Genomic DNA, 428710 nt, shown 5'->3' with positions numbered 1-428710 from the left:
TGAATCTTGCACCTGAAATGGAAGCATTGTCACATAACTGGGGGGCAGGTTCTGGTAGGGTGAAGTACTGAAAACCATCCACTTAACCAGCATGTGGGGGTGCTTTTGGTTCCATAATGGCAATGGCTTTTCCTGAGCAAATGAACTGCTAGATTTCTCTGGCTAGAGTTTAACCATCATCTTATTTCTGTTTCTGTCCTGACACATTCATTGCAGTGATTAGTGCCTCCTTTTGTCCTTTTATCCCGCTGCCAAAGGGGTGTATGTGATCCAGTTCAGTGACACACAAGTGGCTTACTGAACAAAATGGTGTAGCAGTTCAGATGGTAATTGATGCTGGAATAGCTTGCACGCTTGATGTATCCAAGCTCAGAAAAATGTGCTTTAGTAGCAACAACTGCATTGTAAGTGTGTTGGGAGACTGTTAGTCACCGTGCCTGTCCTGTTCATCGTGCTATATTTAAGATAATGGGAGAATTCTGAGCTTTGGGATGCCTGTGAAGTGAAAGCAGAGTATGCGTGGTGTTCAGCTTCAGTTATTCTCCATGTTGCAATCTTAATTGTTTCGGTGAACCCCGACCTTTTCTTCTCAGCAGTAGATGCACTTCTACAACTGCTGTCACTCTTCCTCGATGTTGCACACTCTGTGTGAGAACGAAGGCTGCATGTTTTACTGCCATGAACTGGGCAGTTCTGTCACTCCCATGTTATAGATAGCACACTGGGATGGATTCTCCCTTTAAGTCAATAGGAACACTTAAAACACCTGTCTCTTAAACCTTTTGGCTCTACTTGCCAGGACTGTGTTAACCTGTCTTCTGTTTTTTCACACATTAAAAAGGCTACTGTTCTGCGAGCTGCTGAAAGACCCTATAGCTGTGGAAGCTGTGAAGTCTGTCTTTCTGTAAATAAAACAAAGCTGGCAACAGTGTGAATGAGAGGATGCTTTTCTGGCCATTAAACAGAAGTTTGTCGAGGGAATTTTCTCTTAAGGCTTCTCTTCTTGTTTTCTTTCTGCTTAAGCATTCTGCATTTCAGAGCATGTTTTCTTCTGAAATTGTATTTACTCCATGCTGGAAGGAATTTTGTTTTAACACTGCATTTTTTTCTTGTATTATGTACGCATATAAGCCATGTAATTTTATAATTTGTGGTTTTCCATAAATCATCTTTGAGGTGTGGTCAGTGGCTCAGGCATTTTTCTTATTTAAAACTAGGTTTATTTTTGTCTGATATAAGTTCACAGCATCACAGAACTGCAGAGGTTGGAAGGAACCTCAAGAGATCATCAAGTCCAACCCCCAGACTGTTGATCTTTCAGCAGCTTTTCCTCCCGTTGTCAGTCTATGCCATTAAGGGTGTATCTGGAATGAAACTGTGTGGTTGGCAGCTTAATTCTCAGTGCAAAAAAGTTGCTGGTGTGATACTATTGGTCCTTGACACCATAGAGAAGGGAAAATCCCTTGTGTGAGCACAGGGCTGTTTTCAAAGGTTTTTGTCTTGCTAAACCTTTGGTTGTACATAAAGCAGCCTTTCCAGTAGAGGTGACATGTAACTCCATGCCATTACTCCAAACCATAGCTGTATCTATACTGGTGATATCCAACCTAGGACTTTCCTGTTCAATTCTCCTTACCTGTGTATCATTGCGTGTGCAGTGGAGTGTTTATGGAAAGATGCCTTTGCGAGCTATACCTACAGATACCTGCCAACCCATCCAAGGAAGGCAGGCAGTTTGCTGGAGCACCATCCCACTCTGTAGAAAAAACGGGGGGCTTTATGCTTCTTGGTGTGGTAGCAGTGGCAAATACGGCTGAGTAATGCAGAGAGCAGGTGATATCTGTGATGTGGGTGGTAGTCATGGGAGCAGTGCAGTGCTGTGAGGGAGAGGCCGAAGCAAGACCCAAAAACATCAGCATCTCTTCCCAGTCTCTTGTCTACATTCACATTTCAGTGCTGGTGGTCTGGTGAGGTGTGAGGGGTTACAGTACTGGCTCACAGATGAGCTGTGCGTAATTAGCAGCCGGATCCAGGAAATGAAGGCACGTGAGTTGGGAGGCAGCTGTGCCCAGAAAAACTGGCAGTTTCCAAATACTGAATGAGCTTAAACATTGTTAGCCTCAGGTGAGATCCAAAAAATAACATGGAAACCCAATGATTTAAGAGCCTTTTTTTTGTAGTTATTGACGTGTGGTGAGGCGTTGCAGTTTACTTTTTGCCTATAGAATGGAGAGAAGTGGCCAACAGCTAGAGGTGGGTTCTTTATTCACAGCCTATGGACTGTGACAATACCAAGAGTAAGCAGAACTGTGGTCCTAAAAATGCAAGGCGTTCTCTCCAGTCCGCATGAATAAATGATGGATGAAATGGCTGCTGTATTGTAAATGGAATTTATAATGTTAACAATATAATACAATCTCCTGCCACAACGAGTCCATTCCCAAGTCGTATATTAGGTCTCCTTTCTTGTCTTTAAGATGCTTGGGAAGGAGCCAAATGCGTTATTCTTTAATACAAATAAATGTAAGCTAAGCAGACCTGTACGTTGAATATTGCTGATACATGAGACCTTCTAGCCATATGTGCCTGATTGCTGAGGCCTCGACTGATTTGCCACCAGCTCCCAGGCAAATAATGGTAGAAATGAAAATGAATATAGGCTGAGTACGTTCAATACAAAGAAAGGGCAGAAAGCTTTGTTGTATAGCCTAACAGACTGTTTCGTCCTGATTTCACTGCTTTACCAAGCAAGATCTCCTTTCTTGCCTACAAAGAGAGCTTCCCATCTCTTTAATCCCTGAAATTGCATGGAGTAGAGTAGGGTGGAGCTCTTGGACCTCTGTTGTGTTGTAGGCCAGGAGAAAACAGCAGTGTGGTAAAAACGGGTTATCTTTAGGCTTTCCTCACACGTCTCACCCTGCAGTGAAACTTGTTATGACACCTAGAGAATCAAAATGATAAAAGGAGCCCTTAGGACAGTCTGAAGCTCTTCTCTGCATCTGAAATCAGTGTGTGACTTCTGCACGACAGTGGCCGACCGCCCCAAATCTCCGAGTGCTGAGAAGATGGCGATGGAAATCTCTTCAGAACCCAGATCTGCTCTTATTTCTGACAACACCTCTCAGCTCCCCCCTAAACTTTATTTGGGATGCTTCGTGGATGCTGATTATGGAACAAAAATGGTTGGTGAGACTGTTAGCACTTTCTGCCACTAATGGATTGCTTTTCCACTGGCCTGCGTAGGGCCACAAATCACTCTCAGAGATGAGATGTCTGCTTCCCCATCTTTAAAGCAAAACCAATAGAGACCCAGCATACCTGGTAAGTTCCTATAGGCAGAATTTTTTTTCCTCGTTTCTGTGTCCAGCTCACATGGAGGTGTCACACTTCTGTTTGGTGAGCATGTAAACGTGCATGAAGCCAAACTGCTGTAGGCTTCTCTACAGCTGGGTCTGTCCTCCATCACATCAGGCAGTTTTTGTTGTCTGGGGGTTTTGATTGCACGGATTTCAGTACTTTCAACAGTTAAAATCAAAGAAGAATTTGAGGTAAACAAGTAAAATCAAAAGCTCTGCTTATTTGAAGAGGTCACCTTTTTGCAGACAGGAGTATAATCTAAAAACTTTTTTAAAGGAATCAAATGCTGGCTGCTGACGTGAAAACCTCTTGAAAGAGCACAAGTGGCTTTCCTTGGAAGGAGAAGTACCTGTCAGCTCACCCTTCTACTCGTGAGGTATCGAGCTCATTGGACAACTTCTCCATTAATGCACAGACATCTCTATCTTAAGAAGAACTTTCAGATCTGCAGGTACTTGCTGTGATGGTTTCTTTCTGTATGATTTCAATAATGCTTGATTCTCTTGGTATAAACACGTATGTGCTAACAAATGTCTAGGTAATAGGTTTGCAGTGCTGAAGCTCTCTGTAAATTTACATTATTCTCTTAAATGCTGGGTTTGGGAGTGATTTTTTTTTTTTCTCTTGTCTTGCAGGGGTTTCTGTTTTGTGATTGTAAGTTCTCCAATGCAACTGGACTGGTGAAGCAGTACCTGGAGCTGCACCGACTGGGGCTGGCTTCATGGAGGAGCTTGAATGTGCAACTACTGCCCAGTCTGCAACCACAGCTCGCTCTTCTAGCTCTATTGGGTGGACTTGTGTTTTGTTTCTTAGTTTTCTTGCCCTGCCCACCACCTTCAGCGTTTCTCAGGTGTCCTTTGATACAGGACACAGCTACACAGCTGCACAGGATACAGCTACAGGAGGATTAGCACTAGGTTTCTACTTCTGTGTGCAGTTCATCAGGCTTTGGTTAAAGAGGCCCAGGGACTGAACACCACGGTATTTGGGGTTCATGGGGAGGTGGGACCATCTCTGGAACTGAGTTAGGAAGCTGGGGATGTTTTGTCTTGAAAACAAAGAAACCCCAACAAACAGCACATAGCCAAACAATCAAAACTCCTCAGCCCCTTATAAAAGCTTGGTTTGCTGGTATATCCCCCTCAGTAATCTTGGCTGTTCTGAGCTTTGTTGCACACTTCTGTGGTTATTTTCTATGGAAATTCAGTGCTGCCGTTGCTTGGCATGTTCCCACCTGCATCTCAGAAGTGTGCTTTTGCAGGGAATCTGCTGGCTGCAGTTCGTCTGGGATATGGCTTTGTGAAATAGTAAATTTTCCATTGCTTAATCTAATTTGCTAGAGAAAAACACTAGTGCAGGGAAAGGAGAATGTGTGCTTCGCCTTCCAGAAATGTTATTAGAAACCTTGATCTTGTTACAGCCTGTTCTGTGCTATTACTTGTAAGAACAGTAACATGTAAGGATTTGAGATATATCTCAGTAAGAAAGAATAAGGAAAGAGCAAAGTGTCAATGGCAACAGACAGCAAACGGCTGCATTAAAGGGAGGAAATGCTTGTGTCAGCCCACTCCCTCAAAGATCAGATCTCAGCAGGGTGAATTTAACCCTCATTGCTTCTGTAGTAGATTAAATGAGTCCTGTGACCTACCTCTGTGGTACTCTTCGAAACAGGCACCAAATTTCTTTGCTCGGTATGGCTTTGGATAGGATGCAATTAAAGTTCTTGTGTTGATGATGATCCCCTTATTTCTTGTCTTGGGTTTCTCCTGCCTTCTTTGACGTGCTTGACTGCATATTGCTTCCTCCACGCTGATTCTCTATGAGAATCTCTACACTGAAGTCCCAGGCTGCAGCTGCTTGAAGGTGTTTAACTAAAGGGCTTTTTCTGCCAAGGTGCAGCATGGCCCCATCTCTGTGGGATGACGTGGGAGGTTAGGCAGCTGAGATCCCCTGGAGAACCACCCCTGGGCTACCCAGCATTCTTCAGCTGCAGGCTTATTTGGAAATGGCATTTCCACAAGGCTGGGGCTTAATATATCGTTCATTGTCTACAGCTAGTGGTGCAACCTAAGTTCAGCAAAGTAATTAGGAGAAATAATTAACGGCTCTCAGTGATGAAGCAATGTCTCTCCCTCCCCTTTTCCCTCACCATGTGGTGCACCTTGCCAGTGACTCAGAAAACACAAGAGGACGTTATGAATAAAAAAAATAAGTCTTTACCTGTAATTAACTGTGCACACAGAAAGGAAAACGTGGCAATCAAGCAGCAATTGGTAGTTGCTTTACTGTAGGAGGATACACCATAATCAAACGCTCATGGCAAAATGTCCCTTTAAGTTGTGGTTCCTTTATAACATTTACTTCAAACAAAAATAAGTCTCTACCAAAAAAAAAAAAAAAAAGAGGATTTGAACCGTACACTATACGGAAATGTGTGGATAAGACACTGCCCTCCTCACGCACCGTATGCCTAACGGCCCCTGTGTTCTCTGTAAGTGCAAGAAAACAAAACCCGGCAATGAGATACAAAATCAATGCAGCAACTAGAGCTGTAGGCAACGGTATGTGAGCAGCCAGGCTCGGCTGGCGGCGGGGCTACACAGCGGGATGAAGCAGAGTCCCTCTTCCCTCCCTCCCTTCCCCTCCTTGTGGTGTTGCGGGACTCTGATGTTATCATGAGAGGCTTTTTTGAAACAGGACACTAAGAGGGAGGGAAGAAAAAGAACACCCCAACTTATACCAAAGTAAATAAATCATTAAAAAAAAAAATAATTCTCCCTTGGATTGCGGCACTATGGCACCAGGGCCCCGGGTCGCCCTGTGCGGAGCGGGGAAGGAAGGACGGCCGTATCTGCGTGGCTCTGCTGCAGTCCCTGCGTTGCTGCTCAGCCATCAGCTCTGTGCTGCGGCCGCCCCGCGTGGTTCCGTGGTCAGGAGTCGGCCCTGCTTTTCAACTGCTTGAAAAGCGGCCAAAAGACGTTGTGCAAGTCCTAGCATGAAGGAAGGCAGAGGAGCTGGTGGGAAGATCCACCTTTGCCTTGCGCTCCCTGGACCCTCGGTGCTGTGCCTCGGCTGGGCTCCCTCCTCCCGGCCTCAGAGGTCAGCCCAGCCACGCAGCTGCAGGCCCAGCGTGCTGAGGAGGACGGTGCTGATGGCAGCCCGCGTGCTGGAGGCACCATCACAGTCCTTTTTGTCAGCTTCGCACCGTGACTGCTGGCACAGGACCCCCTTGAAGCCCACGGGGCAGATGCAGCGCTGGTTCTGGTAGCAGGTGCCGCCGTTCTGGCAGAGCAGGAGCTCATCGTCACAGACGTTGGCTGTAGGGAGGGAGGGATGGCGGTGGGAGTTGTGCTGCAGGGCGTGAAACCCCTCGGATGCAGCAGGAACCAGAAAGGTTTTGGTTTTCTGCTTTGGCTCCGAAGGGCTCCGTCGTCAAACCCTTACAGAGTGGGACCAGTCCCAGTACCAGAGGAACAGATCTGATGCTGCAGACTTCAAAGCTGCTTTGGATTTGGGAGGAATGACCAAACTCACCCTCTACTATGGGGTGGGCAGGAGACACACTCCTTGTTGGAGATCTCCATCTCTCTGGAAATGCCACCCCTTGTGGGATGCCCCTTCCTTCACCGGAGATCCCCTCCACATTGGAGATCCCTTTCTCATGGGAGATTCCCTCCTCATTGGAGCTCCCTCCACGTCCATGCCTACCTCCCACCTCCCACCTCCCTGTGCCCTGACAGGGTGGCTGCCCGCAGTGCTGCCGGCTACTCACGGAAGCAGCCCTGTCTCCAGTAGTAGTTGGGCAGGCAGTCGTCACACTTTGGCCCCGTGGCTCCTTCCTTGCATTCACAGTAGCCGGTCTCGTTGCAGCGGTCGTGCAGGGAGCCGATCTGATTGCAGTTACATTCTGGCCACGAAGACAATGCTGTGAATCCTCACCCTGCCCGCAGGCTTTGTGCCTCCTCGTGGCCCCATGGAGGGGCTGGGGACTTTGGAAAGGCCTGGCTATGTGCCATGGGCTGGCCCTGAGGGAGCGCGTGGCTGCCTGAGACCACCCTCACTGCTGAAGCAGCAGCCCCTGCTACAGCAATGCATCCGGACCCAATTGGAAAGATGATTTGGGCTTTGGTGCCCGCAGATATTATTTTGGGCTTGGTGGATTGCAAGACCCTAAGAGCCGCTGTCCTCTGAGAGCATCCCAGTGGACACGCTGCCCTCAAAACGGGCTGAAGCGAAGCCCATCTCACAGCACGAGGTCCCAGGCCCAGTGCTGCTCCCGAGGCAGCATGAGTGCTCACCTATGCATACATTCTCATCGTCCAGCTCTGCCGAGCTGTTGCGGTAGAAACCCAGGCGGCAGTGCTGGCAGTGCTGGCCCCGCGTGTTGTGCTTGCAGCTCACACAGGTCACCACGTTCAGGAAGTCGATGTAGCTGCAGCGGTTGGAGTGGCCGTAGCACTCACAGTCTGCAGAGAGGAGGAAAGAGAGAGGTGGGCCATGGGGAAACCTTTTGCTCCAACAAAATGCAATGGTTGCTGCCTGTGGGGCTGCGTGCTTGCAGTGGGGGCTGTACCTCACTGCTGCATGGGGGTTGGGTTGGAGGTCTTTGCTCAGAGTGGGGTCAGGGTGGTTTGTCCCTGCAGGGTAAGGACAGCAGGAGCCAGCCCCAGGACACAGCTCTTTGGGGAAATGCATAATTACAGGAGCAGCCAGTGGGCCGTGGAGTGCTGTCAGGTGTTAATTAAAGAGCTGCCTTGTTAATCAGTAGAGCCCAGCTTGATGTTTTGGAGAAGGGAGAGGTGTGGGGCTATGCAGGGGCATGCAGAGCTCTGGGGAAGATTGTGCCCTGCCTGGTGGTGACAAGGAAGAGCCGGGCTGGCAGAGGAGGTGATGGGAAGTCTCTGGATGAGTGGAACCTGCTGCATATGCAGGTAAGCCCTGGCTGCTTCTCTGGCCTTTTCCTCACGTGTCCCTTCTTAGCATTGCCTTTGCTGTAGTACTTTCCCAGGCAGTGCCTGTTGTGAAGCATGATGACTCTCAGTTCTGGCTGAGTGTGTTATAGCTTAAAATGAGCATGTGCTAGGATGCATGGCTTGTGTGGGCTTTTTCCAAGGGAGGAGGGCATGGGGAGGTGACCCAGCGCTGCCTGGCATGGCAGAGAGCTGCCATTGCTGAGCAGAGTGTTGCTCCTGTCCCCACTATGCTGGGCTGACCTTTCTCAGCTGTGGGTGTATGTTGAGAAACAACCACCTGGATTTATTTTCTAGCTGGAAGAACTTGATTATTTGTTTCTTGTGTTTGCTTTTTATTACTGTGACGTGGGATGGCGATCACCTTGCGGTACTGTAGTGCTGTGTTCAGGATAATGAATCTTTCTGGGAGTTGAAGAGGACAACGCAAGAGGAGGGGAGAGTCCTTGGCTGCTCAGTGGCACAGTCATCCTGCTCAGGAGGTGTCCCAGCCAGCTGGCAGGAGACAACGTGAGCAGGGATGGTGTCGGGCAGGTCTGAGCTTCTCCAGTGCTGGAGAGGTGGAGGTGGGTTCAGATCAGGGGTTTGGGTCCAGGCTCCCACATTAAACATTCCAGCATGGCAGAGCGATGGCAGGGAAGCATGGGCAGGCATGCATGTGGGGCTGGAGGAAGAGATTTATGCCAATGAAATGAAGATCAGGGAGGATGGAGCGTGGCAGAGGTTTCCCCATGGTTTGCAGCTGCCTGAATAGGAGCTGAGACCCTCTGTGAAACAACCACTGCCTGCCTGATCGATATCCAAAGAACTTCAGCTCACGTGGTTCTGCTGCTGCAGTTCACAAGCAGTATTTCACCCGAGGTGTGTGATCTTACATAGAACAAACCCTCCCCATCTTCTCCATGTCTGAGGCTGCAGCTCTTTTGAGGACTGGGAGCCCTGAAGCTCCTCACTCCCTCCTCTTACCTTTATATGTTTCAATAGGAGCCACCGGGCCGGTGTCTGGTTGGAGCCGGATGAGTTTTGAGTTCTTTGAGGATGCTTAAGGAAAATCAGAGACAGGCTTTTTCTCACTGCTCCGCACCACTTTGCGTCCTACACTACCGCGAGCATCTCTGCTATGAGAACAATGATGAGCCAAGTCAGGAACACCGCGCTGGCAACGTTGAAAGCTATTTCTGCACCAGACAGCTGGTAGCTGCTAAATTTCTCCTCTTCTTCTCCCCTCCTCAAAGTTTGATGCATGAAAAATTCCATGCATGGCAGTATTGCACTGCACAGAGCCGAGTGCTGGGCAGAAGGAGCCATCCACGCATCCCCTGCTTACACATGGGATTGGCTTGGCCAGGCTGAGGATCTATGGTATAAAGAGCTCCTGTCTGTGGCCTTGCTTTGATGATGGCCATGCAGACAGCCCTTCACCACCCTCAAAAATCAGCTAGGACCACAGCTAAGAGCACAAAAACTACAGAGGTGGTATAAAGCACAGAATCCTGCAGAACCCAGGCTGCTCCAGCCCTCTTGCCCATCCCAGCACCTACCTGACTTCTTCCCATGCCTCTTGCCTGCAGAGTGTGCTGTGCGCCCTGCTTTGTTCTTCGGAGCTGCTACATGAGATGATAAGATATATCTGAATGCTGAGGTGGAGATACAGAGCCCCCCCATGCCTGCTGTTCTGGGCTGGGTGGTGGCTGATCCACCAAGAGAAGTGGCTGCCCGTGGCTGAGTTGGTGCTCGTGGGACCCCCAATGTATCTTCCATGTTCTCCAAGTGTGGAAAAGGCAACTGGTCTCTCAAGGAATGGTGGACAGGGAAACTGACTCCTGGTTTCTCTGATCTGTCCCACCCATCCACATCTGCCAACCCCAAAAGAGCATTCAGAAAGACTTCTATGGGGTGGAATGAACAGAATTGAGCTGATCTCAACTATGATTTGGGGAATGGATTGCACAATGCTGGGCATGCTAAGGATGGGCATATTGTCCCCAACCTGTGGGCAATGAGGGAGAAAACAGACCTGCTCCATCTCTGGGAAATGGCCTTACCTCGAATGTTCTTGGGAGGGTCTGGTGGCTTCAGCTTGGGTTCAGGTGCTGCTACTTTTGTTGAGCTCTGAACAGCTTAAGGTGGCATCAGTTAGAGAGAACATCAGATTTAATACAGGTCTTGCACTTGCTTGCTTAAAAAGGAGAGAAAAGGACACTGGAAGCTCTATTCAGGTATCTAGGGTGGGTTGGTGGAGCCATGTGTGGTTGGGGATACAATGGGGCATGTATGGGAGACAAAATCTCCTGGAAATTGGTTTTCTATACAGAAGCTACTCCTAAGGGGAGCTGCTGGACAGATGAGTGTTGACATGTCATCACTGCATTGCGTGAAGCAATGGAGAGAAGCAGACCTCTGCCAAGACTCAGAAGTCCCCATTGTTCAGTACAGACTGTCAGCATCACCTGGCATTGGTGCAAATGGTGTTGGCCTATCTTATTACTATTTCAAATACAATTTTTTTTCTCTGTGAGGTTAGAGACAAGCCCAAAAGCACAACAGTTCAAACAAGCCTGAATTCCAGCACTTTCTGTCCCCCATTTACTATTAGCAGATGCTGGGTTGTGTCCTGGCCCGGCTCCAGCTGGTGTTACATTCTGCACTGGAAGGGATGCTGATGTCTATGGGGGAGATAGCTACAGGCATCTCAGCTGGAAAAAGGCAGTGAGCACCACCAGCAGCTGCCAAAGCATGTGTCAGTGGGAGCCCTGAGGAGGAGGCACTGCAGCCCCAACAGCCTCCCAGGGCTCCCACCAGGAGCTTCATAGCTCACCGTAGGCAGACACGTGGGAGACCTGAAGCAAGGAAATATGTAAGAAGGCATCTATGCTATAAACGACACAAGCCTATCTGTTTACAAAGTTATTCTGGTCTCAGGAGACAACAGGATTTCCATGATCCTCTCTGCTCACCCCAGCAGCAAGCTGAGAACAATCTCTTTTACCACTTATCATCCTCATCTTTCATGTATGCGACTAAACCCTGAGGCTCAATCCAGCCTCACCAGATTACCAGCTGCATGTAGGGCACAGATGAACCCCCACCTTTTCCCAGGCGGGAGGAAGAGAGAGATGCATGGAAAGAAGACACGCAGAGCTACGAAGGAAAGCGGTGGGAGCAGGGATTGGCTGGCAGGACCCGGCTCAGCCGTGTGTCTCCTACCTTCTGCTGCCCCAGCCTTGGCTGGGGGAGAGCCCACCTGCAGCGGGGCGGCCGCCGACAGGCCGGGGTAGCCTGGCAGCAATCAGACAGAGAGCTGTGTTAGGAGGCGTGCTGGGGGAGCTGGGAACCAGCTGGGAGCTTTGCATTGCGCTGGAGGACAAAAGCTGGCACTGTGGCCGTGGCTGTGAGCACGTGCAGTGCAGGTTTTTGTGCCTCGGGTGGGATTTGGCAGCTAACGTCCCCACGTTGCAGTGCAGAGGACAGGAGGGAAGCGGGGCACCGAGCTGTCGGTTCTCAGCCCTTCTGAAAGCACTGCTTTAGTTCTGTGTGTGTGCAGAGGAATATCCTACGTGTTGGGGGCACCAAGTCCTGATTTCTGCTGTAAACTCGGCCCTGCTTCAGGCTCTGCTCTTTCCTTGGAAATAGCAGTCACAGAATTTGCAAGCCCCTGCAGGGAAATTAAAGCAGCAGGACGTTTATAGATCCCTAGTTTGGTTTCTCTGCACGCTTTCAACCCCTCTGCTTCCATGCCCCTCTCTGTCTCCTCAATAGTGGTAACAATCTTCAGGTTTGCTAGAAAACAAATCGAGGAATGCAAATTTAAAAGCCACATTATTAATTTCAGGCTCCAATTGGGTAACATAAGGAGGAGGAGGGAAAAAAAAATTCCTTGATCCTTGCCAAGTTTCAAAGGACAAACCCGAGTAGGAGAGAAATGTGATTTCCCAGCCTCGTCAAGGGGATCATAAACAATGCGGAATAAAAAAGAATATTTTTTTTTCCTAAATGATGAGCTCTAAGAGAAGGTGATAGACATTGTCCTTTTCAGCTGGAAAGTGGAAACCAATTGATATTAATATGCTGTTAAAGGAGAATATGAAAAAAGCCCTGCGCAAATTGGCAAGGGTTTAATTAGAGTCACAATAAAAAACAGCCCTGGAGGCATTTTGCTTTTTAGTCATTCACATACACCTCCACTCACATCGCGTTTGCAGAGCCAGGAAAATTATTAATGCTCATTATCCTGAGAACTTTTCCCTTGTAGCTCTGTGACGTTAATGGACAGTTTTACATTTCGGGAGTGGGAGAGAGATGCTTCACCCAAACCCGCTCCACACCAAGGGGAGCACCAGGCACGTCCTGCTGGGGCTTCTATGGTCTGGTGGCAAACCCAGGTCTTGGTGGGGTTTCTGGTGAGGCAGCAGAAAGTGAACCAAGAAGCCCTCCTTTGTAGAAAAACACACTGGGGGAAGAGATGTTTGAAATAGTGCAGAAGAACAGGGGAAGGACCTTGAGAAGCCCTTGTCTTTCCCCAGCTGCATGAGCATCTGGGAGAGAAGGGCAAAGGATGTGTTTGCCCAGCACCAGGGAGTTGGTAAAATCCAAACCAAAGCTTAGGTTGGTTCTGTTTGTCCCAGAAGTGAATTGGCACTGCTGGGTTACAAACCAGTGGGAAAATGAAGCAGGAAAAGGGGAAGGAAAAAAAACACAAAACAAAACCAAAAACAACAACAACAAAAACAACACAAGAAAGCTTCTTTTGCTTATTTTGAATTGGGAAAATGTAACTAATGGCAAGGTGGATTTGACAGGCTCCGGGGAAGACTTAGAAATAACAAATCTGCAGAAGGCAAGGGAGAATGGCACTCAATTCATCCTCCTGTTGGGAACTGTGCTGCCCGTTTTGGCAGACCCCACTATGCTCAGACCACAGCCCGTGTCCTTGAACTCACTCCTTTCCCCTCTCACCACACAACGGGCACAAAAGCATCCCAAGAACATGAGCACGGCTCCTCCTTCACCGCAGAAAGCCCCACGAGCAGCCAAAGGAAGCTGCTGTCTGCCAGATCCATGCAACCCAGAGTCAGCCCAACTCTGATCTACCCCTCTAGTCTACGTGCCTGGCTGCTATCCCAGCGTGCGGAGGGATGGAGGAGAAGGGAGAACACATCAGTCTGGCTGGAAATACCTGGTTTTTCCTCCTCCTCTTTCATGGGCACAGAGGCAGCGGGCTCAGAGGCCGGTCTGATGATGCTTGCTTATGGTGGGAAGCAGAAATTGAGAGGGTGAAAAAACAGCGTGTATGTTAGAGGGCGAAACAACACAGTGATGGGACAGGGACCGGGGGGGGGGGGGTATTAATGTCTGTCTGAGCTGACTTTTAACTAAGGAGGAATTTGTTTCATGCTTCTAAAATTGAGGAGAGAGGCAATGGCAGAGTGTCTCACCTGAGATTGTTACCCATCTCGGGGTTATTGCGTCTCCTGCAGGAGGGTCACCTTTTTTTAATGAGATGTTTTCCCTGAGGTTCAGGTGAGTTCCATTCAGAGCCCCTTGTGGTATTTAAAGAAGTACTTTACGTTTTGCAGGGCTGGAGTGGGAAGATTATCTCTGGACATCTCTGGAGGTAGGGGACCAGATTCCCTCTATGAAGGGACCATGCTGCAAAACCCCAGCCTGAATCTCCTGTCCTGCACAAAGGTAGGAACTGGGGGGCAAACTCTACTCTCTTAAGCTCTAAAACAAATGAGGTTTGGGCTGTGCTTTGATTCCACATCACAGACACAGTTCTGGGGTGCAGAAAAATAAACCAGGGCTTGGATGGAGGTGATCAGCTCAGCCCTGCCCCTGTAGAGGCAGAGATGTGGTGGCTGTTCCACGGTTTACATTTCTTTATTTACTTATTACCTGGTGCTAAGGGGTGATGTGAAAACACTCTGAGGGCATTGATTCTATCCAGGGAGAAGGGATAACCCCCAAATGCAGGATACTTTTCAGGTTGCTCAGAGCAGCTTGGCCCTTCATCCCCAACACTGCGCTGTTGCCTACCTGCCCACCTCACATGGACAACACTCAGAAATCATACATGAGATAGGCACTAAATACACCACTCACGTACACACAGCACTTGCAAAAAAACAAACAATAACAAAACAGGCCTAAAATATTGCTGTGAGTGAGCATGGATAAAAATCAGGTGACCCCAAGTGTGTGGTGGAGAGGTGGTTCCCCCCATTGTGGACATAGTGGTGATGGGAGCACTGGGTGGCCAACAACCTCCCCATGCATACTGTAGTTCGTAGGAGTGCTTTTGAGCAGAGCAGAAGATTACCCAGAGTCCGTGGAAGTCGGAGATAAACCCCCAGCTTCCCAAGCAGGGTACCTCTCTGAATATAGCTATATATTCATAAACATGTAATCAAGTTTCCTCATCCCTTTGACTGGCTTCTGGCAGCTCCCCCAGACAGACTGTTACTAACATACTGTGGGTGTAAATCGTCCTCCTGGGAAATATCAGGCCCAGAAAGCATGGCAATGGGAGGAATGCGTGTCTAATTCCCCCATGAGAAGCTTAAAAAAAAAGTCCTGCTGTTAAGTTTTATCTGCTCATTTCCAAAAGAAAAGTGAAAACGATGTCTCCTTGTTCACAGGGGAGGGGAGGAGGAACCCCAGGAGAAAGCACAAAAGTTTTCCTCCACGGGGTGATTGCAGAAATTAGGAAGGGGTGTTATAGGCGTGTGCAAGCTCCATTCTCTGCCCTCTATTTGTGCAGAGCTGCTTGGGGATTGTTGGTGTGTGCCAGTTCTCTCTGAATGCTTGCCCTTGAGCAGGCAGCCAGCCTGCAGCTCAGCCCTTGAGCTGGGACTTGAGGCAGGATGTGGAGAGCCAGCGAAGGCAGAGCCAGCCCCCCTGGGGGAAGGAAGGTGAGCACAATCCTCTCCCGTTGTGCCTTTTTGGGGGAAAAGAAAGAAAAAGGAGGAAAGATAGGGAAAATTGTTGCTTCCCTGCATCCATTCCTGGCTTCTTCCTGCTGCCCTGATGGTAAGAGAGGGGAATGTCAACCTCTGCGTGGTCTTGGGCTCCAAGGTGGACCTGGAACTGTTGGCTTCATGGTTGGAGGAAACATGGCACCTGCTCCTAGTGCCCTGAGACTGGATAGGGGCAAAGCAAACCAGGTCTGCTCTGAGGTTGAGGGATGTGAACCTGTCAGGCTGATTTTTATCCATGTCCCCGTATCATCCTATAGCACAGAAAACCCACAGCAGTCCCCACGCATTCTCCAGCACCACCAGAGGAGCCAGGGTGAGAAGAAGGCAAAAAGAGGAGCGCAGGAAGCATGGCACCCACCTGGTTGGGTGGTGGTGGAGGCAGGAAGGGGGGTGCTGGTGGTGGTGGTGGTTGTGGTGGTGGGGATGGGTTTTGCAGTGGTCGTTTTTGCAGTGGTAACCCGCTGCGGTCGCTCAAACACTATCAAAGAGAAGAGGTGGGAGGCTCTTACTGCAGGGCACGGAAGGGTTCTCTGCACCCCATGGGCTGAGCTGATGACTGATTTCCCAGCACGGTTCCAACTGGGGCACTGGGAGGTTTCTGTGGATTAAGGCTGTGACGCTGGGAGCGCGTGCGTGCAGGGCTGGAGGCTGTGGCTCTATCAGCTTACCCTGTTGGTGCTGATATTAGCTTAAATACTTAGAGCTCTATCGTAAACTAATTGCCAATTAAACTTGAAAAGAGGAAAAGAAAGCACGCCCCGTGCAGAGGAGAGAGCAGGATGGGCTCCTGCTTGCTGCCTTCCCCGTGCCAGATGGCAGAGCCGTGCCCACCCCAGCACAGCTTCCTCCCAGCACCCCAAAGCCGCTCAGCACCAGCGACATCAACCTGTCCCACTGCCACTTGTTCCTTCCCACCGGCATCTTCCACTCACCAGGGCAAAGGAACTGCTGTCCTGGCTTCAGCACAGTGCTGGGTGTGATGCCCATTGCCTGCCACAACAGCCGGGACCGAAATAACATGTGGAACACAAATTCCTGCTTAACTTACACCTGCTGCCCTCGTGTCCTTGTTTGTCCCACTGCTTCATGCAGATTATTGTGCTTAATTTCATAATAGCCCTGAGCTAGTTTAAATACTTAATTTAGGTCACTTCTAGTCTCCTATGCAGGCTAAATAATCTCTCCTTAACTGGCCTTGGATACAAATCCCTCCTGTCTGCTTTCTGCACATTGCTCTAAGCACACCCCCAGCTTCATCCTGGCAGAAAATTTTGATGGGAAACATTTTCCAGTGAAACAAATGCAGAGCTGAGAATGCCAGGCTGCGTAAAGGGGGAGAAGGGTTGCCAAAATGCTTCTGATCAGAAAAGCAAAGAATGTTTTGGACTCGTAAAGCTTTTTTTTTTTTTTTTTTTTTTTTAAATCCTAAATTACTTAAGGGAGACTTTTAGTTTCTATTTGAAAATTTAAAATCAAATTACTCTAAAAATGGTTCATTTGCCCAGAAAAAAACTATTATCCAGCTTTCAGTTTAGGTACATTTTTCTTAATTGTATTTGAAGTTATCTGAAACCACTTCTCCTCCAGTTCTTTCCACTTGCCTGCAAACTGAAGAGCTCAGTATTCATTCAGCTCTGTGATTTGTTTCTTCTGGAGGGCAATTCTGAGCCACGAAACTCAGAGCCAAGCTACTGCTTCCCCCAGACTCAGGGCTGTGTGATACCAAACTACCTCCAGCTTTGTTAAATAAGGACTCCTATTATTCCATCAATCTTTCAGGAGAAATCCCTACTGAGCTCTCCTCTCTTTGCTGCAGACACTTCACAGACATATGTTCATATACATACACGTGTACGTACAGACGTACACACACTGTATGTGGTTTTTTTTTCTAGGTAGCCCAAGGTGACCCAGCCTGGATGCTGCGCCAAATAATTCAAACCCAGCTCCTTCTTAGAGCAAAAGTCTGCAATACTGGGGGGAAAAGTTCACAGCGAGCAGTGGTGTTTCTGAAGAGTCTTTTTTTATTTCCTTTCCGGCTGCCATTCTAACGAACCTCATGGGGGGAAACCATGCCAGAGGAAGAGGCAAAATGAGGCTGCTGAAGTCAGAGGAAGAAAATATAAGACTCTTTGACAGGACAGAAAATGAGGAGCAATTAGGGAAGACTTATTGCCTGGAAAATGATAATGGACAGAAAACAACCATATTTTTTTTTTCCTAGTGACATCCGCAAGGAGCATGCACCGAGGTGTTAAATGCCAGCATTTCAGTTACGTTTTTACTTACTGCCAAAGGCTGAGCCTGCAGCTGCACCTGGAAAAAACAAGGAGAAGCACGGTCACTGGGAGCAGGAGATCAAGCAGGTGCACAGAGTGGGACCAAACAGCGATTAGTTGGCAGGGGCTTTGCTCATAGTCAAATATGTCTGATGCATCATCTTAAAAGCTGCTCTTGTCAAAGCACAGAGGAGATGTCCAGGGTCTGATATCACACGCCTTTCTCATGGCGTAGAAAAAACCATCTTGGTCCTGGCTGAAAGGTTTTCTGTTCATCTTGACCTACCGTTGATGCCCAGTGAAGGACAAGCACATCTTGTGAGGTTTCCTGTGCTAAGTGTGGACTGCAGGGTCTGGACCAGTTTGTAGCATCCAGGCAGTTCTCAGCGGGGGAGTTTCAGTGCCCTTCCGTAGGGGGCTGCAAAGCCACAAGATTCAAATCTGCCACCCGAAGGCATGGAAAGCCTCAGCTTGGCACAAACACAGAGCAGGGGGCCACTGGTGGAAGGCTGCCAAGAGGAGAGGGCTATGGAGAACAGTCCCTCTTGTAGAGGAAGAGGATGGTGATGGAGGTGGAGGAGGAAGCAACAGAGAGGTGGGGGGAAAGAAGGAAGACTGATTGACAGATGGGAAGAGAGATGAATGCGAGAAACAAGAGCAGAGGAGAAAAAGAGATAGGAAGAGACACAAGGAACAGAGGGGAGGAAAAAGGAGAGAACAGCATGTCTGTGCCTGTCAATGCCAGAAACTTTCCCAGTCTCCTTTGAAGCGATGCAGCCGCTTGGTGGTAGCTGACAAGCTCGTTCCCTTTCAAAGAACCTGCTCGTCTACCATCCCTGGCACACACAAAACATTCCCGTCACGGCCTTCGGAGCCTGGATTTCAGCTTTGATCATCTTAAAGCACATAAATCTTTCAAAAAATTGGGGGGAGGGAGGAAAAAGATTCTCTTTGGTAATGCTCAAAGCTTCTGCTTGAAAGGCCGAAGGGGCTACTGTGGCTCTGTGACATTTAAACAAGTCTGTTGATGTGGACTGGATGGAAACCCAGAAGAAAGTGGCCCATCTGTGATGTTTCCTGCCCCAATTCCCTGGCCTGAAGGATGGTGGGTAGACATCCTTTCTCTAATCTGCGCATCTTCACTTCTGTCACTGTGTTGCTGCAGCAATCGGATGAGACTGGAGCTGAGCAGAGGGACTGCAGCTCTCAGTGCTGCCTGTGACGCCGACACACACAGAACAGGATCCAGAAATCAGCCAAGATAGCTGTGGTGCAGCTCCTGCAGCCGGCTTCACTAGGCTCGTGGGCTATGGGAAAGCCACGGCTCTACTGTGGCCAAATAATTTTCTCCAAGGGACAGTAATTTACATTGCTACAAAGCCACAAACCTTTACTTTGGCCCACATTAGTACAGATCTAAATGAAGTCATTCTTGGACTCACCACTGACCTACCACCCACCAACGGATCCCCTTCGTGTCCACCCGGATCAGTTCTCATTTCTCTGTGCACCACACCGCAGGGAAATACTCACTTCCCTTCTGAAAGCTGAGTGCCCTGCACTGCTTTGTGATGGAGGAAGAGAAGATGAGAGCTTGCTCCCATCCACGGGCATTGTGCAGGCTGAGGTGCAGGTTACTTACATGCATTGGGGGACCCGTTGGGGAGGGGCAGGTAGGATCCTGCTCGCCAAGACCTGGAGCGAAAGTTCTTCTTGCACTTGCCACAGTCCTGCCCCGTGGTGTTGTGCTCACACTCGCACTGCAGGCTGCCCTCCTTGAAGGTGCACAGGTTAGCGTGGAGGTTGCATTTGCACCTGGAAGAAGACAGGAGAGATCTCAGATTTGCTGCACCTTGTCCTTGCCCCAGTGTGTTTGAAAATGTAGAAGTGAAGCTGGGGTGGTTACACCTCTGCTGTTCCTTCTGCAGTGTTTTTCCACTGAACCCAGGGAATTTGGTGCTGTGGGGTTATGATATCCTGGGTGGATCTGCACAGTGCATTCTGAGATGAGAGATTCCTTATTCCTCCCACCCAACTGTGGGAGCAGAGACCATTTCATGGTAAGACAGTCTCCATCCGAGACCCCAGGAAGGAATCCCTACATTTCTATGACAGATATGCAGCTGTCAGCCCAGATCTAGGCTTTTACTTGGAGGCAGAAGGAAGCTTTGGTTTTTTGGATGGAGGAGAGCAGTTAACACCAATGTGGCAGTCCCTTGACCCCTGCACAGTGTTCTCAGTCAAGAGTGTTTTTTCCTGTGGTGTGAAGCTCCACATCAAAACCCCTTTTCATTTTGTGCAGTGCAACCCAGCCCACTGTGCCCAAATTTACGTCCAGGAAACGTCACCATCAGAACCTGCCTTATACTCAGCACCTCATTGGAGAAGGCAACAATGAAAAACACTATTCAGCAACCTGCAAACATTAACAAACTTTTAATGAGCTGTAGGCCAGTGTGCAGGGAGTAATTATCACCGTGCACAGCAATTCCTGTTGCTCAGACTCGGGAGGTGACATGTGCAGAGCACAGAGGCTGAGCTCATAGCTCACACGTGGTTCTGTCCAGCATCCAGCTCAGCCAGTTGGGCAGATGCTGTGAGTACCAAAAATCCTGTTTCATTCTGGACAGTGGATCCCAGCACATTGTGATGGTTTCTCACTGCTTTCTCCATCGTGTAATAATGTACACCCTTAAAAGCAGAACCCGATGTGAATGTGTGGAGCGGTCTGACGAGGATGTGTTCTGCTTTGTAGGGCTACTTGCAGAGCTGAGGGAAATGAAATGCTAGCAGAGAAGCTGTGGGAAGAACAGCCTGTTTCTTCTTGTGCTCTGTCAGCCCAGGAATGAACAAAGTGGATGAGGCTGGGAGCTGTGCTTGGGTCCCTTCCTGGCTGCAGACACCACGCATGCCTATGAGCAGTTGGAGCCCCCAAAGAGGCTCCCAGGCACCGTGCTGATGTGGTGAGCCCGCCTCTGCTGCCTCTGTTCATGCATGGCTGGATACACTGACCTCATGTATGATTTCTTTCCTTCCTCCCTCCCTGTCCTAAATTCTAGCAAACTGTGCTCAGAGGCTGAGGGTAAGCTGGGTGAGGATCCGCATATCACAGCCCTGTCCAGCTTTGGCCAAGCAGGTAGGGAGTTTCACAGCCCCTAAGAAGGAAGAGGGGAACAGGGGAACAAATGGTGCTAGTGGAGCAGGGGCTGACGTGCTCAGTGTGCTCCATTGGAGCCCGGAGCTGGAGCAGCTGTGTCAGGCTGAAAGCAGACAGCCTCCAAGCACCCACACTCTGCAGTTGAAGCACAATGTGGCTTTGGGCAGTTTCACACCTGGGGATGATGCATTTCAGCTGCTCTGTGCCCATTGTGAGGACACATTTCGGCAGAGCTGTCCCAGCCCTTTGGCAGAGGTGATGCCCGGCCATCGGTGCTGCAGAGCTGGGCTTTGAATTATTCAGCGTCCAGTGAATCTGGCCTCCTTCTTTCACTTCCAAAGAAGCGAGCGGGAAGGGAGGAGGGAAGGAAGCAGGCAGGGAAGGGGGTTAAAGCAGGTCAGAGCCTCACTGCGGCCGCACCGGGCCCCGGAGCAGAGCAGCAGTGTCGGAGAGCCACAGCTGCCTCCTCCTGTCCCTGCACAGAGTCTGTTCCTTTGCCAGCGGATGCTCCTTTGCTGGAGAAGAGCCTCACTCCCTAATTGGTGTAAACAAGGAAAATTAAATAAAGAGCAAACACAGGCAGCCCGTCGCCCTTTTCGCCTGGCTCGCCTATTTCTCTCTGCTCAGCTCGTCACCGCTGTGCAGAAGTTTTGTTATCCAAAAGATCAATTTTGCTGGGGAATTGCTTTCTGGCTTTGACCTTTGAGGATCATCAATCTAAGCAGGGAACTATAACCCCAGTGAGCTGACCCCGCAACACAGCGCTTCTCAGAGCAATCAATCAGGCTGCATTATTTAATAGCCAGCAGCTGGCCTAGGTTGCCAATCCCGTTTTGCCCCAGCCTTTCTGCATTTGGACTTCCCCACTCTGCAGCTCAGCTTTAACCCCTTCCCCAGGCTTTCCTGCCTCCCCCTCTGGGCCTCCAGCCCAAGGACATGCTCTCGTTGCCAGTCTGTGCTCAGCATCATTCCCCAGCCAAGATCCAGCTGGTGGAGACAGGAGAAAATGACATTAACCCGGTCCCCTGGGTGGGAGCCGCTCGTCCTGCTCGTCTCTTCTCTTCTTTCCCGGGCGTACAGCCATCTCAGGAAAGAGAGGATGAAGGGAAAGGTTAGGAGCTACTTAGCAATGAGGCTTAAAGAGCAGCAGTGGGGCAGACACCTGTGCTCTGCAATGGTGAAGGCCTCAGTCCAGAACTGACTCTGCTCTGCCTGCAGCACAGAGCTGAGCACGGGGTGCTCTGGAGGGCTGGTTGCTGTTCTTATTCTATTCTGGTTGGATACTACTGGCATAGCTGCCCAGGGAGTGGTGGAATCACTGTTCCCAGAGGTGCTCCAGACCCACGGGGATATGGCACTGAGCTATGTCAGTGGGCATGAGCTGGGGTTGGTGTTGGGCTTAGGGTTCTTAGAGGACTTTTCCAACCTTCATGATTCTGTGATTCTGTTCTACGATTCTCCTTTCCAGCTCATGGCTCCAGACTAGCAGTGATGGCAGCAGTTCTTGGTGAGTATTCAGAGCCTACGTGTGGTGTAGCCATGGTGGGTGACAGCAAACCCAATGGGAACACAGCACCCTCGATGACCTGGGGACACCCAGCTCTGCTGCTGGGAGGTGTACACAGCTGTGTTTTGCACTGCAAGCTCACACCACGCCTCAGCAAAAGTTGCCAGAGCAACACTTGGCCCAACACACTGCAGTTTGCACGATAGGGTATTTATGAGTTTATCCTTAGTGCAGGTCGTTCGGCTGCTGCCTTCCCTCCAAGTGGTGCAGAGTAGTTGGAGGCTGCCAATGCCTCCACCAGGGAACGGGAAGGAGCTTGGAGAGCCAAGGAAAGTTTACAGAAAGTGTCCTTCTTTTTTTTTCTTTTTTTAAGCCATAAAGAGCAGCTCTCCATCCCTGCATTTCCCCAAGTCAGCATCCTGGAGGTCACAGCAGCAAGCGGCTGGAGGCGTGCTGGTGCCAAGACATCAGGCTGCGGGAGCAGGCACAGCCCGCGGGTGGGTGCAGGAAAGCAGCCACCTCCCCTGAGCTTTCACTACCAGTGACTTTAGAAACAAGTTTTAAAAGATCTCTCAGCCCTTCCTTCCCTTCCAAAGATCCTTATGTGTTTCACAACCGCTTTTCTGCCCATAGCTGCGTTTTGAAGAGCACGAAACTCAGGAACATCTCTTTGCTCCTTTCCTTCCTGACCTCCTTGCTGCACAGGCAAAGACATGGGGCAGCAAAAGCCACAATGGTGTGCGACCACCTCTCTTTTTCTCTGGTCCAGCTCATGCTGTCATCTCCACCCTGTGCTCGAGGTGAGGATGCTGCTGCAGGTGGCCCAGGGGTGCGGTGGAGACCTGGTCCCCTCCCACTGGCTCCCATGCTCTCTCCTATCTGTGCTCTGGGCTGGCAGCGGTGCCCCCCTGCTCCCTTTCTGCTTACCCGAGCTGGCACTGGGGAAAGATAGAACACAGCAGAAAGCTGCTAATGACTGCCATCCAAAGGAAGGATTATGATCGCTTTCCCCTGAATTGTTTGCTCTCACTGTAATTGATGAGCCTTTAATGAGTCTCATGGGATGTTGTGTTTGAAGGGAGCTCTTTCCTCTCCATCCCGGAGGAGAACGGTGTTTCAACTGATCTCAGCTCTTGGGGAAACATGAATAACTCTTTTCCTCTCTCTATTGTCATCCCCAGCCATGCTCACAGCACGCTCCAGCAGCTGCCTGGGCCGTGGCTCACCCACTTTTTACCTGCTCCTTTGTGACTGTTTTGGCAGCTCAGCAAAAGCATGGAGCAGGTCTGTTGGGCAAAGCACGATGAGCGCTCAGCTTGGATTGCTTCTGGCCCATCTGTGTGTGCAGAAGCAAGGAAAAATAGCTCCTAATGGCTGGTCCATGTAAGAGGCACCATCTCTTGCTGAAGACCTGTTGGGCAGAGCAGGGCTGAAGGGGCCACGCAAACACAGAATGGGACAAATGTGGCTCATTCATCCAGGAGCAAAGCCAGGTGTATAACTGAGCTGTGGTTGAAGCCAAACAGGGAGGAAGAACCATCTTAATGCTCTGCTTCTTTCAGTGCAAAGCAGGGAGGGAGGCTCTGGGGTTTTGCTGCTTTTTGTAGAGCCAAAAAATGAGCAAGAAAGAAAAACGCCCTGGGTAGGACAGAGGGATGTGCTGTGAGTGGTTCCTTTTCCTTGCGGGTTTTTACTTCTGGTTGTGCGGTGGGGACTGATGAGGGGAGGAGCCCCGCTCACTGCCCTTCGAAATGATTTGAGGTTTGGGTTGCAAAGAGGAGACAATTTAGAAGATGCCAAAATGGAGAGCGTGCTAGCTGGCTGTTCCCATTCAAGTGGCTATTTATTTGAAAGAAGTTGACACTCACCAGCTGTCAGGATCCTGCTGACTGGTGGAGCATTGTTTACATTCAAAGCTGTCTTAAAAAGGCAAACACAAAACCAAGCTTCCCCATTAGGGGGTCAGGCAGCAGAAGGGAGGAAGGGTGAGGAGGACATCGCAGCGATACATGACCGTAAATATTTGCAGAGTAATGTGTGTAAATGCTCTTGGTCTTTCTCCTGGAATGCAATAATGCTTGCAATTGAGTTCATTGGCCAAATTGGATTTGGGCTCCTGTAGAAGTCTCTTTATATTAAGTGCTTTAACATACATCACCTTCTCAGTCTATCGACAAAATTCTATTATCCGCTCAGGGCTGGACACAGCTCGGCAAAAAAACCTGGGTGGAAATAAAAACCTTCACAAAACTAAGCAAGGAGCAGGTAGTGGGACCCGGGGCATCTGCCTATTGACAGAGTGTCAGCAGTGCCTGGGTGCAGGGGAAGATTTGTCCCTAGCTGCCTCCTTCCCTCCCAGCAAGCTTCCGTGGGAGTAAAGCCCTTTACGAGACTGTAGAAAGCAAAGCAAACAGTTGCTGTGCCTTAACTTAATTTAACTATATGACCAACAGCAAGGTTTTGCTTGAACTGAAGCTAATTTCAGCCTGGGTGAGTGCCAAGGAAATTCATCCTTCCAGCTCTTGGGGCTGCCTGGCACGGAGATGAGGACGGAACGAGGACCTCATGGCACTGCTGGTGCAGGCTTGGCTGTCCTTGACACCAGGATGCTGTTACCTCTGGGGACCGGTGCATGGCTGCTGGGGGCTGTGGGACAGAGCAGGGGTGATGGGGGCTGTGCTCAACCTGGTTTTTGTGGTCTTCCCAAAGGTGCTGAGGGTGGGTGGGGCTGGCTGTGAGCTGCTGGGTCAGATCATGGGGGGAAAGTAGAATCATAGAATCGTGAAGGTTGGAAAAGACTGCTCAGATCCCCAAGTCCCACACTAACACACCCCACTGTGCCAACTGATACGTCCCTCAGTGCCACACCCCCACAGCTCTGGTAGACCTCTGGAACAGTGACTCCATCACTCCCTGGACAGCTGTGCCAATGCAACACTACTCTTTCTGAGAAGAAATGTTTCCTGATATCTGTGTGGCACGGGGCTTGTTTTGGGGTGATATTCCTGGGCATGCCTAGATGGCAGAAGCCCATGCTTCCCCAGATCCTGTATCCCCAGGTCCCTGCTATCTCCTTTCTGCAATGCAGAAGTCGTGCAGCTGGTGGGTCCCACCTGGTCTTCACGAGAAGGCATTCAGTGGGGACATCAGTCATTATGCAAAATCTAAAGGGACTGCTCCAGAATTTTGTGTCTATTGCATGGTGATGAGTATCACTCCCTCCTCCTGCCTTTCTCCACAGACTGCCTATCACCAGCAGGACAGACAGACAGAGCGTGCACAGGGGCAGGGAGGACAAAGGAGGAAAATCTTAATAATCAGCCTGAAATTGATTCACTTCTGCTCAATCTGATTTCTCCTAACTGGATCCATGTGTCCCAGCCATGGCACATTAACTTCAATTACAGCTTATTAATGTCTCTGTGATGGAGCGTGCCCCACTGAGCACTGCAGTGACTGACGTTATGGAGGGGAAAGGATTACTCCAAAGAGACCTGATGTGTAATGGAGACAGAATTCATCGCTCTCTCCCGGTCCCAGCAGACAGGAAAAGCTCATCCACCCGCTCTCGAGAAAACGACCGAGCTCACTGCTGCACCGGGGAGAAGATTGGAACTGGATGATCTCTAAGGTCCTTTCCAACCTAAGTCTATGATTCTATGACTCTACAATGAGAGTGAGCAGAGATCTGTGGGGAAAAGCCCTTCCGCTTCCCTTACCCGCCCGCCTGGCACGCACACAGGCACAAGCACACAGGCCAAGGGCTTGCTCGTGTCTATTCCTGTCCTGACTCCTCTGCAGCTCCAGTTACTTTGCAGATCAATAGGGACAGGATGGAAGGAAAGGAGAAAAAAAAAAAAAAAGAAGATATAGAAAAGAAAGACAGTAAAAATAAACTTTCAGCCCTGCAAGGAGAAATGCACCAGGCTGAGGTTGCAGGAGATGCAGACAGAGTGCAAAGCAGCAGCACCAGGAAGGGCCCTCAGGACCCACTTCATTTTCAGGTCCTGTCAATCTCTTGGGCCCCCACCGACTTGGCTAATGAAAGAAAGGAAGGCAGCAGAGTATTTCCCTTTTCTCCCTGTGTCCTTTGCTCCTTCACTCTGCTTTTCTGCAAAGCTCTGTAGGGTTGTGGTGAGCAGTTTTCGTTGATGGGAAGCAGAGAGAGGTGAAGGATGAGTGTGCTTGGATGAGGTCCTGGGATGGCACTGCACCAGCATGAGGAACCACCCATTGCAGCCTGCCCTGACAGCAAAGCATTCTGCTCTTCCCTTCACTATGAGCTGCAACTGGAGATGGATATCTCTCACGTCTCTCATTGCATGCCACGGACCACCACCATGCAATGCCATGCACTGCAGCCATGCACCACTTCTCCTCCATCCATCCCTGGGCTGCACCCATCCACAGCTCACCAGCTCCTCTGCACCCCAGCTGGGATCCTCTGGCTGTTTTTGCCTTTATTTCTTCATAATCATCTTCCCTCTCATTTCCTATGACCTCAGTGGTGAATCCCAAACGACACATCCTTTCCCTACCTTCCACAGTTTGCATTGATTTCTCATCTCTTCATCTCAATATCCACCCCTTGTTGGACCGCACACAAGATTTAATTTGGTCTTAGTCCCTGCACGTAACAGGCTTTGCTTATAGCTCGAATTAGATTGCTTTCCAGAAAAAAAAAGAAAAAGAAAAAGAAAAAAAAAAAAGGCCCTGCTTGCTGGGACTGGAATAACCACCAGAACAGAGTGAATTCACAGAGCTGCTCCACCTGATGCACTGCTTATCCACAGCTCCTCAGCAACTCAGCACTGGGGGTTCAGCCCAGGACAGCCACCAACTCTGTTCCTGTCCATCCCTGTCCTAGAGACCCCCAGGACCCAGCCAGCAAACCCCTCTCCTCCCAGCTTTGGCAGAAATGCAGCACTGCAGCTCCCACCGGACCTTCTCAGTTTGATTGCATTGGCCCAGGGGTATGGGTGGATGTGGAATCTCTGATGTCTCATAAGGGGATGTGCCACCCCCACACCATGTTCCTCCTCTATTTGACTCTTTTCACAATAGTTTGTTGGGGTTTTCTCTCTCAAAGCAATCTCTGATGCTATAATAGGGTATGTGGTGAGGTTTGGACAGGGTGGAAAAGGAAGACACCTGACAGGCAGCAAGAGGCTCGGTTATGGGAAATCTCAACATTGTAGCCAGGAACTAGAGATGCTGAAGGGACACCTTCTGCACAAGGCAGGCAGGAAAGGCAAAGTGATCTGTGGGGACAGGCAGCCATGTGCCACCACAGCCCCTACACCACACAGTAACAGCTCTATTTTACCATGTATCCTAAAGCATCAAGAATCCCAAATATACTGTGGACACAGCACAGTCCTTGGTTACCTGCACAGCACCTTCCAAGCTCAGAAGCCAAAGGTCCTTGCACAAGGGCATCAGATACCACATCCTCATTTACAGCTTTCTGAGCTGAAAACTCTGCATCCCCATAACAGCCCAAAGTCTGACCAGCCCCAATGTCCAACCATCCCCTCCAACCCTTCCTGTCCACTCAGTGCTGCCTACCAGACGCTGCAGCTTTGCCACCAAGGAGCCACCATGCTTGGAGTCAAAGAGAAGGCGGCGTGCTGGCCTTTGCCTGCTTTGTGGCTGCTTGCTCAGCCCTTCCCGCTGCCCTTCCCGTCACCTCCTGCTGAAATAAAGGGCTCTTCCATCCCTTCCTCTCCCTTGGAGCGCAGTCAAAGCCAGCCTCGGCGGCACCTGCGGAACATTTCTGCTTGCGAGACTCAGAAGCAAACAGTTTGGAAGCAATACAAACGGCTCCTCTGTCGCTGTGGAGATTCATGTTAGCAGTGGTGGGTGATGGGGAGATTTTTCCCCTCTCGCCTCTGAGTCTCACACAAGCTGCATCCACAAGCTGGATGGGAAATCAGCCATCTCGGCATTTTTCCACCTTACTTTGCTTTTTCGGTTGATGTCATAACATAACATATGGCATTGCACAGAGAAACGAGAAATAAAGAGCAGGAGAAACAAATCCCCTCCTGCCCAGCTCTGCCCCAGAGCTGGTGCTGGCTTTGGCCTCTCCCCAAAGCTTGTTGACCGGAGCTGGGGCTGAGCCAGGATGATCCTGCTTGGATCAATGGAATTTAATGGGGAAAGCCTCATTTCTCCCCTCCACAGAGGGCATCCTGGGGGTGCCTCAGCCTTTCCCTGCAAGGACACATCTCTTATGACAGCGATGCTGCCCTGGCTTGGGAAAGGGGATATTAGAGGGAGGAACGCCGATCATCTACCAGTTGACATCAACACCGGTGGCTTAGTTCTGCATCAGTGAACCTCTTCTCATCCCTCCAAGAAGAGATATACAAAGAAATACAGCGGCCATTACCTGCCGGTGACTTCAATGTTGGAGACAGCGTAGAAGTACTTGTAGAGGTTCTCCCTCTGCACGTAGGTGCCCCCCAGCGCCGGTCGCAGCAGCCTCATCCTCAGGTCGGTCACGGTGAAGAAGTCCTTGAGCCCCTTGGCGCTCTCCAGCCTTGTGTACAAGTTGTCCATGTTCTTGAGGTCGGGGCCAGCAAAGATGGCGAAGCGGTCTCTCACCTCAAAACGGACGGTCTTCTCCTTTTTGGAGCCCGCCCAGCGGGAATATTCCTCCGTGCAGAGGACCCTGTTGGCACTGGTGGTGGAGAGGTCCCGGACCCTCCGTGCTGGCATGCTGAAGGCCTCCATGCAGTCATCTGCATAATACTGGTACGGGTGCCAAGTCCTCCCGTTGTCCAGCGACTTCTCCAACATCATGATGGTGGGACGGCCGTACTCAAAGGTGATCACGATGTCGTCCGTCAGCTCGATGCTCTTGTTCCAGGACAGAGTGATGTTGGCCAGCAGCGGTTCCGGGTACCGGCGCCACGTCACACTCTGCCAGTACGTGGCCAAGCCTTCATCCTCGCTGTCAAACATGAGCTTTGGTGGGTGGGCCAGGTCTGGGTTGGAGGCGTCGCACTCATCGCTGCACAGGTACGGGTTCTCCTGGAACAACAACAATGGTCACGAGAAAAGGCAACACGTGGGCATTCCAGCCAGACCCTACTTGCCCCATTCCTGTTTTTTGGTGCTTTTCGTAAATATTGACTGCTCAGCTGAGCTGGAGTATTGGAGGCTTGGCTCTGTGTGGGTTCTCTGCCCTATGGACAGCTGAGCTGTTTCCTCTGATAGGCCCTTTGGGAAAGGGCCCTCAATTTGACACAGGTGTGATTTTCATAGAAAGCACTTTCCCTGACACAGTCTCTGAGAAACTTCATTTCAGCTTGGCCAAGTTACAAGCCCATGGAAGGCCATTTTCACGCCTGCTTGCTCACAAGAACAAACAGCTCAGCCCCCAGGCACAGCTGCACTGGGCACATCCGTGTCCCCAGTGGCTCCTGATACCAGCCCTAGGCTCTGTAGGGCCCAGCACCACCGCAGGAGGAAGCCCCATCCCCCATCCGTGCTCAGGCCTCTGCAGAGAGCAGAGCTTTGTGCTCATTGCCCATGGAGATAGGCACTTCCCGAGGTGTGGTGCAATGGCAGAAAAGGTACAGTGATCCATTCTGTCCACAGGTGGTATGTGCTCATGTCCCCTTTTGCTCATATCCCCATTTCCTCATGTCCCCATGTGCTGAACTGCACTGTGAGTGCACAGTGAATGTCATACACACAAAAGTGTTAAAGGTTTGGAGGCACACATCTGGGTTACCTGGGCTGCTGGGTTTATTGCTCGTGAATGTGTCCAAGGCCTTTGTGACAAGCTGGGGTTCTCTCTTGCCCTTTAGCCCTGTAGGGATGCATTATAGCAAGCATCAACCCCTGAAAAACTGCATGGCTCCACACTGCAAATCTGTGCATACAAAGCATCTCTTTGCTTCCCTCTCAGACCCAAACCTGGGCTGCGAGCGCACCAGGCTCAGATGCAGCCAAAGCCTTATCACACAGGAGGTGATAAAGCAGCTGGAGCTGACTGAGGTTGATGCCTGGAGGTGAGCAGCCTGCAGAGCAGCAGGGTCTGGTCTGGTCATCCCAAGCACAGCATGTTAGCAAGGTGAGACTGAGAGCTGTTTTGTGGAGAGATGCTGCATTGCCTGTGGTCCTGGCTGCGAGTTTGCTTTGAGCTGTGAATCTTTTGAAACCCCAAGTGCTTGTGGTCTGCTTTTAGGGTATCTAGTGCGTGCCCTGGGCAAAGCAGAGGGTTTCTCGCTCCCATAAATGGATGTTCTCAGGTACAATGTGGGGGATTGTACCTTGAATGTGGACATTAATGTATGTCATGAGGTGCTTTGGAAAATCTGGTCTTTTCAAACTCCAGTTGGGCTACCAAAAGTACTGGGATCTACTTAGAGCTGTCTGTATCCTGAATGTGTAAAATGGGTTTCTTTGCCTCGACGTGGCTCGGAGATACATTAGATGTGAGCAAGCCTCCAAAAGCTCCAAAGGGTGTCAATAATTCTCCCTTGAGCAGAACAGCAAGCAGCTGAGCTGTGTGTGAGCACTGGGCTCTCTGCAGTGCACGGAGCAGCAGCTGTGGGCAGAGGGGTCCTACAAGCAGCCAGTGCCTTGCTTGGTGCATGTGTGTGAGGCTGCCAGGGGAGGCAGCTAATGGAAAGGGGCACTGGTCCCATCCCAAAACTGGGGAGATGCTGTCTGCAATGGGGGATGTTGACTGTGGGCTCTGGGCTGTGCTTGGTCCTCTCCTGCTGCAACACACTGTGCTGGAGCAGGGAGTAAAAGAAGTTGGTATTGACATATTTAATATGCTCTCCTGACTTGTCACGTTCAGAGGAATTGTTTACCTCTGCTAATGAGACACAGCTTCCTGCTGGGGGATGCGGCTGCCGCTTAGCACAGCTTTACGGTGGTTGATGGGAAAGGAAGAAAAATGCACCTCAGCTGAAGCTATGGGGGCTCTGAGCACATTTCCTGTGCTGAGGCAACATATTGTGCTGCAGTATGCTTCTGCTGCAAATGTGGTCGTACAAATGGCTTAATAGGACAGCCCTGAAAAGGCCATCCCGATGCTCCTATCGAGGCTTTCTCTGAAGGTAGCTGAGCTGCACAAGGGAAGGTGGAAGGGCTGTCCTTGGATGTTTTCTAGAACCTGTGAAGGATGTTGTCAGTGGACATGGTGGATTGGAGTTGGACTTGGTGATCTGAGAGGTCTTTCCCAACCTTAATGATTCTATGGCTTTGCAATCAAACCACAATGACAAAACCTGGCCCAGAGCTGTGGGGATGGATGGTGGCACAGAGTGGGGCAGGTTTCGCAGGAGCAGCAAGGGGAAGCAATGGGGGTTTAATGAATGCAATGTGCCGTGGTGCAGACAGGGAGGAACAGAGCATGTCTCCCATCTGCTCATCCCAGAAAACAGAAAATGGAGGTACACCATCCCTGCTGGCTCCTGTACACCCAGACCTGTGCCTGCACATGTCTCAGCAGACAGCGAGCCCAAATTGGTCTTCAAGCACCCTGGGGTGGCACGTGGCTCAATTACTGCTCAGTTGTAACAGGGCAAGGGTGGAAATAACCTCTAAGTGACAGTGCTGGAAGTTGGGAAGAGCCTCAAAAGCCACCGAGTGAGTCATGCCACCATGGCTTCCTCTGCTCAAATGAAGTGTTCCTTTTTGGTTTTTGGCTTATTGAAATGTCCTTCCTCCTTGGGATGCTCAATGCACTTTCTGCTGGTGGGGTGGTTTCGAGTCAGCCGGGAGGGCAGGGGGGAGCGGAAACAGATGGCCGTAATTTGGCTGCTCCGCCGGTCCTGGTAAGATCAGTTATAGCTCTGTTGAAACAATTCCAGGTATTATTTTAGAATCTGGTTTCCTTATCCAAGCCATGTGTCCTCCAAAGAATCTGTCCAAAGTCTCAAGATATTTACGTCTTCAATCTAAAAGTCAGAATGCATTAGCTAGGGAAACTTGGTCTTCGTGCGCTTAAAATAAAGCAGCTCACTTAGAGTCTCACGCTATTAAATCAGTCGTGAATGTCCTCACGGCAACTGGATGCTGCAGATCCCTAGCTCAGGCTGCTCTTTTCTTGCGTGTGCACCGAGGAGTGCTGCAGATTTCTTCTCCTGAGCTCAGCCCAACTGGCAAAGCCCTGGGGAAAAGTGGCAAAAGCTGAGGGCAGGTTGTCACAGCCAATGGCACCATGGCAAAGATGTGTCTCCAAGGAACAAACATCCTGGGGGGTAGAGATGGTGTCCCGTTGGGGGTGGCACATCTGGAGATGCCCCCATGCTGGTGACTGCAGCCCATGGGATTCATTTCCCATTTGTGCTCTGCAGAAATGCTGCACAAGGGTCTGAAGATGAGAGCAGGGATCTAGTTAGGGATCCTCCTAGGATTCCTTTGGAAACAAGATGTGTAAGGGCACAATGGGAATCCAGGGTGCTGCAGGGGAGCTGCTTCCCACTTCACTAGGAGAGAGGGAATAGGGAAAAACAGCCCCAGTCAAAGCCTGCCTGCTTGCTAGGGCTCTTAACGAGCGCACAAAGTTGTTTTGCTTTATTTTCCTGGCAGATAATGCCATTTTTAAGCCTCATAGCATGAAATTACATATTTTTGTAGGTGAAATTGCTTGATTAATCACTAAGCTGTTGAATATTTTAAACAAACCAGACATCTGTTGTAAATGGTGGAAGCTGGGCAGAAATAAAGCTGCAGCTTTTAGTAGATCTCCATGCCAAAGGGAAGCTAGAAAGAAATTACAACCACTAGCTGCACCGTGAAGAAAAGCAGTAATAATATTAGTAATATTAAGGAGAGGGGAGGAAAGATTTGAACAGTGAAAAATAAAAGGACATTGTGAAAGTTTGTACTGCTCTTGTAACCCAGTATGAGCTTTCAGCTGGTGCCTTGGCCAGGGGACCCCACGGAACTGCTGCTTTGCTGGGTCTCCTCTGCTCGATTAGGTTGGTGCTGAGGTAAGACCTTTGCTAGAACCCCAGTCTCACTGGGATCAACCTGTCTTTAAGCACAACCAGTGTCCTAATAAGAATAATAGCAATGTCACCAGCTTGGAGTAGCTCCAGATATCGTAACTTTGTGTTTTCAGCTGGAGTGAGGAATCCTTGGCTTTTCTCTAAGAAGATTTTTATCTGAGGGGAAAGAAATTAAGAACGTTTCTTGGGCAGAAAGGTCCATGCTGTCATGCACTTTTCTCATGTGCACCTCCTTACGTTGTATTTTCCCCCAAAACTGGCTCTCAGAAAGCTCTCAGACCTTGACTGACTCCACACTTTGTGCAAGAGCAGGGGATGGTTGGGCAGCGTGACCTCCCCTTCCACCCCCAGCAGCATTAAAGACCCTGGGAAGGGGTTCCAGCTCCCTGTGGGCTGTGCAGATGGGACAGCGCCTGGTGAACAGGTTCACCCAACAGCCAGGAGCTCCGGGCTGAATGTCACCTCCGCCCACCCGGTGACAATCCTCTCCCCGCCGCTCTCCAGACATCTTAAGGAGCTCTCAGGTGCATCCCAAGGTCTTTCAGCTCCCTGCAGCGCGCCTATGACCCTGCCTTTGATTTTTCAGCTTAAAGATGAGCTGATTAGGTTTGCACTGTCCCCACGTTGCCTCGCACGGCAGCAAAGTGCTGGGGTTGGTATCAGATTTCCAACCAACCGACCCTGCAGAACGACCGCGTCGGCAAAATCCTGGCGTGCACCTGATTCCTTGCAAATGTCCCCACCGTGCTCTGATGCCACCGAGCTGCGGGTGTCCTGCAGACCACCTGTCACCGGTGGGACTGGTGGAGGACAGGTCCCCGACCCACAGCAGCCCTGGGTGGCAGCAGATGGCCCAGCAGTGCTGATGGACACCTCCTGCACGGCGTCTGCCGGGGATGATCATAGCGGGCAGAGGTGACATCTCTCTGTTCTCATCTCTCAGCGTGCAGATAACCCAAAGTTTGATTTCGTGGCTCCCTGTGGAGCACGACGTCGGGTTCGTTTGTGCTGTGGGATAAAGCTGGAAGGGAGGCTGCGGCGCGTTTGTTGTTGTTTCGCTCTTTACGCTCGAGTTCCCTGATTAATCCCCGGATTAATGGCCCCATCCGCTGCTCCCCGCGGGCAGGCGGCCTCGTCCAGCTGAGTGACAACTGTTCTCATCCCCTGCACTGACACAGGGTTAAACCTGCTTTCTGTGTGATGTGTGCATTGAGCGACTTCCCAGTTTTTTTTTCTTTCAATATCTATTCCATGAAGCAACTGTTTCCCAGCCAGAATCCCACTTACACGAGGGAATATATCGGATTGTCCTAAAGCTGTTACTGGGCATTTCCACTCTTGCCGCTCTTGACCTGAGGGGTCAACGTCTCTGTCTGGATTTATGGGAAGACACGGTGATTTTATGATCAAAAATAACATCAGTGGGTAATTAAGTCTTATGCTTCAGGGCACAAACCGTAACCTGCCGGTGGCCGGGATGGGACTCCCACAGAACTGGAAATACTCACTGACAATTAATTTTCACTCTCTTCGTGGGGGCTGGGAGGGATCAGAGGGGTGAAACAACCGTAATTAATTTACAGCGATTATTTCCAACAGCTGGCAAGTGGCATAACTCAGCAGCAGTGATGTCTGGGAGCACGGAAATAATTGAGCAGAAATTATGAGGTGCCTCTGGAATGAGGCAGCCCCATGCCTTACTGGGCTGCAGGGAGTGGTGACATCGAGCCCCATGTCCTGGGGGCTGCAGGTGGCCCTTGGAGGACAGAGCTTCTTGGTTCCAATGCAGTGTGTCCTGGTGCCAGGATCATTTTCCCATTGTGAAATGATGGGATGGTCTCCGTTGGCTGTGACACCAAGGGGAACTGTGTTCTGGTATCTACCCTCTCTGTCCTTTCTATAGATTAGAGGCAGGGGGCTTGGAGTAGTTTGTTCTGGCTCATTAATGGCCATCTGAGATCCTGGATTGACCCCTGGACTCAGGCAGACCCTGCTCATGTGTCTCCAACAACACAGCCCAACACTGGGGCAGACAGAAGAGGGGAGATGCATAGCTGGGGATAAGGGGAGTAAGGGAATGTAGGGTGCATGGGGAGCACCTGAGCTCCTCCTGCAATGATTGCCCCACTTCTTGTGCCTACATGGGCAGTGTGTGGGGATGTTGGCTTGCTGCCTCCCTTCCCCTAGCTGCCTGCAATGGGCTCTGCTTAGGGCAGGGAATGCAAAAGGGGAGAAGAATGTCCTCGCTAACAAGCAGTTTCCTGTTTATTAGCAGGTAAAGACAGAGCTAGCATGAATTATTAATAGGGTGGAAATGGGGTCCCTCCACAGATCTGTGCTAATTCTGGCTCGGCCGAATGTCACTCCCTCTTCCTCCCCACTCCATCTTGCAGTGGTTGGGGGCATCGATTTCTCCCTCCCTTCCTTTCCACCCTCACATCTCAAGGTGTCAGAGCAAGGTCACCCCTGGGCGTTAGGACACGCTCCGCTCGCGGGATTCAGGATCCAATGAGTCAGCAGAAGCATCTGGGATTCAGAATCCCATGAGTCAGCAAATACGTGTGGGATTTGGGATTCCGTGAGTCAGCAGAATGCACACAGGGTTCAGGATCCCATGAGTCAGCAGAATGTGTGCAGGATGTGCCCAGCCTGATGCCTTGCTGCGTGCCTCTTTCCTTTGGCCAGCAGCAGACACACTGAGCAGCACGTTCCTTGCTCAAGGCTCTGCTGCTCCCTCGGGCCCATCTCTCTGCAAGAGAGAAGATGCAACCCGTGCTCACTGGCTGCTGCTCCCCTTCCCCCTCCGATCTGATTCTGAATTCCAGAAGCATCTCGTGCTTATTTCAGCCATGGTGTAATGCTGGAACAGATAGGCTGTACTGCATCCCATCCCCTGGTAGGGAAACTGAGGCAGGCAGAGAGTGAGGAGTGGGGTCTGGCATTACCCAGCACATCCTGGGCAGTTAAGCATTAGTTGCTCCTCAACTAAAGAGCAAGGAAACCTCAGCTCTTACCCCATACTCTTGGAAATGTTCCCCATAGTCTCCTCAATACTCCCACGTGAAAAGGGTCTGCACCATAGGACTCTGGACCACAGGAGTACAAAGGGAGTGCTTGGAGGGGAAGGCAGCTGCTGCCCATTTTATACCAGGACTGGCCCCTGTCCCTTGCCTATCCTCATAGCAATGCTCACACACACACACACACACAAATCCCTTCACAGGCAGTAATGGACGAAAAAATCCATTGACACAACCAACTCCAACCACCTGGCTGAGCTCAGCCCATTGCAAGGGTGACCCATTGCAGGAGGACCCCAGCACGGCCCTGACATTGCAGCAGTGATGGCAATTCCAAACCTATGGGGTGCCCCGAGCAGCCCCAGCTGCACTGCAGGGTCACCTCGGACCCAAACCTGTGTGTGCAGCCCAAATGTGGGTGATGTGAGGGTTAAGTGACGCATGGAAAATTCCACTCCTAAGCAGATAATCTGTGCTGGGTGCATACACACAGCACACAGCCCGGCCTCCTCCCATGGCATCATTTGTGAGCGCTCCTTCATTCTGACCTGGTAATCCCTGCTGAGCTGTAATAACCCCGTGCTGCAGAGCAGGGCCAGACTCACTTTGGAATGGGGCTGCACTGTTGCTCCTTTGGTGAGTTTGCAGATTAAGGGGTGACCTCAAGCATGAGATCCACCAGCAAGGCATGGGGCTGGGGGCTCTCAACCTGCAGACTTAGGCATGGATGCACAGGTTTAACCTTGGTGACTGCTTTTAGCTTGTCATGAACTGCAAGCTTTGCTTTTCCCAGGGCACACCCCTGCAGGCTGTGTGTGAATCCAGTTGTCCCATCCAGTCCTGTGCCTTGCTGCAGCAAGGGCTCTGTGCACAGCCAGCCTCTACCAGCAGCATGGCAGCGACCTGTTTGCTGGACCCGGAGTGCATTATTGATTCAGGACTCAGAAAACGCTTAGGAAGTAGGAAAAGTGTCCTGCTCTCTAAAAGCCTGAGCGCCTTGCGAGCTCAATACATGCAGCCTTTGCAGAGAGGCTCGCTACGCTGCCATTAATATTTTATTCTGTAAGAGGTCCGGGTAGTTTGAATGGGGGAGGGCAGAGCTTAGTGTTGGGGGTGAGAAGAGTGAGGAACAGAGGTGCTGTTGCAGTGCTCTGATGCGGGGGGAGCAGAGCATGGTGCTGGGCACCCCTGCACCCACACTACCTGCTGCCTGGGCTCCTGCTGCATGGAGCATTCCCCTCACTTTTGCTGCTGTATGCAAAGCATTTGGTTGTTTCATGCTATGCTTAAGCGAAGCTCTTCTTGAGAGCAGCTCATTCTTTCTCACTCATCTCTTTCAAGGTGGGAGTAAACTTTCTGCTCGCTGTACCAATTAAATCTACCTGACAGTCTGGGTTCTATCGCTCAGCCTTTTCCATCAGCACGTTGAAGTGACTCTTGTTAGGAAAGCACCATCCTGCTGTGCAGCGTGATGAATCCCGAATCGGGCATTTAAGGGAACTGCTGCAGACTGGGGGGGAAGAAATCCTGTTTGCTCAGCACTCTCTAATTTGAAGCTGAGCCTGTATTCTCTTGTTTTCTGGAAAGCCTCTGCTTTTGTAACACCAAGATCCTGCTGTACTGGAATGGCCTCTGTGGCAGCGTGCAATTTGTTGGGCAGCAATGCTGTGTGGTCCAGGGGTCTGACCCTGAGGGCAGGGAGCTGCTGACCCGGGTTGCAGAGGTGATGTGCAGAGCCCTGGTCCTGGGGAGTCAGTAAGGGGGGGGACAGGACCAAAAGGCACCAGTCCTCCTCCTGTGTTGAAATAGGGAAGCTTTGCAAATAGCAGCAGTTCCCAGTTCCAGGCACTCCTCCAAGGAGAGGGGAGGATTTTCCAGATGTTGTGTTAATGTTTTGGAGTACTGAGAGGGGAATGGGGCCGTTAACACTGCACAGATGTGACAGAAAGAAGCAGCGTCCCATCCCTGATTTGAGGGGTCATTTTAACATCTGGGAGTGGATTTCCTGTGCTGCTGAGAGTTGGCATTGAGGCACAGTGATTGTCCCCAGCACCGTGCAGGAAGGGCACAGCCAGCTCTGAGTCCAGCCTTGCTGAGGCCAAGGGTGGGCTGATTCACTGCAAAGGAGCAGAACATCCACTTCTCCTGGAAGAGATTTTCCTTTCCCTCATCCTGACTCCTGGGGTGGCTGCAGAGCTCAGAAGCCCAAGGAAAGAGCTTCTGTGCTCAGAAGTTTGTCTGCTTTTTCCAATTTTAGCATCCTGTTTAATAAGAGAAATAGCTTTTAGCACAAGCCTTTATAAGCTCATGTCATTCAGAAAAGTTTAGCTAAGAATTAAACTAAACGTCAACCTCGATTCAATGTGTAATGAATAAATAAAGCCTCTTCCTTTCATGTAGCCATGCCAAAGTCAACGAGCCCTATTAGCTGATGAAACAATGCTGACGCTAAATAAAAATACCCCCGACCCATCGATATGGGCTGAGAGCTCACCCTGCATCAAAGAGCATCGACTGAACGACAATGCCATCCTAACACCTGGAAATAACTGCTTCCATCTCCCAGAAATGCCATGGGAGAGTTGCTGCCAACACCTCTGCTGTTTTCCCACTTTGCTTTTGGAGGTGACTTGGAACCCCTTCGAGCTTTCGTTTCCTTGTCTGTCCCTGCCCTGTCAGGAGTGAAGGCACAATGCAGTTTCCAGGTGATGCTGCCAGAAGGGTACTGACATGGCCAGGGGACAGCTCAACAGATGGGCACAAATCAAAGCTCCCAATCGTAATGAGCAGTAAAACACTGCACTGCCAGAACAGAGCAGCCCAGTGTGACCAGCAATTGCTGCAAAAGAGAGAAAACGATCCTTCAAACAAATCTCACATTCCCCCACACCTCCTCGAGCAGAACATGCTGGGAGCTGTGTAAACCCCTATAGGCATAGCTGGGAAGTTCAGAGCCCCATTGGGTCCTGGTGCTCCTTCCAGCAATGGTTCATTGCCCATCTCCTGTCTGGCACTGTGTGTCTGTGTGTCTTTTGTTTTGATTACAGTTGTCCGAGCAGCACAGGCATCCTATAGGGCTGTGCTCAGGGTTAATTCTGAGCAGTGCTGGTGTAAGTTCACAGACAGCACCCTGCTGTTTTGAAAGCCACCAAGAAAGCAATAGAGTCACCCTAAAAAATTCTCTGCTGGACAGCTGGGCTCATATGGGAGCCCACCTGTTACGGGACTATAATCAAAACACAAAGGGAATTAAACAGGACAGGGAAAGGCAGTGGAGGGGGCTGCAAAATAACACCCAACGCTCTTTGTTTTCCCTTTCCTCAGGGAATCTATTGGGATTTTGCTGTGTTTCTGCCCCAGTGTCAGGCAGGGACAGGGAGAGGCGAATCCGTGTTGTGTGTTGGTGCAGCTCTCGCTCACAGCTGTACACAGTGTGTGTGAGTGGTGCAGCGTGTGCTGTCACACACTGCGAGGAAATGCTGCTGGCGCCCAGAATAGAAGGGTTTCAGCTGGATATTGACTGAACAGGGGGAGGCAGAGAGCTGATCCCGGGTGGTGGCTTTTACTGGAGGAGGGCAGTGGAGCTGGAGCGCGGAGCAACGTCAGCCAGGGAGTTTGCAAAGAGGGAGCAAAGCAGAAAGCGATCTCTTGTTCATCTTTCATCCTTCTGCAGACAAATAAATGAAAGTCCGGACTGCCTTACCAAGAGTTAACAGCTCTGTTGACATCTTTGAGTTTAAGCTTTTCTTTCAAATGATCTTTTAAAAGGAAAAGCTGCTGCTTTGCTGGAATTAGGGGAAACGGCGCTGGTTTCAATGAGCCCCCACAGGTTGGGCAGAATGGGGTAAATAATGGTGACATGTGGTGATGGTCTCAATGTTCAACATCCCACGGTGTATCAGAGCTTTCCTCTTGGCTTTTCATGGGAAGCCCTGAGCTGGGGGACTTTCCCAGGGGGAAACTGAGGCATGGGGTGTACAAACCTGGACAACGTTGGCAACAGAAACTTGGCCTCCTTTCCCTCTTGCGCTGCTAACTGCAGTGTGGTGCTTCCCCAGCACCCCTGGCTTGGTGCCCCCATGGATGCTCTCCCTGCACTGGGGGCTGAGTTGTCACCACTGGCAGTGGGAGGGGACGCTGTGGCCACGTTGCTGCACTCTGCTTTGACCCCTGAACTCTTTTTACCAATGCAAAGCCTTGTGAATTATAAATCAGGTGCTCCTGCTGAGCTTTGTGGTGCACGGAATGAAATGCGATGATTAATATTTAAGGGAAAATAAGTTAAAAGATTTTAACTGCAAGGGCAAGTGTCTGTCCGCGGGCTCTTTTCACATAGGGCAAAGGCAGAGATGGGGTTTGGGGACATCAGTGGACTGGAGCCACTCTGAGCTCCCATTGGTACAGCACAGCCCCGTGCGGGTGTTACTGGTGCAGTGCTCCAGGTTTGGCAGCTTTTTGGGGTGGGTCAGCAGTGACATCCCAATCAGCTGTGCCCATCCCTGGAGGTGCCCGAAGCCAGGCTGAATGGGGCCCTGGGCAGCCTGAGCTGATGGGAGGCAACCAGCCCACAGCAGGGGGTTGGAGCTCAATGATTTTTAAGGTCCCCTCGAACCCAAGCCATTCTGCAATCCATGCTCGGAGAAGTTCAGGTGATGCACTCACTGTTGGTGGGTATATCTGAATTTCAGACCCCACCACCCAAACCAGTCCACTACTTCCCACCACCCAACCCTGCTCAATGTGACACCAACATCACCACCCATAGTGAAGGTGTCCCTCCAGCAGCACCCAGCAGGATGCTCTTCCTGGCCACCCACACGCAGTCCCATCTAGCAAGGAGGGAAATACTTACATGAGTGCAGAACCTCTCCGGAGGGTCCCCACATGTGATTCCTGCTGGATCTACTCTGACTGTCACATAATCCTTCATCCTCATGGCCCTGGGCTGACACGCGTAGAACTCCCATGATGGGCCATCGTCGGTGGTCACCCAGGACTTGCAAATGTCATACTGTCCCATAGCCAAGGGGAGACGGTGCAGGAGGAGAGCCAGCAGGTACAGCATGGCAGCTGCGGCCGAGCGTGGGTGCCCTGGGCTGGGGACGTGCTGGGAGTCCAGGGGGAGGCGGCTGCTGGGCTAGGGGGTGCTCTCAGGTTCAGCATGGAAACTCCTCATTTACAGATGGTCCACTCTAGGGAGGTCAGGGTGAGGACAGGAGTGATCCCACGTTGTGTTCGGCTGTGGAAAGTTTCTCTCTGCACAGAAGCCAAATTTGCAAATGACTTGCTTGGGCAAGTTTGGGCTGGGATTGCTGCTCAGTGGTCAAAAGTCTTCCTTAACCTCATTTTTTTTTTTCCCCCTTTTGTCGTATGAAAGAGCTTCCAAATCAGCATGAAAATATCTAGAGGTGACTCCAGTCAATCAATAGAAAGATCAAGTTCTGAGTCGCTGATGAAATTTGATAGGAGCAAATTGGAGAGGCTGCGGGATGGTGCTGGATCTGGTGTTCCTCGACCTTCCTGTCTGCTGCAAACGTGTCACTGGGTAGCGCGTCTTAAACTGTGGTCTGCTTTGACAATTACTGGGGCTTTGGGACATTAATGTGTCAAATTACTATAGCATCTGGGAGCTGGCAGAGAGGAGCTTTGGGGCTACAGTCCCCTTCTCCCAAAGGGTGACGGGGTCGGAGCTGCTGTGTTGGTTAGTGGCATCGGTGGAGTCTGCGCGATGGGCAGCGCCGTCCTCTGCTCCTGCAGTGCTGGGAGGCACCGCGTGCAGTTTGTCTGTCTGTCCACCCGTCTGTCCACCTGTCTGTGTCTTTTGGCAATGGAGCATCGAGTTCCCAAGCCTTCAGCTGTGAGCCACGCTGCTACCTGAGGTCTGGTCCCTCTCTCATGGTCAGAGCGAAGGGGGAATTCATTAGCGGGCTGCACCTGCAAATTGAAAGACAAATGAGTTGGGAGGGAGAGGGGGTGCATCTGGAGCAATGAGGCCAGAGGGTCCCATGGGAAACACAGCCCTCAGCTGGGTCTGTGATGCCAGACACACGGCAGGGTCTGTAAAAGGGAGATATACAACTTTAATAAAAAGAAATCCATAGTAAGATGCTTATGGCTCTTCTGCTGTTCGGGAGGTTGGAAGGAGAGCTTCCCCCGCTTAAGGTATCTGATTCTAATGGCAGCTGGACAACAATTGCCCTAATGAGTCTTCAAATAATATCAAGAAATAGCTGGAGGTCATTAGAGGATGGAGAATATGCAGACACAGACTGGGGACAGACAGAAAATTGAACGTCTTAAGGAGATAAACAAATAAATGTGACAGCTGGGGAGACGCATCCACAGTCCAACATCCCCACATATGATTTATCTGAACAATAAGATTTAATAAAAAGCAATTTAAAGTCCTAATAACACTTAAGGTTTACCCAATACAAGTAGCAATGACCTTCTCAGTAGTCGTTTCAGGTGAAAACAACAATTCTGCAGTTTTGTTGTCTTTCCACCGGAGCTATACAAATCTTTAGTAATTGCAAAACCAAATGACAAAGAACTGAAAAAGGAGAGTGAAACCCTCGGCCAGCAGTGGAGAGAGAGCATCAGAGGAGAGGTGGGAGGCAGACATCCAGAGCGGAGACTTGGCTCTTGGTCATTCCCTCTCTACTGGCTCCTCCAACTTTTCTCCCACAATTTGGAGATGTCTCCTTCATTCAGCACCTCGTTTGCTTTCTCACAAAGCTCACTAAGGCTCAAAGACTCCAGGTTAGCGGGTGCATCGATCCACGCTGGGGGGATTCGTAGTGCTGTGCCACTGCCCCCCTTTTCCCCAATCTGGTTGAGAGATTTCTGATTGAGATGAATGAGTTCAGAAGGGAGAAGCCATCTCTCATGCTTCATCGCTGGCTCTCAAAGAAGAGCCTATTACAGATGCATTGGACCTGAATAAACTCCCGAAGAAAGAATAGACTGGCTGCTATTTTTACATCATGAGTAAATGTAGTAAAAATATGAAAACGACATGACAGAGTGTTTAGAAGTCCCACTGACATCAGAGCTGTCTTTGCACTTAAAATAAATCAGCTCCTCGTTATTACATCCAAGCAGTCCCAGCCAAGCACCCAACAACTGCAGCATGTGAGACTTCAGCCCTGGGATACAACGCCTTTAATGAGGGCTCCACCGCTGGTACGTTTATGGATCTATTTCCATAGCCGTAAAACCATACTTTGCACTTGAACGGCTGTCAGGGAAGAACCCAGGAAGAGAAGATCTATAATATCTATTAGTTTCTTGTTACGCTTGCTAAATGTTGTAGGTTCCCAGGGAAGTAATTTGTCTGGGAACTGGCACGCGGTGCAGCGCTCCGACAGCACCGACCCTCTGCAGAAATAGGAGCACGGGGTGGCCCTGAGATAAACCAGCACACCCTGAACGGCAGAGAGAGACTTTCTGACCCGAAGGCTTTGCCCTGCTTGCCTTGGTTTGGCACCGAGCAAATAAATCTTTGCCCGATAATATTAAGAAACTGCAGTTCATGGGAACAAACACAATCAATGCTCTCTGTTTTCTTTGAGGCGTATGCAGCAATCGCAGGGGACTGATAGCCAGAGTATTAAAAACACGAAATTAGATTGTATCTCCGCTGAGCCGGTTCCTTGTTTTTCTTTTTTTTTTATTGTTATTGGATTAACACCCAATTGAAATCAAGAGACAGCGCCGAGCAACAACTGAGCTGCTCTGGAATTAAGGACACAAAGTAAACTCAACGGAGGAGTCCTCAGTTTCAGAAGTTGCCTCGAAAATAAAACCCAGCCGCTGTCCCCACCGACCCCAGCGCCGCCGGAGCTCGGCTGTGCGTTCCTCCCCGTCCCCGCGATGAGAGCCCTTCCCCGCATCCCCAGCAGCGGGGTTGGGAGCACCGCTGTGACGGAGCTGTCGGAATACGGCAAAGCTCAGAGGAGCGCCGCGTTCCCCAAAGGAAAACCCGTGCATTTCGCTTACGGCAGCCGCGCTCCTTCACGCGGTTGTGCCTCCCGACCAAGCGATGCCACGGGGTTCATTGCGCGTCACGAGAATTCGAGGTTTGGGCTTAAAAAAAAAAAAAAAAAAAGTGGGGAAAACGGGAAACGTGCCGCGAGCATCTCCGGCTTTGCATCTCTCAGCTGGAAACTCCGAAGCGGAGAATCCGAAGCTGATCTCCCTCCGCCCGTTCCGTAGGGGCGAGGCGCTCCCGCAGGGCGGGGAGAGGATGGGGGTGAGGGGACCGCGGGGGGCGGCGATGGATCTCCCGTCCCCGCACCCAAAACGCAGCTCTGCGGGGCCGCGCCGGGCGCAGCCCCCGCTCCCCACCCCGCGCCCCCCAACTTTCAGCGCTTACCGGGGGGTTCTGCGGCTCGGGGCTCCCGAGGAGCGGCCAACTCCGGGGTCGGGCCCCAAGGGCGGGCGGCCGGGAGCTCGTTGCGGTGCCCGGCTCCCCTCCCAAGTTAATGCCGAGGCTGAAATCCCGTTTGCTATCACTTTCACAATCGGAGCTTTTATCTCCGTGCCTGATCCGGACTGCGTAACTTCCTCTGTGCAGCTTTAGCACACACCATCCCACCGGCGAGCAATGTGCTTCTTAAAGGTGCAGGGAGGAAATGCGGGCGGGGAGGGGAGGGAGGAGGGAGAAAAGCAGCCGGGGAAGGGGAGGCTGTGAGCGGGGGGGGGCCGGAGGGGCTGCGGGATCAGCGCGGTGCGGGGCTGGAGAGCGGCGGGCGGGGAACGGAGAGCCGAGAGATGATGGAAGTGGCTGTGCCGCTCCTTTTCCTTCTTTTCCCCCCACCTTTTCCTCTTTTCTTTTTCCTCCCTCCCCCTTTTTCCTTTCTTCTCCCCCTTTTTTCCTTCTTCACCCCCTTTTCCTTTCTTACCCTTTTCCTTTCTTTCCCCCACTTTTTCCTTCCCCTCCCTTTCCTTTCTTTCCTCCCACCCCCTTTCCTTTTCTTTTTAAGAAATAATAATCACGAGATCATGTTTTCTCGAGGAATAAGCTGTAGTCACGAGGGTTTTCCCCACACGTGTGAGATATCCACGCTGTGTCCCGAATATTTTGGGAGGTTCTGCTGGCGGAGCTGCTGTAAGCAAGGCTGCGTGTGCTGGGGAAGAGGGGGTGGTTGGAATTAATAGGATAAACAAAGCAGGGACTCGGGGATAGGGAAATCAGATGGCTGAGAAATGCTTTGGTAATGGTGGAGATGCACTCTGGGATTTAACTAAGCTGGGTTTCCTTTGGTAACGTGCAGGTCTGTGAGGTTTGGCAGTTCCTCCCAGCACAGGGCATGACTGCTGTGGGTGCTGCTCAGGAGAAGCAGTGGCAGATGGAGATCTCAGTCCACCCATCCCAGATTCTGCCATGAAACCCAATTCTACTCATGCAGATGCTGCTGGGGGGTCATTCCTTCAGGCTTTTACATACAGATGGATGAATGACAATCTATTTCTGGGGAGGAAAACCAAAGAACCCTGCTGACCCCTATGTACATGACCACCAAAAAATGAAGGTTCTTTCCCAACCAATAATTCAATAATTTCTAAGCCAGAAAGTGCATTGTCCAACCTGCATGTGGTTTGCAATCTCATTGACTCAGTGTTACATTACATGATTTACTTTGGCCCGCTGCTCTGAGGTCTTTCTATGGCTTTTCCTGTTGAAGAGTCCCTGGAAAACACACAGACCACCCTGGGACACGTTTCCCAAATACTGGAGCAGAAGCAAGAGGTAGGAAACGATGGAGCACACCCTGACTGCGGCTCAGCCTCAGTGCTGAAGTACAGGATGGTCTTTACCTGAAGGACTGTGATTCTGGGTCCATCTCCACTCCAGCCATGACACAGACTACTTTCCACACGTTATTTCTTTTCTTTTTTTTTTTTTTTTTTCTGTAAACACTGTATAGCAGTGAGAAACATTAGCTGGGAATACAGGGCTGGAGAATATTCCCGGATTTCACTTTGTGCCTTGAGGTCTGCTCTGTAGTAATGACTCCCCTGGAAATTCCCCACATCTCGCTTATTACTCCTTTATTAGTTATTATGGTACAGTAACAGGATAAAAAGGAGTTGGTATTTCATTTTCATTCCCTCTAATAGCCATGGCAAAGACCAAGTGGTGTGCTGATTATTGACATCAGAGTTAAGTGATATGCACGCATCATTAGGTTTCAATTGGAAAGAATAACAGCACAGTATGAGTCGTCACACTTCTAAACTACTTGGCATTTAAAGCAAAACTGAAGTCGTTTTTCTCAACCCTGTGAGCTCAGAAGATGACAACTGGCAGCAATACTCACACCTATGCAGGTGAGGGCTCCAGGTGCATCCCGAGGAGGAACAGTGACCCAAATGCCCTGCAGAGGTGGGAGCAGCTGCTCCAGGGGCTGTGTGCTGCAGAGTGGGTCACCCATTCAGCAGTGCTGTTCTTGCAGGAAGGAACGGGCAACGGTTTCAGCAAATGTATAATTTGAGACCATTTACCTTCTTTTGCCCAAGAATTTGGCAAATATTTCCTTCTTGGGGAATTTTCCTATGGGGAGCAACGTGGCTGTGCTGCTCCTGGAGGGCGGCTCTGCCCCTCCTTCATGCTGAGCACTGCCTTCTCACACAAGGTTGAAAATCAATGGGTCTGCGCCGAGATTTAATTACCACAGCGTAGGCAAGGGTGGAGAACAGGGCCCTTAATTTTTAATACAGCTTCAGTTCCCAAAGGGATCCCCGGGGCTCAAGGGCCAAATGCAAACCCATTGCACGCAGGTGTAATTCTATTGACATATGCAGCCTGGCACCTGTTTGTACGAAGGCAATATTTGGCTCCCTGCATTGAAATGGCAAGAGGTGATTTTGACACGCGTGGGGGGGAAGAGGGAAGTGCTTTTCCAACTTGGGCTGACTGAGGATGAACTGAAACAACAGAAGGCAAACGTGACACCTCGCAGCGCTGCTCCTCGGTGGCGATGTGCTTACGAACACTCGGGCTGAGTCTGGTCCGTGGAGAGAGCTCTGAGATTAGTGCCAGAATAATAACCAGCCTCACAAAGGATTTTTCATTCGAGGATACATCTTGCTGTATCACCTATAATAGCGATACGTTCTTTTTATAGTCCTTATCTAGCGATGCGCGGCCAGGGATGTCAAAGCGCCTGCTGAAAGTGAGTAAGCATTTTATTAGGTGGGAGCACAAGGCTCGTAAATGTGCTTCAGCCCAGGAGCAGCTGAGGGACCCCTGAGCAAGAGAAGCTCTCACAGTGTCCGCAGAGCCCAGTGCAGCCTGAGCTGTTGTTCCAGCTGTGCCGGGACCTCTGGGAAGAAGTGTGCAGGGGGGGGAAGGAAATGAGTAACAGCTCTGAAGGGGGGGCATTAGGGGTGATGGAGAGGAGGGCTGTTGTGCCATGGGCTTGAACCTTGTCCTGCTGGCAGTTTGTCTCAGCTCACCTTCCCTATCCCATCCCTTGTGCTGTCCTTTTGTTGATGGATGTGAAGAGATCTTGCAGAGTGATGGGAATGGGAAGGCTTGTGCTTCCCGCTGCCTTGTCTTTGTGCAAAGGTAAGATCAGCATGCTGGGAAAAGAAGAGGGCCATCGTATTTTGTAGTTCTGAGAAACACCAGAAAACCCACACGAAGGCCGAGAAACTGAGCAACAGAGAACTGCGGTGTGCAGTGCAGGAAGATAGGGGGGTTATTCTATTGTTCTTCCTGCACCAACCTCAGGGTGTAAATACCATCACCCGCTCCTCAACACATGCAGACACAGCCATCAGCAGAGGGAACAGCCTGGCGCCTCCATCCCTGGAGTGCTCTAAATCTTTTCCTTAGAGCAACTGGCTGGGAAGATGGCACAGAGCATCTGCTCCAGGAGGGGAGGCTGCTCCCTGCCTTGTGCACGAGACCTCAGATGCAATCTCTGCATTTTGCAGGGCCCCGGGTGAGTTTTGCCCTCCCTATTAGATAACCAAAGGAGCAGTGACTGTAGTCTCCAGAGAGGAGTCGCTGCCTCTTTCCTGCCAGAAGGACAGCTGGAAGGGAGGGTGGGATTTTCAGCATGCGAGCAGTTAGCCAGATCAAGGAAATGGGATGCAAAGCATTTTAGGCTAAGAAAGGTTGTTGTACAGGGAAACATGAGGCTGCTGTTCTGCTGGGGAGGGAACGCTTCTCCAAAAGCTCCTGCGTGCCAAACTGCAAGGCTGAGCCATGGCAGGTCAGTGCCTCCTGGAGGAAAACAAGCATGACAAGTCAGAAAAAAGCCCATCGCCGTCTCTGCTGAAAAACTTTGATCATTTAAATATTATTGATGCGCATTTAGTCCAGGGGAGATGGGCTGGGTGATGGGAAGTGCTTCACCTTGACACGGGAAAATATGTTGTTTTCTGCGCCTTGTCTCTTGCCTTGTCTTTTGTTTCATATATCAAATCAGAGCTTAGCCAAGTGAATCAGCTCAGGAAGCACTGAAGATTTATTTGATTTTGGGGAAGGTAGAGCTTTCCTTATCTTTCCCATCTGTGGGGGAGTAAGCAGGGATAAAAACAGGAGGAGCTTCTGAAGGAGGGATCTATAATTAACAACCCCTCCAAAAGGGAACTTTCCTTTCGACTTACTATTCAAATGGAAGTGTTTCAGAGTACACGTTTTTGGCTCTGGGGATCTCACTTGTTTCCTTGCCAGAGCCCTGCAAATCCCCTCCTCATGTGTGTGTGTGTGTGTGCTTTCAAACAGCCCCGTGTTGGGCGGAGGATGGGTTCCCAGGGATGGCCCCAGCACTGCCCCTCTGCATGGCACGGGGAAATGGGGATGGGAAGCAGCTCCCAGCCCATAGCCTGGCGCTGGGAGGAGATCCTTCCAATTCTTTTTAACCCGAGGAAGGGATGTGTCACTTCTAATGGAGCTGACGGCAGCGGGGAGGGTTTTTAGGTTAGTGGTTGAAGAACAAACTTGTAATGAGTGAAGTAATTGAATAAATGCTGACAATTTGATGTGGAAAATGCATAATCAGCTAGCTCGGGAAGGTTGACTTGTTCTTTTTTCTCTCTTCTTTAGCACTGGAATAAACACATTTCTTCTCTTCCAAGCAGGTGATGTGTTCAGCAGCACAAAAACAGCAGATTTCTGCACATGCTTCCCTCCCAGGCACGCATGTGCTGATTGCCAAATAATTGACCCAGTTATGCTAATATGCTGTTTGCCTCACTGGAACTTAATAAATACATATATAATCAATCTTAACACTTTTTCTTGAGCCACGCAGCGGTTCGATCAGCTGCTGCTTCAGTAGTTTTGCTGGCTCCAACCCAAGGAGCGGAGCCATAGCTGTGCTGCAGGGCAGAGGGGGCAGTCCCATGGGTAGGTGCAAATGAGGCCACACCAAGGAGCTCTGAGAGCTGATCTTGCAGGAATAACTGGGAGCAAAACTGGCTTTGCAGATCCCAAACACAGCCTGTAAGTTATGGACGTGGTCGGTGGAGCTGACGTATGTAAGTGCGGTGACTTTCCCTACCCAGCCATCATCCCAGCCTTGTGCAGATGGAAACTCAGTGAGTTTCTTGTCATCAAGCCCCCGGTTTCAGTCTGACAATGGGAACAGCATCATCTGTGTCATGTATGTTGGAAGCAATGAATAGAGAGCTGAGCTCACTCATCTATTTGCATTCTGAAGATATGCAAAATAACTGTCTTCTTGCTTACTCTCCTGCCTACTCAATATCTGTGAAACAAGGAGGAGAATATGGGCTGCCTTGTACTTCTGATCTCAGTGCCCTTGAATAAGGGAGCAATTGCTAAGTGCAACCTTGATGAGTGTGAGCATCAGAGCTACGATGGCAACAAAAGCTCTCCATCAGCGCAGGCTGGTGGGCAAAAGGCAGCTCCTGGATGAGGAGTGCTCATCATCACGGACACCTTGACTTGATGTCATCAGGGCACCTTCTCCTCTCCACATCCGAATCAGCACTTGCATTCTAGGGCACGTAGGTCTGACCTGCCAGCTGTTAAACGAATTACAGCCCTCTCCCCCCAGACTATTAGCATGGAACAGCACACGTCCACGGGAGAGACAGGCTGAGGACACAGCAGTTCTGAGAGCAACGGGCTGTAGGAGACTTTCCTTTTGGATGGAGCTGAATGAATCGGCGTTGGGCTGCGACTCCACGCTCAGGGTTTGTTTCATCATGGATCAGCAGCTCATGGATTATCTTCCTTTTAATTTGAACAGCTACTTCTCCTCCAGGCTATAGGCTGTCTGAAGCAGCAGAAGAGTGATCCAGACCGGGCTTTAAGGGCTGGAATTTACATGTTTTTTTCCTTATGCTTTCTGGTATTAATTTCATATGCAGTGGGAAAGTAATATCCTGTCTGTCACTGCAGAGGAAGGGCTGTGTGTGCGTCTATGCGCAGTCACTGCTAACTGTTGAGCTCCTTCACTCAAAGTTCATTTTTTGTGAAGATTTCTAAATTAAAGCAAAAATCAGCTGCAGAAATGATGAATGTGAGCTACCAGCAAGGCAAAATCAGGAGATGTTTTCTCTTGTTTTCGTAACTCGTGGTCTTTGTGTGTAAGAGTGGATTGCATGGCAACTGCATTCACACTTCTCTTTAATAAAAGATCCTAGCAGATGGACCCACTATTAACGTGTATCCCCCAGATTTGCATAGTTTGTATTCATGCCAAGATGGCCCTGAGCACACATGGGATGAACGAGGCTGATACCAACACAACTGTACCAGATTAATGCAGCAATCAAAGGGTGCTGCAGCACCCTTTAGGAATCCAGTTTGGTATTAGTTATTAATTTTGTTCGGCTCCTACTGGAGTCAAATTAAGGTCTTCCAAATACAATTGGACAGGGCTCTTAGGTACTACAAGTTGATGAATATGTTATAAATCCCGAGAGAGAGGGCTAAGAAACAGCATTTGCATCTAAACTGTGAAGAAGCCTCTGCTGGAAGTGTGCAGGGCTTCAGGTTTGGTGCAGCGTGTTGGCTAATTAGGGCTCACTTGAAATTCAGCTCTTATCCAAGATCTGAGTTCCTCAAAATTCCAGTACAATCAAATCTAGTTGGAAGACAAGCCTATCTGTAATATCTCATCAAATATTAGGTGTTACAATGTGGTATTCTGGAGCCCAAAATATATTTGATCCAATTGTTCCAGACCATTAATCCAACACAATGCTGCACATACTAATAGGATCAAACATGAGGAAATATTTATGAATGAGCATTGTTTTGACTGCAAAGATTGAACACAGCAGGCTTTAAATACACGAGATCCTGAAAAGGGAAACTTTATTATCTCCCAATATCTGGTGCCAAATTCGGAGAGAATTTTAAATGCATCTTAGGTAGTTGGTGCTTGAGTAATTTACACCTTCTTCCAACTCCCTTCAGTGTGTAAATTACACCTGCTCCCACCTATATTGGGTCTGACCCATTGCACCAAGGATAGTAATGAAATCGTGTAGCACCAGATAATGCACTTTCTGTTGTTGCAGGAAGGAGGCAGGGGGACTGTGTGCAAGCAGAGCAGTGCTGCTAGGGGTTAACAGAGCTCAAAAGTACGGGGGCTTCTATGAGGTGCTGTGCTCTGTGACTGCAGTCCTGGGTGGAAATCAACCACTGCTCACCCACACGGGCTCTTGTGCTGTGCTATTTCATAGAACCATAGGTTGCGTTGAAAAGGACCACAATGATCATGTGATTTCAACCCCCCTGCTATGTGCAGGGTTGCCAACCACCAGGCTGCCCAGAGCCACATCGTGCTGCATGGATTTCGGATGCAGTGGTCATCTCTGGATGTTGGCACCTTCATCCCTTCCTTGAAGGGACGTGGCTCAGTGGGCACGGTGCTGATGGGTAGGATTTGATGATGACCTTTTCCAACTTTCACTATGCTATGGTTCAGCAGGGACAGAATTTTGTTTGCTAGCTCCGATGGCAAGGCATTAAGGTATATGGCAGTCCCACAAGCTGTGGTTTTGTGGAGGATAAATCATGTCGAACCAATCTCCTTTTCCTGTGGCAAGGCAGCAGGTCTCAGAGAGGGGAGAAGCTGGGGCTGGGATAGATCTTGACTGCAGTCGGGCTGTTAGTACTCTGTTGTATGGCATTCCCACGAGAAAAGTAGGAAGGTACGGTCCAGGAGAAATGCTTTAAGGTCTATGTAGTCCATCTCCTGCCCTGGGGGAAGGAGATGGAGTACGGAAATCTCTCAAGATGCCTTTTTCTCTTATTCCCTGTGGCTCTATGCATATTTTGTACGGAGGTGATATTTTTGTATATATTTATATATTTGCACACTTTTATCAGCTGCTTTTTGATGAAGTGGAAGGATGGCTTGAGCAGGGTGCTGCAGGCTCTGCCATTACCCAGTAGTCTCCTTAGTGAGCTGGGCAGCGGATTGCAGAGCAGACTCATTGCATCTGCTGGCAGCGCCAGGCTGAGAGGGGCTGCAAGAGCTCTCAGAGAACGGGAGAAAGATGCAAAATCTTGACAAACTGAAGAAGCAGTCTGGAAAGAGTAGATTGACATTCAAAAAGGACAAGAGCAAAACAGAATGTACTGGAACTATCGAAACGTATGTCAGGAAATGGCTGCGTAGGCAGCATTTCTATGGAGTGGGGGTAATGTTGTGGGCAACAAATTAACCCTGAGCCAACTGTAATGCCCCGGAGTGAGAAAAGCAGTGCTGACATAAGGATGTGTAAATAAAGAGTGGTATGCTGCTCTGTTTCCATCATTACAGAGCGTTTGGGAGGAGCTGTTTTGGTCATCAGACTTCCAGAAAAATCTGGAAAATGAGAAGAAAGATCAGGGTTCTAGAAAACAAAACTGCTGAGAAAGGGAGAAGGAGTTGTAGTCAACTGCTTATGGCTGAGCAAAGACACAGCAACGATCCTGCAAAGTGTAAAAATGCTGCAGAAGTAATAAACTGATGTCCATATCCACCAGGGTAGAGCAGAAGTAGTGGGCTTGAGCAGCAGCAAATAGAATTTGGGTTAGATTTTAGGGGAAAATGTTCCATCTACAGGAATAGCTGAGAAGCAGGACAGATCAGACTCTCCTTAAAAGCCTCCAGTGATGAACAGGTTAGACAAACACCTGTCAAGAACAATTTAGGCAGGGTTGGTCCTGCCCTGGGGGAAGGAGATGGACGAGGTGACCTCTCGAGATCCCTTTCCCTCTCATTCCCTATGGCTCCGCTGTGAGCGGAGAGCTTGGTGCTACATCAATGTTTTACACTGAAATTGAGAAGTTGTGTTTACTTGTCAGTCTGTTGTTGTTTCAGCTCGAGTCTGACTAATTTCAGTTGAATACCGAATTACAAATCGCAGTGATGGGCACATGGGGGATATCTGGGGAGGCAGACGCTGAAACCCATTCATCTATCGATCGCATTGATGGGAGCGTTTCATTTGGAACATCACGTGCCTATTTTTAAATACGTTTTGAAAGACTCTTAAAACACCTTTATTATATCACAGCACAGGTCTCCTCCTGCTCACTGATTGGTGCACATCTTTAAGCAGGCATGGAGGAAGATTGCTGTTGGCATTCAGGAAAGGCATGGGATGGAACCTCACCCTACCGCAATGGAAGGAAACTATTGCCTTTTTAAATGAAGTCAGGCAGTGGTCTGGCTGCCAATTAATGAACGCATTACTGTTAAGTGATAGCTTTGGAAAGAAAAAAAAAAAAAAAAAAAGACTTTCCTGAGTTCTCCTAATGGCTCTCACTGCCCTCTCCTCCAAGCATTACGCTTATGGGAAGCAGAGCCCTGTAGCAGTGGTGTGAAGGCCTGGCAGCGAATGGGCATCCTGTTCTGTAAGTGCAAGGGGGGGATCTAAGGCAGCAGAATGCAATTCCGCAAATTAATTTGCTCCCGACCCAAGGGTTAGCACTAATTTTGCACCAAGTACCAGGAGAGCTTTAACGACCGCAAATAGCAAACACTTGCTTTTTCACTCCGGCCCACTCCGAAGCCCAAACTGCCAGGTTTACAGTGCCCTCTAGTATCGCTCTGGAGCATTAGCTTTCCTGTGCCACCTCCTGAGCTGCCACGCCGTGCAATCGTTTCTCAGCACGGCGGATTTTCCGTCTGCACTTCGGTGCTTTGGCACCCGGCTGCACCGCTGCCTCTCAGGCGGAGGAGGGACGGCGTGGCTTTCATCCTTCTGCAGCAGTCCCACTGTTTTCTGCTAAGAGTGCTCTGCTTAGAGGGTTGTGTGTGCTTAGTGACAGTTTGTCAAAGAGATATTAATGATAACTGGCCTTCAAATGGGCACGGTAACCACAGCTGTGCTGCATCTCCACCAACCAGCAAAACACGCATTTAGGGAAGGAGAGGGAAGGACGAAGTAGAAAAACCTGAGTCATATGAAAACCATCCAACGTTACGCGGGACCACATCCCAGCCAGCTGAGATCTCTTCTTGCAAAGACTTCTTCAAGCTGTGACCTTCAGCCCTCAGCTGAACTGGATGGCTCAGTGGAGCAGATGCAGGACGATTCCCCAGTGGGTCTCAACGCGGTGCCTGCTGTGAGAGTGGGCAGTTTGTAAAGCAGCTCTGAAGCTTCCAGGGGCTGCTGGGCTGGGATGGGACAAGGCTGGGATGGGCTGCTCGCATCGCATCCACCTCATCAACAGAGATTTTTCTGATGGGAAGAGCCAGGCAGCTGGTGAGCTCTTGCAGACAAGAGCTCAAGGTATTGGCACATGGAATTTATAAAACTACATTCACTAAGCAGATTAAACAAGGCACTGCTAGCACCCATGTTCAGATTTTCCCCATTGTTTTACATGGCTGCCAGCAAGAAATCATTACCAACAAAAGCTGGCATTAAAATGTACCTCTTCTAGCATATGCACTTCACATCTCAGTGATGTTCCTTTGAGATATGTGATCGCAGGAGAAAGCTTCCTGCCGCCCGGGCCTCTGCTCCCCGTGACTCTGTTTGCTGGGCTGTGGGCTGCAGAAGGCACTTGAGCTGCCCTTCCTTGGCCACATAGCAGAGAGAAAAGCCTGGCTGACAGCAGCCCATGCTCATCTTTGAGGAGATAAACAGTTCCTCCTGCTTTTAAACCATCTGAGGGGATAACGCATTTATAGGTGAAAACACGTGGAATGGGAACTGGTGTGTCAGAAGGACAGCAACAGGTTAGCAAAATGCAAGTTAAGAAGTGTAGAAATAAAGAGGAGCCCTAAGATGAAGCCACTGGTATGAGTCTGAAGGCTGGATTGAGTCTTAGCACTCTTGCTGACTTTCTGAAACTGCCCATGTAAGGCAGTTTTCTATCTCTTGTATCATAGTTACGTGTGATACATACAAATGTATTTCTTTTCCAAAGTGTCACTGCAGGGCAGAGGGACAAAGAATGAAGAACTTAATGGAATAACCCAAAAAAAAGGCTCATCCTTCCCCTCCCAGCTCTCAGCATGCAAACAGCTTCTGGAGCACAGGATGGAAGCACTGTTGTATCGTCAGATTCCTTTTCCTCGGAACACTTTCTTGCCCTCTCATGTACTCATGAATTCAATGTAAATACTGAACTTTCATCTTTGCCAATGTGATTCCTGCACACGGAGCCACAGGAGTCTGAAAGAAGAGGTCTATAGCCCTCCTGCTTTACATTCTAACTCCTGCTACTGGTGCGCTAGAAATGGAGAGCTACCTCATTCCATATGCAATATGTAAGTAGCTTGACAGGGATGTCTCTTTACAGCTAAAGTGTCAGCTCTACCTAGATGGATTGGGGGTCTTGAAAGACTCTACACAGCTCTGCATCATCGTCTGTAAAGAATTCAGTAAGTGTCTTAAATTCCTTGCACAGCAATACAAGCAACTGCCTCAGCTTCTCAAGGGCACTATACCTTTGATAATGAATATATTTAAACAAAAGGGACGCGGGGGGTGGGGGGGGGGAACCTTTGCTGAATATAATAGAATGCAGCTTTCTACTTTCATATTTCACGGGACTTGAAGGTTCATCATTTATTGAAAATAAAGCTGTGGACCATTGGAAGCATGCTGTCTGGGTCTCATTTTCAGAGTGCAATGCTTTGCAGTGAAATTACAAGGAAGTGCTGTTCTCAGACACAGCCCTGTGTTCAGAATTCTCCAGGCTCTTCCCTCACTTTTGCCCTGCTCTGTTACAGCTTGTTTTGTCAGCTGAGGAACTTCTTTTGCAAATCTGTTTTCTCCTTTCTACTTGAAAATTATATCCTACGTAGGAGCGAATTTCCATAAGCCTTCAGGACTCGAGATTTATTGTTATTCCTCATTGACCAACAGCCAAATTAATTTGATTAGAGCGCAGCTCTCGAGAGGCAGTTTTGAGGGAAGCAGAGTCCAATCACAAAATATCGGGGATCAACAAACGGGCAAAACCCCCCCTGGCAGCATTCACTGCTTCCTTCACGAGCTGAACTCCCCGCACATCAGCAGCATCTCCAGCTATTGCCTCACCTGTCACAAGACATCTTCATTGCCATGGAAGGACCAAAGCTTGAGCTGCTGGGAGCTCAAAGCCCACAGTAACAGGCGCTGCTAAACAAACCCTGCAGGAGGTATCAGTGAGCTGATGGGAATGAGGCAACCGAATGTCAAACCCCAGGCGCAAGCACCGGACAAAGGGGACTGAAAGTGGCAGCTGGTCCCTGCTTCGTGCTTACCAACTGGTGCTGAACAACAGTGGGGATGGGGGGGGGGGGGGGGGTGCTTTGAAAGAGGCTTGGAAATGGCAAGCAGCGTTTTGCAGCGATAGAACAGCAAGGAGAATCATCTGCTGTGGGACAGCTCTTCTGTCTGCAGTTGTTCTCTGAGATCAGTGCTAACGCGTGCCCTGGGCACGTTCCCAGAGGCTGAGGCCATCAGATCAATGGGCCGCACTCCCATCACCTTGCAGTGTGATATTTGCAGCTCTCACAGACTGCCGGAGCTGCTGGGTCAGTGTCCTGAGGACAGATCTCAATGGAAACCTTCCGTGCTGCAAACATTGTTTGGGAGTTCAGGAGCTCTGTTTCCCCGGAATCGATACTGGATGAATGCAGTAGCGTCGTACCGGAGGCTCTGGGAGAAGCCAGCTGTAAGATGAGATATGGAACTGAAGTGTACTTGTAATACCTCCTTGTAATATTTTAACAATTCAGCCACAGCTTTGTAAGGCAGATGATGAGCTGTGCTGCACAAAGCAGTGCTAACCAGAGTAACCGAGTCCTCTCGCTCTGAACCTTGCCCCTCTATTTTTATTTCTATATAGTATCCCTGACTTGAGTTCTTGCATGGTATTGCAATGCATAATTGAACTCCTATTATTTTCCACTGCAGGAGTGGCTGCATTCAGTTTTGGGTGGAATTTCTCTGGAGAGGTTAATCTGCTAAAATACCGTGTAAGTGCAAAACTATTAATTGCTACTTCTCTATTTTTAAGCTGGGAACCAATGGCTGCAGGGATGAAGTTGGCATGCTGGCTCTCTGAGTTATTAAACGCACTCACCCTGTTGTAGAGCAGTTTGCTCTCCTCCTTTCAACTTTTGCTTTTGCTTTATTTATGTATTTATGCAGAAGAGCGCAGCGATCAGATTCTTTATTTTCTTTTTTTTTCTTTTTCTTTTTACACACTGTGAATGGTTTCCTAAGCACCAAAAGATAATTTGGGGTCTTTATTCCAAACATCAGCATCCCTTCTCAGTGCTGGTTCCCCAATTGTACTCACATCTATGAATCCATACAAAGAGCCCTGAAGAGTAATATATAACCCGATGGTGCAACAGGCCAGGAGACAAAAAATAGCCCATTAAGAGGACAAAGCTAATCAATACAAATAGCAAAGACAAAGATTTTAAAAGCATCTCAATGAAGTCAGGCACAATCTTAGCAGTCAGTCAATGAAAACTGAAGTGTGCCGGGGAGGAGACTGGGGGGCAAGTCAAATGGGCACAGAGGAGAGGAGCCTTCTTAGCAGACTCAGACAGGTTTCCTCCCCAGGGTGCAGGGCACGTCCTGGCTGCAGCTCAGTGAGTTGGAAGGAAGAGCAGCACTTGAAGAGGTGAAATGCTGACAGCACACGGGAGAGGTCAGTTTGGGCTCCTTCCTGCCTCTGCTGTTCCCTAACTCTTCCAAGCACACTTAGGATGTGAGCAGCAGGGTTACAGATTACCTTGTGTCAAAGCACCCATGATCACTCCTCCTCTTCTGTTTCCAGACTAACCCATTTTTCAGGACAGATGGCATTGTGGTTTCATTCCCTACGTGGCAATAACTAATCTACCCAGGAAGATGGCATACTAAATTGGTTTTGTCTCCTCATCCCCACAAGTAAGGTTCTGGATTTGATACCAGGGTAGCAGTTTGCACTGCTATTGCATTAGCAAGTCCTCAACTCTCAGAAGGAAACTCTGAGCATCTCTTCACTCTGTGTAACACAGAGCCCAGCCACAAAGGCATCAGCACTGTGGAATTAGTATCAATAAGGCAAAATGGCAATCAAAGTTTTCCACCCTGTGCAGCAGAACTGGCAGAGGAGGAAGGATGCTTGGCTGCTGTAGCTTTGCCAGACCTTGGCCTCTGTTGAAATTGCTACAAAGGCAGAAAATCACTTCAGCTAGCACTGAAGGAAGCAGCAGCACTATGGAACTGCACTGGGATCGTTAGAGTGGTTAATATTCAGCAGGCATATTGCTAAAAAGACAGTGCATGCTAAGAAAAAGAAAAAAAAAAAAGAAAAAAAAAAGCAACAGAGATACAAACAGTGACAGTGGGATTTTTGTAAAGCAGATAGCAAGTATCCATTAAGAGTGGAACCAATGCCAGGGCACATTGCAGTGAGGTCGTTGTGGAGTGGTTGTGGACCAGTCCTGGGCAATGTGGGCCATATTTAAGACCATGAATTAGAGATTAAGTACTTTTTATTGCTTTACTGGTCCTCCAAGGATGGCTCCTCTACTTTGGCACACAATATTCCTGCCAAGCCAGCACTGAGGCTTTGACTGGGGGTCCAAAAGAAATAGTGCTTGTGCCTGCACATACAAACAGATATTTTTCAATTAAACTCATTTAATTAATTAAAAAAAAAAAAAAAAGTCAGAACTGAAGGGACTCTTGGGACAGGCCCTCAGCTGGAGATATCGGCTGTCATCATCAATGCAATGCAGCTGTAAAAGGAGTTCTCCATGTACACACAGACTGTAGTCCAAAATGTGCTATCAGGCGGAAAAAGCAAATCCCTGTGAAGGGCCACCTCTTGCTATAATGCAGGTCTTTTCTATAATAGAGTCAGCTCTGATATAGGGCTATTGCTGCACTGCGAGCTCTAATAAATATTGATGCGTCAAACTGTATGCCACCTCTATTTTGGGATGGAGGCAAAAGGCAGCCTTACAGAGAATCAGTTGCAGCCTTGCTAGGGAGATAATGCATTCCCAGGGCTTCTCTTAGGAATATTTACCTTTGCAATGATTGCACCCTGCATTTCTCCAAAGAATCAGCCCCAGTTCCATTTCACTCTATGGAAGAGGCACGAGGTCTGCCTGTGCTCAGAGCATTCTGGGGGTGACATCTGCACATCTGCCCCAATGCCCACCCAGCATTTTGTCATGCTGCTCCTCAAGGTCATTCCCTACCAACCAAAAAGTCATGTGCTAAAAGCCAACCAACCCACCTTATAAAAAGAGGCTGATATTTACAGGGTATTTATTTCTCGTGGTATAATAGCTCTACAAAAAAAAAACAAACATGAATATGTATGTGTGTGTCTTATTAGATAATCCTTTCATTTTCTTGCCTGCACCGTGTCTCTGTATTTAATGTCTTACCTAAGCACATCTGTTAGTATTACTAGACCAAACATCTGAATGCACGCTTGCCTTTAGACATCACATTATTCTAAACATAGGATACAAATGTAAATAAATATTACACTAAATATTTATGTTTAGTATCCCATGTAACAATAGTTTATCAAATATTTACCAGCCTCCTTACCTGCACTCTTGTGGGCATAGCTGCATTGCTGCTTATGCTACGGAGTGCTCTTGTGGTTGAGGGAAGCTCGCTGTTACAGATTCTATAGCAGCCTTTCCACAAGGCTCTCATTAACGTCAGGCCAGGTATCTGTGGAGCAGCAGGGTGTTTCTGAAGTGCTGGGATGCCATGCACAGTGTTACGCTGGGAAAAAAAAAAAAGAAGAGAAAGCAAAAGCAGCCTTTGTTTGTTATGAGCCCTGATCATCGGCTTCTGCTCACGATATGTCGGTGGAAAAGAACTGTGTGTGTAGAAATGTGGTTTTGTTGGGGAATAAACCTCTCAGGTTAGGAGGCAGGAGAGGGTCAGAAGAGCATTGAGATGTTTCCTTCAGCAGAAATTCAGTGGGGCTGAGAAGTGGATGAAGGTCCCACTCCCTGTGAGTACAGACTGAGGAGGAAAGGGGAGCATGTGCTGCTATCAGGAGGATCTGGGCAGATTTAGGGCTAATTCCAGCTTTGTTACACTTTGCCCTGCCAGCAAACACTGCTGCTGCTATTCACTCAATATAGGTTCCAGCAGAAATAGTTTTCCTGCAATTAGTTGGTGATGTTACTCAGAATTTATGCAATCTTAGGTGGCAGCAGCCACAGTTCTGACTCCCTCGGGTCCGTCTCTAAGCAAAGTTTTGTATTCTCGTGATGCAGAAAGGCTGAGTTTCCCAACAGCAGACAACAAGCTTTGGAAAAAGACATCCTAGAAGAATCCCAGCAGAAATGATGCTTTGATTCGAATATAATAGCAAAAATGTACCTAAAAGCCTTGTTCATTATGCTCACTGCTAGCTAAGTTATTAACAGAAATATGACAGGGATGAGGAAGAAACACAACTTCTTGCTTTTCGGCAGATTTTAAGCAAAAAACTTAGCTGCAATAGGCTGATGTAGTTGCAACTGCATTTATTTCAAACAAACTGGCTTTTCTGGGTCAAACGTTGACACTGGAGAAGATCTGGCCTCCCACTGCACAGCAGTGTGGTGTCAGCCAGCAGGGCTGGGGCTGAACTTGGTCAGGAAGAGGAGGCTGCAATGGAAATGGAAGGAAAAAAAAAAAGACCTCAAAAGAAAGCCATTAAGTGCTTTTTCATCCTAACCAAGTTCATCGCAAAGGGTGGTTGGGAAAAGGGGTAATACGAGACTTTCTTATTGAAAAAAGTATCGATTGTTAGGAATCAATAGCATTAAAAAGCTGTGGCTTAAGCAGCAAGCTTTGAAGGACTCCACGAGCTGTTCCATTCCCTGCCTGTTCTCCTGCCAGAGCTTGGATAGCTTTCACCTGCAATCCAGCAACTGCAGTGATGTGATGGTGGCCAATATGTATTAAAAAAATTAAGGTGTCAAGTGTGAATTTTATTACCTCTGCAATCAGATGCACTTCCTTCACTCAGCTCATTTGCAATTAAGTCCAGCTGTTCTCGGTAGAAAGGACTCTTCCAAGGAAATTGCTGTAAAAAGTAATGGCAGGATTTTCCTTGGTGCTTTGTTGCAAAAATTGTTTTCCTAATAGGCTTGTAAAGGGCTTTGCCTTTTTATTCAGTGGCCAAGAGGATATCTGTCATTTTTTCAGGCATTAGAAAACAAATATGTCAGTGCTAGGGCCCATAACATTTATAAGGTATTGCAATAGAGAGCTTTAAACTTGAAGGAAGGTGTCCCTGCTTACAGGGCTGGAACTGGATGATCTTAAAGGCCCCTTCCAACCCAAACCATTCTACGGTTTTATGATTCTCTGAAAGGAAGTTTTTGAAGTCTTATTTGTTTGGTCTGCAGAGGTTTTGGCTTACATACGTAGGGCTGTTTGTTAACTGACAAATCGGACAGAACTGGATCAGTGTTCTGCACTGGGTTTCTCCTGTCTAAAACTGGGTATGCCAGCCAGAGATGGGCACCAGACTGCAGAATTCAGAGCATGATCCTTGGTGTCAGTGTCACAGGGCAACATCCCACAGCAAGGGCCAGAATAGAACACCATGAGCTCACAAAACTGCAGTGCTGGGACTACTATGAGAGAATCTTGTTTGGTTTTTAGGCCAATGATGAGAATAACACAGTTTTGTACCTTCTTGCTGTTGTGTCTGAAATGATCTTTTCTCTTTTTGTCACTCAGGAACAGCTTAGATGTGTTTTTTCAAATCTTCCAGCAATCCTTTTAGCAACATTCCCAATCTGGGTGCTGCTGTCACTCCTGAGCAGAGCCTAAAATAAAGCAGCGAGATTTGTACTTATTGACATTATTTTAAGATGGAATGCTGAGGCATTAAATAGGACAAAATGAAAGGGAAACACTAATACATGAAGGATAGGAGACACTGCTATTGCGGATTTCTTTTTACCCAAGCAGAAATAAGACTCCTCTAATGGTGAAATACGACCCAGCTTTTGCAGAGGGAGTAATCTGCTAATTTGTTTAATGGTGTATCTGTGCAGGAAAGCCTTGCAAGGAAAAGAATAGAGAATAGATGAAAAGTGCAGTCATTTTTGGAGGCAGAGTTCAGCCACTCTTCATTCTCGAAGGCAGTGACCAGATTCCTGTTCTGGCAGCTGTGAGTACTGAGGAGAAAACGACAATTCCTGGTTGTAAGCTGTGTTATCGTTGCCATATTGACTTGCATGTGAAAGTAATGTCCTACCAACAAAACCCTTCTGCTGATGCAGTAGAAGTCCTTCTGCTACTACAGTATATTTGAAGGACCAAATGAGCTGCAGGAGAAGAAATCTCCTGTTGCTAGTATATAGCTACCTTGGCAAACCTTCATGCTGTACAATCCCACCTCCCATGTCTGCAAATAGCAGGAGTTAGCTGGCACAATTTGAAACAGTTCTCCAAAATAGAGTAGCAGATCAAGTTATAGAAGAAATCTCTGCTGAACATGTATGCTCCCGTGTACAGGCTTGAGAACAGATTGATAAACCTGTTAAGAGATGATTAATCAAAAGGTTTCGGATCAGTCAGAGCTTGCTGCAGAGGAATGTAAAAAGATGAGGTCTCTGTGAGAAGATTGGCTTTTACAGAAGAGATTAGAAAATGACCTCAGTAGCACATGATTAACAGGGAAGGAGAGAACAGAGAGAACATCTTGAAGTTCACGCTTGGGGTGAAGTTGTACGTATGTGTTTTACCTATTCAGCTTGCTTGGTTTTGGTTAAGTCGCTGTCTCCAGGATAAGGGATGCACTTTTCAGCTGGAGGTGTTTCCTGCAGACAAGTCTTAATGTTTGCTGTGCTATGAATTCATCAACTGGGTCTCCCCAGCAGGAGTGGGAGGAAAAAGCAGGGAGCACAAGGAATTAAATAGGTTTGCTTTTATGAAGAAATGCCTAGAGCTTGCCTGTGATCCATAGGCTTTATAGGCAGCGCTCAGAGAGGGAATGCCCAAAGCCACCACAGGGATTGTGGATAAATGACAGTGACACAAAGGTCTGGTGCAACTCTAGAATGAATAGTATTGACCTGAATGACATCGTGTCCCACTGCTCCCGTGCTGTGTTGCGTTCCTTTATTGGATACGTGGTTGTTAATGCTGTGCCATGGAGATATACATCCAGATGAAACTCGGAGAAGGTCCTTCCCTCCTACAACTTGGTTAAGCTCTTCTTTTCTCCAGCTTTTGCTATATTTAGAGTGGTAGTTAACAAAGGTTTCAAGAAGAAACATCCAATCACAAGGGAATAAAAGACAAAAACAGGATTTCTGTGCTTCTCTTACTAGCTAGCAGGATTCCAGGGAGCACACAAAGCACTGCTTCCCAGCTCATTGACACCACTTGGATGAGAAAGCTGCACGCAGAGCTGAGGCTGCATGGTCTGCTCATTCATTGCAGTCCTTTGCATGCTTCTTTTCCTGCCTTCATACTTAAGGCTGATACACAGATGCTTTAAAGGTGTCTGAGTCACATTTCAGCTGGTTTCTGGTAAGAGAAACAGCACGAATGTGCCTTTTCACTCCATAACAGAGCAATTGCTATAGGAAGCTGGAGACCTGGTCTTGACTGCTCCCCACATTAAGTGCATTTATGGTTTGTGAGCTGTGATCCATCAGGGAGGTGCATGACAGCTTCTGGAGAAAGCTTTCTAGGTCTCTTAAGGATTCCCGCAAGCATTATTCAGTCATCACATTCACAGCCTCTGTATCAGCACTTACCGCTGGCTTTGGCTTTACTGAAGAGGGGCATCTATAGAAATCTGGCTCTGTTTAAAATAGCAGATGTGCTTAAGACAGAAATCTGGGTTCCAATACAGCGCTCTTTGTGAACAAGCAGGTCCCGCCTAGCATCTCAATGTTGGGATATTTTTTTTTTTAATTTGTATTTTTTCCAGCTTCACTCTAAGCTCAGAAGGTGACCAGAATTAATTCTTCTTTCATACATATAAAAATCATGCATGAAGTTTTGGAATTGGAGCGTTCAAACCCTCCTGATAATATTTTCAATTCTCAGACATTTGCCTTCTGACACTCAGAAGACACAGGGAATCTCTCCATGATGTCACAAACATCCTCATGAGAGCACACAAGAGCAGCTTTGCCACAGGAGATTATGGGAACTTTGGGACCTGAGTGGCACTGTATGGGAACTTTTGAGTCATGGCCTGAACCACTGATTGAGCACCTGGGAAAAGGACCAGGTCAGCCATGGGAGCACAGGTGAAGGCAATTCATGTGTGTGACCAGAAGGGGTGGAACCTGGCTGCACCTCTCTTAGACCTCATTTAAGGGCTGACTGACACTGGGGTGGGGTTTTTTTTTCTGGAAATCCTTCTTTGGTGGAGCTTTTCCCTGCAAACCTGGAATTTTCTGATATGGGTGAGCAATCTTCTTCCCTTCCTTTATAGCATCTTTCTGTCATGCAGGTCCTTCCATCGTTACACCTCTGATGTAATGCCTTTCACATCATATTGATCTGTCCAATTGCCACACCACCATATTTATCTGTCCAATTGCTACTGGCACTTTATGCAAATATGCAAAAGATCTGTTTCTTTGATACCTGAGGTTTTCATTGATATCTGGTGCCTTAGTTCCCATAACACTTTGTAGACTGAGCTACATAGGGAAACTGTTTTGTCTCCTGCTCCCTCTTCCTGGCAGGAAATGCCTGGTGTCCATAAGCAAATTACCTTCTAGCAGCTTATCTCATCGCTTTAAAGGAAATAATTAAGCAATTTAGAATGAAAATAAGATTGCTTGGCACAACTCTTGCCTTCTCCTTTTGCATTTCTTGCAGCAGTTTGGCACAGACTGAGCCAGGTGCCTATGCACAGCTAAGCCCCACACACAATCAATATCAGAAAAGATAAATCAGCTGCAATTGACTGCAGGCTGCACTGCCACTAAGTGACGATGAAAAACGATCACTACTTGAATGCACTGCATTTTTATCTTTAAATCTTTCAATAGACGCCGTGTCAATAACAGAGCAGTAAATAATCTCTAGATAGAAGCAGAATCTTTTTCTTCAGTCTTTTTTTCCTTTTTCTTTTTTTTAAGAGGGAAGATGGATGTCACATTTATTTATTTATTTTGAGACCTTAAATGCTGAAGTATGGAATAAGACCTGCAAATTCCAGGAGATGATTGTTTAGGCAACGTCTGTCTTGTTTCAGGAAGGACTGACTGCTTTCTGCTTGAAAACATAGCTCAGTTCCACAGAAGGAATGCAGCAAAGTAGCTGTGAGCAGAATATGCAGAAATAAAGCAAATAAGGATTTTTCTACTCTTGTTCCTTTGGGGATAATATATCACTCTGAATTGGATTCAGCTGACAGAAATGGCCTTTCTTTACTTTAAAATGCCTCTGACCTTTTCCTCAGCTAACTGGACACCATTTACCATATTGGCCCGAGAAAAAAGCAAAGTCTTTTTTCGGATAACAGCGTCAGGAAAAAAATCCAACTTGTGCTGGATCTTGCTGATCACACGTGGCTCTGCTCCTTCCCTGCCCATGCGACACAAGCAGTGTGCCTGCAGTGTGTGTGTAAGCTCACACTGCCAAAAGGAAGGGAATGTTCAGTTTTAAACATGTTTGACTAAAGTTATCTTTGTTGTTGGCCTCTCTCTCTTACAACTGGAGAAGAAATTAAAAGAGGGATGTAACTAAAGCTGAAGATTAGAGGGCAAGACTTTGTTGTGCGGTAGCTGATGCTTTCAAGACAGTTCAGCCCAGTTTCATCTGTTAAAAATCCTGCTGAGATTGATTGGTTGATGGAGAGGTGTTTATGAAAGCCAGTAAGTAACTTAATTAGGATGAAGAGTTAGGAGAAATCTCTTGGCTTTTATGACAAGTACTGGAACAAATGGCTCTTGGCATGTGGCTGGTGGAATGGAGAAAGCTAAGCTCAGAGCTGGGCAGGATGGTTGCTTGGCATGCTGCATTTGTATTTAGAAGCAATAAAGCTGATGATAGCAAAAATCGTGCTTGAATCTGATTCATATCAGGTCTCACTGCCATAGCAAGGCTCCTCCCAAATAATATTTACCAATTGGGATCTTTAGAGCACTTTGAACACGATTGTACCACGTGGGTTTTTTTTCAAGAGACTGGGGGAAAGCAACCTCTGCTTGTCTCAGTTGTATGCTAGTTTGGTCCTGCCAAGAATGACCATATATTGTGTGATGGACTCCGTCATACCAACGTGGGAGCAGATACATGGCTGCACCTCTTCAAAGACATGCTATATCTCGTGAATGTGCCCAGCCAAGTATGGAATAACCACTATGTTTCAAATTTCTCCCTCCCTGCTGTAAAGCCCTATCTCAAGGGTTATGCAAGGAACTCGTAAGGGTGGAATTAAAGCATCATATTCAAATTCTGCTGACCCTTGCTGGGCAGTGAAGCTAGAATGACTGTGCCAAATACTGGCCTCCTATGATAAGGGAAGCGGAGTGAACCAGTGTCAGATAGAAATCCTGAGGGATGAGACAGAATATTCAAAAATACAACCCAGCAATAATAATTAAAGAAAAAAAAATGCAAATGGGATTAAACCAGAAAATTCACAGAATTAAGGACTATCCCAGAATGATGTAAAAGCCTTATCCTGCAGTCCTCAGGTAGAGAAGACAAGTTTAACTGATTCTGATACTGCAGAATCATCATTGGAATCAAGAAGCAGCAACTGGGTCATTGTGTCTCAGACACTTGCATAATGCAGAGCTACGTGGCTGTTTTTGCTGCTCTTTTGTCCCTGCTGATGTCTTATTTAACCTGCTTTGGATAGTTGTCATTTTGAAAATGTGCAAAATAGATTAAATTTTAACTGCATCATTTAAAAATACATGTGCAGATTTCTGAAGTGACTGGGATCCAAATGTATAGGGCAACAGAACATGACTCAAAGCCCAATTTAAAGACAGAAGTATGTTTTGAGCAAGCATGAACAGTTAGACTGAACAGCAAGGCAAAAGCATGGGGATTTTTTTAGATGTTGAGTGGACTAAATGCAATGTGAATTTATCTGCAAACCATCTGTGATTTCTGGTATTTTTCGATGCTTTCACAGCTCTAATTTTAAGCAGTTACGTAGCCTTTAAAGAATGATAGGTTCTTCCCATTTGGTTTTACATCAGACTCCACACTTGATCACTGAATGCTTGAAGAAGAGGCTGAGTATATTCCTCTGCAGAATAAAACAGCATCTTTTTATTTTTGCAAGTAAAATGTGACATATTTTGGGACGGATTTTCTACATGCATAAAATACATCATGAGTTCTGCTGGTTTACTTTTTGTGTTTAGCTTTACGCTCCTCATGCAAATTCAGTGCTGGGATAAGGTGCTGGGTTGACTTCCCTGGAGGCTGAAACTCCAGACACAGCACGGAAGAGCAGCAAATCTCTCTGAATCACCTTAAAACTGATATCAAGAGTGCTGGTTCCATCAGACAAAAGGGAAATTGAGAGTCATCATCCATCCAGTCCTTAGCAGCTCTGCTGACAAATCTGCTGTGTGTGATGTGGATGCTCTATAACCACAAATGGAAAGAAGAGACTGGTCAAGGAGCTGACCAGCCACCCCAAAAGTGTGATTCCCATACTTGCAGTGACCCCGAGGGAGACTGGAAAGTCTTCAGGTGTGCTTTCCATACACTGTGTTGGGAGGGAAGATCATCTCTAATAGGAGCTATGACTCCTGAGAGCCTGAAACTGTTCTGAGCTAACTCCAAACGCCCCACAGGAAAAGTGATGATAACCACATTATTGTCAGCTCTGCTTGCTGTTTCACTCTTTATTCTGGCAGAAGGTTTTTGCTCACTGCTCTTGGCTATAGTGGGAGATTCTGATTCAGGGAGCAATAAGAAATGGCACTGAGGATGAAGGCTCCTCCACATCTGGAAGTATCTTTGCCATTCCCACACTGTCTAGAAGCAGGTAGGATGCATTCTTTTTTCCAGGAAGAAACCTCAGACATGGGTTCATAACCCCACAGCTTCTCTGCTTTGAGATTGCATTGTGTAGTACACTCTGTGGCAAACTGAGGACTGAAATCCTGAAAGAAATGGATGGAAAAATTGCCAGAATATTTGACTAACAGTGTTATTGAGCCTCACAATTATTTGAACAAAAAACCCATATCCGTTTATTACATTTATCTGAACTGCTGTCAAGATTGTAGCGATGAAGCATGAAGAAATGAAGGGGCCCTGCTGGTGGGTATCAGTCCAGATTGCCACGGAATGAAGATCAGCATTTATCTATTTCAGAGGAAGATGAAGATCGTTTCTTACAATGTCATTTATTATGTATTGCAATATTTTTTGCAATGTTTATTTGTTTTATCCAGGCATTTAACACAAGGCTACCTGCACTTGCTATGAAACTCAGTAGTGATCATTAGTTTTCTCTCCTGGCAACTAATTATTTCTTTTTAAATGTGAATGCTTTTCTAATTGGGCCCTTTCTTCCCTAACAAATGACTTACAGTGCTTCTGAAAGGATTTAGAAAGCATCCCAATTCTTTGGTGTTGCTGATTAATTACAGCCCACTTAATTCCTAGTAGCTGCCATATGAGTACCATAATGTGCTTTGGTGTGAAAGGTTCATCTTAATTACATCTTCCCCAGACAAGTTTTTGCTTCTTGAGAGAAGCGTGCTTTACTTGTCAAGCTGCATGCAGTGCTGCTGTGGATTGTTACCTCTTTTCCTCTACTCACACCTCTCCACGTGAGTTCAGAGCTTACAAACGCTACCAGACAGGCAGCACCCAGCATTCAGTTCTGTCTCTAGCTACAAAACACAACCAGAACTGGCAGAACACTGCAGTCCGCTCCATCCCATCTCTTAGTCTGTCCACATGGCACGGAGCAGCAGTGTGTGGAGATAACTGGGCTAGCTGCAGTGTAATCATGTTGGCATAGCAGTCTGCCAAAGCTGATTAGCAGTGCTGAGAGGCAGCGTGCATTAGGCTGGTCACAATGCTGAAATAACAGAGCAAGCTGCTCCAAGCCTGCAGCTGCTGGTTGCATCTCTACACCCCAGTGTGGATTTAGCCCATGTGCTTTTTTTTTTTTTTTTTTTTTTTTTTGAAGGGAGATCACCAGGTCCTGAAACTTCTGTTGAAGGCTTTAAAGAGTGTCAGTTCTGATGCTTTTCAGATGTGGGTATGCGTCCAGGCTAGGCCACCCACATCATTTTGCAGGTGCCCACTCAACAGCTGTCAGATAGGAAGGAGCAGTGCACATTTTCAACACCAGTTGGATTTTTGTTTTATGTGTACCTAGTGACATTAAGGCAAAAGGAGGTACCCTGGCTTTCTGTAACGCCAGCTTTGGATATGGCTGTAGTGAAGATGGAATTACTGCATTGGTCGGGGCAAGATGGCACACAAGGAATACTTCTTTGGGGAAAAGAAGCAGCAGTGTGCAGCTTAGGCAAGGCATGCCCTAAAAACAAGCACACCAAACTATGCAGGCTTCTGCTTTTATTGGGGGCAAATGAGGAGAAATAAGAGGGAAAGGGAGTTTTGGCTGGAGAACCTGACTCCATTTCTGAAAGGAGACACAGACTCAATCCATTGCTGATTCTCTGCAGTACAGCACTATACATTTCACTGCTTACGTGGGCTGAGCTATATTGCTTCAGACCATATTGCTTCCAGTCCTGCTTTACCTCTGTGCTGAGATAGGAGAGCATTATTTAGATCAGAGCTGAAGAAGCATACCCATTCCATTTGCCTGATTTTTATGCAAAGTAATAGGGTTTCACTGGTCAGTAACTTGCATGTAGTCTGGGAACATTTAATTGATCAGATGTGATTTTCAGAATCCATGGGATGATAGACAGGAAAGTGTCACTGAGCAGAGAGCAAAGCCTCGCTTCACTTGGCCACTGACACCTCTGCTGTTCCTTGGCAGACTCATTTCCATTTTACATATTAAAAAAACAAAAAAAAAAACACAAAACATCTCCAAGTAAAGAATCTGTGCGAATTGTGCTTGCTGAATTTAATTAATACCTGTATGGGAGAGGTTGTTATTTATTCTGGAAACTGAGAAAACACCGATCTCAGCCAAGGGCTGGTGGTTGCATCAAAAGCACCAGCAGCTGCCATAAAATCAAACCAGCAGTGCTTATTAGCACAGTGCTCGCACTTCCAAACCCCACAGGTCTTTGCAAACATCAGATAATTAAGGCTAGGTCCTCACCCTGTTGACTGAAGAGCACCTGTTCGTGGGTGTAGGGCAGACAGAGGCAGCCTTGCAGCAGCAGGACAGGGCAGTGACAGGACAAGGGGGAATGGTTTGAAACTGAGACAGGGGAGGTTTAGGTTGGATATTAGGAGGAAGTTTTTCACCCAGAGGTGGTGAGGCACTGGAACAGGTTGCCCAAGGAGGCTGTGGATGCCCCATCCCTGCAGGCATCCAAGGCCAGGCTGGATGTGGCTCTGGGCAGCCTGGGCTGCTGGTTGGTGACCTGCACACAGCAGGGGGTTGGAACTGGATGAGCATTGTGGTCCTTTTCAACTCAGGCCATTCTATGATTTTAAATGCTTTTATTTCTATCTCTGTGCCTGCAGAAATGCAGTCAGAATGTCAGAAGAAGGACAATGACCCCCAGCACCTGAGGTAGCTAGGATGCCACTAGCAGAGACATGGGGAAACAGATGAAAAGAGAGCAATTGGGTAAGAAAAAGGAGCGTTTTCAGGAAGAAAACGGGTATTTCAGAGATGCGTACACCAGCATTCACGTTTTTTGCCCCGCGCAGCACCGCGCAGACGTTTCCTCAGCTGTTTGTTTCGAACAGGCGATACAAAAAGGGTCAGAAAGCGGCCCCCACCCGGGGTAGGGAGCATTTCCCAGAATGCCCCGCGCCGCATCTGCGGGACTACATTTCCCAGCGTGCCCCGCGCCGCCGTCGGCCGCCGCAGGGAGGGAGTCGGGCGGGCCAAGATGGCGGACGGGGTGCTGAGCCCCGGGGTGAACCTGGAGGCCTTCTCCCAAGCCATCGCCGCCATCCAGGCGCTGCGTTCCAGCGTGACGCGGGTCTTCGACTGCCTGAAGGATGGGATGCGGAACAAAGAGACCTTGGAAGGCCGAGAGAAGGGCTTCGTGGCCGCCTTCCAGGAGAGCCTGCACTCCGTCAGCCGGGACTTGGGGTGAGCGGCGGCCGTGGCAGTGCGGCTGGGCCGGGCGGCTGTGCGGGCGGGGCGAGTCTGGGGCTGTTCATAAAAGCAGCGGTGCCTCTCCTGGGTGCTTCGCTCCTAAGGGAGGAGTGCTGCTCGTGGTGGTTTGTGTCGTAAGCTAAGCGAGCTGGCTGCGAGGCGCCGTGCCCAGGTGTGCGGGGTGGAAGGCGGGAGGGTTTTCTTCTGTTTTCTTGAGGTTTGTGTTAAAACGGGAAGCGGGCGTTTCTTTGGCTCCGAGTAATCATTAGCATCCAGGTGATACAAAGCTGTACCAAAAGCTGGGAGGTTAACGTGCAGAACCGTGGCTGTGCAGTGCAGGCTGGTATGTTTCAGAAGCATCGGTGGGAACAGGCGGGCTGTGCAGCCCCCAAAGGGCTCAGGGCTGCAGTGTGCCCATCAGTGCTCAGTGAATGTCACCTGTTGCCTACCTGTTCCCTTCAATTAGGAAAGAAGGCAATTAATCATCTTTATGAATGATGTTGCTCACAGCTTAATGGGCTCCTGTTGTATCCCTTTGGTTTTATTGTTTTCTAGTTGAAGAATCACAGAATGGCCAGGGTTGGAAGGGACCTCAAGGATCATGAATCTCCGACCCTACTGCCACATGCAGGGCCACCAATGTCTCCATTTAGTACCAGACCAGGCTGCCCAGGGCCCCATCCAACCTGGCTTTGAACACCTCCAGAGATGGATGAGGCATCCACAGCCTCTCTGGGCAGCTGTTCCAGCACCTCACCACTCTCTCTGTAAAGAATTTCCCCCTGACATCCACCCTAAATCTTCCCTCCCTCAACTTCAAACCATTTCCCCTTGTCCTGCTAGAAGAGGCCTCATCGTTCCCAGCATGGAAGCTGTGCCCTCCCTTTGGTCATCCTTCTTGTCTTTATCAGTAGCTTTTTAAAGAACTAACTAGTCTAACCCCAACATCTTGCTTCCTAATAGTAGTGGATAGCAACAGGCTCTGACCTGTATTTTTGCACATGCTCTGTTACACTTTTGTTTTTTGTTACAATTGCAGTTTCTCATCCAGTGTTTCAGTGCTGTGCATTCCTTCAGCATCACTTTGCAATCAGTCCTTGTCCTAACACCTGGTATGAGACTAGCTTCATCGTGAAGTTCCTTTTTCACCCCCCTTTTCCACAAAAGGATTTATTGATCACCAGATGCCCCATCCCTGGAGGCATTCAAGGTCAGGCTGGATGTGGCTCGGAGCAGCCTGGTTGGTGACCCTGCACATAGCAGGGGGTTGAAACTAGATGAGCATTGTGGTCCTTTTCAACCCAGATCATTCTATGATTATTTTGTTTATTCACATTTATTTTACTGTATACCTGCATGAAGAAATATTAAGCATATATAAAGTGTTCCAAACACAAGAGACTTAGAAAGAATACAGGCCATGGATACTTCAGGAAACGATGATTAATTAGGAAGACATTTGTGGTAGGGAAGTTACCTAGTTCCCTATCACTGGTGTTTATTTTTTATTAATTTCATTAAATGCAAACTGAGATATTTGGGACTTTTTTTTCACTGAGATTTTTATAAATCACCCTTTTGTAAGGAGCTGAGTCCTGCTCTTGATTTAGTGGAAGTTCTGGAGTTCAATCAGAGTAGGATTTAAGTTCACAAGTCAAGGGGAAAGGCACTTGATTAGTTGCATCTCTGGGAAAACTGCACTTTTTATCCGGGCAAAGTAGCCAGTCTTTCTTCTACAGCTGGTTAATGCAAACTTGAAAAGATGCTTAACTCTTGTTATTATTAAATGTAGTGTTTGACAAATGAGGCAGGAAGTAATAATAGATCATTTTCACAGAGAGCTTTTTTTTCCAATGGAAAAATGGTAGTTATGCTGTAGCTGAGTGTTTTATACACTTCTACAGGTGTGCTTGTTGCTCGTGAGAAATAGAAGATGCTTCCTTGCCCTGAGAGGTTGGAATGCATCTGTGTGATTAGAGCAGCCACAAACTTTGCAGGACCATTTCCAGGGTTAGGACCAATGCCAGTTCTTCTGTGTCTTTATATGAGGGCAATATTAATTTCTGCTGCTTGATTGAAATAAGAGGGCCTCTGCCTGCTTGTTGATTCTATGATAACTTACAGCACTGCAGCCAGTGCTTCAACTCACAGTTCTCTAGCTTCTAAGGGTGCTTTGCTCAGAAAATGGCTTGGGTGGTGGAAGTGTTTGCAGGCAGGTTGTGCCATAGTTTGACTCTTTCCAGGCTGCCTTACAGACTCCTGGTTTGTACTTCTCTACTTAAGAGCTGTGTGCTTTATGACTAACAGACCTCTCTGAACTGTTTGGGTAATGGCTGTGATTACGTTTCTTTACTCAAACTGGGCAAGTATTTAAAACACTCGTGGGTATTAAAATAGAGTTTAAACGGGGTTGCTGTCTCTGTAGGAGGACTGCACAAGTCAGCTGTGTGCATCTCCCAATCTGACTTAAAAAAACCTCCTGTGTATTTCAGTGAGCTGGAGCGTCTGAGCAATCTGGTTGGTAAACCATCTGAGAACCATCCCTTGCACAACAGCGGGCTGCTGAGCCTGGATCCTGTTCAGGACAAAACGCCTCTTTACAGCCAACTTCTTCAAGCCTACAAATGGTCAAATAAGGTAACGGAATACATCAGTGTGATTTAGTTGTACGTTCCTCTGGAATGACTGATCTGTGATGCGTTAGACCTCTCAGTATCTAAGAGTGTCAAAACAAATATGAAATTGGTCAGCACAGTGTGTGCCCAGGTGTACTTTCAAGGGTAAAAATTGTGTTGCAATTAAGGAGACTTGTCTGCAACATCAAGGTTGGGCCCTTGTTCTTCTAAGAGGTGTGTTAATTCCTGAGCTGAAAAATAGTTTCCAACTTAGCTGTTTAGCATTGTCTTAAGTAGGTTGTATCTGTCAGTGAACATTGTAGCAGAGAATGTTGAGTTTATCCCCTACCAAACTCACTTGGAGAAAGGAAACCGACAGGGAAGTTGTCATCATCAGAAGTATTGATGGCTTTCTATACTATTTGCTGTCGTTAACATTGTGTGCACTTGACTTTATAAGAAACTCTGGATTTGAGTATATTTTTAAGTAATGTAAGAAGAAAATGTAATGATAACATACTTTGTTGTGCTTTTAAAAATGAATTGTTGAAAGAAACTTTCTTCTGGTGAGAATAATTCAATAATACTGTTTGCTGAATATGTCTGGGGGCAGAAACTGGATAGATATATTTGTTCTGAACATATTGTTCTCATGGTGGGTCAGAAATATCCCTTTCCTCACATCTGATTTTATTGAATAAGTAAACATTGCATTATTGCAATAATATTAATCCCTGTCTGAGCATCATTATGCTTCAGGTTGTCTGTTCCCATCCTAATTTTTTTCAATCTGTGTATTAACTTCTTATGGAAGTAATGAAACTAATTAGTATTTAAGTTTCTCCTTAAAAATCATTGTGAGGTATTATTGATCTGCTACAAAATGTAAGAGATGGATTCATTCCTGTCAGTTGTTACTTGTGAGAGATTCCAGAGCTGTCGCTCTTAACAACTGCGTACCAGACAGCAGAAGGAAGCAAGAATAATAAATCTGAAAATAGCAGGGGCATTAAAAGAAACAACTCTAAATTATTTATTGCAGTACATGAGCGAGGAAGGCTTTCTGACAACACAAGAACTTGGTAGGCAAATCCTTGCTATCAGCTGGGCCAGCTGATTTGTTAGTCAGATTTAAAACAGTTCTGCAGCACTGTCTGTGTGAATACCACAATATATCTGTATGGCTGTTCTTCAGAATGCAAACGTGTGCTAATATCTGCTACAATCAGTAGAATTCAACATCTGAAGAAATCTGGCTTGATTGGCAAATAGGGGACAGGGAAGTGGAGTTTTAATGGTTGAGAAATGTATCTTGTTTGCTTAGTTTTCTTGCTGTTACTCAAATCAATTGTTGGCACTGAAGAAGAAAGAAATGGTTTGCTGCTTACAGGCAAAACCACTTCACGTTTGTGCTTGAAAACTTATAATGCAGTGAAGTTACTTCTTCAGGATATCATTAAAGTTTTGGTAGAGTCATTCTATCAGAGTTTTTTTTATTAAGAATGTTACAGAGATTTGGAAAGTGTTGTGGTTTTTTTTTTTTAATAATACTGGCTTCTGATGTCAGAACGCAAAAAGTGTTAGCATCCTGTGCACTCACATGTACATTTAAATTTTCCAGGAGATAACCGGTATTTTTTAGAATCATGGAATGGCCCGGGTTGAAAAGGACCTCAAAGATCATGTAGTTCCAACCCCCTGCTATGTGCAGGGCTGCCAACCAGCAGCCCATGCTGCCCAGAGCCACATCCAGCCTGGCCTTGGATGCCTGCAGGACTGGGGCATCCACAACCTCCGTGGGAGGCTGATTCTACCTTTTCATTTATTTTTTATTTTAGTTCTGTAACAGAAGTAAAACAGACTGCTTAAGTTGTATTTCAGTACTTTTGACCTAAGAGTTATTCTGAATTTTACTAACGTCTTTTCTAAGGTTTGTAGTAACCAGCAGACAGGAGGAGGTTGCCTTTGTTCCAGACAGCAGATGTGTTTCCTGTGTTGGAGGTATTAACAGCAGGATACTGCCATTAGCATTGAGGGCTGTCGTGGTGCTTGTATAGGTTGCTGCTTAATTTTTAATTGTTAAAAACACTTCTTGAATAAGTGATATTTCATTACCTCTTTTGACCACCTTTGGTTGTTATTACTTGTGCCTGATGTTTTCTGTTGCTTGGCAGGGAGAATTTAGATGCTGTGTTGTGTCAATACACATTTAATTTTTAATTTGTGACCCCTTTGTGGCTTGCTTGCTTGTATTTTTGATGAGCTGAGATAAGGGCATTTTCTTCTTTCTCTGATTGTTCATGCATTGCTTATGACATGAGTAGCTGCACAGCTGCCAGGGAAGGATAGATGGAGTGGAGTTTTGGTGCTATGGTGCAATTCCTAAAAGACATCCATGGAACAAAGGGGAAATGAACACATGCACACTTCCTACTGTGTGTTTCAGTGCATCTTGTTTATTCTTAAAGCGTGGGAGTGTGGTAGTAAAGCAGCTTGTAATAAGGGAGGTCAGTAAAAATAGCTGGGCTATCTCATGAGGAGTGAATGATTGTTTGGTATATCAAAGTACCGTATGCTTTTGGGGGGAAAAAAAGGCTTTGCTACATTCTTTTTTAATTATTTATTTTATTGAAGCTGAAAGAGACCTGAAACAGTGAGCATCTCAAAAAATAAGTAAACCAGCATTTCCAAAGTTATCCTTCATCATAGTCTGCTTGGATAAAAGCTGAGATTTTTTTTTTTTTTATCTGTTTGTATCAGTATATCTGCTTTGGAAGGAACAGCCTTGACCAGTTCTTGGTTGATGTCCAAATACCCTGATCCACACGAAGCCTTTTAGATAACAGCACTGCCAAACTGTTGCAGTAGTTATTTTTGAGATGGAAAACTTTGTTTTGATGTTGGGTCAAATGAATGCCAGTTGTTGGCTGGGTGTGGAGTGCATGGCCAAGCTTTTAGAATTAAGTTGCCATGTTGGGAACTATCGTGAAAGTGATGTTCACAGACCTTTTCCTTACAGAACTGTGTTATCCTGGCAGCTCTCATTATTTATTAGCACCTGCTATCCTGATATTTACTTACTGTAGTTCATCCAATAGTTTTGCAGATGGTGAAGTCATTCGTGTAATAGAAGCAGCTGTTTGGGAACTCAACAGCTTGTGAAGTGCTTTAAGTACACATACAAACAGCTGTACAACTTTTCTTTTCCAGGTGTTTAACAGAGCTTAAAAACCAGTGCTGACATAAACATGGAAAGCTTAAAGTGATCTTAGTGCAAGAGCTAAGTGGTTTTGTCTTTGCTTTTGTAGAAATCATACAGGTAAGTTACTGTGGCTGTGGGGTGTGCAGAAGCACCTAGTAGGCTTGGAACAGGTCTTCATAGATTTATTTATTTTTCTCTTCTACAATTTTATTTAAGAAATGACATTTTCTTCATCGTGATTGAGGTACTGTTGCTCAGAAGGATCTTCATGTGCCCTCTGATGCTGAAGATACGATGTGAGATGAGACAGAATGGAGCTGTTGTTCTGCATGGGTGACATGACCAAGGAGTTCTGTGCTCTGAGTTATGGCTGAGGTGGCAGTGGGAAGGGATCCTGGCTGGTGTGAGCCCTGGTCCTGCTTACTCTACTGCCCTGTGTGGTGATGCTGACTTCTGTTGCCAGCTGCCTCCTTCTGCCATTCTGATAGAAGTCAAGGGAAATTATAAGGGAAATAAAGTTTTCTGGGCAGGAGTGTAATTATTGATGATGGGATTAAAGCAGTATAATGTATATAGCCCAAATATGAAACACTTAATGAGCTCATGCTGCTGTGGCTGTCTGATCCTGCTGCAGTAATGCTAGCAGTTGGGGTAGATGCAGGGTTTTGGAATCCAAGAGTTTGAACTCATGCTTTCAGTATGGGAAGAACTTTGTCTGCTGCTTTAACGAGGTTATTTATTGCCTGTAGTGTATATTTGTTCACCCTCTTTGCCCTTGGCAGAACATTTGTATCCCCTCGCCCTGTGCATGCCCGAGGCATTGTCTGTTAAGGTGTTCATTCCCTTTGACTGCAGTGGAGCAGCACGTGGACAGCATGCTCTGTGCTCACTGAGGTGGGCAGGTGGTCTATAGGGCAGGTTCCCCCTCTCTTAGGAGGTGCTGCCAAGTAGTTCATGCTCAGCATTTGTTTCACTAGTGTAGATTTGTTGGTTGTTTTCTTATTCATTTGAAGTGAACACTCAAAATGAATCAACTGCCCAACTCCCCAGAATTGCTTCTTCTACCAGCATTACAAAACACTGAGCTTGTTGGACAGCAGCAAACCAAGGCTTCTCCGAGCTGCTGAGTAATTGCAGCATTAACAGTGTCCTGACTCACTACAGAAGATCTCCTGCATCTTGTCTTTATTTTTTCTTGGTGGGATGTGGTTTCAGACTCCCAAGGCATATTATTAACAGTAGCACAACTAAGGGAAATGATAGAGCAGTGGTCATTTGGACAGATCGCATTACGTTAAGATTTGTCCTTGACTTTAGCTTCATTGAAGTAGGTTGTTGGCAGCACCACTGAGCTGCTATGTTGCATTTTTCTATTTGCTCTTCTTATATTCCAGCACTTCAGGAATTTGCACCAGTGTCCATTTGAATAGAAGGTGTGGTGTTGGATGTTATCATCGTGACGTGGCATGGAAACTTCCACAGACTTATCAGAGATGCTGTAAATGCTGCAAGACAGCAGAAGTGAGCAGTTGTCATCAGTTTATTTGAATGTTATGCACTGGTAAATACGAACCTAAAGAAAGATATTGCTGTTTATGTGCATCTTAAAATACATTTTGAAAATATTTGGATTTCAGTTTGTTATTTAGTAGCTTCCCGGTGAATTTAAAATTGATCTGTTGAGATAATTACCGTTAATGAGTTAAAATGATTTTCAGTCACATGACAAAAGAAAAAAGAAACATACAGTTTTTGTTCATTAAATTATCTTGATATGTTCTCTGATAGATTATTGGTATAAATTGTCTTTGTTGTAGGTCTCAAAAAAAGAAAAGAAAAATCAATAGAGCCTGTAGAGAAATTCCGGACTTGCTGGGCTGCACTTGGTAGCTTAGTATTGATTAGACACAAATATTGAGCTTAATGACAATAAATCCATTAAATGCTAACTATAATACTAAAGGAACACCATTGAAGCAATGTCTTTTTTTTTGTTCTTCCTGATTGTAAAATGAAGTGCTCGTTCCAAGGAACATTAATTTTCATTTCTGGATGCTCTCAAACATTGTGAATTTAATGTAGTTTTACAGTAGCATGGACAGTGTAACTGAGTTATTGTGTCGGCAGTTGTTGGGAGTTCAGGCAGACAGCCAAGGTTTTGTCCTTTCAGGACTTTGTTCTAAAAAAACACAGCGTTGTGATGGTCTGACATAGTGTTGTATGAAGGCTCAGCTTTTTCTGCTGAGATTTCATCCACCCAAACTGGGAATCGTTTCCAAACGTGCTGTAATAGCAGTGCCAAATGCGTGGTGTTGGCAGGATTGGTGTCACAGTGACTGGATCCTCTTCTCAGCCATTGCTTCCCGAGGTTACTTCTGAAGAGCACCTGTGTGCTGGGTGGGAGCAGGAGGGCTGTGTGCTGCAGCTTCAGCCCTCAGCGGATGGGAGCTGTGAAGCAGTGACTCAGGGAAAAGCAAAATCCCTTGGTTTGCTTACAGAGGGACTGAAATGGAAAGAATAAGATTTGAGTTGAAACAGAACAGCTGGTTATACGTTTTGCCTACAACGATGTTAGTGCTGCACATCTCAATTTGCTTTGTAGGTGCAAAATCAGTGCATCGTAGAGGGACTGGAATGCAGGGGCTCCTCTGGATTGCATGTAGCATAGATAAGCCATTGGTGTTTGTATTCCTGGTGCTGGAGAAATGCACCATGCATGTCCTGCTGACATCCTGGGGTTTCCCTGTGCAGAGCACAAAATAGGAGCTGGGCTGCTTGGGTTCTATTCTTGCCTTCCTTATTAATTTTTATTGTAATCTTGAGCACAATGAGTGATTTTTATTTTTTTTTTTCTGTGCCTCATTTTTCTTATGTTTAGAATTAAATAATAATATTTAACCTACTTCTTGGGAGTTTCTGGTCTAAATGTGTCTCGAGTGCATCGGGTTCTTTGGGCAGAAATGGATTAATGCATTATAAATGCCAAGTATTATACGATTAGTGACTAATGGTTGCCTGTCCCTCTGGAGGAATGGATGCCATTTATGGGCTTTTAATTTCATGCACTTTTAGGCAAATGTTTTGGTGAAATGCCTTTGTTATTGACAATTACCTTAATGATTTTTTTATTCTTTATTTTTAAATGACAAGGCAACAGGTGGTTACCTCTTTGTCTCCAGCTGCCGTGGTTGTTAATTATTAGTCAGCTCTCTGCTTGATTAATATTAAATTTTATTATTGCAGGGTTGATTTTTACCGACCAGAAAAGATGAGGGTGGAAAATTGAGGCAGTGTGCAAAGTATCCGTGGAAAAAACACTGGGAAAGGTTATGAATGTAAAAACTGCCTCTAGGTTTGATTGTGCCCAGAAATGCTTCCCAAAGCTGCAATCTGGGAGTGCTGATGGTGGCTAACACCGTTGCACCCGTCTCCTTTTTAGGAGGAGGTTATTTGGACTTCATGGGCATTTCAGTAGATTGAGTGAGGTTAGTTTTGTTACTTTGAGAAGAGAAGAGTGGCAATCACTTATTTGTCACTTCAAAAGAAAGACATGATTAGCCTTTGGTTCTGGCTTGTTTTGTTGTATAGTTTTGACAGCTTGTGCCTGTGATCTTCCCAGACTTATAACTGTTATAATTGATGCTAGGCTGCCATTGTAGGGTAAGATTTATATGTATGGAATTTGCCTTCCTTACTCTGTACTGCTACAATCCTTTGTTTCACTCTGAAACATCCTGAGAGTATGATAAGGTGTTTGGCTATTGTGCCTGGTGCTTGTTGTTATTCAATGTATTTTTCAAGGCTCTAATCAAAATAATGCTGTAAGCAGTACTGGTCTCACTTTTCCTAATTATGGGAAGTGATATATCAATACCCACTATTATAAATCACAGCTCCCTTGTCAGCTGGTGGGAATTATTTAATGCTTTGCAACACCTTTATTTGCTAATGAGTATTTTTCTCCTGTTTCTTTGCTAAGTATTAATGTTCTTGCTGTTAGCCTATTTCAGGATGGAAATGATTGATGCTGCTTTATTTGAACCAAAACACTGCTGCCCACTCACAGCTCTTGCTCCCATGACTGCTTTTTCCCTCTGCAAGAGCTCTTCAGCCCATTCCCATTGGGTGACTGAGTTGGGACTGAGATGCCTGATGTGCAAAGCAGAGATCACATCCATTCTGAGCTCTATAATGCTGTCATCAAACCAAACAGGTTAAAACTGCTTTTCTAATATTAATAACAGACTTCCAATAAAAACAAGCCGTGCACAGGCATATCCACGCAGCATATAGGTGAATATCATGGTACAAACATAAGATTGGAATAAAAGACTACGTTTAGAAGTTGAGAAATACAACCAAGTATCACTCGTAATCCATGTTGTATGGGGATTAATTGAAGAATATGTTGGACTGCCGAAGAAGAGGAGCATTGTAAGCAACCCTTAGAGCTAGCACTGCTCTGAATTTTGTTGTGGGCCCTCCTCATAGCTCTGACCAACTCGCTGCTGCTGAAACCTGCCTACCCTCCTCTGGGTGGCACAAATTCCAGTCCCTCTAATAGTCCCAAATAAGAGATTGCACAAAAACTCCCAACGAACAGATTTTATCACGTGTGAAATGTTGGGGCTTTTTATCCTTTTTCACCCCCCCCCCACCTTTTTATTTATTTGCTCAAATACTTGATTGGCTTAAATTATCTCAGAAAACCATAATCCAGTGCTGCCTAAAATAGTCAGATTTGCCAGTGATTTGACTCGAGAGAATTTCTTGAGGTCTGGCCCCATTACTTATGGTTCCTCTGAACAAGGGTGTGCAGGGTCTTGTTTTGTGGGAGAACTGGTGGTTCTGGCATGCTCCATCACAGCCCACAAGTACCATATTGGGGTCCTCATCTCCCTAAGGAAGCTCTCTCTCACCTTCTGAGTCGAATTAAAGATGTTTATAAAGTGCTTGGGGACCTTCATATGAAGGGTATTCAAGGGATATGAGCACTAATATAAAGTAACTGATAGAGCTGATAAACATCCCGTTAGTGTTCTTTATATGGAAAAGCTTTTTTTTTTAATATATATAGCTTCTAAAGGAAATCAAGCAAAACAGGAATTCTAATGATATCACCCTGTTGCTCTCCACTATTGTTGTTGTCACATCTTTTGGTGTGTCTGTTATTTATTTTTTGTGTAGAACTGCCCTCACCTCTCTAATCTCTTTCGGATTTCTCTTTCAGAGTTACTAAAATCGGTCCCCTCAGAAAGTTCACAGAGTGACTTAGCTCTTTGAATTCCACACAATCAATGCTCAGTTCTACCCAGCTGTATCTTAATCAGGTACTGCAAACAACTGGGCTACAGAACATGGAAGTCACCTGAAAGCAAATAAATGTGAGGCTGGTCTGTGGAAGGAGCTGTGCATAATCAGTGCAGTCTGGATACCACCTCATGAAAATGTACATTTGGCAAAAATGACAGCAATTTTTTTTTCAGGAGTTATTACTGGACTGGCAATATTGGAGATGTGTAACCCAAGGAGTCCGTGGTGATCCTTGAAAAACAGTTGTCTGCTTTTGCAGGTGAATTTCACAGAATCACAGAATGGCCAGAGTTGGAAGGGACCTCAACAATTATGAATCTCCAACCCCCTGCCACATGCAGGGCCACCAACCTCCACGTTTAATACCAGACCAGGCTGCCCAGGGCTCCATCCAACCTGGCTTTGAACACCTCTAGGGACAGGGCATCCACAGCCTCTCTGGGCAGCTGTTCCAGCACCTCACCACTCTCTCTGTAAAGAATTTCCTCCTGATGTCCAACCTAAATCCTCCCTCCCTCAGCATAAAGCCATTTCCCCTTGTCCTGCAGTTATCAACCCTTTCAAAGAGTTGATTCTCCTTCTGTTTGTAACTTGTTTCAAATGTGGTCAGATACCTGACCCAGCTGTGAGGGATGCTCCAGCTTTGTGCATCAGGCTGCTGTGCTACTTTGTGAAAGAGCTCTGCTGAATGACTCCTGCTAAGAGAGCCAACTTCACTTCTGTTGTAAACTGCTCCCTCTTGAGAAACGAGCTTTATTTTTTTTATTTTTTTATTTTTTTCCCTGCTGTAATTATATTCTTCTATCATCAGTTGGCAATGAGTAAGAATGTGGAAGAACAATACTCTGAATGTAGTGGTTGGCAGTGTAGCCTAGGAACTTGCATCAGGCTTGTTCTGTGGTTATGGCAGCATCCTGTGTAACCTTGTAGAACTTCATGTAGTGCCACAGCAGGGCACTTTAGGGCAGGGAGACAGAGACTGGAAGGTACATGAGAATATGGATGTGAGACTGTGAGCTGCTGTTCCTAACTCCTTTAGGATCTGATACCTCCCATTGGCATAAGCTGGCATTTAAATCAGAGTTGTATAGTCCTGAAAATGGAGAGGGCTTATCAGTACACGTTATCAGCTTCTGTGTCAGTGTAAGATTAGTCTGAGCATGTAGCAATTTATTTTATCTCTTTTTAAATGTCCTGGCTGTAAGGCTTCCATTTGCACAGGAAACAAAACTGAATAAAATGTTGGAGCCACTGACATTTGTTCAGTTACAGTATGCCTAGAAAAGGATGTCCTCTGGATTAATAAAAGATTTACTGAAAGCTGATTGACTGTACCAGCTGCTCGTCTTTTACCTTCTTGATCTTGTCACAGAAGGATCAAAAGGTTCTATATGCTGAGCAGTGTTCCCTGGTTGTGCTCTGTTGCAAGGTTCTTGGCTGAGTGTGAGGTTCAGTCATGCTCCAGTGCACTGCTGGACTTGCTGCGGCTGTAAGTTCTTGAGTTAGACGCCTAAAGCAAGGCAGGTGGGCAAGCTGAAATGGCTTGTGGCTGTAGCTGGGTGCTTGCCTGGTGTCTTAGCTAAAAATGCATTTCTTAGAGCGTGCTTTTTTTCTAATACATGCAAATAATTGGCTTGCTCCCAGATAGCTGCTCTTCAAAAGGACATGTACTGACAAGCTGATAGTAATAACTGAGATACTTATTGGGTGGAATTAGTGTACATCCTTGTACTAAAAGTGATGAGCATGCTGAAACGCGAAGGATATTTTCAGCATTACTTTAGTTTTGGTTGGAAAGCCAAGTCCACCGAGCTACATCTTACAGCATGTGATGAAGTCAAAGTGGTCTTTGATATTCAGATTTATGCTTCAGAAGGAAGTTGTATTGAATGCCCCCACCAGGCTTGATTAATTTGCTTGTTGTGTTTGAATTCTCCAAGCTTCTGTAACTGGCAGTGACATAGTGTTATAGGTGCTCTATATGTTTTGTGGGCTATTAGACACAAATTAATTATATCTAGATGTGACATTTTACAGCATATTCTAAAATAGATGTGTTTACTTCTCATTATATGAAACTGCAATTCCTGTGGAAATCGATGTTGAAAATACTCACTGAAAGCCTCCCAGGATCAGCAGGCATGCATGAAAAAAAAAAAACTGTGCCCACGTGCTATTATTCACAAATGTTGGGTTCAAGTGAATTATGTTAATCTTCTCGTGTCAACAGCAATTTATTCTATTTTCCTTATTGCAGCATCCTGTTACTGCTTCTGAACACCACCATGATTGTGGGCTAGAGCAGAAAGAGTCCTCCGGTATCTTTTAAACTGTTTGAAGCTGCCCGTGGTTTGAAAATATTCAGGAATCTGTGATATGAGCTGTTTGACATTTTTCCTATTCCAAACGCTCAAAGGAATAAATCTCCATAAAGAGCAACTCAGTTTTAAAAGGAGTGTCTTTGCAACAGCATTTGAAATCTGAGGGTGTGACTTTACTTCCCTCTTTTGGCTGACCACCACGATAAAACAGCTGAATCAAAGACATTCTTCTATGTAAGAAAATATATATTTTGAGGTCTTGACAGCTTGTTTCCAGTTTTAGTCTAATTCAGTTTGAAACAGCTGTTCCAAATCTCTGCAAAACAGTTTTTTGATGGAAATCATGACATTCTCAGCTACAGCAGTGTTACTGGGCTGGGCCTTGGTTCAGAAGTTGGCTTTTCTTTGTGTTAAAATATTTCTTCATTCAGAGAAAATGCCGTTTTTACATCACATAAGCTGCATTCAAAGCGTAATAGCTTCTCTCTCCTCCCAGGGTTATCTCTGACTGTGGTTGGATAGCTGCATACATGTTTCTGTCCCTGCATGACTTTTAAGGAAAAAGCATTGCTGTGTGTTTTACCACCGCTTAGGTTTTCATTCTAACATTCCCTGCCCTTCCCATATGCTTTCAGCTGGGTTCTCTTTAGAGTTTTCTCTGCAGTTGTCTGTGCACTCAGCCTTAGCAAGTTCTCTGGCTCGCCTTATGCTTCAGTCTTCCGCTGGAGTCAGGTCTCGTATTTTCAGAATTTTCAATGTCACATTTTCAGTTTGCTTGGTGCCTTTTTTTCCCTTGTGCCCCCCACTGGTTGGCTGCATCGGGGGTAGGGGGGGCATTTCCCAGAGCTGAGTGTAGAAACTTTGGAGATCTCAAAACTGATGGGTAAGCTCTGTCGTCAGATCCTAATTGGATCCACGTGGAGTGCAGTTAGGAACTTTCTGCATGAAAGAATTTGCTGCCTGGTGGGCAGTGTGAACACACGTGTGTTAAGATGGTGTTGAGATGGTGTGTGTCATTCCTGAGTGATGGTTTCAAGAGCAGCAGTGCTGCTAATGGCACGCAAAGGACTGGAGTTGTCCTCTCCTTTCCTTTCTTTATAGCTTGCTGGATGGATTTCACAGCTCACTTCATTGTGCATGGCTTTGTTTTCCCATCTGTCAAGTAATTGTGCTCCAGAATGAGTACTTGGAGTAATCAGACAGACTGCTGTGTGAGGAGCAGGGTGCTGCTGGTTGCTATCTCACTTCTGAGCCCGCTGCAGACCAGTACCTTCCTGAAGCTCTCTTGGGTTATCTGTTAAAGCACATTTTATCAGCTGAAATAAAACCCGACATCTAGCATGACACGAAAGCTTTGCTACTTAAAGAGCTGTTAAATATGTTGTCCATTCCAGGTTCAGCGTTTTGCCTGGCAAATACTTGGAAACGTTTATCACTTTCCTTGAGTCTTTTTTCCCACAGTCTAAGGAACCTGACTCGGGGTTGTGTTAGGATTAACTGAGATTACTGGCATCTTCTCTCCATCCCTCTTGTGTACCTTGTATGAATACATCCTAATAACTATTGATATTGCATTCATCCTGTGAGAAGCAAAGACCTTTAGTGTCTGCTGATGCTGCAGTTTCTGATGTTGTGTTTTTCTTGCAAGTAAAATCAATTGAGACAAATCTTAGTAACTTTTACAGCAAAATAAAATGCCTATGCCAGGCAACCACTGAAAGTTCCTTTTTTTTTTTTTTTTTTTTAAGTAAAGGGATGCTTTTAGATCACATATACAGGGCTGTTCAGCAGAATTGATTGGTTGATCCACTAGATTTAAAGGTCAACTGTAATCACATTTCAGGAAGATTGAAGAAGATACAGAATTGCTGCTATGCTTTTCAGAGTCCTATACCTGCTTCTGATGCTCTTTGCTTTCCCCCTGTACGCCTTAATTTACTCAGCTAGAGCATCAATAGGTAAAGGGCACAGGTCAGTGAGCCTGCTTTGTCTTGTCAATGAGGGAGCTGGTTAGTTGCTGTCCTCCAAACTGATCCCTTCCTTCTGGAGGACGGGAAGCAGATGGAAGGACTGCTACACTCCGTGGAAGTGGAAGAAACAAATCCCTTTCTTGCAGAGGAACGCTGTGAGGAAAACCACAACATAGTTGTCAGAGTGAATTCATCCAGGAGATGATATCCTCCCTTTAGAATGCAGACAGGTGGAATAGAGTGGAGACGTTCGATTGTGAGGAATCAGAAGAACATCCATTTGTGTTGCAGCCTGGTACTGCGTAGCTGTCTGTAGAGGCAAGGCAGGTTTGGAATACTGCTTGGGAAAGGTGCTGTTTCAAAGCCAGATTGCCATGTAAAAGGCATGGAAGGCATACCTGCAGTGAGACGTGAATACATTTCTTGTTAAGTTTTGCAGCATCACAAACAAGACGACCGCTTTGCCATAGCAGCCTGCACAAAGTAAAAGCAGGGATGTGGGACATCGAGGGGTTTGTATACAATGCCAAAAGAATCCTGATATGAAGAGGAATTGATGGAGGAAAAAGGTGATTTTACTTTGATAAATCAGAACATGTTTGTGATTCTTAGAGGTTTTCATCCTTCACAATGATTTGTTTTATGTTCCTGTACAGATAAGCTTACTCTTCTGTGTGGGTCTTTCGTAGAGCAATAGAGGAGAAAAGGTGTTAAAATGGAATAGATGTGAATGGCAGGGGAACTTTTTCTGCATCAGAGGATACTGCGTTGCACCCCTGATGATGATAAGCCAGTTGTCATGCCACAGCGAGGGTTTTCTTAGGTTGAAAGATGACCCTTAGAAAAAAATATTTCTCAAAAGTATCAGCTGGGGAGGATATTAACCATTTTATGGAGGTTATTTGTTGTAGAACTCCAAGAGTCTATGTTAGCTCACAAAGTCCTTAGTGCATTTTCATACATGCTACCTTGTAACATGCAGTCATTCCTGTATGTATGGGAATCAAGGATCTGTAGCTTTTCTGTAAGCATCCATGACCTGCTTTGTAAATAGGTACTGACATACAGCAGCAGCTGAAGGATGTGGCTTGGCTGGACTGAGGACTTCAAAGGGGTTGAAAACAGGCATACATCATCTGTCCGTGAAGCTCCCAGATTTCGGGGAGTCATCAGGTTATAAGAGGATGCTGCTTTGTGGAAGGAAGCTTGCAAGGTTTAAAGAATAAGACAAAAAGCAGCAGATGATGATTAAGAACACGATAGTACAACGCTGATTTCAGTTTATGCTTTTTTTTCTTGTTTTCCCTCCAAATCACAGAGTTCTTTCCTGAGTTTGGTAGTCCTGCCAGCAGGATGCTGTTGTGAACGAAAACAATTTAATATAAGAGCTGTCGTTTGCCAACATAAAATTAGAAAAAGGAAAGAAAAATTTGAGTATTTGAGCAAAATAGGTACTTAATCAAATGTAATCATTTGCTTTCTTGAGAGGAGCAGTGCTGGTGGCAGCATTTGTGATAGGCACAGTGCTATGACTGTGTGCTGGGCATTGCTCTGTGGGTTCTGTTGTAATGCTTGTTGTGTGATCAGCTCCAGAAGAGAAACGTATGCTGAATTCCTTAAGATGAGTCACTTTAAGGAACAATCATTTTGGTTGCTGACTGACAGCAGTAACAAACTTGTGCCTTCATGATGCTTCTACAAACTAGACAGAAATGCTGTCAGCTGTGCTTTAATGCTGACTCCTTTCAGAATGCTGCCCAGCTTATGCCTTCCCCTGTGTATTTCAGAAGATGTGAACTATGGAAAGTTTTGTGATTAATGTATTTTTTCTCTCTGTAATCTATTTATCTTTCTCCTCTGATGGAAATTAAACTGGTTGGCTTTCTTGCTGATTGGTGTCCTGCTGCTGCTGCATTTCTGCCCTCTGACTGCTGCAGGCTGGCTGGAAGAGCTGCCCGTGCTGCGAGTTGGTTGGCTCTGAGCGTGTCCTCAGATCTGGGGTGTTACTTCCATCCCAAACCAGCTGTTTATCTGCTCCAGCGTGTGGCTGGAAACCTCCATGGCAAATGCTGGTTTTGTTCTACCTAGTTAAATAAGTCCACCAGAAAGAAGAAGAGAAATTGAAAACCCCACAGCTCGGTGATGCTGCCCAATTGCAGGCTGTACCAGCTCTCTGGTTGTGAGCCTTCATTATGCAGCTCTTGCTCAGTGCACTTTTATTTAAAGCAGAACTAAAAGCAGAACTGAGCAGCTGACATCACAGCCAGTCTGAGTAACGTGGGATTATGGGGAGGGGGACAGGACAGGAGGAGGAATGCTGCTGGTGCTGGGCAGTTTGCGTGCATATATTTGCACAGAACTATGCAAGAAAAACTGAACTAAATCATGGTCTTACCAAGGAGTACAAGCTTACTGAACTAATACTTTTTTTTCTTTTCTAAATATCCAGAACCAACGCAATTCAGTTTGCAGTGACTGTTGCAACAACCAGACAAACCAATGCTACAACATCACCATGGTGTCCCGGTGCTGATGGCTCTCGTGGAGCAATCCCCAAATTGCAGAGCCATCTGTTTCCTTACTGTCCAAGCACTAGGCTCAATAGTATAAATCACAAACTGCTCCGTGGCTTTCGATTGTTCCTGTTTGCTTAGCATGCCAGAAGTGAGCCTTCAGCTCTCAGCACCATTTATAAGCTTTACTTGTTCTTTTATTTTCTTTAATGACTCGGGCAAATGCTTGCAGTTGAATGAATTGTCAGTTGTTCAATGTTGCTAAATTGTTGACTTGATAAAATAAGCTGTGAAAGGGCTGTAGGTAGCATCCTTACTAATTTATTATGCTTTTTATTTATGATGGTCACCTGCAGCAATAGAAATAACGTTAGCAATTTTTACTTCATTATTGATGAAGCGTACATAGCAGTGAGAGGGCTGCTTAGGTGGTGCCTTAAACTGGGGCACTGGTGGAATGGTAGGTTTTGATATTGTGAGATTTTCTTAGCGATATTCAGGATATAGAAATAAGGTACGTCCAGAGCTCGATGCAGAGCTGAAATGTCTGGGCTCCATGGTAGAGAGTTCAGTGTTAATTAGGTTAGCGAGGAGTGCCTGCAAGGCTGCTGATCTGTGAAGAGTCAAAAGCATGCCAACCTCTTTTGAAGTCCATAAAAATTAATCATTCGGGTTTACCCACTGTTTTAATTCTTTCCCGTGACAACTTGGGAAAAATGCCTCTGTCTCAAAGCCCTTCTGATAACAGCAGGGCAAATTTCTAGCTAGAAATCGGTGGTTTTTATTGTTTCTGAAACATAACGTTTCAAATTCTGCTGGGGCATTTAGTTGTGTGAATGTTGCAGGGCTTGTTGGTGAGGGATGTTTGTGCTGAGCACACTGACAGCTGCAAGTCTGCTCTTCAGAAGCTCAGGCTTGGCCCGGAGTATCATCCTCTCTTCTCTCTACTCCTATTTTGAACCCAGTAAGGAGAAGCATATGTTTTCTTGCCTCCGATACATTGGTGTTACCTTGTGAAGCATGACAAGGTCATGCATTTGTATGGCAAAAGAGAAAACCTCAGATTAGATTTGAGCTGTCTTAGACTTGTGGGTTTTTTTTAGTGATGTATGACAGATTCCCATGATATACATGGTTAAATTTCCATTCATGTAGGTATGCATGTGCTGATGCTACGTTGCTGCTCCTGAAATTGGTACTGTTATATTATTAATATTGCAGATCATGCCAAGGAGGTGTCTCGCATTTAATATAGAACATAAGAAGGCTTGCCTGCCCCATATGAAAATCTCAAATTGGAAGTGAAGATGCTATAAAAATTTAAAAGCTACAAGGTCAGCCTGAAAATCACGTATTTTAAAAGCAGAAAATCATCTATTTTTAACAGCAAATTTCCTTACCTGTTAGTACCTTTACTAATAACATATTCAGTTATTAAGGCTTGAAAAAGGTTTTAAGCCTTACTTTAATTGCAAAACCGTTTTGTTACCATTTGTTCAGAGCCTCTTAAATCTGGGTTTTCTGGTTGGGCGACTTGAGAACTGATCAAAAGCATTTGGATTCCTGCCCTCCCTCTGTATGATCAAACAAGTTGAATTTGTATTACTCATAAAAGGTAATAGATGTCTGGCTTGTTTTGTATCAGCATCTTTACTGCTGGGGGAGAAGAAGGTTCTTCATTTTAGCAAGAAAAGACCAAAAGAAAAAAAAAAGTAATTAAAAATAGAAATTCTATTCAAGCTGCAGCTGAGGTGTTTGGTTTAAGCACTTGTGGTAGTAAACACTGGAACGTGGGGGAGGGATAGTATGAGATTGTGCCTTGGAGGACTTCGGAAGTGAGTGCATGTATTGTTGTTGTTTTTTTAGCTATGCTGGCTATATTATCAGGACAGAAGTAGCTTACAGTGGGTATGAAGCAAGGCTGAGTACTCACAAAGGTTCTGTTAGGTTGACTTAGTATTTCCTCAGAAGCGTGTGCCAGGAACTGACTCCAGCTGTCCAGGCTCTTAACCATCCTGTGCCTTTTCTTTTGTCTCTCCTGGGCTCAGTGACTGTTTCTTCTTATCGAGACTTAAAATGAGAAGGGTGTGTATTGTGAGAACAAGCTGTCCTCCAGAGCACAGAACTCAATTTGAAGGTTTGGAATCTCAGTTTTTGACTTACTTTCAACACGTAGCTAGTAAGATGTGCTTCAGTGCCAATTAGTGGGCTGATCAAGACAGAAATTAATGGTGATGTACTCCTTTATTTCAACTGATAGAAGTGAGGGGTAAAGATTTTAACCTTGCTCACAACCCAACTTAAAGCGTCTTTGGGCAGCTTTGAAGAGCTGTGGTGCATCTGTCAGCTGTTATGGTCTGCAGGAGCTCTACTTTAGGTGTACAAGTGGTAAATCATTCAGTGCTCTTAAGGTCTGAGGTTGCTAAGATCCACACCCGAGTGGAATAAGAATTGTGAAGGTGAATTTAATCTTTCCAAAGAAGTCAGATAAAGCAGGAGAATATCATACAAGACATCTGAGAAGATAAGTGTGGACATTGTGTGTAATACTGTAAATACCATTTTTGCATGAAAATGGGTGCTGGGTAACTGTTCTGCATCCATGGTACCCAATGGACGATGCTGACTGCGGGTCCCTTGGAAAGAAGTGTGCAACCGAAGGCAGTGCTGACCACGAGCAAAGGTATTGCCTCGTTACTGAATGCTTTCTTTGTAGCCTTAACAATCTGTAATGCATTAAAAGAACACTGCTTCTCTCCTCCTGTACATTAGCCTTTAAGTATGAAATGTTTAATTGGTCAGTGCAAAAGCTCAGATCTCACAATAAAAGGATGTGCTATAGACATCTAAATAAATACAGTACAAAGCTGTCCGGAGAGAGCTTCTTCCTTTTGGTGACAGTGAGGGAGGGGTAAATAAAATAACTGATGTGCCCCATTAGCTGTCAACCAAGTTTCATGTGATGTGTCTTTCCTTTGGCATGCATGCAGCAGCAGAGCATTTTAGCACCTCGCCTACAGCATCCACCTCCTGACAGCAAGCCTTGCCAATAGGAAAGCATTCAGCACTTCATTATTTCTACAACCTGAGTGCATTTGCAAATTAATTGATGTGTGGGAGGAAAGGCATCTGCTATTGTAGAAGTCCCGAACTGTTGCAGAGAAACTAGAAATAAACTGGGTAGCTGTGGTGTGCTGGTGCAGGTGTTGAAGGCTGTCTTGACTATTTTTATTGCTGTCTTTGATACATTCTTTCTTTTGAAAAAGAAAAACAAACCATTGCCTGAGCAGTGGAAACTGATAGTATGCTGAAGAGATGGATAATAGCAGACATGTATGGGTAGTTAGCAAGGGGTTTCGTACTTCTTGCTGGCTCAGCACCAGAAGAGAATTTTAATTAGGCCTGTAATGAATGACTAGGAGCATTTTAAAGGCAATTAATCTTGTGGTGTGATTGAGTTAATTACAGTATCATTATAAACTCCCATGAAAATAATACGAGGTATTTTCCATTTGTTTTAATCCTAAAGATCTTTCTGAGGTCCCACTGGCTTCATCTGAAACAATCCTGGTGAAAACCTTCCCTATGGGCAGAGAAAGCTGCAGAACTGCTCTGTGCTGTGTCCCAGCACACCCCCCCTCCAGGCCCGGCTGCTGCCCCCCCCCCTCCAGGCCCGGCTGCTGCCCCCCCCCCCTCCAGGCCCGGCTGCTGCCCCCCCCCCTCCAGGCCCGGCTGCTGCCCCCCCCCCTCCAGGCCCGGCTGCTGCCCCCCCCCCTCCAGGCCCGGCTGCTGCCCCCCCCCCTCCAGGCCCGGCTGCTGCCCCCCTCAGGCCAAGGCCCCACTCAGGGCTTACTAAGCTGCTGCCATCCTTAAAACTGCCCTTCTTGCAGGGGAGCTCATCTGTTCTAGCTTTCATTGCACGCTGTAGTATTTCCTTGTTTTTCTGATCAGTTAGCTTGCCCGAGTGTGGAAGATGAGGATATGTAGTCTATTTTCAGAAATAAAGATTACAGCAGCTTTTGAACTCTTTGTGCTGTGGTTTTAAAAAAAAAAAAAAAAAAGCATAGCAAAAGAGGTGTTTTTGCAAAGCATATGGCATTTACACTAGTTCTGACTACAGTAAGTTTTGGATTTGGTTGTAAAACAGCTCTCTGCTTTTTGCACTCTCTAGTCAGAGTGTGACATCTTCAACAGATGGACAGATAAACTTTCCATAATCCATGCCTTTCCCTTCAGAGGAGGAGATGAGATTCTCATTTGTAAAAGTTGTTGAGGAAAACCTCATCTGTAGAAATCTGTTGTAGGCTCAGATGTCAGGGTGTGAAAATGTGATGGATACGCAGCTGAGCGCTGCAGTTATTGATATTTTGGGGGCTCTTCTTGCAGCTGCAGAATCAACCCTGCCTTTGCCTGTGCTCTAAGCCTTATTAGCTCATTTGCTTCATCTGTTTTCAGAACCATGTGCTTAATCATGAAACAGGCATATTGCTCCAATCCACGTTCTCTCTGTATTGGCTAATATTTGGCCTTGTTTGCTTCTTGTAACCGTGCATCATCAGGATTGGTTTGGTTTAGTATTTAGAATAGTACCATCAGGAGGGTTGTTTCCAACCTTAATTAACCCTGCTGGGATGGTAAAAGTGCCTTTTTTTCTTTCAGTAACTTTTCTGGTCATACTTCTATATATTCCATCCTCTTGACTACTACAGATTTTGTAAATAGTTTAGAAATGCCAGCCAGTGATGTATGGGCCTCTTTAACATTTCTTTGATTTATGTGCACTGTGCTGAGAAAAAGCAGAGGAAGCACATTATTCTGGGGGAAAATGTTGCCACTCTTCAGTTTTTTTCAGTCTTAGTTAAAAGCTACATTTTTATCAATCAAACCTGATAGATTCTTTGTTCATTCTGAAAACATTCATAACTTAACTCCTTGAAGTCTAAAGAAATAATTTGGCCAACATTTTGATAAATGCCTATTTTATTTTTTTTTTAAATCCTGCTTGACATTTCTTTTAACCCGATTTTTCCAAACTGGAATTTTTCATTGATCATGCGTTGATCCTTTGAATTACAGACATTCAAAAACCACTGAAGCTGGGGGTTTAACATCTTAAATTTTGTTTGTATTTTGCTATTTTTAATAATACATCGCACAAATTAATGTTGAAAAATACATGCAGGTTTCCAGCACTGTAGAGTAGGATGATTTCCTTTGAAGGACTGCAGATGTATAATTATCCAGCTTCCCCTATAGAGGTCCTTATTAAATGCAGAATGCTAATTTTGCTTAAATCGAGTGTTTTATTTCAGAAGTCCGTGTTGTAATTCACAAAGGGCTATTCTGAAAAATTAAAAGAAGAAAAAAGCACACAAAAATCTTGTAACTTACAGTTCCTAGCTATCGCGTCATATTGTTTCAGCTGGAGAAACCGGTCAGTGAAGCTTCTTCAGGAGGAGCTCACTCTCATGTTTTTGGCTGCCTTCCTTACCTCTGCCTGGCTGCACACCTTGGACTGGTTGGGTTTGCATAAGTTGCACAGTGGAGGCATTTTATTGAAGGAACACATCTATTTCTTTATTCCAAGTAGTTTGTTTGCTGTACTAGCAAAGCTCAACCACAGCGCTGCAACCTCTAGCTTGCTGGTAGGCAATTTGAAGGGGTTTCTGTAGCTGATTCCAGCCCTTCATTCTACCACTTAATTTTCAAGTACCTTCACATTTCTTATTTAAGCACCTGAGCATCCCCTGTCAGCAAGGCAGCATGCTGTTCTTTATCCTGACATAGCTGCCACCTGAGCCCCCGACACAAAAGATTTAGTCTGGGGCTTTAGAAAATAATAAGCTCAGCACAACAACAGTGTCTTCAGAGTTCAGTGGTTTTTAAGGGAGCACAGCAGCACTAGGGAAGATGAGAATGGAATCCTCATTCAGCCTTGAGTCCCTGCTATGGATTGTTTGCCCAATGCAAGGAGAATCCTTTTCTCAAAGAAGGATTTAGGTTTTCTGTCGAATATTGGTCCAGTGCACTTCTTGAGACTTTAATGAAGTCCACAAAGTGAATGTGCAGCGTGAACATATCAAGTGGTGTGACTCCACTTCTGTATCATTGACTGACTGCCTCTGTACCAACTACTACCTTGGGCTCAGGGTTACCTGAAATTGCTGCTCTTTGTTGCTGTGTGTATTTTTATTCTGCTGTTTAGATGCAGAATGCAATGTAATAATTCCATCCCACTTCTGGGGATGCTTTTATATGGATTTTATATGTAGCTGCACATCCAATGAAATGCCAGTTTATTTCCACTGAATTATATTTATTGGAGGAAACACTGTCATCTGAAATCAGCACTTACATTCAAATCTTTCTGAACACCTGAACATTTTAATAGGCATTTTTAGCATAAAATATTTATCTCTTCAGAAGAGATAAATAAGGCAGTGCAGTCTGTAGCCCCGAATTATGATTACCTCTTTGAACCTCACAGCCTGTTGGCTGCACGGAGTTGCTTTGTGCTGATGTTAACCAATAAATGTGAGTATGTAACTATTTAATAAATTCTAAAACACTTAAAAAAATGAAAATTAAAAAAAAAAACTGGGAAGAGAGAAGTGCCTTTCGTAGAGGCTTTGAACAATGTAGATGATTGTATTGGCAGTGAGGATGCAGATGCTGAAGTTTTGACCAATTCCTTGGAAGTGCCAGGTTTGCTATGTCTGCACAGTTAAAAGCCAAAGGCTTGCAAGCAGTATTGGAATGAGGGGATGTTGATGCAGTCATTCATCAGCAGAACTTCAATGTTTTTGGAAGAAAAGTGTAGGATGAACGCAATTTAAGGCTGAAATCTAATGCTAATTAAAACAGCGCTTTCAGCAGAAGTAGGAATCCAAAGACAATAGAATAAAAGACATAGGGAAGGCAAAGCATTAAGGCCAACAGGGAAATGTATCAATGCTTTTCCTCCTGTTTTATCAAGTATATACATGTCTGAACTTGTTCTTCAATTCCCCAGCCCTGGGAGGAGAGAACTAAGGAAAAGCAAGGTCGTGTCTGCAGAGCGCTGCCCACCGATGCCTTATTGACCAGCACTGGCACTGTGCATCCCAATGCAATGCAAATAAGATCAGTTGCATGCAAGAGGCTTTTAACAGAAGTGCGAGCTCATTAGTTTCACAGTGTAGTTAGATCAGGGAGATCAGGAAAGGATGGGATAACTTTTGTAGTGGGATTTAAAAAAAAAAAATAAAAATGAAATGGGGGTAGCCCTTGTTCCCTTAATGGGTAGATATTTGTTGTTTAAATAATCTCATAAACTGGGAAGTGATGGGGGGGATAAATGTTTAAAAATAATAGAACAAAGTGTCCTAATTAAATTGTAAAGCAGAGCAAAAGCACAACATCTAGCTTTCTTATTAATTGAAAAGCCTGCAACCCAGTTCAACAAGAGGAAAACCAATGAGTAAATAAATTGGAGACTCTGCTCTTTTGGTTTATTGATGCTGTTATGGCCAAGCTGAGAATTCAGCTATTCTGCAATGATCAAACATTGTTTGGGGAAAAAAAAGAATTTCTAAACTGGCCTCATTATCTGAGACGAGCTTAAAAATAACAATTAAGGTAGTATAATTTCTCTTTTGCTTACTTCAGTGTGCAGAGATGAAACTGTGGGAGTGTCCTGGCTGCCTGATCATTGCTCTTTTCAAAAGAACAGCCAGAGTTTTATCATAACAGACGAATCCCTTGTTAGCTGCAAGGGAGAAATAATATAATGATGGGGGGCAAAGTACCATGCAACTCAAAAGGAAACAAATGTGTATGCATTTGCTAGTATTGCAGTGAAAATTCTTTGATAAGTGTCTGTCAGGCACTTCTATAGAACCCAATTGCTCCAGGAGATGCAAATTTTATTTCTTATATATATAGATAGATATGAAAGATTTTTCTCATGTATGTGTGTGGTTTGTATCTAAATATGGGAAGGTCTGAAAGAAATGTCACCACGGGGAATGCAATCACAGAAGTCATTCTTCTGATTTCATCTCTTAAAACAGACCAACTGGTGCTTAGAAAGCTTTGAGTAATGCTGATATAAAATGGATTGTGTATGGGAGTCTACATGGTCAGTGCTTCAGGTTATAATAACCCACCCACTCTCCTAGTTTCTGCACCTTTACTTGGCCTTGTAAGTTAGCAGAGTGCAATGGCTTGGTTGCTCAGGGGTAGGGTGAAGTTTGCAACCCATGAATTATGTAAGCAAAGACCTTCAGGCCCAGCATGATTCTAATGATGAAGCTTTAACTTCAAAAGTTTTGAATTAACTCTGTATACGTATGTACTTTCATAACATGCAACAAGTAAACCTACACGCCAAAAGGTGTACACTCCATCAAGATGATGTCACTTTGATCTGCTTGAGTGATGGGACCTGAATACATCGTTCTGCTTCGAGCCCCTTGGCTGCCACGTGGGCTGCAGCATGAGTGCTGCCAACTCCAAATCTTAAACATGATCTGCAGAAGGCAGTGCTGTCTTCCAGAGGGATAGAGAGGTTCTTCTCTTGTTTTTTTGTTTGTTTGGATTGTTGTAGGCAGTGGATTGCATTGTTTCTGGTGTGAAAAGAGCCATTGGGACGCAATGAAGAGATAGGACGTGATTAATTTAAAAAATATTAGTGCTTGTGAAACTCCATCCAATCTGTATTTCTCTAATAAACTTTCTCTCTTTAAATAGCTCACATTAAAAATAAAGACATGTTGAGTAAATGAAGGAATTGCAGCATTGAGAAGAGACTCCAAAGTGCTGACTTGTTGAGATGTGTTTTGCTTTTGTCAGGAAGATTGAGCAGCGTTCCTATATGAATCCAGGTTTCACGTTCCCAAACACTGTTAAAACGTACGTTTTGGCACCTGTAAAACATTAGTGAGAATCATTTCTTTTTGAAAATGTAGGCCATGTGGAAAAAAATTGTGAATCTCACAAATAAGGAAAATTAAAAATAATCCATGTTCTGTTTTATCTACGTCCAGGTAAAGCTTTTCTGTGTATTGAAGTATTACTTTCAGTAGTTCTCCAACAGCCTTGAGAAAGAGAGCCTCTCTTGGTTTTAAGATGTGGGATTTGCACATTCGAAACCACAGTTTTAAGGAAAATATCAGCTCTTGTGAAACTGTACGAGTTGGCACTGGTGTATATCCTGGCTGCTAACTGCTGTATATTGATTTTTTTCGTTGTTGGTTTTTAGTTTTCTGAAATAGATTTTGTTTCATTTGTGTGTATTGGGGGAAAAAAGAATCAATGTTGCTGATATTTTAGAGGAGTATTGCATAAGGAAGCAAAGAGTTGAGCTTCTTGTTAACCAGCTGGAATTCTCAACAGCCGAGAGACATGGAGGTATGCTGTAATGAAGCCTCTGAACGATGGGGAAATTCCTTAGTGGTTGACCAAGAAATGGCTTACCATACACCCAGTGCTGCACCAATATTCAAGTTTACTACATTCAGCTGTGTTACGGACAGAGATCTTGCTGTTTATCACTCTGCTTGTTTAAATGAACACAGTAGACAAAAGCAGATGGGAGGTCATTGGGAACACAGCAGCAGAAGGCTTTCGTGCCCATCCACGGGCACCGTGCTGCGTCCCCAGCTGAGTCCTGGGCTCTCAGAGACGTGCAGTTCACCTGCCTGGATTTCTGATGCTGCTGATGTTGCTTTGGCTTATTGCTTGACTGCTGCTTTCTGTCTTATTTCTCCTGCTCAGAACAAATGATGAAGAAAGGATTTCCCCATTTTTTCAGTTAACACCCCTCTGCCCCCAAAAAGGAGTGCAGTGCAGCGTGTGAGGCTTTAATAATGTATAAATCAAGCTGGACAGGACCGCCTGTCAGTTTTATTAACTTTGACCTTTTCTCCCATTATAAGGATGGTTTGGTAAATATTTAATGGGCCATTATAGATTTTGACAGTTGGATCTGCATTCCTGGAAGCGAAGGTAGATTATGTACAAATACTTATAATTAATAAAAATAGCTTTACCACTGGGAGCAAGCCTTCAAGGACAGAATTGTTTCTTAGGATCTATTTATTTTTACTTCCTACTTTCCTTGCGTCTGCCCACTAAATGTCAGGCTGGCCAGTTAGGTTGTGAAACCTTTTCAAAAGGTTACATTTAAAATTCATTTATGATTAACACCTGTGATTACCTCTGTCTTGGAGCAAGTGGCCAAACGATGTTATTTACTTGAGGTATGTGTCAGTGTTGTTCTGTGCAGTGAACTGATGGCGTCAACAGCACAAAATGGCTGAAGGAGAGCAGCTCGTTGTAGGATGCAAGAGGGAAAGGTGTGTTCCTGGAGTCAGAGGGTCTTCTGCCAGAGCTGTCTTTCCCTTTAATTCCCGACATATTGCACTCCCTGCAATTTCTGGGAGTGAAGATTGAAAACTAAGCCCCTGACAACCTCGATGCATTGCCTTTCGAACGATTACTGTCCATTGCTCTCATTGATTTTTTCATTTCAGAAATCCGTAGAAGAACAAATTTGAGCAAAATCCATGGGGCTCAGAGGCGCTGTTAGGGCAGTGCTTGGTGCTGTGCCACTGCTCGCACCGTGTGCTGGGGAAGTCAGGGCCATGTCAAGGCACTCCATTTTCTCCAGGCGTTGCCATTTGGGTTGATTGGCTGGCTGGATGGCTTTGCTCACATTAACAGCCACCTTCCAGTAGGTTGCTTTACCAAGCTTTGCGTCCCATGGATTCAGTACCCTGCAGAATAGCTGTGCCTAAAGCTGCCTTATGTTCTGAATATTGTGAGTCATCATTTCCTAACTGTACATCTTTTTGTATGTGGATCATGGGATCGGTGTTGGTGTTGGTAACTTGTGAAGTAGTTCACTTTTATCAGAACAATTCTGTAGATGGTTTAATGAAAATGTCGATGTAGGGACTGGCTGAAGAAGGGGGTTGTGTTTTTCTCATGTTGAATCTTGAGCTTTTTTCCCCTTGCCCTTCAAAAGGGAGAATCAGGAGGTTGAGCTGAAAGCGTCTCGAGGTGGACTTGGAACCTGTTGCACTGGAAGTTGGTTTCAGGACAGGCACAGCATTGTGGCTGTTCTCAAATTTGTGAGCAGCGGGAGTGCACTGAAACTTGTAAATTCACATACGACCTTCATAAATTGTCTTTTATTGACAGGCAAAATAAAAGGTTAGAGAAGAAAGCTACTGAATACCAATCTTTCTGCTGTAACACTATCAAGACATGCTACTTGATATTTTGAAGGCTAGATTTTTCTTTAGAGTGACAGAAGCTTCTTTGTGAATGCTGTGTTTTAGGGGAAAAAAAAGATGAGCATTATTTTAAAAAGAAAAGTTTATACAGTGATAAAGTCACACCTTTCCTCCTATTACCTTCTTTTGGCAAGTAAGGATGCTCCGTCCCTTGAGAGGAGAACAGTCTTAATGTTAAAATGCAACTCCAAGTTTCAGGAGAGTTAGGACTTTCTCAAGTCTTTGATGCATCATCTTACTTTCCCAGTGGCATAGTTTCCTTGTAATATCTACTTCACAGCAGACTTTTATATGCTTTTGTTCGTATCATCTTCTATCCAAGCAATACATGAAATAGCATACATTAGCTTACTGGCTGGCTGTATTTTTAATCAAGCGGTACAGATAGTAGAAGTCTGACACAGAGCACTGCAGTGGTTTGTGTTTTAATGTATGTTTTTTCCTTCCCCAGCTGCAGTACCACGCCGGGCTAGCATCTGGCCTTTTGAATCAGCAGTCTTTGAAACGCTCGGCCAACCAGATGGGAGTATCTGCGAAACGCAGACCGAAAGCCCAGCCAACAACTCTCGTCTTACCTCCTCAGTAAGTAATGGAATCTTATGAATATTTTGAAGAGTTTGCACAGTAGGGTGGGGATTATTTTGGATTTTTAATAAAATAAATACGCTACAAAGTCAGTAGTCGTAAAAACTTTGCGCTTGTGTTTTTGTTTGGTGCCAAGTGAATTATTCTTGTTGGGTGGTTGGGATATTCTACGGGAGCAATCTTTTGTTTCCCCTCCTGGAAGAGGAAGTGCTCTGAGAACAGAAAAGTTGGAAGGATTCTTTTTAGTAGCAGGTCATAGAAATTTTTGCAACACAGAATTGTCATTGAGGAATGATGTTCACTTGATTAGTATGACTTGGAGCTTCAAGAAGGACTTTTCTGAAGGTCCTGAAAGGCAGAAGCCAAGCCATTTTTGGTCTGAGTACTTTCTTGACAAATGTCTGTTCTGAGTCCATCTGTTCACCATATGTTAATTTTGCATTGGATCTAGACCTCTTTTACAGGTGACAAGCAATTACGAGGACACTTAGAAACTGTTTGAGGACATAGAGTATCAACACTTCGGGCAGTCTGTGTACTGATGCCAAAAACACAGAGATGCTCACAACTAAGCTTATGAATTAATAAACTGCTTAAAATATTTAGTTACATATAAGAAAATGATTATTATGTAGAAAATGAAGTGCTAAGCAATTATTCATTGTACTGAGCATCTCTGTGGAAGCTGTGTGCTTTTTTTCACAGAACAAGAGTCACTGATGTATAAACACCATGCTACTAAAAATGTCATGGTTGTAATAATAACAGTTCCTCTTGTCAGTGGACTCCCCGGGCCCAAGCTCATGAAGGAATCAAAAGAAGTTTAGATTTGTTCTCTATATGACTTGAGAATAGATGACAGTAAACAGGACGTTCCCCACGTATATTAACTTTAAAGAATCCATACCGTGTTCTATTGCTATAGTGAGGCATCGCTCAAAGTGGCCAGGAGGGCAGCTGTAGCAGAGCCACCAGTTTGAAAAGTAGATGCTGTTTGTAGTGTGTTTGTGGAAAAACACAGGTATATTATGATGGACTTGGGCTCAGTGTTTTTTTTTCCTTTTCTTTGTTGGACCATTGAGTTTTGAGTATTGATGTCAATTGACATCAATAAAGCTGAGCACTGTGGTGCTAGTTGTCGTGATTTGTATTCAGAGGCCTTAAAATCATGGCTTCTCCATGTTCCTAGCATTACTTTAATGACAGAGAAAGAGTTGTTGTAACATTTTTTTCATAGAAAAGTCTGTACCTTTATGTTCTATGTAAGGGAAAAAACGTTGCAGCAGTAGGAATCTTTACGCAGTGTGCAATATACAAATTTACCTAACAGTACTGATGTCTTTGTTTTATCTGCAGGTGATTATTCCTTTCCATTTAATGACACTCTTACCTAGAATTTGCAGATAGGTACCATGTTAAAATTTAGTTATAAAGTTTAGCTAGTCTTGGAATTATATTCTGATATTTTATTACCGTTACCAGCACTGTTCACAGTCAAAACACGTTTGTACTGAGCTGGCCCTTTATCCTCTCTATTTTTTCCTCTCTGACTTCTTTGCCCTTTCAGATTTTGTTGTTACTTGCTATCTTGGTGTGTTTTAAGAAGAGAATAATAGTTATATTAAATGAAATCAAATACCTGTTGAGCTTGATGTCACATATCCAACACAAGGCAGAGGCAGATTATTAAAAGACATAAAAATAGACATTTGAAAAGTGGTTTTATGGAAAAAAAAAAGAGTGTGACAAATGGAATTTTAATATCTTGTTTTTTGTTGTAGTTTCATGCAAATAATGATGAATAGTTTTGTTATTTTCTTTCTTCAATCTCTATAAAGCGCAAAGGAAGAAAATATCCAGGTGCAAAATTATGCATCTCCTTGAAGGGACACATTTTAGGAAAAAGACTCTTTTAGTTTCAATACAGATTTTCCAGTGGCACTTCAGAGATTTTTTTTATATTATTATTATTATTATTTTAAATTTATTGATTAGTTGGGAAAGGAGTAAATATACTTTGTCTTTTTTTTTTCTGCTTTGATTTATGTTTTGAAAATAAAGCTCTGTGGCAGGTCTTTGGGCTGAGTGACAGTGTGATGATTATTAGCATATATTAAATATTAGTCAGAACAACTACGTTACCTAGTGCTTGTCTTAAACCTGAGTCTATGCGACTGCTTATGTGCCAAAATGTCATTTTAGGATATCAAACCAGAGCAAACAGTGGCACTGCACTAATCCTTTTCAGTTTGCAAAGGGATGCACGAGACACTCTTGGTAAGGACTTTATATAGATATTAATTTGGACAAAAGATCTTCTAAAAATGTTTATTTTAATGCTGACTTTGCTTACTTTGATATTAAAATTATAATTTGAGTTGCAGGTAGCAATATTGAATCTTTATTAATTTCCCTATGTTTTAAAGGAACTTTTGCAGTTGTTATTCATCCTTTACATTCCTAATAGCAATGCTCAGCATTTCATCCTCCCTTCTGCTCCCAGAAGAGCTGGAGAAGGGGTTTAATGGCCAAGCTGATGCTTGGCAGTCCCACTCATTTGTCCCTTGTTGGCCTTTGGCTGCCTTTCAGTTTGTCCTGGTTTGGAAGTGAGAAGCTTTAGACTGACACTAGTAGTTATCAGAAACTTCAGCAATTTTTAATAGAAAGATATTTTTTTGAAATGGAAAGTTTCTGTCTTATGCAAGCAGTGTCAGTAAAATTTTCATTTTCTCCCTGTTTTTATTATCGTAGGGTTTCTAAGGATGCTGGATAGAGACAGAGAACTTGGCATGTCAGGTGGCATCTCTCACCTGATCTCACTGTAGCTCAGTTTTGGAGGGAGGCCTTTTGGTGTTCGTTTGCTTTGCAGTTTTGGTTTTCACTGACTCTGAAAGCGCAGAATACAAGCTTGATATGTGTCTCATTTCTAGCCAAGCATATCTTTATGGAAAAATGACTAACTGCTGGCTGCTTTCTCTGCTTGCTTTGTCCCTCCTTCTGTCTTCTATTAACAAGACATCTCCCTGTACTTGCTAATAGATGCGTTCCCTCACATGCTTCTCATCTGGCTGCTGCTTCCTTCCTTCTGTTAAAGAATCTCAGAGCAGCGTTTGCTGAAGTGCTGAAAGCTGTCAGCTCCTTCCATGTGACCAGGAAAGTGTACTCGTGCAACTCTTCTGAAAATGAGAATGACTTATTTTGTTTATGCTTTCTAATGTTATTAGTAATAAGAAGGCTGTTAGGTTTAGGTTTGGGTTTTTTTTCCCCCTCCTTGAGAAACAAAGACGTTGACATATTTAGTTTATCTTGCATTATTTTGCTTGCCACCGCATCCCCAAAGCAAATTGTGATGTCTGCTCCCAGACCGCCAGAGCTGAGTGCTGTGCCCTGAGTGGGCTGGAAGGGCTGGGAGCTGGGAGCCCAGGGCTCAAATCAACCACGAGACCCAGCAGGCTGTGCTGCAGCACCGTGCTGCTGAGAAATGGCAGCTGGAGCTGCTGTGAGACGGCAAAGCAGAAAGAAAAGAGGAAGCACGGGATTGACTTGATATTCATGCAGCTGTATTCCTTGGCACACACACAGGAGGGTCAGTTAGTATTAATGGGAATTTTTAGGGGTCTCAGCTGAAAACCCTTGGACTTGGATAGCTCTGTGGCGCGGGGCTCGCTCAGTGCTCCCAGATGAACCATCTATCTTCTCTGCCTGGAAGGAAATTGCCAGAACAAGAACTTGCTCACCACTGTAAGCACTGAGACTCGTGTCTTTATGCTGCTTTTTAGGGTCATTTGTTGTGACGTTTGTAGTTTTGCAGAAATAAGCACGCTATAAACAATAAGGAATGGGAAGTCTGGCTCTGGTTTGACAACTTCAGGCGCAATGGATACAAAGGCTTGAGTAAAAATGAGTCCAATTTTGTATTTTAGGGTTCCTCAACTTGTCTTGTAAATCTCATGTGCTCTGATGTATTCCCTAACCTGACAAAGAAAACATTTTAATAGATTGAGGAAAAATCAGTGTGAATATAAGCTGTATTGCTGGGAGCAGACCAGCAAAATTACTTTTCCTTTATTAAAAAATAAAAAAACAAAGACGTGCTGCCCATAATACTGCTGTAGATAAATGAGGAACAAAAAGCTATGAAGATGATTTTTCTTTCTGAAGAGAATAAGGACTTGAGGATAGGAGTGCTGGGTAGAGACTCAAGAAAGCTGTTTGTTTTTGTTTTTTTCTTTAAGTGGGCATGAGACCATTTTGTTGTGCTGTACGAGTGCCGTGTAACAAAACTCTGTTCCAACACCACGTATCCACAGAATGCAGAGCTGTAAGCACTTCTTCCATCTATCTGCCTGTTTAAGTGACTGGTTTATAATAAATCTGCTGTCAAAATTGCTTCCATAGTTCATTGTACAAAACTCCCATCATCTCATCTGCTTTCTTTTTCTAGAGGAGAAAGTTATATTGACAAGAAGTGCGTACTTGTCTCCATGCTTTGGCGTTACTTTACCAGAAGCAGCTCTCTAGTGAGCAGTCCCCTTGAGGAGCTTATTACTGGGTCAGCAGATACGTGTTCATCTGGGTTTGGAAAATAAATTCACAGATATCCCAATCTTCATTCGTGGAGGTTCATTCAATACCAGCATTGTCAAAGCGTTGATTTTTTTCACTGTGCTTCTGCCCTAACAGATTTAATGGTTCTGTCATACAAGCAGTACTGCAGAGTTCTATTGGACACAGCAGCTGGGTGTTGAGGAAGAAATTCAATTTAAAATAATTACACAGTAAGAAAAACAAAAATGCTGTTTTAAACAGTTAGCTGAAAGGTATGTGTGTGTGTCTAACTGATATACCCAGACATTACATGTGCCAGAATAAATTATTTGGAACTGGTGTAAATCACCGTTTCTATATTAAGTAGAATCCTGATGAGCCCTTTGCCAAGAGTTTGGAAAGAAAAAGGTTTTCTTCAGCATGTTGTTTTATAAACAGCATCTAATTACTTCCTAGGATCGGGATTTTCATTATGAAGGAGGCAGATGATATTAAAGATAATGGCAAAGCATGCTTCAGCCAAGAAACGTGCGTTGTTGTTGTTTTAAGAGCATATGTTTAAATTGTGTTTATGTAGTGCGACCTCACTGTGTTACAGGTCTGAAATCCCAGCCAGGATTACATGCCTTGAAACCAAGATGTGCTCAGCAGCTGAGTGTGACACCCAGCATCTGCACCGTGGGGCTGTGGTTATTTGACATGCAGGCGTTGTTCCTGGGTTCTCATTGAGAACTGTGTGCTGTAATCCAACATGCAGGCCTGTTCTTAAAAGTATTCAAGAATGAAAGAGCAGAATGTGTGGCTGTGGTTTCCTTTCGGAGAAAAGTCAGCAGAAGTTCATTGTGCAGTTCTAAAATTCTCCTTTCCCCCTACTGGCAAAGCTGCATTAAGTATCAATATTCATTAAATGCCGCAGAGATGATATTGTAATAAAGCAATAATCCTCAGGCCCACATCTGTACTTCTTTTAGAAGAGCCGAGGTTGAGAATATAATTAAAGATTAAAACTCTATTTGCATTCTGGAACACAGAAAGATCTTTCTGTACATGATGGGGAATTGTATTAATAAGGAAGAGATCAGTTTCCAATAAGTTTCAATACTCGGAGCTCACTAAATATCCCTGTTCATGTTTAAGTTTCTCACGGCATTCCTTTAGCTTGACTTCAGCGAGGCAGTGCAACAGGAGCTGCAAAGGAACGTGTTGCTGAAATGTGTGACCCTTTTGCTCTGCAAATTAATCCCTTTTTATATGAAGAAATAGATTAAAAGTTTGTTCCTTATACTGTAAGGCAGTAATATTGACATGAATAGGTTTAATCACTTTGTAGCCATGTAGACCCAATGTTAATTTCACTATTTGGTATCTTGTGCACAGTTTGGATCACGTCTGTGTTGGTTTTTTGGGGGAATTGATGGATGCCTTTCCTGCAGATGTGTCATGCAGTTCATTTTGGGGGTCAATGTTCCATTGCTTTTTAAGTACAGCAGTGGAGGGACATGTGGTGATGCTGCTGCTCCATGTTATGCATTCCTTTAGAGCCTTTCAAAGGAATGCAAATAGTGTGCATGTAGTATTAGGATTTTTCGAAGGAAGACTGCAGAATAACACAGACCTGCTGAAACTGCCACCTACAACACTGCTTCAGAGGATAACAGAGTCCCCAAGCGTTTTGGTGGTGGTGGTGTTTTTTTTTTTTTTTTCTTTTTTTCTTTTTTTTTTTGTTCAACCATGTGGAATATAACAAAATGTAATGAGCAAACAGGAAATCACTGTTTTGACAACTTTGTTACAGGGAGATAAGTGCTGAGAAACAGATCACAATGATTTTCAACAGCTATTGAAAATACGGTGGCTTCAATTTATTTTAAGATACAGCCTTGTTGTGTTTTGTTTTGGATTTTTCTTCGGGTTTCTTCTCTGCCTACCAACCAGAGATGACAGCAATTGCTTTGAGACAGGTTGTTGTAGGGAAGTGGGACTGGATGCTGTTGAAGAAGTGACATACCTTTCTGTCAGATTTGGTGAAACCCCTGGGTAATTCTGGTTCCTTCAAATAGAATCCTAGAATGGCTTGGGTTGGAGGGACCTCACGGATGATCAAGCTCCACTACCCTGCCACAGTAAGCATTCATTTTTAATTCTAAGGTAGAGAAGGAAGAGTTACAATTACACAATCCTCACGTTTTCATTTTTCATTTCATTTTCTTCCTGGCCATTTTTCCCCACCACTGAAAGATGAGAAACATGCCAGTCCCCATAAGGTGCATTGCCACTGCACGTTAGAAGCACTGACTTAAGTTACCTTTAAACCAAATAGCGATTTGTGGCAGTTTGAAGCTGATCTGTTTCTTCACAGGGTCAGAAGCAGAGACACCCAGACCCCGAAGCTGAGAAGCATCTGCGGTGATTCAACCCACGTTGTATTGAAGGGGAAAATTCCAAGGTCGTAGCACATCATTAAACTTCATTGAACTGAGTTTTATCTAGAGAACAGCTGTACATACAGGTGTCAAGTTATTATCTCTGCTTTTCAGAGGTAGCCTGAGATAGCTAACTAGTCCTCATCACAGGGATGAAAGACCCCTGTTGGCAGTAGATGAGGGGCTCGCAGAGCTCGACAGGCACGCAGGGGTGGGGGCCAAAGCTGCCTGCTGTTTCTGTCTGTGTGTTGTATTTAAGTGCTGGGGGTTGGGTGGAACAATCTGCTATGAAATGAAATAGCAGTCTGTCACTTTTAGTTATGTAGTACTTACTGGTTAGTTCTCCACGTCATTTAACTGGAAAAATAATATCAAAAGTGTTGTTTTGATTCTTGAGGGGTTGAAGTAGACAAGGGCAAGGAGGTCGCATCCTGTTACATACTGGGGCCAGAGCATCCATCAGTCCTTCCTATTTGTAGCCAATGGTACTTCACCGAGCTGCGCTTCAAAAAAAGGGAGAAGGGGGTAGTCGAGGTGAGCTTTTCATTTTATATAAGTTCTAAAATAAAGCTCTGATAATGTTTGCTCTTCTTTGTATTCACTGCTTTGTATTCACTGTTCACTCTGACACCATGCATGTGTTTTGTAACACATGCTTTATGCTGAGATAGCAAAGATGCTGAAGGAAGGAGGATGATGTAGCTGTATTTTTCTCTTTCTGTCTTTGGACTGCAGGGTTCTTGTGGTCAGCTGTCTGTTGTTTCTGTGCTTTACTAGGGGTGTATGTGATTTCTGTAGTTAGGGGCAGTTTTGAACCAACAGAGATTTAATGAGCATCTGAAAACTGAGGGGAAAAAACGTGATCTGATTTCATAGTATAGATGATTAAAGTGTAGCATAGCAGTCCGTCCTACAGCAGATACCTTCAGGGACTCAGAGCCACTTCTGCATCTCAGACTTCAAGGTTTTGTGTGGCATGTTCCAATATAATATAAATCTGACAATCTCTTTTACTCTGTAAACCTGATCTAACTCTATTAAACCAGCACCAGGCAGCAGCAGAAACCTTCTTCCAGTGCAATATATTTGGGATTTGCATTTATGTTTATTTGGGCCCCGACTGGAGCTGTATGACCCGAGGACTTGGGTAAGATTTGAACTAGAGCCTTGTACTGCTGGTGGGAGGGAGCAGTTCCTTGGCACACTGCTGTGATTCTCGACACATTTGGGCCCAGTGTGTGCGATGTGGTGGGGTGGGGGTCCTTCCCTGCTTTGTGTTCTCTGCAGGTCCTGCAGTTGTCAGTGTGGTGGCATTGCTCTGAGCAGCCCCTGCGTGCCACTGCTCAGCTACAACACCTCTTTGTTTCAGAACGACTTCTGCACAGCTCCATTCCATTGCTGGATGCTTGGGAACTCAGTGCTGAGTCGATACCTCTGCTGTTCTATGCAACTTTAGAAAGATGACTCCTTCAAAAATATTTAAGCTTGATCTAATCTCCTAATATCTTGATGTATCTGGCAGCAGGAGGCTCTGTAATAATCTTCTTTATTTTGTTATACCCGATCAATGCCATTTTTTTGGCTGTAGTTACATGCTGAATTTCATTTCATTCCAATAAGTTCTATACAGCTGCCTGTTTTCTTACAAAGTAATTATAAAAAAGCAGCAGGCATTGATCGACACAGATTGTCGAAAGAAAAGATTTTGACTAAAACCAAATGTTCCTTGTGATATTCATTAGCAGGATAATAATTCCTACCCATGCAAGTACAGGAGACAGAGGTCCTGGGTGTTGCTTTAGCCGCAGTAAATTACTGAGATGTGTGTTAGCGGTGTTGTAAAATTTTACAGTGCTTTTTAACAGCGAGGGAAAAAGCCGTGCGATTTATTCACTTTTCTGTCCAACCACTGTGGATAAAGAGGGCATGTAATTCAGATTTCATCATTTCTTCACAGTGTGAAGAGCTTCTCTTGCCATTTGCTGCGAGCTTCAGCCTCAGCTTGTGTGTCCTGGTCAGGAGCAGCTCCAAAATGTTTTTCTTGATGGCCTTGGGCTCATTGCAGTTTGTCCCACAAACTAATCCCACAAATAGTATTGCTCTGGGTGTGATGCGCAGCCTGGTGCGACTGAGCACAGTGATTTGAAGCAATTCCCATCTACTTTGCTGGAGATTGACTGGAACACTTCGTAGTTGGGAGTGATGTAGCCGTATCTCGTTGGAAACCTGGGGCAGTGCACCATCCTTGATGTGCACAGATGTGCATTTTCCAGGATGTGCACAGATCCAAGGCAGTGCGTTGACCTCAGTGAATGTTAGTTTTACTGAGAATTGCAATTCTATGATAAAACAGCACATTTCTGACTCTTTGATGTACGTTTGCCTTAAAGGTAATGTTTGTGTGAGAATTGTGCCCTTAGAAGGTGGCGATTAATTAAAAGTTTTTCTACAGCCCCAGCCATTGCAAGATGCCCTTGCAACCTTTGGGGCAGAATGCCGGGATCACCCTGTAGGGAATCCCTGTACGTTCAGTAGAAGGAAAGCTCAGGATGAAGATGTTAATGTGTAACGAAAGACCACAAGTACTAGTTTAACTGCTTGTTTCTGTGTCAAAAAACGGAGCATTCTATCAGTGGTTGGACTAATTAGACAGTGAAGAACAAGCTAGATAAGAGAGGAAATTTGTGTGAGCTTAATAATGATATCAAAGCTGTTGCCAAAGCTGTGATTTTATCATGTGATTGCTTTAACCCCCTTTCTTGGCCGGACTGTTTGATGTGGGGAGCACTGGAGGCTGCTTTGCTGCAGCAGGCAATCAAGTGGAAAAGAATAAATGAAACCAGCCGCTTGCCAAAGTCAGCAAGTGTTTCCATATTCATCGGTTGTATATTCCACTGTCGAAGATGACAAGCAAAAAGAGTAGAGCCCTAATAAGGTGGGAGGAGGAGGTCTCTGTTTTGATGGCTTAGCAAAAATGGTGTTATTGCATAACCGTGGTGCGATGCGAACACGTTGTGAATGCATTTATTAGCTACATCACTTCTGTGCCTCCTCATGATTCCAAGCAACCTTCAGCTATTTGAGGGAGAAACTAGACAGCTGTTCTGTGAGGACAATAAAAGTGCTTTCAAATGTGATACGTGCTGGTCGGGAGAAGGGATAAGAAGACTGGAATGTCTTACCTAAGAATAAAGGCAGTGAGGGTTACCTGTATCTTTGACAGTAACTCAAAAGGAAGGAGTTTCCTAAGCAATGGGTGTAGGTGGGAGCTCAGCAGGAGACCAAAGTTGGATTTACTGGGGGGAGAAGTGGCTGTCCCCATCCCTGGGGACCCGGTGGGCACAACTGACCTGGCATCTGAGATGGACAGAGAAGGAGCGTTTCACTGCCTACCTAGAAAGGACGCACAGTAGAAGAACTGCTTAGCTGTGTTTTCTTCACTTGGTGTTAAAAATAACTGCTATTACTTTTTAATTTCACTTTAGGGCATTTTCTGAGTATTCATGTGTTTACGAGGAACCCTATGGGTGGGTTAAATGGAAAAAGCTTGGGTAGCAGATTCTAGCTGATCACGTCATAGCATTATCCTCTAAACATAACCTTTGTTTGTAATGGTTTTAAGGATCTTGGTACAATCACTTTGCTTGTCCTATTTGTCCAACTACTGGTAGAAAAAAATTTAAAGCAGCTATTAGAAGTTTCACTGGTTGAAGTTAACTTGGTTTTCATTTGTTTCCAGTTGCTGCCCTGCTGTTATTTGTGTTCCTAATGGTGCTTCCTTTTTGCTATATAGATTTTTACCTAACAAAATCTCAGCACTGTTTTTGTAATGCCAGTGATATTATTCATGAGTATGTGTGTGTCATTTTAAAAAGAAGAGGTTCAGTAACATAGCACACATCTCTAATTGGACACGTTCCTCATTGTTTTAGCTTTATTTTCTATGGTTCTTCTCTTTGTGTGGATAACACAGGTCATAAAACACTGGGCAAGGAAGGCTTTGTTAGCATCAGCTCTCTTTTTTTTCTGTGACTTTTATTTTGTTCTTACCAATTTTATTTCGGCAAATAAAGTAATACTTTGGTGTAGAGATCATGACTAAAACAGCAAATTACTCCTTTTTCCATTGCTGTTTGCCTGCACACCTTGAAAGAAATGAAAATTACATTCTATATACGATTACTATGCTCTGTTGTTGCCTGTAGTGGTTTGTTTCCATCCCTCACAAAATATAACTGTGGGATGGTGGTCAGCCTTTTCATTCTCAACCACGTATGTTGAAAAGCCCTCGAAGATGCTGTGGCTCCCGGATAAGTTATTGCAGAGCAAATTGCTATTTTGTTGACTTGCTCCATGCCTGGGTTTCCCCTCTTGAACTGTATGAATTGCATCTTCTGGCGTGGGAGTGCTGAGAGCAACTCGAGTAAGGTTTGCACAAAGCTGGGATAAGAGGAGGCATTAAGTACAAGGCTGGTGCTTGCATGTAGGGTGGGAGCCTGGATTGTCTTTATTGTCACTTTTTTAAGCCAGCTGATTTGTTTTAAGTCTCAGAGTCCAGGAGTGACGTGTTGTGAAGAATGAATGACTGTATCATTCCTACGTGTGGGACCTAATGGGAAGCTCTTCACTATCCACTGTCATATTCATTCTGAGAAATGCATGCTGATGTATTGTTCTCTATCCTTTGTGTTCTTGCCTTAAGGTGTTCGTTTCAGTGATGCAAGACAAAGCGCAGGCACGTGAAATAATTACACAGCAAGCTTGGCTGGAGCCTGTCAGTCTGTGTCAAGCTCCCCAAATGCCTTCAATCTCATAATTGCTGAGCTCTTTTGCTGATTGTTACATTTAATGTTTGGTGTTAAAATCAAACGTGCTGTAGAAGTAGCATAGAATACCTTACTGTTTGCATGTAATTTAAGTCAAAATTTTATAGCTCTGTCCAAAGTAGTGCTGTGAAACTTAGCTTCCCTCAAGCCAAAAGCAAGCTTTTCTACTTGCCTTTTACATGCAGATGCTTCTGTTTCATTTTGGCTTTGGGATTTTGACAGTTTCTCAGCAAAGATGATGCTTTTGCTCATGACACATTTGTGCCTTGTAGACAGGTCTTGTAAAAAGAGCTTTTTGTGGAGGACTGAAAGATAAATCCAACTTAGATCTAATTTTGGGACTCACTGGCTACATAGCAGACGCATAATTTGAGGAGTCATGATCATAGCTAACAGTACTTTACCATTGTTATAAATAATATCTAAGTTTGAGCATTCATTGCTTTTTAACTTTTCTATGATTCAGTCTTAAAATTAAGTTTAAAAAAAGAAAAGGAAAGGAATTATTATTAGGCTTGTTGGGCAAATGTTGCTGAGCTGTGTTGTTGGCAAGTAATCTATCAAGTTGCAAATTTAGGAAATAATTCCCAGATGATTGTCATTAATCTGATGTTTCGGGTTCTGAGCACCTGTCTGGGAGTGATGTTCCTCATCAAAGCGTGCTTCTGAAGAAGGCACAGCAGCTTTCAGAGATGGCTGTGTGGTCTGAGCTTTTGACTCACATTTCAAAGGTGATCCTGCCCAGCCTTCTGAAAGCAGGAATGGGAGTCAGTGCTTCCTGCGTGCTTTGGTGGGTGAACCTCAGCAGTGAAGTCTTCTCTCAAACACAAAACCTACACAGATAGTTGACTTTGCTTTCAAACCCTAAAGAAGTATTTCGTTTCCATCTCCAGAATGTGAAGGATGGGATACTGGGAAAACTTCTGTTCTGGTTTGAGCTTAGAGCCTCTTGAGAGCTGCCATGGAGCACTGATGCAGTGTGACGTGGGGATGGAAAAGTGGTCCTTGAGTGCCTTGTGATACCGTGAAATATATATGCACACACATTTAAACTGAAGTTAATGTTTTAGGGTTTTTTTAAGCCCTTGAAAAGAGCAGAATAAGTGCTGTTTTGTTTGCCCTTGTTTCCTGACTTTATTTTGTGCTTATGAGCTGCAGTTCCCAAAGAAACTAATGGGACGGGTTGCAGGAGGCAGAGCAGCAAACCTTGGAGCAGTGCAGCTGAGGATGTAATGTAACCACAGTCCACTTGTTTTCAGCCCACCTTTCTTCTTCAGCTTTCCCATCCCCATGGTTTTCCTTTTCAGAGGTGCTGTGTGATGTTTCTCATTGTGCATTTTGCCAAGCAGTTACGCAGTGCCATCAGTGCTTTGTATACTTTTGTCTCTTAAAAAAAAATAATCCATGGAGTGCCATTAAGGATGTCTGATTTATTGTAATTGCATTTCATTTGTATTTGGAATTTGCAGAAAACTTCATGAATGTAAGTGAAGAATAGTTAAATGATGAAACAGAAGTCAAACACAGAAATACATGTCAGTGCACTGAATAGTGAATGCAAATGGAGAATGAATGAAGAGGGATTTTGAGATATCTGCCAGTTCACTGATGTTCAGAAACATCACTGCTTCTGCAGGACATTGGCTTCAACTGGTTGACTCTCAGTAGCTTCGTGTCAGCTAATTAATCATGTAATTTGCTGTCATGTTACTAGGTGAACCTGTATTGTGCTAGCAGCATGAATTTGAGATAATAGTTTCCAAATGATTGAAGTATCTGTAACAGCTCTGGTCCTCATCACTGGCTTCAGCTTTTGCCCCTTCGATAAAAGCTAACTCTTAATGAAAGTTCTGCCTGCTCATAAAGTTTCCAAGTCTCTGTATTGGTAGAACTGATTCCTGTTCACTTCTTTATATAGCACATTTCTAATTAAAACACCCTGGTAATATATTGGTATATGTTATTCATGCCTTTAGGATCAAACCGTTGTAATTTCTGCTCTGTGATGAACCAACTGGTTCTTAACTGGGTTTGCTTTCTGTTCGTGCTCTTTTAGATTCTTTCCTTAAAAATAGAGCTCTCTGCTCCATGGGTTTGAATGGAGATTTTATAACTACAAGGTCTGTAAGTTGGAGAGTGCAACTGTAATGAGAGCAGCCATGGCAAAAAAAAAAAAAAAGGAAAATATAAATTGTGTTTAAAACAAAGAAAACAAAAGTAACCTTGCTTTAAAATACGTTATCATGTATCTCCATATTTAACAGTTTGTCTGTGTGCTGGAAGTGTCTTTAGTCAGTGTAAAAATTCTAATTAAATCTTCTGGTAGAGATTCGCGGCTGACCCTCTCTTCACTGGAGCATCTTATTAGAATAATAAACCACTCCCCGCTGGGAGACACTGCCGCTGACAGACAGGCGAGACACTTTGGCTGCTGATTAGAAAAGGTTGATCGGGCTCATATTGTCTTCAGAGCCTGCAGGAAACCCTTTATTGGCCCTGCTGCAGCAGCACTGCGAGGAGCAGCGTGGCTGGGGCCGGCTGGCTTTGCTCCCCCGCTTGCATTGCAGTGGGCAGCCCGTTAGTATGGGCTGGTGGTACTCAGGGGCTGTGCTTTTGTTCATCAGTGCCTGCTTGCTGTTAAAAACTATGTAGCAACTTGGAGTTTCTTTCCTGTGGGTAATCAACTTGACATTCCTTAATAAAACTTAGTTTTTGTAGTTTTGAGCTCTGTATTCTTTAATACGCGCTCAGAAAGGAGAATGAATCTAGCAGCAAAGCCAGGCAGATTTAGTACTACTGTATTTTTCGAAGGAGATTGTCATTCCTTGTTTGTTTTTTACTTAGGATGTTTTCTCTATTACTATACTTAAAATTGTGTTGTGTGGTTTCTTTCTTTTTTTTTTTTTTAAATAATACAATTTCTAATAATAGCACCTCATTTGCTAGCCCAGAACACAGTGGTTCCAAAGGAGGTATTTTCCTTCAGATACGTCCAGCGTGAGCACTGATGTATGTTTGCTTTTTCTGGAAGCTGTGCAGGTAAGGCAGAGGGATGCAGAAGCCTTGTTTCCCACAGCACAGCCTTGGCTCCAGGCTCAGCTGAGCCTCATCCCTGCCTTGCCTGTTGAGCACAGCAGTGGAGCACAGGCAAACCATGGGCTCCAGCATTAAGAAAGCTGCCGTGACTGTCAGGCCGTTCTGATCTCTGTGATTGCATGCTGATCTCTGTGTGGGAGGGGAAATAACTTCACATGAGGAGGAACCTGATGACAGGAGTGGGAAGGTAGCCAAAAAGGCGTAGTGTGATTGTGGAGAGTTGTTCTGCTGCGGTGTCTGGGCTGGATTTGGTGAGCCCAGGGGTTACTGCTTCTGTAATCCATTCCCTTTAGCAGCCTCTGTTGTTTACTTCTGCCAGTGGTGGTGGAATTAAGGGGAATTTCCTTTTCCTGAGTACTTAAGGGAATTAGTTCCCCTCCTTGCTGACTTTCAGTGAGCCCTGTAAAAATCCTAACCTAAGGAAACCTGCTTGGTTAAAAGGTCATTGGAGTAAAGGCGATGAAAGATGTGGGTTTTAGAAAGCAGGATTCTGAAGGGCTTCTCTCCACCAACTGTCTGTATGGGAGACTCCTGAACGTATAAATACCTAATTGCAATTACTATATGCAGTTTCCACGAGAAGGGTGGAAAGATGCCCTTGAAGGAGTCGTGTGATAAACCTCAGAGTTTTAAGAGAGATTTTCCATTTCTGTATTAGTGCAGAAGGATTGAAATACTTGGTCACAGCCTAATCTCAAAGAGAAAAATCAGCATTAATCAAGAAAACTTAGAAAATAGGTGATCATAAGCCTTGCAAGAGATACTTAGTAAAAGTTTGTATAACAAATAGATTGCATTGGGTTGCACAAGTCATTGTTTGGTACAATATTTCATACCTTTTTTATCACCCTCCCCCCCTCCAAAAAATGGAGGCCTGTTTATGAGCCACCAGGCTTTATTTTAAACTCATCTTGTGTTTAAGGACTTCTCATGTTTAACTTGACATTTGAAAACCTGGTTTTCCATGCTTGAACCTCCCCCTGCCTTTCTCCTTTTGTTGCCTTGCTATTTTTTAATTGTTATTATTATTTATTTGAATAAGTGTAAACAGATATGTACACAGGTGTATGTACAGGGTGTGTGTGCAAACAAATGTGTGTCTTTTCTTGATTCTTTGCTTCCTATACTCCCGTTGAGTACTCCAAAATCCTGTCCTATGGGAATAGTGTAATTCTGAAGTAGAATTGAGCAGTGCTATAATATGTCACTGTGGGGACAATGAAGTTGCAGAAGCCAGATTGTTAATGCCTTCGTGTCTGTGATCTTGTTTTGCTTTGCTTTTTCTCTTGACTAATATGCTCCTTCAGGCATTCTGAGTATCCTTAGATGTTAGCACAATGACGAGCTGTAGAAATCTGCTTCCCCAGTACAGCTGGAGTCCAGCAGGGGTTCTAAGGCTAGAATAAGACTCTTTCATAAAAGTTGAGTGTCCTCACACCAGTAGCTTCCAGGAAGTCACAAAATGTTGGACAAGGTAGAACAGGTAACCGTGCAGTGCACCTACAGGTGCTCAGTGTAGCGCAGCTCTGACACACGTGCTCGTGCCTGCATCGGGTGCTGACATGGCAGAGACATAAAGTTAATCTCTTCGTAGCCAAAACTGAAGGAAACATATGGTAAGGATGAGAAAATCTACTGAAACAGACTTTCAGAGTACTGAGCCGTTCTGAATTTAGAGAAAGTTTTAAGACTGCAGAGTTCTGCCTGCATGCCATCAGAATCTCATTTAAGTAGGGGATACTTTGAGGCAGAAGACATCAGGGCTTTGGTAACTAAACCAGTACAAACAAAAGCTGTCTGAGGAGTGCTCTGCTCTGCTTTCCTGCTCTGGTACTGTTAGATGTTCCTCAGAGGATTATATCCTTAATGCTCCCTGCTTCCCACCCTCTGCAATTTTGTAGCCTTCGTTAAATTCAGAGATTGACACGTGTCATCTTAGTGACCCTTGAGATCTTCCAGCAGTGCTGTCAATGTGATCAAGTACAGTGCATAGGAAGGTCTAATTGTGCAAAACATACTGTGTTTTCCATCCATCAATGAGCTCAGAAGTAAAATCTCACTAGTTGTGATAGGTATAGAATACATAATAGGTATCACACATTATCTGTTGCTTTTCATAAAAGCAGGTAAGTACTGTCATTTCCCCTCTGTTGAGGGAGATACGAAGCACTAAGAGAGAAACTGAGAAGATTGTGCTGTCGAAATAATTCTTCAATAGCAGAGCTGAAAATAATGTATTATAAAATACTAACTTTAGAAGAAATGACAGCATGGAATAATGTGTAGCATCAGATCCCATCATGTAGTCAGCCCTAACAGTGGCAGCCCTCCCGTATGCAAGGAGCCCCTTTTATTTGTTTTAGGAGCTTGGCAAGGCAGGTGAGCCAAAAACCAGCTCAGCCCATTGTTGTTTTTAGAAGCAGGGCTAATCTGATACAGGAGAGGGTGGGCATTGCCTGTCTCTGAAGCCCCTTGGGTTGAGGTGTGTGTAGTTTGTGCAGCTTTCTGTGAAGGCCAGCTGGATCTCTTGGCCCAAGTTAATCCCAAAGACTTCTGGCATGGCTTTGCTGTATGGAAACTTGTGTGTGCATGTGCAAATTTCTGTTAGTTAATGGGCGGTACACAAATTGCTTGACAACTTATGAGAACCATCTTTGTGGATAAACGTTCGTGTAATAGTTCTGATTCTCATCCAGGCCCTGGAAAATTACTGCTGTTAGCGTTTAGTGCTGGTTGTGAAGCAGCATCGACTTTCTCAAACAAGAAGAAATAAACAGTGCTTATGTGCTGTGAGCCATAGCTTCTGGAATTGTTATTACTGATGTTAGGGAGGGCTGTTTTTCCTCTTGAGGTACATATAAAGGAGTTAATGATGTTTTTCATAAAGCACACGGTCTAGTAACAAGCCCAGACAAGATTCTGGTGATGACTGTAAAGCAGATGCATGCTTATTTTGTTAACCAGCCTTCACACATTGCAATATCTGTGTTCAACTCTTGATTACTACTGTGCATTTAAGGCATTTTGAAGAACATTCTACAGAAGTACCAGGAAAGCTATTTCAACCATATGGTGAAATGTCTATGAGAATTTGACTGCAAGGTCTCTGTTTGTGATTTGAGGTTTTCCTTATTAAAGTCGCACTATTTAAAATGATGTGCTGGAATTTGATGCTGTTAACAGATGTCTTTTTGCTCTTCAAAACCAAATGAAACAATGCTCTGACAAAACGTGTATTTTCAGAGCATATTAAAGAGGTGTTCTTATCTAACTTAAACATGTGGTTGTCCAGAGGCTCGTTCAGGGCAGGTCTGCATTTTGTAAATATTCAGCATGAGAACTTGCCTAGATTTGTAGCATCACTGTCACTTCTTACCTTTGAGGAAATTCCTTATGTGCTTACACCTCTTCCCTTAGCAGATTCGCAGTGGCACTGAATAATGCAGAATTGTTGAGTGAACAAGACAGCACAAATAAGATATTTTGCAGTAAAACAATGTTTTATTGTTGTAATAGAATGACACCGATGTACAGCATTCCTGCCCTGGGAGCTTTGGTCCCCAAAGGAATTGTGCAGGCGCGGGGCTGGATCATGAAACTGGTTTACCTTTAAAGCATTTCTTACCTTTTTGAAGCCAGATCGGTTCTTTGGTTCGGTTCTCCTAACGCAGCACGGTTGAGGGGGCCGGGATGTGTCAGTGCCTCATGTCACTATTGGTGCTGGAGACTGGAAATTGTTGAATCACAGCCTCAGGTTTTGAAACGCTTCTGTGAGTCCAACCCTTAAACACTGTCTTAGTTTCAACACAACTGTCCAAACTACTCAGTGTTCATTTCTAAGTGCTGTACTGGTTTGGCCTTTCCTGAGTGAGTAGTGCAGATGGTTAAGGGTTGGATGCAGCTCTCCATGCACATGCTTTTGAAGCAGACCGCCCTGTGTTTATGTGTAAACACTTTTAGACTATTTGGGCACATGTGTGACTTAATCTTTTGCATCCACTCAGTATTGAAACGTCATTCTTTGTGACCAGAATAAGATTCCTAGCACAGATGAAACCAGTTAGCTGAAAATCTAACTTGCTGAGACCAGTGATGAGCTTCCTTCTCTCAGCTTTGGAGCTGAATCTCTGTGCTTTCAGATGCATGCTGTCTCATTTCCCCATACTGAAGCATGAATTGTTGTCCAGGATATCTTAGCAAATTTGCTCTTTCCAATCCACACCTCCTGGCTCGCTGCATCCCCCTCTTGTGGAGTCATCTCCCGAGATGCTGCCATGGCAGCACCCCTGTGCCAGCCACATGTTGCCACCCCAAGGCTGAAGAACCATAACTCCAACTTCAGGTTTGCCTCTTCTGCCCTCAGTATACTTCACAGTAGAAGTTTCTTAGTTGAGTAAAGTAATGCTTTTCCTTTACAACCTGTCATGAATAAAGATTTCACAGCAGGAATTGGAGGCATTAAAGGAGAAGCAGAAGAGAGAGTTTGTGTGCAGATGATGAAAGAACAGAGGGGAGCATGGTGAGCTGCAGTGAGGAGCCTGGCTGGAGTCCTCACCAACAGAAACTTTGTGTTTGGATGAGAGAAGAGAGAAGAAACCACTAAAGCAGTTCGTTCACAGGATGAGAGGCCGGTGGTGCAGCTGTAAGACAAGGTTGCCTGGCAAGGGAGATTTTAGCTGGGGGTGAAGGTGGTCAAAACAGGCAAATGCCTGCAGTGCTGGTGTCAGGAAACACGGGCATTTTTAGAATTTCTAGATGGAAGAGCAAGAGCCTGAAATAGCAACAGATCAACTGTGGAATTTGGGGGAAGAGGCAGAAATTTCCAGGTTGGTCTATAGATATCAAGGGTTGTGACAGCTGCCTAATGAGATGTCTTCAGGCATGATGTTGCTTTCTCAGCGTGAGAGTTGTTGAATTCCTTTTCATGCTCTTCATTGCCTACCCAAGCAGGAAGTGTCATTTCACAAAAGCTGACAGAGGTCACTGTTTTAATAACTATTGTTAATTGATGTTTCTCAAAAGCCTTTTATCAACTTGAATTTGCTACCTGTGGAGTCTAGCTCAGCAGGTGGCTGAATTAAATTTTTTCTTAACCACTTTAATTCTGTGGTTAATAAATCACGCTAGAACAGTATGTTTTAAAATATAATATCCAATCAATTTGTCTGAAAGCCATTTATTTATAATAAGAAATTATTAGCTCTGATTTCAGCGGTAACAAAAAACCCTCCCTGAAAGATTGGGAGCACTTACGAGCACATACTGGATGGAATGTGTGGAGAGTTTCCCCTTTTGCTGTCCAGAGTACCTCGAATCACAGACTGAACAGAATCAGGAGCTGCTCCTCATCCCATACAGTGTTTTCCACTCAGCGATTCAGGAATGGTGAAGCTCCATTGCATTGCAGACATCTGTCCGGCTCTCTCTGAAATCATTTAGCAAAATGTTCTTCTTTTGAAAGATCTCCTCCAAAACTGGTTACAAACTCCTATATTTCTAATTTTTAAACAGTAATCTTGAGTGGAAAAAATGAACAGCATGGAAGTGAAATACTGTGTAGGATGAATGCTATTTAAATCTTGTCTAAGCTGCTAAACATCACACTAATGTTGGATCACTGGATCTGATCCAGTAAAAATTGAAAAAAAAAAAAAAAGAAAAAAGAAAAAAAAAAGCAGATATAGAGAGGTCACATCAGAGAGCCAAGCCATCTGTCCAGTATGGAATTAAAGGCATTTTATAATGAATTAGTTTTTCATATTATGGCGGGCCTAGGTGTGAATCAGAGAGCGTCTGCCTGCGAAGATAGTTCCTGAATTATTTTTATGTTGTCAACCTGATGTGTTAGCGTGCAGCATCTCATCTGGCTTGCATAGCTAATTAGTCCATTATAACCAGTATTTTATAATCGGCTTCAAAAGTTTTTTTTGTTGGTTCCAGACATTATTCTTGTAATATGGACCGAAGGATTTGCATATGAGCCTACTGCCAAGTTTTCAAAGAATGTCTCTGTTGCTTTATTCTAGCATTGTTTTATCGTACACGTTCATAACAAAGAAAGCTTTCATTTGGAGAATAACATTCAGAATTTGTTCCAGTCGTTGCTGGTGTTCTTGGAGTAGATTGTTTCATTTGACCTCTGCAGTATTAATACAGCATGTTTATACAAAAAAGTACCCTACTGCATTAAAATGGAAATAACGATTTATAGCGTTGGCAGCCTTGGAGGATCTCTGATGTCAGCTCTCATCTTACTGGACAGGGTTCAGCTGCACATTCAGTTGCATACCACTGATTGGTACTATTTATCATTTTTAAAATAAAGATTTTCTGTTCAAAAGTAATTTTAAAACCTCCGTCAAAAACATGAATCTGTGTCATGAGGGGGAGAAGGATGAGGAAAATGGGATGGAGAAGTTGCAGCAAACCTGCTATTAAAGCTTCTTGATAAATCTTTCCTCTGACTAGTAAAATGACATTAGCAAAATTGGTGTAGTGTTTGCTAGGATGTAGTGATGGGGAAATCCTTTGTTGTTTACTGGTCAGAACCCATCTGGGGTAGGATGCAGTTATGGTGAGGTTTCTTGAAGCTCTTTTTGGTAGAGAGCCACTAACTGGGAGCCTTAAAATGATCAGGTGTTCATGTATTGGTTTGAGTTTTTTCTGTCATATAGGAATAAGAAAGGTTAAGTTCCATCTGTAAAGAGTTTAAATACTGTGCTGTGCCTGCATGTGGGGACTGCTGGGTATGGTGTTTTGCAGTCTGTCTTCAGGCCTGTTGGAGCATCCTGTGCCTCTCTGGACACTCTTTTCAACTCTTTGTAGGTGGAAGCCTGGCTGTTTCAGGGCGAGAGGGGAATTTACTGCCGTATGATTTTCACCTTGTATGTAATTCTGAGAGCTCACTGTATTTTTTTTCATAAGCTGAAGATATGTCTAACATTTCAGCAAATCTGTTTCCACGTGCTTTTCCCTGCTCTGTTACTACTTGTGTCTGTAAATGCTCATTCCAACCAGCATCTTTTGTAAGTAGGAGAGAACTGAGACGTGCTGAGTTTGTTGGAAGTGCTCGTAGCAGAAGTAAAATTAAACTTTTCTTCTTAAGTGCTACACTTTTCTGAGAGTCTGTAAAAAGCTCTGTAACATAAATAGGAGCCATCATGTTTTTGAGCTGTAACTTGCTGGATAGAGATGTGTAAATTGTGATTGCTCTTATTTTGGCACTAAATTAATGCATTTCAGTTCTGCAAAAGAAGTTCCAGACAGCAGCTTTTTTCCTACGACCTTCTTTGCAGACAGCCTCGGGAATGCACTGTACCTCATCTTCATTGTGTGCTCTTCAGTTTGCTCTACAGTTGTCACCAGTTATACTTCTACACTGCCGTGCTGCTTCTCGCTTATCGCACTGATCACAGAGTCAGGTTGGAAAAGACCTTCAAGATCATCAAGTCCAACCTCAACCTATACTTAGCAGGGGTTTTTACCTGACATCCTCTCTGAAGGGCATAGCCCTAGCAGAGCATTGTATGTCGTTTTGTATTTTGAGTCAGACTAACTCAGTAATTAGATGTGAATCTTTGAAGAACCCTTCTGGTCTGATGCGTCCTCAGGAAACGCTGATGTCTGCTTTTAAATAAAGGCAAAAGGCTTCTGGGTTTCCTCTGGATTCTCTTGATTGAGAAAGGAAGAAAAAAGGCCACCTGTGGGCATGGACCCCATAGCTGTGCCTTGCCAAAGTGACGTGGATTTCTTTTGGTTATTTTTTGTTGGGTTGGTTTTCTTGGGTTGGTCTTCTTGAGCGTTACAAAACCAGTTCTAAACGCCAATATCTTAGTAACCAGCTTCTGGTAGAGCTTCACCCTGAGTTAACGTGAACAGCAGTCTTCAGGAGATTTCTATTTTATATCAACTTTTGACCTAATTGCATAGCTTTACGTGTGGGTTTACTCTAGGGCAGGACTGTTGACGAGCCCAGAGCTCCCTGTTCTGCCTGACACCAGCCTTTTCTGGGAGAAAAGCAAGGATCTTTCTCCTGTTCGAATGGCACGTGATGGTGGTTGGCTTTGAGCATAGCTTGAAGGCATGCAGTCAAGGCGAGTTTTGCATTTAAAAATGATTGGGTCTAAGAGAGAGTTGAAGAATTAATCACCTCCAACCAACCTGGATCTTTTCAAAGGATAAATGTACGTGGCCACTGGGGTTTTTCAGAGAGATACAAGCAGATAAAATGCCAAAGTCCACACTGTTGTTTCTGTGATGTAAAATTACTTGAGTTTTTCTTCCTTAATGCATGTAGGCTTTGTCTTTTGTTTTACGATGTGCAACTTTGCGTTTTATTTGTTTTTAAATTATCATCCCAAACTCAGAAAATTTAAGATCTGCAATAATTTGCATTAAAATGTCCAAAGCTGTGAGGTAGTTCCTAGCCATATACTAATGGAGAAATACGGAATTGCTTTTCAGCAGCATCTCAGTCAGACATCTCCATTCACACACAAGAGATTTGGGATTCAGTAGTGTTTAAAATTAGGCGTGTACTGTTGATCTTTGATGTGTAGATTACTCATCCTGAAGCACTCATATGTCTCCTCCTTCACCATGCTAAGAAAGATCTTAGTTTGTGGATATTCTTTCTGGCTGCTTATTAGCAAACAGGCTGTTAATGAGCCACTCAAATGAATGGGGAAACTTTTCTGCTCAACTGGAAGTCAGATTAAGGTTTTAACGCAGCTTTCCAGGGTGGGAGAGGTTTTGCTGGGTTTTACCATTCTGTGAGTGCTGTGAGTAAGCAGCACAGTTAGTTGATCTGGGTGTCCTGCAATTCTGATGGGCAAAACATCCCTGGGGAGGTTGCCTGATAAATCGTGTCCTGTGTTTTGTTTCAAACATTTGCAGACTTTCATGTTACCTAATAAAGGATATCTGGCTCAATTTAAAAATGCTTTGCAAAAATGCTTTTCTCTTAAACAAAAACCCATATTTGCTTGTATCCTAACTACTGCTTGTTGAAAATGCAGTGTGTTTTGCTATTTCAGTATCTGTTTTGAAGTAATTAGTATGTGCAACATCCACCTGGGTGTAGCTGATAGTTTGCCTGTATTCAAGGTCAGTCCGTTCCTTTTTATTCTCATACTTTTATTCTGTACATATTCGCTATCTTGTATGTATCAAAGATAATTAAAGTAATTCAAGGAAATCCTCTGGACATTAAAAATAAGTAATAATCTGCAAGTTTGTGACAAGGAGGTGTGTGTAACTGTTGTGTTGTTTGGCAGATACGTCGATGATGTGATCAATCGCATTGACAGGATGTTTCCTGAGATGTCTATCCAACTCTCCCGGCCCAATGGGACCTCTGCAATGCTGCTGGTGAGTTGGGTCGTTTTGTCCTTTCAGATGGATTTCTTAAGGGACTTAATTGCTATTTCTAAAAGGCAGGTTATTAGAGATTATTTTTTTCCCAGAAACATGCTGCTCTTCGTTTGACCCAGCAGTGTAAGATCTCTTTTGCTTTTAGGCAAATAGATGATAAAAAGAATTTCACCTTTAAATGCTTTTTGTTGTTAAATAAGATTGTTGAAATATGAACGTGAGGTCAGATGCTGTGTTTTTCAGCAATCTTGGCAATGAGTGTATCTCAGTCATGACAATGAAGAAGAAAAAGAAGTAGGGGTAGGAAGAGAGAAATTGTATTGGTTTCCTTTGTCTAAATTTGTTCAAATTACTCTTGGTCCAATGAATTTCTGTTTTATGATGAAGTCAAGAATTTGCCTTTGAAGTAAATGAGCAGTAAAGGCCGGATTATAGATAAACAAGTCCAATACATTTGACTTATTTCTGCCTGACCAAGCAAGATTTCATTCCAGAAGAGCCTATTGTTCACAGCAATTCTCACAGGCAGCTTAGAGAAAGAGACGAGTCTGTGAAGTTTTGACTCCAGGACAGCAGCACAGAAATCGGGTCTGCTGAACTCTTACAGCATGGCACTTGGAAGCTGATTCTCCTGCAGCCGAGTAAAAGACTGAAGTCGCATCTTTTGACAGCTTTTAAATGAAAGTGGAAAATTCTATATCCGAGTGAAAATTTGGGACCAAATCAGGCTTTTTCATCTCAGATTGTTCGTGGCACATCCTCACATAGGCTGCTACGAAAGGCTTGTGTGAGTACAGTTGTTGTTTCCAAGCAAATGGTAAAAGAAATCTAAAAATCAGATATTTTGTCAAAACAGCTTTCTTGAATCAAGAATTTGTTTTTTTTAGTATTTGTTAAACTGAATACTCTGTTATTTTTAGATTTTGCCTGTATTTTTCAAAAATACTATAAAAATCTCACTAATAAGCGTAGCTGTGATTACATTCCATTTTAATTTATCAATTCTTTAGCATCTTAATATTAACTTTCTTTGAGTAGCCCAAAATTTGCCAGGGATTAACTGAGTCAGAGGTTAAAAATATACAGCTGGCTTACACTGGCATTAAATTGTTCAATCTGCAATTGTTGGATTCACCAAGTGGAACAACATATTCCATAAAGGAATTGAATTCATCAGTGCAGTCTTAAGAAGCTCTAAGTCGTAGAAGCTTTTGCATTTGCTGTTCAGCTGACTTTATGTTTAACTGTTTCACCGTAGAAAAGAAAAAGTCTCATTTTACTTCCTTGCTTGGAAACATTTCCATTCTCTTAGAGTCCCACTCTGCACCCAGAAATTGCCTTCCGATTCTGATGGCTTTTTGAGGTCAGAAAACGTGTGATACTTTTCAAGAATTGTGCACAACTGGGAAATTTTGTGAGTTATCTTGGATAAAGCTGGTTGGGAGCAAGGTGCACTGGAAAAATGGTAACTGTAAAAGAAGCCTCATTTGCATTTAGTAATAATAAATAACGTTGGTCTCTAAATCAAGGACATTATTCTTGCTACAAGACAACAGCAGTGCACTGAACCAATGGATTGCATATCTTCCTTGGATCAGAGATCAAAACCACTGTTTTTAAAGTATTTTTGCATGTGATTTTGTGATGGGTTTATCATTTTTTCTTTTAGGCAGGTTTTCCCTCTTTCCCATCTGTCTCAGTTGGTGTTGCCAATATGGCACTTTCCATCTGGCCCTGACTGCTGCAGAAGCTTTTGCTGTTTTCAGCCACAAATCATTCAGCGAAAGGTGCTGCAGGATGGGCAGTGTGAAGAGCACCTCCCCCAGAAGAAGGGAGTTTTCTGCAGAACTTGTCATTTCTCACTCTGAACTCATCCCAAGTTAGATGTGGAGCTGCTCTTCCACAGCACTGATTTACCATAATGCCAAGAGATTCAGATAATGCTTGTTTTGTTTAAAAGTATTTCATGGCCACTTACAGTTTGTCCAGAGATAATTAACTAACCGTAATCTGAACCAGTTTCATTTGTGCAGTGTTTGTATCACACCTGCCATTGCTTATGAAGATCTTTACCATTGAGGCATTGTTGTTATGTTAAGATATCTTTAAATCCAGTCCTCTGGTTTGCCAGAAGCACACGCATGCATCATCAAAGGCACTGATAAGCAGGATATATATTTTAAGAATGTGCAAACTATTGGAAGGAGGTGGGGAAGAAGGATCAGGGCGTGCCTGTGAGATTCTTTGCAACTTCAGAATTACTGGAAATGACCTCAAAATCATCTTTGGGAGGAAGAGATCTAATTCAGAAAATTTCAGTCCCAAACTGATTGATGCCCATCTTCACATTCACGTGGAAATGGAGTTATGTCCTTAGCTGTGATGTGGGGCTTTCAGAGCCTGCATGTTTCTGGAGAGGTGATCACAGCTGCGGGAGCTGCAGGTCTGAGTCCCGGGGTTGGTAACCCTGCGTGGTGCTGGGCTCTCAGCACAGTACGGCTCTGCAATAAGCTGAGAACTTTAAGGGGGGGGGGGTTGAAGAAAGTATTCCTGTGAGCACAAATGCTGTACCTTGAAAGGTTTCTGCCTGCTGCTCCTTCGAGAGTACTGCTTCCTCAGACAATAAGGAGATTTTTGTCTTGTGGATTTATACACAGCAATTGTACCTCATTAGTCTGGATTTATGCTGCACAGACCAAACACATAAATAATTGAAGCCTTTCAGAGCTCTGTGAAATCCTCAGCCGACTTTAAAAGCAGTTTACCATTTCAAGGTGCTGTTTAATCCCAATCTTCACTAGTGATTTTTCTATTAATCTTTTAATCGCGCTATGCATAAAAAAGACTAAACATAGAATTATATCAGCTTTAATAACAGTGTTATGCAAAATTAATTTGCAGCAGCAGCAGAGGGAACTGAGGCCTTCTGAAGATTTTTGTGAGATTTTGTTGGTCAACTGCCAGGAACTGTGAAGAGAGAAAACCTCATCTCGTGTTCAGAAAACACAAATTGATTTTTAATTAATGAAAAATACCTGCAGTTTTAACGGTATTAAATAGTTAGTTGTATTCCTAGGTAGTCTACTTATTTCTAATGGTGCAACCATTGTGTGGTTGTTTCACATACCTCGTTTCTGTTACCAGCATTAAGACTTGTTCAGTGTGAAACGTCTAATTCCTGAGTACAGCTCATCCCTCTGATATCAGAAGTATTTTACAACACGGTCAGTATTGGTCCCATCTGAGCTTCTTTAGGGCCGTGCACCTGGGCAGCCCTACGCAAGCACAGCAACTTCTGCTCATCTTCATCCAGGAGCCGCTTGGTCTTCAAGCAGCTTTGCCTCCCCGGTGTTTGTAAAGCTATGTGAGGTCACTGCTCTCCAAGTTAGGGACAGCAGGTGAATATTTTTAGAAATAATGAATAGCTTTCTGTATTTGGAGCTGTTTCTGAAGCATAATGCTCTGTGTAACTAACTCTCCACTGAAAAAGTTGTTTCTTTCAAAGCAAAGCTCATTTCAGAAATTGCCATTTCTTGTTTTCATGTTATCTTACAAACTTTCTGATGCTGAAGACATTTTATGCATTTATACAGATGCCTCGAATTTTAGTGGATGTCTCCTATAAAAACATGAAGCATTTTTACACAGTTTCTGTTCATTCTCAGTAAAATCAGACACATTTTGCGTTTCAACTTTCAAATCTTGTTCCAAGCATTTTAAACAGTCTGATTGTATGGAAGTGGGCTGTATTAATTGCAAATAGGCTAGGCATCTGTTCACTGAATCTGAGTAACTTCTTATGTCTGAATATTGTTTATCAGTGTTTTTCATAAAATCATGATGATTTTCTCGGGGTAAAATGGATTCTGAAATTATTTTGCCCATTAAAAAGGGCTCTAACTGATTCTTGTTCAAGGCACCTTACTCTTGGAAAGAGTTGAAGAATTGGAAATTGTGACCTGAAGTTAGAAATATATTTTTTTTTTAAAGAAGTTTCATTTTCTACAAGGTCCAGATCCATTTTCATCCCTGTGAAGTTCCTGCTGTGCTGTAATTCAGAATAGAAAGAGACAAAATCCATTTTGCTGTCCATAGCAGTGTTGGTCCAGCATCACCGATCCATGTGCATGGCTGGCACAACAGCACTGTGTGACACTTTGCTTTATTAGCAGGAAGTGCCATGGTACTAAAGGAGAGCAACACCAGCTTATCCTTAATATGGCAAAATCATTTAAATCCTTTATCTACGTTAACTTTTTTTTGTGCACTGTTACAATTAGGTTCAATTAATGAAAGGCAAATTCCAGCCCTTACATTAAAATAAGGAGGGGGGAAAAAAAAAGAGGAAAAAATTCCTTGTAAAGAACTAATTAGTATGGTTGTTTATTTAGACTCTAATAGCTTAATTGCATCCTATCTTGCTATTTACAAATAGGCATCATTAAAGAATAATGAGCATGTGAGGGAAAGTGCAGCATTGATACAGCAGCAGATGAGACACAGGGAAAAAAGCCTAGCTGAAGGTTCTGGGGGGGCAGTTTGATTTATGTAGTGAATACAAAACCTTCTTTTCAGTACATATAAATAGGATTTCCAGCCATTCTAGTGATTAGTAAGATAGATGTAGGAGTGGGAGGAAAGGCTTCTGGCTGGCAGTTCCAGGAGGAGCAGGTGCCTGGCCTTTTGCTGGAAATGTGTGCAGCTTGGTTGCATCTCTGCTTTGATGTTGCCTTGTTCTTTAAAAAGGTGACTAAAAACCTCTTACAGACTCGCAGTCCTTTCTATACTAGCAGGGAGGTACCCTGTTAACTGAAAATAATGTTGTCTTTCTTTTAGCTCTGCAATGCAGAGCATCTGCAGTTCAGATCAGCAGCAAATTCCCTGGGATGCTGAGGGGAAATCTGGAGCTTTGGGATTGTTCTACGAAACGCTGGAGCTTGGTGCTGTCAGCACACTTTCTCCTAATATTAAACTTCCAGATAAATCTGAAGAAAGAATGTTTGTTAATGCATTTTTTAAATCATTTATAAAAGGTCCTTTCATTTGCTATCTGTTCCAATGAAAAGGCCAAATTAAGGGGTGTGTTGCAAGCTATTTCTCCCAGGCAGAATTCTGGCATGGCAAATGGGTTTTGATCCTTTTCATTTTGCGGATTAGTTTTGGCCCTGACACTGACTCATTTGGAAAGGTATTTCTTTCTTCTCCAATTGGTGAGCTGTGCTAACTGGGAACGTTTTTAGCAGCCTTACAAGAAATTATCTGAAGCATTTTCACTGATTATTCCGTCTCCCCTCCCCCAGACTTGGCATACAGCATCTGTCATCTGCTCCTTGAGAGTTATCTTAGCGATAGACAAAATATTTTTAAAACTGGGATATTTCGAGATTTTTATTTTCTATATTTTTGTCAGAAAAGCTGCATAATATTGCAGATTTCAATCAGCTGCCTGTCCTACCTTCGTCTGGTGCCTGCCGATTTGGAAACAGGGGCATTACAGATAACTTCACTGCCTGAATTCAGTGCACTTGAGTTGAAAGTGAGTGAGAAGCCCATTGTTTTTCCACAGACCAAAACAGAGGCTGCAGAAGTATTTAACTCGCAGCTGTTCCATTTTCAGCTCGCAGAACTGTGGGGCATATTTTTTCATTCATATTAATTGAATTTTAAAGTGACCTTGTACACGTATTGATTTGAATTAAAATCTTCCACATCAAGGACAAGTTGGCATATATCCTACAGGCAAAATATTAAAAAGCCAAGTGCTGTCTTAACAGGGTATCGACAGAAGAGGTTGCAATTTAATGGGAGAAGGTGGCTTAGAAGGGAAATTGTTGCCTTTTTCTTGCAATGGAAAGGTATCCTTTGTGTAATAGAGGAGCTTCGTGCAGCTGCTATCTGTGGCATTGCAGGGATGCATTGTGCCCATTAAAGCAGGGAGAGCCTTGAGCTCCAGCATAGCACCCTGTGCTCCCAGAGTTCAGAGCAGAACTCTCTGATTGTTTTGTTTTTTTTTTTATCAGAGCCATTGGGTTTTTGTTCCCTTCCTCCAGGTGATCTGCGACCAAAGGTGTAAGTTATGTGTGTAAGTTATGTAAGTTATACTCCATACATGGGCTTCAGTTACTTGCATTCAGCAGACATCAAAGGAAAACTGTTGGCTGGAAAACGTGATCTTTAAAATGTGGTTTGTGTGAACAAAAACATCACATTCTGAAAATGGTTATGAGTCTTGATCATTAGAGGGAAAAATACAAGGTCCCTCATTACTGTGTATGGCAGAGAATGTGCCTTATCCTTTAAGGAAATGTGGGGCATCCTTTTGGCTCCCACGTGTAACTGCATCCTCCAGCCTGGTGATGGTTCACTCTTTGTGCTGCCCACCTCAGTGTTTCAGCACTGTTAAAAATGATGAACTGTAAGTCCTCAGAGCTATGCTTCTACATTTCTTGAGACTTAACTCGTGTACTATTCCTGTCATTCCTTTTGATACAACCCTGCAGTAATTGTCTGAAGGTCCTGATTTCTCTTCCAACCTCTCTAAAAGCTATAGGAGGAGTTCTATGCCAACACAACAGCAGCACAAAATAGGGGAGCATTCTGTTTCGATGCCAGACTGCTAATTCACTGCTAATACTGCTGTGTGAGTGGAGATTCCAACACAGCACCTCACCCAGGGAGCTCACTCTGAAAAGTGCATTAAGGGTGGCTGTACACAGCTCTCCCAGATATGGGAGATGAGGGAAGGCAGTGACACTGCTTGTTTGGCATTCAACAAGTGGATGATGTGAGCTGCTGTCCTGTTCCAGCCTGCAAAATTTGGCCTTTCAGTTTTGCATGATGGATAATAGCTGCAATCTGGGTAACAGCGACAGCTTCTGAAAGTGAAAAGTGAATCACTGGAAGGCTGTGAAAACTGATGACCTGTAAAAGGGCAGTGAGCTGATGCAGAAGCATTTGGAGAGGATTTGTGCAGGTCAGCCTGGTGGGGAGGTTTGGGGGCAGCAGGATGTGTATGCAAGCTGCAGTGCCAAACATGGGACTTTTCAGTTTGTTACGTGCGACTACTAACTCTGAGGATTTTCAGGAACATCCCACACAGGCTTCAGAGCAACTTCATCCAAGTTTTTTTTTTTTTTCCTGCCTGGCAGCAATGTGAGATATGAACGCAGAATGCAGGGGAAAGAAGTGAGCATCCACTGAAGTGTGTGAAGGGAATGAAAATAGAAAATATTACATATAGAGCCGTGTCTGGGAGTTTGTAGGACTGCCTTTTTGCTCTTCATTAAGAAGATTTCTGTTTTGTTTAAAATTTCTTCTTTTTCTCCTCTGAAATTTGCTGTGTGTCGTTGCACAGTGTGGGGTGGAGGCAGTTCTCTCAGTAGGGTTGCATCCTAGAAAACCACCGCTCTTACTGAGGTAGAAAAGAGTAAATAAAAAGCCAATTAACTCTGAATGTGCCGACAGCTTTTTTCAGAGTGTCTCCAATTTCTCATCGTTTCTAATTAATTCTGCCATCATGACAAAGTAGTTCTTCTGATTCCAGCAGATGATCAGCATCATAGAGCAGCCACATCTGGGACTGTATTTTTAACTTAGTTGTTACAGTGCTGAAATTCCTCTGCTACTTTCTTCTTTCCTTTACTTGCAGACCAGCTAGGTCCTGTTACAGAGGATCCAAGTAAATACCACCTCTAGGCCTAAATTCACAGCAACTGAGACCCTTATTGGGTTGCTTGAGAATGCTGAGTAGTTCCATACATGCTCATGAAGTCCCAGCGTGGTGGAGGAAAGTGGGAATCAGGAAGAGCTATTTGTGCTGTGGGCGTAGCTCAGGCCTTCTTGCAGGCTACCCTACGTCTGCAACATATTTTTTCTTCAAAAATTTCTTATGGATTGCTTTATGTTTCTGAGAAATCACGCCCGGCAGCCTGTCATCTTGAGGGCTGTCATTGACTTCTTTTTCCCTTCTCTTCCCCTTGATCTGTCTGTTGCTGTCAACTCATTCTTTCCTCTTGCTCTAACTCTTCTGGCCCGGAGTTGCTTTTTCCACATCCCACACCAAAGAGTTGTCATCCTTTGAGGATCTGTAACTGTCCTGCTGTATAGTTCTTTAAAATGGGAAACTGGTATTTACAGCACTTTGGGTGACTGTTCTAAAAAAGCTCTGTGCTGTCACTCCATTCCTACCCCCGTTTCCATCCCAGCCCTCTGTCCTCCATCAGCGTTGACGTCGCCTGTTTTCTGCTGTCTGTGTTCCAGCACTTCATCCAGTTCAGATGAACACATGCGAGAACAATCATCATCTTCCTGCTAACATCAGCAGATAAATCCACTCCCAAAGAAATCAGTCACCGTGCGTCTTTATTGATTTGTTGTATATTTTTCCTTTTTAATTCTGCTAACGACTGCTGCCTCCCACCTTGTTTCAACATGAGTAACTGGTGCTGACTAAGAGAATAAAGAGCAATTTTGTGCTTTTGTGCATGAGTGAAAACTCCACGATATGTGTACAACAAAACAGGACAAAATTCTTATTAGACGTTTTAACAGGATTGAAGTATAAGTTCATCTTTGAATGTTAAATTGATTTTTAGATTAAAACATCTTCATTATTGGTTTTTCTTGTCAATACTGTAATTTAGGTTTATTTCTGCTGTTATATTGTGACAGACCAAGATGCTACTTTTATTCCTTGCCCTTTGCTGTTATTACAAAAGAAAATAAAACGTTTCAAAACATAAGATTTTTACTGTCGGAATTGCTATTCTCCCACTTTGTTTTCTTGTAAATATTTTTACATTCTTATTGAACCTAAAGTGTTTTACATTGAACCTATGGCATGCTTTTAAAAGCTAACATTAGAGGAGTCTGATTCTTCTTTCAAATTATTTTTGCTTAAATGGACTCCCATTGGAGAACGTAGAATACATTGAAACTAATCATAATTTGCTCATTGTTTTTTGACAAGTTATTGAGTTGTGTTGTTTATGAAATGGAGAGAGTTGCTTGGTTGTGCCGTGTCTGCACAAGGGAATTCTGTGAATTCATACATTTTTGGTTGCAAATGAATGTTTGCTCTGCACTTTATGGTCTGTCTCTTCCTCATAATGTGCACAGTGTTTTCAGATCTTCCATTTTGTTCTGTCTATAAAATATTGAAAACTGAGATTGCATCAGCTTAAGCTGTTAACATGATGGTCTTGTGAATTCAGACACCATTAGCTCTCCTTCACCTTGTTTGTCCTTTTCTTGTTCTTGATAGGTTACCTTAGGAAAAGTGTTAAAAGTGATCGTGGTGATGCGGAGCCTCTTCATTGACCGGACGATCGTAAAAGGATACAATGAAAACGTCTATACCGACGATGGCAAGGTAGGTTATCGTGTATCCAGCAACCATCAATTTTATTTTTAGCTGATATTTAAATGTCAGAGAAAAGGAATCCCATCACAAGTATGCTGGAATCACAAAACTGTCAGAAGAATTTGTGGATGTTTTACAGGGTTTAAATTTATCATGCTTTCCTTGGATTTTTCATACCCGAATGTCTGACTTCTTTCTAAGCTCTGATGCTCTTGCTTGAATTTCTAATTTATCACCTTAGACCCCCAGTTGCCTCATTAATAGTGTCTACTGAGAAAACATTTTTTCAGTGTTCGAGCACATCAATAGCCCAAGGTTCAGTTTTCTCTTTTCTGAGAGCTTTTGGGAAATCTTGGGCTAGCTTTGTGTTCAGCTTGATAAGCTCAGCCATGAGAATCACTGCTAGGTAGTCCTCAGTAATTTCCTTGTCAGTATTAGCTCATCTTGAACAGCAGCTACTAAAGGTGAGTGTTCCCTGCTTCCATGAGGGTTTTGTTTCATCAGCCATTCACCCTGCTTGAACCCTTCCATTTCTCCTGACTCCAGATGGCCGCCTGCAGCCCGAGTTCAGGACGGGAGCTGACACCCTTGGCTCAGGTTGCTCCTCCTTGGCTCAGAGTGGAGTGGTCTCTGTTACTGAGATAGCAGGACACTCCTGTGCCAGAAACAGTACTAAATGCCTCCATGTTGCACATGTTCTCTCTGGAGCTTTTTCTTCTGATTATGAAGCCTATTAAAATACAAAGTTCATTATATCAAGATGAGTACTTGGCACCCATAGGCCATGTTATAATGAGGTGAGACTTTTTTCCTTTCAGAAGTGATAACTGGGTTTCAGCACACAGCAGCACGTTGTGTACTGACCCAGGGTTCAGCAGCTCCAGTCTGAATCTCTGTTCCCCAGAAAAGGCCAGGAGCAGATCTGCCAAGAAGTGTATCGTAGCTGTGTTTCCCAGATGAGAGATTCTCACTTGAAGGGTGGGGGATTGGCCTAGGGAAGAGTAAAATAAAAGCTGACTGAATTTTTATTTGCATTGCTCAGATCTATGGGTTTAAACACCACTTTGCAGCAGAAGCAGTTGCACCCCACTCCCAGCATATCAACATACAAACGCAGACTAAAGCATCAGCCCCTCTTCACCCCAACTTCTGGTGGAAAGTGAAAGAACTGCCTAAAAATCGCTGACACCACTTGTTCGTTTCCCATGTCACATTTCATGTGGGTGTGCTCATTTTCGCCAATGAATCCAGTTTCCTTTGAGGCTCCCTTGAAATATAATTATGCTGTATATGCTGAAAAGATGAGTAAAAGTTCCTTTGCAAAACTCAGCATCTGGTGTGGAGCTTCTGTCTCGCTCCAGGTTAGCTCTCAGGAGAGCTGTGTTCCTCCACTGTTGCCATGTGAGAGCAGTTCTCACCACGGCTGGCTTTGGGCACGGGGCACTAACCTTTGTCTGTGTCCATAGGGAGCAGTTACCTCCTCCTGAGCAGCACTGCTAACACCTGCTTTGCCTTCTTGCTTCAAGCAGTCTGCTGGGGAGGCTGTTCTCTACCAACTTACATTTCAGCATTCTAAGCGGGCGATGCGACTGCTCCCACGAGGCTGAATGAACCCGTGTCTGTACCGTGGCAGTTGCTATTCCATTGGGCCATCTCAAGGCTGGAGCAAAGCAGAAGGTCTGCAGTTTAGGTATAAATAGGAACATCTCGTCTGACTTTGGTAGAACTGGAGTTGCAGCCTCTTAAATCATGAGTAAATTTGGCTTGGAAGATTGAATATATGCGTAGCTTGCTAGTTTTGCCAACTGGAGCACATATTGACAAACAGTGGGCTCCCTTTTTTTCCACTAATTAACTACACTGGTAATTGGAGTATAAGAATAAGATAGTGCTCTTGCAATGATTCGCTTTACTTTATTGTGCCTGCTGGGAATGAGTGATTACAGTCAATTGCAAACATAGTCCACTCCAATTCCTTCTCTGTCACAACAGCTGCTGTAGGGAAAGTGCTCCACTGTTCTAGCTTTCTCAGTTTCCAGCCTGGTGCTGGGAGGGAAGCAGTAGCACTCATTGTCTCAGAAGGGTATGAGGGAGATCAGTGAGTGTCCTCTTTGTTAGATAATAAAAGTGCAGAGAAGCTTTGGAGTTGCTGTAGGGAGTGATTGTTTTTCCCATGAGCAGTTTGCACAGTAATTGCTGATTTTGGGGTTTGCTTACGGATTTGTAGGGAGCATTTAATATTTGTAAACAGCAAGGATGGGATTAACTAAAAAGGCATCATACAGTATGGCAATTCTGAAGCTCCTCTGTTTTCTGTAAGTCATGCTGAAGAAGGGGCGCTGGAATAAGTCACAGCATCCTTGCACTTCTCTACGTGCAAATAGCTGAGCGGTGGTCTTCTGAGTAACCTCCTAAGCCCACGTATCAAAAGGTCCTTTAAGTAACAAAAGTGAGATTCTCTGAGGAGATTTCTCTAAACGGCGAGGTTTGGGGCAATGCAATGTATTCGGCAATGTCCAACAAAAGAAGAAATGGCCATCATTGGGAACTGAAGGATGGCACAGGCAGAAAGTGGAACACGCTTTGTGAGGCACAGGAGAGGAAAGCACAACTGGTTTAGCAAATTTTGCATTTCTGGGAAGAAAAGGGAGAGAGCAAACAGGAGAGGTACTGATGTCCTCTGGTGCATTAGGCAGGCAGATCTGGAAATAAAACCAACATGGGTGGCTCTCAGAGCTGTGGAGCTGTGCGTGGCAGCGTGCTGAGGCACAGCCAGCAGGTACACAGGAGAGCTGACGTTGCAGTATGCAGGTTGCTGTGGGTTGCTGTGCTCTTAGACGTCGCACTGTCTGCGTTGACAGGAGCTTGTGTGAAAGCTTCCCGTGGTTTCTGCTGTACTGAAGTCTACTTAAATTGGTTGCTCTCTCTTAAGGACTTAAATACTTTCAAAATGAAGGTGAAAAAATGAAAAGTAGTGTTAAGCTTTCCATGAGTAAAATAGGATACTGCACTTCGGCGTTTTATTTTCAAGCTTTGCTTATATAGACAAAGCATCAGTGTGTTTCTTAAGTGCTTCATGTACTTCTCTCGTGAATTATTCACAAACCCTGCAGAATGTGTCTTTGCCAGGTTGCCAGCTGCATAACTTAGACATTTTTGGTGACACTTTGCAAAAACAATAGGTGAGCTGTGGCAGCGCTGTCATGCAGCCGGCTCTGTGTGCTGACTGCTCTGCCTCTCTCCTGCTTACTGTACCAGCCCATTACGTCCACCCCATACTGATGTGTTTTAATTAGCCCTGTACCTTCAGCTATGGCACCGTGCCACCTTCGATTTCAAACTTTGACATACTCATTGTGCACTGGAATTTAACCACGGATAGTAATTAATTACTAATGTTGTCCTGATTCCTGAATAAATGAAGCTGTGCAGCTTGCTCTTGCAGGGCAGGCTGATCGTCAGCTGAACCATTAGTTAACCTAGTCTGCCAATAAAAATAGAGATGCATCGGGACTCTGCTGGCATGGTGGGTAACACCCTGCTTCTCCTTGGATTCGGATACCACGAAGCACCATGGCAGGGTGTGTTTGGACTGGGTACTTAACATCCCTGCCTAGCCAAGCTCTGATTTCTGCATGCGTTCGACTTAACTAAAGAAACATAAGTGTCTCTGTTGAATTATCATGTTAAGGAACTGGGGTTATGTTAATGCTGTGGCTTCATTAATTACCCCATATCAATAAGAAAAGGCAGCTTTTAGCCTCCTAGCGTAAGAGAGGAAAAGAAATAGTAGTATCAAAGGAAAGCTTCAAAGACAGCCCGAGCTGTCTCTCGGGTAATTTCTGATCCCCGTATTCTTTCCACTTCAAAGCTGGATGTGTGTGTGTTTGGGTGAAGGGGGGGTTGAATCCGATTTCTCTAATAAGTGTTGGCACCGGACCTGTTTGATATTAGATGCAGGGAACATTCTGATTTGTTATCGCCTTTGAAATCGTTCAGATGACCTTCAGAAAATGGCCTCTCCTTACTTATGCTGGGGTGGGTGGGGAGAACGGGGCGCTGGGAAAAAAAGCCCCAGTTTAATTCACATGCAGAGGATGCCCTGGAATTGTGCTTTCAGCAGTTTTTTAGTTACAAATGTGTGTCTTGATTGAAAGTGAAAAGTTGAAGAATAATAGACCTGTAACGATGCATTCTTTAATCCGCCTCTGCCTTCATCCTCTGGTTGGGGGAAAGGTGGTCAGTCATGTAGGATTTCTGCATGTGCTTTGGGGAGGGGCTGGTAGCTTTTTTTTTTCTTTTTTTTTCTTTTTCAGCTTGGCTAACATCATACCTAGGGGACTTTCATTACTTTTTCAGCTTTCCAATCTCCTTGTCCACTAATGAACATTTCAGAACCTGTTGGACTCATCTTAATGCTTAATGCAGCATCTGAAGTGGAGTTTTTTCTTTAATTTTTTTTTTATATCTCGAATCTACCTAGAGAGGATCACACACTGGGTGTGATCACTGGAGACGAGCAAAACCATGCATGTGTTCCAATTATAGCAACTCTGTCTGCTTTTGAAGCAAGCCCAAACTTACACAAAAACAGCTTAAAAAATCTGTATTAATATTTTATTTTTAAGTGTAGACTTTTCTAATATGGAAATGTGATGCTTCCTTCCCTACAGGCGCAGGTACATTGTGCAGAGAATCATGCATGGCTCCAAGTCCCAGCTGGGCTGCTGCTCGTAGGAGCGGTGTCGGTGTTCAGGTTCTTGAACCTGCCTTAAGAGCCAGAAATGTAAAGTTTTGAAGGTAACATGCCTTAGGGTACTTCTGCCTTCAGCTGACCTGGAAAAGGCATCGAGGCATCAGCTGCCTTCTGTCTCACGGCAAGGTCAGCACTACTAAGCCATGACACATCCATTCAGAAGCGATGCCTAAAATCTTTAACAGCATCACCCGTCAGGCTGAGGTTTGGAGACTCAGGAGTCACTTCTGTGCCACTGCTCTGAAGGCAACCACGTAACAGCTTTAGTCTTAAAGGGATGGGGACTGGTAGCATTCTCAGCCATTCTACCTATGTGCATTAATTACTGGGGTTCAGTGGCCTTCCCCCTCCTGTGTGTTTTATGCACATGCTGGGACTTCTTCCATGTCAGGCTCTAACCTGTGTGCCTTTCAGAAGGTTTGTCGTTCCAGCTGCAGCCTGTGGGCACTGCTGCAAGTCAGATGGAGATAACTGGCTGTACTTCATAATAAACGAGGTGAACCCAGCACAGAGTTGCTTCTTTTAAATCCATTTCTCTGAAGGTGTAAACCTGGCAGAGCGTGTTTAGCACCACACTCTATTTATTCTCAGAATTGTACATTTAGCTTGAGATCTCTTATTTGCATTTTTAGCATCATTTGCCGTACTTTAATAAAAGGTGTATTATACAATTAATGAAACAACTAAATATTGCAATACAGGTTTTATGTGTGCATTTAAACGCATTTCTCCAAGAAAGCCAGAGTCACTGTATGTGTTTATTTCTCCATGATTAAAGGTGAATTTGCAAGTGAGGACATGCCAGGGGATTTTGTGCACTTTGGAAGAAACCTGGCACTAATGAGTGAAGCTGATGGCTTTTCTTATACTAGTGGTTGAGTATAGTGGGATCTGTAAGACAAAAGTGATTTGCAAGTCAGGGGTTGAAGGAAATTCTTCTTTTTTTTTTTTTTTCTTCTTCTTCCCTGCTGCTTTTCTGTGACAGTGTACAAGCTATTCCACAGGGCTGGGCTAAAGAGCACTGGCACATCACTTTGAACTGTCCGACGTGCGAGCCATTTGGTTGTTCAACAAGGGCAGCATTACCTTCTGCTTTCTGGGGTTACTAACATTCATTTCCTATCCGGCTGAGCACACACTTATGTCATGGATGTGTGCAGCTATCTACAGCCAGTGTGATTTTGTCTGCGGATGTAAATGCAGTTTCCTAAGGGATGCTTTATTTAGTCCCAGAAGAGCAGTGCTTTGGCTTAATTCAGCTAAACGTTCTTTGTGTCATTTGTAACTGAATCACTTATTCAGACACAAGACGAGCATCAACTTAGCAAGAATGCCTTCATTTTAGAAACAGACCAAAGCTGATGAATATTTGTGCAGATCAGCCGCAGCCTCAGACAGATGAGCATTTTTAAAGGGAACACATTAATTCAACAGATCTCGTATGTATTTTTTCTTATTGAAACTGTAATGAACTGTGTTCCTTTTTCATTGCAAAACAAATTAACTCTGATGTCATTATTTTCCTTTCTTAAATTGCAGCAGATGCAATTGATGGGTCAAGAAGTGAGCTGGGAAGTGAAGCTCCGTAGCTCACTTTGCCAGTGCTTTGAGTTGAACAGCTGCTTCCATTCTTTTTCATGGTAATTACATGTAGTAATCTATAACTTTGTTTTTCCTATTGCAGCTTGACATATGGTCCAAATCCAACTATCAGGTGTTTCAGAAGGTAAGTCCCACATCGTTTCTCTTTACGTAACAGACGTGACATACAGGTAGGGTTGGTTTTAAATAAAAATTCATAATCTATTCCCTTGTCATCTGTTATAAATCTCTTCCCATTTATTTCCCATCACAATTTCAGTCAGCGGTTTGGAACGGGAAGTTGGAGGTTTTACTGCCGTGGACTTAAAATTTCATGAGGAATTTTGAAGTACTCTCTGTTTTGGTTTAAATTTTTGGAGGGAAGGGGGGAAGTTATTTTGGATTTTATTATGTTGGATTCATTCTTCTTGGTTGCCTCCCTCCTCTGGAAACTCAATATCTTGGTATTCTGCTATCTTCCATGCAGGGAGGAGAACATTCATCTTTGAAGGCCTGTTGTAAAAATGCTGCAAGTTCAGGTTGTTCTGGGGTTAAATTCTTCTTCCTTATCTTCAAGCTACAGTTCAAGGAGCCTGAGTCTCCAGCTAGCACACTGCTGCCTTTCATCTGTTTCTGTAGTTTCTGTAACAAATACGAGGCAGGGACTCTAAAGGGCATAAAAGCAGAGGTCAGAGTATGGCATATTGACTCTATTTGTGCATCTTTCTTCCAAGGCTTCAGATGCTGTCAGAAGCAAAGATGTTTGACCTGTGGTATTAGCCTGCTGGAGATCAAAGGACAGCTTTTGGGGAGGTTCTCCTCCCTTTGGTTGCTCTCCCTCTCTGCCTAGCATTAAAGCAAAATGTTGCTGTAGTCAGTTCTTTACTCCAGAGATTAGTGGATTAAATATACTTTCTTTATTTTTTTCTTGCTCCTCAAAAATATTTTGTGTCAAGTAGGGTAATCCAGCGGGAAGTAAAACAGCATAAATCTTAGTAAATAGTTTATCAGTGTACTTTTAAGTAATTTTTGCAATGGAATAAATTTAAGTTTCTGTAATTAAGCGCATCATCTCAGTTTCCCCATGTGTGTTTTAGATTGTAGTCTCATTTGGGCATAAGGTTGTCTTCCTGGCTTTTTTTTTTTTCTTTAGAGTTACTTGGAAGACTTAAGTTATACTGCAAAAGTTTGTGATAAATGATGCTAAATCTTGAGTTTTGATTATATAACTTTCTCTACATGATAGATAAGTGTACAGTAAGTTGACAGTTTGCTTAGGAGTCCAAGTTAAGGAGTTGGTGAGTAAGTCCATAAAGCAAATTTCAGGTTCAGGTGAGAGCCTTCAGATAGAAGGGAGAGAGCTCAGTGGGAAACTGTGAAATACCTTTCTGACAGCTGCCTGTGTGACAGCATTTTGGATACATAAGAATCTTTATTTTCTAGTTAGTAATGATTTCACTAAAATGCCTTGGATGATAATTCAGAAATGTACAAAGAGAGAAGATGTATCATTGTCTGTCTGTGGGCAAGTCTGTGTGTACATGAAATAAGTGGCTGATCTCTTCCTTAATCCTCTAAAACAACGTGATGTGACCTGACTATGACGTTCCTGTTCTCCAGTTCTCTCTCAACAAATAACACCAAGTGCAAAAATATGTACCAAAAAAAGGGAAGTCTTACAGGAGTAAGGGTTGCCTTGAACCGGTGGAACAGCTCTGTCCTTGCATACATCATTCCCAGCTCTGTCATTGCCTTACCTTGGGCAAGCTGTCTTTGGATCAGTTCTCAGCGTCCCTTCAGCTGGGGGAATACTTGCTGACTTCACAGGAGCTATTGCTGGATTGGTCGTACAGAGCTCTGGGACTCCTGCGTGAGAAGTCTGTCAGAATGCAAGGTGATGGTGCTTTCTAATCAATAGATTCTGCACAGTTGAGCTGGTAGTTAAATAAACTAAAGCTGAGGCTGAAGTCAGGTTTTCAAACAGATGTCAGAAAATGCTGTAGTTCAGCACAGTAAGTTTTCTCTTGGTGCTGCCGTGTTTGGTTTTGTCTTTATTCTCTGAAACCGTGCTTGTATGCACTCACACATCCTGGAATAGCTGCTCAGCTGTGGCAAAACAGAGGAAGTAGTTAAAAGAATTTGAGGGAAACTATTACATTCCGTTAGCATTGCAGTACTGCAAGGTCTTCACAAGAAATGTTTTAATGTGACTGAAGGATCATCGGTAATAAGGTCAGAGCGTATTTCTGAATCTTGCTGGAATGTTTTCCTCGTGGCAGTCAGCAGTACCACGACACAGGAGTGCTGTCTGAGAAGGAAAAGTACGGATGAGTAACCGAGGAGCCCAGGCACCCCTCCAGCCCTGCTGCCTTGAATGCTCTGAAGTCACCCATCACTGAAGGGCAGGGACGTTTCTCTTTAAAAGCCACACCGTGTTCTCAAACTTTGCTTTCAGAGATAATACAGCAGCATCTGGAGCTCACAGGATACCTGTCTGTGGTAGCTGCAAGCCTGTCAAAATCTCACAGGGCTGCGGGATGACTTTCCAGGTTAAGGACCGGAGACCTCTGATCTTCAATCCAACCCTGTCAAGTGATGCTAAATTTGTCCTGACTTTTGTTTGCAAGTGCTGGCTGTGTCAGCATGCCTTTTCTCTCTCTCCTTAATAGGCAGGATACCCGGGTGTGTATAATTTGATGGGGGACAGCTCCCAGAGGGCCCATTACTGTTAAAGCATCCGGTCATATTGTGAGTCCCCCAGAGCCTTCTGCAGTCTGGTCCTGGGGTGAATAAGCTTTGCGGCTATTGAATCCACCAGGAGGGTTGGGTTCAGAGAATGGAGCTGGGAAATGGGAGGATGAAAGGGCAGAAGCTCAAGGAGCACTGAAAAGATTTTCAGCCTTCCATATTAGTCTGACATTTAAACTCGGCAGGAGTGGCAACTGTTCTGATCTCAGACCTCCTCAAAGACACCTCCTGTGTCTTTGTCTGCTAGCACAAGAGTAGGAACAAAATGGGAAATCAGGAACTATTTTGGTGCTAAAATCTTAGGAAGAAGCATGTACAATTCCTGATCGTTGTGCAGAGAATTAAACAGATATATATATATATATATATATAGGTTGTGGAGAATGGTGTAATATTTGTAACTTTGCATTCAAAAAAAGAGATGTGTAGTGCAGCAGAACTGCTCTGAATGGATCAAAACTGTGCTACGGGGAGACCGTGTCGGATGTTAACTGTTTCATTTGCCAGCTACTCAATGAGCTGCTATGTAATGTGGTCATCTGGGCTGATTGAGTCACACGTAGGCTGTAAGCTCGTTCATTTCTGTCTGATCTCTATCTCTTATTTACACCTACATGGTCTCCATTTCAGCATGCCACAAAGTGCTCTCCTTTTTGGTTTGATCACTTCTCCCAAGTCACATTTTAATCTAGACTTTGAGCAGCTATCGGTGCCTATCCAGCTGCTGCAAGGTGCGTGATCCCCAGGTGGAACTCAGAGCACAATCTTCTCCACTCCAAGGGCATATAAGTATTGTAATGTATGAAGATGTATTCTTGTCAATAATCTCGGAATAAAATCACGTGTAAAATGAATGCATGCATGAGACAACTATCGGGCTATTGATGCTGTCTGCTCAAGGAGAAGGGATGGACTGTTCCAGGTCACCCGCATCATTGCTCCTCTGCACGATCAGCGTGTGGCTGTCTTTGGGGACATGCTTAGGTGGAATCAAACCTGTGACCCAGTCCGAATGAGCAGAAGCAAAATAAACACTTAAACACTGAGCTCTGAAAACGACAAAGAAATCCTGTGCTCCACAAAGAAATCCTCTGCTCTGTGTGGCAGACTTTTACTGAGCAGGGCGTGGGGAAAGGAGTGTGAAGGATTTCCATGGCATTATCAGCGCTTGTTTGCCAAGGTGCCATCTATCATCCTCCCCGAGCCACCCGCTGATTCCCTCCAGGGAGACTCCAGTGCGTACCTGCAGTGCAGATTGAGTAATGGGAATCCTTGGAAATGAGCAGAGGCACTCGTGCAGTTTTCCATGGTAGAAGAGGTCTAAACACTAATAACACAGTAACTCTTTTTTTTCTTTCCGCACGCTGATTATCCTTTAGAACTCATTGCCATAGGCTGCTGTTAAGGCCATGAACTTAGTGGGGTTTACAAAAAAAAAATTAAAAAACTTTCTGGGGATTTGGAGAATCCCTTTATATTAGATTAGTTCTCAGTGCTGCACTCATGGGAATAAACCAATAAGTAAGTTGCAAGGAAAGTTATGACTCTTAAGGGAAGTTTTTTACCTACATTTGAGGAGCACGTCCAATAGCAATGAGATGATATTAGAGTAGAGAGACAGCTTCTGTGATTCAGTCAAGTGAAATGTTTTTAGTTTTCTGTTTTGTGTTTGTGCCAGATATAGCTTCATGCCTCTATAGAACCTCATCTGTGGAGGAGAGCTGTGCCACAGGCCCCTGATTGTGTGCTTCATGCAGCCATTAGAGGAAGCACTTGTTCAGCATGCCCAGCCTTTGAGCTGTGGGATTCTTTTTTGAATGAATTTTCAGCATGGCAAATGTATGACTAATGGTGTTACCGGGGGCCAGCAGTGCCGTTTTGCAGAATCTCAGCAAAGCAGTGCTGTTGGGTGGCTGGAGCAATGCCGTAGCAGTGCTGTAGCCTGGTGTTGGCTCAGCAGAGACAAATCCCAGGGGTTGTGCTTGCTGCTCACAGTTTAGCACTGCTCTCAGGACCTTTTATCCACGTGAGAAGCCAGCACGCAGTGTTTGGGGACACCCAGCATCGCTGCCTCCCCACACACACAGCTCGGGAGCCCCTGGCAGCAGCAGGGACACATTGCCCCACTGCCCTGCTGGGGCTGGGCTGCTCTGCAGGAGGGCTGGGGTGCAAGGTTTAATTTGCACAGCAATGTAGTGAATATTAGATCTGACCCAGGATCGTTCTGTTTCATATTCCCCGTGCATCTGGGACTGGAGGCCGGGGAGTGGAGATGCATTTCAGGAGTGCACATTTCTAATCAGCTTGGAAACAAAAATTGAGAAAAAAATCTCTCAGGCAATACAGTTAACTGTTAAGAAGGGACGTTCTCTTGTTCACATTGAAAACAAGACTGGACCTCAGCAAAGCAGAATTCCATACAGCTCAGGACAGCTTAGGGTTGTTTAAAAGGAGAAGCCTGAGGCCATCTCTTTGCTAGATTTTTTTTCTTGTCCCTGAAGTATTTTTTCCTCTGACTCAGAGCAGGAACACGCTTAGTTAAACAATAGCTGGTCTATTTAGCAAAATTGTGGCTTCAGGAGATTGCTTTTTTTTTTTTTTTTTTTCCTTTGGCAAAGATGCCAGATGCTTTTCAGTGTATGAATTGTGAGATATTGAGCTCTTCTCCGAGATCACTTGAAAATCTATTTCAGGGTTCGGAGCAACAGCTATCCTAATCAATGTGTGCTGTTCTGAGCATGTTCCTGTATAAAAAGAGGCAGAGAAATTAGAAAGTGACAGATAACCAAGATAGTGGGGAAGATATAGCAATGAAAGTGAAGTTAATAAAGGAAAAGTTCTGAAATGCACAAAATGTCATCCTGCACCTGGAATAAATTCATTTGTGATTCCAGCTTGGCTGGAACAAGAAGTGCGTCCCTTGGATGCTCTGGCACCTATTCACTTTGTTTTGCTTTGCTTTGCTGCAGCGTGAAATCGCATTGCCATTAGTAAAAGCTCAGCATTGATTTTTGATTTATTTTTATTATTAAAAACAGAAATCTGGGGCAATTTATGTTTTCTGTCATCATCTCTGTTATCTCGGCAGCCTTGAGTCTCCCTTCTGCCCTACGCACTGCCCAGCATGTCCTCCTCCCACCCTTCTTCTGTTTGACATCATGTTTGTTGGTTTGATCCGAGGGGGCTCATTCCCATATCCTCTTCCTCAGGCTTGACACCCGCTTTGATCCGGTGCAGAAGCACTGTACAAGCACTTGCTTATGGTAGAAATCGCCTCCTTTTTGTTCGGAAGATGTGATTAGTGTTCTAGCAGTGCTGGGGTGGCTTTCATCTCCCTGCGGAATCTCATTAGCTTTACATTACAATGGGAACAGCATATGTGCAACTTCGCCAAAGTGGCCAGTCAATTTAAATTTGTTCATAAGAGTATTTTTAAGCAACTTTCTATGTCTTCAGTGCCAAGAGAAAACAACTTTGTTGTTCAGGGAAAAAATACGGTTTGTTAGAAGTAGCAACGCAGCAGAAGGAGAGCGGCTGCTCATAAATATCTTCAGAACTTTCTATTCTTTGACATGTCTGGTGCTATCCTATAAAAGCACCATCTTAAAAGGAGAAGCTCACGTAGCTGGCGGGATTTGGGTTGCAGTCATTTCCAAACGCCGCGTGAGTTGTTTGAGCAACGTGGCTGACTTGAGTTACACCATGCTGCTAATGCATAGTTAATTCTGTTGGGTTTTTAAAGCATTGGAGGGAAGCATATAAATAGCTTCAGTCAGGGTCATAAAATCATATCATAGAATCATAGAATGGCCCGGGTTGAAAAGGACCTCAAAGATTATGTAGCTTCAACCCCCTGCTATGTACAGGTCGCCAACCAGCAGCCCAGGCTGCCCAGAGCCACATCCAGCCTGGCCTTGGATGCCTGCAGGGATGGGGCATCCACAGCCTCCTTGGGCAACCTGTTCCAGTGCCTCACCACCCTCTGAGTGAAAAACTTCCTCCTAATATCCAACCTAAACCTCCCCTGTCTCAGTTTAAAACCATTCCCCCTTGTCCTGTCACTATCCGTGCTCATAAACAGCCATTTCCCCTCCTGTTTATGTGCTCCCTTCGAGTACGGGAAGGCCACAGTGAGTTCTCCCCATAGCCTTCTCTTCTCCAAGCTAAACAAGCCCAGTTCCCTCAACCTTTTCTCGCAGGAGAGCTGCTCCAGCCCTCTGACCATCTCAGTGCCCTCCTCTGGACCCGCTCCAAGAGCTCCACGTCCTTCCTGTGCTGAGGGCCCCAGGCCTGGACGCAGTGCTGCAGATGGGGCCTTGGGAGCATTTCTGTGAGTGCACCTTTTGCAGACTCACAGCCCTGAGCAGCCCCTCTGCCTGCAGTGAAATTCAGGGTGCTTCATTGCGATTTGCTTTGCTGAATTAGACTAAATGCCAATTAGGAACAAATGGAGTTAGTTGGGAATAGCACTTGTAATGTCGATTCACGCTTTCTTACTCGTAATTTATCTCACTTTCGAGCCAGGCCCTGGGAAATATATAGGTAGCACTTGAGAAGAACGCTTCATCTTCTTGATAATTACTGATGAGGCCCATAAATAGAACTACAAGTGATAGGATGCAGGAGTGCTGCTGGTTTTGTTGTCTGAGGCCTTTAATAGCACAGCCCAAAGATTGGATCAGTAAGTTCTGGCTGTAACGGAGCTGTTAAGGACTACAAACCTACTGAACCATTGCTTCGTTCTCCTGTTGTTTGAAATTATTCTTGCTATTACAGCTTTATGTGTCCTTTGTATTCTATCTCGCTCTAATTCCCAGATGGAGGATCTTGTTCTGGCTCTGTCTGGTAGATTAAAAAGCTTTCTATCAGGAACCTTTTACTAATGCAAGTAGTTATAAACCGTAATCATATTAATTGATTCCTGTTTTCTGAGGAAATGAGAGCTCGATTCCTATTTGTTCAATGTAAGCAACCTGAAATAAATCTATACAATTTAGATGTTTAAAGTATTCACATCAGAAAAAATTGGAGAAGAGTATCCTCATCTCCCATTAAAATGTAGTTTCAAATTAGAGTATTTTTTATTTTCTTTCTCCTCAATAAAACAGACCACAATCAAAGCTTTGGGGTTTTTTTATTTCCTTTTTTTTTTTTTCTCTCACTCTTTTTTTTTTTTTTTTTACACTCTTGACCTCTGCCAGGAATCTCTAATTTAGCTACATTTTTTTTTCTTGAAGGGATCAACACATGTTAAAGGAACACATTCTCTATTTAAAAATGACCAGAGTGCAAAATGGGAACATCTAAAGAGAAAATCAGTGTTTTCCTCTGACATGGTTTGTTCAGTAACTTTGCTTGTTTATGATTTCACAGAGCATGTGAGATTTCAATCACAGAGGCATAGGTTCTGCTCTTCTGCTGCAGGCATTGCAAGTTAGATGAATTACTTGACATGGAGGCTTTTATTTTAGTATGATACTTTTTATTTTATTTTTGAGAAATTTCTGTCCTTTTAACAGTGATTGAAACAGCGTCTTTGGTCCCTTCTGTCTTTCAGATACCTTGCAGGCTGGGTCCTTTTGGTGTTGTTCCATGCAGCATTGAGCTGGCCGCCTTCCTGCATCACTTTGCTCACATTGGCCACCAGTCTATGTCATTTTACATCATTAGCTTCTGCCATGTGTTTGAATTGCCAAAGATGTGTTGATCTCACTCTGTGCATAGGAAGTTAGTCTTCATGATTGCTGTAGCTGATTGTTGTATGAAGGCTGACAGTGGGAATGGAAGGCAGCTTGGAAAAGCTACCCAAAATTTCTTTGAGAGCGTCTTAGCAGTGATGCAACCCTTGGTTTGCCACTTCCCTGTGAAATTTATTTTCTTTTTCATCAAAGAAAGATGTCTGAGAGGTGGAATGAATGAGAGAATGTTCTCCTTCTGTCTGGCACAGGTGACGGATCATGCAACCACTGCCCTGCTGCACTACCAGCTGCCTCAGATGCCTGACGTGGTAGTCAGATCTTTCATGGTAAGTAAATTTGAAGGTAACTAACTACCTCCAGACAGATTTGAGCATGCTGACAGCAAACGGCACGAGGCAGTTGTGATGCAGTTGTAACTTCACCTGTTTAACCAAGCTAGACAGCAGAGATCAACTGTAATTCTTTGTATCTCATACCTGGGCAAGGATGAAAAGTCTTTCTCAGTGCTGTGGGATAGCTGATGTTTGAGGGTTGTGCTGTGCACAGGTGCTCTATCAGAAGCCACAATATTTGCTTGGTGATGCCAGTTTGTAAAGCTAGTCTGGGTCATCTCTGCGGACAGCAGAAGAAAGCTGCCCCACACTCTTTGTTACTGTCCAACCCATTCACACTGTGCTCACTGTGCAAGGAGTTGGTTTCTGGACATGAAGCCAGTTCCAATGAGAGTAGCTTGCTCATCAGTGTGCCCAGCACAGCAGGGAATGAGGGCTACTGATGTGAGTGAAGAGCTTTGGAGGCAGGGATCATCAGGAGGAATCCTTGGTCCTTTTGGCCCAAACCTGGATCCTGATGGGCTGTGGGTAGATGATCAGTGCAGCAGCAGGTGATTTCAGGGCAGAGGAAATGCTTGCTGAGATATCCCACTGTTGTTGAATACAGTTGATAAAATACTGCTCTAACTTCGTGTAGATTTAAGTTTATCACCTTTAATTCTGCTTGAATTTAGTATTTTCTTTGTGAAATACACTTGGATGCAAGCAGTCCTGGTAGTCACAATGGTTTATGATTCAGAACACCTTCCACGAAGATGAATTTTGGCAGGGAACGTGGTTGCTGTTCTCCTCGCTGCAATCTCCCAGAGGAGATTTTGGGGAGGGATTTTCTCTGCTCTTCAGACTTTTTAGTTCATCTATTACATTACCCCTTCACTCAGAGCAATATAATTCAGACTTTGTAGAATCCACCATCTAATTTTGCCACTGGCAATCTGTGGGTGTGTAAGATAGCATTGGTTCTTTTATGTCTTTCTTTTCCAATATGTAATTTCAGGTCAGACTCGCTTACCTGCTGTGCTTGTTTCTTTGTTTATTCAATAAAAAGGCCGCTAAGATGAGAGCTGTGCAGAGGATGTGCACGTGAGCGTGGCTTTCAAAAGGTGAAAGCAGCTCTTCCAGGCCCAATCCATGTCTCAACACGTGTCTGAAAATGAATGTTTAATAGAAATGGGTAGCATGTCTGTGTGAGCCATGGGCCTGCCGTATTGATTTGACAAAACGCTGCTAAAAATGTTAACGAAGCAAAAACAGATGTACAACAGAAGTGTCAATACGTTCATCCTTTCACATGTCAGTTGTGCAATCCACATGACAGGGTGTACCGAAGCCCCAGCTTTCTGATGGCAGCAAAGAACTTGTTCTTTTCCCTTTCCACAGATGTCTCAAGTGCCCAATTTAACTTATTTACTGTTTGTGTGTTATGGTTCAGAAAATTCGATTTCTCTGTTGTGCAAGCAGGGTCCATCTGAGCTGAAGTAAATAACAGCAATTTACTTGTAGTGTTCTGCTGCCCTTGTCCCTGCACTTAGTGCTAAGCCCATGGAGGAGTTCTTTGGAGGAGAGCTATTGATGGCCAAAGGTTCGGTTGCTGTAGAGAAAGCTCTGATGAAGATGGAAGGATTTGTTTCAATAAACTCCTCTGACCTCTTCTTCAGAGAACAATTTTCTCTTATCGATGTAATTCAATAGGACTTTAAATGACAAGATTCATGCGTGTCCCTCACAGCATAAATCTGCTGCTCTGGGTATTTTTCAGCTGTGTATATCCTTGAGTTTGGAATTGAGTTATGCAATGCTCATTGCAATGTATGACGATGGGAAGAAGCACTTGTGAGGCAAGAACTGCACCAAGAACACCTGTTCTTACTGCTTGTACTTCAGCACTTGCCTTTGTATTTATAAATATATCCCTGATTATAGATATATATCATTGTAATCAGATTTAAAATCTTCCAGTATTTTTATGACCAATGAGTATTGATCTTAAAATCACATTAGGGAGGAAGTCATTTTGCTGTGAAAGTGCTTGTATCTTCAGCTCCTAAAAGTTCAGAGTGTTGCAGTGTGTTTGCAGTGGGGCTGAGATGGATGTTCATAGGAAGAGATGAACCAATATTCAACTGAAGAAGGTACCCATCACGAACAATTAAATTCCAGGAAAAATATGAGGAGCATTGGAACATTTGCCTTCCGCAGAGATTCTCCTGCTGCAAAAACCCCCTGCTCAGAGTGCCTGAATTGCCATTAACAAATTTGCTTAAGTGACTAAAAAAGCAGAATATTCTTAATAAAGTGGGAATTCAGCTAGGTATGACCTTCTAATCTTCTGCACATTCTGTTTATAAAATCACTGCGTACCTCTCTGGGGCCTCGCCAAAGTACATTCCCTGTCCTTGGGATCACTGCTTGACAAGAATGATGACATAAGGGAATGTCCAGATCCACATTTCTTAATGTCTCTCCCTTTTTCTCTTAGACCTGGTTAAGAAGTTACATAAAGCTGTTCCAGGCTCCGTGCCAGCGCTGCGGAAAGTTTCTGCAGGATGGCCTGCCGCCCACCTGGAGGGATTTCCGGACACTTGAAGCTTTCCATGACACTTGCAGGCAGTAGCAGCAGGTGATGTGTGTGGAGTGAGCAGTGCTGGACTGGGAGGAGAGCTGCTGGCTTCACTGCTGGCTCTGCTTCTGACCCATCCGTTCTGCACTAAGTAGTGAGGTTGCACTAATGCAGTTTGCTGTTTCAAAGTCCTCACTCTGCAAGGTATGTGTGAGACTGGTGGGTTTTGGAGGTGGTGAGGAGCTCTTTGTGATCCTTGATGCTTCTCAGCTGGAACGAGCCATCTGAGGAGGTCTGATGGTAATGATCTTCGCCCCAAATTTAATGAAAGTGCCCCTGTATGGTTGGTGTTTTGCAATAGAATTTGCTATGTTAAAGGTTTTTTTTATAAGCTCAAAATAAATTTTGTATTTCAGAAGTTGTGCTTTTTCTTTCATTATTTAATCAGGAAAATCCTTGGGATTGGTGTGAGTTTTTCATAGCTGCTCTTTTCTTTAGAAAAACTGGAAGCATTTAAACATGTATATGCTGATATGATAGAGTTCTGTTGTTGTGAGGCTGCTTATCTGTGCTGGTCTTTTTCTGGAAGAGATTATGGTGTTGATTAGACATGGAATTTCAAAGGCATGCAACAGCTTGGAAGATGCAAGGCACTTTCAGAAGCAGGGGGGAACAGATGTTTTCCTTTACTAAAATTGTCATGAAAAATGTTACCAAAATTTGCATGTATCACGTGGTTAGGAAATGCATCTGAGCAGTGACTTAGTATAACTCATTTGTCCTGTTCTGGGACTGAAAGCAGGAAAATAGTTCAGCCCTTGAGTGCAGCTTCTGAGGTCCCTTCTGCTTGCCTGAAGAGCATTTGGTAACGATCAGAGGCTTTGGTGGTGGCAAGGTTTGCTCTGGTTGTCAGCGAGGAATGTTTAGTGAAGTTAACCACACTGTGTGCAAGGGAGAGGGGGAGAGCAGGCAGGAGGGGAGGCACCTGAAATCAGCTGTTCTCTTACAGCACTCGTTGAATTCAACTGGAACCAACAGCAGTTGTGAAACAGTGCAGTTAGCAGTGATGGGAACAGAAACGTGATGGTGCTGTGTTTGTGTTAGTGTACAAGACTGAGCTTCCAAAGACAACGACTTGTTGTGAGGACAGTGTGGGATGTGGGAATTCCAGCTTTCCGGGTACTGAACAGAAGCAAGACTGGCTCTTACAAAAGTGAGAGGTGGTTGGAAGAAAATTCAGTGTATCCGACTTCCTTTGGGGGCATGGCATTGTGTATTAAGGATGAATACGTATTTGCTTCAGGAGGTTGGTGGTTTGATTCTTTCTTTTTAACTCCTTTCTCCCCCCATCACCAAACAGAATCACTGCCATAACAGGGAGGTAATGCTGTATTCCATCCCACTGCAGCTGAACTACCTGGCTCTTATTTGACCCAAGCAGCCTTCGTGATACACAGATCACCCAAGACAGAGCAGTGTGTTCATCGTAGATGAGAGAGCCTTGTAAATAAGCAGCCCTGATATCCATCCCATTACTGCACTAATTGGAAGGCCTGGGTTTCCGATGGAGTAAGCATTTTTTTTTAATAATAAAAAGGTCATAATATGGTATCCAGTCTGCTGTAGGCACTGCTGTCTGCTCAGTTTTGTTTATACTTAAATAATGGTGTAGAAAGCAAATCCCAAAGTTCACAGAAGTATTATATATGGAATCGTGTATTGGCACTTGGAGATAATTAGTCGCAGAAAACAACATCAGCCAGTTCGTGTGCTAATTGAGCCTGAAAACTTAAACCTGTAATTGGCAAGCCTAATGGAGAGCCATAAAATCCACTGTAGTTACACGAGTGCAGAAATAATTGTGCTGGGAAGTGTAACATGAACTGCATGTCGCATTTCTGCCCTAAGAAACTGCAGTGGGAAGGAGTCTGCTCCCAGAGGCCCTGAGAGGGGACTGCTTCCCATCCTTGCAGTCTTTTTAAGTGTAGCAGCTTGCAGTATTTCCACTTCAGGGAGTGGAATTTAACAGGACGAGCAGCCTGATGTTTTGTTTGTCCTCAGAGTCTGTTTTGGAACCGCTCAGATCCCCAAGGCCAGCAGTAAGGACCACGATCCCCAGGGAGCAGCTGGCTCATGCTTCTGGAGCATCTCCTGGACCTGCACTTGTCCCGATGCCTGTGCCTGCCAGGCAGCCCTCCCTGCCCAGTCCCTAACAGAAGGAAAAGTCTACGTGCTGAACAATGCTGCTGCTTTATTGCTCGGGATGCAGATGTGACAGAGCTGCATTTTGTAACACAAAGGTACATGAATCTCACCCAGTGCTGCAGAAGAAGGCCTGGCCTCGCCGTGTTGGCGCAGCATGGCTCCCCAGTCACTGTGCTCTCCCATCACACCCCTGATGGGCAGAAATCCCTTTTTATTTTTCCATATGCAAACCCCTCCTGCTGTTCTCGTGGAGCTCGCAGGTGCTAAAGGTTACAAAATCCATCTTTTCTCTAAGAAAGCAACTTAATTAATGTGAAAGTTTCTCCCAGGAAGGGAACCCTCGGCAGATATGCGGTGCGTATCGCAGCTCCCCTCTTCCCTCCTAGCACCCCTCCCCAAACCACTTTAATTTCTCTGCCAATATTGGACAAATGTAACAGGCTGACTTTTTAATTTTCTACTCCCAGGTCTCCCTTGTCCCCTCATGCATTTTTCATCACAGCTCGTGGCTCCCTCCCTGCCTGCCCTGTGAACGATATTGATCGACTGATTAAGCCATCAAGCCGTGGCAAACAACTTTAATTTTCAAACCAAAGCCTTTTAGTTCTCTTCCCTTTCTTGTATATTTGTTACCTCCTTATGAAGTTTGTAATGTCTCCTTGGAAACAAGCACGTTGGTGTTTGTTTTTTTTTTAAATTAGCACCCAGGTTAATTGGGAGCTGTGCACCACCAATAGCAATCCAGGTGAAAATGTAAGAAGGGAAAACGGGGAGCTCTGAGCACAGGTTTTGGAGAAAAGAGGACAGATGTGGCACTGAGGGCTGTGCCAGTGGGCACAGTGGGGTGGGTTGGGGTTGGACTTGGGGATCTGAGAGGACTTCTCCCTCCTTCATGATACTGTGATTCCCCATAATTCAAAGCCAGATCCAAACTCTCAGGGAAAGAATTGCTTGCGATGCTTCGCCTGTTCTCTTTGGTGTCTCCACCTTCCTCGAACCTGTCTTAAGCTCTGGTGATGATGAAGGGAGAGGAGATTGATGCGCCCTGAGTCCCAGGGTGAGAGCATGGCACCACAGCCTCGCTGCACGCGGCTCCGTGAGGCTTGTCAGTGCTGCTCTGCGGGCTTGCAAATTGCTTTTCAAGGTAAAAGTGCAGCCTAAATAGCAGGATATTTATCTCCAAGCCTTCGAGCTCTGCATCGGGTAATGATTCTGCATTCATGTCTTAGGCACTGGGCTTTCAGGCAGCACGGAGTCTTGAGAGCACTGGTGGAGAATCGATGGAAATGGCATTTGTGGAGGACCTTCGTCTTGAAGCTGCCAGTTCTGCTGCACCCAGATTTGTGAGCTGCAAAGATGAGCAAAAAAAAAAACCAAACCACTCCTAGGAGCTGTGCTGCCTGCTGAGACCTCACCCTGCAGTGCCAGGACCCCATGTTCTGCCCCTGGGCTCTGCAGGGAACCCATCTCTCCTTGCCCCAAGCTATGAGGTGGCCCCCCATGCTCTCACTGGGACAAGAGCTGCGAGGTTCAGTGGCTGCTGAGCATAAACTTTGCACGTTCCTATTGCCCTCTGCCTGTGTGGCCTTATTACAGAAGTGTGCTGTAGATTTACTTCAAATACATGCAACAGGGTGACAGATCAGCCTCGGGCTGCCTTCAGTGCAGGTTTTAGCAGTGAGTTGAGCACCTTAATCCATTTCCTGGGCTTCTCCCCCCCCCGAACTTAGTACAGGACCTGCTTCCTTGCTTGGGGTTGAGCCAAGCAGGCGGCGTAGGAGCCTCAAATTCCCCCGGTTTATCACTAATGCACTACAGCAGGGCAGGGCTTTAGCTCTTCATCTCACCTGGTGTCCTTCAGAGGAGATTTTCTGCACACAAATGGGAGAGCAGCTGCTCTGCTGGGTTCCCTGCGTCTGGCTGTGGCACAGGCTCAGAAGCAGCCTTGTATGGATGGGGTCGGCAGCAACTCTGAAACACAGCTGCCTTCGAGCACTTGGAATTGTTTTCCAGCTTGCTTTGAGGAGCTCAGAGACTGGTTTAATAACAGCTAATTAGTTCCTATCAGGATGTGCACGTGTTGTGAAGTTGTTAGAGATCTTGAGGTCATCTTTTTTTCTTCCCTTTTAAAATCAAATGATTGGAACAAACAAAGGCACCGGGTTTCCTTCTTGTTAACGTGAGGAAGCTCTGCAGGGAGTTCAGGGGGATTCCTTTGCAGCACCCGGTATCTTTTGTTGTACAGTTTGACTTTTCTGCGTGTCCGTAAAGCTCATCACATATTATTGTTTTTTTCTGATGAAAGAAGAGGAAAAGCTGAAGTGTGGCACATGAGTGCAGATGGTCAGGGTTAGCACATTGAGAACGTGCTGCTGGGAATCACTGAACTGTTAAGGTTGGGAAGGAGCGCTCAGATCCCCAACCCCAACCCACCACCCATGGACACATCCCTCAGTGCCACATCAGTGCCGTGGAAGATGCTCTTTCCACCAAGCAGACCCTTTGGAGCCAACAACCGTGGCAAATGGCAACACTGTTAGATCCTCACATTTAAAACTTTTCTGCTGCAGATAAACGTAGGGAAAGTAAACCATGAGTATTTAATAGGACATGCCAAAGAGGAGAGCTGTGAAGCTCTGCAGATCCCCTTTGTTGTCATTTTTTGGTTCCTGTCGTTACGGACACGTGTGAAATGAGAAGCGCAAACTCCGGAGGTAGGAGAGTGCAGAAGCTGTGTTGGAAACCTCAGTGAGAAGATTAGCATTTATTTTTCATCTGAGAACGTTTATAAAAGGTTTTCTTAAGGATGAGAGGAAGGGAGGTGATTCGGCACTGTATTAAAAACAAAATGTGTGCCTTTTCCTAGTGAGATCCACATGAGAAGAGTGGGACCAGGAGGGTTCCATAACCACACACAGTGCTGGGATTTATGGGGCGTGGAAAATTGGATTTCTTTAAAATGTAAATTTTAAGAAGGGTTATATTTTATCATTCATCCCTGAGGTAGTGCAGGTTTTATAAAACCCTTTTTAATCTTGGATTGATTGATGTCGATGGGAGTTTTCCATTCGGTAGATGTTGGACAGGTCCCAGGGCGCAGCGCAGCAGCCGTCCCTGCAGGGAATGCTGTCACACCCCGTGAGGTGATGCTCTTGGACAAGAGGAGCTGCGTTCTCAGGCTGAGTAAAACAAAGGTAGGCAGCTGTGAGCCTCTGACACAGCGAGAGGTGAGAGATGGCTCCAGGCAAAGAGCTGGTGTCCCACTGCTGGCCGGAGAGCACCTCCAAGGACGTCACCGGTGTCCTCTGCCCATGTGCTCTGCTGAGCTGTGTGCTCCTGCGAGATGGAGATGTGGGGTATGGCACAGGGACATGGGATATGGCATGGAAACCTTGGGGTGGAGACGCTGAGGACAGCAGTCGGAACACTGGTGATGATGTGGGAGCACTGGGGATGGAGATGGTGAGGATGGCATGGAATGCTGAGGATGGCACTGACACTACAGCATGGGGACGTGGTGTATGGTACGGAGACCTTGGGGACAGCACAGGGACACTGGGTATGGCATGGGGACTCTGGATGGCACAAAGACACTGAGGGCAGCACGGGGACCTTGAGGATGGCACGGTGACACTGTGTATGGCAGGGGGACCTAGGCGATGGGGACACGGGGTACAGCATGGGGACCTTGGGAATGGCATGGGGAGACTGGATATGGCATGGGGACCTTAGAGACAGCACGAGGGCCTTGGGGCAGCACAAGGACACAGATTACAGCATGGTGACCTTGGGGATGGGAACATGGGCTACAGCACAAGGACTTCGTGGATGGTATGGAGAGACTGAATATGGCATGGGGACTCAGAGTACAACATGGGGACAGTGGGGACAGCATAGGGACCTTGAGATGAGGCACACTCTGGGGTGTCTGTGGGGACTGCATTCAGGGTTGGATTTGGAATGCAGGGTGAGGAGAGATGAGCTCAGTGCTCATCTACCAGTGCTGTTGCGCAGGGTGAGGGTCTGAAGCCTGGAGCTGCTTGGGGAGAAAAAGAGAGAAGCGGGCTCAAGCCTCATGGAGAGGCCATGGGGTGTTTCTCCCACCAGGATTTAATGACATCCTGTGCAAACAAAATGCTTGTATTTGCCCAGGGACCATATTAAAGAAACATCCCAATATGTGGTGTAATATAGACATAAATCACATTGCTTTTTTGTAATGTGCCTGATCAATCTGTGCAGCAGCTCCCCCTGTTCACCCCCCCCACCCCCCATATAATGATCTTGAGTGCAAGATTAATAGCAGCTGGTTCAAGAGCATTAAGATGACATTATCCCAAAAAAGAGCAAACACCATTAGAATTAAGGCTTGTCACGGGGCCGACATTCCCAATTTCTGTAGGAACAGGGAAGAGTGGAGCTGGGGCTGTGCGTGGCACAGTGCTCACTGCTCGCTGGGTGCAGCGCTTTCTCCCCATCTCGGGAAAGGAGGAAGGGTCCTCCGTGGTGGGGAACGGCCTCGTGCTCTGGGATGGCATCTTGGGACGGGTGTGTTTTATTGACCCCCCTCCCTCCCTCCCTCATTAACTCGACCGTTTTCAAGTGCGAACGCCTTGGTTGTAAATCTGAGGCCATTTAGCAGCTGAGGTGAACTGTGAAAAGCAGCTTTGCACCATTTGCAGATTGCTCGGTGAGCTGAGAGCTGACGCTGCTGACTCACGGGCTGAGCTGTGCTGGCAGCCCACCAGCCCAGCACCACCCCCCTCCCCCCATCCCGGCTTTTGGCAGCATTCAAAGTTCATTCCAAGAATTGAAGTTTTCTGCATCCAGCAAAGCCACCTGCTTCCCCCGAGTGCTGTGAGCGGCACGTGGCGGCTCTCCGTCCGTCCGTCTGTCCCTTTCCTGTCTGTCCAACCATCCAGCCCGCTCCCAGCTCAGCATCTGGGACAAACTGGTAGAACTGGGCTGCGGACACCCTGGGCAGAGCCTTGCAGTGCTGCCCCAGCACTGCTGCACTCATTGGAACAAAGGGAAATCGATCATTGCTGAGGGTGTTCTTGTTCACCTGGGGCTCAGAGGACTTTGATGCGGTTTGATGGGGCCGGACCCACCTCTCTTTAATTAAACGTGATCCTGAAAATTAAAAGGCAAACCTATTGGCTACTAGAATTAAATCAATCTGTGATCGGTAACGAGAGAGTGATGGAGGGGGTGATGCCCAGGGATGGAAGGACACGCTCAGCAGATGTTCTCCAAAGGCCACAGCTCAGCAGGAAGCACTGAATGCAGATCCCCACCTCGTGGCCTTTCATGGACAGTGATGGGCAGGGAGTCCATCTGATCCACGCCCTGCAATGGATGAGGACACCCACAGCTCCATAGGTGCTCAGAGCCTCCCCTGACCTCGGGTGTCTGCAGGGCTGGAGCATCACCACCTCTCTGGGTGCCCTGTGCCAGCACATCCCCATCCTTTTTCCTTATATCTAGTCTAAACCTCCCCTCTTTTAGTTCACAGCCATCTCGCCACGTCCTACTGCCCTACCCCAGCAGACCCTACTAAAGAGTCCATCCCCTTCAGTTTGACCACGATGCTTGCCTTGGTGACAGAAAGATCCTGGAAATATGTGAACTAAATGTATTTCATCATCGTGCCTGGAGCAGTCGGCAGAGGGGGTTGAGCCCCATCCTTAACTGAACTGTCCTCATTACAACGCTGAGAATCACAGCCACTGGAGACCCCATCCCACCTGAGACCCTCACAGTGAGCACACTGAGTACAGTATCACAGTGTTGTGTAATATATGGTGGAATTATATGCAAATTAGGTAAGCAATCATAGAGCTGAAGGCTCCCAGTGTGTGTGGGACCAGCAGCCCCAATGGGCACAGCTGTGCCACCAACCGGTGTCTGGCAGCTGAAGGTCTGGGGACAAAGTGGGGAAAAGGGAGAGAGCTCTCTCCTCAATGGGGCATGGCTGGCAGGCGCTGAAGGATTGATCTCAGTGTGATCCATAATTCATGAGCTTCCTTCCTTTTATTTTTTTTTTCTTTTCCTTGAGCAGCTGTGAGTTCTGAACCACGAGCTGAGCGCAGCGCAGCAGACACTGCTGAGACCAGAGGAGCAGTTGGAGGAGAGCGGTACCGTTTTGTCATTGCTGTTCTCTGCTGCCTTTCGTTACCCCCAACCTCCTTTCTCTGTCACCCACCTGTTGTTTTTTCCTTGGGACCGCTGAGTTCCCTCAGAACCACCAACACACCAACCATGTCCCCAAATGCTGCATCTCTGCAGGTTGGAACCCACCTTCCCTGGGCAGCTCTGCCAATGCAGCACTGCTCTTTGGAGAAGAAATTCTTTCCTAATGCCCAGCAGTGATGTGGGCACCCACATGCATGGAGCTGGTGGTGCTCTGGGCAGCTTCATGGAGGTGATGGACGGAGTGCAGCTGGGTTCAATGCACAGATGCTATAGGAGGCACTGGGTTTTGTGTTCACAATCATAGAGCAGTTCAGGTTGGGAAAGAGCTCTGAGATCACCGAGCCTGACTGCTGGGTTGGATTTATTGTCAGCAGAACGAGATGTGCAGCAGCAGAAACTCTGCTCTGAGAGCCTGCAGCCACCTGCATGCAGATAAATACTTGAGGTGAGGAGTGAAGGAGGCTTCAAGCAGCTCCACTGCCTGCAAGATGCATTTCTGCTTCCAGCTCCTTCCCAAAAGCCATGGGGAGCACACAGAGGGGACAGTGGTGAGGTGTTATGTATTCATCAGATGGCATGTAATCGTCCCTGTAAAGTGCTGGTATCTGTTTTAGATATGGAGGTTGGTGGCCCCGCACGCAGCAGGGGGGTTGGAACTTGATGATCCTTGAGGTCCCCTTCAACCCAAGCCATTCCATGATTCTATGATTCTATGCTGGGTGTGGTGGGGCTGCTGTGATTCAGGCACATCCCTTGCACCCACATTGCTTCCCTGCAGCCAGGCATGGTGTGCTGGCCGTGGGCTGTGACATGCATGGGGTCAGCCCCAGCACTCAGACATGTCCAGATGGTTGTGAACTAAAAGAGGAGAGGTTTAGGCTGGTTATAAGGAAAAAGAACGAGGAGGTGCAGGCACAGGGTGCCCAGAGAGGTGGTTGTGCCCCATCCCTGCAGACACCTGAGGTCAGGGGAGGCTCTGAGCACCTGGTGGAGCTGTGGGTGTCCCAGTTCATCGTGGGAGTGGGACCTGAGGGTCTTTAAGGGTTTCTCCGACTGAAACAGTTCTGTGGTTCTATGAAAACACTGCAGGATGCCCTCGGTGCAGTGTTGGAGAGGATCCCCATTCTGAGCATGGGGTGCTGGGAGGGTCTTGGAGGAGCCCGTGCTCCTCTCCTGCTTCTTTTGTGTGCAAAAGTTATAGGAGAAAAACAAAAAAAAAAGCAAACAAACCTAAATCCAACCAACCAAACCCAACCACTTCATCAGCAGCAGTTGGACGGGGGCCCACAGCACAGTCTGGCGCAGCCTGGCACGGCGCAGATGGGAATCCTATATGGGGCTCCTGACTCACTGCACGAAAAACAACGGATGGCACAGAGGCGGCGGTGCCCCAAGCAGCCCTTCCCTGTGCCCTCAGCCCCATGGGCCCACGTGTGCCTGGGGAGCAGCACAGCCATGCCCGGTGCGTGGCCAAAGCCGCGGGGTGAGGAGGTGGGTGCCCCAATTGGGGTTTGCCCCCTCCCCTGGATACTGATTTCCCATTGCTCCCAATGCACTGTGCTTTTTGATCCCGCCGGGTCACGGCCGCCAAGGGGCTAGCACTAATGATATGCTAATGAGGCTAGGGCAATCAATGAGCCTTTAATCAGGCAGTCGATTGCCACCGCGGGTGCTTCTGGACTCCAGTTGCAGTTTTAATGTAGAGGGGTCTTTGGGGCCACTTATCACAGCAGGGCTGGTCTCTGAGGGGACACCTGTTGGCATTTATAATCACCATCATCATCATTTAAAGATATAAAGTAAATCTAAAGTGTTTTGGGGGGATTGGAGCATCCTTGCAGTGCTGCTCTCTGTCATGGTAATGAGCCGAAGCTTGCTGCTCCAGGTGGCACGGAGGGATGCTGCACCCATGGCACACAGCAGCTCCTCTGCCCCTGCTGAGGAAGACCTGCAGGTGCAGACATGGGGTGGGCAGCACAGCATGGCATGGCACAGCATTGGCACAGCTCTGTATGGCACAGTATGGCATGGCATGGCATGGCACAGCTCTGTATGGCACAGCATGGCACCGCATGACATGGCACAGTCTGTATGGCACAGCATGGCATGGCACTGCATGACATGGCACAATATGGTATGGCACAGCATTGGCACAGTGTAGCTCAGCACGGCATGGCACAGCACAGCATAGCTCCAGTGTGAGCTGTGCCAGGGCAGGGATGGCACCGTTGTCCCAACATTGTCCCCATTGCTGGGATGGGTTTGGGTGATCGCTGCGCTTTCCCACTGCTGTGCTCCCTTCATCGCTGAGAACAGTCTTTTCTTCACACTTATTAAGCCCTAATTTTCATCTTATTCATTACTACCGACTCATTAAGATGGCAAGGAATTAAACGAGGTGAAATGAAAAGAACTGAAAGCAGACGGGAGGGTCTGGGGGGTTTGGCTTTTCTTAAAAAGAGACCAGAACGTAATCTCCCTGGATTAAGTAGGTGAGAGTGGCTAACCCTGCAGAAGGGCAGGGAAGACTTAATGAGGAAGCTGCTAATGAAGTAGAGATGCCATGGGACCCTGGGGGTCCCCATTCCCTGGCCCCCTGGTGCTGGGACCCCACTGACACCTCCATGCCCATGGTGAAGGCAGTGCACACATCGCACCTCACCCACTGGCTTGCACAGGTCTTACTGGTTTTAGAGCCACCCCCACACACAGGCAGGGACATCCCCATGGCCTCCCCTGCCTGGTGTTTCCAGGTCCTTCTGATCCTTGTGGCCGTGGGTTGGTTCCCACCCCATCATTGCTCCCAGCCCTGCTTCGCATTCAGCACTTCCCCGTTTAAACGGTGACCCCGCCGCACTCCCATTCATTTTGATGCATTTGGGATCGTAAGAGGCTGTTATTTTATGATGGATTAACGATGCTGTATTTGCTTTCAGCCTGTTTTACAGTGCCCCAAGTGCCTTGGCTATAACTCTTCCGTTTATTTGCTTTATTATCCTAACAGGCTGCTCATGGAGATTACTGTGAAAGCACCTTTCTCCCCACCACCTGCCCCTGCAGAGAGGCTGGGGCCAGGATCCCACAGCAAGGAGAAGGCTGCAACAGCTGGAATACAGCCCTGGTGATGTGGGATGCTCTGTGGGATGCTCTGTGTAGGATGCCCTGCAGGATGGTGCAGGATTCCGGGGGATGCTCTGTAGGATACTGTGTAGGATGCTGCAGGATGCTCTGCAGAATAATCTGCAGGCCAGGGAGCAGCTAGAGGAGTGGGCATAGGAAGCCATAGCAGCTTTCATTTGGTGTCTTCAGTGCATCTATCCACATGCATGCAAGGAGCCAAGGGCTCAGGAGAGGCACTGTGGAGCTGTCACTGCTGCAGGTTGTCACATCCATCCCCTCCATCCTCACCGCCCTGCTCCATCCTCCAAAGGAAGGGGTGACCTTGGAGGCAGCCCCAGCCCCACTCCTCTCCGGATGTTCCGCTCCCTCCTCACACGGTCCCTCTCCTCCCTCAGGGCCGATGTATTTGCGGTGCAGAACTGTGCTAATAACTCCCATTAGCACCTCTGGCTGATGGACGTCAGCGCCAGCGGCCAGATTCAATTTCTGCTGAAAGCCCGAGTGCTGATTTCCAGCTGCAAAGATCAACCAAGAGCTTTGGGGACCGAAGTGCTGGGTGGAGAGGGAAATGAGAAATGAAAGAGGAAGATAAACATAAAAGTCATACAAAACAAATAGCTGGCAGTATCTCCATTAAATCAGACATTTTTTAAAGGAAATATTAAAATATTAACTATGTAATTAAGTACTTATTAATTAAAAAGGAAGCATGCCACATTAAGCTGAGCACAGCTTTAATCAAGTCAAGTGCAATTTCTTGTTTAGATCAGCAGACCTGGCCCTGGACTTGGCTCCCCAAGACCTTGGCTTGGGTCTTCAGACCTAAGCACTGGGAATCCTCAGACCTCCAAGGGAAGATAGCTAGTGGAAGATTTCCTAATAGAAGGAAGAAAAAGACCTGAAAGTCCCTCCATTCCCTGCCCTTAGTGAGCTAGAGCTACCTGGGCTGGGCACAGCACCCTGGGGGCAGCAGAGGGGACAGGTCTGCACAACTGGAGCTGCCATCACAGCTCCAGCATCTTGGCTGGTGGGCATCCCTACATTTCTGTGACATCCAAACCTTTTTGTGGCACAGAAGGACATGGCTCAGCAGGCATGGTGGTGATGGGTCAACGGTTGGACTTGGTGAACGTCGAGGTCTTTTCCAGCCTCAGTGATTCCATGATTCTATGATCTCAAGAAGGTCTTTTTCACTCTGGATAATCCTGTGATTCCATGATGTCATGAAGGTCTTTTCAGCCTAGGTGATTTCATGATCTCATGAACGTCTCTTCTAACCTCAATGATTCCATGACCTCATGAAGTTCTTTTCCAATCTGGATAATCCTGTGACTCCATGATGTCATGAAGGTCTTTCCACCCTCAATGATTCCATGATCTTATGAAGGTCTTTTCCATCCTCAGTGACTCCGTGATCTCATGAAGTTCTTTTCCAATCTGGATAATCCTGTGACTCCATGATCTCATGAAGGCCTTCTCCAACCTGGATGATTCTGACCCTACCTCACACCAGGGGAAGTTTATATTGAGCGTTGGGTGGTCAAGACCTGGCAGCAGCTGCAAATGGAAGCGGTGGCATCCCCATCCCTGGAGGCGTTTAGGAGAGGTGTGGATGTGGCCCTAAGGGACACAGTCACATCCCACAGCTGCTCTGTCCCCATACAGGGACGCAGTGCCACCAGCCCCAGAGCTGTCACTCGCCTGGCACTGCAGGGGTCACATTGAACCCCATGGCAGCAGTTGAACTGTTGGCTGCTTCTGACAACTCATCCGTCACAGAGCGGGGCCAGCGGCTGCGAGATGCCGTGGAAGGAAGAGAATTAAAAGAGGGAGAGAGAAAGAGCAATCAATACATTATTTAACAGCAGGAATGCAAATGACAAAAAATTAATGAGGCCTCTCCCCCCCACCACCCCCTCCCCCAACCCTCCTTTGCAGTGAGATTGCTGACAAATTCTCTGGAAAATATCAAAACAGCCGGAGGGTGTAACCTGCCAGAGTGATGCACCATTATCTATTATTGATGGAAACCTTGACACGTTCCCTTTAAAAAAGGAGAGGGAAAGGGAGGGAGAGAGGGGAAAAAAAATTGCATCTAATCTTTGTTTTAAAGCTGCAGTCACTCCTTTTCTCTCCCCCGAGGGTGGATGAGATGCTCAGGTCTCACCCAGCAGCTATGGAGGCAGCACATGGAGGCAGTGCTTCTCCCCCCTGATGGTCCCATAGAATCCATTAATTGTCACTTAAGGATGAAGCTGAGCTCATGGAAGTGGAGCCAGGGATGGGATCTGGGGTCCCGGGGGAGGAGGGGAGCAGAGCATCAAAGCAGAGTGGCATAGGGCAGGGGTGGAAATCCTCCTAGGAAAATCACCCAGCGAGTCCTGGAGTGCATTGGCTGCACTGCTGAGTGGGGGGAGGCAGGAGCCAGCGTGGAGCAGCTATCAAGTACACACTGCAGGGATTAATACTTTATAAATGTCATTGGCCTCCTGACAAGCTCCTGTATAATCCTTTTATTTGGCCTTTGAGAGCAAAACCCTCCAAACCTCTCAGCTCCCTCCTCCCACCTGTGCCACCCTCCCTGCACTGTGTTGTCCCCACGCTGTCCCCATGCAGCAGGGATGTTTCTGGAGCCACTTCTCCTGGGTTTCTAATCTGATTTCCTTTATTTGCAGCTGGAGCTCCCGCTGTCACTTCACAAGGTGTTGTCCTCCAACCACACCAGTGCCTCTCATCCTGGCACTGCAAGGGCAGCCCGTGCTCCCAGGCATCTCCACTCGTCACTTTGTATGCCTCTGCCATGCCCTCCTTATTTTCCCCTCTCTCCCACCCCCTCTCAAACTAAACAGTCCTAAGTCTTTTTAATCTCTTCTCATGGATTATTGATACTATTTGTTGCACTCCTTTGGATCTTTTCCATTTCTGCTGCATCTTTGCTGAAGGGGAGCGAGGAGCACTGACTCCTGCTGAAGGTGAAGTTGATAAAGTCACGATGTTTCTAGCTTTGCTTCCTCTTCCTCCACCCGAAACTCCTCTGGCTTATGGGGAAGGGGCTGTTCCTGTCCACTGCTTATCCCTGGGCCTGGGGGCAGAAGCCCAGCTGCTTTCCTAAGGGCTCATTGCAGCTTAGACCCACCCACCTGCAGCAAGAACTGTGCCATCCAGCCACCACCTGCACCAGATGTATCAGAAATGGAGCTAAATAAACCCTGAAGGATTTGGAGTTAAACGATTCCTTGGGCAGGCTGGATCAACAAGGACTGAAAGGAATGAAACTGGTAGTAATGACAGGAGAGGTGAGTGCTGGGATGGGGCCATTGCACAGCTGAGATGCTCCAGCCCCAGCAGCAGGGCATGCAGGCACACCTTGGGCGAGGACATCAACTATTCACAGAGCTGAAGGTCACCCCTGGGCAGCTGCAGGGGGCAGAGAGCAGCCACTGCAGTGCTGGAAATGCCACATCCAGCCCTGAGCATTCTCTTCTGCTTTTCCATTGTCTGTCTGCTAAAGAAAGCTTTGTTGGCAAACAGACTTCATGGGATGTTTCTCTCTCTGCTGCTAATATGGTGCAAAAAAAAAAAAAAAAAAAAAAAAAAAAAAAAAAAAAAGAGAGAAGAAAAACAATAATAAAAAGAACCCAACATAAATTCCCAGCCAGAATCAGAGGTCAAGTTTAAGAATAAAAGAAACAAGAAAAAGAAAAGGAGGAGGGAAAACGGCACTAAAAAGCCCTCGGTGCTGGCTTGATGACAAAGAGAAGCGCTCTGAGCTGAGAAATAATGGTTTGAAGTTTGCATCATTATCAGGGCTACGTGCCCCACATTGGCAATGACTTCTGGAAGGTGTGCTGGCTGCGATTTGTGGCATGATGGAGAAAGTGTGGGGTCGGCCAGCCCTGCTCTGGGGATGGGACAGCCTGCTCCTCACCTCACTGACATCACAGGGTCCCTCTCTCCATCCTCCCAGGTCTCTGTGCCCACTGTCTGTGCACAAACTGCTGCTGTAAGGTGGGCAGGTGGCACTGTGCCGTGGGAATGAGGTCTGCCCACCTGGGATCCAGGAGCAGGGCTGTCACCTCTGATTGCATTTTTCTCCAAGTCACCCCTGTGTCCATAATGGGATTTTTACTATTTGACTTTGGAATATTGATTTTGATTTCCTTTTTTTGATTCATTTTGGTTTTGCTCTTTCCAGCGGGGGGAAGAGGAGGGGCACGGGACACCTTCAGCTTCAGTTTGCTCCATAGGGTGAGGCAGGCAGGGTCACCCGGAAGCTCAGCATGGAGCAGTGATGTAACTGTGAGATGGGTGGATCTTTTCTAATTTTGCTGCCAGGTCCTCGTGGGCTGCTGCAACACAGGGCCAGTGGCACCCACCTCCATGGGGACAGCAGTGGTGGATAATGGGAGAAAATTCTCCAAAATTCTCCTAACCTTATTCTTTTCCTTTCTTCACTTCCAGTTTTTTCCTCTAATCCAGCTGCACTGCCTGTCAGTGGTGTCACTGATGCAGAGTAGCAGCAGCTGAGGCAGCAGGGATGGCCTTGGGACCACGCATGACCCCAAGAAGATGCACTCAGGATCTGCAAGTGGCAATGAGTGCCCAGGACAGGCTGAGAGCCAGCAGGGTTCCCTGCACCTTCCCCATCCCCACTGACAGCCCACAGCTTCAACTTGTAGGTGACGACCAGCTCGGTGGAGCTGCCAGAAGCCGTTCCTTGTCCTGGAGCACCAAGCGTTCAGCATCCCCTCTGGTTTTGGTGTCTCACTCCTTCGGGAGATTTGTCGGGGGGAGGGAAAAGCAAAGGCAGTGAGGCAGCAGGACTGGAGTTTTGTGCCCCGGCACGCAGGACCGGCCCCGGCCCCCCCACCCCCGTTAGTGGGCTCCCAGCCAGGGCTCGGAGGTCGCTGTGCCCATCAGCCGGCATCTGCTGCCCTCTAGAGCTCGCACCCGAGCGGAGAAGGAAAAAGCCGGTGGGAAAAATCGAGCCCCGGCAATGACGGGTCAGCGACGGGACATCTGCCAGGGCTGCAAAGCAATCCTAGGGCCCGCACGGCTGCGGGTGGCAGCAGGACAGGCACCGCTGAATGGGGAAATCCCATCTGCGTCAGCCCCAGCTGCGGGGTTGCCAGGCAGGTGCTCGTGTCTTGCTCATATCTGCATGCTGGATCGTCCTACAGCCAGGACCCCCAGCTAGGTGCTGTCAGAAAGCACGCTGAGAAAAACTGCAGGATGCTGAGGTTGAAATTGGGGATGTGCTCTACATGGAGGACTTGTTGCTCAGATGGCGTTTGATGCAGCCCATCTCACACATGTTTTTGCAGGGAACAGATGCAGATGCTCTGACCTCGCCTGCTTCAGCTCCCAGCTCTGGTCCCTCCTGCACCATTCCTCTGCATCCCTTATTAGCCCCACCTGCACTCCTTTCCTGAGCAGTTCCATCTCACCACTATCTACCCTGCCACTGCACACACAGAGGAGTTGAATCCATTAACAGGTGGTGAGAACCTCGTCCTTCGTTTGCTTCCACCAAGATGTTTTCATCTCTCCCCAGTTCAAGGGAAGGGATTGCGTTGGTAGTGGCAATATCAGGTCACCGCAGTGTGTCTTGGGCTTTGTTGTGCTTAGAATCAGAGCCATGGAGGTTGGAGAAACCCTCTCAGATCCAGTGCCCAACCCCACTGTGCCCAGTGCCACATCCCTCAGTGCCACATCCCCGCAGCTCTGGGGGGTGGAACGGTGACAGCAGCCCTTATTGAATGGGACACTGAATTACCGAACCTCGGCACTGCTGCAGGGACAGACAGGCACCGCCCGGCCCTGCAAGCGGAGGGGAGCAGAACGAGGGATGGGGATGGGAGGGAGCAGCCCGGGAGAGGGGAAGAGCACTAGAGGGCAGGAGCGCTCTGCCGTGATTGCACGGCTCGGAAATCGCGTCGGCACTTCTTGCACAACACCCCATCTCAGTGGGTCAGCTGCAGGATGTGACCCTGCGGTTGCAGCACGTCTCGGTGCTGCCCGGCTGCCGCTGGCACGGTTGCTGCAGACTGTTTTCCCCCATAAAGAAATATCGTGGGAAGGAGCTCGGTTTGCCGCCCCTCTCCTGCTGCCGGGAGGACATCAGGGCTCTCATCTGGGTGCAAAGCAGCCCTGCAACACCAGCACGAGCAGCACGGCTCTGTGCTCTCTTTCTTCCCTTGCCCAACTCTGACAGCGCCGCACATAACAGCGGTTTCTTCCTTCCTGCGCGCTCCGGGCTCAGAGCAGCGCGATGTGCCGCAGCTCCTGCCTGCTGTCAGCGCCACAGACGGGGTGACAGCACAGCTTACAGCCACGTAAATGAGAGAAGAAGTCAGGGCGCTGCTGCGGTTCTTGCTGTCAATACAGCGACAGAAAGGAGCTCATTTTCCAGCACATCCAGGGCCCTTCTACAGCCGTAAACGGCCGCTCCAACGGCTGCCGCTTCCCGCTAGAGGGAACCAGCTTCTGTCCGGCACCGACAGCCGCCGGAGCGCACTGGGAGCGAATGACAGCAAATGACAGCAAGGCGCAGGGCGGCCGCAGGGCGCTGCCTTCAGGAGCGGCGCGTTCCAGAGCAGCGGGGATGCGGCGCCGAGGAACGCGTCGGTGTGCGCGGTGGGGTGGGGCTGGGGGTGTGAGAGGGCTTTTCCATCCTTCGTGACTCCGCGAGCTGGGAAAACGCGCGCGATGAGCGGCCGACGGGGCGGAGCCGAGCGGCCATCCCCGCAGAGCACCGCCTCCCTCAGGCCGGCCCCGTCCGCGGCACTGTGGCTGCGCTTCCCGAAGCGGCCGGCAGGCGGCGCTGCGGCCCGGCCCGGCGCGCGTGTGCGTGTGTGGCGGGAGCCCCCGGGCCGCCTCTTCCCCTCGCGGCCCGGCGGAGCTGGGCGGGGGGCGGGAGCGCTGCCTGCCTGCCTGCCTGCCTGCCTGCCGCCGAGCCCCAGGGGCCGCCGCGGCGCCTTTCCCGGATCGCGGCCGGCCGGCGGCAGCGGGAGGAGGCGGCGGTGGCGGGGCCGCGGCCGCTCGCTGGCTCCTGGCGCGGCCGGGCCTGAGCGCCGAGCCTCGGCTCCGACATGTCCGGCAAGATCGAGAAAGCAGGTGAGCGGCGGGAGGCCCGGCGGGGCGGCGGCGCTTCTCCTCCCCGCCCTCCGCGTTGCGGCCCGGAGCTGCCGCCGCTGCTGCTGCCGCCGCTCGGCGCGGGCCCGGCGCGGCCCTGGGGCGGGGGGAGGCGGCGGGCCGGGCGGCTTTTGGGCCGGTTGGGGCTGCTGTCAGGCCGGGCGGCGGGCAGGGCTGCCGAGCCGAGCCGTTCCGAAGCGAACCGAGCCCCGCTGCTGTGCCGCGCTCCCTCGCTGGTTTCCTGGTGGATTTTCCCGTTGGATTTCTTTTTTTCTCCTTTTTTCTTTTTCCTTTATTTCCTCAGGCTTTGTGTCCTCCGGTCCGTTTCTCCTTTTTATTTCGTTTTTCTTCCTTTCCTTTCTCCGTTTATTTGCCGTTGTTTTGTTTCCTTCTCCCCCCGCCCCCCTCCCCCCCTTTTCGCACCGTCCTTTCAGTCTAGCAGAGCATCACAGCAGAGCTGCAGCGCTTCGGGCCCTGCACGCAGTGATTAATGGCAACTTCTCCAACTTCCCCGGTGTTTGTGCACGATCAGAACAGACTGATCCGTGGGCAGACAGCACAGGGAAGGGCTCGGCTGCAGCTGCCCCTTTTGGGGCTCTCCATGAGCCGGGGGAGCACCCAGCACACACCGTGCAGTGGTTCTCAGCTGTCACTGGAGGTGCCCCCGTTCCTCCCATTGCAGTACAGTGAAAACCTCAATTACCGCTTTGCAAATCAAGCGCTGAAGTTATTTGGTTTAATTACGTCGCATTTAATTAGCAGAGAAAAACAACCAATGCTTTTTGGTGGTTTCTTATTGTAAGGAGCAGCTCGATGCTTTCCTAGCGGGGCCTTGCAGCAGTGTGAGTCAGATGTGTGAAGTGCAGCACTGGGGCTTCCCAAGGCAGTGCTTTAGGAAGATCCCCGCTTCAGAGGAGCAGGGCCCGGAGCAGCCCTCCATGGCTTTGATCACTCGATCCTGGTTTGTTCTGGCTTCTGTGCTGCGCTGTACAAGAAGGCATTCCCTTGTGCTGCGGTTGTGGAGCAGCCTCCAGGGAGGAGCACCTCCAGGCGGTGCGGCACACAGGCGTGCTTCCAGCTCTCAGCACTCAGTCACTGTCTAACAAGTGTGCCTCGCATCATGGGACAGATGCTGTTCCAGAAATATCAGAGGTTAATCTGATGCACCATCCCTTACATAGCATCGCAGTGTAACGCTTTGCTTGGGGGGTTCTGGCTCTTTCTTTTCCGTGCTTATTGGTGCATCGCTGCCACTTTTCCTCCTGGAAGCGGGTTAACAATGTGAGGAAGGGGTGAGCAGCGCCCATAGAGCTGGGGCCAGCTCTGAACCAGTGGCCGCTTCTTTCCATTAGAAGTGAACTTGGCTCGGGGCTTTAGTAAATGCTGACAGTTCTATAGCCAGTAATTGCAGATGTGAAAAATAAGTGATCACGTTTTGTTTATTCGCGTGCAGTAAATAACCCTGTGAGAATAGTAAATAGAGCTCCACCCCAGCGAAGCAGCGTGAAGAGTTCAAACGCTGGAAGATGACTCTGTAGACACACACAAACGCGGTGCGGTTCCGTGTACAATAGAACAGAAAGGCCAAAAATACCACACAAAACCCAAACGCTGCGCAGCATAGAGACCCGGCCTTGCAACACACTGAACTCCCAGTGAAGAACTCAAGACATCATGCAGGATCCGTGCCCAGGTCAGTGTACAGTTTTGAAGATGCCGTGGGTGAAGTCTTAATGCGGAGGCGTGCTGTAGTGGGTGTGGAGCGTGGTGGTGATTTGCTGAATAAGACAAAGTGTCAATTTGGGGAACTGTGCTCTCTCAACTGCTTGTGTTTGCATTTCTTTAAGGAGGGTGTTATGAAGAGAGGGGAAAAAAAACGTCTACGTGTAAACTGGAGGAGAAGAGATGGGGAAAGGAGGGCAGGAGGGCTGGAAGGCAGCTGCTTTGGTACGGAGTGCTCTTGGTCACAGTTTGAGTGTTGGAACTTATGACTGACACAAAGGTGAATAGGGTCAGTGTATAAACACAGCCTGTCATACTGCAGTAATTCTGGGATCATATTTGTCCAAATGCATACAGTGGCAGAACAAAGGATGCCGAGTCATGGAACAAATGCTGTGAGATCTGAGATCTGCTTGTTTGTGTATGTTTGTGTGTGTTTTTTTCTTATGGGAACGGAAAGACAAGCAGGACCCACTATGCTGTAAATAAAAGAGGCTGTTGCCTGATAATGTGTCTTCTTGAATAGCTTTGGAATGGTTGGGGCTTTGGTTTGACTGTCTGCATATTCATACGGAATGAGAAAGCACTCATCTAGTCAGGCTGTGGGGCTACAACAATATTATTAGAGTTAGATCCCCAGAGATCTTACGTGCCTCCCTGGGTTTTTAAATGAAACACGTTGTCAACACTTAATAAAATACAAAAATAAATGATGATACATAATAGCTCCTGTCCACCAGGGAGGAGAGGACGGAGCTCCCTCAGGAGCCTCTCAGTTCTGCTCTGTGCTCAACAGAAGGGCCACTGTGCAGTGATTCATAGCACTGCTTTGGAGTGAAGGGGATCCATCTGGTAGTGCAGAACAAGGCTGTATGTTTCAGTTTTAGCAGTTCTAGAGTCCCTGTTTTTCGGGCTCCAGCCAGACTTCCAAATACTTTCTGAAAACAGAACCCCTTTCACCCAAGGAGGAAGAACAGCATCCGGCCTCGGGTGTTCTTTGCTCTAGAACTGATGCATCTGTAATTTTGGTCTTCACTTACAGAAGATACTTGTTCCTTCCAAAGCAGGGCTGCCAAGAAAGCAGAGGAGGCCACAGATTCTGCTTGGTTTTCCTGTTACCATGGCAATACGTGAATTCCTGTATTTATTTACCTGATGGATTACACGCTTCAGGGAGTTGAACAATTCTGCATCGTACAGAGAGAGAATAAGAGAGCAGTGAGACACCGTCAGGTCTGAAATACAGGCTTTTCCACAGAGAGTATCCGTTCATGAATGCCCTTTATTAAAACCAAATAACATATGGATGCTGTATCTTGAGCGTTCATTCTACTTGATGCTTTCCATCATAATCTTGTGACTTCTTGCTGGCTTTTCACATCCCTTGTAAGCTTGCCTTCTCAATAGCCATCTGCTAAGGGCTGTTTGAGACCACTGTTCCAAGCATTCAGCTGCCTGGAGTGCAGTCAGTTATCTGTTCAGCTCAGGACCCAACTGGAGGTATTCCCAGCAGACCAAAATGCTGTTGTCTTCACCTTTTTCTGATCTGTGTTTGCTTGATAAGCAAATTCATCTCTGAAGTCTCATCCAGTGTTTGTAATACAAACATCAAGAGGGGAATCCTGTTCTTAAGGAAGGTAGCACAATCCCAGGGACAGATCATTCCCATCTTTAGGGGACCTTCACTGTTCATGCGCAGCCTTGCATGCTGTTTTACACTGTTCAGAATCATGCTTGACGTGTAGTTTACTGGGATCTTATTTCTGCAAAGGGTATTTTTTGGACTGCAACCATCTCTTGGGTCAGTCTTAGCCCAGAAATAACCCTGTATATGTGGGTTTTTTTTACACCCATGAGATTCTCTGCAGTGTCTTTTTTTTTCAGTTGAGGTTCAGGTGAGTTAATAGACACAGTTCTGTCTTGGTTTGGTTGTCACTCACTGCTGTGCTGTAGTTTTGAGTCTGAGTGAAGGCTTTCAAGCTAGAACTTCAGCCAACAGAAGTGGTTTCTGTAGTGATGGTTTTCAAACCAAGTAAGAACACTATGGAGTTTTTATCCTGGAGTCTGAGAATGAAACTCTTCTGAAGAGTCAGTGCACAACAATCCTGAATGCAATGTGGTTCCAATCCTTCCTTCCTCACGCTGCAATTCCTGCTGCAGGCTGCTCAGACAGCAGCATCCCACGTGTGTTTTATTGCACCTCGTTTCGTAAGTGTCAACAGTTCCATCTAGTTCTATGTAGATGTGAAATACAAGCTGATTGCTATTTAGTGCTTCTTAGCAAATGGTACAAAGAGTGGCATTTTGCATTTCTGGGTGAGTGTAGGTTTGGCAGGTGTTGTGCTGCACAGCATCAGCACTGATGTGTGCAGAAATGCAGCCTGCAGGAGGAGTGGTGCAAGGCTGAGATATTCGTGGCAGTTGTAAGAAGGAAGTGGGCAAGGAGCGGGGAAGAAGGACAGCTGAAGTCTGCTGGAATGCACAGCAGCTGGGTTGTGCCTTAGTCAATGAAAGAGCAGAAACTGGAAACAATTGCTAAATTTATTTTCAGTGCAAGCAATGGTTTTCCTTGAACCGCAGTGACTAAATATATCTGTTTGTGTGGCTCTGTGTGGGGGTAACTCCTACTGGCTCTTGCTAACCTTCTGGCACGCAGGGATGTGTGGAAGGTCACTGTCAGTCAGAGCACCGTGCTGATGTCTCTCACAGAATGGCCTGGGTTGAAAAGGCCCACAGTGCTCATCTGGTTCCAACCCCCAGCTTTGTGCAGGGTCGCCAACCAGCAGACAGGCTGCCCAGAGCCACATCCAGCCTGGCCTTGAATGCCTGCAGGGATAGGGCATCCACTCTCATCTCGGTCCACAGTTTCACCTGCAGAGAGTGTTTCCCCATTTGCCATCCACCAGCATGGCTTTTGTGGCTTTAGTTGTTGCACAGCGTTGTGTGAGTAGAGGAAACCTGATGTTCCTTCCTAGGGAAGGGAGTCCATCTGTAATGCTTTTTTAGCTGCTGCCTTAACAACTCTCTTTCTCAGTGATGCAGAGTCATGGGTCTTATTTAAACATAGGTTAACCCTTGATTTATTCCAAAATAAGGTTTACTGTGTTGTATGTCAACAGAGTAAATAGGGAAAAGGCAAAGAGAGGACAAGAAGAGAAAAGGTGGCAAGGAGGAGGCAATTTGCAGCTGTCCTGGAAGCTTGTTGGAAGGCAGAGAGGCAGAAGGTGAATTTCAGCTGCAGGTTGGGACGTGCTGCCAAAGGAATGCTCTGCACTTCTGCTATTCACATTGCTGCAGAGTGACAAATTGACAGCTCTGTTAGCTGGCGTGGAGCACCTGTTCTTAAAAATGCTTTTCTGATCTCTTCCTGTGATGGGTGGCATTGATGCTCGTGGAGGGAATGATTTTGTCTCTTTGAAAAAGAAATGATGTCCCCACATACGCAGAGATGCTTATGTGGAGCATCCCAAGAAGGCTGATGGATAAGGTTGTTGGTACTCTTTTATTTTTATAATATTTCACTTAGAAGTCTTCAAATCCTCTACTTGCTATTATGTTGATACTACAGCTGATCTTCCTGGGAGTTTGTGAAACAGTGCTCTTTTGCTGAGAGCCAGGAAGAAGTGGATATACACAGGAACAGGAGAAGAGCTGGTTTGTATTCTAAATAAACTTCCATTTCGTGTCTCGTGTGGACAAACAACATGGGATAATTCTGTTTTGAAAGAGAATAAATGACGTTTTTCTTCATAGGTTTCTGGAAAGACAAGGGAAAGCATCAATAGAGCCTTAAGGTTAAGGAACAGTTATGAAGAGCTGGCAAATCTCGAGTAAAAAGGTGCTGCTGCTTGGTTGGTTGCTTAAGCCTTGGCAGAATTTTACCAGTAGACTAAAAATATATTTGTAGGTCTGTTAAATGGCAGTTTGCAGGTAGTCTTCAATGGCTGGTAGCAAAGGAGGGTGTTTGCAATGCCTGTTGTTTCATCCCTTTGGTGTGTTTGTTGTGCTTCCCAGTCTGCCACTTTGTCCTGTCCTTACTGACACAGAGGGGACAGAACAGCCACAGGAATTAATTCCATATTTAGAAAGTTTCCTTTACGAACCAAACATCGTTTAATAAAGGGCATGCAGGGAAATCAATATTTTCATTCTGGATGTACAGGACATTGCAACCAGTGCCAGACAGCTGTGTTTGGTGAATCTTTCTGCTGGTGGGCATCGCGTAACAGGACAGTACTGCTTAGAACAGCTTTTGCTGGGTGATATGTTACCCTTTTCTTTTGTGTTCTGGCTTTATTAACATAAATTTGATTGTTTGTGTATGGGAAAATAAAACACAGATGGTTTCCCATCCACTTTTTGCCTGACTTTCCAACGCAACCTGGGTTTCATCACCAGGAGTGATGAGTGCTGAAACTTTCACAAGCAAAGAAATACCCATTTTTGGATATTTTTGACATTTAGATGATTTTTCTGTGTTTGTGTGTACAGATCTTGCTTTTCTGATTGGAAGATGCCTTAAACTAAATGACATGCAAACAAGAATAGTAAGTTTGAGGAACGAGGAAGGTTTACCAACAGTGTCAGTTAGTGCTCACCTATGCATCTATGGGGACTTAAGTAAAGAGCGTTGTCTTGTCTGTATAAATACTCTTAGAAAAGCCAAATGGAATCTTAGGTTAAGCCTGAAGCCAGATGCAGGAGAGGCTTAATTGGTAGCATCTTTTCCTATGGAAACATGGCTGCTCATCCATCCTTTCTTACAACTCTTAGGTCTATGGCCAGATCGAGTCATTTTTCAGAGGACTTGCTGATCTAAAGTTCTGTACGTTTTCTGAGGAAGACTGAGCAGAAAGAAGAGACTGCAAATCATGCCTGTATTGTGGCAGAAGGGAAGATGCTGCCGTCCTATATTCCATTTGGCCATCCAGCACCGTTCCAGAAGTGCTGACTGGTGCTGCTGGTTCAAATGTGTCTTCTGGGGATGGATCAGAGGGGCAGTCAGGGACAGGGAAGGGTGGGTGAATGCTGAAGTATCACAGCAAAAGTGGCAAATGATCTCATGAGAACTGTGTGAAGAGAGTTTGGGTCTCTTGACTGTGCGTTTCCAGATAGACTTTAAACAAAGATGTTTTTGCTCCCGTCTGTCTCGGATGAAAGCAGTTATACAATTGCTTTAAATATACATTGGCAGCTCTTACTCGTAGGTTTTCTCCTGAATTACAGCCTTGTTCAGCAGACCTCAAATCTTAGGTGTACATTTCACTGTAATACGGCTAGGGCTCCTTGGAGACATCAGGTGTACCGCAAGTGAGATGCATGAAATTCTCCCTTGGCTTTTGTTTGGCTGGCAGCCTGGGAAGTGCCGTGATGTGAGGGATCGCGGCCATCCCTGCCCAGTGCTCAGTGCTCAGCATTGCCTGGGGCTGCCTGGCTTCTTGGGGCTGTTCAGTGAACCAACGACGTACCTGGCAGTTGCTCAGGGTTGTTTGTGTCCAGAGTTACCACCTGGATGGTGTTTTACACTTCTTGTCCTGGTTGAAGTTCAGGTGATGCAAGAGGAATGGAGGGACCCAGGCTGATGGCTGGCAGGTCAGTTTATCTGCAGATCCCAAGCAGCTCTAGCAGCAAGGTGTGTAATTGCACTAGCATCAATCAGAGCCACATCTGAAGGTTGGTGAGTGCTGATGTCATTGTTTTGATGCTTCTCAAGTTCAGCAGTACTCACGGCTTGTGTAAATAACAACACGTGGGGTGGCAGCTATGGATCCCGTGGTCTAATGGAGCCCTGCTGGCAATAGCCAAAAAATTCCCCCATCATGTGAAAGCATGACTGATTCCAAAGCCATTCTGTGCATGTTGTGGTAACGTGGCTGCTGATGGAGGTCCGGCTCTGAGTCTGGGATCCAGAGCTGATAACTTACACAAAACAGCTGCAAGGTTAGCAGTGTTGTGGCTTGCCCCGTGGGGAGAGCTCATAGGCTGTGGGTCTTTTATTATTATTTTCTTTTTTTCTTTTTTATCATTTAATTCTTGAGGTACTTCACATCTAGAAGCTTTGGCAACCCAGTATCGCGTTTCAAGCATTATCATAATGTGAAAACAAAGTAATACAAGAAATGATCGTGTTCAATAGCATAAATTTAATGAAGCTGTTATTCAGCCTTCTCATATCCAGAACAGGAGCACCGTGCTGATGCTGCATGTTGTGGAGTTAGCTTTTGGGATGATAACAAATCACAGAATGGGTTCCTCTTTCTGTCCTCCGGTGCCCTTGAAGGGGTCATTTGGTTAAATCCCTCAGTATTTTTGCAGCTGTGGTTGTGGTTTATTAACTGATGCTGCTTAAAGAGGGGTCTGTCTCTGCAGCAGAGTTTTCATTACTCATCTGTCAATATTTCCAGGGTAAAACAAATTGGTCTGGGTAGAGAGGCTTTGCTCTTCTGTGTAAATGCTCTGGCTTATTTTTCTTCCTCCCCCTATTTCACCAAAGGAGAGGATATGGAATAGTTTTTGATGCATTGTGTGGTTATGTTGCACTGGGTAGGAAGGCCTGGCCCTCTTTGTCCATCAGGATTATTTTAAGCTCTGATGTTTAGATTTTGTTAAATGAACCAGAAAGAATTGAAAGCATCTCTCTTTCCCAAAATATTCCAACTCATACAGCTGTAAAATGCTCTTTATCCTGAATCATACCAGAAGAATTGCCAGGGTTACTCTTTTGCAATGGGTAAAATATGATTTCTGACTCAAGTTTCAGTAATTTGCTTGTCAGGAGAACTCTAGTTGAGATTACAGTTATTATTTTTTGTTCTATGTTTTGCAAAACTGGAAATGAGATGAACCATAATCATGATGTTGTGTTTACTGCTGCAAGCTGCAGGTATTGCAGTAATTGTGTTGGCTGCTGGATGAAACCTGGGAGGCAATTTATCTGCCTTTGCTTTGCACAACAATTGCAAATGAAAGACACGTCTGATTTTTTGAAGCTCTGCAGAAGGAAAGGTATCTGCTCTGAGACAGGGGAATGGTTTTTGTGTTGGTGCCCAGTGTGGCAGAGTGCAGGGCAGTGGTGAGCTGGGCTGCAGGGAGGCAGTGTGGCTGGAGCAGGCAGCAGGGACAGGGAGGCATGGCACTCATGGCACCGGGAACACTGTCTCATTTTGCCACCCACTTCTTGAATTTCATCCCTGGCTGTGACAAATGTTTAACAGAATAGCAGCCAGGCTAGTGGCTGGTGCTTCTTTCTGTGCATTTTGGGGTAAATACCAGAGTCCTTGTCCTTGTTGTCTGTTGTGTGTTCTGTTTTTGCTTTGCTTTCATCCTGCTTTGGGAAATTACATTGGAGAAGGAACCTGCACAGTGTTTTCCTGTGCGAGAAGATACCAGGAACTGCAGCCCAGCCCGGGTAAGGAATTCCCAGCTGTAAGCCCTGTGTGTGCCTTTGGACCTTAATGGCATGAGGTGTTTGCAGGTAAGCTGGTGCCAAGTGCCATCATGCAGACCTGTCCTTTGCTGTGGCGTTGTGATAGGAAATGTTTTAAAGCATGGCCTGAACAAGAGTGCTTTGTGACACCTCCAGGAGGGGGAAAATAAAGCCTCTGCCATGCTGAGCTCTTTATTAGCTGCAAGTGTGAGCACCTCGTTGGAGATGAGAACTGATCAGTGGGTAATGCCATGTGCTTCTCCTGGGATGAATAACATCAGCTTTAAGACAGTGAGCTGCAGGTGGTTTTGTATGAGGGAGAGATCAGTTTGGATGCACCATTCATTTTGGTAGCCTGGAGCTGCTGACCTCACCTGGAATGGCAGAAATGATTTCAATTGAGACTGAAAGGCAGGCACTACGCCGTGTCCATGTTGGGCTGATCCACCAGCACTGTGTTCCCCTGTTAGGCTGAAGGCTCTTTCTCTCCACAAGGTCAAGCAAAGCTTCCAAAATGCGGAGGAGAGACGCTGCAAACTGCTCAATGAGAAGACTTAGCTTAAAAAGCAGTGTAGACACTGTTGTCAGATTGCACGTGCATCTTTCTTGTGCACACAGGTGGCAGTGCATGTGTTTCCTCAGTCTTGGCTGTAAAGTTTGCAAAAAAAAAAAAAAAATTGAAATGAAAAATGAAGTTCAGGGATACATGAACAAGCTGTGTCAGTAAAGTGCACTGTTTTGTGTAGCTGTGCAGCCTGTCGGATCACTGCAGTGAGACGCTCTTTACAAATGCTTTTGTGTTTTATCTGTTGACTCATCCATCTAACACTTATAGTAGCATTTCAGTACTGAATTATAAAGCCAGCAATTGAAACAAGGCTGTTCTTGGGCTGCTTTAATCAACAGATGCAATTAATACAATAATGTTTGCACTGACACCCTGCCTCACTGCGGCTCATTGTGGGCAGCACTGCTAGACAAGGAGATCTGTGTGGCTGTACAAGAGCTCACAAACATTTGTGTTCAGCATAAGATCAGCACTGACAGAGTTTCAGACCTCTGCGTGGTTGGCAATCAGCCCCACTGCTGCAACAAGCAACATTATTGAGAGGTTAAAACCAAATCTGCAGCACTTCTAATTCAGTTTACAGTTTTATGTGATGCTGGGATTTCTTCTTGGTGCAGAACGTGGGGAGTGTAACGGGAAAGCTCAGATGGGTTTTATTCATGTGTGAATCTGGGACGGTGGTGGAAATATGATTTGGACTCAGATATTTATTCTTGCATTAGAACAATGCAAGTCCCAGATCGGTGCTTCTCAGGAGCTCTTTACCCTGGGAACTCGTATAAAACATCTTCCCTTTCAGCTATATCATATTGAGTGTGTGCTGGGTGTAACCATTGCTTGAGGGAGTGTCGGTGGCACACAGCCAGTTGATATGTAAACCCTATCATGAATTGTTTTAAAGAGAGTCTGGGTTTCTGTACTGAGATATATTGATGGTATTTTTTTTCATGGCAGGAAGTAATGCTGACTCCAGCAATTGCCAGAGCAGCTGTTCATCGTGAGCGAACTGTAAGAAAAGTCTTGTGAAAGCCTTAAGATCAGTGGGAAGCAGCATGAGCTCGAATGATCTGCTGTCAAATGATCTGCACTTAAATCTGGTTAAGCCCTATCAATAACTGCTTTCATATTTTCACTGCCTTGGTATTTTATATTGGAAAAAAGTTTCTGGTTCTTACAGTGTCAAAGTCTGGAGGAGAGTTTACAGAGAGGTATTTAACTTCAGGCTGGTTAATGTTTGTAAGGGCTTGTCTGGACACTCCCCAGACTCTTGCTCCAGGGTACAAATTTACTTCATTTATCCCATGCTGAGTTGATGTAGCAGCTTCTGTGGCTGTGAGCAGCTCTGTCCTGGCTCCATGGCTTTTAGGATTACCCAGCACTGATGTTCCTTGGCCTGGCTTTCAGCCAGCCTCAGTTACACAGCTTTCACCTGCAATTGATCTCTTACACACTTAGACTCAGTGTCATGCTTCCCTAGCTCAGCTTCTGAGATATTTCCAGCCCACGCTTCAGTACTTCCTTCACGTTGCTATTGAGCTCTGTGTTTGAATTGCAGTTGCTTTTCTTTCTGTTGTCTTTGACACAAGGATGTCATTTCTGCTTTGTCACCTCTGACCACCTTTTGCTTCTCCTAGCTTTTAGTTTTCTCGCACATACACTCTTAATGTTTGTAACACATCCTGCCCAGATGTGTCACGAGGCTTTGACTCAGCAGCGTTGATCTGGAGGTGGGTAGGGATGTGTCCCCAAATAGTGGTACATGTTTCACAGCAAATGGACGAGCAGTGGAGCTTCTCCTGGTGCTGAATGTGGCTCATGAGGGTGGTAGCAATGAGAAATGTGGGATGTCCTGGATTATTTTGAGAAACAAAACTCAATTTCCTTTGATGTAATAACTGCATGAATCAGAAAGGAAAGTGAGTAATAGTTTCTTAGAGTTTATCTAGAGCTTTATATTTTCGGAGCATTGTGCAAGCATTTACTCTGTCCTTTTTGCTCTGTGATGGGTGGTGATGAAAAGTGCTGTATGCAGTGAGGCCAGAACAGTAAGTACAGCTCCCACCTTGGTTTCATTTAATGTTAGATTTAAGTTGCTGCTTTGATCAGATGGTGTCTACTCCATGAGCTCCTTTTGGCTGCTCAGTTTCTTGCTAGAGCTGCGTATCCTTCCAGTTGGATCTCGCATCACTTTTTAAGGTGTTAGAGGTCTTGCTGGCTGGCGAGAGTGACAGACACAGCGCTGCATAGCACAGCATGGCTTTGTTTGTAGGAAGGTGCAGGTACGTTGTGTGCACACAGCATGCCACCTAGAGGAGCAGAGCAGGTCGGCAAGGCTGTAGCTGGGATCTGTTGGCCAGATGTGGGTGGCTGTGCTGAGTACATCTCCAAGCTGTGTATTCTGTGACCCTGCCTCTGGTACGCTCACCTGGTCAAGTCTGAGAACATCCTTGGGCAGCCCGTTTTCCATCAGCTCTTCTCGACAGAAGTTGCACAGCTTTTTACACGATCTAGCACTCTAGTTATGCTGATCCTAATTTTTCACTGAGTCTTGAGAATCTGAAATTAAATTGAGGATCTCACCTCAAATGTTCTCTGGGAATTAGGGTGAGGAATCTAGCACAAGGTGTGTTTTGATGGGATGGTGCTCTCCAAGCTCTGTGCTTTTTTTGGCTTGTATGTTGTAATTTCTTTTCCAGAAGACTCATAAATTTCCCAGAAGATTATCCTAATTTCCAGAGTCTCAAAGTCTGAGTTGTAATTAAGCACTTAATTTGATGAGGGTTTTTAAATGTGTTGCTGGTCTGCTGGCAGCTTGGGGAAATGCTTCCATCTGCAGCCCAGCTTCCCTTGTGTAGGTTCAAGCTCACAAAGCCGATGTATATTTAGAAGTGCCAGAACTTCAGCCTACCAGACAGGCTTCAGAAAATTGCTCCAAATTTTTGCTTTCTGAGTAGGTTAGAGTCAAATTTGAAAGAAGCCCACCTTTCCTGAAGAGGTTCGAGTGGTTGTTAGGGAGATGGCAGATTTTCATTAACACGTGGGCAGCGGGCAATTTTAACAATGCATTTGATCACTGACAAATTGCATTTAGTTTCCCTCATTTCCACAAATTACAGCAATCAATGCGTCCAACAGGGAAGCCATTATTTTATTTCTTTGAAATGGAAAAGCATTTCTTTGTTAGTTCGTGTTTACTGTCCTCTGTACCTGAGGAGCAAAGCCTGTATCTTGCTTCTGTTAGCAAGGTAGGTTCCATGAGAGACTTGATGGTGGGAACCGTTGCTCCTTAGCAGTCTCCTAGCCTGAGCCAGGCCACCATCCAGAACTGGAGAGCTGTCAGATAACAGCACAGTAGGTTTGACCAGACAGTATTTCCTCTTTAGGACAGAAATCTGTTTTTGATCCGTGCTGGAGTAATATGTGCCACAAGAAGGTCGTAAGCAGTGACTTACATTCAGAGGGGTCTAATCAAGAAATGATAATGACTGGGTAGAGTTTTTCTTTTTTATGCTGTTTCAGGCTACAGCTCATAGTTGCCTCTGATTAAGTTTGTATTTTCAGCTAGGATTTCTTCCTAGCTGACATCTCCCCCCAGCTCCCAGCATTTCAACTTTTACTCTCAGAACCTCCAGAGCAGACTTGAAGACTTCATTTGAGTTGACCCCCCTGTATTTCCATCAGGACATTAGGATGGCCTTCCCATTTCCTGCTATTCTCAGCTTAACTTTTCCTGTTACGGGAATACAAAAACAAAAAAAAGCTGTTAGTCATCTGTTAAAGCAACCAGCCCAAAGCCATTCGGAAGAGCATCCTCTTGGTGTCACTGTGTGGGGCCGTGTGTCAGCATCTACTCTGTCTGTGGAATCCTATATGGACTGATCCACGCTCACCATGCACAGCTCTCTCCCTAACACACATCTCTCTCTGCTCATAACTTTCTGGCCTCCAGGCTACTGACAGCTGTTGTCCACTTGCTGCTAATTAAGAAAGCAGCATGAGCAATGGCAGTGTGGATTGGAGAGATTGAACCCCCTCTCAGCAACAAACTGTTTCAGCCTGATTAAAAAGTCTGACTGACAGCTGGGCGGCCTTTTTTCCTTCCCTGTCTGTTGAGCCCCTCAGAAGATAGCCGACTTGCTATCAAACTCTTAATGATGGCTCTCTCTTATTTTTTAGATCCTGTAACAATAAGCAATGTCAGAACAGATTAACTATTGAAATAATGGGCACGTGTGAAACGTAAGCCTCAATAAAGCCACATATTTAACATGCAAAGCGCTGTGTGCATCTGTGCTCTTACATAGAAATTCAAATGTAGGTCGTATTTTTAAGATAAAATGACACATCTTGAAAACGTAGAGCTAGCTCAGAAATGAAGATCCTCATAAACAAGCAGCACTTACGTGGATGGACTGAGCGGATTTCAAAGATGGTCTTTGTTTGTTTAAGGATTTTCCTTGTTTGTTTTGTTTCCTTCTTTGGTTTCCTTGTTTTGTTTTCTCTTGTTTCTCAGGTCCCAGCAGGTGCTCTTTTGTATAATATGGCCATGCTGTGATTTTTATGATTCAGCAATAGCATGGGCCTGAACTCTGGAATTCTCTTTCTGGCCTGTGCTTCCATGGAGGTAGAATAGTAATACTGACATGAAGGTAATAGAAAATGGTTAACAGTCAGCCAAAAGATGTAAATTAAGGTGATGGAAATTGTCCTGAAGCAGCGATGCTCTCTGAAGCTCTTCATGCCCTGGAATATCATGACTGTATTTCAGGTCCGTACAGTTCAGTTTGAATTCTTATCTGCACTACATGGAGCCTCTAGCATGCTTTGGAAGCAGTGTAGTTTGCTCTTATATCTGGTCTATAATTTCTTCTTTTGTGGTTTATCTCATGCTTGGCTGTTACCTTTTATCCTGGAGATGACTGTCTCTTTGTACAGTAATACAACACGATCAGATGTGTGTTTGTAGCTATCTGAACTAGGCAGATTCTCTGGGATATGAGTGGTCCAGAGTATGAAAGTGCTCTGATGTCCTTGAGAAGGGTTTTGGTTTCACATGAAGAGAGCAGATGCTGGTGTGACAGCAACAGAAGAGAAATCCCATCAGTGAGACCCCAAGCTGTAATCTGTAAATAAAGTGATTTATGGGTGTTTTAGATGAAAATAGTTCGGTTTCTTTTTTTTCCCTCTAGATATTTTTCCAAGATAGATATCTCATTGTTAGGCTCTGGTTTGGCTGCTTATTTTACGAAATAAGCTTGGAAGGCTTAATGTTAGAAAACAAATGGGGTTATGTCTCTACTAGGAGGAGCTTTGGAGCCTCCAAATCCCGATGTATTTTGTCGTGGGAGCTAACAAAGAGTATGAGGCAGTGGTCTCTTAGTTTGAAAGGTTGAAAAAAAAACCTGTAAGCATTCATCCTGTTACATCTGGAGAGCTTCTTGTGGATGGTGAGATTGACTCCACAGGCTCATTTGCTGAGAGCATTGGTTGTTTTTATCCCTGATAGAACCTGATTATTGCTTGGGCAGCTTTGCCCAACCGTTTACTGGCAGTGTGTGCTTCCAGCGGGTCATAGGAATGTTCCATGGGTTCAGGATCAGGGTTAGTCCTTTTGTCCTTTATTGTCAGCCAGAGTGACATCAAGAGTGGAGCTGCCATCGTCCAGGCAGGTCTCCCACCAACAGTGGTGTGTTTTTACATGTGCTCTGCATTAGCTTTTCACGTGTTGAGTTGCTCAGACTGTGTACGTCTTATCCTCTTATGCCATGAATTTTTGGATGTAAAGAATGAAAAACCACCACGCAGTCATTGCAGAGGCACAAAGGTGGTGGATTTTACATTAAAGGACTGAAAGAATCATTGCAAATTCCTACGTAAAAACGGGATGCTCGCTTGGTGATAAGCTAGGTTCAGGCTAACACCTAAATTTAAGCCTAGAGCTCTCCTGCTAGGTCTGCAGCTGACTTGTCTCCCACTGAATGCTTGAATTGCCAATGTTTCAGTGGACCTAGCATTTCTTGGTTGGATTGTTTTGCAAATGCAGACATGGTTCTTAACAGGAGAGCACCAAACAGGATTTTCTGCTTTATAATAGAATATGTTGTTTTTTAAGTTGCTGGAGGAGCACATTTAGTTCTTCAGGTTTCTTTATTCCTTATGGTAACACAAGAGCATCCTTTAAAGAAACAGAAAAGAATGAAAACATTCTTAAGAACTGCGATGTCCTTGATAGGTGGGGAATAAATTAATGTGAGCAATTCTGAGAGCAGACTGCAGGCTGACGGGGGGGGGGGGGAGTGCCTGCAAGAGAAACCTCCTTGGAGGCTTGGCAGCCACTTCTGTTCAGCAGAGCTGGACTTTATCTTTTCGTCTTTGAGAAACTGTTTCCCGTAAATATGAGAATTATCCCAACTATTTCCTTTCATTTCTAGTTTGGCTTCTAATTAGCTCATTCCACTTTGCAAGTGGACAGTCTTTTTCCAAAATAAAACCATGTATTATAGGAAGTCAGTTGGGAATATGGTGCTTGAGTTCCCAAGCTTCCCCTTGATTTCAGTTGACTTCCTTGGGTGGAAAAGCCGTTTCATTTTGAAGTCTGAATTGTAAGGTTCTTAAGGTTCTTATGGCTTTGAATGTTAATACACTTTATCATGATAAATTACAAGTATATTAGAGTTTCAAGTGATCTCCCATGAAGTATGGATTCCTACAGCTGCCAGAAAACCAGCTCAGCTCTTCATCCGCTCTGTCCTCTGCAGTGAATGGGAAATTAACTTGAATGTGATGTATTGAAATCAGGGAAGCATTTTCTATAGGTTTTTAGCTGGGATTCTTCTTTCAAAGTTTCCATATGAATGGGTTCAGCTCCATAATTTAATGTTATGACTGCTATATACAGTGCTGTTGGGGTGGTTCTGTTTGTTTTTTGCGAAATGGCAATCAGGCAGTTTTGTTAGGAGCTTCTTGGATCTCTGGTTTGTGTTTATTATCAGGATGGACATGGAAATGCAGCATTTAAAGTCATAGAGGCTGTCAGGGATCTTCTGTGGAGGAACCTGGGGCCCTTTATATGTATTTATCACGCAGGTTTTCCCAAGTCACGTGCCTCTTCCAACATTTATTTGAGACATTTTCACGTTTTGCAGTCTCTGCAATAGGTGCATAGTTGTTTTTCAGGTTAATGAAGAATGATGGCACATTTAGTATGTTCAAAGACTTTCCCGACTGCAGCGTTGCCAGAAATGGAGCAGGAAAGATCCTTTCCATCTGTCATTCTTCTACAGACATCAGCAGTTCAGAAGTGGATGGAGCTGAGAGCTATTTGCTGAGCTTCAGAGCAGAGTTCATGTGTACACAGGGGATTCTTACCCACTTAACTGGGGTAGGAAGCAAGTTGATTATGCTGGGTAAAGGAAAGGGAAGATTTCCAAGCAAAAAGTTTGCCGAGCAGTGCCCCATCTTCTTCTCCTCCTCTCTTTTTCTTCCTCTTCATGCACACACCGTGAGTTTTCAGGTAAGAACAGAGAAAATATAAATGTCTATGGACTGCCAGTACCACATTCCCATTTTCCTTATTGCAGAGTCTCAGAAACAGACCATCCTAGCTGTAAGTACTTTTTAGCTCTTGATACTAGATAGCAATTATAACACTATGATATTTAACTAGGCCGCCACTAGATGCTTCTTATACTGCAGAATGGTATTAATATACATGGGTCACGTGTTGGCGGGTTGCTGATCACTTGATGGATGGCTTGCAGCAGTTCTTGTCGCCGTACTGCAGTGTCATTTTGTTGACTCATTGGCTGGGCCCAGCTGAAAGCTCTCAATTTCTGGCAAGGGCAAAGTAAAGTTTCCCTTGGAACAAAGCTGCAGCTTGTGCAGGGTAGGCATGCATTATCAGGTGGCAGCATTAAACACAGAAGGTCTGGGAGGTATTTACCCCGTAACAATGGCACCAAGGATATTTTGCTAAACACCCCTTTGTCTTTTAGAAGCCAACTGCCCTGACACACTGCAGAAATCAGTAGGTTACTGAATGGGTTTGACATGTAAAAGCATGGAGTTAATCATGCTAAGCTCTGACAAAGCCCCAGGTTTACCCCAAGGAGCAGCAGGTGCCCTCAGGCCAGGCAGGCTGGGCTTTCTCCTAGCAGGCTGCTTGCTGTTTGCCAGATGGACCCAACGAGCTCCCAAATATTGCTTAATGCATCTCTCACTGCAGTTGGTACTGATTCACCTTTCAGGTCTGGGCAGCAGGATCGCCAGACGATTGCGTGTTGTTTTGCAGAGATTTAAATAGCTTTGGTCACTGTGGTTTATGCTGTTTTGACAAAACCAAAATTAAATAGAAGTACTGTCGAAAATTATTTCTTATTTATAAATCCCTAAGACTCTCTGCCACAGAATCTGGGCAGCAGGTTTGGAAATACACTTTTTTGCATGCAGAGGATCATAGTCTTGGAATGCACTCGGCCTGTGCCTCCATGGCAGGTCTGTGCGTGGGGCAGGATCTCACCTCTGAACCCCAATGGCACTCTGCTCAGGATGCAGTAGGGAAGGGTTTGGTAAAGTCTCACTCAGAGCTGATAGTTCACCAACGTTTATTTGGTGATAAAAGAATTGTTTCAGCATGGAGTGCAAAGAGATGCTGAGATAAGGCTCAGCTTTTTGGTAAAATATAGGTCTTGGTTTACTTCCCTTCAGCTATCACCCATTTGCTGTGTGTTAGCATTGAAGGTGTTTCTGCTTGAAATGCAAGCTAACTTCCTGTATCACTACACTGGAAGCTCATTAAAAATTAGAAACTGATTCTTAGTAGGGCTAATTCTGCTAATTCTCAGTGACTGCTTAAAAATAGCTAGCCAGGGTGATAGAAGAAATAATATTGCAACTGAGTAAAGAAATGAGCTCTAGAGAGATAAGGCTCAGCTGCCCTTTGTTAAGTGGGTTTTCAGCCTCATCAGTCTGAAATAGCTGCTTCTTCTTCAGCACTAAATTAACAAGTGAAATTCTAGTGAGTGTTTCCGTGCGAGTGAGGCTTCCAGTCTTCAGAAGGCTGGGGTGTGTTGCAGTCAGCACGTATTTCTTCAGATTCCTGCAGTGCTTCTGCTGACGCTCGTACAGATCTGGTAGGGTTTGTCCAAACTGTGCGAGTTTGCTGCTCTGTATCTTTTTTTTTTTCTTTTTTTTTTTTTTTTTTCATTTGTTTTAAAGTTTGGATTTGCTGAGAAGAGCGGGGAGAGCTGCAGGTCTTTGTAGCTGTATCTTTGAACCCTTTGTCTGTAGGAGAGGTGTAGCTAGGGGGATTTAATTCGGGCCAGAGGAGGTCAGATGAAATAGGGTTGAGACAAATAATGGTTTACTGCGAATGCAACTTACAGCGTTTGTGTGCAATGGAGTGAAAGATAGGCATCTCACTTGGGCTCCTTAAGGTACCTTATGCTTCCTGCCATATTGGTCGAGGTATGTGCTAATCCTACAACTGACAGAGATGAGGGCCACTATTTCCTCTTCCTCCTGCTCTGCTCCGTTCAGTTAACATCTCGGTTCCCCTTTACTGGAGGCACTGATGTTTCAAATTGTGCTTATAGAGGACTAAAATTTCCTACTGCCTGTAGGCAGGCAATAAAAATGGTGGTTTGTTTGCAGATCCTATCAGTTATAGAATAGGGTACAGAAGCAAAGATATGGCCTGCAGCTTCTTAACCCTTTGTGTAAGCAGCACAGCACCAATGTAAAAGCAGCTTCTGACCTGATTACATCAGAAATTTCACACCTGCAGTGCTGCTGTATCACTGTGTGCACGTGCCTGTGTACGTGGAGACAGAGAGCTGGCCCTCTGGGGCAAGAGCACAGGATGCTTCAAAGTTGAGTGATTTGCATAGCCCTCCTGTATTGCCTTGTTTTATTGAGTAAGCGATATTAGGGAAGTTTACACTGCTGTGGCGGTGCTGCTGGAGGAGAAGGTGTTGGCCTGGTTCCTGAAATTCACGTTTCTTTCTTCTGCAGAAATGTGAGCCCCCAGCATGGTGCTCTGGAGTTGTGCAGACATGTTTCATCTTACAGAGCTGAGTGCCTGCTTTTCAGCAGCTGAGCCCTGGGGACACGGTGCTAGGCAGAGCAGTGAGGAATGAGGCTTCCTTTCAGAGAGGTTAGCTCATCTCTTAGCATCCATGGAAAAGAGCTTACCTCACATTCTCACCTGGACTGTTGCCCTTAATCTATGGCACTCACTAAGGAGGAAAATAAAATCGAGCATGTTCAAGCAAATATTTTCCATGTTTTGATCTTATTTCTTGAGCTCAGCTTGGAGCAGTGTGGGAAGTGCCTTTTGGGCAGTGTATGTGATTACTCCCAGGCCTTACAGAAGACAGAGGTTAGCTGTGCAATGGACTCTGAATGTGCAAAGAATCTGCAATCAGAGGTCAAAAATAAAATGACTTTAATTAGTAATGACCAAAGCAACTGGAAATGGTGTCGGTCAGAGCTGAGCCAGCTTTTTTTTTTTTTTCTATCACCTAATGAATGAGAGCTGAGGTTATTCTCCGAGGGTGAAAGAGGGCTGAGTTTTTTTTCCCATTCAAATCTGGTGCTGTGGGACAAATGCAAACTCAAGACTCATTTACTACCTTGTTTTTCAGCTATGAACCTGCAGGCAGGTTGTGAGCAATTACGCTTTTCCCTAAAGCATCTAAAATGACACGGCTCTGCTCGCTGTCCTGGAGAGCGCCGCTGACGACATTCTGTCACCTTGGAGATGGATAAACAGCTCTGGCAACACTGGGTTATAATCTTTCAGGTCTGAGCTTCTAAGCTGACAGCCGTACAATTGAGACGTAAGTCTAGCAAAGATTTTTTATCGTGGAAAGAGTCTAAATGTAAGATGAGAGGAGAGAGGAGACGAGAGCAGAGGAGGGGGAGAAAGAGCTTAAGCCAGGCTCAGTGGCCAGGCTTTTTGCTTGGCTGCAACAACAGTGAATGAAATGATTTAGCTGTGGCTCACACTCCCTGCAGCATGGGGTGACTCAGGTAGAGCGCGGGCATACTTGAGCCTGCAGGACTTTATTTTTAGATGTCTGAATCACTGTCATGCCTGTATCCACATAGAGCTGTTAGACGAGGGGGGATGCCCCCGGACCCCATATTAAGTCATGTTTGGTGAGCACAGATTCCCTTGCAACCTTTGTGTTTCCTGTGTTCTGAGCTGCTTACTGAAGTGATGCAGAATCTATGCCCTGTTTCTGGATTTGTTTTTTCAGTTTAAAATGAGATGCTTAGCTAGCAGCCTCAGTGGTTTTTATGTATGGAGCGGGGTGAGCACGGAGCACAGCAGTCCTGTTGATGTTGGAGGCTGCTTGACTCTTGTGTTGTTTTAGTGCTGTTGGCACAGGGGAGCTACGAGTCGTGTTACCAGTGTCGTAATCCCATTAGTTCTCTCGGGCTTGCAGGGCTGTGCAAAATCAGTACTTAAATAGGAAATTACCAGAGACTCACCAGATGCTGCACAAAGGTTTGCTCATGATTTGGTAAATGGCAGCATTTCTGCTTGTGGGTTGATAGGGAACCAAAGTGCTGGAGTGGCTCCTTCAGATAAAGCAGAGCAGAAGTCCTGATTGCTGCTTATCAATATATTATGCTGTATTTTTCAAAAGAAGTCTCAAAGCTAGCTGTGATCTGCTGGGAGAAACTGAACTTGGCTAGCAAAGTTCTGCTGCTCTAAGTTCCCTCTTGGTTTGATTAATTGTAGCTTTGTCTCCTTTTTTTTGTTTTCCTCCTGTAAATCTGTTGGGTAGCATTGCAGAAACATTTTCAGCAGGGATTCCATGTTTGTCTGCATTCAAAGTGATTCCTCTGTTCTGAAATATTTGAGGCTAAAAGAGGTCCAGGAGGTCACCCTATTATCTGCTCTGACCGTGCTGGTTTGTGTAGTGCATCTTTTCTTCCTCACAACCCGAAGATTTGCTTCCAAACATGAAACTGGAAGAAAGAAGATCTGTACTACTAATGCACCATAAAATTAACATTGTTGACTTATCCAACCCTCTTTGCCACTGTTGGGAAATGTGGCTGTATCGATAAGTTGCCCTATGTGCCTCCCAGTTCCCTTGCAGGCGCTATGAGCTCTTTCCACATGAGGTTGCTGCAGCTGGAGATGTCTCATTCATGGTTGCCTAAAAAAAAAAATAAAAAAAAATCTAAATAAAAATGTGCTCTCTGACAAATAAAAATGTTTTGCTTCCTCTGGAGGCCCCAGAGGGCGGCATAAAAAATAATGAAGCCTGTGAGTCACTGAGCAGAGCCTGGCCAGCTGAGAGCGAACTGAGCCTCCCTTCTCCATAGAAGTTTGTGTGCTGTCATTGCACATCATTAATGCTCGCTGGTTTATGCTCATTCACTGTAATGTTGCCAAAATAGAAAAAGGGCAGTCGGTCTTTCTGCTTCCAAATGCTGGCTGCTTCCAAGGTGACGTGATGTTAAAGGAAAAGTTTCCTCAGAGCTCAGGAACCGTTGTTTGATCCTCAGTTGCCCCTCCTCTGCCGTTTTCCTCCGAAATCTGGCGGCTGTCCTGGCAAACATTCCCTGGAGAGGGCCTTGGTGCTCAGAGCCAGCCCCACCTAAGGTACAAAGGTTAGGGTGGGCGAGCTTCCTGCTCGACATGGGACCCTCCCTTTTCTTTCCCCAGCCCAGTTTTTTTGTTTGTTTGTTTCTGGGTGAATTCTCATTGCTTCAGTCTCTGTGGGTGATGACAAGGTTGAGAAGAGCAAACTCGCTCAGGTAGAAGTGGTGGGTCTGAGGCTTCTGCAGCATGCCCGTAACACACTCAGGAGTCTGGAAGGAATATTCTCTTTGTCCTCTGTGTGTTCAGGACAGCAGCTCATCCTTCGGAGAGCGTGCAGCATCATGCGAGTGCTACACATCAGCATCTTTAGATGCTAAACCATCCCTAGGGCTTCTGGAGAAAGAGGGCATGAAATGCAGCAGAAAGCCATGTCAAGGAGAGCTGAGTTGGGCATGGCAGGCGTGAAAGCAGAGAACATAGATGGAGTTCTCCTTTTCTGTTCCTTTAATCCTCCGTGGATCTCCAGTAATACTCCTGTAATATCTTGACGGATCTGTGCCTTGCAGAACGTTTTGTGATTGTCATCAGATGCCCTCCTGAACCCATCTGCCCGTTCTGATGTAACTATCCTCTCATTTTTCTGACAGCAGAATTGGGTCCAGAGGACCAAGAGCAGCAGCCCCATTGCTGTTGCTTCCTTTGCAGTGTGTTGCAGCACCCAATGGGCAGGCTCAGCAGAAAGGTCCTTTTGAACTATATCTCATTATTTTCCCCTTTTGCTTCTGAACCCTTAAAGACCCTGTCAGCAAGGGTTTAGTTGAAGCCTTGCAACTTGCCTTTTGTCTTCCGCAAATGATCAAGCTATGCCCCGGGGAACAAATGCCATTTTAATGGGCATTGTTGTGTAATTCATTACATAAGTCACCTCTGTGTTCAAAGGACTCGTGGCACAAATGGCAGGAGCAGTTGATTAAAAATGTGCACCATAGCTTCATTATGACATGGGGAGAAATGTCTGTTATTTTTAATCTGGTAGCTTTTAAATGTCTGCATCCATCACAGACCCAAATGGCCTTTAAAAGGGGCTGTTGTGGATAAGATTTTTGACGTCTTCATTCTTTGTAACAAGCCTTGAGAATCAGTTCAAGCTGCAAAATGAACTTTAGCCCCTTTTTTTTAAGGCTTTCTCTCTCTAAAGCAGCAGGGTTGCTGCGTGTGAACACGTACAGAATGGGAGAGGACGGAGGGTTTCATTTTTCAGGTGTGGGATAGAAAAGATGCTGTATTCTGAAGCTTCAGAAAAAAAAGTGCATTTTCATTTTTGATGGATATGATGCAAACACTGGCCAAGTTGAACGGTCAAATAGTGCATGGCTGTGCCTGTCACTGAGCAGCACACAAACATCTCCGCAAGCCCAGGAGCAGACATGGGGGTTTCTTCTCTCTCCGAAGGTTCCCTCAGCTGAGGGTGGGAAATGGCCTGCTGTCTGCTCTGAGCTCTGCACAGTGCTGAGCTTTCACTTTGACTTCAGAGTGAGCAGTATGCTGCCAGGCTAGGCTACTGGAATTCACCAGCATGTGTGTTTTGACTTTAGTTTCTAGTGGTTTTTTGAACCAGAGTGGAAAACAACCATTTCTCTATGCTAGTAGTGCTGCAGACGCAGGGCTCTGACTTGCTGGCTTTCCCCTAAGCAGTCTAGTATCTTCAACACAGGCACACAAACCAGTTATCAGCCTTTCTTTGTGCCTCTTACTCCTGTCTGGTTTGCAGTCCGCAGTTCTTTCCTCATCACACCCAACTTTGCCAGCACCCTGCGAGCAGCAGGGCCGTGTTGTGGGGCTGGGCTGTGGGCCTGCAGTGCGGCCAGCAGCAGGGCCTTCAGTGCACAGCCTAAAGGAGGTTCCTGAGGTCGGTGTGTGGTCAGAGCCCAGGCACGTGCTGACCTGGGGGAGATGGGCTTCATGCGAGACCGTGACTCAACAGCTGGAGCGTGTTCAAACACAACAGCACAGGAGCCTTTTTAATAGGGGAATGGAACTGGCTGTGAAGCGGGTGATGTATGAAAGCTTCCAGTCAGGAACTGAGAAACGCAAATCCATGGTAAGGTAATTTGGAAGGGATTTTTTCTTTTTCCGGTGGTGTGCAGCAGCAAGGCATCCAGACGGGTGAAATAGGAGGGGATGGGAAGTTCCTTTGTGACAGAAGTGCTTTGATACAACAGCGTCTTTTTTCCCCATTCCAGTTGAAATCACTACATCCAGCTTCTTCCCCTGCCTTTTCCCATTCATCTTATTAATTTGGATTCTGTAGAAGTGTATATGCAGGTACCCCACTTCGGTCCTCAGAGAGAAGGAGAAGCTCGGGAGGCTGGTGCTGTTATTCAGTGAAACTCTGCCAATTCCTCATCAATAGGAGGAGGGAGTAATTTGATAGAACAGTCTCTGATGGGCAGATTCCCAAGCTCAGGAACAGCCTCAATACTGTGTTAAGGAGTCTGGTTACAGCAGACAGGCAGGAAGGTGCAGAGGGACAGGATAAGTGTTTGGAGCTCTGTCGTGGCTCTGTTTTCTTCTCTGTGTACATTATCAAATTATTTGATCAGTGAAGGCATGCTGTGCTGTTTGAACTTTTAACTGGACAGACGTAGCATGCTATATACTTGAATGAGTACTGGATGAAGAAAGTGAGCTTTTAAAAGCAGAGGTAACCGACCTAAGCAGCCTTGCACAGCTGTGCTTTTTATAGGCAGGTTTTAGTCTGTAAAAGCTTTGGTCGCTTGCAGCTTTGATGTAAAATGCCTTCCTATCTCGGTGCAACTTCTTTGAGACCACTTCATCCGAATTCATTACTATGCAAACTCTGTTTATAATGCTTGCCTGGTAACCCTAAAGCCTATCATGCTGAATGTCTATTGGCACTCAGTGAATATCATAGAATCCTTAGAGTTGGAAGGGACCTTTAAAGGTCATCTAGTCCAATATAATCACAGCAGCTCCACAGCTTGACTCATGAATATTGGGAGGGGGACCAGGGTTTGCAGTGTGATTTTTATGTTTGGAAATGGAGAGATTCTGCACCTGAATCATTGACTGACTCTGTGCTCTGTTTAGACAAGTTGCTTCACCTTCATAGATGTGCCAAACAAAGTTAAGACCCAACTGTTTAAGGATGATGCGCTTGCAACATGCTTGGAAAAAGATGAGAGCTATTTTAAGTGCCAAGTGCAACTGAGTCTGAGAGAATGAGTTTGTGACTCATTTGGTTAACTACAGATGCATCAGAAACTTACGAGCGGATGAGATCTGGAAAATGCTTATTGTAGTTGTAAGGACAGTAATAAAAAGCTGCACGAATGTGTGGTTGTCAAAGTAGGTCTTAGCGGGGTTGCTCAAACAATAACCTTTATTTCTGCATCTGGCAGCTGTTTTACTTCGGTAGTACTATTTTGAGGAGTTCCCATTCTGCTTCCAGTTGTTCCTTTCCTGGCTCTGCAGTCTCTATTCTCTCAGAGTGCTGCCCTGCAAATGATTCAGCATTTGATGTGATGGAAGGGGAAGAAGGTGAAGGGCAGTGGGTAGGCTGGAGGCAGTAGTGAAGGGGATCTGCTGTTGGCAGAAGAATAGATTTCCCCATGGGTAAGACATTGTTCTGAAGCTGCTGGCCGTGCACCCACTGCTGAGCAAAGTTGGGTAGAGATGGCTGATGGGAGGAGGAAATGGAAATTGCAGTCTTCTGAAACCTTCCTGCTTTCTTGCCTCTACAAGGCTAAATTATCACTGTAAACAAGCTAGGAGCAAGGGTTTTTTCCCCCTCAGACAAACAGTTTGGAGCTTGCTGCTGCACATGGAGAAGCCAGGCATAATTTGTTGCTGCTACCGTAATTTTCCTGTAGATTAATTATTTTAACTGTTCGCCAGTCCTTTCCAAAATGAAGTCTGAGCTATGACTTCTCTCAGCCTGCATATCTACACGTGTATGAAAGTTCTCCCATCATGTACCAAACAGTTACCTTTTTATGGTGTACGAGGGCAGCCAGGCACTGTTTTCAGTGGTGACCTTCAACACTGTGGAGCCGGAGAGGTTTTAAAGGTTTGGAGATCCCCCTGTGGATGTAAAGCAATGACGTAAATTGTTGCTAAGTTGGGGTGCCAGCTGCTACCAGTGATTCCTCAGAGTCCACCTGATACCTCTGGGTTTATCTGCAGTGACCAGTGTTTGTAGTGCCTCCCTCCCCAGTGCGTTGAAGAAGACTCTATACTGCAAAGAGAGCTTTGAGAACCCTGTAAGTGGGGAACGGGTCTGCAGCCACACAAGATGAGAATTGAGGCTTCCATTAATAGGGTGCCTGCAAAATTTCTGATCCAGAGGACCTAACTAACTGGAGTTTTGGCTCCAGTGAGGGTGTTAATAGCAGGGTCTTAATGCCCTGCCTGGTAAAAGTTGAAGGGGAGACAGCCATGAGGGGGGACCAGCAGAGGTTCCCTCGGGTTGTGGTTAGGTGATTTCTGGGTATTAGGAGTGGTGATCACACTGCAGTGTGGTATTTAGCTTCGGGGTGCTAGATTTGACTCAGCGGCATTTTCTAATTGCAGTCTGCATGCTAACGAGGTGGTGCAGAGCTGCACGTGGGGACTGGGTCCTTCTGACTCATTGCAGCCAGTGCAGCCAATTCCCAAATAACGTAAAAGAAAAATGAAACGTACAGCAGAACTGCTTACTCCTCTTGATAAGGTAGTTAAAGGTAAGTTCAGTGTCTTTGGCTGAAGTATTTTGGTCACTAGAGAAGCAGTTCAAACCTTCATTTATGAAAGTACTGTTTGCTTAAAATACATTCTAAATTGCTTTCAAGGCAGCGTAGTTTTATCTAGCTTGGTGGATAAACAGAAAAAGACATCTTTCACCAGTGAGTTTGCATGTAGCATGACTGCAAACCTTTGAGACTTCTTTTAGATCATCAGAAAACTTTGAAAAGGCAAGCTTTTCGAAAGGACTGAGTGGTTCAGTAACAAACCTTCTTTGGGGATGCACCAATATTGAAGCTGTCCCCTCTACCCATATGGTCTGTGTTGGTACATTTGGCGTGTAATCTGCTGTGAATGGCTAGGACTGGTACTTCTCTTCAGATAATTCATGCAGCCCCAACCAAAGGCAATGCTGCCAAGTGAGCAGCCTGTGAAGGGCAGTAGATCAGACTGTGTTTTTCTGTCCTGGGCACCTGCTTGACCCCAGCAAGACACAAGCAAGGCTCAGGAACCCAGATTCCTTCCCTGCTCTGAGAACAAGCCACTTCATCCCCTTGACTTTATTTCCTTGGGTGCAAGAGAGGGATGGTGGTTACATCCTTCATAAAGTACTTTCGGATTTGCTGGGGCTGAGTGCTTTTAAGAAATGTGTTTTTCCTTTTCTCTACAAGGCACAGAGGAATAGGATCCTGCTGTTCCTGCCTTGGCACTTCAGTATTTCTGCCTCCGAGGGGAAGCTGGAAATGATGGTCATATTGCGGTTGCAAACATAATAGAGAGTCACATTTATTTTTTTTAATCCTGTTCCACTCAACAAATTGACATGGTTGCAATGTTTTTCATAGGCTGGTTTCCAGATAATGCTGTAGCTCAACTTCCCTGTTTTCAGCCAGTTTATTCTAACCTTGTAATGCTTTTCTGTGTCCTTCTAGATTCTGAGCGTTCCCATCTCTCCTCGTTCACTATGAAGTTGAAGGGCAAGTTTCATTCACCAAAAATAAAGAGAACTCCTTCCAAGAAGGGAAAGCAAGCTGACCTGACAGTGAAAACACCAGAGAAGTCAGCGAACAAAGTAAGCAAATAAAGAGCATCCTCTATTAGTCTCACTGGTTTCTTGCTTTCTCTTACTCAGGTTTTTAAAATCTACAGCTCTGCTTTCAGTCTGTGACTTGGTCCTATGCAGAATTCTGCAGATATGTCAGGGAACATCAGGATGCTTTATGGTTAGTTTTAAACTGTGTTATGTAGTGTACAATAAGAGATGTATTTTCTTTTTGAGTTGCTGATGAGGCCTCCTTCCATCATTGTTTAAATATCTCATTACAGAATGTAGTTTAATGCCTGATACATCTTCCCAACATGCACACCCTGTGATTATGCTTACAGCTTCCACTTTACTGCTTGGATTTGGGGTGTGATCTTCTTAAAAATCCAAAACCCTGGCTAGCAAATCCTTGAAGCTCATCCAAAGATGTGCTCAATCTCTGATGATGTCAGCAGGGAGAGTCAAGCAGATGCCTTCAAGGAGCAGCTGATTCCAGCACACCATTCCTCACATCCAGTGCACTTCAGTCCCTGTAAGAGCTGAGCTCACCACTCCTTCCCACCACAAACACACATCAAAGTGTTATCTCTTCTGTTGTTATGGCCTGATTATGTAGAATAGAGGCTATCTCTGTAACAGTACTGTTGCAATACATTTTCAAGTACATACTAAGCCAAAAGTTAAGAACAGCTGAGGTTACTTGTGATAATTCAGAGTCTTTCCCAGTTGTTGTTGAAAGCCTCCAATGTGCAGTGCCAGACGTGCAAACTTTTTGGATTATCTGCTCTGAGGATTGCTGTGCTGTTACTGTGAGCAGTCAGCAAGGTACAGCTATCTTACACTGTGTGATGTGCTTAGCATCCAGGGAAGCGGCTGCGGAACTTCATGGTTCTGCCCTATCATACAGGAAAGGATGAGGCTGTAGTTTCTTTCTGCAGGAGGCAACAGATAGCTTTCCAGGGAGCTGAGCACATTGCCCTGCATGCATACCAGACTGCTGCCAGAAGTCTGAGAGCACTCTCTGAAGGCTTTTAGTTCCAGCAGTGTTTGAAGATGGTAAGTTAAGATCAATTCAGAGGCATATCTTGTAGAACGTACTTTTGCTCTAAAAATGCATTGGACCATTTTACTGGGAAGTTTTCTCCCAGTGTTATTTTTACTGATTGATTCACTGAAACGCATGTAGAAAATGCAGAAGTCTTTCCTTTAAATTGATGTGTGACCACAAATGAAAGAAATTATAAAATGAAGAGCTGTTTCCAAATTGCTGTTCTGTAGCAAATACATAGTAGCATTTTTTTATGTACCGAATGGGATTTTTTTAATTGGAAATCAAAACACTTGAAATCATTGTTATTATTGTAGACAATTATTTCAGCTGTATACATTTTGTACTGTGAAATATTGATTTCGGGTATTGTCCTTCTCTAATTTAATAGCCACAGTCCAGCTAATCAATTAGTTGGAAATAGCTCATCAGCTTAGTGTGGAGGGGAGTGGAGAAGAGGATGTGCCTGAACTGTCACCAGGGTCCCTCTCTGGAACACAGAGATGTCTTGACAAATAAGAGATTTTGTGTCAGAAGACACACTTGCTATACTAAATAATCCTTTCCTCCCTCTCAAGTTCTAGGTGCCATTTTTATACTCTTGAAGTAGATAATCACTCTACAGCAGAAATAGCCATACTACAAATTAGTGTAAGATTGCTGCATGTAACCTGAAGGTTGTGCTCAATGTGCATGCTCATCTTCTTCCCTTTTATACCTGGATGTGACAAAAATATATTTCAGAGCCTGTTTCTGTGCTGGGCCATCTTTGATTCTAATGCGAGGACATACTGTAGTGTCCTTCAACACTGCTGTTGCAGAGTTAGGACAGAATTTTTACTGATAAACTTGTTACTGCTTCTGTAAGCGATTGCATGGCCCTCTGTAACCCATCTGCATTTCATATGTGATGCATTTGTAATGATTGTTTTAAGGGAAACCTTTCAAATTCATGCAAAAATAAATATATGTGTCAAGTAGGCCGGAAAGTGGAGAGGAGATGCTGTGTTGCCTGAATGATCTGCTCTAATGCCCATCTGGGACATTGTTGAAGCAAGTGGTAGCACTGCTTCAGTAGCTCCTGCAGCTACAGATCTGCTCCAACACAGGGGGATAAAGCCATGGGGGCAAGTTCATCTCTGCTGAGGAATTCAATGAGAGATTACTTCCAAGTCTTCTCTCCAGCCCAGAAAGATTCTATCCTATGTTTGCTTTGGCTTTAGGGACACACTGAAAAAAAACCTCCAGGCTCGTAGCAACGACTGACACTTATGTATTTGAGCTCTGTACCAGAACCTGCCATTCTTGCAGGACACGCAGGCTTTTTTTGTGTATGTTTGTGTGTCTGTACTCTCACATAGATACGAGCTCTTCAGACCTGAGAAAGAGATGCATAAAAGGTGCTCTCCTAGGGTTCTTTCCCAATGAGCTAGCAGGGAAGTCATGGAAAAAAGAGCTGTGTCCCAAATAGCATCTGGTGGCTGATGTGCATGCCTTGGTGTGCTCAGTGGAAAGCTTTGTGTTTCCGCGTGTCAATCCCAGGCCCATCCCTCCTGTGTCCAGGAGAGTGTTTAAGCTATTAAGTCACAAGCCTTTCTACAGGAAACAGTTGTTGAATGAGTACATAAACATTAATCAAAGCAGGAACTGCAATCTGCATTATTTCACTTCTGTTTGAGGGCTCTGACCACAGGCCATAGGCATGCCGCTTCAGGACGTCCAGCCTCCCTCATCCCTGAAATCTGTAATCGTTTCACATGAAGTGCCTCTCCATAGCTGGAATGGGCTGTGCAGTGGTGAGGGTGAATGCCTGAAGAATGGGAAATGTGTTTTTTGAGATCAGTGAGTTGCCGGGATGCTCCTCAATAGTGAAGTTCAGTGACTGTGGGTGGGCTGTGAAGCAGGAATGGAAAGGGCCCAGCCAGCAGCTTTGTCTGAAGGGGAGGCAGCAGCAGAGCTCGGGACTTCCCAGATGAGATGGAAATGACAGAGTGGATTTGGACTTAGGCTTCAAAAGTCAGAGCTAGGTGGGACTTGGCACTCTTTTTATGGATCTGGCCCCTGGTTACTAACCAGTGCTGCCTGTAAAATGTTCTTCCTGAAGCCTTTTGGGCTGCTGGCCTGATTTTGTAAAAAAGCAGCAGTTCAACTGCTGACAAGAGTATGGGGAGCTCACAATGCCCATAGGTCATTAATTCTTGAAGCTGAATTTACTGAAGAGATAATGGATGAAACCTGACTCTGCTAAGCTCTCTGCTCCTTTCTAGCAATGTTCAGTAGTTAATTTAAATCTCACTTAGGAACTACTTGTGGCATTAAAAGTCCTCCAGGCATACTCTGTTAAACTTTTTTTTTTTAAATAGCCCTGTCCAGAATGCCATTAGGATGTCATATATCACTTCTGAATTTCCTTTCCTCACTTTGATGATGGCACAGAAGTTGGTGGCAACAACTCAGCTGTATGCCAATGAATTGTTCCCTTCTGCAACATTCATTCACTGATGCCAAAACTTAGCTTTCATGGTCTGTCCCTATGGAAGGTGTGTGGTTCCCTTGACCCAGCACCATCACAGAATGAATTAGGTTGCAGATTCCTCTTCAGGTAAGTAAAAGTAACTTTTCCCTTTAAAATCCCAATGTTATAACATTTCTCTCACTTTTTCCTCTTCTTCAGAACGTATCATGGCTAGAGGAGAAGGAGAAGGAGGTCGTCAGTGCACTGCGCTACTTTAAGACGATTGTGGACAAAATGGCAATTGATAAGAAAGTATTAGAGATGCTGCCAGGCTCAGCAAGTAAAGTGCTGGAAGCCATCCTGCCCCTGGTGCAAACTGACCCACGCATCCAACAAAGGTAGCTTTCCTTCTTGGGTTTTGGAGCTGTGGCAGACCAGCAGGCTCCTCAGCTTCTTTCTTTTCTGTGTATTATGTGGCATGTGAGTTGGAAAACGATACAGTAACAAATAGATTGACTGCCATTTTTATTAAGTGGTGGATAATTTTCAAGCACAACTTAAAAACAAACTCCATGCTGTGAAGAAGTCTGTGCTATGGAAAGATAAAACAACTTAGAATGGTTTTAGAGAGGAGGAAGGAGTGATTCTTAGCATAAACGTAAACATTTGTCATTTACTGATTCTCTTCAGATTCTCTACTATTTTTGAAGTCCACAACGGGATCCTAAAAGCTAACAAATTCCAGGAGTTTCTGCCTGAAAAGGAACTTGTCTTCAGAGTAATCTCTTTCTGCATTCAATTCATCCATACTGATAAAAGTCAGCCTGCACTGTTAGTTGGTTGTTAGTTTTTTATTTTATTTTACTGGAGCAGATACAGAACAGAAATAAACAAATGTACTTCAGTAGATCAGCCAGTCGAAGTTCATTCCTGTGTGCTCTCCACAGACTGATTATAGGTTTGCTCTGATGCCTGCTGTATTACATTTAAGCCAATTTGAAGGCAGAAAAGATGTAGAAATTGGCCAAAGCAAAGCTTGACATCCACTGAAAGAGTCTGTGGTGTCATCAAGCCACAGAGATCTGACTGCCTGCTGTTTATAGGTGATGGAGAAATTGATTAAAAAAAAAAAGCAAACAAATATCATTGAACAATAAGGAATAAGCAAAGCTATGACACATGCAAAATAAGACAGAGAAATGCACACATATATTTTTATAATTGTTTTTGCTGAATCGTGCTGGTTTTTGCTTGGTTCCTGTTTTCCCAGTAAGTATCTCCAAAACTTTTGTTTTTGAGATGTTCAGTGCAATTGTGCTGCAAGGAAGGTTTATGGTACGGTCAAGACAGCTGTAGGGTGCCAATATTTTATTAACAGAGATGTTTAGTGCTGTCTGGTTCCAATACATAGGGCATGCTTTTATCTGATAGCACAAAAGGAAGGAGACAATGGGTGAGTACCAAAGCTGTGACTGAGACAGGGGGGCTGCAATTCAGGTTGGGTTTGTGGAAGTACAAAGAGCAATAGCTGTTAGAATTGGAGTATTCATCAGGCTTCTGGATTCAGGCACAAAAGTTTCTTCCGTTGCTATCAGGTTTCCTGCAGTCATTAAATTCCTGACAAGCACCTGCTTTCACTTAGTGAAAGAGAGAACAAACTTTCCTGTTACATCAGGAGAACATGTAAAATGTCAGCAAATATTTTTAGGATAGAAAATGTCATCTTTGTAGTCGCTTGCTTTGATTTGTGTATCCGCTGGGTGATCTTTCCTTCCAAGAATATATTGGAAATAAATATCAGCTAAGTGGTCTTCAGCAGCAGTATTTCAAATGGCTCTATTCTTCACATTCCTTGTACCTTTTCCCTTAGAAGTGAGGCAATATAACCTTGACAGTTGGATATCCACATTTAGCCTGTAAGCAGAATTTTTGTAGTCAGTAGTCAGTGGCATCTTCCTTACTTAGTGATGAATCTCTCATTCTGGACTGCAGCACAGATCCCTTGTGTATGTTCTGCCTTGTTTGGCTTTGCAGAGAAAAAGGGGATTTGTCATTCTCTAAAAGCCATGTCCTTTCATGACTACATATGCACTTTATTTATTTGAGTAGTGGCAGGACACAAAGGGGTGCTTTTGATGGTAAATCCCCCTCAAGAAAAGAGAGCAAGACTTGTGTCAGTGTGGAAGAAAGCCCTACAATTACTGTTGGACTCCTTTTTGCTTTAGGGGGAGGGTTTGCATCGAGGAAAAAAGTAATTAAATCTAGCACAAAATAGGCTTTCAATTACTGCCTCCTTAGAAGGAAGCAGACCGAAGATTAATCACAAAGAAATCAAAGCCAGAGAAAGAGATGGAAGAGGACCCTATTTAGGAAATATCTCCTACTAAGTTAATTTCATTTAAAATTAGAACAAATGGCGAGCACTGTGCTTATAAAACAAACAAACGAAGAAGCCCTTGCTGCTGTCTGTATCCCTCTGGCTGTAAGCTGACAGTAGTTGTATCCCTGGTTCTGCAAACAGCTCTCACCTAAATAATCTCATTCCAGTTTGTGGGTTTGGTGCTCTTCTCACAGATAATGAAATGACTGGAGTTAAGCCAGTGTCAAATGGGTGCCAGAGAGAAATGGGAGGATTCAGAACGCTCGTATCTGTGATGATGGCAAGATTGCACCTTCTCTTATCTCTTTATGGTTTTGATGCAGTTTGAAATTGATTTAATTTTACAAAGAATTGCCATCAGCAGTACTGTTAACACACCTTGTTTAGTAATGAAGTGTTTTCAGAGCGGCCAGGAAAGTGCCTCTGAGCACTGTTGTTACAGTTAACTTTTATTTAGAGTTGTCGTCCTTCCAAATTTCGTTTCTTTTCCTTCAGAACAATAGCTTGGATTCTGGTTCTCATTAAAAGCAAAACAAAACAACACCCTTCCTCTTCCAAACCTGAAATTCATTCAGCTCAGATTTTGTAAAGAAGTGGGTTTTAATTGCTTGTTTTCAGGCATTACAAGCAGTGGGAAAATTATTTGTAAAGGAATGATGCAGTCAGCTTGCAGTTATGTAGAACGTTTTCTGAGGGGAGTTAAGAAGGAAATCATAGATAGCACTGAAATAATATCAATTAGACATAAATGCAGGATACGGTAGTTACCTTTGAAGTTGAGGCATAGGATGGGGGTGTGGATTAGAAGGGAAAGAGCATTCTTCTTAGCATTGCTATGTTAGCTTGCAGCTCAGATTATTAGCTTGTTGTACTTTCATGCTGTTGTTCCATTTGGCTCTAAAGAACAGGAGAGCAACTGCAGCAGAACTGGAAGCCCAGGCTTTGTCACCTGCTGAACACAAATCATGAATGTCAGAATGAAAAGGAGAACCATAACAGTGGATAGTGTCAAAATAATTTTAACAGGGTGGAATGCACTTTAGATCGTGCTCTCTCTAGTAGCATTTGATAATATCTCCGTAATTGATTTTTTTTTTTTTTTTTTCCTTTTTTCTTGACTATTTCCTTCACTGCCATCCAGTTCTGCCATCTCATCCTGCTACAGCCGTGTGTACCAGAGCCTGGCCAATCTCATTCGCTGGTCTGATCAAGTGATGCTGGAAGGTGTGAATTCTGAGGACAAAGAGATGGTGACAACTGTTAAAGATGTCATAAAAGCTGTTCTGGATGGAGTTAAGGTACGTGAGGCAAGTTATAGAAAGCATACAAGTCTGTATTCTAGAAAAGATCTAGCTGAAAGTCAGAAGCTTTTAAGTGCTGGTAAGTCCTGCTCTTTCAGTAATAGTGTAATGTAATAAAAAGTGTAATGGTCCTGCTTGGTGTACTTGTTAAAGACCAACATTAATGATTTGGCTATTAGTGTGCACTTCTAAATGTTCACCCTGGCATTTGGATGGATTGCCCAAAGCAGTAAATCTTAATTGAGCATTGTATTAAATTTTCAGCAGGTAATTCCCATTCTCTTCATCTCCTATGCAGATTACAGGTCTGAGTTTGGAAAAATGGAAAAGCTTCCTGTCAATTCCCATAGAGAATCAAAGATTCCAGCTTCGTCTTTTAGCATGAATGTCAAAGTGTTTGTCAGTGATACATCAGCACTTTCAGCAGTCAGGTTAGGGTGTGGGACAGCTGATGAGCTAAGCTCAGTTTTCTGAAGATTAATTTTTTTGTAACTAATGGGAACATTGAATGGAAACCTTTGTGAGACACGCTTATACAATTCCCTCCCTGCACCACCCAGGAAAAGCTGTTGGCTTTCCTTCTGTGTCCCAGTAAGTTTTTGGTACTCATTATTTGTGACCATTTTCCAGACTTGTCTCTCTGCTGAAGGCCACAGAGGCCGTGCATTCAGCTTCCCAGTACTGGAGTTAAAAGTTTTCTTGATCTGGACAGAGAGACTGTCATATCTCCTAGGAATCTTATTTTGAATACTGTAGGGAAGGTTGAGTATCTTTAACAAGGGCTGAACTGGCAGAGCAGTGTTTAGTTCAAGTACAGCAGGAAATTTAGATTTTTAAGAGCTGGAGCAGGTTCTTCAACTGGATGACTGTGTCAGGAAATGGCATCTTTGTCTGTACTCAAAGTCCATTTAGTTTTTATTATCTGGAATTGAATGTGAAAATCCAATGAATATCCCAAGCTTTGACTATCGTGCTTTCAGGAATTTTGATATGTTATTTGCGTGCTTTGAATATCTCTGTAATGTTGCTCAAATACAGATATTAAATCCTAGTGTGACTTATCAATCCTTTAAAACAAATATCTTTGAAAGAAAACATTTCCATCACCTAAAGTGGACAGATTTTCTAGGATTATTTTGCACAATATGCCCTTTAACTTTAAGCTCCAGATTTGAGAAGTAAAGCGGGTATTAAGTTTGCACAGCAGGATGGAGAAGAGTTCAGCATTAAGTCTCAGCTTCTGTGAGTGTTGCAATTCAGCAGCCATTTGCAGCACATGAAAATCTGCACTCTTGACTGCTGAGCAGAAGTAGCCTGATAAACAATGTGAGAGTTCACCCTGTTATCACCTAATGAATCTACAGTCCCATGTTATCACTAGATCCAGGTTACAGTTGCATGAAATTTGGGACACCTACTGTCCTTTCACTTCAAACAAGGTTTAAGCACCTGATACCAGTTGTTTCCCAACCAAAGCAGTGTGCATGGGTGGATGGATGGATGGATAGAAGGTCGTGGATGTCTGCTAAGCCAGCCTAGGCTGGAAGCGGTGCAGGCATAGCTGTGCAGTGCTAAGCCTGAGCTGTTAACCTCACTGAGCTGTATCAGTCTCCTCTTGCTGCTAGACTGCAAGTTATTTTGGCCTTTCAGTTGGAGCTGGCTTATGTCTGGTCAGTTTGGAACACAGTGAGAGCAGATGTGGGGCCGTCTGGGTAGAAGTGAACGTCTGCCCACCAAGACTCAGTGTTTGGAAGTGATTTGTACTCATCTCCTCCTGCATAGCAAGGAAGGTTTATTTTAGAAGGGCCAAGCCAGCCTTCAGGTCTGGAAGCAGAACTGAGAAGCTGGACACTTCTCTGCTGTGGAGAGCCTTTTTTGTTTTTTTGGCAGATCACACAAGATCCACTTCCACATTTCAGTGTTTACTTCCCCCTTTATTTTCAGAATTGAGGACAAACCACTTGCTTGTTCACTTGTGCTGTATGCTGTTTTGATCTCAGGTTTTAGTGCCTTGCCAGCTGTATATAAAGGGAAAAAAAAAAATCTTTGTTTTGATTACATAACTTCTTAAAAATCCATCTCATCTTGGAATTTCCAGTTTGCTGATGCAGTGTAAGTTTGTGGAGAGGCTTTAATTATCTCTAATTACTGCTGCAGGAATCTCTTTACTTGCTGATAAGGAACAGCATAATGTGCATCTGGCTTAGTTGCATGCTGATTACCTCTGTGTGTACATTGAAGATCTTGGTTTGATTCTCAAACACTCGTTCTCATTCTGGGGCTAGTGGAGAGGAGAAAAAGACAAGATTCAGGGAGTCGAGAGCTTTTGTGCTTTTGCTAATCGAGGTACTTCTCAGCAGATGCCGTGTGTCTTGTCTGTCTGTCCCAGATAGGAACATCTTCGTAGTGTTAGCCCAGATGGCCATCTGTATGTGCTGTGCTTGTGCACTCTTATCCTTCCCCATGTGTGAGCTTCTTTAAAGCTGAGCATTTTGTTGTGTATTTGGTGGGTCTCTGCAAATCATTTTTGTGCCCAAAGTCATACCAAGAATGTAAGTATATATATTACGATATAATGATGTAATGGCCAAGTCAAAATCAGTTGTGATGTGCACTTGGACTTGTTGAAATGGGTTGCGGTTTCCATCCTTTACACATCCGGGGTGCTACTTTATTCTCTTTGTGATTATTGTATTGGAAGAGGAAATGACCGCTTCTGACCTCAGCAGACACAGACGTGAAGATGATACTGGAATGATGACGTTGTATTTCAAACTGCTAATAAATAAAATTGATCCCATATAATTTCCTTTGCATAACATGCTGGGAAGCCAATAGTGTCAGGAAGCACTGCCAGTTCTGTGGCCTAACTGTGGAGAGGACACGTGTTTGTATCTGTGAGCAGCAGATCTATTTGTTGGCCTCAGACATCCATAAAAAGTTCTCTCCATCCTTCTGGAACGAGTGATTGTTGCTTTGACTGCTGGCAGACTTGGAGTTCAGGATTATCGTGCACTTATCTCTATCTACCGCCTTATCTGCCTACAGCAGATATGCTGTAATAGTTCCCTGAATGATGAAGACTTTCTTTGCTAACCAGTTAAAAGATGGCTCCGGGGGGAGCAGGTCTTTTAATAAAGGTGTTCACTATTTAATTTCTTGTTGGATGTCTTTCAGAAACCAACCTTTTGAAACAAATACATGACACGCACTTGTTCGTGAACTATAAAGCAGTGATATAACTCTTCTACTGGCCAACTGAAATACTTCATGCAAAAAGCATTTATGTACTTGTATTTATGTATGTAAAGTCAACTTGATATTATCTAGGGCATTACGGGGACTGGAACATATTTGTGATGAAAGAGGAAGCACAGCAAAAAGAAATGTATGTGGGTTTGTGCAGAATCCCCATAGGGCTACAGTTTGTGAACTTAGATATGGCTGAACTGCTGCTGGGTGCATGCTGCTCCCTTACCACCTCATTTGTGTGGCTCTCCACTGAGCTTACACCCAGCTCAGCTCACTGCCCATGTCAGCATTAACCCCTAAGTGGGTACCCAAAAGTTTATTGCAGTAGAATCCTGTTCAGTTTTAGCATGTTTGGGTGCAACATTATGCATGTAATGATTCTTTTCTTTCTCCTTCTCTCCCCTCCATCCACCAGGAGCTGGTCAAACTCACGATTGAAAAGCAGGAGCATCCCTCTCCCACAAGCCCTGTTAAACCCAGCTTACCAGCATGTAAATCTGATAGGTGGGTCTCTTACAAACATTTCTTGTGAGTGCCAGTCCAGTATAGTAGCTTGATGTGAGGTAATTTCTGGTTACTGACTGATAGTTGGGTTAAAGTAGTGAGTTGTTTTCCACAGCGGGAGTGTTGTGTTCTTCATGTAACCTTATGCATTACAGTGGCATTACTCCAAGAGAACTATATGCAGTGGTAGAGAAGATACCAAAATCTGGCAATGAAACATCACTTGGCTATGACATGTCCACATATTATTCTGTGTATGCTTCTAATTTTACTTGCAGATGTGAATTCTTCCTTCTGCTGTACGTTTCTCTTATTGCATATGATTTAAAATATATATTAATCTGTCAGCGTGCTGCGTTCTGACTGCATTTTGTGACCTTCAATCTGTCTTTTGCTTGTTACAGCCCATCAGAACTTCCCCTGACAGACCGAGAAATGGAGATCCTGAGCAAAACAACTAATATGACTCAATCAAATGAGCTACTGACAGACTCCATGGATGAAGAGGTTGCACCTCCTAAACCCCCTCTGCCTTGCATTCGTGTGGCAGAAAACAGGTAATGCTGGCCAGCCAGCTGGCTGAAGAGTGGCAGTGGCTCTTAGCATCTTGTTTGTTATACGTTCTTGTCAAAATGGGTACATGAGGTCACAGGGGTTAGTGATGCGTCTGAATTTCCAGTCCTCCTGAGTAATCCTTCCCAGCTCCTGGAAGCTGTTTATGACTTCATGTTCTTTCTGTCTTGTTCTGAGCACTACCCTTCATTGTCTGTGTTTTCCTTTCCTGTTTTTTTTCCCCATGAGAGGATGGTACAGTGCCTGAGACTTTCCTATAGAGGCACTGCATAAATGCATTAAAGCTTTTATTTAAGACTACGTAAATACACACCATATTCTGTACAACTCTGCACAGCAGTATCCTGTGCTGCTTTAGTTGTGTGTGTACTGTTGTATCCAAAGGAAAATGCTTTGTTAAACTCAGTTGGCAATTGTCAACATGTTCTGCACATCCAGGTGGCTCTACATTGGTTGTCAAACTAAGAGTGAAAGGAGCTACTACTGTGTGAAAAAGCTCTTTTATTTAGTTGTACTTACCCAGTTCTGTGAGTAACCACATGAAAGTTTCTATGTTCTATTTTGGAAGGAAGAGAAAACCTCCACTTTACAGCTTTTTGGTGTGTGTATGGTGTTTTTCTCCTTTAGTACGGGTGCTAATAGATGGTGTGAAAATGCTTATCATGAGCTCATTTGAAAATGCAGCATCAGGGGGACTGTGGCTGGCAGAAAAACACCACTTTTCTGGGTATTTTATGAATTCTCATGGGCTATATATTTATAAAAAAAATCCTCTTACCTTCCAGGAGCAGAATATGTGTGCTCTTGGAAACTTCACAAACTTGATGGTAGCCAGAATTGTCAGTAGAAGCAAAACTTAAATACACAGTGGTTAAAATCTCAGTGGTTACTACTACTGGGTGTATGATAATGTATCTACAACTGATGAATGCCACTACTTGGGCCCATGCAGCATGTATGCGTGTGACAGTCTTGTTGCTTCAAGGAAAACGGCACAGAGAATTTTCCTGTCTTGTATGTTGCTTCAGCTTTGAAACCCCTCTCAAACCTAAAAAAAGTTTGAAGAGGAGGAATGAGAAATTTCTGTGAACTGAAACTTTGCTCAGGTCAACCAAAACATTTAATTTGGACTTCCACCACTTTTATATAAAAATAATTGCTGTGCTAATTAGTTTCATTAAAAATAATTTTTAAAGCAGCAATTATTTTTGTTTCTGAAATACTGAGTCTTCTCCAAGCTTAAAAAAATACATCACTGAACAGGACCTTTCCTGTGAGAGTGGTGTTAACTCAGTATTTGGTAGGGTATTCTCTTTGTTGAATAGCTCCGGGTCAGCTTTGGATGTGAGCTTTTTGATCCTGGCAAGTCAGAGGCTACCTGAAAAACAAGCCCCTGAAGCCTCTAAAAGTCTTTTTGGTGGTAATGGAAGCATCAATACCTGTTGTGTCTTGCAGTCCTCCTCCAGCCTTGCCCCCTAAAAAACGGCAGTCGGCGCCTTCCCCAACCAGAGTGGCAGTTGTGGCCCCCATGAGTCGAGCCACCAGTGGATCCAGTTTGCCCGTTGGAATCAACAGACAGGTAATGGCATAACCCCTTTGTGAAATCCAAAGGAAATGTCCTGCAGAAAAGCTCAGGGAAATCCTATGTTTTTCCATTTCCAGTTTAACATGTCAATTAACCTAAGCAGTAGTTTAAGCATCTGCTCTGACTGCTGCTGGTGCTTTGGGGAAGTTTTCTGGTACAACTGCAGAAAACTTGTGACAGTGTGTACTAGTTAGTCTCTTGTGCTAACGTGGAGTTTACAAGACTGTAAATTGTTTTGCTTTACACCTTCAGGAACTTACTGACTCAGCAGTGAGAACTCGAATTGTGCACCAAAATCAAATCTTGCTCTCAGTCCCCAGAGCTCTGACTTAGGGAGCCTCTGCTGTCAGTTGGCTGACCCAGATAAAGCTGTGGTGGTTTTGCAGTTACTGGTGCAATCTCATTTAGATTGATTTGCAGGGATTGGAATACCTGTGAGGTTCACTTGCAGCTTGATGAGCTTCAGGTAATTTCTGAAATTGAAACGTAGCCAGTAGGCACCAAAAGCTGACGTCAGCTGTATCCCATTATCACCTGTTTACCCTTTGCATGCACAAAACTAACCAAATATTTAATAAAGCCCCAATTACTTAATGAGAATTTTTGCCTTCTAGTTGCCCAGTGCAAATGTCAACAGCTGGTGACATCCGCTGTGGATCACAGCATGCCCTGGCCTCCAGCAGTGCATGCAGGGCTCCTTCTGGGGGCTGCTCTGCTATGTGCCCTTTACTCAGTGGGAAGCTTTCTGGCTTCCTTGTGGGCTTGTCTAACCGGGGAGGGCTAGCAGCACTGATCTGCTCCCTTCCTAGTTTTCTTACAGTAGCTGCAAGGTGTATGTTCCTTCAGCTGTATCTTATTACTAGGGAGCTGCTGAGAATGATGGTAATTTGTTGTTTTGGTTGTTTGGGGCTTTTTTTTTTTGCTTCAGGATTTTGATGTTGACTGCTATGCCCAGAGAAGGTTGTCAGGTGGCAGCCACTCCTACGGGGGGGAATCTCCTCGCCTCTCACCGTGCAGCAGCATTGGCAAACTCAGCAAGTCCGATGAGCAGCTCTCTTCTCTGGACCGTGACAGTGGTCAGTGCTCCCGCAACACAAGCTGTGAAACATTAGGTGAGCTGGGCTGGGCCAGGACTGCTGCAGGAACCCTCATCACCCTCGTTTGGGAGCTGTCGTAGCTGTGTTGCAGAAGTAAATGGATTGTGCTTGCAACTGTCGTCTTGTAGTTACTGCAGGCAGTTCGATGCGAAATGATATCCTGTCAGATAGGAAAAAGCCCAGGGGAATATGTTTCCCTAGCTAGAGATGATTGTGTTCAAACTCAATTCAGCTCTCAAGTGGAGTGTTTTGTTGGTTTCAGCCTTTTGTGCAGACATCAGTAGGAAATAGCAGCACTGTTAGGCTTAAGTGATGTTTCCAGGTACTAGAAAATAAAACAAAAATACAAATGTGAAATATTGCAATTAACTACCCATTGAATTTTTATTTGTTTGCTAGTGTAAAAATATGAGTTTTAAGCATGGATTTTACAGAAAATAGAGCAAGATAGTCCCGGCTGCAAGAAAGTTCCACTCTTATTACATGAACTGATTAGTTAACTGGGGGAATGAGATGGGCAGAACTGAGAAGGGCTGAACAGTAAAAGAGAAAAACTAATGACTGACTCTTCTTTTCTCTTTTTTTAACCAGATCAATCAGATCACTATGACCCAGACTATGAATTCTTGCAGCAGGACCTCTCGAATGCTGATCAGATACCTCAACAGGTGCCAGGTATCCTCAGCCCCTTGCCAGAGTCCCTGGGTGAATCTGGCTCCCCTTTCCATGGACACGCTTTCCAGCTCCCACAGGGCAGCTCTTCTCCACTGGAGTTCTGCAGCGTCTCGGGAGCTGTGCAGCCAACAGAGACCCCTCCAGCTTTACCAGAAAAGAAGAGGAGAAGCGCAGCCTCTCAGACTTCAGACTCAGGCTGCAGGGTCTCATATGAGAGACACCCTTCACAATATGACAACATCTCAGAGGATGATATGCAGAACGCAGGGTCTCTCTCATCAGTACCCTGCACGCCATTTGCTCCTATTTTGCCCTTCCAACAAGGAAACTCTTCAGCACCAGTCGAATTCATTGCTGATTTTGCTGCTCCAGATTCTAACAGTGACCCAGAGAAGCCACCACCTCTGCCGGAGAAGAAAAACAAACACAGTAAGCAAGATCTTGTGTTTGGGTTTTACTTTTACCTTTCTCTTTTCTTCTGTTTACCATGCTTCTGATGACCACTGAGTTATGGTGACCCCAAGGTAATGCCTTTGGGCTAAGTATTGAAATTGCTCATGGTCGGTATCAGACGTGAAAGGAAAATGCCAGTCCTTTGGTGGCCAGGGAACCCAGAATGGGGCAGGCCCAGGAGAGGTGGCAACATTCGGCATCTTCATTACTGTAGTGAGAACATTTTATTTCGGTTTGCACAAGTGTGAAGCTTTGAGCCACTCTTCCAAGTTTTCCTGGATCGTTTTCCCTTTTCGTGTCCATTCTATCTCCCCCATGTTTATGAGTATTTGCCCAGAAGAAGAGAATGGGGTACTCTCCAAGAGCTCAGGAAGAAGGCTACTTTTCTGTCCAAAACTGAGGGTTGCCAGTGCAGTTATTTGACAATAGGAACATAGTCCTCGCATAGCTGTGCAGGGCAGCACTATTAACCTTGTGCCCAGTACTGTTTTGCTACAGGATCTCATTTCCTGAGTGCCTGAGAATTTCCCACATCATTAAAATGACCAGCCTCTAAATGCAAAGACTCTCCATTCCCAGCCAGACTCCTGGCACATCAGTGCTGACTGCAATTCAAGCTTTCATGACCTTATTTTGATTTCCTTAATGTTCATGGCTGAAAATATGTGAAACCTCTTGCAAGAGGACAGACATACTGATCTGTCAAGGAAGGCTGTGAACTTTACAGTGGGATATGTTACTTTACCAGTCACTGGCTAGCTTTGCAGTTGCATGGCGAAGTAGTGTATAATAGGTCTGGATGAGCACCATTAAGCTGTATGGCTTGCAGCTCAAGTGAAGAGCTGATTTGAAGGTTATGAGTTGACCTTCTGACTCATTGCCACAATTAGTAGTGCTTTCACTGGGAAAAGGTGTGAAATTGGTATCCTGTGCAGGGGGATCTGTGCTCTGTCCATGCCTATGTAGTTTTCTATGCTAGACACTTTTGTTTTTAAGTGCATTGACAGAAATCATCTCCTCTATGCCTCAGTGATTCCTCCAGGTTTGTAACCCTCCAGGATTTTAATCAAATTACCTGAAATTGAAGGTCAGGTTAAAGTAGTCTCATTCAGCATCCCCATACACTGAAAATCACTTGTCCCTCTCTGGTAAGCAAATACTAAGATATACTGAAAGCAACCAAAAAGGAGCTCAGATGTTGATTTGCAGATGGCAGAATGGAAATAAACACTGGCGTTTGCATTGGTTTGGTTTTTATGGCTCCTGAGGTTCAAAATACTTGGATTCAGTGTAAACTGCAAGGGAATGAGATACAGCAAGGAGTTTCTGTAGGTCAGGCTCCTGTGAGCTCTGCATCTGAATGATGAGGACTGGATGCAGGTGATGTTAAGCCATGCAGTCTGGAGTGGAAGTGGGGAAATGAACAACTGTACTTGCAAACAGCTTTAGTGGGAGTGGTGCTGGGATAGGTCCTGGGTAGGAGACAGTGTGATGGTTGAAGGAGAGACCTAAGATATTTACTTCTCTCTTTAAGCCCCATCTCTTTGTTTTCTCTTGCTATATGAGATGTCAAAGAATTACTTAAAAACAGTTTTAGATGCCAGCTTCTCTTTTGCTGTCCATGCACACTTCTAACCTAAGTGGCAAAGCCTTGTATGTGAGCTTTCTTTGATGTTAGAATAGAGTTAACTGTCATCTGGCACTATCAGAAGATGTCAGAGGATTGATCAGATTGCATTGTTAGGAATGGGAGAACGTGTTGCCTGATGTATTGACAGCTCCACGGGTTTGATTAAACATCCTTGCTGCAAAGCCTGCAGTAGAGTACTTGGGCTAATACCTGACTGCTGCAAATTTATAATGGCTTCTTTTTTGACACTAAGAACTTGTTTCGTATGCTTTACTCCACGGTGTATCACACTGCAGATCTGTGGTTGTTAGCTTTCCTTTTGTTTTCGACACAAAAAGGGCAGTGAAACACTGTGTGGTAGTGCCCAGGATTTTTTGGCCCAGGGACTGACACACGTGGACCCTCATGTGTAACCACGTAGATGAGGCAGAGCTGCTTCCACAGCCCCAGCACACTTCTGTGACCCCAAAGAGATGCATGAATGTATTAGAAAGGTCCAGAGCTGTTGCAGAGATGACTTGGTTGTAGTGCCTTTGTTGTGGGTCATCTTTTGGTAGCTGTCAGGAAATGTTGCAGCTGATACTTTGATCTTTTATAAATAATATATAGTGAATCTTCCTTGAGTTAACCGTGTGTTTTGCTGTGATCTGTGCTCAGAGGGACCTCCAAGAGTTGACATCTCTATAATTTAAACAGGGGAGTGATAAACCTTTTAAATGGGCATGAGTTACTGTTCCTCTACTGTGTTAAGGGCAAATTACTCCAGACATCTGCTTGAGCATGAGCGTCGTACTCCTGCTGTACAAGACATGGGCAGGGAACAGCTTCTGCCATGAAGAGCCTGAAGTCAGAAATAGCAAGATCTGCCCCCAGCCAGCTTGCAAACCAGTGGTGAGGCACTTATGTTTCCTTCCCTGTCAGTGGGAACAAAATGCAGCCTGGTGCCCTGTAAGCAGCCGGTATTCAACTGCAGGATCCACGCTGAGGGCAGTCTGGGCTTAGCCGGCATATAATGGGAGCTCTTTGAAAAACAGCTCTCCTCCCAGAGGTGACAGCAGAGACTGGCTTGTTCGACCTTGACTTCTCCAGTGAGTTGACGTGTGGTGCAGCTTGAGAATTTCCATTACTTTGGCTCTTGCTTATGCACATGAATCCAGTGCTGTTGTGTGGGGCTGGCTGTAACACAGGCAGCACCAGGAGTTTGGCTCAGACCTGCGATGGCTTTTCTTCATCAGATACTACCGTGCCTTACTGGTATTGCAGATATACCTTGTTGCTGATAATGTTCCAAGAATCCCTTGCAGACCCCAGGAACTGCTGGTCTGAGGCTGGAGGGCTCCCACAGCACTGCTGGCCGACTCCTGCTGCAGCGTGAGCAGCACCTGTGATTTTCATCGTTTTCATCATGCAGAGCTGATATGTGCTAGAAATCCCTGAGCAGCTTCCGCTCCTTCAGAAATGACAGCCACAGCGCTGGGAGCAGATTGCAGGGAAGATGTTCCTTGCCACAGACAGAGATTTTTTAATTTTTTGATTTTTTTCTCTCCCTCTTTTCAAGTGCATTCTGCCTTGGTTCAAAGCTGACATAAGCTGCGCCTGGTGCCGGGGTGGGAGAGGTTCTGTCTCACTCCTCCCTTCTCTCCCGAGGTGCTGTTTAGACGCTGTGTCACCCCACCCCGGCTGCTCACGGTGGAGGCTGCAGCCCCCATCCCTCCCTCTTTGCAGAATGGCTGCAGGGCATGCGGCCTGATCTGAGCTGGTGATGTAATTTCCCATCTGCTTTGTAAATTTCTGCCTCATCTGAAACCACATCAGGGAGTGGGGGGGAACAGGAGAGCCTTTGCAAACAGCCATCTCAGGAGTGGTCCTGCTGCCTTCCTCTCCGGCTGAAGATTGGCAGCATTTTATTGACGCCTATTTAATTTGTGCTCTGCAGTCTCTGCTGCTGAGCCAGGTTTGTATTTCACCATCCCAGCTGGTTTTTACTTCACCTGAAAACAGATGAAGACAGAGTAGAGGCAGAGACACGCTCACAGCCCTGGACTAGTTGTAACAAGCGAGGCACAGGAGCTGCCATGCAGCGGGATGCATTAGCCTCATAAAGAGCAGAGATAAAAGAGCTCTTCATTATTCCCTTCCAGATTGAGTTAAGGCTCTCAACAGCATTCAGGCTCACTACCTTGAGTTGCAGTAATTCAGTTTTACACAGACATCTAATGTGCTGCACTTTTCACCAACACTTCCTGAGTCTGTAGTGCCAAACAAACTTCTGAACCCAGCAGCTCCCAGCTATTGATCCTGAGATGTCTTTGGATCTGAGCAGTAAGTGCAGCACGGAGTTTGTAGATAACTCTGCATGAAGACTTGGTCTGAGTCTAGCAGTGTCAGCTGCGTTACGGCAGCACTGCCAAGCCAGAATTCTTGGCTTTTGTCCTAATAAGTTGATGAGCTCTAAAAATGTGATCTTTTCCCTCGAGCTCTTGTCCTCCACGCTTCTCCAAGGACCTGTATCCTTAGTTCACTTTTGCCACCAGGGAAATATATTTGCTAAGATGTGTGCAGAACTTATCCTGCAAAGCAGCTGTGTGATACTAAGACATTTTTCAGGGCACAAGTATTAATGGGAATACTGGAGTCAACTGTAAATGCTTGAAAACTCATAGTGTTTTAGTAATTCTGTATTTTCTGCACCAACACACCTTCAGAAAAGAAAGAAGAGAATATTGGCAAAGCATGCATCTTTTCACTGTTAGGTCTTAGAATTCATGTGATGCTGCGTGAAAGTGGAGTAAGCTTGGACTTGGCTTATATGTGAGTGCTCATCCAAGCAAGTGAGCAGACATCAGCACACACTGAGATGTGTGCATGCAGTTGGATTCTGTCAGTTCCCCTTCCAAAAGGAAGGGGTTGAGCACCAGGGACGGTGCCTGACATCTCTGTGTGGTGCTGGGGGAGGCTGGGGGAGGAAGAGGAGCTGGGCTGGTGTAGCTGAAGGTCAGGAGTGCAGCAGCTTTGGCAGAGCTCTGCAGGAGCTGGCAGTGCTGTGGGACATGGGCAGCTTGTCCTCTGGCAGCACGGTGTGGGGTCATGGGATGGGGACAGCAGGTGTTACCGCTCGGGATCCAAATGTACCAGCTGGGGTTTCCTGAGCTTTTTTCCTTTTTTATTTGGTTTTCTGGAGGAGGGATGTCATTGGGTGGGAAGGGGGCAGCTGCTTTAGCTCCGTTTCTAAGCGAAGTTTAAAGCACTAGAGGAAATGTGAAAAAAGGTGCACATGGCAGGTGCAGAGCGGGTCCTTCCTGCCGGCAGGCTGCACGGCTGCATCCTGTTTGCAGTAGGCTGGCCTGCCTGGCAGGTGAACAGAGGGCTTTGCCGTGGAGCTAGTGTGGGAACAAGCTTCACAATGCCCAAATACTGCGCTGTGATGGCTGTATTTACAGCTCTCACTGAAATCATCCATTCATGTCGGCTGCGCAACTGAAATGCTAGCAGGAGCTGAATAATTGCTGCCTAATGACCAGAGTTACAAAGCCTGACAACTGCGTGTTTATCAGGAGGAGGGGATGGATGATCAGAGTAATTTGTATGTGACAGCGTGTTTGCAAGTCCCTGGTTAGTTCTATTTATGACATTTAAATACAATTATTGTTCCAGTTCTCAGATCCATAGATGAAAGTTATGTATTTTTCATCTAAATACATTTCTGTCCCTTAATAATTCTGGGGTTTTGTAGTAATCTTTCTATGATGCTGGATGTCTTTCTCCTTCCACACTAAAATATTAGCTAATCTTTTATCAGATCTACATAGACAGACCTGTATGGGACTTTTTCAAAGATTTTTGGAAGATGTTGTACAGATACTAAGGTCCATGAAATAAGGCTTCACCCCATTTAATAGTTTCATCAAACCAAATCTCAGCTTTTGAACCAACTGCATTCATTTGCAAATTTAAAGATGCTAAGACGCCTTGGAAAGGGAGAGAGCTGAGGATGCTGGATTTGAGCTGAGGAAGAAAGAAGTCATGGTCAATGACTCTTTTAAGAGATCAGTCTGTTGTGCCAGCAGTGGCATAGAAATAGCTGAGAGAGGTGTGCCCAGTGTTGCAGGTAGATGTTCTCCAATGAATTTCATCAGCTTGCTAAGATGGAGAAAGCACAATCTCTAGAGTGGGAGAGCTTGCAGTCTGTCTATAGATAGGACACTTATTATAGGCACAGGAATTATTTGCTGTTGAGCTTGCATCGTTGTGCAAGATGGCATCCTTTCTCTTGATGAGTTTGACCATTAGCTCCTGAGCAATGTTCTCTGGGTTGTCATGGGTTACATGAGAGAGGGGGCTTGGACCAAGAACAGGTGCGTCATACTCCTTGGGTCACTCTTAGGAGACCTCGCTGGGTTAAGCAGATCTGTTGCCAAACGTGTTTGTGCACTGTGACAGCTTCCATTGTGCGCTGGCTTGCAGGACAGGACATTCACAAATTCATTCCTGTGAGGTGAATGGCAGCTTGCTGTGTGAGTTACTGCAGATACCTTGCTGCTCCTGGCCTGAGGGCAGCTGAGAGCAGCACGGTCTTACTCTTCTTTTATTTTGAGGGCAGGACAGCTGCAGCACACAGGCCAGGAGCACTGAGTGTGACTTTTTGTGTTGCAGTGATGGCATACATGCAGTTTGTAGAGGACTACTCAGAGCCACAGCCATCCATGTTCTACCAGACCCCGCAGAATGAGCACATCTACCAGCAGAAGAACAAGCACCTCATGGAGGTCTATGGCTTCAACGACTCCTTTATCAGCTTAGACCCTTCTCAAGATCTGGCACCCCCTCCTGCTCTTCCACCGAAGCAGCGGCAGCTGGTGAGTGACACCACAGAGCCCTTCCCAGCCCCTCCTGGAGCAGCTCTGTGTTTGCTGCTCCTGTTTCTGACAGGCTGGGGTTGTGGGAGGGGGTCTCACTGATGTTGTTCACGTTGTGTTCCTTGCCATCTCAGTAATGTGTTTTTAGGCATTTTGCATCATCTACTTTGAGCTCTTCTGTTCTTTTCTAACCCTACATTCAGACCCCTCCCCTAAAAATGAGATGTTCGTCTTCCACATGGCATAGCTGTGCCAGACTAGAGACACATGTAATGTCTGTTACTTTGAAGATTTTGACACACTGGGCAGCACAGTTTTGAAGAGGTTGCTGCACTGTTGTTCCCAATGTTGTTTTGCAACTGTTGTCAAGGATGCCACTGATAATAACCATTTAAACATAATCACTGCTTTTATGGCTCAGTCTTTGCCAGAGCCACAGAACTTTGGTACAGCTATTATTTAACTCCTGCGTGTTTTTCCTGCATTAGTCCATGTGTGTGATTCAGGAGTTAACCTGTTTTTCACTACTACCTGACTTAGATTGGCCATGGCTGTAACAAAACAGGATGAAGTACAGGAGCAGAGCCATGCTCTTGCTGTCGTGATGGCAACTGTCACAGTGCATCCTCACGTTATCTGTGCTAAAATTTGACTGCCTCAGTGTTACTTTTTAATCAAGTAGGAAAAGCTACACTGAGGTCTAATTTGGGAATTCAATAACTACATTCCTGTGGCACAGGTAGGTGTCCTGACAAGATAAAGTAACGTTTCTGGTGAAGTAAACTGAAGTAAACTGAGTATTACGCAGTTTGTCAATGGAAGCAAAGCATTTCTTTGGTGCCCTTTAATCATTATCTGGGCAGCCAAGATGTCATCATTCTGCCTGTCAGGTATCCTTCTAGTCTTGCAAGCTGATGCCATCAAGGTGTTGCTTGCAGTTCCCCTGAAGCAGAGGTTTCTTAAAATGCAGCCTTGTGCTTCTGCCTTCATCTCCAGTTGGGAAGGTGATGCAAGCAGAGAATGGCTCATTCAGCAATCACTGAAAAAGCCATCAGGTTCTATTGTTCCTCTGCTCCCACTGCCCTGAGAGATTCTGAAGCAGCAAATCATGGGGACATCAGCTGCTCCAGCAGCAGGGAAGTCTGCTGGATGGACTTCTCTAAAATAATAATTAGGAAGTCTGGTCTTGCAAGCTTCATAGCTTGTATGTGAAATGTTTGTATGTTATATTCAACAGGTCAAACTGAGAAAGCCTAGATACAGCTTGGCCTCCCTCAGACCCTTACTGTAGTGGAATTCAGGAGAAATTCCTGATAGTATTTGTTATTTACAGAGTAGTATCTCCCTCCTGTGCAAACGATCTGTCATTTAGAATTGGACTGAAAATGTGCTGGGTGTCCTGGTAAGCAATATCCCAGCAGCATCTGTGAAGGCATACAGGCCACACTATGCAGTCTCAGGTTTCCAATCTGCAAATGGACCAAAAAAACAAGACCACAAAAAACTGCTAATCTGCAGGAGTCAGCTGCTGCCCATCTGAAAGGGGCAGCTCCTTGCTGGGCAGCTGCTCCTGCCCATACTTGCTCCTTTGGGCATCTGCCCCTGGTGCCATGGAGAAGAAGGGCAGTGAGGAGCAGCATGCTTCCCCATGGCACAGCTGCCTTGGGCTGTTTATTTTTAAGGGATTTGTGAAACAAAGAAGATTTGAACTGTGATTTTTGACACGCCCCTTGAGCTCAAGAAAGGCAGGTCGGTGTGTCTGACTGATGAACTGTATGAATAGCTGTTTGCTTAACAAGCCATTATATGCCTTGTTTTACAGTTAGCGTTTCTTACCCTTTATTCATAGCCTTTTCTGTGCTTTCTTTCTTTGTTTCTCCTGTCTCTTGCTTTCTCCCCCTTTGTTCAGCAGGCCTCCTATGCTGCCTCTTCTTTCCCTTCTATCTCCTACTGTGTCCAGCAAACTAAAGTGCCCTTCACCCCCGAGGACACCGGTGCCGCTCAGGGCCTCACTATGTCAGTCTCTAACTCCTTTCTCAACCGGCACAGCTCCTTTCCTGTGCATTCGGTGAGTTGCTCTCCGTGCTCCTGCAACCTGTGTGTGTGTTTGTGCTGGTGATGAAATGCTCATCTGCAAACCCCGTGCTAATGCTGCCAGTTCTGGGTGAGGTTCTATGGTGGGGGAGGGAGGGTTGAACTCGATTGTTGTAAGGCAGGTGATGAAAGCGGTGTGCAAATCTTGCTAACTGAAATACAGGGAAAATGTGGCTTTCACACGTCTGTCTTGGGATTGGGAGGAGATCTGGCCTAGGTGCTCAGGCACTCTGCTTTGACCTGCTCACCCCCAGGCTGCCAGTGGCACTGCACGGTCTTTTTGTTCTGCTGCATAACGCCAGCCATGTGAATGAGCCTATTAAGTACTGCTGTGTGAGCCTGGCCTTCGGAGGAATAACGAGATGCCATCCTTGAAATAGATGGATTTAGCCAAATGCACGGAACAGTGGATATGGCTCCTTGATATTTTTGTTCCTAGAAAATAGCCTCTGCCACATCATTCATGTTATATTTGCTTGTCTGCATCTCTTCGCACCTCCGTGGTCCCAAACAAGCTCAGATTTCTGAGTTGCACTGATGAGGAGTCGGAACCACAGGAGGAGCTGAAAATTATGTAAATTGAAATAAGAATAATCTTACAGCACTGCCTAAATCTATGATCAGATGCTTAAATTAAATGGTAGCAACAACAGAGTGTTAATGTAATGAAATTAAATCTAACCATGGAATTCCAGTGGCTCAACAGTGTGGGAAGTGTTTGCATGTAAAACTGTCTGGTTGTGTTCTGACTGCCTGCATGATGATAGCTGAGAACAGACTTTTTTAACAGCAACGTGGATGTTTTGTAAATTACTGATTTTGGAGATGTTATCAGGCAAGAGCAGGGGAAACTCAGAAGTGCTTTAGTTTAATACTGAATATTTGAAAACTATCCTCCCACTCCATTACTGCATTTCAACATTTACTCATTCTCTAAAAATGAGTGACAGTGATGCTATTGCTGGGCCTGAAGAAGGAAGTACTCAGGGACAAGTAAGTTAATTCACATGCAATGAATGAAAGCTTCTGGCTTCCTTTGGTGTGAGAGAGAGCAGTGTGGCATAACCCTGTGAGCAGGGAAGCTGAGGTGTGGTGAGATTGGTGCTTGCATAAATGTGTGGAAAACAGTTTTAAAATTTGAACTAAGGCAATAGTTGTTAACTGTACAGTTCTCTGTTACACAGAACTGTAATCCAGATAAAAGCATGTCACTGGTTTTGTTTTAATTGAGAGGCTATAAATATGATACTGTAATCTTCTAAAAATACCTGGGCACTTCCACTTTTAGAAGTGTCCTGATTTAAGTGGTTACTGCATACTTAACAATTCTGAACTGTTCTGATCTTGATTCAGACTGTGTTATTCTGAATATATTATTTGATGAAATGCTAAAATCACATTAGAAAATCCTTATTCACTTCTGCAGGGATTTGTTGAAGGGAAAATGAATGGTTGAAGTATGAGTAACAGCGAGAACAGTTGGGCAGTGCTCTGTCAGGTGCACAAAGAAAGTAAACTGAATTAAAAATGGTGACTTCTGTTAATGCCTTCAAATAATGGTAATGTCATGGTCTCGTTTCTGACAGGCAGAAATGCTATTTTCACTTCACAGCGTCTCTTTGTCTCTGAGCTGCAAAATACCAATGTCCTTACATACTTCATAGCTGGCCCATATAATACTATAACCGTGGTTTATCCCATTTTCCCCATCCCTAATGAGACAGCAATGTGAAACAGCTGTTAAGACTTGGATCTCTCCCAGGGTGACACCCTGTGTTCAGCACTCAGCCTGACCAGAACCCTTCCTGCATTCTGCTCCTGGGCATTGCCTGTAATGACTGTTTCATGCAAGGGCTGCTGTGATCTGCGCTGCACTCCTGTCATTCTCATGTCTTCATTTTCCCCACTCTCTCGTGTGAGTGCTGATGGTAGCAGTAAATGTGGTAAGAGCTGAGCATTAGCTATCCAGTGCTCCCAGCAGGGGGGTCGGTGCCAGAGCACAGCTTTCCCTACCAGCCAGCTGAGGAGCTGCCTTTCTGCATACCCAGATCATCAGTGGAGATGGACAGCAGGGGCAGCCCCACTAGCTCTGTGCCAGTCTGTCCACGTGAAGGCAGCAGGAAGGCTTGAGCCTACGGCAGGGTTTGCATGTTAGCCCGCTATGTCTGTGCACAAAGGGCTGGCTCCTTTCTGTTGTTCCACAGAGCTTAAAACCATTGTTTCAGACAGGGTTCTTTACTTTTAATTTGTGATTTATGAATTTATTTTCCAGAATCCTGACTTGTTTTTCTTTCCCATCAGAGCTGCAGCCACTGCTGCAGTCCAGGAGCCACCACTGTTCTGTCTGCCCACTGATCATTCTTTTCCCTTCTTTGTGGGAAATTGTCTCACAGGTAATAGCTCGTATTGGATTGAGGCAGGTCCTGAACGACTGGATCAGACCCTGTCGGTTTGGCAGGTTGGGTCTGGCATTCATCAGCTCTTATTCACATCTGGCTTCTGTGGCAGCAAGGGTCACATCCATAGCATGGGCTGGTACTGTAAGGAAGTACAGCATCATCTTCCCCACTGTCACACCATCAAATCTTGCATTACTGGGACAACTGGGTTGTACTGTCAGGAGCATTGTAGGGATTCCCACCTTCCCACCTCTTCTGAAAGCAGCTTTATTTTGTTGGACAGTGGGGAAAGAGATGCAGTAGGGAAGCGTCCACCTTGGTAACTGTCTGCAGTAGTTTTTCTACGACAGATCACCTCCCTCCTTTCTCAGCTCCTTGTGCTGTTGACTGGAGGTGGCTGGGCAGATGTCCCAGTGGCAGGAATCAAATCTCCTGGCTTCCTGGCAGCAGGGAACTGACAGAAAAAATCACTCAGGAGTTGAGATACGTTGCTATCTCTCCACATTTTCCACCAAAGACTTCAGAAAGGCTTTCATTCACTTACAGCAAGGAAGTTTTCTTTGCTGAAACAAGGGCTGTACTTGTTCATCTGAGACATGAAACCACCACTAGTGGAAAACTGGCTGTATCCTCCACTGTGGAGAAATATCTTACCTTTCTCAAAATGCTGTTTTGTTTTCCTTTACGTTAAGAACCATTTCCAGTAAACTTCTGGGGAGCCGAATTGGCCACCCACTTCCAACAGAAAGTGCAAGTGATTTCCTTATGAAAACTCTTAATTCAACACTTCTGCTTTCACTTGTTCCCACATATCTTCAGCAGATTGAGAAAATGCACAGAAAATTCACAGCAACTGCTTTTCTTTCTTGTGTGTGTGCATTAATGCCTGTTCAAGAAGAGGCGGGTCAGATAAGTGCTTAAAGATGCTCGCCGTTCAGACATGTGCTCTGCATGTTTTCCCTGCCTGGCTTCTGTTCGTAGCTCGGTTCCATTTGCTGCCCAGACTGCAGCTCCAGTCTTCACCAGGGGCTGAGTTGTTTTGGCTCATTTATTGGTTTGATGGTGGGAGCCACTATGAAATCTTTGCATCCATGTAACCAGTTCTTGAGCGTTAAGCATTGTTTCGCCTTTCCTGTTTTGTTTTCCTTCTGCATTTCTGTTTGTTCCCACTGCAGGTTGATGTGGGATAATAGTGCTGTTGTGTGCCAGCATCACCAAATCCTGCTTCTGAAAGCCACTTCCCCCTGTGGTTTATGTTTATTTTACACTACCTGTCCTTGTGTAGGCCTCTGGAAGCAGTCCCCTGGGGGGACCAGGCCATATATCACAGTGTCTGTCTGGCTGACTTTTTAGCAGCCTTGCCTTCATCTCCGTGCTCTGCCTTTGCAAGATCTGTCTGCTAGATACGGTGGTATTGCTTACAAGGTAAACAGGAGCTGAAGCTGTAGTTGTGATCAGATTGAGTTCTGATAGTTTCAGGAGAGATGCACGATAGCATGATGAGCAAGTTTTGCAGATGTTTTCATTCCCCCCACCCATTTTCACTGCATTCCAGTTAATTAGAAGTTTGGATTTTGTATTTTCTCATACAGAAGCCAGGACAGCCTTTCCCAAGGGAACAGAAAACCTCATCCATCCATCTGCTGTGCTGACCATTCTTTAAAAATAGCAAGACCAGCCGTGTGACCAGGTCAGAGGCTGTGCTGAGAAGCATTCAAGCAGGAGGAGTTGCTGCCTTTCCTGTGGCAGCGCTTGAAGCCATTCCTCTGGCAGCTTGTGTTTCCACCCATTCATTGTAGGAGCACTTCCTTCCTCATTAGCAAAAGTACCTGGAAGCCCAGAATTGTGTCATGAGATAGGAAGTGTTTTCCAATAGTTGTCTGTGTAATTACATTCTTAGGGTGTAGCTTTATACAATGCCCAGTATTTTGTGCACATAGTTCTCTCCTGTTAGAATTTGGGCACTCAGTTCTGGCACGCTGCCCAGGTCTCTCTCTTAACAGCATTAGCAGAGGAAACCTAAAAGGTTGATCCCTTCCTCTGATAGCTTTGTGTTTTGGGAGTCGGATGCTCTATCTGATCTGGGAGTGTCTGGCAGGATCGCAATTAATTTGGCAGGAGTCAGTAGGGTGACAGAGAAGGCTTTGCTTAAAAGGTAAGAACTGTGGCTGCTGATGCTGCAGATGCTCTGACAGCCGTTTGATTGAGTTCAGCTCTGAATTTAGGATGCATATTGCTGTTACAATCAGCAACTGCCTATAAACACCTTTTCTTCCTGATCCCAGTGCCGAGTGGATGTTGAGTAAGTTTTCTGTTAGAGTGTTTATCTCCTGCCATCTTACCCAAATAAACGTTCCTAATGTCGTTGACCTTTGGGGCATCCTGTAACGCCCCTGTTAATGATGGAAGGCTGTTCTGAAACAAACAGTCAAAGGCAGCAAATTGAAGATGTTGAAAGATGCCATCTCTGGAAGGGCTGTGTGTGCCACGCTGCTTTCAGTGTGTGTAAACTGTCAGGTCTGGACAAGCTGCCTTCCTGCTGCTCCCAGGAGATTGCTCTGAACTCAGAGCACTCCTTGTGGAAATACTTCCAAAGTGATGGAGCTTTATATAAATCTGCTTCGGTGGGGAGAGGGGAGGGATCTCTCCCTGCTCTCTCTTCTTCCCTGTGCTGGCCTTTTGCTGTTGCAGGTCAGAATCCCTCATGACGGGAGACCAACAGCAGTTGGAAAGAGGAAAATGTCTTTTCTCAAAGGATCTGGTTGCTTTCTAGCTTCTCAAAGATTATTTTGAAGTTCTTCACTGAAAGCAAAGTCATGGAGTTGGAGGTTGTGCAGCCATAGCTGAGGCCTTGCTGACCCTGCAAAAAACAGAGAAAAAACAGGCACTGATTTGCTTCTAAGATAAACTGTTGCCTCTGATTTTGTGGAGGGCAGAGGACCGGTTTCATTCCAACAGTTGTCTTGAATGGACTCTCCCCTCCCAAAATAAGCCTGGCTTTTATGGGATGATAGGGCTTCTCAGGGCGGTGCACCTCCCAGACCCCATGGCAGCAATTCCTGCTGCAGCTGCCGGCTGGGCTGGGCTGGGTGGGCACAGCAGGAATGGTGCCATATGGACCTCATCTCCACCGCAGGGTGTTTTTCCACTTTCAAAGTATGCTGCATTCTTGGCTCTTGTCCCAGCATGGCTGCATAGCTGGAATTCCTGGGCTGCTTGAGCAGGAGGAAGGAGGGGTCTTCCTGGCTGCTTTCTGTGAGATGCAACAGTACAGAGAGACTGGAAGTTGAGAACAGCTTGGCTAATTAATGCCAGCACACCAAAGGCTTCTCTGTGCCATTCCCTTCGTTTAGCAGCGAGCTGAGAGCATGCCTGCATCATTTAATGATTGTTTGTGGGTCACGCTGGATCTCATCACTGGGGCAGCAGATTGCTGAGCGAGTTCTCGAGAGCCATTGCAGTGTGTTGGTGGGAGGTGCACGTGTTCCATCCACTTTGCTCCTGTTCTTTTTCTGGGGGATGAGCCTGGGACTCGGGGCATTAGTTGGCATATTAGCGCCAGTGAGATCATGAAATACCAGGGAGACAGGGCAGGCATAATGAATCTGCTGAGCCAAGATGATGTCATGAGCCCAGAGTCTTACGAGGGATTTAGTGTTTTGTGCCATGCAAGTGAAAATGAATAAATGTAGAGCATTTATCCAGGCAGAAAGTAAATACAGAGATTAGACTTGTCATTGTTACTGAGGCAGCTCCAAAAGCAGACGGTGTCCCTGGAGCCAGGGCTACTCAGCCATGAAGAAATGGGCAGGAAGGGAGAGGAGCCTGCCCTAGCACCGGTCTCCTTTTAGCCACAGGCATGCGGTAGGGATTTGCATTTCGATTATTCTTCAGTAGTCTTTTAAGCCCTCTTTCCAAAGCATCTCCCTCTGCTCCTCTGTATTATGGCCCATGAGTTGCACTGGGTGCACAGGGAGCGCTGCCAGAGCTGCAGCACGACGGAGGGGAGCTGGAGATTGAGCTGGTAGAAGGTAAAGTCTGGCCTCTGACCTTTATTTCCTTTCCTGCTTGCAGTGGAGAAACTTCTGTTCCCAGGCTAGGAGCCTGAGGCAATTCTCAGTTCAGATTTTTAAGCTTATATATTGTAGAGAAGGGAGAAAAATACCACCGCCAAGCTGGGTGTTGCTGTAAGGCGCAGGTGATGGACCGAGCTTTGGTTTTTATCAATTTAATTCAATTCTCCTGAATTTTCCAATTCCTGCTTTTGTTTCCCTTTCTGCTTTCACTCTGTCACTTTTCAGCAAGCTGAGCTGCTTGGGAGCTCTGTAGTGCAAGAGGTTTTTCACTCAGAGGTGGTGAGGCACTGGAACAGGTTGCCCAAGGAGGTTGTGGATGCCCCATCCCTGCAGGCACTCAAGGCCAGGCTGGATGTGGCTCTGGGCAGCCTGGTCTGGTGGTTAGCAACCCTGCACATAGCAGGGGGTTGAAACTACATGAGCATTGTGGTCCTTTTCAACTCAGGCCATTCTATGATTCTCTGATTCTGTGATATTGCTCCAAGCAACCACCACAGCTGTATTTCAGCCTGGCTTTGGGATGACACGGTTTTTCCTTCCTTCAGTCCACAGGGCTACAATTCAGATCTCACTAGTGACTGTGCTCTACAAGTTTTAAGATAAACTCCCCTCCAGCAGGTTTAGCATTGTTGTCTTTTCATTATTTATTTTTCTGGTGGGTGTCAGCTGTGTTCTGTTCTTGTTTTGGAGTCACCCTGATGGCAAATCTTACTAGCACCAGATGTTAAAAGGCAGAGGATTGCTCATGTTTTTCTTGGCGCAGCATACTCCCACTGCACACTGCTTAATATTATCTGAACAGTAATCTGGTGATTAGGGGAGATGGTGAAATGAAGCTTTATGTAGATGATCTCCTTTCATCTCTTCAAGCTGACTCTTGGAGGCACTGCATTAAAGGATTGGTCTGATAAGGAATTCAGGGCTCCTGAGGGCAATTATCATTTTTACTCCCAGTATTTCTCAGATGGAAAGGAGTAAAAGCATCTACTGCTGTAATCTCCTTTATCCTTCAGCGTAGCTCTGAAGGCACAATCCAGTCACCCCTCACTGTGAGCTGTGTATTCTGGAACGGACTTGACACAGTAGCTGTTAAATTACAGGGCTGGAGCAAACGGCATCTTAAATTGGGATCTAGTGGAAAATCCCAGCAAAGCAGTAAGCCCTCAGAGTGCTTTTCCCTGCTGAGATGCTTCCAGCACACTCACAGCCATGGTTTCTGTATACCTTCGCATCCCTTCAGCCAGTCTGGTGCTGTCCAGGTGTGCTCTGTTGCTCACTGCTGCAGCACCAGGTGTCCCTCCGTGCTGACCACCCCATTGCCACCATCCTGCCCTGGGCTGCTGTTCGTGGAAGGGCTCACCTCACCATCAAACTTGCCCGCCCAGGTAACAATTCCTGCTCTAACACGTGGAGGAGAGAAAATAAGGCTGCCTCTGTTCAGGGCTGCCTCTGGGCATAGAGGTGCCTTTGTTAGAATTACCTTGTGCTGTCACTGCTAAGCTGCCACTGATCTAATCACTTTTTCTCTTGTCTGTCTCCTTCCTTTTCCCATCTTCTTTGTTTTTGTGTTGTGCATCTCCGCGTCCCCATAGTACAAGTCTGTGTTTAGGTCCTACTCGCAGGACTTTGTGCCTCACAACCAAGTCTCCGTAGCTCCTTTCCTGTCTTCTACCTCCTCCTCCTGCTCCACCGCACCCTTTCCGCCCGTCCACCCGTCTCCGAGCTCTGACCTCGCAGTGCCAGCCACGGCCAGCCCGTCTCCCAGCACTGGGGATGTGCCAAACTCCTCTTCACAGGAGAGCAGCTTTAACGGGAGTGCTCCTGTCTGCCTTCCTTCTGAAACCTCTCTCACTGATTCTCTGCAGACGCCTTCGGTGAGACTATCCAAAGAGGTGATCGTGTGCACCTTAACGCAAGGCCGGGCTTGTTTTTGTTTTAAAGAAATGTCACTTGTGTTAATACTTGCGATTTGGTTTCCAAACTTGCGTGTGAATGCAGAGAGAGTTTTCTGTACAAAAACGATGGCTGCAAATCTGAGCAACCCCACAGGTTTGAGAGGTTGGAAACAAAATGTCAAATGCTGGTGAAGGGGAGAGGAAGAGAAGTTGCTATAGCTTCCTGCAATTGTGATACACATCAGAGGAGGGTAAGGGAGTGCTCTGCGAGGTTGGCTCCCAGCAGTGCTTCACATCCTGCAGGAGCTGCATCTCTGCTCTCCTGCTCCCTGAGTCCCTGGTGAGCTCCAGGAGCAGTGGCTTAGCTCAGCTCCGCACTCTCCTTATATAAGCCACTTTTTTCTGTGGGCTCCTGCTGTCCCCAGCTGTCAGTAGTGCTGACACTCTGTGCAAAGTGTAATGCAGTGCTGGAGCTGGGCTGAAAGCTGTTCCCTCAGTTCAAGGTCCCTGGTTGGTTTAGCAGACCAGTAGGCAGGTTACTTCTTTAAGCACCTCATTTACAAGGCAATTTCTCATCTGTGTGTTGCAAAACCTACGGTTGATGGGATCAGAGCCTCAACTCCGCCTCTTCACAATACTTAGAAGAGGGACATAGACCACAGAAATCCGTTTTTCACCTTTTAGACCTGACCTTGCTGTTGCATCTTTGTTGCCTCGGGTCCTTGTAAGCACCCAGCAGCCCTCAAGTCTGGCTCAGGCTGGCTCCTCAGGGCTGGCAGCCGCAGAATGGCGCTTGTGCTCAGGCTCTGAACGCTTAACAGCTGCACGCTGGATGTCCTCATGTGCACCGTGCACCTGCACAGCTCCCATAGCAGCTCTCGCTATGCAGTGCCTGCTGCTGTCCTGCTGCAGCTCAGGGCCTTCAGGACAGTCCTTGAGAACTCCGGTGTGGTCACCTCTGGGAACGTGCAGCTGGAGGACAGGCTGCCACCTCGGTGACGGCAGCGCAGGGCACAAGTGCTTGCTACCAGCCAACGCTGCCCAGGGACACCGTCACGTATTTCCTTTCATCCTGTCTCCCCTAGAGTGAAAACGCCAGTGAGGAGGCTGGTGAGGGTGAATACGTCAATCTGTATTCCTCTGGCCAGAGCAACGGGGAACTCCCTCATTCTGGAGGAGTAAGTAACCGGGAGAGGCCACGCACTGGGAAGGGGCTGCCTGGTGCATGCTGAGCTCACACTGTGGCCCGGCCCCTGCACACCCCGGGGTGCCCGGTCCCCTTGCTGGTGGTCCCTTCGCTTGCCCTCTCCTGGCCTGCAGGCTTCGGTGGCCTCCTGTTCTGGTGCTGAGAGCCCCGGCAGGATGGAGGGATGGCTTTGCCTCCCTCCCTGGCCCGTTTGTGCTTTGCTGTTTGTTTGGAGCTGCTTGCGTAAGGTTCCCTTTTAGAGAGCTGCACTCTGACCAGCACGGTCTTCTGTCTGTGTTTACTCTTGTAATCGCTTTGGCTTTCCTATTTCAATAAATAAAGCCTTGTGCTCCCCTTTTTTAATTCTTATTTTTCCTTCCCCCCTTGGGTACAAAATGATTGATCAGCAGCACCGTAACCACGCACTGCTTCTTCCTTCACTCCGGCCTCCTGTCTGAGCTGTTCCCTTGAGATGGGGCCGTACCCCATGGCAGGGAGGTGCCACCTTCCTGCTGTGTCACCTCAGAGCTCTGTGCTGCTCCTTTTGCCAGCCCTCACCTAGAGTGGTCCATCTGCAGGATGTTTCCAAAACCTTTATCCCTGCTGGCATTAAATATCCAAGGAGACAGCGCTCTCATCATTCCCCTTCACGAGGCAGCCCCAGCCCTCTGGGCAATCACTGACTGATTCTTAACTTGGAAGCAAAGGACTTTACAGATAGATGCAGCCTAGAGAAATTCCACATTCACTGGCAAATCTCAGCTCCCTGGTGCACCTTCCCCACCAAAGCTGAGCAGGGTAGAGGTCTTTCAGTCCTGTCAGTTCAGTAGATGGAATGTCCAAGGTCCACTTTGCATGATGTCAAATAATTCTGAACTCCAGCACTGTTAGATTAATATCCCCATTTGCCATTCATGGCTGTTTCTCTCTTTAATAAATGGCTAATTTAAAGTGCTGCAACTCTATTTGCTCTGAGCTGTCCACCTGCTGTTCCATGCTGTGTTCGGGTGGTTCTGCTTGTTTGCATTAGCCTCATTTCCACAGCCATGAATTGTGAAGTGGAAACGTTCCATCATTGTGTGAGTTCTTCTGATGGAGGAGAAGGGAGTAGGAAAGGCACATTGCCCCCCCCTTTCCCCTAGGGCAGTCTGGTCTTCTGGGGGCTGTAACTGAGAGGGGAACTGAAACTGGAGAGCTTGGAGCTGGCTGTGTCCATTCTGATTAAAGCAGAAGGGAAATGTATTTCAACAGTAAGGGCTGGGAAAAAAAAAAAAGCAATGAGAGGGTTAAAATTCAAGACAGCAGCTGACTTGTGTTGTAACTTTCAGCATCGTTTCACAATGTTAAAGGCAAACAATACTAATTACACTAGTCTCCAGAGATGGTCCCAAATTTCCTATCTAATTAACTTCTGTGTTTTCCTGGCATTTGGCATTAACTTGCATCAATCTTTAACTGCTCTGAAGGAATTTACAGTAAAGAGCCATTTAGAGGCAGTAAGACTGTAGATGCAGGCTTGGCTGTGGTGCAGGATCCAGGACAAAAATGAAAAACTTCCTTCTCTTTGCAGGAATCTCCCTCTGTCAAAGACGGCCATTCCAAAGACTCCACTTCAAACAGCAGTGCCATGGGGAAGGAAGGCAAAGATGGTGCTGAGAGGTGAGCCTGGCTCCCCTGTTACAGCTGCTTCCCTGCCTGGAGGTGTGCAGAACACCAGCAATGTTCCTCTCTCCCTTCCCTCTGCTAGTGCTCATTGTGGCCGCCTCTTCTGCCCTCAGCCCTTCAGATTTTAAGCCTACTCAGTTGGGTTTTTTTGCACAGTGGCAGAGCAGTGAGATCCTACTGCCGAAGGAGGATCAAGGCAAGATGTCATTACTTAACTCAGCGAGCCAGTAGGGGTTAATGCAGCCTGTGTTCGTCATTGCAAGGCCATCTAATTGGCAGTCCTGTCATAGACACTGGCTGCTCCCTCCTGCTTCCAGGGAAACGTGAAAAAAGTCTGTGTCACTGCTGGGAAATAGTCTTCAAGAAGGGAATTTCTTCCTAACCCTGCTAGTTAAAGGCTGGCAGAGGCCCCAGAGCAGGAGCCTTTATATCCCTTCTAATGCTCTTAGCTATCATTTGCCTATGTAAATGAAGAGGTGCAGGCTGTAACAGATGGGCTTCAGTAGGAGTGGAGTGAGTGCTTCCCTGCTGCTTGAGATTGCTCTTCAATTGCATTTCTAAGGCAAAAATAGAGAACAGCATTGTTTGGTGTGTGACAGTCAACTTCCCTCCTCCTTTTTTCTGCAGTTGGTTTGAGGGTTTTAATCCCTGCAGTGAAGGAGACAATACAGCAGCGCTCTGCAAAAGCTCAGTGCAGATTGTTGCACCAAATTCTGACCTGTGCCTGGGGAAGGCTGTAAGGGATGTGCACTGTTTTCATTTTCTTATGAATGCAGGCATAGAGAACGTGCCCAGGTGCAAGAGCACCTGTTTGTGGAGTAACTCGGGCTGTGAATGTGCACCCAAAAAGTGGTCGGGATGCCAAATCTTCCTGCAGAAGGAGTGTATATATATTTTTATATATATATATATATATAGTTTTTTTTTTTTTTGTCAGCTCACAGCCCGTGGTAGCAGCATTTGGAGCATGTTTAGTCTCTGTGCATTTGAGGGAGGGCTTAGATTTGTGTGCACTAATGATCTGGTGAATTAAGGAGATGTGAAAGTGTGTATTCATGCAGGGCATAGTAAAATCCTTTCTGCCAGAAATCCAGGCAGGTCCTAAAGATTTGCCTGTCTTTCAAGAGGTGCATAAAGTAACAGAATTACTGCTAGACCTTTAGGCTTGTTTGCAAAAGCTTTACCTCCAGGCCTTCTGTGTACTTACTGCTACTTAGTGAGGATCTGTACACTGAGAGCTCAGGTGGACTCAGCATCCCTCTGTCATCAGATGGGCGATGACACTGATGGTTGTTTGCCTGTTTTTTTTACAGGCAGCAGCAGTCACCAGATGCTTTGGAATCGTCACAGTTGGAGGAAGAAGTGGATGAGCTCTCCCTTATTGACCACAGTGAAATTATGGCTAGGTTAACACTGAAGCAAGAGGTAGGTTCCTTCAGGGTATTGTTCATGTTCTTTGGTTTATATTCTATTGAGAGCTGATTTTCTGAAGGCTTGGTTAGCAGATTTCCCAAACAGGACATTGCATTACTGATGGAGAAGCCAGTGTAAGAAATGACTTTGTTTTTGGCTTGGGTGCATTCCCAGACACCGTTGCTTACTATGCTCTTCAGCCAAGCTGTTTTTTCATGCAGCTTGAGGAAATACACAAGCTTTTGAAGCTTTCAGATTTATCAGGGGCTATCCTGAACAATAGAAAGAATTTGTCATTTACTGACACTTTAGGAGTGTTCTTTGGGCAGCTGAGAGAGAGAAGGAAAAGCTATTGCTGATTCCGTAAGTAGTATTCTATGCGTCTTGCCAGAGGGTCACTTGAATTCACATTTTAGACATAGCTGCTCAATGGCTGTAAGTCTGTGGGTTTTTTTTCCAGTGTTTTGCATATTAAAATAACAGGCTTAGATAAGGGAAGGCAGGCATGATTCCAGTCTGACCTGCAGGAATATTTCCATCAACTTTAAAAAAAACAGCACACAAAAAGACAACAGTGATTGCTGTTCTTTTTGGAGTAGCAGATCTGCGTCAGCCCTTAACTTTTTTCTTCCTTTTTTTCTTCTTCCTTTATGGTCTGCGTGTTATAAACAATATAGTACTGCTCCTGCACCCCATTTCCTGCAGCGTGGGAACCACTCACTGACTGATAGATCAGTTCTGCATATTTTCAGTTGTGAATAGCAGGAGCTAAAAGAGGGGTGTTCTCAAAGCAATAAGGCAGGGGTCAAGGAGTTAGCAGGGCTGTTCTTCTGCTCCTGGTTATTGGATTGCTTCAGGTGACCTCCAGCCAAATAGTTCCAGATTAGGGAATTAACTTGCTAGGTTTTTGATCTTCCAGGGGCGTGCAAGTTGTATGCACGACCTCTCACCCCGCAGCCACTGTGGTACATGATCCTGCACTTTGAGACAGTTCACACAGAGCTGCTGCTCTGTTAATGGTCTTTTGGGAGCGTTTGGGAGTCTGGGATATTTCTCTTCATTCTTCTGTGGCCGGAAGGTTCAGCTTTCACTGTTCTTCACAGCCTGGTTTTAAGGAGTCAGAGGCCCTGAGTGGTGATCGACCCAGATCCTCATCTGGGACACCAAATGTTTGACTCAAATTCCAGGATTAGCCCAGCACTTTGAGATCGTGTCCCAACTTGAGCTCCAAACAGTGCCGGGAACAGGGTGTGCTCTGCCAGTTAGTGCTGAGTTTGAGCCCCAGAGAAGGGAGCTTGGATTGTGTGTAAAGCACTTCTGTTCTCATTGCAGGGAGATGATGGGCCAGATGTCCGCGGAGGATCTGGAGATATTTTGTTGGTGCATGCAACGGAGACTGACAGGAAAGGTACAGAGGATGCCCCAAAACAAAGCTGGGGAGTATGACCTGATGTGGGCTTTTGCTGCTGGGCTTGTGCATCTCTGTGGTGGGAGCAGTTACGATGTGACTCTTGCTGCTGGACCAGGGGGGAGAACTCTGCATTAATCAATCATCCCCTGAGTTGCAGGGGGGGGATTGTGCTTATCTTTGGTGAAACAGAGGTAAGCTGGATAAGCGCCTGGTCATTCCATTTAACAGCAGGGCTGGAATTAACTCCTCATGGCTCTGGAGCCAGTGAAACTGCTGCCATGGTTTCTCCAGGCCTGCTGAGAGCAGATGTCCTCTTCTGAAAGTGCAGAAGAGATGGGGGCTCTTGTACCCGTGGCCATCAGGCAGCCCACTGGCACTGCTGCCATCCCCTCCTCACTGCCTCACTTCCTTATCCAGCTCTGTACCACTACACCTAGACCAGGGCAGGGAGGGGAATTTACTGCATGTGAAATGAGATGTGGAGGAGAGAGCCAGGGGTGGCAGCTCTAAAGCTCCTAGCTCTATTTTGTTACAACCCCACTCTCAATCAGCCCCAGTCCACCCATGTGGAGCAGCTCCTTTCTGAGAGCTGTGACACACACAGTCGTTGCAGCATTTCCAGAGAGTGATTTTGAACCTGCCAAATGCATTTGTGCTGATGGCCTTTAACCAGAATTGATCTCCTTATCTCCTGGGATGCAAGGCAAAATGTTCTAACCCTCTGAACCACTCAGCTCTCATATTTTAGAGGTTTGATAGCCAAAGGGGAGATATCTTTCATGTGCATTTTTAAATGGCAGCTTTTATACTGTAGCATAAGGTGTTTCCAATTACTTATAGCACCATTCAGCTAGCAGGAAAATCCTTCCCTTGGCAGATATATTTCCCTGTTTACGTCAGGCATCAAATCCAGGCACAGAGGACCAAAGTTGGAACGTACCAGAGAGAAGGAGGCAGTTCATTGCCCTGTGGTTAGATAAATACATTAAAAAAAAAATATCTAAATGGAAATGCCCCATGTACAAAAGCCAAAACTGGAATAGAGAAGCTCTGATTTACTCTTGCTGTTCTCCAGAACAAGCATCACATTGGAAGAACTTCCCCACTGTGTTTAAAGACCACCACTTGACAAAGGGATGTGTGCTCAACCACCAGTTCCTGAATGGGGAGCTCAGAGGCTGCAGGCAGTGAGGTGAAGGCTGTGGAGAACCTCTCGAGATGAGGAAAAAGCAGAGCAGGATTCTGAATGCACAGCAGGACAGGGAGAGAGGATGGGCAGAGGGGGAGCAGTGCATTTCTCAGGGCAGTCACACAGCTCAGCCTTGCATGCTCTGCCAAGCTGCTGATCTGAATGGAGCACGGAGGAATTTGTGCTATGCTAACCCAGTGTTTGGGTGACTGAGAGGGTTAATGAATTAAGCTTACAATGAGAAGAATTCAGGGCTTGTAAATCAATCAGCCAAACAGCACAGAGGGGTATAGTTAAGAGGCTTTCCTTTAAAGATGAATTTCTTGGCAGCTTTGAGTGCCAGAGCAGACCAGCTGTATTACCTCACGTTGCCTTTTGGGCAGATGGGAACCCAGAATAAATGTAACTCCACGCCCTGTTGCATGATGCTTCTTGTCCATTTGAGTTTTCTAAAAGAGCTAAATGGAATAAGGGATGAAAGGAGACTTGTGGTCTTTGGGATCAAAATCCATGGTCAGTTAAGTGCTCGCAGCCGCGTGCGAGTGCAGGATTACAGCTGGGGCAAGCCTAGGGCTCACCCCTGACATGACCACCCAGCCTCCAGCTTTACAGCTTACATCTGATCGCTTTAGCCAGGAGCCAGCAGCAAGCTCTGCTTTCAGAGCACGAGGAAGAAGCATCTCTATGAGGCTCCTGCCAAGAGAAACACTGCAGGTAGCGACGCACGGCTCTCACGCTGTTCCCTGCTTTCCCACCCTTCCCTGCACAGTGGGCTCACGTTCTGGCTTGTGGGTGTGGGTGTGGGGTGCTCCCTGTCCCGGTGGAACATGCACAGCCAAGCCTGGGCAGGCACAGCAGGAGCCTTCCCCTGTGGGTGCTGCTGAGCCTCTCCAGTGGTTGCAGCGGGGCAGGCAGGGCAGCGTGCCATCCCACTGCAGATGCTGACTGCAGCACAGCTTGGTTTGATATCAGGCCTAATTAATTTCCATTTTGATCACATGGCAGCGTTCGTGTCGTGGCAGGGTCACACACGGGGCAGAGTCAGTTTTTGCTGTGCAATTTACTCTCTTGGTTGAAAATAATCAGATATTTACGCTGCCCTGAGGCAGACTTCCTGGAACACAGCGAGGGCAGAGAGGCTGCAGCACCAAGCCATCGCATCGAAATATGTGTGTTCCTGTTCTGGGGGGAAGTGACTGTCTTCTGCAGGGCTCTGTGCTGGCTGAGCAGTAAAGGCAGAACAGGCACCCACCTCTCGTTGTCAGATCTTCTCTTTAAAGCATCCCCAGGGCTTTCAGCACATTTGAATTTGACCTATTATTACAGTTCCTGTCCCACAAACAGGTGTGTTTCACCAATCCCTTTGGTGGTCGCATAAGCTTAAAGGCAAATTGGAGTACTGCAAATGGGAGCCAGCCTAGGGGACAGGGCAGCTCCTGCTCTTGTGCCTAAGGGTCCATCTGCTGGTGAGAAACAACAGCACAGCTTTCCTGTACGGCTCATCCTTGTCAGAATGTGTCTGTGTCAGTGTCCTCTTTCTGTGAGGCTGCATTCAGCCTTCGTTTTCTGCAGGCAGGGTTGACTGAGACTTCCTTGTCTTTCTCTGTAGATCTGGTGCTGTACTGTGAAGCCTTCCTGACTACATACAGGACATTTATTACCCCTGAAGAGCTCATCAAGAAGCTGCAGTACAGATATCCTTTTCCATGAAAGGCAATTCGCCCCAGGGAGCAGAGCAGAGCAGTCGTCACGGAGGGAGCTGGTGGCGAGCTGGCTGGTCACAAACCTGCTGAGAACATTGTGCTGTGATCGCCCTGGAGGTGCCCTGAGCAGCACTTCCTTCATCTCTGCTGCTTGCAAATAGGAAATGGCACAGGGCAGGTCTGTAGGGAGCAGAGCTCTGGACCTGAGTGTGATGTCCTGGGGGCCCTGGCAGGAGAGAAGAGCAGTTCAGATTTTCTGTACAGAACTGGGGAGGTGGTCGTTTGTTTGTCCATTGTGGTCTGTAGAATGGGGATCGTGTGTCTGTCCTTCCAGAGGGGCTGAGAGAATTGCTTGGGCAGATGTAGGTTAACATCAGCGATGGCTAAACTGTCAAGTCCTATTCTCCCTCTTATTACAAGAAATGCAACACAGAAGATAATGTCCTCTTAGCCTCCAGCTCTGAGCTTGTATCTGCTAACGAGGCCAGGGCTGGACGTACAGTGTGAGCGTTAGTGCTTCTGGCAGCACAGAGCAGGCTGCTCGCTGAGCACGCTGCACGCAGTGCCTCCCTTGGCTCTGTCCTTGTCACTCCCAGAGCCTGGTGGGCTCTGCCCCTGCACTCACCACAAAAGCAGCCTGATGTCACCCTGCCCTGAGCCACAGCTCATCACTGCCATCTGCAGCAGGGACAGCCTCCCTCTCTCCTGCTGGGATCAGCGCTGCCAAGGACACAGCAGAATCTCCTTGGAGAGCAGCTGTCGGTGGAAGTATTGGCTGGGGCACTCCTGCAGGCCCTCTTTGATATTTGGCTCGCTGTTTCTCTCTCCATTTGTGCACCTGGTGGAAACGTGCTCAGCCTCTGCTGTCTCCTTCACTGCCACTCCCCATGTGGGCAGAGAGGAAGGTGGAGGTGACGTCTGAGAACTGTTAGGAGACCTGAGTGATGTCTCAGTCTGGTGTGGGAGATGGCAGCAGAGGAATGCGGCTCATTAAATGCCACTTTAGAGACAATATTCTGAGGGTCCACCTGCCCTGCTAGCATCAGTTCTGCAACACAAGGACCCCCTCACACCCCTGCTGCATCCCTGGTGGCAGCTCAGTGCCATGTTAATTAGAGCCATAGCGGTGTCCTCCATCTCCTAGAAACTCAACACCAGTTTTAATCAAGATGGAATAATATCCGTTCTGATGTTCCTCAGGGCAGCTGTTAATTGTTCTAGCGGTTGATTCTTTAATTTGCAACCAACATATGAGAAGTTTTGCCACTTCCCAGATACGTTTAAGAAGCGAGTCAGTAAGAACACCTTCTTCGTGCTGGTGAGAGTGGTGGATGAGCTGTGGTGAGTTGCCTTCATAGTTTTGGGGTGGGAGCTGCACAGTCTGTAACAATACCTGCATCCTGGAGTCGTAGTCCTGATGCCTGCCCCGGCTTTGCCATCTTTCAGCTTAGTGGAGCTGACAGAGGAGATTCTCAAGCTGCTGATGGACCTGGTGTTCCGGCTGGTCTGCAACGGGGAGCTGAGCCTCGCCAGAGTGCTGCGCAAAAACATCCTGGACAAAGTGGATCAGAAGAAGATGCTGAGATATGCCAATTCCATCAAACCTCTTGCAGCCCGAGGGGTGGCAGCCAGGTGAGGAAGCACACATATGGCTATTTCTTTGTCCTTTCTCAGGAACAGGGCATCCTTTTTATTTGGACACAAGGCTTTTCTTAGTCCAAAATAGAAGAAAGAAAACAAGTTACGTTTTCGTATTCTTCTTCATCTTTCTTTCCTGCAGGCCAGGGACCTTGCATGATTTCCACAGTCATGAAATAGCCGAGCAGCTGACCCTCCTGGATGCTGAACTCTTCTATAAAATCGAGGTACAGAGACAAGGATAGGGGGAGGGCAGAGGGAGAGGTCTGCACACATTCCCTCTGCAATCTCTGGTATTCCCAGCACAATGCAGAAGACAGCTGTACTTGTGTCAGCAAAAGACCATGAGCACAGGCTGTGGCTGGGAATCCTAAGGCAGAAATCCCATGATAACATGTGGTATTCTCCCACCCCTCTGTTCTTCTTCCTGGGCAGATACCAGAAGTTTTGCTTTGGGCAAAAGAGCAAAATGAAGAGAAGAGCCCCAACCTGACGCAGTTCACAGAGCACTTTAATAACATGTCCTACTGGTAAGGAGCTCACAGCACCCATGGCACTGAGCTGTGCCAAACCTCCCGTCTTAGAGCGCAGGATATTCCTTGCAGAGTTGGGTTCCTCTAAGTGGGATCACGTGTGTGTTTTTAGCCAGGAAGTAGATACAAGTTTGGAGGAGCTCAAGAGAAATAAAATGATGAGTTCTGGAGGGCACTGTAACATGGAGGAATTATTGTCAGTACCGCTGAGCCCTTCAAACAAACGTTCCCCTTGCAAATGAATGCACTCTGAATGACCATTGTTCTCATCCTTGGAATTATTCCTCACTCAGTTTAAGTTGGAGATACCAGAAACTTTTCAATGTTGTTGATCCATCCCTATTAGTTGTCAGTTTTGTAAATGAAACGAGAGGAAATCTGAGATCTGCTTAAGTGAGTTTATCCTTCTCTGTCTGTTCTTCCAGGGTCCGTTCCATAATAATGCTGCAAGAAAAAGCCCAAGACCGAGAGAGGCTGCTCCTTAAGTTTATCAAGATTATGAAGGTATCAACTCAGTTCTTGCTGTGAATCACCCATGCTGTTCTTTAGCAGCAGAGTGGGACATGCCAGATGGTAAAGCTGTTTTATGTTCTAAGGCATTACAGATCTCTGTGTAACTCGTATATTTTCCCTCTTCACAGCACTTACGAAAGCTGAATAATTTTAATTCCTATCTGGCCATTCTTTCTGCACTGGATTCTGCGCCCATCCGAAGGCTGGAGTGGCAGAAACAAACCTCAGAGGTGAGGAACAGTGCAGGCTTTCATATTTAGGGGAAAAAGGATAACTGTGGTTGTGATATGAAGCAGCAGGGTGAGTTATAACAGCTCAGCAGCATGACGGGGTGGAGGGATGGCGGATGAATGCTCTCCAGTGGGCGTAATGGCACAGTGCTGGCAGCCTGCAGTGCTGCAGGGCTTTCTGACAGCTGTAGAAGTGCCAGCACTGCCCCGGGCTGAGGGAACAGCTGCTTCTTCCCTGTGCAGCAAAGCTTTGGTGGAGCTGAAGGCAGGGAAGTTCTGTGTGAACACAGCAAGGGTCAGACTGAGCGAACACACTGGTGGTGTTTGCAGGGTGGCATTGACTCCCTGGGAGAGAGGTTACAAAGATAAAGGGGTGACTGGGGGCTTTGTGTTCTGCCAGGGCCTGGCTGAGTACTGCACACTGATCGACAGCTCCTCGTCCTTCCGCGCCTACCGAGCAGCCCTGGCTGATGTGGAACCTCCCTGCATCCCATACCTGTGAGTCCGTGCTTCCTTTCTTCTGCCTTACTCCTGTGCATTCCAGCAGTTCCTTCGGTGGTTTCTCAGCGGCTTCAGCCCAGCTGAGCACATATCCTCTGTCCTACATCTAAAATGACACGTTGTTGTGCCACATCAGACCCACGTGCCCCCTCTGAGCACTCTGTCCTGCAGCAGGGAGGCAGCCCTTGGCACAGCTCCCCTTTGTGACACTGCATTCCCAGTACAGGATGACTGGATTTCTCCATCCACTGCCACCACTGAGGATCTCATTCCCTTTTATAACTATGGATCAGAGCTCAGACCACCTGCTGCTGCTGTTTCAGATGCTTTTTGTTTGGACTTTCTTTTAGTGAAGGTGACTGGCAAAGGAAAGATTCAGAATCTTCAGCTGAACCTTTTAACTATTCTTTCTTTGGGGTCTTTGCATTGCAAGACAAGTTTTCCATGACCTGCAGTGGGTCCCATAGCTCCAAGCTGCTTCTTACTCCTCTGCAACAGCTCAGATTCTTATGGCTGAGAAGAGCTGTTAAATTAAGAATCTCCCTTAGCAAACACAGGTGCTTCATCCTGTTGACCTTCCCTTCTTCTGCAAGGGCTCTCAGATCAAGATAGCACATTTGCTCTGCTTTTGCACCAGTAGAACTTCTGATCTCACTTTCTTCCACTGTACAGTTCCTGGAGGAAGGAATGTCACCTGGTGGGGGACTGGGGAGGGCTGCAGGGGATGCAGAGGGTGGTAATGACCACAGCTGTTCTTGCTCTCAGCTGCATTTAACACCTGAGCACCTCCGTATCTGCTGCCAGGGAGACATTTCCCTCCAATTTAAAACTGGAGCTGGTCAGGTTCTGCGTGGGTGCCCTTGGCTGGCTCTCCCGCCCATGTATGGCAAACGTCTATGCTTGTTTGCCTACTCTCTGGCTCTATGCCCTTTTCTCTCTTTCAGAGGCCTAATTCTGCAGGACCTGACCTTTGTTCATCTGGGAAACCCAGACTACATCGACAGCAAGGTGAACTTCTCCAAGCGCTGGCAGCAGTTTAACATCCTGGACAGCATGAGGTGCTTCCAACAGGTGTAAGTCAGCAGTGGGGGTCCGAGCTGGGCACTGTGGGGGCACAGGAGGGACAGCATTGAGATGGAGATGTAAGGGGACCTGGCAGTGACATGGTTACAGTGCTTGTGGTCTGCTCCCCTCCCTGGGTTAGATAAGATTACTGAGTTGTGATGGTGTTTTTCCAGTATTGCTTTTAAAAGCCACTGTCCTTGTTTTCCTACTCTTTCTTTCCATGGCAGACTTTGCTGTGGCTGAGAACAGAGGTTCTCAGGAACACAAAGGGCTTTCTTCAGTGGATATAGAATGGCCTGGGTCAAAAAGGACCACAGTGCTCATCCAGTTCCAACCCCCTGCTGTGTGCAGGTCGCCAACCAGCAGCCCAGGCTGCCCAGAGCCACATCCAGCCTGGCCTTGGATGCCTGCAGGGATGGGGCATCCACAGCCTCCTTGGGCAACCTGTTCCAGTGCATCACCACCTCTGGGTGAAAAACTTCCTCCTAATATCTGGCCTAATGATGTTTTGTCCCCTTGGTGTCACAGCCCATCACAAGTGGTGGGCTCAGGTGACACAGAACACAGCGCAGGATCTGTGTGGTGACGAACCGGGGGGTCCCTCAGCCCCTCGTTTAACTGCAGCCCTTCTCTGTGGTTCTGCAGACATTACGACATCAAGAGAAACGACGACATCGTGTCATTCTTCAACGACTTCAGCGACCACCTGGCAGAGGAGGCCCTGTGGGAACTGTCCCTCAAAATCAAACCTCGGAACATTACAAGGCGGAAAACAGACCGGGAAGAGAAAACTTAGGAGGAGGGTTTGTGCGAGCGAGGAGAATTGCTCGGCAGGCGCACAGAGGGCAGCTATGAGACTGGAGTTCAGTATTTGTTCCTGTTACGGGGTGACACAGCCTCTCTCCGGGCTGGCGGCGACTTCGGGGCTGTGAGCATTGGCAGAGCGGTGGCCGCCATGTGGACGGCAGCAGGCTGAGAGTGGGCAGCGCTCGCCTCCCTCCTCCTGCCATCCCTCTGTGCCATCCAGCAGCTTTTCCACCAGGGAGAGAGCTTTGTGGAAGGAGGGTCCCAGGCAAGTGTGTTACTGATGGTGTTTGGAAACACGCGGGCTTTTGTCTTCATCCCGGACAGAGGATGAGCAGAGCTCGGCGCCCACGGGCTCATCTCCGCGTGGTGTTCAGCAGACAGTAGCTGAGGCTTTTGCCAGGAAGATGGGGGTGAAGGAGCCCTGCTGCCTGCCAGAAGGCTGGGCTTGTTTACAAGGGGCTTCAGTTTGCCCCAGATCTCTCTCGCCTTCTCATTAGGGTGAAGGCACCGCTAATGGATACAGAAGAGGCACTGAATGGTGGGCAGGGAGCCGCCGTCTCCAGCCATCGTATCCCCTCCTCCTCTCAGATCTCACTATTTAAGCCACAGTGATCCCTCTGACCCCTGGAAATGTTGATACCCGTGGTACCGCGCTCACCTGCCCTGTGGGCCCGTATCTTGTAGTGATGGTACTAGCTTTTGCACAGTAAATTCTGTAGTATATGACTGTAAATATTAGTATTTAGAATCCATTGGAGATTTTTCTTTTTGATGCATGTCCGAATACCGATGGGTTTATAGGAAAAAAAAGAAGTGCAAAACATGATGTGTATAAAACTCACAAGCAGTGACAGCATCGTTCCGAGTGCTGGAAGGAAGGAGGCTGAGGGCTGCCCTGGGGCACTGGAGGAGCCAGCAGCCCCTCCCTGGGGTTGGAAGGAGCCCAGTGCCCCCAGCCCCCTCCATTCCTCTCCTTGTTGCCAAACGGTTCTCATCCCAATGACCCATGGTGCTGTGCTCAGAAGCCCCTTTACGCCCCATCCCCAGCACTGCCTGCACCCCTCGCTCCCCTCCTGTTCCGTGTGCCTTACTCAGCCCCTCCATCCCCACTTTGTGTCCCCATCCCCTCTCCCAGGCTGTCCCCCCCCTTCCTGTCTGGCCCCGTTCAGTTGTTTACAGTGTGGTTCTGAGCACGTGCTGTAGGTTTTAGCCCCTCGCAAGGCCTTCTGCAGAGCCGTGTCCCACGGTCGCAGGTTTTTCAGAACTCCAACACAACCCTGCAGCTCACACGGGATGTTTTGCAGAGCATCCTCGCTTTACTTTCCATCCGCAGGTCAATGTTTGCCAAGCTTCTGTTTGTTCTGGGTGGATCAGAGTGGCGAGCACTTCTTTCTGCAGATTGCAAAGCCTTGCCTGGCCATGCCTGCAGCACGGTGCTTTGCTCTGCTCATGAGGTTGCACCCGACATCATCATTTTCTCACTGGCACCGGGGCTGCAGGTGCAGGACAGCCCGGGGTGTGAGGTGAGCACTGTGCTCTGTGCTGCACAGCCCACAGCAGCAGGAGGAGCGGAGCCCTGGCTGTGCTGCGACACCTGAGTCAGAACACTTCAAAACCTTTTATTTTTTTATGGCACTGTTAACAGCCCAGGGGCTGCGCACCATGCCCGGCCAAAGCTTTGCAATCCCCAAAGCAGGAAGTGATTTTTTTTATTTTCCTTTGTAAATAAGATTTAAAGAAAGCAACACGATGAGATGGAAAAGGCAAATGCAGCCCCAAACCCGATGCAGAGCTCTGCTGGCCCCATCGCTGCTGTGTCAGTGCTGCTGGAGTGTCAGTGCAGGGACAGCGCTAAGATGGCCCCATCACCCCATGTTCTGGGGATGAAGGTAGCAGCAGTGCTTTGCCCAGGGCTCAGTGCAGAAGGATGGGGTTGGGGCCCTCAGCTCGCCTCTCCCCCGGGTTCTCCCAAGGGCAGGCAGGGGGAAGCGATGTGCTTTGCTATCAGCACTGTGCTGCTCCCCAGCCTCTCCGCAGCCCCAGTTGTTTGGCTGTATTATATATTTACCACTAACCCAGTCCCAACGGTGGCATCTTCCTGCAAACATTTCAAACCTGTAACTTTTATATTAAAGACAAATAAATACCAGTAACGAACCTGCCTAACGATCCTGTTTACAGTGCATGCAGCAGTCTGTGGATTAAAGTGACAATCGAATCCGCTCCTCAAGTTGGTGTGGCCTCGTGTTTTCTCACATCCCCACCCGGCTTTTACTCTGCCATTGGCCCTTTTTGCTGTACATCACTTGCACCTCTACTGTGCTCCCCCTCCCCCCAAGCACAGCACAGGGAACATCTCCTGTCCCCCTCTGAGCACTGATGGGAATGGAGAGCTCTGAACCCTTTGCTGCAACCCAGCCCGTGGCGTGGCCATAAATAACCCCTGAGCGGCTGCCAGTGCTATTTCAGTCCTGGATGAGGTTCAAAATTCCTCTGGAAATAATGGGCAGAGGAGGATGCTCAGACACTGAGTGAGCACGCGACGCCGGCTGTGAGTGTGGGGGCTTTGGAGGAAGTCCCAGGTTGACCGACCGGAGGAGAATTTGCCCTAACGTTTGTGGTGGATGAAAGCCATGGGTGGGAAGGGGCTGTGGTGTGCACAGAACACAAAGGCTTTGGCTTGTGTATTTTATTTAGAACTGGAAGCAGCGAGGAGGAGGCGATGCAGCACAGCTGTGCATGCAGAATTGCTATAGAAGCTAAAACATGTGGGGAAATCTTTGCACATTTCTAATTACCAGGGGGACTTCTCGTGTGCTTGCACACCCAGAACAGCCCATGCAGAGCTGCCCGCTGTGGCCGTGCACTGTGGGGCCGTTTGCTCCATTCCCAGCCCCAGCCCTGCACAGTGTCATGCCTCCCGCTGTGTCCCAGAGCTGTGCTGCTGCCCACAGCGTTGTGCAGCTCCCAGTGTCAGACCAACAGAGTCACTGAGCTCCCCAGTGCAGGGGCCGACGCTGCACACGGCTGCTGGGCTCGGTGCTGGCATCGCTGCTCCTCACCGACGGCACTCAACTCTGCGCTCTGCGGCCCCGTCACCAGTACAGAGCCACCAGCACATAGATGACCCAACTGAAGGAGACGAACAGCCCCAGGATGAGGCTGAACAGCACCAGCGACTGCGCCTTCTTGGACGCCGCCTGGGCCTGGGCCACGTCCCCACGGCCGAGCGCAGCACGGGTCTGGCGTGGGGAGAAGGGGAAAGGTCAGCGGGGTCACAGCACGGGGCAGGGGCTGAGCGGGGCCGTCCTTACCTCGTGTGAATAGAGGAGGGCGGCGAGCCCGGTCAGCAGGCAGCAGAACAACGTCACCAGCACCGACTCCACCAGGTAGTCCTTGGGAGGCTGCTGGGCGGCGGTTGGAGGCCCGGTGCCAGGAGGCCCCACGGACTGCGAGGACAGAGTGTGGGTCAGCGGCCGTGCGTGCCCGCCGAGGCCGAGGGGAGCGGGCCTGGTTACGTACGGCGGTGCAGGGCAGCGGCTGCGGTATGAAGGGCGGCGGGTGGGGATGGGGCTGGGGGTGGAAAACCACCGGGAACAGCAGCTCCGCACTCTTGGGGTCAGGCGGTGAGTAGGGCGGCGGGTCCTCCTCAAAGGCCGCATTGCTGACAGCCACCACTCGTCGCTCAGCCCCCACCCCGGCCTCCATCCTGCCAGCCTCCTCCATCCCTCCAGGCCTTGGGCGGCCCCGACCCCGCGTTAATCATTGACCGACGGCATCCGGCGGCGGCAGGCAGGGATGGGGTGAGCGGGGCTGCGATTTGTCACAGTAAACACGGCTGCTGGGACAGAAACTGCTTTCATAGCATGTGGTTTAGCTACATACATTACATTAAATACATACCACATCTATTTAGCTATGAATACGCATATCCTTTAGCCCCTAACTACACAGGGGCTGTATGGGGGTGCATATACGTGAATATAGGCAATCGCTGTGCCTATTAGAATGTAAGTTAAATAAGTGCACATACACCTGTGTGTGATCCTATGTACTTAAGCCCATTTTTGTGTGTGTGTGTGTGCACATCATGAACACACACAGTCATGCGTCCGCCCGTACGGTATTACACAGCCAGGCATACATCTGTATGGAGTCCTTATGGCTGTACATCACACAACCTTTTGGCTACAGACACACCTTTGCACGCACCTACTGAGATATATACATACAAGTACAGACACATACGATGTAGCCATATATATGCACATGCGTGACGACGCACAGGTGTACCCCACACACCGCCCGCCCCGCTGCGGCCCCACGTGTCAGCGTCTCACCGCCCCGCGGCCGGCCCCCGCCCCTCGCTGGGCCACGACCCCCACCTAAGCCACGCCCGTCGCATAAGCCACGCCCATCCGCGAGAACCGCCCGGCCCCGCCCCGTCACGTGCTCCCGCCCGCCCCTCCCCACGGACTACATTTCCCAGCGTTCCCCGCGGCGCCGCCGCTCCGTCCGGCTCACCCCGCGCCCGCCATGGCCTCCGCCGGCGGCGCCGAGCCCGAGCGGCCGCACCCGAAGCCGTTCCTCATCGGCGTCAGCGGCGGCACCGCCAGCGGCAAAGTGAGAGCGGCTCCGGGCGCGCGGTACCGCCGGGGGCGACGGGGGGGGGAGGGGTTCGGTTCTTCGGCGCCGGGCGCTGATCCGCCGCCCTCAGTCCACAGTGTGCGAGAAGATCATGGAGCTGCTGGGGCAGAACGAGGTGGAGCGGCGGCAGCGCAAAGTGCTGATCCTCAGCCAGGACAGCTTCTACAAGGTGCTGACGGCCGAGCAGCAGGGCAAGGCGCTGAAGGGGCAGTACAACTTCGACCACCCGGGTACGGCGTGTCCCATCCCGGCTGCGTGCCCGCATTGAGCTCCTTCCCGCTGCGACCGCGCCGTTCGTTCGGCTGTCGGCGTTCCGGGCCGCAAGGAACCTCCTTAACCTCCTTCCTCTCGCTCCCATCCCTCTTGCAGACGCTTTTGATAACGATTTGATGCGCGCAACCCTAAAAAACATCGTGGAGGGGAAGACGGTGGAGGTGCCGACCTACGACTTCGTGACCCATTCGAGGTACGGCGCGGTTCGGTTCGGTTCGGTTCGGGGCGGAGCTGCTCAGCACAGCGCAGCACAGCACAGCGCCGTGCCGCTCCCGCAGGATGCCGGACACCACCGTGGTGTACCCGGCCGACGTGGTGCTGTTCGAGGGCATCCTGGTGTTCTACAACCAGGACATCCGCGATATGTTCCACCTGCGGCTCTTTGTGGACACGGACTCCGACGTGCGGCTGTCCCGTAGAGGTACGATCCGCCGGCCGTCGTTCTGCTGCCGCTCCTTATCCGTCCGTCCCCGCCATAGAACTCGGGGTTTTTTTATCTTCCCGTTCCAGTTCTGCGAGACATGAAGCGTGGAAGGGACCTGGAGCAGATTCTCACGCAGTACACCACGTTTGTGAAGCCCGCCTTCGAGGAGTTCTGCTTGCCGGTACCGGGCGTTCCTCCGCATTGAGTGCTGGGACAGAAAGAGCAGGGCGCCTGGGGAGGAGCTGTAGGTGCAGCGGTGCTGGGAACTGCCTTTGGGAGCTGGATTTTGTGAGCGAGTCCCGTGCTCCACCTCTGCCTCTCCCACTGCAAGCTCTCCTGAGCCAGAGATTCCTCCTGCACTGCAGAAATCTGTAGTGGAATGCTGCGTTCTGCATTTTTCTCATTGCTGTGGCTGTAGTTGCATGGATCCCTTGGAATGAAAAAATCTCTCTCTACGTTTATTCTTTAAGTCTTGCAGGAGAGACCAGTTTGCAGCCCACTCTGAACAGGGAGAGAGCAGAGAAACTCAGAAGCAGACCAGTCTGCTCATCATGCTATACGATGCAAGAGTAATTTAGGTGCTTGCATGACTGAGATGTTACCATCATAGGCAGCTTTAACTCACAACGCCAGAGCCTAACACTTTGTCAGTCTTTGCACTCAGATTGTTAAGAACAGGACAGGCTTTTCCTATTAACAGTCTCCAACCCTGTTGTTGTTTTGCAGACAAAGAAGTACGCAGATGTGATCATCCCCCGAGGAGTTGACAACATGGGTAAAAAGGGAGTTCAGTTCTTTGGCTGATTTCTCTGGGGAGACCATCTCTGGGGTTGGGAAGGGAGAGCACGTGGCAACCAGTGCCTTGTTGGCACACTTCTGAGCATGCTGTGTGGTGTTGGAGGGAGATGCTCAGAGCCTGATCGGGATTACCAGCTGCTTGGTCTGTGGAAAGCTGGAGCAAGTGATAAGCAATTATAGATGCAAAACAGGACACTGAGTTCAAAGGTGATGGTGGAGGTCGCTGCTGAGGTCTGACCTCACTGCAGGGGGCTAGTATAGCTTCATTTAAAGGCTTCTTAAAACTTGAGTTGAATGGGGCCAGATGCTCCATGTGTTCTAGGTAGCTCAGCGGAGAAAGCTTACATGTGTTCTGTGTTTCCCACTCCTCTCCCTGCAGTGGCTATAAACCTCATAGTCCAGCACATTCAAGACATCCTAAATGGAGACATCTGCAAGTGGCAGCGAGGGGCAGTGAATGGACACGGTCGGACCTACAAGCGCCCGTTCTCCGAGCAAGCAGAGAGCAGCAGTGTGTTGGCAGCTGGCAAGAGGTCCCATCTGGAGTCCAGCAGCCGTCCGCATTAACCTGAGTCTGAAGGATTTGCCTCTGGTCCAGACCAACACTGCAGACAACTTGGGGAAAGAAAGACTGCAACAAAATGCCCGGTGAAGTGCCCTTTAAATCATCATAGCAGTAAAGGAGATAGTGGTGAGAGGAGAAGGAGTTGGACTATGGCCCCTCTCCCCTCCAATGCCCTTACCCTTCTTCCCTGAGATGTCTGAATCTGTTCTATCAATCAGCTCTTTAAAGGCAGTTCTACTTGCCTTCTTAATTTTCAAAATGGAATCTAATACTGAAGTTTATCCTGAAAGTAACCAGGTGTTTAGCAAGAGACCCCATTTCCCTGATGCTGCTGCTTCTTAGCAGGAAGGTTAACAGCCTGAACAGTCTCTTTTTCCAAGAGGCTCACAGTCTGTTAATTTCAACAAGCAGGTACAGTCCTTACTCTTCTTCTGCCTTGCTATGACCCTTAAGTTCTCATACTGCTCTCCTGCTGGCCAACCTTGGCAACCTGTAGCAGCTTGTGGGGACAGGAACACAACTTCGTGAGCACAACCATAGAGGAATCTCTCCCCCCGGTTAGAGAGAGGTCTGGAACAAATGGAAACTTGCTCGTCCTTGAGGGGACAGGCCCAAGAAGCAGCGTGGTTCTCGTTCCTACAAAGTGATCCCTTTCTAAGCTACTGCACCGTGCTGTGTGCAGAGAAGGCTCCTATTTTTGTACCCAAACAGTGTTTCCTTTACCACAGTTAGCTGAATGTGTGAGCTCCAACTGGATTGAGGTGCTCATCAGAACAGAAACCTGACCTTGTCAGCATTAATGTCTTTTAGGGCATTTCTGTACTGCTGGTTGCAGATTCTGCTGGGCAGAATCCATCCACTTCCAGAGCTGGGTGGTAAAACCAACAAGGGGAAAGCTGTGAAATGCAAGACCCTCTTTGTGATGCCACAAACAGCCATCTATCTAAACGTGGTTTTACCATCAAACAGGGCACAGTGACTAAATGGATGAATGTTCTGATTTTCTAACAAAGCAAAACAACCCACAACAACAAAACCCAATAGATTAGAGGCTGGATGTACAAACAGTGACATCCCAATTTCTACAATTTACCCCATATAGCTTCAGCAACAAAGATCCTGGCAAAAAATGTGAAATGAAGTTGGGCCTTTGAGAACGTCCTTGTTACATCTTCTCAAGTCTGTAATTACAGAGTAATTTTAAGAATGGGGTGGGGGGAAATGTTACTAAGAGGGACTTTTTGATATTTTATGACTGATTTTTTTCTAAACTTAAATCTGGCTGTGTTGGTTAAGGGTGTGTAACTTTGGCTAATAAACACATGAACAAACATGAACAGAAATGACCATTTTATATAAAAGGTTTTTGTGTTACTTCTACTACACCAGTACAAAGGTCTGAAAAGAAATGCTTCCTGAGATGCTCTTGCAATCAGCAGTTCTTTCTCACCTTGTTTAAATTAGTTTTAATTCTGTAATGGCTGAGCTTTAGAGATAAAAAAAAAAGCAAAACAAGAAATGCAGTCTGCGTGTCATACCACTGTCAGCAGTAGGTGTGAGTAAAGGTTTGTCATCTGCTAGTGAACACTATCCTTCAACATTACATTTCTGCAAGTCAGACTGACAGACTTAGGGTGTGAGATACTGCACTGAAGCACTAGCTGTCAGTGCAGCTTTAAGGAGGAGCAACACAGTGACCAAATCCTACTTTGAATGACTGTAGTGTTTGATCATACCTTCTTCGTGGGGAGAAGATGAAGACAGCCTGGAATAGCATTTGTTAGGGCAGAAAGGAATGCTACAGTGAAAAGCATCCCGGCCTGTTTAGGACTGGAGTTCTTAGTCAGCTCCTGGCTGCTGCAGACACTAAATCAATAAAATCAACTGTGGCAGAAATACTGTGTCCCTTAGGGACTGCACGTACAGAGCTATCAGACATTCCCAGTGAAAAGCCCCAGTCCTTAACTCGCACCAGCAGGGAAATTCACAGCGTAGCAGAAGGTACAAGTCAGGCTGAGTTACCCACAATGTTTTTAACCTGAACCAGTGTGTGCAGTTCAGAGCACACTTTCTTGTTCCCACGATTCCTCCAACTCGTGCTGCAGCTCTGTAAATACAATACAGCTGTTGTTGGTAGCAGGCCATGGAACTGTGCTCAAAACACCTGCATTACTACTGAGAACTTTTCTGTAATAGTATACTAAAAGAATTTTAAATTTTGTTTTCTGTTATAGCTCGATCCAATTACTATCACTTATTTGATCCGACTTAAAAAACAAAAATCAGTAACACTAACAATACAATAAACTCTTGGCTTTGCATAGGAGAGGTGTTGTCTTTTACCTGCAACAAGTCTGTCAGTGTCCCTGTTTTCGGATGAGGATGTTCCAGCTGTCCTTCCAGCGCAGGTCCTTGAGCTCAGCAACAGACAGGGGCTCCCCGTAGGTCACAGGGCTGAACGTGCGATAGGCAAAGCACACTGAGGAGAACCAGGCTACAATCAGTGCACTGAACATGCTCTTGGAAAGCAGAGATCTGGGACAAGAGAGTGAAAGAGCAGGCAGATTACATCGATGCCAGCTAACACCATTCAGAAGGAAGACGTAAATGTGGTTTATCCTTTCTAAAGGAAAATGAAACCCCTGGGAAATAACACTGCCTTCCTGCAGCAGCTTGCCAGGGTGCCAACCCTGGAGAAAAGAACTGTGTCACTTTTCTATTTGTAAAAGTGATATACCTGCAGAGATGATCGCTGAGATGCTGTAATACGATGGGAATCAGGAGAATCTGGAATGTGAGGGCAGGCAAATAGTGGTATAGGAAAAGTGTCTTCTCCATCAGAAAGAAAGGCAGGTAATTCACAACCCAACCTCCAACACAGATCTGCCCAGCTGATGCCCACAGCTGCCATGCATCTGCAGGAGAAAGGAGAAATCTCTGACTGATATCTCGGAGCACTGACCCTGTAAAATTCATGTACCTCAAAGGCCAGGATTTGTTTGAAATAAACCTCTCTCCACACAGGCACTCTCTCTCCTTTAAGTCTATCATAAAAGGTCTCAGTACAATCCGAATCTGCTGCCTGGAGGCATCTTAACACACAGGGAATAACTCAAACAACTGTGCTAGCTCCTATACAATCTCAAAAGGCCACAGTCACATGGCAATAACCAAAATCTTTGTGTGCCACAGGCAAAAATGTCATTGTTAGGGGACAGGAAAGTGTGCAAAAATAATCAAGCATATAGTTACAAAAAAAAAAAAAAGGCTTTGGGTTCATTAAAGCATAATAGACTAAGAGACACCTCCAGTGGAATCAAACCTTCAGGAATATCATAAATTTTTCTTCTTCGTCGTATCAAGTACCACAGGGACAGACACGTGTAGACCACAGCAGCGATGTTAGCTGAATTCCAGGTGCAAACATTCCCAAGGAGATGGATCTGGGCCTGCCAGACAGAATATGGTATAAGCCAGAAGTAGGAATGCACTGCAGCTCTTTTAGGTAAGTTCAAATATAATATTTTACATACTTGCTAAATTGAATTTCATAGTGTGCATGGCTAATAATGTGATCTCTCTTTCCTTATCAGAAAGCTGATGAACTTTGCTGCTTTAAGTCTCTTTTGTAATGTATAGCACTTAAAGGATGCTACTAGAGATCAACTCATCTTCTAAACAGAAACTATAAACTTAGAGTTTAAAAAAAAATTTCTCAAGAAAAAGCTGCTTGCTTTGAAGTGCTAAACATTTTTAACACAGTAAGAGTCCAATCTGGACCAACTCCTTGGACAGAACTGCAACCCTGCTCTCACTCAGACATGTCAGAACTGAAGCCTTTCTTCACCAGGTTCACACTTACTCCCACTCTGCTACTCACACCAGAGGTTGGGTGTAGCCAGTATGCAATATTTGTGTCCATTGTGATCCAATCAAGAGCAGAGGAGCTGTACTTATGTTCTGTGTCTTCATTTTTCAATGTGAGTATCTTCCACTGCAAAAAAAGTAAACAGAAGGCTTTCAGAATTAGAGCAATAGCTGAGATAGCAGGCATAGACTAACAGCTTCAGATGTAAGATGTTATGTTCTCAACCTGAGCGTGGAGAAAGACAGTTTGTAATTCAGGCTTGATATTTATCAATAAAATGGTTTTATTTGTCCTTAGATAATGCACTTTTCTGAGTGAAATTCTGAAGTGTCAGTGAGGGGCATTGAGGCTGCTGACAAAATAACACTGCGATTCAGTTTCAGAGAACTTCTGCATGCCCAGCTGCTCTTCCTTCTCTCTCTTTTTACAGTCACTTGGGTACTCATCATTCAATAGCACAGTTGCTATCTAATGCTTAAAGAGCATTCAGATTTTTTCTTCACTAAGGAAGCCAAATTACTCTATCAGCAAGGAAGAAACAATGAATTCTCAGTCTAAGAGTCTGCAGAAGTGCTTTGGTTCCTGCCCTGCAACAGAAAGGATGAAAGAAATGCATTTACCTGCAATTCTGTGAACTTTGCCATGAAGCTTAGGTTTTTACTTATATCCATCCGCGTGGGAGAGTGGAGTTCCACTTCCCTCTCTTTTTGCTCTTGGCCTGGAAGAAAACACCACTATTCAGAAACAACAACGTAACAGCCAGAAACCCAGAAAGGGAGGGCCCATATAATACACCCCGGCTCCTCAGGCTCCAGGGACTGCACAGCACTGTGCAGTCCAATTGTATGAGCTCTCTGAAGAGATCTGTAAGGATTCTGACATCGTGGTAGAACTAAAGCTCACTGAAAAACTGCCCAAATCCACTGCTTAGACTGAGTGTGGCAAAGACCTCACCACGTCAGTGACCCTGGGAACACACCCACTCCGTCCCAATTCCACCAGACTAAGTCCTTCCATCAGTGGACACTGCAGGAAGCCGCCCAGATGCAGATCCATGCTCAGAGAACATGGCTGAGACATACTTTTCCCATATCTGTGCTCTTCCACATTCCACACAGTGCTCTGGTGGTAGCCTTTGGACAGCTTCTCTCCAACCACCTCCAGCTGCCGGTATCCCCACTCAGGTAAAGATGCTCCACTGAGCTGAAAGTGAAAGTGCAACTTACAGTGCTGCTACTTGGAACCTCAGGCTGGAAGTTCCTTGGCCTGGCTGTGCAGCCCATCACAGCAAGAGCCTGCTACAAAGTACTGGACGAGTCACCACCCAATACATCAGAACAGATGCTAAAGCCATAGAGTCAGCGATTCTGGCAAACTTTGTGAAGAGGTCCTTCACTATTCCATCTGCTGTCACATACTACGCACAGCCTCAGCACCTAAGGCTCACTTGTGCACGGTGGTCATAACTTTCTGAGAAGCAGGTCAGCTTTATGCTGAAAAAGAACAAAGCAACTACCTGAAACACATGCCGACCTTTTCCCACGTTGAGCAAGTTTCCTTGAATTAATTTATGTTTGTTTCATGTAATTTAGGCATTTCAGAACAGAGAGATGAGTATTTTATGAGATTACGAGAGTTGCACGGAGGAAAAACTGTAGGAAAATAAACGTAAATCCACTTACCTTCAGCACTGCAGAGGTATTCACGTGAACAAACCTCACTTCTGACAGAATGGTTTTCCACACATCTGTGTCAGACTCACGGTTTACAATTTCCTGCATTGGTGAGATGTCTTTTGATTGGCTTTTAGTTTCAGCTACTTCTGGCGAAAAAAAATGATGAGCTCCTTCCCTCCCTTTGATCACTCACCACTCTCCAGAGGTTCTGTGCTGGCATGGAAATGTTATAATCAATATAGCAGGAAACTTCTTGGGAGTGGGGGCTAAGAGGGGCAGCAACATCGTGCCTGTAAGACAAAGTAAGCATCCTCAGATCCTCTAATGCCATTTCCCAAATTCATATAAAAATATACCCATAAAGGAACTAGATTGGCTTAGTTTAAAAGCAAATAATCTAAGTAATCCATTTAAAAAGACTACACTGTTTACTCTGAAAGAGAACACTACCCACTACTAAGAGCTGCCAGCAGCAGCCACAGAGGAAGCCAATACAGACAACTGCCACCCTGGGCTGAAGAATAAGCTCTGATTGTGACAAACAGGGATGCTGTTCATTTGCTGTGTTCCTTCTAAACCCAATTTGTTCATTTTTGGAAAAGCAAAGACCCACAATGCAGAATGCCCCCCTTCCCAATCAGAGCAACATTTCCAACGCTGACTGACTCCCTTTTGGAAGCAGCCAGGAGGCCACTTTCATACTGCAGTCTTTGCAGAACAGCCAAGGATCCGTGGCGATGAGCCATGGCACACTGAATTCCCCAACACATCCTCCTAACTTTCTGAGTGCACCCTTCACACAGGTGAAGTCAGCAGAGGCAGCAGATGGCTTTAAGTTAACTGTCACCCACAACACTGCTTGAGTATTCTGGAGAGGAGGCAGGGAGGGAGGAAGGGTAAGGACTCACCAAGGGATCTATTTAAGAATCTGTGAATTATCACAAATTGTCACTCCTAGACCCACCACTTTAGGCATCAATCAGTCTCCATTATATCTGAATGCAAAGGTCACTCCTCTTCAAACCCTTCCACTCTGAGACACAGCAAAACAGAATGAGCCCAAAATCTTGGCAGAGCAAAGGACAAGGAAAGGACTTACGTGTTGAGGTACCGAGTTGTGATGCCATGGACCAGCTGCACGACGTGCCCATGTCTGACAGGACGGGGTGGGTTACTCACCACCAGCTGCTGCCTGGTGGAGTGACACGTGAGAGGAAGTGGTCACATTCTTTTTTCTGAATTATGCAACCTTGTCACAAGCAAACTGTTAGGTCAAGATACTGCAGTAGGGACAGACACCTAGGCATTATGATAGGAAAACCAAGTAATCAATGGAATACACCAGAATGGAAAGAAAGCTCATCAAAGCAGAGGCAAATTAAGGGCAGAATGACTCAGGGGATTGGCAATGGGATACCAACACTCCAGCCATTAAGTCAGTGGTCCTAATTCAGGTCAGTCAGGAACAAGTTCAGATTATTCCCACACTACAGCTGCTGGGTGCCTTCCGTGAAATGTAAGTGCTTCAGAAGTCTGGCAGGAGTTGTTACTACAACTGATGTCACTTTTGGCAGGACCGCAACAGAGATCAATGGCTTTCATTTCCACCACAGAGACCAAACTCTTATCCTCTGGACAGGGCTAACACATGTTTTGGCAAGGAGGAACTCTGTTGTTCACCCAACTGCTGCCTGTACTCTGTTGTTCTACAGCAGAACTTCACATCCTCCAGGGCAATTTGAGGAAATTTAAGTAGATACTGGCTATCTGTGGTTCTCACAAAGATTCTGTTAGCATCCCCACTTGAAAGCTTTGCACTATTGATAGACTTCCCCAGTGTAGATATGATTTATAATGGCACACAGTCCGTTGGGTAGAACTGTTTATGCACTTCCCAGAGCAACATAAGAAGCCTACAAAAGCAACTTTTTGATCAGTATGCAGTGATATCACACAAGGGCTTTCAGAGGCAGGACTGCAAAAACAAAGAGTCCTGCTCTTCACTGACAGTTACAATGGCAAAATGCTTTAGCACAAACCAAGCCCCCTCGTGCTCAGACACCCACTTGGAATTCCTCCTAATGCAGCAGATTCTGAAGCTCATCCCACATTTTCAGTACAAAGAAATACTCATTCTGCAGAAATGATTTTTAATGTCTTCTGGGACCCATTCAAGATTGATAGAACTCAACAAAACACTCTAAATGCCACGGCTCACACACTTCAAAAAGCAGAACTCTGCTTTCATGCAAAGCACCTGAACAGTTCCCATCAGTCTCATAACTCTTTAAAGTTCCCCTTATGCACAGCACAACCCACAAATTGGGCAGATGCAGTTCAGACAGAATTTCTAAGTCCTCACTAATGCTTCTACCGTGTAGGAGCACCGTGCAAACAGCCACTTTTACCAGCTCTGCAGCTGAAATTGATTGCTCGTGATCACATATGGCCTCTGTATCAAAGCCACGCTTGAAGCAGTTTGGTATTTAGATCTTTTGCATACTCACATTCCAGGATCTTTGACAATCCACCAGTTGTTCACATCCTTAAAGGGATAACAGGTCACCTGTTGCTGATGAGAACTACCTCGGCCATTCTCATACCTTTACAGAAGTACAAAAAAAACAACCAAACAAACAGGTGTGTAACAGCACATTTCTGTGCTTTGCAGTCACTGCACACAAACCAGCACCAAACCACTGGCTCCACTCCTACAGACCACAGAGAAGTCATGCATTTGCAGTGCTCTCCGAAGACTTAACGAAGAGACTGCCAGGACCCAAACTGAGATAGAACCAGAGCATACTTCGACCCTAACAATATAGAACCAACCAGTTTTCTCACCTGATGGGGTAAGTATTCGTGTGAGAATGGAGCCAACACTGCATGGGCTTGCCCAGCACGTTCCGCAGAGTGATCTGAGAGCCATAGGCCACCTCTAAGGGCTGGCCCTGAGTGATTCGAGCCAGCCCACCCTGAGAAGCACGATGACAGGATAAGTGGGAAGAAAAAGAAACAACCTAGAGGCTGTTCAAACGCTACTTAGAGTCACTTGTCACTTCAACACAGCACCATCTTAGCACAATGCTTTCTCGTATGATGTTATCTACAAAAATCAAGTCTTGCACCACTTTCAGCAGAAAGTAAATACACCAAAGCCTGTAACAGGACTGTACAATCAATAGGTGCACAAAGGTTAGGCTTAGTAAGATTATTGCAATAGAAAGATAATCAAAACAAATGGAAATGCTCACTGGTGTCATAGGCTCACAGTAAACTCCACAAGGAGTGATCTCCAGAAAGAGATCCTTCCTCAGTGGCAGTCAGCACTTCAATGGGATCTAGGAGAGGTGCAGCCAGGCTCCACCCCTTCTGGTAGCACAGGAGAACTGCCTTCACCTGTGCTCCCGTGGCTGACTCACTGCTCGCCTCAGGTGGTCAATCAGAGGCCCAGGCTGTGATCAACAGTTCCCATACAAGGACCTTAAGGAATATCCCTTGCTGTTTCATGCTATTTCAATAGACAGACTAAGTATTTATCTATAGAAGCTCAGACTAGCATCTTGCATTTTAAACTTACACTTAGGATATGAACTCAATTAAGAGTTCAGCACAGTATCTACAACTGCAGAGTTTCCTGTAGGAAAGGACAGATCTTCAGCCTAGAGTGAAGCCTTGGTTGACTGGAAAAAAAGCTTTCATCTGCTATTAGAATTTCAGTCCTCATTTTTCAACTTAAAGCCATACCACAGCAGCAAAGTAATAAAATGACATAAAGGGAACAAATATGTGGGATCAAAGGAACAAGAATGCAGACCTTTCTTCTAACAATGAACACAAGAAACATTTCCTCCCCTTCTGCCCTAATAAATCTGTTTCATGAGCACATTTCCCTTACCTCTAAGCTGGCTTGGAAAGCACTTGTCATAATCTGGTCGTGAGGCCCAGAGCGATACAGCAAAGTCAAGTGGACATAGAAGAAGGACAGGTACATGGCCACTGGGATGATGAGGAGGCTCAGTCCCCTAGCTAGAAAATGGCACACCAAGGAAACCTAGAAGAACACAGAGAACTCACTGCTTTCACGCTCCAAGTATAAAAATCCTAAAAATATCAGTGCATTTGCCTTGCTCTGTTTGTATATTTTTGAGTTCCCCCAGTCATCCTCACTCATCTGTGACTTCGAGGACAGCTGGATAATCTCCGTTGAGGATCTGAACTGGAGCCAGAAGGAGTTCAGTGAAACACTACAGATTCTGAGCCACAAATCAGCAAGGCACAGATAAGAGCAGAAAAGCCAGTCAAACACGCATGCTTTTCTTAAACTTAACTCCATATTCTGCAGCAACTGAGCTGAAAAAATGTTCTACGACATGAAGGTTTGCAGACTACAACAAGGAATGCTAGTGTGAAAAACAGCTACAGCCAGCATTGTTATCTGGGGGCTTGCAAGGCTCCCAGGTGGCTCCTGTTCTGCTAAGTTACACATGATTTATTTTGCATGTTGCACCACCTACATTTGACAAGTTCCGGTCTCCTAACATGTGCCAGAAGTGGAGTCCTGCAATGGCCAGGAGCAGCATGTAGGTAAACAGGCCCATGTATTTCACTCTGAAAAAAGAATGCACAAAAACTGAACAGGGTTAAGAAGTACAGAGATCTATGGCTATTATTTAATGCATGATGTAAACGTTCCAGCTTTCTCTTGAACCAGATGCATTTAAGTCCAAGGGCTTAGGTTTGTGACTAGTTTGGTACAACAGCATAAATAAGCTTTAAGGCTTTGTTATACTTTATGATGTCATTTGTTTGCTCATTACATTAAATAACTGCAGTGATAAAGACAGTGAACCCTCCTGATAACAAAGTGGCACATCACGAAGCACTGAGTCCCTAAATTCAGACTTACTGAAGCTTGAGGTGATGAGGAGGGAGAGGTGAAGCACTGTTGATATCATGTAACATAAGGCCATCTCCACTAAATACTTAGATAATACCCCCTAATGCCTGGTATTGTCCACTGACAGCTGACCAGCAGTCTAACTCATAAAAAGTCATGAACTCAGAACAGCACCAAGAACAGGTCTTGAAAATCTGAAGCACTGCTGATACCTCAGACTTACCCAACAGCACAAGAACAAGCTACTCCAGTCAACAGAAGCCAGAACCACCACCTTCCGGAGAAGGAACTGAAATAAAAGGACAAAGGGAACAGTGTTATGGTGACATCTGAGCACACTCTTAAGATCCTGAATTCAGGCAGTTTGACTGAACAAATCTGCTATTCGTTATTCTGCTCAGAGGTATCTCATTCTGAACCTCCCAAACCACAAACTCTGATCTACAGGATGTTCTCAAATGTACCTCCCTGTTTCCTGAAAAGCAATACCAAACACTATCTCCCTTCTGATACCAAACATAAAAGGAATGCATTAAGCCACTTGCTAGGCTCAGCTTGCAGATGATTTTACTTCACTCAAGATTACATCAGTTTATCCTCTGCAAGGATCAGAGAATGTGTGAAGTCACGAGAAAAGAGATACAGATCCCCAGATTCAGTGGTATCAAAGGAGCACAAATGATGAATTTAACATCTGTGTTTCTGTGTATGGAAGGAAATATTAAAATTTAAAACGGTGGATAAAGAAATGCTCCAAGAGGATTTTACGTTTATTATAAAATAAAGATGACCTTAGTATCAGTTAAAATAGTCTCCAACTCTGCTCAGAAGAATAAACTCCTGGGGCAGTTGTGTAGGAGGTGAGTTACAATAAAGTGAAATAACTTAAAGAAAAAAACAATAGAATCTATAACATAAAGAGTCACCACAAGAATATCCAAAAGGATGGGAGACAATTCAGCTTTACCTGTGCCTCTGCAAATTGTAGAACTTCAGGTAGGACAAAACTGCAAGCAGGATAAAAAAAATCAATATGGATTCCAGAAGCATGAACCTTGACTGAGTGATCAGAGAGTTCTCTGCCAGAAAAGAGACAGAAACAAAATTAGAAAAACACCTCAGACAATCACATTATTACCCAGCAGAAGGACCTGCCTGCCTCTTTCAAGACAGTCAATTCACACACAGTTCTTACTGGCTACAGTACAGAGATGCTGGGTTTAAAGGAACAAAAACTTTCCAGCATGAGCAAAGTGTCTCCGAAGACAAAGAAACAGACAGTAAGCAGAGTCTGTCAAGAGGCAGAGAACTGCAGTGTTTGCCTACAAGAGGCAAAGAAAAGCAGTGCTGGGAGAGCCGGACAGATGCTTCTCAAGGTAACAAAAGTCAAGGCAGTGCTCCTTTTATGTGCTCTACAGTTTCAAAAGGGAAAATTGACTGTTCTCTCCCTGTATGAAGGACTCACGGTTCTTTACGGTTTATTCCCTGGGGAATAAATTTACCTAAGAGAATCAGAAGAGCAGCTCCAAGGGCAGCACAGTGGGAGAACTGCAGCTCTACCAAAATCTGGTATGCCAAGGGGATGCAGAGAGCACCAGCCAGTGCTGGCAGGAAGCGCAAGGAGCACACAGGAACGTTTGTGCTATATTCTGAAATCAGAGAGGACAGTTACACACACGAATACGGAAGATGCTAACTGCAGATAAACCAGATCAATACAACTACAACTACATTCAGTGAGTTGCTGAATTTAATTTCTGCTTTTAGTACCTTATTGGCAGGCTTGTATTACTGAAACTGTTTTAACTGATTTTGAAAGTTTGTGCTATAGAAACATAATATCTTAAATTTCCGTTAGAGACCTGAAGATGATTTACTTCAGAGGAGAACTGAAGGTGTCAGATAAAACATTTTTTCCACTAGGCAGGCAAAAGGAATGCCTGCTGCTGAAATACGACCTTTTTCCCAAAAGAATGAGACATGAATAAGAGTTTTTACCAGCTCCAATCCTGTTCCATAAGAAGTTTCCATCAAATCCTCCTAAGTAACCTACAACATAAGCAACAATTCAGAACTTCCAGTGTCAAAACAAGTATAAAAACAGGTGCTAAACTCCTGGAACAATTTCTCAAACACACAGCTTGTCTATGCATGAAAGCCCTCTTTCCCAACAGGATCCTCTTTTGTACTGTTTTGCCTGCAGCAGTGCTTGATAATGTGCAGAGGTACAAAGAATATAAAGTGGGAACAACAGATTCTCAGTGACAAAGTTATCTGCATATTTAATCTCTCCTTCCCATATACACAGCTTTATGCTGTGCATTTCCAAACTACAGAATGGAACTTAGGCCTCAAAATCTGCTTGCTGCCTACTATTTCTAGTCAGTAGCTGCACTCATTCTGCCTAACAATGAGGTAATGGATACCTGTCTCCATCGCTTCCCCAGTCCTCGTGCAGCAGTCCTGTACCAGTACTAAATAAAGGAAATACCAATTCTCTCCACATCAGAATCTCTCAGCTGCCTTGGGCCTTTCCCAATGACAGGATCTGACAACTTCTAACCAGTACTTCTTTCTTCCAGAGCAACAGGCAATAGACACTGCTCGATTTCAGGAGGCATCCTACCTCCCAAAGCTAGCAGCATATGGCCAAGCGGCGGGCCACTGTCATCCACAAAGAAGATTCTCTTCATGTAGAGGGAAACGAATTGGCCATAATAAACTTCATCAAAACTGAAACACAAGAGACACAGACACGTCAAGTATAATTACAAGGACCCTGCTGGCTACAGAAAGAGTAGGAAAAGAAACACTGACACATTGGCAGAAGGCTAGTGACACAACACAGCGTGGCAGCTTTGACCCCTTATCTTCCCCTCCAGGGCTTTATTAGCGAGACATTCTCTGTTCTTTCATCCCCTTATTCAAACCCACAAATGCTTATAAAATAGAAGTCCGTGTTGCTTTAGTGGGAAGTAAACTATTCTACTCACACAACAGCACGCGGATAGGAAAGCCCCCATAGACGGCTCATTAATCCCATGACAGTCAGCACCACAAGGTTGAGATTTATCTCTGCAGTAACCACAACTGGCTTCTTCAGAAATCCCAACATCCTGTCAAAGGTCTGTCCAGGCCTTCGAGAACAGAGAAGCACAGCAATCACTATTTCACTCAAAATCTGGTTGCTAGCTGAAGATCACTTGACAGCAAACACACACTGCTACTTTCCACTATTGGCAGCTCATGGCATCTATCTTCTGTCCCCTTGTTTTCAATTTGTGTGCTTTCGGCTGTAGCTGCTGTGGTAGCTCTGAGAATGGAGTTAATAAACTACCCTCTGCCCACACACACTTAACTTTTCACTTGCCCTAATTCTACACACATGTAGGTCTCTGTCCTCAATAGTAAGCTGGAATCATAAAGCAGCTTAGGTTGGAAGAGACCTCAAAGATCATTTAGTTCCAGCCCCCCTGCTGTGGGCAGGGCTGCCACCACTAAATCTGGCACTAGATCAGTCTGCCCAGGGTCCCATCCAACCCGACCTTGAACACCCGCAGGAATGGGGCAGCCACAACTTCTCTGGGCAGCCTGTGGCAGCACCTCACCACCCTCACAGTGGTTCCCCAACACCTAATCTAAATCTCGCCTCTTTGTGCTAAGCAAAGCTCCTAGCCCAAACTGATGCTGCTGATAGGCAAGTCACACGCTCAAACACACACACAAGAAAAGAAGGGTTACTTCCTTGCAAACTGTGTGTATTTGCTGACAGGATGGACCCACAAACACTTCCTAAAAGCTGGCTACTGGAAACCCGAAGGTGATGTAGGACTGCAGCGCAGCCTATCGGGGGAGTGCTGCAGAATGCAGGACTGAACTGTTCACTAAGCAGAACCACTGGAAGCTAGGCAAGCTGTCAGGAAATACCAGGGAATCACTATTGCAGCTCCTCACCTCGATATCACCAAAAGCTACTGGAATAAACTCTTTTGCATGGCTTTCATCAGGGGTGAGCAAAGCAGGATGCGAGCACATCACTGTATCAAATGCAGCGCCACCGTCCTTGCTTCTTGCTACCTACAAAACAGAAGTGCTGCTCAGCTACACGCTGCCCTGCGGAACAGACTTTGATGCCCCTTGCAAACACAGGCTCTCCATCAGCACTGGGGACACCCTGCCGCTGCCCCTCTGCCCCTGGATGAGAGCAAGCCCTGGGACCCCAAAGAGCACTATGGTAGGGAAGCAAGTCCCAGGCCTCACAAAGCTCAGACAGGAGCACAGCACAGCCCCTCACCACGTCTGTATATCCCAGAGCCCTGTAGAGGTGAACGGAACTACCACACCTCAGACTTGTACCCTGCTGGGAGCCTTAGGAGGGACGGCAGGATGCTGAATGTCCCTCACCACCCCGTTCTCCCCTTGAGATTTACGGGAAGCAGCAGGCCCCCCGGCCCCACACCCATCCTCCATTCCCAACCCTCCCTCCTTCCCTCCACCTGCAAGAGGCCTTACGGACGCCCAGAGCGCTCCGAGGTGAGGTAGGACCACCGCCCCCTCACCACCAGGCCTCGTCGCCCCGCCTCGAGGGAACCAGGCCCTGCCCCACCTTACAGAGGTGACGGGGGGAGAAAAGGCAGCAGGAGCACAGCTCCGCGCCCCGGGGGCAGCAGGCCCAGGACGACCCCGACCTGAGGAGACCGCACCCGGAAGCGCCTCGGCCCGCCGCGCTACGCCGGAAGTGACGTCAGACACAGAGGACGGAAGTGGAAGCAAGGAAGCGTTGCGTCGCCATAGCAACGCCACCATAGCAACGCCACGCAGCCATAGCAACGCCGCCCGCGGCCCTGACCCCGCTCCTCCCGCCGTCCCCTCAGTGCGCCTTTGTAACCTACCAAAGAACCAAACAGTTCTAAGAAACTTTGAGAAAAGCATAATCTGCTTTATTTTTTTTTTTTATTTAAATAAGGAGAATTCTTTCATATGGAAAGAGCTAATACAATCACATATTTGAAAGGAGAAACAATAGGTACTGAAATGAGGAAAAAGGGCAATAAAGAGTGTGCCGCAACTGGCCTGGTGATGCCGTGATTCGAGTTCCGGTCCAAGTAAAAGTTTCCAAAAAATATTAACAGGTTGCACGTTACACAATTATCCATCGTCTGCCCTTTCAAATATCTGGTCTACATGGAAAGACAAAGAAAGGAAAGGCCAAAAAAAAATGTACTATACAGGTGATGAGGTTAGCAGGAAACAAAAGTACTACACAAGTGATGAGGTTAAAAGCTCGGAGGAGTGCAATATCCCCTTGAGAAACAACAAATGCGATCCACAGAGAGCCGGGGGGGGTTCCAGCCTTGAGACATGCCAAGGGTGAGCGCCTCGCTGCTGCAGCCATCCTGAACCCCAGCAGGTGCCTGTAGCCATGAGGAACATCCGGTGGTCTTTGGGGGAAAAGAAGAACTTCAACCCAACCACCTGCTGCTGTCTCTTCACAGCCAGCAGCTCGCTTCAGCAGAACGCTCGTGTCTGCTGGGCTGCCCAGCTATCCCGATGCCTGCTGTAAAGTGATCTTTGTTTACAGGTGCATCTTTCTTATAAATAAACTGGGCTGCTGCTGGACACTGAAAATAACCCACACTGCAAGGATTAATCTATGCTTAGCTAAGACAGAGGGGAAACAAAAGGTCAGCGAAATGCAACCAAACGAGATCTTAGCATGCAGTGAATATAGTAGCCTGCCAGAATGTGAGACACAGCAAAAAAAGCTAGGCTCGTCGTTTTAATTTATATCCATAAACACACAGGAACCACAGGGCACCATGTAGCTTTGCAGCATTCCTGTAAGGAAACTGTTAGATGTGTCCTCACGAACACAAACACATGTGGAGTTCAATGGGCTGCAACACATTCAGAGTGGCTGACTACTGTATAGCTGTCATGTGGCAGAGCCGAGAGTGAATTAGGAAAGATAACAATACCTGTTTCACTGGTGCTTCCACCTGTCATTTGAAAATACACTGGAGCATTATTTTTTCCCCTAACCTTTATTATTATTTTTCACTGCGGGCTAAAAGCAAGCTGAGCTGGAAAGGAAAGCAGCACGACATGCAGCTGGCTAGGCTGTGAATCACTGTGTGTAGAACTGTTTACACATGACTTAGACCTTCAGCTGTACAAAAAGCAGCAAAGTCAGCCTCCGAATACTTCTGCCTCACCCATTTTTGCTGAAAATACAGATCCCACCTCTCCCTCCCACTGCACACTGCATCCTTCCAGCAGGAGCCTACTGTGTAGTAGCAGAATTCCAGTCAAAATGAAAGCAACTTGCAAAGAAATAAACCATTAGGGCACTACCCTTCAGCAGTGGAGACAGTAAACCGAAGTACCCCCTTATAAACATCAGCATTAAACACACTGCCACTCTCTATTTCCCAAGCTGAATTGTTACCAGCAAACACTGGCATTTCTGCACCTTGGGAATCAGAGACCTTCCTTCTGACTCCAGAGCACTACTTACTAACATCAGTAACCTTGTGCTAGCTTTAAACAAACAAAAATATATGCCGGAGAAATAGGATATTGCACCTTAGAAATGTGGGCTCTATAACTGCGTTCCATCACACAAAATTCCATTAAGTGGAAGAGTGCCTTGCCAACTGCAGCTGACAGTCACGCAAAGGAGAGGAATGGAATGAAGCTCACATGCATTTCTTGGCCTTTCCTACACAGAATAATTCAGACATAATATATAAATAGAGCAGTGAAACAATTACTTTTTCACCTAGACCTACAACATCAAATATGTATAAATAAATTCTAGTGTTTTATTCTGTTAGGGGAAGGATGGGAGAGGTTAAAAGAGAAAGAAGGGTGACCTTTTTTTTAACAGGAAGTGTTGTAGTTCTGATGGCATTTACACCAGAGGGACTGCAGTATCTTGCGTATAGCAATAACCCAATTTCTCCAACACATCTGACCATTTAAGAGCCATAAAGGTAGGAGGAAAGAGGTCGGTTCTTTGTAAAGCTTAAGCAGTGTTATTAGGATAGGAAAGATGTGAGGAGGAGGAGCCTGGGTTGAGTATCTTTAACCATTGCAGTTTGGTTCTGGGCTGACATTAGTAGGGCCAGCTGGGCAGGAGGATAAAAAATGAAAAAGACAATTCCGTTGTTCATGATATTCCACGGAAGAAAATAAAAAGTGCAGTGGGATGACTTTCTGGTGGAAAATCTTTGGAAAATGTTGAGAGCAGGACTAGCAGATGAGGAAGCAGGTCTGGGAGTTGCCTGAAGGCTGGGGAAATATTTGTCACTTAATCTCAAACCCTGTACTTTAAAGGAGGATGCTAGAGATGCTGGCACACTCTGCTCTGAAGTTAAAAAAAAAAATAATCCATAAAACATGAGAAATAAAAGAGCTCTTGTTTTTCTTAGAAGTATCATCCTATCCCCTTTCCCTTCATGTTCTCTGCCACAGTCAATGGGGAAACCTATGGAAAGGGCACATTACTATGTCTAAGTTAGATTAGATTTCTAAGCTCTTTTTAAAGCTACTGTATAAAATTCTTATTTATACCTAGCTTAAAATTTCAAATGCATCCCTAGAAAGTTATGAAGGATATTTCACATAAAGGGGGGGTGGGGGTGTGGGAAAAGCACACAAACAAGAACACCTTCCAGATCCCTTCCCAAATACATTCTTTGTTCAAAATATCTTCTTTGGAACCACCAAGAAATGATTTGCTGCCATCTAACAGATGCAGACAGCACAGCCAGTTAGCAAGCTATCATCTACTGTGGAAATGAAGTTTGTCTTTCCCTCACTTCAGAGTGACCAGCCTACTTTACATTTTCAAGGAGCTAAACAACACAAACCAAGTTAGCTGGAAGTAGCTGAATTTACTTATGACTACTGTCAGCTTAAGGACTCCAAGAACTTTCAGGAACTTGCAAGTCCATTCTAAAATCTACATACACACGCACACACACACACAAAAAAAAAAACAAACAACCAAAAAAATAAAAAGCCAACCCACTCCCACTGGGACCCTCCTTTCATTTACCATCAAATAAATACAGGTGAGAAAGTGTAAGGTTGCGACACAGTACACACACTATATGCTATTACATCAAAACTAAAGAACCATTTGCTGTCCACCTGTGGAAGGAGATCAAAAGGATGATTCCAAACTGACTCTGTATCCATGCGCTTCCAATAGAAAAAAAGGAAGTTCTAAGTGTGCTAAAAAGGCTGCCTTGCAGAGGAGCTCCCTTACTAATGTGTTTGTAAGCAAATATTACAAGAGGCCATGAGAGGAACAGGAAGACCTAGGGAAAAGGGGGAAGAACAAAGCTTAGGAGAGCAGCCCCAACGGATAAGCACAATATAGAACAAGTCTCAGGAGACAAGGAATTAAAGCAGCCAAAGTAGGGAGCGTAAGAGAGCATCACAACTACAAAAAGTAGTCCAAACGAACTCGTTGGCTCTAGCCAACTCTTCTGACCCATGAGTGGTGAGGAGATTTCTCGTAAGATTTTACATTTTGCAAGTCCATGATTTACATTTTGCTGCGTGTTTGGCAGTCACTAAAGAAATCTCAAACCTACAAAAAACAAACAAAAAACCCTAGATCCAGAGGAGCTTGCAACGGAAGTTTGGTGCGTTTTTCCTTAAAACGAAAATGCCACATTTTGTTGTGCACAAGGCACCCCAAAGCTACAATTAACATGGTGCAACTTTCAAGATTAATGCACTGATCTACTATATACTTTAGTACACATTTATTCTAATGCAAGCACTGCTTCTAGCTTAAAACAAAAATACTGAAAAATTCATGAACGTTATAAGTGTACTGTGGTTGTTTTGCTTTTACTCAATCTGAAAGGCTAAACTGTCTGGGGAAAATATATCCAATGCAACTCAATTTAGAAGAGTATAGATTCTCAGCATTGCACAAAACTACATATAAAAATCAGGAGGAGTTCTGTCAGAACATTATTTTAGTCAATGGGACTTCTCTTCTGGAAGGAATGAGGAAAGCAGAAAGAAGGGGAAAAAAGTGAGAGAACATATAAAAGTTCTGCTATAAACAAGGATATAGCTTTTTTTCTCTGTAAAAACCTCAGCTGCCTTTAAAATGAAAAACCTCTAAGTAACACCCTCTCCTTCAGTTGCCACTCTGCTGAGACAGAAGTAGGGAAGGAGAAGGATGGGCTTTGCCAAGTGAGCTATCACAGCTACCTGTGGATGAGGCATGGGGTGGGAAAAAAAAAAAAAAAAAAAAAAAAAAAGGCTTAAGCCACTTAAAAGTCACATGGTTTGTTTCAAAGCAAGCAGGTCAATGTCATATCCACTGTTTCAAACTGCTTTGCTAGGAGAGAAGGACTTGGATGATGTCACTGTAGTCAGTCAGTGTGGGGCAGGTGAAGGTCTGGTGAGATTTTCAGGAGATCCAGTGGGGTTCAGTCTCAGCTGTTGGGCCTGTCAGCCAGCAGGACCAGCTGGGCATCAGCTGTGCTCCTAGGCCTTGCTTTCCTCCACTTTTACAGCCTGAGGTTTGATCGCTCCTGTGCGCACTGGTTTCATCTGGCTTGTGGAGGCTGTTTCTTGCAGCTTTACTGCTCCCAGATTGGCTTTATTTTCATCCACCCGTTGCTTTGCCTTTTGACATACAAAAAAGGAAGCATTAGAAAAAACACCGGTGACCATCATTCATGCAAGACATCAAATTTGCTCCAAAATTCATCTGTCTTATCTGTTCTGCCACCCTTCGCTGCCCTAAAACATCTTATGCAAAGGATATCAAATACCCCCACAAAAATTCAACATAAGCACCACAAGACATGCAATCCTCTAACTTTTCCTGACCTCTCATCACTGAGCATTACTCATGGGCTCAGTATAGCATCCACCCAGTCCACTCTCTTGTTTTTCCTGCAAGGAAAATAACTTCCACATACAGCTTAACTACGCTGTCACCCTCTCAAGTACAAGGAACAAGGGGGACACTATAGAAGAGCAGACACTACTGGGTGAGAGTACTGACATACACTACCTGTTGCACATAGTGTCCTTGCACAGAGCCCATACTAACTGCTGGTCCAGACTGTTTCCCATTTGGGCTGGCAGAGCTAGGCCTGGAAATCGAAGAGTCGACAACATTCATGGAGTAAATTCTACAACGGAACAAGAACCTTATTCATGTGTGAAAGAAAAAAAAGAGCAGAAAGCAACAGTACAGAGCATGAGTCTGAACCTGTGAACTTCCCAGCCCAAAAGAAAACACATGGACTGCTTAGAAGAAGAAAAAGTATTGAAAAGTCTCAGGGAATCTTAGTGACCTGAAGGTTCTGAACGTTTGCATATTACTGCCTCTCATCTTGAGAAGATGAGACCATGCTGGAACTAGAACATTTACTCAGTTATTCCAATTTCCTACCTAAACGAAAAACACACAAAAACAGAATTCCAATTTGCCTTTATGATGCTGAACACAAATAGCTTCACACAATTCCCACAAGCACCAATGACCACATCAGAGACACACTGGTCCCTAACCAAGAATGAAAGCTATTAACATTTTTATATAAGTATTTGGACTATACTAAATGTATTTTACACATGAAAACCCAAGTGGATCTTACACAGGGATAACATATATGTACCATGTCACTGCAAATGGGGAACACTTCTTCCTCATTCTGACTACAGAGGCCAAATTTTATAAGTATTTACCTGTATGCATGTGGTGATGGTACAGACCCTCCGGAGGACATATTCTGTTTACCATCAGAAAAATGAAAGCCTTTCATTTCCATTTGGGAAGACTACAGAGGAAAACGAGCAAGAGCATGTATCATTTCTGCTTTCAGAGAAAGTCCGTTACTTTATATGAACACTTAAACTAAACTTCTGCCCTTCTACCCACGTGCCCATTAAAAGAAGAAACACTTTTCAGATGAAGAAAACTAGGGTTTAAAGTGAAGAGACCTGCTTGTGTTAAACTAACAAGCCAGTAGCACAAGCAAATACTAAACCTGCAAGTTAACTGCTGTGCTCTCTCAATCCTAGAATAGACAAATTTATGATACAAATCCATCAAACCAGACATGACATTAATATACCTACTCAAATGGAAAAGCTTCACAACAGTGTGAAATATCTGGGCAGTATTCCAACTGTGTCTGGAGCTCACCACCCCTCAAGCACTCTGGGGAAACCTGCGTAAACACGTAATAAAACTGGAGACTCCAAACTGGATCAAGGCAGGACATGGCTCCTCGGAAACAGAATGATGACCAGCAGTAAAACTTGAAAGACTGCTGGACTGTTCTTAGATAAGAAGGAAAGGGTTCCTTCATTTTAACACCAGTAATTGCCTTTGACATTTAAGGATCTCCAAGAAGTTAATCTCTCCATTAACAAGCAAGATCAAGGAGGAAAACTTCAGTTAATCCTCACCTCCCTGCTGGCAGCAAGAACTGACGGCTGTGATCCAGGAGGAAGAATTCTTCGGGGTGCTCCTACAGACAGGTTTTGCCCCTGAGGAAGCTGGATGGACTGTGGCAGAATCAGGGGCTGCTGGCCAGAGCCGTAGCGGGGCAGCGGAAGCTGGGAGCCAGGCACAGGCATCGTTAGCTGTGTGATAAGGACATGAGGTTAATTAAAGGCAGTAGCAGTGTTTATTGTGTTGGGTTGAGATGCTCTCTCCTAATATCCTGAAAGCACAGTACTGTACAGAGAATCTCAAAAATAGTGCAGTCTGGCACAGGGTAAATGCAAATTAATGTATCAGAGGAAATTTCACACTGAAAAGCATGTGCTGGTAGCATTGCTGACACCCTGCCAGCTGAGTTTTTAACACAGCATCAATTTAACGTAACTGCACTTTCCCCCTTGCATGGAACCTTCATCCAGTTTTTCAATCTTCCTCCTCGTCTCTGCAAGTGTGATTTTTCTCTTGATCCAACAGCAGTGTCAGACAGCTCTGACAGCAGACACAGTTTGCAGCTTTAATACCCAAGCCACAAAGTCTGTTCTGCTTTCATGCCAAAGCACTGCCAGAGAAAGCAATGGTTCTCTATTTTCTGCAATGAATTTCAAACTGATTATGGTAGTAATTAAAGAGTACTTACAAGAAGCAGCTCATGATTCAACAACCTCCTGCTTGTTCTGATTTATCTGGCAGTACTCATAACTGCTGGATTTGGGAGGTACCACGACCCCACTTTGGGATAAAAACAATAAAAACCTAAGGCTGAATTTACCCTGTTGGCTCTTGGAAGTAGTACTTTTAGGACAACTGTCCTATCAGAGCCTTCTACCTGGGAAGCACTGCAAGGTTTGATTCTGCACAAAATGTCTGTCTGGAGGGTGAGAACATTTCTCAATGTAAAAGGTCATTGCAGTAGGGACATACAAGTAATTAGCAAGACTCTCATTAAATACGGTGCTATATTTTTGAAGCAACAGCTCACAGAAGAGTCTCATGGAAAAATCTTTTACCTCTTTACAATGAGCTTAGCTCACACAAACATGATTTAACACAACCCCGTCTCAGAAACAAGTGATACTTCACACAAGAGTGCCTTGCAAGCCCTGCTCCTAACCTGTGTAAGCTGGGAGTCCATCATCTGGGAGGCTCCCATACCAGCTGCTTGGTTTATCTGGCCTTCATAAACCAGCGTCTGGCTTCCATTCAAGGGCTGATAGGGAGATCCAGACTGGGTTTTCACCACCTCCAAGGGCTGCATGCCTGGGAAGGCGGAATACGGAGGCTTTAGAGCAGTGCCTCCTGTCAGGACCATGGTGCTGGGCTGAGATAGACTGGGGTGCATATACACCTGAGACCTGGAGAAGAAAAAAGAGCTTAAGTTACGTAGAAAACCTTTGGAGACTATCAAAAGGTATCTGGCTTCCAATCAGCAAGCAGTTCTCAGCAATTCTGTCCTTGTGTTGCAAGAGTCTACAACAAAATGACAGTGTGTTCCATCCAAAGTTTGTATTAATAACTCTGCACAATATCCTCTGGATTAATAGTAAAGAGAGGACTCAATTTAGCAGAATTCTGCTTTGCAAAGCAGAAATAATGAATTAAAGATTCAACCAGCTCCAGTGCTAGCAATTTAAAAAAAAAATATTTTTTTTTTTTTTTAACTTCATGTCTATATTTTTGAGGCCTGTAAGAACCATGTTGGTCACCTGCCCTCATTTAATGCAAAAAAAAAAAACCAAACCAAACAAAACCAAAAAAAAAAAAAACCAAAACAAAACAAAACCAAAACCAACACAGTAGAGAATATGCTAATCCCATAGACACTCCAATTCTGAAGTGGATGTCTCATTCCTTCAATTCAAGTCAGCAGTTCTTGTGACCAAACACTCTCACTACTCCATTTACATCTGATTTTTAAGTTGAATCTTACTACTTTTTCCAACAAAGAGCAGGCATGTATTCTGTTCTTGCCTTGTAGCTTATATCTAACGACAATGTTATTTGATTTCCCCACGCTCAGCTCTCATCAAACCAACTCTTTAGCCTTCTCCCCAGAAAGAAGCCAAATCCAGTAAACTGTTGGCTCTGAATTTCTCATTAAGAAATTTGCTTTTCACCCCATAAACCTCCACCTTCTGCATAATACTTCCCAAGATACATCATATCCTTTAAGAATGCAGGCACTCCAACTGAATTTTTCAAGGACAGGCTTTGCCACTGTCGTGGAAGCAGCACACTATACAAAGCCTCATGTATCCTAATACGCTTGCTCTCCACTTTAATGCATTGTTATCAAAGGAAAGAAACAAGACGTCACCAGAGAGGGATGAGGAGATGAGTACAGAATACCTCATCAGTCAGCTTCACCCACAGCAACGAAAGGTTAAGGCCACAAGGAAATGAAAAATTGCAAAGTAGTTACCTGAAGGGCTGTATGGAGCTGTACATCTCCTGGGATTGAGAGACAGGCAGACCACCCCTCAGGCCAAGCTGAGCTTGGGCCTGCAAGGATGTGTGGAGAGAAATGGGAATCTGTTGAGCAGCAGCCGCCTATGGAAGAAATTGAGATGACTGAGAGGTACAAGAGCAACGAAAAGCTCTCCCAGGCTATTATAAAGCCATCAGTTTCCTCAACAAGTTAATGTGTCATGACAATGACCTACACTGCAGCTTTGCACAGCCCCTCCTATAACAGAGAAGCACACTGGCAGGGAAAGAGACTGCATAGGCACCTGAGAGAGAAGAGTGTTCCAAGAGGCACCTGACGGATACATTAGGGGACCAACATGCTCCACACACAGATCAGGCCCTTTATCAACACCAATAATTCAAGTTTACCTGCACTCCTATCCTGAGGAGGCTGGCTCTCCTCAATCCTATCAACACCCTATTTACTCAGTCTAATGAAATCTCCCATCAGTACTGATTGGCTGTAGAATGTACTGCAAGTCACAGACATATCCTGAGTTGGAAAGGACCCACATGGATCACTGAGTCCAACTCCTGGCTTCACACAGGACTACCTAAAAAACAAACAACATGTCTGAGGATGTTGTCCAAATGCTTTTTGAACTCTGTGCTGTGACCATGTGCCTGGGGAGCCTGTTCCAGGACCCAAACACCCTCCTAGTGAAGGATCTCTTCCTGAAACCCAATCTGAACTTCCCTGATACCTGATTTATCTCATTCTGTTCTGTTCTGGTCACTTCACCTCATGCAGATTTCTCTCTATACGTTTCACTTAAACCCAATTTTTTAAAAATAAAAATAAATAAATAATCTCTCCCTTTAATTTCACTAACCTCTAACACCCTTCTGGGAAGCAGCATTCAAGGAACTTTAATACCTTGGACTGTCAGAGAGATAAACATTGTTTCTTACACATCACCCTGAAGACCACTTGAAAAACCATTAGCTAATTACATGCCTCCCTTACTTGTTGGTAGCTTTGCTGCTGAGGTATCGTCTGAGGAACCAGGCGGGGCTGACTTGCAAATACATGGCCATCCAGATACAGGGGTGGAATATGGTTACCTAAATATCAGAGAAAAGAGGCTGTAATTCAAGGTACAGGCACAGCACCCTACAGAGACCTGCCAGCCCACCAAAACTAACAGCTCAGGAGCTGGCAATCTGTGCTCCAAATCCTTCCTCTATGCCAGAAACCTGCTCTGCAATCACCTCAGATTTGCAGTTAGGAGGGATAGAAAGGGCAAACAGGATACTTGAGACCTTCACATAAGCAGTCTAAAAGCCATTTTTACCCCGAGTGGCACCAAGAGGAATGCAGTATGCCATGCCTGTGCCTGCATATCTGAACATGGGATATTCAAGCAAAACAACGGAAGAATTTGTCAGGGTGGAAGTGGGGGAAAAAAAATGACCTAACTTGAAAATAATGTGTTTTCTAAACAGATTAGCTACAGTGGCTGACTCATTATCCATCCTTGAATTGAGAAATGAGAAGGACACTCGCTGCATGCAGGAGAGGTCCTTTGGGAATGAGACTCCAGGTACATTTCTTTTTTCCATTCCAGGCACTCTTGCTAACTATACGCATCATTGAACTTAACTGTGTTTAAGTTTTCCCTCCATAATTCAAGGATAGCAACACCTTCTCACCTACCAGAGTTATGCAAACTTTTGAACGTATTTTTTTGTTATGCACAAGGAGCAGAACGTGCTCAGAACATGCGATGTACGCAGAAGTTACAAATAGCAAAATGAGTAGAATGGTTGATGCTGATACTGGGATTATTGTCTCAGCCACAGGTTTTTTTTCCTTCCCTTCTATTCAACTGAGTACACAGTGAAGGGCAAGCAAGATCTACTGACACATAAAGAAGAGCCCCTACTCAGTTATAGCTAAGTCCAAAAGGAAAGTCAGCCTTGTGTTAAAATTATACTGGTAACACTCAAGAAATAGTCCCTCTTTCCTGAACTCTCCTTACAGATCTGTTAAATGCCAACCAGTCTTTCAATTTATATGGATGCTCTTCTCCACCAGAATCCATAGAGGATTCAGATATCAACCAGACAATGCAAATACTGCTGCCACAGTTTGCAGATACCTGGAATAGATGCAGAAGGTGCTACGGACGCCACAGGCATAGGAGGCATAGAAACTCCACCAAAAGAGCTGTAGCTGACACCGTTGGAAGCTCCAACACTGGAAGGAGGCTGGATGCCTGAGCCTGCACCTCCTGGAGAGTTCTGTTCTGGTAAACTAGGAGAGTTTTCCCAAGCCTTACGAGCAGACTCCATCTACGGAAATGAAGGGCGATAACTGCAGACAATTCAAACGTGGAGGATAATACTGAGGTCTAGAGCTGCTCATCTGTAAACTATTCGTTCAATCTAAATCCACTCTAGTCAGAGTAGAAAGCTAACAGGTCTCTGATCAAGGGGCTTCACATCCATTCCCAGTGGGTACGTATCCCTCACAAACACTCATCCCTTTGGGTATCTGACAAGTTGTTCTGGGGGTGGCAAGATGGGGTCTTTCTTTTTTGTTGGCTTTTTCTGTTGTTGTTTTTAAACATCAGGTGTCTAAGATCACTGGTGAGTCACCTTATCCAGTTATTGAGACAGTCACTAGTCAGAAAGCTCTTCCACACATTTATTTTATTTTTACAATTAATGAGGACTTCAGTATCCAGGACTGTTGGAATTCATCCCTCTTCATCCATGATAAATAGCAAATATACTTAACTTTTACAGGAAATAATTAAAGATTTAGCAGTGTCTAAAAGAACGAGAGAAAGACCACTCCACCCTCACTACTCTGGTCAAGCAGACAAAATACCCACTTTGAGGACAAGCACATTTGCTTACTTACCTTAAGAGTAAGCTCTGCAGTCGGGAAGGACATTGGGTTCAGGCCAATGCACCTCTGAAGGTGATGATCTCTTCGCAGAATGGGAATGGACTGCGTTAACCCTGCCTGAGGGGAGATTGGTGAATGGTGAATATTCAAGGACAAAATCAAGAGGTACTACAGTCTCAGTGGTAGCTACAGTAACTACACCTCAAAGGATTCAAGCCTCAGGAGCAGGAGTTAAGTACTGCATTGAACCGTTATCCACTCTGCTGATGGAATAAACAAAGCTTTGATGGTGTGCAACCACACTCTTTACATAGGGTTACGTCAATGTCCATTTAAATATCAACTGGAGTCAGTAACATAAATCTGCAGAAGACAAATTTGGGATCTCACCTGAATTTCACACAATAGCTGTTTCTGAAAGAGCGTTTCTCAAAAGAAAGACCCTTTAAGACAAGTCTCAAAAATTCTAACCGCCTACAAACTTGAAGACATTTCAAAAGCAGCCTTGTGAGTTTCTCACACTGCTGTCCACAGCTGAGTTGCAAGCTGGGCTTTCAGTGTGCTCACTCCTGCACATATAATAATGAAATACACAGATGGCTGGAACAAACTAGGAAACTTCTCAAAGAGCCTGGCTTAAGGTAACAGTTCTGTGTTGTGCTGTGGCAGATGAGATCTTCTGGGGAAGCAGCCAGTCTAGACCTAAAAACACCAGTATGCCCATCACATCCATTACCAGCACTCCTCTGTGTCTCAGGAGGAGGAGACTGGTCATTCCAGATCTGTAAAACCTCTTGGCTTTACAAAGGTCACTGAATGATAACAGACTAGCTCTCTGGATCACTCCTGAGCCAGTGATGCTCATTTTACCTCGAGGGCAACAGATTTCCATTATGGATCTTTGTCACGTGAGATGCCTGAACATTAAATGTGAAGTCAACTGCAGAGAAACATGCTTTCTCTGACTGGTAGCATCTGAGATTTAACCAAGGAAAGGATCAAATGATCAAAAGAAAAACAAGATACTTACATTACTGGCCAAGGCATCCTGCAATTTGGTGACAGGGTTAGCTGCAGTGCCAGAAGCAGAACCAGGTGGCAAGCTGAAGTCAGAGTCCTGAAGAAGTGGAACATACAACATTCAAATCCAGACCCAAGGGCTACCAGTTTGCTTCTCATGGTTAATGACTTTAGCCTGAATCATGACACTAGAAACTAAAGACTGTTCTTCAGTAAGCCTCACTGGAAGACAACATGGAGATGCTTCTCAGCACTCAGCAGCAGGCAATCCCCAGAGGCACAAAGGCTTAGAAGGCCACTACTTTGTCTGTCACATCTATCACCACCCCAGCAGGTCCCTGGGACACTACTTACAAAAGGATATTATGCATTTGGCCAACACATCTTGAGTACCTGGTTTGTGTCAATGAAATCTAAGGCAAATCCACAGTGTATACACTAGAAGCTTCCTCTAAACAATCCTGCTGCCTCAAACCACCTTTCACATCTCAACAAGCTCAAACCACCAAGAAGATAAAATTAAATTCAATCCTCACTTTAGGATTTACTCCAAATTCAATGGGTGGCACAGGAAGTACAGAATCCACGTGAATTTCCACCCCATTAACTGGGGGAATATTCCCTTCCAGCCGTTCCGTTCCCTCCGAACCCTTTCTGTTTTTCAGGGAGCGCTCGTTGCCGATTGGTCCAGGCTTGTGTTCCTTGTTCTGTCCTGAGCCTTGATCTGAATCCTTAACAGGAAAGCAGAGAGGCTGAGACAAAAAGACCAAATAACCCCATCTCAAGCCTTAAAAGTGCTATTAAGAACAAAAGAACCACTTCACAAGTTCTCTCACTATGTGCTCTGGCTTGGCTGCAAATCCAGATTACCTTTTTATCAGATTGCTTCTGCACTTGCTCCTTCTGGCAGTCAGGCTTTGGGTCCACCAGGCCAGCCCCATTCATCTCCTCTGGTTTGAGGGTGCCATATGGAGAACTGCGCTGAGAGGAGGTCGCGGAGGATTCCCGAGACTCCGCACTCAAGTCAATGCCACTATCCCCCTGGCTGCCTTTAAAACCCTGCTATGCAAAGCACGAAATGCGTTAAAGCCCCGGACTTTGACCCAAATCCACAAAGGAGGAAAAATACCCCAGAAAACAGCAAGACCATGTCCCCTTTTGAAACCACATTCTTGGTTAACTTCAGAGGAGTTGGTCTTGACCTGCAGCATTCCCTTGGCTACTGCTTCACTGCCACACAACCCTGAGACAGGCTAACCAAGGTATTAATCCTACTGTGGCTTCAGAATAAGGTGAAAGCAGCACACATGGCAAGTAGGCTAAGACTGCCGAACTTTTGTTTCTTGTGAACCAAACCAGACTTGAACTCTGGCCTCCACAGGTGAAACATTCTGAAACTTCCTCTGCCATCCCTGCATTAAGACTACAGCTACACACTGCTCACAGGAATGAGGCATAAAAAAAACCATTATCTACAGTATTTCACCTTCCTGGACAACAGGGATCGCTTCCAGTTAGGAGCACAACCCTAGAATACACCTACCGGACAGTTACTGCAGACTTACACCCACATCTTACTCTAAGCAACACTTGGCCCTCTAGGTTAGAGCAGCATGAAGCTCAAATCAGAACTGCAGAGTTCAGAATTGCACAAGCAGAGCTGACGGTCACTAAGCACAGATGGAGCAATGAGAAGCATAAGCCATCTATGTTAAAGTTTTACACACACGATACCTGAATGGCACGAGTTGCCACTTACCTCAGTGGAACTAGATTCAGTACCATTGAAGGTATTCACAGGCTTGCTCCAGGAATCGCTTCCAGGAGACTGAACTGAAAGAGCTGGAAGAAAACGCAGGGGTAGAGTTCAGTTGCTTTGAATAGAACTGCAAGCACATCTTGTGCACTGTGCACGTTGCTCAATAAACGTTTCATTTTCAGGTTTAAGAAGGATATTTTCACTACCTCAAAAAGTTATTGCTCCCCTATCAGCTGGGATGGGCAGAGAAGATAGGCTGCAGAGAGTTGAGGACAGACAGGAGGAAAGAAATTCTTCAGGAATGTGAGAACAATAGGAGAGACAGGGTAACAAGGAAGGCACTAGCTATTAAGTGCTAAAGGATAAGATAGAAGCAAAATAAGAAGGCAGCTGTAGTAGATCAGAGGCCAACAAGCCTAGAAAACGCTAGGACCTTAATCTTACAAAAAGGCCCAGGAAACAGATTGGGAGACTGATATGGCCAGCAACAGGAGATGGGTAGCTTAACGGTACAGTTTTGAACAGACAAGAACATGGAGGTGATTGCTTCCCTGTACTCAGTTCTGGTGAGGCTGCACCTCAAGTACTCTGTTCAGTTTTCGGCCTCTCACTACCATACAGACACCAAGGCCCTGGAGCACCACCACAGAAGGGCAACAAAGCTGGTGAGTGGTTTGGTTTACAAGGAACAGCAACTGAGGAAACTGGAATTGTTTAATTTGAAGGAGTCTCAGGGGAGACCTTACAGCTTTCTACAACTACCTGAAAGGAGGTTGTGGTGAGGTAGGGGCTGACCTCTGCTCCCATGTAACTAGCAACAGGACTAGAGGAATGGTCTCAAGTTGCACCAGGAGAGGTTCAGGTTGGATATGAGGAAAAATTTATTCTCAGAAGTGGTCAGGCATGCTGGAATGGGCTGCCTAGTGAGGTGGTAGAGTCACCATCCCCGAAGGTGTACAACAAATGTTTACATGTTGTACCAAGGAATATTGTTTATTGGGGAAATATTGGTTTTAGGTGGATGATTGGATCAGATGATACTGGAGGTATCACCTTAGTGAGTCTATGATTCACTATGAATGAAAGAAAGTTGTCTCCTCTTAAGTATGTACACCCTGCTTCTGTGAAACACTCCAAACCAAATACTCCCAAACTTACCTGGGCTGTTGCTCTCCCAGATTTCGGTGCCCAGGCTGTTTCCAGACACAGTTACATCACTTTGCTCCAAGCACAAGCTGTTCTGCTTCTTAGCAAATCGAGGAGGAATGCGAGATTGAAGAACACGGGCCTTAGCTGGTGCCTGAGATAGAAAAAGCACAGGCTGTTAGACACATCACTGATCTGGATTAATAAAGCCTGTTCCTGGCAGGTTTAATCCAGGATTTCAAAGTGCCAACGACACACAGAATCACAGAGTTGTAGGAGTTGGGATGGACCTCTAGAGATCATCAAATCCAACCATGAAAAGCCCCTAACTCATGTAAGAGTTGTGTTTCACAAGTGAAAAAATGCTGTGACTTTTTTTTTCCCCCAGCTTTAGGGACAGTTGCAGCTCAAGCAAAGCAGAATTGTCAGTATAATCAGACTTGCTTTGTTTAATTCCTCTTCTTCACTCCATGAAACCAGATCAGAAGCTAGAGCCTAACACAGTATAAATCCTACTTTGGACAACTGTGTATTTTTCCACTTACACAAATGCTTTCCAGGGACTTATTCCTGTGACAACAGTTTAAAAAACATGTCAGTTCAGATTTTTTCTACCTCCTACTCCTTACCTGAGCAGCCTGCTCCTTCTTTCTTCTCTCCTCTTCCAGCAAACGACGTTGTTTTTTAGTAAGAACTTCAATGAAGCCTTCACCCGCCATAGATCCCACTTCATTCTCTTCTGCTGCGTTTGGTGCCCGATTATCAATGATGGTACCTAAATAAAGTGCATATGGGTTAAAAAAAAAAAAAAAGAAGTGTACGCATATGAAGCTTTGTAATTGCTCTCATTTAGAGGACATTCTAAATAGGACCCACTTGCTACAAACAAATAAGCAGGTTTAGTCAGCAGCACTGCAGCTATGCTTTGAAAACTAAGCCACAGTCGCCTCTTGACATCAGCTAGTCATGTTACCCTCCAAGACTTTGCTCTCCTTTGTCTCACGGTGAGCACGCTCCAGCTGAGGCTGTTTGGAAACATGTTAAATCAGGTCACTTCAGGTGTATTATCAATGGAAACAAATCTCACACCTCTCCAGGACAAAGTAGGCACAACTGCCTTTAGAAAACATCCATGAACTTTGGGCATAAAGCTTCAGTTCCACTAACAGCAAAAAAGCAAAGAGGAGTGAGTGATCTTGTGTGGACCCAGGAGTTGGATTCTATGGTCCTCATGGGCCCCTTCCAACTCAGAACATTCTGATACTATTAATGCCAATATTTTCAGAGCTACATATTTCTTGCCTGCTTGCCAGAAGGTCAGAATCCAGATTCTCCACTTTAGATGCTCTTTTCCCTCGTGCTGTGAAAAGATTTTGGGGCTTGAAATGTAATATTGTAGATCAAAACACAGAACAGCCTCATTTCTCTCTAGAACCAAACTTTCTGTGGCAGAAACATCTAAGAGGCTGAGCCAGATCTGGCTGAAAGTTTGGGTTTTAATTTTATTTGCCTTCCACGACGCTCCTACTTAGAAACTCTGGAATGTTCTTGCTCAAGCAAATCTAACTTGATATTTAAAGTTACAGCGGGTTGAACTAGCCAGGCTTGAAGCAAGCCACAGTCTGTTAAAGGTTAAAACAAAAAGAGACAACACTACTCACTTCCATAATTCAGTTCAAATTGTGACAATGTCTCTCCCTTTTCGCTTGCTCTCTGCACAGTGGACTTTGGCTCCTTCTCTGACTTTTTACCCGGCCCTTCAGCACTCTCTGAGTTAGCAAGAGAGGCTCTATCCAGGCTGTAAATGGAGTGGCTGCTCCCACCACTGGTGTTGCCAAGGCCTCCTCCTTCTTCAGTAGATCTACAAGGTAAGAAGAGAAAGGAATCAGGTTTGTCCCTAGAAGATAAAAAGTAGCAAGAAAAAAAACCACACGGGTTGTATTTTCCTTACCAGGTTTCTAATCACACCTCATCCTTCCCCACTGTTTGCTCAATAGAAGACGACATTAATTGTGAGCACACAGTCCATTATAAGACTACCAGGTAAGTGGGTTGGAAACAGAACAATACCTGAACTCATGAGTCAACCAACAGGCTGCTCCTGCAACAAAGCCAATATCCTAGCTTGTCCCTCCAGGGAGGCTTTGTGCTTCTGAATCAGTGTCTCATACCCTCCTATGAACAAGAACTAGCTCCCCTGTTCTTCTCTGCAATTGGTACACATTCCTGGTCAAGTATAAAGCGAGAGGAAGGGAGGCAGATGGAGGGAAGACAGCAATACTGAGCCCCCGCCCCCCCCCCAAAAAATAATAAAAAATAAAAATGAAAATAAAAAAATCATTTTGTCCCACTTTCTTTCCCTGTTTCTCAAGAGCTGGTAGAGATAGGTTACAAGATGGCAGATCACAAAGAACAAGTTGCCTATTTATCAGCATTTTAAGCTCAGTATGATGAAGCTTCACAAGAAGCTCTATCTCCTCCTCTTATTAAAGAACATTAAAAAAGCAGCCATCAAAGCAGCTCAGAAGCAAGGTACAGCTAACTCAGCATCCTCTACTCAGTGCTGGTGAATCATGAGATTCTTCAGAAGACACTTTGGAGAAAATACTTAAATCTTTAGTGTCAAGAGTTACCTTACAGTACACACAGGAGGAACTCCTCCTGTCATCTTAGAAACACACAGCACTGCCTTACCACTCTTAGACCCTGCTAAGGTCTAAGAAAATATTTGCTCAGGCAAATATATACACATTAAGCTTGAATAAATAAGTAGGGCTGGAAATCACCCGCATTAGACTGAAAGAGATACAGGCAACAGCCCCCCACTCACAGGCCAGCCCTTCTCCACGGACCTGTTGTCCACATACCAGATGACAGACATTCGCACATGAGAAAGCAACTTTACCTTTTACTTTTTATGAGTGCTCCACTCTGCTGGCTCTCATATCGAGAAGTTGCTCCTACAGTCCTGACAGACTGCTCCACATATCCTGCTGGCTCAGCCTTGCGGTTCTGCCTGTCCACCAGTGGCCTCTGGCTTGAGAAGCTCCTCTTTGCTAGTTCTCTCTTCTCTCCCAAGCCGCCACTCCCGAGGCCACTCTCCAGCTGGCCCTCACTCTCTGAAACTCCATCTCGCCTCTCTCGACGCTCACTGAAGTCACTGCTTTCAGATGCTGTCTCCCACTCCTCGTTGGCATGGTCTGAGGAGTTTTGGTAGGATAGCTCAGGAGACCGCCTGCCTGAGATGCTGCTCTTCTCTGTGGTGCTCAGCTTGGGCCGTCCTGGCCACTGGCTGGGCAGCAGGTTGGGGCCTCCCTCATCAGGGTTCCACTGACCAACCGATTCTCGTTCTTGCCGGAGGCGCCTGAAGCGTGGAGGCTTGTCTTGACGAGGGGGACGCCGCCTCCTGAATGGCCTGTTCTCTATGTTCTCCTGATCTGCTAAGTAATCCTCCTGGAAGAAGTGCCTCTTGTCATCCAGATGGCTCTCATCAAAAACCCGGCTAGAGAAAGAATCCACGTGTTTGTAAGAATCCTGAACGTAGTCTCTGTCAGACTGTTGGCGGCTCCCAAAAGCATCTGATGGAGAGCTGTGGCTGTACTCCTGCCACCCCGCTCCCCCACTCCTGCCTTGCCACTGTGTTGGCTCCTTGCCCATGAAACCTCTTCGCCCATAGCCAGAATTGCTTAGCCTTGGTGGCAGTGACCTCCCAAAAGCTCTTGGGGCCCTCATCTTAGGGTCAAGACTGGTGTGATCATCTGAATAGATTTTGTTGGACCTCCAAGACTCTTTGAAGTCTCCCTTCTTCGAATCACTGTCCTCTCTGTCCAGCACAGAGCCATCATTGCTGTTCTCTGAGCCCCTCTGACGGCGACGTTTGGGGAGTTCCTCATATTCTGACCCTTCACTATGCGTCTCACTTGCAATCCGTCTCCTTGGCTTGCCCCTGGGGAAGTCCTCTGGCTGGTTGAACTCCCGGAGCCCTCGCCCTCGGCTGCTCCGCTGGTTGTTATAGACTCCCCGACTGCTCACAACAGCGCCTCGCCCCCTAAAAGTGAATTCTCTGAAACCTCTCCCTCGCCCACGCCCTTGACCTCTTCCACCAAAGGCTTGTTCTTCATCAATGAAGATCCAGTTATTTCTCTTTGTGGGAGGAAGATCACTGGACTCTCTGGAGAGCTTGTTCTCCCAGGTTCTTTCTGGTTTATCTTCCTCCTCCTCCTCCTCCTCGTCTTCTTGTGACTTCTCAGCCTCTCGGGCAAGGCTGGCTTGGGAAGAGCCTTTGTCATCCAACAGGTAACGTGCGGAGTTCAGTAAGGCCGCAGAATCGTCTGATTCGGTTTCCACTTTCTGAACAGCCACCTTCTCCTTCAGATGGCGTGAGGTGTCCTCTCCCTCCAGTTTGACCTTCTCCATCTCTTTTTCCTTCTCCTCCACCTTCAGGGCTTTCAGGACTGGCTTTTTGATTGGGCCAGATCGCCGTGTCCTCCCAATTTGCTCCTGCTGTTGAGCACCTGTGCTTCGGTTTTCAGGGGCCCACTCTGCTGTCTCTTCAGCAGGCTGTTTGGAATTAGCTCCTTCTTTCTTCCACGGGTCAGCAGTGAATGACTGCTCATTTCTGGGAACTTCTTCAGTAACCTCCGCTGCAGTCTCTGAAGGTTTCTGATGGTGGCTGATATCCCAGCCATTATATTCAGATTTCTTCTCTGCTTGGATAAAATCAGGCTCTAGAGGTGAACATCTCAAGTTTGCATGGCGGTTGCTGGAAGGACATGTTTCCTGCACACTCTCCTGATGTTGAAATAAGAGATCTTGGCCTAGCCTCTGAGAAGACAGGCAGCTGTCAAAGTCTCCTTGGGCCTTCTTGTCAAAAGCATTCAAGTATTCCTCCCCTCTTTCCTCAAAGAGATCTCGCTGAGCATTCAGATTCTCTGGCCTTCCAGGAGAGGAAGAGTAAGAACTGCCATTTCTATGAAGGAAACAACAAACATAAAACAGTCAGTTAATGCAAAGCACAGCATGCACCCAAGGGCCCAAGCTGAGCACAAGAGGTACAAAAAAATAAATTAGGTTTTGTTCTACATCATGAGACAATGAGCCTTTAAGTAGCAGATCTGCCCTGCATTCTGGTATGGCCCCAGGCTGTACTATCTGGTTTGTCAAATCAACGGATGATAAAGAAAGCAGTTCCTATGATGGGCAGCAAACTTAAGAAATAAAGGGAAATGCAGCCCTCAGCAAGTAACTGAATTCAGAAGTCCATTAGAATTAGGAGACAAACTAGAAATGACAAGAATTTCTGACTCACCATTTTTAGTACCTATCCATGTAAATGACAAGCAACTTCTACTGAACAGGCAGCCCCACAAAGTTCCAAGCTGGTCAGTCTGGACTAACATCAGCCAGAAAAACTGAGTTAAGTCAGCCTGTAAACATCTTCACAACATAAAAACTCAGCAACATAAGGTGCCACCAGATCAGCACCCTGGCCTGTTTGACATCTTTTAGGTTAACTCTAAGCCTGCTTTTCAGTATGAAATGGCCTCTTGTGACAGTATGGCCTCCCACCATAGCACATGTGAGGATGGGGGAGATCTGCACTCACCTGGCATGCAGCCCCTCCATGGTCATGTTGTCAGACTGCTTTTGATGCGACAGGGAGTACCCTTTGCTCTGCAGAGATGCATAGCTCTCCTGGCCCCATACTGGCATAGGGTCCATGGGAGCAGCCTTCCTTTCCACCTGACCTGCCTGACAGTTCTGATCTTCAGATCGACAGCTGTTCCCACCGATGGATTCCTGCTGAATCATGGGCTTCATAATTCCTGGTCATGACAGAGTTTGTATTGTTAACACTACAGTCTCACTGTCAGGAAGAATTAACAATCTAACGCTAGCTTGATTCTTCCCCTTCCTCCTGGACTGCAGGTGACTGCAGCCATGGAAACCTTTCTGCAGAGAGAAGCCTGCACTTGGATATACACAACTGGGAAATATACCTGGAATGACATAGCAAGTGACACAGCTTTCAGAAACCAGCTTGCTCACTACACAGCATCACATTCTTGGCAGTAAGCAGGTGCATGAAAACAAGACACAGACTCAAGGGAGTAATTTATACACCCTAGTGTTTATATTCATATCTCTGAAGATCACTAGCAAGATAAGCTCTGTGCTTCTAGCACCTTCCCAGAACTACAGATTTTCCCACTACATTTGGCAATCATTCCCAAACTGATCCTCCTCTTCTAAAGGGGAAGATCTACCTTTATACCTTCTACGGCTCCACAGCTGCTAAGGAAGATATCCCAGTGCAGTGCAGGAGATGGACAGGCAACACGCTCTCCCTTCTAACTTCCTTTGTTTCACCAGTAGTCCTCATCGCAACTGACTTTCTTATCCCTGGAGGTTTACTGCAGCCAGCCAGACAGGATAAGAAGTCTGGGCTGAGATGAGACAGATGAAGCACAGCACGTGAAGAGAGCCACAACTACCTCAACAGGTCATCCTCCCCCATGACCAGAAACCACCTGAAATACCAGTCCTGAGGACGCAGAGCACCTGGGCACTTGCAGAAGCTTTAAGACTGTTACACGATCCTCACATTCTAAAATCTGGAAAACCAGTTCCCAAAGTCTTAGGTCTGAGAGCAGCTTTCCAGACACTGGACCAAGTCAACTGCTATGATAAAGGGAAACACTAAGAATATTTCACCTGAAGGGTGAAGGGCTGAAGGGTAGAAATCCACAGGAGTGCGACTCTGAGCCATGCGAGGGTCCATGTAAGAGGGCATCATCATCCAGCGAGGGTCGAAGCCAAGCATCTGGGGGTGTGGTGGGTAGAACGTTCGATGGGAATGAGATGGGGGAGGATAGACTTGCTGCTGCTGCCAGTGCTGCATCTTGTACAGCTGCTCCTGTAGGGAAGAAGAATGGGCCGTTTGATATCAACTGTCATGGTGCAAGAAACCACACCTGCAACCTGACCAGACCAAAGAAAATGCATTCATTGTGTAAGAGGCTCAAAAACAATTCAGAGAGGAAGGTAGAGCAGTTACAGGCAATTCACCACAAACTGAAAATGCAGCAAGTGCTGTTTTTCTTAAACTACCTAGGACATAATAAATGCAGCCAAGAGATCAGGTTATCACTATGAGCCCTGCATAGTCAAATGGAAGAGATCAGCTTCAAGACAGGAGTTCATATTTTTCTCAGCATTTCCATAAGATATAGGACAGTTTCCTGTCAAACATCATTACTGAAGTAAATACTTCAGAAGGCGTTGCTCCTTGAAGGAAATGCCACTGTAAGTTATTTAGTGTGTGTGCATAATAGTCCTATTCATGTTAGCCAAACACATTAGATAAGAACATTCTAAGTTCAATTAGGAGAGCTGTTAATATTTCACAGTATTTCCTGTGCATCCTCTGGAGATGGACTGACACCCCTGGGTTGTTTTCCATTTCCCATGCGGCCAGTTTACCTTCCTTTAGATGAGGAGTGTTATGATGTTAATTTGACTCAACGTTTAACTACTGCCTAAGGTCCAAGAAGAACCTGCATTTGAAAGGAACTCTGTGTACTGAAGAAAGTTTTCAAAATATAAACAGCTCTAATTAACAGGAAATACACCTGTTTACTTGTCAGGCTTGTCACCACGCTTTCCTTACTGAGCTTACAGTATCCAATACAGTAATTGTTTACAAAAAAGGCAATCCCCAATACAGAGCAAGAGGCAAACTTATATCTGAAGCTGAAAGTCATTATGGCTGGAGAGAAAAATAAGATAAACACAAAAATTAAGTTCCTACTCTTCCAGGATCCTGGGTAAAGTATTTCATAAAAGCACTGATAACATTAACTTTTTTCCTTTCATGAAACCACTGTCACAAAAGCAGCAATGCAAACCACCCAAAATATGAACTGCCTCATACATACTAACAGCACAAAGAGTGGGAGAAAATACAATGAAAATTTAATGTTCTTCCAGTAACAATGACCTGAGGTATTAGCAGTGCAACAGCAAAGACATCCAATTATTTCAGCTTCAGAGCATCTCTTAAAAAGAGTAACACCAGCAACATTTGCTGCTGCATATTTGATTCATGAAAATGTCACAGGGAATAGCCATGAGAGTAATTAAGCTTCAAAGCAAAAGTCAAATCTTCACCTCTTCGCTAAGGTTTGAAATATGATATTATCAACACTGCTGCAAATGGTTATTCTATCAAGATTGACAATTAATTCTGTGTTATCACAAGCCTGAGTACTGCTGCTGCCCTGAGAGAGGCTCGCTGCAGCAGGGAGAGCAGGACAGCACACATGACATATAAAGTACTGTAAAGCTGAGAAAGAGATAAGTCACATGAAGCCATTCAGACTGGTTTCTCAGTGCCCAGAAAGAACTGTCAATGAAACAAAACAGAAACAAACACATACTTGTGATAGAAAGAAAATAATGATCAACAAGAGCCTCACAGGAAAAAAAAAAAAAAAAAAAGTCAAGTAGAAAATTAGAGCAGATGTAAAAAGAAATCACCTCCCTCTGCAAAGGCACGAGGAAGTGGAACAAGAAGCATAACACTTTATACCATTCACATTCAGTCTGGAAGCAAAGTTCAAATCACCTGTCAACTTAAGCAGTTTGACCCTGGCAGGTGAAAGGCTACCCATACCAAACAGGGTAAGCATACACCAAATATAATATCAAGAGCAAATGGCTGGTCCCCAGATAAATCAGCCTCCTTCCCCTTAGCCTGCATAATCAGCACCGTGTCACTGTAGCAGTGCTGAAGAGCACCAGCTTCTATCCTGTGCCATGGAACAAGAACAGGTGTTCACCAGGTTTACTACCAGCCAAAAAGTGTTAGATACTTTGCTGGATCTTTAAGTACCAACACAACCACTGCTGCTTTTTGACCCTGGACACAGAAAGGTGAAAGTCTCTGGCTTTCAGTATATGCACGCATTTGCAAACCAGAGCTCTGCTACACACCACACAGTCCTAAAATGTCACACTGTCAGGAGATGCAGAGACAACAGTGCCAGACAAGTCGACATTTCTGACAGCAGCGTCTACTTTTCTCCCAGGCAAGTGATAAACCTGGCCCGCCCACACCTCTCCCCAGACACAGAAAGCTGTTAGCACAACAGCTCCAGCACAAGGCAAAAAAAATCATGTAATCCACGTAGAGAGCCCTTTCACGCATGTTACACAGTCAACATCTGTGATCAAGAACAGGGAAAAATGCTGGAGGAGAACCAGCAGTTGTCACCTTCCAGCCCAAGGATCGGTTGGTTACCTAACACTGACGGCACTGAAAATCAGGCAGACAACTGTTATACAGGGATCCAAAGAAGTGGGGAAGGAGTATCACACCTATTACCTGCTGCTGTTGCCTCTGGAATCGTGGGGGAAGAGACTTCTGGTATTTGCTGAATTCCTGTGCTGGGGATGGAGCTTCTCTGAGCTCCTCCTCACTGCTGCTTTGGGGTGCTGCTGGGGCAGGAGTCTCCTCTTCCAGATAGCCAGAGACATCCTGTGTGTGAAGCTCAGGAGTTGCTGGAGAGAGGAAAATAAGCCTCGATGAGTCCTGCCCATGATACAGCTTGTGTGTTCATCACCAGAGCAAAATATACCAAACTGCAGGCACGCCCTGGTTGTGTTATGTGGTTGAACTTTATTACAGTCACATGTAGCACCTCACAGTCTGTGATCTGCCCTGACAGTTCTTGTTTTAGTGATAGATTTTGAGATCCCCCTCTGCTATCAACCTTCTGCTTCAGCACAGTGGAACAAAGTCCATTTGCTCTGCTGCTACTCAAATTTGTCAGCACTTCCCAATAAAATGATTTTGTGATCAGAGGCCTCATCACAAATAGCATCATCCAACCATGAGAAGTCTAGGAGGCCCATTCCAACAAGGTCTCTGATAGCACAGCTAATTGAGTATGGTTAAAATAACCAAAGAAGTTTGTGCTTGTTTTAATAGTTAGGTTACTTTTTTTTTTTTCCTCCTCTCCCCTCAAGTGAACCCTAATCATCAATCCAAAATCTCCATAAAATATGTGAGGCAGCTCATCTCTTAGGCACCATCCCCAAATGCTCCCTCTCCCAGGAGCTCCCTCACAATTCAAGGGGAAAAAAAAAAAAAATCAGCACAATAGAAAGAAAACCAGTTTTTACAAGGCAGGTAATGCTTCTGTACCTCTACGGAAAGCGTGACCATTCTCTTGCACGGCACTTTTCTCTGTGTTTGGGGGTCGCAGGTCTTCAGTCTCTGTGTGTTTTTGGGTCTCCCCACTCTTCTGAGCCAGTTTGCATTTCTGATCAAGTTGCTTCAGCTTGGCAGCACAGGCTGCCAGACGCTCCTCCCTGGCTCGCCGCTCTTCCTCCTCCCGTCGCTTCCTGGCTCGTTCAACAGCCTCAGAGATCTCAGAGTGCACAAACTTCTGTCTCAGTGGTACTTTTTCTTCTTTATCTTCAAGGGACTGCTGTCTGAGAGCACTTCCCTGTGAGGGCTTCTGCCGAAGGAAAAACATTTCTCAGTAAGCATGACTCAAATGTATCCTCTACCTTGAGCTCTGCATCCTATGATGAGAAAAATCCCCTCTTCCCAGCTGTCACCTTTCTCTGTCCTCACGCACACAAATCCCCTTTCAAGTGAGGAGTTACTGCTATCTTCTTCAGTATCTCCATTTTTTGTCTGACAACCCCACTGCTTGGGACCAGCTTCAATTTTCTCTTGCTAGTGGCAGTGCAGTACAAATAAGCAAAGAATTGAGAAATTCATCAACATGCCATTCTCAGTACAGTGTCTGGGAGGTCTTTTAAGGACAGCGATGTCGCATCCCCTAGCTCAGCAGAACAAGCCACCCACATGAACTCAAACTACCTGGTATTCAGAAGAAGAGTTCCAGCCATTGATCTTCCTTGGAGGCTGCTGTGAATCCTGCACTTTCCGGACTGACCGGGACAAACCAACTGAGTCGCTCCAGTTTTTTCCTTCCTCCAAGGTGTGTTTGACATCTGCACTGTCTGCAGAGCTCATAGACAACTGCCGCTGCCTTCTGGGATCCCAGCTGTTCCTGTCATAAAAAAAAAAACAGATTTGCTATTACATTTGCAACTTGCCTCAAAAAGCACTTGCAGACTTACTCATCAAGCAGCAATGACAACTGATTGTAACAGAAACAAAGGATCTAAACAAAACAAACACCAGTCCAAGCAATGGGCTTTTCCTCCTAAAGTGCTTTAGGAGTTACATCACTGCTGCGCAGGTTGATAAAGGTGGGACACTTGGCACTTAGCTCCATGACCCATGCACACCCTTGAGGTCCACTCAAAGACAGGCACGTGGAGTCAACAAAAATCACAGTTTAAGGCAGGTGGAAAAAAAAAAAATAAAGAAAATCAACCTCATGGATGCGGATGCAGTCAGTTCTTACCACTTCTGCCGTCCATCTTTAAGAGATTCTTCTTCTTCCTCATCTTCACTAAACTTCAATTTCTCAGAGTAATCCACTTCATCATGAATGCCTGAGAAGGCAGAATTGGAAAAGGGGCATGTCAGAGGAAAAAAAATAGTTCCTGCCTCAAAAAGCTCATGCCCTTTCTGGCACTGAAATAGATGCTATTTTGAAAACTAAATGTCCAGCGCAGATTCTGGAAATCATATGATTACCAAGAACTCACACTGCTAAACAGCAGGTTGGTCCCAAAAGAGAAGCAGTGAAGAGCTTGGAGAAGAAGACTGCAAGTAAAGAGTCAGCCATCAAACTAGACTGCATAACTACATACTGCCGTAACTGAAAAGATGGGACTAACTCTTCATTGCTCTTATATCCTACTGCTGCTTGGTGTTTTCAGCTTTTAGGAGTCTTCAGATCCAGTTCCTATAGTGCTGCAATGGAAGGATCAGAAGGATCCATTGTGTCATCATGTACACCAAGAGCACCTTCACAACTGCACTGACCATCCTTTCCTTCCCCTCATCCATTCTACAATTGTGAAATAGAGCCACTAGAACTTTTTGGCAATTCCATGCTGCAGGGAGGAGCAATTACTTTGCTTTACCTGCTAAGTCATTGTTTGAAGCTAAAGGACAGAGGTACTTTACCTGCCCATCCATCATCCGCATCATTATCTAGTTCATCCAACCCCTTCAGGTTCTCTGCGTTGATAATGGTGGGTCGAGGTGCTCTCTCTACCAGCTGCCGAAGTGGACGTGCTGGGCGAGACAGGCCAAGCCTGTTCTCTTTTCTACAGGGAGATGCAAAAATATTGGTTAGACTTAAAGGAACATGTAGTTGACTTTGTAACAGTGAATCAGTCATTTTCTACTAATCATATAGAAGGAATCTGAGTATCTCTCCCTGTTCAGCAAAACTTCTCTTCACTGTCTACATGGTACTCACTTCCTAGGGCTGCAAACCTTCCAGACCACAATCACACACACCTACTTTACACATCTACCTGCTCCTGAGGCACAGAGTGCTCAGTGTCCTGCAACATTTCAGTTGCTGCTGTAGTTAGAACAAAGCTCTGACCGCTTGGGTAAAAATCAGGCATTTTCTCTGGCTACCTACAACTTCACCCACACAACAAGCATTAAGGCTTGTGTCACACACCAAACCAGCCTCTCAAGTGGGACAGTCGTGGCAACCTTACCCATCCTGGTCATTCATCTGGTATTGTCTGAAAGGGACACGGGGCTCAAGCCGAAGCTGAGGAACAGGGAAAGACCCTCGGTCCAATGTTGCAGGGGTCTCAGATGGCTGTTGTGGACACATCTGGAACAAGACAAAGCAGAAGAGCCTGTATTTTCACTGCCACAAGCAGGTTTACCCAGATTACACACAGACACAGCAGTTGCAACTATGCAAAATTAAAACAAATATTTAATGTCTAGCTGGCTAACAGATACGTTACCTCTCCAGCTCTAGAAAAGCAGGAACTTTTCCTTGGGATTAGCAATGCTATGGCAGTTTCATTTCTCCCTAGAGCACATAAGTGCTACACTGTTCTAACTTGGAAGGGTAAACATACAATAGGGAAACCTAAAAATAGACGAAGGATCCCTGAGCAATTTCCAGGAACCAACTGAGAGGAGAGTCTAGAGAAATGCTATCTTAGCCGACTTTCTCAACACGCATACATATTATGAGAAGCAAAGATATAACAGGGCTTTGTGAGAAGTGCAACTTACAAAAGCAGGTAGCATGTCATGGTACGTAGGTGGCTGGTAGACATTTCCCATGAACTGCGAAGCCCCTTTGCGGACAGGCTGAGCTGGGCGGAGAGACGGCTCCTTAGGATCGCTGGCACTCACTGAGGAGGGGGCTCCGTCTCCAGTGCTGGAGGTCTTGCTGCCCAGCTCAGCAGGGGAGGCGGTCAGAGATGTGGCAGAGGTTATGTTCCTCCCACCGCCCTCCCTCCAACTTGTGACATCTGGAAAGGAGGTAACAATTATGTTAACGTTTGTGAATGTAGTCACTTCAGTAGAAACACAACACTGAAATACTCTGGTCAAGACCTAATTACACTTGAGAATGTAGAAAAACATCAGGGACCAAGGAAAATTTCCAGACACGTTATTTTTCCCAAGAGACCAGAAGCATCAGCTGCTACTAGGTAATTACTGCACCAGTGGTGTCCTTATTTGTCAATAAGGTTCAATTTCAACCAGAACTCTTCCATCCATCTCCACAGTCCTCATTCCACAAAATTAAAGGCAATTAGATCAAACACAAACACTCAAAGACAGGACTAAACTACACGCTCACTTCACCTGCAACTCTCCCCTACCCTGAGGGAAGATACCCGTTTTGAAGCATCACTATATTAAAAGTCACAGAACAAAGTCAACCCTCCCTACTCCCATACACAGCAGTTTTAATGAAAAACTGTGGTATATTACAATCTGTATTAACAGACTGGAAGATACAACTCAAGCACCGAACATGATGAACTTTACATACAAATCCGCAGTCTTTGCTAAGCAACATGAGCTTATAACAAGACAAAAGTAGGGACAGAATGTTGGACAGGACTGTGAAATGGCACCCCCTGCCCAAAACGAATCTATCTATGGGATTCAGGTTCTGAGCTGGAGTAAGGCAAAAAACTATATCCACTTACTCTGGGGGCGGAGGCTTGGTCCTGGCCCATACGACAGATCTAAGGCGCCCTTTTCTTTGCCAACCTTGTCCTGCTCGCCAGCTGCTTTCAGCGTCGGAAATTCCTCGGGAGAGAAGGATAACAGTCGGCTTGAGGCCCTTGAACCTGCCAGACAAATAAGTGTGGGACTCAGATCTTTCCACTCGTTCAGCTCCCTTATGAGATCACCCTGAAAACACGTTTCCCAAGAATCGGTGCACCCAGCAAATTTAAATGCAAACTGCTATCATACCTGCACCTCAGATCACACCCAAAACGCTTTCAGAAACTGTCACCAACACTACAACAGACATCCTCACCAATTACTTCCACACTCCTGAGATTTTCATTTAAACTCTCACATTCAACAAAGTCAGAGCAAACTTTCTCAGCTTTCAATTGTTTTTGTGCAGCACAAAATTCAGACTGAGGCAGGATACGAATTCTGCAAGACGATTTATAAATGATATTCTCTTACCAAGTATTTGACATTTCTATTCAGACTTCTACTCAAATCTCACTCCACTGGGGAACTCTTGTTAAGATTTCTGGCAACAGAGTTGGTGAAAGACCACAGATAAGGACTAAGTGCTACATGCTATTTCCCAACTCTTCTCCTTGCTGCAGCATTTTTAAGATGCAGATCACTAGCCAGAGCAGGCCAGGTTCATCTTCTGTCATTGGAAGATTGTTTTGCTGAGTCACCAGCGACCCTAAAATGAAAGCTCCCTCTCTCTTATGAAGCTCTGGCACTGACTGGAAAACAAAACACAGCAGTTCTCCTAAATTTGTTAACACTAAGAAGAATTTTTCTGCATTTTTGCATTACTCTTTTTCCATAACTGTTTCTTTGTGTTACTTGGCTAATCTTCCTTCAGAATTATATTCATTAGAAGTATCAGCAATGACTACTGAAGACCTAACAAAAGAGTCTAATCTTGACTCTTTAAGGCAAAGATAGGAGGACTGGCTTAAGTCATTTGCACTTTCTGGAATCTGGACAGTGCACAGCATCTCCCTCTGAAGATTTCCAGAGAAGATACTGCCAACTGCTGAGTATAACATCAGCTGATGTGTTAAGAGTTCATCTTTTCTACTGCCTTCTACTGAACTAGAATAACAATGAGAACATTAACAACATTTAACTGTCTTTCAGGACAAACTCTTCCATCCCAATCCCTAGGCAGCATTAGTTTTTCCCTGTAGGTAGGGCTGCACAATATAATGACCGTTAATGGGCAAGGCACTAACAATTTGCACTGTAATCCTAGGCAGCATCAAACTGAGAAACGTTTGGTATCTGTTTTAGCACTGGTTTGTTTCTTTCATGGTTTTGTTGTCTCTCCCTCCCTAAGAATACCCCTTAAATGGAAGAAACAGGCACGGAGCATTCATCTCTAATTACTAGATTGCATTAGTTTAGATTATGTCCCTCCCAGAGAGAAAGATTTAACAGTGATGACACCTACAAGAGCCAAAAGCAAAACACCTCTCTGTAAATACTACTAGAAAAGTAATTGCTCACTGCTAGAAAAGAGGTGCATGAATGGGGTGGCCTGACAAATCCTTTCAGCCAGATTTCTGATGCTTCTGTAATTCAATCGCCTTCTAGTTTAACTGCTCTTTAGTCACATATGCAACTCTTTTCTTGGGCTGAGAACATTGATAAGACTGACCTACACTGAACTTTCAAAAAATCTTTAAATTGTTAGAAGATCAAATTTCAAGAGGACTACACAGGAAGGAGGTCTGCAGTGCAACAGTCTAAAAAATGTACCAATTAACCAAACAGCCTTTGCATTGTCCGTCGACTGCAAGCAAGTACAAGTTTCTGTACTAACATTTTGCCTTTGAGAAACACCCTCTCACTAAGCAACTCGTTTAATTTAGAATAAGCTTGTTCCCTCTATTACTGTGATCTGTAGTTGTCTCAATTATTTGGGAAAAAAAAAAAACAAAAAACCCTTCAGTTTCATTCGGTGTCTCATGGCTTCCAGTATATCCACATTAAACTCTGGAACTGAGCTGTTACTCTCACCAGTTTTAATGGTAGTACTGGAAATTACCTTGTGTGTGAAAATAAATGCATCTGAAGTCAACTAAATTCCCCATTTATGTTAACGTTGTTCCAGGATCTTTAGTCAAACGGAAGTGACCAAGGGAGAGTTACTTCTGCTGCAGTTACCAAGGGAGACATCAGGCATTAGCTGAGGTGTAAGCGAGTGCATGCTGCAGCAGTGCAATGCCATTTCCACCATGGACCCTTCACCCAAGGAAAATGCATACAGCCTCCCTGAACATTAACCATTTCAGGCTTATTCCAACCACCTCACTAAGCCAGGCTTCCCATGCTACCAGCCATGGAAACACCATATTTCCCAGCCTCTGATGCGCTATTTTCTCCTAATCCAACCTCCTTCCTCCTCCACTCTTTTTTCTGCTTCTTTTTAAACACTGCTCTGGACTGAGGAAGATGGCATTGGCACTCTGGTTCAGAGCAACAACAGGACATGCTCTGCTCAAGCTGTGTCTTGTGCTTGACAGACATGAATTGACGCAGTTGCATCATTCCAGCCAACAGACTGCAGATTTAAAACAGGACTCGTGTGGCCTCACTGCACTGTAACCAACACAGCTGTGTGCCATTAGGCACCAGTCTAGACAGGGAGGGCAGAAAGATATAGAGTCCACCCCAACTCATGCCTGAGAGAAGCATGTATCCAGCTTCCTTTCTGTTGATCATACTCACCACCTTCTAGTCCTGCTGGCTTTCCATTCAGCTGTGCCCATGACTTTGGTCCACCTGGCACTGAATTTGTACTCTGAAAATACAATGAAGTCAAAACAAAACCAAAACAAACAAACAAAATGCCCAATGATTAGTTTATTACTCATCACTTCCTGGGTAGTACCTGCCACAGGTACCCAGGTTTCACTCAGGTACCACTGGCTACCACAGGTCTCCCCAGTTTCTTGCTGGGGCTTAAATCAACTGCACCCCACTCCAGTGCACTATGATGCTACATTGAAAATACTCTTCTGCTCTGCCTTTTAACTCTATACTCTTGTCACCTCCACCAGTTGTCTTCTCAAACCATTCTTCTTCCTCTCCTACCTCTAATCAAGCTTTCTTTGTTCTGTTGCATTTTCCCAAACTGGATGTCTTAATCTTCCAGATTTGTTCCATGCTATACCTCAGCTTGAAGGCTATCCTATTTCTCATGCATTAACTACTCTTTTCCTCTTCAAATCGTAACTTGTCCTAATTTTCCTGAACCTCTAGGGCTAGAACTGTAAGTATGAAATCCGCAGCACAGGGGGACAGGTCCTTGCACTCTCTGAGGAAGCTTTCTTATTTGCCAGCAGTTTTTTCAGGTCCTGACACTGGCTACTTCTCCCACATGACCACATCTCTTCTTATCAAGTCTCATCAGGCTGGAAGCAAGAGCTGGATCTGTTGTCACCAAGCGACACTTGAATTAGACCCAAAGAAAAATAGTTTACAAGTGCTAACCAGCCATCCTGCATTCCAGCCATTCTTTCTAGATTGAAGATAGACTTTCCCCACACACTTGAAAGGTTTAGAGGTAATGCTCAACGAATTATACTATAACTGCAGCACAGCATTCCTGAGGCACAGCAACTTGGAGTCAAGAGTCAATTGTACAAGAATTGATTACAGAGCAGCTGTTCTGTAAGTTATAGTCTGCCAATTCTTACTTGCACATGGCAACACAGACAATTAAAGGAAACCCTCGAGCTGACTGGGCACAGGAGAAACAACGACAGAGACGGCTTGTGCTTACCTCCTGAGCGATTGACTGTGTCGGCTTCTGTAAATTGGAGACAGATTTCTGCAAACCCTGCTGCAGCAGCGACTCCTGCAGCTGTGCAGCCGTCGCACTGGAACTGGGAAAGAACAGCAGAGGTGAGATCAAACTGAAAGGAGGGCAAAACAACAAACAACTCTGGCAATAAAACAGCTGCTAAATATCATGCTACTTTTGGTTTTGCACTGTCCTGAAAAACAGAGGGCTGATCTTTCCAAGTTCAACACAGCACAGCAGTGCAGAACTGCTGCTGCCACTTGCCTGACAAAACATAGCAAAAAGCAGTTCTACCTACCTCTTTTGGTCTGATTGATCCTGCTTGTTTGCCCATCCTGTACCGTCTTTGGGTACTATAATGATGTTGGGGTCGTTTCCTTTGTTCTCAGACTTCAAGCTAGGCAAGTTTGCAGGAGGTGGCATGCGCCGAGCAGCAGCAACTTTTCCAAGACTCTGTAAGCCATGTCTAGGAATAACTAGCGAGAAGGGAACACAAGGAGATCACACATTGGCTATATCCTGCTAGCTCAGTAATCTCAACTGGCGTTCTAAAAGAACTGTACAATAATCAGAACCACTGCTGCTATTCATAAAACTGACGGTCAACAACAAGTAAGCTCATTTCCTTCAAGATCACCAGAAAGCAGCCATCCATTGTAACAGACAGCTAACTGGCAGAATCCTACAATGAGGGGAAGGAGGACAAGTGATCACCCCTTGAAGAGAACACCCAATCTTTTAGATAATGGTGCAGGTAAATACTTCTCTACCATTTCACAACAGAGGCAGGATTCTCACTTACACAGTTTGGGGAAAATAGTCAACCAAGCCCATCTCTTGGGATGGGCTGGACACCTACCCCAGCAATCCTAAGGTCTAGATTCTCCCAATTCTACTCATCAAGTCACATTTACTAAGCTGATACTTCATTTTTCTACTCAAACATCAAATCCAGAGCCTTTCCAGATAACCCATTCCTGCTTTATTTTCCACTCCACCTTCCTCTTCTGATCATGCTTCCACTGCAAAACTAGTACAGGCTCTTCCTTGAGGATCTTCAGTCCTCAATTCTCACCTACGCACAAGTTCTGACCACCTTAAGGTACTTCAGTCAGGTTAACTGCTCTATTCTACAACAGCCACAAAATCCCAGCGAATCTTTTGGTCAGGTCTGCAACCTTTTGGTCCTGAAGAGTCCAAAAAACAGTCTCCCAGGTGCTCTGCCAGAATTCCTCCATGACTCTAAAATAACAGCAGCTCAGGAGAAAAACGAATTGTTTTCCTTCAAGTCTAGATAACAGTTCAGTAACCCTGCTGCCTCCCATCAGGCATCCCATCCAACCCAAATAGCCCTACAACAGCACTTAGAGGATTGCAGAAGATTTCTGAAGGTATTCCTTACCTGTAGTTCTGATAGCTTCTATTGACTTTCCTTTGTACTTATCAAACAGGCTGAGAGTCGAGTACTTGCTTTTCCCATCCTTTCCCTTGGTTATTTGCCCCAAACGATCGGACATTGCGATGAAATGTCATCTAGTAAGGAAATTTCTCTGCGCCGCTCCCAATCTGCCTTTTAATGAAAGAGAACCAGGAAAATGCCATCAGATTACCTAGCCACATTCAAGTAAAAAGCACAACATGCACGATTGTTACAACTGCACACAAGTTCAGTGCTCTGACACTAGGTTTCACTACCATCACCATCCCTCCTCCCAGCTGCAAAAAACTTGTGGGATTTATGATTCATAAACTATATTAAAATAACTGCAGGAACACATTTCTCATGGCACCTTTTTTTTTTTTTTTTTCCTTCTGCCAACTCCAGCACTTCAAGAACAAAACTTCTTTACATATGAAAATACAGAAGATTGCGGCCAACTTGGTCCTTGCTTAAAAGAATAAATCTTAACAATAAGCAGCTACACACAATGACTCCTCAGTCAGAAAAAAGGCATGGTAACTTTTCCAACACTGGAATTTATCACTGGGTTTCCCACTGAAGTCCTGGTAGCTGGGTTTGTTACATTTAAGACTACATTTACCGAAGGTAACAGAATTACTTCCTCAAATTCCTCTTCCCTATCTGCTGGCTATAAGAGAGCTGAGGAGTCCAAAAAACAGCTCCAATGGAACAGGTTCAACAACAAACCCTGAAAATATTTTACAAAAATATACTGTATTTTCTCTGTTGCTGGCACCTTGAAGAACCACTTTTAGCTATAAATGTGCTTTTCACGATAGGCATGGCTTGCTAATTTTTCACTCTGCACAAGGTACTGTGATTCATACCCTTCACTCAAGCAGTCTCTGCTTTCTTTTTTGGGCTCTTGGAGCCTAGGACAAAGCTGAAACAGGGCATACAGATACCGCAGACAAACATTTATCCCAGAAAAGAAACCTTGCTTACTTTCAATGCATGTTTCTTTCAGGTATTTTATTTATAATTCCCTGTTCTCACTTTTCCACAAACCCAGAAGCTTAATCTAACCTCTTCACATGTCATATAGATTTCCAGATTTCTTCTTGTAAAATCTCCATTTTAAGCCTAAAACTGCTGGCAGTTGTATGATACCATCTGCCAGGTCGTATCTTACAGTTGCAACTGTGTTTTGGAGTAACAAAACACTGTATTACATATCAGACCTACCCACCCATCACCCTTTCTGAAACTCATCTAGCTGGAAGCATGCTCCCAATGCAGCCAGAAGCATTTAGCATTCCGAAAGAAACCATTTCTGACCAGAGGCTACAACTTCTCCCACAGTAATGCCTTATCAAACACCATTTCTGGGTAAGAGGATTAGTCCACGGCATTATAAACAAAATAAGCACCTTCCACAACCGTGCTGGAGAGTCAGTTTCAGAATGCACTGCAAACCTGCAGAGAGTCAAGCAAAACCTACCTAAGGATTGCTGCCAGGGAGCAAAGTTTCAAAGCAATAAACCTGGCACCTCGCAGTGAATGCCCTGCAGTGCAGGGATTTAAACCAGGAGCAAAGTGATTTGGAGCGTTAGGCAGCAAGTAGATAGAGAAGTATTTTCTGTCACTCAGTAATAGCATCCACACGATGCTCTAAAACACCCCCAGGTTCTTCCAGAAGCCCCTCACAGCCAGGCTGCCACTCTGGGCTGCAGCATGAAGCCTGCAGAAGCAGCAGTGCTGACCAGCATCCCCAAATCACCTCCTCCTGCAGAGCAGCAATCGGATCTTTGGCTCCAGTCTGGTTCCATCTTTGCTTGGATAATCACCATATGCCAAAGAAAACTCACTTCCCCATTTCCACCATACTTTATCAGTAGGATAAATACGAAAGAAAGGGAGAACACTGTGTTTTGAGCAGACTTAGCAGGAAAGTAGATGCTGCATTGAACAATGCCCTGTTTGAACCAGCAGGGTTGAGGCAGTGTGAATAGCAGAGTGAACCACGCACCATCCCACAGCCACCTCACCTGCAGGTATGCACTGAGCCCCAAGGTGAGAGCTGGCCTGGACCCCACCAACTCTGCTTCAGTCTCACAAATCCCAAGCAATAACATCCATTTTAAGGTTTAGAAAGCCTCAAACCAGATCAAATTCTTAGGCATTAGAAAAAAAGAAAAAAAAAAAAAAAAACAGCTATCACATCAGGTTCAGGAATTAGCTAGTTAACAGAAAAGCCCCAAGTTCCTGAAAGTCAGCATGCAAACAGCACACGGGTAATGTTGCCAAAGACAAACCCTGACAACAAGTTATGTAAATGGGTCTCAGCTGCCTCCTGATTACATCTGGTATCATTAGAAGGATGCAGGAGAAATAAACAACTACTTCAGTGCAGAGGAGCTGGGGTCACTCTGGGAACATGCTAGGAAAGAACCCCCTGTCAAACTCTCTGGGACAGCCAGAACTGTTGTCAGGATAAGTAAAATTCACAAGTACTTTGAACTCCTTCAACGCTTTGAAGCTGAAAATGTGAAATGCAGCTCTGTTTGTGTGTTACATAGCAGCATGAACTGCAAAGGGGAACACAAGTCCATGGGGAGGTGAGGGATTTCTGCATGCAAAGGTTACAGCAGTGCTGAGCCCCATGGCAGCCACCCCACCAGCAGGATGGAGCTGTCCCTGGGTCACCTGGCACTGTGTCACACACAGAGCCTCCAAAGGCCATCATGACACTGCCCTATTTTTCTAACACACAGCCTGACAGGGAATCCAGGCAGAGATTGTCAAAGCCTTCCAGTCTTGCATAGCAAAGCGGTTTCTGAGAAAAATCAAGTTAATTGAGCCCTAAACTGCCAGCTCACATGGTTATTAGGGGAGTTAGAACCAGAAGGCTGATGCTGACATGTGAAAACTGACAGCCTCTGACCTGTGGTCAGGGTCTCCACGACCGACTGTTGACTCTAAAGAAAGCATTATTCTCTGTTATGAAGATCTAAAGATCTATCACTTACATTTCTGAAAGGTGTCCCTTTGGGTTTATAGAGGTCTTTGGGGGAAGGTTTGCTATCAGCATTAGCAGCCAGCTTAGCTCTTTCCATTCTCAGGACTAACAATATCCAGAGACAGCACCACAGTGTGAAATACTGAGCTTCTCAGAGGAATCTGAGCACACTGCAGCGTGACCGGTGACATCAGAGGCCCCAGGGTACAAATAACATGGCCAAAATTACTTTCTGGACAGAGAGCTCCTTTACCTCCATGTCTTCACGTCCTCATCTTGCTACCCTGGATCTGACTGTGGGTACTGACACTGTCTAACTCCATTTTAAAGGGATACATTTTTATCCAGACAGCTGTAAGTCCTGGAGCTGCAGCAGGGATCCACCATGCACAGGGAGGCTGCCCCGCAAAAAGAGCCCTGTGAGAAGCTGGAGCTATTGGCACTGGTTAACAACTGGAAACATCTGAGCTGAAAACACAGCCAAAGGGAAAGACCCCTGACAAACAGGATTGTCTACAAAGCTCTTTGTAAATTCCTGTAGGAAGGAGGCAGGGCTGCCAGAGTTTTATTCACAAGACTTCAATGGAGCTCGAATACCTGGAAGCCAGCCAGCCTTAATTGAAAAGGGCAAACAGAATGATCAAAGGTAACACACACACACCAAAAAAAAAAAAAAAGGAACCACTCCTCACACACCTCCAAGCACAACCACTTGGGCAAAGACCTGGACTAGTGCAGATTCTCTGCTGTAGGCTTGCACTCCTTGCTGTTTGAACAGCAGCAGTCACAAACACAAAACAAAGCCACGGGATGGAGATTAACACTGAAAAGGCCTTTCTTCAGATCAGGAAGACTCTTGACCATAAATTTTATATGAATTGCTAAGAAATTCACAGGTTGAAAGAGCTGAATTGTACTTTCAGAACTGAGAAACTGCTTAGAGTTGATGTTAAACTGAAGTCTTCTGTGGTTTCTAACATTACCTGTAACATGAAGCCTTCTTAAAAACACGGTATAGTTTTACAGATCAGTAGTGTTCACTTTTCCTTAAATACACAGTCTTTTTTTTGCTACTAACCCTCAGAACTAAATGTTTATCTGTCAGCAGGGAGATACACTGCTTCTGGAACATGCCCCACCAAGAACCACCTATCCATGCAACAGTCACCACCTGCCTCTGCAATGAAAGATGCCACTGGCTGCCATTCAAAGAGCTTTGGTGAAACAGCACAACCAGCTGCTATCAGGGCTTGGTGCCAGACGCACTTTTGTCTTGTAGAACTCCCGTTTGGGGCAGGCAGGGATGATCACCCTGATGGGAAAGGGCCCAGATGAGCAAGCAACTTTCAGGAGCAAGTGCTTAGTAAAGGGGGACCATAGGGAGAATATCAGCATCCAAGCGTGAAGTCAACAGGATCTGCACAGAAGAGCGGTGCAGCAGACAGGCTGCACCAAAAGCCCAGGCCACAAGAAGCCTGTCTCTGTCAGTCTGTCGCACTGCTCAGGAAAAGCTGCTAAGATTTGTTTAAAAATATGGAAACAAAATAATCCTGCCAGATCAGAGGAACAAGCCAGCATTCTGCAGTGCAGAGAAGAGATGGAAAACCCTTAACAAACAGGGCTCATGATTCACCAGGAGGGACCCTCCTTGCAATACTTTTAATTCTAAACAACTCCAGCTGCTCTCCGCATTGTCTCCTGTGAATTGTCTCTCCCTGTAAAAAATGAGAGACCAGGATCCCATCTTCCATGATTTATTGCAGAGGTATGCTGCTAGCTGAGTAATGCTGTCACAGGCTGTCTGCCATCAGACCTGCCTGCCGGCCAGCCTGCCCATCACACCTGGAAGCCAAGCCTGACTTTGAGACATGCAGCAGGAGCACAGAGAAGAGAAGCAGTCTTCTGGACAGCCCAAGATTCACCCCGGGGTATGATGCCCTGTATGCAGAAGGGACCACAAAGGGCTTACTCTATAAAATGACCTGACCTAATTTTCTTCAGTTGTCTTCACCAGGTTCACTCATAAACATACCAACAGGTCAGCAATCACAGCTCCTGTTGCTGAAGTACTCAGCAGCCCCAGGGTTTGGCTTGTGAGCTACAGATGCCTCACCTCACTGCTGAACAGCTTTCCCAGCACTGGACAGGCAAGAAGCAGAGAGAGACAGCCAGGAAGCATGGACTTGCAACTTACAGTGAAGCATAACGCAGACTGAAGCCTGGAGAAGAGTTCAACCTTATATACAAAACAAACAAACAAACAAACAAACATTAACTAGCCCTGGACAGACAATGCTGCACGCTGAAGAAGGCCCCTGAACTCCAGTAACTGGGAAAACAGACAAAGATAAGAAATACTTCATCCTGAGCATGCAAGACTACAGCATCCATGACAAAAAAAAAATCCACTGAAGGAACATTGAAGGAACCAACCCCTAAGTGCCAGTTTGTCACAAAGGAATAACTAACCGTACCTTTAACCCACAAAGCAGCACTGGAGGGCTTTCAGACCTTTCAGAACAAGAAACTGATCTTAAGTGGAGCAACCTGGAAGCACTGACTACTAGCAGCATCACACTCTTTGCCCTCTCATCCAGGCCATAAAGGTGTTAAAGGAGATTGGTCCCAGCACAGACCTCAGTCCAGAGCTGAAGCATACCATCCACAATATCTGAAGTGGCTCTGCCTTTCACTTCACCCTGAGAAGTTGAACATCCAGGGAGATGCAATATCCTGTTCCCTCAATCTTAAAGCAAGGAGAGCTGATCACAAACCAGCAATATTAATACAAGCAGAAATCCCTAGCATAATGCTCTGTTGGTAAAACCTGTTTAGAAGCCTCCTGGCAGGATTGAGCTGAACTGTAAGGTAAGCTGAGCATTTAGGTATCTGAACAACAGACTGTGAGTAGCTAGTCCAGATCTCCTGGGGGGGTTCCAAAGCAAACATTATCAGCTCTATTTTACAGGTAACCAAGGCAGAGAAACAGCAGTTGCTCAAGTAACGCTGCAGGCAGTGACACAGGTCCCAGAGCTCAGGTGTCTGTCCCTGCCTCCCTGCACATCCTTGACCCTGCTCTGCATGCAAGAGCCACGCAAACCTGAGCTGTTAAGACTCTTAAAGAAAGCAGTTCTTGAGGAAAATCATGAAAGAACAGAGTGTCAAAAAAAAAGTCAAAACAGGAAGAAATATACCTGGAAGGTCTAGAACAGTGTTTCCTTCAGTGGAAGAGACCACCCTCAGGTACCAAAAGAGGAATCAATTCTGTCCAATGCCTTGGAGAAGCCCACAGGGGTAGAGAAGTCACGCATGTAAGTTCTGAGGTCACTGCATGAAGTCCTTCTGACTGACGGCTCAAGTCACCACATCTGGCTCCAAGCTGGCAAACACACTTCCACCGCTAACAACTAAATCTAACCACTCCATTTTAAGGCTGTAAAATTACCTCTGTCTTGCATACAGAGTCCTCAAATTCCTAATATGCAGGCTTTCAGTAGTCACATTAAGAATAATCATATATCCAAAGTGAGATACAGCAAGAGGTGGAACGTGCTGCCTACCCCCTCAGCTCACCCTGGAAGAGCCTGACACAACCAGGGCAAGGGACAAGCCAAAGGACTGAAATCCAGGCTGCTGCCAGGGAACAGATGCCTCCTAAAGAGCAACCACACACGTTTTTTCAGTGAAGTTGCAAAGAGCATTTCACAAATCCTTCATCTGGTCCTGTGCTCAGGAACTTACTTTTCCTCCATGCAACATAGGTTTTATAGCTAGCAAGAGATTGGAGATGTCACAGATCCAGGAGACAAAATCAGAGCAGAGCTGCCAGTCTTCAGGGTTACAATGTTTTTTTCAGAAACAAAGAAAGCTCTTTCCTCACAAATGCCAACAGTTGTTGAGTAAGCAATTCTGTTTTCCTCTGCCTCAGGAAGGAAGGACAACACTGCAATGGGGAGGTGGGAGCTCACCTTGTGCCAGCACACCTCGTTCCACCTGATCTAGGCTTTGGGAACACCTCACCACACTTTCAGACCAGCTGCTGATTTCACAGCCTCATCTCCTGCCCAGGTTTAGCACAGAAGGTAATCTTCACAAAGACTAAAGACAAAACGCAACGCTATCGAACTGCAAGCAGTAAACACCAATCCCTGAGTGCACACATGGAGAGGCTCCCACAAGCCCCAGCTGAGCCAGTCTGTCCAGCCCCATTCCTTCCCTGACTACTGACAGAGCTCCTCTGGCAGGCAGCTCTGCAGCCAGCCCAGCACCACCACCACACCGCAGGGCGCAGAGCTGCCCTGGCAAAAGCTGAATAGATCTTTCTGTCAGATTTCACCCACTTCCCACAGCCATCAGGACTGACACAGCGGGTTCAAATCATTAATGAGATTACAAGGAGTTCAGACAAGCCTGCAGTTCACTTACATTGCAGATACTGAGGCTTCCAAGAAAGTATTCCTTGAGGTTCTCTGGTTTTAACAATACCGGGGCAATGCAGCATTTCACAGCAAACCTTCTTACAGGACTCCTATTCTCAGGAGCCATTTGCACTACAAATGAATGCTGAGAATGCTAAAAAGAATCTGCTGGGAAAAGGACACAGGTACAAAGTGGGGAAAAAACTGCAACGATACGTGCAGTTTTACTCAGTACTCTGAAGTGCAGCATGGCTCAGGACTCTGAAGCAGGGAGAGGTTGTAATGCTCTTCTGGAGATCAATGCCACTCAGACCATGCACAGAACATCTGGACTATGCCAAGCTGGACAGGAAGCAAAATCGTCTCATAGATGCTTTAATTTACAGAGAGATTTTCAGTGCATAACTAGCAAGGTGTCATCTCTCTTGTTTTCCAGATTGAAAAATGACACCGCAGAACTCTGCAGCTCTGCTGAGTGGCAGAGCAAGAAACAGACCTTCCACCTCTGACTTTGTGGGGCTGGAAACCACTCCTGAAATCATTCTGCTCCCATCACGTGCGCAGCCAGGAGCAGCACTAAGCCCTGGGCCAGGGAACTCTGGAGGAGCAGGCCTGCATGCTGGGAGAACGCTGCCAACTCCATACACTGCTTTTACTACAGCAGGATCACAGCCATCACTAACAGCAACGTTTTGTTCAGATGCAGAGCACTAACGCTGTAGTAAGGCTTGAATCTCGTGAAACCACTCCTAAACGATTGGCCATAAAGTTTCAGTTGCTAGGTGGGAGCTCAATTCTTGGGTTATTTAGGAAAAAGATAAAACCACACTTTGTACTATTTCAGCCATTAAGAAACATCTCTTGAGCATGCCCCTACTCTCCTGCCGGCTTTGCAGCCCACTCCTAACTCTGAACAAGAGCACTTGAGGCTTTTGTACGGGGCTCCCAGCCCACATACAGGTAGGAACAGCTGAAGAACCTACCCCACTGCAGAACACTTCCAAAAAAAATATCACTATATTCCCACACAAAAAGTGTCTGTGGGAGGAGAAGTCCCAACACGAGCTCCTCAAACCTGTTTGCTCTTTGCTGCACCATTAACAGCAAATGTGGTGTCTAAAACATTTAAACAGTAACCCAGAAAGAACTCTTCCACCAAATCCCTTCCAACAGAATGCCGCCTCTGTGAATACTGCAGTCTGCCCCTCTTTGTGCCACTCACCTGAATTTCAAAGGCTACTGAGGATGCTCCCAGCTGCTAACCCAAAGCCCCCTGCACATTTCAAGTACTGCACTGGAATAAAGTCCTCTTGGCCATATCATAGTGTGCCATTAAGCAAGTCCTCAGCTGCTTGCCCTGGTGTTTCCTTTTTAAGCCTCCACACTTTAAGTCTGGCCCACCGGTCCTCCTCTCTCATTTCTGCCTGTTACAAATCCTGCCATTACTTCTTCTTACTCTTGCAACCAAAGGTAGTCTGCTTTCGGTAGTCCTCCATAAATTAACATCTATAGTCCCTTAAGATGGTTGGACTCAATGATCAAGGAACATCTTTTCCAATCTAGATTCTGTAATTCTGAAAGATGCAACAGTGAGCTCTCATCTCTTCCAGCTAAACGTAGGTGCTCAATACCAGGCACTGAACACGTACAGTGGATTTGCCCCTTCAGAACAGCACACACACTTCTTAACACCCCCAAACCTTCTCCTGTCCTCACAGACCCCACAGTACATCAAGCCAAGCAGCTTCAAAACAGACCAAATGCCACAGCTAGACAAGGAGTAATGCAGTGCTACCATGCCAACTTCCAGCCCACCTGAGTTACAGCTCCAATGCTCCCAAAGGAAAATAACACACAGCACACAGGATTTACAGCTACACACTTCCCAGAAGGTTTGTTCTCTTCTCTGTTATCTTTGCAGAGGAAGTATGTACACACACAGAACATCCTGAATGCCAGCACAAGTTACTAACAAGCAATTTCAGCAAGGCTTAATATCATGAATAAAATCTTTTGCTTCAGCCCCATTTCTCTCCTGTGGAATAGAACATTTCTTTAAACAAACTGGGCAGTTTGAGTACCCATCTGTCTCCTTCATAAGGTGCTTTCCAGACATATGCTATCAGGACTTTCATAACAAAGCCATTTAATTTCAACAGTTAGAAAGATATGTTCTGCTGAAGGAGAGAACTGCACGTGCCCCAGCTTTTACCTGTCTGCATTGCTTTCACCTCAGGGCCTGATGATACCCGACTGCATTCCTTCTGTTCCCAGTGACAAACTGGTGATAAGGAGCTGTGAAATTATCGACCTATTAGGAGAATGAGTCAGTGCTACATGAAAAACAAAACCCACTTACGAGGTATGAATAGCAAGAAGAGCAAGAGTGATATTGAGACATCAAGCCACTGCCAGCTTGCAGAACACAGGAGGAACACAGTGAAGAAAAGGGATGACCACAACTGGAGCGCTTGCAATAAACCCTCCCCCTAAATACTGTCCTGTGTTCAGCAAGTTCTCCCTGTTCATATCACTTCTATTCCTGTAAGAAAACATGGAATTACAAGTGGAAACCCCACTAGAGCCAGATCTCTTTGTGCAGAGTAACATCATAAAATAAAAACCTACACTATTATTTTCAGCGCAGCAGCACTTAGAAGTCAGCCCAGCTTCCCTTCAAATACTTCCAATTACTCAGGTGAGTATAATGAAGGCCTTGAGCAACTCACGCTTTTGAATCTTAAGCAGGTGGGGATTCTGTAATGGATGATCTAAAAGGCTCTGTGTCATACGGCTCAGGCAGACTGGAGGCACTAGAAGACATGCCAAAACCACTGTCCTGATTTTCACCAGCAGCACCCCGTACTGGACAGCCTGCAGGACACTGCACAGGAGTTGGGAGCTGTGCAAAGAGCTCTCTGCACCGAGGACTTGCCTTTATACCACCACTCAGGTAGCAGGGCACGCTGCATCAGGCTCAAACAAAACACAACGCCATTCCTCCTTTTAAGAGAAGGCTGTTGGAGTGAATGAGCCTTTGAAGTTAGGCACTACAGAAAGCTTTAATAGAGGGTTTTATTAAAATGTCACTGTAGAAGTCAAAACCTTTTATTAAGGATCTTTAGAAACATTACTCATATTTATTAAAACCAAGACATTTTTAAATCCTGTCTCTACTTTCCAGCATTTGTACGGGCTGCTTACTTACTGTTCCCAAGCTCTCATGCACATACAAAAATAGAAAAAAAAGCCAACAGTTCATCAAAACTGACACTGTGTGACCAAAGAAAAATGTCTGAATTTAAAAAAAAAAAGTGGGCTCCTCCCCTGAAAAAAAAAATAGTTCTTATAAACTAAAAATAAATAAAAATTCCATGCAAAGTATGTGATGAGCACCATATAATGCCAGCTTTGGAAACCTGTATAAACACCTATGCTTACTATGTTCTTATTTTAAAGAGGAAAGACATCCAAAGTCCTGCAGACAGATTTTCTTATCAGTGAACACTGGAACATCCTAAGATGCGTGACGTGTTGTCAACTACAGACATGCAGAAAACCAGACCAGTGGAAGTGCCTATGAATAAGAAAGGAATCAAGTTATATTCCTTGTGTGTACCCAATTAGCACAAAACCAACATAAAGCTATCAGCAGATGTACTTGGACTGAGGAATGTTATCGATCTGGGGAATCAAGAATTAAGAACACCAATCTCAAGCAGCATTTGTGATTTTGTCAGTACGATTTTTAATCTGAACTTTTTAACTATAGAAAGAAAGCACCAAGCCGTTTCGAAGAGGTCATATGGGAGAGGTCTTTGTTTATCATGCCCCCAAAATAGATTCTGCTAGCTAGGAAGAACCACTTTGACTACTACAGCCCTGAAAGAAGCAGCATCACCCATGGACCCACAAGGATCTGAAGGATGCTGAGTGAACTCCTGATCAAACACACATACAGCATTTCAATGAAGGTGAAAAACACAGACAGGTATTTCAACAAGGCAAGGGCTAAGACAAGCCAAAACGTTTCATATAAACCTCGATTCGGTCCTGAAACCGGTGGGATGGCCTCCCTCTGGGCCGACTTCAGTTGATGATGCAGACACTGCAACCTGCTTGCACTCACTGCCTATTCCTAGAAACAGAATTTCTGAGGTCCTGAGCATTTCCTTATCACCTTATCACCCCAAACACCAGTGACAAAGACACAAACGTTCGATAAGCCCATCCCGAGAAGACCATCCAAACCCTTCTGACGTTCAGAGGACAAAAACAACAAAAAAAACCTGCAGAGCAAATCAAAGCAACTTCCCTAAGGAAACCCAGAACTCCCCACTCGCCCAAACCCGGTCAGGTTTGATTCCACAGACGAAGGGGTTGTTGACATTCACACAAAACGAGAAAATTGCACTCGCTCACAGCCAGGGCTGTTGAACAAACCCTACTCGGCGCTGCACGCTCCCAGGGCCCGCTTCAGAGCCACCGCACAGCCTGCAGCAGCCACGCTCCCAAGAACCCAGCGACGACCAACCCCTTCCAGCAGCCGGAGCACCTTTACAAACCCACCCACAACTCCTCGAGCACCGGCACCAACTCTTTCCTCGGCGAAACCCCCCTCCTCCCTCTCACCAGGCGGCATTTCAGCTCTCCCAGTAACCTTTCAGCACCACAACAAAACAACCCAGAGCCTTCTGGATGTCCCCCCTCCCACCCCCATCCATCCCAGCCTCCCCCTCCTTGTTTTGTCGAGACGCACACAGCAGCAGCGCCACAAGATCTTTGTGTCACACTCCAGACGGTGGCCAAGCAAACGAGCCGCGATCCTCACGGCCGCCCGCAGCCCCGCGGCCTGCACAGCCCAGGCGGGCACCGCAGCTCCGGGCCTGACGGTGGGGGCGGCTCGGGGACAATGAGGCGGCCCCAGGGAGGGGAGCGAGCTCCAGGCTCGGGTTGCCGCAGCCGCCGGGCCCCGGCTCCATTTTAGGGCTGCTTCGTCCCACCTTCCTTCACCCTCCCCTCCCTCCTCCTCCTCCTCCTCCTCCTCCTCCACCTCCTCTTCTCCTCCACCCCCCCTCCAGTCCCACTCACCACCCCGAATACCCGCGGCAGCCGCCGGTCCCCGATACCCACCTGCGGGGGTGGCTGGGAGCCGGGAGCGCCTGAGGAGCCGGGTACCGAGCGGCGATGGGCGCGGGGCGCGACGGATGGCGGCGGATTGCGCGGCGGGATGCGGGGCGATACGGGTTCTCGCTGCCGCTCCCTCCTCCTCCCCCGGCCCGGCCTGTCAATCCCGCGCGGGAGGAAACCGCGCCGCCGCCGCCGCCCTCACAGCGCCGCCTGCAGGGCTCCGCCGAGCGGCGGCTGAGGGCCGACCCAAGATGGCGGAGGAGGAGAAGGAGGGAAAGGGGCCGAGCTGCAGCCCGGCGGCCGCCTCCTGCTCCGCCCAGCCGTGGGGGAGACGGTCCCCCAAAGCCAGCGGGGCGGGTCACATGCGGGGCCATCATGGACAGTGAGGTCACCTAGAGCAGCCCACCAGGTGGCACATAGCTCCACAGCTGCGTGCAGCGCCGACGTTTTTACCCCGCTCTGTCAGCCCTGAGCTCGGGCTGCCCGTGCTGCAGACGTGCCCCCAGGGGGACTGCATTTCACCGAATCACAAAATCACCAAGGTTGGAAAAGACCTACAAGATCATCCCATCCAACCATCCACCTATCACCAATAGTTCTCACTAAACCTTGTCCCTCAACACAACATCCAAACATTCCTTGAACACCTCCAGGGTTGGTGACTCCACCACCTCCCTGGGCAGCCCATTCCAGTGCCTGTCTGCTCTTTCAGAGAAGTAGTATTTCCTAATGTCCAGCCTAAATCTCCCCTGGTGCAGCTTGAAGCCATTTCCTCTAGTCCTATCACCAGTTACACGAGAGAAGAGGCCGACCCCCAGCTCACTACAACCTTCCTTCAGGTACTTATGGAGAGCAATGCAGTCTCCCCTGAGCCTCCTCTTCTCCAGACTGAACAATCCCAGCTCCTTCAGCCGCTCCTCATAAGGCCTGTGCTCCAGACCCCTCACCAGCTTTGCTGCCTTCTTTGAACGAGCTCCAAGGCCTCAATGTCTTTCCTGCAGTGAGGGGCCCAAAACTGGACACACTACTCCAGGTGCAGCCTTACTAGAGCTGAGTACCAGGGAAAGTAGTATCAGTAGTTACATCAGCAGTAGTGTGGTCAGCGGGGCCAGGAGCGGGTTGTCCGCCTGCAGTGTTGGAGCTGCACCTCAGCGCTGTGTTCAGTTCTGGGCCCCTAGAAAGACATCGAGGCTCCAGAGCGTGTCCAGAAATGGGCATGGAGCTGTGCGGGTCTGAGCACAGCGCTGTGGGAGCGGCTGAGGGCGCTGGGATGGTTCAGAGTGGAGAAGAGGTTGTGGGGAGACATCATTGCTCCCTGCAGTCCCTGAAGGGAGGTTGTGGTGAGGCGGGGTCAGCCTCTGCTCGCAGGGAACAGTGGTAGGATGAGAGGTGATGGCCTCACATTATGCCAGAAGGGGGGTATTGGCGAACATTTCTTCTCCAAAAGAGCAGTGATGCACTGGCACAGGCTGCCCAGGGGGTGGTGGGGTCACCGTCCATGGAGGTGCCTCCTTGGTGAGGAAGCCCCAGTTAGGACAGCAGGGTGATGGCCATTGGGATTTCTGTCCCATCAGAGCCTTTTCTGTCTGCAGACATTGGGGAAGTTGGCTCCTTGGGGAGATTTCATTCCAGAGGTACTGATTTCTTCTCTCAGTGATGATGGAAACAAACTCAGTAGAGCAAGACAGGCAGTCCTGCTCTGGACTAGAACTCTACCCAGCCATAAAATACAAGCAGCCTCATGAGGCCTACAGTCCCTCCTCAGCCTTGAGCAGAACTTTAGGTCAACACAGTGTGAGCAGCATCCCTGGCAGGATCTTTGCACTGAAAATGCTGTAGAAATTGCTGTGAAGTACAGTTCTCCATCCAGGGCATCTTAAATCTTGGGAGTTGTCACCTCACATGTAAGGACAAAACATTTCCCCCTTTATTTCTCCATCCCTGTCCTCTAACACTCTTAGACTCAGAATCACTAAGGCTGGAAATGGTTTCTAAGTTCTCCTGTTCCAATCCCAGTTCATCCCCGCCATTCCCACTGACACATCCCTCAGTGCCACATCTCCACAGTTCCTGTACATCTCCAGGGACGGTGACTCCACCACTTCCCTGGGCAGCTGTACCAACGCCTGACTGCTCTTTCTGGGAAGAATTTTTCCCTAATATCCAACCTGAACCTCTCCTGGTTATATTCATTTCTCCCTATTGCATGTTGTAATGCACCAGCCATGGATTTACAGGAAATATCTGTTCATTTTTGAAAATGACAAGCAAGTCCTTCCAGGGTGTTTTTGGTTGGAGAAAACTCACTACAAATCCTTAAAATCTAGCCTTATGTAACATTTTCTGGATCTCTGCATAGATTGTGATACATTCCCCTGCTTTGCCTCAAAGGTGGCACTAAAGTTTCAAAATTCTGCTCAGTTTGAACCATCTTGGTGATGTCATTGCGGTGACAACCAAGCCTGCAAAAATCATGAAGGAATACTGGATCACTTCTGTATCTGCACACGTGTGTGTGTGGATATATATATATGAAATAAACACCTGGGCTCATGTTCAGGGGAACTGACCACTTGCAAGCTCACCCTTTGACTTACCTGTGATCCAGTGTGCTGCTCATGAGAGATGTCTGATCTCAAACACACTGAGAGTGATACAGAGGGAAGAAATGCAGGAACCATTTTCTGGACCATATGTGTTGTTCCTACGGTTCATCTGCACAGCTACTGAAGTTGCCAGGCACTGAGCTACCCAGAGATGCACAAAACCCATTGCCTGGCTGTTGGATCCCCTCTATCTCTATCACAAAATATCGCACCGCTTCTTTCCCTTTGGCATCTCTTCTCACTTTCCCCATCAATTTTTTTCTCTCTGGGCTTATCAATGCCCTCTACTTCTCTCCTAACAGACAGAGGAGCCCACCCTCCTTCTTGGCACTGCTGACCTCCCACCATACAGTATTGATAAGCCATAACAGCAAACACCCAACAGCATTATTAGTGTTGCCCTTCAGGAGCTGGGCACTGTGGGATCCCCTCGCTTTCAGTGACTCATACAGCCACCTACAACCCAAGCCACTGGCAGGTGACTCACAAACTTGTCCAGGTCAGCGCTATGCACACCTGCTGCTGTAATAAGCAGTTCTCCCAAGGTCTCTGGTGTATCTCCAAGGCAACGATCCAAGGCCAAGGGAATTGATGTGCCAATTAAAGAAAACGCTAATACAACCTGTTGTGAAGATCAAAAGGACGCAGTAAACAAATGAAAGGCAATTCCACATTCATTATCATGTGTGTACACTGCAGTTCCTGCAAACTAAAGCTTCTCCAGCTCTGTCCAGCAGCATGCTAAGGCAACTCCGTGGAGTTTTGCCCGGTCTCGTGGCTCAGGACTGCACTGGGACTGGGCTTCTTTGTACAGTCTAAACAGTGAAAAGCCACCACCTGTTACCATCACAGAAAGGAGTGTCTCCAACACAGCCTGGTTTGTGGGGATGCCAAAAAACCTTGTCATGAAGTGACAAATTCCTGTGCCATTCTAGAAATGTCCTGCAGCACTTTTCACCTGCCGGTGTATAAATCAGAACTGGTTTCACTGGTGGAATTAGACCCGCAACAGATGGCAGTGAGTAGGATGGGATTGGTGAGAGGAGATCTAGGCAGAAATCAATGAACAGGTTTTGCCAGGTTGAAGCTCAGTGCACAGCTCTGTGCAAGATCCATTCTGCTGCCCACTCTGGTTTTTGACCTCTTCCAGAGAGCTGAGCAAACTTCCCCTGGGCATGAGAGTAAAATTCAACCTCCTGCTTCCTCTTCCCAGGATTAATTACAAGTGAATGCAGGAACCCTGCTGTGTGCTTTGTTCTTCCACTAATTAAGAATCCTGTCAAATAGAAAATAACCACTGCAGAGGACTTACAACCCTGGTATAGGATTTGGATCTACAGAAATGACTTGCACTCTAAGACTTCCTAGAATTAATTGAATTGCTATTATATTCTGCTTTTTCTTCAAACATTTGCTCTACATCTATAAATTCTCAGCCATGTCTTGCATCATTCAGGCTGGTTTACAGCAGACCAAAGGCTAAATGCTCTTATGCCATTCTGCTATCACTTTGCTCAGCTGTAAATGACAGCCTGCAGCACAAAACAGGCCCTTACTCTCCTTATGGTCATTCACAAAACATCAGTTCCTTTGGAAAAAGCCAAACAGTCCTGTTCTGCACGCCATCCAGAGGCCGCTCAGAGCACACAAAGCAAGCATTTGCCTCATGGGGTAAGATCGTGGTCCTTCTCATTCCTCATCCACCTCAGACAGCAGCCAACATCAGCTGCTGCAGAAGAAACAAGGTGGGCAGTTGTGGAGTGCCCTATCCACAGAAGAACATGCTTTATAATCTCATAAGATAGGGGCTGCTTTATGCCTTGAAGCATGAAAATCCATTTCAAATTCAGTTGTCTAAATCAAGCCATGCCTCATGCCTGCACTGACTTCCACAGCTCGTCTGAGACTGCTACAGGGAAATCCAGGCCTACAACTAAGTGAGCAAGGCTTAGAGTCCAGACTCTGTCAGGAGGAACATGAGTAGAGTTAAACTGTCAAATAGATGAGGCAGGAGGGAAGACACGAATGGCTCAGGCAGGTCCCTGCAATCCCACTTATGATGCTGCGTCAAACAAAATAAGGGTACCTTCAGTTGCAGCTACAAAAGATTTATTTTCCCCCTTTTATTTAAGGCTTAATATCAGTGGAGATGTTTTCATAAAATTGTTTTTAAGAAGAAGAAAAAAAAAAGTGTTCCAATGAGACAGGAAGCTGGAGCCTCTCACCTCTTTAAGCTCACAGTATGAAAGGCAGGGAATGGGAGAAGAGTAAGAAAACAGAGGAATCTTGGTTATTCCTCCAAACTGGGTTAAATATGTTCAGGGAAAGCAACGATTGCAACACAGTGCTCATTAACACCAACTTGTGGCAGGGACTCACTGTACAGCTAATTAGGTACCTGGGGTCTTGCAACACAATTCCAGTAGCACTGCTTTCAGAGCTGGTTTGCAGAGTATATTCATTTTTTTTCTCCTCCACAACATCAATTGTTCATCCAGTTCCTATTCTCACTCAATTCTCACTGCCAGAGCATGATGGACCCACTGACTCCTGTCCCACCGAGGCTGGGGCTCTCAGCCCATCTGATTTGCTGGTTTGTTTCCCAGTTCTCCCAGGCAGGAGCAGATCCAAGCAGCTGTTGCTCCTCCTAGCTGCTGGATCCCATAAGGCTGTTCCTTTTCTTTATTCCTTTGTGGCCCCTGGGAATGGCAGGTTCTGTATACGAACAAGATGCCATCGAAGTGTTTCCATTTGTCAGACAATTGCTTATCCTTCAAAGTCTGCAGACCTACACCACCCTTACTGAGCGAATACTGGCTGCCCGAAGGATAAACTCAAATGACAACTGAAGGCACTAAAAAAGAAAGTCGTTTAAAACAAGGATGATTAAAAGGAAGAAACTATTCTTCCAAGGAGAAGTGGATTGCTTTCAGCTGCCTTTAGTGCTGAGCATTGCCTTCAGTGAGAACCAAACACCAGTTGCCTCATACTGCACGTATTTTGGAGGCACTTCATCAGCCATCACTTCAGCTTCTCCCTGGATGTGACTTGCAAAACAAAGCTACAGCTTCTGCTCCTCTTGGCTGGGTGATTTTCCCTTCAGCTGTGCTGTTCAGAGGCTAACAAGGCTGTTCTTCATCCAGACCTAAAAGCTGAAACTCCTTTTTACTACATCCACTGGGAAGCCTTCCCACAGCCATGGTTGCGTAAACAATATCTGCCAAATCTCCCCTTATTAAAGGGTCTGGAGAAGGGAGGAAATATCAGAATCCAATTATTTGCCATAGGATCCTAGAGAGCGCATCTCAAAGTGCAAGAAATATTTCTGAGAAAGGCAACGTGTGACTGCATTAGACCAACTTGTCTGACTTCTACAGCAATTCATAAGCTGGCCTCTGGGTTAGGTAAATATATGGGCTTTATTTTGCTCTAAACTGAAGATCAGCAATTGTCCCAAGCAACACTAGAGCCAAACCTCTGGAGAACCAATACGGATGCTTTAACAACAACCTCCCCCCCCCCATACACACTGTAGAAAATGCTATTTCATTCACTTCAGTCATAAAAACCACAACCAACTCTGAGGACAAGCAGCCCAATATTTCAGGCTGGAGTTAGCATAGCTGCATGGACAAATAGGTTCAAACCTCCCAGAAACTGAGCACATGGGCAGATGAAAATCCAGTTGCCTCCAATTTATCAAAAGTATTTTGAAGAGTTAGACTTGACAATCCATATGGGTCCCTTCCAACTTGGGATATTCTATGATTTGCGATGCCTAATACTCAATTGAGATTTAAACTCTCACATCATTTTTTTGCCTACCTTCAAACCCTACAAATGACTACAGATGTGGTAGGAATACAAGTTCAGGGAGGCGTTCGGGTTCACAGCTCCAACTTTCCATCACAGCCATCCAATCCCCCTGCTCCATGTGCTGCAAGACAGCTGTTCTTTCACAGCTCAAAAATATCTCGCTTCCCCCTGCCAAAGGGAACTAACAGCTGCCTCTGAACGTGATGAAGCTAATGAGAATGAGTGATTTTGTTAGAAATGCTGTAAGCAAGCAGGCTCTGAAAGCACAGCTCTGATCTGAGATGGGATCAGCACAGCCTGGCCAGCGCATGCATCCGGCACAAGCAGAGGCTGAAGTGATAACTTGTGATTAACAGAGGCTGAAATGATAACTTGTGATTAACAGAGGCTGTGGGATTCACCTCCAGGAAAAGGTCATTGTTTGGAACACCTCCAGAGCTGCAGCATTCCTTTTTTTCCATGGAGAATTTATGAAATGCCGCTACGCTTTAGCGAACCATTTTTCTCCTGACTACATTTGCCTCTTCTGCCTCATGAGAGCTCACCAAATCCCCCGCGAGTTCAGTCTGTCCTTTAATTATTAACAAGATTCCTAAATATTTCAGCGGGATCTGAGCATCTCTGCCAGGCCATGAAGATCCAACCCGGAGAGAGCGGGACCTCCCGACTGGGAATCCTTTGGGATTCCTGCATGGAACGTGGGGCATTACGCCGGTGGGGGCACAACCGAGCGCGGAGTTACCCCCACCCGCGGGACCCTTCCCTCGTCCCCCCAGCCCGGCGACATCCTGCCGCGTCCCCACTAGGGGGAGCGACAAACCCGTCCCCTGCGAGCCCACGGCTCGTCCTTGGGCCGAGGAGACACGAGGCGGTGGGAATGGGGCTGGGGAAGGACAGGGTGAGCCCAGGGAAGGTGGAAATAGAACGGCTTAGGTTGGATGGGATGTTAAAGATCAAATGAAATGAGGGAGGCGGGAGGGATGAAAGAGCAGCAGGGAAAGGAGGGAAAGGGCTGGTGGGAAAATCTGTGCTCTCCCCTTCTCCAGTTCTGGTCCCCATCAAGGACAGGGGCTCGTTTGTACAATGGGCTCAAGAGAAGAGCAAAGAAGGGTCAGGGATGAGGCTAGGAGGAGGATACGCCATGGATGGAGCTGCTCCTCCCAGCAGGGCTCTGGGAGCTCCTCTAAGGCTGCCACGAGCCACTGGGCCAGGAACAGCCTGAGCAGGGGGAGATCAGAGCAGTTTGGGATGCTGTTCCTAGTGCCAGGAATAGTATCCCAAAAAATTATGGTGACAAGAGCAAAAACCTCAGGGATTCCATTGGAGTGTTACGGAGTAAGATCCCAGCATCTGCAATAGTCCAGGAACTGTGTAGGAGGGAAAGAAGGGAAAAGGTAAAGGAAGTGATGCTCCAGCTGCAGCCAGGGCTGCTCCAGGCCTGAAGGAATCACTTGCCTAATTAAAACCTGCCCAGGGAGTACTAATTAATCTGGCTAATGAGCACCAGGCATTGGAATCACTGCCTGGCTCACTTTCCAGCTGGAATAGCCCAAACCTGGCCTTTATCATCACTGGGGTATCACTGTACCATTCTTTCCCCTCGGGTCTCATACCTACCTGCAAGGCCCCTAAGGGCCCTGTGCTTCCTCTGCTTTATCCTCACAGCCCTGGCAAGTGTGTGCAAAGGAGGACCAAAGCAGTCCAGCAGAAATGCAGAATCCAGTGCACCCAATTGGACGTAGGGATCAAGTACAGCTGGAAACTTGAATCGCACAGCAGTGTGGGGACCCCAGTGTACCTCAGACCTGGATAGGCAAGCAGGATGCTCTGGTCCAAAAAAGCCAATTCACCTCCCTTGCAGCCTGCACTGGACTGGTTTTAAGTAAAAGAAAACAGAAGTCCTGGGACACAGGTGCAATGAGACTGATTTCAGCAGCACCAGGAACTTCTCCTGTGCTGGCATGAGGCATGGGTGGCCTCAGGGGATGCCCAGAGCCCTCACACACCTTCTGCCCAGCCCTGTGGGTGAGGATGGGGTGGGAAGGAGCCCCTGACCTTGCCCAGGGCACACATTTGTCTGGCCATGGAGCAGACAGGCGATGCCAGGACTGACAGGCACTGCAGCAGAGGCACGGCCAGGGGGTTATTAATAACCTGCTGAGTCAGAGGGGGCTCTTAGGTTTCAGGATCACAAGATACAGGCACCAAGCAGCTCAGATGCATTCCCCCCCAATTCCTACTTTCTACACTGACAGGGACAACTGGAAAGCCAGGTGGGGGCTGATGTCGGGTGCCCTCAGGCGTCACACTGCCTGCAGGGCTGCCCAGCCCCATCCTGATGGTCCAAGGCACTCCAAGAGAGGGACACACAGCTGCTGGGACATGTTTGGATCACCAGCTCGTTGCTCAGCCCCCATGAACTACAGCAGGAAATGGCAACTGGAGCCCTACTGCCTGTCAACAAAACTGGATCACATTGTAGGGAGACAAATGAGCATCATGGCCTTTGCCTGCAGTCCTACTTCCCTGTGGGGTCCTCACTTCAGCCCCCAAATAGGCTGTGATGGGGCTGCTGTCCTGCTGCCACCAAAAGGGATGGAGCTAGGGACATTAAAAAGCACAAAGAGAATGTGGAAGATCTTGTAGACGTGCACATTGCTCTGTCTAATTGCAAGAGTTTTGTGGAGGATAAAAGCTGCAGGTTGGAGGTCAGATGTCCCAGAAAGTGGCTTGTCTCATCCTGGCTGCCACAGTGTCACCTGTGCTCCTGCTGAAGCCCTCAGCCCTGCAACGTGGGCAAGCTGAGCTCTGCTCTGGGATGGCAATTCCTTCTGCTTCGCAATGGAAAAGCAGTCAGTGATGTGGAACTGATTAACTTTCCGATGCAGCAGCCCATGGCAGCTGTGTGCATTGCCAAGGTGCGATTTCTCCAGAGGCTGCTGTGTGCCTGGAGCAGCAGGAGCAACCTGAGCCCGAACCCTGCCCCAGCAGTGCTCCTGGCACCCAGCATCACCATCTCTTTTTCCACCCGGGACAGGACCAAAATACCCCATTGCTCCCCTCCGCAGCAGCTGTTGGGGACATCACACTGACAGCACGGGCTTTCCCTGTCCTCTCTGCTGTCACAGCGCTCAGCCCCCAGCGCCTGCAATTGCTATTGCTGTCGCTGCCACTTGCAGTGGCTGAAAGAAGTGAAGTGCTGAGACTCTGCTGCGTTCTGCATCCCCGGAGAGAGGTCTCATTCCTTCGTATCGGGCTGCCTGAGCAGTAAGCCCAGCTCATTTCAATTAGCCCGATAGTTCTCCAGTCTATCTACCTCTATGGACATGTTAGCATCCTACTATTTCCTGCGCTGAGCCTGGATGGAAGGGCGAGCAGGAGCAGTGTGGTGCTATGCAGATATGGCAATAACCCTTGCCGTACCCCTCGCTCAATGCTGAGCAGACAAACACAGATAGGCCATATCAGAGAGACACAGGAACCACATGCACCCAGGAGCAGCCAACAGTGTTAAACCACAGGCTGAAGAGGAGGAGCACGTTGGTTTTAAACAAATGTTTTGCATTTTAGGAGATGTCTTTAGGTAGATGAAAGATGGAAAAGCCTTGAAATCTTGTAGTCTTGTGGGTCTCCTTCCTATATAGGTGCTGCTTCCCAGCAGGGCCTGCCTGTATGTCCATGTACCTCACTTGGATTGTAACAATCATTTACCATTGCGACACATTCCAGCACTTAAATAAGCTCCTTGAGAGGGAGAGATAAGTTATCAGCTTTCCTGTTCATCTTGCCAGTCTGTCTGCAGCAGATAAGCATGTTGGGCAGCAGGAAAAAGGTTATCTAGAAAGGAAACGGAGCAACGGCCACTGTTATTACAGGAGGCTTTGAAAATAGGAATGCCACCAGGAATCCCACAGCCCAACGAGCCATTCCCAGCAGGACGTGATTGATGGTCAGAGCCCAGCTGCCTTCCTCCCAGCCACAGGCATCCTCCCATCGATCCTGTGCTCCCACAGGCAGAGTGCCCCAAACCTGCTGTTTTCCCTCCTGCCTTGCACCTGCTGCAAAGCTTGGGGTTGCTGTAGCATCCCTCATGTCCTTGGGAACCTCTCTTCCACCTATCACGGAGCAGTAGGAGTGGGAAAAGATTCTGACAACCCCAAGCCTTTCTAAACCTATGCATCTGCTTGGGACAGGGCAGCTAAGCCACACTGGAGGGTTTCATTTAATTTTGCCGGCTCCCTCCTGCCTGCTTCCCAAGTCATTCCCTCCATGTGCTCCCCTATTTTACTATTTCCCATTAATCTGTGTTTTACATAACCCCCGGCATGTGCTGGCCACGAAGGCTATGCACTGCTGTGCTATTAATGCACATCTTTAGGTTTAGGATTTAAACCAAATAAAACCCTCTTGCAGCCCAGGGAAGCAAACCGTGACAAACCAGCACTGGCAGCTTGGAGGTGCAAATCCCAACGGGGACAGAGCATCCTCACAGGGCACCTGCACCCAGATGGCAGCAGCAGGTTCCTTTATACCACATGTGTGACTATTGCACAGCTCTTCAGCTGGAGAAAAACACCACTGAGCATGTTGGTCTCTGGGCAAGTGTTTCACTAGCATCCATCACTGCAGCTCTGAGCTCCAACTTCATTGCTCTTATTTTAATTAATCTCTGCAGGTCTGGCTTTTCAGCTCTGCAGAAGCCTGCTGGTCCTGGCAGGAGCTGAGAAAGCAGATAGGGCCTGGAGATGATATTGGGAATAAAGGCACTCAGCAAGGACAGGGTGGTTTGGGGGGGAGAGAAAGCCAGAAATTTGGCTAAAAATAAATCTAGAAATTTGGCTGTTAGAAATCCTTAAACCACTTGAGATCCCAGTGCAATGCCCAGGTCCCCAGATCCATCCTTATCCACCCAGAGTAACCACAGTGCAGAACTTAACCACATCCCCAGCACTGAGGTGCGATCCCACTCACCCAGCGCCCACTGAGCCAATTTGTTTCAATGCTGCAATTAGCACTTCATCACGGCCAAGCTCTAATTCCTCTCTGCCGGAGAGGCTTTCCCTGCTCAGCTCCAAGGCTTTACCTTGCTTTGGGGGCTGGAGGAGCATCTCCCCTCATGGCTGCTCAGGCTGCAAGAGGTTAAGGATTTTATACAACTCCTACTTTCCCTAAATCTGCAATTCTTCCCTGCCTTCTATTTTTATAAAAAGAAAAGGGGAGGGGGGGATGGTATTTACAAGGGATTTCACTCAAATAATGAAATAAATGTGATCAGCTGAGGGATTCTTAATCCTCTTTGACTCTCGCATCCTGGGGAGTGACCGTGGGGATCTTTGCTGACACCGATCCCAGCAAGGCAGGGAGCAAAGCACCCTTTGTGCCTGCCCAGCCCTCGATGGAGCACGGGGTTGGGAAGCACCGAGTGTTCCTTACCTGGAGGACATTACCTGAGGCCCTTGAGTCGATGCTGGAGAAAAAAAACCCTTTGGTCACCTGCTCACCCACAGCCCCCAGCCATGTGTCTGTTTCAGGTTCCCTGGTTCTGCAGTGTGTGCCTGTGGGAAAGGAAGGAGCCCTCCTGTGCCTTTAGGCTTTGCCCAATATATTCAATTTGTAGCCTGGGAATGACACAGTTATTATGCGAAAACTCAACTGACGGTCAGTCACACAGCTGGTCTCCCTGACTGGGGGAGAGGTCTCTGAGTAGGAGATTCTTCAGAGTCTGCAGCTGCTGGGGCTGTGCTGGGGGAGCTGGTTAAGCCTGTGGGTCCCTTTATCACCCCAGAGAGAATAAAAGGGATGAACTAGAGCCAGAACCCCTCTATCACAGACAGATCTTGTGTAACAGTGTATGGGGCTGCTGAATCACGGCCTGAACCTCTGATTGATCACCTGAGGCGAGCGATGAGTCAGCCAGGGGAGCACAGGTGAAGGCAAATCACCTGTGTGCAGGAAGGGGTGGAGCCTGGCTGCACCTCTCCTAGAGCCATTTAAGAGCTGGCTGCCAGTGGGAAAGGATCTCTCTGGAGATCTGCTCCATCAGAGTTCATCTCATGAGCACAGGACAGGGTGAGTGACTTTTGTTACTCCAATATAAATTATATTAGCCAAGCGCCTGGATATAAATATATATATATACATATACACCATCTGTATATCCATTGATTATACAAACAGCCTCCCTAATGCTCCCGAGCCTTCAAATCCACAAACCTTCTCCCTGGGTGCCAGCCAGTGCCTGCACTTTCCTGCCCATCACAGCCTTGCTGTCACTCTGGGGCTGCAGAGAGGAGCTCCCAGCAGCCCCGGGCAGCCCTGCTGTGGAAAGGACGTGTCCCCCTGCAATCCCACTCATCACAGAGGTCACCAGTGCACAAAGTGTTTAAATAAATCACATGCTTCAGTTGGGGAGCAGGAACTGGACACCCCAGCTGTGATTCCCACATATGCCCACAGATATAATCCAGATTTGCTACTTTCCTAGGCACCTTGTACATTTATTTTCCTAATTATAATCCCTTTTTGCTGCTGAGTACCATCAGCATTAGGGTGCGGGGAGGAGCTGCCCATGAATGCAATTGCTGCAGCTCTCCCAGCTGTGTGAGCGCACACGATGCTGGCAGCAGCCCCCTGAGCCCGTTTCCCCCCATGAGGCTTTTTCCTAATTCATCTGTTAGGTGAACTGAAAGCAGAAGACACTCAGATCCACCTGGCTGCAGCCCCTCCAGGAATAATTGCTCCTTCCCAAATCTCTTATGGCTGAATTTGGAGGCCTGAGGGCTCAGGGAAAGCTCTCACATTCCTGAAGATGCTCCAACCATTGATGCATCCCCGTCTCCCAACACCTTCAAGGAGGAAGAAGCACTCCTGGGGCTGGAGCCTGGCTTTAGGAACAGCTGCATTGCTCTCCTTGGGACAGGCAGGAGCCCAGGGCTGGGAGGCAGAAGTGGCATCCACAAAGCTCAAAGTCCAGGGAGATTTCCCTTCTCTTCCTGCTGCCGTACACTCCATGCCTCCAAACACTCGGGATCCATCCCTGTGGGTGCAGCACAGGGTGCTGGATCCCTCCCAGCCCACAGCAGCGTGGATGAGCGATATTCCCAGCCTGGAAGCTGGTCTGCCTGAGCTCCGGGGACACATAAGGACACGGCGGGGGGGGAGCAGCCCCATGGCAGTTCCCTGCCATCCCTCACTGTTGCCATAGTGACAGAAGCTGGATTTCACCGCAGCGATGCTGGTACCCTCGGCACAGCAGGGAGAAGCACGCCAGGCAGGCTCAGCATCAGCCATGCACCCGTGCAGTGCCTCCCCAAAACCTCACTGCAGTGAGCATCAGGGTCTTGGAGCACTCTGAACTGGACCCTTCCTCTGGATCAGCAAGATGCTGATCCGTAAAGGACACGGAGCCCTCTGCAATTCCCACTCATGGGCTCCAGCCTCAGTGCAGGGCTCTGTACTGATTTCTCAGCTGGAGTCACCTGCCAGGTATAGATTTTTCCCATTTATCGTCTTTTTGTACTAATTCTCAGAGAGCAACAAACGTTAACAACCTACAACAGTCATTATCTGCATGCTGCCTCATTCTCACCAGCCTGACCTGGAGGAATAGGGATCCCCAGGGCGCTGGGATGGGTGGGAGCTCAGAAACTGATTGCTGCCTGGCACTGCAAATCAGGGGGGACCTGTTCAGCTGGGACAGCCAGGAAGACAGGCACATTTGCAGAAACATCCAGCCAGGAAAATGCTGCATCCAGTAGTGCCTTCTGTCATCTACCCAACAACAAACTCTGCTATAAAGAGAGGGAAACTACCAAGAGTGGGAAGGTTTTGTGCAAAACGGGGGTTTTCTTAGCCATGGCCATGACCTGGGCAGAGAACAGCTGGTTTTCAAGGAGGAAAGCAGAAGCCATAATAGAAAGCAACAGCACTGTGTTGGCGCATCACATTCACATCACATTCAGCCCATCAGAACACTTAGCAGATATCAATTAGCTCCGCCTCGCAATTGAGGAAGATCAGGAATGCCCTCCTTGTTTCACACCAGGTGAGACACAGATGCCTTCAGGATTTTCCTCTGCAATAAGGGTAGGGCTGAGCCGGCAGCCTGGTCCTGGCCTCCTGCTGGGTGCACCAGAAAGCATCCAGGGCTGCAGGGGATTTACCTTGGGCATTGCCCTCTATAGCATTATTTGGCATAAGTATAAACTCATAACTGTGAAGAGGTAGGAAAAAAAAGCTGTGCATCTCGACCTGCTTTGTGAACTCACCACGATCCAACACAATGCTCCCTGCCAGGGTGAAAACGGGCAGCAGTATTTGCCACACAGCAGGCAAAAAAAACAACCCACAAACACCCCATGGTGAGCACAAACCTCAGAGCCACCCCGAGCTGCCCTCTGTCCCTTCCCTCAGCAGAAGAACCAAGGCGGGCAGGATTTTCACCATTATTTATTATCTGTGAAACGCCAGCAGTGTCCTGACTGCACAAGACACAGTCGCTTGGCTTACAAAAAGAAAAAGCACTGTGGCCAAAATCCTTTGGCCTCCAGAAAGTTAACAGCTGAGTCCTCAGGAAGCTCTTAGGTGCTGCCCGTGCAGAGGACAAACCCAGGTGAGAGGTGAACCATTCCAATGAGGCAGGTGGAGCTCATTTCTCTCACCTGTGAAGCTTAATTTGATTGCTGTCCAAATACAGTTTGAGAACATGGCCAACAACATTGGGTGCTAAAATCCATTGCAAGAAACTTTCTTTTCCAGGCAGGGAAGCAACATTAAAAAACGCCACTACTCATGGAAGTTACAACTGTTTCCAACAAACAAAAGGTAAAAAATACCGGGAGAGGGGACTCAAAGTATCTGCTGGTTTTGGGTGGAAAGGCATCGAGTCCCTCGCATTCACCAGATGGATATCAACATCTGACACGTGTTGGAAGACATCCATATCAACTCCACCAGCCTAAACTGCAGGTAGCCGAACACGAAGCCGGAGAGCACGTCTGTGATGTGGTGCCGACCGATCATAACGCGGGAAAAGCCAACGCAGAAAGCCCAAAGGACCAGCAGGATGCGGAGTGGGATGGCCAGGACCAGGTGGTTGAGGAGGAACTTGGAGAGCATGGCGGCACGGCTGGCGTGCCCGGCTGGGAACGCGTAGGTGTCCATGGTCAGGTAGTCCAAGAGCCCGGGGCTGATGTCGTACGGACCCTTGCGCTTGGCCAACTTCTGCAACCCGGCCACGATCATGATGTCCAACAGCAGGGCTGCAAAATGAGACAGAGGCAGAAGTCAAGAGCAGTTTGCAGTGCTGAGCGCACAAAGGTCATCGCTGTCCTTAAAGCAAGGCTCAGGTTCAGTTCTAGCCCATCAGCTGCAGGTCATCCAGCTGGCAGCTGACCTCCCAGCTGAGCGCCATTAGCACCACCGCTCAGCACTCTCAGCACCAAATGACCTTTCAAACTGCTCTGGAACAAAACCCATCTGTACTTTATCCTCTTTCCCTTTCTTCCATCCCTCTAGCACCAGCCAATGCTCCTGGCATTTCTACTTCCCAGCCAAACTACTGCTTTTTCTTCCCAGACAAAGGTGATATACCAGAGCAGCCCAGGGAGTGTAGGTGTGCACACGGAGGCTGTCGGAGCAGAGGTACTTTAATAATCCTTTCATTCAGGGGATAAATAAAATGGACCTTTAGTACTGCTAGGTCAGATATTCATCAGACAGTGTTCAGAAAGCAGAAAGCCTCATTCGCTTGCGTTTCCTGACCTGAAAGCATGCTAGCATCAGAACTGGAGGGTTAATTTGCTGTTAAAAGTAAAAAAAATAAGAACCAAACCCAAGTGTGCTCCACTGGGTGTTTTTTTTGTACTTCCTCCCTACACTTTCTGTTCCCTTCATGATGAGGAAGCAGCCTCAGCAGCCTGCCCAGCCCCAGCTGGGGGTGCAACCAGCACCCGTCCATCTGCAACACGCACTCACAGCTCCTGTCCCTACAACAGGCACACACACACCCTTCAGGCTGAGAGGAGCGGAGGTTGGAGGGGATAAAACCACAGGAGGGAACTTGGGGGGACTGACTGAGCAGACAGACAGACACTTGGGGCTGTTGGATGTGCAGTGAAGAAGGCAGAGAGGTGAGATTAGGGGAGCAGGCACCGTAGTTTTGAGCCTTTTCCTCCACGCGCATACAGGCAGCATTGAGTTGAAAGAAGTGAAGACACCAAAGGAAGGTTTGATCTTGCCCATTACTTCTCACGTTCTTTTTTTTTTTTCCCCCTAAGATCCAGAATTTTCTTCTTAGCCTGTTTTAAGAGAAACACTATAAGCCCAGCCAATCACTGAAAGCACTGTTAACATCCAAAACTTCCTTACAGCACAAACCCAACAAGTGAGCCCTGCCCATCTGCGACAATTCCAGCATCAGAGATCACCTTGGTAAAGTAAATAGCCAACATCTGGCATCAGATGCACAGCAATGAGCTGAAAGCAAGCCCCCTGGGCAGACATTTTATATCTATTAATAAGAGAAGGAAAACAATTATCTGCCTCGCTCCTACTGCCACATGTTAGGAGCCCATTAGGAGCAGAGAGGCAAAACCCGCACAGGCAGAGCACAAGGACAAACCCATAGAACTGCCTTAGCAAAACCAAACCAACTGCAGCCCTCTCCCCAAAAGGAAGCTGATGCAGCTGATGTCCTGTCCCTGCCAGGTCCCTTCTGTCCCAGCCCAAGCTGGAGTGACAGCAGGGTGAAGGGCTGTTCTTGCTGCCCATGGGCATCACCTGCCCGTGCTGGAGCCAGGCAGCATCCCCTGGGGACCAGTGGGCTCCAGCTGAGATGTTTATGTAAGTACCAAACAGCTGAAAACTAGCCTGGGTGCAGTGCTGGGGGGTAGAAAAACAGGAGGAAGCCAAAAAAGCCTTTGGCTTTGTCTGTTCCCACAGCCCTGATCCACATGACGTGGTGCACATGGGGCTGATTGCTGTGCCCAGGCATGTGGCAGAGGAAAAATTGGGTTCAGTAGGAGCAGTGTGCCCATCCCCTGCTCATTTTAAGGCAGGGCAAGCCAGGCAGCTGCTCAGTGCCCAACACTCCCTAAGCCAGCAGCACTTTGACCCCTGCCCCACTGTGTCAGAGGCCACATGTAGGGCCCAGGTTGGCTCTGAAGGTGCTTTGTTTCCAGGTGAGCCAGCTTCAGGCACACAGGATCATAGAATCATAGAATTGCTCAGGTTGGAAAAGACCTTCAAGCTCATCAAGTCCAACTACAAACTAACCATGCTCCCCTAACTCTAACAACCCACATGTCACCCTCCCTAGGAAATAGTTCCTTTTGATCCACAATTAGAATTCCCCCAACATTTGCTTTGAACTGGAGCTGTTCAGTTATTACATACAAGCCCTATCCTACTGCTTCTGAAAGGAGCTTCCCAAACCTCCTGCAGGCATGAGGCTCTCTGACCTGGAAAATGAGCCATTTGCAGCCTTGGCTAGTTGACACTAATGAAAGATGCAGGTTCCAGAGCATCGTCACCCTCACTCCAGAGAAGCCAGATGAGCTCCACTCCTCTGGAATTGAACTCCTCTCTTGCATTTTCTTCCCCAAACGTGGCACTATTAGGTGCAGGAGCTGACAAAAGGCACAGATGGCACGACACAGTTAAGCACTGAATCAGACACTGTGGTGTTTTGGGGAAGGTTATGTTTTGGCTGAACAAGCAGCAGAGGCTTCTGGCCATGGAGTGAAAGGCATGCCAGGCTAAGTAGTCACAGGGAAGGAAAAGAATGGCAGAAATCAGCACTGTGCAATTAATTAAAAAGTCCAGTGACTGATTCCATCACCGTTCTGCACCGAAGCTGGCCTGGGCCCTGCTGCCTGCTCAGCATCCCTGCTCCTGCTGCTCACCCGCTGCACCTCCACTGCTTCTGCTCCTGCCAAGGAGCTGGGGACAAAGCTGCTCACCCATCCTAAGGATGCCCTGCTCAGCCCTGCTCAGCCCTGCTCAGCCTTCCACAGCAGCCAGCAGCTCGTGTCCCTGCCCAGCGGGGCAATGGGAAGCTGCTCGGGAGTGACAGACACGAGCATGACTCATTTCCCTTGTTTATTCCTCCTCTTCCCATTCAGCAACCCTCGCACTTCTTTTCTCTTTCAATCTGCATTCAGACTGGGGAATATTTTGCCTGCTTGGTTTTAAGCTTCCCGCAGTTCCCTGAAGGCTTCACACAGGGATTCAGGACTCACATCACCTCCAGAACCAAACAGGGAGGACCTGACCTCAGTGCTGACCACAGGGACTGCTCAGCCCTGGATCTAAAAGAGACCTTGCACAGATCCATGGAAATATCCGCCGTGTCTGCTGCAGCCACAGCAAAATGGGCTCCAGCCTGTCACCAACTGTCCTCTGCACGCAGGGACACTGCAGGCTGCACGTCTGCCCTGCAGTGAACAGAACGCACTTGCCATAAAGCACGCAGGAGAGGAAGGGAAGGGAGCAGGGAGCTGGGCACTGTTTGCTGCTCGGAGCTGCCTGAGCTCACCCAGGGGTATGGGGTAAGGATGGCACCTCCCGAAAGACCAAGGGCAGGAAAATGATGGGCAGATTAGCAGCTGGATGTGATGAAGAGGAATATTTAATGTCAGGCTGGACCTGTGACATGGATGCAGGGAGTGGACGGGGGCTGGGAGCGTTCCTGAGCAGGGAACACACACAGGGTGCCAGCCCTTGGGCTGCTCTCGTCTGCTGAAATGCTATCTGCCCTGTCTAGCTCAGAAAATCCCCAGCCTCGCAGTGGGAAAATGAAAGGGAAAAAATAGACACATCTGGCCCCAAACCATCTCTGGGGCTCTCAGCTTAGCAAGCTCTGCTGCGTCCGGTCTGATCCATCTGCCAGCACAGCTCCCCGTCCTCTCTGCTGGGTCTGAGCTGCTGAGCCCCGAGGCTCAGTGGGATGAGTTTGTCTGTACTGCCTGGGCATTTAATCTGCTCGGTGACCTTTAACAGCAGCGGGCTGTACGATCTGAATCTTCACTGCACGGATTCCAAAGGAAAGCAGCTCCATACACAAAGTCCCTCTGTACGGCTAGACGAGGGTCAGAGGGTCTTTGAGGGACCTGGGGAAGGCATTTCTTTCTTCATTTTCCCCCTAAACTACCACTTTCCTGGCAGTTTGCTCTTGTGTGGAGGCTGCATGACGGATTTCAAAGATCTCTCTGTATATATTTATAAATACATATATATAGGGCTCAGGATAAAGTCACCGTTCTGCAGGGTGATGTGCCTCAGAGTGTTATGGCTTTGTTCCCAATTGGACTAATGCTAGGTCTGCATCCACGGGGAGAGCATGGATTGAATTCTTGCTGACCTCCAGGCCTGGAGAAATGGTCCTGGCCTCCCCTCCTTTCCTCCTCCTGTGGCAAGCAATTCATCCTCAGTCCGTTGTGCTGCTTCCCATGGCGTGCCCACAGCACCACTTTCCCTGATGGTGATAAATGCTTGATGACAGCACCAAAGAGCTGACCCACCTGCCAGCAGCAGTGTGGAGCCAGCTGGTGATGGGTATGGGCTACGGCCCATGTCACTGTGACCAGAGCAACCACCAGGCTTGGCTCTGCCTCTTTCCAGCATGCCAAGAGGTTTGAATCCCTGTTTCACAAACCCACGACCAGGTATTTCAAATCAAACACAATTGTGTGCAAGCATTAACCAACCAGAAATCCTCGTGCAGCCAGAGCATGCAGCTGGACCACAGCTAACCACACAGCGTGCCAGTTCTGCTCTAAGCACAAGAGGTGGACCTCACCAAAAGCACCACTTTGGGTAGATCACCATATTCCATCCCCCTTTACTCTAAGAAGGTGCCCAGATCTGGAAAGACAATCAGTCTAATGAGATCGGTCTGTTGAGCTTAATGAATAGGAGGTGAAGAGGTGACTTGAGCACTATCCAAAATATTGAAAGGCAGAAGGGATGTTGGATAAAAGAGCTATTCAGCTGAAGAGACAATGGTGTGCAGAGGCAACGGAGGGCAGGGAACAGTCAAACTAAGAGCAACGCACTTGTGAGAGCACCTCCCCCTGCGGTGATACAGAAATGGTTCTGACAAGTTCAGTGCCACTCAAAATCTTACATCTGATTGAGTGTTTGGGTTTTTTCCCTTAGCAAATTGAACAGGGATAAATTAAGGGATGTGCCACCGCCTGTATTTTGCCGTGGGTTAGATCAGTGATCCAAATGTTCTTTGCTGGCTTAGCAGCCAATGAATCACTGCATTCGGATCCATGTTCTCACCAGATGGATCAGAACCAGAAACCAAGGCACTGCTTTCCCTCAAGAGTTTAACAGCTCTCCTGCCTGATTCTAGAGAAGCTCCAGTGATTACAGTGGGAGCTTTATTTCTGTTTTCCCTCTGAAAAACCAGTTGCAAGGTTCAAATGGTTTTCTAAACATTTCAGTTTCCATGAGATTCTTGTGACTGCAGAGAACAGCCTGACTGGCTCTGAAATTCCAACAGTGGCACACAAATAAAGCGAGCTTTAGCTGGGAGCTTTCCCAAGCTCTGATTTTTGCAGTGTGGCAGAGGGGGAGCAGACTTTCCTCCTGACTCTTTCACAGCCAGGGCTGGCAGTACCAAGGCAGTCTTCCTGAAAGCACATTCTGGCAGAAGGATTTTGACAGTGGGCACAGATAGCCGATTTCTTCCATCTTTCCAGTAACAGGCTGAGATCATGCTTCTCTGTTTGGCATTTGCTGGAAAAAAGATTACGATGAGGAGGAGAATCAATAAATTCCATCACAGATGACAACTGCGGAGGGAAAACATTGCTGGGGGTTGCTAATCAACATCAGCAGTCAGGATGGATGGCGTGTCCCAGGGAGAGAGGTCACAACCCCTCACCCTAAATGCTCCCACACTTCTTGGCACAGATCCTACAAGATCCCCCAGCGCAGTTCCCCCCCTCCATCTGCAGTGGTGCTCCTGCCAGGTTCCTGGTCCCATTTCAGCAGTCTCCTGTCTCCTCGCCTTGAAAGCCTGATTGCAAATCCTAAACAAGTGCTCTATGATGGGCTGGCTCCCTGCCCAGAGACTGCATCAGAAATTCTGCTTGATGTATCAAACCCTGAGCAAGCCAGGGGGAAGGGTGGAGAGCCAGGGGAGGTAAAGACGGGGTGCTGCAGACAACCCCAGCTTCCCTGCTTCCAGGAGCCCAGGAAAGCACCAGCAAGCTTCCCTTCTCCCTTTGACCTGTCCCCGCTGACCTGCTGGATTTCAATCCTAGAAAAACAAGAGTGAGAGGGAGCCAGGATGCCAGATGCAGCAGCACTGTCACACCCCTCCTTCCCTCCTATTCTGTGGGCGGTGTGGGTCTGAGCCCCAAGCTCCCCTGCTGAACTCCTTCATGCATCAGCAATGCAGGTTTTACAGCAGTAGCCGCTCTGATATTAGGAGTCCTGACTGCAATCTCAGACATCAATCCAAGGCCACGCTTGCAGAGATCCTGCTGGGAGAGCTCTGCTGAGAGGCTGCAGGCACCTTGGTCAGCGCTCCGAGCCTCAGCGCAGCCTGGAGCTGGCTTTGCATTTGGCCTCAATGGCAATGGAAGAGCAAGAAGGCTTTCCTTGGTTTTAAGCCAAAAGTGGCGTTAACTCTTCATAAAGATCTCAAATATTTTGGACTCAAAGAGATGGATTTTCAGGCTCCAGAACTGTCGGAGCCTCTCAGGTCAAGAGACCTCTGGAAATTGTGCCGGCTGATGTTGGCTGCCTCCTATTTCATCCTCGTGCCCTTTCAGATGGAGCTTCTTTTCTCAGCGAGGGTTTGACCCGGAGCACTGAGCAGCCTGGGGAAGAAGTGCTGACGTTGGCGGCCCTGCATCACGCCGATGCTATTCTGGCTTCCTCCCCACCATGGCGTCCCTTCATTGGATGTCACAGCACGAGGACAGCCTCTTCAAAGGCAGAGGGGAGAACAGGGAAGCTACAACTGTGCTTTTCAAATCAGTTCTTTTGCCCTCCTTGAAAGATGAACTTCTGGAAAAAAAAACTTGAGCTGTGTTGCAGCACCCATACAGCACACACTGCTGAAATAAAGCCTTCCTGTGACCCCTCACGGTGCTCCTTGAGAAACAAAGGCTTAAATCTAATGCCTTCAACCCTTGTGCTGACTGAAAGCGGGAGCTCTGCACGCCTGTTTTTGGAGAGGGTGAAGAGCTTGGGGTGATCACAGCCACTGTCACCAGGCTGCAGGCCGAAGGCAGAAGGGAGAGAAAAGGAGGACCTTGGGGAAGACAGCCAGGGTGGGCTGGGGTCTGGATGTGGGGCCCAGATGTGGGGCCTGGTCATGGCTGGGACGTTGGCTGCTCTGACATGACTGACCTCAAGTAAAGGACCAACAGGGGAGCTAGAGAGATCAGAGCTGTCCTCATGGCCACCAGGTGAAATGAGCGCACGGAAAAGGGGGACAGCAGCAAAAAAGGCCCTCCTGGGATGAAGGATGTGAGATCAAATCACAGTAAGAAAGGAGACAGAACTCCATCAGGCGGCTGCCGAGCCTTGAGTCCGCTCAAGGAGGAGCAGAGGGGATGGAAATGTTTGTTGTTTATTTTCCTAGGGCTCTGATCCACATATCAAATTTACAATATTCATGTTTTCCCCAGCCCAACAAACCACCAAGGCTGATGGCCATAAATCAACACCGCGACCACTGGCGTCCACCTGCACTCACAGACACTTTCTTGGCCCTATTAGACCAACCCAAGCCTTGTGCAGGGCTGCTCTATTGCTATGGCCATCCACCAGGATCCCCGCACCCCTACCGACAACATCCATCACCCCCAGCACCCAGGACCAGCACGAAGCTGCCAAGGCAGCCGATAAGCACAGCGTTCCCCCAAAAGGTCACTGAGCACATCGCGGTGGGAGCAGCCAGAGGAGGAGCCCCAGTGCCACCATCCCTTGTGACCGGGGCTGGGCAGTCCTGTAGCGATGGAGCTTTGCCACTCACCCAGCAGCAGGTTCATGAGGACCTCCTGGCCCGCCAGCGTGCTGCTCTTCACCAGGCAGATGAGCGTGCCCGCGATCCAGGGGATGCCGTGCCCCGTTATCCCCAGCAGGTTGATCATGGAGCGGGCACCCCCCCAGGACGAGGCTCTGTTGGCACACACCCCCAGCCGCTTGGACATGCAGATATCGATGGCCAGCAGGGAGTTGAAGGCGATTCCCTTGAAGGAGGGGTTGAGCTGCATGCAGTCCTCTTCGGGCAGCTGCTGCGATTGCCTCCGCTCCTTGGGGCTGCTGTTCTGGGTTCCGGCCGCCGCTGTTTGGCCGCTCTGCTTCCTGCCCGAGCTCCTGCTCTCCTGGGTCCCTTTCGGGGGCTGGTTCAAGGAGAGGAACTCAGCCCTGTTGAGGACATTGTTCCTGTCTCGCGCTCTGGACCGAGTCTGGGATGCTGGCATTGCAGTCTTTCTCTAACTGAACTGCTCTGCAAATACCGGGAAGGAGAGAAATCCCTCTTGTCCCTGCAGAAATCTTCCCCACGCCCACCCTCACGAGCCGTGAATTTGGGAAGCTACAAAGGTTCCCCTCTGTTGCAGTTGCCCCTAGCACAGTCTGCAGCTGTTAAATATAGAGTAAGGAATGCACATGGCTGTTTACTTCATGGGCCTAGCAAGCTTGGAAGGGAAATTAATGCCAGGCTTGGCAGCCACTCCAGTGCCAGGGAAAAAGGTTAAACAGCCAATAGATTGGAAGAAGAGGAGGGAAATGCTTTGTGCCAAAGGTTGGTTGCTTCTGGCCTGGTCTATTTAAATCTTCCAATAGCTTATTTCCCAGAGCTGCAAGGGAAACTGGGAGATGTAGTTTGGCTTTTTTTTTTTTTTTTTTGGTAGCGTAATACACATTTTAATATCAGAGCATCATCACTGGAAGAGAGCATCAGTGCTGGGAGTGATCACAGTGCTGTGGCAGTCACTCGGTGACTTCCCTGCAAAGGGCACAACCTGGATCCCTCCTGGCCCACTCTGTTCTGTTTCCTCCCCGCAGGAGCACCCTCAATAACATTCCCCTCTCCCTGATGTGGACGCCTTGCAAACACCCCCAGCCCCATCCCTTCCCCCGGCTCAGCACATGCCCCTGCATGGCATCCATCGTTGCCCTGCCTCCAGCCCCAGCCGAGCAGCACCTGCCTTCTGATTAAAAGAGACACTGCACTGCTAATGAATTCCCATCCCCCTGCCCCCGGCTGAGCGTGCCCTAAATACAGCACGCCTTTCTGCCGTGTCATCCCGCATCGCATCGCAGACCCCGCGCTCAGAGCAGGTGACAGCAGTGCCCGTCCCCGAGCTGCACACAGCAGTGGTGGCATCAGCCCCAGCATGGCAGCACTGCAGCCCTGGGCTCCTGCAGAGGGAGGTGGGGAAGGTGAGCGTGGCACCAAGCAGCAAAATGGGTACATCTCCTGGATCCGGTGCTGCTTACCCATAGGAATGAGGAGTTATAAAGGTCAATGTTAGTACAGGTAACACTATGAAACAGCACCCACGTCTCTTTAAAAGCCTTATCCAAAATGTACAGGAGAGCCTGAGTGCTAAATTAAAGGTGGTTCTTGGCTTTGTGAGGCAGCAAGCAGAACTGTGTGCTTGTTGTCTGTGGTTCTCCAAATCCTCGAGCTGAGCCGCACACCCGGTCTGTGCCCATCTGACCCCCACACTGCCATGCTGGGCCAGCAAATCCGTGCTGGAGCCCTCACTCTCTCTTGGGTTTTGCTTATGAATCAAAGGAAAATAACACACATCAACTTATTTCTGAATCACATCCTCCAGGAGCCTATCTCGAGCATGTGACAGTGCCTGTGGGCTGCAGGAAGAGCTCTTCCCCTCCTTCCCAACACGTCAGTGCAGCTCCTTCCAGCTCAGGAATTTCTGTTGGGGCTGAGGCAGCCCATGAGCACACCTCGATGCCACCTGCTGCAGGGCTGCTGTGGTGCAAGGCTCCTTGCAAGCATCTGTGTGCAAAGAGTTAATGTGGTGGTGGCCAGGAACCTGCAGAAATAGAGCGGCTTGGCTCGTCACCTCTTGTCCCCTCCCCTGCTGGGGATGCTGAGCTATTACTGAGCACGTTCCTCGGGAGGTGTCACTGGGAAAAAATACCCTGCAAGCACTGGGAGCTGCTTTCATCTGGTGCCTGTCTGTCCTCTGACACGTTTGTGGACGTGGGGCTTTGCTCTGCATGGCACACACTGGGGCCAGAATGTGACAGGGGTGAAGGAAGCACGCACTGCTCGTGGTGAGAGCAGAGAGGGAGAGGAGAGCAGCAGTGTCCCATCAGCGGGGCTGTTCTCTTTCATTGGGAAGAGGAGACTCTGCCTTTCAGCAAGCCTGGAAAGCACGAGGCTGATGGGACCACACTGCAGGGCAGTTATGGATGGAGCATCAAGCACACAGTGGAAGGAAAGCAACCCCCAGCATCACCAGCTCCTCCCAGCTGGTACTTGGCCTCAAAAACCAATTCCACCAGCAAGGCACAGCAACCACGCTGCATGATGCCTGGTGGAGAGCACAGTGATTTAATCACACTGACCGGAGCGATGGAGGCAGGCGTGGCCAACACCAAGGCAAACTCCAGCTGAAGATGAAAAGCTGATTTAATTAGAGTGATATAATGCCATTTCCTAGTTGACCAGAACACTGGAGAATGCCAAGTTGAAGCAAAGCATGGGTGAAACTAGAGAGGAGCTGGGATCTCAGAACATGCAGCTTCACCAAATTCATAATGCTCCGAGAAACTGTGACAAGCTTGTTTGAAAGGTGTGAAAGAGTCTTGGAAAATGTCAAAGTATTTCAGCACCTTCTGGAGGTTGCTGAAGAAACTGGATTTTTCATTGGGAGATGCTCATTTCATTCTTTCCTGTACCTCCTGGACTCATTCTTAGTTTTTTCCCTCTGTTTCAAGGCTGGTAACAGCACCCTTCGCAGACATCCTGAGAAGTTTCAAGCAGGTAAATATTTAGCCAATGTTTTGAGAAACATAGGAAGAAAACCATAACAATGCACTGCAATAGTTCCACTCCCTGCCACACCATTGGCACAAAGGTCTCCGGTGCACACAACACCCATGCCCTGCTGGGAAGGGCAGCACCCAGCTGCACGGGGATGGAGCAGAGCTCCCAGGCACACATGGGCAGGAGCCCCCAGGACCTGGGAGCCAGCAGGAGCAGTGAGAAGGAATCTGCCCCGCCTGTGGCATTCCCTCACCAGGAGAACCTCGTGGCTCCCATCTTTGCTGGAGGGCAGAGAAGAAGTGCACGGATATTGGCAAATGCTGAGTTTGCTGTTGCAAGATGCTGAGTTTGCAGTGAGCGTGGGGCACGAAGGAGTAACAGAAGTTTCCTCAGCTCCAAGCAGCCGTGCTGCACTGCGAGCAGTGCTACCAAAATCATTCTTAGCTCTCAGTGCAGGGGATTTCCCCTTTAGGAGAGCATCAAGGTGGGTATGCAATGCTCAGCACACAGCAGCTATCGCCTAAAATGTGCACACCTGGTGCTGAGCTCTGCTGGGTGGCACTGACCCCTAAAGCTATCCTCAGTACCCAGTGCACTGCGGCCTCTGGCTCTCCCCATTGCCTGTTCCAACTGCTGCTCAGAGAGCTTTGTGTTCCCATTGCTTGGACCAGGGCTGCAGGTTTGGCAAGTGAGAGCATCCCTTTAGTGAACCGAACAACTGAGAGAAAAACCTTCACCAACACTGCGAGAAAATACATTGCATCTAAGTTGAGAAAAAAAAAAAGGAGGGAAGGAAGGAAGGGTGGAAAGCAGGAGGGAGGGAGAGAGGGAAGGAAGAAAGGAAGGAAGGAGGGGGAAGGGAAGGGAAGGAGAAAAGGAAAGAGGGAGGGAAGGAGGGAACAAAAGAAGGGAGGAATGATGAAAGGAGGGAAGAAAGAAAAAAAGAAAAAGAAAAAAGAAGAAGAAGAAGGAAAAAGCCCCTACCTTTTATTTGCAGAAAAACTACATTACCCACAATTCACGGCCACGTGGGAGGAAATGCTGTTTCTGCAAAGGAGGTTTAGCTTCAACAGCTGCAGTTTAAAAGCGAAATGCAGGGGGAGGGATGGGGCTGAGCGCTGCAGGGCGGGCGGTACGGGGCAGGGAGAGCCGCTGCGCTCCGGAGCGCGATGTGGCTGCGGGGCTGCGGTCGGAGCCGCGCGGGGCCGGGGCTCGGGTCACTTTGCCGCAAAGTTTGACCCGGCCGAAACGCTGCGGTTGCTGCGGGTGTCCCCCTCCTCCCCCCGCGCCCCCCGGAGCTGAAAGGCTGAAACCCAGCGGGGGGGGGGGAAAGGAGGGAGGGGGGACCGGCGTCGTTCCCGTATGCGTGAATGTATTGCGAGAGAGGAAGCTTGCGACAGCCGAGAGGCGGAGGCACCGATTCTGCTTCTCTCACCTCCGTGGGCATTTAGCAGAGAAGAAGCGAAGAAATCAAATAAATAAATAAATAAATATCTCTCACCGATCGCACGGCAGCGCGCAGGAGCCTCCACCCCAACCCCCCCCTTATCGCTTCCCCCCCCGCCGCCACCGCCGCTCCGCGCCCCCGCGCAGCGCTCGGCGCACGGCCGCGGCCCGGAGCTGCTCCCCGCGGAACGCACGCGGGTGCGGGGCGGCCCCATGAGCGCCGCCGGCTGAGAGCGAGGAGGAGGAGGAGGAGGAGGAGGAGGAGGAGCGGGAGGAAGGTCGGACTGCTGCGGACAGCGCTCGCTCCGAGGAGGAGGAAGAGGAGGAAGGGGGACCGCGGGGTTCCCCCCCAGCCCGCCCCGCCGCCGCCGCCGGGGATGTGACGGCGGGCGATTGTGCGGTGCTGAGCGGCCCCGGGGGGGGGGGGGGGGCAGCGCGGAGGGGGGGTTGGGGGGGGTTGAGTTGTGCCGCTGCCCTCCGCGCAGCCCCCCGGCACGGAGCGCTCCGGCTATTTCTAACGAGGGAAAAACAGCCAACCAGACGGCGGAGGAAGCTCCAAAACGCACTTTGTCGCTTTTTCTCCACCCGTCGGGTTTGAGGTTTGGTGCCGGGTTATTTATTTAATTATTATTATTATATTATTATTATTATTTTTTGCTTCTTTCTGTTATTATTGTAATTTTGTGCGAAAGGAAGTTGTGAACAACTGCGAGTCAGGAAGTGGAAATCCACACCGGTTGTGACAAGCTGGGGCTCCAAACTATTTCATTATTTATATAGATGTGTCTATCAACATTCTGCTTTTCATCCAAAGAATAAAGGGAAATGCCGGCCGGCCCCACGCTTGACGGAGAATGACAGACCGCATCTGAGCAAAGGAAGGACTAAATATATCAGCTAAAGCAGCACCGGTATTTATTGAACTCGAGAGACTTTTTTTTTTTTTTTTTTTTTTTTCCTAACCTAAAGACCGAGCGAGAAATTTAAAGGGTCATTAAAAGGGGAACAATTTGCAAGGCCCTTTGGCTTGTGGAGCGCAGCGAACCTCCGGGCAGGAGCGGCGTTTGTAGGACGGGCACCACATCAAGGCACCACATCAAGGCTCTGCGCGATGAATTTTCTATCCTATGGATACCACTTTTGAGGTTACGCACCAAGAAGATCTGTAATTGATCTCGCACCCGATAATTTCAATGCCTAATATTCCCCAGGATTGCTGGAGTACCCGAGGAGCTGCGTCGGACTGTATTCGGGGTATGCCATGGGCTGTATTCAGAGCATTAGCTGCAAATCCAAAGTTTTCCGGGAAAGTATTTCGGTGATTGAAGTCAAAGCCTCCATCGATCCCATCCCCACCAGCATCGACGAGTCCTCCAGCGTGGTCCTGCGTTACCGCACCCCGCACTTCCGCGCCTCCGCGCAGGTGTTGGTGCCCCCCATCCCCAAGAAGGAGACGTGGATCGTGGGCTGGATCCAGGCGTGCAGCCACATGGAATTCTACAATCACTACGGGGACCAGGGAATGTAAGTCATTCCAGAGCACGTGTGTGTGTGTGTGTGGGCATTTGTGAGGTGAGGGGGAAGAGCAGGGAGCCACGGCCTGGCTGGGATGAGCCGACGGCACGGTTGGGTTGATGCTAGAAGCTGGCTTCTGTGAAACTTAGCAGGACTTTCTCCTGTGCTTTGAAATAGTGAGCGAGCTGGTGCCTGCACCTTTTAAAGCAGTGGGTGTCCTTGTCTTTCTGATGGGAACACGCTCAGAAAAACGTGCTGCTGGCAAACCTGGAGCAGCACTAGAGAGCCAAGCCCCAGAACCAGCCCTCCTGCAAAGGGCACCCCTCTGCATCCCCCCATGGCACACTGAGGCACCCCGGGGCAGCCCTGAGGCTGACACTTGTGGCTGCTCCCAGCCCCGTGCTGCTGTGCTGCAGTGTGCTGCCAGTGCACCGGGGGCACGGGGATGGCGTGGGGGAACCTGCTTGGTGTGCTCCTGGCTGCAGGCAGCCCTGAGATGGGTTTAGCCAGGGGGTAATGCTGTGCATCGCCTTGGGGCAGGGTTAAAAAAAAGACATTGGCTTCATTTGGGGTAATTGGAAGAGTGGGAATAGGCATACATATCTATAAGAGTGGGAATAAGTATATATAAATATACATATATATATATATATGTGAGGTATGAGGAATTAGGGGCTGTTTGCACTCCAAAAGCCCCGTGTTACAGGTCAGACAGTCACAGTGAGACAAGAATGAGTCAAATGGAAATGTCACCTCCGTGCTGTGAGCAGTCAGCCCCCCCGCAGCCCTCCGCCGGCGCTCTGCTCATTGCAGGCTTTGGCCCACAGTGCAGCCGGCAGCAGCTCTGCGTGCCTGCAAGGAGCTGCAATTCTGCAACTCATGGTGCCGGCAGCGCAACCCTGCAGTGTCTGAGCTTGGAGAGCAGAGCTGGGTGCAGCGGGGGCTGCGGGCGCCGCTCGGCTCTGGGAGCACGGAGGGAGGATGGAGGAGTGGGAGCTGCTGCCCCTCTGCTGATCCTGGGGGGCCGGGGATGATGCTGGCTTGCCCTGCATGGGTGGATGGGGAGGGTTGAGGGAGAGGGTGGGAAGGTAGGGCTGGAGAGGAGAAATTCGGACGTAGTGCAGTGCCCTCCTGGAGGCCTGAGCATCCGCAGCCCTCCGTTCCTGCCCAGCTGCAGGCACAGGTTGGGCAGCTCAGACATGAGCAAATACATGCAGGGAGACGCAGAGCACGGGGAAGGGCGCACCAAGGAGCAGCCCTGAGGGACAGACTCCTGTCCTCACGTCCTCTCTGCTCATGCAGAAAGCGCCTGGAGGTGCAAACTGCAGCACCTGGCCAACGCCGGCAGCAGGAAGAGAGCAGCTGAGCTTATCTTGATTGTAGAAGTACTTACAGCAGGCCTGAAAGCCGTGGGCTTTTTAGCTCCAAACCCTTCTATAGCAAGGACAATTTGTTGCTCAGACACCCCCAATTCCAGGCCGTGGGGATTCGCAGGTGTAATTCTCACATAGGAACCAGCAGCCTTTAGTGAGCAGCTGCAGGGGGATGTGGGGATGTCCCCAAGTGCAGCTCACATCCACCACAGCAGGAGGAGCAGGCAGGGAACCAACGTGCCTCTGCTGCTCACCCCACAGCCCCACCTGTGCTGTCTGACTGCTCTGCCCCGAGTTCCCCCGTTTGTAAAGCAGGATGTGGTGCAGTCTCCCCATGATGCGTTGCTTTGAGAGCTGTGGGCAAAAGTTTGCTGTGAGCGCTGTGAGCAGGCAGTCAGAATTAAGAGCTGCAGGTGTGTGGGAGAGCCATTATCCAGAAAGCCAGGGAAGCAGAGAGACGTTTCCCTGGGAGGCTCATTGGGCTGATACCGAAGAGCCGTGCAGATGTAACCAGGATGGTGTGCCACCATCTGACAGCCCTAAATAAGGGCTGAAAGGCTGCTTCGTGCCATTAGAACACACTCTGGAAGATCTCTGTGCAGGTTGTGCCCTCCCTGTGGCTGTCAGCCATCGTAATACCCCAACTCCACGGAGCTGCATTGCTTTGTGCCATTCGTCCCAGCTTTCCATGAAGGGACACCGCTGGAACAACCATTTTTCTTTTTTTTTTCCTTCATCTCTGTGGTGGCAGCAAACGGGACTCCAAATGAGTGCCATGGGTCGGGCCAACCCCAACAGCAGTGCTTCCAGCAGCCTCCAGTGCTAGGACAGAGCAGTGAGGAATAGCCGAGCAGATGGAGCTGTGCATCAGGCTCAGTGCAGAGGGCTTCAGTTTGACACGTGCATTTAAAGTGGAACCGATGATTTTTTGGCCAGATAGAGCGTTTTTAGGTGTATGGAGAGAAAAATAACTAAAGCTTCAACGACACATAAATGCTGGGGTTAGTTTGCTTTGCTTTGCTGGCTCACACTGCCAGGAGCACAACACCCTGGGCAGGAGGAAATGGAAACACTCTGTCACCTCTCTGCATGCAGAACTGGGGAAAACCCCTTTCACCCCAGCGCTGCTGTCACCAGGCAAGGCTCACCCCAAGCACCAGGGCAGGGTGCTGCTGTGCCACGTAGCATCATCAGTGCTGGGCCGTGGGGTTCTGACCCGCAGGACCCAGCTCCAGCAGAACCAGCATCACCCAGTCCTGCTTCTTCATCTCCATGGAGACGTGCAAGGAGCAGCGCAGATGGCGGTATGCAAAACAGAGCGAGAAATAATGCAGTTTGAATGGGATCAGCTGCAAATCTCAAGGAGCTGCAGGTAGATTTCCTGCCCTGAGAATCACAGGGACAGTGCTGTGCCATCACTGCACGTTAGTGGGCACCTCACTCTGGTGAGATTAATTCTCCCACATCCGCAGCCTCCCCTGCAGGGCTGGAGGAAAAGCCTTTGGTGCTCTTACAGAACGCCGTGGCTGATTTATAAGGGTTATCCCAGGGCTGCTGCTGGGCAGAGTGCCCCTCCTGGTAGCACGGGGATGTTTGTGATGAGGGGTTTGGTCTCTGGTGATGCTCATTCTGATTGAAGGTTTCGGAGTGACAGAATTACAGCCCAGAACCTAGCGGTGTTGGAGCTGATCAGCCACAGCAGGCCTGTGAAACCAGAGAGGACGGTGCCTTTCCTGCTGTTGTCAGCAAAGTGTTTACTGGGCACTTTCAGGCCTTCCCTTGGCTCGACACCGTCACAGAAAGGTGCTGATGCAGCTGAAGATCGTTCCATTGCATTCTTTCCAGCACCGCTGCCGCATTACTGAGCGCAGATACAAGGTGTGCCGGCAGCAGGGCAGCCAACAGCAGCAACCACTGCAGCCTCTGCTCTTCACAGCCCAGCGTGGCACCTTCCCAGCCACACAGCCTCCATCTCTGCACCTTCGTGTCAAGCTGTGACCCTTCAGGACATCGTCACATCTCAGCCCCGGGCTGCAGTCGTGATGAGAACCAGGCACGTGGACAGCAACCCTAAAACAGCTGCTGAAAGGGAGGGAGAGCCTGAATTCGACCTCCTGCATGCTTCAGGGCTGCAGGGAGCAGCCCGCTGAGCCGTGTCCTCCGGTGTGCATCCCTTGGGATGGCTCTGGCTTGGAGAGGAAACGAGCGAGCATCCCTGGCTGTAGCAGGGCTGCTGGGGGTCCTTCTGGCTGCTGCAGGTTCACGTTGACTTCCAGGGAAAGGACTCCCTCTGCCTGCTGGCTGCAGGGAGCAGAAGGCTGCAGCAGCCGATGCCGCATCCCATATCCGCACATCCACAGCCACGCAGCCCAGCGCTGTGGTTCTGACCCCAGATCCCACCCTGCACCTGCAGATTTGTTCAGGTACCCATGAAAACCATCTATTAACTGTCCCCACGAGGAATCAGCCAGCGACTGCCAGACGTGTGTCGTGCAGTGCTGAACGAGCCGGTGATTACAAACACGTTGGCGCTTTACGGTCGTTAACTAATTAGCAATCAGCCTTGTGAAATGGTCACATCAGTCCCAGCTAGCGGAGAGGAGCAACGTGTCCCCAAGCACCCCAGGAGCTCCTGTGTGCCGGCGCTGTGGGATGGCAGAGAGCTGCTCTCCCTTCTTGGCTGACCTTTCCAGCAGGCTGGCACACGGCGCGGTGCCACCGGCGCTGGGATGGGGCAGCGTTACCACCCTGCCGACCTCTCTTTCTCTGATTACTGTAACATCATCCCGGCCTTTGAACCGGGTCCTTCCTGGGCTGTAGAGAGATGGGTTACACTTCCAGCATCATGCAGTCAGCGGGTAGGGACCACAGCTTGGCCAGAATGAAAGGGCACGTCTGCAAGCATGGGCACAGCATCAGAGCAGCGAGGGGAAATGGGAGCCTGGAGGGGCAGGAGGCAGCTCTGTGGGCAGAGTCCTGGAGAGGGTCCTTATTGTTATGAATAGCATAGAAAAGGTCTTCTTAAGGTTGGATGTTAGGAAAAACTTCTCTGAAAGAGCAGTGCTGCACTGGCACAGCTGCCCAGGGGATGGTGGCTCACTGTCCCTGCGGGTGTTCCAGCCCTGTGGAGATGTGGCACTGAGGGATGTGTTGGTGGGCACGGTGTGGCGAGCCGGGGTTGGGGGTCCTAGAGGTCTTCTCCAGCCTTTGTGATTCTATGATTCCTGCATGAGAGGGATAAAATCCAATAAAAGCCGAACAGGAGTGCATTCCCAACTCATTCCTCTCCTTCCTTCAAGTCCTGCACGTTTCTAGACGAATTAATTAACGTGTTATCTGTAATTTGTTGGTTTTGCAGGTCGAGTTGGGAGCTTCCAGATCTACTGGAGGGTAAAATCCAGGCCATCAGCGACTCGGACGGAGTGAACTATCCCTGGTACGGAAACACAACAGAAACCTGCACCATCGTGGGTCCCACAAAGAAGGAGTCCAAGTTCAACATCAGCATGAACGACAACTTCTACCCGAGCGTGACGTGGGCAGTGCCCGTCAGCGAGAGCAACGTGGCCAAGCTGACGAGCATCCACCGGGATCAAAGCTTCACCACCTGGCTGGTCGCCACCAACACGGCCACCAACGAGATGGTGACCTTGCAGACTATCAAATGGAGGATGAGGCTGGGCATAGAGGTGAACCCCAGCAGACCCCTGGGGCAGCGTGCCAAGCTGCAGGAGCCCTCGGCTCAGGAGCAGCCCCAGGTCCTCAGCAAGAACGAGCCAATACCACCCAGTGCCCTTGTCAAACCCAATGCCAACGATGCTCAGGTACTCATGTGGAGGCCAAAGGACGGACCGCCGCTCGTGGTGATACCCCCCAAACACCGATAGTAAAAAACCTGGCGTCCCGGCACTGAAAGGGAGAAAACAAAACTGGAAACAACGCAAAACAATCACTTAGGTGTTAGAATAAACACGTATAATCTGAGCGAAATCAAAAAATGCACTTTTTAGTCATTCAACAAATGCAACCATTCTACCTTCTCCCATTGGGACGGATTTCACTGTGCTAAAGCTAAAGAGGAGACCTCAGGGCGGGGTCTGTCTCACCACTGGATTCCTAAGGGAAGAAATGAACACTGATGTCTACCAGTATTGCTTTTTTTGTTCTCTTCCCTATTTCAGTTCCTGTTTGAACTTCAGTCTCATTAGCTTGCCCAGACTGCCCACGAAAATAAGAGCATTTTATTTGGGATTTTAAGAGTCTTTTTTTTTTTTCCTTCTCCTTTTTGGTTGAGAACAGAAGTTCCTGGGGCAACAAGTCAACTATTTAAGATAAGGATTTTTCTTTTTTAAGCTGTAAGGTTCTGAGTTGCAAATCCAAGTCATGCGGCCTTATGTAGACTTTGCTTTGCATTGCCAAACTTTTGCCTTAAAGCTACGTCTGAAAACAACAACAACAACAAAAACACCACCGGGCAGAATGTCCTTTCTACAGAGCTTGTGGGAAAAGAGCTTCGGAGCGAAGATGGTCAGCGTGTCACAGGCGAATGAAAAGGGCATGAGATTGGAAGAAGCACCATCAAAAGAAAAACCTTCCTGGTTTTAAATCGAGGAAGCTCGGAAATCATCTCCGTTTCAAAGCAATGCAAATAAACTGCTGTAGGATGGAGCTCCGTGGCCATCTCCCTGCTCGGCAGGAGGAATCGAGCTCACCCCATTTGCACTTCTCGGTGTTGCAACACGGGATAACCCGATGGGCAGAGCCAGCAGCTGCAGCCACAGCCTCGGGGTCACCACTGTGTGCGGAGGCATTGAGACACATGGGTGTAAGCGAGGGCAGATCCATCCACGTCTACCCAGCAATATCCACAATTCAGGAACAGCCGTGTCTGAGCCCAGCAGGCACCATTCCTAGCAAACACTAGAGACAAAAGCTACGAAAAACTCTTCTTCCTACGGTAACGAATCACGTTGGGGTTCGTAGGTATTTTTCTTCCCAATGACCTCATGATCTACACAACTTCCAGGACCGGGGTGAGACCGTGCCCATTTGGTTATGTAGCCAAGGATCCTGCACGGGCGGTAGGCAGGGAAGAGCCACATCTTGGGTGTAGATCCTCCAGTCAAGAAAGTGCATTTGGAGCAGGAGCCAAAACCTGGGTTTCAGCAAGAACCTCATCCAGATGGCTTCAGAGATAGCAGATGTGTTTCTGCAGAGGAAGGAGGTGCGGGAAGGTTAGGGGGGAGGGGGTGCCGGTGGCAGCGCTTTCTGTGAGATAACGTTTCTTCCTCTTATTCACAACACGCCTCCAGAGCTGGGGCTGAGCAGAGCCCAGCTGCAGATGCTCCCAGCCCTGCAGAGCTGGTCCGAGCAGGTCTCGGTCCCACGCTCGCTGCTCAGAAGGTTCTCCCATGAGGGAGCACCATTCGCTGCTATTGCCACCTCCTCCTCCCACACACCGAGGATTTCTCCTCCTTCGCTTCTCCAAAGCCGCACCATCTATTATGGCAACAGGTTCAGCATCTCCCCTGCGTGGGGAAAGCATGCCCACAGCCGCCTCAAACCAGCAAACACGGACGCGGGGTCCCTGCAGCGTGCCCCCCAGGCAGGGTGCCCTCCTCCCTGTGCTGCAGAGCTGCTCTCCCCCTCCGATGGGAGACCCTACAGGTAGGCAGTCTGACATCGCAAGCAGCTTGCAAACAACTGGACTGGATCAACCCCAAATCCATCAGCCAAAGGTTGCCTACATCTAGGCTTTGGGACGATGAAGGACAAAGCTAGGGAGGCTTTGACTTGCACAGTCACTCTCTATTAAACTCCATTTTCTTACACGGATTCAGATCCCAACTACAGCTCTACCGGCACAGCCCTCAGGACTTGGCTGTATTTTCTCCTAGGCAATACATGCAGAAGAGGACAAAATGGGAGCTGTGGGTGATTGCTGGTAACACTTGCACACACCTCTGCTGCTGCTCCAGGCAGACCGGCGGGGGGGAGCAGAAGGGGTATTTATGTCTGGTATTCACTTTGTCTCCAGGTGCTGAGTACTTACAGTTCTCACTGATGTCAGCATGGGTCGAACAAACGGGGCCCAGTTGTCTTAATTAGCTGCACAAAGGAATTCCAAGGAAAGATTTATTCTCAGTCACCAAAAATCACATTCAGGGAACACCTATGTCCTTTTCCGCTTCGTGTTGGACTCGGTTTCTCCCAGCACATCAAGTACATCTGTTTCCTTCTCCCTGTACCTGGTGGACTGGATGCACCCATGCAATTCCATACCGACCTCCTGGCTAAGTTGTCCCGTTGCACTGAACAGACCCAGCTGAGCAGTAAATATAAAATCCAACCTTCACTTTGGGTCAGCTTTGCATGGACCTCTCTCTCCCCAAAGAATGCCTTTATCCCGTGCCTAGTTTGGACCGTGTCCCCCTCCACCTCCATCCGCACCACCACACCCAGCATAGAAAGTGCTGCTGCCTCTGGTGAGATTCCATGCTTTGTGGTTACAAATGATGTTTTTCCAATGCTGCTTCATTGCAAAACTGACGAGGACAGATGGGCTGGATCTGAAAGGAAGGGTGGCTGGAAGGGGTGGGTGCTGCCGGCACCGCTGGGTGACAGCTGGGGAGTGGGATGGGGACCCAGGGCATCCAGGAGAGCAAGCTGCTGCTCTGGCAGCATTCTGCAGCAAAACTAGAAAGGATGCACTGGGAAGGGGATGGAGCACTGCGCTGCCTCACCACTGCCAGCAGCACCAGAGTCAGGAGCCCAGCAGAGCAAACCCAGACTCAGATCAGTGGGGGGAGGAGGGGGGGGGAGAAGGGGAGGTGGGTTGGCCCGTTCATTCTGCATGGCCCTGGGAAGGCGAGGGGTGAGGCACAGCAATAAGACTTGTCCTTGGTCTTGCAGAGATACTGTGAAAACAAAACCACGATGTACCAAGTCTGGACACTCATGGCGATGTAAAAACAAAACCCTGCTTTTATAACAGACGGAAAAATAAAATGAAGTTTTCAAACCCGCCTGCCTGGAGTCGTTTGGGTGTTGGCTGGTTTCAGTAGAGCAGTTCCCCACCTCGGCTGCATTGCACTCATGGTGAGCAGGGAGCTTTTTCTCCCCATTGCAGCTCTGACTCCGCATCAGACATGAGGAGGTTTCTGGTTAAAAATACCAGCCAGCATCCTGCATTTTTCATTAGCAGGCCGTGTGACGGGAGGACAGAGCAGCAATGGGAGCACACAGCAGCCCAACTTCTGCAGCTCTGCTCCCTGATGCCGTTTGCTCGGTTAGCAAAAGGCTGCAGCCATAAATACTGCACCTGGGGGGATCCCTCTGAAGGCAGTAGCCAAGCTTTGCTCAGCCTTTTCTATGCTGTTGTTGGGTTCCTGCTCCCATCGCCCCAAACTGCGTGCAGGCATGCAATGCAAACAGCATCGCGCTCTGCTCAGGGAGATGCAGCAGTGCACAGCAGTGCTGTGTGTGGGAACACTGCAGGGGAGGGCGAGCACGGAGCGCATGTGGGAAGGAATTTGCATGGATGGACAGGTTCAGAATGGGATTCATTTCCACAGTGGAAACTCTCCAGCCTCATCTGTTGATAGGAGGCTAAATTTAGACATCCCAGTCTGGGAGGGAGGAGGGGAAGAGGGGACAGCAGGCAGTGCTGTGCTGCAGGGGGTGACAGCCTGGGAGCACCAGGTCACACCAACAGTCCATAACAGAGCAGGGATGGGCAGTGCTGCCAGGCCGGTGCCAGCACCTCGAGCCTGCTGAGCCCACAAACCACACTTTGCCCTCCCAAGGTTCTCCCACATGGTTCAAGATTTTCTGCCCTCCCTGTGAAGCAGAAGGCGGCAGCGGCTCCTTGCTTTGCAGCAATATTCTGCTCACCTTGCCCCTGCTCGGGGCTTTTTGCAGGGGATTTCCCTCTGCTGGTACAAATCAGGTCTCCTTTCCTCTCTCCTCTATATCACACCTCTGTAAGCTGCTCAGATGCAGCAGCTGCTAACACCAAATTTCATTCCTCCGTGTTTTCAAGCTTTAAAGTGAGTTTCTTTGAGCAACATAGCAACATATTGACATGAATTGAAGAACCTTGAAACACCAGCTGAAAACCCACACTGTGCCACCTGCGCAGAGCTCCTCCAGCAATCTGCATTGGGATTCCCTCACACATGGCCCCAGTGACCCCAGCACCCTTCTGGGTGCACAGCCCTGGCAATGAGTGCCAGCAGGAGAGCCAGAGTGGGCTGTGAGGCTTCCCAGGGTTGCAGAGGGCTCTGGAACGGAGCCCTTACCCTGCAGCAAAGTACAGGAGAGAACTGAGCATGAGGCAATATGGAACAAACCACTGGCACCTCTGCTGAAGGATTGCATCCCCACAGAAGCCCAGCCCCAGTTTTGCTCCTGGAGGAAGGAAGGGCTCATTTCAGGCCACTGAGGGCCACTCACTGCCCCAAAGCTGCCTCTACCCAGCCCCTGAGGCTCAGTGTGACATTTAAGAACAGAAACTCCTTCGGCACTACCAAGGGCTGCCATGCCTGAGCCTCTCACAGGATTATTTTTCCTTGTATGAAATACTGAAAGCAACGCACTAGGACAGCACACATGAAAACTAAGACGGGATGAACAAAATGTCACTGCAGCCCATAGGGTTGCCCTGGTGGGGACACGTACAGGGGGTGAGAGGAGATGGGCTGTCGCTTATGGGAACAGAACAGCACCAGAAAAGCACCTGACCCAGCCTCACCACCTCCTCTGTCACTGAAATGGGGAAAAAAAATAAAAATAAAAGGGACAGAATGATCATGATAAGCCTTCCAACAGTTGGTATCACTTCTTTGAAGACCAACCGGCACGGACAACAGCAGTAACAAATACGGGCTCCAGGCCCACACTTGGTCATTGGTTCCCTCACCAGCCCTGCCGGGCTGGGAGCTGATTTGTCATAGCTTTGTTCTTTGGTGGACATCTGTCCACATGCTGGACGGAGGCCACGTGCTCCCAGGGTACCCAGCACAGCTGACAGCCTGCAGCAGTTCCTGGCAGCCTCCAGCCGAGCAGGGCGCACGCTCTCCAAGCCCTTGAGTCATCTGGTAAAAATGCAGACTTTGAGAAGTTGACTTTGCTTTGTGCATGTTCCTGTAGGCTCATGGTCACGATCTGCCTTCCAGTGCTGCTCAGCTCCTCCAGCAGCTGCTATGGAAACCAGGAGCAGCACCCATTCCCCAAGGGCAGGTGGTTCAGGGGTTGGCTTGTTTCAGCCACGATTTTGGAAGCGTTGCGAGAGAGCAACTCGTGTGCTCGACCAGCATCTGCAGTCATTAGCAGAGCCTCTCTCTCGCAAAGGGAAGAGGAGTTAAACAGTCAGCAAGCAGCACAGCAGGGACAACCCCCAACTGCTCCCATCATTCCAAAAAAGAAACTTGAAATGGCTCACTGTGCCAACACTGCATTCTTACCCAGCCGGTCTTCTCTATGCTGGCTATCTGGGGGAGCACAGCTGATACGGCCTTGCGAGGAGGTGTTGCATGCCACAGCCATGTGAGATTAACACCAAGAATTTAAGGTCAGTCGTACAGGCCAGCTGCTATTTATAAAGAGGAAGGAAAACAGAACAGCAGAATCACCTCCAGGCCTTAGGAAACGTGCGGTCAAGGAGGACGCATGGGGAGGGCACGCTTCGAGCTCTGCTGCTTTTCCTTCCATTCTCCAAACCAGCACCTTTCAGAAAACATTCTCAGCTTTGGCACTGTGACTCCAGGGCTGCCAGCACCCACACTCTTCCATTAGCAGGAAAGGCTAAAAACAAAGCCATCCCAGCAGCACTGCCTCTCATACAGCACACAGCATGCCCATGTTCAGAAATCCAGGCTACACATGAGAGCCTTACAGCCTACAGGCTTGCAAAGCCCCTCCTCATCTAAATATAAGCCCTCCCTGTGCACGATATTCACTGCATTTCAGTGGTCTTCCTTTTTAAAGGGAACCCAACTCACGTCATCCCTGGGTGCAGACGAAGGATCCTTCCCTCAGCTAGGACAGGAGTCAGGTTGAACGCTAATGTTTAGGTCGACTCGAGAAAGAATGACTGCTTCAGGAGCTGCTGACAGGTGTAAGAATTTGGTTTATAATATTGGATGTGAAAACAAGCAATTATCAACTATTTACAAGTCCAAAAAAGGATCGCATGCCCACTTGCCAACCAGACCCAAAAATGACACTTGCTATCATATTGTGTGCTATTCAGAAAATGAAACTTTAGAATGTTTCTGCTGAAAATAGAAAAAGCAGAAGTAACCCAAAACGTCCTATTAGGACCAACAAGATAAACCCATCCAATCTGCATGTATTCCAGTAATACATAAGCCATTCTTTCAAACGTGTTTCTCACAGTGCAACAAAAGCCCATTACATCATTTAGAGGTTTCGTGGAGGTCAGATGCATCAAATAGAAAAAGCATTTGTCCAAAATGCCTTCGGGGCATTCTTTATAGCATTTGCTTGGTATGTTTGAGTGCAAACATATGAGAATTTCACAAATGTTACTGACCGAATTCAAGAGCTACAGGGAAGCAGTACAATCTCATACATGTTAGAAAACAACAACAGAACTGACAGTGGAAACCAGCAGCCAAAGCCACGAGCTGCAGAATCACGGATGCCTCTGGATGGAGGTCACACTTCTCCTTCAAGGTCCACAAGTTTTCCCTATAACCAGAAATTAGAACTCGGAGTTCTGTCAAATTTAGAGGAAGGTAAAAATAAGAAAGCTTTTACTTCCCACTTCTCTGCTGAATGTTACTGCCATGGGAACGTGCTCTGCACGCTGCCAGTTTCTTCCCAGATAATTTCCTATTTCTCTGCTAAGCCTCTGGCTCACACATGACTCAGATTTAGCACTTCAGTGAGATAAGCATGCGCCCCATCCTATACTTAAAATTAGCAGGGCAAGCTTCAGCTCCTTCTTAAGAGCCAAGGATAATCAATCATTTACTTCAATGAAAAATGTGCTGGTTTGTATCCGAAACCAACTTGAGCTACTTACTCCTTTGTCTGGGCATAGGGAAGGGCAACAAAAAGCAAAGCTAACAGTAAGCTATGAGCACAGGGCTGGCAATCACACTTTACACGTGTTTGTTTCTTCATGAGATAAGCCCTTCCAACACAAGTAGCATAAAGACAGATAAAATTGTTTAATACAGAACAAGGATAGTTGCTGCATAAAAATAAGGATATTTAAGGGGAAAAAAAAGTCTGACATTTTGTATTTAAACAAAAAGCTGTATGGATATTGATCACACAGGTGACTCATGAACGTAGGAGCTACAGCACAGTTCTGCAGGAGAGTTCAGGATGTTCTTAGCTTCTCCATCCGCTAAATCCAGAGGAAGATCTGTGGAGCAGAAAGAAAAAAAAGAACACAGCAGTGAGTGCTGGAATTTCCCTCAGGCAGAATTAATTTAGCAGATCAGATCTCAAAGAGACTTCCAGAGTCCTGAGCATCAGAAGCTTATTATGGGAATGTACTGGTATTTCCAGCATCTTTTACTTGACACTGCATCAATACATACTGCTAGATATAATTGTGCTCACTCTAAAGCTTACCATCCAGAGAGAGAAATGTTCTACTTGGTAGGGAAACAAAGTTTAAGAGTCTTGCTAAAAGTAACCCATCAATTCAGTGGCAGAGTGGATCACAGTGTTAACCTCAGTTCTCAGTTCAGTTCTTCAGCTGTAAATCACCATCTCAATTCAGCCAGAAAGGAACTGATTTATTTCACACCCTCTTTCAACCTGACAAATGGAGTAGATGCCTGATTCGCACGCACAGCTTGAGCACACACATCGCTCGAGAGGCAGAGGGATGAGGCTGGGGATGAGTGTGACCTAACTGAAAACCCTCTCCTCTACGAACAATTTACCTCACTGGAAAGCACACAGAGCACGGACTATTAGCCCTCTGCACTGACATTCAAAAGGAAATCAGAACTTATGTTACTGCTGCTTTCAACACTTGTTCTCGTACACCACTCAACTGTTTTATTCTGGTTCTATTTGTACTCTTGATGAAGAATTAGACATGAGATGGTACTTACGTGTTAGTCGATCCAAACCCAAACCCTGAAAGAAAGGTAAAAATAGAAAAATCATGGTTAGAAGTGAATGCTTAAGATGCATAGTACATGTTCCCTCCTGCACACCAATAGAGAAACATTTCTTTCCTGCCTTAGACCAGGGAAAGCGATGCCCAAACAATGGAAGTCAAATCTCCATCTAGAAGAAAAGTGACTTGGCTCAGCTCCTGGGAGGGCTGTGCTTTCACTGCTAATCTGCTAGCTTCATTCATTAGCACCAACTGCATACAATGAACCTGCTTCATTCACCTCCCCACAAAAATAAGAGGGCTGCTTTTTGAGGATGGAGCTTAATGCAAGCCAGGGTGGCAGGCCACCAGTGAACGTATGTGTTCATTCTCAAAGGCTCTCTTCTCTGCCCTGTGTAAATTGCTACAGCTTCACCAAGCTTCATCAGGTAAAAAAACCTGGCTGTTGGTGCTCTAGCTCAATTTGGCAGCATGCATTCTTTGCTTGCATACAGCTATTCACGCACATGGCACCGAAGGATATTTACTGCTTCTCAATATTTTTGTTTGAGAACAGCAACTCCACAAAAAGGGGTGAAAAGCAGTGAAGTATGAAGAAGAGTAATTTGGGTGAAAAGCAATAATCAGGTGTAGTATAAAGAAGAGCAATTTATTCACATGCAAAGCAGCAAGTGATGGAATCATGAGATTAAGTCAGATTAATCTCTGCAATGACTTCTCCAGGCCACATTGCCTATATAGGAGGACCATGCTCTATTTTTAATGGGGAGCTGAGCAATTACAGTTGAGTTCCAGTGAAACCTGGAGATGTGGGACCTGTTAGACTTGTTATAGTAGTTTCTCCTACCTCCTCCACCTGTCCCAAAAGCAGAGAATCCACTGCTCTGTGTGCCAAAACCAGTACTCTGCTGTGACAGCGATCCAAACGTTGGGGTATTCTGATTTGCTAACGTGCCAAACGATGCTGTGTTGTTACTGGTACCACCAAACCTGCAGTTCAAAAGAGAAAATTTGTGTTTGCAAGCTCATTCTCACTCATAGTGAGAGTTTGTCCCCACAATGAAAACAGCACGCTCTTTAAACAAGGATACATCAGTAGAGTGATATCAAAGATACAAATGATTGTACATTCTGGAAATGGATTTCCTTGATGTAGGAAGGACTGCTGCAAGTGGGAATGTCTGCACAGCCCCCTTCCCTAATGTCCACCTGGCAGATGGGCAAATATGTTCATACTTACACCAAGAACATTTTCAAGTGCTTGGCAATGCCACCACCAGCCATCAAGTGGAAGACCTTAACTCACCTCTGAGTAACATTCACCGTTAAAGCTCAAAAAGTACAGCACTGTTGTATTTCACAATCAGGGCAGCAAACAGCGATTTACTTCAGGTTGCTCAAGGCCAGGACACAAAGCAGAGCCCAGGTGCACAACTCAGACTCCCAGCTTTCAGACAGTCTCCTACCTACTGCCACACAAACGGCCTGCAGACTTCCCAGATTCTTTCTCTCTCCAGCCCATTTGGAAGCTCTACTGCTTCCCTGAGGACCTGCACCTACTTGGCCACTTCCCCACCACACCTCTGGATTATTTCCCTAACAGCTTTTGAAAACTGAAATAAGAAACATTTTTATATATGGAAATTGATCTCTTTTCTCCACCCACTCCATCCAACCAAGCATTGTAGAGCTATCAGCATGACACGCTAATGAGACCATGATATGCATTATGGCTCTCTACCCCCCACGTACACTTCTTCCAGACCTGAATGCTAGAGGAGCACTCAAACAGAAGCTTCAGGCGTTTCTCTCTTAAACCAGGCAAAATACAGACACAAAATATTCAGATGACAAGCGCTGCTAACACCAACCCAGTACCAGCCCTCCCCTGAGCAGGCTGCCAGCCACGTTGAATAGCATTCTAGCTTTGCAAGGCTGTGCTTCAAATGCACTCTTGTCATTTCTGACTTAAAATAGGAAGCGACAGCGCATTAACCCACCTCTCCATCCATCCAGATCTAGTAGAGAATTAAAAAAATAAAAAAAAGGGAAAAGAAAAGCAACAAAAATATCAAAACATATCTCTCCAAATAAAGGACAGTCCTTGCAGCAGTGTGACAAGCAATTCACCTGCTGAAGGACATCACCTCTCCTACTCTACACAGTCGACTGTGCACACTGCCCCACACACTGCATTACAACAGGGCAGCCCAGTGACTTTGCAGCTTTGGCCTCATTTACCAATCCTGGGCTGGCTCCTGCCCACGTAACTTGCAGGCAGCATCAGTTCAGAACCATGGATGTGGATTTCCCAGCAAAGGGAGAACAGGTTTTGTTGTTCTTTTAGAAAAGGAGCGAGGTGAGGATATGCAGTGAAGAACAAGAGGGTTTTACAGTGCTCTGTCTCCTCAGGACTATGCCACTAAACACACAAATCATGTCTGACAGGAAGCGGTGGTGAAAACAGCGACAAGGAAGCGTGGTTCAAAGTGCTTCTTCCAGCTGCAACCACATGAGCAAGCCTGTTGAAAAAGGCTGAGCGTCGTGCAAGCAGGAAAACAGCTTAAGCTGTGGAGAGATCGTTTGTTTATTTAACATACAGAGGACATGAGATCCAGTCATTGCCTGGGAACAACTGAAGCTAACCCATCTCACCCAGATGTTCAGGTCTTTTGTGAAGCTCCGACATAAAGCACGATTGAGAGGCACTTGAGGTTAGTTTATGAAAGCAAAACCTTATTTGCTCACAAACAGTCAGAATTTCAGACTGTTTAAAAAAGTGTAGTGGTTTCTATTTTTGATACCTAAGTCATTTACCAAGGGATGCAGATTCTTCAGAATTGAAGGAACAATGAATCATGTATTTAAGTTAGAAGGAACTGGCAAGTAATTGCACTGGAATTGTGATTTTTAAACTCTCTCCTACAGAGGAAGGCGGAAAGGAAGTCCTGCACAGGACTAAATCACACTCTGAACTATCACTTTATGGCAGGACTTGTAAAGTTGCCTGGGGATTTTGAGTGCATTCAGTTTCAGTACAAAAATCATGCAGCATAGCATGAGAGATGGAAGTGAAGAAGGTATCACTTGATTAAAGTGCTGACATCTCTACGAGCATGTCATTTTTGTGGGGATCTAATTAAGCTGTTTTTACCCTTTCCAAAGGGAATTTCCAATCTGCTGCACCAGAGTTCAGGGTGCTGCTGAAGAATCTAGCTGAGGCCTCCCACAGCTCGAGGGTGCCCTGGCAGATGGGTATCTAACCAACCTCACGGGGGAATTCACAAGTACACTGCAGGATGTTCTACATAATGGCAGTTCATCCTGAAACCAAAGACAAACACTTGCGAAATGTGTAAGCACTAAGACTGGGAAGATGACCGGTTTCCTTTTTTCTAATTGGGTCAAATAAATCTGGATATAACTTTAGGATGTGCAGGTGAGATGCTTGCAGGTGGCACAATGCTGAAGAGGTGGATTTGCTGCCTACTGCAGAAGTTGCTTTGTAAGGTCTGAACTTCTGTATTTGCTGAGCTAAAGAAGGAATGAAGTGCTTACCTGCTCTGGTGCCAAGCACAAACTTAAGAGATAAAGAAACACGAAAAAAATGATCAGTGTGAGATAAACACAACTCACACTGGGACTGCAGGCTGTTACAGGTACCTCCATCCCACACTCCAAAGGTGAGAGGACAGACTGAATTCTCATGAGTATCTCTAGCCCAAATCTCACAGGTGGATTGGGTGGCTCCACAGCGTCACAGACGGTATTTGTTACTTTCCTTGCTTGGCTTAAATTGTAGGTCTCCAAGCGAACACATCAAGTGTGCACACAGAAAATCCTCCTGCCTTCACTTACACACATGCAAGATCACTCACATTCCCCATCAGATATTATATCCTCTGGGGCAAAGGCTTTTGCTTTATGCCAATTAAAGCCTTTACCCTGCTGGAGAGGTAACCAAGCACAGGAGGAGCTGTAATGCAAGGAGATTACTTTCCCAAACCCTGGCCCCACGTTGGCTTACCCAAATCCTCCGGCGCTGGCTGCTGCTGTGCCCTCGCCGAACACTTTGCCTCCCGTCGAGCCCAGAGGGCTTGAAAAGGTTGGGGCTGAACCGAATGCTGGCACCCCTCCAAACCCAGGGGATCCCCCAAAAGTGGGAGGGCTGCCAAACACTGGAGCAGCACCGAAGCCACCTGAGCAAAACAGAGGCAAAAAAACAACAAAAAAAGACAAGAATATAAAGTAAACAACAGCGAAGAAAGAAATAAAGAAAGAAGAAAACTACATTTCCAACTAGACAATCTCTACAATGGAGTGTTCATCTTGTTCATCATCTAAACAAACAAAACTGATTGCTGCAAAGCTTCCAGACTGCAGGATGATTTGTTACAAAAGAGGTGAATAGGAAAACTGCCTGAATAGGTGTAAAAAACACTATACAAATTAAGAGACTACCCACAGAAGACCACATTCAGGGCCTCCTGAACATGCAAACATGAAATCAACTCATCCTCCAGGGCTGGTAATATATCCAGGGTGGTAACATATCATTCATGCTTGCACAGTGAGGCAGGATCTCTACCTGCTTTGTGTATAAAGACCAGAATCTTAATTGAGACAGCAAGCATGCACAGTAACTAAGTTTCAGTAATCATACATACAACAGGGAACAGAGATGCTTTCACTGTTATAAAAAAAGAAAAAGATACTGCCTTCTAGAGCTCTGAACAGACTTCTACACTATTCTATGTTCATCTACTGATATTACTGGCCTGTTTCTAATTGAGACTGTGGAATGTGAAGGACACCTGCTCTTTTGTTTGACTAGGGCTGAGGACTGGGATAGCACCACACATTTTAATACCCTGGGTGAAATTCTATTCCATGTCAAGGTAATGGATACTGTTTGGCTGTAAACACAAAAGGTCTGGAAAAAATAAACGCTAGGCCTGAATTATTTAAACATAGATCAGCTATCTCATTACCCCTAGCTCTAGGAAGTTAGAGTATTTATTGGAGGGGCTGAAGCTTTGCTAGGGATATGCTTTCTTTTGCAATTCATGTTAACAAATAGTGGAGAAAAAAGTGAAACATGCAAGTAGTGAGTGCAGAGCAAAATTTGAGGGGGGGGCAGGTGACAGTAAAAAAAAAAAAAGACTGAAATTCTCTATATTTTATTAAGTTAATTCAATCAGTAGAACCAACAGCTCATTTCCCAAGAGAGGGAGCTGAAGCATGTCTGATACCCACGTCATGGAGGAAGCTATCCCAAAGTAGAAACCTGTGCATTCACTCACATGAAAAAATGGGAACAAAAAGGGTTACAAAACCCAGACTGAAGTTTGGAATATAATTTTCCAAGGAAGCATCTACAAGAGGAAAAATCTGTTCAATTCCATAGCCTGTATTTAAATTGTACACTAAGTAAGACCAGCACTAATTCACACAGGTCCCTGCCTTTAAACCACAATGGGAATTTCTGGAATGAACCAGTGAAAACACAGTTTACTTGATGTTCTTGCACAGTAGATTGTAAACTTCTGTCTTGGATCCACCAGTTAAATACACTAGGGTTGCTACTTACAGCTTAAAAAGCAATGCTAGTAACACGTACTGATTAATTGTCCACAGACATTTCCTGCACAAATAAAAAAAAGCCCAGGCTTGGTATAGACATAAAAAAGCAGAATGCTCCACCAAATAGCTCACACAAACATGAGTGCTCATAGAGAGTGGGTTAACAAAGTACCTGCTTTGGTTGGACTAGAGAACCCAAAGCCTTGAGATGCCACGCTGCCACCGCCAGAGCTGAAAGTGCCTGTAGGTTTCTGGTCTCCAAAAGATGAGTTGCCAAATCCAAAGGCCTTGGCTCCACTGTTCCCAAATAAACTGGAAGAATCTGGGGAGATGAAGGTTACTTGTGAAGCTCATAACACACAACATTCTGTACCACACTTCATTGCTGGGTCAGGAGAAAAGGAAACCCCTTTAACTTCCCCAGTCCTCAAGCACAGGAAAGAGCAGAGGTAAGCTGTTTTCTCCATTTCTTTGGGGGTTTGTAGTTCTACCAAGCCACTCTGGAACTCATGGACCACTAAGAGCACTTTATTATTGCAGTCTTAATGAATAACAGTAGGGTCACGATATTGAGATTCCTAGCACATCCCAGTGACAGATGATTTGTCAGATGATACTGACACACTGCAGTCAGTAGAACTCAGTCACTCCCGTGAGAAATCAGAGCAACCCAACAGCTTTTCTTGACAACAACAAATATCCATTCACTACAACTACAGACTCTGTTCTCATGGCAATGGCCAGTATTTCTTAACACAGTTATTTGACAGTTAGAATTACAGGGCCTTAAAGCAGGAGCCACACTTTGCCAGCCCCACAGAGGTGACCCAAGTTTTTGTCTTTCATGAGGCTACAGAGAATCTGAGCATCTAGTAGGCAAAGGGAGAACAGCTGAAACCTTTCCCTGGTGAACCATGCATTTTATTTATCACAAAACCCAATACTGCAATAAAGGAAGACTAAGTTAACAAGGATTGAGGACTGATCTCAACCATCAAACAATCTCAGTGGCTCATTAAAGAGGCAATAAAAGCAATAGATTTGCTCTCACAATGCTTTAAATGCCACTTTTAGCCACACACTGCTAATTCTACAGCTTTCCTTTGTTCCTCTACTTTTACACCTTAGCCACTGCTTCCCCACTTCATGCTTTCTTGCTGCTGGGCTCCACCCCTCCTGCTTTCCCCTCTGTCAAATCCAATTCGCAAGTGATGAAATAAAAAAGCTGGGCAGTCTCTTCGAAACAAAAGCCACAGCTAAGAAATAGTTATCAGCAGCTTCTGTGGCATACAGATATAGATAAGGAAAGTAGATCTGCAAAAGCTGTGAACAGAAGGCATGAGTGAGCCTCAAACTAATTGCTACAGCACAGAACAGCACATATGCACTTCAGCACAAATCTTAGAGTACTACCAAGACCTATTAAGCCTGGTAATCTCAAGACTAATGTGTTTTTAATCCAAGTCTGGCAATAAAAATAGATCTTTACATTAGTGGGCAGTGATCGATCCTTGCATTAACAGTTAATTGTTTAGAGCTTCTAAGAAAGGATTCCTAACAGACCCTTTAAAGTCCTTCTTGCAAAGGAACCTGGGGATACCTTGCTGTACTCTTAATACTTCCCCTGCCTTCTTTTGTGAGGTTGCTAGGCTGGATGAGAAGCAACATGTGGGAAGGTTGGTTTGGCACTTCATGTGCAGATCAATTGAACTACAACACCCATGTGAAGTGATGCCTGCTAGCTGGCAACCAGGGCAAAAGGAAGGCCAAGCACTGAGTTCCTTCTCTTAAAGAGAACTTCAAGACAATTTCTTTATGAGCATCACAAAAGTTGGGCAGACACCCACCTCCCTGGAAGTAACCCACACCGTTTTATCAAATCTGGATAAGAACTGATAAAAGGAACTCTACAGCTCTGCTTCCTTATCAAAAGGGACTGCACCTCCAGAACAATTACTGAGTGTATTTATTTTTCTTAACTACAAATATGCGAGTAAAAAAAAAATTGATATATCCTAGGCAATAACTGAGAGCTTATCCATGCAGCAAGTTTTGATCAAATGTGTTATATGTGCTGCAAAAAGACACTCGTGTCAAGGACAGGAAGCTGAAGAAACTGCTGTCCATCACATACATTGGCTTGGTTTCACTTACGTATGAGATGCAATGACTTTTTTTTAGAGTGCAAGGAAAAGCTTCCTAACTTCAACTAAGTTGGAAGCAGACATTCAGTGACAAGAATTTAGAGTATTTGATTTTAAAAAGCATTTTGGTCACAGAATTCCACGAAGAACATAAATATTTGTATTTCTCCCCTTTGCTTGTTTGTTGCAATTGCTGCCCTACTTATTTTCCATAAACCTAGAAGGAAAACTGCAGAAGAACACATCACACATACTGTCTTGTCTGCCTCTGTTATCCCTACAAGCCTTTCATGTCAACAGAGAATTTACTCAAAGACAAAGAACAGCAGAAAAGCAGATGGGATCACAAAGCAGATGGGAGTCAGAGTGCATTTTGTATTCTTGTTTTCTTCACTTACTCTGGGAAGCTGCCGATCCAAATCCTCCACTGGAGGAACCAAAAGGATTCTTATTGGCTGCATCCTGACTTGGCTTTCCTCCCAAACCACTGAAGAAGCCTCCACCTCTCCCACCACTTCCAGATCCAAACAGGCCTCCAGTGGAAGAGGACGACTGCTAGGACACAAGAAGGGCAAGAATGGGGATCTGAACAAAGTCAAAGCAGCACATGCCCCCAGGGGTGACTTTCCCAACCCTCTGAGTGTACCAAGCACTGAAGAACCAGCAAGCAGACTCTTCAAACACATAGCACAATGAAATCTGACTTAAGTCTCACATCTCATCTACAGAACAAAGTATGCCTTTGAAAAACACTCTATTTTGTCCAAGGAATAAAGGCAGGTTTATACTCCATCCCCACGTTATCTCCCCCGCGATTAGATGCTTGTCTCTGCACACTCCTTGGAAAACATGCAGATACAGTTTTGGTGCCTCCTACATTAGCAAATACCTTCAGTAGAACCTGAGAAAACTTCTACTGACCACATCAAATTCCACCTTTTATACTAGAAGCAGGTAGAGCACCCTGAACAAATCCACTGTATGTAATAACATTCTCTTATTTCTGCAAATGCAATAAATACTTGCCTGCCCAAAGACAATGCCTCCAGTATTTGCTGCTTGCCCAAACACAGAACCCGTGTTGCTAGAACCAAAACCTGCCAAGAAAAGAAAGGAAAATTAATCACCAGAACTATTTCTAGGATAGAAGGCAACTCAGGGAGGCAACACTAGTCCAGAACAGGGAAGGACAGATCTCCTATGCCAGAACACCAGGATACAAATGATGTTACCAAACGTATCTAGGTTGGTAAAATTTGAAACGTGCCAACAAATAATAAATTCAATTGACAGTGTATTTGAAAGCCAATAAACAAGAGGCCTTTTGACTTGTGGGATTGTTGCTACCAATATGAGAGAACTGAATTTTTTTTTAACGTTGCTATAATAATGCTGCAAGTCATGGATAAGCACTGTAGCATTTTGATTTCCCCTGTGTAGAAAGGATCTGTGCTTTGTTACCTAAAGATTCCTTTTATAGATAATGAAATGTTTTGATTAAAAAAAGAACTCCCCATTCCATTTCCCAGTTCACTTAAATGTGCATTCTGTAATAAAACTTGCAGCTTCTATAATTAGGAACACCTTTCTCAAGTTCATTTCCTCCAGTTTAACTATTCTCTGTTACTGTAGTTAAAATGAACAAGAAGTTTTGCCTACAGTGCCATCATTTTTAATTAAATGAGCCTAATTAGGTTTTCTTCCTTGGAAATACATGCTCTCTAATATTACTATGTATGTTTCACTTTTCCCTGGAAGCTCTCTGAAGATTGGACAGACAAAGCTGCGGAAAAAATCCCAATATATTGCAGCAATGTGAACAACAACAGGAGACTGACAAAGAAGGTTTGGTCTGGGCAAGTGTCCAATTTAATTGTATAGACAGGTAGCTGATGGTCATGTTACTGCTATATTTAATTTGGGATACTTCCAAACACGAAAGTGGATTTAACAGATTAGTTCCTCACTAACCCATAATTTTGAGGGCTTAACACATTTTTTGCCATGACAGATCATGATATAATAACAGACCCAGCTGTACAGCCACTGTGGCATGGACACAGCACAGAACGAAGCACTGCATTCAATCCCCTGATTATAGCCTCAGAGCTACCTTGGTACTTCAGTGTAACAATTCACAGTGTAATAGTTTGAGATCTTATAGGTGTGCTGAATCCCACCCAATTCTTATGCAACAGACAGCACACCATGTAGTTCAAAATGAAGCCAAGGTAGACTTGGGAGCTGAGATGAATGCAAGATTGCAAAGCCTACATTCAGTGGTGTTCAATGGAGATCAAGGCTGAGCAAAAGCTTCTTTGGTCTCCAACATGAACTTCCCCTCCACATGCACTGCAGCTCCTATTCTTACTAATTGGAAAAAAAAAAAAAAAAAAAAGAAGTGCTAGAGGGAAAGAAAAGCATTCAAAGAAGCCTGACTTTTCCCAGTGACAGACGCTGCTAGAATACTGCGTGTCTCTGGAGTTTGCTCTTACCTGAGGCTTGGCAGAAGCTGAACCCAGCAGATGATGTAGTAGTAGTAACAGCAGCGGTGTTCCCAAAGACAGATCCCCCCTGCCCAAAGCTGCTGCTTTGCCCAAACACCAGAGTGCTGCTTTGTCCAAACATCCCACCCCCAGTGCTGGCAGATGGCTGTCCGAAGGAGAAGGAGCTTGCACTGTTGGCACTAGAAGATGCTCCAAATACATTGCCACTGCTTGAGGCTGCAGTGGAAGCTGCTGGTTGGCCAAAGGCAGGCACTGTCCCAAATCCAGACTGGTTGAAGGTAAAACCACTTGAAGAACTGCTCGCTGGCTGCCCAAAGGTCGGTGCTTGGCCAAAGGCTGGCTGACCAAAGCCCCCAGTTGTGGTGGTGCCAAATGCAGAAGTACCAAACCCTGTGCTGGCAGCCGGTGTAGTCACAGTGGCAGTGGTGGGTTGTCCAAATGGAGCTGATGCTGTGGTACCTGCCGGCAGTTGGCCAAAAACAGATGGTGTGGAAGGAGTGGCAGTCGTATCACTAGCAGGCTGGCTAAATGCTGAGCCAGAAGAGCTGGAATTTGGAGGCTGAGAGAACACTGAGGAGCCTGCAGAGGTGGGGACAAACACTGAGGCACCAACAGCTGGACTCTGAACACAAGTAGGAACATCAGCAGCAGCCAGTGTGCTCGTTGCTTCTGCAGGAGAGGCAATGGTTGTTGCAGAGGCTGTCAATGAGATGCTCTGATCCTGCGGGACAGAGGCTGAGGCAGCAGGAGGCACTGGTGCTTTCAGCTCGCTTGTGGAAGCAGGAGTAGCAATGGCATCAGGGGGAGGTGCTACTGATGCAGTACTGGAGCCCACGGTGTCCCCAGCTGCTGTCTGAGACACGGGGGGCTCTTTCATGGGCTCTGAAAGCTGTATCTGTGGCTGTGGCGCCTGCGTTGTTGTAGGTGAAGACTCAGGTGCTTCATTTTCAGATGTTTTTTCTGAAGCAGACAGCAGTTTGGCATCTCCTCCACCCTTATTAGAAGTTGCAGCCGGGGCAGCATTTTGTGATGAACTCAAGAAGTTCCCAAATGAGAGAGATGTTGAAGTAGGGACAGCAGAAGGGGCAGAAGTGGATGTGCTCATGGTGCTTGCTTGCTGAATACCAAACGAAAAGTTGAGTTTGTTTCCACTAGAGCCTCCAAGATTAAATACCCCAGGAGACCCTGTGCTGGTTATCTGAACATTGCCAAAGAGGCTGCCTGAGGCACTGGTGCTGATGGAGGTGGGTGCCGTGCCAGCTGACGTGACTGATGTTGAAGTAGCTTCTCCAGCTTTTCCTAATACCAGGGGGGGACCAAAGACAAACCCAGAAGGTGATGTAGATGCTTTAGTTGATTGTGCTCCTGCAGCACTGGTAGATGGTGTTTTAGGGGTGGTTTTGGCATTATCATCTGCTTGACCAACACGCAGTCCTGAGAAGCTCCCCAGAGTTTCTCCAGATAGATTGCTCGGAAACAAGGCGTCCCCTGGCTTAGTTGGAGGGATATCTAATTTGCCAGAGGCTGTGGAGGGAGCAGAAGACGTTGTTGCAGCAGGTTTGTTTGACTGAGTGCCATCTGCTGAAGAGCTATTTGCTACTACGGCTCCTGAAGCACTTGCTGGCTTGAGGGAGCCAAAAGCAAAGGAGCTCTCAGGGACTGCTCCAAATTTGGAACCCCCAGCAAGCGAAAATGAATCAGCTTGAGTGGACTCCTTGGCAGGGGCTGTAAATGGAAGACAGAAGTTACAAATTGAGTTATAATATGCTCAGCTCTATTTTTTTTGAAACAACAATAGCATGATTTAGTGCTATGCAGATTGCAAGGGAGTGCTTTTGCCTAGAATCCTTAACCATCAGAAAACTGGTGATCCCGTGTACATTCAGGGTATTACAACAGTGACACTTTCTGAAGCCTTTATGGACAGGTTTACAGTGGCAAACCTGTCACATATATAAGCCTCAGCTTCACAACTAACCATTTTTTTTCAGTGTAAACCAATGGTCAGAACAGAGTCATATTTTCTGGCACTTGAAAAACCTTCTCTAGAATCAAATCTTTCTTTACAGATTCAATCATTTATAGAACATCGAATGTTGTATTATGCAGATGTTTTCAGCTTTGAAATACTAGTGAAAAGCTCTTAAGCATAATTGCAAAGCAGCTCCAACAGTGTGAAACTGCTGAAGTTTTAAGGAGGGCTGAGCCAACTTTGATGAACTGTCATTTCATTTCAGAACACCACTGAATTCAGTTGTTGTTTGGACTGTTAATCAATTTGGACAAGGTATAAGAATCTACATGAGGATCAAGTAACCAAGCAAAAGATTTTTAGCACAACTAAGGCATTATCCTCGTTTTTTTTACCCTATACTAATAACTGACACTGAAAAACGCATCTTTTATTTCCTCCTGGAACACTGACATTCCTTTTGTTTTTCTTCCTTTATCATCTAACAGGCAAAAGTGCTGCCATTCCTTGCAGCAACACAAGGTAACTGCCCTTGCTAAGGCTGTGCTTTACAGTTCTGTTTCCAGCACCTCCCAATTCCTCCTTTAATCTGTGTTATTTACCTAAACTTTTATGATAACTTCAAGTTTTAAAGCAAGTTAGTTGTTTCTGGTTAAGGTCAACAGAATATTGGTAGCGTTTCTGTGGCTGTGATAATTTAAGGATGTAAGCTAAGAGGTGTTATCTTGTATCAGAGCAACTGATAATGTAGGAAGGGAGAGAGAGGAGGACGGAGACTTCTGAGCATGCAATCTCTTTTTCAAGGCTGAAACTAGAGTCAGTTAAGTTCAAGACAATCATAAAGCAGATGCTTCAGATCCCTCTTCCCAGACCAGGTGAATATGATCTACCTATGAAATGGAAAGGCAGCCTATACGTTGACACTGTCAAGTTAGCTTTATAAGCAACCCAAAGCTGCTCCTATTACTCCCTTCCCATTATTAAATGTTCACTCCACATAACGCCAGCTTCCTATGCCAGGCTACTTCAGCAACTTAAAAATCTACAGATTAACCACAGAGGAAATGACTGCAGATATATTACCCTTCTCATAAACTAGAACCCCTTGAACATTCATGGTAGCAAATATTTTGTTTCCTCTTAATTGAAAGGCAGATGGCCTAGATTCTCCTACACTACAGGACATAATCCAGCATAGGTATACAATATTATTGCAGCTACTGCAATTTTAATAATAGAAGTGCAATATAAAACAAGAACCACATGAATTAGGAAGAGTAAGCATTCTCTTAGCAGAGGACAGATGCATTTTGCACACTCTTCCAAGCCAACCTTGTGAGGCAGCGAGGCTGGGCAGTGTCGGTGATGAAGCAGCTGACGTGACAACACCAAAATTAAACCCAGACCTAGGAGGAAAGAAGAGAAAGGGAAAGAATGACTTTGAGCTCAAAGTGCTGAAATTTCCAACCCCATGATTAACACAACCTTGAGACTCAGATTCCCTGTGCAAGCCTGTATTAGGTCAGACACACAGGCATACATGCACAAGAACAGTTTCTCCAACTAGATATTTGTTTCTCCCCTGACAAGTTTTCTAGGAGGGCCAATGAGAGTCAGAATTCAAAACCCTTTCAACTGTCCCTCATCCTCTCATATTCTTTTGTTTCTGCTGTATGTTTCTTCTCCATTCAGCTCAGCAGCTAAACACCATGCACCAAACCATTATAACTCATGGGAGACCAGCAACAGCAGAGGCTGTAGCAGTGACCAGAGCTTATTGAAAATTAAAAATCAGAATGGTAAGAGAGGCACGTACAGAAGGGAATAACTGGACACTGCCATCCCTTGAAAAGGACATCATTCACAGCAAGACAGAAATTAAAGTTTCTGTGATTGCTGAACACTAAAAAATTGTGTCTTGCAAAAATGCTGTGATCTTTCAAAATGAGCAATGGGGTGCTCCAGAGACCTTCATCCCCTGAGGCTTTTTAAGCTTTCTCACTGCCTTCTCCTCTGATTCTCAAGGACCAGCTGCTGATGTAGCAGTCAGGCTGCATAACTAAGACATCACAGACAACAGTGCTGTATTTAGCACGTGGTTTATAGACTGAAGCACTGCAGCCTGGGACAAAGACAGGGCTTGTTTGCTTTTTGAATCAGAATTTCAGTGTTTCAAGAAGACTTTTTTAGCCTTTTGAAGAGTACTGCAGGGCACTTAGATAACATCCACTTGACAACCAACAAAGAAATGTTTAAGACTGAATGAAAACAGTTGTTTGAAAGTATGAGTGCATTCTGAAATACTTAGTGTTACCAGCTTCATAAAGAGAAACTCACTTCAATATTAGATACTTAAATATGGAGAAATTCAAACAATTATTTATGAGGAGCCAACTCTTCTAACTCAAAGATAGAATATGACCAAAAGTACTCCATCAGGGAGGTTTCAGAATCACTAAATGTTCATACCCTGTACCTTGCTTTGCATTATTGTTACATGACAGAAACCACCAGATGGCATGGTGACTCTTTACTCATTTTCACAGAGTACTTTTTGAGTCACAACATGGAATTTGTTCTGTTGCTTCAAAATAAAGTAATCCAGCAAGTTTGACCATCTGCACAGATTTCAAGCCCTAACTGGAAACTTCTGCACTTCTGTATCTCAAACGTCCACTGGCATTGGAAACCTGCATAGGTACGTCCAGGTAAGAAAACACTGGATTACCCTCTTTGGAATCAATCTTCAGAAGGATTATAAAAATGATCATATTCAGGTTATTCTCCATTTTTCTCTGGAATTGGAAGCTTCCAAAGTTCAATGTCTCCACTTGCTCTTGTAAAGTCAAAATTCATTCTCACATGTGAAGACTTCTCCCTGTGCAACTTACTGGGGATGATTTTCCTGTGACTGCTCTTTTTTCCTCTAAATAAGAACAGAGTTTAAAACTATCCATGCTGTCATTTTACAGTACTCTGCAGCTTGTAGGCAATGCTTGTGGTAACAGATGATATATTCATACAAACATCAAATACAAAGAAATGTTGAACTTCATACAGACCCCACAGAAGAAAAGGAGAAAGCCTTGTTAGGCTGTGCAGATGTTGCTGGCACTGATGTCACTGTAGAGGTCACAGCTGTAGCAGTTTTTGCTGTCCCTTGTCCTGTAAAGTTATACAAAGAAGCATTACAAAAAAGAAGACAGTTCACATCATCCAACTACCAAAAAACAACAGAAGAGTTTGTGGGCACAGCCAACGGTTTTTTTCAGGATTTTTTGCTAGTTAAATTAGTCTGATATTTGAACATAGAAACATTCCTGCTGCTGTTACATCATCATAGAGTATGTGAATTATTTCAAAGATGGAAGGCAACAACATATATCTGATTAGAGGAAAGACAGGTGTCACCATCTTTAGATGCTCTTTCAAAGCCTGCTGCTACAGGTTACACATTCTGAGTCCACTCTAAAAGAGGAATCACTAAATCCTAGATGTAGGCACATAGACAGAATACAGGGTTGTACACAACACTGCACTCCCGTTCCTCTGTACTTTATCATTCCTGCCTTCAGATAGACACAGCAGCCTCTCAGTGGAGGCAGATCTCTTTTCCTCAGGGTCTTCATTCTCTAAACTGTCACCCTGACAAGTGACATCCAAGGCCTTATTTCTGTCTCCACCACCTGAGATTACCTGAGATTTTGTTGCCAGATGATGTGGGACCAGGTGTAGATGCCACGGGACAAGATGTAGATACAGAAGAAGGTGGAGCCTGTCCCTTAAGTGAGCTTGTTTGGGGTGTCTAAAAAACACAAAGATGCTTTAAGTCAACGCAGTCTCCATACTGACAAAGGTCCTTCTGATCCTGGTCTGATATTAAAGAGTCAAGCATAACAAATTAGAGGAAGGTGGTCAAAGTACTTGGCAGCACCCTTCAATTTTGGGCCCTCTATATCTTGACATTTAAACACTGCTTAATTCAACTCTTTTAACAACTCTCTTGCAGAGGCCAGCAAACCTCCATGTGCAACAGCTCACTGACTCCAGGAGAAAGAGACCATTGCATGGTTTTCCAATGTGCTATCACAACACTTAGCATCTTACCCACCAATAAGAAATGTTTTCAATAAGATACAGGATAGGGCAACAACTCTTTGCCTTGATTAACCAGCACTTCATTTTGGTGAGATTTGAGTATATTTACCTAACACCATTTCCTTTGTTGTTAGCTGCCACCCTTACTGCTGCAAGACTGTAGCCACTGAAAAGCTGCAAAGGTCTTCAATAGTGAGAAAAGGCAAGACATAAAAATAAACCTAGGTCACAGATAAATAAACAGTGCCAAGAATATGGGGCAAGCTGTGAAAGAAACAGATGACCTGTACACCAACAACTAAACCCCAAACTGTATTTAACATGTCTGGGCATGGTACACCACAGGGAAAGTTCTGTATCAAGATACCTGCTTAGCCTGATTTGTAGCAACAGTTGCCAGAACTTGGTGGACTGCCTGGGCTGCAGAGTGAGGAACTGATGACCTGAAAAAGAATTATTAAAACATTAAATGAATGACAAGTCTGAAAGTAGATTTGCTTGTCCCTTGGAATGCACAGCTTCCAAAAGACTTGAATAACCTCCGTTATTAAAGATTCCAAGCACAACTCCAAATGAACAAATCTGATTAGGGAATAAACCTCTTAAATGAATCATCCACATTTAACAAAGGAAGTCTGCAAATGCGTTTAAAGCTCCAGACTTAAATGATCCAGTCTTCTTCATACACTCTTTTCTCCAAAGAGAGTCAAGCTTTTCTACTTTACAAGGAGCTGGAGAAAAAAAAATCAGCAGGTAAGGGGATTACAATTTTATGCCTAGTGGATAACAAAAGTAAAAAGCTTCCTTTATAGTGTAGAGCCCAGACAAGTACAAGTAAGTACATGCAACCCTCAGAAATGCTGAGCAAGAAGCCAAAGCTACAGAAATAAAAAAAAATAAAAGGTGTTCTATTTCTTTGAAGTGTAATATAAGAATTAATGAAGTTATGACAAGAAGTGTGATAAGGCTAACCTATATTCTCCAAACTAGGTTTGGAATTTTGACCATGAAATAAATTGCACGTAGAGCCTGCAGACAACTACTGCAAAATGACACCTACTTCCAAGGTGAAGCATCCTATGTGAGCCATAAATACACCTAATCACTATAGCTTGAGAACAGGCATCTAGTTTTAGCATCTCAAGTAAGTGGCTCACCAGCTTTAATGGTTAGTGCCAGAAGCCTTCAGCAGCATAACAAATTCAACACTTAATTGCATCGTCTTAAGTCTCTTACCCTAGTGGAGTCTTTCCATCTCGACATAGGCCAGGTATTCCCTAACACAATAAGCAATCTCTGTAGTACAGAAAGGACCAATGCTGTAAACTCCAGACAGCAGGAGAATCTGAGCATTAAAAGTTAAAAAAAGCATGAGAACTCCCAAACTGCACTGATCAGCTACATGCCCACTCACAGAAGTTTCCTGCTAGATATGCCAAAGGCAGGGGACACACTCATGCAACAACGTACGTCAAGTTCACACAAACCCTGGACAAAGAAGGAAATGCAAAGTCTGTGATATTCAAGATATGGTAGGCCCTTTTTCCAAGAAAGGTCACAAGACAACTCGATCCTGAGGTCCTCTGACAATGAAAAGGCTGGTTTTGATTTCAGTCTGAAAACTAAATACGAATAACTGGGCTGGAACCACCACCACACCTAGACACAGGCTGCTGCACAGCCAATAACAACTGAAAGATCATCACTGCTTAACAACCCGCAGAACATGCTGTGGTGGCAAAAGGCAGCCAGTACCTCTGAAGAAGCAAAAACTGATGAATTAATTTTGCTCAGTGAATGCTCTTTATTTTAGTGCTCAATCTGACTGGCAGGCTCAATCAGGTAGAATTGTTAGTGTTTTATGACTTCAAAATAAGACTGTAAAAAGCCTTCAAGACAACAAGCCAGCTAGTGCTCTCTTCTGCCAATCTAAAACTATTTCAAAGTAAAACGTGTCTTTAGCTACAATCCAAGTGAACACCGATCTCAGATATGCATCACCAACTTGTGTCTGGGTCTATGTACTGCCAGTACTCTTTGCTGTTTTTATTACTGATTTGATGAAGATGGGAGATCTCCTTAAATCAATTTTACAGACAACCCACTTACAGCAAGTGAAGAACTCTTGCCAGTCAACGCTACTTTTAGCAAAATTTCCCAAGCAGAGTTGTTCGTTTTACCACATTTAGAAGAAAATACATTAGTAAAAACTCCCAAACTTTTTCCCCACTTAAAATGCAGAAGAATTCCTGTGTTAGCTTTCAATGAAGCTGAGCTCCATCAGTGTAAGACTGCTCCCTTTTTGAAAAGCTACAAAAGGAATTTTACTTTCTTCTTTGACAATGAAGAGTATACACACAAGTATGAAAATCAGAAATAATGTAACAGAAATTGTCTCAAGAGCTGCATGTGTTGTCCACAGTTATCTGGATAAAGAATATGCAGCTCCATGAGGACTTACAATCAGACGTACGTGGTGATTTATCCTGTTTTTAATGCCTTGACACCATGACAAATGCAGTAACCTCAACTTTGCTCAGACCTTTCAGTAATGCCCTTGCCTCCCCACCCCAGAAATGGCCATGCATTATCTTGGTCTTAAGAATCTGTAGGAACATCAAGCAAATACAGTTTCAAGGTCGTTACCAGACGAGGGAAAGGGACTAGTTCTGCAGCTGGTGACAGAGCCTGGTGATAAGACAGAAATCTCTGGAATGAGCTGAGCTGGCTGTTGTCTCTAGGCAGCAGAGAGTAGGAAAGCCAAGAGCTGCAGCTAACTCAGAAGAAATTTTAAATTCAAGGTTAAATACCAGAAGCCAACCTTGATAGTTTCCCTATGAGCATGACAGCTTTACAGCTCTGTATTCTTCCAAAGCAATCAACACCCAGCCCTTCAGTCATTATTCAGTATTAGTGACTGGAAATCTCAGATCCAAATGTTCACAATAAAACCACCAGATTTCTGCAGGAGAGAATGAATTAAAACACATTTCAGAGATAAACGGAGGCTGATGATTTTGGTCCTGTTCGTTCATTCAAGGACTTACTAACAGCTTGTCCTGATCTGGAAAGAAAATACTTTTTCCATTCATTCCACAAACGCAAGACTCATTTCTAAACACTCACCACTTCACACTAAGTCAGACTGCTGCTCTACACTGGTAGATGTGCTCTACTGCAAGCACTAGTGAAGGCTACCATAAAAAAAGGAAGACCCCACTCACCCTATTACTGTAGAGACAGCTGGAGTCAACGCACCAGTCTTGAGTTCTCGTACATTCACCACCTGGGGAACGTTCTTCAGAGTTGATTCAGTTAAGGAGGTACTCACAGCTTTAAGAAAAACAAGAAATTTGGTAAACACCCCATATTAAACAGTGCAATCAATATGGTGTCTCTGAGTAACTCCAGAAGAAATCTATCTAAGTTTCTAGAAGGTATGTGGCATATCTGGCCCAGATGGTTGACCATCTCAGCCTCCAGAAAGGACACCGACAAATCAATTCTTCACCTGTGCCACGGTCTCCTAAGTCATTGGCTTTTCTGCCACTGCACAGATCAGGAGGGGTACAAAGAACAGTGATGGGGGAGTTTCTCAGGCATCTTATACCAGTAGCTTACAGGAAAGAGGAAGACAAAAACCACTGGATAGCTCAGAAGCACAATACACAGAGACATGTTGCATTGCAACAGTCTTTTCCTCTAAGAGTGCTGAATTCCTGTGAAATTCACATTCAAATGCTCAGCCATCCTTTTACCTGGGGACTGGGTGGCCATCTGCCTCCGCAGAGCTGCCGCAGCAGCTGCCTGTGGTGCTGGAACAGTGACGGTGGGAGCAGGAGCCCCATGTTTCACAGTCTTTGTTGCAAGCATTGTGCTGTCTGCCCCTTGTGGGATGACTCTGTTCGAAGATGTAGGCACTAAATAGCAAACAAAAAAAAAATATTACAGTTCACTGCATCTTTTCAAATCAGGAAAACTTGAAAGCCTTTGCAAACTACATTTCCTACGATTACACAGCTTCCATCTGATAAGACAGTTGACACTTTTCTAGCACAGCCAGTTTGAGTAACTCAATGTATTCAGCATGTAAATTGCAGTAGTTGTCATTTCAGTGCATCAGATGACTTTCAGTTTGTTGTTGTAGTCACTTCTTCTGACAGCTTATTTTTCATTTTAGGGTGTTCAAGTTCTCTGATTGCAGACAAGGAAATCTGAGTATATGCAAATTTAGTTCTTACTGTTTCTGGGCTCAGAAGTCTTAACTTTGTGCACACTGACCAAATGCAGAACTACTTCAGCCTTCTGTTTTTGAGGGGCAGCATTTTAAGAAATAAGGCAAATTACTAAAGGAAGACAGTGCCACCTATGGCCAGTATGATCTATAAGTAACAAGCTGTCAAAATGCAGACAGTGAGTCAAGGTCCTTTGGTGCACTTAGGTACTTTAGTGTGTTCACAAGATTACAATGCCACTCTGCTAGCTGCTTCTGGAACTTGGCATTGTAAATTTCCCTGTTGCAGTCTCATTTCTCCAGGATTTGAAGCATGGGCAATTGATACAGTGGTTAAAGACACTGACAAGAACACATGCAGAACAGCAGAAACACTGCAAAACAACTCACACAGAGTACCCAAGGAGGGGTGTTGTTTCCCAAAGGATGGAGGCTGAGCCACTAAACCAGGCTGGATAGATGGAGTTCGGACCACAGGGGCATGACGAGGGACTTGGATGGGAGCAGCCTCCTCTTCCTGGTCTGCTGCCTGCAGATCCTCATTCTCCAGGGACTGGGAAACTGAGGATGTTGAACTAACTTCATCCAAGTCTTCATAGTATCTTGTGGACAAGAAGGCAGATCGGGACAAACTTGCTACAACAGAAACAAAAGACAAGTGTATGCTAAGGTGAGAGAACCATCCAGCCTAACAGCTAAGACATACATCCTATTTTAGGATGCTCTTCTACTGGCTTGCTTTAATCCTACACTGCTAGGATATGACTTCTTAACTGCCAAGAAACACAACTTTTGGTAAGATTGTAACTGAAGTAAATTCTTACTGAGGGCAGATGAGGGAGCAGTAAGGGTGAAGTAAGGGCAGAGGCTGTAAGAAGCTGCCCTGAGCTAATCTCAGCATTGGTTCCCACAGGAGGTAACTCACTCTCCTACAAAGCATTCCAGACTTTTAACGTAGCTAAAGCTTTACCTGGAGCTGTAGACCTAACTGGCGGAGTCTTCCTCTTGGCTAGAAAATTCCTCAACTGTGTCAGCTTCACAGGGGATAATTTAGCTGGAAAACAGAAGAGAATTATTAAGTCTGTACCAAAGTATTAACATTTATACATGAATACCAGGAAGAAAGAATACACTACCAGGTACTTTAGGCGGGGGTTTGGCACGTGATTCCAAGGTAGTTTTCATCAAGGCACTGCGCAGGCTTTCAAGGTCACTGTCAAAACTGACATAGCAGAACAATTAAACATAAATCAACCAAATTAAGAACAAAACAAGGCCAAAATGAATCACTAGAACTACTAACTTATCTGGAAGAACAGCTGGCTCCTCTAGATACTGTGCTATTTATACGTACATATATTGATTTTCTTTGGAAATTTCTAAGGGTCATTCACTTCCTCCCCTGAATTCTGACAAAAACAGCAGCACCTCTGCCCAAAGGTTCAATTATCTTGATTGTGCTATTATAAAAATATAACTTTCATGAGAAATTTGTGATGAGCATCAAACAGTGCATCACAGAAATACAAACAGAGAGCTTATGTATTACCTGGGCACAGTTTGTATTATTTCTAGGATGTACTGCTCTCACACACCACATCCACAAAACTCCGTTCTTTGGAGAACACACACTTGTATACTGCTGGGAGCAAGAAGACAGTGGCAACACCACTCAGGAACCTGCATTTCACATACCTTTGAGCACTGCTAAAAGCAGACGTATCACTGGGAACACTCCACTGAGATGTTTGATTATACAGTCGGAGCTGCTGTAGGCTGTTCACCAACTGATTTAGTCTCTTCTTCTGCTGATTGATTATTTCCCGGTTATTAGCAAGGGCGTTAAACAAAGTCTCTCTTTCAGGAACAATCAGACGCCTTAAGACATCAGACCAAGAAACATGGATCAAAACGGTTCTACATACCTGTCCACAAGCAGGCATGCATATAACAAAGCAGTTTGGTGGTTCCTGCTAGTTCTACTCCATTAAGTCAAACACACATTGATTTAAACACAAAGGCAATTCTGTTTGTCTCAAATGCACATTCCTCCTTTGGGCATGCAGTAAGTTTATTTGCTTAGCTCGTTTACTAGAATATATTTTATTTATTAGGAAGGTTTCATTAGCTCCCACCAATGGATGCATTTAGTCCCTACACAGCTTATTTTACAGGTTTCCTATTATCAACACTATTTCGCCAGGCAAGGGGATGTAACAAGCATGTAACAAAGTTCCACAGCCAAGTAATGTGAACCTACAGTTCTCCTCTTACATGTCTTAGTTGAACTTAATTCATAAACCCCACAAAAAAAGACTGCATTGTTAAACAGAAAAAGGGTTTTGTCTATTGATGAGGGGCAGTGACTGATTCACTGATAAGATCCTCACAGTTCTGTATTCCAGTTTGTTACTCACTTCTGCTTTCTCTCCTGTTCCAGGTGCCGATCCCATTCCAAATCCAAAACGTCATTCACATCCTGAACAGCAAACTTTACGTATTGGTGCAAGCGTCGAATTTCCTGCCATGCAAAATAAATCAGATTTTAATTCACTTCAGAACCCTCTGTTTCAGTGAAAGAAGCTGAAAACCCTTTGGGTTCAATCAGTCCAAGCCATGTGACACCTACCCATATTTTTGTCTGGAAAATTTAACCAGTAAGATAGAATGCAACGCAAAAATCTAGTTATTAATCTCTGGAGTATGTGCAGGGTTTGCCTGGCCATTTTATCCTAGCTCTGAACTATAAATAAGACTTTCTATAAGGTCTGCAAAACACTGCCAGGTCGTTTCAGAAAAGATGGTACAAACATCAGGCATCGTACAAAACAAGTCTTATTTCAAACTTCATTTCCAGAAGATGAGTCATTTGCTTCCACTTCACAAAGCTGAGATGTCTAACAGTTACAGGTGATTGAATCTTTGCAGGCTATTCACGTGGCTCTGGAATATCAGCATTCACAGACCACGATTCACAAAAGCATTCATGAACATGTGCAGTTCCCACGTTAATGAAAAGAATTAACTTGATTTTTACAGGTTGGAAATGAAAAAAAATAAGGCACAAAGAATTAAGTGATTTCTCCATAACCATACAGTTGCAAAACTAGCATAATGAAGTCAGATACCTCTCGCTACAAGACCTGCTCCTAACCAAAACCAGCTTTCTGTCTCATAGTTGTCATCCCTCCAACCTGTCACAGCATGAAAACCCCTTTAATTTGCATTTCATAAAATGGAAATGAAAACCGCATTTCGTTTCAGCTCATCTCAAGAGAATGTTCACTTAAGCACAGTGATGAACCAGCCAAGTAACGTTCTTTGGGAAGGATTCCACTGCAAAGGTTTTCAAGATACAGCATGAAATTCTAATGTATCAAAGCTAACTTGAAACCAAACCCAGTGCTACTGGGAGCTTTGTGTTACACATAACAAGGCACTGATTTCCTTCCTAGCAATTACAAGCTATATGTAGTGTCAATTCTGAACAGCAAATCAATATGCCTGGACATAAGAAAAGCCTCTGTGTTGTTTTGTTTTTAATGAAGCTTTAAAAAAAAAAAAAAAATCAAAATAGTCTAAGAAGTCAACCAAGTGTTCATCCAGGTGAACAAGGGTGATGCTAATTCAACAAAAACTAACTCAGAGTAAAGCTGTCTTTCTAGCAAACTTCCAGGTCAACTTTCTGAAAGCTCTTTCCTTACACACCAATCCACTTCTCTCCCACTCTTGTGATTCTTTCCACATGATCCTTTCAGCATCAGTGAAATATGCATTTCAAGGTTACCATCTCTCTGAAGTCGCAAGTGTAAACTTTTCACAGAGAAACACAAGACATCAAAGAAGGCATAAAATTCAGACTGTGAATCAATTCACAAAATCCAGGTAAAAATTAGAGATGAGACCTAAAAAAGTTACTCTGGATCAGCTGATTCCTAGCACTGCCTGAATTCACGTTCTTGATACCCACTGCAACAATGACACTCAGTTATGCCTTCAGCCTGCCAGTCAAACCTCTTGAAGGGAATTTATCAGTGCACAAAATGTATATTTGTAGGGCACATTCACTCTATTTTTCTTAGAGTTAAATAGCATTCTCATCACCAGAGCTGTAACAAAGAGTGCAGAAATTTTGACTCATCACTGCTAATTGCATGCAATGCAAACTTGGGGAAACAAAACTAATCGCACTTACACTACACTATGTGGAAGCAGTAAATACGAGGGCAGAACAAAACCACTGGCAACCTACACACACAAGTCCCCCTTATCATATCTAAAGCTCTAGATTTTAAGCTGGTTACCCACGCTTCATACCTGAAGTTGAGCTTCACTCTTGGGATCCAAAGGTTTCTTATAAAGTAAGTGCAAATACCCCAAGCTATGATTCCGCTCATTCTGCTCTCTGGCCTCTTCTACTCCTGCAAATCCTTCCAGCAAGGTTGTTTTCAGAGTACTAATATCTCCATGCAGTGACTGCAAATAGAACAGATGGGATAAAGCTCAAAGCAACATTTTTCCGCTGCCATCTCTTAGACAAAGGCTTCTGCAAATGTTCATCTGAAAGAGCAAATGCATATGTTGCATACTTAAGAGGTTCAATCCACATTTGTTCAACCTAGCAGGTTAAGTGGAAACATCAGGTGACAACAGTCATTACTGAGGAGTTAAACAGATTGAAGATACCCAGTCACACTTCTCACCTCAGTTGTTTCTTTAATTTCCAAGAGGAAGGTGTGCAGATCATCTGACTCAGTTCGCAACGTTTTCATTTCCTCTGGAGTACCCACTTGGAAACAGGCTTTGGAAGTCCTGGCCTTCAGCTCCTCCATTTCCTTTTGAAAATGTGCAATCTGCAAAGGAAAGAAGTAAATGCAGCCACTAAGCTATAGCACGGTCTGGAACAAAAGTCACAGATGTTTCTACAAAACCACCAACCCGCATCACTTTATAATCAAACCAAGAAATTCTTCTTGCAAAGTAATATGAAAGAATACCCAACTTTTCCAGCACAGGGATTGAAATTAAAGATGACTGAACAGGACATACAAACAGCATTATCACCTTCTGAAAATCTTCCATTCTGATTCCTGAACTACTGAAAGACATCATCAAAATGCTTGCAAATTGAAAATAAATGCTTCAGCTTCTAAAATAAAGAAAATTGCTTGGGGAAAAAAGAAAACCTCACCTCCTCTCTGATTCCTGCTATGACAGGGTCTGAATCCTTCCACTGGTGGGCAGGTTTGTCTAAAGCTGTGCTGGAGAGTGCTGATTTGCCCTGGAGGAATAAACAAACAACCAACCAACCCCACACACAATATTAAGTACGTAGTACTAGCACGAGGGAGCTTTGAATATTAAAAAGTCTGCTGTTACAACTCCAGACACCGGTCACCAAGAAGACAGTTGCCATAATCATAACCTTTGTTCCATTCTAATATAAAGGCACATGCATGTTCAAAGTAGTACCGCAGACACGTGGCTAAAGCTTTGTGAAAGCAAAGGAAATCTTTAGGTGCTGCTCTGTATTACATTTTGATTTTGTTATCTAGAATTGGTGTCTCAAGATACCATCAAAGCAACTCTTGGCAGCAGATTAGCTGGAAGAGCTGTTCATTGCTCGTTTCCATAACAACAGTAAGAATTAGTTTTTTCTGCAACTCTGATCATGGCAATATACTGTGAAGTTTTGTTTTTCAAAAGTCGTGCAAGGAACACAACTGTGGTCCCACTGACTTGCAATTTTTATTTATGTCATGTCTAAAGCAAGCCAGTTCTTTGACCCTAAGATTATTCAATTAGTCTAAGGAACTCAAAGCAATTCAAGGGCTATGAAAGCATTCACCCACTAAGAAGAATCCACTCAAGTTCTCATTACCGGAGCAGAGCCTGGTTTTGCTGCAGAAGGGGTGATTTTGGCTGTCTTCTGTAGTAAAGAAGCTGCAGGCATGTTTTGAGCAGGACGTGCCACTGGAATTTAAAAACAGAGGAACAGTAATTTATTAATCTATACTGAGCATGAGAAAACAGGCTGTGATTAGACAACTACAATCACCAATGTCAAATCCAACAGCAATGGTGTCATGGGCACCTCTGAAAAAAACCATGTTTAGGTGCAGTTTTACTGCCTTCAATTTCTCTATTAATGGCAACAGCCCTACTCTCCATTATGTGGCTGTACCACCCCTGAAGGATCCCAAGACCCCCAGTCACACAGTCATTTCAGAGGAGGAATATTATTCTGTTAACAAATGAACATCATCTAATTTAAACTCACTTCTGAACATCTTGAACTCTAGACACTCCATGCAAATCTTTACTCTGTCTTGCAAATGACTGCCCAGAAACACTTTGTAACCATAGCAGTATCACAGAGCACTGAAAGCATCAGAACTTCTGGATAAGCTTAAGAAAACTGAACATATTATTTCAATACAGAGAGTTGTTTCTGTGGGGAACAAACTACAGAAATGGAAAAACTTCACACTTTCAATATTAAGTCCATGACAGCATTACAGTGTGCAGATCAGGACAACTGCTGCGTTAGTCAAAGCAACAGTTATGCATCAGTGGTGCAACCTACTTGCAGCAAGTGCAGGGGTTGAAGTCTTCAGTGGTGTGGTGGGAGAGGCTGAGAGAGTCATGGGCTGACTTAGAGGACCTCCAGAAACAGTTTTTGAAGTGGTTGAGAATGAAAACATTGTGGAACTGGTAGGACCGCTGCTGGTAGTCGGAGATGAGGTGTCTACAGCAGTGAACCTGCAGAAGAAAGCAAAGCAATTTTCAGCTCTGAACTGGTCCAAGCTGCTTCACTCCATCTAAAAGAAACCATTAAGCTCTAACAAATGAACAACCTCTGGGATCAGCAATGACTTAAGCTCCAGACCCAAAATTTCAAGTGTAGCTTTTGGAAATGTACCATCAGGGATATTTTGGACTATCTGGAACTGTAAAGTCTGCTACCATCGACCCCCAGAGAGGAAAAACCACACAACAGTCCTACCCTGTGTCAAAATGTACCTCTTCATTTTGCACAAAAGCATCAACTATAGCAAATCTGAGCCACTCTTCAGTACCAGCCTTACAACAAAGCTCAAAGAGAAACTCTGCAAGAAAATACAAACTTCCATTCATCTTCAAACTTGGGCCCTCAAGGCAGGAAAGTTGAATATTCAGCCAATTCACAAGCGTATCATTTGCTTTATGCACAAAATACGAAATTTAAAAAGCCCTAAGAGCTACCATCAGATCTCGGTGTAGCAAAGATTATTCTAATTAAAAAATAATCATTTGAATGATCAGAAAATTCTTAAAAAACATTTACACAAAAATTGCTCTCCATGGAAAGCAGCTCCGATTAACACGGCTGTTTCAATTCACTCTTTCTGAATAGGGGAGCAAGTCTCAGGAGTTGGAGGGAAGAACGAGTACACGAAATCCAAGAACATGCATCATTCAAATCTATTTTGCCTAGTTTATAAGTATCAGCTCTCCTTCAGCTGCCATGAATGGCTCAGCATGAACAAGCTTTGAAGATTTCAGGCCCTATGTCTACTGAGCAAGCATCCAGTTAAGAACCACGTTGGATGGCATCTCCTCCATCCAACACAGTGGAAAAGAAATTTATCACCTATGGATATAGCTTCCTCCAGCTCTGCAAATTACTCTTCAGGTTGGAGACAAGGAACCTTCACAAACAGTGAAAGAAACTTGTGCTGCCACCACTGCACTAAAACAACTACAAAAGTTTTCAAGTCCCAGTGTTTCCCAAGAGTCTTTAACAAGACTTCTCTCAAACCACAACATGGAACTACTGTTTCATGTCATGCCTACAAACTAAAGACATGAGAAAACTAGGACTCTGGCATCTTCCCCAAGTAATAATCTGCCTAAGAACATCATCTCTAGCATGAGAAGCACTGAGGCTTTTCACAGCCAAGACAAATGTCTTAGATAAAGAGGAGATTCTTCAGAGCTTTTTTGGGAGTATGGAGAACAGCTGTCAGGGCAAAAAGCCAAAAACCACTGTGTGATGTCCAGAACCACCACACATTGTCCACACCTGGACTGATTTAACAACTATCCAGCCACTGCACTACAGCATCTTTATACTTACTTCTCATTGAGGTTCACTTTAACTGAAGAAGCCGAAGGGGCAAAAGATGACTTCTGTGCAGCAGGAGCTGTGGAGTGTGGCAGCCCAGGTGAACTTTCTGCAGATGGTTTCAAGTTCATGGATCCAAAGGAGAAGGAGGTGGCTGTGGCTGCAGTGGTGCCCACAGAAGGAGCAGGTGTTATGGATGCCTTAGGAGAAGCAGAGGAAAAAGAGAATGTTGCTGCTCCTGTCAGACTTGGAGCCAGGACTTGCTTGGAGGTATCAGTGGCAAAGGGGTAAGGTGGAAGTTCGCTGTCTGTAGAGCCAGGCACCTTTGCAGTTGAAGGTATAAAGGAAAATGCAGCTGCTCCATCTCCTGCAGGAGGCTGACTTGGGGCAGGAGCAGCAGCTGGTACTGCATCAGGCTTTAAAGAAGTTGGTGGAGTGGTCGGAGCTGAGCCAGTGCTTCCTGCAGAAACATAAATAGTAAGAGTCTCATTTGGTTGCAATGATTAATTGCAGAAGGTACTGCAAGGCCAAATACTATTTGATGGGACAGTTAGGTACAACCTCATTCACTAGGCAGACTGTACAGTGAAGAAAAGTGAGGAGGGAAGAGGGCTTCTAGTCCTCACCTCCAGCAAATGACTACACAAAGTCCAAGCTGTGATCAAAACTGCAGTTTACTTGCATCTAACTAGATTAATATTGCCTGGAATTCCCAGTGAAAAGGTTTCACATTTCTCCACTGCTTTTGATGAGGTTCCTGCCATCTCACATAAAAAAGGCTGTCAGCACACAAGTCAGCCAGCACTGCAGAGAGGCAGGTTGCCAAACAGATACATTCTGTTTGGAGAACAAGAAACAAATGCAGGCTCAGGAAAGAAAATGGTGGGTTTGCAATTATTACTGCACACATGCAGAGGAGCAGAACAACCAACTAACCTGTCTACCCTAGAATAAGAAACTGTCAAATTCACATTGTATACGGTACCCAATATACAGACAGATAAAACTACTGCTTTTCATCTCCTGATGCTATTTTCACAGCGCTGAAGAAAGCTATAACTCAAGTGACTCTGTCTGCAGCCAGACATGCTAGTTTTGCCATGGGAGGCCATAAGAATACAGAGATGAAAACCATCACCTCCAGGGAGCATATCGACCCTGCTCTAGGTCTGCACGGCATTTCATCCTTGTCCCCAGGTGGAGCCTGCAGTCACCGCTGCAGTTCCAGTGGACAAAAGGCCTCCTAGAATTGCCCTGGCCCTATTCCCCAAAGGTTGACTGCATAGAGAGGTTTAAATGCACCGTCTGAAAACTGCCTGAGACCCGTTGGGTGAACAGGACTATATTATTTCATTTGGATGTACAAGAGATGGAGAACTGACTGGTGAGCACAAAACACCCAAGAGCTGTTCCCACTATCATTATAAATAAAAACGTTTCCTGTGACTGCATGTCTGGCTGAATAACAAACTCACAGATGAAGACGACAAAGATCCACAGATGCAAGTCTTTCCTTAACCCACTGCAGCACTCACCTGGTGATTTTGGTGCTCTCTCCCCTGCTGTTGGCAATGGCTCTGGGGTCACAAGAAGCGATCTGACCCCTGGATTTTGATTGATCATGTAAAATGGGCAGAGCACACCATCCGTAGAGAGCAAGATGAGAACTGGTGCTGGAGGAAGGGTCTTCTCATCACCTGCCAGAGAGCACATACATAAGCCCAGCAACCAAGGTTTCTACTCCTGTTCCTACTCTCATCGGCACCATCTTGAGCTAGAGTCTGCTTCAGTTCAACTATTCTCAGCACAGTTAAAGGCCCCAAACTATTCCTAAAGCATTTTCTATAAAGACTAAACTCTACTTAATATAAAAAAGAGCAAATATAGAATGAAAAGAAATTCATTTAAATATTAGCATTTTTTTTATTGGTTGGTGCAGTGAAGGGCCACATGCCTCTAATACTGGCTCTGGTTGGGGAAGGGAAAACTCCACGTGGAAGTGCGTTCCAGGACAATTACACTTCCTTTCTGATCCAAACTTGTTGCAAAACTGTAAAGTCAAATAATGTGTGGTCAAAAATGAACTGACTACACTCAGTGAGAACACAGAGTTATCAAAAAGCTTCTCCAAAAACCTTTATTAAAACTCCGAGGCAGCACAACCTGGGCTTAACGAGGCTGCTCAGACAGATTTCCTAAGCCAATAAATGTATAGGTTAACAGAGAAAATGCTTCAAATTCAATCTTGCATTAAAGTTTGACCTCAATTCCCTACTGTAGGTTGTCATTCAGGTAAAGGCTGCTGCAGTTCCCAGTTAATCGGCACCCTCCTGTGCTCTTCAGGAACACAACTATACTACCTTCCACTCTGCCTGAAGGCATCTATATTTTAATGTCTCGTGGTTGCAAGAGAGAGCTTTCAAAATTCACTGAGGTACAGCACAATAGCTCAGATGTATTTTTCACTTCAGCCTCTGACAACGTGCTTTGAAGAGCCTTCAGGCAGCACAGGAGGTACACCAGTAATGTAACTGGCTAGATGCAAAGCACAGCAGGGTTCAGTTAGTACAGGCCCTGTGCTTTAATGCAGAATTAAAACCTACACATTCACCTCAACGATCCTTGCTTTTTCTGACTTTGTAGCCAATCCTTTATTTCCCCTTTAGACCTCTGCAAACATATTTAATAAAAAGTTCTGCAAGATGACAGAAGCTACAAGCATCATGAAAACCACATAGGGCAGTGTGAAATTCCTAATACAATATGACTCTTTTAAGCTCATTATTACCCCAGTTCTGTGAAATGCAAACCTAAATGAGATGCTTTCCCTTCCATAGCTGTTACTGCAGCATCCCAGTCTGCTGCAAGCTTTCAGGAAGAACTGTATCTAATATCTGAATCCTTACAGAGATGTAGTTGTGCGTGTGCTGTGGGCTTCCTATAAAAATGTAGGACTGATAATGTGTCAGTCTCACTTTCAGAATAATCTGCCAGGTCCCTAAAGCACTGAACTGCTTCTCAAGAATATCTCACATATTGCTACTATTGGGCTCTTGTAGAAGACTAACAAGACTTACTGATCGGGATAGGCATGTTATTGGTGTAGTCTACAGCAACACCAACAGGCAAAGTATCATCACTTTTATCTGTCACAGGAAGTTCTGCTCTGCTGGAGTCCTCCAAAATCCACGATTCCCAGTTCTGCAAAAAAACAAACCAACAAACCAACACCCACATTATTATTCTGACTATTGTGTTCCTGTGTTCAGCCTTCTTCAATACATTAGTCTAGTACAACTGAAAGATGAGACTGCAAGAAGTCTGGAGAGCATCTACCTGAGCTTGTCAGATAAATAAACAACAGAAGTACCAGGGACCTTCACAGAATTGCCTGTCATTTCTTCCACGGCACCGTATGTCAGATTTGAACTCAGACTCAAGGACAGATACACTTCATGTTCTACTTCAATTGATGACCTTGTAGGAGTCACTTTTTATTACAGTGAATTTGACCACATTTTTAGACTACTAAGTAAATCATGAAAAACAGACTTGTGGTACTTGGTTCACAACATACAATCTTTCTGTTTATCCTTTGTGTCATTCAGATCTCTTGTTCCTCTAAGGTTTACATTTATCTTAATCTTTCGCACAACCTGAATGCTTTGGATTTTGTTTGCTTGGTTTTGGTGTTTGTCTTTTGAGTTTGCTTTTTAAAAGCATGCCATGCTGTCATGTTGCAGGTCTTACAAAAGTTTTATTTGCTTAGATTTTCAAGAAAAAGAAGGTACATATACATAAATGCAGCAGGAAGAAAAGCCTTACCTGATCTCCTTGCCTGGCAAGAATGCTGACTTCTGTGGAAGCGGCCGAAGCTGCCAGAATTAGATCCCTGTAAGGATGGACACCAGTAGGTTATGACATGTGTGTGACAACCCATGCAAGCTGTCTAGCCCTGCAAATCATTATCATCTATCCAAACTCATAATTAACGAAGAAGTTACAACAGTATGAAGCAGACTATTGCTCCCAAGATGAAGGAAACACAATTAGCTCCATCTCTGTAGAACGTTTGCAATTTTTTCCTTTAAAATTAGTCACCAGTGTGTACCTTGTCATGAAAACAAAGGAGAAATTAGCCATACTTTCATAAAGCATTTTCAAAGTGGCAATTTCATTTGGCTCATATTCATGTCTTATGTAGTTTACAGAAGGGAGAAACACTATAAGAAGCACAGACTACTCAGACAAGGGAAAAGCTTTGTCATGATTCTCACAACCCACCATTCCTCAACATAGTTGAGGTAGTAATGATGTTGTCTCTCAGCACAGCTTCCGTAACAAGGCTCCATGAAATTCACAAACTTCTCTGGTCGCTTCTCTTCCTTTTTCTGTAAGATCAACATTAATAATTTACTGCCCAACGCAGAAACTGATAACCCATAAATATGACTTCATCAAGGTACAGTAAACTCAAATTCCAAATGATGCAGATATACACAATAAAAGCAGGTTGCCATTGTCATAAACCAATAAAGAACAAGCAAGAAACTTCTCTGTAGCTGTGACTTGTTGGTAACTCACAGGCAATACTGCTACAACCACTTCTGGAGGCGTTTCCAGTGTCCCATCAGCAGCTGCATACACAATAGCAAAGACATACGTGCCAATCCACAGCACATCCAAAACTAAAAGAGAAGGAAACAAATACCTCAGTCAGATACACTTCAAAATACTTCCTTGCAGAGCAATTTTAACTGTGCACAGAACACAAAAGTCATATGACATTGCTAGCAGATAAGGAATCACTAACTTCTAAACTACAAAAATGAAGAATTGCAATGATCTGTCTGCATAGCATCAGTCACACTAGGAGGGAAAGTATTTATTCCCAGAAATTCCAAATACAAACCCAAAGTATGTGTTTGATTTGTCTGATGACAATAGAGGTCAAACAGCACCAAGTGTTTCTAAAAATGGATGACAGTTTGACACACCCAAATGGAGGGTTTCTGCTTTCTAAACAATAAAATGTCAAAGCAGTAACAGTCATAACAAAGAGATGAAGCCCACACCAAGAACTAGAGTGGATTAATATCCAAAAATCTGTGTTAAAGGGAGATTGCTATCACATCAGTGAGCACAGAACTAATATTTAAAACGTTTATTTACAACATTTTAGAAATAGGTAAACACTCTGGCCTACAGTTAGTTTTTCTATGCAACCCAGGGATAAAACATGTAATTCTTCTCCCAAATGATTAAAAAAAATGATGTTGTTATTATGGAACCAGGGTACAGGATGTAACTAACAATAACAGTGGATGAACGAGTAAAAATATTTTAAAGGAGGAAGCAAGTTAAAAATAAACAGAAAGATTTACCTTTAACAGGATTGTCTGCCTGATAAAAGGGAGGATAAGGGATTACTTTCTTCTCTTGTAGATTCTGCAAAAAAAAAAAAAAAAAACAACTCTTGAGTACTAAGAAAAAAAGCTCCCAAACCAACTAAACTGTAAGTTTTGGAGAAATTCCAAAGAAGTGTTTTTGTAGTGACTCGCTCTCTCGTTAACACTCATCACGTGCCACGATGAAGTCACTACATTTAAGTGGCAGGTGCACACCTTAAACTAAACTCTTTAATATTACTTTAATATTACTAAAGTGCTTGGGCATGGCTCACACCACACACCACCCAACTCAAATTCTGTATGCTGAGATGCAAAAAAATTAAAGCATATTGCAAAGTAGCAAGCAGGTGTCCTAATGGCAACAACAACACTTACAGGCAGATACTGTACCACCGTGCCATTTTGCCTCCCTACAGCCAGTTGTTTTCCCTTTGGGCTCCAACACACTAAACAAAAAAGAGAACTTCATTAGCATTAAGGAAATATAGAGCTACAAGGTCCCATAAAGTAGGACCAATAAATTAAAGCTGCATTTTTTTCCCCTCTGCAAAACCCTTTGAATCTGAATACAACTCCTGTGAATATCACAGTCCTGTCTTTTAGATTACAAACTGAAAGAAGAGCTGAAATTCTTAATCCTCACACTAACTAAGCTGCAAACAAGTTTAAACTTTACTCCCATGTGCCTCTGTACAGCTTTATATTGCCCTACAGTGGAATATATCCAGGTACATTTCAAACATACACTCCAGTTGACACAAATATATGGGGACAAGTTAAAACTACAGACAGAGGCCTAAGAATTATATTAGAGCAGTCACAAAGATGCACCAATTGTGCTAAATCTGGGGAAGAGGAATACAGTCAGTGGTAATTAGTGTGATTATGTTAGCAGTTTTTTTTCCATAGTCTTAGGGAGTTTAAATCCTTCCGTTCATGACCTGTTTTAATTTTTTAAGAACCTTCTTCCTGAGACACAAAGCTTGTCTTCTTACACTTGTGTTTCCCTTCTATTCTTAATTATCCAACATTACCTTACCCAAGGCTCAAACTCACCAGAGGTAACAGCTACCGAGGGAGGCAATGTGGCATACACTTTCACAGAGTCTGTGACCTGCAGGACAGAGATGCTGCCATCGGACAGACAGACAGCCACCATGGTGGCACTAGCAGGGTTCCACTTCAGGTCATTGACCATTGCTGCACTTCCTGAGTCTTTGGCCAGCTTGTGATAAGCAAACATACGCTTCTGCTGTTTTGCCTTTTAGGAAAGAAAAACGTTTGAGACAGTCCATGCTGAGCTCAATAAACATTTCTCATAAAGTCATAACCCAAAACAGTTTTGGCCTACCTATAAATTAACAGCTGACAGAAATAAGTGAGGCTTTAAACTAAAGAGGGTAGATTTAGATCAGATATTAGGAGGAAAGGAAGAGGTTGACAAGAGAAGTGTTGGAAGCACCTTGAAGTATTCAAGGCCAAGCTGGATAGGGCCCTGAGAAGCCTGGTCTAGTGTAAGGTTGGAGCTGGATGATTTTTAACATCCCTTCTAACCCAAACCATTCCATGATGCTAAGAAGCAGATTTTGAGTTTAATAAAGAACTTCTCTACAAAATACTTCCCGCAGGGCCAGAAAACACCACTCAAGGCATGACAATCCCCCTGGTGTAGTTAGGGGGAAGTAAACCAAAACACTTTGTGTACAGTTTACCTGATTAAAGAATGTGCGGACATCAAAAAAGCCAATGAAGGAACCAATGTCACTGGACATCATACAGACAGACAAGGTGAGATTATCACAGCTGAGAGCCAAGTGCTGCACTGGAAACTTCACGGGAACTGAGGTACTCTGGACATTCTCCACTTAAAATACAAAAGATGAGGAGGAGAGGATGAAGTGTATGGATTTCAACAGCAAAAATTTTTAAAACAAAGTTAGAAGTTTATGCAAAAGTAATTAAACATACAGTATTATAAAGAATAGCTATCAGAATTGATGTAGAAAAATTCACTGAATGAAAGCAAAGCATCTCTAGCAATAGAGTCTTAAAAGTCTCAAATTTCTTTTAAAAGAAAATGACACTTTCATTCCTTAGTAACCTGGAGGAAAAAAAGTGGACACTTTCCAGGTTTTACTTGTGATACATACACAGGGATACTTCAAGTAGTACAGTTACCAATGACAACATGAGAATGAAAGCCAAGCAGTTTTTATTGCCACCGAGTTTTTTTTTTGCCATTAAATGCACTTAGGTAGTGAGGTAGCAGAACAGCCATCACTTCCTCTCTTGTAGGATAGTCCAAGTCCAAGCTTATTTGGGATTGGAACCCTGCCCCTCTCTCCAGTCACAAACACGTAGTTTTGTGGTTAGAGACAGGTTACTAACAGCACGTGCAAAGACCACAACATATAAGTGCGTCTTACCAATGCTATTGGGATCTTCTCCAAGCTGATTTTGCATGAGAAGATCTCTAGTATGAAAGATCTGCAGGCTGGTTCCTCCACCAGCAAAGACCAGGCCGTATTTGTTAGACACTACAAGGAGGCTGCACCGCTCTTTGGGAAGATCATCAGGAGGATCAAAGATGCGGACCTTCTTCAGAGCTCTGAACTGAAAATCCTGTTGCAAGAGAGTCCAAAAGTAGCTTTATGTATGCTAGTGAACATAAATGGTTTACTTCAGTTTCAGCTTCAGCTGAAAAGTCTCTCCATGAGAGCTGCAGAACACCCATACCCATGCTATTGCTGGACATCCTATCACATTTTCTGTTTTGCCTACAAAAAAAAAAAGACTGAGATCACAGTTTTGCTGTTATTGGAAGCACTGGTTGAAGCTCTCTTCTATATAGCAGCCTGCTTTCATAAAACTCGTAGGAACTGAATCTGTCTCAGACATTTAATTCCTCTCAGAAACATACCTGAAACTAGCCAATGGATACAGGGAGAAGAAAGAAAAAGAAACAAAAACCTTGTTGCCTAAAAGCTACAAAGCACACAACTACTTAGCTTATCTTTGCTAGCTACTGTAGTTTATCATACACAGAACAGATACGGTTCTTCCTTCCACCCACCACCAGCAATTACTCAGTACAGACTTACTTTGTGCATTCACTTATCTCAAAACTTACACTGTCTTTATGTAAAAGGAGAAAAAGAAAAGCAAGGTGAGAAATACAACTGCAAAAACACACATTAAGAAACAGTAGATGCACTATTACTATGCAAAACTGTGCTCACATCAGGAACGAGCATCTCTTCTCCAACCACTGACCACAGCACTGTATTTAACATCGCTAACTCAAACCAAGCACCTGATTCTTATTTCATTTTGCCAAAGCACAGAAAATTTGCATTTCTGCAATCTGAGGAAGCTGCAGGAACCCAGAACCTTCTGCAAAACAAACAAACCAAATCTTTGATTTTGAAAGCGTCTGAGCAGAAGGCAGCTGCACAGAGATTCAGAGGGCTGGAGGAATGTGTGCTGACAGACCTGTCCTGCTCACACAGCCTCACATCAACGCTCTGGAAACACACGGATGGGCCCTGCTGGCAGCATGCAACAAGACTCCAAGTGACGGCAAACAACCACACCTGCTCAGGTCTGCTGTTCTCTCCAGCATGTGGTCCCCAAAACAAGGCTCGCAGCCAGGAGGGCTCCAAAATGCATCACTCCTCTGTCCAGGTGAGCTCCTTCCACCCCTCCCTCCAGCTCTCCCAGTGTTTCAAGAAAACAAACAGAACCTAAAGCCTCCCCACACACACACCCCAACTTTACCAGGACACCTCTCCACTGCGCCCCGAGTAGATCCATCCCTCCTCCACTCCACAGCCTCGTCCAGACGCCGCCGAGAAGCGCTCAAACGCACCCCAAACCGTGCAGGGATTCCCCAACAACCCCCTGACGCCACGAACCACATACCCACCCCCCCCCGGCCTGTTAGGCCCCAGTGACCAAACCCCCCCGGCCTACCACCCTCACAGCCCACACCAAACCGCCAGAACCGCCTCTCCTAAGGGCCCTCACAGCGCTCTGTCACACTCCTCACGGCCGGAGCCGACCCCCGAGTACCAAAGTCCGAGCCCGCCGGCCTGCCACCCCCTCAGAGCCGAACTCACCTTCATCTCCCGCTCGGGGACCAAGTCCCCGTCCTCCCCCATGGTGGCGGTGCCGCGGCCACGGACCCGCCCTCACAACAGCGCACAATCACGGAATTCCGCGCACCACCGAGGAGCCCCGCGGGACGCCGCGCTCACTTCCGCTTCCGTCGGGGCCGCTCTAGACACCGCCTCTCTATGGTCGGTGGCGGCCGGAAGTGCCGGCAGTCCTCCAGCGGGCACAGGCTGTGCCGGTTTTAGTGCTGAGCCCGCCCTCGCTGTTTAATAAAGCCTTTATTCCTTGCGTCACGAAGCTGGGGAGTGCCTCGGCTGCTTCTCCTACAGCACAGCGCCGGTTAGCATTGCTGCCCCAGGAAGAACCGCTCTCCATCTTGATAACTCACATCAGATAACCTCAGGCTTTAAGAGCAGAGAGGATGAAAAAGTAATCTCACAAGGAAAGGGCTGCACGTGCCTGCTCTCCATAAGCACTCATTGGAACAAGCACTGCCACCTGTTTTCTTCATAGAAGGTCAGGCTGGCTTTCAGGAGGTGCCCTCTGTATTTTGTAACATGAACTCAGAGGCACCGGGTCAGTTCTTAGTGATAAAAATCAGTCCAAACCTATCTCCAGGATCTGTTGGAGGGGTTTATATTAACCAACGTGGAAAACAGCTCAGCTAATCTGCAACCAATCATTTGGACCAAACTTCAGAAAAACTGAACTAAACACACTGACGCAGTATGGCTTCAGGAGATTTATTTTCAGTCTTTAAAGGAGACTGGTGCTGCTCTTACAATTTTTCTCTCCATTACAGTTTTGGTTTTCATGCGGACAGTAGTGAGAATGTTTTTTTTTCTTTAAAAGTGCAGCCTTTGGCAGGAACAATAAGCCTAGGCAAGTTAATCATCTGTGTTTTCCTTTAAAAACTATTAAACCGATTTTAAAAAGTTCAAAGCTGCCAAGAACATTTAAGAAAAACAGGGAAAGGGCAAAGAGCAAACATCTGGATTCCAGAAGTTGTGCGAAGAGCAAGATTCACCGCAGCAAGCAGAGTGTGGGCAGCACAGTCCCCGCACTTAGTCCACACTTACAGCCATCATTAGTTTGTAAGCTTTGGGGTTTATGCATCAGGGAAGTGTGTCTGGTATTCCCACAGGAACAAGCTGAAACACACGCAGAGAGGTCTGCAAAGTCAAAGGGAGCAGCTGCATGAAGAAAGATCCTCATCCACAGCTGGTTTGGAAAAGCTCACAGGGCTCACAGTTTGGGTACCTAGCTTCCTTCTAATTTCCCCCAAAGCCTTCCTGAGGGGCTACAAAGGCATAACAGCAGGCTTGTTTCTACACTTGGACAGACAGTCAACTTGTTCAGCAGTTATGCTCCTGGTCTGATCCAAGTAGTTTTATCAGAAAGAGGATCCTAAAGTATCTTTAATCATCCCCACTTGCTGGTGTTGGACTTCTCCCTTCCCAGGACAGGGCTGCAGCTTGACCCTTTGCAGATCAGCTCTGTGACTTCCTGCTTGCCTCTTTTGCTATGGCTGATCAACAGGTCTCATAGGCTGAGAAAAGCAGAACAAACCCAAACCAGGAAGGGGCAGGGGGAAGGACCTAAAGCTAAGAACAGCAATGGGCCAGTGGCTTTTCCTCAGATGAAACAGACTTTGCAGAACTTATTCCTGTAGTCATGGCTCAGTTGGATTTATGCATCAGGGTTGCAGAGACACCTCTGAGTTTGTCTGCATTTTGTTCACAGCATCCCATGGAGGGTTCTTGTCTTTGCCTTGTAGCCAGCCATTAATACAACGGACGCAATTTCTAATCTCATTTCTAGTAGGAGCTAGCAGGACACTTTCTGCACGGTTACTCACAGAGCATGTTCCTGCCGACAGGTTAGCTCTGATCCTGTCCCTAAGGCAAACTACAGAGGAAGGGCGCAGAAAATTGGCCTGAGAACAGAAGGGCACAGTGGCCCTACTGCCTTTCAGGGAGGTGGGGACTTCAGCAGTGACTTCTGAAAACGTGAACACCTGTGATAAGCACTTGGTTCAAGGTGAAGCTCAACGAATGTCCTTTAGCTGCTAAATTCAGTGAGAAGTGTTCCCTTACAACATCCCAGCCTCAGCAGCTGACAAAGGTCTTCCAGAAGTAGAGAACCCAGGCACATCAGGGACATCCCATGCTGATTGTGTAGAACTTGCTCCTGGGGCTGATGAGGACACAGATCCAGGACTAGGATCTAGACTCCAGTCAGGAAGCATAGGACAGAACAGAAGGCACTTATTTGCACCCATGAAGCTGCTATCTGATAGCAAGTCTCTTCAGGAACCTGTTGTGACAAGCACAGCTCTGAATCCATCAGCTGGGTGGAAAGCTCCTTCTTAGCTGAGAAATGCAAGAAGGGCAGGGGAAAGAGTTAAGATCACAGGACTTTTTTTTTGGTCTCACATTATACTTGGTGCTACAGCTTCTGTCTAGAAAATCAAGTTAGCTAAGGGATGCTGCAGAAAGATGTGAGCTGGGGTTACCAGCTTCCCTTGCTGTTCCTCTAAGGCAGGTTAGTTGAAAACTAGGACCGTTCACAGTAAAGAGTAACAAAGCACAGGTAACCTCTGTTACAGACCAGCAAAGCAAACAGTGCCACTTTTCCAGCCTGTCCTCTTCAAGGGAGGCTGGCTATATCTCTCTCCGGAGGTGGGCCAGAAGGTTTTGGGTTGCTTTCGTTGGCTTTTCCTTCAAACATCATGACCCTGCAAAACACAATAGATAATACATATTAAAAAAGCAGGTGCATCTTTACTCATCATTGAGAGTAGGATTATCTTACCTTCTATGCAATGGCCATCTGATAATTACAGAGGACAGAAGCCAACAGAGGGCAGTGCTGCCAGCTGAGCCGGCAGCTTTGCTTTTCCAGCAGCTTCAGGGAGCAAGTTCCCAAAGCCTCTGCCGGTTTTCCTCTCAGAGGATTAGCACGTTTTATTTAGACAGCTATTTCCAAAATCCCCTGGGTGCACACTGCATGCTAAGTGCTCCTAAGCACCATCCCTGGCCCACCTTGTGCATAACCATCCAGTAGAATGTTCAAAAGTCAAGCCAAACAACAGCAATTACAACCAGAAAGAGGACAAATACAAGGAGCAAGGCAGTAGCTAGAAGAATCCCAAGCATTTTGCAACAACCAGCGCTGTCTTCCTCCCTAAGGACTGCAGCTACGCTGGGAATGCCAGCTGCCAGGCTGGATCAAAGGAGTGCACTGCTCTTGGGACGAGTTTTACATTTCTGTTCCTGCTCTAAACACTGCTCAACACACAATGGGGCATCTGTTTGTTAGCAAGAGAAGGGACCCATCTGTGAAAGCTGCTGCAGTTGGAAGAATAGACGATATGGGGCTGGCTGCAGGCTCAGCCTGCTTCAATGAAGAGAGGAACAGAGTTGTCAGAAGAGCGTGTGCTTGGAAAAGGAGCATCCTGACATACTGAGGGGGAGAGAAGAGATTGCCAAAAGAATGTAGTAGCTCAGAGAGACATCCTTCCTCCCAACCTGCCCAGAAAGCTGGCTGCCTTTTTAAAGCTCTTTTTAGAAAGGGGCAGGGGGCACAGAGAGAAGCGGCTCCTATTCACGGTGGGCAGACAAAAGCAGGATCAGCCTCTGTGGCTGAGAAGGGAAAAGACGGGCTTCAGTGGGGAGGAGACGGAGCCAAGAGAACCCACCCTGATACCAGAGGGAGCCAAGTAAGCGGTGGGAAGCCATTTGTTATAGCAGGACTTTGAGAGCCCTGTTGAGAGGGCAGAGGAGGCCGTGGGAGGCGAGTTCTGGCAGCTGGTAGCAGAGCAAACCTCCCCCAGCACAAGCCAGCCGTCCCAAGCTGGTGTCTTCTCTCCACCTACAGCTCAAGTTTCAAAAAAATCAGGCAGGGAGGAAGCATTCTGTGGGTTATAGGAGCCAGCAAGACCATCATTTACTGCTCATGTCCTCCCTTCTCTGCACAGGGATCCTCCTCTCTCACCGCACCCACCCAACAGGCACAGCTCCAGTTCTGCCAGGCAGGAGAAATTTCTCTTCCCAGCTCCCCCAACACCTCCCCCATCCCTTCCTTGATGGCACTCACAGTTTAAGTACAGCAGAGCGTTTGCCAAGCATCACATTAACGAAGTCCTGGTAGGAGATGGTCTCGCTAACCCCTCCGGTCACCTCAGAGATCATCTTCTTCAGCTCTAGATGGGTCTTCGGAACACCCATCTTCTCCATCATCCTTTTGACAGACATCAAATCTGCAAGAATGAGGCATCAGCACTATTGAAAGATAACTACACTGCACCCGGACCAACTTGGAGGCGCAGGCTGGAGCTCGCAGCTCACCTCTTCACTAGGGCTGATGGCATGAAGCTGTCAGCTGAAAGCAGAGAGAAGCCCTCAGTGCAGCCCCATTGCTGTATGGGCAGCAAGGAACAGCACTTCCTATTCATGCAGCTCGAGAATAAAAGAAAAACATATTGTTGCAGAAGAACAGTGCTTAAGAGGCACGTAGGGACACCGCTATTGAGCTCAGAAAGCAGTGCCAAGAATCACAAGGATGCAGAGGGAAGAAAGCAACACTGAGGTTAAAGCTGGAGACAAAGAGGCTCTGGGAACAAGCACTCCTGCCTGGCACTGCAGGTCGTTTCCTTCCATTGCTCTCACCAGGCCAAAGTCCTGCAGCCCCTTCCCACCCAGAAGGGCAGCACAGCAGAGCCAAGCTCCTCCAGCTCCCTGGGCTGATTTCAAGTGCTGATGGAGGAGGGGAGCCAGGCAGGAGCCTCCTGCAAGGGCTAAATGCAAGCACTTGCCCTCAGATGCCTGCTCCAGGCATGGAAAAACCTCTATCTTTACTTCTGCTTTCCAGCCCTAAGGCAGGGCCCTCTTTGCCCAGCCACACAGCCACTTCCTCTTCTTCCCTCCACCTCCACCCCAGCAAACAAGTGCTTCTCCACACCACAAGTGCTCGTGGTTTGACACAGCTTCCTCCTCCAGCCAGGCAAACCCCAGGAGAGCCCGAGCCCTGCAGCTTCCCTGCTCAGGAGATGCTGAGGATTGAAAACAAAAAGGCCTGAGTGGAGAAACGGAATAAATCATTAAGAGCAGAGACACTAAGCAAAGCATTAGGAGGAGATCAGCACTGAGAAAACTGAGATCACAAGACAGGCAAGAGATTGAGAGAGCCAAGAGCAGGGGCTGCAGAGCCAGGAAGCCTCCAGCTCGGGTCCAGGAGCTGAGCAAGGCTTGTCCCAAAAGCAGCCCGTGATTTTCCTCCCCAGAATCACAATTGCAAAGGGGAGCAGCAGTCAGCAGCAGACACCCTCTCAGCAGGCTGCTGCTTTTCCAGCCCAATAACAACATCCTTATGTCACTCACCAATCTCGCCTTGGTTGTTCAGGTCAAACTCCATGTACTTCTCTGGAAGAGACACAAAAGCAAGTTAACGGGTCAGAGCTGCTCTGGCAGGGAGACCCAGAGCAGGAGACAGCAGGGCTTTGGAGCACTGCCTGCTTAGAGCAGTAAAACAGGAGGTTTGGGCATAGACTGATGCAGGTCAGAGAGGGAGATGATCTCAAGACCCAGTTTTAGCACCCTTATCTCGAGTCCAGGGCTCAAGAGTTAAGTGTTCTTTAATTATGGCTGCTTTTGTTTGAGCTAGAAGAAAACACTGGCAGGAGAACAAGGTATCAGCTAGCCATGGGTAGCCTTAAAAGGCTTCCAGCCAAAAAAAACAAAGCTCCAGGACAACCTCCCAGAAGGAGTAGCAAGAAAAGCAAAACCCTGAGCACTTCCAAGACAAATCTTGATCGGATTAGGAGGGGATTAAGTGACGTCGTTTCCTGCAATAGCAAGGGACAAACTGCACGGCCCTCCCGACACCACACCGCGCTCCAGAGCAGCACCTGCCAGCAGAGATGCTCAAGGACCACATGAAGAGGGCAAAGCCAAAATCGTGCTTAGGAGCAGAGACACTGGAACTGCTGCTTGCCCTCCCAGTCTGGTGTCAAACCTCCCCACACCAGGCAGCTCCAGCATCCTCAGAGAAATGCATCCTGCAGAGAGCAGCCTGGACAGCTCTGCAGAAAGAAAGCTGGCATGCCACGAAATAGCACTGAGCTAAGCCAGGAAAGGAGGATTTCAGTCCTGTGCTGCTTCTGATCTTTGCAGAGGCACGCCTATATTTCTTACCCCTCCTCTCCCTTGCTAGCTGTTCCCCATTTAGACTGTAAGCTTTTCAGGCAAGGATTTGTCCATCTTTCAGACCTTACAGCTCCTTGCACTGCAGGGCTCCTTGCCTCCATCACCTCAATTCCGCTAAATAAATGAGCAAGATGCCTGCTGCCATCATCCATCCACGCACAGCTGGAGAGATCTCCACTTGCCCTCCGGTTAGCACTCAGCCCCCGGAAGAGCCTCTAAAGACTCAAATTAGTTGAGAGCTCCCAGGCTGCTCCACTCCCCAGAGGGAAGAATCCCTTTGCCTCAGTTCCAGGGACACCAGCAAGCAGATGAACGTGAACTGAGAAGTGGCAGGCTAATTTAGGGAGCCGAAGGGAAGCAGGGATATTTCACACACTGGAGACTGCCCCACGACTTTTGCTGGGTGAGACAGGCTGGTGTGCAGCCCCAGGCAGGGGGCAGAGGAGCTGCTTGGCATAGCTCAGCAGAACGGGTCTATAGGAGTACAGGAACTAAGCAAGGCAATGTATGCTTCAGACAGAAACAAATGCCTCTCTTTGAGCACTGAGCAGCTCATTTTAGATGAAACTGGGTTGTCACACACATGCTCAGGGGCCAAAGCAATGCTTGATGTCCCCCCCACACAGCAATGGCCTTGTGCAAACGAACAGTCACCCACAGGCAGGGGTCAGTGCTTGGGGACACAACCCCTGCTCCGCCATCTCTGTGCCCAGCACATGTTTTCCTTTCTCCTCAGCTGACACTGAGCCAAAGGCATGGAGAACAGAGGAGCTTTACATCACCACGTGTTAAGCCTCAGCTCACACATTTGTTTTTCCCTCCCATCCCAGCTGCAGGGATTTGGTGGGGCAAAGCTGTCCTGCAGTCCCTCCTCCTCATTTACACAAACACCAAGTGCATTTACAGAGTGCAGAGGGGCTCCCGGGGCTCCTGCTGGGGAGGGAAGCAGAAGAACTGCAGAGAAATGCTCCCCTCTCACACAGTGAGCCATTGTTGGAGGAGATGGAGGCGGTGTTGCAGAGCAGGGCAGCCACAGAGGCAAACTCAGGAGGTAGCAGGAGGAGATGCCAAAGGCTCCTGTTACAGGGAATTCTGTGCTCATGACCTATAGCTGTAATGCCTGAAGAGCCCCAGTTGTGAAGGAAAAATACAGTAGGGCTGCAGCCTATGTTGGGTTTACATGGTAAGGCTTTGGCAGCAGAGGGCCCGCATCCTCCTGCAGATCTCATCAGATCAGAGCCAGCTCCATAAGGGACACACTGCTGGGCCAGAGCTGAGTCACCAAGTAATGCTGCTTGCACTCTGACTATATTTAAGAAAGGGAAAAAGCTGTGCAACAGCAGCTGAGAGAGCCCACGATGGAGCAGGCAGTCCCCCTGCAGCCCACACAGAGCAGATCTCTGTGTGCAGTCCATGGAGGAGCCCACAGTGCAGCAGGTGGATGTGATCTGAAGCCATCTCACAGCAAAGAGCCGAAGCCAGAGGGCAACAGAAAGGATGGAGAGCACAGGAGGCTCCAGCAGGGCAAGACAAAACTCCAGCCAGCTTTCTCCATGCTAGAATTTCTAGCCAAAACTCACAAGGAAATAGCAGACAGTGCCTGAAATGGAAGCAAGGTCAGGCTTGGTTTGGCTGGAACCAGGCTGAGGACAAACCTGGAGGGCAATGACACAGAAGGCATGTTTTCTCAAAGGCCGTGGGGGAAATGACTGCTTTCAGCCACTGCTTGGAACAAACTGGCTGCACTCAGAACAGCCAGATTTTGTCCTTGAAGTATTCTGGGGTACAAACTCCAGAGGACACCCTGCAGAACCAGGCTTTTGAGCTGTTCTTCCAGCCCCCAGCCCAGCAGATATCCAAACCTAAGCCCCACACTTGCTGAAAGTGTAGCTGGACACGCTTTGGGCAGGACTGGATTAGTGCTGTTGGCTCCAGTACCGATGCCTTGGAAAGAAGTAGAGCAGATTGGAGAAACTTTGAAGGAGAAAAACGCTCATTCAATTCAGGATGCAGGGAAGAAGTCCTCCCACCAGCTACTGCCTCGTCCATGACAGCAGCCAGCTTGACTCAATATTGTGACGGCAGCTTTCCTCTGGGGGCTCTCCCACGCCGCAGGTTGTGCGGCAGCAGCCGCCCGCAGGCAGGATGTCTGCATAGTAACATGGCCCTGCCCTGAGAGAGCAAGTGGGGGAAGCACAAGGACTCTGGTGGGAACAGCACCTCCAGGGAGCTTCACTGCATCCCAGTGATGCGGGGGAGGTTTCCATCTCAGCTCAGTCCCTTCTGTTATTCAGCAGAAAATCTCAGGCTGAAGAAAAGGATCTGTTCAGAGCAAATGGGAGAAAAGAAAACCAGTTCTCACCTTTGAACACTGCCAGCTTCTCCTCCAGATCTTCCTCATCACTGAACTTTGGGTCACAGAGAAATTCCTGAAACAGTTAAAAGAGTATCCCCAAGGTTAGTGAAAGGAAAATAGCCTGGAGGGCATGCATGCACACAGTGCTGCCCAGCAGACCTACACAGCTCCCAGACAGCCACATCTGAGCAACAGTGCAGGAGGGTTAAAAACGAGTCTAACCCCTCTGTGCCTTGCCATTAACTGCCTCCAGTGCCTCTGACTTCCCACCTGCACGACACCCCTCATACTGCCTCATGTTCATCCAAAGTCTCAGCTCCCAGCATCTCTGCTCAAAGCATGCACAGCACAAGGACTGGGATCCCATTCTGAACGAGGACTCCTGTTCCTAGCTAAAAGCACCCATCTCAGATTTTAAACTCCTGGGTCAACATTGGGGGCTAGCAGACAGAACATGCAAAGCCTGTAGAATACCTTGCACCCAATAGGGCAGGAATTGAGAGGGTAGGAACATCTGTCTATTCATTTTCTCTGTTACACTGCTCAGTGTGGATGGGAAATCCCAGCTCTGGTTGCTCATCCCAACCCAACATCCGAAAGCTCCAGGTGCCTGAGAGCACAGAGCAGAGCATGCCCTGCCAGCCCCACCAACGTGCCCCATCAGCGTCACGGTCCTGCTCCTGCCCTCCCACACCGCCCCGCTCCAGCAACTTAATGACTCGATCTGTGTTCAGAAACAACACTGCATTCTTCAGAGCAGAAGTCATTAACATCTGCACAGCTCATGCAATGCTTGTCCAGCATAGAACTCCTCCAGAGGCTCGAGTGGAAAGAGGTGAGGCTGTTCCCTGCGCTGTGCATGTTACTCACCAGTTACCCGTGCTCACAGAGGCAGGATGGGGTGGTTCCTATGAGACAACAGGTAGCAGCCAGTACTGGTAGTACTGGGACAGCATCACGCCATCACAGTGAACCCAGACAGATGTGTCTGCTACCTTGCAGATTCCCAAAGTGATACCAGGGACCCTTGTAACTAAACCCGTGAGACACAGGCTCTCTTGCACACCATGGGCATCAGCTCAAGCTGAAAGCTGTGGGGAATAGCAGTGTTCCCAGTTCCTTCTTTCATTCTCTTCAGCCAACTTGCTTTTATTGATTTCAGCTTTTTCTACCCAGGGATATCATGTGCCTGCCCAGCACAAAGGGACAATTGGGCTTTGAGACCTGGGTTCAGCCCAATGAAGTCACCAGAGAGCAGAGTCGTGTTACCCACTGACCAGCCTCTGTAAGAGGGGATTGCCAAACCTCCCCGAGAACCGAAATAGAGCCAGAGCATCACCAGGTCACAGCTCCCTCCTGGTCTGTAGGAGCTGCACACATGGGCAGGATAAGGGATAGGAGAGGAGAGTAGGGGAAGGAAGAAGGACAGCTGCATCCCAGTGGGGCGGCTGAGGGAAGTGTGCCTGAGGTCTCACAGCAGGCACAGGGCAGGATGGGGGACACCAGGCACACCTGGCACCCAGACTCCATTCATTTCATCTACAGGGGAACTTCAGCTGTTCCAGCTCAAAGGGAGCAGTATAGTTCAAAGGCATTCCAGCCAGCATATTGTATGCAAGCTGCCCCTCACAGTGATAAGGCAGAGCTCACAATAGTGCACGGGAATTCGGTCCCCAGGGCCGGTGACTCAGCCACAGCCCAAGCGGCCGAAGTTCCTCCCAGAGCCCTTTGCTAATATGCCCATTTTAGGGGGCTTGTTCTATTAATAAGAACTGCTTAAAAATAGGCCCAGCCACTCCCCAGCTCCTGCTCTTTCATGGAGAAAGAGACATATGCAGGCAAGGAAATCCAGCCACACAAATCTCAGCTACTTGCTAAACAAACTCTGCAATGCCAGATCCTTCCTCACTCCCCGAAAGGCTCCAGTCAGCAAGCCAGGCTGTTTCCCTGCCTGCAGAACTGGAAAGGGGCTGAGGAATGCTCATGCCTGTCCTGGACATGAGCAGCAGGCACCTGCTCCCCACCAGGCTGAGCTCCCCACAGCCCCACATTAGGAGGTGAAACCAGGTTGAAACTAATCTGTGCTGGATTAGGCTCGCCACCTTGATGCACAAGGCAGAACAATGTGATTGCCATTCCCAGGAAGCTGGGAACAGCCAGGAGGTGATCCCAGAGGAGCTGTTGAGAAGAGCTGCTGGAAGGAAGAGTCCAATGCTGGGCTCAGCTAGCTTTCAGCAGCACGTGTGCACGCCACACATTGCCTGCCTCCAGACCCTTAACCCAGTGAGAACTCTGGGGTACAAATCAGCCAGGAAAACAGGGCTGGGTGGGAGCTGTTCGTTGGGATGAGACAATGAGATTACGCCTGATAAAAATGCGGAAATCATTTTTATGAGGAGTAACTCTCCTGGTCTGCAGCCCTGGGATAGGGCTTGGGAAGCCCCCTCCTTGACTACAGCCACAGTCAGCCAGCTCTGCAGCTGGGTGCTCCATGCAGGAGCTGCTCCTCTGCGTGGCTGCTCACAGCAGTCCCCACCACCAGCACGCAGAGCCCAGTTTATCACTGTGGGGTTCGCTGCATTGTCTGCTTGGGGTCTGAGGGCAGCTGCTCCAGTCCCCTCTCCCAGCACCAAGACAACACACAGGACAGCAAGGACACAAACAAGTAGCTCCCATCTCTAAGAGCAGGGAAGTTATGTAGCTTGTTTCATTTTTTGTCATCCAGACCTCGCCAAGAGGAACAGCCTGCCAGAAGCAATGGTCACTTTGAGAGAACTAGAAACTTATGCCCTGCTTGAGAAGAAGAGGAGCTTCCAGGGCACAGCACTGGGCATTATTCTGCAGTGTGCACAGCACTGCAGCTCATCCCACAGATACTGCCTGCAGGAGGATCCCACACCTACCCCACACTGGGCTGCAGGACAGCCTTGAAGGCAGCAGAACTGCAGTAAAGGGTGCAGCAGCTTTCCTCCCAATCCAAGTGGACAGCATCCCCTGTAGGAATGCTTGAGGACCACCTGCCCCTGTGGTGGGGCACCTCACCTACTTCAAGCAGTCTGTTACAAAGGCTCTATTTTAGCCAAGTGCTCCTATTACCCTGCAGCACCTCCTGGGTTGTAATCACCTAATTCCCTCCCCAGTGACCTACATAACCTCCACCTCAGCTCTCAGTCCTGCCGGGAGGAACACTCTACCACTTCTCCTTGCCCAGTTAATACAAGGGCAAAGCAAAGCAAGCCCACTGCTTCCTCTGGGCTCCCAGCTGGTGCAGCTCTGATTTCCCCACCTTTAACACAAAGAGGGCACTGCCTGCATCAGCAAAGCATCATCAACCTCACTTAGAAGTGACCCAAAAGTGACCTTAAGTGATCTTGTTTCAAGGTTAAAACCTTCTTTTCACCCTCAGAATGGCTCTCAGCCAGAAGGGATACCATAAGCCATGTCAAGGCAGAGGTGTGGCAAACCCCAACTCAGGGAAGGGACCCCACCAGAGCCCAGTGCCCAGGGCACACAGCTCAGCACACTTTGCCCTGATCCAGGAGCTGTGTTCCCACTGCCTAAGGCCTGGGGATCACCCAGCAACTTCACATTCCCCTCGCTGTGATTAAAGAGTTAAGAACCTTGGAGCAGCTCTTCGGAGAAGCCAACAGAGGAACTAAAAGCACTTTACGTAGGGAGGGGAGATTGAGGAACAACAGCTCCCATGGCTGCTGGGCTGCCTTCCCGAAGGGAACTTCACAGCACGCAGCACAGAGCACCCATGGGATGGAGGAAGAGCAGCCGGCTCGGAGGGCAACCCCATAGACAGAGGGGACGGAGAACCACCGCACGCAGCGCTCCCACCCCGCTCCGTCCATTTCCTCCGGGGGGACACCTGCCGCAAGTCGGGGATAGCTGGGGGTGGCTCCACCCGCCTCCTCCCGACCCTCCCGCAGCCCCCCGCCCGCACCTTATTGATCTCATCCAGCCGCCCGTCCTGCGGGGCACGCCGCAGTCCCCCTCCGCTCGGCCGTCGCGGAGCCGCCATCGCGCAGAGCCGCCCCGTCCCCCGCCGCCGCTTTAAGTAGGGGCGGGCCGGCCGGGCTGTAGGGCCCCCGCCCCCGCTGTTAACCCCTTCCCCGCTCCACGGGGAACGCGAGCCCGGTGTCCGCGGGATGGAAATCCTCAGGGAAGTACAGATTTCAAGAAAAAAAAGTGAGAAAACGGCAGAGCGGCACCCACTCTGCTCACGGTATTCCCCGACGGGCAGGACGTGACCGAGGAGGGTCGGGAAGAAGACGGGAAAAAGACGGGATGGGGACGAGAAGAGGACGGTCTCCCCCTAGCGCACAGCCCGGGGCTGCCGGGGGCATCGCTCCGGCCGCAGAGCTCCGAGCTGCTGCCTGGGGGCAGCCGTGCAAAGCACGTCGGTGCGCGTTGCACCTCGCGCAGGAGCGCATCGATGTGCGTCCCGGCCGGGATCTAACACAGGAGGTGGCCTTTAGCCCCTCGCATCCCCGGCAATCTCCTTAGCAGGAGGCGGCGAGCAGTGCCCCGCACCGCCGCGCAGCTGCGTTAAACCCCAGGGGCATCCCTGCAAAAAGCAGCAGCAGCACACGTACAGTGTGTGCTCGTCCTGCTGCCTTGCACCCGGGATGGACGGGCAGCTCCGTGTTACATGAAGAACTTTTAATGACTACAGCTGTAGCAAGTGTCACCGGCTAAAAAAACAGTGCCGGGAAGAGCAGGAGGGAGGGTGAGCCACATCTCCAACCATGCACAGGCAGGGGCTCGACGTTTCTGTATCAGCAGCAAGCTGGTGTGCTGAGCAGAGGCATGTAACTGTCTTCTCAGGGAGACAGCAGTGGCTGTGACTCCTTGCCTCCCAGCTGAGCCGCATCACGCTGTGCTCTCACTGCTGCGTGGCTTTGCTTTTGCTGAGTGTGGAGCCCCTGCCATTACGCCCCTTGGGCAGGGGGAGGAGATGGGTTTGCTCAGGGCAGGAAAATGCTGTGCCCTTTGCAGACCTTTGGACCAGCAGAAGATGGAGGTGGAGGAATCCAAGGTCTGTGGTAACAGTTTTACAAAGAGCATCACATCAGACTTCAGCAAACCTGAGTTCCAATGCTGTGAGCAAAGGAGCACAGGTAAAGCAGGTTAACGAGTGAACTGGGCTCCAGCCTGTAATGGAATGGGGAAGGAGGGATGGAGGAGATTGGTGACAGTTCTTTGTTCTCTGCCTGGTAAAAGCAATGCTGTGACAGCTCTGTCCACACCTCATCCATCCCTTGTGGCTGCTTTGTCTCCTGGCCTGAGGGATGGAGCTGGTGGCTGAAGCTGTGTACAGGGCACTTGGGATGCTAAGTCAGAACCAGTGTGGGTAAGGACCTGAGTGCAGTATTGTATGAAGGGCAATGTAAAGAGCAGCAGGAGAGATGATGCTGATAAAGTGGGTGTCCTTCACTCTGCTGGTCACCGTTGAGGGCAATAGGAAGTGTTGGGGCAGCAGCCAGGGACCCATCATTGCCACTTGGAGCAGCCCTCAGGGAGGCTCCGCAAAATGTCCTCCAGGTTCTGTTTGTCGGCCCGGATCTCCACCAAGTCGCTCTCAAACGCCCGGATCCTATCCTGCTGCAGCTCTGCCTCCTGCTGCAGCTGCCCGAGCCGCGTGGCCAGGGCTCCTGGAGCACTGAGCCGCAGCCGCAGCTGCTCCAGCTGCAGCCGCCCGGCACCCAGCACCGCCTCTGCCTGCATGCCTGGCTCCAGGCCTCCTGGGTGAGGTGAGAGAGTGAAGGTGAGAGACAGGAGCAGGGCAGGATGCAGCCATGCTCTGACCATCAGCACCAGCTGAGTGGGAGGGAGCTGGTACAGCAGGGCATGGAGGCAGGGCAGCGATCATGGATAAGCAAATAGGACTGTGGCTCCAGGCATAGCCTGGGCACATCTTTCTCTTACGTATGGATGATGATTTTTAGCCCTTACCTCAGTCTGCTTCTCTTGGAGATGACAAGGGAAAGCACCGTCCACACACCAGGCATGAGCACATGCTCTGCACACCCCAATTCATTCTACACAACGGCTTTCCCTGACACACAGCCCCAGCAGAAGCTTTGCTGGGACCCAGGGCTACCTCTGGTGCAGGGCATCCAGCTGAGCCTGGACAGTGCTAAATCCATTCCCAACCCCATAACTGGCACACCCCTTCCCCCACACCCCCCAGCACACCCTAGGCCCAATACCCAGGGCCACAGCCCTTACCCAGGCTGTCCAGCAGATCATTCAGGGTCTCGATGTCCGCCATCAGTGAACCCCGGGCTTCCCGCAGGCTTTTTGCCATCTTGCTCATCTCCGTCCCCACCTTGCAACACAGACAGACACCTGGATCAGGGACACTGGTGATCCTTGGCTGGATCAGACAAGGAACAGCCCCAAGGCATTCCCTGTTCTGTGCTGCTCCTGATGCTCTGTGCTGCAGACAAAGCCCCTGGACAGGATACAGCCACACAAGGGGACCTGACTCACCTGCTCTGCCTCCTCCAGGCTCCCCCTGAGCTCCTCAGCCATGCGCTGCTGCTGGAACAGCTCCTGCTGGGTCTCACTGACACGTGTGGTGAGTGTCCTGGTGTCCTTGCGAGCCTGCTTGCTGCCCTGCAGCACAGCCTGGGCCCTCTGCCAATGACAGAGGTGGGGACAGTCACCCCAGCAGACAGTAGCAGGAGTCCTGCTCCCTGCACCCCAATCCCTCTGCTCAGACCTTACTGCTCTCCCCAGCAACACGCTCAGCCTCCTCTGACTTCTTCCTGGCCACGCTGGAGACAGACAAGGAGTTTCCCAGCATTTTCTCTGCCTGTTTAATCTTCTTCTGGGCCTCCACCATCGTTCTGTCCCGCACTTGTGCCATTCTCCTTCTCAGGGCAGCACGACCCTTTCGATGCCCCAGCGCCTTCCTCACACCTGCAGGGACACCCAACCTTTGGGCACCCAGTGCAGGCACCCAGGCTGTGAGCAGAAATGTTCTGCCTAGAGCCTTTTACCTTCCAAGCTGCCCAGGAGGGACTCTGCATCAGAGATTACTGCTTTGCCTTGTGAGACTGCTGAGGTGGACAGATCATGAGCAGAGCCAGCCCGGCCCTGGAGCTGGGGACGGGAGGGCAGAAGTGAGGCTGGGGAGAGGGCAAAGAGCTGCTGGAGCCCCAGCCCTGTGCCTTGGGTGGGATGCAGGAGAAGGATGCACCCAATATGCTCACATCTCCAGCTGGCACAGGGCTTCCCCATCATTTATTTTGTGGCTAAGCACTGATTACCTGTACAAAGCTTTGAGTGCCCTGCAGGTCCCGGCGCAGCCCAGCTGCCATGCTGAGGGATGCTGTGATGCTCTGCCAAGCTGCTGGCTCCTGCGCCTGCACTGTCTGCTCCAGTGCTGCCACCTCTTGTTCCAGGGCCCCAGCTTGCACCAGCAGCACCTGCTGTGGGGAGAGAGCTACCAACGACTCCAGGAGGGCATCTCCCAGCACAGGAGGGAGCAACACTGATGGGTACAGTATGGGATGCAAACAGGAGCTGGATGCTGCTCACCTGCCCTGGAGCAGCCACCTGCTGAAGCTTCTCAGCCATGCCCACATTTGCCTCCTGGATGGCTTTGAGAGCTCTCCTGGCTTCCACTGCCACCTCTTCCATGCCAGCACCCAGCTCCTTCCATGCCCGTTGGATTTCCTCATACCTATGTGGACAGGATGCCATGGTCACCCAGGGCCAAGCAGTGCTTCAAAGCACAAGTGGCAGCTTGGGATATGGGGAAGGAGTCTGAAACACTCCCAGCATGGAGCACCGTGGCTCTCCACTTTGCAATGCTGCGGTGCGATGAGTTTGTCGGGACTCGGTCAAATCCCCAGGCCAGGGGGAAGGGAATCCATTGCCCCACTCCCCCCACTGCCACCTCCTCACCCGGCTTCCAACTCCTTCTGTGCCTCATGTGCCACTCTCCCCTCTAGCAGTGTCCTCAGGAGCTCATGGCTGGTGTTGGAGGCACCCAGCGCTCTCCTCACTGCCGCCTCCACCTGTGCTGCAATATCCCCGTGCCTGCAGGGACAAGGGGACATGGGGAGGTGTCACTGGGACTGGTCTCTGTGTGCTGGCATCAGACAGGGTCAGGATCTGGGCTTCCCTGTTTCCACCATCACCAACCATGAGCGTGTGCCAGGAAGGTCCCAGCACAGCAGTTGTCCCTGTGGTGCCCAACATACCTCTCTGCCAGCACCCGTGCCTCCATTGCCAAGCGGCTCCAGTTGGTGGGCAGCAGGGGGATCTCCAGGGGAATATCCTTGCGATACAAACAACAGCAGTGAGACCCCAGTGCCATACCCACATGGATCTGCTGCCCCAAGACAGCCACTACCCTCAGGAGTCCGCACCGTGGCAGCCAGAGTGTTGGTAGCGTGCAGGATTTCCCTCTGTGCTGACTGCAGCACAGCCCTGATCTCTGACAGCAGTGTGCAGGTCTTGATGGGTCCGTGGCTGGAGCAGCCACTAGCCCTGATGGCATTGCTGAGATGGCCTTGTGCAGTGCTCAGCATCCCTGACAGCCGTCCCACCTGTGCTGAGAGCATGGCATGGGCACCTGTGGGCATATAAACAGCTGCTTAGTGCAACTCCTGGCTGTGCTGGCCCCCATGGGTGCTTGGGGTTGAAATGCTCACAGGGTGGATCCGCAGCCCACAGTGATGCCCACCACCATCTGTCCCACAATGGCTGTGGGGTTCATTTCTGCCCACCAAAGTGCACCAATCTGCACCTGCCATTGGCCTGCAGCACCCTGCAGTGTTCTGTGCCATTGCCCTCCCAGGCTGTTCTCCCCATCTTTGCCATCCCATTGCTGACACAGGATCCCCTTGCATCCACCCAGTCATGTCATGGCACCCAGCTTCCCTGCAGGGGTGACACAAGGCCTTCTACTCTCCAGCCCCAGTGGGGCTGCCTTTTACCTTGCAGGAGGTGTTGTGTGCTCAGCCCATCTCCCCGGCTTGCATCTCCCATCTCAAGGGGCTGCCCCAGGTGGAGCTCACAGCCCGGTTCTTGCAGCCATTCCTCCACCTCCTGCAGCTTCACTCTGAGCCGCTCCACCTGCAGGTGAGACATGGGGGCATGGCAATGCAGAATGGGGCTGGAGCTCCACACCACCTCGGCAGGGCACAGGGCATACCCCATCCTTCACCAGCCCATAGCAGGTGGGACACGGCTGGCAGCTGGAGCTCGGTGGGTCAGGAAAGAAGTTGGCCTGGCAGCGGTCGCACTTATAGCCCACAAAACCGGGGCGGCAGAGGCAGGTGCTGTTCTCATAGCACTGCGCACTGGCAGAGCCCAGCAGGGAGCAGTTGCATGCTACAATGGTGACAAGAAGATGTCACACCACAACTGCCAGCCCCGTGCTTAGGGCCTAGCTGCCCTCCCCGGTACCTCGACAGCCCCTGGCTGAGAAGCCGAAGAAGCCGTGCTCGCATCTGTCACAGCGCAGCCCTGTGACACCCGGCTGGCAGGAGCACTGCCCCGTCACCGCATGGCACCCGCTGTCCTGGGACCCCATTGGGTGGCACTCACAGCTGTGTGCCAAGGAGCAGAGAGTGTAACGAGCAGGCACCAAGGAGCAAGGCACAGAGTGCCTGCTGTGCCCCACTCACCTCTTACAGCCCACGGCAGCCTGCAGCCCGTAGTAGCCGTGCTGGCACAGCTCACAGGTTCTGCCCAACACGTGTGGGAGGCAGTGGCATTGCCCCGTGCCCGGATCACAGCCCTCCAGCCCCAAGGCTGAGCCATCAGGGTTGCAGTTGCACGCTATGAAGACAAAATGCTGCTTGCACCCCAACATGGAGCAGTGCAGAGAGGAGACAGAAAGCCACTGCTGAGTTCTCATGGCTAACGCAGCCCATTGTTCAGCCTCTAAACCCAGGGGGCATCCCTTCTGCCCGCCCCATTGGGAGGGTCTGGGCTGGGGTGGGGGCAGCAGGGCCAGCTTAGGCCATATACGTACGTGCACACTTCCCAGCAGGGCTGGGGGCCAACGCATCCCCATAGAACCCCGGCTGACACTGGTGGCACTGCTCTCCTGTTGTGTTGTGCAGGCAGCGCAGGCAGCGCCCGGACAAGGAATCACAGTTCCCCACGGCATTGAGGTCCACATTCCCATGACACTGACAGGGGATGCAGGGACGCACGGGACCTCTCTGCCCCAAGGGGTCCCCGAAAAATCCATCATCGCACAGCTCGCAGCGCTTGCCTGCAAAGCAAAAAGTGTGCGGGGGGGTCCAGCTGAACCGCAGCCCCCTTCCCACATCCCAACCTCACCTCTCTGCCCCGGGGGGCAGTGGGTGCACACCACGTCCCCACTGCTGGGCAGCTGAGTGCAGGGTGAGCGGTCAGGGCACGGGCACGGCTTGCAGTCATCGGGTTGCCCGGTGAAGGGATTGCCATAAAACCCGGAGCTGCAGCGCTCGCAGGAGGGGCCCTCTGTGTTGTGCAAGCAGCTGCAGCGCCCTGTGAGATGAGAAATGGAGACGTGGTGCCAGGAGGGATTTGCAGCTGCTACCAAGGAGCCACGCTGTTTGCACGTTACCAAAGCAGCGTCACACTTTCCCCCCGCCCCTCCCCTTGCCCAGCTCTCGTTTGGAGGAGGAGGATGTTGTGCAGGCGTGAGGTGGGTGCAGGCAGCCACAGCATCGTGCCCAAAGTCTGCCGGCGCCTGCAGTAATGGACAACACATTTCCCAGCGCCGAGCTGCCGTGCTCTCAGCCTGGGATGGAAAACACAAGCGGGCGGCTGCGACCCAGCGGGGAGCGAGCGTCTCCTCGAGCCGAGCTGGTGAGTCACAGATGTCCGCAGTCAGCTGGGAATTGGAGGAGGAGGAAGGACCCCCGCCTCCACACAGATGCTTTGCTGAATGGAGGGGGGTCGGAGGGGTTCAGGTGATAGCGGGCTATAGGTTGTGCAGGAGGGAATGGGCATGTTTCTATTTTCCCCACAATTAGGCAGGGACAGGCAATGGCAAGCAAAGGAAAAGCAGGTGGCAGAAAGGAGGAGAAAAAACAGCGGAAGGAAACAGCGAAGGGGCCAGGACATCAAAGCTCTGTCCCAGTTCCCAGGGCTCAGCCCTGTCCCAGCAAGATGCAGCCTGTCTGCAGCCCAGTGTCGTGGCAGAGCAGAGGCACACGCTGAACGAAATGTTTCTTCCAGCCCTTCCCATCCTGCTCATAAAGTTCTGTTTTTCCTTTCCACGTGCCCGGGGTCCCATCCGGGTACTGCACACATCACCTCATCTGCATCTCTTCCCAGCACCGGTCTGTGCTGTTGCTTGCTGTAGGGATGCACAGGAAGCCAGGCAGCATCTTTGAGCCTCTGCTCTGTGTTTCCCTGACCTCCAGGATGGCTTCCAGCATTCCTCAGAACAAGCAAAGACACAGATGTGCTCCCCATGCACACTGTGATCCAGCAAGCAGAGGGACCGGGTGCGCACCTGAGAGTGGCTCGCAGTCCCCATGCTGGTTGCAGGTGCAGGGCACGCAGGCGACAAAGGGGCCACCGAAGGGGATGTCCCGCTTGAAGCCAGGTGCACAGGATTCACAGAAGGACCCGGTGTAGCCAGAGGGACACGTGCACTCCTCCACCCATCCTGCCCGTGTTCCCGCACCGCGGCGAGCCGACGTGAGCTGCACCCGGCTCAGCCACAGCCTGCCTGCAAGGGAGGAGAGCAGAGTGGGGATGGGAGCATGCACAATGGCCCTAGCTTTCCATCCTGCCTGGAAATGCTCCATAAAGCCACGGGTTTAACTGCTGTTCCCAGCTCTATGGGACGCTGCTCACAGCCACCCACCTGGCCTGGGGCCACGGCTCACACGGAGGCGAAGGGCGGTGAGGTTGGAGAGCAGGCGCTGGAAGCTGAAGGCTGACAGCAAAGGCTCTGTGCCCTCCTCTGCCTCATGCAGCCTGTTGGAGGAGGAGCGTGGGAGGAAGGCTTCAGTTCAGCTACCAAACAGTGACCCTGGCACACAGAGCAATCCACGCTATCTCAACCCCCACCATGGAGTTTCAGTGTCCCAAAGTCACCCCAAAGAACACCACAGCACACCTGAAGGTGACAGTCTGCTTCCCATCCTGTGCCTGGCTCTCACTGCTGGACATGGTGACCTCCAGCCCCTCACCCTCCAGCACCAGCTGGATGCCAAGCAGAAACACCCCGCTCTCTGCCCTGGTTCCATTCCCTTCCATTCTCAGCAGCAGGGACAGGGGCTGCCCGTAGCTCAGACGCTGGTTCTGCAGAAACTTCTCTGCGGGAGGAAAGAAAATCTGAAGGACGTGGATGTACCACTCTTACGGATCCCAGTTTAGCAGTGGGGTGCCACACATAGCAGAGCAGACCCCAGGAGCCCAGCACATACCCGGTGCACGGAGGTCCAGTGGTTCCTCTTTTTCCCACTCAGTGCCAATCTCCCCATCAGCCCAGTGCAGAGGCACTGCCACATCTTCCACAGCTGCAGCCCAGCCTTCCAACCCTATGGGACAGCACAAAGGAGAGCAGCGAGCCCCCATACCCCCAGAACCCCAGTGCTGCTTTTGGGGCTCCACCCCTGCCCCACGAACCCCTCTGGTCTCTTGCCAGGAACCAGCACTTTGCAGCGCCCAGCTTCATCCAGGCTCTGTGCTCTCACAGTGGCCCTGGCTGCCCCCATCCCCCCATCCTCATCTGTTTATTTGCTTAGAGTTGCAGGAAATTGTTATCTTTAAACTTTTGCCCCCCTGCTTGTGCTGCGGCACCGTGGGCTGGAATGTGCAGGAAGCACAGCAAGGGACGGGGTGTAATTGCATTACGGTTGGTTTCCTTTGGAAATCAGTGAAACTCTCCCCCGCTCTCAGCAATTATTTATTTCTTCCAGTCCTGTGTGCCCTCCCTAAAGGAGCAGTCCCAAACTGGCGAGACCACAGGAAGGAAGGGGGAAAGACACTGCATGAAGCCTCGTTTCCTTTCCAGGCTGCACAAGACAGGACAGGAATTGGCAGAGGGGTTTAAATGCCAGCAGGATAAATGCCGGCTGTGTGTATTCAGCTCCGTCTGCACTTCAGGGTGCAGGCAATGCAGAGCTGGACATGCGTACCCCTCGTGGATACATGGTTACCCGTGGTGGGTACCCGTACCGTGCCCCTGCTGCACAGCAGATGGCATGCTTTCCCCAAGCATCCCACATCCACACATCTCCCTGGATGCCAATGGGGAAATCCCCCAGTCCACCTCCTGCCCTGCCGTAGTCCAGCCACAGGTGGGGATGGAGAGGAGGGGGGTGAATTTCCCTCCATCATTTTTGTTTGTAACATTCTGACCCTTTTTTTTTTTCAGTGCTCTGGCAGTCCTTGATGTGCCCAGCCCTGCAGTGCACCCTAAGCCATGGATAGAACACAGAGGGATGGAAGGATGCCCTGAGGGTGAGCCTGCCCCTTGTGGAGCTGGGGGCAAAAACAGAGATTTGACAGCAAAATAGAGAAAACGCAGATAAATTCCCCTCCCAACCATCAGCATCGGCGACTCCCAGAGCTGGGTACCCAGCCCCAAGGAGGAGGGATGCTCAGCCCCAGCCTTTCCTAACCTTCCAGGTTTCCTGGCCCAAGCCCATATCTTCCACCTCATCCAGGGCCATGAATTCCATACCTTCCCTGAAGTCGGAGTGGATGTGTGTCACCTCGTAGCCATCTGCTGCCGTACAGACGGCGGAGTGGCCATAGCAAAAACAGCTGGTGCAACCAGTGGGGGTGTGGGGCTGTAGGTTGAACCAGCCGGGCTGGCACCTGGTGTGGGCATGAAACAAGATCACATGGCACGGGGCAGGTAGAGCTTCAGGGAACCATATGGCATCCCGGGGGCTGATCCCAGGCTGGAAAGGAGCCACAGCCCCATCCTCATCCCGCAGTGCTTACCTGTTGCACAGGTGCCCCTCCACCTTCTCTTTGCAGGTGCAATGCCCAGTGCTGGGGTCACAGGTGCCCACGCTGCCCGCAGGGTCACAGGCACAGGGTCTGGCCGGGCCAAGATGTGAGTGTAGGATGAGCCCTGGTCCCATCCCATCTCCCACAACGGCCAGGGCCCCCCTCACCTGCAGCCTCCCTCGCTCAGGCTGTGGTAGCCATCCTTGCAGCGCTCGCACTTCCAACCTGTCACGTTGGCTTTGCAGGTGCAGGTCCCTGATCTGTCACACTGGGGCCGCAAGGAACCTGCAAGGACACAGCCAACCTGAGCTGCCCACAGGTGGGCAGGTGACGGGGGGACCCTGTGCTCGAGGCCAGGGCCAGGAACTGTGCCACGGCAAGGAGCCCACCCCAAGCAGGGTGAACCCAACCCCCCGCGTGAGCCTTTTCATCCAATAGATGAGCTTGGCAAAACGCAGTGGTGCAGCAGCCCTGTGGCACAGCCAAAGGTTGGGGAGCACAGGAACGAGCCCTCCCCTCCCACCCACACCCCACACACCTGCGGGATGGCAGTGGCAGGGCTGGCAGGCAGCCTGCTGCTCCCAGCGGTAGTGGTTCTGCCGGCACTGCTCGCAGCGGGGCCCGGCCGTGTTGTCGCGACAGTTGCGACAGTGCCCCCCGTGCCCGGTGCGGCGGAACAGCTCCGCGTCGTAGAAGCATTCCTCCGAGCGGCCGCTGCAGTTGCAAGCTAGGGGGGAGCCAGGAGGGCCGGTTGGGGCCGGGGGGCTCGGATGAGGGTCCTTGGGGTGATGCTGTGGATGTGGTGCTCCCCAGGCAGAGCAGCCTTGCTGGATGTGTTCCTCACCACCACCACGAGCCCAAGACGGGTGCTACTCACGGAGGCACTCGTTGGCAGCCTCGGCGGTGCCGCGCGCCCATGGCCGGTCCTGGTAGAAGGGCTGGCAGTGCTGGCAGTCGGGGCCGGCCGTGTTGTGCTGGCACACGCACACCAGCCGTCCTGCCTCATCCGGCGCGCACTCGCTGGCGTGACCATTGCATTTACACCTGCGGGAAACCCGAGCTGCTCTGAGCGCTGCTGAACGGGGATGGTGCTCAAACTGTTGTGCTGGGGTGGCCGAGTCCCCGAGGCAATCCCGTATGGGAGGTCACACGCTGAGGGTGGCCATGAGGAGTATTAAGCAGCTCCAGCTGCTGCAGCCCAGAGGGCTCAGACAGAAAACGGTGCTCCCGGAGCACGCCCAGCCCTTGTGCCCAGGGGCAGGCAGCTCTCAGTGGGGTGGATGTGATGTTTTGTGGCTGGTTTCCTACCTCCCTGCTTGGAGAAGGGCACGGCACAACCCCAGAGCAGCACTGCTGATATCTCTGCCCACATCGGCTCCCAACCCCACCGTGGGCTGCTTCAGCTTCTGGGGCTGCAGCTGTGTCAACCCCTCCAGCAGCATTAGGGTTCCATCTAAGTGGTTTGCTCCTCAAAATGCAATTCAAGCTCTGGAGCTGCCCCAAGCCGCACGCATGGCCCCAGGACCCTCCCTGCAGCCCCATCCCACCCCTCACCTGCCGCCAACAGAGAAGTCGGAGATGGCATAGTAATACGACTGCAGCACCTTGGGGTCCTTGAAGATGTCATCCCCAAAGGTATTGAGGCGGTTCAGGGAGATGAGCAGGTCGGTGACGGTCACCCACTCCTGCAGGGGACATGGGGAAAGTTCCCTGCAGATAAGACTGGGCCACCAGTACCAACTCCGACCAGGGCACGTCCCACTCCCTTCCTGTCTGCAGGACAGTGTGGGGGCTTTTCATAGGATTATAGAGTCATTCAGTTTGGAAAAGACCTCTCAGATCCCCAAGCCCAACCCACCCCACTGTGCACACTGACACATCCCTCAGTGCCACATCTCCATGGTTCTGGAGCATCTCCAGGGACGGTGACTCCACTGCTCCCTGGGCAGCCTGTGCCAGCCAATACCTGACCACTCTTTTGGAGATGAATTTTTTCTTAATATCCCAACTATTTCACCCTCGTCCCAGGGCTCCTTGTTGTCACTCCTCTCCCACCCCACTGGTACCTGCAGTGTGGGACTCCCATCAAAATTGTAGGCACTGGGACGGCCCTCGAGGGTGGAGAAAGCCACGTTGCCACCACTCAGTGGGGAGATGTCACTGAACTCGTCGGTGCAGAAGGCCACCTGCTCGTCCTCACCTGGCCGCAGGTACTGCCTCTGCCGCTTCCTGTAGGTCTTACAATCATAGAATCATAGAAACACTGAGTTTGGAGAAGACCTCTGAGTTCCTCAAGCCCAACCCATCCCACCATGCCCACTGACACATCCCTCAGTGCCACGTCTCCACCGTTCTGGAACTGCTCCAGGGGCAGTGACTCCACCACTCCCTGGGCAGCCCGTACCAATACCTGACCACTCCTTCAGCGAAGGAATTCCCTAATATCCAACCTTCTCACAGGACGCGCTGTAGAACTGGAAGGGCACCCAGGGGCCATCGGAATGGCTGCGCTTGTAAATGGCGAAGCTCTCGGGGCGACTGGTGTGGAACTTCAGGCGCACGTAGGTGATCTCGTAGGACTTTCCTGGGGACACAGCCACCATGATGTCTTCCTCTTCCATCCCAGTTGGGACAGTGGCCAACAGCACCAGGGCCAAAATCATCCCAGTGCTACATCCCACGTGGCTGCTGGCATTTTCCCAGGGTGGGCAGAATTTGCCATCCATCCATCTGGATGCCACTCCCCAAACCCTGCTCAGCCCCAAATCAGCTCTTGACTCCACTGCAACCTTTGCACGAAGGCAACGGGTAGGTGGTGTGGGCCAGGAGCTGGTGCAAAGCCAGGGACTAAGCAGCAGCTGGGAACAATCAGGTCTTGGTGCTCATCATCATCCCCCATGCAATGGGAAAAGGGTCAAGGGCAGTCCATTTCCAGGGAGCTGCACGCCAGGACCCGGCCTTGCTGCTGCCTTTATTGGGCTGAAGACAAACAGAGGACATCGATCCCTGGGGTGGCCAACACAGCTCTGAAATATCTTGAAAGAACTGCTACAAAAAGGGAGGGAAACTACACCAAAGTGAACATCAGAACTGCCTAATTGCCACAGATGAAGGACCGGCTCAAAGAGTGGATTGCTCCATCGCAGCACCGCTCCTGACTGCACAAAACAATTAGCTGTGAGGTTTTGGCTTTATTTGAAAAGATAATGAGTTGGGAATGTTAGAGGGGTTATTCCAGGACTAGGAAAACAAGTCTTTAATTGGGCCCATATGAATACTGTCGCGTATGTGCTGCGACTTTGCTGCGGGGGAGCTGAGCCCAGCCTGGCTACCGGCACTGGGGACATGGAGACTGGGCCACCTACCCTGAGGTAAGCGTGGATGGGAAGGTGCTGTGACAACATGGCTGGGCTGCTCCAGGATTACCTCTCCCCAAAGCCCCCGGGACATGGCTGCACCGATGCTGGTGGGATGCCCTTGTCCCAGCCCCACAGGCGCCCGTTCCCAGACAGCACAGCCCCGGGGGACCCTTGGCCAAGCAGAGGGGTCGGGAGAGGGCTGGAGCTGTGAGCTGTGTCAATAAACAGCCCCTGCCCCAGGGGACCCTACTGCAAGGAGGAGGTCAGGGGGCCCACGTGGGGGCTGCAGCTCAGGCAGAGAAAGCGCGCTGCGGTTATCCCAAGCGATGCGTGTTTTTTTCCAGACAGTCCCTTTTGTTGGCCAAATTGCTTTCTCTTCCTTCAAAGAAACCCAGAGTGCAGCCCACGATGTCTCCCTGGCAGGGAGCAGGGCTGGCACACTGCTGGGTGGGGACATCAGGGACAGGGGTGTGGGTGGCAATGGGAGGGGATGGTGACCAGGACTCCCAGCTCCCCAAGGAACTCCAATGCCTTTTGCTTTTCCAAAGATATGGGTATGTTGGGTTCCTCCCTGATGCCAAGGCAAATGCAACCGTGCTCAGAGTTAGTGATCCTCTCCAAGTCCTGCAGCTTGGATGCACAGCTAAAGACTCGTTGAGCAGGGAGATTCAAGGGAGGATAATCTAATTAATGCCAATCAACAGCATACAGGTAAACACGGGTCTCGTCCAGCTCACCCTACACCCATTTAATAAGCTCCACAGGCAGCTCCCCAATACAGCCTCATGAGTGAGCTGATAGGGGCTCAACGCATGGGGTCACAGGTCCATCACTGCAGGCGTGGGTGCAAGGACTCATTTGGGGCCATGTCCCAGGGGCTGCAGGGTTGGGCTCAGCACCAACATTTGGGTTTTTCCTCTGTAACCCATGTGTAAGCATTAAAACATTAAAAATTGTCTGCAGCTGGGGCTAAAAATGGGGCCCAGAGGCAATGGAAAAGGTCAGGCAGAGATGTGCCAGGCACTTTTTAGTGTAGCAAGATATATGGGGCATATAGAAACAAGGAGCCCAGTACACGTGCAGAGGGAAGCACTGGCTCTGGAAGGGATGCAGGGAGCTTGGTCCATATTACAGCCTTGAATGGGACTGCTCCAGCATCGTTTCTCATGTGCAGGGGGAGCTCAAAGCAGACGTCTGCCTGCTCGCAGGGGGCTGGGATCACAGTGATCCTGCAGGGTACAAACCGACCCAGTGCCTGTCTGTGCCACAACCCCTCACTGCCGCCCTGCAGCACCGATGGCAGAAGACAGCAGAGAACCAAGGTTTTATAGTGCTGGCCAATAGCCAAGATAGTTTAGATGGCAGCAAAACGCAGGAAAAAAAAGATCCTTTTTAGCATGCTAGGCATGATCCCACAGGCTGTACGCACCCTGCAAGCACAGTATTTAAAACAGAGGGTCGGCTCTCAGCTGAGGAACCCTGCCAGGGCTGCACAGCATTTACAGGGCTGTGAGTCCCCTAAAATATACATGGCATCCTCGGCGCTGCGTGGGGATGAATGGGCACGGGGCTGTGCACCCACAGCCTGCAGAGCTCCTGCTTGCCTCCCTCTCTGTAAACCCACATCAGCTTTGCAAAGAGGAACTGGGGAGCACACAGCACACACACATGTCCTCTCCTTGCAACGGACCAGGAGACGCTCTTAGCAATGAGCTCTCAGCAGAGAGCACCCTCCCTCCTTGCACCCCACAGCCTGCACGGGGCGTGGGGCACCTCACCTCCAACCCGGTGCCCCACGCTTCCCTCGCCCACACCTACCCAGGTGGAGCGTGATGTTGACGGAGTTGGGATGCTGGATGCCGAAGGCCATGGACTGGCTCTGCCACCAGGTGCTCTCCTCCTGGCTGTGGAAGTCGGTGAGGAAAGAGGCGTTGTGGTGCAGCAGCGGGTCGGCGGCATCGCAGCGCTGGCACAGCTGGCTGGCATCGCGTGCGCCCATCTGCAGGCAGTAATCCTCGGGCGGCGAGCCGCACGTGTTGGTGACCAGCGGGACGCGGCCGAAAGCGGCGTTCTCGAAGACGGGCATGCAGCGGCGGGGCTGCCCCCGGGGGTCGTAGCAGGGGGACGAGCTCGCAGTGGCCAGCACCAACCCCAGCAGGGCCAGCGCCCTGAGCCGGGCCATGGCGAGGATCGGCTCGCTGCGCGCTGAGCCTCCTCCGGCTGGCACGACGAGATGGGATGGGTTGGGATGCGATGCAATGCGATGCGATGGGACAGGCCCCCAGCCCGGCACCTCCTCTCGCTCCGAGGTCCATCTGCTGGATGCTGCTGGGAACGTCAAACGCTCCGTGCGCGGTGCCGGCAGTGGGGCTGGAGCTCCCCCCAAGGCCACGCCGAGCCCCACGGGTGGGGTTGAGCAAGCTGCAACCTCCCCAGCTGGTGCATCCCAGCCCCATCACTTCGGGAATGCATGGGTTTGGGTCTTTGGCCACTGAACATCTCCATTCCCCAGCAGCAGAGATGAGCCTGTAGCAATTCCGTCCCCACCTGTTCACTGTCCCCTCAAATTCATGGAGGCTGCCAATTTTCTCACAGCCTGAAAAGCAAGGAAAAAGTGTGAAAGGCTCTGAAGCACCTCTCCAGTCCCCTTTTCTCCTCCCACCTCACTGACCCACTGCTCTCCACTCTCACCAACCTTCTTGGGACGTGGCTCTGTGGTCCTCCACGCCAGCACCCACAGGTGGGGGTCCCAACCTTGATCTGCCATGGCAACAGCCCAGTCCTCTGAGCCAAAATATGCCCCCATGGGTGGGGAAATCAGACCCCCGTATACCCCTCAAATCCCTTCAGAAGGGGATGCTCGTTGCACAGAGCCTGTGCCAGGACTGTGGCACCCTCCGAACTGTGCATGTTGGACCCATGCAGACAGGAGAGCAACTGCACAGGGTCCCAGGCAGGCAGGGATGGTGCCATGCCTCACCCTTCCCACCAGCCCCACTCTGTGGTGTTGGCTTTGCAGAATTTGGGTGCATGAAGGAGCCCCGCTTCTCCCCAAGCTCCGCTAAACTGCACTGCCCACAGAAACCCGGGAAATTTAGCCCTCATCTATAATTTAAGCTCCTTTCCTCTCCTTTCTCCTCTTATTTATTTTATTCTCCTCAGTGCACAGTGCAGGGAGAAAGCACCGGAGGGAAGCTGTGAATCAGAGGTCCTCAGCAGCAGCTCCCGCAGCAGCGCTGCTTCAAAGCCCCATTACCATATATTGACCCAGTGCTGACAGCCTGATCAGCTCTGCTGGGAATGGCCAATTTCCCACTGCCGAGAGCTGAGCTCCATCTGCCTGAGAGCCAACGGCCAGTGGCAAAGGTTTAGGGGGAAAGAGGAGGGTTTCCAGATCAGCATTCACCCCTGGAGTCTCTAGGGCCAGTTTCAAGGTGGGATCTGTGTCTTACGTGGATGAGGCTTGTTGGGTGTTTTGCTGCCTTGCTCAAACAGGTTGGCCACCTCCAAGGGGACCCCCAGACACTAAATGCACCCAGGAGATGATTTCCCCACCATTCATCCTCTCCTGCAGAGGGGCTTGGGATGGAGTCGTGATGCTGTACAGTCAGGGCTGGAGGCAGATCCTGGCATGCATGCATTCATGCAGTGTGCAGGAGCACCCAGACCCATGGTGGTCTGTGAGGCCATCACCCAGATGTCACTTTCCTGTATCCACATATGTCCAAATATATCCAAATATTTCCTGCACCAGATCACTCCCTTTTCTCTGAGAGCAAGATGCTGGAGGCATCTTCACTTCCACCTCTGGGCAGTGACTTCACATGAGAGCTCTCATGTCACCTTGCCATGGGCAAGCATCACCTCGTCAAGAAAAATAGCTAAAATTGGTTATGGGAATCCCTCATTCTTCAGGACATGGAAGAGCTGGAACAAGGGAATCCAAAGGAACCATTAGAGCTTGGGTTTGACCCAGTCTCTGCACACAGAGCTGTGGTCTGAGCATGGTGGGGACATGGGGACCGCACACTGCCCCAGTGCCACCACCCCACCATCACTGCCCCACACCAACCTGGCACCTCGCAAGGGTTAAGAGCGGTGGAGGCGGTGAGGAGCAAACGTTCTTCTGATTTGCTTAATGAACGTTAATTAAGAAGACAGAAGATAGCATATTCCTTCAGGGGAGAGATGAAAGGCCCCGTTAATTAAATCTAGAGAGTGCGCACAGGGCCGAGTGATCCGGCTTCTGATCAGAGCTGACAACGCGGCACCGGGGCAGCAGAGAGGTGTGTGAGAGTCACAGTTCTGACCCTCCCACGGCCCCATACAAAGGCAGGGTACAGGGACAAGGCAATGAGAGCACAGCATGGGGACCTGGGCATGGGATGGTTCAGTGGCCCCATCCCGCAAGACTGGAATCCCATCCTTGGTGAAGACGTTGCCAAGCAGTGTAAATAACTGTGGAGCCTTTCTTCATCGCGGTGGCTTATTTTGTAAACCTGAACTTTGCAAAATGTCACAAAAACAGAGAAATGGGAGGCCTGGGAGGAGTAAATCGTTGTTAGGAGTTCCCCAGGATGGCGGCAGTCGTGTTCCTGCTCAGTGATGGCACACAGCGGCCCCAGCTCAGAGAGTGGGGTCATACATGGCACTGATTGCAGAGAGTATTTAATTAGTATGGCCGTAAATATAGCCCAAGCAATGCCAACCAGGACGCCGCAGCATCACAGGAAGCTTTGCCAAGGCAGCAGATGAGGGAGGACAGAGGCAAAGCACAGCACTCAGTTCTGCTTTGCCCCCTCCTCACCATGCGTTTGGCATTGGAAGAGTCTGGAAATACCTTTCTGGAGGCAACCACACCCAAATTCTCTCCCTGTTCATCACACAGTGAGCAGGAACATCCCAGCTCCCTCGCACCATGAGCTCACCACATCCTGCACATGCTGAGGGCCCTGCCCAGGGACACGGGGTGACACCAAGCTGTCCCAGGACTTACCTCTCACAGCTCACGTCCCCTGATGAGCCAGCAGCGCAGGACCAGCCCCTTCCAGGCACAGCCAAAAAAGCCCTTTCCCTGCCTGAGCTCATCAGTATCTTAATGACACCAGTAGAGAAGCTTCAGAGTCCCTAATCGCTCATCACATTACGGCTGCTCACAAGTGAGGCCAACCGCTACAAACCTCCTCTCAGCCTTTCTAATTAACGAGCAGGAGCTCAGGCTCTCCCAGCCCAAAAGCAGCATCTCAGATAAAGTCAGCAGCCTCCCTTGATAAACCCCATTAATGGGCTTGTTAGCATCACCTGAAACCGCCTCATTTGCCAGAGAGGCTCAGCTGTCTGTCCTGTTCTGCCTCCTGTTTCTAGTCCATCCATCCGTCTGTCCTTTCATCCATCTGTCCATCCATCCATTCACTGACACAGGAGGTGGGGGAGTCCCCATCCCCATTGAGGTGTTCCAGAGCCATGGAAATGTGGCACGGAGGGACGTGTCCATGGGCATGGTGGGATGGGTGGACGTTGGGCCTGGGATCTGAGAAGGCTTTTCCAGCCTTAATGACTCTACGATTCCATGATCCATCCATCTGTCCATGCATCCATCCATCCATCCATCTGCCTATTCACCCATCCCACTGTGGCAGGAGCTGTGGATGTGCCCAGCACAGCTGCCCCTATCCCTGTGCCTTGGTGCCGTGCCCTGTGTGTCCTCTCTCTAGGAGACCAGTGACAGCTGAGCAGCAGCAGATGCCACCAGATGGTCACCCCAATCAGAGACCCTGCTAAACCGATGATCGGGGCAAGGCACCGAAGCCCCCTCATTTGCTAATTGAAACCCCCAGCCTCTGTGCTGGTCCCATGGGGGGACAGGAGTGAGCTGGGGACAGCAAAGCCCCCCTGTGTGCCATTGTGTGATGAGCTGCATGATCTCAGTGCTTGGCTGGTGATGGCCCTCCCAATCCTGCCATCAACAGGAGCTGGACCACGGTGCTCTGTGACAAATCAGGAGCTGCTGTGATACCTCTGACTTTAAAGCAGGAGAAATAACCCCCATAACACGATTCACCGTGTCTTTATATCCCGAAGCGTGCCGCCCGGGCTGGGGCGGGGGCTCCCTTTTAATATTCTGATGGAAAACAGTGCCCTGAT

At 46.8% G+C, this 428710-nt stretch overlaps 12 protein-coding genes and 1 long non-coding RNA gene across 50 annotated transcripts; 5 read left to right on the top strand and 8 right to left on the bottom strand.

Annotated features, from left to right (window-relative positions):
* Positions 1 to 5616: 5616 nt before the first annotated feature.
* On the bottom strand, positions 5617 to 44766 carry NTNG2 (netrin G2). Of its 6 annotated transcripts, none has more exons than XM_085239531.1 (13): positions 44627 to 44766; positions 41102 to 42183; positions 28642 to 29285; positions 19226 to 19398; positions 17594 to 17620; positions 15663 to 15782; positions 13504 to 13572; positions 10373 to 10447; positions 9869 to 9934; positions 9294 to 9368; positions 7656 to 7823; positions 7130 to 7264; positions 5617 to 6674 (listed from the first exon to the last, which is right to left on the bottom strand). In XM_085239531.1, exons 2-13 carry the CDS (start codon positions 41312 to 41314, stop codon positions 6451 to 6453), a joined length of 1989 nt encoding a protein of 662 aa, XP_085095657.1. In that variant the 5' UTR covers positions 41315 to 42183; positions 44627 to 44766; the 3' UTR covers positions 5617 to 6450. The 6 variants fall into 6 exon arrangements, with proteins under 6 accessions (XP_085095657.1, XP_085095658.1, XP_085095659.1 ...); XM_085239532.1 differs by having other exon boundaries at positions 9869 to 9931; XM_085239533.1 differs by lacking the exon at positions 13504 to 13572.
* Positions 44767 to 44803: 37 nt separating this feature from the next.
* LOC146543123 (uncharacterized) lies at positions 44804 to 50895 on the top strand. Its single transcript, XR_014887312.1, has 2 exons — positions 44804 to 44872; positions 45528 to 50895. It is a non-coding gene; the product is annotated as an uncharacterized LOC146543123 (long non-coding RNA).
* Positions 50896 to 71621: 20726 nt separating this feature from the next.
* On the top strand, positions 71622 to 153399 carry MED27 (mediator complex subunit 27). Of its 3 annotated transcripts, XR_014887278.1 has the most exons (9): positions 71622 to 71875; positions 74374 to 74518; positions 101546 to 101676; positions 125848 to 125941; positions 135207 to 135314; positions 139979 to 140557; positions 141746 to 141787; positions 150338 to 150415; positions 152901 to 152929. XR_014887278.1 is itself a non-coding variant. In XM_003211284.5 (8 exons), the coding sequence occupies exons 1-8, from the start codon at positions 71670 to 71672 to the stop codon at positions 153033 to 153035; spliced, it is 939 nt and encodes a 312-aa protein (XP_003211332.1). In that variant the 5' UTR covers positions 71624 to 71669; the 3' UTR covers positions 153036 to 153399. The 3 variants fall into 3 exon arrangements, 2 of the variants coding, with proteins under 2 accessions (XP_019477012.1, XP_003211332.1); XM_003211284.5 differs by lacking the exon at positions 139979 to 140557 and having other exon boundaries at positions 71624 to 71875; positions 152901 to 153399; XM_019621467.3 differs by lacking the exons at positions 139979 to 140557; positions 141746 to 141787 and having other exon boundaries at positions 71623 to 71875; positions 152901 to 153399.
* A 17906-nt stretch (positions 153400 to 171305) lies between these two features.
* On the top strand, positions 171306 to 247990 carry RAPGEF1 (Rap guanine nucleotide exchange factor 1). 15 transcript variants are annotated; one of them, XM_085239273.1, is made up of 27 exons: positions 171306 to 171617; positions 173089 to 173328; positions 199589 to 199728; positions 203424 to 203602; positions 206726 to 206882; positions 210553 to 210641; positions 211046 to 211198; positions 212670 to 212793; positions 213728 to 213911; positions 214488 to 215000; positions 221308 to 221510; positions 223420 to 223578; positions 231672 to 231971; positions 233060 to 233152; positions 234731 to 234819; positions 236139 to 236250; positions 237571 to 237646; positions 240448 to 240536; positions 241794 to 241882; positions 241988 to 242173; positions 242322 to 242406; positions 242615 to 242709; positions 243138 to 243216; positions 243354 to 243455; positions 243856 to 243953; positions 244901 to 245029; positions 245667 to 247990. In XM_085239273.1, the coding sequence occupies exons 2-27, from the start codon at positions 173310 to 173312 to the stop codon at positions 245815 to 245817; spliced, it is 3693 nt and encodes a 1230-aa protein (XP_085095399.1). In that variant the 5' UTR covers positions 171306 to 171617; positions 173089 to 173309; the 3' UTR covers positions 245818 to 247990. The 15 variants fall into 15 exon arrangements, with proteins under 15 accessions (XP_085095399.1, XP_085095398.1, XP_085095394.1 ...); XM_085239272.1 differs by lacking the exon at positions 173089 to 173328; XM_085239268.1 differs by lacking the exons at positions 171306 to 171617; positions 173089 to 173328 and adding an exon at positions 180546 to 180618 and having other exon boundaries at positions 223423 to 223578.
* On the bottom strand, positions 245681 to 250306 carry PRRT1B (proline rich transmembrane protein 1B). Its single transcript, XM_010720917.4, has 3 exons — positions 249351 to 250306; positions 249143 to 249277; positions 245681 to 249070 (listed from the first exon to the last, which is right to left on the bottom strand). The coding sequence occupies exons 1-3, from the start codon at positions 249552 to 249554 to the stop codon at positions 248924 to 248926; spliced, it is 486 nt and encodes a 161-aa protein (XP_010719219.2). The 5' UTR covers positions 249555 to 250306; the 3' UTR covers positions 245681 to 248923.
* UCK1 (uridine-cytidine kinase 1) lies at positions 250292 to 253878 on the top strand. The gene is made up of 7 exons (XM_085239284.1): positions 250292 to 250451; positions 250546 to 250705; positions 250845 to 250941; positions 251027 to 251169; positions 251259 to 251353; positions 251899 to 251947; positions 252350 to 253878. Exons 1-7 carry the CDS (start codon positions 250365 to 250367, stop codon positions 252535 to 252537), a joined length of 819 nt encoding a protein of 272 aa, XP_085095410.1. The 5' UTR covers positions 250292 to 250364; the 3' UTR covers positions 252538 to 253878.
* POMT1 (protein O-mannosyltransferase 1) lies at positions 253871 to 267750 on the bottom strand. Of its 5 annotated transcripts, none has more exons than XR_014887277.1 (22): positions 267586 to 267725; positions 266934 to 267056; positions 265973 to 266116; positions 265606 to 265712; positions 264978 to 265028; positions 264482 to 264628; positions 263947 to 264058; positions 263203 to 263268; positions 262597 to 262690; positions 261978 to 262133; positions 260924 to 261054; positions 260587 to 260682; positions 259179 to 259271; positions 258273 to 258369; positions 258086 to 258178; positions 257486 to 257606; positions 257024 to 257121; positions 256398 to 256529; positions 255858 to 255984; positions 255273 to 255450; positions 254879 to 255014; positions 253871 to 254642 (listed from the first exon to the last, which is right to left on the bottom strand). XR_014887277.1 is itself a non-coding variant. In XM_019621464.3 (22 exons), exons 3-21 carry the CDS (start codon positions 266092 to 266094, stop codon positions 254893 to 254895), a joined length of 2199 nt encoding a protein of 732 aa, XP_019477009.2. In that variant the 5' UTR covers positions 266095 to 266116; positions 266934 to 267056; positions 267668 to 267750; the 3' UTR covers positions 253871 to 254642; positions 254879 to 254892. The 5 variants fall into 5 exon arrangements, 4 of the variants coding, with proteins under 4 accessions (XP_019477009.2, XP_019477010.2, XP_019477008.2 ...); XM_019621464.3 differs by having other exon boundaries at positions 254879 to 255070; positions 267668 to 267750; XM_019621465.3 differs by having other exon boundaries at positions 254879 to 255070; positions 267492 to 267725.
* Positions 267751 to 267897: 147 nt separating this feature from the next.
* Positions 267898 to 315935, bottom strand: PRRC2B (proline rich coiled-coil 2B). 10 transcript variants are annotated; one of them, XM_085239264.1, is made up of 32 exons: positions 315681 to 315934; positions 303111 to 303278; positions 302007 to 302184; positions 301688 to 301790; positions 300631 to 300703; positions 297864 to 298007; positions 296932 to 297173; positions 296394 to 296515; positions 295843 to 295985; positions 295172 to 295262; positions 294619 to 294811; positions 293932 to 294247; positions 293110 to 293285; positions 290439 to 290640; positions 289330 to 289549; positions 286630 to 288693; positions 285386 to 285585; positions 284354 to 284499; positions 283737 to 283878; positions 282579 to 282661; positions 281690 to 281881; positions 281356 to 281550; positions 280830 to 280916; positions 279812 to 279916; positions 279045 to 279237; positions 277910 to 278007; positions 276896 to 277023; positions 275588 to 275828; positions 274440 to 274616; positions 273714 to 273805; positions 273034 to 273115; positions 267898 to 272639 (listed from the first exon to the last, which is right to left on the bottom strand). In XM_085239264.1, exons 2-32 carry the CDS (start codon positions 303223 to 303225, stop codon positions 272499 to 272501), a joined length of 6684 nt encoding a protein of 2227 aa, XP_085095390.1. In that variant the 5' UTR covers positions 303226 to 303278; positions 315681 to 315934; the 3' UTR covers positions 267898 to 272498. The 10 variants fall into 10 exon arrangements, 7 of the variants coding, with proteins under 7 accessions (XP_085095390.1, XP_085095386.1, XP_085095389.1 ...); XM_085239260.1 differs by having other exon boundaries at positions 273034 to 273154; positions 315681 to 315933; XM_085239263.1 differs by having other exon boundaries at positions 273034 to 273154; positions 281690 to 281878; positions 315681 to 315933.
* Positions 315936 to 330531: 14596 nt separating this feature from the next.
* On the bottom strand, positions 330532 to 340017 carry PLPP7 (phospholipid phosphatase 7 (inactive)). The gene is made up of 2 exons (XM_003211281.3): positions 339099 to 340017; positions 330532 to 331359 (listed from the first exon to the last, which is right to left on the bottom strand). Exons 1-2 carry the CDS (start codon positions 339547 to 339549, stop codon positions 330995 to 330997), a joined length of 816 nt encoding a protein of 271 aa, XP_003211329.1. The 5' UTR covers positions 339550 to 340017; the 3' UTR covers positions 330532 to 330994.
* Positions 340018 to 343968: 3951 nt separating this feature from the next.
* Positions 343969 to 353447, top strand: FAM78A (family with sequence similarity 78 member A). Its single transcript, XM_003211280.4, has 2 exons — positions 343969 to 345062; positions 349785 to 353447. Exons 1-2 carry the CDS (start codon positions 344800 to 344802, stop codon positions 350311 to 350313), a joined length of 792 nt encoding a protein of 263 aa, XP_003211328.1. The 5' UTR covers positions 343969 to 344799; the 3' UTR covers positions 350314 to 353447.
* A 3088-nt stretch (positions 353448 to 356535) lies between these two features.
* Positions 356536 to 396883, bottom strand: NUP214 (nucleoporin 214). Of its 3 annotated transcripts, XM_010720907.4 has the most exons (37): positions 396710 to 396882; positions 395018 to 395213; positions 394304 to 394455; positions 393648 to 393852; positions 392967 to 393037; positions 392565 to 392628; positions 391765 to 391868; positions 391465 to 391571; positions 391006 to 391072; positions 390258 to 390381; positions 388716 to 388877; positions 387504 to 387640; positions 387193 to 387380; positions 385660 to 385835; positions 384955 to 385046; positions 384265 to 384354; positions 383777 to 383926; positions 383391 to 383549; positions 381491 to 381594; positions 380769 to 380951; positions 380210 to 380295; positions 380044 to 380127; positions 379464 to 379709; positions 378598 to 378759; positions 378064 to 378172; positions 375207 to 375282; positions 374438 to 374546; positions 373804 to 373906; positions 372074 to 372147; positions 368758 to 370494; positions 367289 to 367359; positions 366661 to 366817; positions 364291 to 364440; positions 362563 to 362734; positions 359383 to 359525; positions 358528 to 358552; positions 356536 to 357824 (listed from the first exon to the last, which is right to left on the bottom strand). In XM_010720907.4, the coding sequence occupies exons 1-37, from the start codon at positions 396749 to 396751 to the stop codon at positions 357791 to 357793; spliced, it is 6111 nt and encodes a 2036-aa protein (XP_010719209.2). In that variant the 5' UTR covers positions 396752 to 396882; the 3' UTR covers positions 356536 to 357790. The 3 variants fall into 3 exon arrangements, with proteins under 3 accessions (XP_010719209.2, XP_010719207.2, XP_010719208.2); XM_010720905.4 differs by having other exon boundaries at positions 387193 to 387640; positions 396710 to 396883; XM_010720906.4 differs by having other exon boundaries at positions 366661 to 366814; positions 387193 to 387640; positions 396710 to 396883.
* Positions 396884 to 397433: 550 nt separating this feature from the next.
* Positions 397434 to 409532, bottom strand: AIF1L (allograft inflammatory factor 1 like). The gene is made up of 5 exons (XM_003211279.5): positions 409216 to 409532; positions 405273 to 405339; positions 402086 to 402127; positions 400803 to 400965; positions 397434 to 399441 (listed from the first exon to the last, which is right to left on the bottom strand). The coding sequence occupies exons 1-5, from the start codon at positions 409291 to 409293 to the stop codon at positions 399354 to 399356; spliced, it is 438 nt and encodes a 145-aa protein (XP_003211327.1). The 5' UTR covers positions 409294 to 409532; the 3' UTR covers positions 397434 to 399353.
* A 432-nt stretch (positions 409533 to 409964) lies between these two features.
* Positions 409965 to 424805, bottom strand: LAMC3 (laminin subunit gamma 3). Of its 2 annotated transcripts, none has more exons than XM_010720904.4 (29): positions 424385 to 424805; positions 421658 to 421791; positions 421274 to 421444; positions 420762 to 420892; positions 420085 to 420251; positions 419746 to 419934; positions 419375 to 419492; positions 419199 to 419297; positions 418933 to 419069; positions 417671 to 417784; positions 417361 to 417559; positions 417106 to 417218; positions 416749 to 416967; positions 415584 to 415772; positions 415270 to 415515; positions 414920 to 415073; positions 414699 to 414841; positions 414445 to 414623; positions 414227 to 414365; positions 413657 to 413862; positions 413489 to 413565; positions 413190 to 413324; positions 412821 to 412965; positions 412550 to 412711; positions 412280 to 412382; positions 412000 to 412199; positions 411768 to 411914; positions 411504 to 411603; positions 409965 to 411016 (listed from the first exon to the last, which is right to left on the bottom strand). In XM_010720904.4, exons 1-29 carry the CDS (start codon positions 424746 to 424748, stop codon positions 410766 to 410768), a joined length of 4731 nt encoding a protein of 1576 aa, XP_010719206.2. In that variant the 5' UTR covers positions 424749 to 424805; the 3' UTR covers positions 409965 to 410765. The 2 variants fall into 2 exon arrangements, with proteins under 2 accessions (XP_010719206.2, XP_019477001.2); XM_019621456.3 differs by having other exon boundaries at positions 412550 to 412708.
* Positions 424806 to 428710: the final 3905 nt, after the last annotated feature.

Source organism: Meleagris gallopavo, chromosome 19 (assembly GCF_905368555.1).
Source record: "Meleagris gallopavo chromosome 19, MGAL_WU_HG_1.1, whole genome shotgun sequence".
Lineage (NCBI taxonomy): Eukaryota > Metazoa > Chordata > Aves > Galliformes > Phasianidae > Meleagris > Meleagris gallopavo.
The sequence above is the reverse complement of the archived record's forward strand: the minus strand, read 5'-3'. Positions and strand labels throughout refer to the sequence as shown.

Excerpts from the sequence above, each read along its gene's own strand:
- UCK1 (XM_085239284.1), top strand. The coding sequence starts at position 250,365 with ATGGCCTCCGCCGGCGGCGCCGAGCCCGAGCGGCCGCACCCGAAGCCG. Across the intron at positions 250,452-250,545 it reads GCGGCACCGCCAGCGGCAAA|TCCACAGTGTGCGAGAAGAT; the intron begins GTGAGAGCGGCT and ends CGCCGCCCTCAG. Across the intron at positions 251,948-252,349 it reads CCGAGGAGTTGACAACATGG|TGGCTATAAACCTCATAGTC; the intron begins GTAAAAAGGGAG and ends CTCTCCCTGCAG.
- FAM78A (XM_003211280.4), top strand. The coding sequence starts at position 344,800 with ATGGGCTGTATTCAGAGCATTAGCTGCAAATCCAAAGTTTTCCGGGAA. Across the intron at positions 345,063-349,784 it reads CACTACGGGGACCAGGGAAT|GTCGAGTTGGGAGCTTCCAG; the intron begins GTAAGTCATTCC and ends TTGGTTTTGCAG.
- MED27 (XM_003211284.5), top strand. The coding sequence starts at position 71,670 with ATGGCGGACGGGGTGCTGAGCCCCGGGGTGAACCTGGAGGCCTTCTCC. Across the intron at positions 135,315-141,745 it reads TCTATACCGACGATGGCAAG|CTTGACATATGGTCCAAATC; the intron begins GTAGGTTATCGT and ends TTCCTATTGCAG. Across the intron at positions 150,416-152,900 it reads TGGTAGTCAGATCTTTCATG|ACCTGGTTAAGAAGTTACAT; the intron begins GTAAGTAAATTT and ends TTTTTCTCTTAG.
- AIF1L (XM_003211279.5), bottom strand. The coding sequence starts at position 409,293 with ATGGCGGCTCCGCGACGGCCGAGCGGAGGGGGACTGCGGCGTGCCCCG. Across the intron at positions 400,966-402,085 it reads GAACAACCAAGGCGAGATTG|ATTTGATGTCTGTCAAAAGG; the intron begins GTGAGTGACATA and ends TCATTCTTGCAG. Across the intron at positions 399,442-400,802 it reads CGCTCTGCTGTACTTAAACT|GGTCATGATGTTTGAAGGAA; the intron begins GTGAGTGCCATC and ends TGTGTTTTGCAG.
- PLPP7 (XM_003211281.3), bottom strand. The coding sequence starts at position 339,549 with ATGCCAGCATCCCAGACTCGGTCCAGAGCGCGAGACAGGAACAATGTC. Across the intron at positions 331,360-339,098 it reads CCTCATGAACCTGCTGCTGG|CCCTGCTGTTGGACATCATG; the intron begins GTGAGTGGCAAA and ends CTCATTTTGCAG.
- NUP214 (XM_010720905.4), bottom strand. The coding sequence starts at position 396,751 with ATGGGGGAGGACGGGGACTTGGTCCCCGAGCGGGAGATGAAG. Across the intron at positions 380,128-380,209 it reads ACCCCCGCCTAAAGTACCTG|CTAAATTATCCCCTGTGAAG; the intron begins GTAGTGTATTCT and ends TCTGTTTTCCAG. Across the intron at positions 374,547-375,206 it reads CTACAAATCAGGCTAAGCAG|ACACCCCAAACAAGCTCACT; the intron begins GTATCTTGATAC and ends TGTGTTTTTTAG.
- POMT1 (XM_019621464.3), bottom strand. The coding sequence starts at position 266,094 with ATGTTGGGATTTCTGAAGAAGCCAGTTGTGGTTACTGCAGAGATAAAT. Across the intron at positions 265,713-265,972 it reads TCCTATCCGCGTGCTGTTGT|TTTTGATGAAGTTTATTATG; the intron begins GTGAGTAGAATA and ends CTTGTGTTTCAG. Across the intron at positions 264,629-264,977 it reads ATGGAACAGGATTGGAGCTG|AATATAGCACAAACGTTCCT; the intron begins GTAAAAACTCTT and ends CTCTGATTTCAG.
- NTNG2 (XM_085239531.1), bottom strand. The coding sequence starts at position 41,314 with ATGCTGTACCTGCTGGCTCTCCTCCTGCACCGTCTCCCCTTGGCTATG. Across the intron at positions 29,286-41,101 it reads CGGAGAGGTTCTGCACTCAT|GAGAACCCGTACCTGTGCAG; the intron begins GTAAGTATTTCC and ends TTGTTGTTCCAG. Across the intron at positions 7,265-7,655 it reads CGATGAGAATGTATGCATAG|AATGTAACTGCAATCAGATC; the intron begins GTGAGCACTCAT and ends CTTCGTGGCCAG.
- PRRC2B (XM_085239260.1), bottom strand. The coding sequence starts at position 303,225 with ATGTCCGATCGTTTGGGGCAAATAACCAAGGGAAAGGATGGGAAAAGC. Across the intron at positions 289,550-290,438 it reads TTCAGCCCTTCACCCTTCAG|GAATTATGAAGCCCATGATT; the intron begins GTGAAATATTCT and ends TGTCATGACCAG. Across the intron at positions 281,551-281,689 it reads AGAAGCAATCTGATAAAAAG|GATTCAGATCAAGGCTCAGG; the intron begins GTAATCTGGATT and ends TTTCCTGTTAAG.
- RAPGEF1 (XM_085239267.1), top strand. The coding sequence starts at position 180,561 with ATGTTTAACAGAATAGCAGCCAGGCTAGTGGCTGGTGCTTCTTTCTGT. Across the intron at positions 213,912-214,487 it reads CACAAGCTGTGAAACATTAG|ATCAATCAGATCACTATGAC; the intron begins GTGAGCTGGGCT and ends TTTTTTAACCAG. Across the intron at positions 237,647-240,447 it reads AACGGAGACTGACAGGAAAG|ATCTGGTGCTGTACTGTGAA; the intron begins GTACAGAGGATG and ends CTTTCTCTGTAG.
- LAMC3 (XM_010720904.4), bottom strand. The coding sequence starts at position 424,748 with ATGGCCCGGCTCAGGGCGCTGGCCCTGCTGGGGTTGGTGCTGGCCACT. Across the intron at positions 417,785-418,932 it reads CCACTCCGACTTCAGGGAAG|GGTTGGAAGGCTGGGCTGCA; the intron begins GTATGGAATTCA and ends GCTGTCCCATAG. Across the intron at positions 412,712-412,820 it reads AGGTGGCTGCTCCAGGGCAG|CAGGTGCTGCTGGTGCAAGC; the intron begins GTGAGCAGCATC and ends CTCTCCCCACAG.
- PRRT1B (XM_010720917.4), bottom strand. The coding sequence starts at position 249,554 with ATGGAGGAGGCTGGCAGGATGGAGGCCGGGGTGGGGGCTGAGCGACGA. Across the intron at positions 249,278-249,350 it reads AGCCGCTGCCCTGCACCGCC|TCCGTGGGGCCTCCTGGCAC; the intron begins GTACGTAACCAG and ends CTGTCCTCGCAG. Across the intron at positions 249,071-249,142 it reads CCCTCCTCTATTCACACGAG|ACCCGTGCTGCGCTCGGCCG; the intron begins GTAAGGACGGCC and ends TCCCCACGCCAG.